At 43.9% G+C, this 563,452-nt stretch overlaps 4 protein-coding genes across 10 annotated transcripts; 2 read left to right on the forward strand and 2 right to left on the reverse strand.

The window, feature by feature from the left end:
• The first annotated feature begins 11,395 nt into the window (after nucleotides 1–11,395).
• ADIPOQ (adiponectin, C1Q and collagen domain containing) lies at nucleotides 11,396–19,349 on the forward strand. 3 transcript variants are annotated; one of them, XM_068201337.1, is made up of 4 exons: nucleotides 11,396–13,401; nucleotides 16,128–16,167; nucleotides 16,938–17,157; nucleotides 17,541–19,349. In XM_068201337.1, exons 2-4 carry the CDS (start codon nucleotides 16,165–16,167, stop codon nucleotides 18,065–18,067), a joined length of 750 nt encoding a protein of 249 aa, XP_068057438.1. In that variant the 5' UTR covers nucleotides 11,396–13,401; nucleotides 16,128–16,164; the 3' UTR covers nucleotides 18,068–19,349. The 3 variants fall into 3 exon arrangements, with proteins under 3 accessions (XP_068057438.1, XP_068057440.1, XP_068057439.1); XM_068201339.1 differs by lacking the exon at nucleotides 16,128–16,167 and having other exon boundaries at nucleotides 16,913–17,157; XM_068201338.1 differs by lacking the exon at nucleotides 16,128–16,167 and having other exon boundaries at nucleotides 11,404–13,401.
• A 6,802-nt stretch (nucleotides 19,350–26,151) lies between these two features.
• Nucleotides 26,152–27,966, reverse strand: COPS9 (COP9 signalosome subunit 9). Its single transcript, XM_068201340.1, has 3 exons — nucleotides 27,828–27,966; nucleotides 27,685–27,757; nucleotides 26,152–26,451 (listed from the first exon to the last, which is right to left on the reverse strand). The coding sequence occupies exons 1-3, from the start codon at nucleotides 27,888–27,890 to the stop codon at nucleotides 26,414–26,416; spliced, it is 174 nt and encodes a 57-aa protein (XP_068057441.1). The 5' UTR covers nucleotides 27,891–27,966; the 3' UTR covers nucleotides 26,152–26,413.
• Nucleotides 27,967–28,598: 632 nt separating this feature from the next.
• On the reverse strand, nucleotides 28,599–31,794 carry OTOS (otospiralin). The gene is made up of 3 exons (XM_068201341.1): nucleotides 31,614–31,794; nucleotides 31,209–31,235; nucleotides 28,599–29,101 (listed from the first exon to the last, which is right to left on the reverse strand). Exons 1-3 carry the CDS (start codon nucleotides 31,663–31,665, stop codon nucleotides 28,917–28,919), a joined length of 264 nt encoding a protein of 87 aa, XP_068057442.1. The 5' UTR covers nucleotides 31,666–31,794; the 3' UTR covers nucleotides 28,599–28,916.
• A 46,520-nt stretch (nucleotides 31,795–78,314) lies between these two features.
• Nucleotides 78,315–450,381, forward strand: LOC137480262 (glypican-5-like). Of its 5 annotated transcripts, none has more exons than XM_068201344.1 (9): nucleotides 78,315–78,425; nucleotides 131,588–131,749; nucleotides 191,534–192,228; nucleotides 225,004–225,134; nucleotides 229,470–229,529; nucleotides 230,989–231,114; nucleotides 302,650–302,770; nucleotides 360,765–360,915; nucleotides 448,161–450,381. In XM_068201344.1, exons 2-9 carry the CDS (start codon nucleotides 131,641–131,643, stop codon nucleotides 448,361–448,363), a joined length of 1,596 nt encoding a protein of 531 aa, XP_068057445.1. In that variant the 5' UTR covers nucleotides 78,315–78,425; nucleotides 131,588–131,640; the 3' UTR covers nucleotides 448,364–450,381. The 5 variants fall into 5 exon arrangements, with proteins under 5 accessions (XP_068057445.1, XP_068057446.1, XP_068057443.1 ...); XM_068201345.1 differs by lacking the exon at nucleotides 78,315–78,425 and adding an exon at nucleotides 106,780–106,890; XM_068201342.1 differs by lacking the exon at nucleotides 78,315–78,425 and adding an exon at nucleotides 107,681–107,951.
• Nucleotides 450,382–563,452: the final 113,071 nt, after the last annotated feature.

The following is a 563,452-nucleotide window of genomic DNA, read 5'->3' on the forward strand; positions in this document are numbered from 1 at the left end:
GTTATTTTTATGCCTGCCTGGGTGTGATCATGGCTTTCTGAAGCATTTCTGGAGCTACAGGCTCCTCAGCAATGCCTCCCCTGCCCCATGCAGCCTCTTGCCCATGCTTTCCCTACCAGACTGGCTTCCCTGCTTCTTCTTAGCCTATCTCAGCCCCAGGAAATCCCACTTCCATCTTTTCCAGGCATGGGCAGAATCCCTGACACAGTTTCTGTCAATGGCACAGCCGAGCCCCTCTCTGTGAGAAGCAGTGACCCTCCAGGCTCAGGCAGTGCCGTGAGCACTTCATGGCCAGCTCAGGAGCTCAGCATCCTCCGAGCTCCTGCTCTCCTTTGTTTCACAGCTGTACAGCACATGAGGAGGTACACAAGCTTCAGGCCAAGTCCTCTCCTCCTGCTCCTGAGGGCAAAGGCAGCAGAGCCTTCCCCAGGGACTTGTGTGGAGACAGCCCCAAGGCAAGGGAAGGGGTGGCACAGATTTCGTGTCAGCCCTCACCCCCATGGCTGTGGTGCCTTCAAGATCTGCTCAACAGTTCACCCCGATTTGGGGGCTGCCATTCCAAGGATGATTTATCTCCTGCCAGGGAGGTGGCTTCTGAGTCCACAAGGTGGAGGGAGGCAAGCAATGATGTGGATCCATGTGCTGCAGGAAATGTCAGAACACTTGGAGTGCTCAGTGCACAAAGGCTCCCCACCAATCCTCCCAGGACATCTGCAGGAGCACAGGGCCCCCAGGGGCAAGGCTTGCCCTCCAAAGGGAGTGCTGGGATTAACTTTCTCATTAAAGAAGGGTGCAGAGCATCTGCCCTTGCAGCCTGCCCAGCTCAGAACACAGGGAACACAGCCCTCCCCTCTGCTGCACCCTTTATCACATTTTCTAAGAATTCTAAGTGTCAGCAAATCCATTTGCTTAGAATTTCCCCATGCCAGAGAAGATGATCAAATAGGTGTTTCTTAACACTTAATGAAATAAAAGCTCAGACCAAGCCTGGTTACTCCAGTCTCCAAGGACATCCTTCAGGGTGTCCTTCCACCTGCAAAGGCAGCAGACCCAGTGCAGGAGTGGCCTGTCCTTCAGGGTGCACAACACCCACTCCCTGGATGCCAGCACCCTGAGATGGGCTGCCCCAGCCCAGGCTCTGCCCCTCCATGTGCCCATCAATGCCCATGGGACTGTTCACAGGCACTGTGCTCTCTGCCTCTTCTGGAGCTTTATCCTTCCCTGTGTTTGTGCACAGATGAGACACCGACTGCAAATCCCCAAACCCCACAGCTCTAAATGGGGTTTATCCCTGGCCCCCCCAGCCCACATCTCTGCATCTCTTCAAATACAACTTCAGAGTCAGATGTGACTGGAGAACCTTTTACACAATGGAGTGTGAAGGGGAAGCTGTGAAGTGAGAAAAGAGCTTGCAGAAATGAGGTTCACAAAGGAAGATGACTTCTGCATTACCTACAATAACACAGGAAGCAAAGTCTCACTGTTAGATAAGAACAACAAATAACTCCTCACTTTCTCAATGGCCAACTGAGCTCTAAAAAAACCCTTTTGCCTCTTACCATTTCCTTTTTCCACGGTGGCAGGGTGCATCCCCCACTGATGTCTGGCAGCAGACTTGGCCCTGATTTACTGCAGGGCTGGTGAAGCCAAATGTCCCCAAGGGGAAGATGTGTGGCCACCAGCCTTAGCCATGCAGCAGAAGGATGAGCACCAGAGCCCCCTCCATGCATCTGGCTGGGAGGAGGGAGCTTGCCTGGACAACATCTTCCTTGGAGGAGAAGTGAAGCTTTTCCCAGGCTGCTTGGATTGTGTTGGCAGAGGTCCACCTGCAGCCACTGGCCCCATTCTGTGATGGGTGAATATTCACCCCCAGGAGCCAGGGGCAGGGCCAGGCTCAGCACACATCCCTGGGCACAGAGCTGCAGGAGGAGGCTGAGGTTTGCAGCCCCATCTGAAAAGGGCTGGGATTGCAAATGGCAGAAGGCTGCAGCTGAAAGGTGGTTTGGGTTTAGAGCAGTTGTTATTTCAGCAGCTGCAAACTGAGAGAAACCTTTCCCTACAACTTTCCCTTTCAAACTGAGAGAAGTCTTTCCGTACATTTTATTAGTGACTTGTCCAAATCACATTGCAAAGTCCTTCCTAGAGATCACAATGCTGCAGGGGACAAAAGGTGAGGGTCTAAACACAGAACATGGCAACAGGTGAGAAAAGCAGGTATGGAATGTGGAAGAGAGTAGCTATAAAATCTAATCTACCTCAGCCTCCCCAGAATACTTGTGACAGTTGAAAAAGATTCAAGCAATAAATTCAGCTTTTCAAGGAGGCAAAGGGAGTCTGAAAGGGGAGATGAATAAAAGCCACATTTTTTATTTATTATGTCTAAATCAGAGATAGGAGGTCTGCTCAAAAGTTAAATGGAGAAGAGTAAGCAGGTTATTGTAGTGTGCCACATAGATTTTAAAGATACTGCATTCATAGATAAAACTTTGAAAAATGTTGGATTTAAGAGAAACACCAGGAGCAGGAAACTTGTAAAGAAGCTTTTATATACAGCACAAAACCAACCAAATTATATGTTTTCTTCTGGAAGACAGGTGAATTCTTCACTAAGGGTGAAATGGCTCAGAAATTTAAAAGAAGAGATTGCCAGAATATTCCTCCTCAAAAATAGAAACAGCTGGAACAGGACAGCGTGCACAGCACAAGAAGGAGTGGGGCTGCATGGCTGGCTGTGAAAGCAGAGCAGTATCACAGCAGACCAGCATGGAAACCACAGGAACGTGCCAAAAGGAGCAGAAACAGGAGCTCTGAGGAAATGCTTCCTGCAAAATCCACACCAAGCAAAAAGGCAGGAGAAGAAAGGAGCATGGAGATGGTGGGAATAAAGAGAGGCCAGAGCAGGGCCAACCTCTGAGCAGAGCTGCCACATGTGCAAGGTGCCAGATATAACCTGAGGGAATGGTTAAAATAATAATCTCAAAGAAAAGTGAGAGAGACAACAGAGTTGGCTCCTTTTCTATGAAAAATCAAAGGATGACAACGCTTGCATGTGTTGAGAGCTAAACAAGTGTGCAGAGCAGACATTTCCCTGTGCTTAGTGTGAAAGGTTATATTTGGTGGTGAGGCAGACAGCAGATGCTTTTCCACGTTGGAGGCTTCAGCTGATTTCCTCCAGGGGAAAAAAAAAAAAACAACCTCATCCCACCCTAAGATCTCTCTGTGCTCTTAGGAAGGCACTGCTTTAGGAAACAGCCATGTAGGCTGCACCCTGTGCCTCAGCCCTTCCACAGGCTGCAGGGACACCATAAGCCTTAGGGTAATATAAGCCATATACCGATGTGCTGATAAGCAATAGAAAAACAGAGCCAAAACTTCACAAGGCTTCTGAAAGACTGCTTCTGGTTTAAAAGCCAAAAGCAGCATCTCAACAACCCTCTTAGAGAGCAGAGTAACTGAGTGATGACTGTGGGTAAAGTCCCATCCATTGCAAGAGTCAGCCAGAGGCCTCCACCTTCAAAACCAGACTCACTGGGAAGAGAAGGTTTTGCCAAGAAATGCAACATCCCAGTCTCTGCTGCAGCTGCTCACTCTCTGCCTTCCCTGCATAAAGGAGAGGGGAGGCTCTGGGGGAAGCACATTCTCAGCTCAGGAGCAAGAGAGGCTGCAGAGGAACTGAGAGCCCAAAGGGGAGAAGGGAGCTGAGGCATTCTGAGAGCAGACCACAGCAGAGGTTTCCGCGCTGCCGCTGACTCACCGGGGCTGAGCTCCAGAGAGGAGCAGCAGCACGGAGCCTTTCTGTACCTGAGGCTGTTACCCTGCTGCAGCCTCAGCCACGCTGAGAGGTGCAGAGAGCTGCAGCTGAGCCAGGCTCCCACCCACGCTCCTTTCCTACCTCTTGTCATCAGTGCTTCCTCATCCCCCCCTAGTAAATCTCACCATGCAGAAGGTCTCTACCATAGCCCTGTCATTGGCCATGCAGGTTGGTTTATGCTGCCTTCTGACACTAGAAGATATTGGCACTGGAAAATATTATTCCAGTGCTGCCAGGTTTGTAGCATGCTCAGGACTGGCTGCAAATAACAAACTGAATGTGCGCAAGGTGAGGAAAAAGCAAACAGTGTCAGAAGCAAGAGTAAGAATGTGATGGAGAGAAGCTGGGTAAAGTTATCAGGACAGAAGAGTATTTCTTTTGGGCAATGCAACATGGCCAATGCTCTTCTTTGATAAACATGTATAAACCTTCCTGCAGGTAACAAAGATGCTCTGGGAACCTGGAGAGCCAAAACTTTGGACATATATGGCCAAGGAGAACACTGTGTCCTAGGTGAGGTAGGGAAAGAAGAAGAGAACTTGGGAGAAGTTGGGAGAAGAAGAGAACTTTCTTGTTAATTTAATTATACTTACTCCTCTTCAAAAATCAGGTAATTCATTCTTGGAGAAATGCATTGGCAACGTCCTTGGGGCTACATTTTACATCTATTTCAGAGCTTCAGAAATACTGCATTTTGGAGTCATTGCAGTGCAGCCACAGCGTGCTGTCCCAGAGGGAAGGGCTGGTATAATACCTTGCACTCAGAAACTGGAAAATGCTATCAAGGTAGCAAATGCTTTGCCAGGATGGTGGCAGGGTCTGCTGGGGAAATGTAATAAGGTTTTTAATTGAACCATAAAGACACACGCTGTGTGAGCAGCAGTCCCCGGGGGACACACACAGAGATGCTGCTTTCCTGCTTTCCAGAAACAAATACAAAAGAATGACCGAGGCATGAAGTCAGTTATTTTCAGAGGTATCAGGAAAGGCACCATGCACTGAGGGGAGAGTGGGAGGCAAACAGAACCCAGAAACAAAAGCGATACAGTGGGAGATGCCAGAGCCACTGAGCACAAAAGCACCCAGATTATCTCTGGCACACACACGCTGGCGCTCGCAGGCTCAGCACAAACCCCCATGGCAGAGCTGGGAGCAATTATTTCTGGTTCAGCTGCATACAAATATTTGCAGAGAGAAAGCCAAGAGAACAAACAAGCAAGCAGTGGGGTTCAGGGGCTGGATTTTGCCCTGTGCTGCTGCACATGCCCCCAGAAACCCACCAGAGACAGGGATGGCACTGGCACAGTCTGGGGGCAAGTGATGCCTGCATTTTGGGAAGGCAGATCAGAGCTGTACAGCCACACGGGGCAGGTGAGGTCCCAGTGCCCACATGCCACCAGCAGTCCCCTCCAAAGACACTGGTGGGAAGTTTGCCCAAGGGTTTCCCTGCTGAGAGAGCCAGCGGGACAAAAAGGGTATGGGGTCAGCGGGCACTGGTGCCCTGCCCTGCCGGGGGAAACTGAGGCAATGGCATTTTTGCCTCCAGTCTGCAGCCTTGCTCAAGCACAGGAATGGATCGTGCCATTATAGGAATTAAATTACTTTTTAGCTGAACCACTTGCCCACTGCAGTCCCAGACTGCAGGCCCTGGGGTGTTTCTCATGAAGAATACCTATATCATACCTCATTTGGATTTTCTGAATTTCCTTACTCTTTCCTCTTTGGCTGTGGGGAAAAAGGGCCCTTTCTCACTCCTCTCCTCCTGTCAGACACTCTCTCTGATGTCCCCATCTCCATCTATAAGCCAGTAGTGTGCTTCACAGGCAGAGCCTTGTGGATGCAGGCACATGAAAAGGAAAAATCTAAAGTACTGAGGGGAATTTTCCATGAGGTGGATATGGGTATCATGAGGTGGATATGTGCAGCTGCCGGGAAAAAGAAAGCATTTAAGCTGTTTCTTTTTGTTTTCTCTCTTTGCTGTTCAGAGAGCCTCTGTGTCATCTGAGCAGAGACACAGCAGGGAGCTGCTGTTTGCTTTGCCAAAGCAATGAGAAGGAATAGCCTTTGTTAAAGACACCACCCTCATAGGGATTATAAATACAAAGGAGATGAAATTATCCCGTTGAACCCAATCCACAGAAAACACTGCAGTGAGGAGCAGGAGGAAGGGGAGCGCCTGGCTGTGGGCGATGGGCCAGGCAGGGACATACGAATCACATTAAAAACCTCTAAAGGAGTACCAGAAAATGTGTTTTATATAGGAGTGCTTTCACTCCCACCTGCCTGTCTAGCTCTACAGCTTTTGCAGGAGGAGACTGCAGTGATGCCAAGGTGGCAGGATCTGAGCCCAGCACACCAGGGCACCCCGAGGCTCACAGTCAGGGTACCCATCCTGCCAGGGGGGACAGCCAGGGCACAGCAGGAGCAGGAACCTGGGTGCAGTGGCAGGAGAGCTCAGGACATCTGGTTTGCCCGTGGGTTCGGTGTCCAGGTCCTCCAGGACTGCCATGTGAGCACGGAAGCTGTCTCCAGCCCAGGTGAACAGCACGGAGGGTCTCACGGCTGCCATGTGCCCAGAACAAAGGGTCCCTGGCATCCAGCCACGACTGAGCTCCAGCTCAGGGGCACTGGCACAAACCAGCACAAGTTTTGTGTGTGTGTTTGTAAAGGATTTTCAAAACATCAGGTCATAGCTCTGCCCAGGCCAAGCTGCAAGCATAAAGGAGCAAGCTCTCACTAGGCTGCGGAGCACAGCCTACGACAGGCAGCACCACAGCCTGAGCATGTCCTATCAGTGCTCCAGAGTTCCTGCAGATCCTCACATCTGCTGGGACAGGGTGTTGAGGCCCCCAGTCTGCTCCCAGCTGTCAGATCTGCTTGCCCAGCTCGCACGTATGCTCCTGGCAGCCACAAGGCAAGGTGCTGCAGCCACAAGGCTGCTGGGTCAGCTGGCTGCCACCTGAGCTGCCAGACTGCCTTTCCAAAGAAAGGTGCCTTCCAAAGCCAGAAACATATAAAATGGGATGGCTGAGTGAACCACCATTGTTTATCATGTGGAAGAGAGGCAAAGTGGAGGCAAAGTCATTTGATTGCAGAAAAAACCCCACAATTTAAGGCTAAAACCATTGATAGTGTGTCTTTGACTGCTCAAGTCAGGAGAACAAGCATTTATAAAAATGAATAATTGAAGATACTATAAGCCTTTATTAGTCCTACAGTAAACACAAATGCCTCCTGCAAAGCACAAAGAAATGCCCTGTCAAAAATGTCACGGATGTGTCATTCTCTGTGACTTCCCAAAGAGCACTTTGGAATGATTTATGCCCAAAGTAAAAGCACACGGAAATACCTTTTAATAGATTTATATTTTTTTTGTGAAACATGCATCACTGAGATTGAGAAATTATATTCCACATTATAGACAATATAAGATCTCTAATGCCTTTAATTAATCACATCATCATTTCTAAGTGAATATATTTTGTAGATGAGGGAAACAAACAAACTGTTATTCCTTAGCACCTCACTGGTATTTTCAAAGATTATTGAATTTGAGCACAGACCCTCTGGAAGGCAGGCAGGGACTGGTCTGAGAACACAGTGACTCAGTCTCACTGGCAGCTGGATGACAGTCCAGGAGAGTCCAGGACTGCGAGAAGAGCCCCAGCCCCCAGCAGGCCGGTGCCAAAGCCACCCCATGGCACATCCCACATCCCTCATCTGCAAAAGGCAGGGAGCCGGCTAATGCACGGCAGAGGTTACCGGGCTGGGGCTGGGGATCAATGCCTCAGTGAATGGAAAAACCCTTATGGCCAAAAACTCTTCTGCTGGCCTTGCATAATGCACAGCAAAGAGTGACTGCAAGGAGTCATGGGCTCCTGACTTCCACCCCGACTTCCACCACGGGCGTGGAGGGCACAGGGCTGGCACCACGCAGGCTTCCAAACACAGCAGATGAGGGCTGGGGTTTGTGGAGCCGTGAGGAGCCCTGCCTGCTCCCTGGCTGTGCCCTGCCTGCTCCTTGTGCCCTGTCCCCTGCCTGTTCCCTGGCTGTGCCCTGCCTACTCCCTGGCTGTGCCCTGCCTGTTCCCTGGCTGTGTTCTGTCCCCTGCCTGCTCCCTGTCTGTCCCCTGCCTGCTCCTTGTGCCCTGTCCCCTGCCTGTTCCCTGGCTGTGTTCTGTCCCCTGCCTGCTCCTTGTGCCCTGTCCCCTGCCTGCTCCCTGGCTGTGTTCTGTCCCCTGCCTGCTCCCTGTCTGTGCCCTGCCTGCTCCTTGTCTGTGTTCTGTCCCCTGCCTGCTCCTTGTGCCCTGTCCCCTGCCTGCTCCCTGGCTGTCCCCTGCCTGCTCCTTGTGCCCTGTCCCCTGCCTGCTCCCTGGCTGTGCCCTGCCTGCTTTCTGTGCCCTACCTGTGCCATGTCTAGGGGAAGGAAACAGAGAGAGGAAAGGAAAATCCCATTTTGAGGAGTCCTAATCCCAACTGGCTGCAGTGTGGAGGGCTGTGGACACCCTGAATCCCCAGTATCAGGAGTTCCAGCATGCCATGGCTCCTTGCTGTCTGCACTGGGCCCCAGCATGGAGCCACCAACCCCCCATCAGGTTCTGCCAAACTGCTTGGGCTTTTGGGGATCCATGTGCTCCCTCTGCCATCAGACCCAGAGCAAATACACTCTCATGGTTTGTGCAGTCCCCCCCGGCCACCCCAGCAACACTGTTACCCCAAATCAAGACCAGCAGGTGTGGAGTCTGAAAGAAGAGACATGTCCAGTGCTGGGAAGTGGTGACAAGGGGAGATGATGCCATTTCTATCCCTCAGCAGCCAAAAGCAAAGAAAAATAGGGGACTGGGGGCAGACACCTCTTTAAAAAGAACAGAAGTGTGATGTAGACTGGGAAAACCATGGGAATTATGCTGGGATTACCTCCACCAAATTGCACAAATGTTGCAAAGCCCCAGACAAACCCCGATTCTCCTCTTCCATTTTGTTTCCGGCTGGCTGGAGCCACGGCTCCCTCAGCCCCTACTGCCCACCCACCGGCAGAGAGAAGGGCCTGGCTGCCCCCGGAGGGTCCTGGGGCTGTCCCCGAGCCCGGGGGCTCTTTGGGGGTATCCCCGCTCCGGCAGCCTCGGCCGGGCGTGCGGAGCCAGGGCGGTGAGCTCCACCTGTTGTCCAAGCGGCGGAGGGGCTGCCTGGGATAGCTCCTGTGTGCGAAGGAAATGCGCTTTTCCTTGCCTCAGTGACTCAGAAACGCTCTCCCGATAAATAAGTCCTGTAAGAACTCTGTACAAATGCGGCGCCGCTGAACGCAAGCGGGCTGCGGGGGGAGCGGCTGTGCCCGCCTGCGCTGAGCTGCTCGTTTGAGCGGCCTGGAGGCGACCTCACGAAGGCCCTCATTAACAGCTCAGCCAGACAGAGGTGCGCTCTCGGGTGCCTCGTGAAAGGTGCGATCCCCGCAGGGAGTGGAAGCTGGGGACACTTCGGAGGGGAGGGACTCCCAGGGGATGACCCGCACACCACAGCACGGAGCTCATTCTGGTCCCTGCTCAGCTTCTTCCCAGCCCAGAGTGAGCCCCAAACGAGCCCAGGCTGTGCTGAAAGCAGCCGGTGCATGGGCCAGCTGGAGCAGGGGAGCTGGATGCCGTCAGGCAGAGCCCCTGCTTCCCCTGGCCAGCCCGGGGAGGCCGAGGCAGCACCCTGAACTCAGAGTGCAGAAACGAGCGCCCTGGGAACAGCTGTGGCATCGGACCAAGGAGCTCCGAGCCGTATTGACGCGGCTCTGCTTCCCGGACAAAATGTCTCAATGTCCCTTTCGGCATGAGAACTCCCGCCGTGCCAAGATCCCTGGCCTCCTTAGGAGCCAAGCGGGGCTCTGAGGCCAGGGAAGTTTATTTGCAATGGCCAAGAAGAGAGACACTCTGTTGCTCAAGCCTGGCAAGGGGCTGTTCTGTCCAAGCTGCCCATCAGAGGGAAGAAAAGAGCCCGTTTGTCCGTGTGCAATGGGCCGGGAAAGCGGAGCCCCAGCGCTGAGCAGGGGGCTGGCCTGGAGCAAAGGCAGAGTGTGGCCGTGGGTGCCGTGTCCTGCAGCCAGGGCAGGGTCCCCCCAGCCCACCCATGGGTGCGTCCCCCTCTCCCTGCTGCTGGCTCAGCATCCCCACAGTGGGGTGCACCAGAGGCCTCCTGTCCCCCCACCCCTCACCACAGTGCCGTGGCCTCGGGTGAGCAGCCGCCCTGCCCAGCCCAGCTGGGCTGTCCCAGGGGCACACAAAGCCACTGTCCCCTGCTGCACTCCCAAGCGGTGGTCCTGGGCACTGCTGCCAGACCGGCCCGCCCCTGGGCCTGTGCCACCTCCGCACGCTCATGGAGGAAAACCCAGGGGGAACATCAGGGCCCGTGAGTCTGTAAGGCATGGGAACAAAGCCCTGAGTGTGCAACAGGAGAGGCTGTGCCACACGTCATGCCGATGGCCCTTGTGCCTCCCTGCTGGGGACACGAATGGCACACGGTGCAGCCACCAGGAGCCAGCTTCCTGGGAAGGGTCCCCGAGAGCACGCAGGACCAGGCTGACACCCTCGGGCCGGGCTCCGGGAGAGCTCCCATCAACAATTAGCCACTAGAGGGAAGTACAAGGCTGTACAGGGACGGGTTTGGGCACAGGAGGATGCCTGGGATGGCGGGGAATTGCGGTTCGGGGAGAGGGCAGCACAGCCGTTTTACTGCTTTTTCTTCAGAGCTGGCCGCTCAGCACTCGCGGCTGTCTTTCCCCCAGTGCAGGTGCCCATGGGGCGGTGGCAGGAAGGGCACGGGGTCTGGCTGGCCACAGGAGTGCGCTTGGTCCAAGCTGCCTGCGGTGCCCTGGGCCGCAGCCAGCAGCGCCCCTGGCATGGAGACTGTGGACCCTGGCACAGAGGCCGTGCTCTCTCCAGACAGCACCAAAATAGCAGGGAGCAGCCTGCCAGGCCGCCTGCCAGACAGCATCAACAGTTTGGGCCATTTTTAGCAAAGTGGGGAATGCGTGTTGTTTCTGGGACATGCGGTATCCAGGGCCAGAGGGAAGACATGGGAATGACCTGGCATCCCGAGGGGACAGTGAATGGGAGCGCAGGGCTTGGGCAGATCCCAGCGGAGGAGCCCCGGCTCTGGACAGGAAGAGCGGTCTCAGGGAGGGACAGCCAGCGGGACGAGGGTTCCCATGGAACTGGGCTCCAAGCTGGTGCTGGTTTGATCCTGCTGGGAGAGGACAGTGGTGAGCAGCGGAGGGCTCCTGCCCCAGCCCCATGGCACAGACCCTGCCAACAGAGCCTGGACTGTCAGCAACCTCCTGCTGAGGCAGCCACCCCAACCTCCCTGCGACCAAGGCAGCTACAGGGATCTGACAGAGCACAGCTGATAATGAGCCTCTGCTCTATTTTATTCCTTTTTATAGATGTCTAAGTATAACCTTGTGCATATGCTTAATTCTTACTGAAAGCTGTGAGCCACAATCCATCAAGTCAGTTTTGGGTTATTCATATTGGCTGGCTTTCATCAGGTCCCAGAGAGGGAACATCCAGGCTCAGCACAAGTTAGGTACTGGCAGCATGTTCCACACAGGAGGGCTGGTGACCACAGAGCAAAGCAGAAAAGGCATTGCAGGTCTTGTGGGCAGCAGCTTTCTCTGTGCCAAAACACCCCCCAGTCCATCCAGACTGCTGTCCCTGAGCACCGCAGCTGTGGGCACTGCCAGGACAGCCCACATTTGGTGGCAGGTTTTGCTTGTCACCGAGCAGAGCCAAAGGCATTTGATTTGTTCTCCTATCACAAAGCCAGAAGCAGCTTTCTGGATTGTACAAGATCTCCCTCTGCAGCAGGAACAGGAGCCAGCACCAACCTGCAAACCAAGTGAGCAACACAACACAATTGCAAGCAAGTGTGCTAGGGGTTGTATCAGCTGGTTGTAACCCCAGAGATAAACTTCTTCCACCTCTCTTCTGGAAGGGAGGGATAATGTTTGGGAAGATGTCTGATGGACCACTGAAAAATTTATCACTGTGGTATTTCCCTGTCAACTGAATTGAAAGACCATGAGGTAATCGCAGCACTACCTGTTAAACACCTCAGGTCCAATCCTCACCTCCTGGCAGTCTAACAAATATCCCAGTCATACATTTTGGGGTTCAAGCCAAAAGTTGACAGGGGAACTAGCCTTGTCTTTTTCACACCTGGGGCAGAGGCAGCTGAAAATCTCTCATTCCACAGCAAAAGCAGGTCCAATTTCAGTTCCAAGGTTCTGCTCCTCCATTCATTGCTCAGGAGACTTTGACAGAAACATTGGCATTGCACGCACACAAATCCACGTGGCCCTAGAAAATCACATTTATAACAAAACAGATCCAACTAGACTACCGTGATATTTACTGGGGTTGCATGAGAGGTTGTTTTAAGTCTCAACATTGCATGAAAAACCCACCATCCAACAAAAACTACAAATATTCTTCAAATGCTGGACTAAGGGCTTGTCCAGAACAAGGCAGGCAGTATGCAGTTGTCCTGTGGCTCCTCCCTTCTGCACCTTCTCCTCAGGCTTAAAAATTCACTCTTGCTGACTCCCAGCTCTACATGTAAAAATTTATTTATATGCTCATTTTTACATCTTTTTAGTCCCTCCTGATAGCCAGGTCTTGAAAACAACTCAGCAATTCAGAATGCTGCCATGCCAATACTGGCATTCACTCAGATGAGTTTCCCCTCTCACAAGCACACCAGTTCCCCATGCCCAGTTGCAACGACACACAATTTTTTCCTGGTATGATTTTGGGAACTCAGGTTTGCCAAGCTAACTAACTTTGAACTGCCCCAGAGCAGCTGCAGAGGAACACCTCTGCTAGCTAAGGTTCAACCTCTGCTTTGGGAAGGAGAAAGATACAGGGAGAAAGAGACTTGATTTTGACCTAAAGCCAAAAAGCTTGATAGGTGGGAAACCATCCTAGGGCTGGAATTACTGCAGTCATTTACAATAGTGCTGGCACATGCTTAGGTGCCTTAAAAAGGAGTTTTCCCCCAGTGCTGCCTTCCTCCTCAGGCAGCTTTGCCCTTCTTTGGTGTGGCAGCAGCCTCCAGCCTCCAGGAATGGTTCTCGCGGTCAAAAGGAGAAGCCCAAACTTATTGCACAATAATTCATTTACTAACAGTGAAAGCCCCACGTGTGTGCATTGCTGTGAGCTGGACACACTTTCTCCACCAGCCACTAAAGCATTTCCCAATTTGCAGAGAGCAGCAGCCTGTGCTGGACAAGCACAGCTGGCTGAGCAGCTCTCACACAGGCTCTCCAGCAAACCACTGCTCTTCCAGTTCCTGTCCAATTCCCAAACCCATCTTTTCCCTGTAAGGCCATCTTCACAAGCTATCCCAGTGGATTATATATCTGTTCCAAAACCTAAGTTATGTCCAGGAAAAATTAATGGGAAAACCCAACTTTTAGGTCAGCATGCGCAATAGCAAATGGAAACTGCAGTGTCTGAGCTGACAGCTCCCCGTGCCCTTAGGATAGCGATGCAATAGCCAGACTTCATTCTCTAAACAGACTGCAGCAAGCCAACCAGGACTCAAAGCAGCTGGTAAGCATGATTTTTTTTCCCCCCTCCTTACTAAGTTCAGGAGTTTCTCTTCTTTTGGGCTGAATTGGACAGACTTGTCTGTTTGCAAGAAGTTGTCTTTCTCAGAGTTATTCTTGTAATAGCCAGAGAGTATTTTAAATCAAGAATAGCTGATCTCCATTAGATTCATACTCCCCTTTTTGGAAAAACTATTTAGAGAACAGAAGTCCTAAATCAAAAAGTAGTCAGGAGCAACAGTGAGAAACCGCATGGCTGTAACAGTAAATACTGCACTGGCACCTTTCGATTCACCTCTTTCCTCAGAGACTCCAGGGAAGATTGGGTTTGCCCAAATCTCCCTGAGTGGCATCAGTTCCTCAGCAGAAACCTGCACCACCCACATTTAAGGTGTGAGCCCTCTGGAACATCAGCAAAAACTACACTATGAGAATTACAAAAAGAAAAACCTTTGACAAAAGCCACAGCCCTGGTTAATACCCTTTGAAGGAAATTCTCCAGTGGGAAAACAGATGGATTTTTCAGTCTGTTCTGTGCAGAAAGTTTTGGGGCTTATAGAATTTTTATATAGTGCAATCTGAAAATTAAATTCTGAATCATTATGCAGCCCTTAGGAATGGCATTGTTCTCAGATGCTACCATGGCTTCTGCTGATAAATGAATAAGCTTCATATAATGCATATGTGCTTTTAATACAGCAGCTGCCAAGGCAATCACTGAAAACCACCAGCAGTACAGAGCTCATCTATTTCTTGTTCATCTATTTCTTGTCCAAAAGGTACGACTGACATTAAAATATAGCACATTATTTCATGTTAAACTGATGCTTAGCATCGGATGGAAAACCAAAAGGAAATGGGAAAGACCGAGTAAAGGGATGTCACTTCTAACCCAGAGTTTAAGCTTAGATCTGGTAGACACAGCTTAAAACTTCCCCTTTGTAAGACATACTTATGCCAGAGAACTGCTTGGCTTCTCAAGCATAGAAATCACCTGGGATTGAGTTAAACAGTGGGGATAGAAGATGTTCTTTCCTTGCACATGACAGCACTTTTCTCCTGAGAAAGGAGAGCACTGAGTGTGTGATGTGCGTGCACTGATGCTGGGGAGGGCATGGCTCTGAGCCCTCTGGAGCAAACTGGCCAGGCAGCCCCCAGAAAAGCTTCCCTGCAGTCCTGCTTTGTTTCCTCACACCTGCACTGCTCGTGACCTTACAGGAGGGCGTTATTTTGCACCAGTAGAAGACCTTGCTGTGGGGAACACCACTAAAATTGAGATGATATTTGAGTTCTATGCAGGGCACCAGAAAGCAGAACTAACCCCAACAAAATCACCAAAACACAGCTCAAGAAACACAATTTTGAGCCAGATTTTTATGGATAACCACCATGTTTTGACACAGCACAGCCTGTGCTGGTTTTGGAAGGGTATGCATGTGCCTGAGCTGGAGGAGACCCAGGCAGGGGGGACAAGGGTCCCACTGGGGCATGGCAAGGTGTGATCGCTGTGCACACCTTGCTTAGCAAACCAAGCCACTTTCAGGTGTTATAGACATCAGTTTCACTGCTCCATGCTGGCTCATGGACAATCACTACATCCCTTGCTGCAAAGGGACCTTTCTCTTCCCAAAGTGCAGGGACACAGGAACACTGCCTAAGGCTCAGGCTGTGCCCACTGGACCTCACAGCACCCTCAGCCCCAAAACTGCCCCCAAGCCAGGGCACTGGCCCCATCTCAGAGTGCTGGGTGGCTGCTGGATTGCTGGAGCCTGGCTGGGTGGACACGGATTTGGGAGTTTCCTGATTTTAGGTGCTAGCCACTGCCCACCAAAGCTATCAAAAAGAGCTTTTCATTTTTTTTTTTTCAAAGCCCCTTCAATATCCTCAATATCAATTTTTTTTTTTTTGCAACAAAAACTGAAATCATGGCAACCTCTTTGTTACTGTTGTGGTTTAACCCCAGCTTGCAACTGAGCCCCACAGAGCCACTCGCTCACCCCTGCTACAGCAGAATGGGAGAGAGAGAATTGCACTGCTAAAAGTGAGAACACTCATGGATAGAGATAAGAACAATGTCATAATTGAAATAAAATAGTAATGATAACAATAAGAAATTGTAATGGAAAGGAAAATAAAAAAGAGAGAAAGACAAGTGATGCAAATGAAGACAGTTGCTCAGCACCAACTGACCGATACCTGGCCAGCCCCCGGGGCCAGCCTTACCCCTGGTTTAGAGCTGAGCATGATGCCATGGTTTGGAATACCCTCTGGGTCAGCTGGGGTCAATTGTCCTGGCTGTGTCCCCTCCTGGCTGTGTCCCCTCCCCTTGTGCATCCCCAGGCTCCTCACTGGTGGGGTGAGGAGCAGAAAAAGCCTGGACACTGTGCCAGCACTGCTCAGCAATAACCAAAACTCCCCTGTGTTATCAGCCCTGTGTTCAGCACAAATCCAAACCACAACATATGCCACCCACGACAAAGAAAACTCTGCCCCAGCTAAAACCAGCACATTTCTTTAGCTTCCTTTGAAGCAATTACACCAGAGCTAATAAGACATTATTTAAAATATGACATTGCCTAGATCATCTAGCCTGCAAAGAAATTGCTCCAAAATATTATTTTTCTTGAAAATTACAGAGCTAAGGGACTCTAATTGCCATGCTGCTGCTCACTTTTTATTGCTTATTATGCCACTTACAATGCTCCTAACAGGATGCCTCTACTGTTCCAGAGTATAAACCCTGCCCAAGGAGCAGTATCACACAACAATGGTAATTTTAAAATATCTTGTGTTCTAAAAGCCTGACTCAAAGCCCACCAGGGGCTGGGAGCAAAGGACAAAGCCAGGCTGGCAGCAGGGTGTCACCACCAACCTGGTTTTGGGCAGCTGCACTAAGTGTTCTGACCAACAAAGCAGCCAGATTAAAGAGAAATGCAATCCATCAGTGCCTAAACACTGCACAATTTGTCTTCCCATAATAAAAAACCAATTCAGATGGAAAAAACTCCAGTATCATAATTTCATGTTGTGGCTCAGGGAGCTGGGAAGCCTGGCTGTGGTGTCTGTTTGTGTTAGGTAGACCCAGGTGAGCAGGCTGTACGTGCAGTGAGAACCCACCTTGCCTGCCTTCAAGGCCATAGAGGGTTTGAGACAACCTCTGCCACACCCCTGCCTCCCATCAGCTGCTCACTCACCCAGGCAGGAGTCAGGGCTTTCTGTGGCTAGTTGAGCAGAGCTTTGCAAGAAGATCAGCCACAGATACCCTGGCATCTGCCGTGCTGGTCCTGAAACATCTGTGCCTGTGCACAGAGCCCGAGAGGGCTGGGGGAGTAGCTGGTGCTTGCTCCTCTCTGCTCTGGCCATGCCCCAGGGGTCCAGCTTGGCTCATGGAGCTCACACCAGCAGCACAAACTGCTTTCCTTCAGATGTGCAGACTCAAATTTAGTCTTTTGTGCCTTATTTGGGGGGTGGGGGGAAAGAGTGTTCACTTTTTTTTTCTCTATTAACCTTTACAGTTAACAAAGCAATTGTCCACATCAGGAACCAGCAATGAGGGGCTTGGCAGGGTTCCTGCTGTGCTCGTTGCTGCTGCTGGCCCCCCACTCCAGAGGGGTGGCTGCCCAGGACACCCAGCCTGACCCCAAAATGCCATGTGCCAATTGGATGGGAGGAGCACCCGGCTACCCTGGCCACAATGGTGTCCCTGGCCGGGATGGGAAAGATGGAAGAGATGGACTCAAGGGAGATAAAGGAGATGAAGGTTGGTGAGGAGCAGGTGGTATGTCATTGCTTGAGGTTTCATGTCCAGTGGGTCCATGCTTGATCTTTATCCAGATGGTTTTTGATTGTCTCCTGGGGTGGAAATTCCAAAACCCAACTCAAAGAGTTTGGTGCAGGGTTTTTTTCCCCAGTTAATGATGTTTTTTTCCGACATGCTGCTCCCAGCAGCTCTGCACACAGCCAGGATGGGGGGTGAGCAGGGTTTCCACTCGCTGCCTCAGCCCCTGGGGACTCTTGAGGTCCCTGAGCCCTTCCTTGGCTCCGTGCTGCCGAGCAGGGCTCATGCCACGGCCCCCTCTGCATTTCGGCAGCAGCTTCCAACACAGTGCAAGCACAACTGCCAGACCCCACTCTGTCCTGCAGGTCCGGCAGGTCCCAAAGGTGAACCGGGCCCAGTAGGAAGCCGAGGCTTTCCCGGGCCCCCCGGGTCTCCTGGAAGTCCTGGAATCCCAGGGCAGAAGGGCAAAGATGCTTTTGTGCACCGCTCTGCCTTCAGCGTGGGGCTGACGGAGCGAAGCCCTGCCCCCAACGTCCCCATCCGCTTCAGCAAGATCTTCTACAACGAGCAGGGCCACTACGACCCCAGCACGGGCAAGTTCCTCTGCAACGTGCCCGGCACCTACTTCTTTGCCTACCACCTCACGGTCTACCTGTCGGACGTCAAGGTCAGCCTCTACAGGAAGGACAAGGCCGTGATCTTCACCTACGACCAGTTCCAGAACAACAACGTGGACCAAGCCAGCGGCTCTGTCCTGCTGCACCTCAGCTCCGGGGACGAGGTCTGGCTTCAGGTGTACGGAAACGGGGACAAAAATGGGGTCTATGCTGACAACCTCAATGATTCCACCTTCATGGGCTTCCTCCTGTACCCTGACCCAGATAACTACTAAAGTAGGGGGTGCTGCATGGAAAAGGAGGAGGTGGCTTCACCCTAGACGTGTCCTGGGGCACTGGCGCTATAGCTATAATGTATTTACCAGAAAATTGCCTTTTGCAAGGGCAACGACTGCCAAGGGGGTACCCTTTGTCCTGTGAAATCACTGAGGTCATACCAGTACTTCCATGGAACCAAGAGTTCACTCCTACTTCTGCTCTTGCTTTCCTGTGGAAGCCTCAGCCCAAAGTCAAATACCACTCCTGCCATCTCATGAAAAACTCAACATGGCTTAAGCTTCCTTTAAATTTAAAAGTGAGAAGACAAAAATTGGTTGCATTGAAATATGACATTCTAAATTTCCCTTTTTTAGCCACCTAAATCCATCTAAACCAATTGTAGAAATTTTAGTCAGCATTTTAAAATTTGAGTAGAAGAGGGAAAATCCTACTCACAGAAGCAGAGTGCTCTTGTTTTCAGCTGGAACACATGGCTCAATTTTATGTAACTCCCACTTATTAGGGCCTTTGACTTCCACTCCTGGTTTGTTGTCTCCCTTTTTTCACCCCAGATCTTTGAATATATTCAGGTTATTAACATCCACTGATTTTAATCCTCTGATTTTCTTTTTATGTTTATCCCCTACTGTTATCTCTAATGCAGACAGCAGGCTAGTTTAGGGCAGGGATCTTCTGTTGTGATTTATCTGAGAAGCCTTGTGAGCACCGGTGACGCCACACAACAAAAGCCACCCACTGACTGTGTGGTTTCAGGGGTCCTGAGATGACCACAAAGATCCTGTCCCATCTCCCCTCCAAACAGCTCCCAGGTGTAGCCAGAAGTTGAGATCTGTCAGCTGTGTTTCTATTTTTCCAGGCCCTAAGTGTGCCATAAGCCATGGTTTGCCCACCAGGCAGAGCTTCAGGTGGTGCTGAAGCCTCCCATGTGGAGTGGGCTCCTGGGATGAACACTCCCATCTCTGCCCCAGCTTTGGGCAAGGTTACCTGAATGCAAAGAATGTTAAGGCTGGAATTAGTTTCAATCCCATCAAACTGCTCTCCAAGGAGCTTGCTTGACTTTTAGCTAAAAGAGGATTTGATGGTTTCTCAGATACTTTCAAGGAAGACTCCTGCTACTAAGCTTCAGAGCAAGCTAACACAGATCAGAGCTAATGCAGTATTACAAGCACAAAACAGCATTAAGAGCTTCAACTGAAATTACTTGCAACATCGTTTTCCACACTCCAGTGAATTACCACACTGCAAATAAAAAACAATAAAAAGCTCTCTCGATGAGAATGTTTCCACATTTTTTGTGTGTATTGTTGGGAAGACCTTGAAGAAAGTCCTAGCCTCACCAGGCAGCCCAGGAAATTTATATTTCTTTTTGTCCCGGCAAAGTGGAGGCACCATAGGCTGGCAAATACAGGGGTATCCCCCTTTTGCTTTCTCAAGAAACACTCCACACTCTACATTTTATCAAGGCTTCAGCATCTCACCACCTTACACTGTATTGCATTCTTTTTGGGTAAGATGAGCTCTGGTTTTCACACTATTTCCCCAACCAAATACCCTGAATCCAGCCTAAATGGCTATCCAGAGCGAGGGCCTGAAGGCTTCAAGCACACTGGATTTAGCAAGGGTGAAACTGATGCTCAATCTGGCCATGCTAAATTCAGTGAGCTGGGAAAAGGCCTACTCTTATCATGGGAATTAATAGGAAGGGACCAGGGCAAAGGTAAAAAAACCCAGACATCCATAAAAAAAGGAGATTTAAAAATGCAGTATTTGCTGGATCAAATGGCGTAAGAGGCTTAAATTGAAAGGAGCAAGTTAGAGCTTTTGCAGTGTTTTTCTCAAATGTTTTCAGATGGATCTTCAGAAGGCAGGGAAAATTGAAACAGCTAGAGTACTAAGAGGCATTTGGGATAAACATTAGGAGGCTATACAAGTTTAAAGACCAGTTCCCAAGAGGGAGTTAAAACAAACGATTGCTTTCTTTGCTGCCATGCAGCGGGAGCAAACATGCTTACAGCTTTATCCAGTACACCAACACTCAGGCTCAGACCTTGGGAAAAATGTTAAAGAAAGTCATTAAGGCACTGCTGTTCCATGTACTGACTCTTCCCCCTTCTCACAGAAACAAATACTGAACTGCAGCTTCACCACAACACTTCCAGGAGAGTGCCTGTATTGCCCCTACACGTCCCAGCCAGGCACCTCAAAACCCAGCAAACAGCAGCCCAAGGCAAGCACCCACCATGGAAACAGGGGTCAAAGCCCTCCCTGTAGAGACTGGGACTGTTTTAAGAAGCCTTTCACTTCAAATCTCTGTAAGATTCTTGCTCAGCTCAGACAAGCACTTTCCCAGCAGGCACCAGATTCCAGTTTAAGCCACCTCCCATCTCTCTTAGAAGGCAACTGCTCCCAACAGAGACTCAGTCCATCAAGGAAGCAAGCACAGACACAGGGCAGGCAGAGAAGCACGCCCACCTCTGCCCCATTGCAGCCCCACAGCTGCCCTTTCCCCTCTGTTCCTGCCTCCTGAGGCTGCCCAGCCCCTGCAGGGGTCTGCATGGGGGTCTCAGCCAGCCAAACGTGCTGACAAGCTTTGGGAGCAGCAGCTGAGCATGGCCACCAATCACCCTGGGGAGTCCTTATGGCCCAGCACCTCCAAATCCCTGCATGTGGGATGGATATCAGACCTCCACCTCACCAGCTCTGCCACATCAGGGCCACATGGCCAGGCTGACCATGGACAGGGAGCTGCAGGGCACCATGCTGGCCTTGGGCTGCTTTCAAGGAAGAACTGCAAACAGGGCTTGGGGGGATAATGAGGTCCTGGGGGATGAGCTCAGGGGAATTCCTAAGGAATCCAGCCTTTTTCCATTATGGAGTTGTGGTTTTACTATTCCTCCATGCTTCATAAACCCATGGGAGGGGGCAACCTGGCCAACACAGGCACATCTCCAAAGCCTCAACTGCTCCTGAGGATCACACTGCATTGGACACACGATTATCTGGTAAGAAAAGAGCAAGAACAACACTGGCATGCTGAGGGGGCACAAAATCACCTGCTCTCCAACAAATTTAAGTGTTTTAGTTTGTGGTTTTTAATCAATCCTGACAGCAGATGCCTTGTACAAAGTTACGTCTCACTGTTTACTGCCTCTCTGGCAGGTTTAAATGGATGCTTTTCCATATAGAAGCTAATGTACTCTAAGAGCAGAAAGCAAGAACACTCCCCAATGAAAGATTGAAGTCACTGCACTAACAATTAGGGAGAAGTAACATGAAAAGCTGAAGACAGCTGGAGAGACTGACCAGTCTCATCCAGCAGGGAAACCATCTGTAAAAGCATCCATAGCCCTTTCAAACACAATTATAGGCTGGTCCTAATTGTACTTCAACCCCTTGTAACCACTTGTGCCAGTAATTAATTGGAATACAAATAGCAGCTGCACTAAACCATGAAGAGCTACAAGAAAAAGATAAATTGCTTGCAAGACTTGCATTCCTGAAGTAAAAACTCACTAGAGGGTTTTCATCATGGAAGCAGGCAGAGGGATTAGGATCAAGTCTGACATTTGGCTAATCAGCCACTGTTCTTCCATACAAGAAATGCCATCAGATTTAAAGTCTTTCCAAAAGACAGGAAACCCACCCTTAGCTCATCCTGGGATGATCAGCCCAGCCCACTGCTCTTTGAGAACACTGGGAAACTTCCTTACATGGAGGTGGAATTCATTACCCTCCAGCCAATCCAGGGGAAAGGAAAGGTTTATTCCCAATGAAATGGAAGCATTAAATGTCAATATCTATTTCTTCCTGTAGAGATTCCCACCCTCAAGGCAATCTGTGGAATCCCTCTCATCAAAGCAGGTCAGATTTATGGAGAGACATCAGGGATGGAGGCAGAGAGATCACACTTGAAGACAATCTCTAATTCCCTTCTGGAGTCAGGCAGGGAAGGACAGGGGATATGAACCAGCACACCCAGCTCCCTCAGAAAACCTGGGCATCTGTGAAAGTGGAGCTCTGCCTAAAGAGTCAGCAACAGCACAGCTTCTCTGCTCCTTGGCAGGGATTTCCAGAGAAGCCATTCTAGTTCTGTTCCATGTTCTGGCAAGCGTTGTAAGGCCAAGGTGGATCTGCCATGCCGCATGAGGCACAGCACAGGGAAGGTGATTCCCACACCACAGCACCTGTACCCCAGCCCTGCAGAGGCAGCTCCAGAGCAGCAGGAGAGCCAGTCACAGCAGGGCACTGCTCAGCGAGCTGCACTGGGAGCTGAGCACGCCCTGAGCAGGAAGCTCTGACAGGACAGAGCCACTGTCCCGTGGCAGGAGTCCCCTCTGAAGTGTCCTCCCCAAAGCATCCCCAGCTGGGGGGAGCAGCTCCTGTCAGCACCAGGGATGCTCTGTCACATTCCTTTGGCAATCCATATCCCCTTGCCCCGTCACCCACCTCATACACAACATCCTCAGCTGTGCATCTGTTTATTCACAATATTCCAAATAGAGTGCTTTTTTCCAGGAGGCTATAAGTTTAAATGAGTTTGTACAAGATTACCTAAAACTTGTTTTCGTAAACAAGCAAGCAGCATTCAGCAGCATTCACAAAATAGTTGTGAATTTTAAAAGACACTTAAAAAGACAGTGCTCCTGACTCCCTCTGCTCTGAACTCCTTATAGAAGCTTGAATAACAGGTTTGTAACATGGGCCAGGATTCTTACCCTGCTGCTTGTCAAAGACCAACTGGAACAAATATAAAAAGCAAACTCAAAAAATAAATAAACTTGAAAGCAAAAACACAGAAGCAAATATTCGTGCTCAAAGCCACCCCTGGTGCCAAGGACTGACTTGCATTGTGCTTTTCCAAAATATCCCTATGTGACACTGGCATTCCAGCCCCATCACCAACAGGGACTCGCAGGGAACAGGGCAGCACTGTCATGTGCCCAGCATGTTCTCATGTGCTCAACAACTGCACATTGAGAGCAGGAAGATGCCTGCCAGCTTCTCAACACCCCAGGGAAGCAGGAAGAAGTCCATTTATTCATCTAAATGAATTCCTTCTTTATCAAGAAAAATACCTTCCACTTCAATTACTGAAATAAAATATTAAAAGGAAAACTTTTCATTCCCTGGAAGTTAACTCAGCAAAAAGCCACCAAGGAAATCCACTATTGCCACCCTAGGTCTGAGCTTGCCCGTTCCTGCTCATAGGAAGAGCAGTGGAACCCTGGATACTGGATAACCTGGAAACCAGCTCAGAAGCAGCACTGCAGAAATATTATGCACAGATGACAGCCAGCTTCCTTCAGCATGGCAACTTTCTCTCCCTCACAATGAGTGGATTCTTTTCAGCTCAAAACAGATTGCACATTTATATTTCCAGAGAATGTACTGGGACAGTTTGCAGTTCCCTGCAAACAGAGCCATGGCCTGTTGAGAGTATGGAAGGGAACTGGCTGACATTTAAGTGTTTTGAAGGAATTGCTTTTCATCTGTGCTGCACCACTGGCTACACCCTTCTAAGGCATTTCAGCACTTAGGACCTCATCCTGCCAAGTCTCAGCTTTATGGATTGCCAGCTGTCCCACTGCAATCACTGGGACAATTCACAAAACTATTCAGACTAGAGCCTTTACTTGGATGTTGAAGCACTCAGCAGTACCCAGCAACTTATAAACAAATACACACCAGTCCAAATATGTGCATATTGCTGCTCACACAGCCTTGTTCCCTAAGAAACACTTCTGATGAGAGGTGTCAATCTCCACAAAAGGGACAAGAATCAAAACTCAAGAAATGAATTGGCCAAGGCAGTCAAATGCTGTTTACATCAATTTTTATTAGAGATTTTGACATCGTGTGATTATTTCCTGACAAAAGGCTGATTGCCCCCAGACTAATTAGACTGAAAGCCTTGACAAATGGGAACACAGAAGCAATGTGAAGCTGAAGGGCATTTTGTTCTTCATCTATCACCGTTCCAGCAGGGACCCAAACAAACCACAGCTCCTGATGGAAGTTTAACACACTGACAACCCTCCTTGGAGAGATGGTGTCATGCACACCAATGCTCACTGTGCAGGAGGGAAATTCGTACTGCAGACAGCTCCAAGATGCACGTTTGGTAATATCCCAACTCTGTTCCTTTCATTTCATCCCAGCCCAGGAGACCCACACAGGTATCAGACTGAAGGACTGGGAATACCCAAGAACCCCCAGTAGTCCCAGTAGCTACAGCCAGAGCAGCATTACCTGCACACCCAAGCAGTTAATGAGATTCCAGAGTTTTCCACAGCTTAAGGACTTGGATTAACTCAAACACTTTTATTTAAACACTGCACAGATGAACTTCCCTCCCCACAGACACACATACACCTCCCAGGTGCCAGCAGTACTACTGATGCTGCTTTTCTACGTGAAACCCCGAGTTTCTGGAAATCTTTACAAAAAGGTGTTAGCTCTACCTACCTTGAGTGGATAGTTACATCCTACCAGGATGAAAACTGCTGGATCCAGGAGCATCATCTGCCCTCTACCCAGTTCCACAGAGAATTCCATGCTTTGATCAGGTGAACCACTCACCAATAGCACCTTCGAACCAGTGTTCACTGAGGTTTCACACATCTTTATAGGACAGAACACCATCCATACTGAAGAGCAGCTGATCAAGGTGGGTTTGTATCACAGAATATACTCCTGCTGCTGTGATCAAACTTAAAGCTCAAGTTCCTTACAACTTAAGGAAGCAAATGAAAAACAAAGAAGCATCTACAAAATATTGACAAGGATGTACTCCAAAACCGATCATATTGAGGAATCAGCAAAAGTAGATAAAAGAGCAGAGGAGGAGAATTGCTTCTTGAGTTTTATTTCATTTTTTGCACCTACCCAAAATGCTGCCTCTATTTCCTGGCAGCAACTCATTTCTCAAAACATAGTTTGGAGAAAGCACAGAACCAAGGCCTGAGTCAGTCCAAGCCCATTTGCCACCACCCAAATTGTTTTACCTTGGTCTCACTGAGGAAAACTGGAAAGCCCAGGCTCTCAGCAGAACAAGCACTAAAAGGGAAAGGCCACTGCCTGAGCAAGGCCGTTCCTCCAGGGACACAGCACAATGTCAGGCACCAAGCAGAGAACATGTCAGAGTGTTGATTTACTGATGAAACACAGGCTCTCCAGAAATCCACAGCGGCACGACCAAAGGACACCCAAATCCTACTGGGTTTATTGTGCTTACATTTTTAAATTCACTGGTTGGAAGAGTTACTACAAGATTTAAGATTTTCTTTTTCAAGGCAAACTAAAGAAATAAAAATGTGACAGAGTTATGAAAGGGTTTCACTGCAAGTAAAATTTAAGTTGTGTGTTTAAAGAAAGATCAGTCACAGTATTTATTCTGTGATCAATTTATAGACTACAGATTGCATTTGAGATTGGACAGGATTACACTCTGATTCTGAAAAACATATACTAAAAACTCATCTATTCCTTTCAATCTGAGATTCAGTTTGGTCACTGAAGGGTAAGATTGAAACATTTGTATGTTCTGAAAAGCTTATGTCAAAATCTGAACTAGTATTTCAACAGCCTGGTTCATATACACTGTACCTCTAAGGACCAGTAAGTGCATTAGCTTCTGCAGGAAAAGAAAATAATTTTAGGTCTCTTCTTCTACCAAGTGCAATTTCAAGAATGTAATTATATTTTTAAATCCAAGCATTCCCCTAATCTGGGGTCAGAACATTGCTTTGCTTAACATATCAAGGTGAAGTTACATTTTGTTTCTGTGTTCCTTAAATTAAAAGTGAAGTACTGATGGTAGTTCTCTGTCTTGAAACAAAAGACAATCCACACTCTTCTCAGTGTGACCAACAAGTGAGTTGGATTATTCAGAACAAGCAACCATCTGATCCCGAAACAATCCTTTACTGTGGGATGACAAAACTTTTCTAGGCAGCATGTGCCCTACTGCATATCTTTTATGTAATATCCAAAAGCAACAGTGAATTATTTAATACCAAAATAATCACTCTAAGGAAGCTCAGAAGACAACAATTTCTACTTTTACAAACCAGAGAGATGAGTGTTTCTTCAGTATTTTATTCAACAAGCACATCAGCAAATTAAATTTCCAGGAAAATCTACACACAGCTTCCTGGAAATAACAGTGCACACTTCCCTCCTTAGTTACCTTTAACCATCTGGTTTTCATATTCCCCAAGCAGCTTATCCAGGCTTTCTTCCCCCCTCTGTGATTTTCCCATTTTAATTAATTTAATAAATAATGGACTGCACAGGCGATCCTAGAGAAAAATCCACATCTCAGCTCTGCTGCACAACTAAGTTCACTGGATGTCATCGTCATCAAAGAGATCTTCAAAATCTAGTCAGGAAAACAAGACAAAAATCAACCTCAGGAGTTTCAGTGTCATAAATGCACATGCAAGTACAGTATTTGTTCCTTGGATTAAGGGCAGAAATAAAGAATGAATTCTCTGAATGAATTCAGAGAATGAGAGTTACTGCACACCATCAGTTATTAGAAATGTAGCATCAGGGTGATGATTTTGCAGTTTAACAAATTGGGATTTGTGTTAAATACCCCTTCCCCAAAACCATCTAATTGCTTTAAAGGTGTCAATAACGTTTCTGTCTCAGAACACATCTCCCAGTAGTGAAATGGTTCCAGTCACATTTGGAATTACTCCTAACTACTCAGCCTTGCATCTTCTTCTTTGCATACTGAACATTAACTATTCACCTAACCGAACACAGTGTTTATTCTTATAGAAGGCAATTTACAAGAACCTACAATGAACTGAGAATGAATCCTCATTTAGAAGAGCCCTAAACGACCAATGGAACACAATGCCACAGTGTGATGATAGAAATAGATGGAAATAACTACTCCTGAATATGCTGGCTCCAACAGGGTGTCCCCACAACCGCTGAGAGCAGAACTGCCTTTCACTCCTGTGTTCCAAGTCTTGAGCAAAATGAGAAATGTACTTCATTTTGGAATTAACACCGGTTTGTGATATTAACACCGCCACTGCAAGATTTAATAACATATAAAATGATGCGTAGCTCCTCTCTCTCAAGGCAGCTGTAAATACTTACATATAGGCTGAGAGAATTGGCATTGTTCAGCCTGGAAAAGAGAAGCGGCAGGGTGGCCTAACTGCAGCCTTTCGGTACCTGAGGGAGCCTACAAGAAAGACTGAGAGACTATTTACAAGGGCCTGGAGTGGCAGCACAAGGGGCAAGGGCTTCAAACTGACAGTAGGTTCAGGGATTTGAATAAAATTCTTCCCCGTGAGGGGTGCTGAGGCACTGGAACGGATTGTCCAGAGAAGCCAACATTTCTACATGTATTTGCACTGTTTAACATCAGCCATCTGTTATGCGAACGGACCAAGGTATTTCCCTCGCGGCTCAGACTAACACGCTAGAACTCCCCGGCGAGGAAAGCCCCGCGTTTGACCGCTCGCACCTGCACCACCGCTCCCCAGAGATGCGGCCAGCGACAAGGTCAGCGACCACCAGGCACCAAAGCCACGAGAGAGAAGCCAGGCGCGGTTTGCTGGGGCACCCTCGGGAGCACGGCGGTCCTTACCGTTGAAGAAGTCGGCGTGCACCGCTTTCTCGTTGGCGGCCAGATCCATCAGCAGCCCCGTGCTTCCCCCTGCCTGCGAAAGCAGCCGCTGAGCGCCTCCGCACCGCGGCGCCACAGCCGCGGCACCGGAGCGCCCGCCTCACCTCATCCAGGTCCACGTAAGGGCCGGCTCCCTCAGGGAACATCTCGTCCACCGCCGGCTTCATGGCGGCCCCTCCGTGCCGTCACTTCCGCCGCCGCGGCGCAGCCGTGCCCAATGGCCGCCCCCGAGAGGGGCCGCGCCGTCGCCATGGCGACCAGCAATGGGGGCCGCCATCTTGTTCACCCCGCCCCTGTCGCCATGGCGACCAGCAATGGAGGCCGCCATCTTGTTCACCCCGCCCCTGTCGCCATGGCGACCAGCAATGGGGAGCTGCCATCTTGCTCCCCACGCCCCTGTCGCCATGGCGACCAGCAATGGAGGCCGCCATCTTGTTCACCCCGCCCCTGTCGCCATGGCGACCAGCAATGGAGGCCGCCATCTTGTTCACCCCGCCCCTGTCGCCATGGCGACCAGCAATGGGGAGCTGCCATCTTGCTCCCCACGCCCCTGTCGCCATGGCGACCAGCAATGGAGGCCGCCATCTTGTTCACCCCGCCCCTGTCGCCGTGGCGACCAGCAATGGAGGCCGCCATCTTGCTCCCCACGCCCCGTCGCCATGGCGACAGCAGGCCCTGCGCCCCTTCAGGCCTCAGTGAGGCATCAGCTTTCAAACGAGGTGGGTGCGACTGATACCGGCGGCCTCTCCAGCCCCCAGACTGGGTGCACTGGTTGAATAACGCCTGTACACACATAACTCCTCTGCACAGAGAGCAGTCTCCCAAGACGAAGCTGAGAGCATCACCTGTAAAAAAAACTAAATCTCCCAAAGCCATGCAGCAGAATGAACAAGTTTATTGTGTCACACAGAAGCATAAATTGTAAAAAAGGGATTAATTTAAAGCCTGAAATACTGCATGTGGCTACAGCGTCACTTAGTGGCTGAGGCACAGAGCAGGTGTGTTTGCTGGCAGTCAGGTGTTCACTCAAACACCTTTACAAGAAAAGGTAAAAAAGACTCACTGAAGCCATAAAATGCTGCACATGACCCTGGTGACACAAAGCAGGTGAAGGCAGCCCAGGTGTGTCCAGTGAGGGGCAGGTGCTCACCCAAACACCTGGGCAGCAGCTCTGGCAAAGCTGAGCAAGGCACTCAGTGCTCATGGTCGCGCACGTGGTAGCCAAGGTGGCTCCCAAAAGGGAACTGGGCAAAGAAGGCTCTGGCCATGTCATTGATCCTGTTGTAGGCTCCCACGGTCCGGAAATATTCCACATAGGACCAGAAATCATTGGATGAGAAGGGCCAGTAGGGCAAGGCTGCAGCCTCCTCGTAGAGATCTAAAAAAAAAAACGAACCAAAATAAAATATTGCAGATTACTATAATATGAAGTGCTTTTGTTGAGAGGTTGGGCTTGGAGCCACCGTGGTTTGGGATTGTGGGTTCCCTTTGGGGGCTGGTGTGCTCCTCTGGCAGGAGAGAGACAAGGAGAGCCATTGACCCCCTTCCATGACCCCCTCTACAGAAAATGGAGCCAGTATTCCCTGCTCCAGATGCACCAGGAGTGACAGAGTGGGACAAGATGGGGAGCAGGAATGAAGGGACACGTCCACATTTACACCAATTCAAGAATTCTCCAGGCTGGTTTAATTTCTAGAAGGCTGCTGGTTATTTCAAAGCAAGGAGCGATTGCAACTGAAAGCCGTTTTCCCTCATTCCCATAATTTGCTTTGCCTGATATAAAAATATAAGGAATAAGGCACCACCCTCTGTGGCATGCCCCTGCAGCTGAGCACACTGCCCACAGAACTCCCAGGGACTGGGGCCGTACTCCCCCAATACCGCCTGGAACTGCAGAGCTGTGCCTCTCCTCAGGGACAGTAGGAAACAAGCCATGGGGATGGAGAGGAAAGGCTTTGCCACTTGGGAGACAGCTGCTGCATTTGGGCCTGCTCTAGCAGTACCAGAATGTGATACAATCATTGAAACAAGATTTACAATTCAGCAGCAAAACAAAACCAGCTCTGAAAATGCAGGAACCGACCACCCTCGGGCCCAAATGTGGGCAAACAGAGAAGCAGATATAAAATGTAAACAGCAGCTGAGAGCACAGTCATAAATGTCTTTCTGTGCAGTGAAGTTAAACAGCATTTTATTTTGATTTGAAGCCCATTTAGATGAATGAAAGACTTTCCACTCAGCTTGGGGCCAGGGTCTTTAGTAGGAATTAAGAGCCTTCAACAATCCTGTTGTCAGACTTTAATTTTACGGAGTAAAGTTTGCAGCGTGCAGGCACAGATGGCACATAACAAACCAAATGAACCAGCCAAATGCTCCTCTCCAGTCTGCAGAGGAGAACTCACTGTTTATACCAGCTGACCTCAGATTCACTTTGCAGGCTGCTGCTTGGCCCAGTGTGAAAGAAAACAATAATTGCTGGTAATGAGAGCAACAGAACACAGCCTGAACAGGGTTCTAATTCTAGATTGATGCAGGCCCTCCTGACTCTTGCAAAAGTTGCCACAAAAATATTTGCTGTACATAAACACAGATAACATATTAAAAATATTTTAGAGATGATATATTTAAAAGATTTCTTTGTAAAGAAATAGGATGGAGCTTAGGGAAAAAAAGGTTTGAATAAGTATAAGTAATCATACTAAGTACACATATTATTGTGTATTTGTTCTGTTGATATCTGTTATACTTTCTGCATATTTGTGCACTGGAGGTGCTGCTGGCTGTCCTCTGGTTAACTGAGATGTACACCAGCAACAGCAGTACTTGGTTATTGCAGATACTTCTCTGCAATAGAATTTGTTTTCAGACAGAATTCTGAATAAGAGGTTAAATGATAGAATCATCAGTAAGCCAGTGTAAACATCATTAGGGTGTTGAGGATTTTTTAATCAAAGGCAAACACTAATCCAATGGACTAATCACACAAAGTGACATGAACCACAGGGTAGCTGTGTTAAGGGATTTATTCCAACATTTCTCTAATTGGATTTGTGGCAATTTGTAAATTTTAAGCTTTTTGCCATGAAAGCTGGTATCTTTTGCCAAAAAGCAGACACACATACAGCATTATTGTTCAGGACAGACAAAATTCTCAGATGTCCTATACATTTATACATCTGGTGCATTCCAATTAGGATTTTGTACCACAGAATTAGTGACTTGACTGTAATCCCTTTTTATTTTAAGACTGGATATTAGCTCTATTATTATACATTAATATGTCACCACCTTTTAATAAATTTTAAAGGATTTTTAAAAATTCACTATTCTTTTTCCACCAGAACTAATTGAAAGCTTTTCCATAGTCCACCGAGGTTTATAAGCATTCCTGCCAAAGTCATTTGCTGAGCATCAAGTCTGGGAGTTACAAATTACTTTCCTAATTATCAGTGACACAAAGGAAATAAAAACACATTAGGAATTACCATCTCCATCCTGGATGGATCGGGCATCTGTAAGTAAAGAGGAAACACATCAGTACCAGCTCCTGCACAGAAAGACTTTCTGTTAACCAAACATTTTCCATGTATAACTAGAAGCTCACAAGTTCTTTAATTCCCACATAGGATCCTCAGTGTAGCCAAAAGATTTTTGTTTCTTGAACAGCAGAGCAAGGAGTTCCCCATTTGCAATCAGTCACTGCTATGAACCAACTTAGTCTGGCTGTTAGTCGGAACTCACAGCCTGAACAGTTGGGATTAAAATGTCAGCAATACTAAATAGAATTATTAAAGAAGAATTATTATATAATTACTAAATACTGTATTTGTAACAAAATATTTCTGGTGGCTTGAAAAAATAAACAAGAATAAATTCGGTAGTAACCTTACCTGTTAGCATGTCCATCAGCATACAGAAGAAAAATAAGCCAGTAAATGTCATCTTGTCTGCAAGAAACTGCTCGTGTTTTTGAAAAGTAATCTGCACAATTGAGGAGTATTACAAGATATTAATAATCACACAAACGCTATTATTTCTTGTTTTAATAGAAGAATACATTCCAAAATAGATTATAGTTACTAATTTAGGCATAAAAAAAATCCAATCATATTTCTTATAGCTTCTGAAGTACAACACAGAGCATTAAAAGACCATCAGTCCTGAAATGTGTATTGATATTTTGGTTTTAGATGGCATAAATCCAAAAGGTGGCTCTGAACTGACATGAAATCAAGTGTCTAAGGAAATGTTTGATTTTGTGGTTAATTTAATTTCACTTTGGAAATTACCTCCCTCTTTCTCTTCTTTTCTTCTTCTTGCAGCTCTGAGCCAGCTACAAAACTCCAAAAGGATTTCTATTGCTGTAAAATAGCAGTGCTTTGTAAGGAAGGCTGGGGGGGAAACGTCACTGAGTTACTACACCAATCTGATTTTGTCTCCTTCAGGTATTTTAACTGCTCACGTTGGCATTATATTTCAGCACTGCCCATGGAAGAGAGTGGACATTTTCTGAGAGGAAATCAGAATTAACTTTGGCAATAACACTTGGTTTTGGAAGATAGAGGGGAAAAAATCCAGGAGCAAATTCAGTGATTATTACAGTTGCTGCCCTCCTGATTTTCTTTCTGCCCTTTAGACAAATAGATTTTAAAAAAATGTTAGCTGAGCAAATTGCTAAAAGGATATTGAGTTCCCTCTCCAGCTCAGTCATAAACCCCAGAAATACTTGACAGTGCTTTATGTTCTTACTTATGATCCTTAAAATCTAGACCTTAAAATGTACCAGGCAGCGAGCACCCACTAAAATCAATTGGGTTACAGTAAGTAAAGAAGGATGTCCCCGAGGACCACAGCCATGCTGATGGTGCTGGTGCCTTCAGGGGGTCGATAGGGTGCATTGAAATGCATTTTCACATTAATCCCATTTCCTGGAAAGATTCCTCTCCCACACCAAGCAGGTGCTTTGGTCTGCAGCCTGTGCAGGGTGCTGTATGGATCCAGCACGCTGAGAAACCTGAAGGGGAGACACAGTTTGGAGAATATTCAGTTGTCACGTACATCTTGATTGATTTTCATCTAGCACTCAACCCCTGATGGCAGCAGGTGTGGTCAGGGACTAAGGTGCAGCAGAAAGTGTTCTGTGACTCCTGGGCAGATTGGGGATCTCCATGCTTCTCGAAGATGTGGCAGTTCAGGTCATCTGGCCAAACCTCCAGCTATTTCCAGACAGCTCTTCTCTTGAGAGGACCTACTGAGATGCCAGTGCAGAGCTCAGTGTGCATGTTCATGCTGTGAGACTTGACTGTACACATGCTGATCTGAGCTGCACTCTCTTGCTGGGCATTTTCAGTTGCTTTTATGGTCTACAAAAGCATTTCTCTGTGTCAGTTCTAGACACCTGCATTTCCCAACTGTGTGTGTGGCTCCTGACATCAGTGCCTTTGCTGTAGCACATCCACCCATCTGCCACAGCAGCACAGGGGAAATCTGTGCACTCACAAAGTCCTGGAGCAGAGAGAGCCAGGTGAGTGGCCTTGCAGGAGGACCCAGCTTAGCTGGAGTTTGTTCCTATCTACACACAGAGTTAGATAGTTTTGCCAAGAATTAATTCAAGATGTTCTGAATAAGGGGAAAAAAGGGTCCTTTGTAGCACACTAGGCTGTGCCAAGTCTTGTGGAGGGTGAAATGAAAACTATTATGAAAGCAGAACCTATTGCATCTTTGAAAGGCTTTAATCCTGCTGCTCAATATGTATTTCCTAGGCCTGTAGGAGGGCTCCCTACATAAGCCATGTTCTTGCAGCACCTCGGCCCACTCACCTGGGCTGCCAGCAGCTGTGGGTGGGAAAAGGCACTTCCTTGGAGTCCTGTGCTGCATCCATGTACCTGTGTGCACCACCAGCACTGCCTGCAGAGCCAGGCTTTCCCTTCCACTGCCTAGGCTGCATATCCTGCTCCAATAAAAAAACAGATGCACTGGAGTGTGCTGATACACACACAAAACAGTCATCAGCTGTAATTGAATAATTGCCATAAAGCTGTTTTTGTGCACGTCCATCAGTAGCTTTTTGTTTTGGCTGGTAATAAACCAGATGTAGTTCCAAGTGGGAGGTGAGATGACGTGTTTTGGATGATGACAAAGGAGAATAATGATGCTCCTGATGCAGCCACATCCTGCTGCTCTCCTCTTGAGATATTAACAGCATTGTAGCAGGATGATAAAGTCCCAGAGATTATCAGATTCGGGGTCTATCTGATCACAACATGATCTGCTACAACACTGGATGTGTTGGGAAAATCCCCATAGCTATTGGGCTGACACACACCTTTACACCTACATCCTTTACACCTTCTTATTCTGTCTTTTGAAGCTTGGAGTTACTTCCAGAGCCAGGGGGATTACTAATCTGACATTGTGTGACAGTCTTCTAACAATTACACACTTGCAACTTAATCCAAATCAAAGTTTTGCACTTGCTAGTGCACATATTGGAGATGCATATAAATTCTCAGGGTTTCCATGCTAAAGCAGACCTAAAAAATGATAAAAAGAGGATAAGACTTAGCATTGAAAACAGCTTGCATCACAGGTTACAACATCTTCTATCAACACTTCTCTTGCTGTACAGGACTACTTGTCCCAAGTGAGTCTGTTTTAAACACAGCATTGGACTAGAGAAAAACTGATGAGTTCTCATCAGTTGCTTGAAGGACTGTGTCTGGTGGGTTCAGCGTGCAAAACAGTGCACAGTGTGCTCTCTGGCTGGTCCCAGAACACATGGTGCTCTGACTTGCAGGGTTTGTAACAGCCTGCAAGCACATTAATTTCATCCCCTATTTTTTATTTTCTTTTTCTTTCTCTAGGAGCACTTTCCTTTTTTCAAACGTATCACAAAAGACAATTAAAATAACAGCACTGGGTGTCCAGCACAAGTGCTGGCATGGATCAGTTAGCAGAGCCCTCTGCTAATAGCTGCTGCCCTGCAGGCTTCTTCACTGCTGAGCAGTAATTGGAGATGCCATGGTGCCCACAAATGCAAATCTTGCTCAGCAGCAGCCACATTTCAGCAGACACTACAGCACTTAACAGGGCAGCTGCTTAATGAGTTCAGTGTCTTAATTTCTACTTATTTTGGAAAGAAATTTACTGTTCTCCTTTTTCAGAACAGCCCATTAGCTCAAAAAGTTGTTATTCCTGCTGACAAGAAATTCCTCAGGTTCAGTACTCCAAAGTTTGCATAAAGTTTTTTAGCTAAGGCCATTCATTCAGAAAAGCTTTGATATGCGATAGAAAGGGCTGTTGTTTTTTCCTACCCCACATCCCAGGAGGATCCAATCAATATGTACTTTCTGTAGATGGCTCTCAAAGCCAGAAAATCCCACACAGAGCGGTGTCAGAGACAGAAATCAATCGCAGCACAGAGGACATTCCCTTGGGAATAAGGGAATGCAATTTGGGCAGCACAGGTGTTTGTGTGACTCAGTGGGGAGCAGTCCTGGAGCTGCCAGCCTGCCTTCAGATGGGCCTCTCACTAACAGGCTGTTTTACCCAGAACCAACCCCTGTGGAGCAATTCTGCCCTCCTTGTCAATTAACTTGAAACAAAGATAAAGGAATACATAAAAGCAAGTTTATGGATGCCTTTGCTTTCTCAATAGCTATGTTAGACTGCTATCACACACACAAAAATCTATAATGCTCCAGGCACTGAAAAAAAACCCTGTTTAAAAAGCCAGAATTTTTCTTATTAAATCAATAGACAAAAGCAAGTGCATGAAGAGCTCCATAGGAACTTATCTAAAAACTAAATAGGTCTTAAAGATGCATCTGAAGCACTCTGCCGTGAGCTGAGCAGACAAAATATTCTCCATAGGGCTACAGCACTTCTGTACATCAGAAAAGATTAATGACAGTGATATATTGACCATCCCTAAAAACAACAAACAACAAATGTTTGATTATTTCCTCCAGCAATTTGTCCAGATAATACAGGTCAAAAGGAGATCCCTGTGACTAGAATATGCTTTGCTCAGACAGGTGTAAGGACCTCACAGTACCAACGAGCCAAGTAATAAAGTGACCAGTAAATGTAAAATGAGGTACTTGTGTAAATTTCTCCAACTTTCAAGGCATGTGGTTTCTGACCATTCCCACTCAAACTAAATTTGGAGCTACCAAAGATAGTTGTGGTATAATGTTCTTTAATGCTCAGTCATAGACAAAAAGACAAATCAAATAAGAAGACAGGAAACAAAACCCATAAGACATCACTTTGCCATTGTGCCAGTTAGTCCCATTTTGAATATTGCCTGCATTTTTGGTCTCACATAACAGAAGGTCATGACTGAACAAAACAGGATACAAAGAAGAGTGTGAGGGGAATTAGCAGACAAGGACCAGCTAAAGCAGACTGAGACTCTTCAGGCCAGCAAAAGGATGACAAGATCTTGATTTCTACCAAGAGATACCAAATTAGTCTGCCAACACCTTATTCAACACAAAAGGTAGTGGGGTTTGATACAGTTAAGCTGTGGAAGGTCTTGTCATGATGTATTATCAACTACACAGTGTCCTGGCTGCAGTGTCTGAGCCTGGCCTGGGAGCAGAACTGCTCTGCATCTCACTCCTCTGACACCCTCTGCTGCTGGCCAGGTGAGCTCCCAGGCTGGGCCTGTGCCGGATCTTACAGTCAGTTTTACTGAAATATAACATATTTCCAGTTCTTGTGAACAGACAGCTTCCCTGCCAGCAAGGGGTTTGATCAGCCTGATAATCACAGCTCCTGGAAACAACTGAAAGGAGACACAGCAGATGGATTTGGATAGTTACAAAGCCATTAACAGAATAACTGCAGTGCAATTAGAGATAGCCCAGTGAAAATGAACTACTTGCAGATGTACTAGAGCTAATTGTGAAGGTCAGAGTTACAAACCTGAGTTAAGGAGTAGCTCTACACTTAAGTCAATCACACTTAAGAGCCAACAAGTAAGTGCATCATTTATTTTAACTTATCATTTAACCCCTACCTGAAGAAAGATTCTATTTGTACATGCAAATGAGCTGCCAGGCGTTCACAGGCAGCAGGCAGTGCTGCTTGCAGCAGCAGGTACTGAAAGCAAAGGTGGGGAGCAATCCTACTGGCATCAGGACTAGTGCAGCTTGGCTCCCAGGGAGCCGACCCTGCCAGGTATCCCAGTGCCACTCCCCAGGACTATCCTCAGCTCTCCCCCATTGCTCCTTTGCCCTCCCAGGCCAGCACTGCCTGCTCCAAGCACCAGGTTTGGCCTTCTCCAGCGTCTGTGCAACGTTGCTGGCACAACACAGCAGTCTGGTCCTCCTGCTCACCAGTCAAACGGATGTTCCTGAGCCAGCAAAGAACAGCTGCAGGCTGATTTCTCCCCTCCTATCACCACTGACACCAACAATTTTTTTCTACCGTCCATCTGCAAATTTTCATGTGAATGACAGGAACCTCACACCCAACCTGCCACCAGAGTGGGTTAGGACTTGGTAACATTTCAAATTATTTTTGCTATAGGCAAAGTGGAGTATTAGAGCCAACGAGTCCACTTGATTTCTTGTATGTTGCTTGTTCAGTAGACACCGTTGGCAGTGCCTGTCAGCACCACAGAAGGTACACGGTGGTGAGGAGCACTGGCTTCCAAGCAATTCCACTGCAGGGAGAATGAGAGGCAGCAACAACTGTATTCTAGCAGCAGGGCATCCAGGACACCCTTCCTGCATTAGGCCTAAGCTCATCCAAGGCACCTTTTTGGGTAAATTGGTCAGTTGTGTGCTTCAGCCTTACTCAGCACAGCCACAGATGACTGAACTCAGGAGAGAATGTAATAAACTGGTCACAGACGGACAGGTTTTTCAAGAACTCTCAAGAGAGGATATATTTTTCCCATTGCCATTAAGGTTAGATGTATCATAGCAATAACCTCCACCATTTTGAAATATACTCACTATTTTTTCAGATTGACTGAATGTTCCAGCTACACTTAAGCTATTAAGCCAACAACAGATGTTTATTGTTTTCATTTCATAGAGGTGTTTCTTTAAATAAATGTGCATTAAATATTTCATTACCAAAGTTAAGATTTCAGTAGGATAAATAGAAGCTTCTTTACCCAGGGTCTTTTCTTCCCTTTGATTCATATGCCAAGGCTACTTCAATATCACCAGTTATACCTGTCCACAAGCAGCTCTGCCCTAGGGACAATAAAACTGATTAACTAGATTGATGAAGAGATGAGCTTGATTACAAAAAAATCCATCACAAATGTGAGCAAGTTGCCAGTACATTTGATACCAGCAATCAATGAGACCTTTAGTGGCTGTATCATTGCAGCTGCTGACAGACCAAAAGCCACACAGGCTTTGCTACAAGCAGAGCAGGTTAGCAAACCCAAGGAACATTACACGTGGGTCTGGAAAGAATTGTTCTGTTTATCCACCTTACGAAGTTTAGCTGTTTTAAAGACTGACAGGGTGAAGACTATCAGTCACCAACCCAAAATGAAACAGCACTTACCTTCTGCCCTAGGTTTTCTGGGTAACAGTGGTCAGTACTAACACTGCAGCTGGAGAGCAAACCCTGCACAGCTCTAGGAGCTTGTAAATCATGGCTACTGAGATTATTGCCTTATATACTGAAGGCAGAGATTAGCCTTAGAAGCTAGTGGCCTTACCAAGCAGAGATTATGTTTGGGGTTCTAGTTTGGACGGATGAGCTAAACTCCAGTGCAGTTGAAAAAGACTGCACCTATTATATCAGCACCAAATAAATAAATCTTTAAAACAGCATTGTTGACTCTCAAATTCCTTGAGGCATACAGTTAAACACGGGGAAAGCAGTTCTTGCCTGCATTTATTGCTGTGTAGTTTGTAATTTGATGAACATTGCCCATGTTTGACTCATGATTTTGCAGTTGGTTTGCATCTGATCTTGCCTGGCAACTCAAGACTATGACCTGCCTCACCCTGCAGTTTAATGCCATTTTTGGCACCCTTAGTGAAGTCCAGCTGTATGTGTGGGCAGGGCAGCCTCCCCAGGGTCCTCGCTTCATTCACGTGGGGCCACACTGAAGCGATATGTGGAATCAATAGACTCCACAACCTGGGGGAGTTATGAAGTGGGTATGTATTGTTGGCGCCTGGCACAAGTGAGATATCTCTCCAAAAACTTGTGCCCCGAGCCTCAGTCTGACCCACACCTTTATTCCCAAAGGTGTTCCATATGTAACAGATTTCACAGCTTTTACCTGCATATTCAACCCCTGGCCCCGCCTGCCCGCGCCTCTCATGCTAAATGGGTCCACGCCCTTCAGGCCACGCGTGGTTTGCTGTGGTGCTCGTACAGCTGTCTCTCGGTGGTCCTGAGGCTGAAGATTGTGGTGGTCTTCCTCAGGATTGAACTTCGGAACTTTTCTCCTTTGCACATGTGCTTTTGGTCCTTTGGTGCTTATTTGAGTACGTCTGTCAGTCTTGATAGGCTTAGAGACCGAGGAGCTTCTTTATCTGGGTTCTTTGCATCTTTTGGTATCCTCCAGTTTTGTTCTTTATGCACGAAGCTTCAGAAATTTGCATTTTCTTATGCCCTTTGTACCACGGCAGATGTTTCTTAAGTAAACGGTTAAAATTCAACACATAATTCTACAAGCTAAAAATTTAAATGCTTGATTCATTTTGTTAACTCAAGTGAACTCCAAAAATCTCTCTTTCAACACAAGCCGCGCGAAGCAGGGCCAGCCGCAGCTGCTGGCGCCGCGGGATCAGCCCGAGGCTCCCGGGGGAACCGAGCGCGGCCCGGGGCTGCTGCGCGGGGCTCCGGCTCTCCCTGCAGTCCCGGGATCCCCGCTCACACACCGAGATGATGCTCATGCGGGCAGCAGGGCAGGGCCGCCCGGGTTTAGCACGCTTGCAATTTGAATAAAGTCGGGGTAAAACTTCAGCTGCAGCAGGAGAAACATAAAAAGCAGGACCAAAGGCACAAAGGTGAAAGCCCCATTTCACCTCTCTCGGAGTGGGGCCCTCTCAGAGAAAAAGAGCTCTCAACGTTGCTGTTCCTGCAGGACCATCACCAAACCACAGCAACAGAGCCTGGGCTGATACCCCCACTCCTGGGGGCTCGACCCTGAGGAGATGCAAAGACATCCCATGTGAGTCTTTCGCTGAACTCCAGGGAATTTTCACAGCTATTTACCTTGTACGTGCTCCTGCAGGTCTGTGTGAGGGTCAATGTGCTCTAGCCAGGGCACGACGAATGCTGCTCTGCTGGATTCTTGAGTGCTTCAGAGTCATGAGTAAGTTAGGCCTCTAAGTGTGTTATTGTTGTGAATCCTACAAGAATCTTTTATTAAATTGTTTAAATTAAACTCTTGATTAAGTGCTGTTAAGTCTAAGTGCTGTTAAAACCTTTAGGCCTAAATGGTTGACTGAAGGATATATCAGTTTCTTCCTCTACAAAAAGGAATTAGGAGCACCTTACATCCTCTATGCAGACACCACTCACCTTTACAGCATCAAGGGTGGGGGTGGGGGACAACCACTGCCACATTCCCAAACCCCCTGCTCCCCCCAGTTAGGCTCCATAAGCCCTTGTAGGAAAGCAGTAGTCACACCAGCCTGCTATAGGTTAGGGCCTTAAATGTACAAGCAGGAGCCATAAAACAGAAACACTCATAACTCTAGCAGAGCCAAAGACTTACACCCCTACAAAAAAGAATCAAGGATTAGTGGCCCTGGGCTGAGCTTAAATGCTTGCTGGGACCATGGGCAGGGGCATGGGAGGAGGCTACAGGTGAAGCTGCTTGAGGACTTTAGGGTATACTAGTGCCCTCAGGCCCCCAGCATTATGTTTGTCAGTTAAAGGGAAAACTGCTGAAATTCTTGTAAAGAAGGTAACAGATGAGTTAGGAGAAGAATGGTGAGGGCAATGCTGCTGGCAAAGCTCTGAGGCATTCCTTGGCAAACAGATTCAGTTCCTGGTATTGTTCATATCTTCCCATGTGACCCTGCAAAATGATGAGGGTGCTTACATGTTTATCAATACATTTAATCTACAGTCATGCTCATATCTATTTTTAAACCCTTTAAAATGTGCCAAATTTTAAAGTCACCTTGTGGCTTATAGTGTTGGCGGGAGCTTAAGACAGAAATAATAACTAAATGGGCTGCCTAGGGACTGAATCAAGGTGATTTCTCTTTGTTGCCCAAGCTTCTATGCCTGTGATCCCTCCTGTCACCTTCCCAAGGCAGGTGTCTGTGAACTATATTAGAAGGCAAAGGGTACAAAGTGCTGCAGCTGCCAGGCATGTGGTGGCTTGTCTCACCCAGCACTAGAGCTGGGCAGCACTTGGGACACTTGACAGAAACTGGGCAGGCACTCCTAGCTGTTCTTGGGAAAGAAGGGCAGGAGTTTTTCCTTTAATGCTTCATTCTTACCAGTGCTTTGATTTTCTTGGTCTGGGCAACATGTGCATGGCGGTGCACATCCCAAACCTCCCTTCCCATGAGCACTGTCTTTTTGTGCAAGGCAGCTGGTGCCAGGGTGCTCTGCTCCTCTTTTCCTTTAGGAAAGGTGTGACTCCTACACAAGCACATGCAAAGCACAGCTGTCATGAAAGAGTGTTTTAGGTGCTCAAACAATTGCTGGCAAAGATATCAGCAAAATCAGGTTTAATGTTAAAATGGAAACATAACAAAGTTTATTAACAAGGTTCACTCTACTGCTTACTGGATGGTAAAGCACACAGAGACCTAAAATCAATTTATTTGAAACTAAAATAAACAAAAATTATCTACTTGGAGGATAAGAAAGGGGATACGAAAAAGGGCGAGCATAAGAAAGAATAAAGGAGATCCTCCTGTTGAGTCACAATGTTCAGAGTGAACCCCCTTGCCAAACTTAGCCCTGGACTTCAACAACCATTTAGGCCTAAAGGTTTTAACAGCACTTAGACTTAACAGCACTTAATAAAGAGTTTAATTTAAACAATTTAACAAAAGATTCTTATAGGATTCACAACAATAGCACAACAATAACACAGGCCTAACTTACTCATGACTCTGAAGCACTCAAGAATCCAGCAGAGCAGCATTCGTCGTGCCCTGGCTAGAGCACATTGACCCTCACACAGACCTGCAGGAGCACGTACAAGGTAAATAGCTGTGAAAATTCCCTGGAGTTCAGCGAAAGACTCACATGGGATGTCTTTGCATCTCCTCAGGGTCGAGCCCCCAGGAGTGGGGGTATCAGCCCAGGCTCTGTTGCTGTGGTTTGGTGATGGTCCTGCAGGAACAGCAACGTTGAGAGCTCTTTTCCTCTGAGAGGGCCCCACTCCGAGAGAGGTGCTGGTCTCAGCCTGCTGCAGTCCAGGAGAGCCCAAAGGCTCTCACTTTGCATCACTGTTTATATGGCCATGAGACAGTGGGCTTTAGCCACAGTAATTTTCCATCCTGGCTGCTGTTTAGGCCAGCATGTTTATTTGAAAGTTTGATAACAAAAATATTGTTCCACTTGGGTTGCTATTCAGCAAGAAAAGTAAGTTTTCAAGGCTGTTCCAGGAGCCAGGAGCTCGTTATACAGCCCAAGTTCCTGGGAGTGGACAGTGTTTCGGATAAGCTCCGGAAGAGCTGAGCCCAAGTCCTGTTTGTCAAGGCCAAGGCCTAACAAGCATTTCTGAGATGGTAGTGCAGCCCAAGGAGGGGGTGGGATGCTGCAGCACCCCAGCTCTTTGACACTGGGGCATTTCACAGCTTAGGACAGGCGTGTGTGCGAAGCCAGTGACCCCCAGGGGTTCCCACAGCCGCGCTCTGCGCGGGGCTGCGCCCGCGCGTGGTGTCAGCTGCCTCCGCGTGCCACTGTGCCCTCCCAGCAGCCCCTCAGCGGCCTGGCCTGGGCTGAGGTCGCCATCCACAGCCCCCTGTGCCCAGCCTTGGCCTCACACAGGGGAGCAGGCATGCACTGACACTCCTGGGCTCCCCTCAGCAGCACCCCAAAATGGGGACTGCTAACAAGTGGCGATTACTGCTTTTGTAGGCTGTCCACGCTCAAGATCCAGTAGAATGAGGGTCTTTAGGGAAAACTGAAAAGGGGTATTGGGAACCCATTTCCAACCATACTTAATAAATGGAGACATCACGTGCATTGATTTGGCTTGTTTCCTGATTGCTAGCCCAGGGCCTGGGCTTCTCTGTAAACTGTGTGCTTCCCCGTGTTTGTACATCCCTGCTGGTGTATCTGCTCCTTTCACCACTTCCATCCTGTCTATTAGCAGGTGTGGAAAAAATTATCCTACACCACAAACTTCTCTTTTTTAGCATAACCAACCTGCCATGTTACTTTCTGACTCCTGCTGAACAAGGTGCCAGAATACCCCGCACCCTTTGTAAAAAATGTCCTTGCTCATTATGCAGCTCTCCTTTTGCTTAGCCTAAGGGCAGAGACTTTTCATTTTCTTCTCCAGTCCCCAGTGTCCTTCCTCCCCTCATTATCAGAAATTCCTGTATGGGAGATAACAAAGTCTCATCACCTTCTCACTGCCTGAGCCAGCACAATTCCTAATCCCTCATAAACTGCAAGGGACGCCAGAGCCTGACACACGTAATCCACTCCTGACCTTGCCAAAACACTGCAGACATGATTAACTATCTTCACCATGCACACCTCCCTCCCCCAGCCCTCCACTCAGTCAAACAGCCAAAACTGCTCCACAAACTGCTCCCACCCCTGTCCCTTTGCCAGCAGCTCATAAATGTGAGCCCACCCTCCCATCAGTGCTTTTTGCTTTGAGTCAGGCCCACCTCTCTTCCTTTTTCTTGTTCTCGCATGCTTTTTAATGTTTTTATCATCATGCTGATGATTAGGTGCCCATTTTCATCTGCATGAACCCAGCAATACAGACTATGAATCCTTCAACACGAAGTATTTTTCACTCTGTGTGAGCTTGTTTGCATGGGTTTTTTTCTTCTCATCTGGAAGAGGCACAGCCATTACTACTGTATCAACTCTGAGGCAGGAAATATTTTACATATTGCTTATTAAAAAAAAAAAAAAAAAGGCAAGTGTGGGTAAATCACATTCTGGAAGGTTACATTTTAAATTTTACAGACAGCTCCATATGTAAACCTTGGCTTCATTGGTACAGCAGTGCCTTTCTTCTGAAGCCCTCGAGATGCTGTAGAGATACAAGGGGCTCAGTGTCCGTGGGCTGCCTCTGACCTTGCCTTGCACAGCCCTTATGCACGTGCTTATCTTTGAAGAAAGGTAGAGGGACTTGCTGAAACTGCCGGGCAAGAAACACAGCTCAAAGTGCTCTGCTGGTCTGGGGCCAGAGCCCAGAGTGTGTGAGCACAGAGCCAAAATTAACTCAGGCTCGTTGCTGTGAGAGCTGCCTGAAACAGGGAAATGCCCTTCTGTGGGAGATTCTGTTGTTTGAGATTTTTTTGGCTAAGGGTAATGCGAATAACAACCTTTGTTAAAGCTTTAAAATAGAAATTATTTAAATGTGCTCCCCCTCCTTCCCACTACCTGCAGCCTTCTTGTCATCCTTAACAAAAGATTGAAAAGAAATACCAGGAGTTGTTACAATGGAAATTACAGGTTTAATATAAAACCCTTGACTATGCTTATCTGTTCTGAAGCTGTAAAAGTAAGCTAAGATTTTGTCAACATATCAGCCCTTTCAGGCCCTGTGTTTACATCACAAGGAACTCAGAAGATGATTTATGGAGAATAAAGAGGATGAAAAGACAGCCTTGCTGAGAGCAGGGGAGACCTTTCTGAGGGTACACGAGGGTGTGATGACAGCAAGGGGGAAATGCCCTTACAGACACAGCAGTGAGATGGGCACAGCTGCCAGAACCAGCAGAGTGGGGACCCAAGAGTCTTCCCATTGCAGTGTGGCCATAAATCATCATTAATTCTGCAAACAGCTCCACAGTGGTCCAAAGCCAGGCAGAAAAGCTGCGGAGTACTTAGCTCTGGGTAACAAGGCAGGCAACAGCTAATTCTGACAAGCCTAAACACACAGTCACATGCCTGATTGCCCAGGGATGGGGCAGTGGGAGGTTTTATTTAAGTACCTGCTTTAATGTCTTACTGAATCATGGCTTCTGCCAGAATTTAAGCCAGAAATTTAGATCTCCAATGCCTTCACCCTGTGTGACATCAGGTAACTTATCCAGATGATTGGTTTTAAGCCTTCCAACAACTCCATTCCTTTCATCTGGATTGCTCCTGCCTGCCAACCCCTTGCAGTCAGCTATGCCAAGCTGCAGCTAGGGACGCTGGTGAAGATGGCACTATGAAGGAAAAAACCAAAATTCAAATGAGACCCAAGAGAGCCATGTTCTATTTTGAGTTCTATCACAGCTTTCCTGGGTAACCACAGGCAGTTCATGCTATTGCTCCTGGCATTCAATTTGCATCAGTGTATGTGCTGCAAGATGAGGAACATGGCAGAAGTCATAAATTATTATTAATAATGCAAGGCAAGGGCAGAGCCAGCAGGAACTCGGAATGGGTGGGATTGCTCTAGATCTCATTCTGATGTGGAGCTCTGTGCTAGCCTGCAGCAAGCACACAAGATTATTTTTAAGGTACTTTTGTTTTGCTTTGGGTCAAGGGTTGATGGTGTACTGAGAGGAGTTTCTCTCAAGTTCTGCAAGGGCAAGGGAAAGCAACCATGAACGTGATAAAAGGCCAGACAAAGATGAAGCCCCTTGCTGGCTTCAAACATAAAAGCATCCTTATAAAAATAAGGCCATTTCCTTGTAACTGGAGTGTGCAGGAAGTTTGTTTTTATAAGTAGAAAACAGAACCTGTTCTTAATGAGGAACACTTGTCCATGGCCAAACATCTTGTCAACAATGGTAATTCTTTCAAGTTCCTCTGTGCTTGTGACATCGCGAAAGAATTATCTTTTAAGAAATATGATCAAAAAGTCCATAAAACCCAAACAAGGAATTTACTGGACAAGATTCTAAGAGTAGGAAATAGGAAAAAAATGAAAGCATAGTTAAAAAAGAAACCCACCATAAATGCTACTGAACCATAGCAGCAAAAGTGCTGTATTGATGCTGGCATCAATTACTTAGGGAAGGCTGGGAAACCCTTCCCAACAGGAATAAAATGTCTTTCATTATCTGGTTCAGCCACTGAGGAAGACTGAACACCCCAGTGACTGCTTGTGTCCTCCTGATGATGATGTGACCAAATTTGGGAAATGTGCAAAACCAGTCTGAACATGTGTCTGGTGCCAAAGGCAGAGAGGAACAGTCAGAGCTTCTGGGCAGGCTTAGGGGCTGTAGCTTTTCATCCTAGAAAGTTGCACACTGAAAGTTCAAAGTACAAGCAGGAATTCAAGGCAAAGAAGAGGTGCAGGGCAGAGTCTGTGCTGTCATCCCTTCAATCTTCATCCTCTTGAGGAATGATACAGCTGGTTTGCTGTGCCATGCAGGAAGAACACATCTGTGGAGCACAGAGCACTCACAGCTCACTGTCTGTGTTAGAGAGGTAAATCACAGGGCTTTTTCTAAAATCTGTCACTTAGCGGTGCAGGCTATAGACCAAAAGAGGAATGTTATCATCATATGTGTGGGTGAAATTGGTAAAGGGCAGGGTACTTTCAGAAATAATTTATATGATTGATTCTCAAGATTCAACACATTGCTCTGCTGTTCTCTTTGAAACTCCTTTGTAGACCTTAACTCTGTGTAAGACCTGCAGAAAAAGGGTAATCTCTAATGCCAAACAAGTGGCTGTGTAGAGGTCTCTAGTTTGTTCCCACTGTGCAACATTTGGTGACTGTGCACTCAGGATTTATCACCTTCTTATTTTTGTTATTCTCTCCCATCTCATTCCCTGAAAGGAAGGACAGACAGAAGGCCTGTTTGTACTGAAGCCATTTACCATTAGCTTTGCCAAGGCCAGGATTTTGCCCACTGTATGGCTCCAGTGCTTAATTCCATGTGTGTGTGTGACCTGGCCAGGGCCCCAAGGCACACTTTTATCTACAGGAGCACCACCAGTGCCACAGTTGTTTGCTGAAGTAATTTAAATTAACTCCATAATGCAATTCAGTGAGGGAAAGATAGTACAGGTTTAAGGTTGCAGCAACTTGATTCAGTTCAGCTACAAAAATGACAGCCCCATGTGACTTGGAACTTTATGGAAAGTGCAATTCTTTGTGTATTACACTGAAACAGGCTCATTATTATTTCATGAGCTAGCTGGCCAGTGTCACCATGGATAAACAAACATGGGAAAATCACTCTGACCACTTCTCAGAATCTTATGCTGCAAACCATTTGTGAATGTAAATATTAAGGGTGGGAAAACCTCCAAGTCTCTGCTCCCTATTTCCATGACCTGGCATCTTGTGAGAATTGGTTACATAGTGAGAAATTCGAAACCTTGACAACTTGGCTTCAAAAGTATATTTTTTAATATACATCATTGTCCTGTCACTGAGTAGGAGAGAGACAAGCCTTTTCTCCAAAGCACAGTTCAGGATAAAAAAGAACCTCTGTAACCATGGGGAATTGTGGACCAAAATGCTGCTTTGATTTGAATAGTAATAAGTGTAATATTAAAATATAGAATAGGCATTTCTATCTTTCATCATCTTGCTGGATCTGGGATAGGGCTTATTCTTGTCAAAGTATTTATGCAGAACTTAGACTAATTTCTCTGGTTTCACCTATATTGCTGTGTTCTGCTCCCCTTTCTTTAAAACTTTATGCTTCACTTTGTTATTGAGCTGCTTTGGGGTGTAAAAAGTATATAGAGCTGAATAAAAATCAAATACTTTGTAGCTTTGGTTCTGCTTAAAAAAATTGAGAGCAACAGAGAGTTCTGCATTTCATCAGCAACTGGCAGTTTGCTCCAGACCTCACCCAATCTGGTGCTTGGGTCTATATGGTAAGAGGCTCCTGGAAAGGGCACTTGGCTGGGCTGGAGCAGTGACATCCTCTGTGTGTCACCTTCTTGGGAAAAGCATTTCTTTTAGCCTGGTCTGTCACCATAGCAGGTAACATGTGCCACAGTCACAGATCCAATACTGAAAGACATTGTGAAAGCTGCCAGACTGTGCTGCATTTCCTTGCTTTCCACTGACAGTCCCAGTTGTGTCCTGCCTATGTGGGACACTTGAAGGTCTTATCTGTAGGAAAGAATTCCCTATCATCAGTTATGATCTGAGGAAAGAAAAGGAAGGAAGGAAGGGAAAGAAAGAGAGAGAAAAAGAGAGGAAGAGAGAAAGAGAGAACAGAGAAAGAGAGAGAGAGAGAAAAAGAGAAGGATAAGGAGAGAGACAAAGAAAAAAAAAGAGAGAAAGAGACAAGAAAGAGAGGAGAGAAAGGAGAGAGAGAGAAAGAAAGAGACAAAGAAGAAAATAAATATTTACATACTTCAAAAACTGATGCATAGAACCATTCATGATTAATAAGTCTTTGCAGAATTGTGACCACTGGTGGAGATGGCAGCTACCATGTAAATTTTAGCTATTGTGCTCTCCAGCTGCTGGATCTACTGTGCTTGTATGGGATGAGCTGGGGAGAAAAGGGGCTGCTCTGCAGCAGCAAAATGCTGAACAGCTGGGACCAGACCACACTGAGAAAATGTCACCTGTTCCCTGTTCTTCCCCTGCTCAGGAATATTTTGTAGATGACAATATTCAGGAGTAAACTGAGCCCATACTGGAGCATAGCTATGGAAGCTCTCAGTTCAGTCAAAGAGAGAACAGAGAGAGTTCCCTCAGGCTTCGGCCTGGGAAAGTGAGGAGAAAGAATCAAAACAATGATTATCTCTGTTCATGTGTTGTGCCCACGCGGAATGTGTTCTGAAGACTGTTTACCAAGGTGATTGCTTGACTGGATTCTGGCCATGGTGTTTGGATTCAGTGACCAGTCAGATCCACAGCTGTGCCAGGACTCTCAGAAGAGAGAGGCACGGGTTTTCGAGGTGGTGAGAGCTCTTGCTACAGTAATATAGTGTAATAGAACTATAATAGAATATACTAGAGATGATATAATAATAAAGCAATTGATCAGCCTTCTGAATCATGGAGTCAATGCTAATTGTTACCCGGCTGGGGGCCTGCAGCAACAGTTGGTGACCCCGAGTGAGGATGAACACACTGCCTTGATTTCCGGGGGTCATACCACACATAGCCATGCACATGCTTTTGTTTTCCATCTGTCTGTTTTCAGTCAGTCTGTACCAGTGGGTACAAAGGAGTGTGTCCAGCAGCACAGGAAAGGGCAGGCAGGGCAGATGCTGTTTCATCTGGCTCCAGCACTATGCAATGTGTTATCTTAATTGTGTCATACACAGCAGTCCATGCAGGCAGCGTGGTTTAAATACAAGCTGGAGGCATGAAGCTTGAGTTTCCTCTCACATACACGGGCTCCATGCTAGCATTGCTTCACCATTTCAGTGCAGATTCACACTGGTTTAGATCAGCAGCAATGAGATCAAAGAACAATTACATTCACCAGACGCATACAGTCCCCTTTTTCCTGGATGGATGTCAGGCAGCCAGCATTTGACCTGAGCCTCTGAAAAGTCCTGTTTCCCAAAGTGGAACATGGTGGCCAAGGCAGGTGCAGAGCAGAGGGCCAAAGCACACACTTGGAGGGGTCCATTCCCCTTCAGGGAAGCAGACATGGGACAAATGGAATTAAACTTGCTTCTTCATGATGGCAAAGAAGGAGTCCTACATAATAAAGCCTCTTGTGAGCTGCTCTTTGACCATCAGCCCCAGGAAGATACTGCATTTTTATCCTCTGCAAGATTTCACCCTGTACCAGGGTACCCTCTGCTCTGAGGACATTTTGAAAAGGTCACAGCCAGGCCCTTCTCTTCACCTGCCTTTCCAGAATGGGGTGGGTGTCCAGAACATCCTTACTGGGCTCGCCATGCCCAACATTTCCTGACCTCCAGCTGGTGGTGAAATATTTTCCACTTTCAGGCAAAAGGCTGGCTGTGACCCAGTTCCCTGTCTGGGAAATGGGGAATAGCAAGCACTCTGTTTCTGGGTATGGAGAGAAAACAGCCTTTGAAGCAGGAGCTGTGTTTGAAAGTCTTTCTGCCTGTAATTGACACAACAGGGTCCAGGCCTTGGTTGTAATAATTTTCCCCAATCAAATTCAGAGGCAGGATAAATGGAATTAAATAATTAAGCTATGATTTTGGCTCCACTGACACAGCAAGAAAATCAAGATGCCCAACAGATTGTTTGAAAGCTGTTAATTTTGCATAATCTCAAAGTGGCACATTTTTCTGTACAGGTATCTCAGGAATACATGTTTTTGCAAAAACATGGCTCAGCATTTCTGTCCCCTGCTGTGTTAATCACATCCAACTGGTATCTGAATAATAAAGCAAATCCCCCACAGGATAAAGCTGATGTATGAGAATTTGAATTTGGATTTCACAAGCTACATTGTCAGAACAGGGCATAATTGTGGCTTGGACTAAAGAGCAAGGAGGATAAGCAACCATGAGATGATGAGGATGGAAATAAACAGCCCCACTGAGGGATGCTGATATTGGACAGGAGAAAGAAATCAGTTTGGGAGGACCTTGGTTATGTACCAGTTCTCCTCATGACCTCCAGAGCTGCTCTCTGCGAAGCCTCCTGCTCCCTGGACCCCAGCCACCCCTAGCTGGGGCTGGAGAAGCACCAAGGGCAGCTCAGAATATCACAGAATCCCCAGGTTGGAAGAGACCCTCAAGACCATCGAGTCCAACCCAGCCCCAACACCTCAACTGAACCCTGGCACCCAGTGCCACATCCTGGCTTGTTTTAAACACACCCAGGGATGGCGACTCCACCACCTCCCCAAGCAGGCCATTCCAGAACTTTTTCAGCTCTCTGCTGCCCTGAGCACACCAACCCCCCTGGCCCATCCCTGCAGGTCTGCCTGTGGCACTGGAGGTGAGTCTTGGAGCACACAGGGCTGGGCAGCACGGAGCTGTGGGGTCTGTCCAGCTCCACTACACCAGGGTGCCAGGACACTGACAGCCCCTGCTCCTCCACAGCACCATACACCTGACAACTGAGTTTATTTTGGTGATTCTGCCGTGCCCTCTTCCCCCAGAGTGGGCTGAGAACTGAGGCTGACACCCCTGAATTAGGTTGAGACATGGGTCTGCTCAAAATTGTGGACCCCACCTCCCTAGTCCTTGCTTTGGGACTGTTAATATCTTTGTTTTTTCCAGTGTTAAAGCCTCATTAAGACACTAACTAAGAGCAGGTATGGCTGCAGCTGCTCAAGGTGTCTCCATTCCCCCTGGTGGTCTCCCCAAGGCTGCTGGGAACACAAGCCCTTAAGACCAGGGGCAGGAGAGAAAGGTTCATCTCTGCTGCTCCCGGGGCCTGCACTGTGCTGGCTGTCTGCTGAGGAGGGGGTTTCCTCAGCGGGAAAGCCTTTGATCCCTCGAGGGCCAGAAGTTTAAACTCTTCCTGTCTTATGGCTTTGATTCCTGTCTATCTGAGGTGTAAACCGGTGTTTTCCACGTGCTGAGTTCAGTGGAATGAGCAGAATGAAAGGAGGAATCTGTTTGTTATGTGGGAGTGCTTTAAGGAAGGAATGTTTCTGGGCGTTTCAGAGTTTTCTGTTGAATCTTTAATTTTAAAAACCAACCAAACAAAAGAATGTCACTGCTATTTGTGGTAACTTCTGTCTCCACTTTGCAGTAGGGATATGCTGAGAAACTAGTGAGACTATTCATTAATCACTGTGTGATTCACAAAGAGGTGTTTCCCTTCAACACTTTTGGGGCAGCTGGCTTCAGTTCCTGCTGGAACTGAAGGTTAGAAGGAGAGGCTGAAGTGGGCACTCAGCACAGGTGTACATGTAAGCCTGCAGTCCTGGGGAGGCATGGGATTTTAGCCAGGTGGTCATAGCAGCCTGTTCCCCAGAATGAACCGACTGACATCTTCAATTTAAAATTCCGTGGTTAAATTAACAAAGCTAAGCTTTTGATTGTGGAGATTTATTTCCTCTAAGAGATGGACAAAGTAGTCGATTTAAGGTCATTTGCCTTCAATTAGAGGCAAAATAGAAGCATAAAGTAAAACTTGCAGATGGGGAAGGGAAGATGAGAATGCAGGGACTTTAACTGGGCACTAGAACTTTCTGGAGAAAAACAGTGTTGTGGAGAAGTTATGTTCATTGGGAACCGTGTTCTAAAATAGCTTCAGTGTATTTTTTAGATCTAAGGGTAGTAAATATGTGCATGTTTCTGCTCCTTACAGAACTAAGTCCTGCTGGCCCAGTGGGCACTGGGATGTAAAAGGAGACATCTGTGTGACTGTGGGCTGCACCATGTGAACACTCAGGGCTCCTCCTTGGGAGGGTCAGCAACTCTGGGCTCTCTAAAGGACCCATCTGGATCTGGGCAAAGGCACTATTGATTTAACAATCTGTAAGGAAACATAAGGGGTGTGTTTGCAATTAAATTGTGAGACTTTTTGCACTTGATGACTTTCAAGGCTTGACACCTTTTTGTTTAGACATATGAGAATTAATACAAACCTCATGTACCACCCACTTGAATTCCAGCCTGGCTTGATTTCCAGGGTGTGAAAGGGCTCCCTTAGAAGTTGTTAAGCACAGGGACATAAGTATGGAAACAAACATTTTTTGGTGGGGACTAATGGAGTGACTCCTATTGCAGGAGCCTGCAATAAAAATATGGGAGGTCTGGCATTTTGTGTTCCTAGAATTTGGGAGGTATGCTCTTTCCAATATTTTAACCCTTCTCTGAGGTGTGGCCCCTGCAGCTCTCCCCTGCTAATGGACATTCTCTAATAAGTATCTCTGGCTGTGCTCATCAAGGTGGGTGCTCCTGAAGCACACGGTGAGGGCTTGTCTCTGAGATGAGCAAATCTCCACTGCAGGGGTCTCTGAGATGGCACCCCCTGCACTGCTCCCCACCCCTCAGCAAGGGTGTTCCATTTCCTCTTTCTTCACAAGGTGTGGCTTTCCTATTTTTTCATTTTCCCTTGATTTCTCTTCAAGAGTGGTATGGTGTGCTGAGGGGAGGGAAAGCCAGCTGACTTCATCTGGATGTCACTTGAAGACAGTCCAAATGTTTAAGTTTTCTCAAGTTCTGCCTTGACAGTAACTCCTCCTTGAGGAGCATCAGGCTGTGCTGGTAGGAACCTGGGGGCTGCCACGTTCCCATCAGTCCCTTGGACCTTCTCAGGCCCTGGGCTTGGAGAGACCTCACCAGGCTGCGCTCTGTGCTGGAATGCACTGGGCCTTTATCGAATTTTATCATGTTATTACCCGTATTCTGACCTAGAGGGGTGGGACTGTGAAGATGCATCTTTTTTAAAAAAGACTCTGAAAGCCTGCCAAGCAGGGCAGTGGGGCTTCTGCTCCACAAAGCCCTGTGTAGCTCAGCTGAGCAGGCTGAGGAGCCCAGCCATGCTGCTGCTCTGTAACCCACTGTATTCCCAAACTGGCATTTCTCAGGGAAACTGGGATGTGAGGCATGCCAGCTGTTCTGGCCTAGGGGAAGGTGCATGAGTGATGAGCATGGCTGGGGGACCAAGGGCTGCGGCCTGACTGTGTTTGCCCTGTTCCATTCCAACCTGCTCAGCTGGAGAGCTGATAAAGCACGTTGGTCTCAGGAAAGAAAAAAGGACCTGGCAAGGGGCTAGTTAATGCAGAAAGCACCAAGAACTGAGCCTGGAATATAAAACACAAGTTAGAAATGGAAAAGCTTGTCCTGTGTACAGCTCCCCATTGCATCATTCCTTCTCTCATCTCTGGCATGGGCTCCTTGGGAGCAGGGCTGCTTTTCCTAGCAGGGCAAGGTGGTCTTAGAGGCCAAGGTTGTAATGGCTGGGCCTGAGAGTAGGGTGGGTTTGGAAAGAGAAATGCTGCTAAAGCAATTGAGTGAGTTCATGATGTTCATGATGAGGCTGTGATGTTTTAAGCTCCTGGGTTTGCTGCCTACCACCTCCTGTTTGCACAGCACTAGCCAGGGGAAGTGAATCCTCCAGGCTGAGCCCTGGAGGTGGTGGTGATGCCTGCAATCCCAGTCCAGCATGGCAAAGCGTGGCAGCAGCCTTGGGCACAGAGGGCCCTGGCCTGTGTCCTGGGTGCTCACTTGGGCCTTTGGAGGAGGAGGCACAGATAAACCCTGGCCATAAACATGTGGTGGAGTATTTTCTCTAGGTTTGACTGGAAACTGATCAAGCTATGGAACAAGAATTTCTCTTTCAAATCTTCCTTTGCAGCTTCCAAATAGCTCTGTGTAACCTGGGGCTGCAGTGGCCTTCTGTGACCATTATTATTATCTTATCATTTTATTGTCAGCACCTCAACTCAGAGTACCTTTGATTGTGACAGCAAGCACGGTTAGTTAATTATGGTTTCCTTGATAACCTTGAATTCTGTGTCCTCATGACTTTTCATTCACGAGCACATTTGAAGACTATTTTGTGGTAGTGATCTGGAACAAGAGTCCTTTTTTTTTCAATAACTACATGAGAGCTGTCTTGAAAATTCTGACTTGAAGTTTTGCTTATGATTGCCTGTGTTAGTTGTGGATATAAGACAGAAAATGTGCAGTTTGGGAGCTAATGTGTAATTAATGTTAATTTAATTAATACTGAAGGGACTAGTAAGTAGGCCGGTTGTAAAATTCTGCTAGTTTAAAAGTAGAGAATGGGAGATGCGTGTTTGTGTTAAATTGACTTCTATTTATAGACAGGAGGTAATGCACTTTGGTTTAAACACTAATGTTACGTGTCTGTGAGCTGCTCCTGTGCTGTTGGGACCAGGGTTTTGCAGGATACAAATCCTGCACAAATATTCAGTGACACTGCAATGCTCTCTACAGTAATCTTTCCACCAGAGAATGATTCTGTCTGGGGGAACCTGTACATTTTCTCTGCTTTTAAATCTATTACTTGCACCTACATGTCCTAGAAAGAGTTAGCTAGTTCAGGGGGTTAACTTCTAATTCCAGGATAAATTATCCAGCTCTCTTTAAGATAAATTCAGAGAAAAAATGGTTATTTGTGTTATTTGTTGAGGAGAAGTTCCAAAATAATTGAAGGGCTTTTTTCTAATCAGAAGTATTTCACAAAAGTGTTTCAATTTTGTTTTTTTATGAGGTTAGGAAATTTGTAATTAAACTGTTTCTCTGGGAAGCAGGAAGCTTGTTTCCCCGAACAAGCTTATCTAAGGAAATCTATAGTTATTGTCAGTACCTTGTGCTCATCTGCTACAAAATGACATATTCAAGTGTACGATTTAACGCATTTCCACACAGCCCCGAAAGTTCGTCCTGAGCTATCCCGACTGTCGCGATGTAGCCGGGATTTACCAGGAAGTGTGGCTGCTGGTGCCGGGAGAGGGCACCAGACATCAGTGACAGCGCCGGTGTCCTGCTGTGGCACTGCACAGCCGGCCGTCGCTCCTGGCTGCCTCGGCACGGCCGGGCCGGCCCCTTCCCTTCCCTTCCCTGGGGGACACGGCCGGGCTGGCCCCTTCCCTTCCCTTCCCTTCCCTTTGGGAACACGGCCGGGCCGGCCCCTTCCCTTCCCTGGGGGACACGGCCGGGCTGGCCCCTTCCCTTCCCTTCCCTTCCCTTTGGGGACACGGCCGGGCTGGCCCCTTCCCTTCCCTGGGGGACACGGCCGGGCTGGCCCCTTCCCTTCCCTGGGGGACACGGCCGGGCTGGCCCCTTCCCTTCCCTTCCCTTTGGGGACACGGCCGGGCTGGCCCCTTCCCTTCCCTTCCCTGGGGGACACGGCCGGGCTGGCCCCTTCCCTTCCCTGTGGGGACACGGCCGGGCCGGCCCCTTCCCTTCCCTTCCCTTTGGGGACACGGCCGGGCCGGCCCCTTCCCTTCCCTTCCCTTTGGGGACACGGCCGGGCCGGCCCCTTCCCTTCCCTGGGGGACACGGCCGGGCTGGCCCCTTCCCTTCCCTTCCCTTTGGGGACACGGCCGGGCCGGCCCCTTCCCTTCCCTGGGGGGACACGGCCGGGCTGGCCCCTTCCCTTCCCTTTGGGGACACGGCCGGGCTGGCCCCTTCCCTTCCCTTTGGGGACACGGCAGGGCTGGCCCCTTCCCTTCCCTTTGGGGACACGGCCGGGCTGGTCCCTTCCCTTCCCTGGGGTGGCAGCTCTTGCTGCAGAGTGACCCTGTCTGTGTCCAGTGCTTGTGCATTCTGTTAAAGCTGCCATACCTGGGCTTTTGGGGCACGGGACTTTGTCTGCGTGGGGCTTTGTGTGGGGTTTGGGGTGCGGTGCTTTGTCTGTGTGGGGTTTGGGGTGTGGGGATTTTTCTGTGTGGGGTTTGGGGCACAGGGGCTTTGTCTGTGTGGGGTTTGGGGTGCGGCGCTTTGTCTGTGTGGGGTTTGGGGTGTGGGGATTTTTCTGTGTTGGGTTTGGGGTGTGGGGATTTTTCTGTGTGGGGTTTGGGGTGCGGGGATTTTTCTGTGTTGGGTTTGGGGTGTGGGGATTTTTCTGTGTGGGGTTTGGGGTGCGGCGCTTTGTGTGGGCTTTGGGGCACGGGGGCTTTGTCTGTGTGGGGTTTGGGGTGCGGGGCTTTGTCTGTGTGGGGTTTGGGGTGTGGGGATTTTTCTGTGTGGGGTTTGGGGTGAGGGAATTTTTCTGTGTTGGGTTTGGGGTGTGGGGATTTTTCTGTGTGGGGTCTGGGGTGCGGGGATTTTTCTGTGTTGGGTTTGGGGTGTGGGGATTTTTCTGTGTGGGGTTTGGGGTGCGGCGCTTTGTGTGGACTTTGGGGCACGGGGGCTTTGTGTGGGGTTCGGGGTGCGGGGCTTTGTCTGTGTGGGGTTTGGGGTGCGGGGCTTTGTCTGGGGTGTGGGGATTTTTCTGTGTGGGCTTTGGGGCACAGGGGCTTGGTCTGTGTGGGGTTTGGGGTGCGGGGCTTTGTCTGTGTGGGGTTTGGGGTGCGGTGCTTTGTCTGGGGTGTGGGGATTTTTCTGTGTGGGCTTTGGGGCACGGGGCTTGGTCTGTGTGGGGTTTGGGGTGTGGCGCTTTGTCTGTGTGGGCTTTGGGGCATGGGGCTTGGTCTGTGTGGGCTTTAGGTCATGGGGGCTTTGGGGCACGGGGCTTTGTGTGGGGTTTGGGGTGCGGGGCTTTGTCTGTGTGGGGTTTGGGGTGCGGGGCTTTGTCAGGGCTTTTGGGGCACGGGGCTTGGTCTGTGTGGGGTTTGGGGTGCAGGGCTTTGTCTGTGTGGGGTTTGGGGTGCAGGGCTTTGTCTGTGTGGGGTTTGGCGTGCGGGGATTTTTCTGTGTGGGGCTTTGGGCATGGAGTTTATGCGGGCATGGGGATTTGTACGTTGAAGGCATGATCCAAGTCTGAGGCTTCCAAAGGAAGGGGAGGCAGCCAGGGGCTGAGCTCTGCCTGCCTCGGGGAGCCGTGTCCTGTAAAGCCCCATGGCAGTGCCAGGCTGGGGCACGGCTGGGCAGGTGAAGCCTCCTCCCGGGCAGGTGAAGCCTCCTCCCGGGCAGGCAGCGCAGGAGTGCCCCGGGGCTGGAGAAGGGTGACCCAGGATGCGTCCCCAGGGTCTGGCCTGGGGTGACATCCCTGCCAATGGCAGTGCTCTCCCATCTTCCTCTCCCTCTTCTCTCCTGAGGCTGCTCTTTGTCTGTTGCTTTGCCTTATTAAAGTGGATGGGAGCTTGGTGGACTTTTCCTGTAATCCAGTCAATGACTTTTTGAATAAAATAGAGTTCCTCTTTAGAACCCTATGAATAATTAAACTGTAATTCTGATCCTATGTTAATGGAAAATAAATGTCTACAGAGACATGTCACAGTGGAACCTTAATTATTGTACCTAGAGAATACTTACAGCTGATTTTTTTCCACACCTATATAGAAACACATTAATAATATTTAGGCTGAAATACAGAATTTGACTGCCCCTAGTTTCCTCTAATTCTTTGGAATGAACTATTAGCTCCTATTATTGGCTACACTTCCACTCTTCAGAAGCTTTAGCTAACTGAATGTATCAGGATTTCATAGCATGGTTATCATCCCTTTTCTAATTTGCTCTGATCCTGTGCCGTTATGGATTCTTTGACTCTTGACTGCACTGGGAATTGAGGACAGCCAGCTCTTCAAAGAGTTGGCCTCACAGTTAATTTGCATACTGAAACTGGCATTTCTATTAAATTACAAAAAAATGCTGTCTTGGTGAGACCTGTAAAAGTTCCTGCACCATGAGCAGAGCTTTGATTCAGCTGCAGAACTGAGATCTGACTTTAGGAGCTGATGTAAAAAACACTTCTATGTACACGCTCTTATTCAGAGCTTTCAGATTGCCAGTTACCAAAATGTCCTATTGGACATGCTTTTCTTTTTCTAAGTACTTAGTTGGAAATTCTGTTTTAACCAATATGTTATCTTCTTCATGGCTTTGGGTGCAGCCTGTGTCTAAGCTGCTTGTTTTGCTTCCTGGAATAGGCACCTTGCAGACAGGTGTCACTGAGGGGTCTGAGTGTTCCAGAAACTTCCAGAAACTGGTTACTCATTCCCTTGGGGATGGACAAGATCATTGACTGCCTGAATAAAACTTCTATCATGTTGAACCAAGTCTAGGGAGCAGCCCAGTAGAGGCTGATGAAGCCTTGGGTGGCATTCTCTTGCTCTCTCTGTTCTTGAGCAGGTGTGGAAGTGTGAGTGCTGGGAGAAACCCTTATCTGAGCACCTGAAGCTGAGCTTGGACCAGCCCCTGGCCAGGCAGGAGCTTTCTGTGCCTGCAAAGCTTCACTCTCCTGTCCTCAGAGTAGAGCTGTCTTTTGTTTTTTGGGTTTTTTTACTACTTTAAGTAGTGGCAGAACATCTATTAATACGTTTCTGTAAAGGTTTTTGTACCAGCAGGATTATTTTGATGGCCTTTGCTTTGCTTTTGTCCAAATTAGGTGAAGGAGTTTCAAGCTGTTGGATAATTATTCCCAAAACTAAGCGTGTGTATCAGGCTTAATTGTTATTCTTGAAAGCACCAAGCAGCTGAAAGGAAAACTTCATTCCACAAACTCTATTTTTGCTAGCTTGGAAGCCAAAAGCAATGGTACCCTTGCCGCAGCCCTTGCTGTGAACATCCTTTTCAGTCTAAAACAGAGGATTGTGCACTTATCCTTCCATCCTGATATATTAAAGCTATCTCTGTTTTCTGTCCTTAAACTAACAGGTGCTCCCTGACAGCTTCCCTGTCTTGTCCCCACTCCAGCCTCTTCTGTGGTCTGGAATTTGTGCAGCAGCTTCAGCTAGCAAAGGCTGAGCAACAGCTCTTGCCCATGAGTCTTCTTGCACGGAACTAATAAAGTATTCCTGGCCACAAGTTGTATGAAATACTGCAGAGCACCTGCAGGAGGGAATTAAGTTACCCCTCCTGAATTGTGGTTCTTCAATTAATCTTTACACTGGGCACATACATCAATAGCACATAGTTCATACAGGGTGACAACAATGCTAAGAAATGATAAGAAAATTAGGACTGAAGCTGGACTGAATTTTTATAAAGAGGCATAAAGCCAGGCATGAATATTTACTTGTTTTCTTTTGTATTGTGCCTGACCTTGGCCCAAGTTTTGAAAGTCTCTGTGAGACCTGAACTTGTCTTGTCAAACTCAAACCTCAGATTTTGCCAAAAACTTTGAGGAGGGTTTTTGTTCCCTGTCACCTGTCTCAATTTTCTGAAACAACTCCTGGTTTCTTTCATAATATTTTCCTGACTTTTATTAGCCACGAGATCCTGAAGGCACCAAATGCTAACCGTGACTCTGGTTCCAGTCTTCATCTGCAGGGCTAAAGCACTGCAGGAGGTGCAGATGTGTGGTACTGCAGGCTCTGGGGGTCTTGGCTGAGTGTAAAACCAGTGATGAGGGAGGAACTGTGGCATTTCATCTGGATAGATCCAAGACTGAAAAGGATGTCTCTGTTCAGCAAAGGCTTTGCATTCCCAGCTCAGAGTGACAAAATTAAGGATCTTTAATTTACCTGGCTGTTCTCCTTACTGTAGATATTAGGCAAGAGCCCGTTCTGTCCACTGGGGTAGGGATGACACCTGGTCCTGCTGCTGCAGAGGGGCCAGTCACCCCTGGGTGACACCCTGAGGTGTTCTGAAGGGAGAGCCTTGCCCATGAGTGTGAGGGCTCCCCTCGGTTTTGCTGCCCATCTCCTGAGCTGCTGAGGGACTTTAGCTTTAGCTGAGTCTGCTGTGCTCAGTAAGCTTTGTCTTGACTTTCGGGCAGGTTTTAACCTGGAATACTCCAAGTGATTGCCTTATGCCAGCTGCCACTTCAGGGTGATAATGGGATTATGCCAAGTAGTTGGGAGGAAGGTAAATAGGCAGGAGTGCCTTCCCTGTTTGTGGTTCCAGATCATCTAGGATCACCTCACCTCCTCACTCGGGTGCTGTTTTAGAGGGCACAGGTTAGGCAGGAGTTCATGACCCACTCAACCTTCTTGCACTAGCAGAGCCTGGTGTGATGAGGAAAGAGCTTGGCAGTTTTGTGGAGGTGAACAGCCAAGCACAAGGACAGCAAATCAAAATAGATGTGACCTGAACTGCATGGGCTCCTGCTCCAGTCCCAGTGCAGCTGGCTGCAGCCTTAGCATGAAGTCACATTGTGCCTTCTGCATGTTGGCTTTTGAAGAATGTGTAACTCATTGGGGTTTGTCTATCCTTTAAAATAAACTTTCTGGGCTTTCAGGCTCTGTGGCAGAATTCATTCCTCATTGACTTTGTGGAAGCCTCACTGTGAAAATAGCCATATGTTGTCTGATTATCCAGACTATCTATGTAACTCCCACATGTTTTCTTCCAGCCTGGTTGCTTATTACTCTTCCTTCTGCTGGCCACTAATGCCACCTTAATGCCCATATTAATCTTTTTTCCTCTGCAAGGGTCACTGTTCCCTATTCTCACTTTTTTTTTTTCATGTGAAGTGCTCCATCAAGTTCTTCCTTTCACCATCAGAATCCTTTCTCAAACATTTGTTTTTTGCCAGTAATGCTGAATCCATGTTCCCCCTTTATGCACACGTGCAGGTGGAATGGCACATGGATCAAACCATGACAGTGTCATTGAGAAGCACCAGAACTGCCCTGTCCTGATCTTGGCTGTTCCTAGGGCTGCATTCCCACTAGAGGCTTGCTCTCAGTGTGCCTGTTTCATGCACAGCAGAAGCTCTGTTCCCTTGTGTGATGTGCTGTGGCACTGCTGCTGTGTTCCCCGGAGCACCCCAGCCCTGGGAGGAGAGAGGGTCACTGGTTTCAGTGGATTGTGTCACTGGGATGCAGCTGGTGCAGAGCAGGAGCGCTTCTGCTGCATGGTTCGGTATCAAAATCTCTTGTTTTGACACCAGAAGCTTGTTTGAAACTGGAGGTTTTGACAGAGTGAGGAAAAGGTGGGGAATGGCTGGTAAAAAGAGGAAGTTGTAAAGTTGCTGGTTGATATATCTCATGCTTCATGGGCACTTGAGAATGTTATCTCATTGCAAGCTCGCAGGGGAAGCTGTGACTGAGCTAAATCAGCATCCCTGAACACTGTCCTGGTGAGCCAGTGCCCAGTTTTGCCTTGTCTGCATGTGACTGCCACTGACCCAGTGCTGCTCTGTGCCAGGAGGGCTCTTCCCTCTCCGTTATTGCAGGGTGAGTTACTGGGCAGCCACCACCCAGGGACAGCTGCCTGAAGGCAGGGCTGTGCTGAGGGGCAGCTGGGGCTATTTTCAGATAAATATTGTCTGCACTGTCACTTTTGTCCTTGAGAGCCCAACTGAGAAGCCAATTTTTCTGCAGTTGGTTGAAAATCACATTGCATCAAACAAATAAATGTTCTGGCTGTGCTTATTGCTATCCTGGGGGAGGGAAGTCAATTAGACAACACGAAAATAAATGTGGAGTACTCTGTTCAATCTGGCATGAAACAAGAGCTCCCCCAGGTCTGTGTGAGTGTGTCTCCCCAGCCATGACACGCACTGGAGGCACTGGCATTCGAGGTGGGGATGGACAGGCTAATGCTGAAGTCTGTGCTGATCCAAAGGCAGATTCCAGGTCCAGCCCAGGGCAGGCAGCTCTGCCAGTCCAGTCCAGAAGGCAGGCCTGCAGCATGCATGCAGGCTGTCTGCAGGCTTGGGGTAAGAGTATTTTAAGTATGTTGCCCTTGGTTTTAGTTTCATGGATAATTTTAGAAAGTGTATGCCTGGGTCTCTAATTTCCAAATTACTGCTGCTGTTCCATGTGTCAGATGGTATCTGTTCTTTCGTGACAAAATTTTCTCATCATCACCGGTGACACTCAATACTTTTGCTCCAATGTTGCTACTTTTAGTTCCTTGGAGAGCTGCAGAGCTTGCTGTGCTGACTGATGTGCCCGTGGTGGGGGAGGAGGCAGTGGGAGCAGAGGCACTTTTTGGCCTCTTTTGTTATAGAATGGCAATATCTACACTTCAGCACAGGATAGTGAAGGAGTGGTGGAAACATCAGCAGTGTTCAGTTCAAACTCAAAGTCTGCCAGTGTATTTTTTAGATGCGTGGTGGACAAATGCAACCTGACGTATTGGTGTCCTTTAGTTGCTCACAATCCACGTGCAGATGTTAATTTGAGTTCCTCTGTCTCCCCTTCAGCCCCACTTGCATCGCAGTGCTGACACCACCTCTGTTTCCATAGCAACTGGAGCATCTCTGTGTGTGTGTGAGGACAGCCCAGCTGCAGCCAGGTGACAGTCTGGGCCCCTGGGCTGCCCTGTCAGGCAGCCTGGGCCTGCTGGGAAGCTCTGCTTCCACTTGTTTGTGCTGCAGGGCTTTAAAGAAGATTATTTGCGCAGTCAGAGATGGAGCTGCACCTTCAGGTAAAGTGGTCCATTGCCCCTTCTTGTAAACCTCATCAGGCTGTAAGTACTGTGGACTAAAACTTTCCAGTTTGCATATCTGCGTCCAGCCATATGTTTTTGGGAAGCTTCAGTAACAATGGCACCTGAATTTATATATTATTTATTTAATAAGCTTTTCTTTAGAAAGGTTTAAGACTACTGGGTTGTGGACTAAGCTTTCCAGTGCAGAATGTTTTGGTCTAATGGGATGGCCTCTGCTCCTGTGGGGAAGAGCCATCCAAGCATGACCAAGTGAGAGGTCTTAACATGCTTTCCAGTCTAACAGACTGAAATGATTTGGTTTGGTAGCTGCTTCCCAGTTCATCCTGACAATGCCAGAGCTTGGCTCCTAGGGTATGTAGCCCACATTTCCCCAGAAAAGTGATCTTCTACCTCCTTTTCTGTGGCTGTGTGACACCCTGGAACTAGAGGATGACTGTGGCTGGTCTGCAGAAAGGATAAAAGCTAAATGGAGAGATGGGAAGAGAAAACTAGGAGTGAAAAGTCTCAAGAGCTGGATGTGGAAGAGTAACTAACTTTAAGACAGGCAGGCCTATGGAACCACACAAAACCAGGTGGAATGGTAAGGTCTCAGAGGAGAAGGAGGGTGTGCTGTGGTGGGATGAAGGTTATCTCGTGAGCTTCTGTTGCCCCTTGAGTGCAGGTTTAGGGGATGCCATTTCCTGCTGAGTGCTCACCCCTGCCCTGGCTCTGCCTGGGGTCTGCCTGCACCTCCTGCCACAAGAAACACTTCACCCCTGAGCCTTGAGGGTGTGTGAGCTAAGGGGAGTGCAGGAGAAGCTAAGAACTGCAGGGAGAAGGGGTAAGATGTATGGAAGGGGAGTTTGAGCCTTGCCTCTTATCTGTGCCCCCTCTGGGGCCCTGTGGAAGTGAGTCAGCACCATCTGCTATTTGGATGTCCATTATTTTCAGTAGTTCTGCTCAGTGCCCAGAGTCCTGGACTTCCCCTTGAGCCAGTTTTGACTACAAATTGTTCTGTGTCAAGAGTTCTGAAAGTTGCTGTTAGCTGGCTGAGATGAAGGTCTGGAGTGCATTATCTTAGGTGCAGAGTCTGTTTTGTATACCCAGTAAAAGCACCTCATCTCCCTGTTTTATTGTGAGAATAATTTGTTTGAAGTGCTTGGATTCAAGAGCTGAGCACTGGAAGAAGCCATAAAGAAATATTTTTCTTTAGTGCATGCTTTGAGCAGTGTGCAGTAAAGAAGGGTAAGTACTGGTCACAGGAGATGAAATGTAATATTGTCATTTTTTCTGTGTCTTGAATAAGATGCGGAACTTCTGGAGAAAAATAAGATGTGATCATGTAATTAGGCTGTATTATCATACAGGCTTTTCAGGAAGCAACACAAAAGCTCAGCAGATCTCTGAACTATTAAACACCTGGCTTTGCAACCTTGCTAAAGTGTTTTTAATATAGATAGGAGTGGTATAATACCTAAGACTGAAATAGCTCTAGTTGCTAGGATTGACCTTTTCATTACTTGTTCAGCATCCCAGCACCAGATAAATGTGTTACTTCTATAAAAAGATTAAAATAGAGTGAAGAAGCAATTTCCAGAAGGATTTTAAGTACTCATTGATGGGGGCTTCAGTGCTTCTGAAAAATACTTTTCTCCTTTTTGCAAATACCATGGTGTGATGTTTTGATTATAGAATGATTAGGGCAGTTAATTGCAGTAACCCACACTGCACTCATTTAAGAACCTGCTGTAAGCTCACACTCATACCAAAGCTTGCTGGAAACCTCTTTCATTTAATATCTTGTGGTTGGATAGGCGAAAAAAAGCTGTGGGATGAGGGGTGTCCCAGCATGGCTGTGCTGACTGGAAGAGGGTTTATGGATGTTTTGTTGCTGAGCACTCTGCCTGTGTACCAGTGATGGGTGCCACAGGAATTTTCTGCGATGGAGCAGAAGGAAGGGGGGCGGGCTGGGTGCAGAACACAGGGTCACAGGAAGGTCTGGTGCACGATTCATAGCAATGGCTCCCTTCTTGGGGAAGAAAAGCCTGGCAGTTGGTGACTGCATCTCTAGCAACAGTCCTCAGGGAAGGAAATGTTGGATTCATTGGATCCTTCCTTGAATTGTCACTATGGTCTGGGGTTGTGAAAACCATAAAGCTTGAGATGCAAGATGAAGTTTCCACTTTTGTTTTTTAAAGTGTATTGAAAGTATGCTTTAAAAATGTCTGGTACCTTCATATGTGTAGTGTGATCCTCCTCATCATTACAGGGGAAAGCTTGTAGTTTTTTCAAAGAAATAACGTGAGATGATAATATTTTAATTGCAGTGAGCTCATTGTTTTCATTGTTTTCACTTGTTCCCTTTGAAATTCTGTGTTGCAGTCTGATGTAGGTCTCATTCTCAAACCATGCCCACCATTTCCAGAGGCCCCACTCTTCCCATACCTTGATATCTCACAGCTGTTCTTGAGCCAGAATTAGCACCCTGAAATACCCAGGAATGGGAGGAGTCACATCACCTACTCTTTGGTGCTCAATGACACCATCCCTCTGGGTTGTTCCCAGTTTGCTGCGTTCTCCAAGTTCTCCAAACTGCTGCTGTGTTACCTTGAAATAATTGTCTGATTGTAGATGAGGTTACACTGGTGTAGGTCAGGGTGAATTTTGTGAAAGTCTGGAATGCAAAATTCTGACAAGTAGGGAGGCCTGGTGCTTGTACAGTCTCACTGTGCTTTTTAGAGGTGTACTGGGCAGAGGGGTTTAGTCTGTGGCTTAGGCTTGGCACTGCTTGTTTAACAGTTGGACTTGACCTTAAAGGTCTTTTCCAAACTTAAATAATTCTATGATTCTGCCTGAGGGAGGATGACAGGACTTGGCCAATGAGCTTCTCTGTTGTTACACAGGCTTGCAGTTCTCTAGGTCCTAGATTTGTGATAACAGATTTACTACACAAAGTTGATCTGTTTGCAATTCCTTCTTAATTTGAGTTTGCGAAGACACTCTTGTATAAGCTCATCCTGGCTTTATGTGGCTATAAATAATGCTTGGCATTGTAGCTGGCATAGGAAGGACATTGCAGCAGGAAAGATGTCACATTGGGTTTTCTGCCAAGACGTGATTTTTAGGAAAAACAGCATGAGCAGAACATTCAGCAGCCCTTAATTGTGACTTGAAAAAGTGCAGATGTTGGGAAGAGCTTTTGGAGGAATGTTTTTGTAATAGTTCTGCACACTGTGAACTGCATGTGAACTACTGAAAACTTTGAGGGTTTGTAATCTAGACTCAGTTTTTCATCTTTTACTGCCACCAGTTAGGTTTTTATGTCAGTCTGGCACATTGGAAAACCTTTCAGACCTCTGTTTGGTCTCCAAACCTGAGTGCTGTGTGCACAGATAAACCCCAAGCATCTCACGAAGCTGGGTTGTCCTCTTCTGTCCACCAGCTGTGAAACCTGGGAATGGGAGAAGGACTGGGGAGCCTTTATTGCTCTGGTTTCTTTTCCCAGGGTGAAAATGCTGCAGAGGGCTTCCTTTGCATTTGGTTCAGAGGTTTCTCCCAGCTGAGGCTCTGCACATCCATAGTCTGAGGTTCCTCTTGGAATCCTGGATTTACAGGGGGACTAGGGCTGCTGTCAGAGCAGCTGATCACATCCTTCACCTGTAGTGCCCAAGTGAGGCTGCTGTGGCCAGCAGCGTCACCTGGGCCACCCTTGGAGTTTTGTGGCAGGCAGGGCTGGAAGGGTGCACAGGTGACAAACCAGCACAAACCCCTGGGAGCTCAATGTCCCCTCCTCGGGTCCCAGTGCAGATCTCCCCAGCAAGGCTGACAAGGAGCAGGGAGAGGGTGAGTTTTTAAAGCCTAGCAGGAATGTGTGATACAACAGATGAGAGTTGGGGCTTACAGGCTTCAGCATTTACTGGCTAACAATGTTGCTGGCTGATTGAGGAAAATTATGTAGGTCACTGAAAACACAATATTTGGTGCTCATTTGCTTTGCTGCTACTAATATTTGAAGTTCTGGAATTCAAAATTGTCTGTGTGGTGTGCAGCTGACCACCTGGAGAGCAGAAATTCTGTGCATCAACAGAAAGAAGGGTTTCTTTTTTTCAGTGTAATGAATATTTACCAGTCAGCACATCTGACAAGCTTTTAGTAGTAAATATCACTTGAAACCAACTGCTGGAATCCCTGACTGTAATAACAGAAGGGAATGAATGGAAAAGAGAATTCACATTCCAAATCCTTCCAGAGTAAGTTATTAAAAATAACAAATTCGGAGTAGGACTAGGAACAGGCTTATCAGCACCTGGAGAATGATGAATTTCATGATTGCTAAAAGCTGTTTGTGCTGTTTTAAGTAATGTTAGTGTCTGGCACATGCTGACCTTGGAAGTGGCCAGTAATCCCAATAAATACTGGGAGGAAGCTGACTCAGTTCCTCGGGTGTAAAAACTGAGTGGTGGGAATGTCAGCCCTGAACAGTTTTGACAACTATCACTTGCTACCTTCTCTGACTTTACTCCCCACTGCCTTATTTTTCTTCCTTCTGTCAACCTCATGTGGACATTTATGTGCAGAAATGGTAACAGATAATTTCAGTGGCTTTTCAGGGGAATAACTACAGATCCTATTGGAGACAAGAAAAGCCTGTCTGAAGGACTGGCTGGGAGGCAGTTCTTGAGCTCAGCCCTGGGCTTAGCTCAGGACTTCTTGAGTAATCTGGAGGCAAAGTGTTTAATCTGTCTGTTCCCCACCTATAAGCTCAGGCTAATAATGCTTCCTCTAGACACACAGGGTGAGGGATCTAGAGGCCTTGGTTTTAGCTTGGAAAGCCACTGTACTGCAGGAAAAGCAGCAAAACAAGATCAGCAGTGGAGCACATTGTTTTTCCAACAGACTTTGACAGGGCAAAGCTTTAGCCCATTTTGGGGGACAGGAGGAATGAAGGCCAGAGCAAATGCACTCACATAATCTCCTTTTTTAGCTCTAGTCAGTTTGGCATCAACTGTATCTGTTTCACCGTTGCAGCTGGGGGCTCCTGCTTGAGCTGAGCTGAGTCCCACTGGTTCATCAGAGAGGAGTTCTTTGGAGCTGCTTTGGTGTCAGGGTGATTACACTGCAATGCATCCAGCTGGGATAGACTTCAGGGGCCAAAAAAAGTGTGGGAATAACCACATGAATGCCTGCATCTGGTCCTGACCAGTACGTGCTCCGGTTACTGTTCAGCATCCTGCAGCTACGGCATTTCATTGAGCTGGAGCCAAGCTGGCCCATGCCTCAGAATGTCAGATTTCAGGTTTGGGAATTCTGTACCTAAAAATCTTAATTTTAGGCTGTGGCTTCCTGCACAGAATGCAGCAGAGTGGAAGGAGTCCTGCCCCAGGACTCTTGCATGCTACACTAGCTCTGTTTCCTGTAGGATAGAGATGCAGAATATGATTATACATGTATATTTTGATAATGCTAAAGACCCACATGTTTAATGTTTTTTGTACTTGATGCTGTATAAATGTATTGAAAGCAATGACTTCAAAGTCAAAATGAGACTAAAACAGGCAACAAAACAAAAATTAAGTGATTGGGGAAAAATTAAGGAAACATTCTTAGTTTGATGAGATCAATAACTGCAATATATTTGGAAATGGCACAGGTTTCCAACCTCCTCCCCTTAAAAACAGCCTGCTTCCCATAGCAAAACAAGAACAAGTGTTTGATCTATAATCTCATGCTGGTGAGGATTAGGCATGTCTGCACTGCAGGAGACTGAACAATTTCTATTTACCCAAGCCAGCTTTAAATGGGCTCCTTTGGAGGCCACAACCAAGCAGGTGAGGACAGGCAGATGGCTCCGGGCTCCTGGGGAGACCTGTGGGGTTTGTGGGGTGAGCCCTGTGCTGCTGAGAGCTGCACAGACACTGCTCTGTGCTCCTGGCCCAAAGGGCCACCTGGCCCATCACACCTGGGCTACTGCTGCAGCAGCCTTGGGCTAAAGAGGTGCTTCTGAGATAGCCAAGAAGGCAAAGACAATCAGAGAGAGAATTTGGGACATGCAATAGTTGTGAGGATGTGGAAAAGCACTGTGGCGAGCTGGAAAAGCTGGCTTCAGCTTTCCTAGATGCTGTGTGTGGGGGGTCACTGTCAATGTTGGAAAAGGGACACAACAGCCCTGGGGCTTTCCTAAGGAGAACCAGACCCTCTGAACACTTCCTTGCACTGGAAAATATGGGAAATCAGGCACAGCTACCAACTGAGTTTTTCTCAGTGGTGCTTGCTTGTGGAATTTAATAGCAGGACTAGTCCTAGTTAAGGTAAATGTGTCTGTGAGAATCACTTTAATCCTCACATCCCTTAGTTCTCAGATTGTCTGTGCTTCCTTTGGAACAATTGGCACTCATTATGTCACAAGTGCAAATTGCCACAGCGTGTTTTCTGAAGTTTGATGTAATGAGGAAGGAATTCAGATAGCATCGATACCTCATCATTTTGCACTGATTGTTAGTGGGAACCAGCAAAATCAGATACAGCTTTTCTGTATTACGTGTACAAACAATCCATGGGATCAAAACCACTGACTTCAGTCGTGTCAGATTTCATGATTAAGTCCATGTTTCTAGGACAAAAAGCGAACACGGTTGAGAATTTTGGAGAGTCCTCTGTTCTAAAGGGGCATTGAAAGGGGAATGAGACTTTGTGGGAATCCCTTCTGCGGTGGTCTCCTGCTCCCAGCTCTCCTGGGGAGAAGGTACTGGGAAGGGAAAGAAAACGAGAAGCCGCTCAGTTCCAAAGAGTCGACGGAGACACAAAGCTTTTCTTTGGGTGATAGCGCTGTGCAATACTAACAGGAGTCAGGAGATGGGGCTCTTTTAGCCGAATCGGCCCCAGCTCCGCGTCCCTGGCGGCGGGCAGCCGGTGGCGCAGCGCCGTGCCCGGGAGGATGCGCTTGGCTGGGCGGTGAGCCCGCACCTGCGGGCTGCTGTGCCCGTGTCCCGGCCCTGCGCCGCTGCTTAGTGCAGGCACAGCTCTGCCAGAGCCTTTCCCCGGGCACAAGCCCAAAACAGCGTGTGTCAGCTCCAGACGGGGATTTTTCTTGTCTCCCGCTGCCCCTCTGCACGGCGAGCCTCAGGGCAGGGACTCCACCCTCGGCGCCGTGTGTAGGGCAGGTGAGTTTTCCTAGGGGAAGACTGCTGGTTCATTCGGCAGATTTGTGTCCACACAGCCAGGAAAAGGTTAAAAGCACATTCGGCTGGTGTTCAACATCCTTAAACTGGCATATCTTCTCTTTGAAATGTATGAAATGCAGCTTTAAATAAATCCTCATTCTTCTACATCATGTGTTCTTAGATGCAAACAAGCTGAACTGTCTCCCCAGGTATTGTGTGCCTCTAAAAAAAGGCTGAAATAAGAGATTCTTGTGACCTGAAACACCTAATTTAGGCTCCGTGGGACTCTGCCATGCAATAATCTCATTGCTCCAGAGCTCAGAAATAATTTTTTAAAAATTCCATTAAAATAGCAGATGTTAAAAATATGCAGTTTGTGAGAGGGAAAGCTCCCCTCCCCCTCCCAGAGGCACAGAATAATAGATAACATTAGTACGACATCTGAGTCTGCCTTTGTGCAGCTGAACATCTCGTGGTATCTGGACTAAGTGATGATAAAGAAACCAAATTGAATGTGGCTTGGAAGATTTTGTCTGCATCTGTAATTCATCTCCCGATTCCTTTTTCGCTCTGAGGGGAGAGGCACAGTGAGTGCTGTAACAAGCACCAGGCACTGCAGGTTGCATTTAGCCCTAACATGGATCCTCTGGGGGCAGAGGAGTTGCACACTGAGAATGTCCCAGGTCCCTGTTATATGTAGATTACCAGCTAATTATGCTAATTGCATTCCCAGTTAAAGTTCAGAACGGGTCAGTGCTGTTTGTTACTAAATATCAGCTCATTGAGACCAGTGTGATATCTCTGATGCAGAGATTTTTAGAGGATACTCTTAAATTGCTTACACTCGATGGCTCATGTTCTTTGCCTTGCTCGAGGAATGAGCTAGCACAGGGTTTACTGCAGGAAGAGTACATGTCCAGATACAAACTGCCCAGCAGCATTGCTAATTGCTAATTTTTTACACACACGTGTAAAAAAACACCTCCAAAATAAGTTGGGGTGACCTTGCAGCTTTGGGTTGTTCTGAAGTATGGTCAATAATCCATATGAGTTGGGCAGCCACAAGTTGTCCTCCATGTATGAAAAACAGAAGAGGAGGATAAGGCTGTCTCTAAAACTCTTGGAATACAAAATGCTATATAGAAGGGAGGTTTGGGTGAGAGGAAATGCTGGATTGAAAACAGGAGGAGACTGTGGAAACTGGATAACTTGCTGTCTTGGCTTATAGCTTGGGACATGGGAATTCCAGGCTTCTGTCATGGGCATGAGTCATGCCGAAGTATGTGTGGTTACAGCAGAAAAAAGATGCAGACGGCTGCAGAAAATAATGTTTATACAATGCTCACTTAAAAATGTGTTCTTTCCAGTTGTTACATTGCTCTATGCTTTAGGGCTGAGAAACCTGAACATTCTTCAGGGTTTCTTCACAAATATGTATTGATGGCTCCAGATGAACCCAGGGTCTGTGGGGTTTTTGCAGTTGGCTGCTCTTACAAGAAGTTGGATCGCTGCACTTCTGGAGAGACCACAGGGAAGAGCAGATTCCTGTTGTGTCAGTCCAGCTATGCCAACGGAAATGAAGGGAAAATCCATCCTGTGGTTCTTTGTAGTGCACTTTGGGACATGGGATGTGGCAAAAATATGGACGTGCTGCATGGATGCAAGGGAGCCAGTTGTATGGCAGTACGCAGAGCGCTTCTGCCCTGTAGCACCCAGAAGCTTCTTGAAACAAGTTACTGAGCGTGTTTGGGATAGTGGGTAGGGTTACCCCAATAACTCAGACGTGCAGCATTTTCATTGCTCTAATCTGCTTTCCCTCTTAAAATGTTAATAAAGGAAATGTTGTGTTTTTATAACTGAAGCACTAAATGTTTTCTGGAGTTCCCCTCTGATTTAATTGCACTGTTGGGGTAAAATTTCTATCTGTAGTAGAAATCTTCCTAAGAAGCCTATTTTAATCATTCTTTGACATGTACAAGCACATTTATCCACAGCTGCTATGATAACTCCTAAATGAAAGTAAAACTGACACATTTGTGCTGGAAATCTGGGCTGCTCTTGTTGGATGCATGCTAAGGATCAGATGTGTAGCAGCTGCTTGCTTTATGGGTTTTTCTAAAGTTGGCTTTTCAGTGAAGTAATGCACAGTTCATCTTTCCGTGTAACTCTGCCACTACAGAGCTGAATGACCTCCACTGCAGGAGATTCCATCTCTGAGCTGAGGGAGGGCCAAGGCAGGAACAAAGGCAGTGCATCCAAGTGCAGGTTGTTCCTAGAAGCTATATTCAGGTTGAGTTAGCTTTCAAATTTGATTGATTTCTCCCTCTCTAGAGAAGAGTATTGTTAGGGTATTGTTTGTGGGGTTTGGCTCTAGTCACTGAAGAGTCCAGAGCCTGAACAGCACAAAGCCTGTCTCCCTTGAGCAAAAACTGCTTGGGTAGATGTTTTGGTGCAGTGAATGTGAAATGAAAATGAAGTGCTTTATGGATTGCCTCTTTGTAGTAGGGTACAGTCCTGATGGACTGGTGCTGGTAAAATCACAGGACAGCTAATTCTGAGCTTAACCAAACCTGTCTTTTAGTATGCCATGAAGAGTGGTAGTAACCTCCAAATTCCCTTTTGGGATGCTGATGTAGAATCATGTAAATCATCTCAGAATCATGTAAACCTGAGAAAGTTAAATATTGTGTTGCATTACCCTTTAAAATGAGGATGAAGACAATTCATGTTCCTGTGCTCAAAAAACGGTTGTCAAACAATGCTCACTAGAACATGAACTGTGTCACCAGTTGCTCCTTTTGGTGTGGCAACCACTGGAATTATTCACGGACACCTAACTCAACCTGGCACAAAGTACTGCTTCTTTTCACAGAGAAAAATTCTTCTACTTGTTCCTGTAGAGTGTAAAAGATTTAAAATCACATTTTCTTGTAGTGTTATATTTAGACTGCAGGGTGAGAAGTTATTTCAGTCCTTTAGGATTCTGGTTGTACAGAAAGCTATAGTTATGAAGTGAATTGCATGCAAAAAAGATCTTGTGAATGTGACAGGTAAATGACAGTTCTTGAGTACTTGGGTCAAGAAATGAAAATATTCTGGTTTTTATAGTGGCAATTCTCTGCATGGTAGTTTATAGATCAAGGCTGCCCTGAGATGGGTCTGCTGTGCTGTAATTAGGACTGGAACAGACAGGCTGCACAACAAAGAAGGTAATTTAGGTAGCTCATACAAAAGGTGTGAGGAAAGAAGCAAAATAACCTTGTTTTGCAAATAAGCTCTGAAATTGAGCAAGGACTCCCAACACAACAAGAAGGATCAGAGCCACGTTCCCTCCTCACTGAGGTAGCAGCCACATTTCCAGTGCTCATCCCTTATGGGGTGTTTTCAGATGAAACCCTTGAGGGAAGTTGTTTCTGACTTTAGCCTGAAATAAGAATAAATTTAGTGAATGATATGGAGCTGACTTTTTTTTTTTTAACTGCACTTAGCAACTTGTTTTTTTTTTCCTGTAACTCTTCCCTGATATAGTGTAGGGAATGATTTAGAAACTGGACCACCACTTCTGTAGCAATTGCAATAAATTTCGTATGTAGCTTCCAAAATACACCTTCAAGGGCAATAAACCCACCCTGATGCTAAAGCAAATTACCCCAGTGTACCCAGGACAGGTTACAGGCCTGGAATTAATTGTTTAAAGTCACTGACAGTTTGTCCAGGTTGAGGTTCCTTTATGAAGCTGCCTGTTGAGTGGTGAGGGCATATAGCACGTGTTCCTCCACCTGTTTAGGGGACTTGGAAATCACCAGAGGGGTTTGAACAGACAGGTCAGGCTTGATACCTGGGAGATTTATTAGGTCTGAGCATTTCCTTTTTTTTTTTTTCCCCTAATCCCAAAGTGTGTAACAATGGTCAGCGAGACTGAAGTGCCTTGATCTGTTCAGCTTTGGCTGTCTTAGGCTCCATGTGTGTAATACAAAATACAGCACTGGGTGAGCCCTGAGGATACTCTAATTGCTGTTTGTAATGCCACATGTAAAGAATTAGCAACAGCAGTTAATCATGAAAAATAATCTTAACAAACAAGGAAGTTTCAGTCTTGCATCTGTTACCTATAAATGTTTCATTCTTCTGTTTTATTGTGTGCTTGCTATCAGGCAGTGGAATGAGAAAGGGAGGATATCAGACACTGGTTATGTGATGGTTCCAGAAATAATAAGATGGCTAAAGTAAACATTTTTGCACTCAAGTGTTATCAAAAGATCTTCCAATTAGCAGTGTGTGCAGGCTAAATTTTCTGAAGTTTTTATTGCCAATTATTTATGAAGTAATTAGGACAAAATGTTCTTAGGCGCTCTCTTCTCTATCCACTTTGTAGGCTTGCATTCTTGCCTCTTTGCATTTTTTATTCTTGCTTCTAGAAATTGGAGGTATTTTCTGAGGTATCCAGCACAAGTTTTAAAAACTGAAGCCAGGCTCCCCTAAGGAGAATTCCCACCCAGAGTTAGTCCAGCTGCACTTGCTTTAGAAACTTATCAGGACACTGTTTTTCTCAGGAAGGCAGGACAACATTGGAAGGATATTGTCAATCCTTAAAAAAAGAATTTCTGTGGCTCCAGTAAGCAAACACATGGTTACAGCATGGTTACATTTTCCTGAAGTAAAGGGGACACTGCAAGCATAAAACCAAGAGCTATAAAACCTATTTCTGAAAATGAGTGGTGAAGTGAGAAGGGAGTAACTTACAAATTACCAGACAAAGAATAGCTTACAAATTCCAAAGAAACTGAAATGAAGTGAAAGCTCAATAAATATAAATGCAGAAGCTATTGTATTTTACACCAGGTGAGGAATTTGCCTTGATATCAAATTAATGTGTACTTAATATGAAAGCAACTAAATGACATTAACCTTTAGGGTGTTAATAATTTCCTTGGCTCCATGAGAATTTTAAGCTATCAGGAAGGTACTCCCTAAGAGAAGTTTACAATTTTCAGGAAGATTGGCATCCCCAGAGGAATAATAAAGTATAATTTTGGAAACACTCCCCGTTTTGTTGTGTTACCAATGTAGTCAGAGCAACAAAAGAGCTTGCAGCACAACCAACCAACAAATTACCACTAATGTCCCAATTCAGAGGGCTGCTTCCAGTTCCAAGCCTGCATGCAGGCGTCTGCTCTGCTCCAGCACCTGACAACCTGCTGCTGCCTTGAGGTGAGCAAATGCACCTCAGCCAGGAGCCTAAAGCAAGATTGTGCTGTGACCCCTGGACTCCCTTTGGCTCTAAATCCTCAAAAGCCAGGGGAGTTCTCTGCAGAGGCATCAATAGCCGTGCCCCCAGTGGATGGGCACACATCCACTGAAGAAAGGAGATTTAAAGTGAATAGACTTGTTTTTGTGTGATTTGATGAATTCCACATCAGCTGCTGCATTACACTGGAGTCTTTAACAAACAGAAGCAACCTGGAATAGTTGTGAAGCTCTGTGAGATGAAGCTCCTAAGTCGCTGACACAGCAGGTGAAGCCCAAACTGCTCTGCAAGCTGAGAGCTTTAGAGATAACAGGTGTATCAAGGAAGGCTGAAGGCAATGCCACCATCTCCACTTTTGATCCTGAGCTCTCCACTCTTGTTTTAATCTTTATTCTGATGGAGGTGCTTCCTTAGTTTGATGCCTTTCTCCCACCCTTACGCTACCATCTATTCCCCTGCCACTGCTGAGATTTATGTTAAAGGCCTGATATGCCACCAGGAGAATCTGAGGGCTTTGATATGTCAGAGAAAAATATTTTCTGTCCTGAAATGATAGATAGGTGTGTTGTAAGTTCTTGGCTGAAAGATCTGACTCACAGGCTTGGCTCTCCCCCAGGATTACAGCATCCGAAATCGGGATCCCACTGAGTCAGGTTTGTTTCAGCTCTTCTGATTCCTTTAATACAGCAACAAGCTCTCAGTATCTGAGAGGGCTTTCAAGATGTGACTCAGACATGCTCCTTTGGGTTTTTTAATAGTGTGGCTTTTACTGGCCAGTCTCCTGAGAAGAAAATGCTGAAGGGTTTGCCCTTTGGTTTGTGGGAAAAAAAGTATGTGTGCAAAAGTTAATGAGTGATTTCCTCTTGATACACCTTTAAAAATGATGTTATCTGTCAGTAGTACTGTTAAGCATTTATCTGATAATGACAGTATCTACTTGAATGTATGGAAAGTGTCTTAGACCTGTTACAAGACCAAGCTTAGGCCTTAAAGTAAATTATCATCATTAAAACACTTAGAAGGGCAGGAGGGTGTGAGGTGGAACCTTGTTCTTCATAAACTTTGTGTAAGTTCAATTATGCTTCAGAATGAATTCAAAATTACTGTGAGGTGTTTCTTGTGGGAAACATGAGGAATTTTGAGTGTCCCAAAGAGAACACCATTTGCTTCCAGTAGGATACCTTTAATTTAAACCCACCAGATAATACCAGGAAACAGAACTTGTAGGTGTTTACACCGTAAGAACTGGGCCTGAGCCCTTCTGGAGGTGAGGAGAGAAATGAGATGGTTTGGGCACATGCTGAGAAGTGAGACCATAACAAAACCCAGCCCTTGGTCCCAGCTCTAGCAGTGAGCCCAGGTTCTGATCTCAGCACTTGTGTTGTTCTGTGCCACATCCAGTGCCCTCCTGCCAGGTCTCTCCTTCTCCCCATGGTCACCTGAGGGTCATGGCTCTGGCCATGCCCCCTGGAACAAGCCCTGGTGTTACTCTGGGCAATCCCAATGTTGATCATGCTTAGGAAAATGCATTCCCAGAAGTTCCTCTGGTGAAATTTGAAAGGGGGGTTGTGGCTAGAAATAAGCTTTATTTTTAAAGAGATGGGGGGGGGTTGTAATTTAGCTGTATGGTTCCTAGTCTTTCAGAACTAGGTATAGACCTACAGGACTCTGGGTTTTTCTTCAGAATTGGTATTGAAGTGTTTGGAGCAAGCTGCCTAGTGTACACAGTAATCTCTTGCTGCAATTGCTGTGAGTGAATAAATTGTGTGAGGGAGAATGAGACAACGTTCTTCTGCAAGCTGAGGTACTGCTTAATGCAGCTGCTCTGGTTTTTGGGTTATTACTGGGCTTTCTCTGTGTGCTCCAAAAACCAATAAATTCTGCTGACAAAGCACAGTTGTTCCCTGTACATCACAGGAGAAGCTGCCAAATAAGCCTTGTGCCATCATATTTGATGCAACCAGCTGGGGAGTTGTGTTTATTGAGCAAAAGTTATAAGCAAAATTGGGTCCTCCATAATTTTTTCCTTCTATTTAATTTCCAAGTTTAGCAGATGCATTTCCTCTAAACATGGAAGGTACCAGATGATAAAATCCTAGTTAAACTCTGAGGAGGTTTTTTATTTTTAGTGTTAGTTTCCTCTAGAGCAGGGAAACAGCAGAAATGAGAATGAATGAATAACATTTTCCAACATGTTCACCATCCTTTTTCTCCCTCAATGGGAGTTGCTTCCTGTCACTTTGTGTAACAGCTCCTCACACTATTCCTTTTAATAATGAGTAGCCAAATTGTGGCAGGCAGTAGGCATGCCGCACTTTCACTCACTGTGAATATTGCCCACCATGCCACTTTCACCTCTTATATTTTTTCTTTAATCAGATAAATCAAAAGGTCATTGGATGTTCAAATGGATTTGCTTACATGTTAGGTCAGACTCTAGAACAAAATATTTCTCTTTCAACTTGTTGGCAGTGGACAGAGGGGCTTCAGTAAAGGTTTGAGTGCCTGATTGCCCACCTACAGTCACATATTTCATTTCTACCTGATGACATGCCTGTAATGAACACAAAACTGGGTTGCTGTTGCTGTATTGTAGTGATTTTCTGTATGGCTTAAAACTCTTGCTTCATCTGCAAAGGTAATTATTGTGGGTTTTCCCTTTTTTTGAAGGTCTCCTTTTTTTAGTAAGGAAGCATATGCAAAGTAGAGAAGCCAAAATAATACAGATCCTCAGAAGCCCTAAGAATGATTTAGTTTTCTAGTTACCTCTACCCTTTCCTTGATAGGCTTCTGGCTTATTTGGCCACTGACTAAGATCTGAAAAGGCAGTTTTTAAGATAGAGTTGTATTCTGGTGATGCCTTAAGGTGCTGGAGCAGAGGCTAGAGGAGTTCAGAGGAACAAAATGCAGATTTATTGAAGAGCTTTCAAAGGCCACACCCTGGCAGGACTGGAGCCACAGTCGTGGCTCTGCCCGGATGGCTCCAAGGTGGGAGCAAAAGAGGGTTTGGTTATGAGATCCCACATTATTATGGGTTTTAGTCCATTTAGACAATATAGGAGTTAACTGTCCAATTAATAGCTTCAAATGATGAAGTTTCATCCTCCTTGCTTGCTTGCCCACCCTCCTCTTCTCACATTGTTCGTGCTTTGGGCCTCAAGTTTGAAGAGATTGTCCTTGAGTGTCCAGCTAGAATAGGATTGTTTTGTCTTCACACCCTGTGTAAAGATCCTGGTAACACTTAATATAAAGCCAAAAGCTGCACACCAAAACAGAACAGAAACACTTAAAACCTAAGGTACCACTGGTTCCTTACCTGCTTGCCTTAGGATGAATCTGGGTTCCTCACAGAGGAGCTGAGTGTCTGCAGATGGGAATCCCATGACATCAGTCAAGGCTGTCATACTGCTGCTACCTCAGCCTGAAAAGTGAGTGGATGAGGAAAACTTGGAGCTGTTTTTAGAGCAGATCAGCAGCCTAGGAGCATGAGTCAGCTCTGCCATGTCATGATGTTAGAGGGAAATTTCATTAAAGCAGGTTTTGGCGGGGGGTAGGTTGTTGCAGCAAATGGGTGGGAAACAGTGGTAAGTTTAATATCAACGTTATGAAGAGGATGGAGCAGGCAGAATGTGAGTAGGTACTTCATCATTCCATGGTATGGATGTGTGAAGAGGCCATGTGACACAAAGTTAGCTTTGCCAATTTGAGATCTTGCCTTTTTCTGTAATGAAATGATCACCTGCTCCTCTGTCCTTGTGCTGATGATGTTTCTAACCATTTATTCATTATGTGCTTATTCAGTCTGCACTAATCATTTGGATTTTCTTCAAAGAATCTCCTTTTTATCCATTAGCAAGTTGTTCTCACTATTTATATTTTGAGTGGTGTTTTACTCAGATTTGTTCTATTAGTTAGCTGATGGCTTTGAGCCAACACAGGTAATGGAGGGGGGGAAGATAAGGAAACAGATTCATAAAGCCATCGGAGCAGCTAAATATGGGTAAATTCCTGCCAGGGATTTGCACAGCTTAACAAAGGAGGCTGTTTATCAGTGAGGCAAATATTAGGTAGCTTTTGTAAAATCCATTCAGCATTTACCTGTATATTTAAGTCCTTTAAATACCCTTGCAAATCTGGGCTTCATCCTTCTAGTTCCTAGAGATGTGTTTTACTTCCAGGTCAGGAGGGAATCTGCCCACTCTTTGTGTATAAGCTATATGTATAGAATACATATGTGTGTGTATGTATATGTATATATATATGTATTTTGAGTCCAGCCCTTAGTCATTTCTACCCATACACAGAGTTCATGGCTGTAAGCTATTTATCCTTCTTGTGTCCATACATGCAGATTGCAGATCTCAGTTTTTATATATATAAAAACCTCAGTGTCTAAATTCAAGCACCTTTGGATTATATCTGTGACAAGCTGAGTTTGACCATGACTTCAGGCAAGAAAGAGATTCTGGAAGATTTACTGATAGCACATAAACATTACTGTTTCCTTGATCTTTGTGAGATATGTTGACAAATACATTTTAAATGGTGGCATTTGCACTGGATTATGTGTTTGTGTTCTTTGTCAAAGGTGGAGTTTTATTTTTGACTTCTAAGAAATAGGCAGTTTTTCTCTCTGTAGCCCACATAACCCTAGTCTTGTTTGAGATAAAAGAATTTGCCATTTTTTTCCACTTTGTGGCTCATTGATTGTACTGAAATTGCACCCAAGATTAATGTCTAAAGTTTGGGATAGTTGTTTTCTTAAACTGGACTGCTGAACTTGTGGGAAATTTAAACCACTCTGAGTGGGAGACAGCAAAACAATTAACCCATGTGGTAGCATTCAGCTTGACATCACTGACATGATCTCATCCTGCACCTAGCTTTGGATATTTGGATGTCAGCAAGAAGGCTGGAGAGTAGAAGAATGGATTTGGATCAGAAAGGAGTTTGTTTTTCTCTTGCTGAGGGTTCTGCAGTGGGAAGAACCCTTCAGCTCCTTCCTCTCCCACGACAAGTCGTGTCACAGAAGGGCAGATGTGAGTAACACCAAGCCTCTTCAGAAGCCATCGGCTCATCCCGATATCAGCTGGCACAAATTGTGCTTGATAATCTGCCTGACTCATCAGCTGTGACATCCTGCTCCAGGAGTGCCTGTTCTGTCTGATTAGTCACATGAAAGGGAATTTGTGAGGGTAGGAAAAGAGCAATAGGAGTACACTGTTCTTCTTTTTCTTATTTTCTTATCTTTCTTTTCTATTCTCAATCTTACAGGTCTGATCATGGCTACTTTTAAAAGCCCACTCTGAAGGTCTCAACTTGCTGATGTGCTGGGCATCCAGAGATGAGCCTAATTTCTTGGAAATCATAAATAAGCCAGGATTGGCAGACAAGCAGAACAATTCTTGCCAACTGAGTGGTATTTGAGTGCTTCCCATATCTACCTTCCCTGATCTCAGACCTCTAGTGCTGCTTCTCAGCCTCTTCTCTCATTCTTCAGCCACTTTTCTCAGCTGTTCTTGTGGTCGTGGTAGTCCTTCCTGTTAGACACTTTGTGGATTTGTGTCATGGCTCCTGCCCAAAGCATATGCAGGTACCTTAGAGTTTGGTTTGTGTATTGGATAGTCACTGCTGCAGTTGCAGTCTGAGCAGTCATCTGTGCTGCTTGTTTGTTTTTAATCCTAGTTTTTGTTTCATGGACTTCAGAAACAGAAGCATGAGGTGGTATTTGTATCTGACCATCCAGGCTGACTTGTTAGAGGCACAGGCCATTTCCTTGTCCATGAGGGAGCCAGGCTTGAGGCTGTGCATGTGTCAGAGCCCTGTGCTACCCAGGGGTCAAGGGCTGTTTAATGACTTTAGGGCACTCTGTCTTCTCATTTCTCCCTAGTGTGTGGTTTCCATCACCAGTGGAAGATGGAATGACAGGTCCTTTCCTCACGTGTGATCCTGCCAGAGCTGTGCTGCTGCTGGGTCATGCCCATGCTGTGAGCTTGGAGATCTTCACCTGGCACTCAGTACAGCTGCACTTGCTCACGCCGAGGACCTAACCCTTGCTTTTATCATCTGCCAAAAGGCTAGAGCAGAGCTGGGAGCTGTTACAGATGAATCCCTTTCACTTTTTTCTTGGGTTGTTAAATTTTATTTACCTTAGTCCTACAGGAACAGTGATGAGACCAAGGTCAGGGCACACCAACATCTGTTACCTTTCTATCTTGTCCCCTGAAGATCAGATACATTTGATGTCTCCCCCACCCTCCTCCAATTGTACAGTTTAGAGCTGGTTTGTGCTGTCAGCAGCTAATTAATAGTATATTTCACTGAGAATAGCAGCAACCCATCTGGGTTGCAGACCCTGTAACCCTGTAGTTGGAATACTGGAAAATTTCACAGATAGCTTTACAAGGCTGCTTTCTCCCTGTTTGGTAAAGAAATGGATAGCATTGGGGCTGCCAGGGAGAGGGTCCATTGCCATGCATTTTAACTTCAGCAGGTAGCAAAATAAGTCTCTTGAGCAATCAGTAACAGTCCTTGCCTATTCATGTGGCCATGGAATTTGTGAGCAGCTTTTGAAATTCAGGCTCTTCACACTGTGCTCAAGTCAGCACAAAGTGCTCTCAATCTAGTTCACTCACCTGGCGTGCTGGGATACACAGGGAACTCTGGGACAGTGATCTGTGTCCCTGCTGTTGTTCGGGATGGGAAGCCATCAGTGTCACTGAGTAGAGCCCTGCTGCTGCAGTGGGCACATGACAAGGATGTGCTCCCAGCTCAAGGTAAGCCCAGCTTGTTCAGAGCAGCCTCTCACCACGCAGGTGCTCACCAGGCTCTGCAGGAGCTGCCCCAGAGGGTTTGGGCCAAGAGCTTCTGCTGAATCTCCACTGCCAGCCCCATCCAGTGCAGCCCATAGAATATTGAATCTCCACTGCCAGCCCCATCCAGTGCAGCCCATAGAATATTGAATCTCCACTGCCAGCCCCATCCAGTGCACCTAATAGAATATTGAATCTCCACTGCCAGCCCCATCCAGTGCAGTCCATAGAATATTGAATCTCCACTGCCAGCCCCATCCAGTGCACCTAATAGAATATTGAATCTGCACTGCCAGCCCCATCCAGTGCAGTCCATAGAATATTGAATCTCCACTGCCAGCCCCATCCAGTGCACCTAATAGAATATTGAATCTCCACTGCCAGCCCCATCCAGTGCAGCCCATAGAATATTGAATCTCCACTGCCAGCCCCATCCAGTGCAGTCCATAGAATATTGAATCTCCACTGCCAGCCCCATCCAGTGCAGCCCATAGAATATTGAATCTCCACTGCCAGCCCCATCCAGTGCAGTCCATAGAATATTGAATCTCCACTGCCAGCCCCATCCAGTGCAGCCCATAGAATATTGAATCTCCACTGCCAGCCCCATCCAGTGCAGCCCATAGAATATTGAATCTCCACTGCCAGCCCCATCCAGTGCAGCCCATAGAATATTGAATCTCCACTGCCAGCCCCATCCAGTGCACCTAATAGAATATTGAATCTCCACTGCCAGCCCCATCCAGTGCAGTCCATAGAATATTGAATCTCCACTGCCAGCCCCATCCAGTGCACCTAATAGAATATTGAATCTCCACTGCCAGCCCCATCCAGTGCAGCCCATAGAATATTGAATCTCTAATGCCAGCCCCATCCAGTGCAGTCCATAGAATATTGAATCTCCACTGCCAGCCCCATCCAGTGCAGTCCATAGAATATTGAATCTCCACTGCCAGCCCCATCCAGTGCAATCAAGCTAGAGAAACTGAGGCTGCCTTTGCAGTTCTGGGAGCTCTTGCCCAGCAGCAGGCGTGGGGGCTGTGGTCAGCCCTGCAGCCCGGAGCCATCCCATTTCCCTGTATTCAGTGGGGGGCTGTAACCAAGGAAGCATTTAGGCATGCAGTAAACATCACAGCATAGAGAGCCTCAGAATGAGTGCAGCAATCACAGTGTGATTGAAGAAAAAAAGGACAAGCTTTAAACAATCTTTGCTTCATATTTTTTTTAATCTTATATCTACTTATTTTGCACTCTGTTTTTACCTGAAAGTAGCCTGTGCAAGGTGTGATGTGGAACTGTTTTTGTTAGTGAAATTAGGACCTGTGGAAAGTCCACTCTCTTGATCAAGGGGCAAGGAATAAGTGCTACATTACAGGGAGAAGCAATTCATGTTTGTCTCAGTTCTTCAGAGAACCTCACAGAAACTCAATGCCTTCTTGCTAGAAAAATGACTCTCTCTTCTTCACTTTCATCTGTTTTGATGCATTCTAATATAAAGGATTGATTTGTAAAGGTATTCAAAGCTCACCTGGATGTGTTCCTGTGCTCCAGGTGACCCTGCCTTGGCAGGGGGATGGACTGGACAACCTCCAGAGGTCCCTTCCAACCCTCATGATTCTGTGACTGAAATAGCTCATTGTTTCTGGAAACTCTTTGGACAAACTTTGAGAGGGATGGATGTTTCAAAAAATGTGTTATTTCACCCTTCCATTTGCAGGGCTGAGCATCTTTCTCACACTGGACAGTAACTCAGGTGTGTAACACAGAGGTTTTATGGCCTAAAAATATGTGGCTGGAGGCATTTTATTCCTATTTTTAAATGAACACAGAGGCCCAGAGAGACCTTCAGTGTGATGATCTGTAGCAGAACTAAAAAACAAGATGAACTTCAAACTGTTCCTGTTCCTAAAAATTTCAAATACTTTACACTTAACATTAGATATCTTTAGGAAATTTTTAGGTATTGTGTCAGTTTTAATTTGAAATTGGGCAGAAATATGAATTTTGTGTAGTGGTTTTGATTAGCTAATTTCAGATTTTTCAATTTTCACATCTTTTGAATTAATGCATTAATGAGTATGGTACGTTTTAGTGTTGGCTAATTATTAATGTACTTATTTTTTGCTATGAGACAGGATTAGGAGAAAAGGTAAAGTAGGTTTATGACTTTAAAAGGATATAAAGAAAATGTTATTAAAGGCAACTAAAAGAAAAAGAGGGGAAAAAAAAAGCCCTTTAGAACATTCCTGCTCCCCCACAACCTTTTCTTTCTTACTGACAATGTAAAGAAGCAAAGCCTAAAACTTTTAGTTAGTTTACTACTTTTAAAATAGTCTTTGTTCAGGGAGAGAAGTCTTTCTTGTTAAGGTTATGGAGACTTTTTTACAAGAGGAAAAAACAGTTTTCTTGTGGTTGGAGCGTATCCAGCTCCTCAATAGTTCAACAGACTGTCAATGACATTAAAAACTATATCACTTCCCTAAATTTTCCTCCTATTCCAAACCATAACAGGTATGAGTGGCAGTCTGCTGGTTTTTGGCTTCTTTTTTCTACCTCTCTTGAGGCTGGGATTGAAGGGACTCGCTGATAGCTCGTGTTTGGACTGTATTTTATTATTTATTATCAATGTTACAGTCTCACAGCAGTGAGTTCTGCACTTCTTCACTAACAAGGCACAAAATGGCCAACTGTCTTTTGTCACAAGGCCTTTTAAGGCAAAACTATCCAATTAAGAAATGACACCTAAATTAGTTTCATTTTTAACCCAGTAACTAATCCCTTGAAGTCCACAATCAGACTTTTTTTACCCAATTACACAAAACCACCCAAACCCATGGAGAAGAAGGTGAAGAAGAAGGAGCAGTCTCTGCCCTGCAACCTCCATCTTTTGCTTTATAGATATTACTGTATTCTAAACCCTTAAAGTGTGAGTTTTCCCCCTGTGATATCACACACTTCTATTCAAACTCCACACCCACAATCCCAGTTCTGGAATTCAGTTCAATTTTGGAAGCTTCTCCACAGCCCCAGGTCAAAGGCAGTGCTCTCCAACAGCAGTGCTTGCAGATGCTGCCTCTGTGAAGCACCCTGTGAGCTCTGCCTTGCCTTTCTCCAAGCACAGTCCACAAGAGATGGCAGCAGTTCAGCCCTGGAGGACAGTTTGCCGTCAGGCTGCTGACAGAACAGCCTTTCCTTACAGTAGAAAAGGAGAACACAGTTTCCCAGGGCGTGGCCTCCAACACACTTCATGTATGAACCAATTTTAGATCGTAAAACAATTTTTTTAAAATTAATCACTAGGAGCAGCAGTCCCATTAGTGGCTAAACAGTTCTCTGCATTTTGGCAGAAGGGGTGTTGTTTTTAGGCTTTCTTGTACAGCTACACACTTCCTAGAGGCTGGTTTTGTGGGTTATCTTACTGATGCCTATCATGTGGGTGTTACTGATGATCTGAGATGAGTTCTGAGCCCTTTTGTCCCAGGCACTGGACTGTGATCTGAGGGCCAGGAACAGAGCTTGTGCTGCAAAGTCTGGTGAGAAAGGAGCAGGATGGCAAGAACTGTTACCTGTCATCTCAGTTCACAAACAGGCAAAAAGTGCCACAGAACTGAAGCAATGCTTTGTGATGACACCTAGCTTTCTATAACTACTAAAATTCTCACTGAGGTCTGATTTAAAGGGTTAAACTAAAACAACATTTTGTGACAATGTGTGTCATAGCAGAAGATACTCTTCTACCCTTATCTGTTCCTTGCTTCTCTCTTTGAAATGGGCCCTCAGGTCTGTTGCTGTGCCACAAACTGAATGCAGATCTCATATATTCCAGGCTTGGATGTTAGTTTTGGTACTTCAGTTTTGTGTCTTGGCAGATGGGACTGATAATCTTTAGCTGAAATAGTTGGCAGTGACTGCTAATGGCGATTAACTTCTACTGATGAATTAGAGAATGTCCTACCAAATAACAATTAAAAAGGGTTTTTTTTTTTTTTTCCAGATTATTCTAAGGCTCCTGTTTAGGCCATATTGTAGAAGTTCTGTTCATTTAGGATCTTCCTAGGATGAATTTCCAGATCAGTCTTATCTCTTCTGCGCAACAGTTGGGCCGTGTTACCACTGCCTCCCCAGAGACTCCTCACTTACACAAATGTATTTCTTTGTTTTGCTCTTGCTACTGATTCTTTGCTGCTGAAATGAATTGCAGCTGCTTTGCCTCCTTTCTGAAACTATGATCTGCCTTCCCTAGTGCCATCATTCCAGTGGAAGAAGTATTTAAATCACTCAGACTTGGTTTGTTGTGCATCTGCAGCATTTTTACGCTTACCACCTCTTCCTGGGGCTCAGCACCAGGGGAAGCTTGGAGAATTCAATTCCTGCTTGCTGGGACAAGCTGTGTTCTTCCCTTTTGGCTTCAGGCCCTTGCCCTGCACCTTGGCTTTGGAACACATCAACTAAGCAGCCATTTTAAGGACCTTCCAGCTGCCACAGATTCAAGCCATTTCTCTTTGTTGACCCTTCTGCATCTTCCTATACTTTTACCTGTGTTCATCCTAATTTTTCTGGTGGAAGGCAGAAAGTATCACAGGCGTGCTGAAAGCTATACTTTTCTTTCTGTTAACTCCCTTTTGCTCTGCCTGCTCCTCTGTCCTTTGACAAAACCAGTGCTCAAAAGATCAGTCTCCAATAGTAAATAAAGACCAGGGTAATTCTTCACTATCTGTATGTATTGAGGTGATGCTGGGAGATTTTCCCAAGGGTTTTTACTTTGCTTATTATTTATTTTATTTTTTTCCATGGTGAGTTTTGGATCCACTGATCATGGGTGACTTTCAGCCCACAAAAACACAGCATGGTGAGCACAATGCACCCTGCTTGACTTTGAGCTCATATTTTTGCCCTCCCCACCGTGACACACGCATCTTATTCTTTGCCAAACAAAGAACATTTTGCACTTAAGATGAAAATAAGTGAAATGGCAATGGCAGAATGCCCAAACTTGCTGTTTCTGCTTTTTGTGCAATAACAGCGCACAGTGGCATTTTGGAGTCTGATGGGAACAATAGCAAAGCTCTGTGCAGGAGAATTGCATGTGGTTAAGTGATCAAAGAGGAAAGAAACTGATTATGCAAACCTGGAACAAATATAAAGGGATGTTTTTTATTACAAGGTCAAAGTAATTAAATGCTCAGTTAGAACAGCCTTTGTCATTCACTTAAGTAATAGCTACTCACTCAGATCCATCTTCAGTGTCCCCTCTGCTGCTCTAAGGTGACTTCTGAGCAATGAGGCATCTCTTTACCTAAAGCATGTCTGGAGAAGTGCTTGCTGCCAAGTTTTTGTCTGCAGATTCTTCCAGCTGTCCTTAGAGCACCTTGGTGGCTGCACTGCTGGAGTGAGAAAGCTCTGGGTTAGAGCCCTGCTGTGGCCCCATGCACAGATGGTGACAAACAGGAGTCCCCTTGGTGCAGCTTGGGAGCCTTGCCTTGGAAAAAAGGGGGAAGCAGCATCTGAATGGCAAAATGCTGTGCAGAGCTGTTCCAGGAGTGTGGGGTGTGTGTGCCACCCTGTGTCAGTGTGACCCTCTGTGTGTGTGACCCTCTGTGTGTGTGTGTGCCAGCCTGTCTGTATGTGTGTGTGTGTCCCCTGTCTCTGTGTGTGTGCCACCCTGTCTCTGTGTGTGTGCCACCCTGTCTCTGTGTGTGCCACCCTGTCTGTGTGTGTCCCCTGTGTGTGTCAGTGTGCCACCCTGTCTCTGTGTGTGCCACCTTGTCTCTGTGTGTGTGTCCCCTGTCTCTGTGTGTGCCACCCTGTCTGTGTGTGTGTCCCCTGTGTGTGTCAGTGTGCCACCCTGTCTGTGTGTGTGTCCCCTGTGTGTGTCAGTGTGCCACCCTGTCTCTGTGTGTGTGTCCCCTGTCTGTGTGTGTGTCCCCTGTCTGTGTGTGTGTCCCCTGTCTCTGTGTGTGCCACCCTGTCTGTGTGTGTGTCCCCTGTCTCTGTGTGTGTGTCCCCTGTCTGTGTGTGTGTCCCCTGTCTCTGTGTGTGCCACCCTGTCTGTGTGTGTGTCCCCTGTCTCTGTGTGTGTGTCCCCTGTCTGTGTGTGTGCCACCCTGTCTGTGTGTGTGTCCCCTGTCTGTGTGTGTGTCCCCTGTCTCTGTGTGTGTCCCCTGTCTCTGTGTGTGTGCCACCTTGTCTCTGTGTGTGTGCCACCCTGTCTGTGTGTGTGTCCCCTGTCTGTGTGTGTGTCCCCTGTCTGTGTGTGTGTCCCCTGTCTGTGTGTGTCCCCTGTCTGTGTGTGTGCCACCCTGTCTCTGTGTGTGTGTGTGTGCCACCCTGTCTGTGTGTGTGCCACCCTGTCTCTGTGTGTGTGCCACCCTGTCTGTGTGTGTGTGCCACCTTGTCTCTGTGTGTGTGCCACCCTGTCTGTGTGTGTGCCACCCTGTCTCTGTGTGTGTGCCACCCTGTCTGTGTGTGTGTGCCACCTTGTCTCTGTGTGTGTGCCACCCTGTCTGTGTGTGTGCCACCCTGTCTGTGTGTGTGTCCCCTGTCTGTGTGTGTGTCCCCTGTCTGTGTGTGTGCCACCCTGTCTGTGTGTGTGTCCCCTGTCTGTGTGTGTGTCCCCTGTCTGTGTGTGTGCCACCCTGTCTCTGTGTGTGTCCCCTGTGTGTGTCAGTGTGCCACCCTGTCTGTGTGTGTGTCCCCTGTCTCTGTGTGTGTGTCCCCTGTCTGTGTGTGTGCCACCCTGTCTGTGTGTGTGTCCCCTGTGTGTGGCCCTGTTCCACTGCTGGAAAAGCTTTCCCCCCGCAGGGCAGCGTGGCTGGGCATGGCTGGCACAGGCTCCTTCTGCGCCTGCAGGGGACCTGAAGGTGCAGGGCCTCTGCCCGAATGTCCCCTCAGCTGTCCCTCCTGCCTTTCACAGGAACAGATTGTTCCTGGTTCTGGAGGACTGGTGCAAGCCTGGGAAGAAATTGCATGAAAGGATTTTGGGTTTGTCAGGGACTGGCCTTTACAACTGGCTTAGACACCGAGCTCTGCGGAGATGGGCTCTGTCTTCAGAGCTCTGAGCAGCAGAACTGGCTTCACAAATCGTTCACACAGAGGGACTTGAGGAGACAGGCTGGTCCAAACTCAGGTGTATAAGCACTCCTGACATACTAATTCAGGTTATTCAGGTGCACCCATGCAGTCTTTCTGGGATGTGGGATGATCACACCTTTGGTTTAGTTTATTTCCACCAATACTTCTCATGATTCAAAAATCAAGTATGATGAACTTCAACTGAAGACTTCATTGAAGTCTCATTTTCAAAGCTGTAAATGTAAAAAAACCCCAAAACAACAACTTGAAAAAAACCTCTGTTAAATACTCCAATCTTCAAATGAAAGTTTAGGATATAATACAGAAAACAAGTGAGTTTGAACTGAAGAAACCTCAGGTTCTGGTTTCTTCTACAAGCAAAATAATTTGCTAAGATTAGCAAAAGGCTTTCACCAAACCGCCACAGCATTTGTTAGGAGAAGTTTAATAATTCAAAAGTAAAAACTCTCTTACCCCACTGCAATCCTCTTCAATGTTTATCTTGAATTTCATGAGAATCTTGTTATGTGAAGCAGCAGTAAATCCGAGTTGCTTTTATCTTACATGACAAAACCAAACCACTATCTCATTCTCCAATGCAATGATCTTCTTCCAATCTACCTTTCAACAGCTTTCTGTTCAAAAGGATTTGCTCAGGAAAATGCTTATTTGGGGCCTTTAGCAATTCCATGTTCCATGTGTTGATTTGAGTTTGACTTCTAGCCTATTTTTCTTTTGAAGTTATACCTTTGATTCTTTAACTTTTTTTTTTTTTTTTTACTCTTAAGTGTGATCACATTCCTGTCACTTAGAACTTCAGGCGCTTTCATGAGGTTTCTATTCCTGATGACAAAGAGGAAGCTGTCAAAACTCTAGAAACATGACTCTGGGAAATTTGGGTTTAATGGAGTTCTTTAGTTTGTCTGATATCCTACTGCTTTTTGACAGGATACCTCTGGCTTTGTACATTAAGAAGCTTTGGTGGTAATAGTGATAAGAACAGTTTTATCCCTTTTGTAGAGATGAACGGGGCTGAGTTTTCCTGGCGTGCTCTAATTCTCCCAAGGGCATTACAGTAATCCTCACGTTTGTCACTTGTCTGTGCTGCAGTGGCCTCCTTGGGGGACCCTGGCTGCATTGTGGCTTTCCTGCAGAGGAGATGAACACACGGCCACTCAGCTGTGCAGGACACATCACAGGTGGCCCAGGGTTTACAGGGGCGTGAGCAGCATTTCCAGCCCACCTTCAGAGCAGCCGGTGGTGATGCCTTAAGTTTAACTTTGATATTTTCCAGCTTCTGAACTTCATATGAAGTTTTAGCAGTTCTCCTCTCAGTTCAGGCACACAGAACAATCCTTTTCCAGCCCCAGAACCAAGGACAGCATTACAGCTTCAGACCCAAAAACTACAAACAGCAGCAAGCTGTGGAGAGCAATCTGGGAGGACGGGACTGCATAACCTGGAGCTGTAATTGGACAATTAACGCCAATATGGAAATGGACCAAAACTTATAAAAGTGTGAAAACTCCTGACCCTGGGTCCATCTTGGGTGGAGCCCTGGCCGGGCTCTTGCACTACCCAAGGTGAATCCTTTGAAGGCCTTTTCATAAATCCCTCCTTTATTCCTTTAACTCTGTCTAGCTGTGTTCCAGGCAGCCTCTCTAGGCATCAGTGGAAACTGCCTTGATATCATGCAATAAATATTAATTTCTTGCTGCATTGTGCAGCGTGGGTTTCTGCAGAGGAGATGAATGCACAGCCACTCAGCTGTGGAGCAGCGCAAGCAGGACACATCACAGGTGGCCCAGAGTTTGGTATGAGTATGATGCTGGTGGGGAAGAGCAGCATTTCCAGCCCACCTTCAGAGCAGCCAGTGGAAACTACCTTGATATCCTGCAAAAAACATTAGTGTTAATTTTTTCAATTAGGTCTTGCTCCGGGAAGAATTTTTCCTGATTCCGTTGGGTTGCAGGTGTGTTAGTGTATGAAAGCAGGGCCAAGGCCCATGCTCAGCGCTGCTCTCCTTTAGATTAGAGCAGAGAAGGTAACAGGTATCAGCTACCTGTACTGTCTTGCTTGTTGGCAATCCTGTGGTCTCTGTCCCTGGTTGAACACAGGCTGCACCTCTGCTGCACAGCTCCCCCTGCTCATCCCACCTGGGAGTGTTGTGGGTCCCAAGTGTGAGCTGAGCTGGCAGAAGTTTGAGCTCCAGGTTTGTGAGCTGAGCTGGCAGGGTGGGAGGTGCTCTGTGTGCTCCCACCCTTGTGCCTTTACCGTGGAGCTGTTGTGGCAGCGGCGCCATGGCAGGGGGCTCTTCCTCCTGAAGGATCTCTGAGGGCTGTAAGGGTTTGACCAGCATAAAAAAACCCCAAAACCAGAATAAACAAGCACGTGGGTGGGTGACTGCCGTTCACTTTATCACACCCTGAAAGTGAACCTTGCTCAGATCACAGGTGCATTCCTGGACCTGGCTGCCTTGTGCTTGGTGGCCTCATTACTGGCTCCCTAAGAAACTGCTGGACCTTGGAAAGGCTCTGCCAGGGCAGCAGTGTGAGGAGATCTGTGTCCTTCCATCCCCTGACCTCTGGGCTGGAGCCTCTCTGGTGCCAAGCTCTGATGAAGGCTGCCCAGCCCCTGGCAGTGGGGCAGGCAGGGGAGGGCTCCCCTGGAAGGGATTAGATGGAGACATGGGATATTTCCACAGCCCCTGCACCCACTTCTCTCTGTAGTGGGATCCCAGCATATCCCAACTCTATGCAGGATTCTAACAATTCTGGTGTTAAAAACAAATTCCTGGAGCACGTATGCCCAATTTTAGCCTGAAGCTCATTTTTACAGCCAAGTTATAAATCTTGATTTGTAATAAAAACACTGGTACTATCTCGAAGCCCAGCAGTGCTGCTGTGGTGTAGTTTGAAATAATAATAGTGTGTGGACTAGCTTGTGTTAATTACTCCTAAACCTGTTAGTTTGTTATGCCTGGCAAACCCTGAGAAGCTTAGCTCTCTGTGACAGGGATGGTGTTTAGTTTGGGGTTTACTTTTTTATAAAATGCAAACAAAGAAAAGATTAGACACTTTAATGATTTCATGGTTTAAAATCTCTGTGCTAGAAACAACCTAATTAAATTCCTGACATCATCAGTTTTGTTAGTAAATAGTAACCATGGATGCAGAAGAGTCTTGCATCTCATTACATTCAGCATAGGGTTTCAATACAAGAGCCATTAGATGTGGTGTAGAAATGGAAAAACAAAGGGGAAGTATGGGACACGTTTTTTTTCCTCTCATTGATCCAGAACACACTCCTGGAAGAATATCTGTAATTAATTAGCAGGGCTTTAATGTAGGGCAGTAGGCCATAGGTTTCCTCTAGTGAATTTTGTAAATGGCAGCACATTGCCCAAGATAGAGGAGACAGAATATATAAAAACTGTTAGAAATGCAGGGAATCAGTAATTGAACAGTGTAGCTAAAGCAAGCGCATATTTTACACTGAATTATGATGGTGTTTGTGGATGTCCCTGTCTCAGGAACAATCCAATCCAGATGAATAAATCATTTGCTGCACCTGTCTTAATGTGGTTTAATAATAATAAAAAAAAAAATCTGGATTTACTTGGATAAGTGGTGACAACACTGTGTGTTTAAGCAGGGGTGAATTAGCATGCAGACAGCAAACATGGGCAGAAGGGAAACAGACTTTCTCATAAAGGAACTGATTAGAATTACTCAATGCCACTCTTTCCTTAACAGGAGATGTACTAGTTAGCACTTCATTTCAATGCAAACAACAAACAAATGATGTTCAGTTACCAAGGTCTGGCATAAGACTGCTATCTTCAAAGGAAGTGAGGCTGATTCAATGAAGTTAGAACAGGTTTTGGTTTGGACTGGTGAATAAATTGGTCCAGTGTGTCTGGAAGCTGCTGTGAGTGCATTTGTCCACTCTGCAGGCCCAGGGATTTATGCTCAGCCTTGCAAGCAGCAGAAATGGTTCCAAAGCCAGTAACAGGGTCCTCAGTGAGCATAAATGCAGGTGTCAGACAGACTTTAGTTTTTATGTTAGTAAACAAGCTCATCCTATCAACGAAGGTGCACTGCAGATTGATTTGACAATCACATGTCAAAATAACACAAAACCCAGAGCACAACCCTGTTCAGATAGCACTGACTTATCTTTCATCAGTTTCAAAAGGGGGATTTTCTTTAAAAACAGTGGCCCAGGGCTGATCATCTCTTCCTTGCCGTTTTTCCTGATGGATCTGCCAGGTGAGCTTCAGCCACAGCTGCAGAGGGATGTTCCTTCTTCCTCAGGACAGGATGCACACTGTGCAGCTCTCTGTTAAATGGCAGTGCCTCTTTTCTTCTGAGGAAAACAGGATGATCTGCAGTGGCTTGTGTCACTTGGTAAGGAAATTCCCATGGCTTTTGATGGGAAGGGTCAGAGGCTGCTCTGGGATTCCTTGCACACAAGGCAGTTTTCAAAAGACTGTTCAGGTCTCTCCCGTCCTGTGGGATTCCTTTACTGGTGGATGGAGTCAAAGAACGCTTCGTGAGCAAGGATGGCTTAGAAATTTAGTAGGGTATAGCCTTTTTAATATGAGAAAGGGTTTACAGAAACTTTGTCATTGTTTAAGAGAGTTTTAACTGTCACTGAATGGAAGAAAAAGACAAAGAGGGAAAAAAAATTTGTAGCTTTGCCAGGGAGATATGGTAGGGGATAAAGGGGCCTGTGCTGGAAGCTGCTATCAATCAGAGCCTACCTAGCATATAACACAGCTCAGGAGACCTCTTAAATATGGAACTTTGTGCAATAAATCTATTCCTGCAACATGTTTATTCCTTTATTACATTTGTGGGAAGAGGAGATTTCACTGCATGTTCTGTATAGTGATGCATAAAATCCATATTTATAATCCTGCTGTATATATTCCACATGTTTCATCACCAGTATATTAATTTGTTATATGGATTTGTTCTTTGCAGCCAGGCCCTCTTTTAATGAGAAATTTCAGTGTCCTCAGAGAAATTATGAAAGTAAATATCCAGTAGTTCTTTTTTTTTTCTGATTTATTTGTATATCATGTGCTTTACGTCATCTTGGTGCCCACAAAAGGACTTACTAAACCTAATGGGGAAATTACATAGCTATATTGCTACCTTAGAACATTGTTAGGCTGATTTAATTTGAAATTAATGGTTAACACTTGAGAACTGTCTTTTTATAAGCAGAAATTCTGTTCTTTTTCTAACATGTGTTTACTATATCAGAATGCCTTTCACCAACCACTTGGAATAACTCTTCTGAATGGAGGTTTCTTTTCTTATATATCATTTTCATTTCATTAGCTAGAGTGTTTTGTCATCTGGAGAGAGAGGGTTTGGCTTAAAAAAGGAAAAAAATTTAACTACCAAAAAAGTGAAAAGAAACAAATAGAAACCAGAGATGTTCTGTAAAAATGGGAAATGCTCAAGAATTTGTGCATAGCATCCAGCCAGAGACACTGCTGCTTTTTTTATTTTTTTTTTTTTTAACTGGGGGAAAATCTGCCTTCTTGTTGAAGTACTAAAATACCATGTTTAAAATGTGAAGTTTGTAGTACCAGGAGCTTTGGCTCTAGTCCAGTTCTGCTTTTGTTGGTACAGACCCTGGCATTCAGCTGGCAGTGCAGGGGATTGATGGCTGAGGCCAGACCCTGTCACTGCACAGAGGAATTACCCTCCCAAAAATGATCTGATCCAAATGATTCCTTAGTCAAGAAGTGTTGAGGGGCAAATGCATCCTCCAGGTGTTGCCATAACTGACAGAGGACTGTGCTCCTCAGAAGATACAAGGTTTTACAGCTTGGGTTTTTTTTCTTTCTCCATATGAAATACTTTGATCTGCCTTTGCCTTTAATAGTCAGTTTTATGTTTCTATTTGAAGTTTTACCTCCTCTGGAGATTTGCCCCAACTTGCTGAAATCTTACAATTTATGAAATTCACATTTTCTATGAAATTCCTGCCCTTTTTCAGGTGGAATTCTAAATTAGTGACAGTGCCTTTTTCTGCAGGGTGCCTCCTAACAGAGAGAGGCTCCCTCTGAAGAGGGCAGCTCCTGAACCCCAGGGGCAGCCCTTGTGAGCCCATTTCTGTCAGCTAATTGCAATTCCACTGATGCCTGGCCCTTGCTGACACCTCCAAGCCCCCTGTGCTCTACCAAAGCAGGTTTTCTTTTCCGTGCAGTCAGACAGAGAGGATGAGAGATCGTTGTGTTGGCTCAGCTTCAGTGAACTCCCCTGTCCTTGCAGCAGGGGAATGCAGATTTATCCTGCTGCAACAAGGGGCACAGGAGGGAGTTGTCTGTATGATTTCCCTGTTCCAGTGAACAGCTGTGGAAGTCCTGATTGTAAATGTCTGTAGATGTTCATCTTCCCTTTGGTATGAAACAAGGACAGGGGAAAAGGTGTCTTTCCAGAAAGGAAATAAAATGAGGAAAAAATATTCAGTGCAGGCAGCTTCACGTAAAGAATGCTTTTGTACTTGTCCTATGAAGGAATGTAGCACCTAAAAAGTGCTTCGTGCCTGTTTTCTCATGGGTGAACTGAGGTATCAATAGAGTGGAATTTTCCTAATAAAAGAAATTCTTCAATCAGAAGAATTTGGAGTGGACATGATTGTAGCTCACTGAATTTTTAGCCTCAGGATTCAAAAATACATTTCGATTTTTCAGGAGTTTCTAGGAAGGGGCTTGAAAGCCTGAACTGATTGGACATCAGGAGGACCTTAAATGCCTAGAAGGAGCATGTTTTCCATGAACATCAGTTAGCAGGGTGGATTATCTCCCATTCCTCTTTCCAGCAAGATGCTTCCCTTGAGAACAGTTTCAGGATATTTTTGGCTGTTCTCCTTTCTTCAAAAGCACTGGTGCTAAGGAGAAAAAAAGAAAACATAAAAGGCAAGTGCCCTGCTGATGAGATACAGAAAGAAGGATCCCTTCTGGCCACAAGCTTGGCGTGGTATTGAAAATTGTGGGAAAAACAGAACAAAAAGGAATTTGTCAAGTTCTTGTTGCCAGTTGTGGGAAGGGTTTTCTGTTGCATTAGGAACAGAGTTTCTCTAAGTCAAATAGCAACCTCTGATGTGTTATTGCTACCAGATGCTCCTAGATGCTGCCAAGTTGGGCAGGTTTCTCTCTTCTATCACCTCTATGTAAGCATCTGCTCTCAGCTCCTCTGAATGAATGTACTGAATGAAGAAAGAAGTCCATAGGAAAATTCCTGGTGGTGGAGTGCAGCGTAATTTGAAATAACTCTGAGCCTGGCAACAATAGGTGAACAAAAATATGAAAAAAAGTCCCTTGGGTTCCTGTCTCCTGTAGTTCAGAGCTCGTTCCTGTAAAGTAGATTGGATATCTCAGAGGTGGGGCTGTCTCAACTCCTGTGCTGAGCTATGACAGATCATAACAGGCTTGCCAAAAAGATGTTTTGTTGTCACAGCTCACCTGTGGATCCCTGTGTGCAGTGGTAGTGATTCAGAACAGCTAATTAGACAATTAATTACTGCCTTGCTGAGGCAGCCCACACCCATTGTACAGCCACCTCACGCTTTTGAGGAATTGCATCAGCTTTTTGCATTTGTTCTGTTTGGAAGAGGGACTGGGAATTGGCCCAGGGAGAAATCCCAACTGGCTTAGGGCTATAAGTGTCAAAGGTAGATTACCCAAAATGTTGGCCCTACGACAAAGACAAGAGCAGTTGTCTTTCCTCAGGAGGAAATGAAATCTAACAGCCTGCATGAGTCATGCATTTTTAGCACATCAGCTTTCACTCTATTGCCAGAAATGTACTAAATACATAAGACTGTGTGTGTGTTAAGTAAAGGCATATTTCAAAGCTCTGCCAGTGGGATGCTAACACACCGGGCTGTCGATACCACTGCTCTCCAAGCACCTCACTATTCCTGTTTGGCTCTTCCTTGAGCATTTCCCTGCATTTTCCTCTCTCTTACATGTTAGTAAGAAACATCCTCTGAACATCAGCAAAGAGATGTTCAGTTCTGCCTTGAATGGGGTCAAAAAGAGCCAGGGCTCCATTTACAGCAGCTTGGCTTTGTTGTCTCCATGTCACCACCTTTACCAGGGGCTCCCTCCCGTGCTCTCCTGGGCTGGATGCTGCTGTGTATGAGGTTTCTGGATACTTGCAACTCACAGGAACATTTCCCCCTTTGGCTTTGGTGACAAACAATTTTCTGTGGGACTTCTGTATCAACATGTTCACCAGTCCTGTCCAGACTCACAGAGAGCCAATAGCTCCTTCTGTCATCACTATTTCCAGGTAAAAGTTGGAGTACTGATGTTGAGTTGGTGAGTGTGCCGTGGATAATGGAGAAAGGAGAGAACTGATTGCATCAGGCAGCTTGGAAAATTCATGTAGCCAAATAAAACCAAAAGGAAAGACTCGTTTTGGGTAGCGAAACATCCCTAGGTAAAACTTGCATCAAACTTTTGCTTTCAACTAGCATCTTTGTTGGAGTCATTGACTTGGTGTCTTTTAAATCCAAGCTGCGCTCCCACGACAGATGATACAAAGGAAATTACAAAAGATCGATTTCACACTGTAAGCTTGACCTTTTTTAAACACAAACCATGCAGACTCATAGCTGGATGATCATATTGTTTCAAAGAACATTGCAAAAACAAATGATCTTGCTGAATCATTGTAAATAACTCTAATATTAAAGATTCTGTACACAGAAAATAGAGTTCTGCATAAAAAAACCCCAGCCACCAGAAGGAATTTTAAGGAAGATTGTCTATTAGACAATTAAGGCAACTCTCCTTTTTATTCTCACTTTGTGCCCTTGGAAGATATCCCCGTAAGGCAAGACTATTGCCTTGTTTTGTTAATTATTGTATTGTTAATGACTGCCTTGCAAGAGGCGGGTTCAGATGGGCATTGGTGCAGATGAGCTGCTTGTGAACTCTTCAGCCTGATGTACTTTGGTTTGCACATCAGCCTGGAACAGGGAAGCTGTATCCGTGCATCACACACTCACCTCAAAAACAGCACATGAGGAATAGCTTTAATACATGAGAAATAGGTTTAAGCTTGGAATATTCTTTGTCTGTGCTGGCACAAACAGTGTATAAAGGCTGATTAATAGTGGTTCTACAGAGCCTTATGCCTCCTGCCTCGAGTGCAGATATCAGAGTGTAAAATCTGGCAGAGAGGGCCATGGAATGGATTTGTAATGGTCTCTGAAGGGTCTGGGGCTCCATAAGCCAGTTAATGGATTGCACATAGCCATATGCAGCACTCCCATTTCTTATGGCTATAATGGAATAATAGTTTTCATTTAATAACCAACCCAAGTATAATTCAATACAAAGACATATTATATTCCATTTCAGCAAATGAAGCATGCCACAGCTTAAGTGGTATATCAGAGCTAAAAAAAACCCCCTGCTCATACTCTGTGTTTTCCTTGACAAAGCAGCTTGCCTCATATCAGCATTTTTAAGTGCAAATTCTGGTTGTGAGTCTATACCTAGTCCTAGTATTCAGTTTATTGATGACTTTTAAGGCTTTATTTTGGATAGATCTATGCCCCTAAGTCATAGCTTAAAGGGCTAAATTCTTGCATGCTGACTTCAGTCATTGAGAAGAGCTGTGGTTAATACATTGTTTGATGGAAGGTATAGAAACCCTATTAAGAAAACATTGACACCCTCAGCTTCTGGCTGAGGTCCTCCCAGTGAGCTGGAACTGCTGACTTGGAGGGCAAAGGTTCTGCAGAACGTGGGTGTTATCCTTAAGAGTCACAGCATGGCACCAGCCCTTGTCTCTGCATGCTCGGAGATGAACTTGTACAGGACACCAGGCCACAGCAGACCTATCCCAAAGCTCTCTGGGGCCACAGGAGCTTTGCACTGGTTTTGAGGAGTCTTGGCTCTCACACACACACAGTTTGCCACAGGTAGAAAATCCTGATTCATTCAACTCTCCAACTGTGTGAAGAACTTGGGATAATGTGCCTTGGGGTCCACATTTGTCTCAGATTGACTGTGCATGGCAGAAACTCACTTATAACCCGCCTTGGATTTGGTTTTGAAGAAAGAAAATGAGCAGTGTTGAATAGGTAGTGCTATCAGCACTGAGTAATCTGTACTTCAAAGTCAAACAAAACTTGTCTGTTACTTTGTGAAATACGGGTGGGATTTGTCCTCAGTTCTGTCACTAAAAATTGCCTGTAAGGAATCTCAGCAGTCAGTGAGAATAGATGGCTCAGAACCCAGCTATGGCTCTAGGGACCATCACAAATCTCAGGATGTCTCCCAAGTGCTTGATTTGTGCAGATGATGCTCTGATTTAGCAGAAAGTTGCATATAAACTCGTGTCGCCAGCAGCCTCTATTTGCGTCACAGATGCAGAGGCTCGAGAGAGTACATTATTCCAGCAAATGTCAGCATTAATTTATACTTGCTTAGGGCTCATCTGCCTTTTCCTGCAGTCTCTTGGAGAAGAGAGATTACAGCCATGTGCATGAAAAATTTGGTGTCCAGCAGACGAGGCCAGGAGCTGCTCAGCAGCCTGGCCCCAAACAGAGGAGCTGTGCCACTGTTTGTTCCATCCTCTGTTAGTGAAAGCACCACGAAACTCGTGGCATTAAGAAGCTGCAGTGATGTGTCCCCAGATGAGTTGCAATAAAAATTGCTGATCTGCTGGCAAGAGCCATGAATACAGGGAAAAAACTTTAAATTGGTGGACATGAAGGGTTGTTCCCACAGCAGGACTGGAGCTAAAGGGGTTGAACGTCCCTGTTTTCCCTATGTGAAAAATTGCAGCAATTGCTGTGCTACTCATGAGCAGAACCAACTAGGAAAAGTTTGCAATCACACACAGGGCTTAACTGAGCTGTTGCATCCAGGCTCTCCCTTTGAAAACACTTTTCAACTCCAGGATTACTCGTTGCATGATATCTACAAGTCACTTTATGGTGTGATGGGAAAGCAGCAAAAGGTGATTTTCTATATTCAAACAAAAGAAACCAGTGGTTCAATAAAGTTTTTTAAAAACACAGTGGTATGTGTAGCATATATCATACATTAAAATGTAACTGAGTGTGCTTACTCTTTATTTTTCTGATTCTGTAGCACACTTGCTCAGTTTGCAAAGGTGCTGAGTGTTTGCACTAACAGTGATCCTACAGAAGAAGTTATGCCAGAGACTTTCCCAAATGCATCACTTCCAGCTCCTGCTCTGAGGGACACCTCTACAAGTCCATTTGCAGTGAATGCACTGGGCAGTTGCTGAACCAAAAAGAAACTGTAGGACTTGCTGCCAGCACTGTGAAACCAGGAAGCTTTTCACAGTTTTCTTGAAGTGTGGACTTCCACTCCAGAATCCTCCTGTTGGAAATGTTTATCACAAAGTCTTCTGCAGTGAGATCTTAAGCAAGAGTGTTTGTCTAAAACTGACAACAGTGAATGCCAATTAGAAAAAGCTCTTCACAACGTGTATTTTTTATGAATAGCATATTTTAACCAAATGTGCTTCAGACAGCACAGGCAAACTTCCCAGGCATATTTCAGCAGTGACTTGTGCCTGTTCTGCTCTTGCTGATCCAGTCTCTAGGCTATCAAGCTGCTGTTGCCCTTCCTAATGGACTAGGAATATTGTGTGAATTTAACATCTGGAAGTTGGACTTGTTGAAATGTGGTGGTTTTTTTTATGTCTCTCACTTTGTGCATCTCTCCACTGCAGATTGTACTGGTAAATGATGGTCTGTCTCCATGCCAGCAATTTTAAACACAGTCCTGCCCTCCAGCCCATCATACACCCAGTGGGTCTCTGTGCAGATTGTGGATGATTTGTGCTGACTTTGCAGAGGCTCCTGTCCAGAAGTGCAAGGCAAGCTGAAGGCTGTCTGCAGAGCCCATTGCCTGTCTCTCCTGAGCACCACCTGACCTCTGGAGAAGGGCTTCAGTAGGAGTCTTGGCACTTGGGATGGGTTTGGGCAGGATTTGACTTCAGGGAATGAGGCGAGTTTGTGGTGGTTAATTTGAATTTTGAAGGCATGTTCTTAGGCTGGAAAATATAATCATACAGCATCTGGTCTTCTATATAGTACATTTTCTATAGCAACAAAAGTTATCTTCAGGACCTACTCCAGCTCCCCGCTGGTTGCTGGTGCCAGTGATGCTGTGTGCTGACTGGAAGATGCTTTGGCTCAGGGCAGGTGCTGTGTGCTGGCTGTGTGCTGAACTTCACCAGGGTTCCTGTTGGATCTCCTGGGGTAATTCCCACAGCCAAACCACAGGGAAAGGAGCGATTGTTGTGCCAGGGCTTCCTGTGGAGCCTGCATTCCCACAGCATCAGGTGGGAATGCCAAAGGCTGACTCTGCCCTAGAACCCTGGTCCTAGCACCCTTTGCAGATGTCAGGTGGGGGAAGCAGGTGAGTTGAAGGCACGTGCTGCCATCAGCTGAAGGAGCAGGTGATGTGAACGTGCCATGCTGTCCATCAGCGTGGTGGCAGCCCCTGCTCTTTTCACATTGCATGAAGGGCTGTGCTTTTTCACTAGGCTTGACCTGTGCCATGAGAAATCCAGAGCACTCTCCTCCTCCCGTTTCCTGTACTCCTGACAGACACAATCCCCCGGCGCTGCTGCAGTCCTGCAGCCCCTCGTGCTGGAGGGCAGCTGCAGAAAATTGTGCCTGGCCACATTTTGCCCCTATTTCACCCTGGGTTTTTACCCTTCACAGCCTCCCATGAAGGAGGAGGTGCCACCACTTTGTGTCATCCAGCACACAGAGACTTTCCCTGTGGACACACGAGGCTGAACAGGTCTGTGTGCACGCCAGTGGCATTGGGAGCAGCAGAAAGGCTCTTGGTGTGCCCAAGTTCTCATTAAAGAGGTTTAATTTACCCTCGTTAGGGAAGGATAACGAATGCTGCTCTTGAGTACAGTGGTTCTGAGCCATGAAGTTTTGCTACAAAGCTGAGCACATACACAAATATTCTGAGGACGGAAAGTGGTGGCTGGTGGGAATGGTAATGTGAGATGGCAAAGGAGTTTGTTTATTTTGCTAAACTAGTTGATATTCTAGGATGCTTTTTCTCATGTTGATAAAGTGTCAGTCTTAGCAAGGAACTTTGCTATTGATGACCTTTCATGTAAAATTGCAAGGCAGACAGCAAAGATAAACAACTTGAACAATACAATTAAGGCAAACCCAAAATTCAGTCAATGAGAGACATCAGTTTTAAGTAAATCATCCCATGGAAACAGAGCTGTTTGAAAATGCAGTGGCATTGCTTACAGTACAGTGGGCAATTAGTTTTAATTAACTTCAAATTCTGACACATAGTTAAAAATCAGCTTTTCTGAGTGCCCAGCTAGAAAAGTGGAAGTTGGGGCATTTTGTTCTGCTTGGAAAAGCTATTACAAATATTATAATGATGTTATTCACACTTCTATTATAAATTTTATGTGATCTTTTAATTCTTTTATGAAATAGTACTTTTGGAAGATGATCTTGTTTCATACCATAAGCTTTTGAATAAGGGCACTATTTTCTAAGAAGAATAAATTGAAGTTTTAGAAGCAGTTTTGAATTCAATAACAATGTCTGTTAACGAAGTCCAACATGTTGTGGTCTTTACCTGTCAGGGGGGAACCAGCCAGGAGTTCTTGTAAGGTTATCAGAAATTATAGGCAGCTTTTGATGCATATTTTAAAGTTAAATTTGGCACTTTAAAAGTGATGTGTCTCACTATGGAAGCCCCAAGTACAGATTTTGAGGGAGGTGAGGGGGTGGCTGATGTGCATTACAGCTGCTCAGAGAAGTGTGAACGCCCTGTCACAGCCTGTCCACACACCCCTCTTCTCTGTGTATCCAGTCAGACTTTTTCAATATGAAACCTATTTTCCTTATTAGTATTTTGAAGTAAGCAAAACCAGAGCTAGATACTTCTGCTGGTGTTATGCAGCCTTTACTCCTTGAGTAATCTTCTTGATTTCCCTTGGGCCGTGAGGCAGCTTCTCACATGAGAAGGTTCAGAATATTCTTGCTTGTCCCAGTTAAATTAATTTGTATGCTGAGCCATGCAGGTGAGGGCAAAGAGTATATTCATTTTCTCAGCTGCTCGGTGACCAGGATGCTTGAGGAAGAATTCAGACTGAAAGAGCTGGTACTACTGAGATGGGAAGGCTGATACCATGCAGTCACCTTCCCGTGGTGTTCCTCTTGGATTGTATCACTCATCAGCCCTGGGAGGTGCTGTTTTTCTGAGTCATTAAAATCTGTGCCTTTTCGTCCTTTACATTTCCAGTGAGATTTTCAGATAGCTATTTCTCAGGGTATTTTTTTATGACCAAAAAGCTGCTGTTCTGGGAGTTTAGGCTGATGTTCTCAGCTCACAGCAGTCTCTGGGGGCCAGGATGGGGCTTGGAACAGATCTGGAGAGGGAGAACTCTGATATGCTGTACAGATGTAATCTCTAAATAAGCACAGCAGGTCAGATCTCTGCCACAGGAGATAAGTCAAGGGGCTGAAGGATTTTTGGTCTGATACAAAATAATTGTTCTCACTCTGTTGAAACACTGGAAAAAGATGAAAATGTGGAAGTATCTTCAGCATTGTCTATAGGGTGTTTTCTCTTAACTAGTGGCTGTCCTGACTTGCTGGGTTGTCACATCAATTGTGTTTCTTCCATAGATCTTTGATTAGTTGGTGGTCTAACAATTTTTTTCAAAATTAGTGTTATGGTACAGTTAATGGCTGTGCTTTTCAGGTATGATGGGTGTTTTCAGGGGAAAAAACATACCACAGGCACTTCTAAAGTGTGCATTTCAATAGGTCTGGTAAAGTGAAAAATATCCCTGAAATAATGAAGCAGCACAGGAATACTTCATTCTGACAATCAAAAAGGGCTGCACACATTTATTCTGTGTGGAGTCCATGCAGCATGGGAAACAATTCATAGTGTGGTAGCATGATCATTCTCTTTGTGCGCAGTTCTGGGAGGGAAGAAGAAGAGAAGGAAATGGGATCTCTAAGCAAAAAAAAAAAAAAACAAAACAAAAAGAGGCAGGCATAGACTGGTAATTTTTCTAATAGGTTCATATGTTCATCATTTAACAGGATGAGAAAATTTTGAGTAAAATCACCAGAAATAATTTTCTAGCAGTGCTTTTTAGTCTTGGCATATTTTTATGAATATTTCATGTATGACTTTTTTACTATTAAGATCTATGTTTAAAATTTCATACTCAGCTTTAAAGTTTGCTCTGACTTGAAATAGTCTTCAGAAAATAAATTTAACTTTCCTAAAAGGAGAAACACCAAAAAATTATAAAACCCTGAAAAAGGAAACTAGTCTTAATTACAGATAGAGGATTTTATACTTCTTTTGAGGATGATTGTTTTTTAAATGAAAATCAGCATGTCATTTGGGCTTATCCCAATGACATAAATAGATTCCTTAATTTTACTTCTATTCACTGAGTTCTTCAGGTGCTTCAGTGAAACATGTACCTTGAAGAATTGGATCTCCAAAGACAAAATAAGGCTGTACAGGCTGGATTGCTGGCTTTCCTGGCATGGCTGAGACACAAACAGCAAGGCTTCCCTCTGGAAGCTGAACTGGCAAGAGCAGACCTCGTGCCCATGAAGTCTCATTGGTGGAAAGTCCAGTTGGAGATGGAGCTTATTTTAAACATAAGGGAATTAGTCCAGCTTCCATTTAAATCACTGGCACAGCTCCAGCTATATTCAACCAGAGAAGGGCTGAGGCAGCAGGCACACAAAACCCCGTTTCTAAGCCTGATCCCAGCTTTTCTTACACATCCAAAGCTCATGCTGAGTACTGTGGTCACTTTAGAAGGATTAGGCTGAGCGGATTGTTTGGGCAGATTTATGTGTCCATTCATTGTAAGAAGTACTGATACAGTTCTCAGTGATGTACGGTTGATAAATATTCATTTGTTAAAATACAAGACACCTGTTGACAAGGTAAACTGTGATTGTTCCAAGCCAATTGCTCAAGTGTGGTAGAATGTGGTGTACAATAACTGGCTGAACAGCTCTCGTGTTTTCTGTAGCCCTGCTCCAGCATAGCACTCAGGCGTGTGTTTGCCATTAAGCACCTGCCTACCTCCACTCCAGGCAGTCTGACTGCCCTGCTCTGTGTGGAGTGTGTGTTTTGGAGAAATGGGGACTAAATTCCATGGACCCCACTGTATCATGCCTGTGGTGTGTGTTCCCAGTCCTCTGGGAAGCCAAAGGACGCTGGGTTTGAGGGTCACTTTGTAGGGACAGACCCCTGAAGTGCCTGTCACTGTTCACTTGCTGGTTTTAAGCAGCGATCGATCTTGGATGCTCAGTGGTGCCAGAAGGTTCTCATTTGTCACCTAAGCAGTGTCGGGAGGTGTGACAGGTAAGTGTCACCCCTGGGCTGCAAGGGCAGCATTTACCTGTGGACTGTGTGCATGCACATCACCTGGGGCAGCTCAGGTGATGACGACTATCTCATTGTTACACCTCCTTGTTATGGATACGATCAGTGGCAAAAGCATACACCTGAGCAGTGTGTGGAAGGGTCTACTTTTATTCTTTTGGAAGAGGGGAAAAGAAATTAAATTCCAGCCTGAAACAATCCATCTTTATTTAATGCTTCTCAGTATAGATATCACAAAATGACAAGAAATGTAAATGTTTCCTTATGTAATGAAGTAACCAGTATTACATCTATGGACGTTCCACTTCACTAAGTTTTCTGCTGGGCACAGGAATAATTCTGATTCCTTAGCAGGATTTTGAGGCAAGGAGGGGAACCGGAGATGATGTAATAGTCTGTCCTCTGCTAACAATATGAGGACCAATTACAAATAAGTGACATAACTTACAAAGACAGGTGATGAAAAGAACACCCATCATACAAAGATGAGGCACTAAAATCATGTTAGAAAAGTACTAGGGATTTGAATTTGCCACGCACTGAAAACAATAGCAAAACCCCCACTGATTTAAATGCCTCAAGCCCTTACACAGGACTGATTCGAGGCTATTCATAGAATAACGTATATGCCAAATAATGCTGTTATTTGTCAAGTAAATTATTTGTCAGATCCATCATCCTGCCATTTCTTTTCTGGCAGAACTCCCACTGAAGTCAAATGGGGGTATTGTCTGAATAAAGTCTTTTAGGATTGGGCCTGAGGTTAAACAAAATGCAGCTGGGGGCAACTTGTTAATCTTCCTTGGATTCATAAACCAACATGTTGGACAATAGTTTGGCAGCTGGGCTACTGTGCCTTATGATGCTAATTTGTTCTGTCACTGATGCTGATTATTCCCTCATCTCTCTTTAATCTACCTGTTGCCACCTCGATTTGTTCGTGTGTGTGCAAGTTCATCCTTGCTGGCTGTATAACCTGTCTCGGTGTCCATGGGCTCTGGATTTGCTGGGGCTCAGCCCTTTTGGTGTGTTGGCTTGCTCCATCGTGTCCTGGGCTCTCGTGTGACCTTGGAAAGCTGCAGGATGAGCCAGGGACTGCAGCTCTACACTGGGCGAGCAGAGGGCTTTCAAGGTGACTTGTTCTCTACTTTTGAATTAAGAAGCCTGATTATATGGCTGGTCTATTCTTCCAGTTTGTTTTTTCTTGTAGTTTATGTGTTAAATGGTCTACATCAAATTGTTTGTAGTTTTAATTCTCAAAAAAGGGGGAAATTAATCTCTTGTTGTCTTGATAGGAACAAAGTTCATACAAGTAAATTGCTTGAAGGATTTGTGCTTTTAGCTATTAAAATACAACTCAGGCAACTTCAGCACTTGAGCTCAGCCTCTCATTATGACCTATGGGAATGTATAATCGTTAAATTAGCTGCAGGTGGGCTCCCCTGCTGCTCCAGAACCACATTAGAAGCATCTTGAGGGTTGCAAGTAACCTTCAAGAAATCAGACATAACGGCCTCAAACAATAGTCATTCTTGTAGCTGGTAACGTGCTCCATATGCCTGAGAGGTACTGTGCAAATGGGACTCTTTGTGGGAGACTGCTTGGGTCTGGCTTCTCTGGAAACTGAATGTTTTTGTGAAATGGAAAATATTCATAGGTGTTGAGCATAGCTCTGTGCTGGAACGTGTGGTAAAGCAGTTGACAGCGAGGCTTGCTGAGGGCAGTGAAAAGAAGGCAGACCACCTCTCTGAAAGTGGCGTGATCCCCAGGAGGGGGCTATGCCCCCCGAACCACACAGGATGGAACTGCTGCTGGCTTTGGTACAAATGAACAACTTATATCTGCATTTGGTGTACAAGGATCTGTTTCCTGGGGTAAAGTTTCTATTCTCTGCAGGGACTGTTGGCTGGAGTTAACACTCGTCTCACGAAGACCGTTCCGTGTCACGCGCTAGGAGTTTCAGCATCGAAGCAAAGCGTGAATGTGAGCGTGCAACCTGCAGTGCCTGGGGCTTTCTTCCTCCCGCTCCGTTTGCCCTCCGTACCTGTTCTCAGCAGCCCAAGGCCGAGAGCGCGCATCTCCCTCCTCCGGGCACTGCTGGGCGACTGGCGCTGAGCTGGCCGGCTCTGCAGGCACCGCAGCGATGCTCAGCGCAAACTTCAGCGCGGCCGTCCCGCGGGGCCGGCCGGCAGCGGCGCGGCGCTGCCCCCGGGCAGGGCTCCCGGCCCCGCGGCCCCCGCCCGGCCGGGGCTCCCGGCCCGCCGCCGGCCCTGCCCCCGCCGCGCTCGGGGGGCGGCGGCGCCCCTCGGGCCCCGCGGGGAGGGGCGGGGAGGGGCGGCGGCCGCTCCCGCCGAGGAGGAGCGCGGGCGGCGGGCGGGGGCAGCGCTGCCGCCGCCGGGACCGGCTGAGGGCCCGCGCCCCGCAGCGCTCGGGCCGCCCGCGGCCGTGGCCGGGGTGCGAGATGGCCGCCGGCGGGAGCCGCGCCGTCCTGGGGCTGTGGCTGCTGGCGGCGGGGCTGTGCGGCGCGGTGGCGGCGGGCAGGTCCCCCAGCTGCCACGAAGTGCGGACGGCGTTCCAGCTGCGGCAGATCGGGCCCCTCAAGCTGGTCCCCGACGTGCCCACGGCCGGTCAGTACCGAGCCGCCCGCGGTGGCCGCTCCGCGACGGGAGGGTTGCGGGGCTCGGGGCGGGGGCCGGGCTCGCCTCAGCCGGGCTCGCCTCAGCCGGGCTCGCCTCAGCCGGGCTCGCCTCAGCCGGGCTCCCGCGGTGGCCCCGCGCCGCTGCCGCTGCCCGGCCCGGCTCCCTCCGGCCGGCGCGGCTTCCCCGCGGGCTCGGGGAGCGGCAGCGGAGCGCGCCGGGCTGAAACAACTCGGCGTTTGCCGGGAAGGGAGAGCGGCGTGACTGCTGCGCTTGTGCACCGTGCAGGTGGTGCTTATCGGCGTCCACCGCGAGCGGCCGCGGTTTCATGCCCGCGTCTCGCACCGCTGCGGTCCCTTTGCTGAGTGCCTGGGCAGAGCGCTCCTCGCGGGAAGGCTCCCTTGGCAGAGGGCGAGTCAGTGGCCGGGTAGTTTTTGGCAGGCTTGTTTTGCTGGCCAGGTGTGGGGTCCTCAGACGAGCGGTGAATTCACTGTAAGTTCTGACTCGGGAATTCATCCTGCGGATGAATTCGGGAGCGCTGTCATAGGGAAAGGCAGAGGTGACACCTTGGAGGGACACAGCCAACAGAACTTGGCTTTTGCTTAGTTAAGCAGTAAGTCTGCAGCACTTGGGAAAGTTGATGAGCAGAGCGTTGCTCCGTTTTGCCTTTTCAGAGTTCGGGAACAGTGCCTGGCAGCACCGAAAGGGGAAAGTAACACACAGATAAAAAGAATAAACTTTCTTTATTGTGTATTCTACAGCTAACCTGGTAAGGGGATGAAGCACTTTGTAATTAAACTCTTATGAATGTATCATATATCTAGATATAAGGTATCTAGATATCTATCTAGATATGTATCATATATCTAGATAATGAAGTCACATTCCTCAGTTTTGCATGTTTCCCATCTAAACAATTTAGTGAATCTGTTTAAAGACAATGTTTTCAGGCATTGAAATAAAAAAGAGAATATCAATCTCCTAACACAATTTCTAGTTACCTCATGCCGCATCAATTGCCTAGAGGTGTGTGGTGGTACAAGTTTCAATTTGGGTTGTTGTTTTATTATTTTTACTTTTTTTGTGTGGTTTTTTTTTTTTTTTTTTTTTTTTTTTTTTGAGATCAGTTCAATTCAAAGCCTGTGGAGTTTGATGGAAAGACTTCTTGTCTTAGATGAGTTTTGGATATGTTTTCTGGCACGGGTTTCTGTCTTGGGGATTAAATTTGATAGGCCATTGGGCTGATCTCTTGTGGCTGTAATCGATTGCAGAGTGCTGGTGATCTTCACTTTGCGTGAGGTAGTTGAGATGACACAGGGGTGTAGAGTTACCTGTGGAGGAGGAATCATTTATCATTTTCTGGCAAGAAGAGATTTGCAGGAATGGCATTTTGAAGCTTGATTTTACTGTTCTCTGCTGATAGAGGCATCAGACAGTGGTTGTTTTGGAGAGATGAAAGAGAGGCAAAACAAGGCTTTTCATCCATTTTTATGGAAGCTTAACCCTATCTCCTGAGCTCTTCCTGGAAGAAGTTCCTCCAGTTTTAAATTGAGGGATTTACATTATCTATAAAACTCTAGTGCCGTAGAGGAAACTTTCTGGAAAAGTTGCGTGCTTTCAGAAGGAAGGTGTAGGTCCTGTGATGCTGGAGAGAATCACAGAATGATTGGAATCACTGAATGGCATGATTTGGGTTGGGAGGGACCTTAAAGCTCATTTAGTTCCCACCCTGCTGCTGTGGACAGGTTTCATTGTCTTCTTGTGTCCTGTCCAGCTTCCCTGTTGAATAACAAGCTCTCAGGAAATAAATGGCAGGAGAGGAGGTGAGGGAGGGTAATACGCTTTTAAATTTTAGCTCATAAGGGTTTCCTTTGAAGAGGGTTGGAGCAGAGCTGAGGACAAGTAGTGCATATCGATCTTCCCCGTTCCTTGAGTATCACTCTGCTCCACCAAAGCTGGTGTGCTTTAGTGATCCCTTGCTGGGCAGTAATGCCTCCTGTCTTGTGCCCTCTTTTAATTAAATACTGAAGTGTTTTCCAGCATTTTCATGGGCAGCTGCTATCAGCGAATGTATCTTGACATACACACATTTCTCCTGACACTGGGGCTCATTTTATTACGCATTTTAATGCCACACAAATGTTGAAGCTCATCCCCTGGAGATGTTGGATGTCAGCTAAAGGGGAAGAGTGGTGGGCAGCTGGGGCTGGCGCTGGGGAGCAGCGTGCTGGGCTGAAGTGAGCCCTGGGTGAAGTGCCAGGAGCTTCTGCTCACGTGGGCCAGACCTGCCCTGCCCTGGGGTGCTCCTCAGTCACCTGCATGTTGGTTTGGGCTTGTCTCTAAAAAATGAAACTTTTGCAGTCCTGTTGGCTGTGTACTACATATTTTCAGTCACCAAAGTGTTAAAAGCCCTTGGCTAATCTCAAGCTGGTATTTACAAGCTAATACAACAAACCTGGCAGAGGTTAAAGTCTTAATGATTATTGGGTTCTTAGACCCTTCAGGAAAACCAGCAGCTCAGTCAAGGAGAGAGGCCCAACCCAGTGTCCGAGGAGGGACTGACGGACAGAAAGGTGTAAATTTTCTGTCTCGCTTACGGATGGTGCCCATTTCACCTGGAATCAAATAAAATGCTTGCGAGAATTAGTAGCCTACCCCCTCCTGTGGCATTAGCTGTGGTTACAGTGCTGAAGCTGTCAGCTGGTGGATCTGGGATACGGCAGTGGAGCCTGCATGCGACCTCACAGGGACTGGTGGGCTGGGAGCTGCTTCCCTGTGCTCACCTGGTCTGCAGCCAGGTTCCTGGGATTGCTCGGTGGTGGGAGAGGGCTGTCAGCATGGCCTGAAGTGAGGTGGAGAGTTTGGGCAGGACCTGCCAGCCTCCTGGATAACGTAGTGGCTAGGGAAGGAGGAAGACTCCTAAGGAAAAATAAAAAAGGGCTTTTGCTTTTAAGGTGTGATGTGAATCCGGCAGCAACCTGCCTGAAAATCGTCACCTGAATGAGCTCTCAGAGATGAGCAGGAGTTTTCTTTAAAATTTCTCTTCCACAGCTTCCCTCCAAAAAGACATGAGCTATTCTTCTGCTGTGAAATCTAGTCCACTGAGGAGTGCAGGGCTAAGGATGTGTTTGGATATGGGATGGGTAAGACATCCAAACTGCAGGCATTTTCAAACAGCAGATCTGCTTGGTCTGTCTGCAAGACTCCCCTCTTCTCTGGTGGAATCTGTGCCTCTCTCTGGTACCCTGCTTTTTTTTGGAACAAATGGTATGTTTCAAGGGTAATTTGCTGCAAATAGCGAAGATTGGTCAGGTAAAGGTACTCCTGCCTTGGCTGTGATCCACAGGAAGGGCTTTTTGTGCCTTCCCCAGACTGAGAAATGAGGTAATATGTCCCTGATCGTGTACTTTGATTATCACAGACTGAGCTGGGATGTTTTTGTAGGAGCTCCTTGGTTGACGTTTTGATGAGAGAGGATTCTAAGCTGTCTCCAAGGGTGGAGGGCTGTGTTAATCCTGCCAAGGACTAAGCCTTTGGTTCCAGGGAGTCTGGATAGCTCCAACCTGACGCGTGCTGCCCCGTCTGGAATGGCTCCCGGGCGGGGGCCGCGCTGGCCATACCCTGCCAGCCCCGGGTTGTGTTACAGCCTCCTCCGCACCCTGGCACGGGCTCTGCCAGGAGTTCCGGACACTCCCAGGTTTTTCTGGGACATGGAGCATGGTGGTGCCTGCCTGTCACTGCTTTCCAAGTTCTCAGGAGGACAGCTGGATGAACCCAGCTGGAGTCTGTGACGTGCTGTGACCGCATTCAGGCTGTGAATGGTAGCAGAACCAGAATAAACGTTCTCTTGTGATTCCTTGGGTAATCGTGTAACCACGAGAACGTCCTACTCGTTCACATATGCTCAGTTCTCCCTCTGGCTTGTTGACTAGTGTCTGAGCATGCAAAAACCCAGTCTGTAAACATATGGTAAGTAAGAAGAATTGGGCTGGTTTCTGGGAAGCATAGAAAATACGTCATTTGTGAAAGAATTTTAGGAACTCTTTACCTTACAAATAATCATCTTGTAGAAAACTACCAAAGGGATGGTTAGCTTTATCTTCTTGTACTACTGGTGTACAAAGAGTGCAGAAGATGCCCAGGCTGTGCTCAGGAGCTTGCTTCTGAAGGGGAGGTTTTGTTCTAGTAAAAGCTGCTTTATTCTCCTATGTCATCCTGCACCTTAAATCAGCAGGAGTGTTCATTACTGTGTATATATTGAATATCCCATTGTAGAGCTGGACGTGCATTAGCAGTTTATACATTAAAACTGTTTTACTTCCTGAACAATGACAGCCAAGTCCTGGATTCCCACCAGAAGCCCCTTGCTGCATGTGGTGCATGCATTAGACTGAGTCTCTTCCCACCTCAGTCTGTGGCATAGCTCCCATGTGTGTTGAGAAAGGACCATGAGCTAGATCTCTATTTTGTATATGTCCAAGAATATCTATTAAATTGCCCATTTGCTTATGAAATGAGTCGTGCCACACTTTTTTCCTGTTTTTCTTTTATTGCTGCTCAGCTTTTCTGCCTCCCTAATGAGAGCAGTGAGGTTCCCCTGGTGAAAGTGCAGTGCAGGAGGGCATTTTGCTCACAGAAACATTTCTGTCAGTGTCTGCATGTCAGGGGAGACATGGACTAGCTGTATTGGCTCTGGGAAGCTTTTGCCCCATAGAATGAGAGACTAAAATCCTCTGGTGTGAGCTGCAGTTGGGTATTCTGTTCACCTGCTCATGTGGTTGTGTGGGACAGCCTTGAGCAGGGTGGATGAAGGGTACATCTGAGAGGAAACGTTGCTGGACGAGCACCGTTCTGTTTATGCAGAGGAACTACACAGGGTGGTTACAATTGTTAGAAAAGGCACAAAAAATAGTCCTGTTTCCATGAGGTTCCTGTTTCTTTTTGGCAAACCTGATTGTTTCCAAGTTTGAAATGCCCTTGGCATTACCTTGCAGCTTGTTGGAAGGTGTTTTTCATATTACACTTTGTATTTGCTTATTTATGAACACACAGGCTTCTTGGTGATTTATATCACAAAGGTGGTGAGATTCCTTTTGGAGGGGGTGGGCTGGTCCAATGTGAGATGGATTCTGTTCCCATCTTTGTTCCTCTCTGAGTAGCCCAGAACCGTTGTGCCTCAGTTTCCCTGTCTACAGCCTATATTGTGATATATTACTGTAACTTTATTGCTGAAAACCCACCATGAAAGGGTGGTAGTTTGCAGCTAGAAAAATTACCACTGAGCTATACCTTCACTTCTTCAGGCTGACTTGCACTTAGTTCTTTCCTTAGGTGAGGGAAAAGGCTAGAAGTTAGTTGGTTTCTGAACTGGAGGCTGAGCCTGAAAGCTGTCCTTCCTTCACTTCTCTCATCCAGTCAGGGGCTGTGGTCTGTGCCTGCTGAAATAGCTGTTCTGAGTTGAAGGAAAGCTTTGCTTTTGCAGCCTGCAGCTCCTCTGGAGTAAGGATCCTTCCTTCATTAATCTTTTGAGGATTTTATAGCGCTTTTCAGGTTCAGACTGTCACCAGAAATGTTAATGCTGGTCTTGCCAGCAGTAACATCTTTTTTTCCCTTCTTTTCCCATGTCTTAAATTTCTGTTTGACGCAGGACCAGCTGCCCACTCTGTAATGCCCTCTTGGGAGTAATCTGTAAGCAGAAAAAATGTGTTTAAACTGACTTAATGCCTCATAAAGATGGAATTGCCGTTCCACTGCCAGATGGAAACCTGTAGTTTTCATATCCACGAGCCCCAAGATCGTTGTCCTTGGTGACTTGCATGAGCATTTGGTCCAGGTGAGAAGAAAAATGACTTAGTTACTCAGATCAGCCTTTCCTGTAAATGTCTTGGGAAGGTATCCAAGAGTCAGCAGAGAACCTACTCTCCTCCAGCACACAATCTTCTTGTCAGACTGAGTCAAGTATTGCTGCAATTCACATGGTCTCTTCATTCTCTGAGAAATCTCTGCTGAAAAAAGGTTTAGCAATTTTTATTTTTAATGGTCTGCTCAAGATCTGGTGCTTCTGGAGTTGAACTGGACCTTGGGATGGAAAACAGTCTTAGTAGGAAGTGACTCATCCTGAAATACTGGTGGCTCCCAAAAGCTGCCTCTGGAATACCTTATGTGCCACTGAAGTTTTGCTACCAGATTGTTATCAGAAAATAATAGAAAAATAATGTTCCTACATCCCCATGCCAGTGTGGCAGGTCTGAGCAGACAGCCCCGAACCAAAGGGCACTCCTAATGAAAAGGCACTAATGTGCTAAGTGGAAACAAAGTTGGCACGATAATCGCTATATAAATCAATAAAATAAATACATCAAAATAAATAAGAACTTTCATAAGGATTAATCATGAAAAATGTCATAGCCTGAGGATCTGTAAAAAGCAAGGATATGTGTAAAATGCACCCTGGGTGGTAAAATGGTTTTGCTTTTTAATGGTATAAAACTAGAGCTTGAGTTCCAAATACTGTAAAGTCTTTGTAATTGAATCTTTGTTCCATGAAAGCATAAAATGTCACGATAAAGAGGCATATGTTTAATAATAGTTCAAATGCATACTCATCATATACCAGTTTAGAGCATAGCTTTTTCTTCTAGGGGAAAATACAAATTTTGATGGATCAGAGTCAATTCCCAGACAGCAGTCAGGCCTGTGACAAAATTTATGTGGAGTGTATCAATCTGTTGATTAGGTATCAGTATTTAAGATGATAGGTTTGTCCTCATATCCATGAAGATATATTTAAAGGTATTTGCATTGTCCACATACAAGGAACTTCTGAGCAGCACAAATGGATGAAATAAAGCATCTAGCTAATATTTAATGATTTATCCTAAGGGTAGAATAAGATAGGGAGGCAAGCCTGTTTAAATCTTCTGCCAAGCAGTTAGGATTTAGTGTTTTAAGGCAGTATATTATTTGATGGCAAAACACAAAATATTTCTGCACAGTATCTTCTGTTTAGATGCACAAAAATAACCAGAGCTTCAAGCTAAGAGCTTGAAGCTGCACACAGTTTCAAACATAGCACTGAGGAGGACGAGGATTTGTGGTTTTTCCCCAAGGTTTTTTCCCTGTTTTGTGTCCTTCCTGACCCAGTGATCTGTAGCTCCAGGTGTGCTGGGGACTGAGCCTGGGCTGGACAGGGAACTGCCTGTGCTGTGTGTGAAGTAGCTGTAGCAGGACTGTGCCAACCTGCTCTGACATTTTTTATGGCTGCAGTTTGTCCCTTCATCAGATAAATACTCTTTATGGCGATGCTGATGACGACACCATGAGCCCTTTGTGTCTGAGCTGCTGTAGCAACGCTGGTCTGTCAGACCACCCTGTAGGAGAACCTAAAGACCACGTTTACCTCCCTGTTTCAGGAGGTGAAGTGAATCTCAGGTGGCTTTGCTAATTCCATGCTGAGTCCAGTGGTCTCGTGGTAGCTGATGGCAGGTGAAGCTCCACAGCTCATGGGGTGGCAGCCAGAGGAACCCTCTGGGTCAGCAGTGCTCACTTCTGTCCAAGGTGCTGCCCAAAGGCTGACCCTGGCAGTCTGACAGACGAGTTTCATGGATTGCTTGCCTGTCCTGGACCCTCCTGGGGCTCTGTGCCATTGTACAGCACCAAGAGCTCAGCAGTGTTGCACAAATGATTTATGATGGAGCAATCACAACCTTGCCTTTTCTTATGGATGCACGCTATGCATGCACCTCCAGGAGAATAAATCTATCTATTTTAGTCTTTTCAGTGCATCAGTTTTAGAGGAGGGTTATTAATTACCTTCTTAGTGTATTCATACATGCATGAATAATGAGTAAAGTTTTAACTTGTGAAATTTCACAGCACAAGCTGAAAGAATACAGAAGGAGATTAAGACAATGGAGGAATTTTGAGTGTCACAGATGATACCATTACATTTATTTTGTGAACTCTGAAGTCTCAGGAGGGTGTAATTGATAGATATCCTCAGGTTCTGGCTTGCATTTTGATAGCTAAAATACAGAAATAAAGAGCAAGTGTAGCCAGGCAATTGCATAGGAATTTCAGACCTGTAGAGGACAAAATTATTCACCTAGAACTTGTCTTTCCACTATTTTCTTTTGAAATGTAATTCTCAGCCTACTTTATGTGATTCTGTGCCATATTCTGTCTTTCTCTGCTCTTACTGTGTGTCTATTAATACTGATGGCCAGCATATATATGTACTTAAATTATATATTTTTTTTTTTTTTTTTGATCTTCTGATGCCTCTGCTTGCTTCCTGGGGTCATGGTCTCTGCCTCTGCAGAGTTCTTCCATCACATGGTGGATGTGCCAGGGTTCTGGAGCCCGTCCTCCTGCGAGGAGCTCCCTGTGACAAAGAGCCCCCGCGCCGACCACTGTCACCTCCTTCAGAAACAAATGAGAGACAAATTTCAGAGAGCTGCAGTTGCAAACCTGACAATATCAGATAGGTCATGGTAGCTTTGTTTGGCAGCTAGTTAAATTGGATAGTTGGGCACATCCCTAGATGTTAATGGTTAAATGTATTCATTGTTCCAACAAGGCCCCTATTCATAAGGGGACTATTCTGTGCTCGTTATGCATGCATAATTCCCATTAATGCGCCTAGGGGTTAAGGGTGTATAGTGAGGGGGGAAATGAAGCTGATGTTTGCACGTCCATGTTTGCACTCAGATTTTTTGTAACACGGGAGAAACTGATTGTGTTTCCCCAGATCCCTTAACTTTAAGGAAAACTTCAAATCTTTGCTTTAAAGAGGGAGTGAAAATGAGGGAGAAGGTGACACTTGCATAAGCACCTACTTCCTTGCACACCATACCTTGTCAGTGATCAGAAATATTACACCAGTGCCATTATTGTAGAAGCTTTTGAAAGTAACAAAGTGCTTGGAAATTCAGGCTTCTTATTTGGGTATCAAAACAGTGACTCCAAATCTTTAACTTCTGGCAAAAACACTTTTACAAACTTTTGACTCGGCGTTAATCAGGCTGATGAGATTTTCTGATTTATTATACAAAATGGGTGTTTCCATAGAAAACGTTCAGATTAAGATTCCTCACTCTTAGGTGCACATCAAAGTCGTGTAAAAGCCATAAAGAAGCTCAGCACTGCCTAAGAAAGCCTTTCAAGTTCCAGCAAGTGCTTGAACTACTGAAGGTTTTGAAGTGCTCTAATCTCTGACATGGGTGACGTGCTAGGCTAGCACTTTTTTGTTTTGTCACAAATCATCCATGCACGTAGTGCAAAGGGACCCTGACAAAGTCATTTTACTTTTGAAAAGGGCTGCTTTTTTTTCCTACCATTATGTCTCCCATTCACATCTACATGTTTGCTTCCACTTTGTTCAGGTCTAAGTAGCAGGGCATTTGCATAGTCTTCCCTTTGTTCTCGGTAAATATGGAGTAAAATGAGCAAGATCCGTGCTGTGAAATTAAAGCTCTACTCTTGAGAGATCTTAAGGGCCAAATCCTCACAAAAGGTACAGCAACATAGTGCCAAAGGAGCTGGTGTCCAGGAACAGCTTGCTCTGGGTGTTTGTGCTAGGAAATGTGAATAAAGGGAGACTAATCTGTTGAAAACTGGATGTAATTAGAAAAATACACTGCTGAGAGCTGCTGAAAGATTATAATAACAGAAAATAGTACTGAAAGAGACCTGAAGTGATCATCTGGTCCATTCCCTCTACTTGTGGCCAGAACAAACTGTTTAAATCAGTGAGAGAAGATCACAGCCTTTTTTGTCTGTTTGTTCCAGTGCTTAATTACCCTACTGCATGGGTTTTTTCCTAATGCAAAACCTAACTCTTCCTTGCTAAAATACAGCATTATCCTATTCTTAGGTCCTTCCTCTTTGCAGTAACACTCAAATAACAACTGCTGTGGTTTGTTCTGTTCTGAAATGATGCTCTGTGCTTTTGCACTGGTCCCAGAGCAATAGGCTTGTTGGTTTAAATTAATCTGAACTAAATTTTGGTCCCATGCACCTGGAATGGATGAAGTGAATTCCAGATGTGGTGACTCATTAAGGATTCTAACTTGGTATTTGAGCCCTAAGAGTAGTTTCTTCCTCCTCTCTGAGTATTGTGAAGAAAGAGCAAACACAGAGTGTGGGGATATACAATTCCATGATCAGGAAGGCAAAATAACAGATTCACAGATTTGCCATGTAGTGGTAGGTGGGAGCATGCAGAAAAATCAGTTCTCAAGTGATCTAACTTTGAGCAGCAGTCGAGTTGCAAGACTGCTAGTGGGGAACTGCATTGTTTTAGAAAGGCAGCATGGAGATATCTGAAGACATGTGGAGCATTTGCTCATAATTTAAATAAAATATTCACCCTAGATTTTGCTGGTGGTAGGTAGTTCACTGTATTGCAGGTGTGTGGGCGAGGGGACAATTAGGCTGCTGAAATCAGAAGACATTGATCAAAATGTTAAGTCTTGCAAGTAGACTTGGGATTTCCAGAGCAAGTCTGAGTATCTCTAATTTTTCAAGTTGAGGGGAGCTCTGGTCCTTAACCCTCTCTTTATCAGTGTTTCACTGTTCTAGGGTGTTAATTCTTGGGCAATGTTTTATTGCTACTGATGTAGGGAAGTTATTCTTCGTGGCTGAGAAAGGCTCCAAGATGAGGGTGAACTTTACATCCCCAGGTGGATTTGGTCTTGCTCCAGATTCCTCTAATCCAGTCCTGTGCTGCCAGCAGTGTAGCCATCCCTGGCATGATGCTGTGCCCAAATTGAGATCATTCTCTTCCAGGTCAGAGCTTGTGTCTTGCCTCCCCAGAGCATGTCTGTATGTCTGTCTGCAGACTGCTGCATGGCTGGGCTTTACACGGCTTGTCCTGGGAGTCTCTCAGAGGATGTAATCATGGAATGGTTTGGGTTGGAAGGGACCCTAAAGATCATCTTGTTGCAACCCAGAGACACTTTCTGCTAGACCAGATTGCTCCAAGCCCTGTCCAGCCTGGCTTTGAACACTTCCACGGATGGAACATCCATAACTTCCCTGGGTAACCTGTGCCAGGGCCTCACCACCCACACAGCAGAGAATTTCTTCCTAATATCAAATCTAAGCCTACTCTGAGTTTGAATCTGCTCCCCCTTGTTCTGTCACTCCATGCTCTTGGCAATAATTCCTCTCCATTTTTTTGGTAGGTTCCTCTCAGGTACTGGAAGGCTGTAATCAGATCACCCTGAACCCTTCCCTTCTGCAGGCTAAACAATTCCAGTTCACTCAGGCTGTCATTGTAGGAGAGCTGCTCCATCCTTCTAATCCAGTCTCAAACCATAATGTCCTGTGCTCCTGCTCCACTGTGCTTCCATAAGGAAACGCAAAAAAGTGGGAGCTGGAAGGCTGGAGTGATGTTTTTGGAAGCAGGGGCTTGTTAAGTCATATCTGGGGAACAGCACCCAGGGGTTTATGCCGTCCCTGCAACTCCCAACAAGATCCAGCTTTGAGAAGTGCAGTGTTCCTTCTCTTTTTACATGGGTGGTTAAAAGGAGTGGTGTAGTGAGTGTGAAGGAAAGAGAACAAAGCATATGTAGAACCACTGGCTTCCCAAAACAGACTAGGGCTTTAAAAAACAAGGAATTGGAACCATAGCTCTCGGAGAAAGGCTTTCAAACTTGTGCTCAGAGAAGACTTGGCTTTAATCTCCTAATCATGGTTTTGAAGTTTGGGAAAAAATATATCTGTTACCATTGAGAACAGCCCAAAGTTGTATTTGGCTAAAGCATTGCATTTGCAGTTTCAAGCTGCAATAATCAAATTTACTCTTTCTAATCTGTTTTGCCTTAGATATGTCAGGAAATCTAAACATTTGCATTCCCCAAAAAGCAGCGGTGGTTTGGCTGTACCTGCTTGGGATCTAAAGCTTACTGGGAGCTTCCCCTTGCTGGTAGCAGAGCTGCTGTGCCTTCTCTGATAGAAACAAACCCCAGCTGGGATGAGAAGTGTCAGTGTCATTTGTTGGCAGCGCAGTTGGCTTAGATTTGGAAGGTTTGTTCTAAGTCACTATCACAGGTGCCAAAACATGAGCTGAGCAGCAAGGGCTGCCTGGGGCCAGCTTGTGCCGGCCTGGCTGCTGTGGCTCAGTGGCTGCCATCCCCTGCCGGCCCCTGGCTTTTCCAAAGGCGGATTGAGCGGAGCCAGCCCTGCCTGCCCCCGTGTCCAGCTGGCTCCAGGCAGCTCGGTGACACCAGGGCTGTGCTGGCCACCCTGAGCTCCAGGAGTGCTGGTAGTTCTGAGTGGAACAGCACGAGCGAGAAGGGAAGGATAATCAGTTCAATGTGCTGTGGAGGTGCCTTGTTGGAGTGATGTTAGGGGAGAAACATGATTCCTTAATTTATATAACAGGTGCACAGGGTCCAAATCAAAAGCAGGTCTTAGGAAAACACTGAACATGCACATAGCCGAGGGCACTCTCCACTAAGAATTGCTTACTAGTCTAAGCAAACTAATGGAAGAGATCTTCCTTTTTTCCATGCCTGAAACAAAGTGTGGAGCCTAAGGGACTGGCCTAAGGTCAAAGGTGTATTTTAGTATTGCCACATGTAGGAGCCCATCAGGGGTTTCCACACTCGGTTTTGAAAGTTGTTTGTCTGTGGTCTCAGCTTAAAACCTTACAGAATATCTTCCTGCCTCCCCTCAGCCTTTGGGAAGCAGCATCTGTTTCAGAATCCATTATCCTGGCTCAAGAAATCCCAGAAAGATCCAGGTTTTCCTGCTGAACACACTGCTGGGGTCCTGGAGAGACTGGTGGAATGTGTCCTGTGCAGTGAGCTTGGCTGCTTTCCAGCTTAGGGGTGTGACTGGTACCCAGAAATCAGGGCATGGACCCTTCAGGTGAGATTTCATTGTGGACTGTCTGTAATTCCCCAATTCTTCGTTCCTTATCTGCTCCTGCTACAATCAGAACATCCTCCAAGGCCAGGCAGACAGAACAAAGCAATGCCAAAACAAATGAGAAAGGGGAGAAGGCCAGTCCCATCCTAAGCACTGCCATGTGCTTAAGGGGGAATACTGTTGTGGCATTAATTTCATGGGGGTTAGATGAACTTTGCTAGTGGGCCCTTGCTGCTTTAGACCCATTAATGCTGTCACCAACTCCATGATGTGTTTGGGGTTTTGGCTGCTTGACCTTCCATTGGTTTTCTTTGAATGCATGCAGCTAAAAATCACAGGCACTTGTCTGAAATCAAACGCAAGTTACTCTAAGGTAATTAAAGCGTTTCTAAATCATAATTCTTTGTAGGTTCATTTTTCTCTTAATTTTTCTTACTATGGGCAGGTTTTCTCAGGTTTCCTGGCTGTGATCCCTGTTCCAGGATCTACTCAAGAGTTTGGCCCAAAGTTCCCTGGGTACAGTGCTGCGTTAGTCTCAAACTGCTAAATCCCCACATGAAGCCCAGCACAGCACTGTGTCTGACTGTATTTCCTTGTATTTTGTATGACTTGATGCCGCTGGGTGTCTCCACTGACATCAGGGGCTGCTGAACCAAGCTCTCTGATATTTTTACCTTTCCTCTTTCCTGCACACATGGTCTGGAGTGGGAGAAGTGATCTGAGCATAAATCTAGGCTGAGCCTAGACCATCAGAAACAGGCTCCTGGTATCTTGTATGTGACCTGTGGGGCTGTCAGCTGGTTCCTCTGCGTGGTTATGCTGAATGAGTGTTCCTCTGCAGTTACTGTCACGTGTGCTGGGCTCTTTCCTGACTCTCCTGCTGTGGGATGCCTCCCAATGCTTGTGGGTCCAATTCGTGGCATCAAATTGCAGTTTGTGACAAACTCCAGCAGTGACAGCAGTGGCATTGTCTGCATAAGGAGCCACAGAAAGGGAACGAGGTGCAGAGACCTTGTGATGCTGGAGTCTTGCTGCAGCCTGTTTTAATTAATTACTGTGTCATGGGTGATGAAGTTGAGGAATTGGCCCTGGTGAGGGGTGTCTTGTCTAGTAAGCAGCTGCTTATTTTTGGTTCAGTTCTTCCTTTTGTGTAAATAGTATCAAGAGTACAGGATGCTTTCCTTAAAATTCTTGGGTATTTCACCTGGGTTTTTATAGTTTTCCTCTTACTTCTCCCTAAAAATAAATAATGAATGTGAGAATGGCATCCTAAAGAAATATGTTCAAATGCTGGTGAAAACTAATCTAAATCAGCCATTTTTCATTCTGAAGTCATACACAAAAATTAAGTTACAGGCTTACCAGGCAAGCTCATTGAAAACAGTAGGACTTGGGTTGTAAAATTAATACTTAGGCAAGACTAGTATGTATTTTTAAAGAAGAGAAAACAGTTATCTGAGCACTTGTCTTCATGTGTGGCTTTCAAGTGAGATGGCAAAAACAGAAGTACTCAAATTTTGGGAGGAAAGGGAGTATTGAGGAGTTGCTATTCCTCTCCTTTTAAATACTGTTCTTGTAATTTCCCTTTCTTAGGCCGTGGCCCAAATGTCCAATAGTCCCTTGGTTCCTTTAGATTTATCTTTGCTTTTTTTCTTCTTCCAGTCTAACCTTACAGATTTTTATGTTGACAGATAAAATGAAGAGGAATAGGAAACACATTTTATTGTGACCCTGTCAATATCTTTGAAATTTTCTGTGCTTTGCCAACCTTATATGGATCTTACCACAGCAGGTGAAGCATATTAGGAAGTAGTTAGTATTTAAAAGTTGGTAAAACAGTTGCTAACGTCTGAATTATCATTAGGGTTTGAAATTGGGATGAATGAGGCGATCCACACCTCTCATAAAGAATTTTATGTCCTCCCTGTAGGACTAGATAGGCAGCCTGTGTGATTTGCATTCAAAAGGTGCTTTTTTCCTAACTGTACAGGGCTAGAAACCTACTCCTTTAATTTAAACACAATTCAGTTTTGTTGTAAGCTGTGTTCCACTTGAGGCTTTCCACCTCTTGTGGTTTCAGTGTCTCATTCTTCAGGTAAGGCAGGGTTCTGTGGCAGTGGAATGCTGTCCCCTCTGGAGAGCAGAAATGCAGCTGTTGGTTCATTGTTGTCCTTGGATGATACGGAGTAGGAAGGTTTACTATACTCCTCTAGAAAATATTTTGTATGAGTTTATGATTTTATTTTGTTGGTGGTGGAGAAAATGTGTGGGATTTACTGCTTGGAATGTGATGAGACATAATAAAAGATGAGTCATAATAGACTCTAAATTAATGAAAGTTCTTGTAATTTTTCTCTCACCTCTGCATTCAGTTACATATGTTGTCCCAGGAAAATGGAAGAAGGAGTTGGCATTGCTGTAAATTGAGAAACCCCTTTTCTGAAATCCACTGGTCTCTTCCAGCCTGGGTTGTTTTATAATGTACTTTATGTACATCAGTGTTCATGCTTTTGTATCAACTCTGGGAGAAAAAAGGATGGATCCTTGAGAGGGTAAATCTTTTCAATGTGTATGTAGTGTGTAGTTAGCAAGCTCTTCAGGAGTCAGTGTCCTGCTGCCTGCCTCCCAGATAGATCCACATTCAGAGAATATCTCATGGGAAGTTATTAAATGTAGTCAGCATTAAAGCATTTATCACCCACCTAAAGAAGTGCCAGGCTTGGAGGAGTGGCCAAGTGCAATCCCTGGGCATGGCAGGCAGTGCTTGCCTGCTGCTCCTGCACGTACCACGCTGAGTCTCTGCTCAGCTGCTCAATTAAAAATTTGGAGGGAAATTCTGCAAGGTGAGTTTTGTGCCTTCCTGCTGAAATTTTGTTGGTTCTGAGGTTAGGGCTGCTGTGGGGAAGACCTGTGATTAACTGCGTGGAAGTTAATCACTCTTTGTTCCTTCAGGAGTCTGTTCACCAGCAGTGGCATTATGGCTGCTGGGCATTGATGCCAAAGATGCATCTTCCAACACCCTACTGACAACCAGGCTGTTCTGGGAAACACTGGAAAATCTCCAGTTGTAGGTGCTTTGTAGATGTGTTACAGGACTTTTTATTCCTGTGTGTGAGTTTCATCCCCTACTCCTCCTGCCAGAGGTCTGGAAACAGGCACAAGGCAAGGAACAGTGACCACAGCTGCCTTCTTAGCTCTTTGCCTTCAGCCCCCTGGATACAGCCAGACATCTAAGGACCCGCCTGGAAAACTGAGCATGAGTGACATGAGGAGGTCCCTCCCTGCAGCAGGGAAGCTGTGGCTCGTGGGCTGGAAATTTGTCCAGGTGCTCCAGGACGTCCCACAGGTGTGCAAAGAATTGGAGGAAGGCAGGGAGAAGGGGAGCTGAGGGGCCAGGGGAGGATCAGTAGATGGGAATCTGGTCTGAGGAGGGTGAGTGTCGCCCTGATTTCTTAGGATTTTCTAAAGCCTTCTGAATTTACATTCTTGTAGAGAACTTTCTCACGCAACTTTCTGTAAACAACCTCTTGTTTTGCATTCTTTCATAGAGACGGAGAAATTTGATAGACTGGTAGTTTGTCCAGTGTCGTTGGAGAGGTGGCACGTTCACCTTCCAATCCACTGGCACCTTTTGAGAACTATAAATGATTGGAGTCAGAGGAAATAAATTCGTCTCTTCATGGTGACCAAAGCTGTGGTGCGTCGTTTTTCCTTGTGTCCTCTGGTGACAGGTGAGGAGAGGGCTTTGAGGAGGGAAGGGAGTGCCTGGTTTATGCCTCCGTAGGTTCCAGTAAGTGCAGGGACATTCAGTTTAGGGAACTCAGATGATTTTTTTTGCTCATTGGGTCCAGGCACAAGACAGGTTCTGTGGGGCACAAGCCAGGGTGAAAATCCTAGCAGTCAGTGACCTATGGGATAGGGCAGAAGGTGCTTTGGAAGCTACACCAAAAATCAGAGTACAAGAGCAGTGAGAACCAGGCAAACAGCAGAGGGAAAAGGAAAAAAAACTGAAGCAAAATGCACCTAGCAGCAGGCCTGACATTTCATTGTGCAGATGCTGCCCTTAAGAGCTGCGTGTTTGGAAGAGCTCCTGCTCTGGAAGCTGATCAGGACTGGTGCCTGATGGTCTCCAGCTGTCCTGCAAGCTGTGGCACTTGCTGATGCTGCCGGCTCTCTGGAGCCATGACATCTAGTGCTTCCTGCTGTCCCCCTTCTGCCCACTCCAGGTTTCCACCACCCTTAGATGTGCAGCTTTAATTCCAGTGCAATCAAGGGGTTCTTCCGTTTTGTGGGGTTTTATTCTTTTTTTTTTTTTCATGTCTACTCAAGAACTCTTGAGCAAATGCAAGCTATTTGACTTGACAAAGCTGGAAGTAGCTACACTTGCTAGTAGTTATGTTATCTAAACTGTGGTTGATAAAAGAGGTGTTTATCTCTTAGCCTTAATTATTTCAACTGGAATAGCACATCTGGTCATAGCCTTAGTCATGTTTAAGAAGAACAGTGAGAACAGTGAGAATGCAAAGTCTACTGATCAAATTAAACAGTATCTCTGTTAATGTACATCATGAAAGAAGGGATGGGGGAAAGGAAATTTTCATAACTTGTGTTTTCCAAACTGCACTTGCAAGGTTTCATGCTGGATTGTATGCATGTAGGCAGATGGGACAAATTCAGGCTCTGCTTTGGTATTTCATGAGCTTTTTGCTTTCAGGGGACCTTTGAATGTGCTATTTGTCTGTGTGGTCTTTGTATTAAAGCTGATAGTAGGATTATTTTAACAAAACAGAGGAAAGACTTAGAAACAGATTGAAAAGTTCTTTCTGCCTAGTCAGAAAATGTGTGGGAGGGACTGGCTCCAGCATACCTGAGGCAGGAAGAAAAGACACCTCAATTTGACTTAGACTCTGTTCCCTGGAGCTTGCCTAGTCCAGAGAGCAGGTTAATTGAGTTAGCTGCTATTTTATGTCCCAGAGCGCCGGTGCACTGGCTTGTTGAATTTTGTGCTAATTCCTGGCACTACTTCAAGCATAGTCACTACCGTATCTCACACACTGAAGGATAAAATAGCAGCTGTTTGACTCTGCACATGTTGAGTTGATGATACTTTGCTTGTCTTTCCAGTTGCAAACATTTTATTGCTGTGGTGTAACGCTGTGCACAGGGGGCTGTGCTCCCTGCTAGGTGAGGATGGCCACCGCATGAGTTTCTTGACAGCAGTCTTGCAGGTGAAGGTGGTGATGATTTTAGCACTGCTGGCGCACAGGAGCTGCATAAGAAAAGAGCCTCACAAACTTGGGGCAGCCTTCAGTGGCTGGATCCCCTTTCATTGATGTGGCTGTGCTGGTGTGGGCTCTGCTCATGCCCCAAGTCATGCAGGGAGAGCCCTTGTTGGAAATTGCTCCCTTTTCATTTGATTTGGCCTCGTCCCCGAATTAGTTTGTGTTTAATTGCTGAATTTTCCTCAAGCTGAGGCAGCAGCTACACCAGACAGATGAGTCTCAAGAAGGATGAAGTGTTGGCTCCTGTTCAGCTGGGCCAGACACAATGCAACGTACTTTTGGCACCTTTCTCTGTGTTACTAAGGCATAATCAGTCTTGGAGCCTTCGAAGATATTTGTACAACATTAAAATTTTGGGCTTTGGACTAAAGCTTTGTTTGGAAATACTGCTGAAATGTCTGTCAAAATACAAAGGCAAAAGCTGTCAGAAGAAAGATTGCACTGAGCTCACCCTCTGATCGTGCTTGCTCAGGACTCTTCTCTGCAGTGGAAATTAGAGGCTCAGCTTGTTTGAAAAAAATAAATCAGCCTGTCTTTGAAAAAGTTGGTGCAGGTAGAACAGTTAGTGTGTGTTAAGTTTGGCTTTCTGGTTTCAGAATATGGCTTTTACAGTGTGTACGGCATTTTAAACTAGCTGGTCAGCTAACAAAATGAATATATATTCGGCTTTTGGAAAAAGCTAATTTTGTTTGCTGAACTAGCCTCTCTGCTTTTTGGAAATGATACTGATTCAGCTAGTTTTAATGGCCAGAGTATTAGATTTTATTTGTACCAAAGCTCAAAATCAAGTCCCAAACTTCTTGATTCAAAACAAAAAGTTCTCCAAGCAACACGCAACAAAACACTCCACAGCTGATTTCGGTAGGGCTGGCCAGATGGATGTCAGGTAAGGATACACAGTTTTCTGTGCATTTAGCACCTAAAGTTATTTATAATTGTGACAGGGAAGTGTCTGAGGGTGATGCCTTTGGCATGCATTAATTGCTTTGGGGTTGCACACTAGTTTTCAGTAGGGATCATTGATGCATTCCAAAACACACATGCTTTAGGCTTAGGTACTTTTTTCCCTGCACTTCTGAATGTGACTTTTTTCCAAAGTGGAGCAAGATACTTCATCCTGTTTTTTATAATAACAGTAAGGGTTTAAAGTCAGTAGTTTTTCTCACTTTAAAAAATAAGCCAGGCTATAGTTTTAATCAGTACTCAAGGGAACAAGACTTGAATGGAAAAATAATGTGCATAATCAGCAGAGTAATCCTTACATCTGATCTGAAGCAGAAATTTAATTTGTTTTAGGAAAGCTATAAACCTTTTGGAATTGAAGCCCAAACATGTAGAGTTGAAAGTGTTCTGCTCTGTCAGTAAGTTAATGCATAAGAAAATAAAATAGAGAGGTGCCTTGGATGCAGGTGCTTTGCATCTGTGGCATAAAGTTAATCTAGCAGGGGGCTCCCATCATGGTCAGGGGCTGAAACACCTGGGAATAGAGAGCTGGGTTTGTTCAGCTGTAGGAAGATTAAGGGAGGCCATACTGCTGTCTTCAGCTGCCTTTTGGGAGAAAATAGAGAAAGTGGAGTCAGCTTTATACATAGCTGTATGCTGAAAAACCACAGGTGTGAGCTGGAACATGGGAAATGATCTTCAGATAGAAATTTTTAATTTACTTATTTTATCATGAGTGTAGCCAAATCCTGAAATGGGTTCTGGGAGGTTGTGGTTTTGTTAATTTTTGTAGGGGCTTAAAATTTGACTGGGTGAAGCTCTTACATAGTTAGATTTGCTTTAAGGGGGAGGCTGAGGTAGAGGTTCCTCCCAAATTGCTAGCTAGGAAATGAGGGCCGCTTGGGGAAAGCTGGTGAGCAAGTCCTAGAGGGAAATTAGCAGGGTGAAATCCTGAAAAGATGCTGTTGGTAACTTCTGTCTTTCAGGAGCAGTGCTTTCTGTCTGGAGTATGGAATGGCTTTGTTCCTTAAAGAAGGGAGGATTTGCCCTTAGGACTGTGTCCCGTGCCTGGTGGGCAGCGCTCTCTGGGCAGGGCTAATGGGGTGCTCTGTCTCTGGGGCGCTCAGCCCCTCGGCCACCCCTCTGTCACTGCTCCTCCCCTCTTCCCATTGGAGAGGGTATTTTTCATCAAGATGAAAGAGATGAGATAAACTAAAATTAGTATCAGAGTTATCAGAGACATTAAGACGTTACTAATGAGTTCTAATTTAATCTCGGCACCCAGGCATGTATAGCAGTGAAACCTTTTATTAGGTTTCTATAATTGTGTTAACAGTGATACCCTGAGGCTAATGCTGGAGCGAATGAATTTGCCAGGCTGTGTGCATGACAGCACTGACCTGACAGTCCCGTGAGGAGAGTGGGGTTTGCTCTCTGCTGGGCCTTCAGTGCTCTGTGTTTTACATCAGGCTCCTGAACTGTCAGGGGCTTAGTGCTGTTTCTATTTAGGAGTGCCTTCTGTGTCATTTTGGCTCTGGACCAACAAATCCCAGTCCTCAGGCTCGTGGAGCATTCATCGGGGGAGATAGCTGGGTGGGGAAGCCCGGGAGTGCAGTTCCAGCTGAGATATCAGTATCCTTGAAGCTTTCTGGAGGAGAAGCAGGTTCCCGTGTGCCTCGGTTCAGAGGGCAATGCCAGGGGCAGCTGTGGTAGCCACGGATTGCCTCCTAGGCAGGGCCAGCACAAAGTCAGCACGGAGCACCTGCCATTTCAAACCTTTCTTGATACAGGTCTGAGCTTTGCAAAGCCCCATCAAACGAAACTGCAGAGGGCTGCTGTGGGAAACAACTTCTCACTTTTAAAATTTTTATTAAACTTTAACGAAAACTACCATAGAGGACTAAAAAAGGAAAATTACAGCACTGGAAGCCCCCTGTGGCTAATATGTACAAAATGGATGCTCTGCCTTTTATCTCCTTAGTCCCTCTTAAAGTTTTGTTAGTCAGCTCTTTCTCTGCCATCCATTGGTGGAGATTCTTGATGGGAGGTCAGGTGTTGTTATGCTGCCCTTCCTGGTGCTCTGCCTTTTATCTCCTTAGTCCCTCTTAAAGTTTTGTTAGTCAGCTCTTTCTCTGCCATCCATTGGTGCAGATTCTTGATGGGAGGTGAGGTGTTGTTATGCTGCCCTTCCTGGTACCAAGCCAGCCTCCTCTAAATGTCTTGACTACTAAGGCAAGGGGGAGAAAGAGGACTATGGAATGACACACTACAATAGCATTACTATACATGTACGTAATATTGATCTCGTAATTGTGAAAGCAAACTATTACATTGCTTATCTATAACAGAGCTGTAAGGAGGAATGTTCTGGGTATCAGCATCTCAGCCCTGCAGATGCCGAGTGACGTTTCCAGCCCCTCTGCTCCGACTCCTCTTTGTGCATGACCGAGTTGCTCTGCAGTCTCTGTTTCAATTTCACTGGTGCTTTGCTGGTGCCAGCTCAGAGCAGAGGTCCTTCCCTGACCCCCAGTTCCTTGTGACAGGACAAACGTGTTCAGGGGGAGAAGTGGATTGGGGAACCCATCCAAGTTAAAATTAGCCTGTCCATGAAGCTAATTCCAACCTGGGACCAGCATGCCCAGCCGGTGACGAGCGCAGCCCTCCTGTTGCTGCTCCTGGCAGGGCCTTCTGCCGGGTCTGGGGCTTCACACTGTTCCTTGTTTCCCATTTTTGAGATTAGATTGAAGTATGGAGCAAATCCACCTCCAAAATGATACCTGACTCAGCTCAGTCTGTCACAACTTTGATCTTTGATTGCAAACATGTATAAAAATGTAGTGAACTGAAATATTATACTTTGGTCTTGACCTTCTTGACCTTTGCTTTGGTCTTGACCATAAATTAGCCGCACTTTCAAATAAGAGTGGCTATAAACCGGAAGCAACATTTTCAAGTCAGATGAGATGTTTTAGCTAACTCGGTGTTGTTATTTTTTTCCCTGGCGAGGGAGATTTATTGAAGCTTCTGTCTGCAGTTTGGTCTCAGCAAGCTGTGACCTGGAGCTGGCTCTGAGCAGAGCGTGGTCCTTTGAGGGTGTCTACTGATTTTTCAGAGTGCATCCTCTTGTTTTTGCTCACTGTCACTTATGCATTGCTGTGCATTAACCTGCAAGGCCAGGTGTGAGGGGCAGTGCAGGTGATGGTTCATTAATATTTCCATCCCAAGGCCTGGTCTGGGTTCTCTGCAGTGGCCTGGGTGAGAAACCCTCGGGAGGAATTGTGGCTCTTTGGAGAATCGGGGTGGTTTTCATCCAGCCCCGTTGGTGCTGTGTGGGAGGGGTTGCCAGTGGTGTTGGCAGTGGTTGAGAACAGAGACCCCCTTGGGCACAGAGAGGGGCAGCGCGGGCACGCACCAGCTCCAGTTAAAATGGCCCGTACAGCCAGTTGCGGGGTGGCAGTGGGGAGCTTGGCCACCTGTGTGGCACTGGTGTTCTTGGCAAAGGCTGTGTGCTTCCCAGAGCCTGAGCGATGGGCTGGAGGTGGACACTGTGCCCCCTTTCCCTCAGGACCTCTGTTTCTGCCTTGAGGTGGAGGGAAGGAAGCTCCTGACACACTTTCACACTTAATGCTCTGTGACTCTCTGAACTCTGCTATCTATGTGGTTTTAGGTTTGCTTGCTTAACAGTCTCTTGCTTCCCCCCCCACCCCTTTTCTAAAAATGTGTATTTGTGGAGCTTCAGAAAATACTCACCTACAGTCTGTACCAGATCCTTTCTGGAACCTGCAAATCCCATGGTGTAGAAGAGACCCTGAGTGTGTCCATCACGACTCTGTGATATAGGTTTCCTTACCAAGGATACGAAACTTACTGAAACACATACAAAGATGGAATGACTAAAAAAAAAATAAAAACATTCTACAAGAATGAAGTTTTTAATCAGCTTTCAACTTTCTCTGTAGTTGCAAGGTGAGAGTGATTGCAGTGCCTTTAAATTTTTTTTTTTTTCTTATTTGTGAGCTGCCTAGGAGCTTGGGGATTTTTTAAGAAGGTTCCCCTAGTGTAAGAGCTGAGTAGGTGATTCCTTGAGGCACACCAGGGGTGAGTAGGTGAGTACTGGAGCCTAGTTTGAGGCAAGGTTATCACTCACACGTTCGAGTTTTGATACCTGTAGTGCAAGGTGTATGGTGGAAATATTCTCCTTTTGATGGTGCATCTTCATGACTATGATTCTTTAGAGCCCCTGACTGTTCAGGTGACTTGTGTGCCCAGTGTTTTGAACAGTGTAAAATAACTTATCAGCTGATACTCTCATGCTACTCAAATGAAATAATCTCAACTTTGTGACCTTCTGACAACCTTGTGACTTTGTGTCCTTCTGACAACAGCTGTGTTTCACATTGTCATTCCTTGTGGGTTTTGTCTTGTTTCAAAATTTAAGATGTGGTGTTTCTGACGTTATGATGCATTGCTTTTATGGTGTGAGTTCAGGGGTTTTCTAATTTTTGTATTTTTCTTGTTTGCTTTAAGAGTCAGATTTACAGATCTGTCAACACAGGGCACCAACGTGTTGCACCAAAAAGATGGAAGAAAGCTACCAGGCAGCTGTTCGAAGGGAGAGGACTCAGAGCATCCAGGCACTGAACTTTGAGCTGAAGTACATGATTGTTGGTCACATCACAGCTTTTCAAGGTAGGAAATTTTAAATAGTTTATAAGAGTATCCTCTGCGATCCAGAGGAAAGCTTTTATCTTTTATTTTTCATTCCTCTTGCATCGCATGCTGCTGTCACTGCCTTATGGTTTGCTTCCCAGTTCTTCGATGTTTGTGCTTTTGGATAAAGGTGATGGCACTTAATCTTGACTGGTATGTTAAGCATCTTCCTAAATCTAATTAGGAAGAGATTTAAGCTGAGACCTTGTTTCTGGGGTTGGCGTGGATTTTTTAAGACACTCTGAAGTGTCTTTTCAGTGCCTGCTAGTCGTGCTTTTTGATAGTCTCTTGTGTTGCCAAACCCTTTACAGGTGTAGAACATTGAATGAAGATGCACTTGTTTGTTGATGCTGAAAAATAAGTGCTCTAACTGATGTGTCAAATGAGAATACAGCTCTTGCTCCTTGATAAAATGCAAGAGTACCTTGTTCTAACAGACACATATCAGACTATTTAGTTCCTTCATACAGGTGGTTATTGTACTGCTACAGGGAGGAAAATGCTTGGGTAGAGCTGTGCACTGTAGTGTTGAGTACTGGAGACTTTTCTTTAGAAGGGCATTTAAACATAGGCTGTGAACTTTAAACTTATGGTAGTTGAGTGATTAAATCAGTCAATGAGTGGTGAATCCAGCTTACTGACCTCTGTGGGCCTAATTATGTGCTTAATTTTAACTCTGCTTTGCCGTGTTCAGTGCCGAGCACCCTCATGGAATGGGCTCTGAAATGAAGCCAGTAGTTATTAAAATACCAAGTGTTGAGGCCTGGGTGATTAAGATCTATTGTTAGAAGGCAGGTATTATCAGTAGTGTCTTTTTTTGTCTGGTTTCTCCCATTTGAGTGAAAATACCATAAATAAAAGATGTGACTGACAGTTAATAAGAGACAGCATATTATCAAAAATTGACAATAAGTGATGGTGGAAGTCTGAAAGAGACATGAAGGGGGGAGAGAAAAATTTTCTTCTGCTTTTGGTTACTTTATATCTTTCCTTTTTTACCCACGAGTGAGAAATGGCGTTTTGGTTTATTTTACAATAAATTTTTGAAAATGTTTGATATCCCCTTTCATTAAAAAATTGGCTTGGAGGACACTTCAGAGGAGCACTGTAGTGAAAGAGTGCCTGTTGGCATTGTCAAATGCTGGTTATTCATTCAAGCAATCTTTCAGTATTATGACTGAATAAAGGTAAGGTCAGAATAGATTAACCTACCAGCCCCTTTAGGTCAAGCCAGAGGTTTTATTGTCCATTGCAGATGAAGCCTTTTGATGGAGTGAAAGCAGTAGTTAGACATTTCACACAGTTTAAATTTACAAGCATTTTCTGGAAGTGGGTAAATAGGTTGTTTGTTGTCACTTGCTGTGGCTGGCCTTCTGTCTGCATTAGGTGGGAACACTTGAAAAATGTAACTTTGCTGGCTTGCAGTGGGAGCTGCTTTTGTTCTTTGGTTTTGTCCCAGGTGTCAGGGAAAAGCCTCTCTCTTTATCTTGTGCTGGATAAACATTCTGTTGCTAAGAGTGGTGCTGTGCGAGACATTTACTGAGAGAGAAGATCTTTGCATTGAATTAACTCTGTCCTTTTGGTCTGTTTTCTCTTGTTGCTGTTTTGAATGATAAAGTGAGTGTGCCAACAGCGCAGTTTATAGCCTGAGAAAAGGAAAACCTGATTTTTAGAAGATTTCAGACGCTTTTTAGATTTCAAGTTTTTTGCAGCAGGGAGAACTGCCTCAGACTTACTGAAAAATAGCACTTTGTTCATTTGCATGGAGTGGTGTTTACTTGTACAATTTTCATGCACAATTTACTTTTATATATACGCATTTTAGTACTGTTAGTTTAGTCAAAGCAAAGCAGTAGTAAGCCTTGCTGCCTGCTTCTGAGGAAAGGAAATCTAAGCTGCTTTGTATGCACTCTAAGCAGACAATACTGTTAATATTACACCAATGCTGATTAAATGATTTTCAAGATTACTGTGGTATAAGAGATGGATTTTCAGTAGTCCATCACTGAGAACATAGTGGTAGCAGTTAAATTTCATTGGGAAAAAGAGACAACTTCTTTGGGAGACGTCCAAAGTGAATGTTGGTTTTTTTTTTTTTTTTTTTTTTTAAGTTATCATCCCCTTATATTCTTCCAAAGAAGTCAAAAGACAGTTCTGGGGACATTTAAGTGCCACAAGTATTAATAATAAGGAGCTTTTTCATGTGAGTAGGGGTTTTGATATGAATTTGGTTAAATATTCCCTCTACACTGCCTTGGCACTGCAGTTGGCTGTGGGTATTTTGGAGTTGAAGAGATACTGTTTTGGGTTTTCTTCGTTAAAGTGAAAATGTTGTTTAAGTAGCTGTGCCCACAGCTGAAATAAGCCAGTTTTCACAGATGATGGATTTAGTTGTGCAAAATAATTAATCTGTAAAAGGTGATTAAATATATCACAGATATGGGCAGGCTTGTTGTATTTGGACTAGTGCCCAATCCATTTATATGGACAACTTCAGCACTAAGGTTGTCCCACTGTTTTTCCCCTTTAAAGTTTTCAGTATTTGCAAGTGTTTTTTGCTCAAACACTGCACTAAATCAAGCTCCTGCATGGATGTGTTTTGCTTGAATGCTTGTCTCAAGTGCTTGTGGCACTGATCTGAGCAGGAGGAGCCCCACTGACACCAACTGCAGTGAAAAATGCCCTCCCCATGAGAAACAGGGCAGAGGCAGGAATGGAAGGGCCAGCTGCCTGTTTGGGAGGCACAGCATCAGAATCAGCTCCTGCAAAACCATACAGTGGCACAAAATCTGGGGGTCTGACAGGTTGAATGCAAGCAGGGCCCCGTGGGAGGGTTTCATGGAAAGCTGATGCATTTGCTTTCTCTTCATGTTCTCTTCATGTTGCTTTCTCTTCATGTTCTCTTCATGGTCCATGGCGTAGCCTCAAGGTCATAACCATGGTTTTAGACAGATGTGTGACTGCTCCAAATGGAATCACAGGCGAGGAGGAGGAAGAGCATGAGATGAGTAAGTGATCCAGGCTGTAATAGGAGCAGTGTAAGAGAGGAGAATGTGCCTGTTGTGGTGATCCTCCCTGTCAGCCTCTGGCTCTCCACAGCTGGCTTTGTTGTGGATGCATTTTGGAGCCGGTCACTTGGTCCCACCCAAAGATGTGCCTGCCTGTCTTTGCTCCTGTGGCTACAGCCTGAAATGCCCAGCAGAACTATTTAAATGAATGATGAAACAGGACACTTTCATTTTGTATCTCACTTTCCCCTTTGGTAACCTGAAGATTCTCTTCTGAACTTACTGTTTTCTTTGTTGCAGTGGTTATTTTAGGCTTGCATGTAAACAAATGTATCATTTTAGATGGATGTCTTGGTGGTGATGGTACCTGTTATTTGGCAGAGTCATCCATCCCTGCCCCAGTTTCCTCATGCAGACCCTGCACTCTTTGGGGACACTTCCAAGTGTGGCAACTGCTTCATTGTTAGTGGATTAGGAGCAGTGTGGGTGTGCAGGCTGAAAGTTGCTGTCAGAAGAGGTATGGATAGTCTGACAGGAAAGCTTTGTTGTGGTCAGACAGCAGAGAGAACCTGGCCTCCCTTTTCTTTGTCCTTTATGGAGTGCTCACAGGTGCCACATAAGGACCCACAGACAGCTTGGCTCTGCTCCTGTCATCGTCTGCTGAGGCTAATTTGTGGTAATGAGAATCCAAACACTGATAATTTATTTGTTCTGTTGATGGTCCCTGCACAGAGGCAGAACAAGATACTTTTAAACCTACATCACTTTTCAGTCACCAAATTAGCATCTGTCAGATCCGGTGAAAAACTTCGAGCTCAACAGTTTAAAAGATTTCCTGTTCTCTGCACTTGTTTTTACAGTAGGCAATAGGAATTGTTCACTTAGCCTCTGAAGAGAAAGCTTCCATGAACAAAGCTTCTTGTTCATAAAAAACTAATTTGTCTTGCTTTTCTGAGATAACATTCATTTGGCCTTGAGGGTCAGGTGCTGGGACCTGTTCCAGTGTTCTCCCAGCTATAGGAGGGAAGATGAGCTTTGGAGCTCTGTTGTTCTCACTCCTATCCCACAGGGTTTGGAAAGCTGTGCTCACCTTCTGCTTTCTATGGAATGGGAAGATGATGGTTGGGAAAGCACCTTGTTGCAGTTTCTAATAGCTGCAGTTGCCCTGGCGTTGCACTGCGTGCACATTGGTTTGCCCTGTTGCCATCTGATCCAAGCAGGCAACTTGGGAAGGGCAAGAAGGATGGAAAGGGAAGCTTGTTGTAGCAGGCATAGAGTTCAGGACTTCTGGTTGTCAATAAAATGCCTCAAAATTAATGCCTAGTTTATCCATAAAGTCCTTAAGCACAAAGATTTTCCTCTGAAAGCCTCCATGGGGAATGGGGAAGACTGGATGGTTTCAGGGGATCTTGGGATGGATGACACCAGTGGGCCCATTAATCAACTGATCTGAACTCTCCCAGAAAGGAATAATACACTACACTGCTCTCAGGGCTGTGTGGAGTCAAAAACATTTTTGGTTTTCATTTGGCTCTGTTGCAGTGTTGCTGATAGTTATTTTTACTGAATGTAGGACTGTCAGCTTTAAACAGAGGTGTCTGGTTGATGGTGTTGAAGTGCAGCGACAAAACAAAGACTTGGCTGTAGAAGTGCCCTCTGGTTTGAAGTAAATTACTACATGAAATGTAGCCACAATGCTGGAGATGGATGCAGTCCAAAATCAATGAGCTATTTAAAAAAAAAGCCAACCATCACCAGCAGCAACCTGCCAAAGCTCACCACCAGTACTTCTTGTTATTTTCTGCTGGATTATAGAAATGCAAAAGTGTTGTTTTCTAAACAGCTTTTTGTAGTCCTTTGCTGCTTGGTCATTTACTCAGACAGGTTGTTCCCCACCCCTTCCCACTTATGTTGTACTCTGCTGACCTTTGAGCTGAAAGTTACAGTCTCACAGCAGTGAGTTCTGCAGTCTTTCATTAGCAAGGCACAAAATGTCCAATTACAAAATACCACCCGAACCCATGGACAAGAAGGTGAAGAAAAGGACCAGTCTCTGCCCTAAAACCTCCATCTTGCACCATATATATTACTGTATTCTAAAACCCCAAACTGTAAATTTTCCACCCTGTGATATTACACACTTCTATTCAAATTCCACATCCACAATCCCAGTTCTGGAATTCAATGTTGGAAGCCTTCTCCCCAGCCTCAGGTCAAGTGCAGTGCTCTCTTGGGGGTCAGTGCCTGTCAGCACAGAAAGTCTCAAATTCTCAGCAACCCCAACTCCAGCAGGCCAGGATGCAGGTTTTGGCTCTAGGCAAACGGTGATTTCCACCAGAGGGAGTGGCTCCACGGGAGTGTTTGTGTCCCCATCCTTTTCCAGGGCAGGAGTGAGAGCTGGGGCTGTGCATGCATCCAGGGCTGGAATATCCCTCCCAGCTGCATGCTGTGGAGCACTGCTGGCTGCTTTGGGGCTGTAGGTGCAGAAGCCTGTGTTCATCCCAGTGACAAAGCCAGCCTCAGCTCAGCTGCTGCTGGTCCTTGTTGAAGTGGAAATGCAGCTCTTTGTCTACAGACCCCAGGCACCTGTGGGAAGTCCCTCAGTGTGGGTGTATTGGTGCTGCAGACAGATAAAGGGAGGGACAGGGAAGGGAAGACGTGTTTCCTGAAGTGGAACATCGTATGCCACAGGATCCCTCTAAAAAAGTATTGTCTAGATTTCTAGAGACCTCGGAGGAGAAGGAATTTTGGTTTCTGTAGTCTCCTGAGGTGTTTGCTGCAAGACTGAGAGATGCTCCTTTTGTCCTTCATCTTGGCACTGTTGGGCTGCTTTGCCCTAAATGAGGGCATGGGCAGTAAATGAAAAGGGAAATCTATTAGAAATATGAACATGCTTCCCTCCTACCCTGGAGACTGATAATTCCAGAGCTTGCCAAGTCTAGGCCAACATGTACAAATTATCCAGTGGTGTAATTATCCATTGTTGGGCTCACTGTCCCTTAATTCCCTTCTCCCCAGGTTATCTTTTGGTTGCCACAACAGAACTGGCAATGTTGACTATGTGCTGATGCTGTTTAATTGTACTTCAGGTCTCCTGTTTTAAACACACTGCCTACTCGCTCCACTGTGTCCATTGATCCTGAAATTTTTCCATTACAAATATATTGCCTATAAGATTTTATCTTCTGTATGCCATGTATGGTTTTAGATCTAGGGCTTTGCTAAGATTTCAGTCTTTGCATGTGGGGTGGTGGAAGGGAGATGTTAAATTCTTTCCTGTAATTGTCCTTCTCTCAGCAAAATAAAACGTTTGCAATGTGCTGTTCCCTAATGCTCTCACCTTTTATCTTCTTAATGTGCAAAATTAAAAGAAAATCTTGGTGGGGGCCAGGGACTGTGAGTAAATATTAACATTACATTGTAAATGGAGATTATTGAACTCGCTGTGCAGCTTATGTGTTCTGTCTCTAAACTTTCTGAATGGTGTGAGGTGGTATTTTTTTTCTTTTTTGCTGAAAGACTACCTGTAATGCTTTGGAATAATACCTTTTCAGAAGTTGTGTGTACATTTTTGTCAGGATTCTAGATTCAGATTGATGCTTTCATGCTTTACATTACTGAAAGAATTAATATATTTCTTACTTGGTATCTTGTATTGTTCCATTTTTCATAGAAATTGAAATCAGTGTGATCTACTATCCATGAATAGTTTAAGAAATTTACTTTATTTCTATGTACAAGTTGAAAATTAAATGGGAAAAACCCCCAAATAAACTCACCTTTAAAATTTTCCTGTAGTGCCTATTAAACACAAAATAAACTTGTGCAGAAGTTAATTCCAGCCTCCCATGTCCTCTAAGCTTGTGTGCTTCTAGATTCTTCCCATAATGTTTCATTTTTCCATGGGGTACATTGCAAAAAGCAAGTATCTGATGGGGTTTTATAGTTTTCACTGTTTTTTCAAGGTTATTGAAAAGGGTACTGAAAAGATAATTTCCCTAATCAAACTACTGACCCCATTCTATGTTTCCTTAATAGTGCTCCCCTCCTGCATCTAAAATACACCTTTTATCCTGTTTTATCCTGTATTTTCCACTGTAACCCATGCTGCTGGTCACCTGTGATCTAAATGTCAGGTACTGTCACAGGCCAGTAATTCCAGCCTTTTCTCCAGTATAAAAATTCAGGTGGGAACAGTTTTGGATTTTCCTGTGCTCCCTTTCACGTTAGAGATGTGTGAGCTCTAAAGATTCTCTGTGCCTTCACAGCCAGGATTTATCCACCTGTGATGGTGTTTTATCAGCATCTCTAATTCCTCTGCAATGTAAATACCTGTTGATCTTGGTAATTCCTGTGTGTTTCTGATTGCATTAATGTATCCCTTGGCTGCCGCTTGTCATTTGGGCAGCTTGGTAGGAAGAAGAAATCACAAGTCTTTAAAAGAAAACAGGGAAAAATCAGAGGAATAATGGAGGAAATAAGAAAATTCTGATGATTTTATGCTTTCAAATCAAGTGGAAAAATAAATGAAAACCTAGGAAGGATGCTTAATTCTAGCTGTAGAATGGAAATCACTGTTCTGCAAACCAAATTCAGTAATGATCACATCCACAGAAGTCTTTATAGGGTAACTACAGCTAGTGACTGTATTGCTAATAGCGGATTTCTCCTTAAACACAGGAAAACCCTCCATTGAGTCTTACCTTCTACACTGAAATGATCTTTAATTCAGTGGCAACCAGCAGTCCCTCTTGGCAGTGGCCAGCACTGTGAGCAGCTCACTGTTACAGGAGTTCCTGTGTGCAGGTTTGCTCTGTGAAATGGTGCAGTTCCTCCTGAGGAGTGCATGTGCAGAGCTGTGCTTGTGGATAACTGGAGAATATTGCCAGAAGCTTACACTGGAAATCATTATATACTTATCAGTGTTGAAGTTTTTGGCTGCTTACTGGGATTGCAGTGCTTTGACTGCTAAGCAAAAGTGCTGTATAGTTTAGATATCTTTGTAACATGCAATTTATTAAATACAGATTTTATGGAACTGTTTGGCCTGAGGCTTTGAAAGGACAGGATGATTCCATGTGAGGTGTTGAGAGAAATAAACATTAAATACATTTAAAAGGAAACAGCAAATCATCCAGATAAGATATCATCCATTTAGCCTTGATAATCATCGTGTAAACTTTCTTCCTGAGCTTGTCTGGCTGTGGCTGCCATTTGATGCCTAGAATGTCAGCAATTTGGGGCAGGGACAGTCTCTTCATCATCTATTTATAACTGGTTTTCAGGCAATGTGGGTAGAAATCTAATGAACACACACATATATATCATGGGATCGTGTATTTGGTTATCTTCTATCCCTGTCCACGTTTCACCTGTTGGTGTTTGTATGTGTCTTTTTCTTCCTCTCTGTTCTCCCCAGTACCTTGTCAGGCTGTTGACTGTATTTTCAAAGTAGAAAAACATGGTGGAACTTAGCCCGACAAACTAATGAGGTGTTAGATGAGATAGAAAAAACACAAATATGGCTGGAGAAAAGTGTTAATTCGTTAAAAAAAATACCAAAAAGCCTACAAAAGCAAAGAGAGCAAATGAATCTGAGGGCTTGGCTACCTGATATCTCCTTTAGTGTCCTTTCTTCTGGAGCTGCACACCTCGTTCACAGCCATGTGAAATTTCTGTTGTCTCCTTCTCCTGCTCTAGAAGTTGGGTGGTTTTCTCCCCTTTTTTCCCCTTTTGTTCTCACATGGTGTTTCCATCAGGAAATTCCCATCCTGACTGCCCAGTCTGACTTCATCCAGTCCCTCAGCCCAGTGACTCTGCTGCTGGCTGTGGCAGTGCTTCAGGAAATCTTCTGAAATCCAGTTGTTCCCCCTGCAATCAAGTCTCAAGTTCTTGCGTGCCAAAGTCAGGCTCACATTTTGAGAAGGAGGTGGGTGAAGACCTGAGAAAGGATGTGTTCTGACAAATTTCTGAATAAGAGCATAAGTGTATGAAGATCCTGCACAAAGGATTTATTTTTTCTTTTTTACTTTTATTCCAAATTGGTTATTGGAATGTAAAGGCCACTGACTGTCAGTTTAGGGGCGTTTCAATGATAATTCAGCTTTTTATTACACATCCTTCTCTCCCAAAGATGATCAGTTGCTAAAAATTCCTTTTGTTGTTTTATTAGCCCTTTTCTTGTGAATTTTGAAAACAGGAGAGGCATTTTCCTAGGCCATTTCTGGATCCAAAATTGTAGATGTTTTTTGAGCAAGAGTATTGGTACTGCAATATTGTAAATGTTGGGCAGCTCAATGAAAATATGAGTAAAACCCTTATAGATAACTGGGTGTGAAAGGACTAGTTTACTGGAAAGTCTTCATTTTCACCATTGCATTTTAAGACTTAAAAAGGAAATTACTGGGACTGCAAGGTTAAGAGAGCAGAATGTCAAAGCAAGTGTGTTCAGGGGAGCACAGGAAATAGAAATAGATTCCAGTCTCAGCTCTGTGCCCCAGTGATGGTGGCATTTCAGTTTGCAGTGTGCCAACTGTAGACTTGGTGGGTGAATCCTGTACTCAGAAAATTAAATTTTTTTAGGTTTACATACACACTATCATTGGGGTTTTTTTTGGTTTTTTTGCCTTGGTTTAGAAGGCAATGGTAAAATAACTTAGATAATTTTGGGGTTTTTAGCCAAATTCATGAATCTGTTATGCAGATGTAATCTGTTTCTGCTTTTAGAGTAATTTGAATGTGTGCCTTTTAGTAATGCTGTGTAACGTAATGCATTACTGACCTAAACTGTTAGGTGTGTCTAGTTGTAAAAAAAAGAGAATAAAGTTTTCTTTTGACACAGTTATTGACAGCAAGGGACTCGTTGCTGTTGGGTATTTGATTTCTGGGCTGGGGCTGCATATAAAGCCCTTAGTCACTGTGACAATCCTGGGAAGATCACAGTTCCTGGAACACAAGAGACAGGAGCACAGACGGATGGAGGGTGTGTAAAAGCCACAGGGTCGTGATTTTCAGTGTAAGAGGGAGCGTTCTGAGTTGCGTTGGGATTTCTAGATCAGGTTTAAGAATTCATGTTTGATCTTAGTTCACAATTTTCTTGATACTCTGGAGTGTCATGGCTTCCTGGTCACCCATCAGCTGAGAGCTTTGGGGTTGGCAGGCTTGGAAGGTATTTTAGTTTAAAAAGAGATATACTTGATTTTAAATGAGCTTATTCCTGTGTTTACTTCAGACAAAACATGTTCAAAAGTTCTTAGACTTGTAGCAGACTTGGGAGGTAAGGAACCCAACCCAGCTGGTGTGGTTTTTTTGTGATTGTGTCCTTTTTATTGTGATTTCTTTTTTTTTTTTTTTTTTTTTTTGTGATTGCCTCGTGGCAAGGGGAGCAGCACTTGGACCAGCCCGGTGTGCACCAGTGTGGGGTGAGTGGCATTTTTAAGGAAGTGCCAGTATATCAAAGCAGCTGCTGTGCTACAGCCATGTAGAGGTGTCTGCTCACATCCATGGTATGTGAACACAATTCTCACTAAAACTGACTCTGCCATATGATTTTTAATGGACATGGCTTTTCATCTGTCCTCAGAAATAGCTGTGAATTTACAGGCAACATACCAGATTGGAAGTTAATGTGGATTCCTGGTCCTGTGCCTTTTTCATGGATAGCTGCTTGGATTGCATTCCTCCACTTTGGGCTGTGCAGGTGGAGTGTAAATATTCTGGAAGCAGCTCTTGGATTGTGCCTTTAGTTTGCTATTTTCCTGACAGTTGGGGTTTCCTTAATGAAGTACTGAATCTCTTAATTGTCACCAACCTGACAAAAAGCTCAAGACATTTTCTCTACACTCAGATATCTTAGATTTGGGGATTAGGAAGATTTGTGTTATAAATAAAATGTGCTGCATTATTTCCTATCCATTTCAGTGGGGAAAGGATTGGTGCTGCTCCCTAGCAGCTTCCCATTGACCCTTGCCCTGTTCTCTAGACGTGGTGTGGAGGAGCTCTGGCCTTTGGTGTGAATCTGAGTGAAAGCAGTGTAAGAATAGGACTTGGAAGTGGGGAATTCATGGGTCATGTCTTCCCTGCATACTCCCAGATTCTTCCCTCAGTCTTACACATCTATTCTTAACAATTAAAGGGTGTTTTTGCTCAGATGTGAGAGGATGCTACAGGTTTGTCCTGCTTCATCTGCTCTGAATCTTTTAATTGGAGAGAGAAATGCTTGAGATTGGCTCTCTTCATTTTCCTGTACTGAGACTTTTGTCTTTGTACCATGCTAAAATTGGAATCTCTGCAGATGTTTACATTTGGAAGGTAAGTATTGACGCAAACCTTCATGGATTCTTAAGAGGAAGAAGAGCTTTAATAGATCTTACCCTTTTTGCCATGACTGTTTTGCAGTTGTGTAACTTTTTTTCTGATTTGTGCTGTCAAGTGCTTGTGAGACCTTCCTTTAGTCTTCTTTAGATTGCTGTGGGAAAGAGGTATGTCTGTAGGGGATATAATAATTTCTTTACCCTTTCTGTTATTGCTTGTGTTGTGTTTCAGAGCATTTATTGTAAACAGAGGCTATGGACAGGAATAGAGGCTTTTCATAACATTCTATTGTATGTCTCTGCTACCAGGATTTTAGAGATGCACATGTAGAAGCTTTTAGATTTCTTTTTGCCCCTTTTAGCTGTGTTCTGAGAAGACTTCTTTGTAGTATCTGCATTTTCCGTACATGACCAGAGATTGCTGGAATGTTTGAAGCCCTGTGGCCCACTGGCATCTTTTGTAGAAGTCACTGCTCTGGGAACATCTCCTCATTCCTCCCTCCATGACCAGGCTTAGCTTGCTCCAGCCCAGCTGCAGGGTCCTGTTCCACCCAACAGTGCTCATACAGCTGGGTAGACAAGAATTTTGGGTGGATAAAGAGCATTCTGAGAAATAACAGCTGACAAGCAGACAGAAGGCAGTTATCTAAGCTAGAAAGTCTTTTCTACATGCATTTAATCACTTCCTCATGTGTTAGATCCTCCTTTTCTCTCTTAGTAGTTTTGGGCCAGGTGGTTGTGTGAAAGTCATAACAAGAAAATATGGCCTAATCCCTCTGGAATACCTTCCTTCTGTTTCTACCTGTGCAGATTGCTCTAAGGAAAAGTTTTGGCATGTGGCAAAGAGCTGGTTTTTTTTATTTTTTCCTGTGGACTAGAAGTCAAAAATCAGGGCTGTTTCTGCATCTGACTCAGCAGGAAATGATCCAGATGCCAGTCATATAGGTGTGCAGTTAGCATTAAATATGAGAAATGTTTATATTTTAAAAGCACAGAGATGTGTGGGTCTCTAAAATGCTCTTACAGACTGCAAAATCTGAGGCACTTCCTTCTGCAGAGCCAATGGGGTGAAAAAAGGCTGCTGGGGTTTGGCAGGACTCACCTCCTGTACAACATTGCATCCTTCTTCACTAAACTTGGCAGAAAAGGAGCACGTGGTAGTTGTAAACATGAGGCATAAAATGCTGGGACACTGCAGACAAAATAATGGCACACAGATTGGGGAGTAGGTCTAAAGGCACAAATAGAAAAATCTAAATTTAAGGAATAGTTTTAATTTTTTTAATGCTTTAAACTTCATGCTCCAGAAATAGTAACTTCTTCAAGTATAGTCAGCTGGGAAAAATGGTCAGAAAATGTGAAAGCCACCAAATTTATTGGCAAAAAGTTAGCATTTTGGGGGCACTAGAAAAAAAGTGAAATTAAAGAAACAGCAGACTACCTGCAGGAGGGGGAATCCTTTTGACCCAGACTGCTGTTCTGTTGATTGTTTTGGATTAGTTATGAATATGTCAGTGTTCATGTATGTAACTAATTTCTGTACCCTTGGGAATAATGAAAGCATGTATCTGTGCACTGGGAGTAAAGAGAATTTTAGTGATTCAGAAGTGTTTCCTTGAGAAGTTCCTGCTGAAGCCACTGCTGTCCTGGAGTCGCTGTAAGGATTTATGCAGCAGTGGCTGATATTTATGACTCTCACAAAGGTGAGAGCTTTCAGGCATGCAGGTTCTGTCCCTGAGCATGAAGCTCCTGAGTGCTGCTGGCAGATACTAGATGGATATAGTACCAGTGAGTGATGAAGTAGCTCTTACCAAGATGAATATTGTTTTTTACCTGTAAACACAGGAATGAGAAAGCCTTCTCTGATTTAAATGTATGTAGTCTTTACACAACAGAACATAGGATTCACCTTGCCTGTGGTCCAAAAGGAGTTAAAAATCCTGATCATCTTTGCACTGATTTAATTGAACTTGGGCCCTGGCTCTGAGGATAGAATGAAACTAAAGCTTTTCAATTATGATGCCAAAGGAAAGGGAAGGGTTCTGTTTCCCCAGTGAAGATTGTTTTATTGGGATGTGCCATGGAATATATTGTTAAGTGGCAAATGAGTGAACTGCAATGAGTACAAGCCAACTTGAACTCATTACTGAAAAACCTCCTCCTGGCAACCTGCAGAAATGGATTCCTGAGAGAAGGATCATTCATTGGGTCCTGCTGGGGGACAGGAGAAAGTCAGGAAGTGCCAAAAGAACATATGAGATACAAAACAGGTAAAGTACTGGTGTATACATATGCAAAGAGAGGCAGGCACATGCTATTTTTTTATTTGGATTTAATAATACAATTTATGGAGATTTAGTCCTGCAGAGGAAGTAAATGTATAAAGAACCAAAACCCACTGCAGTTAATTTTCGTTGAAAACAAAATTACTCTTATGACCTCCTAATGTTTTAGCTTACATGCTAAATGTAGCGACAAAAATACTCTTTTACCACCACCCCGCTCCAGATTTTGAGACTGTTTATCACACCTGCCTCAGTCTTGCTGCTTCTGTATGTGCTGGCAAAATTTGGAAAAGATTGAGAAAGAAGACCAATGCTTTGATATTCAAATGTGCAGAATAACTTCTGCAAAGGGTTCGAGAGAAGGTTAGGGTTCAAACAAAACAGAGATGTTTTTGTTTCACTAATACAGTGGGGAAGGAAAATGGACTGCTTTTCTGAGACCTTCAGATTTCTGTGGCTGAAGAATTTCTGTGTCCAAAGTAGCAAATCATGTCATAAGAGAAGCCATCCTTCCCTGTTAACCTTTCATTTTCCAATTGCTTCAGCCTGCCTTCCTTCCAGCAAAGCTGTTACTGTTCCATACCAAATCTGTTGTGGGCCACCTGTGGCTGTTGTGCAGTTGCACACCTGACATCCCTCTCATCCTGCCAAGCACTTTGCTTCTGCAGCAGATGAGTCTGGAGCTGGGGGCATTGGTTTAAGGGGAAGAAAAGTCCCCTCATTTCCGTCTGTCCTGCTGTAGGGAGCTCCTGTGTGGCGTGGATCCTGTGGGTCAGTCGTGCTCTTTCTTGCACACCTTAACCACGTGCATGTGGCATCTGATAGCATGAGCTGGCGTTCCTTGTGAGTGCACAGTTAACTTCAGAGTGGAGGGGAGCTTTTTAATGAGTCAGGGAGGCTTCAGTTGGAGAACAGGAAGTGTCATTTCAGTGGTCTGAATCAGAATTTGTTGTAATTTTTTGCATTGTAATGTAGTTGTTTTCCAATGGGCTATGAGGTTTGTCATCTCTTTTTTTTTCAAGTATTCACCAAACTTCTTCTCTCCCTCCCTTTCTTTTTCCCAAGTATGTTCATTAGGTCTGAGTAGCAAGACTAGCCTCAGCAATGATTTTACTTTTGCAGAAAGGAATACCCAAAAATTCAAGGACGAATAAGACATGTAGGAAAAGCTGTATAGAAAGAAATCCATACCTGCGCATCTACCCACTGTAGGCTTAGAGATGACGTGCTGATGAATAACAAAGATAAAATAAGGCTGGGGATGGCACAGCTTCAAGGAAAATGCAAAGAACTAATGAAGGTTTCAAAGATCTTTAAGTTATCTCTCTGTGTCAGAAAACTGATTCTCCTCATGGCTCCTTGCAGGTGGAGTAACGTGAGTGAAGGCCTTCAAGTTACACCATGTGTAACTGCTGTAAATTACAGCAGCATGAGACCCACGGTGATTTATCTTGTGATGGCAGAGACAAATCTTATCTGAAGATTCCTGGTTTTGTAGAGGATGAAACGTTCATTTTCCTGTCATCACTCAAGGCAATAGATAGTTTTATCTAATTTTATAATCTTTCTGAAGAGAGCAGTTTTGAGGCTATAAACTTTATTTAAGGATGTGCTTTCTTGTATTTCTGAAACCATCATCAAGGTCTTTTCCTCAAGCAGACATCTTTTCTATAGGTCTGCTTTTGATCTTATTTTATGACTGATGGGCTTTATAGTAAGTTTTATTGAGTTTTTATTTCAAGATCAATAAAACTGAAATACTAAAAGCAAAATGCAGGCTTCCAGCCCACCCACCTTCTCCTCACACACTGTGACACACCATTTGGGACTGCTGTCATATCAAGTGCCACCAGGCCATGTGCTGGGTTTGGTGGTGCAGCACAAGCTCCTGTTTAAGCAGGAATCAGAGTGGAGCTGTTCTGGCACTGCATGTTGCTTTAGAAATTTGTGTGGTAAGATTACAGTCCTGACAGGATGGAAGCACAGTCAAATGTGAATATACCAATCTGCATTGCTTAAAATAACAAAACCAGCCACGTTATCCAGTACCTCAGAGTTCTGAGGACTTTGGGTGCACTTGCAGTGGGTCAGGCTGCTAGATGAGGAGAGGATGAGGAGGCAGTTCTTGTGTTAGTGTGATATCCAGGCACTTTCCCTGTGGGAAGTGCTGGGGAGCAGCCCCACATGTCTGCCCCCAGGCCCAGCAAGAGCTGCTGACAGAATGCATTGTCTTTCCATGTCCGTGCCTGAGAGAAGGGAATGGACATGCGCATGTGCATCAGCATCACTGCCTGCTTGTCCTGACCAAAGACCAGCTTTCTGGAAACCCAAGATGAGTTTCTGAAGACAGCCCCTTCTCCTGGCAGAGATGTCTGTAGACGGGGAGATGGGAAGTGGGAGGCTTCGGGGTCCTGGGTTCAGGGTTCCCCCTGAGGCACCTGGATGGGTGGTCACGGTCCTTTCCAATGAGATTGGGTGTTGGTAAGGCCCCAGTGTGACAGCTGCTCTTCACAAGCACAGGCTCACCCAGGGCTCGAGGAGCAGTGTGGGGCTCTGGTCCTGGCAGCCAATTCTCCCTGCAGCAAGAACAGCTCAACCATCCTGCTCCGATGCTGAGCGCCTCGGGTTATAGCGTAAGGTGTAACCAAGAGACTGTATTCCGTCACCATCTCCCTAAGCTGTTAAGACCAGGTGAGGCATTGTTGTCTCTTCACACCTCATCCCTGATACCTCCCTCCAGGGGGATATCTTCTGCTAACAGGCTATCAAGTCTCATTGCATGGCTGATAAAATTGCATCATCCCATTGGGAGACACTCCAACCAGGGGAAGGAACCAAGCATTCCTACCTGGATATAAGCTGAGGTTGGAACACCACAGCCAGCCCTCACCTACAGCATTCCCAGGGAACAAGAGCTACATAACCACCACTGGATCTTCAGAAGAAGACTGGACCCTTCTACAGGATCACCACTTCAACAGGACCACATCTACCCCTCCAACAGGGCTGCAGCCACCATTTAATGGCACTGCTACCAGCACCCTGACCAACAGGGTGCCAGGTTGTATCCTGACTCTGTCAGTTTAAGCCGGTGTTTTCTGCCTTTATTTTAATTTTCCTATTCAACTGTAGTTCTGGCTTGGAAATTCTTATCTGGTTTGCTTTCAAAGTAGTGCACCAAGAGCAAGAGGAGCTGAGCTCAGCCCCTCACCCATATCTCTGCCCTTCTCAAGAGAAGACCCCCCAGGTAAGAGAGGAGCCAGTTGCACCCTTCCCCCTCCTCCTCCTCCCAGCCACATCTTTTGTTCTCTTAAGTACCAGTCCTCATTGTCCCAGCAACAAATGGGAGAAAATTCCTAAGAGAAAGAAAGAAAGAAAGAAAAGGAAAAATCTTAACCCCCAACACATTCCTTCCTCAGAGGCAGCTGCATGATTGCAAACAAATCCTGCCTGTTGACTCCTAATTGTACAGGCCACTTTTCTCTAGTATCTGTGGTTTTATTTTATTCAGCAGAGCAGCCAGTTTAAGGCCAGCTTTGCTCTAACACAGTGAGCTGTCATGTTTTGTTTTCATGCTTCATGCAGTGCTGTCCAGGAGTGGGATTGGTTAGCCACCCCCTCCCTGTGGTGTCTTTCCTCAGAGTCTGGTTTAGCTTTCAGTCTCCCGAGAGCATTTCCACGCAGTTATCCAGTTTTTTGTGTGACCCTTCAGGAGTATCATCACAGCGGGGTTGTCCTGGGCTGAGCTCAGCCTCAGCCGGGGCAGAACAGGCATTGTCTTGATTTGAAGAGACAACTGTCTCCTAAGGAAGGCAGGAGGCTCCCCTGAAATGGAAAATGTAAACCCCCTCCCTCCAAATTGTTATAATTTTGAAATTAAGAGGCTCTCAGGCAAAGATATGGGAATAGGAATAGCAGTTCTTTTCTAGGAAGAAAATAAAAAGAAAATAAAAATGCAGTAATACAAAATAACACTGACAGAATCCAACCTGGCACCCTGTGTGTCAGGGTGGGGCAGCAGTCCCATCCCATCCCATGGTGGCTCAGCCCTCCTGCAGTGCCAGCTTGGCTCTGCTGGAGCAGGGATCCTGCACAAGGCTGGAGTTTTCCTCTGAAGCTCCAGGGCTGCTGGAGATGGGCCTGGGCTTCCTCTGGGAATGCAGTGGGGAAGAAAGCTGCTCCTCTGGGAATGCAGTGGGGAAGAAAGCTGCTCCTCTGGGAATGCAGTGGGCAAAGGCTGCTGTGGGGTTCCCAAGGTCAGATTGTATCCAGGTAGGAATGCTTGGCTCCTCCTCTGGGCGGAGCATCTCCCCATGGGATGATGGAATTTTCTCAGCCATGCAGGGACACTCAGTGGCCATGAACAGCAGAGATCTCCTGGAGGGAGGATTGGCTGTGGGAGAGATAAAGAAAAAACTGTCCCATGAGCAGCAGAGAACTGCCCCAGCTCTGACAGATGGTGACAGAACACACAGCCCCAGCTGCACCTTGTAGCCTAAGACAGGCACTCAGTGTCTGCAGCACATCGGCTGAAGATGCTTGGGGTCTTCCAGCCTAAGAGGGCTGTGCTGCATAATCCAGTTTGTCTGAAACAGAGTCTGAACACTCAGTATATAGTTGTTCTGTCAAATGAGTTTCTGGATGCCTCAGGACAGCTCCTCATTCTCATCTTCCTTCCACAGCTATTTGCTGTGGCTCACTGGCTGCACACGTCAGGGTCAGCCGTGGATTCATGTGCTTTGAAGACAGACAGACACGTGGTTATGTTCTTTATTGGCTTGGGACCAAAGAACTCAGCATTCTGGAGATCAAACATTTTGATTTTGTACAATTTTATTGGTCTGCCAGGATATGAGTTTCAGAAGCCTGAGGGCTCTTGAGTGAAGTAACTTCCAGTCTATTTACACACTAACCTTTGAATTTCTGAGATTCACATGCATGACAATTTGTTTAAATAAAAAATTGGATATAAAAATGGAATTAAGCCTTTATGATGACGTTTAGAGTAATTTGGACACATTCTCATCTTGGCTTGCTATTTAAAACTGATGCAGTTATTGATCCATGGTGTGGGAAATGAAACTGTCTGAAATGGTTTTAATATTTGTGTTGAGCTGTAAGTGAGAAAAGGCTTTTTCTTGTTAGTAATTTGATGCTATTTGTGATTGGTTGTTTTTGTTTTCGGTGTAGCTTATAAGCGCAGAGAACTGTGGATGTGTTCATTCTTTTATTTTCAAATTTGGACTCTGTTTAGATTCTGCCTTTGGTTTTATCTCTGGTTGTGCTTGTTACACGAGGGAGGAGGACCTTGAAGAATTTTACTCTTCAATTTAAAAAAAAGTAATTAATCTTTTAAATATGTATATTGTATATTTTTCATCCCTCTTTGTTTTGAGAACCATTTAATGTTGTTGGGCTACATTATATTAATTAAAGCATGGATCTATATGTGATGTTGTAGAAGTGGCAATTATAGAGAAGGAACATGAATCTGCTTTACAATGGAAAAACATGTGAAAACTTCAGCTGTTCGGTTGTTTTGTTTTGTTTTTTAAAAACCTGTAACTGAGAAAAGTCACAGAATTTATTTCTGAATTATTCTGTGTTAGGACAGTGGTCAGTCAGCATAAAATTATAGATCAAGTTGAACTGTATGGGAGGGTCACACCAAACCATTTCCAAAAGAATGAAGAAAAACAAAAAAAGTGGGAGAATCACTTACATTCTGCTTAAAATCTGTTTTGAAAATGTAAGTAATAATTCTGACAGCAGTAAATCTGAACCCGTATAATCTGTTGACCAAAAAGACCCTGCCTTGTGATTTCCTCTTATTTAACACCAGGAGGTTTCCACATGCAACATCTTTACTTTTAAGGTCTGAGCCATGACCTTGTGTGATCTATTAAATAACTGGAAAAACACACTGAGATAAGGCACGTGAACATCGTGTAGTGTGGAAACTATTGCATATAAATTAAGGAACAGAATTCATCCAAACTCTGTGTGTGTATCTTTGGCTGGTGCCAGGGAGAATTTAAAAAAAGACAATGCCCTCCTCTTTTTTTTTTATGGAAAATTAAAATTTTTTCAATCAGCATTCTTGAAGAGTGGCATTACTTTCTAAAAGAATCCATTCAGCACATCATAGGGGCTCTGGGAGTTCCCTGCTGTCCCTGTGTGGGATTAGAGGGTTTCTATTTACAATTCATCAACTTGATTCAAATCAGAGCCAGACTGAATCTTGGTTCTCTGAATGTTCTTCAGCAGCTCTGACTAAGAAAGAAACAGATCTTTCTTACCCTGGAACAGAACCCGTGTGCTTTGCAGTTACACCTGCAGTCAAAAGACTCCTGTTGATAATGTCAGAATTCCAGAAAAACAGAGCTAAAAATCCCACCTAGATCAGCATTAGCAGCACTTGGCACTCATTGCATTTTCAAATCAAAATGCTGCTGTTGGGACATCAAAAGTCATGTGCCTGGTGCCTTGTTAGTAACAAAACCCAGCCCAAAACATCAACATACATACACGTGTCAGTGCCTCAAACGAACCTTGGAGAGCTTCTCACTGTATGCAGCAGAATCTCCTGGTGAAAAATACTATTTATTAACTACTTTCCCAGTCATATTATTTATTAAATCCACATTGAACATTTTTTGCCAGAATAAAATGGTTTTGGCTATACAGCATAACAATGAGCTATTCCAAAAAAAATTTAGAGAAAAAGGCAAAAAAAATCTACTTTTAATAAAAGAAGCCAGATGCTGACTTCATGTATTCTGGGTAAAGAAACCCCATGTAAATTCCATGCTCCTCGATGATTCCCCTTAGTGAAATTATATCTAGTATTTTGATTCAGTGCAATTTTTAATGCACTAACATCTCTTGGCTCGAGAGGGTCTTTACTCTTTCCAGACCAATAAATCTGTTGCACTAGGTTGGTTTTCATGTTTTTGGCAGTACAGTAACTCATGTTGCCTGTTGATGATTTCTTTGTGTTTTTTAGTATCCTCTGATGTATTCTCTTCATTCAGTACATCTTCTAATAAAATAAAATGATGTCTTTCTTTTTGTTTTTATAAATGTTGAAGTGTATTTTCAAATAAAACTATTTTAACTGTTTAGGTCCCAGTGAAAAAGAAAACAAGCAATACTTAAAACTATTGTTATAGTACATATTTATGTTATACTACATATACTATATATATTATACTATATATATATTATATTATACTATAATATATTATTACTATATTATATCATTACTGTTAAGTTCCAGAGCTTCAAATACAGGCATGACAAATGTGTTATGGCCATGATCTAAATCTGTCAGCAGAGACCTTGTAGGCTCTGATTCTGCACACACAGAGACTCCTGAAGGCAGAATTAGAAGCACACAGGTGAGACCTCAGGAACAGGATTTAGGGCCATGTCTGTTCCTACTGGTGTCTGCTGCAGTCCCAGTTTTCAAAGCTTTTTTAAAGCTTGTTCTCCTCTAAACTGGATAAAGTTATTGGATGGCAGTGGACAGAGCTGGGTTTCACACTTTTTTCCTATGGGATGTCTTGAAATAAAGGTGACAAGGACTCATCTAAGGAATGCTCAGACAGAAATCTGCTCACAAGTGCTCGGGGGATTGTTTAAGAGCTTTACCTCTCCCAGGTTTGCCACGTGCCATGTCAGTGATGTGCATCTTTAGTGTAGGTCTTCCAGGTCAAATTCCATGGTAGTGAAAAACTGAGCTTTCCAGCAGTAGGGGAGATTTTGGCTGTGTGTTTTCAACTGTGTGTGCAGAGGATAGAATGTTGGCAGTGCAGTTAGAAAGGCATGGAACACTCCAGATTTATTTCACCTGCAAGTGACTGCTCACAGCAACATTGTGGGATGGTGGCTTTTGGGACAGAGGAAGGATTGCATGACACTTTGAGTCTGCAGGGAAAGAGGAGGAAATGCCAGGTCTCCCTAGTGAAGTTTTGGAGGAAATAGGTGAAACTACATTTCTGAAGGTGAATAGTCAGTGGCAGGGGGAGATCTTTTAGGAAAGGGTAAAGTTTCTGAGCAAAGAGGGGCTTGGACTCTCTGGGAATTGAGGGCATTGCAGTTTGTAGGAGAGGAAAGGAAGGATTATCTATTGCAGATGCAGAGGATCGTGGAGCAGATAAAGACAGGCTGGAAAGATACAATGTGTGTGTTAATGATGTCCCTGAAGAGGAAACCAGTAGTAATCCCATTCTCCTCACTCAGAAACTTCTTATTCAAGAGTCAGAGCTTCCTGGCAAGGAGATTTTGGAGGAGAGGTGCTGACTTCTGAAGCTTGGGATTTTGATAGGAGGCTAAAGGATTTAGGGTCTTCTATTTAATAGGAGCAGCTTAACTAGTAGCCTGGTGACTACTCCACCTTGATTTTAAGTGACGTAATTTAATTTCATCCTCAAAAGGTATTTTTAAGCATATGGAGGAGACAATATTGTCAGGAGCTTGTTTGGGACAAGCAGTGCAGTGCAGCCCAGAGGTACCAGACAAGCTAACCTGTCAAGGCCAAGGTGCCCTAAACCAAACCAGGATTTTCTTATGAATCTTTGTTGTGAGAAAATTTTAGCTTTACTTTGATCCGCATACTGATAATAGCATAAAATCCGGGCTGCAGTGTTGATTTTCTTGGAGCTTGTTTTTTTTTTGCCTTTTAAGAGGTTTCTCAGCGGTTTCCATATAGAAAAAGAAACTCAAGTGCTCCTATTGATATGATTGCATCACTCTAAAATGAGGGGCCATCCATATTGGAAAAAGGATATTTTCAAAATTCTTTTCTGTAATAGAAGTTGTATTGTGGCAGTAAGTGCTGCGAGCTGTCAGTATGGCCAAATGTGTGTGATGATTCAAGGATTATTCTGTATTCTGTGTGTCTTGCAGAGCATGATTTATAATGGGCAACATTTTTTTTTAAAAAAAAGTTCATTTTTCAGTACAATTTTTCTTGTTTCTGTAAAACTCAGATGCGTGCAGTGGTTCTAAATGGACCAGCACTCCCCTGCAGCATGACCATTTTCCCTGCTCCCAACCTCCCCTATTTCTGTTTTAATAGCCTATAGAAATTGAACTGTTCTCCACTTTACACATCATTTACTTTATGCAGTGAATCACTCAAAGCAGCGAAACTGAAAAGTAATGAGCCATTCACATGATTTTTACTGAAATTAAGACTTCAATACTGTGCTGTTAGTTCCTTGTGATAGGAAGTTGAATGCTTTTCTGATCAGAACAATAACCTTAAGAACGGAGTGTCCAGAGAAGGGAAGGGAGCTGGGGAAGGGGCTGGAGCACCAGGAGCAGCTGAGGGAGCTGGGGGCTCCGCCTGAAGAAGAAGAGGCTTGGGAGGACCTTTGTGCTCTCCACAGCTCCCTAAGAGGAGACTGGTGATCATATAGTGAGATGGGATCAGTCTCTTCTCCCAGGGGACAAGGGACAAGAAGAAATGGCCTCAAGTTGTGCCAGAGGAGGCTTAGATTGGATACTGGGAAACATTTAATTAATTGTCAAGCATTGGAACAGGCTGCCCAGGGCAGTGGAGTCCCCACCCATGGAGGGGTTTGGAAGCCGTAGGTGTGGCACCTGGGGACATGGTTCAGTGCTGGAGTTGGCAGTGCTGGGTTAATGGGTGGACTCAATGGCCTTAAAGGTCATTTCCACCCTAAACAACTGCATGATTGTAGGGTGTTCCAAGCCCCAGGTACACATGCAGATGCTAAAGCAATGCAGTGCCCTTCTTCCCAGCAGGAAAGTGTAGCTGGCTTGCTGAAGGACAGGAGAGAGCACCCTCAGAAGCCTTTTGTTGATAAACTTTGAATTTTGGAAGAACAAGCTGGACTTTTGGCCTTACGTAATTACAAGTTAGCAAATATATTTAAAGAAATTAATGAAGGCTCTGACGGAAATAACTTCTGGTTCTTGCCTCTTCACATGAAAGGAAAGTTGTTGAGAATCATGTCTGTGACCAAGTCCCATATAGATTGCTGATCAAGTGCAAAGACTTTACGAAGAAGATGAATGCTCTGTGGTAATTCCTGTAGCCCTTAAAGGATAAATAGGTTTTTAAAAGTATGTAGGAAAATATTTAAATGGCCTAAGATTGATAGACCTAGGTTGGAGCTTGACCCCACCACTAATGGAGTTCATGTGCTTTCTGCCTAGTTCACTCATACAGAACCTGCTCTTCCTGCCTTGGAGAATGGCCTTTCATACCAATCTGAAATTACCAACCCAGGGGATAAACCCTAAGATGGGAGACTGGCTGAGTAATTATGCATTTGGAACTCTTTATTACTTCACAGCGCCAGAATCTGAGAGAGCATTCATGTTACACTGCAGGCGTCAGGGCTGGCAGCTATGCTGAAAAAAGAGATGAATGTTCACATTTTCACTTGTCCGGAGCGTTGAGTTTGAACTAAGTTGTCCCCCACAAGACATGTCCGAGTTGAGAGAACTGCCAGTGTTCTACAGTTCCAGACAGGGACATTTGTATTGGTATGAGAGCCGTTCTGAGCATACTGAGTGTCAGATACTGCTTTATTTTCAGAATAGTGTAAGGGAGTTATCAGTTACAGGAATAATTAGTGCTTTCTTTCAGCTTTTTGCAAAAGGTAGATTGACTTCTTAAGTGCTTAGTGTTTTGTGTTCAGTTATTCCAAATTCATATTCTGGTGGGTAATGGAAGTAAAACAATCTTCTTTTCCTTTTGGAAGAGATTATTTGACTGCTTTTGAGTGCTAGAGATGTGTCCTAGTGACCAGAATCTGTTCCTTTGTGCATTCTGACCTCTGTGGCTGTAACTGGAAGTTCTTCCTGCAGAAGTTGTAATAATACTGCTATAGTTGAATTACAGGCAAACCTTCACAAAGTGGTTTAAGTCCTGGAACAAGAAGGGCTTTCTCCTGCAGCACTGTAGGCTTTATTTGTTATTTGTCCCCACTGGTAGGCCTTCCAAACCCCAATTTTTTATTTGTGAAATTGTGAAGAGCGTTTTTTGTTCACAATTTAATCTTGCTCTGACATCAACTACAGCCCAGTCATAGGAAGATGTGTAAGTGTTCCCTGAAATCCCAAAAAGTGTACAGTGGAAATAGTTAATCTCTTTATTTTTGAAAATGAGGAGACCCCTACACAAAGAATTGTGGAGATTGAGTATTTTTCTAGTCATAAAGAGGATGGGTCATTAAATGTTGTTTATTTCTTAAACATGGTCCTCTGGAATAAGTGAGCTATGAACCATGCTGTAGTGTTCAAACAAATGCAAACAAATTTAGCATTACTAATCTCACTTAATTTAATGGCATGTACTTAATCTTTGAGTGTTTGCATCATTTGGGCCTTTTGATAGCCACCAGAATCTTTCATATCACTAGGGAAGCCTGGCTCTTCAGAAGGTTTAAATTGGAATTTCTGATCTAATATATTGCCATCCTTGATATTTGCTATTAAAATGGCCATTTAATGTTGCTGATGCTTGTGACCAAAGAGCACAAACTTTTTTGTTGGACTATATTTGAGAGAAAGGTAACTTTCATGGAGTCTGTTCCTCAGGTGAGTGATATATGGAATACGCTCAAATTTTGATAAATTTGTCAAAGCAAAGGAATTTCTTTAATGTTACATGTTAGCAGAAACATATGTATGAAAGCCAAATCTTAAATGTTTATTATGTCTTTCCAGTTTTGGTAAAGTAGCTTTAATTTACTGGATAGAGTGCAGGCCTCTGAGGTTTGGAGTGAAGCTGAGATACTGATACAGAGTTGTAAAAGAGAACAGGAGGTGGGTACCTGGCATGGCCCTTCAGGAAACGTGAGCACCAGCTGCAGCGGGGAGCACTGGCGTGGAGGAGGTACGGTAACTATCTCTGTCTGCTCTAATGAAAAGAGTCCCCAGGGTGGCTTTGTGCTTGGTGGATATGTGTAATTAATGAAGAGTTCCAGGTTATTTTTCAGGGTTTATTTAAGCTCTCATATGCAGGAAGGTGTGAAATGTTGTATTTTCTCCTGTTACAGTAATTTAGATCCTGTGTGGGATTATGGAGGCACTTTATGTAGATCGTTGACCTCTGCTGAGCTCCTTGTAAAGAGTGGCAACAAATTTTTTTCAGAGTCAGGGCTGTGTTTGCAAAGGTAATGCAAAGAATGAAATGGTAGGAGATTTAAAGAAATTAGAGTGAGATATGCATGTAATGGCCAGCAGGCCTGGATTATAAGGCCAGACTCTTATAATCAGAGTCTCACTGAGTGAGTTCTTTAATCTGCAGAGGGCTGATGGCTGAACCCCTTTTTACTTCTAGGAACTAGCGGTGTCTTTTGGTACTGTTCAGTTATTAAAGGAATTGTTCATGCAGCATCAGACTTCATGATCTTCCACATATTCACATGTATTCCAGCTTTGTGATAGAAATGTGTTGTAAATTTAAGAGCCCTGGATCTGTGTTGTTTAGCAGAATGGATTGCAAACCCCCCTGGCCAGTTCAGATTAAGGTAAGGTTGAGGGTGAGTAATTTAGTCTCAACATTTATTAAAAATTAGACTGAAATTCATTTTAAATAAATGCATACCCGTGTTTATATTGTTGAGGTGATACAAGTGCAGACCTACATCACAGAAAACCAAATTCATTCTGTGTCCTTGTGGAGATGGTGCAGTGCTTGATTCAGTAGTGGTAAGGTACTGCTGTTGGTCCCTTTTTGAGATGGCTTTGCACATTTCTCCTGGCTGTTCAGCCACGAGGATCCATGTACAGAGGATGTTCTTGTCAGCTGAGCAGGCAGGAGTTCCATGGGCTTAGCTGTGTCACACCTGCCACTGGGACCTTTGAAAATGTTAGGCTGACACCTTTTGGGCTTTTTTGTTCTTTTGGTTTTGTTTGTTTGGTTTGGTTTGGTTTTCCTGTACAAACACAGACTCAGCAATTGAGGAAGGAGGGAAAAAAATAATAAAAAAAGGGGACAGCTGTACTTTAGCATCAGTGTTTAGAGACAGGGAGTGATCCATGGGACTCTTCAGCTGGAGGCTGCCTGCAGCCCTGCAGTGATTCACCAACAGTTTGCTCTTGGTCCCTCAGCCCTGCTGGTCATTGCCTCACAGTCTGCTGTCATCTCAACTGGGAGCAGCAAGACCCCAGCTCTGCTCCCTCCTTAAAATAACTGGCTTAAGATTCTAAGGGAACATTTTCAGGAGAAGTAGTTGAGGAACTAGGAGAGCACAAAGACACTGTCAATGAGACTAAAGAGTTGCTTCAGGCAGGAAGCTATGGTGGGTGCTTTTTTAAAGAAAAAGATGTAAGAAAAAGGAAACTATCTCAGTCAAAATCACTTTTGCTAAATACTGGAGAGCTTAGTGACAAGTATAAATTATTATTAAAGTAGATACTATTGAAATGAATTCCAGCTTTTGTAATACAGAGGTAATTTCAGAGGAAGCTTGTCAGTATAAAGCCTTGGATTTAATCTCTAGCCATTATTTGAAGACATGTGATTTATATAGAGTAATGCACTCAGGTAAAGTATCTTAAACAATCCAGTGTGGTGTAAGTTTTTGCTTATTTTGAATTGTATGTGGAAATTTGGTATAAAAAATGTATTCCCCAAACATTTATCATGTATGTAGGGCTGGCATGGGCTAAAAGCAGAGATAGAAAATCCCCGGGGTCCTGAAAGACCAGAATGTGCTTAATTTAAAGAGTATTTCCATCAGGTCCCAAGAGATCCATTGCATTCTCAAAATTAAATGCAAGTTTTTATTTATAGAATAAAACTAAATACAAACTTACATATAATTTGACACAAGCTAAAGCAAAAATGAAGATAAATCAGTCTGTCCTGGTACAGTGAACTCAGGGCTCTTTTTCCTTTAAATGATTCACTATGAGCTGTACATGCAGCTTACTTGAGGGAGACTTAAGTACTTACAGTAGCTCAATAGGAGATGGTTGTATACATATGGGTTTGATAAATGGGCATGAATTAACAAACATTCATTCCACAGTATCTGTTCTTCATAATTGTTATCCGTGAGACTGAGGCCATGATGGGACTGAAGTTCAAACATTCAAGGGATTCCCAGAACAACAAACACTGCTTCCTCCTCCAAATATTCTCATCACAGCGTTGTTTTCCAGCACTCTGTTGTGTTCCAGCACAGCAGATGTGTAACAAAAGGACTCAGAGTGTTATTTTTACCAGTGATACTGTGCAAACAGCAAGGTCCATTTGCAAGATCTTGTGTTAAACCATTTAATCTGCTACAAATCCACATGTGAATGTGTCTGATATCCAGGATTTTCGATGAAAATTCAGCCTTTCAGAAGGACTTTTGTCGAGTCTTGATTGAATCAAGTCAATTACTTTTCTAGCATCTAGTTGAGTTTCTCATTTGACCTGCAGGAGTTTTTCTAAGAGGTTTTGGACTCATAAAATCTTCATGTCTCTAATAAAAGATGAGCCAGGAGCCTCATTAATATTATTACCATGACCACAAGGCAGATTCTCAGGCAAAGCTCACATCCAACAGCCCCTGCTTACTTTGGAGCCAGCATTCTTTTCTGAAATGCTCAATATGATCATGAAAAGCAGGGTACACCAAGGAGGCTGGTAGGATCTGCAGTCTGTGGTCTTGAGGAATTTCCTAAATCAATATAGCAGGTATTGAAAATTTAATTTAGATGTCAAAACTTGTCTTAAAAATGCATTTTCATTTAAATTGAGACAGTTTAATCTAAAAATATGTCCAATGACATTTTCCCCAGTGTTCAGAAAATACACTTTTTTCATGTTAAACTGAAGTAATAATTTTTAAAAGCAGAAGATTTAATGCCATTTTAATGCCTGTAATTTTATCCCAGTTAGTGCTTTATTATGAAACATACTTTTGTGTGTGGAGGTGAGCAAAATACTGCTTTTTAACACTAGTAGGATAAGGGCCTCAATTCTGAATATTGTCAGCTTTTGATTATTCCAGGTGGTAAAAGGGTAAGTTTATAATCCAGATAGGACAGATTATTCAAAACACATGGAGCTGAGGTTGTGAGAACATCCATGGAGGATGTAATGGGGAGAGGAGAGGTCAGTGACACTTGCCTGCAGTTCAGAGATCTCTCAGCTTGTCCTGACCTGATCAAGTCAGTCTGGCAGCACGGCGACAAAATAAATGCAGCTGTATTGCTTCCAGACACAAACTGTCTCGTGCTGGGTGAACCTGGGTGTCATTCTGCTTCTGGCACCAGGAAGCTGCAACCTTGAGAAGACACAAAAGGATGATTGAAGACCAGTTTTTTTCTTCTGTAGAAGCTTGAAAGCTTTATGGAGGTAGCTCATCATCAGCTGCAGGATGAAGTAGAAGTTAGTTCTTTGCAACAGTTGAACGTGATTTGCCAGCCCGTCAGTTTCCTAATTAGTCTTTTGCAAAACATCAAAATAATTTAAAGTTCTGCAACTATCACTTGATTGAAACCAGCATTTTAAGTCATTTGTATAAAGTATTTGTTCCGGCTAGGGCATGCAGGCTCTTGAGCTGCAGCATTTGGTTTGCAGCGTGTGCTGATTCAGAGAGTGGGTTAAATTCTCCTTTTCAGGCAGCCTGCAGAGCTGGGGTGCTGCACACGGGCAGGGTGGAATGGCAGTGTGCATTCCCTTGGTGGAGGAGGTGTGGAGCTGTAGCTTCCAACATGTTCTCCCAGCTGGAGTCAGCAGCACTGACTGCTGTGCAGGGCCTTTCCTGCTTCTTTCATCAAGCAGGTTTTTAACTTGTGAGTTTTAGATACTGTTTTGGGAGAAATACCTGAATTCTTTCAACTTTATGACCATGCTGACAAGAGTTTAGTTTCTTTTAGGCCTTTGCTTTTTGCAGTAGAGGTTTGCCAAAGTTAAGTTCTGCATGCATGGATTAAATTTAGTGCTGTCTTCTCTGCTTGACCCCCTCATAAGAAAATCTGCTCTGGTTTGGCAGTTACTGCTTTCCTGTGTTTCTCTCCGACTCTCTCCTTTCTTCTTCTGTATCTCTGTGAATCTCCTGCATTGTTTTCCCTATTATTTCTGTCCTGTAACAGCTCCAGCTCAGACCACAGTCCTGTGTTAAGGACAGATGGTTCTGTTCATGGTGTTGGTACCCAGGCACCGTCATGGGCTCCAGCTTTACTACTGCAGGCCTTGGAGAGGAGCAGAGAGTCGATGTCTTCGAGCCTTTGTGTCAGGCTGTGTGTAGATGTGGTAACTGTGTGCTCTTCAGTGTTGGCAAGGCTCTCCTATATTGCCACGGAGGCTGGGAATGATGTAGAAATGGTTAGATACTGGAAAACAAGGGTGATGGCACAAAACCCATATATCCACAGCAATTCTTCCGAAACTAAGGGTTAAGCAAACACAGATTTTGATGAATGTTCAAAATCAGCAGAAATAATTGTGGAATTAGTGTCTTTAGTTGATGCACATCCCATTATTTCTGTTTAAGATGTGATTTGGTGCAGTCTTTGCCATATCCTGTGAACTTGATCCAGGCTTTCAGCCTCCTTTCAAACACCTGCCAGCAGAGCCATGTCCTGGTGAGATTCCTGCCCACAGAACGAACAGCAGTTCATTATATTGGTTTTCAGGTAAATGCTGGATATCAGCAATGCCACTAAATGGTACTGCAGGGTCCTGTGCCTGGCGTCACGTTGTCCGTGGGATAATGTGACAGTGTTCAGTGAGGAGCCCCAGATGAGCAGGGTGTCACGATGGGAAGGACCACGTAGCTGCTGATGGCATGAGCTCACTGCGTGGCACGGGTTCGTGGCCACAAAGACATTCTTTCACACAGACCATCTGCTGCATTTCCTAAACTCTGCATTCTCACAGTGCCCTGAACCAACCAAAAACCAGACATGAAAGCCAAGTCCCAGGGCACAGAGAGGGAAACAATGCAAACTCAGGAGCTGTGAGTTTCTGGGTTCAGCTGATGCCCCAGGTTTACCTTTTATATTTTTCAGATTCTGTGCTGCTTTAGTGTGTGAGTCTGGGCTTCATATTATGGGATGGTGAGCTCTCTTCACAGAGCAGGGAGACAAAACAATTCCTTCTCCAGCTGGGGACCAAGGACAAATGATCCAGATCTCAGGCCCAAGAGCACAAACAATGTGGGCTGGAGAGAGAAAAACAAGCAGGATGGGACTGCATGGGCTGGAGCTGGAATGGGACAATGGACTCCAATGTGCAAATGGAGCAGAACTGATCACAGTGAGAGCCCCCGGGAGCGCTCGTGCATTTTGGGACCATTTTGGTTCCTCTTGGGTGCAGCCCTAGCTGGGCTCTGGTGCTGCCCAAGGTGGATCCACTGAGGAGATCCTTTTAATAAATCCCTGCTTTATAACTCTGTCTAGCCTCTGCTCTAGGTCAGCCTTCCCAAGGCATCACAGCACTGAGGTGTGCAGCTGAGCAGTGTGGGTCACGGCCAGAACAGCCGCGTTTGAAGGAGGGGACTGCTGCACTGGGTGTCCCCAGGTGTCCCCACAAAACCCTCCTTGTTTCACACCAGCCACTGGAGTGTGTGGCCAGGAGCCAGCCCCTCACCTGGTGAGGATCAGCCCCGCACCCCAGGAATCAGTGCTGCCTCTGAGATCTGCACCCAGCTCTCCAGCTACGGTCACGTCTTGTCTTGTAATTAGGCAGAAGAAATGACTTTCTATGAATCGTTATCTCGTCATCTTTGCCAAGGCTGCAGCAGAATTAATTGTTTATTATCAATGTAATTAGCTTAACTAGATGATTGGATTTGTTTATGTTATACTTCAGAAACAGTACAGATGAAAAATTATTTTAAACTTGGCATACTTCCAGTACATTTTATTTTACTTTCTCAGCTTTCAAAATCTCCCCCTTCTCCATCTAAGAACTACTATTTTTCTGTCTTTAAACCTTTTATTTACAACCTGCCGTAAGTGTGTGTTAAATTGGGGTCTTTATTAGTCTTTATTACTACTAATGTTGATCTTCCATTGTAAACCCTTAGGAAATCCAAGTTGCATTTTTAACCCTTTTTCAAGCTATCAACATGCAACTCTCTAGACACTTGTGAATGAAACAGTTTTATTAAGTAACTTATAAGAAATGTTGTAGAACCCTCCAGGTCATTTGTTAAAGATTTGCTGTGCTTGTTGTTGGTGATGGGAGAGAGTGATATGATGCTGAGAAGTGCTGGAGAAGGAAATTAAAAGTTTATTGTTATGTGGATCTGTTAGAAGTGGGTCATGTGGAGGTCTAAGGTCTGTTTGAAGGGAAGCACTCTGAACAAGATGATTTTTTTTTTTAACATAATGAATGCTTCAGTTTTTCTCCCTGTTAAGGAGAAGAGCTATATTAACTATATTATTCTATATTTTATCTATAGAAGAGACAGAAAAACTGTATTTACACAACACTGAGATTGCCCAGATAAAACCTTTTAAATGTAAGAAATACAAAGAGTAATAGATTCCCAGAACATTAATTTGGCAGTACTTCATAGCATCTGAAATGTGTTTTATCAGCTTTATGATGTGAGCAGGAATGTCTGCTGCAGATGTTCAACATTCCTGTTGCTTACCTGGAGCTGGGTGGAGCTGATAGCGCTGATCTCAGGGCTATTAAAGTATCCTTCTCTGGCATAGTCAGACTGGGATTCATTATTAAATGTGAAGTTTTTTAAAATGGGCCTAAGGGAGTTAAGTGCCTCATTTCATTAGTCAATTTTTAAATAATACCAACAGAAAAGCTTAGCTAATTCTCTTTTCCTAAATTCTCTCAAAAACTATGGATTCAGTTGCAGAATAGCATCTCTTCAAAGGGTTTGCAGCTCCTTTTGCTCAACACTTGCTTTACACACAAGGTCTTTGAGTTTCTCCTAATCAAAACATCCAGTTTGATAGCAGGAAATAAAACACCTTTTCTGTTGTATGCATTTGTCCAACTGAAAATGACAGAAAAATGTGCTTGGGAAGGAATAGATGGTGGCAGCCTCCTCCAAACAGGGAGAGTGGAATGATAGGGTCAGGCTGAAATGAGGCATGACTCTCATTGCCACATTGATAATGCAAGATAAATGAAGGAAAAATCTAATTCCTAAACGGAATTCAGTGAAGTTGGAGAAGGGTTGGATTTTCTATGCTTCATTAAGTCAGGGAAGAAAGCAAGGTGCAAGTGTAAGTGGTGCAGTTAAAGAGAAAATTTATCAAATGCATTAGGAAGTTCCTGTATCCCCCATGCAGTGTTGCCAGGTAACTTTTGTTCAGAGCTTGCAGAAGCCACGTCAGTTATTACACAGTTTGTGCCAGAGCAGGGAGTGTCAGTTCCTGATGCTCCCTCCCTGTGCTCCTTGGCCTGGTTCTGGTACCTCAGTGGACACCATAGAGCAGAGAGGGAGCAAGGGATTCCCTTTTCCAGCTCAGTCAGCCTCCCCTGGCTCAGCTATTGCCATTTGCACCTCCAGCCTCATTTCTGAGGAGATCAGTTCCATTTTCCTCTCACCAAACTCGTCACGGGTAGTTTTGTCAATCCAGCACTGTTATGAGGAAGAGACAGTCCAGAGAGGAGCTGGTTGAGAGAATTCCCCCCAGGAGTCCCTTCCAGTGGATGTGGGTTTGTTTTATTGTTGGGTTCTTCCTCCCAGCACTCCTAAGCAGGTCAACCACAGATGGGAGGGAGGTCCTTTTCTTCTTTATGGGATTTTTGGGGTTAAAGACCCCCTGGAATTGGAGGAACCATCTGGTCTGAGGAGTTGCCCAGCAAGTATCAGTAGATAATGTGAGTATGCCCCTGGGCAATTCTAAAAATCTATAGCTGGGAGAGACAATTAATTGCAGTTGCCTCCTGTTTGTTTCTCAGATAGGTTTTGATGCAAAATTAAAGCCAGCAAGGATTGCCAGGTCCCTTACACCAGAATGGTTACTGTTTTCCAAAATGATGGTTTACCATTTTTCATGGAGAACCAAGAAGGGAATGAGTGTTCTTTGCAAAAAAAAAAAAAAAAAAAAAGTTAAACAATTTATTCACTAGGTTGCTTTTCTGGTTTCATAATAAAATTCCAAAAACTTGCAAAGCCTTAAAGTAATTTAATATAGCTTTTAAAGGGGAAGGGAAAGGGTGGGATACTTGAAATAAATGTGTTGAACATTATATACCTCCAGTTGGATTTTTCCAGCTAATCCAGTAGTGATTAAAAAAGATTATATATTTGTTTGGACCCATTCATGGATTACCCTGGCCAGTTGAGGTTGATCAAATTAGACATTGTTCTTCTAATTGGTCCTTCCTACATCCATAACAGATGGACAATATTCTCCTTAATTAGAACATAACTTTTTAGTTATCATTTCAAAGTAACAGCTGAACTTCCATTTCACAAGAAACCATGATAATTGTAGAAGATGTGCTTTTGAAAAATGTTAGTGAAATCTTTATGTACTTCTCCGAGAATTGAAGTTCTTTTGGGAAATGATTCTCCTGGAATGATGATTCTTTCTCTGAAATGATTCTTTTTCTGTTGAGGGAGCTTAGAAGTTATGCTGGCTCCCTAATTTAGTCTGGTTCTCTAGTGTGAAAAGCACACCAGTTAATGCAATTTCAGTATTTCACTTGGGAGTGCTTGTAAATCTCAATACTTCAGAGCATCTTCTCTAGTCTTTTGGGTAATCAGACTGTGTCTTTGGACTGTTAAGCCCTTTCCTCAGGGGCTGTGCTCGAGTGCCCTCTTCTTCTTTCCTTGGATCATGTGGGCTTCCTTTGCCAGGTTCTTGGCTTGGTGTTGCCCTGAGTTTCACTGACTTATTTTTGTCTTTCCTGTGGTGTTCAGGCCCTTGTGTTTGTTCCTGGTTTCATCATTGCTGCAGACCTTGGCCTCCAAGGTTATGAACTCAGTTGATAAATGGTGGAAATGTCCACCATGTTGTGTCAGGAGGTGGGGAAGTGAACAGAGCAGTGTTTGGAAGTGTCTTGTTTCTTTGCAAAGTTTTGTGACCCTAAATGTGGAAACATTTGGTAGCTTACTTTGAGGTACTGTCTGCTTGTAGTTTTGCAAAGGTAATTTCCCTAATGGGATTTTCATCATAGCCTAAAAATAAATTAAAAACACCCAAACAAACCTTCATTTCTGTAATGAAATGAGAGTAACATTGGAGTTACAGAGTAACTCCCAGTAGTACCAGTAAGCATTGTGCGCATACAGGACACAGTTTTCATTTTCATGACAGTGAACTGACATCCTGGGACCAATTCTTTAAGTCATAACTCTGCTTTTACTCAATCGTCATTCACAAGAGCTTGACTAATTTCAGTTGGGAATGAATGTCTGGCTGTGCATTGAGTAAAAACTGGTTGAGCACCGCTGGGATTAAACCCCTGGGATTAGTAGAAGCTTGTAAATGGCAGTTGTGTCTCATTAACTTAGTAATTTTTAAGCTTTTCTCACTCCTGAGAATTCTCTAGTGCAGGTGTAGGTTTCTGAATAGTGAACATGAAGGCATCTGGTAATAGACTTCTTCTTATTAAAACTTTTGTACTCCTGAAATGGGTTCATCAATCCTATTCTCTTGCCCTCTTTCCAGTGTTCTGTGGATCTATAGAAACGTCTCCTGTAGACAGATATATCTGGGGGATTTCCATTTGTGCTGTTCTAAGGGGTAGAAATCACATCACATTTTCTGTGCAGCAGAGAGCTTTACCTGCCTCCTGTGTCAGATTTTCTACACGAGAGCAGGGCACAGGATGGGACCATCAGTTTAATAGAGTGTCTGTTGTGGTAGAATCTGACAGCTGCATCATTAGGGCCATGGAGAGACCTTGGACCATTTCTGATCAGGATTTATTATTCTGGGGCTGTGCTGTGGGTCTCCTGTGGAGTTTGTGTGTGCTTTACTCCTTCCCCATGGGTGTAGTCCCTGTGTTGGTGCCTGTTCTGTCCACAATAAACTCTGTGTTTAGGCTAAAGAAGCCAGGTTTGTTTCACTCAAGCAGGTGTGTATTTCTTATATTCAGGAGAGATAGCCTAGAGTTACAACTTCAGATTCCCTAATTTGTCATTTGGGTGGTCACTGCTTTAAACCTCTCAGGTGGCATACCAGAAGCCAGCTTTTTTCACAAAAGAATTTCAACTTGCATATATAAATATGGATTTTTATGGCATCAGACTGGCTTAGTGACTTTTAGTCCACCATTTAACAGTTTTTAACTGTTGGTTGCTTTTTGGTTTTGTTTTGTTTTGTTTTGTTTTGTTTTTAATTTGTGTAGAGGGTTGCTTATTGAGAATGTCTTAGACGATTCTTATTTGTGGGTACAGTTTGTGAAGTGTAATGGTTAAAGGTGGGTGAGGTGAAAACAAACATCCCACAGCCAGTGTGCAGCATCCTGCCTGGGGATAGTCCTTAGCATAAATGCTCGAGAGAGGCTTGGAGCAGCTGCTGTGGAAGTTCCCAGCTCAGGCAGCCTGGGCACACAGGGCTGATCCAGGAGGGATGCACCCAGTGCATCCAGCAGCTGCTCCCCGCTGGCACCGTGGCGTTTGTGCTGCTTGCATGCCAGGCTTCTGCAGAAGGAAGTCACTTCCAGGAATAGGAGTGTCTAAGAGAAGTGATGAATTGCCTTAAGGTTCTTTGTCAAAATATTTTTCAATGAGCAGTGGCATTTGAATCAACACGTGAAAGTGGTTTTTTTTGTGCTGAAGACATTAATGAAAATGAGTGCTTGTAAAGCCAAAGTAACTTCTGCTGAATGTTTTGAGCTTTGTCATTGAGGAGGCAGAAATGTTAGTGAGAAATGGAAAAAAACCAAACAAAAGGCAACAGCAGCCACTCAGTTTTCTGAGGAGGAAAAAGTAACTGGGATTTTAAAGCTGGCTCAGTTTCACTTGGGACTGGGGAGAAGGGAGCTGAACCTTTTGTTGCTCCTGGTTTATCAACTAAGGCCAAGTACAAGATCTGTGTAGTGGCTTTGATTTCAATTTTTCATTCTCTGCTTTCCTTCCTACTTGCATCTCAAGTGCTGAGGAGGAAATTAAATCCTGAGATTGAAGTAATAACTGAACAACAGTGGATTTGTACAGGAGAAACTATATGACCATCGGGAAAAGAACCTTAATTGAAGAGATGCTGTTTCTGGATTTCTCTGTGATACCTATGATCAATATTTCATTTTTCACATTTTGTTTTACTCTGTTATTCTTTTGTGGCAGCAGGTTAATTGCTAGCCTGTCAGTAGAAAAATATCTCACCTGTCAGGAAGCTGGTGGTAGGGGAATAAGGCTGCAGAAAAAATAAAGGAAAGCTCAGAGTACAGTTTCAAATCTATACAGTAGTGGATTCCAGTTAAATTACAGAATTTTTGGAAGCATTTAAGGAGTAATTGACCTCAGGTTTTATATCCTGACTCTGTGCTGTTCAGTCCAAACCATGGTGGTACTTACAAACACATGCAGTTGTGTGCACGTGGGTACTCCTTTGGGCTCAATAAGGCTAACTATAAATAAATGAAGATTGCCTAATTTCTTAAGCAGTTCTTAATGGCTTCATTTCTTAATTGCTTAAGATTGCTTTTTTATGTTACAGTTTGGGACTGTATAATGTAGCTGTTTATAGTAAGCAAACATTGTGAACTCAGAAGTTGTTTATTAACTTTGTGCATCTTAGACAAATTTTGTGCACTTTGTGCATTTAACTTAGACAAATAATCAGCATTGAGTGTGAGGGATTTTGCTCCATAGCAGAGAGAGACCTGAGCCGAGAGACGAAAAAGATGTGTTTTACCCCAGTTTTAAAGAAATGCAAACCCTGCTGACCTCAAGGTATAACTTGTGTATCAAAGGAAATGCAGAGAGATAATGGAAATGTGGAGGTAAATCAGTGATCTGGGAACAGCTCTGCAGCTTTGCTTTCTGCCAGCACAGATAACTGACACCTCATAAAACACTCACTTGTATTCACTGTGGCCAGAGCAGAATTTCACACTTGCCCTCAAAAAACATCTTTCCTTATGTGGTGTTGGAGTCAGATTTCCAGGCAATCAAGTGCAGATGTGGCCATTCTGCTGGCAGGCTCTGGGAACGCTCCCTGAGTGCTATCTGCTGCTTTTGGTAGAGTTGGGTAACGTGAAAGGATCTGTGACCTTGTTCCTAGATCAGATTCTGCTCTTTGAAGAGACAAACAGTTCTAATCAGTTGATTTTAGGTGATAGCTTGTTCCATGCTGATGCTTACTTCTCTTTTTCTTTTTAGAATGTTTTCTATATAATGGTTCATGTTTTCCTACCATTTCTGCATTCTTAGAAAAACCCCCCTTATGTCAGCAAAGCAGGAAAATATGGTTGGTGTATCAGTTTATTTATCATCAGAAAATAAGTTTAGTTTTGTGGGTTTTGAATGAAGATTTTAAGGAATACCTCAAAAAGAAATATAAAAAAAAGTTTTAAAGGCATTACCATTTTTCCCCCAAAGCCAGTTATGCTTTCTTATCAGTTCCTGAAAATTATGATAATATTTGAACTCTGGGGCTCCAAGTTAAGACTTCTCTATTCCTGTGTTTGCAAACAAATGCCCTGTTGCTGGAATCCTGAATATTTTGGGAAATGTCATTTATTACGAATGTCTAGGCTAGTTGCACAGCATGACTTTAGAAATGTCTGATGCTTTTTGGTAGATTTAGCCCTTGTGCTCAGCAGAGCAGCACTAATGCAGTGTTCCCTGGGTTGTTACACACAGCACAGGGGTACAGCTCGAGGCACGTGTGTGGAGCTCGGAGCTGCAATACATCAGTGTTTCTCAGCAGCTCAGGGAGAGGCATGTGGGGATAAAATCTGGACAAATCTGTAACTCTTAAATTCAAACTTAAAAGAGGAGGAGGAAATGACTGGAAGAATGATACTCCAGCCTCTGATTTCAGTGATCTCTGAAGTGGACACTTCAAAAAAGTTGAAACTTGGCTCTTTTACTGGTGTGGTGGTTTGTGTTCTTTTCTCTTCTTTTATTATTTAAAAAAAATTTCAATTAATTTTTTTAAATTTTTGTTTTTAAGTATAGAAATCTGTATTCAGCAGCTGGTCTGTCCTCAGAAAAAGGAGAGAATACTACCCACTGAGCTGACAGGAAAGGCTTAGGATGATTCTCCAGGAATGCCTCTCTGCAAAGTGGCTCCTGACAGAAGGGAGCCAGTGTCATGGTGGGAAGCAGCTGAAAGGCACACAGAAAGAAAGGCTGCGTGGGACACCCTGCTTCCCCTGCCACAGGTCACCCACAGTTAAATGTCCTTGATCTTCCTGAAAACACTTACAGCTGGTCACTAGCTCAGATTGTGAAATTACTGTGCAGTGTGTAAAATATGTAGGCTGATGACTGGATAAAGCCAGAGTAGTAATTTGAATGGTTGAATAAGATTTTTCTCATGTGGTATGAATAATCTACAGTTGTTTCCTCTAAGCCACCTAGGTGAATGCAGTTTGCAATGACTTCTGTTGGCACGCCCATTCCAGAATTTCTGAGCGGTTTCTCCTCGGTGTTGGAGGTGTCGGGCAGCAAATGCAGCTGTGAGCTGCACAGCTGCTGGGGCACTGCAGGGTCCTGCTGCTGCTCCCTGTTTGCAGAAGTGTCCCTGAGCAGCAGCAATTTCAGCTTGTCCCTGGGAAAGCCATTTGAGCTTTTCTGCTGGCCCACCGAGGGCTGGCCTGGCACTGTTCCACTGCTGCAGGCTGCACAGACATTTTGTGTTTGCTGATAGGGGTGACAGTCCTTCAATAGAAGCTCCTTCCTCTCTCTGGTACAACCTGGGAAGTCTTTATGACTCGCTGTGGAGCTTTGCCATGCTTGTGTTTAGCAGGCAGCTGGATTTGTTTTTCATGTGCAACGCTAAGTTGTAGGAAAATGTTTTTTTTTTCAGACGTAGCTGTAAAATGGACAGGATTTCATGCCTTTATGTCTTTGTCTTTACTGTAACTGTGCTGCCCTTCCCTCCTACATTTTACTACATAAGTGGGACTGAAATCTTTAAGATTTTTAGAAAGAACCAGTACTTTTGTCTTTGTTCAGTAAAATTGAAGATCTATTAAATATTGTTCATTGATGGTAAAAACAATGTAATGTTGATATAAATGAAAATTTACTATTTGCTTGCATCTTGATGATCTTTATTTCAATCTTTTTGCATGATATAAAAGTTATTTTATGGCTAATCAATGTATTCCCAAGTGCTTTCTAAAGCAAATGCATGCTTAAAAGATAGCATGGTAAATTACATTAATATTTACAGGTTTCATATAAAAGATTAATCCCCAATAAGTGCATTTCAGCCTATTTGCAGCCCATTTACAGCTCAATTGGGTAAGCAGTATGAACTTACTGCTTCTTATTGTATGTGCAACTTCTATGTTGTTCAGTAGCTGAACACAAAGGAATGTGAAAAGACAAAATTCTCTTAGGAAAGGACTTGTGGAGGTCATCTGGCTGTAGGAAGAATCGTCCGGAGAGAGGGATGAGCAGAGTTGAGGAAACTGTTCCAAAGTTTGCAACAGAGATGAGAGAAGCCTGTGGTATAAGGAGATAGAGAATCATCAGGGTGGGAAAAAGCCTGATGGATGGTCTGCAGAAGTGGAGGGGATTAATTCATAGAGGCTGAAGGAGGCAAATCCATGGAGGATACTGAAGATGTGAGAGGAATAATATATTGCAATTTAATTTTGTCATTAGTCTGTGGATGAAGTGATTGATTGAGGGAGACCCCTGAAACCAACCATGCAGTGGTGGGGGACAAATTCCAGTAGTCTTTGTTGGAGGAGGACTTTCCTCTCAGAGCTGCCCTGCTGAAAGGAATGGGATGGTTTCTGTGGCAAGGAAATCAGTCTCTAATTAATTTTTAACTTTGTGCTGTCAGGTTAGTTGAAATGGAAAGCAAGTCCCAGATGCCTGAGAACTCTGGGCTGAGATGTCTGCCAGCATCTCAGGAAATTGAAAGTTTTTTCAAGTTGTATTTGTCACTTACATGCAAACCTCTAAGATCTTGATGGCAAACCTTGCCCAGAAGTTTTAATAAACAGTATTTCCAGAGCCTAGGGCACTTGGAGAGTCTTGCTATTTGAACTTTTGTACAAATACTTGTAGCTAAAACAACCCACTGCTTATCCATGTGATATGGACAGACTTTGGAGATGCCACTGCTGTATTTGATTGAGATACAAATATTACCTGCTACCTTTATTGCTTCAGTCAGCTAAAGAGTAAGTCTGGTTTATGGAGACGTGCAGGAAATCTCATACTCACAGAAGAGTTTTACAGTTGAAGTCCAATGTGGATTATACAGAGACAGGAAAACATAATGACTGGCATTCTTGGGGTCCCCTCTTGATTACTAGAACAATGTGAACATTGTTTAAATATATGGCTGTGATTAAGTATAGAAATTAAAATCTTAGTTTAGGCATAGTAGCTACTTAAGCCCCCCACAGCCTGTCACTGCAAATAGGAACAGCAACCTTTGAGAAAAGGAGCAGAAAGGCAAATGAATCCATATGCTTAAACACAGAGTTCAGGAGGTTATTTGAGCAAAAGAAATGGCTGCCAGAAACTGGAAATCCAACACTAGTGAATCCTAAAGACAGGGGCACAGAGCAAAGTGGGCACTGTGAGAAGGAAACTGAAGAGCCTGAAAGGGAATTTGAAGAGCAAAGAGTCAAAGACATAAAAACAAACAACAAGAAATTCTTGTGGTATGTTAAAGACAGGAAGGACTGTGGGAGATTGGGCAGGTCCCCAGGGCACATTGCCCTGTACCCTGGAGCTGTCAGCTGCAGGGCTTCCTCAGCTTTGTGTGAGGCAGCTGAGGGCAGCCTTCAGAGCAGGGACTGCGTCCGTCTGCTTTGGGTCCCAACAGGCCATGCCGTCCCACCCCAGCTAACCACCAGATCCAGAAATAATTTCTCAGTACTCCCTGGATATTTCTGTGATATTTAAGCAGCTTTCAGTGAAATCAAGTGTCAGATTCTGAGGAGCAGTGGGCATACGTTTTTGCATCCCTCAAGGGCCTGCTGTAATACCAGGCATAAGAAGATGTAGATGGATGTTTATCTTGGCCAGTGGGACAGACTGCTTGGCTTCTGTTCTGTCTGTGTGGTCAGGATTGGGAAACAAATGCTCAGGTATTGTAGAGAAACTCAAAATGTTCCTGAACCTGCTTGAAGAACCAGCATTGCCTAAAGTATATTAAACAACTTCAAATTTCATAAGGCTTGTAAATACTGATTTGTCCTGTCCTGTTCAGAGTCAGATCAAGGGCCCCTATGAAGTTCTCTTTTGCTGAGTGCTCTGCTCCTTTCATTATGTTGAAACTCCCCAGGTGTCAAATCTCCAGCACCTTGTCTCTGAAGAAAACCAGTCCTCAAGGTCATATCCTCTGACTTTGGAAACCCCTTCACCTGATGCCACTTTTGCTGTCATGGTCTGTGTCTCTTGCTCAGTGTGTGTTTGCTAAATTACTCTTCGGTGTGCTGTCTCTAGCTGTGCCTCACTAAATTACAGAGCAGGCTTTTTAGCATCAGTGGGTTTTCATTGAAGGGCTGCTTTGGCAGTCTCTTGAACTGGGAAGCTCTTCGTTCTCACAGAGCTTCCCTCCATCAGGATGGGGTAAAAAATGTATTAGGGATGGTATTTCCACAAGATGGGAGAATTTTTGGTCCAAAAATTGGTTCAGAGCTGTGCCGGGTGAGGTCTAGTCTGGGCATTTTACATTTCTTTAGCAAACAGGGTGGCCAGAGCCTGGAATGGGCCTTGTGGAGGGTGCTCAGGGCCCCGAGCCTGTCAGTGATTTAAGAGGTGTTTGGACAGTGCCCTTAGCAAGATGATACAACCTGATCAGCCCTAAACTGGTCAGGCAGCTGGACTAGATGTAGTCATTGTAGGTCCCTCCTCACTGAAACTTTTTATTCTATTACAGGGAGCTGGTTCCTAACATTTCCCAGAATAAATTAATCAAGTCAACATCTTTTTTCATAATCTTGTGAAGAATATCATTATACAAGATTGATCTGAAAGACAAAAGAAAACTCTTCTATGAGCTGACCTTTGTGGAACAAGAAGGCAGGAGATTTGTCAGAGGAGCAGAAATGGCCTTACAGAATTCAAATGATTTTGCAAAGTTTAAGGCCCCTTTTTACAAATCCTCTTTCCTGGCAGCAAACTTAAGTGAGCACTGAAGTTCTGTGGGGATTTTGTGGATCAAGAACAGCACTGCAGAACTAAGATAAACCTTGTCTATATAAAAATGCTTTTTTGAACAGGGTCTGAAATGCAGAAATGTGCTTTTCTTCAGGGCCCAGAATTTCTTAGGAGTTATCTGTCACCCCCACGTTTTCAGCCTGCCAGTAATTTCCTTTTTGGTTGGGTGGTTGTTCCTCTCTTGGTTTCTTTCAGTGCTTCTGAAGGGCTTGATCCCATTTCCAGGGTTACACAGATAAAGCTTCATGCCAAAGGGTCTCTTTTAAAATAAACAATCAGTTCTAGGGCTTCAGAGAGTAGAACCTAAAGAGTGGGAGGTGTCTATTAAATTTAAAGAGGCAGAAAAAAAAAGTGGAGAATTTACTCGTTCATGAAAATAGTCACATCTTGACATTTCTTCTGAAACAAAACCAACAAAATTGCTGTCAGAATATTTTACAGTTACTCTCCCACCACCACCACCACCTTTTTAAAACTTCATGTTTACTGTTTAAATTTGACTGGGCTAGAAATGTGATACCTAAATGAGCAAGGTACAAAAAATTATTTATTTTTATTGATTCCATGTGACCTTGAAATGAGGATAAGCATTTTAAGAAGAAAAATCCTTCTTAAACTTTGCCTTCTGGTTAAGCATCTGTTTGCTCCCTGTATTAAGCATTCTTCATACCGTGTAAATTATGCAAATTTAGGACAGCACTCAATGATTAAAATCAACTGAGTTTATAGGATAGAAGAGCAAGAGTGACCATACTGTGAAACTCTCTGTCTAGAATTAACTTTTTTGTCGTAATGAGAGAATACAAGTAACTGATTGGCTTTGGTGTGTTAAAAAACCCACGCTGCTGAAAAGCCAGGACTGTCATGAGAATTAAGAGAGGCTCCTGGCTTGGCTGGGGCTTGCCAAAGCTTATTGGTACCATTTATGCAGATCATAGTTTTGGTGCTTTAGTTCTGAAAACTTGTTTGCTGAACTTTCTCTGAAGCTCCTGGAAAGGGAAGCTCTGAATTGGAATTCAGGAGAGCATTTCATTTTATTGCTGCAGTCAGTCTCAGCATACTCATTCGTGCTGGAATTCTGCTGGTGCGGAATGCCTAATTGTCTTTCATTACCAGATTGATTTATGTGCAACCTTTATTTTTCATTAAGTTGTTGAGTGAAAGATTGCAAAACTTTAAACAGAACTATAAAAGCTGCAGGTATTTGAGAGATTTTGACAATTGCATATTAAAATTTCAGCGTGGCAGATGTGATGGATGCTTTGGCCCTCGATTCCAAGTATAATATTTCTGCAGTTGAGTTCTCATCACTAATGACCCGTGTTTAACCAAAACCCTCAGTAATTCACAAAACAACCCTAAGCAACAGAGGAAGCAATGCAATGATTACTTTGATAACACAATGTGAGAAAGTAGGAGAAGGAAACAAATGCATTCCCATAAAAATCTACCCTTGAACTCTTCTGGGATGCCAGTCCTGAGAGAACTGGCAGATATAGTAGCTGAACCACTGTCCATCATATTAGAGAAATCTCGGCAGTCTGGTCAAGTTCCCACTGACTGGAAAAGGAGAAACCCTCTTTTAGAAAGGAAAACAAGGAGCTGCAGGCCAGTCATCTCACCTCAAAGTTAGGGCATGAATAAGCAAGCACGAGGTTGCAACGTGCAACTTGTTGAATATAAGCAAATTCCGTGATCTTGTGAACCCTGCTCATCTGAAAAGGTGTCTGGGTTTGTGTGGCAATGTAGAAATACAGTGTCGCAGTGGTTTGATTTGTCTTTGGTGTGGTGGGGACTTGCCCTGTAAAATGTCTGCAGCCAGTGTGACTGGAAAAAACTTACCTTTGTGTATTTTCTAAGGAAGGAATTTCAGGAGAAAAATAGGTGTTCTGATTGATTAGTGCTAACGGGTTTCACGTTCCTTCCCTCGGGAATAGCTGGAGCTAGTTCTGCACTCACATCTGGTCAGCTATCAAATCACCAGCACATGTACTTCTGCCAGCTCTGACCCATGTGTTGAACACATGCCAGTCACTTGAAGGAATTTGGCAGATAAATTGAGGGGAAACTATTCACCAGAAAGAAATGTGTGTTCTATTTTTATAGGATTATTTTAGCTATTGATCCACCTTTAATTTTTTCCATTGAGTGACGTTTTGTAAGCGTGTGAAATTTTAAAAAGCAACACCCTGAATATTTTCCAAAATTGACAGTGATTTGGATTCAGTCTCCATTGAAATAAGTCATGGAAGTCTTGTCCACTGTTTTTTTTTCAATAGTCTAGTGAAATTCTTTGTTCAGAGTGGAATGAAAGTCCATGAACAAGGTCAGATTCTCCAAGCAAACATGTCCTTTCAATTACCTTACAGTGTGGTGGTATCAAGTATGTCTTCAGAGTAATCTACAAGAGGACACAGCCAAAAATAGATGCTGCAGGAGTGGTTTCTGTTTTTCAAGCATTGCATTCCTGTGTCTTTCCTCCAAGGGCAATGTCTCTGCCTTTAATCTTAGATGAGTTAAATTATTTTGGGGGTGCTGCTGAGGAGCCCACTGGCCCTCACCCAGCTGGTCTGTGCCACCATGCCAAAGGGTGTTTCCAGCTCAGATTTGGGTGAGGATACTTCATGCCTGTCTGTTGCTGTTTTTTGTGGATAGGAGTTGTCCAAGGGCCTGAAAAACACAAAAGCCACTTAATTAAAATGTTTGCAGAAGATGACTTGTACAAAAGAGCCTCTGCACCAATCTTAGCTAGGGTACTTTAATATTTTCCTTAGTTTGCTTTGCCAAGGCTCCCCTTCGTAGAGAAAGAAGGCTGGCTGAAGTCAAAATGAAGTCAGTGTTGGTGAATCCAGAATGAGAAGAAACAGCAGCAAGGTTCTGTGGCTCGTGCTTTTGGACACATGGGAAGTACACTGTGGCTGTGCGGGACTGAGGGAGCTGGGGGCGCTCAGCCTGGAGACAAGGACACTCAGAGGTGACCTTACCACTCTCTACAACTCCCTGGAAGGTGGCTGTACTCAGTTGGGGTTGGTCTCTTTTTCCAGGAAACAACTGACAGAAATTTAAGGAAATTTAGGTTGGATGTTAGGAAAAAGTTTTTTTGCTGGTTCTTGGCTTCTTTTTTTGCCTCTGTCAAGGTCAGGATTGAAGGCACTTGAGATAATAATTCATGTTTAGGCTTAAATGTTTATTTTTTCCCATCTATGCTGCAGTCTTTCACTAACAAGGCACAAAATGGCTAACTATCAATCTTTACAAGGTCTTTTAAGGCTAAACCATCCAACTAAGAAATGACATCTAAATTATCTTTGCTTTTAACCCAATAACCAACCACCTGTGCCCCGCAATGTGGACTTTTCTGTCCACTTACACACAACCACCTAAACCCATGAAGAAGAAGGTGAAGAACAACAACCAGCCCGTGCTCTAAAACCTCCATCTTGCCCCACATATTGCTATATTATAAAACCTTAAACTCTTAGTTTTCCACCCTGTGATATCACACACTCCTAATCAAACTACACACCCATAATCCCAGTGCTATCAATCATGTCCTCAGGTCAAATATAATATTCTCTTGTGGGTCCGTGCCCTCCAGCACAGAAAGTTTAAAATTCTCAGCATCCAGGATTCCAGCAGTTTTTACTGAAAGACTGATAAAGTTCTGGAATGGCCTGCCCAGGGAGGTGGTGCAGTCACCATCCCTGGCTGTGTTTAAAAACAGACTGGATGTGGCTCTGGGTGCCAGGGTTTAGTTGAGGTGTTGGGGCTGGGTTGGACTCAGTGATATTGAAGGTCTCTTCCAGCCTGGTGGTTCTGTGAGAGCCCTGCTGCTGTTGTGGGCAGCTGAAGGATGTGCCCACACACACTCAGCGTGGGCACGGGGACGCAGTGCTCGGGCCAGCTGGCACGGCTGGGCTGGAGGGGCTGCACTGCTGCTCCCACAGGGCTGCCTCATTGCTGCTCTCCACACAGAGAGCTTTAAAGTTGTTCATAAATACAGATTTAATCTAGATTTTTAAAACTTTTTTTGGTCTTATTTATGACCTTACTCATTAACTGAACTTGGACATTATTTCTTGTATTTCTATGTTAGTACCTAAACAAAAACATGAGAAATAAGCCACGTCCCCCCATATTTCATCTTTGTTAAACTAATCCTGTCTCTTGTAGCTATTTTTTGCTTAGATTTTTAGAAATAGATCTTAATGGACCACCTAACTAATTCAGCTGGAAATCATGAAATAGTTCATGACCTTATGAAAGAAACATATTAGTTTTCCTACTACCAGTTGAACTCTTTAATCAGAGGGTCGAGAAAATTCTCTCTAGAGACCCCTGTCTTGTTGCTTTTCTGTTAATGAAAAGATTCCCAGAAGAATGAAAAATCTTCTGCATCTTCCTTCTTTCTCCTGATCAACTCATGAGATGGATTTTTGGTTCTTTCTTCTTAACTTCTGCAAGTCTTATACTATTTTGTACTTTCCTTTTTCGATAGTATTTAATACATCCGATATATACAAATAAATACCTCAATTTCTTCGTATGCCAAAGTTACTGGTGACTCTGAAGTGTGTTTCTGCAGGAAACATGAACCTGCAGTGCAGCAGTGTTCCAGAGGCAAGTTTTAGAGTGTCCTGGGCACCCTGGTCACCTCTGGATTCTAAAGATAGGTTTTGTATTTTATTCTTCACAGGTAAGTCCCAGCGTTTGGTGCCTCAGGGATCATTGGTGCCACTGTGCAAGCCAAGCAACTGATACCTTTTGGTACTACCTAAAAACAGAGGCCAGACAAAAGTAAGGGAATCAAAAGCAGTTCTATTTATTGAAGAGCCTTCAGGAACATTTAGGGCAGATGAAGCCCCCCAGGGGCTGCACCCAAAATGGACCACGGGTCACAGGTTTTCACACTTTTATAAGTTTGGGCCATTTGCACATTGGGGGTTAATCTTCCAATTCCAGCTTCAGGTCATGAAGTCATTGACCCCAGGTTTGCTCCCCCAACTCACTTTTGTTTCCATCTCTGGGGCCTGAGGCAGTGAGGTGTCCTTGACTGCCAGGCCTGGAGAGGAATTGCTGTGTCTGCCCAAAATGGGAAAGCAGCAGCTCACACTGTGTGTGGAGTTCAGAGTTACGCACTAAAGAGCTGCAGGATTACAGATATATGAAGAATATACGAGCTGAAATGCTGAGGCATCCCAACAGAGAGCAGTCTGTCTGCAGTGCTTTGGCAGGCCAGGCTGGCCCCTGGCCAGGCCCCATTGTGTCCCTGGGCAGTGTCTGAGCTCCTGGAGACCACCAGCGTTGAAAGCCCTGTCCTTCTCCAGCCATGGCATCTGCTCTCCCTGGTGTTAGTACCTGGCACGGGGCACAGTTGGCAGAGCTCTTACTTTCTCTATGGTTTTCAGTTGCAGGAAGGCTGCAGAAGCAATTTTGGCCTTTTTTTGCCTAGTATTTATTTGAATAGTCCCTCTCCTCAGGCAATGTAAACCAGCAATATCAACCAGCAGCATCTCTACACAGCCACATTTTACTTGTACATGAGCTGTGTGCACAGCTGCATTTTGGATTTTCTGGCCACTGTCCACTTGCTTGCTCCTGGATATTTGTGTGTGTGTGCCTTACACACGTTGTCATTTAAATGTTATCCTTGCCCTTACCTGGGCACAGGTTCCAGTCAGGAGGATTTTTTGCTCCACAAAGGCCCCGAGCATTTGGAGTGCCACGATAAAGGATGTGCTGCCTCAGGCACTCCAGCCAGCCCATACAGCAGTCATGAATGTGCAGAGATTCTCTCACAAGTTTGGTTTAGTTCTGGAAACTACACTGTTGACACTAAATAGTTCATTCCAAAGGTCCTTCTGATAAGAGTAGTTTAGGAAGTCCAAGGAGTCCAAGGAGTCCTTTTCGTTCTGTCCAGCAGCCTGTGGGAAGAGATTACCTGGAAGCCATAATCCTAGAGATTGCAATGTAGGCATTATTTTCACTTGCCAACTGCCCCTGTGCTGTCATGTGTAGTGCAGTGATTCTCAGCTCTGAAAAACTGCTTAACTCATGGAAAAATAAAAGTTGTGGAACCGCAGGAAGAACGAGGTAAGGGTTTTGCACCATCTCCGAGCAGCAGTGGCATTTTTGGGTGCCAGTGTGTGACACATGTTGTCCCCAGGAGCAGTGGCACCCCTCGGCTCACCCCAGAATCAGACGTGGCCTGATGGTGCCTGGAGCTCCACCCTTCGCTGGGTGCTTGGGTAACAACCCCATCAGCTTTGAGAAGTGTGCAGTTACAGCTGAATAAACCACTGTGTGTTTAAAACAGGAACAAAGAGCGTGCAGGCCTGTGGTGCCGGAGGTTCCGCTCGCTCAAAGGAGCCACAGGTGTCTGCTCCAAAGAGTCCAAACTCAGGGCAGTACATTTTTTAGAGCCAGGATTCATCCTGTCTAGGGCCATGCAAGTCTTGGATTGTTAGGCCAACATACTTTTTAGGGCTATGTTTTTGTAACAGTGCTAAAATGTGTAAAAAATTCAATCCCACTCCACCTCACAGCAAGATGTTTACTTGCAAAGACACCAGGGGTTTACCTCATCCCCTGAAGTGATGAGCCATGGTTAATTTCTAAGAAAATACTGTTCAAGCTGTTTCTTTTTACCAGAAAACTTTATTTTATAAGGAAAAATGTTACCTTCTCAGCTGATGGTGCATCTTTGCAGCAGTACACAGGGGTTTAGCCCAGAAAAATAAAACTGGAAGCTTTTTTTTTGTGTGGCAAAAACTGTGTTCGTTAGACTAATTAGATCAGTCCTAATTTAAGCAATGTAGACTGTTCCTGTGGGCCTGCCTTGAAAGAAACAGTGATGGTTCCAGAGTTGTCATTCAGAGCTGTTTTGCAAGTGCTTTGTGCTGGAATCCATCCTGGGAAATCTGTGCTACTTGCTGTAGCTGTGGCTTCCTGTCATCACTGTCCCTGTAAGTGACTGATCAAATCAATCAGAGAACTCTGGCTGTTGAACCTCCAAATAACTTCAGGTGGTTACAATTGTGTGACCATCTGGCTACCTACAGATACACAACTTCTTGTGGGGTTCCCCCCATTGATTGTGAGAAGTGTTTTTTATAAATCACTTGTCCTTGGAAAGCCAGCGAAGGGCACAGATGATGTTGTTGAAGCACAGCTGTATTTCTTTCTTCAGTTACCTTGCTGCAAATCCTCTTAAAACTGTGAATTGATATTATTAAGTAACAGCTGACAGGTTTGAACTTGACAGATAAGAATTTTATGAACCATCCTTAGGAGTTCTGTTTTGACAAGAGGGGAATAAGAGCGATAGCCACGGCTCTGTGCCACATGCAGCCACTCTCCTCAGGGCTTTCCCTGCTCTTCTGGATCATCTTACCATGGTGCTGCTAGGTGTCCATCAGCCTGCTACTGCACAAACACTCCCGGAGAACTCCTTGCTTTATTTATCTGTCAGTGGAAGCCCAGCAGTGTCATAAAAGGTTAATTCCACATCTGGTCTCCAGCTTTCTGCCAGCCAACTGACTCGGTTTTACTTGAGACTGCTCACTTGAAAAAAAAAAAGTCATTTTACCCTATAATTACAGTGTATAAAATAATGTACAACTGTACTGAGATCGGGTATACAGAAATAATAAACATCTAAATTTAATTACCAGCTCATTCATTGTACTCACAAAAAAGTTTGAAGGTGAAATATGTAGTGAACAGTCAAAGCCAAGCCAGCAAACTGTAACTGATTCTGTGAAGTGTAACAACTTAATTATTTTCTAGAAAACTCTTCCATGTAGTGCTTTCTTTAAAAAGGGCAGTTTTGCTTTGGGGCAGCAGAGTGTAGAGCTGTCTCTAGTCTGTTTTTGGCCAATAGTTGTGCAGTTAGTTGTAACTTGTTAAGCATTGCTGGTTTGTAAACTATGAAGAAATGATGAAGCCAAGGCCATTAAGTCTGAAGAATATGTGCACTCTGGTTTCCACTTCCAGCAGTTTGGGTACATTCCCCAGCACAATCTACAGAAACCATTATTTGTGATTTCATGGCAAACGGACCAGAGCAGAACAAATGATTGTGTTTATTGCTGGCCCATTCTGTTATTATTAAGGCATCTCCTGGGCTTGTGCATCCACTGCCTGTTTTCCCTTTGCCTCGCCAGCCTCTGAAGCAGTCAGCCTGTTTTAAACCTGGGGTTATTTCTATTATTGATGGAATCAAATACCAGAATAACCCAAAGTTAGTGTGCATTGGTGGCACCAAAATGAGCTGCATTTCCCCCCCACCCCTTCTCCCTGTATAAGAATGTATAACAAACTGCTTAAACTTACAAAAATGGAGAAGAAGAAATAGTAAAAGAAATAAGTGTCCTGTAGGACTGTGTTATGGAGCAAAGGGTGTGGGTTTGCTGGCTTAGGCAGCAGTCTGAGGTGGGTGGTTATTTCCTATATAACTGCAAAGCTGTGCCAAGGCTGCCAGAATGGACTTGTACATATAAAAGAAGCAAGACTAAGCTTCAGCCTAAGACAGACATTTTCAGATGGTCCTTCAACGGTGTGTTTCCTGATACTGCTCTTGGAAGTCAGTCTTCCAGCAGAACACGTGGGAATGGGTTTTCCCAAGTGTCATGGCTTTGCCCACATTCCCAAATTGCAGCAGGGGTCAGCTGCTCTGACACGCACATTGCATGAGGCTTTCTTGTGGCAAACCACTGTCCCAGCTCCCAGCACTGGAGGAAAGGCCAGGAAGGAAAGTGTTCTTATGCTCCCAAAGTCTCACTTCTAGAACTTTTTAAAGCGCTAACAACTTCTCATTAGTTTTTTAAAGTTAAAAACAGTATTGAATTACACTTGGAATCAAGCAGAGCTTAATGGAGGTAATAGTAGCCTGTAAATAATTCTGCTCATTGACTTCTGATTAATGAGCAGTGTCCATAGCTGTTGGGTGTCAACAGAGAGGGAAGCATAGGCTTCTTTCCAGCTTGGGCAGAAGTTTCTATCAACAGCTACACAACAGGGTATTTATCTGATGTTGTCAATGTAGGCAAGCTCACGGGGAGGCTGTTAAATAAAGACCTCGCCCCTATGCACAGTAATGGAAAGCTGCTTTTTTCCCATCTGGTCTATATTGTGAAGGACTGATGAACTCTAAAGACTGTCAAGGTGAGTAAATTCAAACTTCGTTTTTCCTCCCTCTTGCCAAAATTGACTTTGCTTGCTTACTTCTGAAACTGTTTTGGCCCTGCCTTGTTAAAAGCAGCTACAGGAGGTGAGTAGGAAGCAAGAGATGCTTCTGCTTAGCCCAGATTCTGAGCACTTCCAGGGTTTTCTCTGGCCCAGAATGGTTTTGGAGCAAGGTTGCTGTGTTTCCTGCAAATGCTGGTGATGTGTCAGCCAGGATGTGGTAGACATCATTCTCTCATTAGACATGTTTATTAACATGTTATTTCTTATTGGCTTCAGGAGCAACTGTGTTTATGTGTAGGAAGGCTGCTGTTCTAAAACCAGTAAGGCACATGGGAAAGTAGGGTATCAATAAAGAGCTTTGGCCCTGTGATCTGCAGGGGGATAAATAAGGAAGATAAGTAGGAAACTTTGAATGCTTGGAAATTTTGCTCCTAGCAAAATGTCACAGAATTGAAATTAAGCTGAAGGTTACATGAAGTTGTTTACACAAGCAGTTGAATGAATGAATGAATGAATGAATGAATGAATTTTGAGTTCTGTCTTTGCAAACGTGATACAATTTCCTTTGCACTTATATCCCTTTTTAAAGTAATCTGAGAAAAACCCAAACCCAACCACTTGTTCATCTTGTTTAATGGTGGTTTTTAAGCACTCTCTGCTCATATTCTTTTAAACATGTTTAGAAATCATCGTACACCCAAAAAGCAGAGTGATGAATTTTATTATTTGTGTGCCATGTAGATGTATGTCTGGGTGTGATTTTTCTGCTTTGTACATTGTTCTCCCTGTAGCACATTGCAAACAGTTTGCACTTAAATTCTACTGCTGCAAAATATTAATATGTTGTTCTTTATTTTGGCAAGTTGTAAAGATGCAGAAATCTTAATGGACATGAAAGCATGAAAAGGAAGCCATTGTTCAACCAAGTGTAGCTTTCATTCATTCTGGAGCTCTGTAATAAATGCAAGATGTTGAAAGGAAAGGAGCCAAATATTAGTGTGGTCCTGAGAGACCAAACAAATAATGGAGCCACTTAAATTTGTCATTCTTCTTTTGTGATTACAGTAAAAATCTAAAATGTACACAGATGTTATTTCTGTACAGATAGTTTTGGGGTTTGAACATTGTTAAATATTTGTGTGATGTTTATAATATAACTGATTTTTTTTTTCTTTTTTTAAGGAGTTTGTGGATTTTTTAAATGCAAGTCCAGCAGGCAGTGAGTTACTGCAGAGTGCAGGGAATCACTGATTGCTTGGAGAGCTGCTGCTTGAGCAGAATGGTCTTACCTGGGCAGTTCTGTGGGCAAGGTGCCAGCTTGGAGTGGCACACAGAAGTCTGGTGGCAGTGGCAGGACCTTCCCTTTCACACAGACACGTCATGGTTTGCAGTGAGTGTTAGGACTCTGGTTTTTGAAGACAAGGGGGTTCAGGCATTAATATCTTAGCCTCAGCTACTCTGGGGCAGAAATAATCCTCTGTGAGCAGAGGTATCTGGTGTTTAGGTTGCCTTTGTTTTAGTGAAATTGTTTCCATGCTAATATTCCTGTGTTGGATCTCTGGAAAGAAAAGAATGTAGGTTTGGGCTAAATCATAATCCAGCAAGTTGGAAGTTGCTTAACCTTGCTTAATGCTCTCCATCTGAACCCCACAGCTGCTTACAGAATAAGGATCTAAATAGTTTGTGAGGGTCTTGCAGGAGTGAGGAAAGCAAATGAACCTGCTCTAAGCGTGGCTATCATATGTCAGTCCAGATTTTCTTGGAAAGCTCCTATCTGTGTGTTCCCTGAGACCACATCTGCTGCCTTCCATGCACTCTAAGAAATCCAGGGCTCATGAGATAAAGGCAACCCTGAATGCAGGCTCTGACACCAGCTCTGTGCACTTCACTGAATCCTCTGCTCACATTGTTCCTTGAGCTTGTGTTGCTGTTTGTCTCAGAGCCTGACAAAATAAATACACCCAGAAAGAATTTTGTTGCAGAAAGTGTGGCAAATAGATGCATGGTACTTCTGCATCTCTGGTTTTTGTCTGGAGGATAAGGCTGCAGGAGAAGAGGTGCTGGCCTGGACACAAACTTGGAGAGCTGTTGCACTCGATTAGACAAAAACAGAGGTGACAGCAGTTAAAAACCCCAGCAGCTATTCCTGCTGAAAGGAGGTCCTGCAAGTTGGTGAATGTGGTGTTTATGTGACTTGAGAAACTTAATATCTACCTGGTTTTCCCCAAAGAGACCCCCAGGTGGTGGGAAAATAGAGGAGATATTTGGAGAATGCCGGCCCTGAGCAGATTGACACATTCCTCCTACATTAGTTTCTCCCTGTAGCACTATTCTTTAGCAGAAACGCTTCCATTCTTGCAGCATTTTGTGACGTGCAGTGGATTTAAAGCAGGATTAAATCCCACTGAAGAAGTCAGTGGTGTTACAGTGCAAAAGGTGCTGTGAGATAAGGCAGAAGCCTTTGTGATTCTCATTGCATGAGGAATTTGAGGTGTAGCTGCTGCCAGAGGAGAAGGGAAGTGTCCTCTGAATGAGAGTGGATGTGTTTCTGTCAGAAGGGAGCTCTTGCTCCAAACCAAACCGCGCCATGCTTGGGATGAACAAGCACTAATGCTTGTACCTGCAAAGCAATGTTTGTCCATCTGTGTGTGAACCAAGGCTTTAAAGAAACTGAAAAAAGTTTAGCTAGATTTAGTTAGGGGGGGATAGAAACAAGAGTATAGCAAGAAGAGTAGAAATAATAAGGGGTAGCTAATTATTAGCAGATAAAGTAGTTAAAGCTGGGGTAATATATTACCTGCCTGTCTTTACTCTGTTTAAAGAAGCAGGATGTGATGAAGATTTAATTGTGAAAAAGAAGAGGACTGTGGCCTGCACCTGGGCCCCGAAACTTGAGCTATAGCCAAGGGGTCCAAAGCCTGCCAACAAGGCAAAAGTAAAGGGTCACTTTGACCTCAGCAGACCACTGTCCCATTTCAGAGCCCACTGACCCATTTCAGAGCCCACTGTCCCATTTCAGAGCCCACTGTCCCATTTCAGAGCCCACTGACCCATTTCAGAGCCCACTGTCCCATTTCAGAGCCCACTGTCCCATTTCAGAGCCCACTGACCCATTTCAGAGCCCACTGTCCCATTTCAATACCCACTGTGCCATTTCAGAGCCCACTGACCCATTTCAGAGCCCACTGTCCCATTTCAATACCCACTGTCCCATTTCAATACCCACTGTCCCATTTCAGAGCCCACTGACCCATTTCAGAGCCCACTGTCCCATTTCAATGCCCACTGACCCATTTCAGGGCCCACTGACCCATTTCAGAGCCCACTGTCCCATTTCAGAGCCCACTGACCCATTTCAGAGCCCACTGTCCCATTTCAGAGCCCACTGACCCATTTCAGAGCCCACTGTCCCATTTCAGAGCCCACTGTCCCATTTCAATACCCACTGTCCCATTTCAGAGCCCACTGACCCATTTCAGAGCCCACTGTCCCATTTCAGAGCCCACTGACCCATTTCAGAGCCCACTGTCCCATTTCAGAGCCCACTGACCCATTTCAGAGCCCACTGTCCCATTTCAGAGCCCACTGACCCATTTCAGAGCCCACTGTCCCATTTCAGAGCCCACTGACCCATTTCAGAGCCCACTGTCCCATTTCAGAGCCCACTGTCCCATTTCAATACCCACTGTCCCATTTCAGAGCCCACTGACCCATTTCAGAGCCCACTGTCCCATTTCAGAGCCCACTGACCCATTTCAGAGCCCACTGTCCCATTTCAGAGCCCACTGACCCATTTCAGAGCCCACTGTCCCATTTCAGAGCCCACTGTCCCATTTCAATACCCACTGTCCCATTTCAGAGCCCACTGACCCATTTCAGAGCCCACTGTCCCATTTCAATACCCACTGTCCCATTTCAATACCCACTGTCCCATTTCAGAGCCCACTGACCCATTTCAGAGCCCACTGTCCCATTTCAGAGCCCACTGACCCATTTCAGAGCCCACTGACCCATTTCAGAACCCACTGTCCCATTTCAGAGCCCACTGTCCCATTTCAATACCCACTGTCCCATTTCAGAACCCACTGTCCCATTTCAGAGCCCAGTGACCCATTTCAGAGCCGATCACCCCAGTTAAATCAGGAGACTGCACGGGTGTAAAAGGAACTTCAGACTCATTTAAATACATTTTAATATGAAGTGAGGGTAGGCGGGGTTAGGTAATGAAGATGTCGTAGGCATTTTGGGAATTACATGGCGATGTAAGACTTTTTAGATAAATAGAGAGCTGGAGCCTGTGATTCTTTGCACCTGCCTTTGGGAAATAATTCCCCTTGTGCCCAATGTCAATAAACACACCACTTGCTGACTTTAACTAGCTGGGGAGTCACATAAATAATAGCAGCACATGACAGGCAGGTGTTCTCTCAAGGTGTTGGAGATTAGGCTAGAAATTACTGCAATGACTGATGATGCAGCTGACTGCGTGTGTATGAAGTTAACACAACTGTCAGTGGGAAAAAATGTAGCAGTGTGGCTTTAAGTAGGGTCTAAAGACTAATCTAAAAAATTTAGCTGCATGGCCTGGCAGGGTGGTGCTGTCACTGGAGCAGCAAACCCAGCGTGGATCTTGGCAGAGCTGGGCTTGTCCCCACAGCTCATTCCACAGCCCAGCAGGACGGATGGGAAGTTCCAGAGGTGAGCTGGGTTTGAGCAGTGTGTTGGGGTGTCCAGGCACCTCAGTGCTGGGAGTCAAGTGTTTGGTGAGCACATGGTTTCAGCAAAATTCTCCCCGTGGAAGGTGATGCTGCCTGGTTTTCATCAAGTAGTCACCAGTGTGGGTGTTCAAAATTCAAAACTAATTGTTGTTGTTTCACTTTTCCTGTAGTCTTAAACCAAAAAGGGATTTCTCAGCAGCATGGGAGCAAACCTTGCTCTCCACTTTCCTATTTGTTTTCATACAAGTGGAAGACAAAAAACTTCCAAATCTGATATTTCCATCAAATGTTGGATTATTTCAGTTAAGGCTTATTTCTGTTCAGAATTGATATATTTGCAATATATTCCATGCTGCTGGTAGCGTTGTGTTGAAGCCAAAGGCAGTGAAAAATGATCAAATAATTCTCCCAGTGTATCTTTAGGCTTAGAATTCAGCTTTTTATGAGTACATAACGATCTGAAGTTTGCTGTATTTGATGGCATAGATGAGAAGCTGGTCTTGCAGATAGTGGTAAACCTTCCTTGGAGTTTGGAAACTTCATACAAAGTACCACCCAAAGTGCACTAGAAAGCAGATAATTAATCACCTCAGCAGCTCCTGCCCTGTGCTGCCACAACTCAAGCTGTCCATTGTTGCCACATCATTTGACTGCATGAAGCCCCTTTAAATAATTCTGATTTAAAGGTCTAAGAACTGTAATTTGATTGTCTCAAACATCTCTTAATGCCTTAAAAATAGAAAAGGACCTGCATATTTCCTTCTGAAATGCAATTGCCCTCAGGCACGAGTCACATTTTGTGTCTGACCAGTGGTTATACGGAAGCACATGATGCCTTACAGGGGTTTGCAGCACATCTATTATCCCAAGCAGTATTTTTGTGCCATGTTTTGGGTGTGAGGGCTCGTCTTGCAGAAGGAATGAAGCTATTTGCCATCACAATTTTTCCCTTATGCCATGAAAAATAAATGTCATTATTACATATCACGATTTCACACTTGCCTCAGAATAATGCAGAATTTTATTTAATAGAATGCAGAATTTCACAGTTAAGAGGTTTGAAAATAAAATGGTACATGGTTTCTAGCCTACAACCTAGTATCCCAGGAATCTGCTGAAATCTCTTCTTGGGATTTATGCTGCCAATGGATGTTTTGCTCATATGTTTCACTGGGGCTTTTATTTTCTTGGGAAAATAACAAGACTAGCACATTGATAAATGAATTTCATTTGGTTTTCAGGTAAGGAGAGTGATGCCTGCAGTTCTGCCTTTATGCATATGGAAGATAAGGGAAGAGTGTAAGATTGGTGTCATTGTAGACAACAGTCCCTGCTCCCATAATTTAATGATAAACTGAATATCTGTAAGGGACCATGCTTAGGGAGGAAACTTAAACACCTGGTTTTATGTAATATTTCTATTGAGTTTTTGCTATGATAAAAACAATGCTTTGGCTCCCTGTAGAAATAAACACATTGAGGTGATGTGGCAAACAAAAACCTCTTTTAACACTGTGAGTAGCACAGAACAAACCACAGTTTAGATTGTGTCAAGGCTTCTATCCTGGATCCAGTTTGCAGAATTGTTGTCAGCTGTGCTTCACTCTGAAACTTGGCAAGGTGCTTCTCTGCCAAGAAAGTACTGTCATCTTTTTCAACTCGAGTGTATCTGGTTTCTTAATTTCAAGGATTTTATAAGCACTTCCAAGCTATTAGTTGCTGTAAGAGCAGTGTGAGTGCTGAAGTGATTTTTCTGCAGTAAAATGCTGCTGCTGAGTGTCCAGTGAGATGTGCTGTATTATCTGTGTCGTTAAAGCACACTGTGCTAAAAGGGACTGGAATGCCTATCGCAGCAGAGGAGTCAGCTGCCCGGGGAGCGTCCCGGGGACAGCACAGTGCAGGCTTTGCTGCAGAACCTTGCCCGTGTGTGCTAATCTGGAGCTCTGCGTTGTGTCTGCTCTTTGTGGGGCTGATCTCCGGGCGGCTTGGGGCTCTGCTGCAGAGCACAGGGATGTTCCTATGAGTGGAGAGGAGGATTAGACCAAAACCCCATTACCTGGCCAGGCCTTGGGAGGCATGGAGTGACAGATCTCCTGCCCCGACTGGAGCTGCTTGCCACCCAGAGGAGCGCAAGGATGATTTATGTCAGAGCCTTTCTGTTGGAGAGCTTCCAAGGAAAGCAGTGGGAAAGGTGTGGAATACTGTCTTCTGTGTCATTAAAAATAATCTGGAAAACTGATCCCTTCCTTGCCCTGTCCATGAATTCTAGCACCCCAGTCAGTGGTTTGGGTGTATAATACTTACCATGTGCCATTTGAAATGTCTTAAATGTGGAACTCCTTAAATACTATTTTTTCTTAGGCCACTCAGAAATGGTGTAATTAAAGGAGATAATGTTTTCCTGATTTATTTCACTTTGATTTTGGGTCGTAGTGGACGTGATGCCAAGTCCTCCCCAACCACTGGCTGGTGTCCATAAATGGCCAATGGTAATGGGGAGAGAATTTATTCACACAGCATGATTCTTTTCCTTCATCTTGGGGTTGTACTTTGCAAGAAGTGCCTCTCAGCCACCTACTCAAGCACTGTGAAACAAAACCTTCAGCTTCTGTGTGTATTCAGTTGCCACACAGTTGAGCTGAGGGATGCTTTGGAAGTGTACCCATCTGAGCTGCCCAAATGCAGTGTGACTTCCAAAAACCACCTCACACAGCCCTGGACTGTGCTCCAGCCCTGGCCTGGAATCTGTGCGAGTCCTTGGTGGATCAGGGTCTGGCTAGTGGGAACAGACTCAATCTTTTTTTTTAAGAGAAACAGTTACATGTTGCCTTCATTATGCACAGGCAATACATGGGGATCCCTTTAATCACATTACTGCTGAAAGCTGTATTACCTGTTATTGCATTGATATTGCAGATTTCATGTAAAACTATTGATGTTCCTGTTCAGGACAGTGTTAGTCCTGTGACCAAGATTTCAGGTGCCTGCCATTAACCTCTAGTTCTTTCTCTCCCCTGCCCCCTTTTTAGAGGCCTTTGAGTCTTTGCTTCGCTTTGCTGAAAACCGCACAAGTTCCCTGTTTGAGACAGCTTACAGACCTATGGCAAAAGAAGCAGCAGAGCCTGTTAAGGAGCTTTTTACAGACATCTCTCTCTACATCCTGGGCGCAGAGACCACAGTGGAAAGTGCAGTTCTGCGGTTCTTTGACAGTCTCTTTCCTCTGGTGTACAGCCGGCTAATAAACCCAGGAATTACAGATCTGTCAGAGGACTATACAGAGTGTCTGCGGCTTACAAGGCAAGACATAAATCCTTTTGGACACTATTCTAAAAACATGGTTACAGAGCTGTCAAAATCTCTTTGGGCCAGCAGGATGCTGAGCCAGGCCCTGAGCCTGGGCATTGAGGTGATAAACAGCACGGAGCACGCCGCTCTGAGCAAGGAGTGCAGCAGGGCGCTGGTGAAGATGCAGTACTGCCCGCACTGCCAGGGCCTGACGCTCATCAGGCCCTGCGTGGGATATTGCCTCAATGTCATGAGGGGCTGCCTGGCCAGCGTGTCAGAGCTGGATGCACAGTGGAGGGAGTTCATCTCCACGCTGGAGTATCTGACTAATGAAATGGCTGCCTCGCACGAGCTGGAAGCTGCCCTGTCGGGGATCTGGAGCTCCATCAACGAGGCCATCCTGCACGCACAGCTGAATGGACCACAGCTCTCTGCCACAGTAAGTGCTCCCTCGTTATTTGTTACTCCTGTTCAGCAATTTCTCCTTCGGTGGATAAACATTTAAAGAAGTTGGTGTTGTCTTTGCAGCAGTTTTTAGTCTTTAACTAGATCTGTGTCTAATAATCCATGCAGACTTCACAGACAATTCTGATGGGGTTCAGTAGAGTCTGCTTTGAAATGAAAGGGTTGGGGGGATTTGTTTCTTTAGAAGGAACCAAGTAAAGCAAGACCTCTCCCTTGTCTGCACAGTTCTCTAAACAAAAATTTGGGGTCTGTGATACTGGATATCAATCAAGGGTTGTCCTGGTCTTTAGCTGTAGCATGTGGGGACATCCCACAGGATTTGGTGTAAGGGCCTAGAAAAGTGAGCTTTTAAATAAAGGCAAAAGAATTGACTTTCACAATTTTACAGTCCCTTTACTTTTGTGTTGACTGAGACATCAGGAAAGTACTACAGGTCTGTTATAAGTACACCTCTCATACAGAAGTTGGGAAAAGAGCATGAAAAAGTCCAAACTTATTTGGCAGCATTTACCTAAGTAAAGGATAAAAATGCACGTGAATTTGAAACAGCTTTGTGAGTGGTGTAGATTAAGGGGAAAGAACTAGGATGGTAGAACTGTCACATAAATAATAGCAGCACATGACAGCCAGGTGTTCTCTCAAGGTGTTGGAGATTAGGCTAGAAATTACTGCAATGACTGATGATGCAGCTGACTGCGTGTGTATGAAGTTAACACAACTGTCAGTGGAAAAAATATAGCAGTGTGGCTTTAAGCAGGGTATAAAGACTAATCTAAAAAATGCAGGTAGATCTGCCTGTCTTTAAAGTAGAGGAATTCTTGGAGGGAACAGAGATGGAAATGCACAAATTTAAATACGAAATTTCTGTGTAGAACTTTGGTCACCACATCGTGTAAGGGACAAGGTAATCTAGAGGTTCCACAGAAAGAAGCTGTGGCAGAGTCTGTTCTGAACAAAGGAAGGTTTTTTAATAGGAGAAGAATGCTTCTGTGTTTGCAGCCTTCCAAAATCCCTAATACTGCAGCTCCCTTCACTGTAGAACACCTGACAGAGCCATACCTAGAGTCAGTATAATACATAAATTATAAAAAATACCCCAACCACTTGTTGTAATCTGATAGAATTTCACTTGGTGTTTTAATTAAAACTCAGTTCGTATTGCCTCAGTTTTCCTTTCCTTTTCATGAATGGCAAACTTGCTAGTTTATCTGAAATCCAGAGATGAACATGGAAAACCTCTAAGAAATTTGTCCAGGTTCTTGAGTAGGACGGTGGGCACTGGAGCCTGCATGTGCTGCAGGTCTGCATTGTGCTGAAGTCTGGTTGGTGGTGTCACAATGTTCCCCATGGAAGAGTATTAAACTTTTTTTATTTACATGTACAATAAAAAAAAAAATAATTAAAATTATTGTACATGTCATGTACAATGTTCCTGCATCTGCCCCTATTTTCACTCATTAGTTGTTTTTAAATGAGTCTAAAAGGGAACCAGAAATCAAAGTACGCTATTACTATATATTGGTTTTATCTGACTATAAATGGATATCTCTGAAATCATTGTAGAGCTTCATTGCTGATTTCATGGACAGAATGCTAAAATAGAACTCTGCACTGCCTTTATCAGCCTCATAATTAACATGCTCTTGCTTAGCTTACTGAGGGGTAAAATTCATGATCCAGGTGAATATTGGATAATTATGGATGAACTCAATGAGTGTATTGCTTTTAGTTGATTTGGAAGTAGAATTCTCTCTAAGGTGTCTTTCAGGCTCTGGATTTTCTTTAAAGATTATTCAAATAATTTTATTTGGCGCCTTCTTAAGTTCCCTAGCAATACCTTTAAACATTTGCCTCTTCCATTTGGAATAAGTTCAGAAAATGCTGTTGTGTTTGAAATTCCATTAATTCTTTTTTCCCCTGAAGTTATCTTTGCTTTCTGTCACTGGCAGAACCTCCATGTGCAGAAGAAGGTGGTGTTGTGTGTTCTTCTCGGGGCTGCTCAGTAGGATGGCGAAGGATGTTTGAAAATAAAAGCTATGCCTTAGTGTGTGTTACCCTCGATCCTTTCAGTTGCCTGCAGAGTAAGATGATATTTAGAAGACAGAGCATGTTTCACTATTTGAACAAGCATTCATCTGCTACTGGTTTAAAATTTTCCTGATTAGTTACAGAGGATAACCATTATTTAGAAAATTGAGCCTAATTAAGCTTTATTTTCTCCTCTGAAGAAGCGGAAGGGAGTTCAATGCTCGGGTTCAGGATTTCCTGCTGGAGATGGCTTCTGGGAATCCAGGCTGCGATTCTCAATTACACTGGGGCCATTTGGTTTGTACCCACTGTTTTACTGTTGGTTTTATTTACGGGATTCTTTATTTTCCCCAGAAAAGATACGTTCTCTTTTCCTTCCCTAAGTGTTTGGAGACCTTTTTTTGCTTGTGAACTTTACTCTCCAGCTTCTGCAAAAGTGGAAATGTTCAGCTCAGGTAGTTTCCATTACAAATGCAGTAATTGGTTTCATTTGATTATAATGGAAAACTCATCCAGGAAAGCAGAGCACTCCTAGTAATCTTCATTTATCCTGAGGCAGCCTTAATTAATGCGCCTGCCCTTTTAGGAAACATTTTACATTTTTAATAGACAATATGGCTAAAAATTAGGGTTCTTTTTTTCTCTTGTTGCCTGCCTGGATGATAATGAATAATGGAAAGTTAGATTATGTTTTCTTTAAAATGGGGAAGGGCTGAAATAAACCAATAAACCACTTAGGATACTTTGCTCAAATGAGGTGCAGTCAATTGATATTAAATCTAAACCTAAAAATCCCATTTGTATGAGACGTGCATAACTTCAGGAGAGTGGCCTCTGCTGATCCTGTCCATTACAGCCAAGAGAATTGCCTGATTTGCTGGGATAGCAAGTGTGAAAGGTCACCTTTAAGATATTGGTAATCTCTCCTCAGATTGCTGGGGATGTGCCATGCCATTTGTTCAATGATGCTGGCTTGCATCCAGCTTACTTAGCCTAATGCAGGCCAGCCCGGGTCTGCAGCACCAGCAATCATCATCATTGCTTTCATCTGCTCAATCTAATTGTCCTTCCTCCTGCTAGGAGCCCTGGCTGCCTCGTGGTGCCAGCTACACACACCCACTGGGTCTACCCTTCCTTAGCATGTTCCTCTTTATTTCCTTTGCTGCCTTTGTGTTTTAAAGCTGGTCTCCCTTTTCACGTGTTCAGTTACTGCATTGCTGTACGAACTCTGTACTTACGCATCGTTCCTGACGTTAATTTTATTTTTTATTCAGAGTGAAAGTAAACTACTCTCAGCTGAAATACAGAGAGGAGCAGGAGGAGAGGCAGTTCTGAAGTTCTGTGGTGCTGGCACTTCAGGCAGGCGTGTCAGCAGGTGGGGTGACAAGCACTGCCCACGCTCCTCGAGCCAAATCCCACTGCGGTGTTCCCATGGCTCGTGTAGGGCCAGCAGGGACGTGCAGTCCTGCTCCAGCAGGATGCTGGAAACAGAATGGATTTCTGTTGGATCAGAAATGGCTGGAATCTGACCAGTTCCCCCAGCTCCAGGTCTGAGTGCTTCACTTTGGGTCTCCAGTGAGGCTTGGCCGTCCTGCCCCCACAGTGGCACTGCTGCTTCTGCCAGGCACCCGTGATCTGGGGGATGGGTTTCCTGCTGGACCAGTGGGCACTCGTGAGTCGCTGCCTGCCCAGGCCCAGATTTCCTTTAGCTGTGCCAGTTCATGGTTCCAGAGGTTCCCCTCTCCTGTCTCTGGAACAGAATCCCTTTGCCTGCCTGCCCACATGGTGGGAAATGCAAAGGGATGTGTGCTAGCAGAATTTTTGGAATGTGGGAAGGCACGTGTTTCTCTGTGTTCCTGCTGCAAGGAGCTCATAAGCATAAAGTATTTATCTTCTTGCTAATGTTATAATGGCTGAGAAAGCATTAAATGAGGAGAATGTAAAAAAGCCACAGACCTGCTATTTTTACAATGGATAACGTTTGGCAACAGCAAAGTCCAGCATATTGTGTTTTGTGATTTTAGGAGTAATAAAAGCAAAAGCTAATAAAAGGTTTGATAGGGATTATAAAACCGAGATATGATCAGAGATTAAGCACTAGGAGAAAGCAGAAAGATGTGCCTGGAGGCAGTTAATTTCTTGGAGACAAGCTCACCAATTAATGTGGTAACACTGATAAAAAAAGTGATAGGAGAATAAACTTTGGGAAGAAGAGCAGATAGAGGCAGGAAAAATACAGAAAGGGAGGGACGTTTAAGATGCAAGATGCATCTTAATTGCAGGAGTGTCAGGAAATAGTGGCACAGAAATAGTGATTGTGATCAAAATTGGATCAAAATCAATGACAACCTTTCTATGAATTGTAAAGACATCAAGGAGAAAGATGGGTAATATTGAGAAAAGATCCACTAAATAGCATTTGTATTTTAAAGGATCTGGTTTCAGGTTGTAATGAGGGAGACTCTCTGGTGCCTATTTTTGGCAGATCATTTGAGTGTTGTTTCTTAACAGTTCATGTGGCTCAGAAGAAATGCAAGAAAGACATGAGAAGGTGAAAGCTTCTAGCAAGGTCTGATGTCCTTGCTGACAAAGAAACTCCAGACAAAGGAGTTGGGCTTTCCACGCCTGTCCGGCCACTTCTGCTGTGGCCCTTTGCAGTTGGGGATGTCACTGGGACCTAGGAGGCAAATTACACAGAATTAACCACAAATTAGAGCTTAGGGGAGTTAAAAAAAAACGACCAAACAGAAAATACATGTAGATAGATGGTTGTTCTTGGTGGCTGGTTGATCAATCTCCTCCCATCAGTGGCTTTAAATGTTGCATTTAACCAAAACAGATGATCCCTGCTGAGAAGCAGCATATAGGACCTTTGCACTGAGCAAGCAAACTATGTAGACATCTTCTAGATTCAGTTTAAGGATAGAAGGAGGCATCTGCCTGTGGAAAAACATACTTGGGGTATCCTGGAATGCCTGTGTTACTGCAGTGGCCTTGAGCCAGAACTTACAGGGGAGGGGCCTTTGGGGAAAACAAACATAAAATCTTACTATAAATTTTCTGGTAAAAATAAAACAGTGTCTGGAAGGCTTACAGAAAATAACAGGTGTCTTAAATTATGAGGAATGCAGAAATAAACAAAAAAGATCTGTTAAATGGTCACCTTTAGGGAAAGCAAAGCTTAGAGAAAAGAGTGCCAAATTTGCAGCAGCGGGAGGTTGATGCACAGTAACCTTACAAATTTGAAAAGGAAGTGGCAGTACTACGAACAAAATAACTTTGTGCTGAGTGAGTTCACAGCAACAAAGAGTTTCTGCCAGCCAGTAATGAACTACTTGATTAATGACATTGAATGGTATCATAAAACACTCCTGGAGACTTTGGAGAACACTCAGGGCTGAACTCAGGTGCTTCCTTCCTGCAATTTTTCCAATTCAAATGATCAACACCAGCTGTCAATAAGTATAAAAACTGTACTTAGCAGAGGTTAAAGCAGTATATTCAATTCCTTGTGGTTAGAGTACAGAAAACAACCATAAAAAATGGCAGGGAAAGTTATGTTACTTTAAATGACATTTTGCTTTTTCTAAGCACTTAGCAAGAAACCTCCTCTGAAAACAGAGCCTAGAGGAGCCTTCAGCTGTGGTGGGGTTTCTGTTAAAGATCTCCCAGCAGCCCTGTCTGATTTAGCATTTAGAATTTCTTGCAGTCCTTTCATATTTGGTTCTCATGAACTCAGGTTATGTGAATGTACATCAGGTTCAAATCCTTTGTGAATCCCAGGGCAGGAGGAGACCTTTCGAAAACCAGGGGAATTGCCCCAAGGGCACACCTTGCAATGACCTGTTTCTGTGGGAAAGGGAAGAGGATGGCTTTCACCATGGTGTAAAACATGCAAAAATAAGTCAGCATTACATTTTTGGTTTGTTTCTCTTGGGCTTTATACTCATTAAGATACTGTTCTCATCTCATGGTCAGTCATGAGTGAATTTTTAAAAAGCAGCAGTGGAGCTGTATCTCTGGAATCAACCGAATTTCATGGAGTGTAAGCATCTAATTCTTGTAGTCAGCTTTGTAAGTCTTGCCACGTGCAATTTGCTTGATTTAAAAGCATTTTGACACTTGAGTACTGTAGAAGTATTTCTGGAAATAATAATCTAAATTGTTTAATGCATTTTCCTTATTTCCATCTGTTACAGAAGTCCTCTGGAGAATTAGAGCTCATGTAGCCTTGAACAGCTCCCTGGGGGGATACAAGGAGCTTTCTGGCCCCTGTTGGGTAATGACAGTTCTCTTCCATGCAGGTGTTTGACACCACAGAGTAGCCTGATTTCCTGGTGGTAAGGATCATCTCATCTGTAGCGATGGAACTGCTTGAGATGAAGTATTTATGTCAAAATGGAGTAGGTTAAATTGAAATACATATTTCCAAAAATCTATTATCAAGTGGAGCAGGAATAAAGAAGCACCACGTAATTACAATGGCATTAGTTCTGAGACTGTTTGCTGGGTGTTATCCAGCTGTCATGTTGTTTGACTAAACATGTAGCTAAGAATTTGATTTAACATAAATTGTGCAGCCTTCAGTTGCTTTTGCAGGAGTGATGATGCATTTGCATGGATGTGTCTCTTCATCCCCAAAGGCTTCCTTCACAAGGCCCATCTTGCCTCCCAACTGGCTGCTGACTTGCTGATAATGCTTAAGCACACTGTTAATGACTCATTAGTCTGTAGTAAGATAAAAAGCTCTTTTCTGCCTGCTGGAGCAGTATTCAAGTTCTACTTTTCATTCCCTAAATCTTGGATTTTGTATAAGTATGTAACCTAAAAGGCTTACGTTAAACATTGATATCAGTGGAATTGATGGATGTAGCTTTTAACCTGCTTTTGGTCTGAGACCAGCTTTATCTGTGATTAATCATTTATGGTTAAGGTTTTGGGACCATGTGTGTTTTTGTGACCGTTTGGCTTTTTTTAATTTCCAAAGCATTTGTTGAAAATGTGTCAGGTATTTGTGTGTGTTTGTGGGGTCCCAGAAATGCTGTTAGGTGAGTGTTTTCTGGAGATGTGCATGCATGCTGCTTCAACCCAGATGAAATTGTGCATCGTCTGGGTGCTTCTTCTCCATTGCATGTGCTAATGAATGCTGTAGGGCCAGCTGTAGGGAGCAAGGACAGCAGGTTAATGGTAAGTAGAAAGCAATAGTAGCCTGCTTTCAGAGCAAGAGGCCTAAACAGTGCTGTAAAAATGAATTTTTAAAAAAGAGAATTCACTTTGTATTATGGATACTACCTGGCTGTTAGGTAAAATAATTCAGTGGCGATAAATCCCTGAACTTTACATTTTTTTACTTCATTGTTGTTTTCTTTAGGCATAAAAACAGTGATACCTCATTGATGCTACTTCTAAATAGATCCTTAAAAGTGCATGGCTGATGGAGCAAGTGTCCCTGACCCTTGCAGGGCTGCTCAGCCTGTCCCTCTCTGATGTTCACGTGCTGTCCAGAGCAACACAAGTATCCACAAGCACTTGTGCACACACTGATAGTCACAGCCCACCGCTTTTCTTCACACCTTCAAAGCTGTGTCTTTTTTAATGTGGGTAACCTGCTCAGCTCTGAAAGTGCAGCAGCAATTTTTATTTAATAAGAATGAGCTCATGAGTTCTACTGTGGACTTGGTTTAGTTTTTCTCAGGGCTGTGTATTGGTGTGATATGGCCACTTTTTCTAAAAACAGCTGCTTTGCTTCAGTTTGTTTTACAAACCCAGACTCTGGAATTTTTCAGCACCACCTTATGGTTCCTGGAGAATTAGATCCTGGGAACTCTAGCAGCAAGTATAATTAAAAGTAAATCCCAGAGTCATCAGCTGTTTTAAACATGGTGAGAATGGCGCTCATTTCCCCCCCAAAGCTGAAAATGCTGAAGGATACCTCCATGGTAATGTGAGTGTCCTGTTTGACTTTAGCTTGGTGCTGTAGGAGAGGAGGATGTGCCCAAGGCAGGATATGAGCTCCAGAACACAAGGCCTGTCAGAGCCATAATCATAAAGCTGCCAAGAGAGCAGAGCTGTAATTTCCCAGAGCCAGGGCTGTCACTGAGCACTCTCTATCTTCCCTGGAATATGAGCCTGGTGTCAGCGCTTCACCATTATTAGAGTTGAAAGATGAAGGACGTAAATATGGTAAGAGTCCAGGATTTTGCTTGAAGCACAGCACTGAGCAAGGCAATCAATGGGTGGGATAATATTTATGGAAATGATGATACTCAGGATGACAGATGATGTGCTCAGTGTTTCAACGAGAGTTGTGTACACTTTATTCATTGTTTCTACTTCTTTCTTTTTTATTCTATGCACTTAATGTGAGCCTCCCCAGATTATGGAAGTCATCTGCTGAAATTGAGTGTTATTTTCTATTATGAAATCAATTTAAACTACAAAAGAGAAATTAGATGTGCAGGTTCTTTTTACGAACCTGACTTTCTGCATTGTGGTTTGTTAAATATGATGGATTTTGTAGCAGCAATGCTTTAGAATTTTGGCACTTCTGTTTGTTGTGGTTAATTTTTGGTCTTATAAATTAACAAGGCATGGAACAATGAAGTTGGAGTGTTGCTGGGTTGGGGTCCAGTCCCTGGTAAAAAATGCAGCTCGAGCATATTGGCAGCGAGGCTGCTTGTTATTCATTGTGAGGCGTCTGGCTATGGGAGTGTTAGATGTTTGACAGCATTGAATAGATTCCAGTCAGCCATACAAACTACCTCCACTGGAGTGGAAAGGACCATAAAATTGTTTTAGCAACAGCTAATTCTCCTGAGTTTTTTAAGGCTTTTTTCCCCTTAGTTTTTCTTTAACCATTTGGTTGCCAGTAGAGGATTTGCCAATTCAAACAATAAATGTTCCCAGATTAATTTCATTTTTAAGATTGTTCAGAAAGCTTTTAATTGATTTTGCATTTAACATAGTTTAGATTTTGTGGGGAAAATGACCAAAAACCCCAAACAAACACCAGCCATCTGAATTGTACCTTGAACAGTGTTACATTTTGTTGAATATAAAAACTGAACTGTAAAGTAACTTTTAGCACTGTTTTTTCTATCAGTAACTTCCAGTCCTTTTTTTATCAGCGAGGCCTGAGGGGGCTAATCTGTGAACTTGTAGGTCTTCATTTCGTGTCCCTGCTCACCTTTTAGGGGCTGCAGTGCCAATCAATCTTAGTGCTGCAGGTTCTTTTACAAACAGCTTGGGGCATTGTCTGTTCAATCTCCAGCTGAAATTGTGTGATAATTCTTCTGTCTTTACTTTCAATTCCTTTAATTTTTTTTTAAATTTTTTTTTTTTTTGCTCCTAAGCAGCTTTTGGTGCAGCCTTAGAAAGGCCACATCTCTCTGTAGGCTTCAAGTATTTAAAAGGAAATGCAGGTCTTCTCTAAATGCAGGGACAAGTCCAGTAACTACCATTTATAGTTCCATTTTCCCTTACATAAACTGTGCCCACTTCTCTGGTTTGTATAGACATAGGTGGACTGGAGAAAAACTCCGTGGGAGTTTTGTATAGATGGACTAGAAGAATTAAAAAAAAGTAAAGCTGTGGACATCAGTCTGTGGATTCAGTGTGTGAAAGAACATAAAAACATAAAAACCTGTCAGATATTTCATGTGACTAGTGCTGGCTGCCTCCCAGTGTGCCACAGTTCAGGCATGAGCTGGAGCCATGTCTGGAGACACAGGGACAGCAGCTTTGGGATGTACCACGGCAAGATGGAGAGTGAGGAGGTCCTCAGCTGTTACAGCTTCCCTGAAGGCACTTACAGGAACCTGGGGATAATGTTCAGGTTTTCCATTTGTCTTGAGTTCAGGGCTTCGACCTGCTGACAGTAGATGGGCCATGGGATTGGAGTGAAAAGCCACTTGGCTCTGTTGTCACCTTCTGCCCCAAAAGAGGCTGCCTCTTGTGAAGACCTCTGTCTTGTACACTGGGAAAAATGACATATTTCATCCAGCTGAGGAGAAACTTTCCTTTTCCTCTCCTGTTTCCCAGCAAATCATTCAGTTAGGTTAACATTAATTGGAAAAATTGAGGAAAAAATCACCATTACCAGCATTTGGTGTTACAATAGAAATGCTGTAATGCTTCCTAGCTGCGCTAGGGAGGGCAGCAGCATCAGCACACGGTGCTGAAATGGTCAGATTGTGAATGAACCTGGGGCACAGCTTGGAAACAGGAGCCTGGTGGCTCATGGGGTGTGTGCCCTTCTGTGGCAGATGAGGTGAAAGGCCCTGGTGATTTTGTTGTGCTTCTCTAGTAGTGAAGCTTTATTTTACTCTTCTAGTCTGTACTTGATGTATGGAGTGTACCCTTGGTTCTCGTTCCTCATATGCTCTCTATATTGTTATTACATGCTTTTCCCTCTTTTTTCTAGTGAGTGAGTGTGACACAGATGGGAATTTGGGGGAGAAAGAGCTCAGGCTCGAGGAACACATCTTTTAGGGAACAGAAGATTGCAGGAAGAAGTTAAACAAGGCAAAATCTCAGGAATTGTTCATCATGTCTGGGAAGGAATTGTACATCATATCTTTATTCGTGACAGGAATTTCTCATTTATGTTTCTGAACTGCTGGACATTGGCAGAAGGGGAGAGAGGCACACACAAAGAACTGAAACAGTGATTTGAGGTAACAGAGAAAAATTACACTATTCATAGTTAGAATGAGACGGGCGGTGGTTTTGAGAGAATCTTGTTTGTATGGAAAGGAAAAAGGGCTAACCCAGGAGAAAGAGATGTAGAAGAATATGGAGGCAAAGCAGTGGGAAAGGAATGTAGGAAATTGAGGTACAAGACATGGAAAAGAGCTAGAAAAACAATTATGGACACCCCCCTGTATTTGAAGAGTCTGCAGTGCTGGTGAGGCCCTATCAACATCAGTATTGTCTGTCTGCCCCTCAGACTGTCCTGCTTGGCTAATCCACCATTTCAAGCTGGTTTTAGCCATATTTTGCCTATGCTGGAGAAGGCTTGGCTGAACTAATCTGTGTGTGAGTTCTCCAGAGCATTCAGCCTGACCTTCTCAGGTGTTTGCTTCCCTGCTGCTGATACCAGGGGAGGGACAGGAGTGTGTCCCCCTCTTTCACACGCATGCCACAGCACATCTTCAGGGCTTTTGTTCAGTTTTTTTTTGCTCCTCTCCCTTTAATTGGTCCTATGGGTTTTACAAGAAAAAGGCACTTTGTGTTTTGTTGGGGTTTTTGTGAGGTATGTGATGCATTTCCCTGCAAGCTTTAATCATTAAGTATAATCTGTACTTCTCCTTGTCTACGCTTGCCCAGGATATGCCCTCAGCTGTGGGGCTTCATCCCTGATGGAATGATGAAGTCAGCTTCTTGCAGGATTTGAGCTGCTCCATTGGAAGACTCTGAATTTTGATATGAGCTTAATTCTTCATGATGATTAGTTGAAGTGACATTTTTCATGATCTGACAGTAAAAAAGAATGGCTTGGTCATTACAGTTAACTATGAAAATGTGTAATCAGTCCGTGGTTCTATTTTAAGACTACATGTAGTAACCCAGGATTTCCAATTCATAAGAGATGATACACTTTACAAAGTCTTTTCATGTTTCTCCCAGTGCATGTGAACCCATGAAAATGTTTCATCACTTCTTTACAGTATTCTGTAGTGTAAATACCATCTTTTGACATCAGACTCCAAAGAAGTGGTCTTTGTCCCATCCTTACTTTGTGCACTAATGGATGAGTGAGACTTAAAATATTGGCTTGTCATTGCAAGGGCTGAGTGGTTCTAGTTTTCCTTGTGTACATTGTCTGTTTGTAAAATGCTTTCTGAAAGGTTAGGGACAGAAGACCTCATGGCCACTTTTGCTTTGGATCATCTGATTTTCTTGAGCTGAGCCATAAGACTGTAAATTCTTTTCCATTTTTGCTCTATTTTTTCCCCCCAACATTTCTTAAATTTCTGAGGGAAATTTCTCCAAGGAAGTACACTTACTCAAACAGCAGAAGGGAAACAAAGATTTTAAAATCTGCTTGGATTTCATAGCCTTCAAAGCTGTGTGGCCTTGCAGGGTTTGTGGGACAGAGCTCAGTCCTGCTCTGTTCCCCACCTGACCCTCTTCAGCCTTGTCCCACCCAGCCATTGCTGCCACCTGGGGAAGGTGTCACAGAGATGAATTTCCCACAAAGTTCCTGAACCCAAACTATCTCTTGCTTTGGTTTTGGAAGCTGATTATCTTTTGGTATAAAAGTTTAGGGTTATTTTAGGGTCATTTCTCACCAACACATTGGTCATGATTAGGAAAATAATCTCTCTTTTTGAGTGATTTGAGTGGTTTTGCTCAAGTGTTTGCTTCTGAAGTCTTTTTCCAAGTACTCCCTTGTTTCCCTTTTCTCTTTCATCTTAGAGTTTTAGATTTTTAAAATATACAGAGAAAAATTAGGTACTGAAAGCATAAGCAATCCAATGCTGTGTTACTTGGACTTGGCATTATTTAATTTACTTTTTCATCTGCATACTCTCTATTCTTTCACAGATTTAATGGGGGAGCCCCACTTTCACTTATCCCCATGCTGCTTTGCTTGTCTCTTGCAGAGTAAGGGACTAATAAATTGAATGTACTTCATATAGCTGCCTTTTCATTAGGAAGTGTCTTCAACATATATGGCAATCAGGCCACTGTACTTGAGGTTAACCCCCAGCCCTCTCTGAGCTCAATCCTGAAAAATAAACAGAACTCTGGGAAAAGAGGTTTACTTGGCAGAAGGATTGAGCTAACATTATGGATATAAAAACACAGGGCTCAGTTCTGCAAGGATCTGAGCAGTCTGGCCCCAGTCCCATAAAGCACTTAAGCCCAGGCTTCGTTTTCAAGTGAGCAGGAGATTGAGTGGCAGCTGGAAAGGCTGAACTGCCAATCCCTGGCCCATGTGCAGCAGGACTTGGGCTCCTCACTCAGCTGTGCCCCAGCCAGGGCTGCTCCTCCACGCCCAGGGGGGATGGCAGCTCCCAGGCAGGGGATCAGCTCCAGGGGGGATGGCAGCTCCCAGGCAGGATGGCAGCTCCCAGGCAGGGGATCAGCTCCAGGGGGGATAGGTGGGATGGCAGCTCCAGGTGGGATAGGTGGGATGCTAGCTCCCAGGGGGGATGGCAGCTCCCAGGCAGGGGATCACCTCCAGGGGGGATAGGTGGGATGGCAGCTCCCAGGCAGGATGGCAGCTCCCAGGCAGGGGATCAGCTCCAGGTGGGATAGGTGGGATGGCAGCTCCAGGGGGGATAGGTGGGATGGCAGCTCCAGGTGGGATAGGTGGGATGCTAGCTCCCAGGGGGGATGGCAGCTCCCAGGCAGGGGATCAGCTTCAGGGGGGATAGGTGGGATGGCAGCTCCAGGGGGGATAGGTGGGATGGCAGCTCCCAGGCAGGGGATCAGCTCCAGGTGGGATAGGTGGGATGGCAGCTCCAGGTGGGATAGGTGGGATATCAGCTCCAGGTGGGATGGCAGCTCCCAGGGCAGATGGCAGCTCCCAAGCAGGGGATCAGCTCCAGGTGGGATAGGTGGGATGGCAGCTCCAGGGGGGATGGCAGCTCCCAGGCAGGGGATCAGCTCCAGGTGGGATAGGTGGGATGGCAGCTCCAGGGGGGATAGGTGGGATGGCAGCTCCCAGGCAGGGGATCAGCTCCAGGTGGGATAGGTGGGATGGCAGCTCCAGGTGGGATAGGTGGGATGGCAGCTCCCAGGCAGGATGGCAGCTCCCAGGCAGGGGATCAGCTCCAGGTGTGATAGGTGGGATGGCAGCTCCAGGTGGGATAGGTGGGATGGCAGCTCCAGGTGGGATAGCTGGGATGGCAGCTCCAGGTGACAGCACTGGGGTTCCTGGGAATGGGCACCTGGGCAGGTGTCAGGTGGTGCTGCCAGAGCCTGGTGCTTGCAGGGGCTGGGCAGACCTGCAGAGCTCCCCGATCTCCCTTGTGGGAGAGGAAGGGAAAGGGATGGAAACGCTCCCTTACACCTGACAAGGCGTTCCCACCATGCAGTGAATTCCCAGCTGGGCTGTGAGGGCTTTGTGCCCAGCCTGTCCCCTTTTCCTGAGCCAGGCTCCTGCTTGCAGCCCTGTGCACAGGAGCTGTGCTGCCCAGGAGGAGCACAGGAATCAAAGGGGCTGCTCTGCAAGGGGAGAGGGAGTGAGCCCAGGGCTGCTCTGTCACTCAGCTGTCAGCCATCCTGGCATTTTCCTGATGAATTAGCCTCTGTAGATGCTTTGTGGCTTGGCTAACAAAGAAATTTTTCTTCTTTACCAAATTCCCTAGGGCTACCCCTACAGTACATGATTTTACCAAGATGATTTTTTTAATACTTTGAAAATGAAATACAGAGCATTGAATGAAAAGAGAAACCATAAACACTTATAATTTTATCATGTGCTTTTTCCTTGGTTTAAGATCGTGATAAAGCTGCATTTTTGAGACATCCCCAGTGTCTGCTTAATAAGTTTTTCTAATTTTATATGCTGTTTTTGTGTGCTTTTCCTCCAGAGACCATGGGTTGGTTTTTTGGATTGCAGGGTACTTGTGTGTGTGTTTTATAGTTTTACAGGCATTTATGATGTTTAGTGAGCAAGCACTAATATATTTTGTGTGTGTGGTGTAAGTTACAGGTACTTACCCCTTAAGGATATTGCTTTTCTGTAAAGTGAAGTGAGTACTGTGGTCATCAATCTTTCTTTGCTCTCCTTAGTGTGTTTCTGTATCACTAGTGCTGACTGTTATTAGGATCTTTCTGAAACTGATTCGCTGTCTGAATCTTGCTATTCTGATGGCATTGACAACTAATGGAAATCAGTCTTCTGGTCTTTAATTTTTGGACCCTGGTGTAAGTTGGTGTTACAGTATGAGATGACATTCCCTTTATTTTTGCATTGATGAGCATTCACAAAGTGGAGGTGACAAAGTTAAGGCCACGCATTCCTGTGTTCTGCAAAAAGTCCTGATGGGCTTTCCACGAAACCATCAAACTTCCTTACTTTGAACCAGCTTGGAAGTGAAGTACCTAAAAGGCACCACGGCTTCAAAAGTGTATTTTTTTTTTTTTTGAGGTGGCTGCTGACAGAAGGAAGTTGCAGGAAAATGAGTGGAACAAAAGGTTAGTTCTGATTCGATAGACATGGCTGGCATTGCAAGCAGCCTCACCTCCCACCCTGCATAGCAATGAGCAGGCAGCTTGGTGAGAAAGTTCAAACTGCAGAAGATTATCCTTTCACAAATAAATTCTTTTAACAGGCCCCTGTTGAAAAGGGTAAGATTATACCTCTGAGGAGAAGTACCTCTCTGAAGAAGTGCTTACGCCACTTACAGCTTTTGGAAACTCTTAAATCTGTTTGAGTAAAAGTAACAAACTTCTCTTCCTTCAACAAGATACACATTTTCTGTCAAGAACAGGCCTATTAATTTTGAATTACTTAGGGACCTTATACTCTGTAGCGGAAAAAAAAAATACTGAGATTTGCATAGCAAAATATTCTCTTTTTATTGCTGTGCTTTTTTAGTGCCTGAAAGTTTCTTCAACTTCCAAGCCACAGCACATTTTTATATTTCAGCTCATTTGCCTGTTATGAGTGTGCACTTGGCATTCTTTTGACACAAAGCATTGAGTTACAGTGCCATCCACGTTCAAATTATGGACTGGGAATATCCAAATACAGGCTGTCCCAGTAACTTTTTCACTACTCCAGTGTAAATACAGGAGCTCTCTAAATATACTGAACATAGGCAAGATCATACTCATAGAGTTTACTAGAAGTGGAGATGTAAAAAATGTGGTTAAATGAAAGTATTTTGATCTGTTTCAAACACATCATCTAAAGATTAAATGTGACAGTGATGATGATATGCCCAAAGTGTGTGTATTGAATTTAAGTACAAATTTGGAAATTGATGTAATGTTATTTACAACTGTTAAAGTTAAATAAGGTCCCAGTTCTGCTCCAGGTATGAATCAAGAGTGAAGTATGGTGAACCCCAGTGGTAGGAGCCATGGTGAACAAGTTTTCTGGGATATTTTGGTGATGTGACATCAAACATACATATTTTTGTGTGTAACTGGTCAGTTTGATGTTTATGACTTTTCTAAATTCGCTTTTGCCAAACAGATGTTATGTCCATTTGCTTGAGGCGATAGAACTTTTTTGAATGTGAAGATATTTTAAGAAAAAACAAGCCCATCATATTTAAAAATCAGAACTGTTAATTTTAATTTTCTAAAATTTTTCATCTTTTTTGTCAAGATAAACATAAAATGTTTCTAATAAAACAAGCTGACGTGATTGGTATTGTGCTCTTGCACATTTTTTTGTACTGGAAATGGTCTTGCTTGCTGCTTTAATAAAATCTGATTTTGAATTTGATCAGAATCTTTTGATTCTGAGGTGAGTTTCTTGACAACCTTGACGTTATTTAGGTTTTATTTAGTAAATAGATTCTTATACTGACATGTGAGTAAAATGTCCATAATAAACTATGGGAAAACTTGGAAAAATGGGAAAGAAAGTGGATTTTCTGTGACATTTCCCCTGAGCTGTGTGATCTCCATGTGCTTGCCACATTTTGAGGGGGAGCTCGTGTCTGTCAGAGGTTGCTGCCATCGTTGGGACTGAGATCTGGTGCTTTGCTGCGTGAAGATTTTGCTGGCTGTGATGAAAGCAGTGCTGTCCTACACGCCTGAAAAACTGCATCTTCTTGTGAGTTGCAGGGAGGGAACATTTTGACCACCATATAAAAGCCTGGGTGCTGCTAAATATTCCTGAGCAAGTCCCTGTTCCTTGTAGAAACATCACTCCAGCCTTCCAGTTGCCGCTTTTTTCTGTTTCCTTATGGAAGGACAGTGGAGCAGGAACACAGGACATGATGGTTTGAGGTTTGATTAGGGGGATGGATTCCTCTCATGTGAGGAAAGGCTGAAAGAATTGGGATTGCTGAGCCTGGAGGAGAGAAGGGATCAGGGTGGCCTCACTTCCAGTGCCTGAAGGGAGCCTGCAGGACAGGTGGAGAGGGACTTCTTACAAGAGCCTGGAGGGACAGGACAAGGAGAAATGGCTTCAAACTGGCAGAGAGTAAGTTTATATTAGGAATTAGGAAAAATTCTTCCCTGTGAGGGTGGTGAGGGCCTGGCACAGGTTGCCCATGGAAGCTGTGGATGCCCCATCCCTGGAAGTGTCCCAGGCCAGGCTGAACAGGGCTTGGAGCAGCCTGGGACAGTGCAAGGTGTCCCTGCCCATGGCAGGGGTTGGAACAAGATGATCTTTAAGGTATCTTCCAACCCAAAGCATTCATGACTTTGTGAGCCTTGCAGAGCTGGGCCTTGTGGCAGTCAGAGGCCAGCAGGTCCTTCAACAAGTCGGGGTGTCAGGGAAGGCTGAGGAGCGAAATTCAATGCTTAATGGGTGGAAAAGAGAAATCTGAAACTCTGGAGTTGTATTAATCCCAGCTCCTGTAGCCAGATCAGGTGCAGACACTTGGGATTGTGAGGGAGCTGCAGGATTCGCTCCTGAGGATTATGAACAAATAAAGCTGCATTTCTTCTCTTGTCCTCTGCTGTCATGGACAACTTTATGTGTAACTTGGTTACCCAAAACCCTTGAGAATTACTCCTGCAAAAAACAATGAAAGTTTATCTTTGTGCTGGGAGGCATTTTCAGGAGTGTAGCATGTGGACTGTATTGTTTTTTGTTTTTTTTTTTCCCCTCAGAATTCATAGAAATCTTTTCCTACTGTCTCCATTTGATGGCATTTCAGATGTATGGATAGATTCTAAAAATTATCTTCTGGTCTTTAGGTACGGTTAATATTGCCTTATTTTGGCAGTGGTTATGGGCCTTCAGATTTTAGACTAAAGAAAACATCTGGCTTTTCACTCTTAAGTGTTTTCTGAGACATGCACATGCTACAAGGAGATTAAAACAAAGTGAGAAAGGTTTTTATAGGAATGGCCTTTTTTTAAGATACCCAGGTTTTAAAAGTAAATGAATATGGGATAGAAAACTGCTTTTTGACTGCTGTGAAATTAATTTTTCAAATTTTTGCTGTCATCCTAGCAAGTGCAGAGGAGACAATACACATGCATGGTTTAATATAGTTTTATCAACAAAAACCATGGCAAGTCTGAAAGTTATTCAATTCACAGTACTGCAGAACACTCTGTGTTTTGTATGTCTCTTGAATTTCCATGGAACATTGTAGATTTGGGAATAGAGGGGTCAGATTTCCAAATAAACAGTATTTCAGAGTTTATTTGATTAGGGCATTTCCACTGTGACATGGATATCTTTTGTTGGATAATTCAGTCACAAGTGGAAGTGAATTCTATACATCCTGTTAATTTTGCCCTCTGGCTTGCTTGCTGGAATAAGTCTTTTTCATATGTTTATTAATGGAAGTGATTTCTTCTCCTGTATTGTTCCCCTGTTTCTCAAGCAGAAAAAAACCCTATTTTTTTAATGGAACAAATCTTATTTATACAGGAAAATTCTACTTAGGAATCCATCTTGTTTTGCTCTTCAAATTAACTCTCAGGAAAATTAATTAGCTGTCTTTTTTCCATATGATTATTTGACTTTGAGGGTTGCCATCAGAGCAGTAGGGGGAACTTCCTGAACCTTAACAATGCCTGTATTTCTCTCAGGCCCTATTGCACACAGAATTGCAGCTACTAGAGTGAATAAATTTATTTGGTGGTGTAATCCTTCACCAATGGAAATAGCAGTGGTTCTGAGTCGTCAGGCAAACATTTATAAAATTAGATTGGCTTAACTGGATGCCAGCAGTAGCTACTGTACTGTGCTTCATACTGGAGTTGAATATACAGAATGCCAGTGAAGTTTGAAAATCTAAAAGAAAATAGCCAAAAGCAGCACGTGTTCAGATGAGGAATTTGGTCATGCATGTTTTCCAGCAGCTGTTTTTATTTTAGGTTTAATTTAAAATACATTCAGTTTAATTCCATGTTCAGAATCATCAAAGCCTACCAAAAATCCTCAGATTTTGTTTCACAGAGATCATTATCAAGTTCTGAGCAATTGTATGTTTATTACTTTCATATTTTACATTTCTGGGGTTTCATGTACTACCCAAGGGCATGGTCTAGCTCAAAGAATAACAGGAATCAGCATGCTTTTCATTTACCCTTTTTCATTAGAGGCAATCTATATTAAGACCTGTTTTAGTAACAAGCCAGTTTTACTTTTTAACCTCCCATGTGTTTTATTAGGTTGCTGAGATTTTAATTTTTTTATTTTGTAATGGTTATGAAAAGAAAATTAGTTCGGTCTCGATTCCCATTCATGCTATTGCAGACAGACAACTTTATGTAAAGGTAGCAAAAAATGTCTGCTACAAGCACTGCCCAAATTACATTTCTTATATTAAGTAGTCTCAACCCAAGACATCTGAGATTTGGGCTCCAGGAGACACTGAAACATCTGGAATTCAGGAGAGAGTTTTCTCTCCCTCATTGTTCAGTTTTTGCTCTCTGTCTCATTATGGTGACAGGTTTTGTCATGTCTGGTCTTACCAATCAGAAAAAAAGTGGGACTAGCAATTTTTAACAGTTTTTGCTTAGGAAAACCAATACCAGCCTGCTGTTTGCTGGTGTTTGTTAAACTGTGGCTGAAGGGTTTGAGTCAGCTGCTTGCTGTAGACAAGTTATTGTTCCATTTATCCTGGATGCATATTGGATAGTGGAAGTGGTCATGTTTACTCGACTCTCAGGATGCTTTCAGCAGATTTTAATAACCAGTTCCAGGTAGCACAACACCAGGCCAAACTGAGCCCCAAGTGTACAGGACTGTACAAGTGTCTTGCCTATATCTAATCATGTTGCCTTGCAGAAGTCTAAAATTGAAAATCAAATGGTAATCATGGTAAGTTATGTGGTAATTAACTGACCCCAGGTATGTATGTATTCCCCAGCTTTAATTTTTTTTCTGCAGCCAAATGACGACTTTTATTCTCACTGGTCTACCATGCTCTTGCTTCAAGACCTTGCTCCTAAACAAGACCTTCAGTTCTATCCCAGTAGATGGTGAAAATTTAGCATTTGACTGATTTATTTGCTACATTTGGGAGAATATACCCCAGGATCTGCAAGATCAAAACCTTGATGGATACTTTAAAGGGATTTTTATAGCCATCCTACTTAAATGAGGAGGCCAGAGGATGAAAGCTGAGTGAGCTGTGGGCACCAGGCTGTGAGGATGGAATAATTGCTCTGCTGGTTTGCAAGAATCATCTCCTAATGAGATTTAGTTGGAGATGCCACTGAAGGTGCTGTAAAGAAGGCAATGATGGGCTCTCCAAAACTGTCACTTCACAGGGAAGTCACTTCAGAAGTTGGAATTGCTGTTGGAGCAGTGTGCTGTGCTGTCTGCGGGGCAGGGCAGGGCTGTGTGTCCTGCAGCTCTGCCTGTGTCCCTGCTGCCTCCTGACCCCCAGTGCAGCTCACTGCTTGCAGAGCGTTGGCCTTTAAACCAAGCCACCCAAACACTAAATTACTTTTTCTTCTTCTTTTGTTTTACACTGTTGTGGGACAGCTTTTCGAGGGCAGTCTCTCTTGGCACATGTATTAAAAGGACCAGTGGCTTAGTTTAGCTTCAGTTTGAGCCAGTAGTGCTCAAGAGGCTAGGGAAAAAGAGAAATTAAACTCTTTTCTGCTGCACTGAAGGAAGTAAAGAAATAGAGATTATTAATGAAAAATCTGGTGCATGTTTTGAAAAGCAGATGAGCACAGACCACATAGCTGAAATCAACTGCTTCCAGTTCCTGTTTTGGGCAAGTGAAACGCTGAATGAAACAAGTTAGCATATTCAGGGCAGTTTAATTACAGCCTGAAACAATAAGTTGGGTTGCAGTGGTGGCTGCCAACTGCTGTTGCTATGCTGGGCTGCTGGGTGGTCCTGGACATGAGCTGGAAGCATCATGCCTGGGTTGTCTGCACATTCAGGTCTGCAGGGTAGCCTTGGACCCAGTGGGATGTTTGTGAGACCAGCTCTTGAGATTTGTAGCCCAAATCCACAGGCTAGAGACGGGCAAGTATCTAAACATGCAGGCAGCTTGCCAAAGCTGAGCAACTCACAGTGTGATTTAATTGTCAAAGAAGGAAATTGGTTGTCAGGAGCTGGTCAGTTCTACACCTGCCGACATGGTTTCTTCTCAGATTTGTTAATCTCACTGCTTTAGCATCCTTATCTGAGAAATTGGGATAAGAACACTGCCTGCCTTGAGGTGAGGGCTGTAAGGTGGGAGGGGTGCAGTGTTGGTAAATGCCGTTGAAGACTGGAAGTGAACAGAGTACTTCCCAGAAGTGTAGTGGTCCCATGGAGCATGTCATTGTGCTGGGAATGCTGCACTGTGGTGTTTGCTAGGCAGACAAGTCTTGGCAGGGAACTTTGTGCTTTTAGTTAGTGTTTTGTTTCATTTATTTTTATTATTGTTCATGAGCTGTCTGAATTTAACTAAGTTATTTTCCCCTCTGCAGTTCAGATTTCTTTTTCTTCCCTTTGGAAGTGCTTAGAACGGGTGTTGAAGAACAGCAATTTGACAGCCCCGAATTCCCATCGGTCTGGGGAGTTCTCTTGCCTCCAGAATTTTATCTGGTATTTTATCCTGATGCAGTGGCTTAAACACTCAGTGTGCTGTAAGGAAGGGCAGCCCTTGTGTGCCTTCCAGAAGTAGGAAACAAAAGCACTGAATCTTAATCTTCCATTGTTGATTTCAGCAAGAGTGAGGTGAATCTTTAGTAAATTACTTAAACATGGGAGAAAATGTAGAGGTTTGTGGGTACTTATGTAACTTTTGTTGTCTTCTGCTTTGGGTGCTTGCTTGGTTTGGGTCCCCTCCTGAGATTTCTTGTGCTGCAATTAAGGATCCACATGTCCAGCAGGAACATCCAGATTTGAAATTCCCTGCTCTTAAATGTCTTTTGGAATGTCATCTAGTCCAACCCCCGTGCTCAAGCAGGGTCAGGCATGCTGAGGACTGGGCACAGTGTTCTGGGATGGCCCTGACAGTGCTGGAGAGAAGGGAAGATCATCACTTAAAATACTCTGGGCTACCATTAGCCTTCACCTGTAGGGCCGGCTCACTTACAGTTTTCTGATCCCCAATCCAGTGCTCTTTTGGGAGATCTTTTCCTTGCAAATTCAGGTTCTGTGCTGAGAATCCAGATTTTCTGTCAGTTTTCTGCGTGCATCCAGTGGGCTGTGAAGCTCCGCACATGTTCACCGTGCTGCTTTTGATGTGATCTGATGCCTGATGTGCTGCTTTACTGCATGGCTGATAAAGCATGATTGATTCTTGACAACGTTGCTGGCATTAATTCTGCCTGTAGTCAGAGCTGGTAACTCTTTTCCAGTCAGTCACTGGCAAAAGGTTTTTATGAAACGAATGCAATTACAGTTATTGGAGTGACTGTAACTCACTGTTGACTCCACTCTATGTCCCTTCTTGAATTTGTCTCTCTTTAAGAAAGACAAAACATTGTAAAAGAAGACTTATTTTGGATTATGATGTGTTTTTAAAAGTAAAAATGTGAAGTTTTCACTACCTTCCAGCTCAAAAACATCCTTTCTGGCTTCCTTCATGTTCTTTGCAATGATATAGAAAGTCTGAGGAATCTCAAGTTGAAAGAAAGGCTGTTTTTGTTTGCTCTTGTTGCAGAACTTCATCAGAAATTGGTCAGAAAGGTACAGGAATGCATCTCACAAATTTCAATGCGATATCAGTGAGGAAATCATTCCTAGGCTTGTGAATAATGACACAACTCCTTGGCTAACTATAAAAATACATAAAATAGTTTAAAGTAAATCCTTCTGTTGATTTTGTTTTAAGAAAGCATGGATCTCAAATAAATTTTAGAAATAAAAAGGCCTGACAACCATAAATGAGGAGTTGTGGTCTTGGATGCTGCTGTAAGCATTTTTATTCCTTGTTTTCAGGCTGGTCCTGTGCTCCAGCACAGATCTGGCACAGTGGGACCATTCCTGCACCTGAGCACAGCCAGGATGAATCCTGCAGAGCAGGCAGACTCAGAGTTTTCCTGGGGCTTGTCTTGGTTTGAAAAGTCTGCTAAGGAAGGCGGGAGGCTCCCTTGAAATGGAAAATGTAAATCTCATCCCTGCAAATTAATATAATTTTGAAATTAAGGGGCTGTCAGGCAAAGACATGGGAATAGGAATAACAGTTCTTTTCTAGGAAAATTAAAAATACAAATGCAATAGTACAAAAAAGAAAAAAAAAACCACTGCCAGAGTCAGAGCAGGCCCTGACCCCCTGTGTGTCAGGGTGTGGCAGCAGTCCCATCCCATCCCATCCCATGGTGGCTCAGCCCTCCTGCAGTGCCAGCTGTGGCTCTGCTGGAGCAGGGATCCTGCACAAGGGTGGAGTTTTCCTCTGAAGCTCCAGGGCTGGTGGGGATGGGCCTGGGCTTCCTCTGGGAATGCAGTGGGGAAGAAAGCTGCTCCTCTGGGAATGCAGTGGGGAAGAAAGCTGCTCCTCTGGGAATGCAGTGGGGAAGAAAGCTGCTCCTCTGGGAATGCAGTGGGGAAGAAAGGCTGCTGTGGTGTTCCCAAGGTCAGATTGTATCCAGGTAGGAATGCTTGGCTCCTCCCCTGGGTGGAGCATCTCCCCATGGGATGATGGAATTTTCTCAGCCATGCAGGGACACTCAGTGGCCATGAACAGCAGAGATCTCCTGGAGGGAGGATTGGCTGTGGGAGAGATAAAGAAAAAACTGCCCCATGAGCAGCAGGGAACTGCCCTGGCTCTGACAGATGGGAAATAGAACACACAGCCCCAGCTCAATCTTTCAACTATGTTTCCTTTATTTAACAAGTGCTTACAAGTTCAGAACAAAATGCCCTTACTATTAAATAAGTTGTTGTCTTGCTGGAAAGATCTCTCTTCTGATAGTCAAAGGTGCAGTCTTAAAGGTCTGATCTGAGCTTTGGACTTAAACTTGCAGATTTGGTATCTTCACAGGTTTCAGCTGCAGAAATGCTCAGCCAGTGAAGTGGCATGACTGGTTTAATAGTCCCAATAGATTCCATTTTAATTCCTCACTGTAGTTAGTGAATGCTCAAAGCATCCATCCTTTCCTCAAGTGTACAAGGGGAATCTGCCTGCCATACATGTTTTGAGATCAGAAGCCTGGTGGTGCAGGTGAGGCCCAGCTGTGATAATTCAGGCCCCCAGGGGAGGCTGCAGGTTTTCCTTTGTGCAGGGTCCCAGTCCTCTTTGCTGGTGAACCTTCCTGAGGTCCTAAGGCAAAGGAGCACAGAAGTGGCTGTTTTGGTACCCACTACAAGCAAAACATCTCTACTGCATTAGTAATTTCCTTGGGAGACAGGAGAGAAGTCTGAGAACTTGCTGATAAATGTGATGTACTTGTCTCAATGTGAAAAATGTCTTCTAACTATTTTTATAAAAGGGTGGATGCTGCCCTGATAATTGTGCTGCCTGCGATTGCTACAAGTCTTGGATAATTACTGAATTCTTCAGAGTCATCTAAAGTCACTTATTTCTCTTCAGAAAAAAAGGCATGAGGGAATGTGTTTATTTTGACAGCAGCTGTCAGCAAATTGGGGTGTAATTTGTAATTGAAATTATATTTCTCATGATAAAAGAATTGACTGTGTTTATCAGTCTTTTCTAATTATTATATTCGCTAAATGCAAAATGAAAAGTTATTCTTTCTCTGTATGTGTTGACATTATTATTGGCATGTTGATTTAATGATTGCATAAACTTACAGTATTATTTTGTCTAAGAGGACAATGTGAAAGTATATAATGACCTTCTGACTTCCTACATATTTTTGTTAGGCAGCTTCCATGTTGTTGTTTGGAGAAAGCTCAGGCATTTTGCCTGTGCCATGAAGCACTTACAGTAATGATGAACAGAAAACAATAATCATAGAAGGATTTAAAATTTCTGCTGGAAAATGATGGTTTTTTCTGCTCTTGATTGCTATTTTGGCAAATGTTTTCAGGGTTGATTTATAAGTGCTCTTATAAATACATAGGATAGGCATGACATGTACCCTAAATGCTGGTTTACATTTGTGCCACCAGCCATTCCTAAAGGGAATGCTCTCGTCCCTCTTTCATGCATATGTATCTATGTAATAACAAATACTTGTTGTATGTATAGCAGATTTCATTATCCCTTGAACAAACCCAGATGTCAGTTTAAAATAGCAGAAGCAGTTTATCTGAAGGGATTTGGAGTAAACTCTTTCACTTAGAGAATGTTTCCCCCATTTATTTTCCTGAAAATTGGTTCTTAGGACATGTCTGCCTGCAGAGAAAGGGGAGATTTTGACCTGGAGCTGTCAGACCTGTGAGCCTGACATCTATTTTTGCTCTGTGTTGCTGTTTCTTGCCTTCTTTTGGATATCCTGTGTAATACCAGCCACATGAAAACTGCTAAGAAGCAATTCTGCGTGCATTATATAAAGCCTGGAGACAAAACACTTCCCTGAGAGCTGTCTGTTGTACCAAAAAACCTGTTAGGATGTTTGTTTTGTATGTCTGGGCTTGTGCCTGAATGCCTGAGTGGTGATGGCCACCTACAAAAGTGTGTTAACCTGAAAATGAAGCTGAATTGCATGTTCAGAGAACTATGTGACTGAGGTATCCACAGATCAAATCTGGCTCAGGTTCCTCGTAATTCACTGCAAATTGTTATTTGTTCATAGATGAAAAATGAGTGTCAGTCAACTCAGCCAGTTATGTAAAATCATCATTGCTACAATTCTGGTGTAATTACAATTGCAATAAGTATGTCTAGAGGAACATGAGACTGCAGGTGGCTCAGACTAAGGGTCTGCCCTACCCACTTTGGCAATGCCAAAAGAAGATGCCAGAAGAGGGAGAAAGACTCCCTCTTTCAGTAACCTGCCCTGCATGTTGATCCCTGCTGTCACTGTGCCACCCTGTGAGTTCTGCTGAACAAAGGGGACTGGCTGTGCTGGGCTGGGGATCACCCCAGCATTTACTGAAAAGGGGGCTGGAAAGGGATCTTGTCTTGGGGAGCTCTTGGGCATCATCGACAGGTCAGGTATGCCTCAACATGGCTGAAATTAATTTGAGAAAACCATGGCTCATCTATAGGGACTAGAAGGGTGACACACTCGTTTTTGACTAAAGATGTGTATGGAGGTACACGAGCCTGAGGAAAGATGTGAAGTTCTGGAATTGCCTGAACCATGGGTATGATCCCTTCTGCCTGTCATCCCTGCCCTGCAGCTCTCGCTGACTGGGGCAGCTCAAACTGAGCCTGAGTAGCCCAGTGTCTTGGTTTGAAAAGCCAGCTGTCTGCTAAGGAAGGCAGGAGGCTCCCCTGAAAGGGAAAATGTAAACCCACTCCCTATGAATTATTATAAAATTGAAATTACGGGTCTCTTAGGCAAAGATATGGGAATAGGAATAACAGTTCTTTTCTAGTAAAATTAAAAATACAAATGCAATAGTACAAAAAAGAAAAAAAAAACTGCCAGAGTGAGAGCAGGCCCTGACCCCCTGTGTGTCAGGGTGTGGCAGCAGTCCCATCCCATCCCATGGTGGCTCAGCCCTCCTGCAGTGCCAGCTGTGGCTCTGCTGGAGCAGGGATTCTGGACAAGGGTGGAGTTTTCCTCTGAAGCTCCAGGGCTGGTGGGGATGGGCCTGGGCTTCCTCTGGGAATGCAGTGGGGAAGAAAGCTGCTCCTCTGGGAATGCAGTGGAGAAGAAAGCTGCTCCTCTGGGAATGCAGTGGGCAAAGGCTGCTGTGGGGTTCCCAAGGTCAGATTGTATCCAGGTAGGAATGCTTGGCTCCTCCCCTGGGCAGAGCATCTCCCCATGGGATGATGGAATTTTCTCAAACATGCAGGGACACTCAGTGGCCATGAACAGCAGAGATCTCCTGGAGGGAGGATTGGCTGTGGGAGAGATCAAGAAAAAACTGCCCCATGAGCAGCAGAGAACTGTCCCAGCTCTGACAGATGGTGACAGAACACACAGCCCCAGCTCAATCTTTGAACCCAGGACACCCAGCTGGCCCCTCAAGCTGCCTTTGGGCGGCTGTGGCTCGCAGGGGACCAGGGAATATCCCCAGGGGAGGTGCTGGTCCAGCCCTGCTGCTGGGCAGGGCCAGCCGGTGCCCCTGGGAGCCAGCTGTGCCAGGGAGCATCAGCAGGGATTGCTGCCCAGGTTGGGGTGCACCTGAAACGGTTTCCTTATTTTCTATGTGTTTGTACAATTTCTCTCTGCTACTTTTTGTACTTGATTATTGAACCTATGAAAAACAAACTGGGGAAGGTTTTTCTTTGTTACATTTTCAGGTTGCAGTGATAAAAGAAATTCCAGGAATATTTCGATAATTGCTTTCCCTTAAGAATGAGTATAAATAGTAAACACAATAACAGGAAGTATCATTTTGATATACTGTAATTAATTTGAAAAGTGATTAAAAGGAAATGTGAATAAAATCTTTTAATTGATTTTGTTACATTATCTTTAAAGTCACCTCATTTTTCTGAGAGCTCTTAAAGTGGCTCACTTGGATTGGCTCCCAGTGGAATTTTCTCTTAATGCTAGGTCATTGTAATTAATTATAAAATTGAGCTTAACCTTTGTAGGTTGTCAATATCTAAAGACAAATGTCACAGGTAACAAAGGCCAGGAAAGATTAGTTCTGAGTCTAGGGGGGATTGTGCAGGAGAAGGGGAGATATCATTTGACCTCTCAGGTGCTGCTGGTATTTTGTTTTGGCTTTATAAATGATAACCACTTCTCTTTTCAGCTGGTTAAATATATATACAGTTAGAGCAAAAATGTTTTGAAAAAATCCTACCAAAATAGACAAAGTTACTCACTTGTGTGTGCTTAAAAGATTCTAGCTCTTGAGATGCGCTGTAGATAGTTTGGTACACTGACCAAAAAAGTGATATTTTAAAAGCCCGTGGGAGCAGAAAATAACAGTGCTGTAATTTATGGTAAAAGTTTGTTAGATACAAACTGGGTAGAATTCTTGAAATGCCTGGTGGTCATGTAAAGCATTTATTTTACATTTTTGCAGGAATTCTTGCCTGTTCTCCCTGTGACCAAAGGCTGTGTGTGTGCATTCAGATGCAGCTTTGTGGCATGCCCAGGACAGGTTATCTCAGCACTCTTTGTTAATGGTGTTATAGAACAGTGCTCCACATCCTCATCATTTGTACTTTTATCTGGGGTAGAACTTGATTCATTTGAAAAACTGCTGCAGAATTTGTCCACTCCCTGTGCCCATTGTTGGTACCTGAAAGGATCTCTTCTGCCACCGACGGAACACACAGAACCTTATTTTTTTATGGATTTAAGTTCTGTGGCTGAATTCTCTGATGTCTAAGTGTGAAGTCTGACACAAGGTTTTTCTGCCCCTGAGGAATTTATAATGCTGTTCTCTCTGGAGGAATCTCTACTATCTAAGGGTCAACTTTTCCAACTGCCAGATTTCAGAAGATTTGTAGGAAATTAATTTAGATTGAACTATTCAGTAGATTCCAGATGAGAGAGAAGAGAATGCTTCCCTTCTGTGTGAAAGCCAACATATTCCTGTAGGAAAATGAACTGATAATCCCTTAGTTTGCTTATGTATTGCTAAACTCTGCTACCAGCAAAATGCTCCTAATAGGAAACATATTCCATAAGGGAGAGAATATTTAAAAGCAGGCAAAATCAGAGGCTATTTGCTCTCTTGTCTGATTTTGTTCAATAAGATAGAGGCAGTGGCAGTGAGCTATGAACTCTGACTTGCATTTTATCACATGGGCTCCCACTCAGCTTCTGAGCACTGGAATTGAATATTTTACAACAATACTCTGGTAGGGGTGACAGCCACCCCAAGGAGAGGATTCTGTGTTTCCAGAGTGAACTCTGGTTGATGCCTGGACAGCATAAAATCACAAATGATTCTGGTTGGTTTCTTTTAGTGTGGGTGATGGAGTGATGCAAGGACATCAGTGACCCTGAGCAAGTGAGAGCTCCTGGTGAACATGCAGGTCTGAAAACTCAGACCCCATAATTCAGTGTTTCTCACTTCCTCACTTCACTTCAAACTTGGCAGCTGGAACCTGAATTGGAGCAAACTCCAGCTGTGCTTTGAAGGGTGTTGTTGGTGGCACTTGTGGGGCACAGCAGGGCTGAGGATGTCATTTGGCAGAGGGGTTCTACAGAGCTGGGCTGGGGACAAATCCAGGGACAGAAACCTGCAGGCAAACGTGTCAGTGTTTTAATAATAACAACTCAAAGCCCGTCACTGGGAAAATCTTGTACTTTAAAACACTAATCTTCCCATTACAGAATCAAAGAAAATTACTGCTCTGGACTCGTGAAAAGGTCTCCTGCTTTTGAGAGATAAGATTCTCTTGCTATCCAGAAGGGCATGACATTTTTTCCCATGTTTGATTATATCAAATATATTAAATATGACCTCAATGTTTAAGGTTACTCAAGCTGTAAGAGTTCAAGAAGATTCTGGATGAGAATTTTTCCATTTATTTTGTTAAGCCTCTGTAATAATTGTAAATAGTCATTCTTTTAAATAACAAATAGTAAGAGGTCAAAAAATGCATATATATATGATTCTGCTTTTCATTACCAAGAAAAATTCACTGCAGAAAAAATGTGGCTATGTCTAGAAAAACAGATATTTAAGAGGAATCATTGCTGTGTAAGAAAAAAGCTTTAATATGAGTAAATATGTTAGAACTGTGAAACATGATTGCTAATTCAGAAGGTAACAAGGTAGGGGGAATACCAGTTTTCAGCTGTAGATGTTCACTGTTAGAAGATAGACCTCAGATATCTTGGCAGAGAGAAGAAAAATGTCAAGAGGGTCCTGCCATTAACAAAGGATGATTTTATGTCAGTTTGTAATTTAAGGTTGGCAGACTTATTTTAAAATTAAAATTCCAAGAAATGGGCTCAGCCATTCTTTGTGTTGATTCCTGATTATTCCTAGTCCTACACCTTGAAATTAGGATAAGAAAAATTAACTAATTAAAAATGAAATTTAAGTAAATTTAATTTAAAAATGAATTTAAAATTAATTAATTAAAAATTAATTAATTAGAAATTTTTGTCCCCATTTCCAAATGCACTGATTTCCCTCTGGGTGGGGGTTGATTCAGGAGCTCTGGGTTGAACTGGCACTGCAGTTCTGTGGTGCTCTTAGGATGGCAAGGAAACTGTGGCCCTCACTGTTAACACACTGGGAACTTGTTGCAGTGGATTGCAGATGTTGCAGTTCCAGAAAACACCTTTTTGGGTTTTTTATGGCGTGCCTCATGCTTTTCAATTTGCATAACACTGTCTTATTCTTTATAAATGTTTTTTCATACACGAGTGTTCTCATTTGTGCCATCAGCTTTGTGACTGCTCAAATTAGCTGGTAAAATTCAGGCTTTTAGGTTGTTTTATTTTGCAGAAAAATACTCATGTTGGAGAGATGTGAAAATTAGTCCACATAAAAAAAAAAAAAAATCAGATTTCTGTTTAACTCATTCAGAATCTGAAACAAATATGCCAAACAGGGATATGCCCCCAACAGGGGCTGCTGGGACTCCTGGCCTGGGACCAGCTGGGGAGCTGGGCTGAGAAGAAAGGCACTGAAAGGCCTGTGTGACAAAAGAAGTGTGATTTGCCCTTTTATTTAACAACTTTATTCTTACTAGAGTAGAATTGGTTAAATTTTTCCACTGAGAAAATAGCTTCTTTCAAATACATGTGGTTTTGTTTGTTATGCAGGAAACTGTTAGTACTGCTTAGAAAGAAAGCCCTGAAGCATAGGTTTGGCATAGGAAATACTGAAACCTGGGCAACCTGAAGAGTCATTTCTATAGTGCCAAAAATTCAAATCAAAACAAAGTTGGTGTTTTCAGTTGGATGCCTAAACTGTTGATTCACAACAGAAATGATGACTTCAATATCTTTGAATCTTCTTTCAGGAAAAACAAAAAAACTTGGGAGTTCTCCATCGGTCATGTGTATGAGAACCATATTGCTTTTGCAAACCACTCTGATTTTAGTTGGTAAAACAGTCTCAAATGCATAGTGACAAGATTTGAGGTGTATGTAATTTGAAGACATGAACTTTAGTGACATGATGAAATCTGAGATGGATTTTGCAGAGACCTTTGCTGGGATTGGGGTCTGTGCTGTAGGGGACCTGGGCAGCCTGGGGTGCAGGGGAGAAAGCATTCTGTGCAGGAATGTGCTCCAGCTGTGTTATACCCTCTGTCCAGCTCTAAAGGGTTCAAAAGGCTTTTTTGTTTCATATTTTCATTTGCACAGAGTGGTTTTTTTTTTTTTTTTTTTCCTTTTCATAAGCTTGGAAGGGACTGAAATGGACTATTTGATTTCCCAAAGTTGTAGTTTAGAACAGCACTGTGCTAGTCCCTGGTGAGACCAGACCAGTGTACACAGTGTGTGGTGTTGAGTGAGGCAGCTGGCTCCCACCCTGCTGCTGGAGATGTGTCAGGATTAATCCAGTATGCTCCCATTCCATTGCTGCAGTTTTAGGTTCTTCATAGCATATGACACTGGAGTGGGCTGGAAATCAAACAACTAAAGCTGACAGTAACTCTCTTGCCTACAGAGCTTCCAGTTTTCCACACTGTTTGCCTGTTTTTTCAGAGGAGGATGTCTTAGCTTTACATAATTGTGGTTCTCCTGGAGGAAATGGGCTAAGGCAGGGAAAATTGTCCTGTGCTGGTGCTGCCATCTGCTTCAGAGTGGTGCAAAGGGACAGAAAAGTTACCTGAAGTCATCTGTGGGCTGAAGCACTCAGCAGACTTGTAAGGGTTCCAAGGGTGCAGGAAAGGGCACAGAGCAGGAAGAATCCATCTCACCCTGGCTGGTTACTGTGGGACCTTGAGGAAGGGATACCAAACCCAGGGCTGTGTGGGATGATGGATTCTGTGTGACTCAGGTCACTGGTGGTACCATGCCCAGAATAGGATTCCCTTTGTGTTCTCTTCGTGGTTGGTTGGGGATTTAAGTGTGGGTAAAACATCACAGGTTACTCATTTGTGGATTAGAAAGGGAAGAGACTTGTCTTCCTCTTGTCACTTAAAGCTGTTACAGCAAATAAATGTGTCAGGATACATGAGCAGTGTCAGACTCACAGTGCAGAAAGGATAAACACAAGCTTGCTTTTGAATGATACTGAATCCCTGGGAGGGGCTTCAGGAGGGGCAGTGAGGACTGAGTGATGTTACATGGCCTGGTTAAAGGCTGCAAGAATTGGTTATCTGCTGATTACAAGCCCCTTCAAGCTCCAGATAAACTCTGCTCTTTATGCATGAGGCAGATGTTCCACGAAAATCCGTGTGCCTTTAAGCTCCAGGTGCGTTTCTAAATCAAAGCTTAGCTTGCCAATGCTTTATCAGGCACTACTTCAGCCTTTCCAAGTGTGCTGTAGTCCAGGTAGCCACCAGGAAATCCATGACTGCTGACTTTCTGGTGTTCTTTGCGCTGCCTTGGAATGTGCTCCTTCTTTTGCAAGGCATTGTTCCCATCTGCTTGAAGGAATAATCCTTTCACAATGTCCTGTGCAGTGAACACAGACAATAGGCAGGCTTTTCTGGGGTTGGAAATCCTTTTCTTTCACTCACATCCTGTTTCACTTTCCCTCCCTTTCTTACAGGTTGATAAAGTGTGTGGACAGCCCAAACAGCACGAAGGGAACCTGTCATCAGCCAGTATTGTGCCAGTGAAGGAAGTGACTGGAACCCAGACATTTGTGATGGCTCACACCAACCTGAACAATAAAAGAAGGTAACCCTAGGCTGCAGTTGCTTTGAAAAAAACCCTCAGCCTGTAATTTGTGCTGTTGGTTCTTTGCACTGTACAAGCCAAAGCCACAGCTCTGTCACCTCCTCTGTGTGCTCACACAGGTGACTTTGTGGTCACATTGTGGGTCTCTCCAAGAAAGGCCAGGCTTGGTATCATTGCTTAACACCAAGGTGTTCGTTATTTCCAGAATCTTTCAGTGAAAATGGTGAAATCTTTTCCTCGACAAAGTCTGAGGAAAGTGATTTCCACAGCTGAGTCTAAAGTACTTAAAATGTAACTGCCCAGGTCTGTAAGGACATGAGCTTATCCAGGGGCTGAAGTGGGAAGGAGGAAGGGGTGAAAAGGAAAGCTTCATTGCCCTGACACCAAGTCAGTCCCTGATTCCACTGGACTGGGCAGGAGTGATGATATCCTTTGGAATCTCACTGATTGGTTGCATAACAAAGAGCTGAAGGAGTTTTGTAGGCTTCTTGTGTCCATCTTGGCTCCTGTTCTTCAGCTGTGCCCCATCTGAGACACCTGCAGCTGAGTACTGCCACTGGCCTGGACAGGAGTGTCCCTGCTCCCAGATCTCCTGAGATTTTCTGTCACTTTACCTCGTGTAGCTCCTGAATTGGCTTTCTGTGCATTCTGGGAGAGGATGTTTTTGCAACCCCACTCACTATACACGAGTAGATGCCAGAGCAAACTGCCCGTAAACTCCCAGTGCCTATTTCTGGCTGGCACCTTGTCCTCTGTAGGAGCAGAGTTAATCTGGGGCTAGCCCCATCAGTGGAGTTGGGCTGGGCTTACCTCTGTCCAAAAGCAGCATCTAAACTGCCCAGGCAGTCCATGTGTATCTCTGGTGGATAAGTGGATGGCTGGAGCAATGTTAAAATTGCTAAATGTTAAAATTTCCACAGCCTGGGTTCGGGTATTTCACTTGTTTCACTTGTTTCACTTGAGATTTTTATTCATTTCTGTTCTAATTCTCAGCTGCATGAATGGAACAAACACCATTTTAAAAGATAAAAGTAATAACAGCAAGTGAAGTTTTTGAGTGATAGTGATAATTTTTTATCCTTTTGTAATTTAAAGGCAAACCGTAACAGTTTGTGCTAGTGCTTGGAGTAAATCAATTTTGACCATGCAAATCAGGAAAAAGGAGCATTACAGAAATTAAATTAATAACTTCAGCAGTAAAAATTCAAAGAACAGTTGTAGTATAATTATTGAAATAGGCTTTTAACAGCACAGAGCCCTGGGCCATCTTCTGTGTAGCTCACTGACTTGGCTGGAGTTTAACACTGCCAGCCCAAAAGCCAGAACTGCCAACCTGCCAACAGGTGATCTCTTAAAAAGTTGCAGATTCGTGTCTTCAATGGCATGAAAGCGGCTCTTTCTCCCCTATGATCTGCTTGCTCCCCTTCCCAACCATCTAGAATTATTTGGATATTGACCTTTTAAAATGTAAGGCTTGTAGATGGAATAGAAAATAAACTAATGCGCTCTGAATTAGACAGTTTGCTACAATTGGTCTGCAAATTAATTTATCCAGAAAATCTAAACTAAGTCCCTGCTTATGTAATTAGCATGAAAAATTACTGAATTACAGTGTTGATAGGTATTGTGGAGAGCCTCTACACCAAAAATGAATGATGGAAATATGCCATAAATAGTAAGAAGTGGAAAATCTGAAGCTATTCTCCACAACTTCCTATAAAACACATTGCCTGAAGCTTGTACTTCTGCTTCTTGGAAACAATTGTGAAACCATGGAGTGAAAGACAGTGGTTGGCTGCATCACTGTGTTGTTCATTCTCCATCATTTAATCACATATGATATCAATAAAAATCAATTTAAGGTAATAAAAATCTGTAATACATGGGTTAAATAATTTCTGCAGTGGGTTGTGTAAAAAGCACTTAGAGTGACAGAAAATTGCTACAAGGGAACCATATGATGAGAGTAATGGCATGAATCTTTTGTGAAGCCCCTCCTTCTGGTGATTTTGAGAGAGGGAGAGCAATAATATCAGCTGCTGTCAGTTCAGGTGCAAGGTCACCCTGGCCCTGCTGAGTCTCTCTGTAGGTCTGGGTCATAGACATCCTTCCAAATGATCCTTTCATTCAAGGGGAGGCTGGAACGTGACTCCAGCCTTGTAGGGTAAGGAAGGAAAAAGAGAAGGAATGAGCCAACACTCTCCAAGTAAACAGAAAAGCTGTGGCTCATTCCCTTATGTGTCAGAGCATTCCCGAGCTCAGAGAGAAGAACCTCTGTGGTTGTTGGCACATCGGGAGGAGAAACCACAACCAAGTGGCCTCTCCTGTCTCGTATACAACCTGCTCAGAGGTGCCAGACAGCTACAGATGGATGCTTGCTCCAGAGGTGCTGAGTCTCTTCTAGGCCTTGTAAAAAATCAGGTTCCTTTTCCGTGGAGTTGGAGAACCTCTGGTTTCAGCTGTGGAGCAGAGCCAGGGCTGCTGCTGCAGGACAAGTGGGGTTGTTCAGTGGTGTCCCTTGGCCTGACCTGGTTCTCCAGGGGGAGGAGTTTGGGGTCTGGTTGAAGCCAGCCCCCCTCACCCTTCACTGCTCTGCAGAGCCAGATCTGCAAGGTCCCTGAAGGCACAGAGCAGCTGGATCCTCTTTTGCGGTAGTTGAACCCTTTTCTTCTCCTCTTACTCTCATGAGTTCCTGGGAGATTTCCCATCTCTCTTGATTTTACTCTGCATTCCATTCCTGCATATTTTTTGTTATGCATCACTTAAGTGTCAGGGACAATAATGAAAGAAGCTGAAACTTGAATAAATGTTGCATGATCTTGCAAGAAACCATTTCCTATGATTAAACTGGAAAGCATAAAATTGCTTATTATTTTTTTTTTTACCATTACACAGTCGTAGTCAGGGATTAACTGAAACTGGCAGCGTTGCTGCTGTAGTCATTTTTTAATGTGGAGGTTACTATAACATGTAATAGAGATGACAAGAAAATTGAAACCATATGATGGTACAGGGAATGGAAATGGCATGTGCAGAATCTCAGTAAATTGGAATGTTACTGCTGAGTTCAGCACAAAGAACTGTTCTGGTCAGGTCTGGTCTCCCAGCAAAGTTGAATACCTGCCTTTAGCATCTCTGCTCCACGGAACATTTCAAACCACTAAACACAGACTGCTTACAGAGCTGTGTATAAAACATGTTTAACAAAGAACTACAACATACTAGGTCCCTGACGGGAGAAATAAGGCTTGAAATTATATTTTGTTGGTATTTCTCTATGCCATGAATTTACAGATCTCTTATATGTCTTAAAATCAGCAATTTAGGAATTCCTTTGGGAATGCTTGCAGTCAATAATATCTATTTCATTTGAAATAAACTATCTGTTGGGTCAGACATCACATGGTTTTATTAACATTTCAGTAATAAAGTGCTAGTACAAACCAGATTATTAATGTCAGATGTACATGAACTATTGGCCAGGGCTGAAGTTTCAGCTGATCCAGATTTTCCCTGTTACAAATTTTCATTTGTTTTTTTGAGTGACTGTGTTGGAATTCCTGCAGGCAGGCGCCACTCACCTGATGGCCAGTGCAGGTCCCTCCTGTCCTGTGGCCACTCCTGCCATCAGCTGCCAGAGCTGTGATGGCAAAGCTGCATCCTCTGCGTGTCCTCAGGCTGCTCTCCCCAGTGAGAACACTGAATAATCACCAGGGTTATTTCTACAGTTCTTCCTCCACTGTAGCCTGAAAGTCTCTATCTCCAGTTTTGCAGAGTTGGGTGTTTTTTCAGTGGTGCAATCCCAGAACAGCAAAAAATACTTGTATTTATATTATTTATTAACAGGCAGTAAATTGCTCATTGTACCAGAACATGAATGCCACTGGTTTGTATCCCCCTTCCCGTGGTTCTCATCCTAAACTGTTTGCCATTGTTTTCTTGTACAGCTTCATGTATTTACAGTCCTTCCATTTGGGATCAGTTACACTTAATTTAAGTACCACTGAATTTATTTTCAGCTTTCTGCTGCGTGCGCTGCATTTTTAATTCTGCTCTTACTTGAAAATGATTGAGACAAATAGTCTCAGTTGTACTTTTTTCAGTATTGAATTGACATTTTGATTGCATGTATACTTGGCAAAAATCTCATGATAATTTTCCTCCTTGTTTATTTTCTTATATTGTCCTATGCATGTGCTTGATGACCTTTCTTTCAAGTAATTTTTACTTTTCTCTTTTATTTTTCATTTCTTTTCCTCATTTGCCTGAATTCCTGCTCCTCCCCTACTCCCCAACCTCTCCTGATTGATGCTTATTCTCCCTGGCCTGTTCCAGTTCTCTGCCTCTGAAAGCTTCAAAGAATGACAAATCAAGAAGTTTGAAAAAAATCTCTCGGTAAGAATGAAAACAAGGTGACATCCTTTGTTGTCTCTACACCTAGCTCACCTCCAGCTCTAATCTAGGAGCCGCAACACTTTTGATTGCTGCTTTTACATTATGGGGCACTGGGAAACCCTACATTTTCTCCCCTAGTGTGTTTCGTTTTCTAGTGATGGAAAGTAAATATTTTCACTCAGTAAGACTGAGAGTTGGAACAGAGAATTGTGCATTTGCTCAGATACTGCTTTGAAATGTCAGAGCCCCACTCTGCTGAGAAGGCAAAGGAGTTTAAACCTCTAGGGGTGAGCTGAGTCAGGCAAGCTTTAGGCTCTTAAAAGGGTGCTGGTTTCCTCTTTCAAAGAAGACTCTGATTTAGAACCTGTAAATCTTTGGCATCTGTGTTTCTTTTTGGAACTGATCCTCTCAGGTAGTTCTGGCTGGGCCTGGCTTTACTCTAGAAATACTCAGAGCTCATATTTTTAAGTTGGTACTCAAGAGGTAGAAATGCTGATTACCTCTTTGTAAGCTCCCAAATTCCTGCTTTTTTTCTTTGCTTTAAATCCCAGCTCTCCTGCTCTATTAGACTAAGTTAGTTTCTTAGGAGCATGTGATGGCTGATTTATCTAGAGCAAGATTTCATCACAGAAGGTAAATGGGATGGTTAAACACTTTTGAGAAAGTATAAAGAAGGTATAAAGATAGCTGAGGGGAGGGATGGCAGGGATAGATATTTCCCAGGGGCTTGGATGCTGTTTGAAGCACCTGTTGCTGCTGAGGAGAGATAAATCCTGACTGGTTAGTGCCAAGCTCCATCCAGCTGTACCCCAGGCACCTCTCCAGTGCCTGCCAGGCTGAAACACCACAAAGCAGAATGGGTCCTTTGGGCTGCCCACTGGGGCTCTGAGACAAGCACAGAGCTCAGTGGTGGCTCTAGCTCAGTCTGTGTCCTGAATCTTGTTACGTACCAAACAGGGGCTTCTAAAGCAGTGCAGCAGGGTAATTTCCCATTCTGAAATCCTCTCAGTTGGGTGCTGAAGTTGTTAGTTTGTTTTTATGGCTACCTCAGCCAGCTGTATATTATAATCAGATTATAAAAGAGGCAACAGTTTGCCCTCAAGGCAATTTTTCATGCACAGTCATCAGAAATACACTGTCTGTACTGGCCATGCCTTTTATGATGATGTTTTCTCAATGTTTTTTAAAAGAGTAGGTGTAGCCTTTTTTCAGATTTGGTGAGAGACACATTAACACCGTGTGTTAAAAGCACCCTTTATGTGTGTAATTATGTGTATTGGCACTGGACTAAGTAAAACTCGATGTTCTGTGAGGAGTAAAAATAACACTAGAAGCAGAAATTAATTCAGATTACTTATTTTCTGAAGCCTTGATGTGATGGCGGGTTGGGCTGGCAGGGGGTTTAATTAAGGGCTGAGTCTGCTGTTGTGTTGTTGAATGTGTTCTTCCTGCGTTGCAGAGAGTTCATCAGTTACATGAAGCGCTCCCGAACCTTTTATGCCTCCATAGCAGAAAGGCTTTGTGATGGAGACCTGGTGATGAGAGACAGCTCGACCTGCTGGAATGGAGAGGATGTTGTAGAAAGGTAAAGTTACAAGTTAAAATTTGCTGTCGTGGTGTAGCGGTTTCGGTTCACCAGTTTTTAGGTTTCCCAGCCAATGCAGCAATGACTGTGGTGGGTTCAGTGCTGGCCAGTCACCAGTGCACTCACTTCTGCTGGGAGATAGGATTAGGAGAAAGGCAAAGCAGGCTCAAAGCTTTGGAAGGGTATAAAGACAATTTTAATAACGGTAGCTAAAAGAAAAAAAAAAGTAGTAAGAATCAAAACAAACCCTTCAGAACACTTCTCCTCCCCCCACCACTTCCCTAAATTCCTCCCGTGCAAAATCAGGACAAACGGTGAAAAAAAGTGTTTTCACATCCTGCTGATGGTTCAGCAGCGTTCTAAGACACTGGTGTAGATGCTCTGTAGGGTGAAAAGACTTTTCCAGTGTCTCAGTTAATTTTTTTCCCTCTGTATTTTATCAGTCTCTTTCCCATCACCATTCAGACTCTAAACTGGAATACACACTTGGCATTTCCACGAGCTAAACGTGTTGCTGTCATTTCTTTTATTCTCTGTAACATGAGGCAACATCACCCTGAGGAGAAAAGAGATGCTTAGAACAAAACTCTATCTTTACTATCACTGTCAAGGTATACATCAGTTTTTGCAGTGAGAGCTGCTTGGAAGTGTGCCAGTGAATGTTCTCCAAAAATTTCTTTTTGTCAAAACAGAGAAGTTCCATGGGATTGTGTTGACTTTCTTGAGGTTTCTTTTTGAAGTGGATTTTGTGGTCTGTAGCAGTTACAAAAGATAAAGTTCTAGTGTTCTGTTTTCTTGCTTTAAAGCAATTTTCATGGTCCCAATTTTTTTTGGTAGGAATTTACTGAATAATTCCAACATGGAGCAAAGATGTGACACTGTCCATCTCATTCATGGGGGTTTTGACTCCCACACAGCTCTGCTGAGTTTTCTCATGTGGAAATAACTTCAGCTTAATTACATCTGAGCTGTTTGGAGATAAATGCATGCATAACACATCCAAAAATAACTTTACTATTTCAATATATATTGTCTTTACAAATTAATTGTATGGCATATGTTTGTTGGGCATATTGTAGGGCATATCTTCTTTGTTTGAATATTTTGGTAGCAAAGCAATATTCCAAATACTGATGTGTAGTGATTGCAATACTGGTTCAAGTTTTTACTGTAAAAATAATGGAGAGGAAACAAGAAGAGTATCAGTATTTCTAATCAATATTTCCATATCAGAATCTCTTTTGCTTGTGCTGTGTTGCTGGACGCACAGTTAACTTTTAGAACAAACAGCTTTCTGGCTGAAAGAAAAACAAGAAAAGCCAAACAAACAAAACCAAATCTTCTCTGTATCAGTTTCCTGGGGAAGAAGAAAAAAGTTATTTTTAATTTTTATCTTACTTTGTTTTAAAAAAGCCCAAACCACTCAAATTGCTGATACACATGTTTTAGAAGGGCATGAAGGGGGAAAGCTGTTGTTACTTTGTCAGTCTGTAACTTTCCCAGAACTGTAGACACGTGAAAAAGTTTCAAGTTTGAAAGGGATGAGAAACCGGGGAAAGTAGCAGGGAAAAGACTAACAAAATCCCTCATATGTTGAATTACAAAGAAAAAACCAAAGGAAAAGGAAACCTAAACAACCTACCCCCAAAGATGACAGCAGCAAAAAACCCAACCCCACCACCAAACCTAGATATGTGTCTGTAGTTAACATACCAAGTGGGCAAAATGGAAAACAAAAAGGTAAAATTCATGTGTTTAATCAGAGAGCTATAGATAGGTAGCTAAATAATATAAAATTCAATACTGTGTAAATATATTCTCTCCCAGTATTGATTGCCTTAAGAGGAGGGGGCTTTCTGGGCAGCCTGCAGTGCCACACAGCAGCACACAGACGTCTCCTGCCTCCTCCACATTCTGCTCCTTTCATCACCTGTTTTCTAGGCTGGGCTTGGCACAGCCCTCCCCACGTGGCACCTAAGCCTGCCCTGGTGATGCCTGAAGATGCATTCCTCTTTGCTCTTCCTCCCCTCCCAGGGCATTCAATATCAGCAGTAGCAAACAGCTCTGAGCTCAAAATAGAGCCTTTTTATTGCCTGTGGATCAGCAAATGGATCACCCCAATGGGTGTGGAGAACTCGGGTTTAGGGTTACCGGGGCTGTGGAGCTGGCACTGCTGCAGCTCCTGTCTCCTCCACACTCCTTGCATTTCATACTGCTGCTGGAAGGCTGAGCATTATTTATGCTCTGTGCTAACTGGCACGCCAGCTCTTTAGGAAAAACAAACTCAAGCTTTAAAAACAATTTGACACACAAATGCAGCCTGAAGCCATATGAAATTAATACTCAGAAATGAGTAAGAATTCATTCAATTGGTAGAGAGGGCACTTGAGGTCTGATAAACAGGATTAGAGTTTTACCTTTTTATTTTAGTTTAGTTCTTTGGATTGGGTTTTGTCGTGTTTAAATCATTGCAGAAAAAGAAGTTTGAGCTGCCAGTTAAGTACACCATAAAAAGAGATTCCCACTGGTTTGAGACTCTGCCGCTGGCCTGCTCTTCAGAGAACAGGAAGGGATGGCTTTGCTAGGAATCCTCCAGTGTCAGTTCAGGACAAAATTAGAAATACTTGCACTGGGAGTACTTTCTTTGTCTTAATTGCTCTTTTGAGCATCTTGTTCCTGAAGCAAGACTTCATGTAAGAAATCTATGCACTAATGAATGGTCTCAGCTTAATGATTGTTGAGAAACAGCCATTTCTAACTTGGATCCTGCACAGAACTGTTGGATCAGAAGATCAAACTTTGATTTATTTGGAGTGAAGAAAGAAACACCATTCTGAAAATCGCTCTAGGGAGTTCTGTGCTTGTTGCCTCTCCATTTCAAGAAGAAATTTTTTAAGTTTCCAAACCAACTGGTCATTTTCTTGATGCCAGTTAGCTTGATCTGAAATATCATTGTTGATGGTAGAAGTAGAAATATTCTGCTGGTCAGACACAGCTTCCCATTGTACGGGTGTCTCCTCAGGTGTGCATGGCTGGATTTTAGTAGAATGGGTTGCTCTGAATGTGGCAGACTTCAGGTTGGTGTTGCAGAAACATTTGAGACACGCCGAAGTCCTCATTCCCCTTTCTCCATATCTGCTGTGGTTCTGTAGTGCTTGAGGAGTTCAAGGGTATAAATATACACTCCTGTCACTGCAGAGTGCAGGTTTGATGTGTAGTACCCTGATTTGGTGGGGGACAGGGGAGGAGATACTTTACAGCAATTGTTGTTCCACTTGGAGTCCCTTTTTCAGGGAACTTCAGGTGGAGGGTTAAAAAGTTGGACATGTAAATGGTTTTTAAACCAGGTTACCAGAAAAGAAAGATGTTTTGTAACAGCCTAGTGGGGACCCACACTTCTTTTCCTTCCTTCTCTCCTTCGTTCCTTAACTTGTTTATTTTGGGATTTTGCACTGAGTGGGGGATTAGGGGACTCCTGTCCATGAGCTTGGACAGATCGTGTCGTGGGTTGTTAGGCTCTCAGGGCCTGTGAGAGCTGGCTGAGGAAGGAAGTGGCAAATCACAGTGACTTTTTCTCAAAATGTGTTCCTTTAGAGACTCTCAGTTTTTATGAGTTTAGCACTTTCATTGTCCCCTTTCTCATTTCCTTAGGCTCTAGCAAGCAGCCATCTGGATGTGGAAAACAGAGACAGTCATTTAGCCTTAGCTTACTTAAAGCATGTTTAACTTCTGTTGTCCTCATGCCATCAGTGTAAACAATTTCTGGAGATCTGCTTGTGACTGTAAACTGCAAAATGCTATCTCTCTTTTTGCAGTGTTTTTCAGGTTTTAGGGTATTTTCCAGGACTTGGGATGTTTTGTTGGTTTTTGTTCCTTTCTTCCTCACCACAAATTTCAAAAAGGTCAAGGCAGGTCCTCACTATGACCCAAGTAGGAAAAAAGGTGTGAAGAAAAGTGACAGAAGTCAGTGATGTTTGTACATGGTATCTAACCCACAGATACTGGTGTCAGACCATCTGGCTGGATTTCATCTTTGTAAGATAAACTGATAAATCTGTGGGCTTAAGAACTTTATTTTTGTTGGTGGTGATGTGCGGTTTGTTTCGTGGTTTTTTAAAATGCAGTAATCAAGGAAAGACAATTTTAAGGATTTCAGTCCTGGAAACTATCAACAGCTTGATCTCAGTGTAGGCATTTCATTAAATGTAATTATGTGCCAGCTATTGGGAGAAAATTTAACTCCAGGAAGGAGCAATATGTTGAATTCTCCAGCCCCAGCTCCATCTGAGAAGCAAATGGGAGTCAGGAGGGAACTTTTGTATGAAGGTACAGAGGGAGCCAGGAGCAGCTGTGGTGTGAGTTCTTCACGTGCCACACAAAGAGCACAGGAAGCCTCATGGGAAGGCATGAGGAGCTCACCCAAGACCCGCTGGGGAAGTTTGATGGAATGATTTGTGTCCTCCTGGCCTGGAGTGCTGAGGAGTTGGGATGGCAGATCCTGGTGGGCAGCAGGAGATCCTGGAGCTCAGGCTGGCTTTGGGGTCTCTGAGGAGTTCTGCTGTCAGCTTCACAGACCTTTTGCAGTTCAGCCTAGGGGAGGAGCACAGAATTAGCTTCCAATACTTTGGTGCTTCTCTCTAAACATGGGTTTTTTCCCATTTTTTTGTTTTCAAATTGCATTTTGGGTTGTGTTCTGTGCATGCTGTAGTTACAAATCACTCTGATTTAGTGAAGTTCTCTGGATTGACTCATGGAGACCCCATGCCCACTGCTGGTGAGGAATGGCCTGATTGTTGGGAACAGTCCTCCAGCTGAGAAGTCACACTCTCATCTTTCTTGCCGTCACAGACTTTCTTCTTTTTAGTTAGTACTGTTCCTGTGGTGTGTCCAGGCAATTGGAATGGATGGGTTAGGTCAGTAGCTGAAAAACATTTCTGTAAATGCAAATGGACATTTGGCTTGCAAAGGCATTTTTTTGACACTGCAGCACTCAAAATTTCCCTTCATGTTGAGGGACTTAGTTGCTGTCTGGTTGTGAACACAAATAATTGATACTTGATTTCAGAGTTTCTTCAGATTTGGTACCTACTCAGTGTCTATTTTACTCCTTTGAGCAGAAATCATGAAAGAATAAATCTTGTCATCCAATCACCAGCTTGCTCCAGTGGGACAGTATTTTGCAGATGCAATGTAACAGGGACTAATTTGATACTATCATTGTAACTCTTTTATTTTGGCAAGTTTGGGGTATTTTTTATTGCATAAGGAGTGATGGGCAGGTACTCTTCTTTTGTATGCTATTTTTTTTGATTCAGAAGGAAAGAACAGCCCTTATGTAGTCAGAAAACTGAAACTTTCCAATTAAAATACTACAGTATTAAAATAGTGGTGCTCCAATCATTGAAGTTCTTCTAACATGAGCAAACCAGACGTGGTTAAAGTCTGTGGAATATCCCCAAGATAAAGTTTATTTTCTTGTGCAGAGTTCAACCGAGTGACTTTGTACCTGTTCCTCTTAGGAGGGGTCACACTCAAAGTCCAGTTGAAAAGATAGAAAGTGAAAGTCTTACCTGATCCTTCAGTCTGTCTTAGCCAATGATTCTTCCTGGAGGGAAGTACAATTCATTTTCTTTTGTTTGCAATGGGTATGCAATACAGCAGTGCAAACAGGAGGGATAAATCCTATCAAGGCCTGGAGATACTGGGCTGAAAACTTACTCTTCAGAATCTCAGTTAAATGAGATATCAGTGAGAGTGTTTTTAATACTGATACACCTAATCCTTTCTCCTAAAACTATAGGGTAGGATTGGAAGTGTGGTGCCTTGGTCTGTTGGATGAAAAGGATTCCTATATGATGTTTGGATTTTGTTATTTTTCAGAACATTGAATTTTTGATATTATTTCAAGTTGAAACTGGAGACTTAAAAGTAGCAGTGTATTTTAAAAAAGTAGTTGGAAGTGAATTTTCTCATTTTCCTTTCCTTGTTCTGTGTCTCAGCAGTGATGAAAGCAGCATTTGTAGACTCTGTGGGATGAGCAGGTCAATGGAAAAAAACCCTGCATTAAATTCTGTGGACTTTGAAGCAGGAATCCATCAGTGTTGAAACACGGCTGATCAAATAATAAATGTTGCATTTTTCAAACAGAAGGGAATTATGTGAGGAAGGTGTTGCTGAGATAAAACCTATGGTTGCTTAAATGCAAATCTTTTAGTGGAAATGCAAAAAAAAAAAAAAAAAAAAAAAAATCTCTGCATAGTTGTCCAGCCTTCCTCCCACCTTGGTACCTTGTTCAGTGGAATCTCTCTCTGTGTGAAATAATTTAGATATATGTTGAAATATATATCTATATCTAGATACATATATATGCATATACATATATATATAGTGGTGCAAGCTTCTTTGTAACAGCTCTTGCTTTCCTGACAGATGTTTTTTGAGACAGAGAAGTAGAAATGAGTGGAAATGGGAACTGGATGGGAGTATTGGTATTAACTGAACTGGGAAATATATACACATATATATATACACACACACACATACACACCTGGCAGTTTGATGCAGGTTTTACTGTGCTAGCAGGATGATCTTGCTGTAAACTGTCATGAAGTTAAATTAGGCCTTGGGGTTGGTTTTATTTGTGTTGCAGGCACTTTGGTATCTAAAGGGTGGAGGAGCAATCTGTTTCTGCTGCTCTCCAAGCCTTAAGTGCCAAAAGACACAAAATAATCTCCTTTTTGCTGGTTTGTATTCCTTGCTGGGAAAATATCTTTGGTCTAGTGTGATGTGTGTGATTTAATACATTCAGCTGCAGACAACTTAGAGAAATTTCTGTGGCAAGGTGGGGTAGACTCCAGAGTTGGAGCTGGAATCGGGGAGAGGCATTTTATTTTTTTAAGCTGGTTTTCACTGGAAACATGTTGATTCATTGAAATGGGGGAAAAAATTAATCTGGATTCTGTCTTGGAAGGCTGAAGGGTCCCAGCTAGCCAGAAAACCTGTTGTGCTGTGGGGAGATTGTCACTCTGTGCTGCTGGAGCTGCTCTGGGTGTGAGGGATAAAATGAGGGATAAAACATTTCCCACCCCACTGAAGGTGCACAGTGTGCAGCTCTGCACTTGGGGCTGCCTGGGCTATAAATCTCACCTTTGATAAGGGGGGCTGTGGGGTGGGCTGGCCTTGTTCTCCTGTGTGAAAGCTTTTGTGTTTTCCCAACACAGAACAGGTAAACCTCTGAAATGCTGCTGGTTTTGGCAGAACAAAGCCCACGCTGCTGCCTCTGCAGCCCCAAAGTGACCTCCCAGTGACACGGGGTTATCGCAGAGTGTTTGCTGACTGCAGGAGGATTCAGAGCCATGCCTTGTGGTTACAGGCAGATTTGCCTGATCAGATGAGTAGACACAAAGACAGCTTGACAAACGTGAAGTATCATTTAAAAGTGGTTTAATGTATCCATTGTTTATCCCACAGCCTCTCCATGTGATTGATAGAAACCCCTCTGGCTGGCTCTGTCCCTGCCTGGTGTGTACTTTCACTGACCTCCCCAGTAATGCTTTTTAAAATGAGCTTTTCTGTGCTGGGCCTTGGTGGTTTACACACAGCCACAGCCACAACCCAGTGGAATGACAGGAATAAAGAAAATTAGGAGCTTTGATGGAAGTTTTGCCTTGCTCAGCTGATGAGTCGAACCTGAACCTTCCCTGTGTGGGAAGTAAATTTGTAAAGAATTCTTAAAGTTTGATAGAAAGTGTACATACAAATACATTTGCACACAAATACAGGGGTAATTTTAGATGATTGGTTTTAAGGTATTTACAGCATGGTGTGGCAAAAGTTGATAGGCCAAGAAACGTTTATAATGTACTGTAATTAGGAAATAGTTGGTTTCTGATTGTAATGGCACGAATTATAACATCTGTACTGTCTCACCCTTCTCATGAGACTGAAAATGGAATAAAAGTTTTTGAAACACCTCTCAATTGCCCCATCTCTGGGTCAGAAAAGGGTTCAATCCAACACTCCTGCTCTGTCCTGACAGCCTCTTGCCAGCTCAGTTGAGTGCTGAGGGTGAACTGAGATCATATTTTCAAAGTATTTTCTCACCCACGGTGCTGCCAGAGATCTTGGCCCAGTAAGATCTGTTAATAACCCAGTAGCTCTTCACATTGATCGGTTAACGAACAGAAATGGCACCCAACTTGTCAAAGTGATCGCTGCAAGTATTTCACCACTTAGGAACTGTCTGGCTCATCTCTGTGTTATTCAGAATAAAAAAATACAAATATCTGAAATTACCAACACCATTTTTTACTAGATTTAAATTAATTTCTTACAATGCTTAAGTAGGGAATGTTATGTCTTTCTCAGTTCTCTGCTGCACTTATTTCCTTCTTGACCTGGATTTGTGTTTCTTTGTGTCTTTGCTTTACTTGGTGTAGGAATAATTCTGTTTGTAGAGGAGTTGCTGGCAGCCCTGCTCACTTGAGCTTTGATTTGATGAGGGGGGAACACGGGGTGTGCAAACATCTCAGTGTCTTTATTGGCAGCACTTATTGTAGAAACATTTGAAATGCTCTTGAAAGCTGGTGCTGGAAAAGCAAATTTGAGCAGGATGAAAACTTTTCAAAGCCGGCTTTGAAAACCAACAAAACCCCCCAACTATCTTATTTTCCTGGCCAAAAGGCACCACATGAGCTTTCCTGAATATGAAAGAATTCTCAAGACTGTTGGTAAATTTACTTCATTCTTTGAGCAGAACGTTGTCAAGTAATTATCTGTAGAAGAGTTTACTGCTTTGTCAACTCTTCTGACATGAATGTTGTCCTTTAATTAGAATAAATACAATTAAATATCGAAGTGCATCTTTGATAAATGTGAAAAATCAGAAGTCTTTTTTTGGTGCAAATTGGTCCAATATTGCAGATAGTTTAGGAGGCTCTGACAAACTTCATGACCTGAAGAGACAGAGTTGGTGGTAAAGGCCCGTCTCTGACTCGCCTGTCATTTTTGACTTATTGCAATAATGTAATTCCAAAGCATATTTTAAATAAAAAAATGAATAGTCGAGAGTGAATTGTTAAAACTCTTGACTGAACAGAGGAGTTAACTTTGCCTTTCAGCTCATGGATTCACCCTTGGACAAATTAGTTTTACAGTCAATAATATAATGTGGCAGTGGTCTGGATTGTGACTTCATAATTTTCCCAGGCTTATTTTCCAGATAATAATTAAGTTCTTTATAAACACATTTATTTACAGATAATATTTATCTATAAATATTCAGTTATCATTTCTGTTCATACCCAGCACTTGGCAGTTTACTTCCACTGAAGAATTTGGGGCATGATTTGAACAATATGTTTGTGGAAACTTAATGTAAAAAAGGCAAATCATCACTTGTGTTTTTAATAAGTACACTATTTCCACATACAGAAATTTAAAGCAAGTTATCTATTAATTACCCAGCTATGGGAGTCCTTTCAAATTCCTTGTACTAAACTGCTTGGGACAAACACTGTAAGTTAACTTAAAAAATACAATGTTCAGTGTTAGCCTCTAACTTTGGCAGGCTCTTTGTCTAAAATCAGAATTTCACCTGGTTTACTTCAAGAACATAGAAATAGACTTGAGTTTCCGGATTCAGGATCAGCAGGCTTATTCCAAGGAAGTGCATTTCAAATGTTACCCCTGAAGTACTGAGGAAATTCAGCGTATGTACTGGGGCTTTGAGTACACATCAGGAGGTTGAGTTTCACTAAGCAGAACCAGCAAACCTTCCAGTATCTTAAGTGTCTGTGGTGGACTCGTGATGGGGAGTCTTCATCAGCTAATTGGAAAATGCTTTGGCTAAAGCAAGACCAAAAGGGATAAACTGCTGCAAAAGCACCTGGGGCCAAAGCAAAACCAACTGCAGTTTTATTTTCTGTTTTTGCAGAGGCAGGATGGTTGAGCACGGTGTGTGGGATGTAGCACACTGCCATGGTTACTGCAGGATTTTTCAGATCTCCTCAGCCTCCTTCCAATGTGTGCAGGAGAAGAAATGCCACCAAAACCTTAACAGACTCAAAAAAACCCAAAAAACAAAAAAACCCAACAGAAAAAAAACAACTGGAATCTACTGGTGCTCCAGTCCCATCTTCTCTTTAGGTGTATTTGCAATACCTGGAATACAGAACTGGCATCCTTTGAGCTGTTTTAATTTGAATAGAACTGTGCCATCTTAGACCAGAGACAGATTTGATCCATGATAATTGATTGCTTCTCGTGGCCACATCCCTTGGGGAAAAACTGCTCTGTGGGAAGGCTTGGGTGGCTGCACTACCTGGGAACCTAGAAAAGGCTTTTCAATAGATTTCAAAATATAATAGCCTGCTCTAAAATTCCAGGTGAGGTGCCACAGCCTAAATGTCCTCTACAAAGCCCTCTGCTGATTTCCTTGTCTGTTGCCTTGGCTTAGCTCTGTGTTATTCCCTGGGTAATGCAGCAGAAAACGGAGTATCATCTAACATTCAGTACTTTTAATTTTAAAGCATATTTGGGTAACTGCCTGTGAGAGTTTTCATCAGAATGTAAGGTGAGATAGAGCTAAACTGAGAAGAATGGCCACTTCTGTGTAGGGTTACCCTGGCAGGGATAGTTTTACAGAAGTTCTGCTATATTCAAGCACATCTGTTTCCCTGGCATGGCTGGCTCCCCGTGGGGATACGCTGACACCTTGTCTGCTTTTATTGAAGGTAGAGGCTGGGGGAGTTTGTTTGCAGCTGGACTGGAAGGAGAGAGGGTTGAGGTCTTTGCTGTGTGGTGTCAGACAGCTCACCCAGGATGTTTGAGTGGTACAAGCCTTGCTTTTTAAGGAGACCTTAACTACAGGGAAAAGACAATAAAAGGAAGGGTGTAGTTCAAAGGCTTCTCTGGCAAATGAAGAGTGAAGATCATGGCAAACAGCAAATCCTGTGCTGTGCTGAAGTGTGACTGCCTAGCAGCCTGTCAGAACATTTCCATGGTTTGGGTGTGAGGACCCAGCTCCAGCAATCCCTCCAAGAGTTTGTTAGGCTGCCTTGCACCTCTGCAATGTTCTTGGGAACGTGGCTCAAACGTGCAAAACAGAGCTGGAGCTGGCCCCACAGCTGCAGAAAGCACAGGGCACGTGTCAGAGCCGTGCTGCTCCGAAAGCCCTGAGCTCAGAGCTGGCAGCCAGGAGCTGGGGAGCCTGAAGGCAGGGTTTGATAACCCGGAGTAACGTTGCTGTGAAGTGGCAGTGATGTCCTGTCACTGATGTGTTGGGGTTAAGAAGTTGAATTCTGTTCTTACTGCAAAGTACATGAGATCTGCTGGGACTCTGCAAAGGCGTAACTGCTGTCTTTGGTGCCAGGCAGGCAGAGTAGGAGAAGACCAGACCTTTTTGAGGGTACAGAATGCCCTTGTGCACAGGGATGTTTGCTTCCCAGCATTGTAATTCCAGAAGCACAGCCCTCCTGAAAGGGTGAGTGGCTACAGGAGCAGCAAAGTGCTCTCTTACCTGGAGGATTGAGTTCTTCTGGCAATGAAAGTCTTTGCAAAGACTGATCTTTCTGAGCCTGATTTGTAAGTTCTGCTTCAGTTTTGTGTGACTCCTGACAATCTCTGGTAGATTTGGGGAAGGGAATTATCTCCCATGCTGCCTTAAACATCTGTCAGGAGCAGGCCAGGGTGCATTGCAAGGGAAAACTCTGCATTCCTGTGAGAAAGCACCGTGTTCCTGTTGGTCCCAGCTCCTCCTGCAGCCCCTCAGCTGAGCACTCAGCTGGGAGCATTCCTGACAGGAAGGGTCCATGGAGCAGTGGCTGTGCTTGCTGAGTTCAGAATGTGCTGGGGGTGCCCCAGGTGTCCCTGCCTGGCACCCACTGGCTGGTGCTGCCTCCTCAGCACCAGCACAGGAGTTGGGGATATCAAAAAACAGAATTCTCTGGTGGAAGTAAATGTTTAAAACTTCCTGCTGTACTAATTTCAGCTATGTGGAACTAATGTAGTTTTTGCTGATCAAAACCACAGGAAAAATGCTTTCTGGCTGATTCTCTAGGGCTGGTTTGGCTCATATTTTTCATCCTGAAGATAAAGAACTACTCAAGTGATTTTTTTTTTTAATTTTTTTTTCTTTTACATTCAGTAACTAGACTCTTACAGTTGAGAATTCAGGTTTAATTGCAAACTGTATTGGGCTGTTAGCTGTGCTTTAGTCCCTTACATTTTAATTCTTGGAAATCCATTTAATAATGTATTCTCTTGAGTTGCTTTGTTATTCTTTTATATACAATGAGTTCTGTCTAGTAAGACTTTTAAATAGATTTCAAAATACAACAGCATGCTCTAAAATTCCAGGTGAGGTGCCACAGATTAAATGTCTTCTACAAAACCCTCTGCTGATGCCTTGTCTGTTGCCTTGGCTTAGCTCTGCATTATTCCCTGAGTGAGGCAGGAAAAAGCTGAGTATCATCTAACATTCAATACTTTCAATTTTAAAGCATATTTGGATAGCTGCCCATGAGAGTTTTCATCAGAATGTATGGTGAGATAGACTGGTCTGGAAACAGATTGGATGGAGAACTACTGTGGGTTTTTTCCATGGCTGTGACCCAAAGTTCAGAGCTTCTGTCAGCCCCAGAGGATCATGTTGCTTGGTGTGGAAGCCACCTCACAAGTGATGTCCAGCAGCTCCTGCTCGTGGACCCAGAATGTGTCAGCTGTCATGGCATCAATGGCACAGGTCACAAAAGGAAATTTAAAACAAAAGGACATTTAAACCTAAACCATAAAACCATGAAGAAGGCAGTAGCATTATTGAAAAAAGGTAGAAAACAAAGTGAGGATGGATATGTTTGTACCTGAATTTTCTTCCTGGAGCAAAAGCCCTTCCTCTGCAAGTGGAGGGCTGTTAAATCAGATCCTCTTCTGCTGCCACCAGGGGACTTGGGTTATGAAATTTTAATTCCTGGTTCTTTGCTGATAGACAGAGCACTTGGAGAACTTTGCCAGCCCTCCTAAGTGGCCTCCCTTGCAGAATTCCCTGTCAGCATCCCGTTTGTTCTGCTGGGGCAGATGTTGGCTGTGGTGTCACTTCCATGGGTCAGCCCAAGCAGGACTGAGAGGGAGAAAACTGCAGCTGCTGGAACGCTGAAAAACTCTGGGAACCGCTGCTGGAGCTGCCCATAGGGCAGCCTGGGAGAAGTTGGCTTTGACAAGAAATGGAGTGCAGGAACAGGCAGAGGTGTGTGCAGACATTTGGGTTTCTCCAGTGCCATAGCACTGTGAAGAGCATTCTGCAGCTGTAAGATTGTCGTGGTTTGAAAAGACAGCTGTCCACTAAGGAAGGCAGGAGCCTCCCTTGAAATGGAAAATGCAAACCCCCTCCTTCTGAATTATTATAATTCGGAAATTAAGGGGGGTTTCAGGCAAAGATATGGGAGTAGGAATAACACTTCTTTAGTAGGAAAAATAAACAATGCAGTAATACAAAACACCGCTGCCAGAGTGAGAACAGGCCCTGACCCCCTGTGTGTCAGGGTGGGGCAGCAGTCCCATCCCATCCCATGGTGGCTCAGCCCTCCTGCAGTGCCAGCTGTGGCTCTGCTGGAGCTGGGATCTTGCACAAGGCTGGAGTTTTCCTCTGAAGCTCCAGGGCTGGTGGAGATGGGCCTGGGCTTCCTCTGGGAATGCAGTGGGGAAGAAAGCTGCTCCTCTGGGAATGCAGTGGAGAAGAAAGCTGCTCCTCTGGGAATGCAGTGGGGCAGAAAGCTGCTCCTCTGGGAATGCAGTGGGGAAGAAAGCTGCTCCTCTGGGAATGCAGTGGGCAAAGGCTGCTGTGGGGTTCCAAGGTCAGATTGTATCCAGGTAGGAATGCTTGGCTCCTCCCCTGGGTGGAGCATCTCCCCATGGGATGATGGAATTTTCTCAGCCATGCAGGGACACTCAGTGGTCATGAACAGCAGAGATCTCCTGGAGGGAGGATTGGATGTGGAAGAGATAAAGAAAAAACTGCCCCATGAGCAGCAGAGAACTGCCCCAGCTCTGACAGATGGGAAATAGAACACACAGCCCCAGCCACACGTTCCAACCCAGGACAAAGATAATGGTGAATAATGGTAGGTGAGCATTAAAGCTCTCCTCACACCTTTGGGGTGCAGCTGTTGCTGGGTGTTACAGCCATGGAAGCAGTGAGTTTGATGTTTCACAGCCTTTCATAAGTCATGCTGGAATTAGCACTGAGCACAGCTGATGCTGACATACCTAAAAGCTAAATGGGAACTTGAGTTAAGTTGAATAGATGTAAAAACTAAAAAAAAAAAAAAATAGAAACTGATGTAATGTGCATTTTTCTACAGATATATTAAGTACATCTGAATCAGGCAAGTTCTTTGAAGAATTAACTATCTGGAGAATTCCAAGTGCATTGATTTAGTCAATTTTATGGAATGACCACACACTGAGATTGGCAAAGGACCTAAACCACCTTATTGCCTGCAAAGAACTGCTGATTGCAAGCAGACTTGGAACATAATGAAGTTCCTTTTTAATAGGAAGGGGGGTTTTGAGTTGCATCTTCACAGGCTGATGAGAATTATTTACAGTGTTAACAGAAGTTCTCTATATAAGGGTCTGTGTTAGGTAATATAACTTAATCCAGCTTAAAAATAAAACTGCATTCAGTTTGTATGACAACTTGTGTGTGTGTGGTTTCTTAAGTATTTGCAGAAAATTCTATGTGTAAAGCAGAGCTTTTTAATTAATAAGGATGCTCACATTTTGTTAATAATACTTTTCTCAGCTTTTCTGTGTGGCAGGGTTAATAGCTATTAAGTCTGAGTTGTTCCCAAAGTAGCAGTGTGTGTGTCAGTAGTGCTGGATGATGTTAGCTGTCCATTCATAAAACATGTCAACTAGTTCAGGTCACTGGTTATAAGAAGAGTGAGAAAAGGCTTTATTTAAATAATTTAGGTGAACCTTTTTAGATTGTTAAAGTGTTTAAGTGATCACACGCTAAACAAATCTTAATTTATCAGCAATGCCATGAAAAAACACTATTGGTTATTGGGCACCTTCTCATAAATATTCTGCTTGTAAAAAAAAATCATTAGAATTTATTTCCATCGCCTGTTTTGCAATACAATTTGCTAAGCAGCAGTGAGATTTCAACCCAAGCTTGATCTGGTGTGACTCACACAGATTTCGGGGAAGGCTGTTCAGTGTCACTTAAGTAGTGTTTTTTGGGAGCCGCTGTCCATCGTAGTCTCTGTCCCTTCAGCTGCTGCAGCTTCTGTGTCAGTGGAGCTGCACCACCTCATACCAGCAGAAAATGGAATTGTTTCAGTACATGATTACTGTTATGTAGTAGCTGTTTGTTTTGACAGATGTTGTTTTAGTTTCCTGTCTGCCAAGTATTCAAAATGTGTGCTTGACTACAAACTAATGCCATAGGCTGCTTCATTTTATTAACTAGGCATGAAGAGGTTCAGAAATTAAACTAAGACTCTAATTTTTTATTTTAGCTTATTTTCAAGTATCTGAATGAAAAAATGGAATCATGAAAGATTTTTCTTTGCAATTCATTCATCATAAACCTTGGAGTCAGAGTTCTGAATCTTTGCAGAATTCTGGTTTGACTCTGTGTCATCTCATAATGGCAGTTTCTGAATTTCCTGCTTCTGTTCATAAACAGAGAAACTCGGAAAAAAGCAGCATGAGTGCTTTTTAGATTAAATTATACCTCTGGAATGATAGCTGTACAGAATAATGAGATGAGTCTTCACTTTCTCAGCCCTCCTAGCATGCACACAGGACAGAACAAAGTTGCTAGGAAGGTTTTGAGTCTGTGTAATTAACTGAACAATTCACCCGTGGGTTTGTGAGTGCCTGTTGTCTGACAGTTCTTGTCTGGAGTTCTGCTTACTCCAGTTGTGAGCTTTGGGGAAGGTTAAATTTATTCTAAACAGCAGCAACTTTGTGTTTCCTGCAGTTTAGGGGAACGGAGTAGAATCTCTCGGAACCTTTTCCCAATCTGGGGCCAGGACTGTGCAGGTTGGTAGCAGAGCTCCAGATGGAATTGCTTTCTGCAGCTGAAGCATTTGGCTTTTAAACAACAGGTGAAGCCAGAGACTGTGTTCTCACTGGGGCTAGGATGATCATCTTTTGGGTGAAAGGACATGTCTGGCAGGGCCAGTATTTACTGGGCTCGTTTCTGAGGCTCTGATTTTAAAAGGCTGTATCTTCAACAGTGTTTGCTGTGGCGTTTTTAACCAGCATTGGGTTTTAGAGCCACCTCAGTCTGTGCTTTCTTGCTGCTGCACTTCTTTTGTGCAATATGATGAAAATGCTGTGTGATCTCTCTCTAGAGATAACTCAGTGCATAAAACCAAAAGAAAACAAACAAAAAGCCCCTGAGCTCTCTTGATGGATCAATAATGTGTCACTACCGCTGGTTTCCTCTTTTTAAAAATCACTCTGTTTTGTCTGATAGGACAAACTGGAAGTGTCAGGGCTGGCACATGAGTTAAAAACCTATCTTAGTAACAGAATTCAAACACCATTCCTGATCATCTGTAGTAAAAAATTGCCTGAGTCTAATTTATTAGCTGTTGTCAACACATATGCACGAGCATGTGTGAATACACAGCCTGGTCCTGAGGCTGCTGAGTGCTGCAATTACAGAAGTGCTGTCATTAATGGGGGACAGTGCTGAACCCAGCTAGGGACACGGGTGTGGTCAGTGGCAAGCAAATCAACCGGGCCCATGAACTGGGAGCAAGGCAGGGAGGGCCCTGAAGGCTCCGTGTGTTCCATGGAGGTGGAGAGAACAGAGCAGACATGTGGCAGAGCAGCAGGCACGGCTCAGGGCAGTGGGGATTGCAGAGCTGGGAGGAAGGCAGTGCACATCAGAGCTCCAGTCATCTCTAAGGAAGCTTGGGGATGTGTGGATAAAGCTGGTGATGCTGCTCTGTGCGAGAGAAAATAGTGCAGAGAGGCATTAACGGGCCCAGGGCAGAAGGCAGAGGCTGAGACAGTCAGCAGTGAGCTCTGGCTGAACGCAGGCTGGGCACACGGGGCAGCATGGCTCGGGCAGCTGCACAGGTGGGGGCACTGAGGGGCTCTGGCTGCTCTCTCAAAGGCCTCACCATAGAGGGAGAAGAGTTATTTAAGTGTAAAAGGATGCTGGCAAAGGCCTGTAAGTGGGTGTAGACTGCAGAGTGGGAAGTCTAGTCTGGGAATCAGATGTCAGCCCACCAAAGAGCTAAACTGCTGGAGCAGTTCATTAAGAGGAGTATGGAGGGTCAACTAGCCCACATTGTTTTAATAGGAACCATTTTAAGCATGAGTAAAGCCTAGACCCTGGGGCTTGGGAGCTCAGTTTGGATCCTTGTGCTAGAAGGAGTGCTGCCATCTGAAGGAGCCTCCATTATCAGGCTGGGTGTAGGAGGGCAGGGATTCCTGAGTTACTCTGGTGGGACAGAAGTCCTCATCTCATCCACTCTCCTTGTTTCACATGCAGATCCTGGAAAGGAAGGAGGACTGTGAGGCAAAACCCCCCAGGATGTCACTGGCCATTGCTGTAGAGTCCTGTAGGAAGTCTAATAACCAAGAAATTTTCCCTGGAAGCCTTTTATCCCCAGCTCTGCTGTGCTCAGGTTTATTCTCTGTTCATTACTGCTTCAACAGCTCTGTGTGGTTAATTGGCCCTCATGGTCTTTCATTTTTCCCTTGCTCAAAGGACAATAAAGCTTAACATTTCTGTGCTGCAAGATACCTCTAGTTGCTCCTACCGAGTTTTCCTGTCCCAGCCAGGGCCCCTAAATCTCACCCCTTGCTGCCCTGTGCTGATGGAAGGGAAACCATGGAAAGAAATACTCTTCTTCTCTTTCCCGTAGCACAGATTTACTTCCTATGGGAACTGCTGACTGTAGATCACAAATAGCTTGTTAAAATGATCAGTGGTTTGCCTTATTGAAATGAAAATCTGGTTATAGGATGAAGTGTGGGTTTGTCAGATTTACTATGGCGATAACCCACAGAAGTGTTTAAGAGATGGTTGCACCAATTCATTTTCTGTTATAGCATAACCTTGTGGAAGTTGACAGTTACCATGGTTTCACATCGCTCAACATTAATCCCCCTGGAAAAAAAAAAACCCAAACCAACTTGTCTTGTTTTTTTCATCGTGAATGAGGCATTGTTGTGTAAATTGAAATCCAAACAGATAAAGAAATTTGAATTGAAAAGGAATTTCAACAAAATACTGACAAAAGGGAAGGAGGAAAGATGATAGTTTGCAGAAACAAACTAACCTGGAGATCTGCACTTCAGTAAATTCCTTGGAGCAGCCCAGGGGTGTTTGCAGTGACAGGGCTTTCCCACCTGCCAGCTCCCAGGTGAATCTCGCTGCTTGAGGTGGCTCCTGCCAGGCTTGTGACAGAAGAGGGGAAATGAGTGTCCAGGCAAATTACTCAGTTGGAAAGACTGCATTGTGTTTGTCTTCACTGGATGTTTTTCCTAGAAGGAAATAGCTGCTCTGTCTCATGCAGGAAAAGTGATTATTTATACAGTTTAAATGAAAGGAGCAAAACCAAAGAAGCAGAGTGATCAGTGTGGGCAGGAAACACCACTTGTTGTGCTGTAATTGCAGGGCACGGTCTGAGGACAAGCTGCACCCTGTGTTTGTTGGGCTGGCTTGGCTCTTGTGGGTCCCTGTGGGTGTTTCCACATCTGCCTTTTCCCCTTGAGACAATCCTGGCAGTGCAGATTACAGGGCTGGGCAGCCAGGGGCTTTCAGCTGATAAATTTGATGCCTTCTAATTGATCTGCTGTTGTCAAAAGGTGAATTGCACTGCTGAGTCAGGCTGCAAAGAGTGGTAGAAATCATCAGGCTGGTTTCAGGTAGATTAGGTTTTGATAATCATTAGGGTTTAAAGGTGTAAGTTTAAAAAAGAAAAATATTTTTGAATGGAAAACTTGATGTGGGCACTGTGTGGTATATATTTTAGATATAAAAGGATCTGAAAAGTGGTTGAATGTTTCAGTAATGCTGGGTAGACCAGATAGGAGAGGATACTTAAAATCCTTTTGAAAGTCAGCCTTGTAATCTATTTATAGATTTATCCTCTTGGGTTTTACGGTACATCATCTTAATGTACTAACTACTAATTCAAATTCAAGATGTATTGCCTAAAGCACAATAGAAATTGTAACACTCTGCTTGTCCTTTTTTTCCTCTCGCCTTTTTAAAAAGATAAAGTACAGGGAGTTATGTTGGTAGATGTTACAAGTACACACACAGCATCTGGGTACAGAACTGTTAAATACTGTTTGGTATTAGTAATTATTTAATAAACTATTAATTTATTAAATTCTATCATTACATAATATTTTAATATTATATAATTTATTTGCTTTATAAGTTATTAATCTATAATTTATTACTACTAATTGTATTATTATTAATAGTAATAATGACAATAATAATGGTTATGGCTGTAGGCAGTAGAAATCAGCACTGTTGTTAGCAGACACAAACACAGCACTGTGTGTCTGTGCCTGGCTGTGTGTGTAGAAGATGGTGAGTATTTGATAGCACTGCACAGAGAGGCTGGAGCTTTGCAGTGACCCTGACCTGGGGGAGAACAGCTCCAGGGGTGTTTGACTTGCACTAACCCACTCTGTCCTGGGGCTCTGTCCTTAGGAAGAAGCTTTTGAGCCTGAAGTCAGACTTTGAGTAGAAAAGCAGGAATACCACAGAAAAAGCCCAGTTGTTGCTGTGCTGTAGCCACTGGGATTGCTGCTGGAGGTTCAGAGTGCTGTAAAAAAGACAAACCCAATGCAGGTATGGGTGGAACATGTTTCTGTGAGCAAGTTTAAGTGCTGTTGTTCAAAAGATCTTGTTCATCTTTTCCCGTCTGTGGGGAGAGCTGACTGTCAGCCTGAGCAGAACTTTTGGGTGTGTTAGGAATTACTCTCTTGGTCTCTGCATGGTGCCAATATATGTGATAAACCAAGCATATTCCTGTTGTAACCCTGCTATCTCATACCTTAATTTAATGTCCTGTTCTTCCGCAATCAACCTGAGACTGTGTAAAAACCAAATTTCCTCCTTTTACTGGCCATTCATGGATTTTATTGCCTTCAATCATACCACTCACAGCTATCTAGTTCCCACATTGAAGAAGCTTAATATGTTTAGCCTGTCCTAGTATTCCAGCTACACCACATCTTTAAAATATTTATTGCCATTTTTATACCTCTCTGTACTCTAGCAGTGTCCTCTTTGAGATGGGATAACCAGAATTCCGTGGAGTGTCCAAGGTACAAGCCTTACTGTAGCTTTGAAGTGGTAAAAAAAAAATTACAGGCGGGAAAAAAAAAAAGTGGGGAAGAAATCTAAGAAAGAAAATTTAAGAATAAATCACGTTTTTCCTTTTTGACCATGGCTGAACAGTGAGCTGATGTTCCCAAACTGACCATAACAATCCTCTGCTCTGGCCTGAGCAGTGGTGGCTGACTGTGTGCCCCCCAATGTGCTGGTATTTAGGGCAGCTTTTTTTCTGGCTACATCTGGTGATGTCCAACTTAATCCCTCAGTTCTTTTGCCCAATATCACTCAATATCATGAAATCCCCCTTTTAGGACTGCTGTGATTTTCCACACACTGAATAAATCTGTGTTATTGGTAAATTCTGTTACTTCAGTGGAGTTTGACTCTGAACATGTTCTTGAGCTGGTTCTGAAGAGGAGGTCAGAGCCTGTCTCTGTGTCATATTTCTGCCATGTTTTTTGCAAGAATAATTAACTGTGAAATTGGTAAATTTGAAGATGGTGTCACTTCAGGGAGTTTTGCTGTTTTCTGTGGTTACAAAATGGTGTCAGTGCCAGTGTCCCCAGTCTGAACTGATGCCTCTCCTCAGTGGGGACAGGTAACTCAAAAAACTCACACTTCTAATGCTTTCAGTTCTTTGAGCAGTTCTGTTTCCTTCCACTCTGCAAGGAGTTCTGTGCTGACAGCTTGGTTGACTTCCTCTCTGTAGTTTACTTGCCTGTATATAGATTCAGATTTCCTCTCTCTTTGTGGACAAGCACATAAACCCATGTGCACCTCCCTTGGTCAGTAGTTGTTTTGTCTTTGGCAAAATCAGCAAGTTCTCCCCTCAAAATGCTGGTTCCCACTCCAGCTGGTGGAAAGCCCAGATGTGCAGCTGGTAGGACCAGCTCAACCCCTTTAGTCCTCTGTGCAGTTCCAGCCAGCTCAGGCTTGCTGAGCTCCCACCTCTGGCAGAGCTTTCGGGGTCTGTGTGGCACAGCATCTTCAGTACAGTCTGCCACCCTCCTTTTGAGCTGTTAGGTGGAGTTGTGACATGAAAAATTGTCTGTCTTAGCCAAAAAAAGGGGAAAAATATTTCCTTTCTACAGCTCTTAAAGGTTGATTTAATCTGTCTTGTAGTGCAGTAATTGTGAGAGCATCATAACAGCACTGACCATTTGGAATGTATTACAGACCTCAGCACACTTACCCACAGGCATTTAAGCAGACAAGAACAACCAGCTTGGAAACCACTGAATTTCAAGTAATGCTTTGTTAACTCTGAACTTTGAAAATAGGCATACATCCTCCCACCTCACTTTTTTTTCCACCCTCAGAGAACTGTAAAATACAGCATTCAGTGTTTCCAAAGCTGAATTCTCTTAAAATTTAATTGAGGAAACTGTGATCCCATTAAAAAAAAAAAAAAATTCCTGCCTTACTTGGTCGTTAAAACCCAATTTTATACATCTGGAAAGTGCTGTTCATTTCTTATGTTACACAAAATTAGCACGTCAGCTGAATGGAAAGGAAAACATGGGATGACACATTCTGCCAGTTACATTTATACTGTGCTGCTTGTATCAAATAGAAAGAAAAAACCCAACACAAAACAGGTAGGAACACAAGAAACGCAGAAATCCTAGGCCACTGAATTTATCCAAACCGCATTCATTTCTGCAACCTGTTCTGGTGACGATCAGATTTCCCAGCAAAGGGGGATGGCCTTTCTCCATCCCCCTCCCACACCCACGGGTGGGTGATGAATTTGAGGCACATACCATAAATCCATAGTCATTGGGCACAGACCATTTGCTGATGTTTTGTGCCACCTTCTTGCTTGTAGGATTTGTTTGTAATACTGCAAGCAGCTCAGCGGGATGGAGTGAACATGAAGCAGTGTCTGCACAATGGTGATTTGGCATTGTTCCAAAGAATGATGCTTGTTCTCTTCTGCTAACAGAGATCCTGGTAAAAATAGCAGGAAGCTTCCTAAAAGAAAAGCCACGTGTCACCGGAAGGATGAACTGTGAGAGAAAAGGCAGAGAGGACTGTGTTTAGTGCCTTTGTGCTGGGGCTGGATGGGTCACAATCCATCAGCTTTTGGCACCTTTCAGAGTGTAGCAGCAGTGGGAGATCCTCTGTGCAGAAGTTGAATGCTGTTAGAGAGAAGCTCCCAGTATTCATCAGCCACCGGGGCACGGAGCATCCTGTGCTTGTACCAGGCAGGCTCCTGACCCAAACCAGACCCAGACTCCAGAGAGTGGCACTGGAGTATTAGCATTGCAGGCAAGATGTGAAGCTAACGCAGCTTCTCCACAGAAAGGAGCAAACAGCAAAAAGATGATGGGGTGGCTGGTTCTGCTGTCCGTGGTTCCAAGTTTAGGGCACTTGAAGCAGTAAGGGAGTCAGAGTCAATGAATTCCAGTCTGGTGTGACTCACAGTATGCTTTCTACTCAATATGGCCTTTATGCTCCTGTCCTGTCACCTGTGGGCCATTTGGGAGTGAAAAGATTTCTTTTGTGTTCCTGATGTTGCCACGACCTAGCTACCACCTCAGTCAGATAATTTAATTCTCATCTCTGTCTCTCATTTCCAAGGCTTGACCTGCAGGACGTTTTTTCCCCCAGTACATGTTTATCCTGTGCTTTATCAGGACAGCCGTGATCTCTTGACAGTATCTGGTCATTGCAGAAGTGGTGCATTGCTGCTATTAGAATTGGCAATGACATTACAGGGGAGCATTATCTGAAAATCCCCACTTCCACACTGGAACACTCATTCAGCTGCTTAGAACACTGTTGTTTGCACTGGTTGCTACTTCTAGTTTCAAAGTTGGTTCATATGACTTTAGTATAAATCTTTTCAGTTGTCTTTGCTGTTGTATTATTGCATCCTTGTGAAATTCACAAATTTTGTGCATCTAAAACCATTTAGCTTTCTGTTAAGTGTATGGAATTTAAGTAAATGGAATAGTAGGTTTAAGAAGTGGTGTCAGAACTTGAATTTCCTCACACTTCCTGTAGGATCAGGGACTGCATCTGAGCTTAAGTGATACTTAATAAAACATCCTCACTATCAGTGTTCTAGCCTATGATTGTTCTGAAGAAGTTTGTGCCTCTTTGTGACACTTGACACTATGTCTGAAAACACCTTTTGTGTCAAGGCACAAGAAAACAGGTCATTACATTGGCAGAATTGCTGCACAGCAGAACAGGCTTAGGAAAAGATGGGGTGTTCAGGTTTCCAGCTGGGCTTCAGTTAAGTGATTTTCAAAAGCCCTGCTGCTCCTTTGCTGCTCTCCAAGTGGTGTCTGAAGGGGGGAGCCAGCATGGAGTCATTAGAAAAACTTCTGAGAGAGCTTTAGGAGAGGCTTGGGATACTGGGCATACGAGAGCAGCACACAGAGGTGGGTGCTGCTGTCTCCTGCTTCACTTGTGTCAGTCTGAGAACAGATTAACACACAAAGGGCTTCTATTACTTTTAATTTTCTGTTAGCACCTGTGGGGTGCACTGCAATTGTAAACATACAGATTAAAACTCAGTTCTGAAAATGGAAGAAATTTATGACAGGAAATATCTGAAGCAGTATTTTATTACATTTGTTAGGAGAAAAAACTTCCTCAGAAGAAACAACAGTATTTAGAAGTGCACACATTCTCCTTTCATGATTTTCCTTCTTGTCTCTGTTGGTGTATTTTTTTTTTCCATAGTGCAGCTGACAGAAAATAAATGGAGGGGGTTTTTTTGTCATTTCAGTAGGTTCCTGTGCAGTGTGATGAGCAGGAATACTTGCCTCTGCAATTTTCTGCAAGCTTGATTAAGTTGGGGTTTCTGCAGCCTTGATTAAGTTGGATTTGTGGCTACCAAGAAGCCAGAGAGAAATGAGAGTGGAGGCTCTCACACCAACCCCAATGAGTCTGTCCATTTGGGGATCCTTCAGCGGTGGAAAAGTAGCTCATTTTTTTGCTTTGTTAGTTGGAGACACATTTATGGGTAAAGCATGTTTTTAGTCTGAAAGAGTAGGCGAAATGCTGCAAATGGCATCAAATGTCCCAAAATGTGTAATCTGACAGCATTGGCCAGGAGTTGGTGTGTGAGGTGAAATGGCATTCATCTGAAAGCAAATTTTGAAAAATGTCTGCACACTTCTGCATCTGTGAAAAGTTAGGGAAAATGAAACAGTTTTGTAAAATAATCTGAACTTTTCCTTCCATAAAATAGCCTTCTAATATTACGTGTTTCTAAAGGCAAAAGCTCTGCTCTGCTGGCAGCATCCCTGCCCACAAAGCTGGTGTTGTACACAGCTGGCATTGCAGCATTTTGCCTACTCTTGTAGACTAAAAAGATGCTTCAGCCATAAATGGGTGTCCAACTAACACAGCAAAAAAAAAAAAAAGGAGCTACTTTTCCACTGCCACCCCTGACAAGGCTGGCTCTGACTTAGCAGTGTACAAATGTTATTTATAGACCACAGGAGTCCTCAGAGATAAGTAATTATATTTCATCCCTTTTTTATGAAGAATGAACCTCGAGCTTGCAAAGCAATCCGAGGCTAAGCGTTTTCTCTGGCAGGAAGGGCTGATGCTAACCCTGGCTTTGGCAGTCAGGGGTTGTAGCCTTGGGCAAGTCACTTCACTTCTGGGAATATCAGTTTCTGAGGAAAATGGGAGGTTGTTCTGTTTACCTTAGAGATGCACTTTGAAGTACAACCAAATAGTCTTGATTCAGTTCTAATTAAGTGCAGTGTGTTACTCAGAGCAGGGGAGTGGCTGGCCTAAGGTAGAAAATGCAGAAATTCCTGCTCCACCATATGCTTTTAATCCATTCTAACACTCTTCTTGGATTGAGACTGCACTGAGAGAAGGCTGCTGTCATTGAACAGCCAACATTAGATTTTTAATAAGATGAAAAATCTGCTTTGGGGGAAAAATCTAAAGAAATGGTAATTTCCGTGTCATAAAAAAAATCCTGATATGAATTGTCAAAATGAGCTACAGATAATTTTGTGAGATTGTTTCCATCAGATTTGGGCTGATAGCATTTATTGGACACCCTATCTGGAAAGGGATCAAATGAACTCCAGTTCCCATCTTCCCACCAGATCAGAAGCCAAGATTTCCCAGAGCAGAGGTGTTCTAAACTATCTTCAGACAAAGTGTTTGGCATTTCCTTAACTCTGGAGTTGACAAATAGAAACTTTGCTCATTTTTCCTCATTTTAATAACTTGAAATCAGACAAGATATGCATACCGACTAATGGAGAATGTTAACTGTCATTATGAGAAGGCAGTGGTGGGAAACTTCTTAGTTTTGACCAACTTTATTTGTTTAAAAATAACTAACCCAACAAACAAAACCCCCAACAAATCAAACCAAAGAAAACAACAAAAGTGTGTGGGAGTTTTAAGGACATTGAAGAAACTTGGATGTTTTATTTTCTAATTATAATCTGGTGTTTTATTAATGCTTGTGCATATAGTAGAGTTAAGCTTTTTAATAAAAATATGCTTCAGGCCAAATCGTATTTTATCAAAAATCTTTTATGCATTATATTAGACACTAATGATATGCCAGATCCAAAAGGGAAATAACTGCTCTTGTACTCCAGGAGGGAAGTGAGAGCTGATGGGAAAGGCTGACACATTTCTTTGCTCCTAGTGAGAATTTCTGTGGAATGTGCCAACCAAAAGGGAAACTGGAGATGGAACGTGGTGCCTGTAGAAACTGCCACCCACTGACCCCTGCAGAGTGGGGCTGCCCAGGCTCCCTGGGACTCAGAGGAGCTGGAATCCCAGGATGTGCCTCCTCCTCCAGCCCAGCTCCTTGCTGTGGGAGCAGCAGCACCATGGCTCCCCTTCTCTGGCCGTGCTGGGGAGCAGAGGGCTGTCTGTCCTCAGAGCCTCTCCCGGCCATCCCAGCCACACCTAATGCCTTAGGATTTTAGCTTTTCTGTTGTTCAGGTCCTGTGCTGCATTAGTGCCTAACTCCAAACTCCATACAGAGTGTTCCTTACTGTCTTCACACTGTGGTCACACAAAACAATCCCTCTGGGCCTGAGATCCAAGGACACCCCACAGCCTCAGGCACCAAAAAGGACAAACAAAAGTGAATTGGGGGGAGCAAACTGGGGGTAAATGACTTCATTAGCTGAAGCTGTAATTGGAGCATTAACCCCTGACACGTGAATGGACCAAACTCACAAGTGTCTGAAAAACTGGTGCCCATTGTCCAGCTTGGGTGCAGCCTCTGGGAGGCTTCTGACTGCCCAGGGTGCCTTCAATAAATACCCGCTTTATTCTCTGAATCTTGTCCAGCCTCTGCTCCAGGCAGCCCCTCCACGCATCCCCTTCCCCTGCTGAGCCACAGTGAGAAGAGCTGCAGTGCCTCTAGAGCAGTTCGTCCTCATTAGCACCACCCTCTTCCTGTGGCCATCCTCCTTCGTTTTCATGCAGGACTCGTGCTCCCTGTGCCTTTTCCCATTGCTCATGGCCATGATCCCCTTGGCAGGTCGCTCCTGCCCTGTGGGTGGGTGTTGGTGGTGTTGCTGTTCCCTGTGCACAGCCATCAGGGCAGAATTTGGAGACACTAATGCTTGATTTGTGAGCCTGTCCCCTTGGTTCCTCCAACACGGGTTTTTTCCAGTAGTGGCCGAGGGAATGGATGGAACTACCCAATCTGTTTGTCCAGGAGTTCATGCTGCTCCCTTCTTGTGAAAGGATTTAAGACTCCGTTGGCCTGGAACATTTCAGCAGCCAGGAAGGCCTGTCTGCCATCATATTGTGCCATGCAAGGCCAGGTTTCCTGTCTCAAACACTGCAGCATCGTTCTGCTCTCCTGGATGTTGCCTCAATTCCCCTTTCCTAATTTTAGCAGCTTATCTGAGGCGAGTGATTTAGGAGCCTGTTGGCCACAGTCTCTGTTTGCTGTCAGCAGAGAGCATCAGGCACTTGGAGGGGGTGATTCAGCTCTGCAGTTGGGCTGTGCTGGCTGCCAAAAACGCCTCCTCCCCTGGATGAGAGGCCAGGCCCAGTTTTATCCTGGCTCCAGCCCACCCTGCCATATGCCTGCTCCTGCAGGGGAAGAGGAGTCCCCTGTTCTGGCTAACGAGTAACCGAAGCATTGCCTTCCTCTGAGATGTCTGTCTTTACTTTTGCCTTTTTTAGCTCTGTGTGAAAGGGAATATTTAAATATGAGGTACCATGAGGACCATAAGACATCAAGAAAAGAGGAAGAAAACACCTCCATTCCTTTTCTGCTTGTACCTGCTTTTGGTTTTGATAGAGACAAGAAATAGTTAGAAGTAAATCAAACAAGAAAACATCCCTCCAAAGCCCCAAATAATCATTAAAACCCCTCAACAAAACAAACGCAATTCCTCATTTTCCCATCTGTACTGGATATTTTTCTTTAAAAGCTGGATTATTGTTTGCCTTCCATATATTGGCTCCCTGACTGCCAGGTGAGCAAGGCATGTTTTATGTTGTTGCCTTTGTGAGCAAACACAGCAATGGATATTCCTCAGCAGTTCCAGCAGGATTTTCAGAACATGCAACTTTATCCTGACAATTTGTCATGTGCCATACAGTCAGACTATGCCTTAATATAATTTAAAAATCTGTTGTGTGTTTAAGAAGAAAAAACCAAACTTTTTCTTCAAGGTTTCTTATTTGAGAAAACATTTATCCACACCACGTCTGTATTTTCTTTTTTCATTTTTCTTCTTCCTCTTTTTCTAATTTCCTTTCTTTCATCAGGGTCCAATGTGCTCTTTGCTTCCAGTCTGTGTAGAAGTTGTGTCATCTGGTGGAGAACACATGCTTTCAACATGTACTGTCTATATTGGGTAATATTATTATTGTTGTCAGCAACATTTTAGGGCCACTTGCTCCAGAATCAAGTACCCTTTCAGTAAACTTCAGCATCAATTTGCATTTTCCAGCTTGCTTTTGCTGGAAAATGCAAAATAGGGAGGAGAGGTTAGAAAAATACTGCTAGAAATGTTTGGCCTCTGCAATTACTTCATGATTTTTCCTTTTACATTGTTTGCCTTTTGTCCCCCTAAAGTCTGGGCTGTTTATAAACCCCAGTTTTAGAGTCTTTATTTCTCTTCAGGGAAATGGCCTCACATTAGAGCAAGCCCACTCATGAGTGACCTACAGGACCTGAAGAGAAAGACCTACTCTAAATTACCATTATGTTTTATCTGTGATGTTTTGCAAATGTCATGGACTAATGCTTCCAAAGAGTCAGTAACATTAAGAGAATGGGGATGTTTTCACAGATATTCCCTAGCAACAGAATCACTTGACTTGCGTTATCAGAAACGAGTTAGTTGATGGAGTTTAATGAGAGCAGATTTTCATTACAGCCCATTTTATCTGAAGTTTCAGATGCACAGAGTCCTGCAGTCTTGGGTTGCAAACCACATTCTAGTACTCAGTTCCAAACCAGAAACTGTTTCCAGGCACTCTTTAATTAAAATCTTTGGCATTGTCTACTGATAGTGTTGCAGGTTCCAGAGAGAACACAAGTGTTTTACACTCCAGGGGTATTTGGATGTTGCTCTTCCTGTGAGATTGGTGTGAGAGAGAGAGGAGCTGAGGGCAGAGGCTCTGAGCCCTGCACCCCAACAGAGCAGTCATGGTGGAGCCCTGTTGTGGCTGCCAGGAAGCAGCAGAGTCTTCTCTTCTTCTCAGTCTCACAAGCTGGTCACAAATTCAGCAAGGCTGAGTGAAAGCATTACCCTCTGCTGGGTTGTAAAGTTTTGCTGTGCTGTTTCCAGTGTTTGGTTCAGCTGTTACAAGAGAGGAAAGCAGAAATAGATGATTCTTTACAGTATCAAACCACAACTTTCAGGAGAAAATGTTCCAAGGAATGAGGGATTCAGGCTTCATTGGATGTGTTGTAAGAAGTCACAAATGTTATGACCTAAATAATTCCATTTTGTGCTGGAAATGTGTTTCATTTGTGAATGTGAAGGAGAGAAGCAAAAACTTTAAGAACAAGAAGCACTAAAATGATTTCTGTTTTAGGTTATTTAGCATTCACTAATTTTCTGAAAGATTTCAAGGCATTGCTTTGCCCATCCATCTGCTGGTAGAATACTGTCTTCTGGTTTAAATATATTTCAGCAGAGTTTGAAAAGACTGTATTATTTGTGAACGGGAAAGCAGAGCAGGAGTCTTACTCTGCAACTGAAATGTTGGATAAATCTTTGTAACATAATGTTAGAACTGCTTTCTAGATTTCACCAGTAAGAATTGCTTAGCCCTCACAGCCTAAAGATGATTTTCCATGGCCCAAAACAAGAGCTGTAAATCAATGGTGCCCTGCTCACTTCAGAGCAGAGATGTTGATTTATTTGCTTGGGAAGGTGACCTCATTAGCCCAGCTGAGCAGAGGTCAGGTGCCACAAAGATTGAAATCAAGAGCAGTATTTTTCAGTAGGAACTTTACGTAGCTTTTCTTCAGGAACATCAGAACTTTAAAGCCTGATTGTATGGACTTTTCTGGGGCAGGCAGTGTGTTCTGGGACATGTTTGAGAAGTCAGAAAAATCTCTCCAGTCATATCAGGCTCGTATTTCTTATACCATTCACTTTAGGGTGAAAGGTTGTGGAGTTTGGTTTTGGTTTTTTCCTCACAGAAAATTTGTCAAGGAGACTATATAAATGCTTGTCTACTTTTTGGCCATAGTCAAGGATGACCTCAAGTTCACTGTTTATCTGCTTTTCTTAAAATTCACCAGTTACAGGCTTGTAATGGCAGGGGAGTTGGAGCTAGATGTTCTTTAAGGTTCCTTTTGACCCCATTATGTGATTCTATGTAAGAATGAATTGTTGTGAGGTAAATTGGTCAGGACCTAGTGCTTTTCTAGTTTATTCTGTTTGTCATCATCCAATGCAGTGTCTGTGGCTTCCTAGGGTTCAGCTCTGCTGAGGGGAGAGGCCCATGGGCAGCAGGAGGGCACCCATTGCCTCCTCACTGTCTCTGCACTGAGAGTCAGCCCCACCTTTTCCCCTTCCACCCTCTCCACACTGATTTCTTGGCAAATAGTCTCTGGTGCTATGTTGTCTCAGATTATTTTTTCAGTGGATCCTCCCTGATGCATAAAAACTCCTGTAAAATGTGGATGTGGTGCTTCAGGACGTGCTTCCGTGGGGAGGGACTTGCTTTAGATTAATGGCTCGACTTGATCATCTTCAGGGCCTTTTCCAACCTAAGTATTTCCCTGATTCTCTGGGGGTTTTAGGTGGAATATCTGATGCCCAGCTCTGGATTATGAGTTTCTGGTGGGACATCAGAGGAGCCAGGGCAGGCCTCAGGCGCAGCGCAGAGCACTGACCTCACCCTTTCCATTTCCCTGTTTCCGTTTCCTCATTTTCCGTTTGCAGTTCCTCGTGAGCTCAGGAAATGTGGAAATGGGGAATTTCAGTAGGGGAGCTGAGCAGTACAAAACAAAACAAACTGCACCACGGGTGCCTTTGCCCACCCCGCCCTAAAGTCCACAAAGGACCGAAACCCTTCTCCATCAGAGCTCCCAAAACACACACCTGGGACGGGAACGGCGCGAGTCGGAGACGCTCTTTGTGCTGTTAGTCACACCTTCCACCCTTGTGGAAGCCCTTTCACAGGCTCTGAGCACGGCTGTGACCCTGCCACGAGGCTCTCTGGAGGAATCCTACCCTCCCTGTTACCTAACAGTTCATAAGGAATTGTTGGTTAACCAGGAATTTTACCCCACACTTCACATCCAGGAACAGATTGGAAACCGCTATGTCCATAATAGGGGGGAGAGGCTTGGAATTTTATGGAATGCATGGTAATAAAAAGCAAAGCAATTGTCACATGAGTTTTGGCTTGAATCATGACAAGAAGCAGATGTGTGGAATGCCTTTTCCTTTGCTTGTATGCCTGCCAAATGGTGCAAAATTCTTAAATGTTTTCTGCTTTTTGTTGCAATTTAATCTTCTCCTGAATAAACTGAACATGACAGTGAGTCCATCCAGAGCAGTTGCACAGTTTGACATTTCTGTGACTTTTCAGAAAGTGCTTGATTTACATTTATTTTGAAGGAAAGTAGGGGGAAGGATTATATCCATCCTGTGTTGAAAAGATAAGTATGTTTTCAGGTTAGAAACCATAAAAAGCACACTCGCTGTTTACAAGTAACGACTCTATTTGAGCAGCTCAGAGACACTGAACTCTCTTGTACAACTCTCAGCTTTATTTTTTTTGGTGTGTTTCAATGCACAGAAGTCTGCTCAAAAATCCAGGTTTTGTAAAGGCAATGAGTCCAGTGTGAAGGCTGTGGCATGTGCATGAACAGCTGTGGGTGGGACAGAGCTGTCTGGAGGATGTGATCCTGAGGAGAGCCGAGTTTTCAGACAAATCCCTGTGAGTGCAGATTTCCACTGCTGTATAAATGTGTCTGGTCTGAGCCTTCCCAAGCTCTTGTACTCTGTGCTAGTGAGTTCTGCAGGCTGTTTGTGTGTGCTGAAGAAGCTAATTTCCAGTTTAATCCTGTGATAAGCAGGGTATGGGGCTCATCCTCCAGCCAAAACCTGCGTGGCCCTTCTTCAGAGAGTCAAGTGATGATGAGGCCAGGCCTCAGTTCTTAGATACTTTTAGAAAGTTTGTAGATAGCCAACAACTTAGACAACTGAGTCCATTAACTGAAGGAACTTCTTTTAACCAAATAAAGCTGGGTGATAAAACTTGGAATCATTGTCAAGATGCCTCGTTTCAGATAGTTGTGTAAAAGATGCTCTATTTTAAATATCCAAAACAGACTTGCAAAATGGCTGTAATGCTGCAAAGTATTTCTGAGATTAAACTACACTTGAAAAGAGAACAGCCTTTCTGCAAACACGATGTGTGTAATTGCCACTGCTTTGAATGCATTTCTTACTTTCCTAGGCAATAAAAGTAAACTGGTTCTCTCCATCCTCTGGCTTCAATGATTGCTTAAGATTCAAAAAGCAATGCAGAGATTAGCTGAACTTCTTGTGTGCAGGGATTTGGTTAAAAAGGGAAGATCTCACAGTCAGGAGGAAGAGAAATGTCACTAAATATTGAAACGCTTGACTGGGAGTGGTCCAGCTAAAACTGGAAAAGGAAAGGTTACCAGAATCCTTCATCCCTTTAGCCTTTCTCTCCCTGCCCTTTTATTGAAAATAGCACTAATGTAACAAGATGGTTTCCAGTTACCTGGGAAGGGCTCCTCATCACTGTGTAAAGCCTCAGTAAAGGGTGGATTTTAGCACAGGCAGCTGACAAAATCAGCTTTTTGAGAACTATTCTAAATGCTGTTGATCCGAGCACACCTGGAAGCAGTAGATTGGCTCCTGCTGGTGCATGTCTCAACTGCTCACATAACTCTGAGAGATGCTGAAGAATCCTTAACATATGTTAAATGTTCTTAGTGTTCATTTTTTAGTAAGATTAGTGATTTGAAGCTTTTCTACTGCAAACCATGAAATGGTGTTTCAAATAGAAGTCTTGCTTCAGTTGAATTACGGTGCTAAACAGAAGTTTTCAGCGACTCCAGTAGTGTTAAATTCAGTCTTACTGGGGGATGTAGCTATTTTGTGACAGTTATATGTGGAGACTAGAGCTGAGAGAGACTAGAGGTTTCTTCTTTTGGGTTCTGTAATACCTTTTGTAACTTCTTTTTCTGGTCTAAGTGACCTAATTCTTCAGACAATTCAGGAGAAGAAATGGGAAAAAAACCCCAAACTACACCACCCTAAGGCATTTTATATTGTAAAATGTTGTCTTCTTGCTGTTGTATAAGACTTTTCCCTCCTAATTATGTCCATTAAAAAGTATCCCAGCATCCACAAACAATTCCAAGAAAATGAGGACCGTGAGCAGAATTTACAGAATAATTGTTGGCATCATCAGTTACATATACCAGTATATTCTGTTACTGAGGAGAGCAAAGATGCAAATTCAAGTTTTGCTGAATGGTTTCATTTGAGCTGTGTAAAGGTTTTTGAGGTTTTGAGAGGTTTTGAGGAGACATTGCATGACTGTGGGGGAATGGCTGCATCTTTTAATTGCTCATGCTCAGGCTGTTTTTCTGTCCCTTTTTTTAAGGGATGAATTTTTGTCGGTATAACTGAATGCCACTGGTATTCTTAATGTAGGGCACTCAGACAGGATCTCCTGGTCAGGTGAGAAATCCTGCAGGAATAACAAAATCCATTCAGCAGTTATTTAAATAAGCACAAGATCTGTTAATTGCATTCCCTACAGAAATGGTAATAAGGATTTCTTATTCCTTGGTCACAGAAATAGTGAAATCATAGCTTTTTTTTTGTGAAAAACTGTGAGAATAATTGTCTGAAAAAAATCTCCCTGGAAAAGAAAAGATTACAGGTTAGTCCTGTACTTGTCAGCTCAGCAATCCCAGCAGAGCCAGCAGGGCTGAGAAAGATGTGGAGATCAGGCAGGCAGCAATATTTCACACTGATGAGAGATGTGTGTTCAGTGTTAAGTATTCAGACCTGAATGGTGTGAACGTGCTGCCCTAAAACAAGAAACCATTGGCTGGTGGGAGATGTTTGGGAGGCTGGTTACAAAGTTTAGATTGCTTTTCTCCACTTTATTCCCACCACACATTGCACTTTAATATTGTTCAGATGGGTTTGGGTTGGGTGTTTCATTCTGCAGGATGTGCACAATTTTGTAGTGTTTTTTTTTTTATTTTATTTTATTATTTCAGGGGACTAAATATGCCACTACTGAAAAAAACCAAAGCCCTAAACCTAAAAGCAGCTTACGTGATGAATAAGAGCAATCTGTAAATTCCTGAGGTTTTGCAGAGGGGACAAGTGCTGACCTGAGTTTTTGTGCCATGCCTTCCCCCTCTGCCTTGCACTGAGGATGGATGCAGCAAGGGAGCTCCTGTGGCATCTGGGCAGTGTTTTTGTGCTCCCAGTCACCCTCCAGGCTGTCTGAACCTCTCAGAAATCCTTCCATTTTTATCCTAAATACCTTTAATTCTTCACCAGAGATGCTTCTTTAAAGAATTGTCTACACATGGAACAACATTACTGCCTTACCTAGAATGCTGTTTTATTTGAAAATAAAGGGCTGTTGTCATGCATTTTTTTTGGGCAAGCAGTCAGCTGGGTAAATATGTAGTATGAGATGATAACAACTCAATAAGGTTCTTGCAGAAGTGATTTCTGCAGCAGGCATCTTAGGATTATTTCTGAAGTTTGTTCTCTGTGTGAATTGTTTCAGAATTTCTGTCTGAAGTTTCCAGCATTTAACAGCTCTGGCTGTTTAATAATGATCACTAATTAAACAAACACAAGTTGCCCCTCTTCCACGTGGAAAAGTCAGTGCTGCTTTTTTCCTGTTCCCTTGGAGTTACCACAAAAAGTCTAAAAACAGAGTGTGCACAGAGGGTGCAGCTCCCTGGCCAGCCCTTCCTGAGTCACATTTCAGGGCTCCCTTCAGATGGAGCCTGTGGGATCTGAGGTTTGCTCACCCACTTGGCTGGGGTAATGCTGAATCAGAAATTCCGTGTTGCTGTTGTGGTGGGAGGTGCAGTGATCCCCTTACACAGCTTCCATCTGACACGTTGGCAGGCCAGCTCCCACTTCTGCTTCTGGATGTACATTCCACTTGTCTCCCAGAGGAATGGGAGACTAATATCTTGTCAGTGCTCTGATTTATGATTAATTGTTAAAGGAGCACATTTTCGGCAGTAACATAGGATTTGGGAGTGGAAGTATAAATTACTGTATTGTTTGCTCTGACACAAATAGCTGCTTTGGCTTCGGGGAGTTTTATCTTGCTGTGTTTAAGTCTCTTAATGATACTAGCAGGTACTTTTTCCTGCAGAAGATTTATTACTTACCAGTGAAGAAAGGGATGACAAAAGTATTAAAAAACCCCAAGACAAACACAAACCTCTCTCCTGTTTTTGCTCTGGGGCTTCCTACCTTTTTTTCCTGTAAGTCTGGACATCTGTGTGGAACTGTTGCTGAAGCAGCTACAAGCTGTGCTGTTGCAGTTTTGCACCCAAGTTACTTTAAAAATGTTTAAAGTGGTTTCTTTCTTGTTTGTTTAATTGATGTTTTTGCTTGGTTTTTTTTTGTTTAGTTTTGTTTTTAATTATTATTTTTTAAGACAAGCATCCTTTAAATTGCCAGAACTTTCTTCTTCCACTTTAACATAGGAAAGTGGAGAGGAAGGAGAAAGAACAGTGAGGCTGTGCACTGGGAGGTGAAATGCTCTAAAACTTCTGGGCATAAATTTTAGATTCCTGTTTCCTTCATGTCTGTTAGGTAACATTTTCCTCTGCCTTGGCAGTGTGAACTGTGTGTCAGAGCTTCATAGCCTTAGAAGCTCCAGCAGGCAGCCCACAGAGGCACAAACTGGTAGATAACTGGTGATGATGATGGAGGTGACAGATGAGACTGTGGCACTTTGCCTACTGACATGGCACTGGGCTACAAGGAGTTGTGACTATTAAGATTTAAGAACAACACTGAAGAATTAAAATTCATCTTACAGGAGGGCTCCCTAAAGGTACATGTGTGCTGGCTGGAAAAAAAAAGTACTGAGGGACTTGTAGCTAATGTGAAGATGAATCCAGTTGGTTCTACCCAATGGGACAGCCTCATTTTGATAAACTAATTAGCAGTGACAGACTCTGTCCTTAGGGACACTCTAAACCAAGCCCTGGATCGTTTCTTTGAGTCAGCCCCAGAAAACATTTGGCTGTCAGCTCCATCCTGATTGCTGCCAATCAGCAAATTTCCTTCCAATAAATTAATTCCAGGCACACCCTGCTGGCTTGGCTATTCTCTTTCAGGCTCACTGTTAACATCAGACTTGGAGTAAAAAACACCCACAACTTCCCAGGGACATCTTTGCTGCTTCTCCGGCCCACTGCAGTGTTGGCTGGGATGGCATGCAGCCCAACCCTTGCAAGACTTTTCCCATATACCTGCAAGCTCCTGACTGTCTTGACATTCCTGCAGGGTTGTTGATTAACTGATCTTCCATGAGGAAAAAAAAAATACACTTTTATGTATAAGATTTTTCTTAGGATTTTTTTTTTGGGGTGGGGGGGTTGGATTTTTTTGTTGGTTTTGTTTTATTTCTTTTTAATCTCAAAAGAAACTAAAAAGTCCCTAAAATATTGATGTGGGAGGAGTTACTTCTCACTTTTGCTGACCATCTGTTTGCTTTCCTGTGCAAATATCTAAATTCTCCATTTTAGATATTCTCATATCTAAAATTCTCAATTTTGGATATGGTTCAAAATGCAGGTTTACGTAGTTCCACTCTTACAAAGACTTTGGTTAGTTTTGTATGCAGAAAGGTGTTTGTAGGATTTTTTGACTTTCCTCATAGTTCTACAGGCAGAACATCAAATTGCTCAGAGGTACAGAGAGCAGGGGTGGGTACTCTTTGCACCAATGATTGCAAGACTGAAAATAAGCAGTAGAGAATGTCTGTCTGCTTCCTCCCCTGAAAATGCACCCAGGGTAAAGGAGAGGAATGGTGAACATGTTTGGTTTCTTCCACAAAGCTGCCTGTGACTGGGATTCTAAGATGAGACAGCATCTAAAAAAACCCTTTAAAAACCAACCAACAAACAAAAATACTTCCCTAGAATATTTTGCACCCCAAACATGAGCTGTCTGAGGGGAAAATGGAAAGATGCTGCTACATCTCTGTCTCCTTGTGTACAGTCAAGGTTTTTCATGGCTGGAAGTGCTCTGACCCACTGGCACAGCTTGCTCTGGAGTAACAGCCTGCAGTAAGTGCTCTGTGTTTTTTAGAAGGACAACGTGTGTGGGTTTTTAGGGAGTTTATATCGAGAAGTGATGGAAAGATTGCTGTCCCTTAAGCCCTGCGAGGCCAGGAGCGCTCCTGTGCAGCCCACCTGGGAATTTCACCTACACACACAGAAAATAGTTTTCATATGATGTGGAGAAGGTATGACAGCAATTCCATGATTTTGCAGAATCTGTTAAGGTACCCCAGTGATATTGTCCCATTCTTCCAGGCTGTTTGATATTCTTTTTCATTATACAGCAGCAGAGAGTGCCCTTCAGTCAAATCTAGCAAGTGAAAGCAGTAACACATTAACAACTACCAATATCAGTAAAGTAAGGTTCCTCAGACCAGTATTTCTATATATATATAAAAATATTTATGCACACACCTTCCCTGGAACCCTTACTTTGAAATGACTGCTTCCTGACCCACCAGGCAAGGCAAGCCCTCCACAGCCCCTTGAAGCCGGATATGAGAACATTTCTCAAAGCGCCACTTAATGAGCTGTAAAATGTTTTTTATTTACCAAATCCCAGCAACCCAACCACAGCCTGAACAATATCACCAGCTCCTTGCTCCCTGGAGCTTTGAAGCTTTAACTGTACATAGAAAACAAGTTTTTGAGAGAGAATTATTCACCCTCTGCTCTCCTGGGGCTGCGTCTTTCCCCTTTTCCCCACAAGCCCAAGTAGCTGTGCTGTCATGTGTGGGGCCCTGCCACACTGGAGAGAAAAGGCTTTTCCTCCCTAACTTGTGGGTCTGCTGTGTGATTGTTGCCATGATCCTTTATCTTCAGTAGGCCTGATCCCTGAGGGACATTGATGAGAAAGATTCCTATTGCATGCATGCTTTGTCTGTGCCAGATGCAACAATGGTGCGGGAGGAATGCCAGGCATTCTTGGATCAGTGTGAGTTTTGGTTCTCAGAGAGCTCAGTTCTTGTCCCAGTTGCACCAGTCATGATTAGCAATATCTGCACTGGAGTTCAGCAGACACGTTTTCAGCTGCTGTAAATGAGTATCTCCGCTGACAGGCGCACGCTCCTGGTGTTCTGTGCCCGCTGACGTGCTGGCAGGAAGACTGAGTCTCGGGGTGGAAACTGAGTCAGGTCCTGTAGTTTCAGAATGGATCACCATATTCCACATGTGCAAGCTTGGAGTCAGCAGTGAGTCCAGGGAAGGCTCTGGATTGGGATTCCATGGAGGAATTCCCAGGGGAGCAGTGAGTGTGTGTGAGCGCTGTCCCAGATTTTCCCTCACTCTGAGTGGTGTTGCTGCCTGTGACCATGGGCAAAGTGAGAGCCTGAGGGGGAGTGAAGCTGGTGTACTGTGAGGATAACATATTCTCTGGTTGTGATTTAAGTTGGAAAACAGGCTAATAATCCTTTTGAAACTCGCTTGCCATTGGTACAATTGAAGAAAATAGGTTGGCAGAGGACCCAAAAAACCCCTAATGCTACTCAGTATAGTATTTTCAGTAAATTTAATACATTTAGTGCCAAGGACTTTTCTCATCTTTTCCTCCAGCTTCCACAAGCTTCTGTTGAAGTTTGAGACCTTTTTTGGGCTGCTTTGATAGTTTATGATGCACATGCCTTTTCTAATATTCCACCAGGAGCATCAAGGTAGGAGAAACAATATAAGCCCTAGCATTGCATTAGGGTAAGTCATGATGGAGTTATTCATCTATAATTCATGGATATGACCTTTTGCTCAAACCACAGTGTGTTGTGAAGTGGTGCTGGGCTGTCCATCACTCTCACTGCTGTCATCACTGAATGGCTGCAAAGCAGTGCAGAAGCCATACTGATCACATATTCATCAGCTCTGCTTCTTTCTCTCTCCTTGTATACATATTTATGTCATAGTTGTTTTTAAACATATTTTGGAATTCTGGTCGTTTTGGATAGAAGTTCTCAAACTGCTCATCTGGTTTTAGATCCTCTTAGGAGAATGACAGCCAGGGCCTGATGCTGACACCCAGCAGGGCTGGGGGATGGAGCGTGAGGGCTGTGGAGCTTGGCCTTGTAGAGAAAAGGCAGAGGGGAGGGTGGGGAGGTGGTGGTGCAGGGTGGTAACTCCCCTGAGTCCAAGAGGCTTACAAAAACCATCAAGGCTTGCATTTCTTCTGTCTTATGAGAGGAAGAAGGAGAAGGGTTTGGCAAGTCCGGTGTTTGAAGTGTGTATCTGAGGAGATATGGGAGTTAATCTACAATTCCTGCTCACAAACATGACTTACCTCTCTTTGTCTCAATTTCTTGTCAGTTGAACAAGGGCAGCAACCCTGCTTTTCTCCTAGTTTGCATTTCTATTTCCATCTAAACCATTTTAGGCAAAATGAAGTTGGAAAAAATTTCAGTGGGAGCCAGCTCAGGTGGTGGCACCCAGAACCCCTTCTTCTCCTGGTGAGGAGTCACTTGTGGCAGGAGGGCTGCAGGTTGGGCAGCCAGCAGGACAGCACTGGAGCAGCATGCTCTTCTCTGTACCCTTGCTGGTTTGGTTTGTTCAGGTGCTTCCAGTTCCCCCAGAGTTAAACTGCTCTGCTGCTGCCAGGACTGGGTAACAGAGAATTGTCTCCTAACTCAGAGATGTCTTTGAGGTGTGTACTTCTCCATGCCAGCACACAAGACCATGAATGTGCTCCAGTAATTCCAGCTCTGGCCCCTCAGTTTGGGAAGGACCTTGAGACACTTGAGCACATCCAGAGGGGTCAACAAGGCTGGAGAGGGGCTGGGAGCACAAACCCTGTGAGGAACCACTGAGGGAGCTGGGGGTGCTCAGCCTGGAGAAAAGGAGACTCAGGGATGAGCTCATCTCTCTCTGCAGCTCCTGAAAGGTGCCTGTGCTCAGGTGGGGTTGGGCTCTTTCTCCAAGCAGCACTGACAGAACCAGAGGACAAAATCTCAAGCTGCACCAAGGGAAATTCAGGTTGGATGTTAGGAAAAAGTTTTTCATGGAAAGAGTAATAAAGTTCTGGAATGGTCTGCCCGGGGAGATGGTGGAGTCACCATCCCTGGATGTGTTTAACAAAGCCTGGATATGGCACTGGGTGCCAGGGTTCAGTTGAGGTGTTAGGGCTGGGCTGGGCTTGATGGTCTTGAGGGTCTCTTCCAACCTGGGGATTCTGTGAATTCTGTGAATTGCTCATTCTCAGGAACGCTGAAATTGTTACCCCTGTTCAGGGGACTTTTTTCAGGATGAAGAGATGGCTTCTTCCTAAAGGTTGAATTAGCAGCTCTGTCCCTGTCTGGAGGTGCTCATTTTGTCCCCTTTTCCTTGCCGTGAGTTAGTTTTCCTCCAGTGCATTTGCAGGTTTGGATTGCTCCTGCTGTCTGGTTTGAGCTCTGCCAGCACAATCAGGGTGTGTTTCCAAACACTTCCTGCAGCACATTGGCTTTGGGAAGGGGCTGCAGGGAATGCACTCTGGAGGATTTGCTGAATCCACTCAGGGACCCCGTGGTGTCTGACATCTCTTGTGGAGCCCATCCTCTGCCCAGCCATTCAGTTGTGCTCCAGCCAAGAGCCCGTGGACACTTGGCTTTTGCATCACTGGTGGTGCCCATCTCCGTGGTGTAAGATACTTTCTCATCTCAGGGAGACAAAGAACGTTAAAATTCTCACTTCTGGTTTGTTCCTAAAGTCTAACAATAACTTTCCTTACATGACTTCAGTACAGCTTTCAAACAATATTATTTCTTGGGGGAAAGGAAGGAAAAGGTCAACTCCCAATCACCTACACCAGCAGAAAATCTGCACAAGGTGCAACCACAGTTTTTAAATTACACATTTGCCTACTTTGGAGAAGCATAAATGATTGCACATGGTACAAGGTGATGGATTACTGAGATAAAACACAGCTACATGATTTCATCTCTTGCAGAAAGCCTCTCAGAATTTACTGATGCCAGTTCAGAAGTTCACAGCTTGGGTGGCTGGGGAAGATGGGGTGTTTAAACATCGTGGTGACGGCACATTGAGTCCACTTGACTCCCTGGGTCACTCCCTGAAAGCTGTGGCCCTTTCAAACAAGCCCAGCTCCCTTTGCTTTCCCACAAATGGTGGGAATAGGTGGAAAGTTGACAAACTCTTACAGTCAGTGGTATTATTTATTCCAGTTCAGCAGCTCAGCCACCATTTTCCCTCCGAAGACCTTCTGCCATAATACTTCCTCCCAAAAATACTTTCTCGGCATCATCCTGATGTTCAGCTTTTCTGTAATATATACTTTTCTCACCCAGGACCTACCCTAATCTTCTTATTCTTCAGTGGGCAGGGAAAAAAAAATGGGCAGAACTTGCTGTCAGCTTTTTCCTCTGCCTGTTGCTTCCAAGAAGTATGCAGTGTACACCCATAGCACAAACACGGAATGTGTGCGAGGAGGAGCTCAGGTGCCTACGCCGAGTCAGAAAAGGCCTCCATTTGTGTGAAAGGCCTTCAGGGAAGGAGACTTCCATAAAAAAGAGAAAACTGTCAATCATCCAAGAGAGCAGCAATCTGGAGAGAAGCTTTTTTTTTTCTGAAAATACCCCTCTCAGTTCTGCTGTCCCTTGTTCAGAAGTAAAGTAACCAATGTTGTGTGTGAAAGGCACATGAGCAGCACCTGAATGCCTTATATCACACCACCTCTCTGCTGGCTCATCCAGGTGCCCCTTTTCCTCCTCCCCACAGCTCTGAGAAGTATTTTATAGCTCACAAATAAATGATTCCAGCCTTTAGGCTGACAACAGTCAGGTGAGAACACTTTTAGGACAGGTCTACAAGGACTAAGCCATCTATTTTCATAAAAGTAATCTCATTGAATAGTATGTGCACTGATTGAGGGCTTGATTGTTCTGTCATTTGTATGTGTGTGGGGTGGTGCTTTACTAAAAAATAAAATAAATAAAGCAATTTATTCATCCGAAATGTTCTTGGAATTAGCATAGCCCTGCCCCTCCATGGTGGTACTTCCATCTTCTTACTGGTTTTCTTGTATAAAATCCCTGTTCATTGATCAGTGCAAGAAAATTCTCTCATTTCAAATCATTTGTCAAGCCTCAAAAGTGCTAAAAATGTCCCTGTGCTGATGCAGCTTTGACCTCAAAGGCTGGATTTCACACGCTATTCCTTGACCTGGCGTGAAGAACTACAATCTTTAATCAGACACTGCAGAAGGAGAAATCCTGAAACAATCTCACAATTATTAAATGTTTGGAACAAATGTGTGTTTAAAACCTGAGCAGATCTAGCCAGGCATTTACAAGGATCCCAGCTGAATTTGTTTTTCCCCCTGCGGTTAAATATTATTATTAAAAAAAAGCCTTTTCTTCATCTTTTTATTGGCATTGTTTCCTATAGAAACAAAGTGTCTGCAGTCACACTGTTCTCCTCTGCTCTTAACTTCTCAGTTCCTGGAGAACTTCAGTGAAATTTGAACTAGTCTAAGCCCATTTGATGGAAGGGAAGAGCTCTCAACAGTATTAGCTTTACAACTCCTGCAAGAATAGGAAGCGCAGAGAAACCACATTCACTGAAAAGCTGTAAGGTGAGTGCAGCTTTATTAAACATCAAAAAATCCTCAAAGGAAAGGCTTCATTAGTTCTGTTGCTCACAGAATGACCTGTGTATGTAGCAAGAACACTGAAATATTTAGTCACAATATTCATAACTGGGGTGTGAGGCAGCAAGTGGCAAGGCTGGGACAGTCAGTCTGGATTGCAGCTTCTGCAGTGCAGAAGGTCCTGCTGTGCACTAAGATGTTTAAATTGTGAATTGTTATAGAGGTGAGCATTGAGTGTTACTGATGGGTTTGGAAATTCTATCCTAAATTGTTTAAAGCGAGGAAACAGTGGAAAAGGGATTCATATGAAGAACTCATGTATAAACTCATTTCCTTGACTTTGATTAAATGACCAAAAGAAGATTTTGCGTAATGTGAGCACTTGCTTGCATGAGAGATCACTTTCAATTGACAGCCCTTTGCAGTTCATTATCTAATAAATATCTTTTTATAGGACATTTCTATGGAAAACATAAACTCCTGTTAGTAAGGGACTCTCAATTTCTCTTCAGTCTGGCAGAGTCCAGGGAAATCCACATTTGCAGTGGCCTGACAGTTCCAAGTCAGTCCAGAACACATCACTTTTTATTCTCTTTGAGGGATGGAGGAGATGGGCTGTGACTCCAGCCAGTAGCAAAACTGGGAGATTTCTGGTTCCTTTTTACACATTTCTACTTTGGGTGTAGCATCCTTCGTGGTACAAAAAAAGGAGGCTGAAATCTTGCTGTCTCCAACACACAGAGGTGTGTTGCTTTTGCCTGTGTGTGTGCAAAAGGCAGGGCAGTTCTTAGCTCAGCATTAGAAATCCTGTTTCTCAGTAAAAGGTGAACACAAAGGTGGTATTTGCACACTCAAGAAATAAATTGCTGCCTAGGTTCCCTTGTATTTAATATTTTTCTCTTACGGGTGATAAAGCTGGATTGAACATACCAGTCTAAGCTGTGCTGCCTCCTGCTATTTTCACATTGTTTTGTCTTTTTGCTTTTAATTCCTATAAATTTCAGGGGATTTCCTTCATGCCTGAAGGCCAAACTTTTACACCATGTACAACCACCCTTTCCCTGAGCCATTGCACTGTTCCTGGAGTACACCCATCACATCACTGTGGTGAGAGCCAGGAGCCAGGGCTTGTTTCCTCTTCTGGGAGGAGAGTAATCTTGATTCACCAGGGGTTTCTCACATAGCCTTTCATTTTTCAGCCTCATTCCTTCTGACTGGATTTTGACCAGAGCTGAGCTAACATTTTTGACGCACACAATTCTCTCAGTGTAATCAAGATCCATGGAATTTGTGGTTTGATTTTTCTGTGTATCATGCCCTAAGGAAATATTTTCCCCAAGAAAAGATCTTTCCCTTTTAATAGCACTTGGGTTTTCTAGATGACTTTTCAAGCTGCACAGATCACACTAGAATGAAGGCAGCACTATTGTTCTGGTTCCTGGGGTGCCATTGTAAAAATTCCTTTTATTCCCCCCCTGAATATTAAAGATGCCTTCTGCCAAACTTTATTTCTTAAAGATGTAGGGATAAAATCGAAGTGCAAGAATCAGGAGTATTTTATTGACTGTAAATTTGTGCAGCTCTGGGGTGGGAGAGGTTTTCCACTCCTTTTACCAGCAGGTAGGTACATGGAGGAATTTCTAAATGAGTGTTATTTAGGTCTTCAGGAAGGGTCACCTTTGTGAAGAATACCTCACCTGTGAAGAATATCTCACCTAGCATGTAGTAAATAATGGTTCATTGAGAGCCTCTGGGTGTGGCTTGGTTGGGTGGGTCAGACCTGGGCAGTGCCACTCAGCTTTTCTCAGATCTGTCATGCAAGAGCTTCACAAACCTAGCCTGGAATGAGATTCTTGGTGGAGATATTCCCTGGAAAAACTCTCCAGGCTCTGCATGCAGTTCCCCACTCTCCAGGGGAGGGGACAGGTGGTATTTGGGGCTGTGTCACCTCCTCCTGGTGGCAAAGAGCTGTTGAGGAAATCCGTGGAGTGGAAGGAGCTGTCCATGGACAGGACTGGGAGGGCACAGCCATTGTCCTCATTTGTCTCCTCCATGCTGTCAGCCTCCACCAACAGGAGGAATGTCACAAGATGTGGTGCAATACTCCACGTTGAGGAGATGTTTGGCAGTAGTTCTGTGGTAATGTGAGCTGGCACAGCTGTCTGGGTCCAATTTGGCAGAATTACTGGGGTCTTTTCTTGTCATGTTTTCAAACATGACCATTTCCCTGTGCCACCTGCCCTCAGCTCATCCTGAGATCACTGATGGGGACCTGCAGAGCTGCTCAGAAGGGATCTGCCAGCAGTGCCCTTTCTGCCTATGGTATCCTGCAAAAATACATTGGATTTCATTTATTTGGTTAGGACATCTGCTTTTTGTCTGCTATAACCAGTTCCTCTGACTAACCACATCTGGTCTAAGCAACATGCACTATATTTATGTGGCTGCAGCAATTTCACCCTGGTTCTAAGGTTGCAGAATTTGGTTCATTTATGAACAAATGCTCAGAATTCTTTTCTAGCACTTGTGTGGAATGGCTTTTGTTGAGGTTACCTCGATAGGCACTCAGACACCGTATGCCAAGAACTGGCTTTTAACACGAGTCAGACTTGTTCTTTGGCAGCCTTATTTAATTACAGATCCATCCTGAAACTTGCTTTGTCCTCACTGGAGAAGTCATTTCTGAAGGGAGCAGAAAAAGCTCTGGAGGATTTAATGACTTTGTAAAGAGGTGTTCATTTCCAGGATGAGACTTGGCCTCAAGTGATCCTTCTGAGACTGATCTCAGCCTGGGAATGTTTCACTCAGTTCCTTTGCAGATTCCAGAGTCAGCATTGATGTTTGATACTGTGTCAGCCTCCCCACTGACAAGCAGGTATTAATGCATTTCCCCCTGCAGCAGGCAGTGTGCAATGCCAGGGCTCTGCAGCTTTGGTTTCCAGTCCCTCTGACACCCAGGGCTCCGGATTAAGGCCCTTTGCAGAGCTTGGCCTGTGACTCCTGTGGATAAAATAAATGCAGCCCTGGCAGGCAGCCAGCCTTCATGAACCAGGGAGTGCGTTTCCTCATAAATAATATTAATATTTTGAAATACTACCACCTTCTGGTAGCTGGAGGAGAGGATATTCAGACCATTTCTCAGTGAAAAACATTACCATGTCTTACATTACAAGGAGATGTATTGGTGTTAACTTTGAATTTTATTTTGAATTTTAACTCTGGTGTTAACTTTGAATTTTACAGTCTATTTCTGAATCAGAATATTTGAGCTGGAAAGGACCCACAAGGATCACTGAGTCCAGCTCCTGGCCCTGCACAGGTCACACCACATGTCTGAGAGCGTTGTCCAAACGCTTCTGGAACTCAAACAGGTTTGGTGCTGTGCCCACTGCCCTGGGGAGCCTGTTCCAGTGCCCAGCCACCCTCTGGGTGAAGAATCTTTTCCTGATATTCAACCTAAACCTCTCCTGAGGTAATTTTCTTCAGGAGTTCCGCTCTCAAAGGCCAATTGATCTGGATTTCCAGCATGTTCCATCAGGGAAAATGTCATGTGCTTGTTCTCCTTCCGTTTCCAGCTTAGACATTTGTTTCACTGGTATCACTGGGAAGAGCTATTCCGTCCATGCACCCCTTTTTCCATTGCCCCCTCAAGTACTGGCACAGAATTTCTGTAAATATAAGCTGAACAAAGCATTAACAGGATATAATCTAACTAGTTTTACCCACCTTTGGGGCTAACAGTTTAGGTTTGGTAGTTTAAACACTGCTTTAGCTCCCTTGAGTGGATCCTCAGTGTGTGTCTGACAGCTCAAAGACTCAGTCATTTGTTGGGATTGCATTTGTTTGCAGTGCAGAAGGAAATGGGAGATGTTCTCCTTGTGCAAATCCATCCAGTGGATCCCCCAAAGGTGCTGCTCTTCCACAGGCCCCTGCAGGGGCTTTGGGACAGCCATGAGGCTCCCTTCTTCCGCAGGGCCTGGGCATCAGCTGGATTGCCATGGCAGAGCTGCACCTCTGCTCTGGGAGACTGGAAGAAATTCCTTCCCCTCGGTCATTTCTTCCAGTCTGAAATACAAAGGTATTAGATAATCAAGCTTCAGGAAAGGGGAGGATTTCTGTGTCTCAGGTTCTGATCCTGTGGACAGAGAGAAGTCCACTTTCTGGATTCACATAAAAATTCACACCTGGCAGTTCTTGTTTCATGGGGAGAAATTGGTACGTGTTACATATTTGTTTGGACTTGAGGGTTTCTTCTGTGTGTTTGGGGTTTTTTTCCCCTGAAAAACGTTTCTTGTAAAACAATCCAAGAAGTTAAATTTGTATATTGTCAGGTTTTAGGTTTTCTTTTCTGGACAGCCTTATAGAAATACATGTTCATTTTTTGATCAGGCATCTCTGTAAATAATCCATTTCTAAACAACTTTGGATTTTTTTTATGCTAAGCAAGAAGGCAATTCAAAACCCTGTACATACATAGCAGTTGCGAGATTCTGCACAAAAGGCTGCAGCATAGGATAAGTGTCACCTGAATTTGTGAGAAGGTGCTTGAAATACAGGGGCATCCATATAGAATGGCCACTGGAAGGAGAATCCAGGTGTCCTGACTGTGGTGTGCCTGCAGGGGTACATTTTTATTCTATTACAATCCAGTAGCAAAGAAATTTGACTTTAAATATTGTGATAACTTGTTTATTTCATTTTGCTTAAATGGTGAATATAATCGTGTCTTCATCTGATGAAAAATGTAGATATTTTCATGCTGCTGAGGTATAAAGATGGTGATTATTTTCTCAGAAGGACTCTGAATAATGGCATTTCAATGCTGTGATTATGCTGACTCCATGAAAGGTGCAGGTCCCTGTGTAGGTAATTAACAACTAAAGAAAAAGATGCACTCCAGGAAACTAATTATCTTTATTTCTATCTGGCAGTGATTAACTTATAGCTGAACAGATGCTAAACAATGTTTGAGTGCAGTAAATTCTGTCTTGAGCTGATAGGGCCAGCAAAGGAGACAAACAGAAGACAAGTTTACTACGAGAGGGATTGAATCCCATTGGAATTCCAGTGGTGTGAATTTGGGAGTCACTGGGGAGTGAGCTGAGAGTTGGCACAGAAGGCAGCCCAGCATTAGGGATCCTTGAACAAACCTGGTCCCCTGGGTGCAAAGAGTCTGTTTGTCATCCTGAGCACTTGGCAGCTTTCTGGATTTTCTTCTCTGAGTTTGGAATGGACCAAGAAAAGAATTACTCTTTTAAGCTCTCCATACCTTAGAACATTTTTCTCTCAACTCTTGCAGTCCAGGAGAGGAGGAGTGGAATACAGCATTTCCCCACTTCACAAATCCTGCCTATCTTGTTTTTTTACTTTCCCAGGGGAGGATATAATGGAGTTGAAAACCCATCACTACTTTAGAGACCCCCTGATTGGATTTATGTCCTCAGTGCTTCCTTACACAGAACTGGGGCTCACATTCACAAGATTATTTCAGTTTTAGCCTATGATCACAAATTTCAGGAAGAAATGTTATTGATGTCCCACCAAGTCCAAGCATTTGAAGAACACACCTGGAGAAGGGGCACCTGTAGATCTGCTGTCCTCACTGGTGATTTCACTAGAATTTCATGTGAGAAAGGCAGCAGAAGTCAAAGCAGGCTGTCATCCATTGCAGTCACCTGGCTCTATCAGTCTCCTGGCTTACTCAGTTGGGATTAATTAATTAATTGTGTAATTAATGGGGTCATTACCAGCAATCAGAGGAAGTTCTTTTGAACAGTAGTTGTTCTTTGGTTGCTGATGCAGGTGTGAAAAGGCAGCTGCTGCTCTTGTCTCTGATGCTGAGCTGTCCTGCTCTGCCAGTCAGCACATGGGCAGCATGGGCAAGACAGGACAGGGAGAAATCGTTTCTCAAGGAAAATCAGGTAGGATGAGAGTGGTCAACCAACCCTGAAAGTGGGAAAAACTGCTCAGGGTCACAGAGAGCAGGTGGAAATTTAAGGTTGCATGGGGCCCAGCCCAGACAGAGGCTTTGTCCAGCTGAGGTCTCTGGGGCTGTGCTTCTGTTCTCATTGTTGGAGCCCTTTGGGAGCAGGAGCACAGAGGTGCCCGTTCAGAGATCTGTGTAACAGCAGCAGAACTGAGCATGGCCCCGATGCAGCCTGATGGCCCCAGCAGGATGTGCCTCAAGCTCAGCTCCCTCGTGCTCACTCCCGCTTGCTGTGCTGTGTCTGGCCTGGCGACAGGCAGGAGACGAGGCTGTGTTTTACCTGCTGGGAGCCCCAAGCCCATCAGGAGGGGCTGCACACGGGAGGAACCAGCAGGAGAGAAACGAGGAATGCAGTGTGAGATGGCTCCGTGTGCTGAGCTGGGGTAAAGGCACTGCTCCATGGAGTCACTTGATGGGCACTGACTGCTGCTCCTGGGGGAGTGCCCTAAACACAGCAAGGGCCAGAATGTCACACACAATCACTCTGTTATGGAAATCAGCTGAAATGCTGGCAGGGAGGTTGTAGCCCTGGTGGGGGCAGGAGGCAGGGGGTTGTTGCCCATGGGGAGTTCCAGAGGCAGAGAGAGAGAAAAGAGGAGACAGGTCCTTCAAAGACTGCAGCTCACAAAGATGGGGAAATAGAACATTCTTTGGAACCACTGTGTATAAACTGAGTCTGATTTATTGGGGTTTTTTAATGTCCAGCAGAGTTATGAATTCTAGTTCCAAAGCTTGTGTTTTAGAACTGTTTTTGACGATCCCTCGCAAGGGGTGAGAGGTCAGAGATGCACTGGTTTCAAGTGAATTATATTCTCCCTTGGGTATCTGGGGTTTTGTCTGTTATTAAGAATCTGAGTGAGCTCATTTTGGTGAAGAGAGGTTGTTTACTTGCTAAGAGAGCATTTAATGCACTGGATGCAATACACTACATGCAGAATAAATATCCAGCATCCAGAGAATTTAATGTTGTTACTGTGGGGCATTTAGTGTGGTGGTTTCCTGCTAAACTTGATGAGTTCAGCAAGATTGGAGGACGGGCTTGAGAGTTCATTGGAAAATTTTTCAGTGGAAAAGCTCCTTTTAGAGTAGCCTGAAATTACTTAATGATTGTTGCATAGGTTACAGCCTAAGGGTTATTCTTTATTTGGTCTGCTTTTAAATTAAAACTGGCCCATTTGCATTTTGTTGTTTTACACAGGCAAAACACCCGGGAGATGTGGGAGCAAGTGGCAGTTCAGTGTTGAGAGGAAAACTGAAATATAATTGTAAAAATTCTCAACAAAGACGTTCACCCATAACCCCCTCCTTCTTTTTTAATAAAACCTTGTCTCTGCCCCTGGGACAGAGGGGAGGCTTATTCTTCTTTTGATAGATTGCTTTTTAGGGTTTGTCCATATGTGAGATTGCATTATTGAGCCAGCAGACCAGTTGCTAGCAGTTCTCCACTTCATCACTGCCTGCAATTATCAGCAGATAGCACAAAAAGTAACAGTCCAGAGGAGCTCATAAAAGGGCCGAGAATAATAGGAGAGATGGCTGAAGAAAATTAGTGAGAGCAAAAAATTCCATTTTTTTTTTGCCAGTTTCCTGGTGGTCTCGGTGCTTTCTATCCACTGTTTCCGCAGCTCTTTTGTCAGTTTGTGCAGAGTGTGGCTCTGCCACTGCCCAGTGCAGAGCGGCAGGACACGAAGCACAGAGTGGCACCACGGAGACACCCCTGGGTGCCTGTGCCAGCACACAGGGCTGGCTTTTGGGGTTCTCTCTGTTCCCCACCGCCCTGAACCGTGGGATGAGCAATCTGCCTTGCTGGGGGCTCTGCCAGAGGGGTTGGACAGCCCCCCACCGTGTGTTTGACCTGTCCTGGGCACAGCAGAGCCCTTTGGGAGGGGGTGAGTGGAGGGGAGCATCCCCTGCCACGGGCAGGTGTGCCCACCTGCACCACCTCACCCACCAGGTGTGGGGCACCACTCTGGGCACAAGGAAGCCACAGGTGCTGTTGAAAGTTGGTTTTGGATGCAGGAAGGGGACACGGTCCCTGTGGGTATGTTCCACAGGCAGTGCTTTGATGTAGGCTTGGTGCATTTTCCTTTTCAGACTTAAGGCTCTACAGTGCAATGGCAGGCAGAAATGTGCAGATGTGTTAAAAATGTCTACAAGCACCTGCTCTGTGGCTAAAAATACCAAATAAGGGCCAGTATGCAAATCTGAAGGTAAGCTGTTAGACTTGGTGTGGAAAGGTGCAGTTTCAGGTTTAATGTTAATTTTCATTACTTTCCTCAAATCCACCATGAAAGCCTTTTGCATTGTGCTGAGAATATATTTCTTACACAATACTTATGGTAGTAATTCCTGCCAGCCAAGGATTTATAATCAGGCTTTGAAAAATGTATTCTTTAAAGTAAGAAGAATAAAAAAGATTTTTCCATCTACTCAGTTCCTGGTGCACAGAAGTGAAGCTGTGTAGTCTAATCCAAAGAGCTGATGAAATAAAAGAGAGATAACAATAGATTAACTTCAGTAGATTAACTTTCATTTGTTAGAATGTATTACATGTTTATCTCCCAGAAACACACACTCTGGAGCTGAAATTTCACAAGTTTAGTTTCAGTTTGTGTGTCCAGGCCATCTTAATGGTCAGCCTTTTTCTGTGCTCTTCTTAGAAAGCACGGGCACTTGATCATGGTTTTTTTTATTATTTTTTATCCAAAAACAAATGTCTGAAAACTGGCACAGATCTTCAACAGAAGAGATAAACGTGCTCCCCAAATGGTAGTTCTTTTAAATTCACAGATGTGCAAGCTCAATCAACAACAGCAATAGCAGAACAAAAAAGTCCCAGTTTTGGAGTTCTTCATGATGAGGTTTTGGGAGTTTATTTTTCATTTAGCATTGAACAAGAGAGAAGACAGAAAAGTTTAACAATTATTTTATGTAACTTTATTTTTCTGTAGCTTTGCAAGCACTTCTATTTTCTTTCCTCTACTTTGCTGAGGAAAATAAGGAAGGAGAAGAATTCTTTTATAAATCTAAAAACTCTTAAATTTTCAAAATATATTCTCCTGATCTTTTCTTGCTGTAAACAGTAAAATGTGTAAAATGAGTGTGAAAAATGCATTCCAGTTGTGAAGGCAGAGTGAGCTGTGGGAAGAGTGGTGGCACATTCTTCCTTATGATGCTTAAGGGAGTAAGAGGAGGGAGGAGTGTGCTGGTTATATTTAAATACTTAAATATTCAAATCTGCACACTCACCAAATTTCTTGAAGCTTGTAGCAGTGAGGATACATCAAACTATTTTTGCAGTGTCTGCTGGCCACATCACCCAAAGAATGCCTGTGCTTAGGAACTGGGGCTGCCTGGTCCCAATCCTTCCTGGGGGCAGCACGTGGGAGCACAGAACATTCACGCTCCAGGTGTTTCCCACTAAGGACCAGAGGCTCAGGTCACACATCCCAGGGCAGAGTGCACAGAAAGGTACAGTCAGTCAGCTTTAGCCAGGTGCCCTCCTGATCACTGCAAGTCTGACTGTCTGGGTTTGTACAGCAGCAGAATTAGGCTAGAATTAAATTATTTGGAAGAAACACAACAAATTTGGTTTAAAAGACAAAGGGAATCAGCGGTTTCATGTGCAGGTAGATCTGGTCCTGACAGAAGCTGCTTTGGTTTGCTGAGGCTGTGAAAGATGGGTGAGAGGGAACCCAATTCTGCCAACACAGGGCAGCCTTTGGGTGCCACAACAAGTGGTTGTTTTTACCCCTTTTCTTTGTTTCTGTACCAAAATGTGCTGCTACATGCACAGCTTAGGTACAAATACACCGGTAATTGCTGAGGGGTGGAGCAGGGTGCGACCCTGGTGGGTGCTGTGTCTCTCCAGGGGTGGCTGTGTGCAGCCTGAGGGGACAAATTCCATCCCTGAGGCCAAACACTGCGTGGGAAACCTGGGAGGAAAAGCTCACGGGGTGTCCCTGTTCCAGAATCAGGGAGTGGGATGCTCGAGCAGTTGATAATTGCAGTTAGGAAAGGTCATATGGGACCTCGAGGTAGAAACCTAATTCCAGGGAGCACGGGTTTAGGAGCAGGATCTTATCAGGCAGTCTTGATGCTGGGTTTTTGTTGGCATGCACAGAAGTTTGATAAAGTTAACTCTGTTAGTACATTTAGATTTCTGTGAGGCATTTGACATAGTGCCAGGCAACATTCTGAGTAAAACCATGTGTGATTCTTAAATCCATATTGCCCATATCCACTGGATTGACTGCCTGAAAGATCACCAAAAAACTCCAAACTGGAAATGAGGAATACTCATCTAATGAAGCTGCTTAATCTGTGCTCATTCCATGGGGATCTATATTTATCGCAGTCCAAATCAGTACCTGTGTCTGGGGAAAAAAAATATAAAACCATTGTCATAGAAAATGGTAGGAAAATAAGGAAAATTATTAGAACAAAACCAACCCTCAACACCTAGGAGGATATTTGAAGGCTACTCATGTCAACTCCTTGCCATTATGCTGGGAGCCCCTGGTTCAGAAAGCAGGGCAGGAGAGTGGACTCAGTCTCAGGAAAAACAGATTTACAGCAGAGCTGTGCTTGAAGGCCCAGAAAAACATCAGACCACAGACTTCTAATAAACACAGCTCTTTCATATTTCAGTATAAATGCAATTGCTAAAGTCTAATTCCTCTTTGGTTGTAAGGTGAGCTGCATTTCATCTTGATTTAATCTCTGGTGCAAGGGAAATTCTTGATACACATTTTTAAGATGTATCTTATATGTGCATTAGTTTGGTTTTTAAGCACTGTCACCTTTAAGTGCTTTTTTATTTGTGTGTGGTTTATAAGCTAAACTCGGCTACGGGCACAGATTTTCCTTATGAGAAAAACAGAAATCCTTCAAACCAGGGAACTCTGCTTGAAGAAACACTTTCCTGTCAGTGAAGTGGGTGATTGTAATTCTTGGAGCTCTCAGGTGTCAGCATTAGTTACCACCGTGGAGCTGATGTGACCATCCAGTATTTTCCTTATCAATTCATAGACGAGCTGTTACTTCAGAGTAAAAGAGTATCTGTGGAATGAGGGGTGAGTATGACTCACAGACTGTCCTGGAAGCAGTCTGGTTTCTTGTTTGCTTAGTTGTTGCCTGTGGTGTTCTCTGTCTTTAACACATTAGCCTGGCTCAGGCTGGAGGTGGCACTTGGTTTTCAGAGGCTATTTCTTGTAGCGCCATATGCCTCAGATTATGTGGATTCAGGGAGAGCATATTCATTGAAAAACGTGTCACAAACAGTGTTCTGGCCAAAAGGAAGGAATCCATGGAGTGACTCTGGATCCTGCATCTTGCATGTACCATGGATCACATGCATTAAGCTGCAGCTGCATTTTGATGTGTCAGTAGCATTATGAAATATTCATGCTTTTGTGAGCTCAGCACAAGTGCAAACCCCTTGTTCTCACCTGCCCTCGGTCTTTTTTCCCAGTCAGGTGCTGTGTTTGGTGTTAACCCCTCGTGTGGGGCTGGGCTGGGCAGGGACTGCTCCAGCATTGTTGGATCCACTCTCCCAAAATCCCCCCCAGCCAAGGCTGGACAGGGAGCCCCAGTTATTCTGTTGGTAATTTGGCTGCGTGGCACAAGGGGGAGCTCAAGGTTCAAATTGCTGCTGAATATTCATAGATTGTACAGAACACCCCAGCCAGCTTCTGTTTTAAATTGCTCAGTGTATTAGACTTAACTATAAAATTACAATTTCAAGAATGTAATAATTTAATGGAACTGAAGCGACTTGATTTTTTCCCATTAGAATCCACACGAACTAGCTTTTTCCTCTCTGCTGAGTTAATACAGTAATTCACAAAGAGTTGCTTTTTTATAAACCTGCTCGGCTCTAACAATGATGTACAGAGTGACTCTCCCCACTGAATACAGTGTAAGAACTTCAGAGATTCTGCAGGAGTGATCACTCCACGAGCTTTAGCAGAGAGTTGAACTTCAGCAGTAATACTGAGCCACTTAGCTTGTGATGGCAGTGCTGGTACTAACCACTCTGCAGCAATAATGTGCTGTTGTTACTCGAAATTGCACTAAAATGGAAGTGTGCTTCCTCACCTGTTGGGATTGGCATGTCAAATGAGCACAAGGAAGTGACAGAAAATTACTGCACTGGCTTTCAAATTAGAACTGAGAAGTCTTGAGCTTCTTTCCCACCCCAGATCAGTGTTCAGTGCTGTCTGATTCTCAGAAGGAGTGTGCTTCACTCACTGCAGTGAGCTGAAACAGCAGCAGTGTGTTTGGTGCTGGCTGTAGGAATGCCACAGGCATGCAGGGGACACACCAGCTCCTGTCCCTGCCCTTCTCAGGTGCCTTGGGCACTTTGGGAGTGGGACTGGTGCTCTGTCACAAGAGCTAGAAGTGGCTTTTTTTTTTTTTATATATTGCCAAGCTTAAAGGTTGTTGTTGTTTTTGTTTTTTTTTTAATCAGAAATTGCTGCTTGTTTGCTTTGTAAGGGAATGTGGTAATACACTCCTTTGATATAAAACCTTAGCCAAGGCCAGGAGTTTGCTAGAGAATTACAGCTGGAGGTGTAATTTCGGTCACCAGGTGCTTTGGGTCTTTCTTCTGTAACTCCTAGAAGACATCCCAGCCTTCTGAACCTTGGGATCTGCCTCATGACATCTCTCTCGTTGGGGAAAAAATTCCTTCTTTGTCTTGTTTTTGGGAAAGCCAGGGAAAGGCACACCAGCATAACTAGAGTGTAAAGGACAATATGTATCTTAGGGAGGAAAGGGGGGGCAAGATGTGGATTGAAAGCTTGGGGCTACAAGCTGGCATCCTGGTTTAGAACAATACCTTTTGTTAGCTTTACAGTGCAAGTTTAAAGTCAGGCAGTTGCCAGAGCCAGGAATTCAGGGCTAAATGTGCTGGTGAGCTGATCCTCTCTGGCAATTCCAGTGTGCCTCCTGCAGTTGGGAGAAATTACAAATGAGACAGATTAGAGCTGCTGGAGACTAAGCAAGTAAAGCTGCAGGAATAATTTAAGCAGCAGTTCTCCCTTTCCCATCTCCCCGAAAAGCACAGAGTGGGGAAAGGTTTGTTTAATTCTATATTGGATTTAACTCTGCCATTGCATTTCCAATTTCCTCTGTACTTGGGGGCTAACTGAAGAGATCTGTGGAAGGAGCAGTGAATTTGCCTTCTCTTTGTCAAAATAAAATCTGGGGGCAGTTTATGGCCCACTGGGCTCTAATTATCACTAAATAATGAGGTTGCCAATAAAAGGCTTTTCATTTCCACTCCCACAGCATACAGCGGTGTGATTAATCACTGCCTCTCACTGGAGGTGCTCCTGAGGTCCTGCCTGTGAGCCCAGGTCACTTCTGGGGGTCCCCAGAGCCTTTGCAGGACACATGGGCTGGGACCCTGAGCTCCCCTGCCCTGGCACAGCTTGGAGCTGTATTTCCATGTCAGCACTGTGCTGGCAGCCTCTGATTGCTGCTCTGACTAGCTTGAAGGAGACACAGAGCAGGTTTTCAGCAAGGCAAGTGGAAGCAGGTTTTATGGTTAAAATACTTCCTCTGCCAAAAAGAAGCCTGCAGGGAGCAGGTACAGAGGCAGAGATGGTGTGGTCTCCAGGAGCTGCTCTGAGTCACAGAGACCCTGCAAGGGATGCTCAGCCTTTGTTGTGTCCTGTAGCCACCAAAACTCTGAGACCCTGTCCCTGCTGTGCCATCCATGTGTGTGACAGATGCTGCTCTTTCCCTGCAGGGACAACTGCTGCTGCGAAGAGCTGCTTTTTAAATTTCCATCTCTTACAAAGGTTTTTTTTCAGCAGTGACAAGCAGTTGCCCAACAGCCCCATAAACCTGGGAGTCCCTGAAACACAGCAAAGTGCTGGCACTGCCCTGGGCTGGAGGGGCTCTCTGGCTGTGTCAGCTGTGTCACTGCAGGCTTGTCACAGGCTCCAGCCATGCTGCTCTGCCCAAGCTGACCATCACATTGTGATGGTAAAGGAATTAAGCAGCTTTATGTGGGATAGGTGAAGTAAGCAGGACTTACCTGTTGGCTTTCAGCTGTTTTCATACACTGGTTACTTTCTTTTCAGTCTTTTTTTTTTTCTCTTTTGATTGATTCACAAAGATTTTAGAAGTTTAAGAGAGGCATAAGACATGGGATTCTCATTCCCTTCTAAGGCCTCCATGTGCTAAGTGAAGTAAAAAGCCAGGATGGAGAATGTGCAGAAATCTGCTCTGCCTCCTCAGCAAGGCAGTCCTGCCATTGCTCCCCACTCTGCTCTTGTGCCAGGCTGAGCTGGCTGCTGAAGGGCTGGCTTGGGACAGCTGACAGGGCTTTGGCCAGAGCTTGCAGCACTCAGCAGAGAGCCTGGACTGCTCCTGTGCTCCCAGGCTCTGTGGTGTTAGGGGTGGGAGTGATGCCTCAGAAACACGGCACAGACCCCTCGGTTCCTCATTGACCTGCATGGGGAGCTGTGGGCATCACATCATCCCCAGCTGTGGGTGGGCTCTCCACCAGGAGCTGTGTGCTGATGGGTGTGGTGTGTCTGTCTGTCTGTCTGCATGCTGCAAACAGTGTCCAGCTGACATCCACGAGTGTTCGCCGCGGATCTGTGCACACACAAGACCAGAACTGAGGCGTCCAGCCCATGAGTGTGGGAGCCCGGCTGTGCAAGAGCAGGCAGCTTTGTGAAGGTGAAAGTGTCAGCTGGGAGACAATTCCCTGGCACTGAGGTGGCACAAGGGCAAAGGAATGCAGTTCACAGCTCTGCTCAGAGCTGCAGCTCCTTTGGGTGCAGGGAGGCTGGATGCTGCCTCCTCATGCTGTGACCACCCTGTTGTGCTCTCACTGATGCCTTGTGCAGGCTGACCTAGAACAGAGGCTGCACAGAGCTAAAGAATAAAGCAGGGATTTATTAGAAGGCCTCCATGGATCCACCTTGGGCAGCACAAGAGCCCAGCCAGGGCTGCACCCAAGATGAACCAAAATGGTCCCAAAATGCACGAGCGCTCCCGGGGGCTCTCACTGTGATCAGCTCTGCTCCATTTGCACATTGGAGTTCATTGTCCCATTCCAGCTTTAGCCCATGCAGTCCCATCCTGCTTGTTTTTCTCTCTCCAGCCCACGTTGTTTGTACTCTTGGGCCTGAGATCTGGATCATTTGTCCCTGGTCCCCAGCTGGAGAAGGAATTGTTTTGTCTCCCTGCTCTGTGAAGAGAGCTCACCATCCCATAATATGAAGCCCAGACCCACACACTAAAGCAGCCCAGAATTGGAAAAATTTAAAAGCTAAATAAAACCTGAGGCATCATCACAAGTGCCTCTTAGTTCTGCTTCTACAAGTTCCAGGCTCATCCCTTGTACAGCAGTGGCATTAAGCCACGGGCTTTGATTTCCTAACAAATTTGTCCTGTGCTGGGCTAATCATCCAGTAATTTGTAATAATTCTACCTTATCTTTTTATGTGGATCATGTATTGCTCTATTCAAGATGAAAACCAGTAAAACACTGATTAAATATTTTTTTCCCTCATGCAATTTGCTGTGTTTGCACCATTTGCCAGGGGGAGAGCTGTCATTAGAGTTTCAGATGCTTTTCCAAAATAAATGAGAGACCATTATTGCTGAGCATTACTGTCTACATGGAGGCTTGTCATTTTTGGTAGTATTTAGTCTCTTGCTAAGGCACGATCCAAACAGAAACTTGTAAGTGTATGTGGAACTAGGCAGACACATTGGAATATCTCGTACACCTCAGGGATTAATGAGCTCTTAGTTTAGGCACTAAGAGAGAAAATCAGGTGAAACAATTTATCTTTTGCCAAATTGATCCTTATTTTTTTTGATTAATTTTTTGCCATGGTAAAAAGAGGTGATTCATCTAAAATGCAAGCAATAAACTATTTCCTCACCCCCTGCACCTCTTTTGATTAATTTTAATCTAATTTAGAAAGCTTTTATCATTAATTGTTCTTTAAATGCAATCTCAAAAGTAGAGGATTGGCAAGTTTAATAAATATCTGTAGAAAGTACTTTGCCATTCCCTACAGGGAACACTTGTCTTGTTTTAATGACTTTAAATGAACTTGGTTCCTAGCTTGCTAACCCAGTTGCTCTGTTGAAAGATTTTCTGTGCCCTGTTAGGACATGACCGTCATTGCCTCCTCCTTCTCTTGCTCCTTTTGCCTTTGTCCAGCATAACTTCCAAAGCCTGTGGATTTGGGCATGTAGTGATTTCTCCCTGTAAATCTCCGTAGAACAGCTTCAGACATAATTGTCCATCAGCAGTGTCCTTGTGCTGTGCTGGCCATCATATCCAGAAGAGGAAATAAGTATCCACCAGCATCAGCTGTGCAGACTTGCAGAGCTTTTGCCATGCTGAAGAGCAGCTGTAATATTTGTGTGCTGTTCACAGTGGCTAATGCCAGTTCCATCTGCCTGCAGTAGTGCCAGCCCAACCCAGCTAAGTTCTTCAGGACATCTCCAACATGGATGATGCTGCGGACAACAGAAGTCTGTTCAGGTCCTATTGTAAATGCTGAAATGTCACATGCTTTCTTTCTTTTTTTTTACCATCGTTACATCACTTGTTCTTCTATTATTTGTTTTCTCCTTGGTCCTTGCTGTTAATCATGGCAGTATTTTTAGCACACAGATAACAAGTGGTGCTTTGTAGCCCATAGTTGTGCCACAACAAACTGCCTGCTATTCTCTCATTCCTTTTGTCTTGTGTTCAAAATTACTTTGGTTCTCTGTGTTCTCTAATACTGTACACATCTTAAAAAAGAAAAAGGAAAAAAGAGACTTCCTGTCTATTTTTTTTCTCCTTTTCCCCCCTGATTTTTTTGGCAGAAAAGCAAAGCCAGTTCTCTAGTGCTTTTTTTTTCTCCCTGGTATCTGCAGGCCTTTCCTTATGGCTGAGTTTGTACTTCCCAGGGCATCAGCTCCACTGTGTGTGGTGGGCAAAAACTCTCAGCATATCAGCAAGGACTTGAAAAACACACAGGTCAGGGCAGCTGCTGAGCTTGAGCTAAGAGCTCTCTGTCTGCCCAGCCAGTGGCAACCACTTGAAGCTATCAGCTCCTTTTTGAGCCGGGGTGGTCCCACTCAAGCTCTCAAGTGCTTCCTGTTGCACCTGATGTCCACAGAGGAGATCAGGAGCTCCTGCCCTCTGTGCCTCGCCCTGGCACGTGCAAGAGAGTTTGCTTCCTTGCCCATTGGAATCTTCCAAGTATGAGCTTACATTTTTAAGGCCCAGATGATCAGTGGGAACGGGATGGAGCAGGGTCCTGTCAGGATCTCTGCTTAAGGCACCGTAACTTCATCCCCTGAATGTAAACTGAGAAGACTGGAATGTTACTGCCAAACAGATTATTTGTGTTTATGCTGACATGCAAAGAAAAGGGCTTTCTCTAAGGGAGGGCTGTAGGGCCATCACTGCAACATCAGTACCTTGCTGGAGGGGTTTTCTCTGTTGTGTGCAGCACAGTGTCCTGTCAGGCTTTTCTTTATGTCAGTCATTCTATTCATTTTTCTGTTTTCAGCTGTCTCCACCTTTTAGCTAACAGGTAAAACTTGTATGTATGTGAGTGTGCTACATGATACGTGTGATGGGCAGATCGTTTGAATTTACCTGGCCTTGGTGAGCCTCCTCATCTGCCTTGTGTTTGTTTACTTGGGGATTTTATACTGAGGACTTTGATTTTGTCTGCATCCAGCACAGAGGGTTGCAGCTCTTGCAGGGGTTTAAGGGAAGGGGAATCTCTGCAACAGAAATCAAAACTTTAGAGGAAACAAGCCACTAACGTGCAACTGTATGAGAAGTGGTTCCTCTTCCAATTTGCTATGGTCTACCTTAAAAGTAACTATCAAAAATATGATTGTGCATCCCATGACTGAACTGGCAGCTTGGGCTTTCAAGAAGAGGACATTTATAGCATGGGGAAGGGGATTCCCTGCCCTTATTTTTCTTCTTAGCTCTTCTTCTGCACATTATTTGTGGTGCATGCATTTGTGTGCATTAAATGTGTTCCCCTCAACAATGTGGTTTTGCTGTCATTAATCCTGCAATGAACTTGTGTGAATTTGTGTTGCTGTTTGTCTCTGTGGCAGCAAAGTATAAAATCATAAACTCTGGATTATGACCTTTCTCTAAAATCAAGGGGGAGAGATGCTAAATTGCAGAAGGGAACAGTTTTAACCAGACATAAATCTCCAGCAGTATTAGCAGAAAAATTGAACAGTATAGGTCAAATAAATTGATTTTTGTATGAATATTCTCTGTTCCAGGTTTGTGATGACAGGAAAATCTTTCTACATTTGACCTCTCTTCTAGTGCAGTTATTTTGTGAGAAGTACCAAACACCGGAGCAGGGAAAACAATGCTTTGTGTTTAATGAGAAAAACATGAATAGAGGCTGCTCAGTTTCCCACATTTCTCTAAAGCTTTTCAACCTTGACCTGGATAAACATTTGTCTTGGACAAGGGCAAAGACATTCTGGTCTCCATAACTGGACCTTGCTTGCCCTTTACTACTACTGACATTTTCTGCAGTGTTTTCAGGAGTGATAAATACAGTGATTTTTGCTCCATACTGAAATACTGCATCAAATATTTAGTTAAAAGCTAGAACAAGTTGAAAGTGCTGCTTTAACAGTGCTTCTAAACCACAAAGCTGGCACTGGAAAGGTCTGAGTTGAGCACATCCCCTGTGGTGCCAGTGTGGCAGAGCTTTGGTGTGCTTGTAGGAATTGTAGCAGTGAGGATGGCTCCAGGCTGAGCCCAGTCCAGTGCCTGGAGCTGTGGGAAATCCATTTCCCACATTTAGCCATCACCAGTGGCACAGGATTTGCTGAGTGCAGCTGGGCTCTTGTTTTACTCTTAGGGGGACAATAAGTGTTAATTGTCCTGATCCGTGTCAGGCAGTTGCAAAAGCAAGAAACTGGATGAAATGTATAGGTCTGCTGGAGATGGAAGGTAAGTTCTGCAATAAAACACAGATTCCTCTATCAAGAATAAAACTTGGGTGCTTTGGAATGATGATTTTCTGTCTTGCTGGTGGAAAAGATGAAGCAAAAGGGAAGGAGCTTAAGAACTCCTTGAGTCAGGAGACTTGGAAGTCTTTGTGTCTGATCTTTTTCTGTACAGCACTAAGGTCTCCTATTTACTTTTCACTTCTGTGAAATTTAGCACCACCGTCTTCGTGATGAAGATTTTAACCTGGAAATAGGAATACATTGGAGCTATGTACCTTGCACATAGCTTGCAGCCCAGAAAGGTAAATAACTTTTCCATCTGGGACTGAAGCACCAAACACCTGCTCTGAGGCATTAAGATGTGGGCAGAAGTGGAGACACTGGTGAGAATTCAGTGAATATATTGCACAAATATATTGGAAAAACTGTACAAGAGAATGAAATCAGGGCTGAAGCCAGGGGGATCAGCAAGGGCTTGGAGGGCAGAGTTCAGTCCCTGAGCTGAGTTCATAGAGAGCTGCACTTCATGTGCTCATTATTGACAGCTGTTCTTTAATCTCCCACGTGTATCTACGTGCATTTGGAGAAACTGGCTTCTGAGGAAAGCTGGAATTTTGACCTCAGTATTAATCTATTTCTGTTTTGTTTTGTTTTGCTTTTAATGAGCCACAGGCGAGGTCTTATCCCTGTGACATATGTGAATAGTGTGCAAATGAGGACATTTTCCATTTTGCTTCATAAGAATTCCTGTGCTGGGATCACAGAATATCCTTTTGTATAGCCATGGTCATCTGTCAAGGCTAATTGTTAAGTGCTTGCAACCAGGGTTTTCAGAAAGGCAATTGGATTCTTGCTGCCTCGGCCTGTCTAAAATCCTGTCAGCCAAATAATGGGAGCCCTTGCTCCATGCTCATTCTCTCTCCTCTGCTAAGTTTGTTTTTTTGCTTTTATTTGCTTTCTGCTTTCATTTTTCCTTGTAAGAGTTCAAGTCCTCTCCTGAGAGTGTATTTTCTGCTGGGTCAGTGCTGTTTTCCACCAGTGTCTTCCCTCTGGCACGTTCAGAAGTTGGGCATCCCCTATTTCCATTTGCTGTGCCCAGCAGAACAGAGTGGAAGCTGCCCGTCTCCAAGAGGGGCAGCATCCCTTTCTCCCTCAGGATTTATGCTGACTCTGTTCTGTTTGTACTCAAGGAAGGCTCCCTCCTGGCCTGGGAATTGCTGAGGAAAAGGTGTTTCAGATTAGCTTTACTTTTCCCTTAGGAATGGCCACAGATGTTGCTTTGATAAGTATATTTTTTTTTGTTTACTGTTCTATTTTCTGTTTTGTTGCTCGAGTCATTATAACGGGGAATGCTCTTTATGCCTCCAGTTCCCAGTTAGGTTATCAGCTTTTGGGTTTGTATCATTTTCATTGCTCATTCTATTCTGTGTAACAGGTATAGAGATACCATTTGTGTGTCCTGAAGAGTTTATTTCACTAGAAACTAAAGAGATTTCCTATCTGATGGTATTCCAGGCAAGTACTTTCTTTCCCTTGACATAATAAAGATTGTCCAATTAACTTCTACAAATTTCTGTGGTGTGCCTTAAGGTAACTCTTCATACACCTAGGAAAAGAATGAAGGCTGTTCCACCAACAATCTGGAATAATAATATTTTTTTCCAACAGTCTTTCAAGCATTTACAATATTCTGTGAAGCTCCAGTCAGTACATTTTCAGCATGATTTTGGACAAATTTATGAACACATCTTTTTGGAGGCTGACATATCTTCCATGTACACTCTCTCCTTGGTTTTCACTGATTTTCAGGGCGTTCATGGGCTGGCATCATCCAGTCACTTGAAGCCATATGGTAACTTGGTTTTGTGGCTGCAGTCTTAAAACTGTCTTTATAATCTAGACTACAGGAGCTCTTTTTCAGCCTTCTAGAAGTGGAGAAAGACCATTTTAAATGCTATTTGGCTTTGTGATTTTCCTTTTCTAATTATCCCATTAGCACACTGCGGTTTTCTCATCATTTCCCATAATTGCTAATAAATAAGATTATTTGTGAAACTTCCACTGGAGCCCATTAGAATAGTTCTGGCAGAGATGAAATTCTCATCGTGTCAGTTCTGCTTCACAAAATCTTCAGGGCAGCTAAACTCATTATGTGCCAGACATGAGCTTTCTTGTAGTCTGTTGGCAGTTATTTAATATTTCAAAATGAACTCTTTGTACAGGTATTTTTCAAAAGAGAAACCATTCTCTTAGAGAATGTGTTCAGTTGTGCTCAGCTGATTGTGTAGAATACATGAAATAGTTTTCCTTTGTGCATCCAGATTTTACCCTGGTGACTCCACCTCCTCCAGCAGAATTGCACTGTGGCATAAATGCCATGGTTCTTTCCTCAAAAACAAGCCATGGCTGCTGATTATGTGCCAGTACACTTATCAAGATGTGTTTGTTTTCTTTTCCTTTTTTTTTTTAAATAAAGTGTTTATTTTGGCAGTTTAGTTCCTTAGAGAACAGTAGTGGTCATGGGTTGATCGTCCCTTTTTGGAGATCTCTCAGCCATGTGATGCTCAGTGAGTGTGACCAGATTTAAGCTGGTACAGAAATGACAGAGTGTGTGATTTGGAGGCATTTTTGTGAGCAGTGCCATTGTGGGAGTTGCTCAGAGACGAAGCACAGCCTGTGTGTTGGTCACTTGGAGTGCCAAGGCTCAGGAGGAGGGGGGACTCACCCCTCTGCAGATGACTGTGCAGCAGCTCAGGGAAAGCAGAGCCCGAGGGGAGTCCTGCTCTGGCTGGCTTGTCCTCCTGGGGAATTGTGTCCAAACTCAGAAACTGCTCAGGCAAACAGCATTTTCTTTGCTTCCTTGGAGTTCCCCACGAGTGCTGAGCAGCTGTGGTAAGCAGGGGAGGGATGTGTGTTTGCCATGTGCTCTGCTTGTTCCTGCCACTCTGTGAAGGAGTGGGCAGAGGGGTCAGTCAGATCAGAGCTGATAATCCTGATGAATTATGGCACATTCTGCGGCTCTGCAGCTTATGCCACTGCTTTTACTACTTGGTGCATGTTTATGTGTTCCCTGAATTGGGAAAAAAACAAGGATTGCAGAGCTCTGTAGGTCAGAGGGTCGCATGCTCCAGGGGCTGCATCTGAAAACTCAAGGGAAATGTCCAAAAATTATTAATTTGGGGACACCACTGAGTGCTGCAGATCATCAGTGGATTCACACAATTGAATTTCAGGCAAACTATTCCAGCCCAAGGGTCAAATTATGAATAAATATAAGACAAAACACACCATCTGGTGAACCATGCCTCATGTAACTATATTAGTTTTTCAGGGGATCTCAAGGCTGCTTAAGTAACTCCTCCATATTTCTCATTGCTCCTTACTAAACGGCACATGGAGAGCTCTTCCCTTGCCTCTCCCCATCACCCTTCAACCTCTGAGTCACTCAGGGGTGGGTGGTGGCTGCTCTGGCACTGTGCTGAGGGTTTTGCTGGAGGAAACAGGCTGCTGCAGCCTGGCAAGCACACGGGGTAGAAATGCATCATTCCAGTTCCCTCTGCTTCTGGGGGGGTTTGCAGGCAACACAGGTCTCTGGGATGATTTCCTGCCCAAAGATGACCGAAGCAGAGCTGGATGTGAAATTATTGCTGTACAATCTCTCTTTGTCTCAACACTTCATGATTTTGCTAGAAGATGCCTGAAAAAAAAAAAAATCAGAAAATTACTCTAGAGCTCTCTGGCTTGAGCAGGTTGAGTTTGAGAGGGCTGAGAAAGCAGATATTTTCTTTTAGGTGCTCCAGTCTGCAGATTTTCAGTGTGTTCTCTTACTGAGTGGTTTTCACATTTGTACAACACCAAAGAAATAAGTGGTGAGATGTGATTTTTTCAAGTCTCAGTCAGGAAGAGTTTGTCCTTCCCAGTGTGTCTCAGAAAGGTGTTGCTGCTTCAGCCCTTGCTGATCATAGTGGAATTATTCAACCAATACCAACAAAAACGATAAAAAAAATGCATGGCAGATGACGAAATATTTCTGCTTAGATACTGCTGTCTTGATGTATAGCGTGTAATTAATTTTTTTAAAATGTGATCATAAAATTAGAAACATCTTAGCAAATATATATTAAAGTTTTTGAACAGTGAAATTTATTTTTCTTTATTCTTCTTATTCTACCATACATATATGGCAACTCTTAAGGTTGTATGACAGATGATTTCATCAAAAGCAGTTTTTGTCCCATAGAGATGTTTGCTGCCCTTCTTGGATTCCTATGAACTTACTATAAGGCTCAGATTTCCAGCTTTGCCATGTGATGTTTGATGTTCCATTTATCCCATAATTAAATAAAAATTTTGATGCCCATTGCACAGCTGTGTTGGGTCAAACACTCAAGCAGAGAACAGAAAATTAAAATGAAGAGAACTGCCTTGGCATGAAGGTCATGTTCCGGGTACCCTGAATTTCCTGCACTGACAATCCTGAAATGCTCAGTGCCTGCTCCCAGCTGTGTGGAATGTGCTGGGGTCTCGCTCCATAATCCCTGGACAATACTTGGAAAGGCTGCCCACAGCACCCTGGCTGCTGGGGTCTGCTGCAGAGAAGGGGCAGGGAGGTGGTGTGAAAACAGCAAGAACAGCACCCTGTTTCTTGGGCTTTTGTGGCTGGTTTTAATTAAAAAAAAAAAAAAATATATATATATAATCTGTGTGTATATCTATTATAGATATATATATATATATAAAATACATATATATACAGTTATATATTATATATATATTAAATATACCAATATATATAATATATAAGATATAGTTTATATATATATTATATATTTTATATCTATATCTGTCCCTAATACAGCTCCTGCAGTCATTTCCCTGGAATTTGAAGTAATTTCTGGTTTTTTGGCTTGCCTTTTTTTTTTTTTTGTAAAGGCATATTTGACTTTGAGAAAACTGTAGCTTGCTTCCTTTTCATATTAGGAATTTAGAGAGATACATTTCAGAACAGCATCTAGCTTTTTAAAGTAGGATTTTTTATTCAGATATCTTAATTTATCTTTATTTATTGATGAAATAAAAACATATGCCTTCAGTTGAAATGCAGTCCCATATGTAAACAGCATTTCACTTTTTATCTTTTTTTAAACTTGAGATGAGACTTACCTAAGATAAAAAAACCTGATACTGTTCTTCTGAAATACTGAAAAGCTGGGTTTGGGAGGCTGTTTTTTTTTATCATTTGCTTTTGTTTTTTTAAAGTATCATAGCTTAGCCTGATCAGTCAGTGGAATAACACTGGCCTGAGGCTTGAGGTCTGGATGAAAATTCTGTCTGCACAAGCTGCTCACTGGGCTCCAGTGTAAGTTACTTTCAGGATTGCTCCAGTGACAATATTTTAATACAACTTTCCTGGACATTCCTGCTGACATTTCTGGGTTTAGTTGGAATAAAGTACGAGAGCTGTAACCAGAGTTAACAATTCTGTACTACAATATTTCAGTTAAATTGCAGGTTATTAAATAAAGCAAGCCAATTCCTGATCTTTCTTAATGTACATTTCCAGTAATTCAGGATCTGATGTCAACCAAAAAATGGTTTAGATAGTGCAAAGAAGTAAAGTAATGAGATTACCTTTCAGGAAATGTATAGTGTTTATTTCAAAGCATTTGAACGTGGTACAGAGATAGTAGAAGGCTCTGCAGTTTGCAGCGTGGTGCTTTGGGTCAGATGGACAAAAGGTCTGTTTCTAGTGCAGGCTTTGGCTCTTGGCTGGGATGGGCTGGGGGAATTGCTCCCTTCTTGCTGGGAGTGCAATTCTCCTGCAGTTCTCTGCCCCGTCTGCTCCTCCTCAAGAGCATTTCTCTGAAATCACCATCTCCTGATTGCTCTGAGTCTCTCCAGGCTCAGGGTTGTTCTAGCGGGGCTCTCCCAGGGAGAGCACACAGGACAGCACAGCTTGTAATCACATTTTTGTAAAATTAATTACACACTATACATCATCAAGACAGCAGCATCTAAGAAAGAAATATTTTGTCATCTGCCACGCATTTTTTTCATTGTTTTTGTTGGTACTGGTTGAACAATTCCACTATGATCAGCAAGGGCTGAAACAGATTATTATGGGAAAACCCAAGAGCTGCCTTTGTGCCCTGCAAGTCTTTTGCCTAATTTTCCACGAGCATTTTTCCCCATTTGCAGGGCAGATCCCATCTGTTTCACCACTCCACTTGGTTTTCTGGGCTTTTCCAGTTGGGCAGGTTACATTCCAGACCAGAGCTGGGCCACTTCTGATGTGCTGCTGGTGGCACCAGGGAGGTGGAGGAGCCGAAGCAGGATTCACACAGATTCCATGCAGTCTCTGAGACACGGAATTTAGTTAAGCCGTGTGATGAATCTAACTGGGAACAACAGCAATATCTGTGCATAATGCATGCATACCTCCAGAGCTTTAAAGAGGGAGTCCTTAATCATGGGTGGAACTTGAAGGATAGGAGAGCCCCTTTGTCTCCATGGGCTGTGAACTCCTGTGGCAAGCACATTTCTTTCTCTCTCAGGATTTTTTCATAGAGGAGCACAGAGGAAAGAAAGAGAAAATAATTTCTATTTCTGCTCCTTGTTTTTCCCATGTGGAATGTGTTTGGAGAATTGTTTACCTGGGGTGATTGCCTGATTGGATTCTGGTGAGGATTGTTTGAGCTGGTGGCCAATCCAACCCACCTGTGGCTGGACTGTCGAGAGAGGGTCACGAGTTGGGAGTTAGATATGGTAGTTAGAACAAGTAGGTTTGTAGTTTTAGTATCTCCTTTAAATAGTATATTAATGTATTGTAGTATAATTGTAATAAAGAAATCATTCAGCCTTCTGAACTGGAGTCAAGCATCATCATCATTTCTTCCCACTGGGTTCACCTGCATTTACAATAAACTCCCTCCCTCCAAGTGGCCCTGTTTTCCTGGTATTGACGTGTGTGGAAGGGAGGATTTAGCAGCAGCAGGAAGTATGAGCTGGCTGAGCCTGGCTTTGCCCATTCTGGGTCCCTTTGAGGGCTCTGGCATTGATGCTGCTGCTGTCTCTGAAGCATCTGTCTCTGGCCATGTTTGTGCAAACTCCATGCACTGCTGTAGGTTTGTAATAGCACTTAGGGGCACTTAATGGAAGCTGGTGATTCATGGGGAGAAAAACAATGTCATTTGCCAAAAAACACCCAGCCAACGCAGAGGTTATCCTGGATTATAGTGATATAAGCCTCCAGAGAAGTACCAACAGCTCTAACCAGGGGTTGAATGGAGAGCAGTCAAGAGCAGTGAAAAGGAAAACCCTTGCATTTTGCTGCTGTGGATGAGTTTCTGATCAGACAAAGCAGCACACACAGGGAATCCCCAAACAGACTGGTGGAGGCCAGGAGATGACCCAATAAGTTCCATTTCTCCTGTTTTACAGCTAATGGTCTCAGGAAGCTGTCACGTGTCCCTGTATTTCTACAGTGGGCCACCATGTGTTTGTTTTACATGATGAACATTTGAGCATTCAGCAGATAATATGATTTGTGAATAAAGGTAAAGGCAGGTAAGGTAATATTAATTAATAAATAATAAATAATAAAGGCAGTGTTGTAATATTGTCCAAATGCATTGATGTGGATTTTTACAGTCTACACCACCTTTGGCTTCACAATAATAATTTAGCTGGGTTCTTCTTCCTTAAGTCCAGCCGGGTCTGGTTCTGAGCTCTGAGCCCTACCATCATTTCGGGTGTGCTATTGCATTGTGAAAATTTATACTTCAGATTAGTTTACGCATCTATGAGTTACTTATCAAGAAAAAATAGAACATTGTCTTTAAAATGCTCAGTGATCAAAAGATACCATCTCAGTGAAAAAGTATTTCCTTACCATTTGTCCTCTACATACTATCTGGCTATTATGGCAAAACATAATTTTTCTCAATTCTCTGTTCTACACAATATTTTCTTTTTTTTTTTTTTTTCCTGAGAAGTGATATTTATTGAGTTTACTGAAAAAGCAGGCCACTCTCAGTTATTTCTTTTTTAAGCCACACCTTTAGCAGCAGCGTCCTACAGTGTGTTCTGCCAGCAGTTTTGCATAACTTTGTTGTTCATCCTAAATGAAACTAAGATAGGACAAATATATTTGAGAGCTAGTTCTCCCCCCAGTTCATTCTGTTGCCTTTCTACAATAGAATTTGGGCATTCTTGTCTACTCCTAAGTGCTGTCCTCAGCTTCAGCACAAATTGATTTACAGTGAAGAATTCACTGATAGAACATCTGGCATATCCAGGTGTGTGGGGAGGATCAAAGAGGAAGATGAAGCAGGATGTTCCTCTCCACATTTCAGTCCAGAGGAGCAGAGCCAGTGGCTCCCTCGCTCACAGAGATGCCAATTTTGATTCTTTAATGAGATCCTCCCTGGGTGTGTCAGGAGAGTTTGGTTTGTGAGCACTGGTCCAGTTCAAAGTTGGTCATGCAAAACATCCCTGATCCCCTTTTTTTACCAGTGAGTGCTGAACTCAGGGGTTCATACAACCCTAAAAACCATTACTCTCCAAAAAAGGCTGCTCTGTAGCTCTGTGGAACTTAAATTGTACCCAGATAAATGCTGGAGCAAACTGAAGGAGTCTGGATACTCCCAGGCAGCACTGGGCTCAGCCAACACTGATGGAATCAGCTCCTCAGCTGTGGTACAGACAGAGAAGTAGAGACCAAACGTGCACGACCCCAGATTTTCCCCATGAGGGTGCCCTGGTGGAGTCCTAGCCCAAGCAGGACTGGAGAATAACTTTGTGGGGCGTTCCCAGAAAAGGCTGGCAGGAGCTGTTCAGTCACCAGCCAGTGAGAGAAGTGGGTGAGAGCAATCTGCTGTTCCTCAGGAGAGCAGGGCTTGCTCAGAGGGAGTTTCTGTGTGTGGCTCGTGCCTGGGGAGGTCTAACCCAGGTGAGGCTCCTGGGGAGCTCTGGAGAGCAGCAGCTGCTGCTTTGCAGTGTCCCCAGAGAGTTTGTCCCCAGTGTCCCCAGCTGGTCTGGCAAGAGGACTCCAATCCACACTTTGATCATGAATCTCTTTCAAATCACACCCCCCTTTTATTGAAGTAGTGACCCTTGAAAGGGGAATAATGTGCTTTGACTCTATGTTGTAGAAGTTTGACTAACTGTTTTATTATATCATCTTACTCTGTACTAGAACTATATCATACTCAAAAGATGCTAAGGAAAAACCCGTGACTGTCTCCAGACAGTCACGACGCAGCTCTGACCCAACTGGCCAGTCAATCCCAACAGCCATCACTGGTGTCCAGTGAACAAATCCCTCTTTGGTGAACAATCTCCCTAACACATTGCACATGTGCCAACAGCAGGCGCACTGAACAGGCATAAGAATTGTTTTCTTCTTTCTCTGAGCTTTCTCACAACGTCTCACAACTTCCCAGGAGAAATCCTGGGAGAGAGAATCATGTCTCTGTCTGTTCAGAGAATGTGAATACCACACCCCTTTCATTGGAATTTGCTTCAGTCTCATAAAACATAATTTCTGTCTTAAATGCCCTGAGTTTCTGCAATAATGAAAGAGTGAATTTTTGGAAGCTATCAGCTTTGACTGCTGTGTGGAGGAACTTGAGAATGTTAGTTACAAAGGTTCAAATATTAAATTATGAATGAAAGTAACCTCTCTGTGGTTTATGAAATTGCTGTTGGTTCATGATTTGAATAAAGTGGTAAATTATACTGCTGGTGATAATGATAATCTGGCTGGTGTATTTTAAAACATAAATATTTATAATAAATTTTACTCCCCTTTACAAAGCATTTTCTTTTTGTAAGTCCCCTGTAATACGATTCTTAATTCTGATGGATATGGTTCCACTCACTGATGTGTTATTTTTTCTGTTTTTCAGTTATACCAGCAGAGTTGTTGCCAATGGACTGAAGGCACAAATTAATAATCCAGAACTGAAAGTCAGAGGATTGGACCCGCTCATCAACAATTTAATTGATAAACTTCAGCACTTCAATCAAGTAAGTAATTTTCCAAGATAAAACCATTTTATTGTGGAGCTGAAGGTAGAATCTCCAGGTGGAACTGCTCGTCGTATTCCACCTTCCAGGCCTGTGGGTCCGAGGTAGCTGTGGTGTGGGTTTGTGCTGGAGGCAGCTGAAGATGCCATTGTCCCAGCTGGGCTGTGGGCTCCAGCGAGCCACAGTTCCCTGGCCGTTGCTCCCTGGCTGCTGGTGAGCTGCCCTGGCGCCCCAGGAGCCGGGGAGCTCTGCTCCCACCGTTCATGGAGCCGGGGCTGCAGGCTGCTCCTGCTGGGACGCTCCTGGGCTGGAGGACTGTCCTCTGCTTGTGCAGCTTCCCGCTCCTCAGTGTCGGATCGAGCTCTTTCCTGACCCAGGCGTGGGGCAGCTGAGAGGAGATTTAAACACTCTTATTCCATTTTCAGTCTCAGGAGAAGGGTGAGACAATACAGGTGTTATAATTCACCCATCACAATCAGAAGCCAACTATTTCCTAATTACATTATAAATGTTTCTTGGCCTATCAGTTTTAGCCACACCATGCTGTAAATGCCTTAAAGTTAATAATCTAAAATTACCCCTTGTGGGTCCTATTACAATGCATCTGGAGAAATAGTTCTATTTCTCCAAAGTTTTCTCCAGTCTTATTTGTAAGGCCATCCCTTGAAACTTATTTCTAGTTCCATTTCTCTTTCAACAATGTCTGTCCTATTCCATGGCATTTCTAAGTCAGCATTTCTTATCTCAAAGTTTGCATACAGATACATACTATGTGAACCTTCTGTCAAGCTTTGAAAATTCTTTTCAAATCCATTTCCCACACTCAGTGGCATAGATGCCAAGAGATCAAACCCAAAATAAGCCAGTGAGGGTGTGACAACCACACTGTAAATGCTGAAGTCGGGACAGAGGGTGCTCCAAGATGAATTCACCTTGCCCCTAGAAAAACATTTCCTTCACAGGCCGCCTTCTCCCCAGAGGGACAGGTAACCTTCAGGTTTGTCAGATTTGTGATTAAGCTGTGCCTGCCTCTGCCATCCATGTGGGTCCCACAGATGCAGTGGCATTGGAATAAATCACGTGGGACTCCGTTTTCTTCGTGGTGGAAAAAGCTGAGTTTATTAAAAACCACACAGCTGGGATACAGGTGGACCTGACTGGTCCTCAGTCAGTATCCCTCACACCAGTGGCTACTGAGACACACCACCCTCTTGTAAACATTCTTAGGAGAAAACAACACCAGCTACAGAGATTAAGAATTGTTTTAATTCCTTCTCTGGACATTCCCAAAACTTCACAGAGCAATGTCTGGGAAAGTTTATCTGACTCTCTTCTCTGGCACTCCTGGTGCTGCTGCCGCCCTCCAGAGCTGCGCGTGGCTCCCTGTGCTCCTGCCTGAGCGCAGCTCTGGGAGCTCAGAGCTGGAGCCAACAGCTTCAGCAGAGATTGATTTTCATTTAGGGCAGGCACGTTCTGCTGGCAGCCTGCAGGAATGCTCACAGCACAGGTGTGTGCACATCAGTCTGCTCCTCATCTTCCAGCACTGAAGAGCAATGGATGTGGGCATAGAAAGAGTGGGAAACCAGCCCTGGTGGGTGGGTGTGCAGGAGGAAGAGTAATCTGCACAGGTAGATCTGAGGAGGAGTTGCTGAGGCAGGATCTGGGAGGTTGTTAAGGCTGTGGCTGTGACTGGGAGTCGGGAATTCCTCTACTTGCTGCTGGAAAAGTACAATCCTCCCTTACCTCACATCAACCAAATCTATAAACCCATAATCTAAGCTGTAATTAGTGTTTTTCTAAAATCTTTCTGGTCTCTAATATTCTCCTGTTCTGAAGGCTGCAGTTTAGGGATGCTTGTATCACACTCTTTGATTTAACTCACCATGGGGGATTACAACAACCAGTCTGGTGCAGTACTTAATATTACACTGAAATAAGCATTATGTGGTCAGATTGATGAAAAGCATAATTCATTATTTATCTGTCTTTGCATGTTATAAAGTAGAGTGTTAATTTACTCTATAAATATTAGATATATCCATCTGTGTAATAGTGCTCTATAAACACTGACAATAGGAAATAGTTAGAAATAGATTAAATCAAAAGTAGTTGTGTATTGGAAATTCTATTTCTTTGTCTGCTGTAGAAAAATAAAAAACCTGCCTGGTCTGAGCTGCATACCAATTTTCTTAAGTTACATACATTTTAAAAACAGTCTCAAAAAGCACTTTTTAGCCAGCAGAATAAAACCCAGCTCTTGGCTCTGTCTGTAACTCAGAAGTGTTGCTTTTTGGTACTTGTAACAGTTTCAGGAGAATATCTTCGTTAAGTAAATGTAACTCCCATCAGATTGAGGTGCTTAGCAATAATGGATTCCAAGGGTGAAGGATTAAACAGAATACTGATTATTGCCCTAAGATGGTTTGTTCTTAAGTACTTAGAATAATATAAAATCCTTTGATCATAATTTTAGTAAGATTTCTTTGGAGATCAAAGCATCAAAGAAGTTGCTAAATATCTGAGGCTTTCACATACAACATCAAACACATGTAGCTGTTTTCTACTTCTTGGATTTTTGTTTCAGTTGTGATATTATTATACAAATAAAAACTGACACTGAAAAGCCAATTAAATCAGGAGTTTAGAGTGTCATCAATAGTGTATGTAGACTGAAGAGTTATACAGAATCCCATTACTAATTTTATGGACAAATAGGTTTTGTTCATAAGAATACATTTTTAAAATTCTTTTTCAGTGACGTGTAGGGTGGAATTTAAGCACTGCTCAAATAAGGTGTTGTGTGTGTATCTTCTGAAGCTCTTCACATTTGCAGCGCTCTTTGGAGCAGTGGTTGCACACAGAAGCAATCCCAAAGGGGCAGGAAGCCTGGGGAGCAGAGAGTAAAGCCCTGCCCACAATGTGCATCAGAGGTGATGTTTTGTGCCTGGGCCACAGCAATCTCCTACCACTTCAATAATATTCTAAACTACCCAGGAGAAAGCATATCCTTGGGTAAGAGAAAGGTGTGATGAGATTTTTAAAGGACTAACATTTCTGTCTTGAGGAAACAAGCTCCAGCCCTGCTGGGTCTATGCCTCAGGGAGCCTGGACCTGTTGGATTTCACTTTCTCTCTGGTTTTCAGAGGTTTTTGAAATCAGAATAACCTGCTGCTGGATCAGTTTGCTGAGGCTGGGGAGAGCTATGTTCAAATCAAGAGCATTAATTTTCCTAAAAGATTTGCCTTAGCTCAGCAGTTGTTAACGATTTCTGGAGCAAATCTAATCGCTCCTGTCTGTGATGGTTTCTCTTCCACCTTCTTCTTCCACTCCTCCTCCTCCCTGAGCAGCCCCTGTCAGGCCAGCAGGGCTTGGCCACTGTGAGCAGCAGTGGCACTGGCCAGGCAGAAGCAGCCAAAAATTCCCTCATTCAAATCCCACCCTGACTGGCTTTGCCCTTTCTGTGAGCTCCATATTATGTCCACGAAGGTAAAAGACCTAATAACTTCATTGACCCTAAATGTCATGGATGTGAGCAAAACTCTTGTTCTGCTCCTGTTCTAGTTGGTTCATCCCAGCTCCAGCACGTTGCAAATGATCTGTATGCAAGGCATCTTCCATTTCTGCTGTCATTTCGGCTGAAATGCCACTTTGTTGGAGATTATAGCAGCTCCTCATTTTTTTTTTTATCTGGGACTTAAATCCTCAGCACATCGTTGTTGTTTTTTTTCCCTAAAATGATTATGCAAATAGCAGGCTATTTTATATCCACTTGGCAAAGCTGGAAGTGAAGTGAAATTTAGAGAATATTATTCAACAATTACTGTTATTTGCATCCTTGACAGATAAGGTGGTTGAAGGGTTTATTGTTAGTGACTGATTCACATATCAATAGAATTACTGAGCTACAATTTACAGTAACTTCTAGTAATGCAAAAACAGATCAAGTGAAGTCCCAGGTTGATTTAGAAAAAGCAGCAGAAGTAACATCTTTTCCTCCCCCTTTTTTGTGAATGGAACAGGTGTGAACCACAGTTGATGTTAAACACAATAATCCCCATTGCACCTTTTTTGAGTGCTGCTTCTTGCCACAAAAACACACTTAAATGTGTGTTTTAATGTTTTTCTTCAGCCTAATGCTTTTCATAGTTCAAACTGAACTGGTTCTCAGGCCAAGATTAAAAATCCTCATGGATCAATTGCACTGGGAAGAAATGAGAATGCTGGGAAAAGTGGAAAAGCTGTGACTGTACCTTTACTAGCAGGGAGATATCAACATTGTCAAGGGATTATAATATAATAGGTATTATACAAGTTTGACTTATTTGGTTTTTGTCAGCCTAAATCTACTCTTGACAGGTTTTGTGAATCAGTGTGTTATGCTCTTGTCAGAGATGAATGCTTAGGGCATGGCTGGAGTTCAAGGCAGTGCAATAACTATGTGCAGAAAATGAGAGTAATGTCAAAGCAAATCTTTCTGAATGTGGACCCATGTATTTTATTTTTTTCCTCTGCCAAAGTCTCATGGATCTGCCAGCTGAGCTAAGAAATGCATGTAACTTAATTCCTTTCAGACTTCTATACAGGATTCTGTTAGAGCAGAGTTCAAAGGAACAGCACTGAGATGTTTCATTCCAATAATATGAGCCAGCCATAATTTAATCTTGAAAGTGAGTTTAGTTGGGTTATACAATAAGGAATAATACAATAAATAATTTAAGTAGTACTTAATTTAAAATTGTGTATTTTTTTAGACATCTATAAAATTTATTATGTTGTAGAGTTTTTATATGAGATGTGAGTGGAGACAAGGTGGTTTGATTTTTAGCCAAAGTTGTAGCTGACTTGGACTAGGATTCAGAATTTTCTGTTCTTCATTTCATCCAGTGAAGGCACAGGAGGAAAGGCATCACCTGAGAAAGATTGTTGCTTTCCTTCCTCTGTCCCCTGGTATTTCAAAGCCCCAGCAGGCTTTGAACAGGTACCACTGCTCGTCCCCCACATCCCTCCCCAAGGCTGTCACTGTCACAGAAAAGGGCATTTTCCCCCTCCCAGCCAGTGACAGCTGCTCAGGACACAGCAGAGGTGTCAGTTCCCCAGGGCAGCTGTGCCAGGCTCTGGGGCAGAGAAGCCTCAGAGATGGATCTTGCCTCAGCTTGTCTGCAGTCAGGTAAAAGGCACTTTTTCATTGAAGGAAACACCTCTGCAGCTGTGCTGGTCCTTTTGGAACTCACCTCACTGGGAAGGCACTAACAGCCCTCACCACCTTGTCTCCCAAAGCAAACAGCAGGGATAATTGAATTAATACCACATTTATTGGCAGATTAATGAATAGCACCAAGACATGCACATAATAGAGGAAAATAAAGACAGAATTAATGAAACCCAAAACAATTATGTTTAGGATCTTGTGAAGACCAAGAAAGACCAAATGAACTGTATTGTTTTGGTTTTTTATTTCCTGCCCTGCTGTATAAAAATTATTCACCCTTACAGTCAAATAAACTATCATCTCAGATTACTTCATCAGTTATACAAAGTTTGTTTCTCATCCTGGTTTTTTTCCAACACGTTTGTCCTTATTGGATTCATGGGCAGTTTTTCTTCTCCCTTGCTAAGTTAAACATGTCTTTGCTTCCAGATATAGATGTGAATGTTCAGCTCTGAGATCAGTTATGATCTTTTTCATAATCCATATGCAATGAAACAATTCGTCCCAATGCTTGAAACAACCCAGTTTACTCAAAGACTGGGAATGATCTTTCTCTGTGGGGTCTCTTCTGTATGGTTTTCTATTTCTTAGGAAATACACGCGTATATATATCTATATATATGTAAAAGCAGAGCAGCTGACAGTGATTTAGTCACTGGGCTGTTCATTGGAGATGTGGGATCTCCTCATTCAGGGCTGGGCAGCTCCAGGCTGTGGGCAGAGGTTTTCTTCTCTCCAATCCTCTTGGATTTTAGAAAGAAAAGTTGTTTGGAAGCTCTGACCTTGGTTATGTTGTGGCACTAAAACTCCTGTCAAAGCCGGAGGTTTGTCCATGAATCAGAACAGGAGAATTCTTTCTAGTCCAGTACACTGAAAAAACATCACTGGAACATTGTTTTATGGGCAGCATATGTTAAAATTGTAATTTGGTGCTAATTGAGATACATATCATCCCTGGCTGAAATCAGTGAACTTTTGCTGGTCTGAGGGCTGCAGGGTATTTGTTTGGTTTTGTTAAACATAGTGACTTGAGATATAATTAAATAATTTTAATTAGAATTGAGAAATTACCTTTTAGTACTAGAACAAGCATCAGGATTTCAGTAGAAATGGTAATGTGAAATACTGGCTCCACTAAAGTAGAATTTAGCATTTTAAAACAAGACAAATCTAAACCTCAGTGTAAATCCAGCATATCTTATTATATGCTAGCAAATATATAATGCTAAAATGGCCTTTTATTATTCATGTGTTGTGTCTCAGACTGTGCTGTGCTATTTGTCTTGCAAGCCTTCTCAGAAATTATTTGCCCAGATGGACCATTGTATGTGTTTTGTTTTGCTCATTGTGGGAAATTAGTCTTAATAAATCAAAATCACATATTGCATCTTAGTAGTGACTTGAGCCAAGTGGGGGAGAGGAGGGCAGAGCTACTGTTCCAATCTAGAACTGAGCCAAAGCATTTCACATACAGAAAAACATGGCTGGGAGAGTCTTACCCTAAAAAAAAAGAAAATACGGGGTCTGTCCCTTGGGGTGGGTGCCCAGTTCTTGCAGCTGCTGAGTGAAGCCTGAGCACTGGGAAATGTTTTGGATGCTCTGGTGGAATTGCTGAGGAGAAGATGGTGGAGGGATCTGCTGTGAGCTGAGCAGGGCAAGGTGGGAGCACGAGGGCTGCAGTGAGCACCCAAGGCCAGGAGTTGTTACTGCACTCCCCTTTCTGGGGGTCCCAGAGGGGAGGACTCATGGATCTGGCCTGTTTGTTTGGATGGGAATTGATTTTTTTATAGACAGAAAGTCAGCAGTCATCATTGAAGTAATTAACTGAAATTACAAATTCTCTTCTATGTAAATACTTATTTTCTTCTTTTAACTATATTTTCTGGTCACTCAGGTAATTCTGAGTTACATGCATTGTCTAAGTAATTACCATTAGGAGTGAGATCATGGTATTTACTTTTGACCTAATTGCTGAGGTACAATAACTTGCTTATTTTTGGAGGTGGTAAGTTTAGCATAATAGGAAAAGAAAGCAGAGCTATATGGGCTAATCATTGTTTTCTTTAGGGTAGGGTAAAGGTCTTCAAACAATTGATTGATCATTGTCCAAGAGGAAGAACGGGGTGATTTTCCTCTCTTTCTGTTCCGCTCCTGAGGGGAGCAGCCCGGCAGAAAAAGCGGGACAGGAGAGTAGGACTAAGGCCATCTAAAGCCCAGACTGGTCCTCCAGAGCCTGAGTGGAGCTGCTCTGCTGGTGATGAGTGGGTTAATGCTGCTGAAGCATTCAGCCACTTCCTGTGGGGAATCCTGGACTCCTGACCAATGTGATCCAGCAGAAGCCCTTTATTGTTTACATTACACACATATTCATAGATTCTACACACTACTGAGTACACGCTTCTTGATTGGTGCCTTTGTCTTGTTCACTCGTTTTCTGCCTGCACTTCTCAGAGTGTGTGATGGGTTACATCCAGGTGTTTCACAGCCCTCTCTTATCCAGTTCTTGTGGTCTTGGTATTAGGTTTCTCAGCCTCTTCCTTCTTAATTCGGCACAATTTATGTTTCAGTAGCCTTGATGAATTCCTGAGGCTTTGATAACAAAGTTAGAAGTAGGCTGGCTGGTGCACACTCTGGCCTGACCCTTGCAAATACATTGGAACAGCTTCCCAGCTGCAGCAAACAGCAAGGTTCCAGCAATAATTTGGGTTGTGTTGCAGCACAGCTTGATGAATCAGACCTGGGCTGGAAGCCAGCTCAGGTGTCCCTGTGGGAGGCTTCCCTTACCTGGATGCCTGATTTGGCTGCCCAGTGCCAGCCCCAGAAGCTCCCCGCACAAGCCAGCAGCTCAGGAGCAGGTCCTGGACCTGCAGCCCTCAGATTGGGGTTTCTTAGCTGTGACAGCTCCGTGTGAGATGGTTCTCACCTGTCTGCCCAGGCAAGCACCCTTTGAATCTGTCTCCTCAGTGAAACTGCAGGCTGTGGAGAGTTAAAACCTGTGAATGTTTGGTGCCATGTGCGCTCATGGGATCGCTCATGTCCTTCTTGGAGACCAGAAGAAGAGCTGATGGTGGCTGTGAGGTGAGGTTGTCCAGACTTTCCAGTGTCACTGTGTGGTCTCTGAAGGAGAAGACAGGGCCATGAGCAAGGCAGAGGAATTACCCTGCTCTTCTATCAGTGTCTATTGCCTTACCCTTTGGAATTTAGAGGGCAAGGCTGAATGCTGGAGAGAGGCCGTGCCAGGAAGAGCTTTTCTCTTCTACTTAGGGAAACATTTACAAGTAATTAGTAAATAGGAGGACTAAAGGAAACAATCCTCTTGTTTCAGGCAGAAACACTGCTGTGAAATAGCATTTTTTGTCACTTCAAAGAAATTCAGTCTTAAAATAGGGCTGTTTTGCTTCTGACACTGGCACTGTTTTGGCTTTGTGCACAGTACTTGTGAAGGTTTGAGTCTCTTACAGCTCACACAGCCCTGAGCCAGGCTGAGAGTTCACCAAATCCAGAACTGACCCTAGGTCATTAGACTCTCATTTTCCTCATCTCTTCACAAGCTCCTCTGCCAAGTTGGAATCAAGAAAGCAAGATGTGTGTAGGTGCATCAACCTAATTAGTGAAATCAAAAAGCACCAGTTTGACACGATCACTGTTGCTACTGCTCTTTTATCAAAAGCAGGATGCAGCTCTGAAATGCCCACAGCTCCTGGAGCTTCATTTCAGCGTGTTCCCCAAAGCAGGGGCATCCCAGAGCTGTGGGTGCTGAGGATGGCTGGGCTGGGCTGGGCTGGGCTCCCCCGGTGCAGGGAGGTGCCCTCCTGCCCTCTGCCCCACGACAGAGCTGAGAGCCTTCTGCCACCCTAACCCTGAGGCACTTCTCCTCAAGTGCAGCTACTCCTGCTTCTCCAGGGAAGCACTTCTCCATCAGCAGCATTCATTCTGCGTGGCTGCCAGCCTGTTCTCTCCTTGCAGAGCTCGATGCTGCACATTGATCAGAATTCCCACAGCCAGCTTCCCACCAGACACCAGAGGCTGAGAGGCACCTGCAGCCTTCCCTGCCTGCTGGCTGACACGAGTCAGCATGTAGTGAGCACAGCAGTGAGTTTTGTAGTCTTTTCTTAATAAGGTACAGAATGGCTGACTATCTCTTGTTATAAGGTTTTCAAAGTTAAACTGTCTAATTCAGAAATGACACTTAAATTATTTTCATTTTTAGCCTAGTAACTAATCACTTGTAGCCCGCAATGGGGTCTTTTCTGTCTTACTATAAAAAATTACCTAAACCTATGAAGAAGAAGGAAGAAGAAGGTAAAGGAGAGCAACTAGCTGCCACTCTAAAACCTCTATCTTGCTTTATATATATTGCTATATCCTAAAAGTCCAAACTAAGTTTTCTACTCTGTGGTGTTCCACACTTCTAATTAAACTACACACCCATAATCTCAGTGCTATCATTCCATTTTGGAAGCCTTTTCTACAGCCTCAGGTCAAATGTAGTGCTCTCCTGGGGGTCAGTGCCTGTCAGTAGAGAAAATCTGAAATTCTCAGCATCCAGAACACATGAGGTGTGAGAGAACCATCTCATAGGGAGTATCACTTCAGTTTATAACTGCTTGCTTCTTGTTTTTTGTCTCCTTGCTTTTGTGTCAAGACTTGGAGGTTTGCAAAGATCAGCTATATTGACTTCAGCTGATATGAAAAGGTTGAGTAGGAATTTTACAAACCCTACCACACTCTTATTTTCACCATCTGTTACTTTTAGGAGCATATAGATTAGTCTTTACCTTCCTTTTTGATTGGCCTTTCTTACCCATATTGAAATGTTTTGTTTCTGAAAATCAGCCTCATCTGAGTCAATTTTGCAACAATTGAGTTAGTTGTATTATTGAAAGGCACGACAAACTGAGTGTATCAGCTGATTTCATTCTACTCCAGACAGCCTGTGCAGTTTGCTCCTAACTCAATTCAGCCCTGTGCAGGTACAAGGCCAGCACGTGGGCTGAGGAGGAAAACCTAGCAAGGAATGTCTTTGGTCCTAGGAGACTATGGCACAGCTTTCCTTTTTTTAAATTTTTTTTTTCTTCTTTGCTCTGTTTCTGTCGAGGTCAGGATTGAAGGCACTTGAGACAATATTTCATGTTCAGACTCAAATGTTTATTATTTCTTATCTACGTTACAGTCTTACAAGTCGTGGGTTCTACACCAGTCTACTAACAAAATGGCTGACTCTCTTTCTCTCCGAGCTCTTTTAAGGATAAACTGTCCAATTAAGAAATGACACCTAAATTGTTTTCACTTTTAACCCAGTAACCAGCCACCCATGCCCCACAATGAGACTTTTCTACCCAATAACACAAAACCACCCAAACCCATGGAGAAGAAGGTGAAGAAGAAGGCCCAGCCTCCACCCTGAAACCTCCATCTTGCTTTATAGATATTACTGTATTCTAAACCCTTAAACTCTGAGTTTTCCCCCCTGTGATATCACACACTCCTGTTCAAACTCCACACCCACAATCCCAGTTCTGTCATTCCATTTTGGATGTTTTCTCCACGGCCTCAGGTCAAGTGCAGTGCTCTCTTGGGGGTCAGTGCCTGTCAGCACAGAAAGCCTGAAATTCTCAGCACCCAGGGTTCTAGCAGTTTGTTCTGTCTGGATAGTTAGGAATGGTAAAAATCAGACCTTCCTCAGCCTTCTGTACAAGTCTAGGTCCAAGCCAGCGTTGTGTGTGCTGGCTTACATGGTGCTTAAATGACAAAATGCAGAGACCCCCACAGAGCACTGATGGGAATGGCTGTCATGTAATAGTCAGTTGAGATTAAAGGCTTTTTTTTTTTTTCAAAGTGCATTAGCAATAAACTATTTTTAGAGGCATATATTTTAATTCTGAGTCTTCTAGAATCTTGTACCAGCATTTACTAGACTGTAAAGTTACTACAGAGTAGTAGATAATTTGAGATTGGAAGGGACAGTCTGGAGACAATCCAGCCTTCTGTTGAAAGCAGGGCTTTAGATTAGGTTATCCAGGGCCCTGTAAAACCAGGTCCTGCATCATTCCAGAGGGAGAAATTCCATCTCTTCCCTGGTGCCCCTCTGCTTTGTGTTTGCTTGCTTGCTTATCTCTATGAAAATAAGTACACTACTCTTAAATGCCTCACTTCTTCCTGTTTATTGTGTTCTCGGGGTCCAGCTTGAATTCCAGGACAATAAGTCTTGGGCACAGTGTAGGCACTTTGTACCTTTATACACTGAAATATGTTCTAGTGTATAAAACAGGAGCATTTATGTGGCTCAGTAGTGAGACACCTGGAAGTTCTGCTTCCTATAGGAAAACATCCAAAGGAAATGACAGCCAAGGCAGACAGTGTGTCTCCAGATCTTGTGTGAAGCTGAATCCTGTTGGGACTTGGATTCCCAGCGGACAGGTGAACGTAAATAAATGGAGAATGCTGATTAAGTAGCAGCCACCTCATTTTCAGAGCACAGAATTTGCATACACTGGCGGGTTGGAAGAAAATTGACTGTGCACATGGTGCTGGGAAAGCCTGGCGTGTTACAGCGAGGAGCCACTTGCTCATTATTTTGAATAGCAATGAGGTGTGTGTGACAGCCTGTGTGCCACAGCTCTGGTGGGTTTGCAGACAGCTCTGCCTCCTGAACACAGATGGGACTTCTACCTTTAATTGTGATTTCATGGTGGAAAATGCTGCTTAAAGATTGGAGCTCTGTAGTCCTGAAAACGTCCAGGCCCTCAGTTTCTATGCCCCTAACCACCTCAGGCTTTGGCTGGCTGGAGTGTCTTGCATTGCAAATATGATTTATTCACTACGCACTGTTCAGCGACACCTCCAATCTGTCCTGCTTCCTGGACTGTATGCATTTTAAATGAGATAATACATTTATTTCACTTGCCTTTTTGCTGCATCTGAAATGAGCCTGCGCCTCGGTACAGTTATGTGGGAGTGGCTCTATTAGGGGCTGAGTATTCCCAGTCCCATATGTCATGGATGAACTTGTCATGCCCAGGAGACCATTCTGAGTCCCTTCAGCAGTGGGGAGCCTTGGTGTTGCCATAACACTGGCAGCGATTCATGTGCAGGAATTGCACACTTCCATCACAGTTCCCCCCAGCTGGCTTGGGAGCTGTGCAGAGAGCCCGGGCATCGCTCTGGAGGAAAGCCATCCTTTGGGCAGTCTGTTATCACCTACCTCTCACCCAGGTGCTTCCCCAGCCCAGAGGTTTGGGGTCAGTGCTCAGGGAGCAGGAGCCTCTCCCAGACAGGTGCAGGAGGTGCCTGCAGTGGTGCAGGGCAGCAGTGCAGTTCTGTGCCTCTCACAGCAGCTCAGAGCTCACAAGAAGATAATACAGCAGCCTTGGGGAGTGTTTGCAAAAGGTAACATTGGTCTAGTAAAGCAAACAAGAGCCAGCATGTGTAACTGTGCTCAAGCCCAGAATCAATCTTTACCTGTGTCCCTAACTCAAAAGATGTAAATAATTGCACTGGCTGTTCACACTGGGTGGAATTGCAGCTATATGCATGCTCAGAAATAAGCAGGATGCAGGGCCTGTGAGCCTTCTGAAGATGAGCTCCTGGTGTGTTTGTTGCCTTCTTTGAGAGGATGAATCAAAACCTTGGGGCTTTTACTCCATTACCCTTCTCCATCAACAACAGTGGGAATTAGGGGGGTCCTCTGGCGAGGCTCACAGTGACCTCTGCCAGCCCACTCTCCTTTAGCCCCCCCAGCTTTCTCCTCAGGTGCTCCTGCCCAGGTGCTTGTGTGTGTCAGGCTCACAGCAGTGTGCAAACCCCAGCACACACAGAGACAGCCCCAGAGGGACAGGTAACAGGCTTGAATTGTTTGGAGCAGCCACAACGTGTCCTCAGTCTTACACAGTTCAGGCGCATCTGAAGATGAATTTAGGTCGGCCTCTACATGATTTTACCATGTGTAACTAAAAGAAAAATACCCAGATGTACACAATCTGTTGTTTCCAACATTTAGGAAAGGTTTCCAGCTTATTAATTATTATTAATAATTCCAATATGGAAGATTCCTTTCTATGTGATGAGGACTTTTTCACAGTTATACAAGTATGTCTAATAACTAATTGAAGTGGATTCAAATGGTAGTCAAATTTGAACAGAGCTCTTAATAGCCAGAAGCAAATAAGCAGAATGTAGCCTGCTGATAAGGAAGCAGGGAGTGTTTTGAATGCTGCCATATGTCCAGATACAAGTGATCAGCCTTGCAAACAGAATCAGAAAGTGCTCAACATCGTTCCAGGGCTATGTCTTGTTTGCTTTCAGGACCTATAAGAGGAGTCTCTCAGAGCAGTTTTTCAAAGTGACATGTTCATGGGAGTGAACTGGAGACAAACAATGTCATTATTGGGTAACATAATGAAATATGGCTGGAAAATGAAGCTGAGCCATATTTGATGTGGCATTTGAAATAAGAGAATCTAATAATATCAAATGGGTTTCAGAAGGGTAAATGGAAAGCTTGAGGTTTGTCTTAGGCCTTATAATTGGGGCTGGATGAAGTCATAAAGGGGCCAGGGGCTGTGGTGAGCTGCAGGCACTTTGAGCCCCTTGATGAAGCTGACCATTTGTGCCAGTCCCTCAAATAAAAGTTTAATGTTAAGGAGCTGTGTTGCATGAAGTCCTGGTCTCAAGGGTAATTCTGAGTCATGCAGCAGCATACAGAAGTTCGAACTGAGGTGTATAAAATTAATCACTTTGAGTCTTAAAGTTCAATTTTGGACTTCAGTTAGAGTGTTTATGAACCATATGAAGCAATATTATACTTCCTGATTATAAATATTATTTTAATGATTGGTTTAAATATTTTGAGGGTTTTTTTTGTCTAGCTTTGCTAATCACTTCCAAGCACTTGGTAGACTACAAATTGCACACCAGTAACCAGCCATATAGAATACTTTCTGTGTTGGTAATATGATATATTAACTAATAATCCAAACAAAATGTAATAAATTGCTGCTTAATTCTGAGACGGTCAAGCAGAACTAAATATATTCCATTACTTTGAAAATGTGAATAATTTCTTTTGGAAATAAGAAGTTTCTCTTTAGCTTCGAAGTGTAATGGTAAAAGCCAGAAGGTCATGGGTGCACACTCAGGAAATGGGATTAGCTGGTCATAAACCATCTCAGGTCAGTGGGCAAAGAAAAAGCACTTTACAATTTCAAAGGTAGCAAAACTAAGAAAAGAAAAATACTGAAGTGAATGAAGGAGAAATTATGACATGTAAAAGTCAATTGGAAGAGCTAAATGGTGCAATGCAAAACCTGTGACAGGTAGGGCCCAGGAAAATAAGAAAATGCCTTATTTAATAAGGAGGCAAAAAGTAGCTCTGTGCAACATTTCAGTTCCAGTAAAGGCTTTGACATTTCTGGGCTGTGTTCTTTTAGGCAGCCCAAGCTGTCCTGCCTGTCTGCTCCTCCAGCAGCATTTGGAAGTGATGGAGCCCAACCACATTTCCTCAACGTGTTTAGCTGTGCAGGAGGTTTCTCTCCTTGCCCGTTCCTCCTGTTTCAGGAGGTTTTGGGCTACGCTGACAGGTTAGCACATACGGCAGCTTGATTCCTGGGAAAAGATCCATGGAAGGAATGCCTGAGTGATGCACCCTGAGCATGTGAGCATGGCAGAGGATGCAGGGCATTGTGTTCAGCCTGGGAATTGCCTGGGCACACTTTCAGCTGGGACTCTGGCCTGGTGCTGTTTTGATTAACTGAGAACAGGTTTGTGTGGGGATGCTTTTTTTTATCAGTTCAGGCAGGGAAAAATTTGAGTTACTGTAATCTGGGGTGAGCTAAAATAGTTCCATATGAACTGTCAGGCTGGAGTTAAACTGGTGAAAAGGAGCTAAAGTGTGTGCAGTTGCTGTGCTGCCTGCTGTTAGGCTCTGGCAGTTTCAGAGAGTTCATATGATCAATACATTTGTTCTTCTGGCTGGTACACAGAGAAACAACAAGATCATTTGCTAGAACCTCGAATCCAAGGAAATTTTGGTCTCTGCAGAAAACCTGAGGAGATTGGTTGCATCCCAGGGCAGATTTCAGTAACATTTTTTATGGGGGATTAAAAAGTATCTAAAAAGAGCAAGGCTGGCCTGGTCTCTATTAATATTGTGGGTCTGAGCGTCAGAGAATGTTTCCAGGGTAGAGTAAAAATGGCTGTGGACAGACTCTAGAGGATAAGAGAAGACATTGGTTCTCTCCTACTCTCATTTTTTCGCTCTCCCTTCTTCTCATCCCTGCTGTAAATGAAAAGTTTAATTTTGCCTGTGGTAAGTGGGTGACAGGAGCAGGGTGGAGCAGAAGCCCCACGTGTGTGAAGCAGCCCATCTGCCTGTGGGGGTGTGGGGGAGCCTTGGCCATGCTTCTCCTGGAAGAGTCGGGTGGGTGGAGGATGCAGTTTGGGGATGTGGCAATTCACTGCAAACCCCAGAATTCAGGTCAGTCTCGGCATCCCTCTGTTCTGGTTGTATCAACCATTCAAATAATGGTCAATAATATGAATTTAGCAAAGCTGGAACCTCAGTGTCTGTCAGAGGGAAGAGCAGTAAGAGGGAGATTTAGCAAATTCACATTTAGGCCCTGGCTTCTGCCTTGGATGTGGGTTAAACCCTTGACAAGCACAGCTACAAGCACATAACAGTTCCATTGCTGCAGTTAAATCAGCCAAGTTTCTCCCACCGTTTTGGAAGCCCCATAAGAGGAGTGGGAGAAGGCAGGGTTAGTCTGGCTCCTGAAGAATAAAATGGCATTGATTTCCTAAAGAACACAAAATCCTGAAAACTCAAATGTGCTGTATTTTAATTTTCCAGTCTAGGACTAAACAGAAAATTGCAACATGATTCCTGACAACATGAAGGACTGAGGAAGAATTTTGTCTTTTTCCTCTGAGCCCCCCCCTCACCCCAAAATGCTCATTAGCACCTGCGCGTCTGCAGTGCTTGGTAGCAGCTCAGTCTGTGGTTTGAGGATGCTGTTCCTCACTGTGGCTTTATACAGCTTTTGGATGAGACAGAAATCAGATGCAACATCTCCAACAGCTTGAGCAGGCTTCCATCATGTCTGGACTTTGGTGGCTTTCAGAGAGCTGTCAGATGTGATGTGCTGGGTTGGCATCTGTGGATGTGTGTATATGTATGGAAATAGTTTTGAGCATCACAGACTGAAAACAGCAGAATCAAAAGCTGCTTGCTCAGTCGGATGCTCACATGCCACTGCAAACTTTGTCAGTAGGTGGTTACCTGTGGCTGTCACACTGACAGGAGATTTTTCTCCCTCTGTGTCTGAAAGAAGACAAGTGGCTGGTTATCCACAAAAAACCTTTTTCTGCCATCTGCTGTGCTCATTTCCCATGCAGAGGGTTCACTCTGGACAGCAGCATCTCCCACTATGAATCCTCCAGGCCCACTGCAGTTCCATGGTTGGTACTTGATCCTTAAAAAGCATCTTATCCCTTCCACCCTGCCCTCTGCTCACCTTCACATGTAGTTTATTGGTACCTTGGAGGGGCTACCTGGAACAGAGGTTAAGCGAACTAAAAGAATTAGTTAATTAAGAGAATCTAGACAAGATTCAGAGAATAAAGTGGGTATTTATTGAAGGCCTTCAATAGCTACACCCTGGGCAGTCAGAAGCCTCCCAGAGGCTGCACCCAAGCTGGACAATGGGCACCAGTTTTTCAGACACTTGTGAGTTTGGTCCATTCACATGTCAGGGGTTAATGCTCCAATTACAGCTTCAGCTAATGAAGTCATTTACCCCCAGTTTGCTCCCCCCAATTCACTTTTGTTTGTACTTTTTGGGGCCTGAGGCTGTGGGGTGTCCTTGGATCTCAGGCCCAGAGGGATTGTTTTGTGTGACCACAGTGTGAAGACAGTAAGGAACACTCTGTATGGAGTTTGGAGTTAGGCACTAATGCAGCACAGGACCTGAACAACAGAAAAGCTAAACTCCTAAGGCATCATTCAATAACTATTATTTCATATTCTAGCCACGACAACATCCTCTCTTTAGGGTTTCTAAGCTCACTGAGTGTTTAGGCTGGGTGCCACTTTTTGGAGCACTGCTCTAACGTGAGACAAAAGTCTCAGCAGCATCTGATGGCGTTGCTCAAGTTCAGTTGTTGTCAGGCTCCTGACTAAGGCAGAGGTCAGAAATGGCCATTCATGTTTTTAGATTAAAACGTGACTTCCCAAGCCTCGATTTGCCGTGGTTATGTGCAGCTACATCTGCAGGGGACACAGGACTGTACCTGGCTGTGGCAGACAGGCTTTGGCTCAAAGCTGCCCTTTGTACAGGGACTAGAGAGGGCAAATCCCTCCAGCTCCTCTGAAGCAGCAGCTGAGTTCTGGGTGTTCCTTTGTGAATACTTTTGAATTGATACACCAAGTGCTCTGCACATCCCAGTAGAAAGACCCAGTATAACCAATCTTACAGCCTTTTAATACAATTTAGTGGAAATTTTCAATCTACAGCCAAGAATTTATGTTGTTGAGTGTTTTGGGATGCCAAGTATCTACACACTTCTGTAACTTTACACTTCACCCTTGCAAAGTATGACCTTTACAGGGGTGCAGATCTGAAAAGGATTTTCTGTCCTTGAGATCTATCTTTTTCAGGCCTTTTGGGAGGTTTTTAGACACACTTATTGTTCTGGATTCTTTTAATTAAAAACGTGTCGAGGGCTGCCCATTAATTCCTTGCTATTCTCTATTGGCCTGCCCTATCCGATATTCATTGTGCAGGAAGATTGTACTATTTAAATTTGGATCTCTGCAGCATCCCTGGAGCTGGTTCCTCTCCAAAAATGAGAATTATGTGGCTAATTTTGTGTGGTATCTTTAAATACAGGCATCTTGCAACTTTTCTTTGAAGATAAAGGTTCCCTTCCATCTCTCCTCAGATTGTAAGGGTATAACTTCAGGCAAACGAGTGCCTTTCAAAGGGTTGGGTGGTTAGGTTGTTTTGTTGGGTTTTTTTCCTCTCACCATTGCAGAAAATGTTGAATTGTTGCTGCTGTTAGAAAGCAGATAATCTTCTCCCATAGTTGCAAGTTCTTTGTGTTCTTTTAATAACAATTGAAGAAGCTGGTGAGAGAGGAAATGGTTGCAGCAGAAATAACGGGGGAAGTTCACTGGTCCAAATGCTGCTCACATGGCATTTCCACGTGTCAGAAGCTCAAGTGTTTCTTCTGGAAACCAGGGCATAGGCCTGGGAAGTGTTTGCAGCAGATGCCCAGACTGGAGCAGAGCTCGGAGGAGCTTCCCTTCACTCCTTGGCATGCCTTGTGAGCAGTGGGTGAAGCCTGACAAGCGCAGGGCTTGCAGCTTGTCCCCTCCATGGGGCTGGCACACAGGTGCAGGGAGGGGCAGCACTCCCTGCTCAGCATCAGGGAGTGAGCAGCCTGGAGCATTGCTCAGCCTCCCAGAAACTCTGGAACCTGTCAGTCATTTCAACCACTGTTTTAGCCTCAAAAGCATAAAACAAATTGAGACCATACAAGTTGAAGGAGAATAGGTGTTTGGAGAGAGAGATCCTGCTCATGCCCCACGGACAGAAAGGCTGAGCTGTGTTCTACTTCTCAAAGAATCCACATCAAGGGGAAGGAATGAGAAGTCTCCACTTGGTTCAGCTGTGAGAAGAGCCTCAGTCAGGTCTCCTGCTTTAGTACAGGTGAGATAATCCAGCCATGAACACAAAACCAAAGGTGCTCAGGCTGCGTTCTGCTTCCCACAGAACACCTCGTTCATTTGTGCCTGTGTTCAGTTGTGCTTTCCCTGTTACACTCAGCAGTTTGGTGAACAAAAACGTGCTTAAACTTGGCTGTTCCCGGGGCTGGGGAGTGAGAGCAGTTAAACTCCTTACTGTCAAATAAGTAACTCCATGTCCGGTTCTTACCCTTTCCAGCCATTGCTTTCTGCTGTCTCTCCTGTGTAAATTGATCTGCAACCCATAACACTGAAGATTTTTGTGTGTTGGGTTTGTATTTGCATAACTAACACAGTAATGAATAAGAATTGTTAAGAGCTTCACTTCACTGAAAGGAAAATGCTCTCTGTGTATTTTTCAGAGCAGAATTTGAGTTTCTCACGTAGTGTACAGCAGCCTAATGTGTGATCTTGGACCATTGTGGAATAATGGTTACATGCTGAAAGTTAATTTCATTTCAGAAAGGCCTTTCTGTGCTAAGAACTGCTCATTCCCACTGTTTCCAGAAAATCTAAATTAACAGCTCAGGAGGGAACTCTCCCCTGGATGTCACCTTTAAGTTTCTGTGCTTTTCTGTGGATTGTTCATTTTATTGAACACATTGGACCATAAATTATTATATTGTGTAACTGAGGGGTGATGTCACATATCCGACAGCTGTCAGTCACGTATTGTACTTTTTGGACTGACTGACTCTGAATTATAAATGTTTCAGATGCTACAGAGCCTCTTTAATTCTTCAAATGCAAGAGAGCTTTGTTAGAAAACTCTCAAAAACCTAGCTATTGTTTTTCACGTAGACCAACAACGTGGCAATAATTAGCAATGACAGATGATTACACACTGAAAATGATCCTCAGAAAGCCAATCCCATGTAAGTGCAGTTCCCAACTTAAAGGGAAGCTGAGGTGTTCAGGCAGGCAGGAAAACCACCAAAGAAACCCAAGAGAAATCCCCCTGAGTTACAGCTTGTGATGCTACAGCTCTCAGCTTCTGCTCAAGAAACCAGTTACTGTGGCCTGTAACTTTTGGGGCAGATTTGTGCAAAATATGTGCAAAATTGCAACTTCTTGAAGAAGCCCAGGATGGGGAGTGTCACCAGAGGACACAAGGAAAAACGACGCACCACAGCTTTGGTCACCATGAAGAGACTAATTTATTTTTTCTGAATTCTATTTTTTTATAGTTCTCAAAAGGTGCCAGTGGATTGGAGGGTGAACGTGCCACCTCTCCAATGACACTGGACAAACCACCAGTCTATCAAATTTCTCCGCCTCTATGAAAGAATGCAAAACAATAGGTTGTTTACAGAAAGTTGCGTGAGAAAGTTCTCTACAAGAATGTAAATTCAGAAGGCTTTAGAAAATCCTAAGAAATCAGGGTGACAGGGGAGAAGGGCAGTGTGTCTGAAGCAGCCTTCAAAGTCCAAGCAGAAATATTTCAGAGCCAGTCAAAATGTAATTGTTTCTGTAAATTCATGTGCCTGGTGTTTGGATAGCCATCCTCCTAAAATCTGATTTATTGGCTTGAGAATAGAAACCCGTTCTTTCTGCAGGGCTCTCCTGAGGGAGTTTGTCACTACAGAGCCAGAGCAAGCCTGGGGTGGGGAACACAATTGCTGAGCCTCCAGTCCTCCCTCCTTGCAGGCTGGCTCCAGGGTAGTGGGGCAGACTTTGCTTCTGGTGGGGATTCCGGTGGGGTATCCCCAGCCTGGGCTGGGAGGCTGGGATGGGCTCTGGGAGAGTGTCCCTGTAGGAAAGGAAATCATCACTTGCTGTCTCATGTCTCCCTAACAGAGAAATCTGTGGCAGCAGCCAGATATCCATGAAGTCAGGGCTAGAAGTAGCTCAGGGCTAAATTAGGAATAAGATCAGGGCATCAGAATGACTTTGGTTCCAGGACACAGCTCAAAAAGTGCCTCCTTCCTACACAATTAGTAGGAGATACCAAGATACCCATTGTAATCACAATTTTACTGGAAGCTGTAAATGTACGTGACATGTTGCTCCATAGCACGATATATTGAAAAATTCAGAATTCACAAAAGTTGCACTTCTACCATTTTTTTGAACATGCCTCTGCATACTTAAATAGAGGCTTGGGACATGTAGGTGCTAGAACTCCAAACCAAATGCTGATAGTTCAAACTCCTTTGGATTTGGAATGGCATTTCTTTAGAAAAGAGTTGTTTTGAGTCATGCTGAAAGTCAGAGCCATGTACTTGATGGGAAGGGAAGGGAAGGGAAGGGAAGGGAAGGGAAGGGAAGGGAAGGGAAGGGAAGGGAAGGGAAGGGAAGGGAAGGGAAGGGAAGGGAAGGGAAGGGAAGGGAAGGGAAGGGAAGGGAAGGGAAGGGAAGGGAAGGGAAGGGAAGGGAAGGGAAGGGAAAGAGGGACAAAGAAAGAGAAAAAAGAGAAAGAAGAATGAGAGAGAGAGAGAGAGAAAGAAAGAAAGAGAAGAAAGAAAGAAAGAAAGAAAGAAAGAAAGAAAGAAAGAAAGAAAGAAAGAAAGAAAGAAAGAGAAGAAAGAAAGAAAGAAAGAAAGAAAGAAAGAAAGAAAGAAAGAAAGAAAGAAAGAAAGAAAGAAAGAAAGAAAGAAAGAAAGAAAGAAAGAAAGAAAAGAAAGAAAGAAAGAAAGATATTTCAAGCCTGTAATGACATCTTGGGTGTTGCTGACATTTGACAAGTTTGCCTATTGCAGATTAATGGCAAAGGTAAAGAGTCAGAGGAGATTAAAAAGGCATAGAAAAGTGCGTCACAAAAGGAGGCAAAAGGCTACTCATAAAAAAGAAGAAAATAAAGAAACAAAAAACCTTTTCAGGGAGGGGGAAAGCTCTTAAGTTTTGATGTATGAACTGCCAAAGTGTCAGGAGTTCACATTGCTGAGCTTGCCGGGGTTGGGAATGCACGTAGGAACTGTCCACTGTGTTTGCACCCACAGCCCTCTGGTAGGAATTTTGTGAAAACAAGTTTCCTCCTGGTGTTCCAATCCCTCTGTTTCTGGCAGTTTTCCAGCAGGGAAATGCCAAGGAAGCAATGGGAACATGTGTTACCTGCATCTCTGTGCTTGATCCTCCCAAGATTTTCAGCTGCCTTCACATTTTTGGGAATCATTTGGCACTTGCCATTGGAACAAGGGTTCTTTTCAGGATGCAGTGGTATTGAAGCCTTATACTTAAACCTGTATCAAAGATTGTATTCATTGTTTGTGCTAGGAAAAGGAAATGCTTCAGAGAAATATATATTGTGTTAAAAGGGGGGGTTCTTTCCTTTTTTCTGTTTAATTTAATCATTCAGTGCCCAGCCTTTGCCAGAGCATTGGGTGCCAGCTCCCATTCCCACGAGGAAGTGGAAGGAGCCTCTCTGTGTGAAGGCCCTGAAGTGTCTGTCCATGTCCCACAGAGAGGAGAAAAGCCATGGCACTGAAATGGTGTTTTCTTCCAGCTCTGTGTTCTGGGGAGAGGGCTGAGGGTCAAGAACTGCCTACTGGCTTTGCCTCAGGAGAGACACACATCTTGCATGAAGTTCTACAGGGTGCTTTTAAATGTATTGCATGGAAGGTGTAACTGGTGTGGAAAGGGAGGAGGAGGAAAAGCAAAGCCTCAGTTGAAGCAGTTTCACGCTTCCGAACATTGTGCTGTCAATGGTAAATGCTGCTGAATGTAAACAAAGCAGGCTCTCTGATTTTAATTTTGCTAATCCAGGCAGAAATAGTTGATCTTTCCCAGTCCCTGTGAAAGGCTGAATCGGTTAGTAGTGAGAGTTCTCATCACCACAACTCATGATTATTATTACAAAATATTCATGCTGGGGCTGAGCTGCTAACAGCCCATTTACTAGCAAGGTGATCAAATAAGGCTGGGAATTCAATATCCTGACTTCTTTTTTATAAAAGGCCATTTATTTCATCATGAGCATCTCTCTCAGCATTCAGCTGGAGGAAGGCAGTCTTGCAGGAACTGGGGAAGTCAAATGGAAGCCAAGGATAATTATCTGTCAGAGATGGAGAAGTTTTCAGAGTGGATATAGAAGACAAATGAGAATTCAGTTTTAGTTTCCACCTTGGAGACAAACCCCTGGTGTTCCCAAGGGCATGTCTGTCCTTCACAGCATTTCCTGTGGTAACAGACAGACAGTCCCTTCCTCCTGTGGTGTTCTGAGGGTCAGTGATAGTGCAAGACCAGCTGTTGCATGGAAGGAGAGCTAGAGATGCTCAGGCTGTGCTGCTGGTGGGGCTGCTGAGAGCTGTCAGACCATGAGCAGGGATTGGGAGACTGGGCACAGGACTCTTTCTGCCACTCAGAACCTCCCACCACGCTGGCATTAGGCTGAACATGCCACAGCCTTGCTGAGAGCGGGTAGACATTGACCTTTCCTTTCCTTTCCTTTCCTTTCCTTTCCTTTCCTTTCCTTTCCTTTCTTCCTTTCCTTTCCTTTCCTTTCCTTTCCTTTCCTTTCCTTTCCTTTCCTTTCCTTTCCTTTCCTTTCCTTTCCTTTCCTTTCCTTTCCTTTCCTTTCCTTTCCTTTCCTTTCCTTTCCTTTCCTTTCCTTCCCTTCCCTTCACCCTTCCCTTCCCCTTCCCTTCCCTTCCCTTCCCTTCCCTTCCCTTCCCTTCCTTCCCTTCCCTTCCCTTCCCTTCCCTTCCCTTCCCTTCTTCCTTCCCTTCCCTTCCCTTTCCCTTCCCCTTCCCCTTCCCCTTCCCCTTCCCCTTCCCCTTCCCCTTCCCCTTCCCCTTCTCAAGACTTTCAGTGTTCATGGGCAGAATGTTGTAACAAGGCAACAGAGATTTGTAGGGCTCAAATCTGAGCCACACTGGAAGGGAAAGCAGATTTCACAGGAGTTTGAGTGGCTCTACTCAGGCAAGATGGAGTTTTTCTAAAATTTATCTACAGGCTCATCAAATACACATCATTTCAGTCTTCATGAAGGCTTTTGAAGAAAATAAGTTGGACAAAAAGCTAGATCAAATAAAAAAATCGAGATTAAATAGGGAATTTAGAGTCATCATTTTTCACGGGAGGATCATTCGATCGTTTGTTGGAAATGCTGCTGAAGGAAGGGATGACGTCCTCCTTGGAAAAACACTGCCTTTATTTCTGGGGTTAGAAGCAGCAGTGGCATTGTGGTGAGGAGGAGTGCTGGACTGGACAGATGAGAGAACACGTTTCATGGAAATCACCTTTTCTTTGCCAGCAGTTCTGTCCTTGCAGAATTCTAAGCTTTCCTGGACAACTGGGAGTTGGAGGAGTAACTGCAACTTCCTCATTTACAGGGCAGTGTGACTCCTTCTGATTTGAGGGAGGGGATTGTTTGTACTAATTATCCTGTCTTTTAGGATTTTGTAATCCCATTGTTTTAAAATGTTTCTTTCTAAGAACACTTATTTCAAAATACAGATTTATTTAGAGAAAAGTGTCCCCTGAAAATTAAGCAGACTTACCACCAGTTCAAGACATTTTCTCCATCTGACTTTCCTCATAACAATGATCAGTTCAGCAACAATTAAAGTAGAACAGATTTTTTTTTTTAAATGGTACATGCAGAACAATGCTGCACAATGGCTATTCTGTGTACACAACATATATTTAGCACTAGAATATTTATTTAAAAAGGACACACTGAGATTCTTCTCTGCTGTCTATACCTGAAAAAACTGAAGGGCATCTGTCATGAAAATATAATGGATAGATGGTGGTAATTAATTCTTGTTGCAAGAAACAGGCTAAGATGAGGAATTCAAGCAAAACCATCATGATCTCCTTTTTTGTTCCAGGCAGATAAAGTAGAAATAAATGAACCATATCTTTGAAATGCCATTCAAAGCTATTTATTTTGTGCAATGTCTGTTTATCAGGTAGAAGCATCTCCTAGTGCTTTGGACAACGGGAGTATCTGTTTGCAAATAAATTTTGTTAGCATCAGGAAGATAGATCTCATTCATTATCTAGACAAATATAAATGAAGTTTGATAATGGGAACTGAATTCATTATTACCTGAATCTGTTCTTTAAAATGTACTTTTGATTTACTTTTCTCAACTTGCTTTTTCTCAGTAGGTTCAGGAATGGTGATAGGATTTACAGAATTTTTGTGGGTCTGAGCATTTCACCTGGGTGAATAGTCCAGCAGCTGCCCAGGTGGGTGAGCTCAGCCTGCAGAGAGGTGTCCAGCCTCCCGCAGGGCTGTTGGGTGTGCAGGGAGGAGCAGGAGCTCTCTGGCCCTGGCAGGAGCTGCCTGAGCCCTCTGAGGGCTGCCCTGCATTGCTCTGAGCTCTGCTGCAGCCCTTTAAAGCAGGTTTGCATGGGGACCTTGCACTGACAGCTGTCTCAGGGTCAGAGGTTAATTCCAGCTGGCAGTCCTTTGCTTCTCCAGAGGCTTCAGTGTGGCAGGGAAATTGGTGCTCGCTCTCCTCGCTTCAATCAAGGCTACTTCCATGCTAATGGATCCTGCGTGGAAGCTGAGCTCTGCACAGCTGTAGCCAGGGAGGCACATCCTGCTTCACACAGGAGTGCTGCTGAATTCCTGATTGCAGTGCAGGAAACACAGAGCCTGGAATTTCATACCCTTTTCAAATCAACACGCGGCAACTGATAATGCAACATTCAGGATGTTTTAGCTGACAGATGAAATTGCAGTGTAGAGCAAACTGGTGGTACTTGAAATAGGCTGATTTACTCACCAGCAGAGCCCATTAATTCCTGGGTGTTCCAGCTGTGGAGTACCTGCTGAAGGGGATTTGTCAGCTTGTGCTGCTCAGTGTTGTCACTCCCCCTGTTCACAGCAGAACCTGAGTTACTTAAGATTTAAATTAGAGGTGCCACTAGTATAGAAGCTTAAAATCAACAACTGTGTTCACATGTGTTGCACCCTCACAGGCTTCAGATGTGATGGTGTTTCATGTGAAAACAGGTAACAGGAGCCCAGACAAGTCTGGCTAGAAGGAAATGGAGAGCAAAGCTGATTCATGTGATCGTGCTTAGGTGATTTCTAATGCTCTGTCAGATACATCTGTCTAAGGTAATTGCATTTCCCATTTAAAGTATCTGTACAAAGAAGGGCTCAGCTCATTGACTCTGTTGTTTCCTAGGCCTCGTTGGGAGGAAGGTGCTTCATTCCATTCTTCTCAGCAAAGTGATGCCTTGACTTAGAACAGAGGCTAGATGGAGTTAAAGAATAAAGTACAGATTTATTAGAAGGCCTCCATGGATGCACCTTGGGCAGCACCAGAGCCCAGCCAGGGCTGCACCCAAGATGAACCAAAATGGTCCCAAAATGCACGAGCGCTCCCGGGGGCTCTCACAGTGATCAGTTCTGCTCCATTTGCACATTGGAGTTCATTGTCCCATTCCAGCTTTAGCCCATGCAGTCCCATCCTGCTTGTTTTTCTCTCTCCAGCCCACGTTGTTTGTGCTCTTGGGCCTGAGATCTGGATCATTTGTCCTTGGTGCCCAGCTGGAGAAGGAATTGTTTTGTCTCCCTGCTCTGTGAAGAGATCTCACCATCCCATAATATGAAGCCCAGACCCACACACTAAAGCAGCCCAAAATCTGAGGAATATAAAAGCTAAAACCCGAGGCATCAAAAGGACTTAAAATAATCTTAATTTTCATCAGTGGCTATAGGGGGGATGTAGCATCTGCTTAACAGTTCAGGAGATGCTGAAGTGCTTCAATGTTAATCCAGGTAGCCCTAAAAACCTATATGGATTTCCAAGGATGGTTGATCCTAGGTGTGCTATCTGACAACAAAATGTAAGCCAGCTGTAGCATGGTTCAAAGAGATTGAGGATGGAAAAGAACACTGTGTGGAGGGGATTTTTAAGTTAAAATCATGATTGATAAAATGAAACATAGAAAGGTTAGCAGAAGTTCCCTCCAGTGTTTAAAATCGTGATGCTAAACCCTTCCTAATCTTCTAAAGTTCCTAACAAGGCACAAATGTTTCCTGGGAGCAGGCAGGTTTTCCTACAAGAATTTAATCTGGTTGGAGTTTGTTGCTAATGCTTCCTAACGCTTTCAGCACTTCCATGTCTCAACCTGTCTGCAAATGACCCACAACAAAGTTCATCCCCTGCCCAACTCACTGAGTGACTTACTGGCTGCCTCTTAAAAAGTTCTAATCAGCAGCTTTTTTCTAAGAAGTGTTTCATGTTTCAAATAAATCAGTTCCTGAAAACAAGCCCTGATATCTCTGAGGGCATGCTCTCTTCATGTCAGCGAGGATCAGCTGCGCTTTGCAGGGCTTTGAACTCTTACTTGGATAAAATTGCATTCAGCATTTATCATTCTTCCATCAGAGTCAAGTTACTTCTTAATTTGGATTTTTTTAATGTTACTTAAATGTTAAGATCAATCTAAATAATGTCAATTACTCCATCTGTAGAACGAGAAAGAAATTTTTCTTGTGTTTACCTCATATTAATTTTATAAAGTTCATTTTGTTAATATTTGTAATAAATTTTAAACTTGGAATCACTTCAGGGGTTTCCATCTAATCTCTTTAATGAGGAGATACAGGAATGCTGTTAAAGGCTGATGTTAGTCCTTTTTAGTGTCCACAGGATCCTTCTGTGTTTAGGGTAGAGGAAGAGAAATACTAGAAGAGATTCAGACCCCTTTGAGTTGGGTTCCTGCTTTGGCATCTCCCTGTGAGGAAGGAGCTCCTCTCTCCCTTGGCTGCATCAGCACCTTCATCTTCATGAGCATCCCCTGTCTCTTGGGCTTGTGAAGCACCCAAAGACTCAAATCTTCACTGAAGCTGTTAGTATCATTAGGTGTTAAAGCATCCTAAACAGGCAGAAGCCATCCCAGTTGTGGAAGGGAAATATTCCAAGGGGAATATTTTCTTCCACGTGCCAATAAAGACACACAGAATGCATGTATGAAATAGGGGAGGAGCGTGCTGGACCACAGGGTGTGTGGGGGCAAACAGCATTCCCAGACTATCATACCCCAGATCCCTCAAATGCCCATTTTTGTGCACTGCTTTAGAGGTTCTCAGGACATGAAACTGTGCTCCATGTCAGCACATTCTGGGTTCAGTTGTTCCAAATGGGGCGCTTCTCCAGCCAGATTAAAAAAATAATACAGTGTGGTAATGCTGCCTTGCTGCACTGAAATAAATCAGCCTGAATGCTTCTGTTACAGATGCCAGCTGCAATGTAAGAGTGCAATATTATTTATAAAGAGCAGTCCTAATAGGCCATGGCATGTTTTATATAGGCATTTTAATAGATGCTGTTATTGCTGCTGCTGTGTTGTTTTGTGACAGTAACCCTCTCTGAAACTACCCAGAGTCAATTTTACATTTTGAGAAATAAACCCGTTCCTTTTATTGCAGCTGATAGAGTGCTCTGTTCTAAGCTCCACTTAAACAGAACTCCTTTAACCCACCTGCAACAAATAGTGTCCCCTTCCACACATGAGTATTGATTTGGGCAGGCAAAGCAGGATGTAGGTGCTTTATTTAGGTCAGCAGTGCAGATTTACGCTGTGTTTTGAAGGACTCAGACTCTCCTGGAGTATATTTAATATTTTTTACTGTTCACTGCTAGAGCCTGTGCAATTTGCAGTGCTTTCTTCGTGGACAGGGTTTCAAGCAGAACAGCTTGTTATCATTTTGAAGATGCAGGATGCAAATGCTGGTAGAGTGTAACCAAAACCTCACCCAGCAGAGTCACTGCAGCCCCAGCTGGGCACGTGCTCCCATCCAGGGTGCCACCAGTGTCACTTGGAGGGAAATGGGCATGGAGGTGGCACCAGCAGTGCTGGGGAAACGCCACACAATTCCCACCCTGAGCTCTGCTCAGACCCAGCTATTGATACGTGTTCTTGAGATCTGGGAGCTCAAAGAGGTGAAAACTTCAAAAATTAATAACTCAGTTGGTGGAAACAGCCTTCCCTGGGTTTCTCATGATTCTGCTTGGAATCATGGTTGTCACTTTGGGGGCTGGATTAGTGCATGATCAGAAATGCCCCCTCAGTTTTCCTTTCTCTGTCACCATTCCAATGCTGAATCGTCACGTGGCTTTTTTTTCCTTCCCTCCCAGGGCTGCATGTGTTTAAAAAAATACTGAACACCAATTAATTTGTCTAATTTACATGAAAAAGTGCAGAAGATGTCTTTTTTCCATAATTAACTATATTTTGCAATTCATTAAAATTCTGCAGCCCTCCACATAATGGAGCCCTATTCACTCCATAGGAGATAAGTGCTTAATTCCAAAAGGGGCAGACGGGGAAGGCAAGAAAGGAAGTGGAGGAGGGCAAGATTAGCATTTTCTATATTAGTTATGCATATTCATGAGGGAAAATGAAGCCCTGCCAATTCACGTTGGCTTTAAGTTTATTTTGTGAGGGTATTCACAACACTTCAACAAATGGTTGATGTGGATTTTCCCCGGGTTTAATTGAGCAGGAGGGTGGTGACAGGCTTTTTAGTGAACCCTAAGTACACGAGGCATGCAAGGAGCAGACAGAGCTTGTGTGTCAGGGCATGGATTGCTCCCCGGGGCTCTCTTTCTCTCTGGTACCACCATCCAGAGAAACTGGGAGAGCAGGATGGGAGCCTGGAGCCTCCAAATGGACCCCAGGCCCCTCAAACACTGCTGAATTATCTTTGCACAACAAACAAGTAGATTTAGACTCAATAACAGGTGCCTACACATTTGCCTCACTTTGGGATGAGATCAGCCCATCGTGCAGTTGGTGGCTTTTTGATCAAACAGGAATCATCCCTCTCTCTCACAGACAGCTGCTGGGTGAGCCCTGACAGCTGGACATGACAAAAGTTTGCATTTTGCTCTTCACCTCCATCCTGGCTCTGTCTCTCTCTTAGATTTCCCATTAAAGAATTTTTCTTCCATAAATCAGCTCTGCTGTCAGATGAGCCTCCGCTGTGCACATCAGCCGGTTGAAGTCCCCTTCGGAGGGGCGTGTTGCTCGTTTCCACTGAGTTGGCAGAATGGTTTTCCTCGCCCTGGCAGGCCCATCCCAGGTGGTGCTGAGCATCTGTTCTGCTCTCCCAAACTGCAGAGCAGCTTACAAGCAGAACAAGATGAAATAATAAACTGAGATATCAATAGTGCTTAATGAAAACACTGTAGCTGTTTACATGCTTTGCACAATTTATGTTTGAAAGAAAGTGCCACTAGAAAAGTCCAAGCAGTGTGAGAGAAAAAATAGTTGTTTTAGTGACAGGGCTGATGGTAATTGGTGTTAACTTAAAGCCACACTGCACAAAATGCTAACTAATATCTAATGCTGGAGCTCCAACACTGAACTGTGTCTCCAAAAATTGTCTTAGTGACTCACTTTGCAATTTTCTACACAGTATTTAGATAGGATTTCACATTTCAGAATACATTACCCTGCAAATCATGTTGTTTTTTTTTAATTCAGCCCATAATGTGTTGGCATTTCTATCTCGGTGTGTTTCCATATGTGCATGTATACCTGTGCAGAGCATGGCTGGAGTAAGGGGGAGATGAAAGGAAGAGGGAAAATTAGAGAGGGGAAATGAAATCCAGAAAGCTTCAACCAGGTGTAAATGGTAAAGTATTTATATCCCTTCAGCTGGCTCTGGTGCAGGGGGAGTCTTGAAATCTGGCAGGGGAGAGGGAGTTCCTTTTGACCAAGTCACACCGTTTACTTTGGCTGCTCCCTTAATTTCCCCTCACATCTGTTTTATTTCAGCTGGAGATCAGGAGGCGAGCCAGTGCTAGAGACACAACTTTGGGAGCCACTAATTTAATTGAGTTCCCTTTTTATTTTGTTCCCCTGCATCTGAGGTTTCTGAATGCCAAAACTTGAAGCAGTAACATAAAAGAGAAATTAAATTTGAAACAATTCTGCTTTTCTTAAAAGCTTACAAGTTCAGACTTTTCACCCCAAAATAAATTGTGAAGTTTCCATCTACCTCAGAACTTTGCAGGCACAATCACATGGTGTAAGAGAAGCACAGGTCTCTGTCACCACTACAAAATGTGCAATTTAAACATCCCTGGAGGCATCTGGGTTCAAAAGGATCAATACATAACTGGGAAGGAGCCTGATCTCCAGAGTTCAGATCTGGAAATGAGAAGTTTCCTGAGGAGCAGTACTGCACAGCAAGCACAGTAATTAGAAGCAGGAGCTGCAGGCTGGGTCTGCCAGCAGCAGCCAGGGCTGCAGGACTGCCTCTGGAGGGGACCAGTGTCTGTCCCAGTGTGTCCCTGCTGCTCCCACCTCCTGCCAGTCGCTCCAGAGCCCTTGAGACACGTGCTGCTGCTGCCTTTAGATCTGCAAGTAATGCTTGTTGCTGGCTTGGTTTTGTCCTTTCTCTTCATGATTTGGTGGGTTTTCCTCACCTTTTTAGTTTGTTTGTTTGTTTTGTGACACACAAACCTTCGGAATGTAATTGCTAAATTGAAAATTTAAAAAGAACGTGGGCAGTTGAAGTGTGGTCCTGGATGTCAGCATTCTTGTTTAGCTTGTGCTCACTCGGCTGGCTAATGAGTGGAGTTCCCTGTACACATCCTGAAAATCAAATTATCTGCTCAGTTTTGGTTGGAAGCACTGTGAGTGAGAAGGACAGAATTTTGTATTTTCCCAAAATTAGGAAATTGCCACCATCTCTGTGCTTGGAAAAGTTACCTGCTCTCAGGCTTTCAGGTGAAAAATAGCATCTCTTACCTACTGGGGGCATTATGAGGGCAAACCTCACAGGAGTCATGGAGAGGTGAATCCACAGCCGTGGTGGAGCTGTGCCGTCACCTCAGAGAGGCTGCAATGCCAGTTGTGTTCTCAGCACCTAAACTGCACTAACAGTAAAACACAGCTCCTTCTGCTTTGGCAAGTTACATCTCCTCCGCTGAGCAAAGCAAAGTTATTCTTCCCTTGCTTAAACCCACTTATTCTTCTTAGGAATAAGGGAGGGTGTGGAGGACAGGCAAAGCCCAAACACTTCCTCCTGCTGCTCCAGTGCCTTCCTTGGCCAGCAGCTGGTGATGGAGACTACCTAAAAGGTGAGCCCTCCACTCTGCAGGACAGCCAGGCAAAGCCGAGTGACAAGGAATGAAAGCCTTTGCTTTCTTTTGCTCCTTAAACAACCCAAGCAAAGTCCTGACCCCCGAGCCCCACGGAGCTGGAAGGCACGGGAGAAGGTGCACTGAGAAGTGATCCATCCTCAGGTGACAGCACGGCTTCCAGCAGCAGGAGCAGCTCTGCCATCAGGATCACAGCTCTGAGCTTCCTGAGGCTTCCCTGTTCTGCTAAACCAAGGCTGAGTGCTTGGAGCACTCGGGGCAGAGGGAGACTGAAGATTTGTCATCTGCCTCCCTCTGAGGACAGGCCAGAGTGACCTGCTGAGGGAGGGGTGGCAGCAGTGGGGGACAGGTGAGAACATTCCCAGGAGCAGGGAGGGGAGCATCCCTGGCTCCCGGGGCTGCATGCAGCTCCTGTGTGCTTCCCAGAGCTCAGGGAGGCAGATTGATTTGGTGCTCACTGGCTAGCTTGAGCATGAAATATTAAATGGATATTGACTGGGATGGAGGAGTGCATCAGGATTATTGAGCCAAGAGTGAAATACTGAATGTTGCAAAACAAGCTAATACTTGTACAAGTGACCATTTGACCACTCTAACATTTGGTACGAGTGTTGCTGCTTCCATTTTGGGTATCTTCACTTAAGCATCCAAGGAACACATTCAGGGCAGATTTTATATATATGCATATATATAAAATAAAACATATATAAGAATATATTTTTAATTTGTATATGTTATATATATTTTATATATATATATAAATAATGTGTATATGTATATATATATATATAAAATACATCTATTTATATATTTTATATATATTATATATGTGTGTGTTTTATATATATGTATATACATATGTGTTATATATATGTATATATATTATATATTTATAAAATACATATACATATATGTAAAAAGTAAGAGCTTATCAAGAAAAGAAAGATTTAGGGGCTGGGAGGAACATTAGAAGTACAGCAGTCACTGGTGTACAAAGAAGTTGTGAATGTGATGATAGCACAAAAAGAGACCCTTTTCACCATCTCTCCTAAGATGGGAAATCTTTTCATTTCTGTGTGGGACAGAGCAATGCTCAGACTAGATTTTGAGATCTCAGATCCATGCTTTGGGACACCCCTGCTGCCCCACTGAGTGTGATAATGTGGAGGAAGCCAGGATGTCACAAATGCCTCATCAAGCACTGTTGAGTGCTGGGTTTAGAAGCTTGTGCCAGGACTTCCTTAGCTGCAAGGAGCTGAAATCATCTCTCCTACATGGAATGGATGTTGAGCTTTTCCATCTAGTAAATTAGAGCATTATTAAGGAAATGATTACACGTGTTTCTATTTAGTTTTCATTCCATTCCCAGCTAGGATAATTGCATGTTCCTGAAAAACATTTTAAAACACTGTTTGAAAGGACAGGAATATTTCTTATTTGTATTGCTTTTTCCAGGGATTTAGTATTGCTAATGAGAGAGAGCTGGTCCAGAGTTCCACATACGAAGCTTGTGTACAGCTCTTACATGAATACTTTAAAATATTTACTTGCAGGGAAAGCACGGGGATTTCATTAGATCCTGCATCATATTATGTAGCTCTGCCTGTCTCAGATGCTGAATTCAAGGGTTCTTGTTCTGTCAGATTTGTTTAATATCCTGGTGATGTATAATACAGATATTATCACAGAGTGGTTTGGGTTGAAAGGGACCTTAAAGATCATCTCATTCTTGATTTGGGGTCTTTTTGTTTGCTGTAGATTTTTGTTGTTTTGCAGTTTGTTGCAGCATCATTTAAGTGTTCTGTTCAGGTCATTGTCCTGGTGACATCACATCTGCCACAATTAATATGTATTATATTCAGAGAAAGTTACATTTATGGTGTAATAATGTAGATATCATGGGATTTTACCTAACAGAATGCAATTGAGGCCATGGATCTGCATATATAGTCATAGCTGTGCTTAGTCTGCATGAAGGTCACATGCCAGCATTTTGTTAAATTTAACATCACTGCCACTGCATTTCCAAAAACGTAAGATAACTTTTGTGCTGAAAATTGTGGTTTATATTAGTGACAACATCTGACTTCCCATTTAGCTCACATGCCAAACGTGCCACTGCTGTACCTTTCCCAGCACAGCCGTGGGAAGGGGATGTCAGCACTTCCCTCCCTGAGCAGCTCAGAATTCAACTGGAAAATCTCATGCAAAGCAGAAGCTAAATGGACCAGGTGTTAACACAATTTGAGGGGGTTACTTCTCATCAGCTGTTCCATTTAAGCAGAGCAGCTTTTTGCATGAAATACAGTTTTCATTTCTGCAGATAGTGATAAAAAAAAGCACTGCTTCTTGTAAGCCTTGCAAAGCCAGTGCAGGGGTGTCCTGAGGCCACCACTGGGGGGGTTTCCTTCCAATGTCTGCCTTGTTTTGGGCAAACTTTTTATGCTGATGGGGGGGTCTGCTCAGTTCTGAGTAATGAAGAGAGCAGAAGGCAATGGTTCACGTATTTTCTCCTATTTCCTGAGCCCATCTTCTCCCTCTGCTTGTACTTGCCCTGCTCTCATGTCTGTGAGAGCTGCCTTCTGCATAGCTGGGGTGGGGCTGTGCCTCCCAAAGGGCTGTGCTGGGCAGAAGAGGGCAAAGGGCTGTCAGCAGCATGGGAAGGGGCAGGTTCACAGAGGACTGCTGCTCCTGGCCCTGCTCAGGACTTGGGAAGGTGCTGCGATGCCTTGTGCAGGCTGACCTAGAACAGAGACTAAACACAGCTAAAGAATAAAGCAGGGATTTATTAAAAGGATCTCCTCCATGGATCCACCTTGGGCAGCACCAGAGCCCAGCCAGGGCTGCACCCAAGATGAACCCAAATGGTCCCAAAATGCACGAGCGCTCCCGGGAGCTCTCACTGTGATCAGTTCTGCTCCGTTTGCACACTGGAGTTCATTGTCTAATTCCAGCTTTAGCCCATGCAGTCCCATCCTGCTTGTTTTTCTCTCTCCAGCCCACGTTGTTGGTGCTCTTGGGGCTGAGATCTGGATCATTTGTCCTTGGTGCCCAGCTGGAGAAGGAATTGTTTTGTCTCCCTGCTCTGTGAAGAGAGCTCACCATCCCATAATATGAAGCCCAGACTCACACACTAAAGCAGCCCAAAATCTGAGGAATATAAAAGCTAAAACCTGAGGCATCACATTGGATTCATCCCAAAGAGAGGCAGTCCTGCGCTCCCAGCATGCAGCACCCAAAGTCCAGAGGCATGTGCTTGCCTTGAAAGATCTTAGGAATATTTTGCTGTGGCAATTTTGAGTCTTTGCTCATTCTGCACACACAGTTGAAGTGATAGGTGTTCCCCAGTGCTTTGCTGCCACAGCAAGTTTGTCTGTAGCATCATTTTGTACACTCTCTAGGGCAGGAAACCTCATTTCCTTTATTTCTTGCAGCTTTGTGCATATTTATGGATAGACTGTTAATGATTCATAAAGATGAGCCACTTTGCTTCTTTTGAAAATATTATTACCTCTTTTGATAATGAAAATAGCCAAATAAACTATATTTCATGTTGAAAGAAGATAATTCCTTCCACTGCCCTCCCTTTATCTCAGGTGTGCTCTGTAATTGCAACTGGGAAGAATTTGCCTTAGGAAGATTTCCCATAAATCTAATTAAAATAGGTTGTATCATTTTTGAAGCAGTAATTCAGCAGTGCAGATAGTATAAGCACCATATGTCAGAAAGCATGAATCCTTTGGAAGTTTAAGATGGAAAAGAAAGCTGAGCAGCAGAAATGAAACCCCTTAATGCCTCTTGGAAAAGGCATCATCGTGCAGGACAGTGCAGTAAGTGGACAGTTTGCAAGATAATTGCAAATCCGTGTGGGAAGCTCCCAGACGTAGAAATGCTCCTCTCAGCACCATTGATCCAACCTAACAGTGCTCAGCACAATTAAGTGATAAACTGGAATGTACTCTGCATGTTTGAGCCTGCCTCCAGCTCTCCCCTGGCTGGTGGCACACAGGTGCAGAGCAGCTGAATATTGGAAAATTCCTGACCACTTATCCCATTACCTCTGCTGTTCCGTGCAGCCCTGAGCAAGGAGGTATTTTCTTCTAAGAAAGCTTTCAGTCTGGCTTTAATACCATATTTTGCACTTAGTATTGAAGTCTGACGAGTGAGTGCTGATTTAGAATTCCTTTCCACTTCCTGCCACAGCCTGCTCCATAAATCAGATGGATGGGACCTCAAATGGGATGAAGAGAAACAGGACTCGGGAGTCACATAATGATGGGCAATGGGGGAATAAGCGTCACCGAATCCAGTGCTCATTTTTAATGTTTAGTTACATTCTAATGGAGTCTGGTGGAAATAAAAAATCAGATTAATATTCAGTCAGCAGCTATGAAAGATGTCTCTTTAACTGTGTCATAGTTAAAATTTTACTGGCAAAATATGATCAGTGTAAAACTTACTGACTAGCTAAAGTTTTCCAGCAGTTTAAGTAATGACAGACTGTAATCAAGAGGATGCTGAATGATCTTAAATGAAGAGTGTTCTGGTTCTGCTTAAGAAATAATTTAGTAGCTCAGAGGCTTAGGGTTAGCTTCAAAAAATAGTCAATGCTTTCAGGCCTAAATTTCACACTCCCCAGTAGAGCAGTCCTCTGGAAAATGTAGAATGACAAGAAATAGCATGGCACAGTGTGTAGAGATTGTCCTGATGAACAAAACAGGAAATATAGCAAAATGTTGAATAAATATCTTTGCTGGGAAAGAGGTTGGCATTAAGAGCTCTGCAAGAATTACCATTCTTTATTAAATTATTCCCTCAGGGTTTTGGTGGTTTTTTGGTTTTTTTTTTTTTGTTGGATTTTTGGGGTGGTTTTTTTTTTCTTTATTGTGCAAGGAGTACTCTAAAAATACCTTTTTATCATATGGGGAAGCCAGCAGGTTTGTACATGTGTAGGGGCAGATCTCTCAGGGAAGCAATATAGCCAAACTCACATCAATGAAGGAGGAGTTGCACTGGGTCTCACTTCCAGATTAATCTGTCACTTCAGAAAGAATGAAGCCCCACAGTGAGTCAAATGAAGAATCAACTACACTGATGGGATGTTCTGTGCTTTACCTGCCTGACTGAGAGACACCACAACCACCTTTCCCAGCACTAGCAACACTCCTGAAATAGCAGCATCTTCTATTAAAGTTTCTGTGTATTGGTTGAGAAGCAAGGAGGAAATCAGTGACATGTGTATGGAGAGGGTTAAAATTGTAAAGATACGCACAGAAGAAGCAGGGGTGAGAAATTCAACATCTTTGAATAACAGCCTTGAATGAAGTGAATATCCCTCCAGCTCTGGAATCCAGTGCTTTGATTTTTCTTGGATCAGGACATTGGTTTCCTGAAGATAACATAGCATAACTACTGCTCTGTGTAGGCAGAAACATCAGGATCAGTTTCTAAAATTAAATTCTCTCTTGATTTAATAGATTAATTAATAATAAGGAAATAGGAAACCAACAAGAAAATGAAAGAAACCCCATAGTAGCATACCAAAACACTAAATCTTCTCAACTGGTTGAGGACTGTTGCGTGATAATTGGCAAAATTATATACAGTGTGATATTTGTGTGCTTTCTTGTCCACCCTCTCTCTCTTTCATTCATCAAATTGCCTGTTCAGGCTTCAAATAAATAATTGAAATAGAAAAGCTAAGGCAGAACTGTAAAAACTGAATGAGCCTTTCAGACTCACAAAAGCTTGAAGTGCTGGGATTTTTTCCGGTGAAAGGGCTAAACATTAAGATCGTGAACAAATCATGTTGTCCAGCTAGTGTGAGCTTCAAACACACAGCTGCATGATCCAGGCAAGTGACATATCTTCAAAGAATAGAGCGGCCTGAGTGATGAAAATCAGCCTGCCAGCCTGCACACATTTACACGAGTGCTTACACTATCAGTCAGGCATTTCCTCTACGCCCCTGGTTTTATTTTCTGAGAGCTATCAGGGATTACACATGGACACTTTAGGTTGCATTTCCTCCCAGCTCCCAGGCGTGTGCTGGAGCAGGACTCGGGCACATCCAGGGCTCTCTCCTGGTCTCGGTGTGTGCCCTTTGGTGGGGGCTCTCTGCAGGCTCAGCAGGACCAGGTCTGCTGCTGTGCTGTCTAAAGCCTGTCAAGAGCGCTGTAGGAGGCACCCTGGTGTATCTGGGACATGGGGAGACACGAGCTGGTGGCAGTGAGTGCTGCAGAGCCAGCTGAGCCTCCATCACAGCCCTCATGGAGCTCTGCCGATGTCGTTTTGGGCTACCTAAAAACAGAGGCCAGACAGAATTAAGGAGAATAAAAAGCAGTTCTATTTATTGAAGAGCCTTCAGGAACATTTAGGGCAGATGAAGCCCCCCAGGGGCTACACCCAAAAATGGACCACGGGTCACAGGTTTTCACACTTTTATAAGTTTGGGCCATTTGCACACTGGGGGTTAATCTTCCAATTCCAGCTTCAGGTAAGGAAGTCATGTACCCCCAGTTTGCTCCCCCCAACTCAATTTTGTTTCCATCTCTGGGGCCTGAGGCAGTGAGGTGTCCTTGACTGCCAGGCCTGGAGAGGAATTGCTGTGTCTGCCCCAAATGGGAAAGCAGCAGCTCACACTGTGTGTGGAGTTCAGAGTTACGCACTGAAGAACTGCAGCATTACAAACACATGAAAAACATAAAAGCTAAAATCCTGAGGCATCAGTGCCCTGCCATGCCAAACATGCCCTCTGGGAACTGTGGCCACAGGAAGACTCAGGAATGCAGCAATGTGACAGGCACAGGTGCACGTGTTCACCTGAAGGTTTCCAAGAGCTGCATTCTGCATTGATAAAAACTTCACTGGTGGTGTTGGGCTCCAACCTGCAGTTCCCTCATGGCTCTCAGCTCTACCCAGCATGTCCAGCCCATCCTGGTCCTCAGAGTCCCGGAGGGGGGAGGAATCCCTCAGGCAGACCTAAATGCTGGGAGAGCAGCAGGTTCGTGAGGAGGAAGAGGCAGTCTGGCCACAGGCTCCCGAAGCCTTGCTGTCACCTGTCCCTGGAGAGCCCCCTGAGGCTGTCACGCCTCCTGCTCTGGCCCATGTCCCACAGTGCTCACCACCAGCTACAGTTCAGCTTTTCAAGGAGGGAGTCAGTGAGCTCCCTTGCCTTTTGTCACTAGGATGATGAACACGCTGCCTGAAGGGGCACGGAACAGTATCAGGTTTGTGCCACCATCAGGAGCAGAATAGCGGGCTGGATGAACTCCTCTCTCAACTTGTAGGGGCATTTTTATGTCATACTGATCACTTTGATCCCGAGCCAGCTATTCAGCAATTCACTCTTTCTCTGAGGACTTGTAGTACATTATCATACACTTTGAAATTCATGCAGAAAACATGTGATACTGCAAGTATAAATCAGGAGGTGATAATTCTCTTTTGGAAGGTCACGTTATGTGGGGCTGTGCTTTGTGTTCAGGAAGCCTCTAGCTTGAAAAGTTTGGTGTGTTTATTATTTTATGAAGAGCAGATATTGTTTATATCCTTTTTGTGCTTGACACCTCCAAGATTCAGAAGGGTTTTTTTAATTTTCTACTTGGGACAAAAACCTAGCCCTGCAAAGGTGGCCTTGCACTGCCAGACAGCGACGTGGGGGCTTGTCAGGGGGGATTTTGCACCTGTGCCTGTGTAGTGCCACATTTTCTTGATCCAGCCCTTCCTTCTGCAGGAGTTCAGAGGGCAGAGAGGTTTTTGTGAACCTTGGTGTGAATGGGAGCAGAGTAGAAGGGTCTGGACTGTGGCACTCAGGGTGGACATGGCCAAGGTTAGCTGGTGTGGTCCTGTGCTTGTGGGAAGAAAGAGGAGAGGAGAGGAGAGGAGAGGAGAGGAGAGGAGAGGAGAGGAGAGGAGAGGAGAGGAGAGGAGAGGAGAGGAGAGGAGAGGAGAGGAGAGGAGAGGAGAGGAGAGGAGAGGAGAGGAGAGGAGAGGAGAGGAGAGGGAGAGGAGAGGAGAGGAGAGGAGAGGAGAGGAGAGGAGAGGAGAGGAGAGGAGAGGAGAGGAGAGGAGAGGAGAGGAGAGGAGAGGAGAGGAGAGGAGAGGAGAGGAGAGGAGAGGAGAGGAGAGGAGAGGAGAGGAGAGGAGAGGAGAGGAGAGGAGAGGAGAGGAGAGGAGAGGAGAGGAGAGGAGAGGAGAGGAGAGGAGAGGAGAGGAGAGGAGAGGAGAGGAGAGGAGAGGAGAGGAGAGGAGAGGAGAGGAGAGGAGAGGAGAGGAGAGGAGAGGAGAGGAGAGGAGAGGAGGAGAAAATCCTCTTCTCTCTGCCAGAGGCACTGTTGAACTGCACAGATTGCAGGAGGTCAGTGCTGTCAGTGGTTGAAGAGGGGGCAGGAGGCAGTGCTGACCTGCAGCTCCCTGCCTGCTGCACGACAGGGCTGAGGATAAACTCCACCACTGCAAAGATTAATGCTGCAATAAGAGAGCAAATGCTTCTGTAAGTAATTCACATGAGCCATAATGTGTCTTTTGCTTTGTGTTAGTGTCCCCTGAGAGCATTTCCTCCTTAACATCAGCTTTTTTCTTCTCTGATTAACTCTCTTACCTGTCCATGCTATATGGTATGGGCACATTTTTGGACAAGTATTCACAATACGTTTCAGAATTGCTTAAGAGCTTAACTAAATCCTCAAAGTTTTGTGCACAGCCAGTGATGAAATAATCTGCTTAATTGCAGAAATAAGTAAAGCAGAAGTTTGGTTTAAAGATTAAAGATGTAAATGATAGGAAACAGTAGAGATGTCTGCCAGTCTCTTTCTTTTTAGTGGGTTCTTGCTTCCTCCTTAGCTGTCTGTGAGGATCATGATATTTGCTCTAGTACGGCTCAAATTCCAAGTTTTTGTCATCCTTTTTAACCATTAGGCCTTGCCCAGTACTCCTGCCCAGTGAGATCACTTTAAAGCACTTCAGTGAGGAGTGAGAGTGGGAGTTGTTCCCACATTTTGTTGGTTGGGTCTGCATTTCTCAGTTGCTTCCAAGACTGTGGTGTCCACAATTGTAAGAGTGAGGATGTGATCTGAGGGTACTTCTGGCTTCGCTCATCTAAACCTGCCCTAATATCATTAGGGAATTTGGCCTTTGGTAAAGACAGATTTCCTGCTTCAGGGTAGGAGTCTTTCCTGAGGATAAAAGCTTCGTTTTTAGCAAAAATACTGACAGCAGAGGGTTGTGGACAGAAGCCTGATGGCAGAGACACATCTGTAATGCTCCGTCCATCTAATGACACTCAAGCTTGGTGGAACAGTTTGCTGAAAATGAGGAGGCATTGCTGTGGCGTTAGCCTGACATTCCTGGCTGATTAAAGCTTAGGAAAATCAGAGCAAGAGTTTTTAGCCATAATGGGAATGTGCTGCCCAAATGTTAACAGGAAACCCAGTAGGAACTTAGAAGGAAGGACTCCAGTAGATGTAGACAGTAAGATCTGCTCCTTTATGTTTTTATGGAGACGTCATTTTGCATATGGAATGATCTTCTTCACATGCATGTCTGTCGTATTAATTTATTCTGGAGAAGACGGAACTAACAAGGAAACCATGTCTGAATGTGTTGCTAGAAGACATCAGTTGCCTTTGATGGAAAAAACTGAGTTAAACATAGTGTGCTAAACTGTGAGAAACAAATGTGACGTCTCCATAGAGGAGTGAATGGTTTCCATTAAGCTTGCTAAATCTGTCTTTCTCAGAATACCCAATATAACCTCATACACTCTTGATTTTAACAGGCTTTATTATACTGCACCTCAACTACATAAATATAAAGCTAAAATATCGAAAATATTTAACAGATGTGGAACAGTAGAGAGAGACCTCTATTGCATACAGTATGGGATTGGTCCAAATTAAATAGTGATCATGGACCATTAAATATTAAGCTCTGTTCTGGAGATAGATCATTAGTCCTCACCTTCCATTGGCAGTTCTGGCACTTGAACAAGAAATGAAAAAACTCTTGACTAATATGATATGTGAAAATGAGTAGCCTGAGAGTGGTTAGTTCTGACCTTGCAGGCTGCACTAACTTCCAAAGAGTTAAACGAGATTAAATCATGCTCCCAGGATCAGGTACACCACAATTTAGAAGACACTGTACAAAGGGAGATGTAGTACAAAAAAAAGTTAACAAAGGCAGCAACTCCAGATCAGCACCCCGAGTACTTCCACTCTTTCATAGCTGAATAAAGGGACTTGGAGGAGATGTGAGAAACAAACTGCAGTGAACGAGGCTTTGCAGGCAGTGAGAGGAGGCAGAATAAAGTGTGTGAGATCAGGTAGAGGGGGAAGAAATGACCCCAGGGTGGTGGGAGAGGGGAATGGAGACATTTGCTTGTGGGAACACAGCAGGGATGGCATGGATGAGGAAGGAGAAGCCCTAAGGTGTTTATCTGGGATGTGTATTATTCATCAGAAGGGCGTGGGAGAAATACAACAGGGAGAAGGGAGTTTTCATGAAAATTATAGCAAAATGTGGTTGCTTTGGTCAGTTTCCCCTTCCTTACAAGTGAGCAGTGTCTTGGTCTACTCTACACTGGTATTTATTTTAAGTATTAGATTACTATGGAGATAATATAGGCACGATTTCTTATTAGTATAAAATCAGCATTTTTGAAAGTTTTCTGCTCCAGTGGTAGTCCCACCCATGTTGTGATGTAAATTCCCATTTTTGATAGAATACTAAGAAGAATTAGGGGGCATAATCAACTATTGCTGTGTATTTCCCTGTATCAAGACAATTTAGAGACATCTTAAAAAGGGGAACTTCTGAGAGAGACCACTAATGTAAAACATCCACTGTAGACCCAAAGAAAGGATATAGAAAACATATGTATGTAGCCCGTAGTAACAGTTTATTTGGAGGTAATAAACTGCCTTTTTCTAGAAAGCATTAGATTAGAGGATCTGTTGAAAGAAAACTCCTGGGCTTCTGGCTAATGAACAGAAGAGTGATAAACAAAACATAATAAAATAGTGAAACACCACCTTACAATGTTTTATAACTGTCATCATAGCTGTTTTCATTCTTTTGTTAATATTCATTCTTTCATTTCCCATTCTTAAACATTTAAATATCAGTGGCTCTAATATCTGACAGAAGACAAAACATTTCTTCATTACGAGACAAAGAATAGCTGATCAGCAAAGCACACACCGTGCTGAACACCTTCACAAATAGATCTGAGAGGCACAACAGATTGCAGCAATTAAAAAGTCTCTCAGGCCCTTCAAAACACAGATACCTCAGCTGTGTGCTTCACATTAATCCAGCCTCCTTGAAGATTAAATTTGACAAGAAGGTCCTTCATTACAGTTCCATATTGCCATCTCTTTTAACAAAAGCCAGCTGAAATGAATAAGAATCAGGACACCATGTATTTAAATAATCACAACAAAACTTGCAATATGTGTTGTCATGGCATAACTGGTGTAGCTCCACATTACCTGGAGTGTAATGTGTCAAATGAGGCGGGGTAAGAGGAAACATGATTTATAAGAATGGGCACAATTGAGTGCCATTCCCCTTATTAAAATTGCACTTGCTTGTCTGCTGTATACATACATTGCAGTGGAGAGGTGGTGAGATCAGATTTGAAGGGAAAAACCCAGCATGGAAAACCTAAAGAAACCACCTACCATCTGTATAGCAATGAAAGATCAAAAAGCAGGGGGGAGAGCCTTTTAATTATTATGATTAATCATGTTTATTACAGATGGAATAAGGGACCAACTAAGAACAGCCCTCTATGCTGGTAATAAATCCAAAAGAGTAGGCAGTCCCTGCAGAGCTTGCAAATACAGGAGGCCAGGTAAAGCTCTGGGGGGGTGACAGCACAACAGAGAGCTTTATGGTGGAGGTGGATCTTAACACAATTCCCACAGTGGCTTTTTTGCCCACTTTGCTCTATAAAAAGGCTTGTAGCACCATTCTCTTTGTGTCTCTGGGTTGAGCTGTGTGACAGCACGGGGAGGGCTGGGGACTGAGGAGGGGAAATTTTTTGAGGGATCACCTTGACTGAAATGAGTGAGCGGGCTTTGATTTGGTAGGCAGTCATTGAGGACATCAGAATAATGGGAAGGAATAGCCCTGGCCTGCCCCATAATTTACCCAGCAGCCAGGGAAACGAGACAGAGGGAGCATTAGTGCTGCTGAGCCTTTCCAGCTGCCGCAGATTTCCCCGCAGTTGTAATCACAGCTATCGCTGCCAGTCCTACCTGCCTGACAGCAGGAACCGTGGCCTCGGCTTTGAAGTTAAACTAAAGATAAATCCCTTCTTTTTCATGCCTAATTTGGATCAGATGACCAAATACACAGCAGGGTTCTTGCTATACTTCATGTTACGTTTCAGGAGCTAAATATAGCTGTATTACCTCAGAAATTCTTCAAAGACCCAGACCAAACAACTCCCCCAGATACACCCCCAGCAGTGGTGCCGGGGTTCTTTGGGGACTGCTGCTCCTTCCCAGCACTGGTTCGTGTGGCTGCTGCCAGAGCAGGCAGGGCTCAGCACAGCCATGTCTGAGCGCCAGGGAAGGAGAGGAAGCCACAGTGCCAGAAGGGTGAACTCTTCGTAGTCCCTTCATGCCATCTCTGCCTTGTATTTTGTGGTTCACGGTTAGGAAAACGCCCGAGGCAGAATCAGGGCTCTGTAATGTGATTGCTCAGGCATCAGGTGAGAAGACAAGGGCAGGCGTGTGCCTTTGTTGGCTGGGATCGTCCTTTCTGCCATCACAAGCAAGGGTTCCCCCCAGAGCTGCACGGGCACACACCCACCTTGGGTCCGAGGTGCAGCGAGAAGGGTGCCCTGAGGAACACTGACAGGCTCGGTGTTCGCTGTCAGGTCTGAAACCCGGGGCCTCTCTCTTGTTTGGAGGCCGCAGCTTATCCGGGGGGTGTTTGTTTCCTGCGGCTCTCGCAGGCCGCAGCCCAGCGGGAGCAGAGCAGGACTTGGCGCACAACCAGCCCTTGGTTCAGCCACACCTCAGCCCTCCCTCCGAGCAGGCCCGAGGCAGCGGGGCACGTACCCGCTCAACGAGCACAATATGAGCTGTCCTAGAGCCTTCTTTCCTTGAATAACATGAGAATGTTATGTTACCAGATACACAGCGGGCTTCTTGCCGTACTTCGTGTTACGTTTCAGCGGCTAAATATAGCTGTATTACCTCAGAAATACTTAAAGACCCAGACCGTGGGTCTGGTCATTTCATGCCTGCTGAAACGTAACATGAAGTACGGCAAGAAGCCCGCTGTGTATTTGGTGGTCTGATCCAAATCAGGCGTGAATCTGGTCTTTCATGGGACTGTGTCCATGACAATGCGTGAGCTTCCCCAGAGCACTGCATTGCTGACAAGCTCATCGAGGAGCTCCCGAGCGTGGGGAAACCTGCTGGTCTCAGTGGTGAGATCCCTGGGGTTGATTCCTCCTTGTTTCCCCTGAGAATCCAGCAGAAAGGAAGATTCTGAGTGGTACAGTGTGGATTTTTTTTGTTGCTTTTTTCTGCTAAGGTTGGGATTAAATCAGGAGACGGTTTCTTGTTCGGACTCAGATGTTTATTAGCTCTTATTTATATTATATTCTTACAAGCTGTGAGTTTTATAGCACTTTACTAACAAACTACAAAATGGAGTTGTATCTCTTTCTCTACAAGGTTTTTTAAGGATGTCTAATTAAGAAATGACACCTAAATTATTTTTACTTTTAACTCAGTAACTAACTACTCGTGCCTTGCAATGTGGATTTTTTTTCTCTAATTACACAATACTACCTAAACCTAGAAGGAAGATGGTGAAGAAGAAGGTGAAGAAGAAGGACTAGCCTTTGCCCTAATACTTCTATTTTCCTTTATATATATTACTATATTCTAAAACATTAAACTCTGAGTTTTCCACCATCATACACTTCTATTCAAACTCCACACCCACAATCCCAGTTCTGTCATTCAATTTTGGAAGTTTTCTCCACAGCCTCAGGTTAAATGCAGTGTTCTCTTGGGGGTCAGTGCCTGTCAGCATAGAAAGTCTCAAATTCTCAGCATCCAGGGTTCCAACAGTTCAGAAGCTGTGAGAGAGCAAAATGAAAGGCAGGCCAGCCTTGCTCTCCAGAGATCTGAGGAAGGGAAGAGACGCAGGTGGGAGGACTGAAGGGTCCTCACAGCCTTAGTGTCTGCTGGGCAGAGCTGCTGCAGCCCACCAGGGACTGGTCTCCAGGAGAAGAAGAGCTTCCACTTGTAAATCCTAATGATGCATTCAAAAAGAAGGGACCAACAGCCCTCCTTCTCAGCTGGATGATGACTGCATTTAGGCAGGAAAGAGGATGCGGTTCCTTGAGAAGGCAAAAAGAAGAGGGGTGGGTCACAAGTAAGCAGTGAAGATGAACTGGCAAGAAAGATGAAATACAAATGAAATGGAGGGCATCTTGCTGAGAAGGGGGAATACAAGATCAGTAGAATGTTTTGTTTTCCACTGACTGTCTTACACTGTTAGTTCTCAGGTCATCTTCCTAGGTTTTCACCTATTCCAAACTAGGTCTTAACAATAATAGAAGCCAGCTCCAGTCCAGAATTGTCGCTTGTCTTTAGCAGAGCTGACATCTTTTCTTTGCTCTTTTTGAACACTGCTTGAAATTTAGGTGAGGTCTGCAGAGCTGTACAAGAGCAGAATCTAATTTAGACCATCAATGGAGAAAATAGGATGATTGTTTTAATTAAATAAAGAACTAAATTTTTTGGTGAAACAAAAAATGGAATGGAAAAATTCAGAAATCTCAGAAGATACGTCAGTGAAAATTACTCTTTTTGATTAAGTGGGAGCTTAGTCACCTATCAAGAAAACATTCTGAATTAATAAATATAAAATACAAGTGTAAAACATCAGGGCAAGTGATGGTTTCTTGGATGTGCTGAAATGAGTCCTGCAGTAAAGTGCTGGTAGCACAAGTCTGCAGCCCTGTTCTGAACATTCCTGTTCTCTCCCAGGAAATATCAGTTCCTTTATATAGTGTGAATGAGAGATAAAGACAGACTTTCAAAGCCACTTTACATCTCTGGTAAATGTGGGCCAGTTCCCAGCTCTGAATTATAGGATATCCAGCACAGGAGAATGCAGTTATCTGTTTTCCCAGTGCACCACGAGAGAGCTTTTGATCTTTGTGATCAGATTATCTTGTTAGTGGCTCTCAAAAGGCAGCAGGAGCAGATGATACTCTGTGAAGACCGATACATTGACCTTTTTCCACTTACTGTGCCTGTTCTGAGCCTGAACAGAATTTAAACCTGGGAGGGGAAAAGCAAAGCTGCATCAGACCAAGAGTTCTTCCTGCTCTCCAGAAATGTCACTACTGGTCTGCCGAGGGCAGTTGGTTGTTTGCCTTCTCGCTGTGCTTTAACCTGGTTTCATAAACAAACACGGCTTATGTAATGTGCTCTGCCATGTCCCTGCCTCTCAGCCTTGCCACTCCTGCTGGATCTTTTTCTACTCTTTAGCCAATTGTAATCAAATTTAACAGATCCTGAGTTCTGAGAGGAGAGACGCTTGCTGGTAAAAACACATTATTGTGAACTCAGTCTTTGTGAGGGCACAGAACCTCCATGAAAGCTATCAATGAAAAGCCACAGGAAGAATCATAAGAAAAAAGCTCCAGTGACAGCTGCTGCTTGCAGAAGTATATTTTCTTCCCTCTTCTTCCCTTTTTAAATAAAAATGATTTAGCAAAAGCATTCAATCATGTCCTCAGATGTTACCATGAAACCGTGGGAGTACAACATCTGGAAAGAGAGTATTTTCTTCTGTCAGACTTATGCAACAAGAAATTCATTTGTCTGTTCTGTTACAGCACCATGCTTTCCCAAACAGAAAAAATCTGGGCTGGCCCTTCATGTGGAATAAACTGGAGCAGCTCCACAGAATTCAGTTTGCTGATTCATAGCAGCATAGGCTCCCATCCTTTATTTTCTCTTTCTTTTCCTGTACATGTGGCACTTTCTAAATAATACAACATATTTATGATATTCAGGATTTCAGAGAACCGTGGTGGCCCTGAGACAGTGGGATTGTTTTTATATGTGGCTTTGGGTTGCAATGTCATTAAAGCTGGTTAGCTCATGTAATGAATAAATGGTGATTTAGCTCCCAACATTGATACATGCTAAATGATGACAAACATCATTACCCATCTTCTTTCCACATTTTCCATACTTCATTCCATGTTGTGTTTTAGTGCTTTGTTGCTGTGATTTGGTGTGGAGGAGCCTGAGCAGATCCCTGCTTCTGTCATGTTTTAACACGAAATGTCAAATTTGAAGCCTGGGTCTGTTGAGCACTACCAAGAAATGAGAGACTTTGATTGTTCACAAGTCTTTCCAATGAAATGTCAAACTTCTCGTACTATGAAAATGATGTTCCCCAACACAGAGCTTGAAAACAGATAATTATCCAAGAACATGAAACAGAATTAACATGCACTGGAGCATGTCATGAACATTTCCCTCAGCAAATAACAAAGGTAATTGCTGTCAGAGTACAAAGCAAGGAGAAAGGTTGGCTCTGTTCCTTAGACAATTGAGATTGGCCACTGTTTACTCACTTAGCCCATAAAAACATGCAGCCTAGCAGAAGGGTGCCATTCCAGGGCTGATGGAGTGTGACCAGCCTGCTGATTGCGGGCACTTCTCATTTCACACTTCCCAAGTCTGATCAGACACAAGGTCCTTGGCTATTGTTAGACACCTAAACCCTGATGAGTCAGAGCTCGTTTGTAAACCATGTTAAGCCCTCGTAATAATTAATACATTTTTTGAACCACATTTTGACTTCAGGCACAATTAAGAGGCTTCATTCTTAGCCTAGAAGAAAGAATGGGTGTAATTTGCTAGGTGGATGCAATTTTCCCACATAGAAATTAGAGAAGCAAGGAAAAAACCCCACTCCTCATTGCTAATGGGGGTAGTTCTGGTTTGTGATTTCACAAATCAATGTTCTAGTATTAGAAACCAGAGCAGTGTAGAGCTACAGGTTAGAAGTGTGGAAGAGACCTCCTGGAATACCACATGTAGCTCACTGACATCACAGACGACTCCCCTCACCCGTTTATTCAGCCAGCTCTTGCAAATGCTTGAGAATTTTTGTCCCAACCTTCCTCGTGGGAGGCTGCTCCCAAAACTCATCGCTCTGATAGTTAAAATGCTTGTTTCCACCTGTTTTTTTCCTGTGCTTCTTTTATAGTCAGAGATGGCTGCATTTAAGGGAAATGCAAAATACCTTTTACCAGCAATAACCAGATTCTCCCAGTCATCTTTGTGCATGGTCTTCTCAGGCTCTTAGTATATTTTACTAAGTATAATATAGTATATTTTATGGATATATAATATTTTATATATTTAAAATAGTAAAATATAGTATATATATTTAATACAGTATATTTTTACATGTATATTTTATATATAATAACATTTTACCTATATAAAATATAGTATATTTTATATAAGTGGTATATCTTAGTGTATTTTATCTACAGAAAATTTGGAATTTGAGCCATCCTGTAGTGAATATCATGCACAGTGAGCAGAGGGGTAAGCAAGAGCCCACTGGAAAGAGAGAGACATGCCTATGATTTCTCATCATTAGCATTCTTAATCTTTAAACCAAACTTCTGGGTTTTTATATAATTCTCACCACCGTGTGGGCACTCCCAGCAACCCTCTGCCTCTGAAGCTGTAGTATCAAACAGACCCTCTCCCAAATAATGAACTATTTTGAAGGGTAAAGGGTCTTTTGTAAGCAGATTTTATTTTTGGAAAAAAGTACACTATGCCATCTAAAGGGTTTTTTATGTCCCAAAGTGAACTACTTTGAAGAGTCTAAGGTCTTTTGTAAGCAACTACTACCTATTCCTCACCAATAATTATGTTTATGTTACATTTTTATTACAAAATATTACAATTTTATTGCAATTGTTTACCTCTTTTTTTACCTTAACAAGATGCAGAGAGTCTTCAATGTAACACGACAGATTTTTTCGCCATATGCTCTATTTTCCAACGACATGTGCTGCAACTTAAAAAGCCAGTTATGTTTTTGGGCAACACTGGGCTACATTTTCTGTCTAAAGGTGAAATTCACACCTGTGGCTGGGACTGACCCAATATCTATGTTTGAGTTAGGCATATTAGATACCAGAACAGAAGGATCTTCTTTAGTGCATCACAAAATACCAAAAAGTTACAGCCCAGCACCACGACCAGACATCAGGGGGAGGTGTCTGCTGCTCCCTTGCCCCAGTTGACTTGCTGAATTTAAATCAGAGTTTCTTTCTTTTCTTTAAACATCTGTTGAAGCACATTATTAACTGGAATAAGGTTTGTTTTTTTTGACTTGTGCTCACTTTACATCAGTCACAATTTGTGCTTTTTGGGTGACATTTTACCCAAACTGTTACTATGAAGCTCTTGCTAATAGTGCTGGGATTCTGTGAGTGCACATTCCTGTTGCTCCTTCACAGTGTAATCAGTAAATATGAGAACATTTGTAGCTTGTGTAATTTAATTCAGTGAATATTGAGCTGATCCTGGTGCTAGCAGTCTCCTAGCTCACCTTGGATAAGCAGCTGGAAAACAGAAATCATAAACTGCAAAAATAGAAGCATTAATTGTGCAGTGTTACAAAGTGAATCTCTAAAAACCATCTTTAGATTCCTGCTGAAACATTTGTAATCCAACCAGGAAGAAATAAATGCTTTTAGCTCCTCTGCTCTGGGGTATGGATCTGCAGTGGAATGTCCAGGAAATCAGAGAGACACAGCCAGGTGAGAGAAAGGACTCAGAGAAGAACTGAAAAGTCAAAGATAAGTGAAAGTGTGGATTTGTACTTGTCCAGTGTGTCACCTGGCAATAAAAATATCAGGAAGAGGTTAATGAGTCAATCTGCATAAACCAGGAGAGCAAAAAGGAATCACAGGTAGAGACAGATGTGGGCAAATACAAAGCCTCAATGACAGAGGATGGAAAGTGTGTGTGGAGAAGCTAAGGCTATGAAATTGGGAGGGAAACATAGAGAAAATAAAGGAATGTTTGCAAGAAACTTCCACTGAAACCATAAGAATCTAAAGCCATTGTAGGAATACAGATGCTGTTTCTGCAAGCAGTAATTTAGTGATTTGATGTGAATAAAAGCAAGTCAAAACAAATCAAAACACCAATTCCAACAGCTTTTTGGCTTAAAAACTGTGGATAAAATCAGAAAACAAGTCCTGACCTTCCCTGAAGATGTACAGCTTCTACTGGAGATGCTCAGAAACAGTGAGAGGGTTGATCAAATAATCAACATACTTGGAACAAAATAATCCTAGAATGAAGCAGAAGATGAAAAACAACGTGGAAAAGACATTAGAAGCAGCTGTGTCATTCTCCCTGCCACATGCAGTGATCCCAAGGAAGCTTTCTGTCACTGTGACCCTCCTGCTGCTGGATCTGTAAGCCTGTCCTGCTCAACCAGAAATTGGTGCAGTTCATCCAAAAGGTGGCTCTGTGGGGAGCTACAGTGTCCCAAACCAATATAGAGAGGGTAGGATTATTCTGAGAAACTTGATGAGAGAAAAAAATTTAAAAAATGGGGAAAAAAATTGCCAAAAATGGAAAAAGAACTTTGAAATTCCTGTGTGTAGCTGGAGTGGCCATACACTAAGGCAAAAGAAGGTGTCAGGCCCCACTTTTTGAGACATGCACTTAGCATGTTTCCATGTGATTCAAGAGAGCCTTCCCTTCAGTGCCTATAAAATATATATATACTTAAATATTCTAGGTGCATGGGCACAGAGAGTAAATACAAATATCAATGTCTGTAAATGTGAGCTGCTTAGGCTGGAGAGAAAACCACAGAACAAAGGAATTCAGCAGTATTGGTCCAGTTCCTGAGCTGAAAAGGTCTGCTCTGGAGGGACATGAACAAAATTCCAAAGCCACTGTCAGCCCATAAGTGTGCCCCATAAATTAGGAATAGCTGTTCATATAAATTATTGTAATGTGTCCAGGTGACTTGTAAAGCAGGATTTGTCATGAAAGGAAGGATCTGAATAAACAGCAGAAGGAGGGCTGGGGGTGTTGGTTGCTGCAGAAGGCTGGATGCCTGTTGCCTTCTAAAAAAGCTAAAAAAGGGATTTTGGAGCTCTTTTGGAACTGCCAGTGAGCTGAAAAAATCATTTATTTCCACAGTGCTGCTAGCAGGCAGCTGTTTGTGGTGACTGCAGGAGAAACCTCCTTGAGCTGTACTACTTCCTGAAGAAACTAGAAGGGGATAATTCATCAGGCCTTTTTGGGTTTCTGTGAAATAGAGACAAAGGAAGAACGAACCAAAGAAAATGTCTGGCAAAATTGAAGCTAAATAAGTTTATTTTCATTACTAACATTGTAATAGATGAGTGCTAGATAACATGACAAGAAGAAACAAAAGCAACTGCCACATGCTTTTATAATGAAGATAAGAGCATATGTGGAGGAAAATGAACCATAAATGTTATCTCAGAGAGGTCCCACTTGGAATAAGCGTATATGTGGCAGTTATGTCTAAAATTTGTTATGTTGCTATTGTTTTGTGAAATGACAGAACATCTGCTCAGTCACAAGGCACCAGTAAAATGCAGCTTTATGCCTAAAGCAGTATGTCAGTTCCTAACAAAAAATGTATATAACAGGCCAAAAACAAAGGCACATTGTCTCTTCCAGTTGTAGTCATTTCTGACCTAATAATGGTTTAAAAAGGATTTTTTATTTTTAAAGAAATGAATGGGAAGATTGAGTCATTTAGGACTCTTTTCAAGATGAGGCTTTGTGCATTTTTTGTGCATAAGCTGGCAAAACCTTTGTCTCTGCAAATCGTATTTATGTCACTGGAGCACTTTTTAAAAGGCAGCTACTTGTAAGTACCTTGAGAAAAAAGCATGCTTAGCTCACAGTTCCTAAATGCAGTGTACAATCAGCTGGTGTTTCCTGCCACTGGAAACACCAGAGAGTGATATGTGTGCTCACATGGCGAGTGGACACAAGTCACATTTCACCTCAGAGCTGACTCCTCAGAAGGAAAAAGCATTCACAGTGCCATCTGTCATGTAGAAAACTAATTAACAAATCCCTCCAGAACAATAATTCTATGGAATTTCTCTCTGAATATTCCAAGCACAACTTTTAAGTGGCTTTATTCAGAGAGAATGTTTTCATTGTTGTGTTCGCTGACCTGAGAAATCTGAAACTGTGGTGTAAACTATAATTTTTAAAACCTATTTCCTGATAAATTGGGGTTATTATCCTACAGCTTGAAGTCATACACATACATACATGATGCAAACAGACTGATCCATGAAACAGATAGAAATTGGCACCTTTTTCTGCAATGGTTTTCATGGAATGAAGCAGTTATTATTTAATTAAGGTGTGGATGTATTCAAGTGGAACAAGGCTTCATAAAAAAACCACGATAATGAATTTGTATTCTGCCACACCTGTGTTCAGAGTGAGAATTAGGGTTAGACTCGTTATGGAGAGCTCAGGGGTTGTGTGTCAGGGGCTCTTTGAAGCCTCTGAAGTCTGAAGGACTCTTTTATGTGACTGGGAATGTGTGTGCTACATCATGAAGTATTAATAGGGGAGAAAGACAGGAGCCACTCTCATTTGAATTCTTTCTTCTCCAGAAAACCTTATGTCAGCAGAACATCTTTTTTTTTTTTTTTAATGTCACTTAAGGTTGGGACCTTTGCTGGAATAAAAAAAATCCATGCAGGAGAGTCATCTGTGTGTGACTCAGAGCTGAATAGTAATATGTGATTTTTACCTTTCAGCTGAGTCAGATACAGACACTAAAACTTCCCCACAGAAGCAGTATATAGTTTCTCAGAAACCCTTCAAAGGTTTATGAACCTGATCCAAAGCTTATTGCAGTTGGGAAAATTCCTGATTTGAGTCAGTTTCCGATTGGACTGTACAAATCTTATTGATCTATTTATGTAACCTTTTCAAGAGGGAAAAAAAATAATCTTTCACATAGGGCAGCAACTTGAAGGCTTAATTTTTAAGCTGTTAAGATTCCAGTATTCCCTGGAATCTTAGGCAGCAGGTATCTTGTGCTTTGTGAAGGTAAAGGCACAAGCTCCAGGGCCCAGCCTGAAATCCATTGCCATTATTTAACTGAGGCATCAATTCTCAGCACCAGAACAGAGCACCCCCAGGCAGGAGCTGCTGTGCAGAGTTGCCAGAGTGGCTGGCTGGCATCATTTGTCAGCTGCCAGGGAAAGAGCCACCAAAATAAGGCCTTTTTAAGAGTGGCTCTTAAGCAATGATAGAAATGCCACGTCTGACTCCCATCTCTGCTCCCCAGTGTTAAATATGGGCAAGGCACTCTAGTTCTCCCTGCAGCCATCTGGGGAAGCAGGAGGATTTGTGCTTGGTGGCAGCAGCCTGGAGAATTGTTCAAGGTTTTTAACAGACCTGTGTCTGCCAGGCTGTCTCTGAAGATGACCTGAACCTTCAGGTGACCTCCAGCTCCTCTGCTGGGACCACAGCCACAGAGCACAGCAGGCATTCCCTGCCCACACCCAACCCCTGGGACCAGAGAGGAAAAAGTGATGGCTAATGTCTTCCATTATGGTCTTCTAAAGCTCCACCAGCCCAGTCCATCCCGAGGCAGTCGGTGCTGTTTTCACAGAATCACAGAATGATCTGGGTTGGAAAAGACCTTTAAGGTCATCTAGTCCAAGCCATGCCCTAACACCTCCTCATCAGCTAAACCACGGCACTGAGTGCCACGTCCAGGCTTTGTTAAACACCTCCAGGGTGCAGTCTCAGGCCTCTGAGACAGGTTTCTGTTATTCTGTGAAAAAAAGGAGACTGGGACATGCTGCCATAAGCTTTGCTATTGCCCTGAAACACTGATCTCATTGGAGTCCTGTGGCAGTAGCCAAAGGAGAGCTGTGCCTGCAGAATGTGGAAAAGAGAAGGATGCTGGGTCACAAGTCACCGTGAAATGGTGACATTGCCTTCTCAACAGGGATGCTCGGTGTGTCTGGAGCTCCTCACTGAAGAGGCTACACTGTCCCATCTCCTGGAATGAGTTTATTTATAGATAAAGCATTACTGATGCACAAAGTCAGGCTCTGGTCCATCCTTCTAGGGGAGTGGCAGCCACGGGACATAAAAACCCTGTTGTGAAGAGGCTGTGAAAGGGTATCCAAGGGGAAAAGGGTTGGTAGCTCACACCTGAGTTGATGTGAAGTGATAGTGGTGAACCTGGTTATCCGGGCTCTGGGTCGTTTGGTGGCCCCTCTCTGCTGACAAGCCAAGAAAAGGCTGGATGCACCCTCAGAGATACAGAGGGTGCTGCAGTGAAGGCACCAGAACCCAGAAACGCTGCAGTGCACCATGCTGGAAAGCTCAGCTTCCTCCTTGGAGCTGAGGCCCATTTGGTTCAAGTATTGCTTGTTTTGAGCAGAAGGCAGGATGTGAGCCATGGGCCATGAATGAAATCAGATCTTTGCAAAGGAGGAGTGCCTTAACAGGCAGTAAACATTTCTGCTCTGACTTGCAAACAGTCATTAAAAGCCTTTATTAAATTCTGTGTCTCTTCTGTTTGCCACTTAGCCATTTCTTTTCATTCTGAAGAATTATAACTCAGAATGGATGAGTCTTTTCTAATATGACCAGGACACAATAAATTTGTGAAAGAACTGAGTTATCTTTCTCTCTCATAGGCAAAATTTTCCAATTGTTTAACAAAAATGTTGTTTTGTATTGCCGTGACATCAGTCTTTATGGCTGTGAATGCCAAGGCTCAACATTAAGCAACTTGTTGATAAAAACCAGACATGCAGTAACAATTAGAGAGTGCTCAGTGTGCTTCCCCACTCGAGTCCATACCCTCTCCTCCCACTTACTGATCTTCCCACTGCACTGTGCAGTTATTTGTGTCTTCAGAAGGAGCAAACCGAGCTCTTCAGTGAGAGGGTGCAGAATTTCCTGAGTTCTGCCTTGTAGAAGTTGGCATCTGTTGTTCCACAGAACCAGATCTCTGCTCCAAGCGTTTGTCAGCCCCAGAGTGGAGGATGGCAGCTCCAGCACCTGAAGAAGAAGGAGACTGTGACACAAAGTTTCCCACTAGAGAGAAATTGCTGCATCCATCACCATCCTTTCAGCCCAGTTAATACAGTTGTATTAGTCCTGTGCTCCAGTTCACCCACAGCTCCCAGAACAGCTCCTTTGTAGTGTTTGAATCTCCAAAGTGTTACATTTCAAAGTACATTTTGCTCAGTTCCAAGAATAATGAGTCCTCTGGGGTGACGCAGATCACAAAGCCTGAAATGGGTCTGGAGTACTTTGGGAGGAAGATACTTGTGCTGAAGGGTTTTGGATAGATCCAATCGGGCAGCAGTGCGGAGCCTTTGAGAGCAGAACAGTCTTTCCATTCGGTCAGTGCTCCTCAGGTGTGGGGGAAAGGTTCAGGCTTCTGGACCATCCTTGCTTGATGAATGCTTGCCTTATAACACAATTCATTAGACTAAGCCATTTGGGTTCGGTTTTGTTCTTTCCCCCAGGTCGTTGGTGTGACCTTCACAGGCTGGATTTAGATGCACTCCCAAGGAAATGGGATTTTTCATCTTTTGGAGCTACCAGTGAGCTGAAAAATCATTTATTTCCACAGTGCTACTAGTAGGCAGCTGTTCATGGTGACAGCAGGAGAAAGAGTTATCTGAACATCAAAAAGCTGAGTGTTGGGGGGTAAATATGTTGTTAGAGCAAGCATGACCTGGTGTGATAGATTTAGATTTATTTTAGAAAAGGTTTTCTTATTCTCTGCTCAGTCCTGGAAATATTTCAAGTGAAATCTAATAAACAACTTGCAGTTGGAACAGGCATCTTAAATGGCAGCATCTTTAAAGTCATATCCAGGGGCAAGGTTTCCAAGTGACCAAGCCCATCATGAAAAGTAGCAAATGCCCTCAGCTGTGAAGTTTGTCACTGTAAAATCCCTCGAAACAAGTACTTGGACAGGTGGCATATGGTTCCATCGTTAGCAAGTGTTCCCCAAACTGTGCTTGGCAAAGGAAAAGCTGTATGTTGGAACCCGGGATGCGGAGAATTTCAGGCTTTCTGTGCTGACAGGCACTGACCCCCAAGAGACCACTGCACTTGACCTGAGGCCATGGAGAAAACGTCCAAAATGGAATGACAGAACTGGGATTGTGGGTGTGGAGTTTGAATAGAAGTGTGTGATATCACACAGAGGAAAACTCACACTTTAAGGGTTTAGAATACAGTAATATCTATAAAGCAAGATGGAGGTTTCAGGGCAGAGGCTGCTCCTTCTTCACCTTCTTCTTCACCTTCTTCTTCACCTTCTTCTTCACCTTCTTCCCAATGGGTTTGGGTGGTTTTGTGCGATCGGATAAAAAGGTCCCCATTGCGGGCACGGGTGGTTGGTTACTGGGTTAAAAGTAAAAATAATTGAGGTGTCATTTCTTAATTGGACAGTTTATCCTTAAAAGGCCGTGTAGAGAGAGAGATGGGGCTCCATTTTTAGTTTGTTAGAGTGAAGTGCTGTAGAACTCAGGGTCTGTGAGACTGTGACATAGATAAGAACTAATACACATCTCAGTCCCAACAAGAAATTCCGTCCCACACATTTAATCCTGACCCTGGCAGAAAAGAAGCAAAGACTCCCCAGCTGTGGGAAGAGCACTGTGGTGGTACTGGTAGATGAGATGTTTTCAGTTAAAAGTTTGGTAAGTGCCCCTTGTCATCTATGGTGCAGAACACTTGGTTGCATACTCTGTTATTCCAGAATATTTGAATGCCATTGCCAGAAATAGCCTCCAACTTGAGGAGCTGCTCTTGAAAGTGCATGAGAAAGTGTTTGTTGCTGCATAAACCAGAAGGGTGCCGGGGTAGGAACCGTGTGAATAGTCTGACCATGCTTGGTTTGTCACTTCTTCCATTTCAGCTGGATGCTGAGAAGGCAAAGTTGAAGCTGGAGAGATGGGGTCCCCGAGATGCTGGCAGTGGGGCTGGAAGGAGTGAGGAGATGGAGTCAAGCGGAGACTGTGATGATGAGGATGGCTGCCAAGGGTCCGGGGACAGGATGCACACAGCAGGTAAATACAGCTTGGAGAGCTTAGAAATTCGTGAGTCACAATTAGGTGGACAGAGACTTAACACTGCTTGAACTGCTGTCAAAATCCTACTAAATTCAAAGGATTTGAATCTTAATCTGTGAAGAGCTGCAGTAAAAATAGAATGATACAGACAGTAACCCAATATAATTTAACACTTGGCATGCAGATAAAAGACTTAAATGTAGAATGAATAATGTCTGCAGTGAAATCTGAATCACAGGAATGCTGAAGAGCCTTCCTAGATAATGTGGGTCCTTCAGATAAATAGAAAATTTATGACCTTAGAGAGTATGCTAAGTGTTAACATAAACATTTATTTATTGCAAAATGATACTGAAGGATGATTGAGAGTTGGCTCAATGTATATGTTCTTGAAAAAAACATAAGGAATACTGTGGGGTTTTTCCTCAGTGGTGAGCTGTTGGTTAAATGAAATTTCCTGATAGTCTCAGATACTGCATTCTGCAATATTTATTCATTAAATTACTTGGATAATATGTCATCAAGTGTAGAATCAGCTTCAGCTTCAAGATCTAACAACTTCCATCAACATACTGGCAATATTATATGCAGTTAAATCCTTTCAGGAACTTAATAAAAAGTAAGATATTATTGGTTTACCTCATCTCTTAAGTTCTGATTCATTTTACCTCACCAAAATGTAACTGGTTTAATTTACCGTAGTGTAAATATGATGTGGGTTGGATGTGTAAATACATGAAGTACAGGTATGAGTGCTGAAAACAATGCTCATTGAGATGGCTGGAGCTCCGGCAGGCTTTAAACTACTGCTGGGTTCTGCTGAGATAAACAAATGCCTTTTCCTTGTCCCTTTGCCACTGAGTGGAGAGGGGGAGGAGGTGTCTCATACGCAGATAAGATTTGCAAACGTGCTGTGATCAGCTTGTGGTCAAGACTTCAGCTGTCCCTGTAGTGAATATTTGTTCAGGAAAACCAAGCTTAAAGATGTACTTTGGAATGTGTGCAAAGTGTTACAGGTAATTGCAGCACCAGCCTATAAATACTTGAATTTTAGTTTGCATTGATGACCTGTGTGATCAGGGTATCATCACACTGGGACATTGTTTTTAAAAATAGTTGAGTAATTACAACTGACAGATCAAGCAGATCTGTCATCTACTCACCAATATTTTTGAAAAAGAAGCGTGGATACAATGTTATTTTAAAACTCTTTGCTTAACTTTTTAATTGTTTACTGTATTTCATCCTTAAGCAAAGAAAATACTTGTAGAGGTTTTAGACCCTGGGGATTTAGGAAGACAAATACTGTAATATGATTTCCTCTCTGTGTGGAGTAATAGAAACAAAAGCCAGGTGCTTGGTAGTCTTCAATGAACAATCAAACTATTAATACACCATTTGGGAAGGATGTGTATCCATACCTCCATGGACAATGGCAGAGTTAAAAAAGAAAAACTTGAATGCTTTCAAGACTTGACTTTCAGCTGGCTTTAATTATGGAAAGCTACTTAATGTTACTTTTTTTTTTCCTTTTTTGCAATCTATTTCATGAAAATATTTTATGCTGATATCATCCTGGATTTAAAATAATTATATTTATATAACTGTCTGTTTCAGAATTTAGCAGGGTGTATATCCAATTAAAAAGGTAGTTAAATTTTAGAAAATGGTATTGATTCATAACATAAGTATTTCATTGTGTGACAATAGTAATGCTCTATCATAATTAGCTTTAAAATATTGTACTGCATACAAGCCACTAGCAGTAAATCTCTTTTCCATATCTGGATACAATTAAGAGATAAAATGGAGTAATCTCATTATGGAGCTGCTTTGCTTTAATAGAATGTTGAAGAAAAACAAACATCGGATTAGTTGTATTTCCCCTTGCTGCATGTCTGTGAGATGATGCTGGCAGTTGTACAGCCTGTGAACGTGTATTTCCTAAGCTTAAACTCATCCAGTCCATCTACCCATAGCTTTGTGAAAGTGGAATATGACAGCACTGCCTGTTCCTTGCTTGCCTGGAAATGGAGCGGTGAATTGGCTCTAAAGCTAAATCCCACATGCAGCCCTGGCTTCAAGGGTGCTGAAGTCAGTGGGAATGTCCTCACAGGTGTGGGTGAGACACAAGGATAGCTCTGAGATGCCACCGAGCTCTGCAGGGCATGCTGGAGCAAGGAGTCACCCAGCAGGATGAAAGGAATGAAAAGGGAATAAAAGCCTTTCCAAACACAAACTTTCTGGCAGAGCAGTCATGCTTTTAACAACAGGCCTATGAAAAACAGAGGAAAATATTTTAATGTCAGCCTCTAAATTGCAGAATTGAGAATGTAGTAAATATGTACTACATCTGTCATTTATTCAAAAGTATATGAAAATTTTATTTACTGCTCTATGTGTTGAGAGCATTGCAAAAGACTGAGATTGCTTTTAGTTTTTGTAAACCTACCAAATGCTCATTTCTTTCCACCTCCCAGAAAAAAAAAAAAATAAGCTTTTTCTGTACTGTTAAATGACCAAGAATTTCATCAATATATGGGTTCCCATCATGAAACGTTTCTGTTCATAGCTATTCATAAAGATCTCCCCAGACAGGGTCCCCTGCTCACTCCTCACGTTGCTTTTCCAAGCTGCTAACAGAGGGCTGGGCTCCTGGGTTTTAGATTTCAGCATGTCCTGAGTGGGTGAGCACAGAAATTCCATGTGTATATTCCAGCCAGGTCACTGTAACACCCTTTTTCCCTCTGTTGTTTTTTTATCCCCTTTAGTTGGGGTTTGCTATCTCTGTAGTTCAGCTCATCCTGCAATGGACAGTAGAATCCTGTCCTTTTGTTTGTCACCTTCTGGCCTTTGAGACTCATGCCTGCACATCAATTAATCATTTTATTTCGTGTCTATAACTAAGACAGACACGTGGCTGTCTATTAGCAAGTGCTGGGATTTTGTTTGTGTTTGTTTGCAGACAAGTCTTTGCTTGACCCATTCCCTATTACCTGAAAAGATCAACACTTCTAATGGGCTTAATTATCTATTCTCTATTATGTGTGTTTATCCAAGTGATTTTTATATTAACAAGACAAATTCTCAGGAAACCATGATTCTCTTCAAAAATTATGGATGGTGGAAGATGCTTTATAATGTCCTGTTCTCACAGGCCTTACCGATTACCCCGAGTTTCTCTTCCTGGGGAAAGCTGTGGGAACAGCAGTTTCTCAAGCAGGCCCATGTGTTATTTGTTGGCAAGTCCCAACTTTTTAATGACAACATCTGTGAATCATCTTTGAACAAAGCTTTGTTGGGAGAGATTTAAGAAGAGGAAAGCCAGCCATATAAATCTTGAGCGTGGATGGGGAAGTTGCTCTGTGGTTTGCCCTGGTGTAGTCCTGCAGGTTTCTAGGCAGAAGGGCAAAGCAGCATCTTAGGCTGAGCCTTGCTGAGCCCAGCCTGCTCACAGAGCCAGGTCTTACGTGGATCTGATCAGTGTGAGTCCACTGGTGTCAGTCCTTGTTCTTTAGCCCTTACATGGAGAGAGCAGGGAGTGCTCAGTGCCCTGCAGGATTGAGGGAGAGGAGTGAGTGTCCTGCTGCTCATGAAAAGAGAGCAGCAACATGTTCACATTGGGTCCTGCCTCTGCTGCCTCCTTCTCAGAGGAGAAAAATGTTTGGTGGAAAGTGGTAAGGAAGCCTGTGCGAGGAATTTCAATTCCCAGCTCTGTGTTGTGATGAGGCCACACCCAAGCAATGACAACCAACATTAGCTGTCAGTTCAGGGAAATCATCAGGTGATTCACTCCTAAACAAAGGTGGAGGAAATGTTTAGGCCACAGATATGCTTAAACCTGTGTTTAGTGCAAGGCCAAAGCCAGCTGAGTGGAGCTCTGGGCTGTGTGGAAGTTGTGGAGCACTGTAGTGAAGAAGGTTGTGCTGACACCACTCTGGGCACAAGTCCATGAGCACACCTGCATGCAGGGGACACCCAGGTGTTCCTGTATCCCTGTGTCTCAGGCTGGATGTTTCACACAGCCAGTGCAAGGCAGAAATTCATCCCAGCTTCCGTCCTGAGGAGCCTGACGCAACATGGTGCAAAGTCCCACGGAGTGGAGCTGTGCTCTGCCAGGCAGGGCAAGCAAACAGCTCCTCCACTGTACGGAACAGACAGCCCCAAATGTCTGGAGTACTTGAACTTCAGTCTTCAGATTCACCTCTCTGAGGTTAGACTCTATATATGGCTCAAAAAGCTCAGCCCTCAGGTGGGACAGGTGTTAACCCCACTCCTTCTGACATGCCTTGAAACTTGACATCATTGGAAAGTGGGGATATGGAGCTTTCCTTTGGCCTGGCTCACTGCCTTGTTCCACACAGAGATGGGCTTCTGCTGTGTCCCCATCCCAAAAGCAGTGGGTGTCCATGGAATAACAAGTGCCTGACCCTCAGATTTTTACAATACTTCCAATCGTGTCTGTCAGTGCAGGCATTCAATAAAAACACATCCTGGGACATCCCAGCCAGACCTTTACCATGACTGTGGGCTAAATGTGTTTCATTACTGTGACTTTTGCCAAATGCTTACCTAATCCCAGTAACAGTTTTCTTCTGCACTTCTTCCTAATTCATGAAGCTCCCTCCCTTTCAAATTTTGGACATCCCAGTTGGACATTCTGCCTTATTGTCACTGATCATTGCCTGAGTGGGAATCTATAACAAATCTGCTTGAAACATTCCAATTGCATGATTCCAACTCTTGGCATTCTTCTTGGCTGTGTAGACAGTCCCCAGCTTTCTGCTTATCTTTCAGAGTATCTGAAGAGATGATCCTGGTTGTAGATTTCTTATTTAGGGCATATGAGAAGGATGCATTTTTGCCCCAATATGCCTTTACGAGTGCAGACAAGTAAATTTTCTTTTTTCTTATTGTCTTCTGTCTGATCTGTATCTGCTCTCAACAGCAATGGAAAGTTAATGCGTTTCTCTGACTGCTCATGAATGTTTCCATTATCAGTTTGTTCCCTTTTGAATATCAAGATTCTTTAATGCTTTATTATGTTATCATTCTCCCAGCTTGTCTGTCTTTTCTTGGCATCAGTATTACTGTATGACCTGTCATTTTAATCATACTTCATTTCCATTCACCGTGTCACAGGCTGCACTTACACTTGTATTTATCCAAATACGCAGTTGTACAGCTGCTGATTTTGTAATTATTAGTACAAAACATCAATATTCCGAGATCATAATATCTGCTGGCAGTCAGCCATGCTCGTCAGCTTCTCATTGCCACACGTCCTCACAGATGATCCTGGCTCACAGAAATGCTGCATTTTCAGTGTCTTCTGTCTTCCTGCCTAGAGAAACCTCTCCATCACACCTCCTCCCCATCCTGCTGCCTTGCATAGCCATTTTTCTACATCCTGTGTTGCTCAAGACATTTTATCTCCAACTCTGTTTTTAGAAAGCCTATAAATTCCTAGATTGCCCTTGGCATAAATGCCTCATTCTGTCCTCAAAACAGCACAGTAACAGGTTAAACCCTTATAGAAGTTTGATTTTTTCAGGCAAACTCCACCTTATGCTTGCCATTTGGGGTGGTAGAGAGACATGAGCCTCTGTCAAGAGGAGCAGAAGCAAATCCTGCCAGGGTCTTCAGCACGTGTTGGGGACAGTGAGTGGTAGTTCCACAGCTGGCAAATTTCTGGCTGTGGCTTCTGTTTTACGATACAGTTTGGGAAGAGACATGGGAGCGGAGAAAACCAGAGAAACCGAAATAATCCAAATGAAGAGTGCAGATTCTTGATTATTTATTTGAACTTGGGAAGGTCTGGTCCTGAGGTGAGTTACTTTGATGTCATAGTGGTGTCCCACCATTCCCTCCTGGGTACACCTGGCTGAGAGATTCTCTGGGTGGCAGTGGCATTTCCTGCGGGCTCTGCTCTGTGCTCTTGGGATCAGAGGGCAGCTGAGAGGGACTTCAGAGAAGGGGAGAGAGTGTTACAAGGGGAGAGAAGAAGAGAGAAAAAAAAAAGAGAGAGATAGAAGGAGGTTTCCTCATCTCTGTCCCAGGATAAATCTATTTTATAATCTGGCAATACTGGAGTAAGTTATTTTTTGTTGTTCAGTGTTCTGGATTTCACAGTATAATTTTAACTGAAATGAACAGAAGAAGAATCTTAGAATCATTCCTCAACCTTCCTCAGCCTCAGCATTGACGTCACAGTTTGAGGTGTAAAGGAATGGGATTGCAGCTCCTTCAGATTCTCAGTCCCAGACCTGAGGTGAGAGTTCCCAGCACCACCAGGGCTCCTGCTTAGATCTATTCAAGACAGGAGTTTTTGCCAAGTTATAGAAATGACTTTCTGCACAACCAGATAAACACATCCCCTGCAGGAATTTCTCCTAATGCTGAGCAGAGCAGTAGCTAGAGGAACAACAGACTGTGTGCCAGCTCTGTGACTCTCTGAACAGCTTTGGTGCCTTCAAAGAGGCAAAATGGTGACTGGGGAAATGCAGTTTTACCATTTCACCAGAGAAATGTAAATTACAGCACATTTCTGATCATCTTAGCAGCATTTAGACAAAATTAAAAGGTAAAGCATTTTAGTTGCTTAAGGTACCCTAAGCCTTCCAATGCATGTTCTGTGGGAGGAAATTAAACATTGGAGAGATCAAGATAAAGACGTTTGGGGCTCCAGTGTTTGCAGTAGTTCTGTATAAGCAGCCATCAGGGACTGCACTGGAGATCACTGAAGGGTAATGCGCTTTTCCCAACTTCTACTAAAAATATTACCAGTAATCTCTGTCCCTTGAACACACTTTTTACAGCAGAACAATTTTCACTGCCCTTGTCAGCAGTATTTTATCTGGTTACTTTCCACAGGAGTAATTCCATGTGTACATCTATTTCTGGGATGGGTTTTGAAAACAGCCCTAAACTGAAAGCTCGTTGATCTCATTTTCCAGTGAGTTCCCACTCAGTAGCACTTCTCACAGGTTTTAATAAAAAGGATTTCTTTCAAACAGAAGTGTCACAAAGCTGAATGGTCCTACACGGGACCATAGTCAAACCAAAGACCGTGAACAAAAGGAAGCACCTTGGTGTTTGATGGCTAAAATTTGAGAAAGACAGGTTTCTAAGAAAACTTGCACTGCCAAACTCATGAAGCAGGACATCTTGATTCAGGCTGTGGGAGCACTCTGCAGGTGGATACTTTGACCCCACAGTCATGGTGCTTTTTTCTGAGAATGTCATTTGAAGGAGCAGGCTGGCACCCAGGAGGAGAATAAAACCAATCCTTCACATGGAGCTCTCGTGAGATGTGTGGTTTGCATCCTTCTGACAAGGAATTCACCTGAGAGCTCCAATCTTGGTCATGCCACACAGTGATAGGGTAAATGTGAAGGCTAAGGCAATCTGCCCCCAAAAGGCCATAAAGCCAAAATTAATTAAGAGGAGTTAACAGTGAAAGGTCCTTCAAATTGCTCCAAAACAGATCACTCATATCATTTAGTGGAAGCTCTCTTTAAAATATTAATGCCATTAGATTAGAAGTTAACAAAACAATCCTGCAAGCCCAAGGCAAATGTTCACCTGCCAGTTGGTTTTGGTGGCACACAAGGGAGGAACAATTACCTCCAGGTAAGTGTAAGCAAGGAGCCAGGTGACAGGGACATTGTTTCTGCTCCTTGTCCTGCACCCATGGCACCTCTGCCACCTTCCCTCCTCACGTTTCTGCAAGGAAGGAAGATACTAAAATCAAACCCTGGGCCTTCTTTCTTCCAAAGGTGAATTCTGCCCGGTTAATTAAGGGAAGGTTATGAATTACTGCAACCTTAAAGGCTTTAAGAAGCTCTCTGTCATCTGTCATTGCACACAACAAGTGAAAGGCAGCTAGTGCAGCTGTTGGCAGTGGAAATAGAGCTGAAAGTTACTGACAATGCAAATACATTTTCTGTTCCTCCCTGCTGACATCTTGCCTTGTTTTATGGTTCACAAGGAAAGCCTAAGCAGTCACTGTTCTTTTAGAAGAGAAGAACTGCTCTGGTTTGTTTTCCCTCCCTCCCTCTCTTGAACCAGTGTTTCTTGGAGGTGCTTTGTCTTTGCTTTCAGGGAGAAACTGCCTTCAGTACACCAGGTGCACATTTGGAGGTTTTCTATTCCTTGATTGTCCATTTTAAGGTAACATAACACTCCTTACAAGAGTTCTGTTGTGCCTGAAGCCAGCAGATATGCCATCAGAATGTCTCAGTTGAGAAATTTAGGATCAAAACAATACCCTAAAAGAAAGCACAGTTTTGTTTTACAGGAGCAGAGAGCACAGCACAACTGCTCTGCACTCTAGACTCGGTTTACTACAAAAAGAACAGAACTTCAGGATAAAGTATGTGACATATCAACAGGATCAAGAATTTATAGGGCTGGATCTGGCTGCCTTGAGATCAAGGTACTTTAAAATAACTTAAGCCACCTGATGATCTTGCATGTACTTAAATATCTTCCCTGAGAAGTGCTCAAAGATTAGGCACATTATTCTTCAGCAGGTGGTTTTGCATCTGTTTTATCCCACAGTGTCTCCTGTCTGCTGGTTTTTAGGAGTGTTTATTTCTGTCCTTTGATCCTGAAAGCAGCCAAGTAATATTTCCCTGAATCTGCAGTTTGGACAGGACAGCTGACCCCTTTCAGAGGCCTTTTAGGGTGTGTTGGGCTGTAACATCATCCAGTAGCCCCAAACCCAGGAACCAGATTCAACCTGCAAAAGAGGAGTTAGAAACCTTTTTGGGTTTATATGAGGTGCTGAAGAGTGGAGCCTCAATCTGTACAAACAGGGTGAAGTCCCTAAATTATGGATGACTGAGGGTCATTGTAGTTCTCAGTGATGGAAAAGTCAGCTGGATACAAGTTCCTACAGCACTTCTAACACTGCTGTTAGTCTCGTTTCCTCTGTTTGCCTCCAGTAATTGCCCCTCATGTTTACTTGTATCAGAAGCTTTTATTTTTCTAAATTACATTCTATTCCTAGTTCAGGCTCCTAAATATCACAGTCAGAAAATGTTTTCTTTCCTTGTCTTCCTGTCTTTTAGGATTTAGACAGATTGTCTGACGTTCTTTAGGTCGTCTTCTTTAATCTCCCTATTGTGCTTGCTCTTCTCTGAATGCCTAATAGTTTGTCAAACCAAATTTGAATTATTTCTGAAATAAAAAAATATAAAGAACCAACCAAACTTTGAATATGACAAAAAGGTATTTTGAAATTAAGAAAAAGGTTTTGATTTAGTTTTTTTTTTAATCTCTTGAGGTATCTTGTGTCACATTAGTTTGTTCATTAGTTCATTAATTTTACTTCTAAGTAAACAATCCTGTTAAGTTTGCAGGTTACTCTTCATTTCAGCAAGATTTAAGTCCATTTCCTGCTTTTGTGCTTTCTGAAGTGATGCGCATTCTTGATCCAGGTGTGATTTGCACAAACAAGCCTCCCTTGCACCAGTAACCTGCCTGGGCAGCTCCGTTGCCCAAAAAGGATGAGACACATTGGTCTGGTGCCCTTTAGGAGAAACAGAATTAGCATTTTGGAAGAGCTGAAAGCAGTAAGTGGATATTCTGGGGAGCAGACTCCAACTTTTGAATATGCAGACAGTACCATTTCTGTCACTGTGCAGACCATAAACTCTCACCTGAGGTCCAGGTGAGGTAGGAATGGTGAACGGTGGTGAGGCAGGTAGCACACAAGGGAACAACTACTCTTTCAAAGTTTATTCAATTTACTTGTGAAAGTCATTGAACATTCTCACCATCACAGCTTTAGCCCACTTACCATGGAATTGCTGCCCACAGTTAGCAGTTAATTCGCAGAGATAAGCAGGACTGGGTCAGCGTGGGCATGCAAACCTCTCGGAATCACCAGAAAGCGGAGGGAGACACTGAAATCAGCTTATAAAACTGTTACTTGCACAGAGAGCCTTAGAAATTCTCAGCTTTCCAAACGATTTGCCATTCCTCTCCAAATTAGAGATTAAAGAGAATTTGCTACTGCAGCACTGCAACTGCCTAGTAATAAATCATCATGTGATATTTATAGCCCAGAATTAAGAGTGGTGACGCAGACACGCTGCTGACCATTTGGCAGTGAAGTCCTAAGAAGCCAGTCTGGAGCAGCAGGGAAAGGAATGGCTTTCTGATGTGAAGTCAGACAAGTAATTTCCTATTTAAAATTTGATTAGATAAAATCTTTTGAACATGTGCTTGTAAAGCAACAGCCTGGTTAAATATGTATGGAGCTGCAGCACAGGCAGGACACTGCTACAACAGCACAAAGAACATTTGCAGTAACCTGAATGTGGAGGGGCAAGCACAGCGCCCTGGGCTAAACTCCATCAGGATAAATCTCTTACACAATAGAAAAACAGTAGACCTGATGGGGGAAAAGCAGTTTTTTTCCTGTTTAAAAACCCACAAATTTGTTTCTCTATCGAAAAGGTTTCATTTTGAAAAATAGAAACATTTGTTGTACATATGCAATTGGAAGAATGTTAATTTCAGGGGATATTTTTTGTAGGTTTTAAACACAAAAGGGAAAATATTGATTCAAGCTGGAATATCTTGCCTCCTGCAAATAATGTATAGCTTTCATAGTAATAATAATAATCTATAGTAAGCTTGATATTTTTAGCCAGATAGTTCTCGATTTAAAGGCACATTCTAAAATTCACAAGAAAGAATTTAAAGGCCAGAAAAAAATGAGATGCGGGAATTTGGCCTGATTCTGACCCAATAATTATCACTGGGGATTTTGCTTTTGACTTAATGAGACAACAGTTTGAGCCAACAAACAAAGAGTTGGATTCTGCAGCCCTTTCTCCCTCCTGCCCAGCGTGGTAACCCTAAGGCTGCTGCAGAGATGCTGCCCATGGTGATCTGCAGCAGTGAGCTTGGCCTGTGCCAAAGCAGGTTAAACAACTGTGGCACTGTCTTTTTTTAATATCCTGATTCATCTCATTTACACAGGTCATGGCCCCTTTTGAAACTCAGCTATTGATAATGAAGTATCCTCTCAAAACTGGGATGAAGCCCCAAATCTGGGATACAGCTCCATTGCAAGTTCAAGCAGAGAATCCCATTACAATAGTTCAGTACAATTGCATCCAGACAGGGACATTTTATCACTTATCATAAAAAGTACTTGCAGAACAGTCCTGGGAATTGAAATATTCATGTTATATTCACACATTAAAAAATAACTATTTTTGAAAATGACCAACTACTCATGTTCACTGGAAGTAAGTTTTTCTCGCTTCATGGAGCTCTACATTTTTTTTATTAAAGCTATGGGAACATCATTCCTTTTGTTGAGTCCTTGGTGTGAGAAACATCCCTGTGTTCCAGCAGTCTGGTCACTACCTGCTGCACTTGTGTTCATTCCATGGACTTTAGGGGATTATTCTTGGAAGTTCTTTGCCTTATCCCTGCCTGCCAGGGTCTCTCCAACCACTGTCCCTGCAGATTTCGTTCCAGCCCTCCAAGGGATGCACTGGAGCATGGAACCAGCCAGGTGCTGCCTGGGTTTGGCTTTTCCAAAGAGGAAGAAAAGCCCTGAGCATCAGCAGAGTCACGAGGCTGTGTCCTGTTCAAAGCCTCACTTTTGGAGGCTTTTCTTGTCGCTGCAGAGCAGTGCTGTGGTTGGCACTATCACGGGTTTGTACGCTTTCCCCTCAGACAGGGTGGAATAGGCATTGCCCTGCAGGAAAGCCAGACAGCTTCTCAGCAACCTCACCTCCTGGGATGCCTTGGAGGGGCTACCTAGAGCAGAGGCTGAACAAGATTCAGAGAATAAAGTGGGTATTTATTGAAGGCACCCTGGGCAGTCAGAAGCCTCCCAGAGGCTGCACCCAAGCTGGACAATGGGCACCAGTTTTTCAGACACTTGTGAGTTTGGTCCATTCACATGTCAGGGGTTAATGCTCCAATTACAGCTTCAGCTAATGAAGTCATTTACCCCCAGTTTGCTCCCCCCAATTCACTTTTGTTTGTCCTTTTTGGTGCCTGAGGCTGTGGGGTGTCCTTGGATCTCAGGCCCAGAGGGATTGTTTTGTGTGACCACAGTGTGAAGACAGTAAGGAACACTCTGTATGGAGTTTGGAGTTAGGCACTAATGCAGCACAGGACCTGAAAAACAGAAAAACTAAAATCCTAAGGCATCCCTTGCAGTCCAGTCATTGCCTCCACAGTTTCAGTGGCTACACATGGAAGAGCTCCCTCCTCTCTCTCTCCAACCCACCGCCACTGCTGTGTGTGGTTCCCCATGGCCTCCTGATCCTGTGGGGTTGGGAATGCAGATTTTCATGGAGCAGTGTTCCCTGCTCAGGTCCCTTGGTGCTGAGAGGGGGTTCCTGCACTGGTGAGCAGCATGTGAGATTCCTCTGATTGCAGCATCCCCGTGTGGGTCTGTCCTGCTCCAGGATTCTGCTGCATGTGCAATCCTCCACACTTGAGTAGGAAGGTAGTGGCCGTCTTCAAGCTGATTTAAGCCTCAACATAAACCATAAACTCCACATGGATATCACAAACTGAAAAGAGCTTTATCAAAAAAAAAAAAAAAAAAAAAAAGGCACTTTAATCACGTTCCAGAGTCCTGACATGTTAGCAGGTCCTTGACAGCTTGTCAGCAGATGAAAAAGATGTGTGACTCTAATGGGGACACAGCAGTGGTTCGGTATCACACCCAAATGCATCACTGGGAAATGCCCAGTGGGAGCCTCCCCGTTAATCCAAGAAAAGCCCCAAGTAATCAATGTCCATCCATGGGGCTCTAAACCCCCGATGCTTTTGAGTTCACACAGCAGCCTGGGCACTGTCAGCAGAACTTCTGCTTTAAAATCACTTTGCATCCTCTTTGTTGAGCACATTTGCATAATCTGTGTCACAACAGAAATTGGAAGTGTGTTGTATCAAAGAAGATTTGAAATGAATTTTTTAAACTGCAGATAAATCATAAACTTATTTTTGCAAACTATATGAAAATGCATTGCAAACTGTAAATAAGTCTATTCAAAGGAGCAAATACCCAGCCACAGAAAATATTTTTCTATCTGTATAAATACACTGAAACCCTATCAATCTGCAGAATACATCAAAAGGCTTTATAAGAAATAAGCGAATTATAAATTCCTAGAGTGCCAATTTTCTTCCACAGATTATGCAAACATTATGTGTGCTTCAAGTAAAGTTGCATTTTATTAAAAATGTAACTCGTGATAAAATAGATGTAACACTTGAATAACGATTTTAAATTTTTATTATTCACACCTTATAAAATAATATTGAAAAAGTGAATTGGGCTAACACAAGTGCATTCATTATGCATGAATCTCTATTTAGTCTGTAAAGTGCAGAGCAGACAGATAGTGGCCATTTTCTGGTGCTGTAATTACTGTGTCACCATTTGTGAAGCATTTATGTAAAGTACAATGCTTCTGACTAACCGTGGACAAACTCTCTGCATCTGGTTAAAAATCAAATCATTGTTTTCAAATCCTTTATGCTCTGCAGACACTGGAGTGCAATGTAATCCACCACCACTTACATAATCAAACACCATCTCTTTCTGCCATGTGCATTCTTTTTAGATAGACTTATGGATTATACACCTTAATAGTGTCATTTTTTAAAAGCAGCAGCCTGTTATAAAACAGAGATCCTTCTTTACGTGTTCCCTCGTGTTACAAAGGAGGCTTGAGCGCTGGCACGGGTGTGTCTTTACTTAATGGCTCTTTCCCCTGTTCTGCAGATACATGCCTTGGTTTTTGGTGCAGGTAACTTGTCTGTGTTTGCTGTGTTCCCCTGAAAGAGCCTTGAGGTTAAGTCTTTGCAATGATCCTCTTCCACGCTGGTCACAGCTGCTGGGTAAATGCCAGCCAGTTTAGAAGGTAAATAGTCAAAAATCCTCCCCTGGCGACTGTTCAGGTCCTCTGCTCTTTTCACTTCACCCATGTCACACGTGTCAGTGATTCCTGGGATTTGGGACGTGCTCACAAATTTCCTTCTGAGACAGAAGGATTTCCCATGCCAGTCTCCTCTTTGGGACTCTCAGTCTACAGGGCCACACAGAGCCCTGGCAGTGCCCATGGCACTGTGTGGCCATGGCAGAGCCACAGCTGGGAGAGCCACAGCTGGCAGAGCCACAGCTGGCTGAGCTGTGTGGCCATGGCAGAGCCACAGCTGGCAAAACCACAGCTGGCTGAGCTCTCTGGTCATGGCAGAGCCACAGCTGGGAGAGCCACAGCTGAGAGAGCCACAGCTGGGAGAGCCACAGCTGGGAGAGCCACAGCTGGCAGAGCTGTGTGGCCATGGCAGAGCCACAGCTGGGAGAGCCACAGCTGGCAGAGCCACAGCTGGCTGAGCTGTGTGGCCATGGCAGAACCACAGCTGGGAGAGTCACAGCTGGGAGAGCCACAGCTGGCAGAGCCACAGCTGGCTGAGCTGTGTGGCCATGGCAGAGCCACAGCTGGGAGAGCCACAGCTGGCAGAGCCACAGCTGGCTGAGCTGTGTGGCCATGGCAGAACCACAGCTGGGAGAGTCACAGCTGGGAGAGCCACAGCTGGGAGAGCCACAGCTGGCAGAGCCACAGCTGAGAGAGCCACAGCTGGCAGAGCTCTCTGGCCATGGCAGAGCTCTCTGGCCACAGCAGAACCACACCTGGCAAAACCATACCTGGCAGAGCCACATCTGGCAGATCCACAGCTGGCAGAGCTCTCTGGCCATGGCAGAGCCACATCTGGCAGATCCACACCTGGCAGAGCTCTCTGGCCATGGCAGAGCTCTCCGGCCACGGCAGATCACTCATTCTCTGCCTGCCTGGCCTCTCTAGCTGCCCCCACAGAATCAGCAGCTGTGTAATCTGTTTTCTCCTGGGGTCTGGGGCAAGTCACTCCTCACAAATGCATCCTGCATTAGCACAGCTCTCGTAGAACGGAAGGCTTTTGTTCTTGGAAAGCATTAAGATGTTATGAGCTTAAGGAGATTTGTCCTGAAAGGAATTTTGAGAAAATTGCCCAGCATTAATGCCTTAAAATGCCCATCATCAAAAGCACGATGGCTAAACTCCCAGGCAGTAGGTGGTAATGTAATAATTGATGCATCCCTGGCAAGCTCACACCTTTTTCTTGAAAATGCTGCATTAATACTTCTTTCTAATTCTTCACTGGGCTAAGGTAGTGCAAATGTGTTAGTCTGTGCTAAGGAAACGTGGTTGTTACAGGGTGTAGATAAATTTATTTTGATTATTGCCTTAAGTGAATACTTTATAGGAAAAATACACAAACATGATGAAGTTAAATGACAGCTGATTAATAATACTGTGCACCAAGTTTGGCTTATTTTTAATGTATTTGTTAGAGTTGGAGGCTTCAGTAATATAATATACAATGCAAAAGTATCATTTCAAAATGGACAACAGGAAGCATTTTCCAGAAATTCAAATTGTGCCTGTAAATTAACAAAGCCTCTGCATGAGAATTGGTCAGATCCTTTTAATTTTATGTAGCTGCTAAAGCAGCTGTCTGTACAGTAAAGCAGCTACATGGATGCACTCATCTTTTTGGTTTTTTTCAGTTCAGTCTAATAGCTTGTCAAATAGTTTTGGGAATAAATCTCAGGAAGTGGTGAGATGCATGGGGCTAGGGGCTTCACTTGAGACAGTTTCTTGAGGAAGAAAATGAATTGGATGTGCTGGCTGGAAGCAGATGAGTGAGCATGTGTGCGTGAATGGCGCTGAGAACGCTTCTGTTCTGAATACTGGCTGAAATGGTCAAGGGTTAAGATCAGGGCGTGTGCAGATTTCTGTTTAATGAGATAAGTCACCTTTGAGCTGACTCTAATGAGAGTTCAGAGTACCTCTGCTGGAGGTACTAAACACCTGTGGCGTTTTTTAGGTCTCAGGGTAGTTTTGATTCCGTGGAACTCTCCCAAGTAGTGGCACAAAGGGTTTGTATTCCCTCCAGTCCAGAGAAATGGGAGCCCCTAACGCCATGATCCTCCCAAAATAACATTCTCCTTCCACTGTCAACTGGCAAAATCCCTGGAGATCTCCCACAGTCACTGTTTCTCATAATGTCTCGTGGAAATTGCTGAGAAATACCAATAATTAGGGAAAAGTTGTGCTAAGTTCTCCTCTTTTTCAAAGCCTGTTCTTCGAATCATCCCCTTTACTACAGCCAGTCATGAAATTCCAGACTCTCAGGATGCAGTATGTTAATACAGCTCCACAGGATCTGTCATCTTAGTTAACAACACCTGTCTTCAGTGTTCCCATCTTTTGAATATGTATTAAAAATATCAGACAGATTTGCAATGCAGTGGTCTATCAGCAAAAAAAAAAAAAAATTGCTGTATGTAATGAAGAATGTACATTGGTATTGTATGCTCTATTAAAATAATATTACCTTCAACTTTAAATAATATTTATTTTAAAACTTAAAGCAGGTCATCTTTGAAGATGAACAGACATGGCCCCTTGCCAAAAGAACAATCAAATTTTCTGCTGCAGAATATATAGAAAATCATAACAAACTTAATTACCTGTACCACTGCTAAAGGCCCTTCATATCTCAGCACTCTTGAGATTTAGCAGATTGTATCACATCTTCCTGATTAGCAATTATGACTGAGAAATGAAACATTCTGACTTACTGAAATTAAAAAAAATACTTGGTTTTAAAAGAAGACAGTCTGTGAACAGCCTTGATTTTAAAAAGTGTAACAGCTTACAAGAAGTGTTGAAATTTCAGTGCATTTTCTCAAACTACCTTAATTGTGCCATGTGAATAAATGGCAGCATAGTTTTCATTTCTCAGATCACATCTCTTCTGACCTCTCTAGAGCCTGAGGATTTGGGGCTTTTTTATTATTATGATTTCTTTTTAGGTTTTTCCTCACAGAAAACTTAGCACAATGATCCATTTTCACAACAGATAGCAAGAATCCACAGTATTCAAAATATCTTCACTTTGTCTGAAACTCCTGGGCTTTTTTGACAGATGAGTATGTCTGAAGATCAGTCTCAAATGGGAATTTCTTTGGGACATGAGGGGAATGCCTGGGTGCTGGACAGGTGAGCTGGGAGGAAGGCCCTCCTGGCTGAGCCAAGGGAAGGAGCCAGGAGAGCCTTTGTAACAGAGTGCTGGGGCGTGGGAGCAGCTGAACATTTCAAAGGGCAAGGCTCTCTTGTGGCTGTGAGCTGTGAACCCCTATTTCGCTTTCTGTTCTGTATTAACGCTCCCTTGGTATTGCTTATGGGTAAAAAGTTAAATTCTAATTTTCTGGCATTATCTCAGAAGCTGTCGATGCCTTTGGATTCAGATATTGGCATTTTTCTAGGCAGAAAAGAACATCTTCAGTGTATCAGCAGAGTCCCTTTGCTGCTCACGCAGCTCTGGAGGTTCACAGAACCAGCTGTCCCTGCTCCTCATTTTCCCAGCCCCCTTTGGTGTCCCTCTCCAAGCTCCTGGTTTCCTGGGCTCTGCTGATAGCATGTGTTGCCTTTCCTGCAGCTGTGCCCAGGCTGAGCTCCATGGCTTGGCTGCCTTAAACATTCCTTCCTGGAAGTGTTGCAGCCTGATCACACCCATCTGAGCACCCTAACTCCATTTCAGCCTAATTCTCTGCTAATTCTTTGCAAGCTTTCAGTGCCTATAAGAAATATCTTTCCAACATCCTCCAGACACCATCCTTTCTCTCAGCTTGAGGGATTCCAGTTTCTGCAGCCTGGAATCCACAAAGGAATCCCTCTCCCAGCTCCTCTGGCTCAGTCTCAGGTTGACTTTTGGTATCTCACATTCTGCCCTTATATTCCTTGGTCATTAGAATCTTTTTAATCGTCCCTTTCTTCCCTTTCTCCCAGCTTGAGGGATTCCAGTTTCTGCAGCCTGGAATCCACAAAGGAATCCCTCTCCCAGCTCCTCTGGCTCAGCCCTGCTGGCTCCAGCTGCAGCCAGACCGGCCAAATGTGGAGCGTGGACAGCAGCAGCTATCAGGGCAGGAGCCCTGAACTCCTCTGGACTCTGGCTTGCCATCAGGAGCAGTCCTCTGGGGCATTCTCTTGGTTTGATAGCGACTTTGGATGAGAGGAGAAAGGAGGTCTCAGTCATGTGGAGAGAGCACACGGCGCTGATCTTACCACTGTGCAGTGCCTGAGAGTGGGGAGAGCAAGGGCAGTGTTTGCCTTCCAGAGGCTCTGACCCACAGAAAAGCTACTGCAAATATCCCATCTCTCTCCTTTACAGTCAGGGCCATTCATGTGCCTGATTTCAGCTGATTTGTTGGCTCTAGAGCAGATAAGAGCAAGCTTTGTTCCTTGTGAGCGTTCTCTTGCACCACGCCAGGTTTCCATAGTGTTTCCTTCTGATGCAGTGGGATCACAAGGGATTTTCCCCACTGCCTGCCCGTGTAGCTCCCTGCTCTGCAGAGCTGTGGTGTGCCAGGGGCTGGTTCTCCTGCCCCTTACTCTGATCTGAAGTGAGGGAGGTGATGGACAGGGACTGGGGGCCTTTTTTGTTGACTGATGACTCTAAGGCAGCTCCTGCAGTCAGTCTGCTGCCCAGGGTGGTGTGGTATCTGGTGATGTCACAGCAGAAGTCAGATAATCCTTGCAAATCACCTGCTTTTCTGATCAGGTGGCAATCTGAGGAGAGCCTCTCACTGAAGCTCTGGCCCCAGCCTGGCTGGGTCAGGCCTTGCTGGTGCACGTGTGCTCACACACGTGTGCACGCACAGCCCCAGCCACTCTGTGTCTGCATCATGTGGGATCCCAGTCTCTATCCTCCTTTTCCTTGTCGGCAGCATGTGCTTATCAGCTGAACTCACGTCTGTTTGCTTTCCCAGCTGCATGTTACAGGCTCAGATTACTCTTGACTTTAAAAATCAACACTTGTTTAATTAAAAGCAATTTTCAAACTCTCACCAGAGTGCCAGATGCAACAACTGGCATCATCCTGCCCCCCATTTCTTTTCTTCTCTCCTCTCTAAAATACCCAACACCAGTCAAGAAGAAATTGGCAATATTAAGCCTAGGAAAAAAAATAGCTAAAGAAAAGTGGCATTTACAGGTATGTCAGCCCAATATATCAACCCACCTTAAAGAACTGAACCCAGAACTCATTCCTGCTTCATTTGCCATCATATTCATAAGTGTCACATTTATTGCCCTGTATTATTTGAAGTTGTATTTTTAATGTTGAGGAAACTATCGTAAAATGTATTGCAATACTTAAACATCACTGTGAAAGTGAAAAATGGATTTTTCCATAAAAATATACTCTCCTCTGGAATTATGGCCCTAGTGAAAATGTACTGCCTTTCAGCTTGCTTCTTGGGTAGTGTGCTAATATTCTACCTAGATGTATTGTCTGCAGGCACTGGGCACAATCCTCTGGGTGTGCAGAAATTAGATAAGGAATAATTCTTTTGTATAATAGCATCCCTTGTGTAGTCTCCTGTGCAATACAGTAAAATTAATTCAGGTTCTCTCCATCAAGCTTATCTGCTGTCCCAGCATTAGAGTGTTCTTCTCCTGCCTTTACCTGGGCAACAACTGTTTTCTGACTTCATTCTGTTCAAGTCCAGCATGGGTAATTTACAGAGCATGATCCTGGAGTCAGCCTGTATCACCCTAAGTGGTTTTCCAACAGGTGGCTGCTGGATTAAGTTGAGGAGTCAAAAATAAAAGTGCCCCAAAGGAGGGTAATCTCTGCCTGGTTTAGTGGAGGGTGCTCATCCTGCCTGTGTCGGTGCACATGCTGGAGCACTGCTCAAAGCTTGGACCACATCCTCAGGAGAGCTCCTGGGCCTGGCCTGGCTTGTTTACAGTGCTGCTAACATGTAATTTAAATACCCTACTACTCATGAGATGGTGTCTGTATATTTTTAAATATAAATTACCACTTAGCCTTCTCTTTGCAGTTAAAGCTTGGTTGGAAAGAGGAGAATCTCTGCTGCTTACTTTGAGCTGAAAAGTTCATTGTCCAGTGCTGGAAATTTGATTCACTTTTCCCCTGTTTGCAGAAAATAACTTTAGGCCCTTGCTGGCATGGTTTGTACGAGAGAAGCCTTCAGCAATACAGTCTGTCTCCTGCTCTAAAAAGTTTGGGAGGCCAGAGCACAAATCAGTCTTGTGGGTTTCTACCCTTATTCCCCTACAGACACTTTCTGCCCTCAGCCAGGGTTTGTTACAGACTTTGACATAATCCCAGTTCGACCTGGAGTTGTGACTGTTGTGGTTTTCCATCAGAGACATCACCACGGACATGGATGGCTGTGTATGGTGCATCTCTGTTTTCTAGTGCCTCTCCCAGGCAGAACATGGGACATTGGGCCATTTCCATATCCATTTCCTGCTAAGACATTCCAGTCTCTGTTTCCAGTTGTGCAAATTCACTGGCATAATCACAAATAATCCCAAAGCTGAGGGACTGTGTGGCCACATGGCCAACAGTGAGGCAGCTCCTCTTGTGCTTTACTGTTCTCTTTTAACAAATCCTGCAGAACATCTGTGTCATGGGCTTTCACCTCTGTAGCTGAGTCTCAGGTTGACGTTTGGTATCTCACATTCTGCCCTTACACTCCTTGGTCACTAGAATCTAATTAACCATCCCCTTTTCCATTCTTTGCAATATCCCACTTGTTCTGGGTGTTCAGCTGGGGTGATGTTTTTCCCTTGGTGCTGCCAGAGGCTCTCAAGTGACACCAGACTGTGAGTTTGTGCAGTGCCATGAACACTTCCCATGAGTCCTGTGTGTTAAACTGACACTGCAAAGTACAGTCCTGCTTCTTTGGAAGTGTGCAGTTCCAAAGAAGAGCTTTGTGGAGGAGAGAATGCTTAGGTCCCTTTAACAGGAATAGGAAAAACCACTGGGAGTGTGGGGCCTGGGGAAGGGGTCACACAGAGCATTCATTTTGGTAATGTCTAATGAATTGTTGCAGCTTTTATTGCACTGATGTTTTCTAACTATAGTTATCCTGAAATTTTGAGATGAAAGGTCGTTTTGAACAGAGTGGGTTTGAGTGGGGTGGGATTTAAGGCAAAAATCTCAAAAAGTGCTTGTGGCCAGCCAGTGCTGCCATTTCATCAGTTGAGTGTCACTCAGTGTCACTGAGCCCCAGCTGTTCTGCTCTCCATCTCCTGTGGCAGATTCTTTCATCACAGTGGATTCCCATGGAGATGCACCTTGCTCATGCAGGCCTTCCCATCAATCTGACACTTCTCCTGGTGGAACTGAAGCAGAGGGGAGTGCTGCAGAGGGCCATGTAGACCTTGTGTAGCTGACAGTAAACGATGACAGTCTCTCTTCTCAGCACCTCAAACCAGCAGATATTGTCAATCTTTTCTCCCTTATGTCTGAAAGTTCCTTTGATTCATGTGTGCTCCAGATATTTGGTGTAAAATGCCCTGTCTGGTGCCGCTTAGGAGCGTGTCGCAGCCTTTTCTCTTTCTGCCCGCTCAAAGCTCAAGAAGAAGGAGCATTTTGGCAGGCCAGCTCTCACAGGGTGCAGTGAGCGGGTGACAGTGGCCTCGTGGCTGTGGGTAGGCAGTGTCAGTGTTCCCAGAAGGCTTGGTGTGAGCTCTCAGTGTGTCACAGAAGGTGGCAGTGAGCTGAAGGGTGTGTGACTTCCCCTCTGCACTTGTGTACTCGATGGCCACAAGTCCTCTTCTAATATTTGTGGTATTTCCTTCCAAACAAACACAATTATGTAGTACTTGGATAGTGATCTTTAGCCTACCTACTTACATGGTATCAATTACATCTCTATTGGAGCTCCTTAGACTTTCATCTTTTTTTTCCTCATTATGCCCCCAAGACTTGTTTTCTTAATTTTACAGCTGGAGAACTGGCATAGGGAGGCAATGGGAAATAGGCCAGTCACTCCACATGAGTTATGTTTTGCATTGGTTTTAAGTGAGACTCTTTAAAATATAATTAAAAGCTTTATTGTTCCTTGATTAATATGCTGCTCTGTTTCTAGTATAATGCCACATTATCCATAGTGCTCCTCAGCTATTTTACAAATATTTCTATGCTGTGTTTGTTTTGGCAACTGCTGCCAGATGTTGACTCTGTGAAATCTTTCCAGCTTTTTAAAAGCTGCATTGCTTTTCTGTCCAGAAGATACATCCATGCCAAGGTATTGTGACATGAGGAATTGCACTTTCACCTGGGAGAGCTGTGCCAGGCTGAAGGGATGGGGAGCAGGCAGAGGGTCAGAGCAGGGTTGAGATTTGTGCTGCCATTTCCCAGCACCAGGACTGGCAACAGAGCCAGGGTCTCCTGATCCCTGGCTGCCACCCCACTGCACTGCTGGTCACTGAAGGGTTCTTCGGAGGGGCAAGTGATAACCTTCTGGAGGGAAGGTGACAAAGGGAGCAGAATGACCAGCTGCACCCACTTCAGAGCCTGATAGGTGATGAGGACTGAAACAAACTGGGAGGGTGACCCAGGGGTTTAAGTGTGTGTTTAGTCCTGACAAGCTCCAGGTGGAGAGGAGCCTCCGTGGAAGTAGCGTGGGGTGTGCCATGCCCACCTCTACATGGCATTCCTGGAGTTACAGGCTTCAGAAATGCAGAGAAGCAGCAGGGCTGTGCAGTGTTTGCAGCGCTCTGTGAATCCATGTGCACTGCTTTCAGTTCCACACAATCGGCTTCCACGGAAATACACGGCTCGGGCCAAGTGTTTGAGTGATGTTCATTGGCAGCACTCACACAGCCACATACAAATCTGGGCCAGACCTTGGAGTTCAGGGTATTTATCAGATGTATGACTCCATGCTTCTGAAGCTTTTGGGGAAACAACTGGTTTGTGTTGCATTTTGTGGCTTACATCATCTTGTTCAATGTTCCATGTGCCAGCTGCAAGTCAGGAGTTGTAGCCTCATTTGTTCTGCGTGAAGGATTGTTTCCCCCTGGAAAAGGGAAGGGGAAAACAAGCAGAAACTTCACTAGACTTCACTTCTTTAGATTTTTGGTTTATTTTTTTTTCTTTCTCCATAGGCCTTTTGCTCTGAGCTTCAAGACAGAGAATCTATCACAATCTATCTGCTTTCAGTTCGGATCTGGGCATAGAAAAAATGTCTGGAAAATCTGAAATATGGGGCTACTGCAAATATTGATGCCCTTCACAGGCTCCATCATATTTTAAATAACCTGCCTGGAGAGGACAGGAAATCTGTTTTGCCAGGCAAAACAAATGGGACAAAACCAGCAGTGTCCCTTCCAGATGCGTTCCATGGTGTGGCTGTCACTTTTGGGGTTCCAAGGCATGAAGCATGTCCCAGCAATCCTGTGGCTCTCTGACACTACATCAAGCACTTCATTCCTTGCAGTGTTTCTCCCTTCCCACTGCTTTAGGTAACAGATCTTAGGGTGAGTGAAGAAGTCATCTGCTGCAGGGTGTTCATCTGGAACAGCCTTTTCCATTGCTGCAATGTTAGAAAGTATCATTTGACTGCTGCCAATTAGCAAACCAGCCGTGCCTCTCTGGCAGATGCAGGGGTGAGCAGTCCTTACTCTGCTTCATCATTTGAGACCTTTCTGTGGCTGACAGGCTGTGCCATGGAGTGCTGCAGAGCCCTTTCATGCTAAGAGATCATTGTGCTGCTGAAGTCAGGTATGTAAAATAAACCATCTAAGTTTTGCAGGCAGTGAGCAAATACCATAACCCTTCTTTTATTAGAACTAGGGGCTGCAATGGGCCTGAAGGGACTGGTAACCATCTCAACAGAAATGTAGATTCCACAGACTGTGGCAGTCCATGCTTAAGGATGCATTTGAATCCTTACCTACCCTGTAGGTAATTGCAAATGCTGAAATTCACATGATTTCAGGTTTTAGGCCCATCCCCATCCCCTCTGAGTTTTATACTGCCGAATTACTCTGGTTTTTTCTCTAAGTCAAGCTAACATTAATAAACAGGAGTTTGCTCCTTTCCTGCAGTGGTTTAAAAACAAAAACCACAGTACAGAATCAACCTAAAATAACGTTAATCTTTGGCCCCGTGCGTTGTAAGCAATGTTATCTTATTGAAGGGTCCTTTTAAAGATTAGCCTAAACAATTCCCCATTTCCTTTATATACAACCTCCAGTTCTATTATTACCACTCACTGTTTTTTTATTGTTGTTTAGAAAGAAGTCTTTAAAAACACAACATGTTTAAACAGGTTGTGGTCAAAAGTTTTGGCATTGACACGAGCCCCATGTGTGGCACTGCGTGTACTCAGTGAGCCTTGGAGCTGAGCCCTGCCCTGCTCAGACACCAGGGCAACGCTGCTCCCTCTCTGCTGCTCTTGGGAGGAAATTCTTTGTCTGTCAATACCAGAGGAGTTACCTTCGCATAATTCATGATCCCTGAGCCTGTCTGTGGATGGGTGCCCTGCTCCTTCCTCCCATCCTCTCTGGTCACACTGAATCAGCCCCTTGCTCATTGAGGGTTCTTTATCCAGAGCGGACTTTTTGTGTGCAGGCCTCTGTAGATCAATTATTTACTCTGGGGGGTTGGAACCTTTAAAGGGTCCTTCCAAGCCAAACTAGCCTGTGATTCCATGACTTTGGAAGGGAGTGTGCAGAGGAAGCTGGGGTGATTTGTGGCACCTGGGTGGCAAGAATCGGTGCGTTCCCCCCTGCTTTGACTCAGTAGCTGTTTTTCTTGCAGAGCTCCTGAGACCTGAGGAGAGGAAAAAGGATGCCCAGCCATTTTTTCAGTGTGCTACAAGTTTGCATATGCTGCACATTTCCTTCAAAATTAAGTGCATTCATTTGCAATGCTTCTCTTCCTTAATTAGGTTTACCAATTGCCAAAGTGAAGAAATGTGGTCTTTGGTTTTGAGGATGGTTTATGAAAACAGCCTGTGCAATACATCTCTTGGCATGAGGGCTGCTTCCTAGCATTGCTTCCAGGACTCAGATGCTCTGAAGGAACAGGGCTAAACTGTAAAAAGTGTTATTTCTTCTAGCTTTGGATAAGTTCTGGCATCTAAAGGAAGGTTCTTACTTTCTTATTATGATAATGAGTTGATATCAGAGAGATGCAGAGATAACGCGAGAGTGTTGTATAAGCCTGTCTTTTGTTGTTGTTGCAGATTTTTTTGCACTCGGACCACCTCAGTTCCTAAACATCCACCCATTTCAGCCGTCAGTAAAAGCTCTCTGTGGAGATTCAGTTTAACAAATAATGATTTCACCAGAAATGGGTAAACATTTTTATATTGGGAAGATACTGTATCAACAAAGCTAGTAGCTTCTAAAGCTACTTTTACTGGTCACTATTTCGGGAATTCATCAGGTTTTTTTAAGCACCTGCAGACGTGTTAGGAGTTCTTTAGCTTCCTTCTGAAGGACATTTGTCCTCTTGCTTGGTTTACAATGCAGGGTTTTTGCTGGGTACTCTCTCAGCTCAGGAGCAGAAGTGGCTCTGTGATGGATGCTGTGCCAAGGCCTGAGCAGAGCTAATCACTGGCCCTGGCAGCAAACCAGGCTGCTCTTGCCCTCCCTGCAGGCAATCCCAGGTGCTGGGAGCAGGCAGGGGTTGCTGATGTGTCCCAGCTCCTTTCTGGCCAGTCCAGACAGGCAGCTCTGCTGGTTCAGAGGAAACACACTGGAAGTCGGAAAGCCCAAAGGAAAAAAGGCTGAACTCAGAGCACAAATCAGGAGTGGAAGCCAACACTACTGGTCTTGCTGTTTTGAATTCCTAAATGCAGAGCCTCCAGGACAGCCTTTAGGATGGGGTGGCTATAGTACCAGCCTGGTTAGAAGCTGTGATGTTTTTCATTGTCCCTGGGGTGTAACGATGCCACAATAACAGTATAGATGAGAAGCCCCAGTGACATCCTGTGTACTCTAAGCCAGAGTGTCCAAAATGTGGTGCCTGGCCCTCAGTCCCCTTGCCACCAGCCCAGCAAGAGCTGGCTGCAGTTTAAGGGCTGGATTTGCCTTCTCAGAAGTGTGAGGGGAACAAGGAACTTCCCTGATGTGAGACCCTGCAGGTGTGAGCAGGCTTGTACTTTCCACTGTGGAGGAGGAGGTTTAGGAACCTGGAATAAAAGGATTCTGGATCTCCAGCCAGGTTCTCTGTTAAATGGATGCCACCCTTTTGGACTAAACTTCTCCAGTACCCAAACAAAAGAGCAAAACAAACAAAAAAAGCCAACACCAAAATAATAAAAGCCCAACCCTTTGTAATGGTCAAGAAACGAAAGGGTGCTGGCTCAGAGAGCACTGCTGAGTAGCCAGGTGGGTTGACCTTCCAGTGCCAGAACCCTTTCCAGCCCTATGAATGAAGAATAAAGAGTTGCACTTGTTTTTTATGATGCATCTTCTTTTAATTAGGGACAGTGAATGTTTCTGATGGCATCCTTATGCCCATTGAAATGAAACTAGCAAAGGCATTTTGAGTAGGATTGGTATCCAGTGTAGTGCTGGAAGAAGTGCTGTGGGAGCCCTGGCAGTGCTCTGGTGTCAGGAACTGAGCCTGTGCCTGGCCTTTGGGTGGGAAGGGCAGCAGGAGGTGTTGGCTGAGCTCGCTGAATGGGAGCTGGGAGTGCTTCTACTTGCAGGTGGCCATCTGTGCTCCCCTTGAGGGACAGTATGTGCAATTTATTCCTCACTCCATTGGAGGAATTACCTGAGGAGATGTCTGCTGCCCTATGGCTATGGAGCGGTGCAGAGCAGAGCTTACCCTGGAATGCCTCCCTCCACGTGGGAAACAGGGATCCTATTGATTTCATTTGGTGGTCGTTGGGAGAAGAGTGAAATCCATCCTTAACTTGGCTGGGCTCCGAACAAAGCCAGATAAACAAACAGTACTTTTATTTTTCCAAGATGTGCCCAGAGGAGAGAGGAACAGCTCTGCTGTGTAGGAATGCTTTTGGGGCCAGCACAGGTTACTGTTGGAAGGAGATTATTCCAGTGCATTGACCAGAGGCAAAACCATGTCTCGTTCCACCAGTGCTGAAATTCTGAGTGAGGGAAAGGGATTTGACAGAAACAGGTTATACCTTCATGGTGACAGTGATACTGCCCTTGTTTAACCCTTTGTACCAAAGAAATTCAGTTATTGCCTGAGAAAGCATTTGGTTTTACCAGCTTAATTCTACTAGCTGAAATGACATATTATGGTGTGTCTTAGTCCGAGTTCTATTTGCAAGGCATTAAGTTGCTTCCCGTAATTTAACTCTTTAAATGCATTCAACTCTTTAATACATTTAACTCTTTAATACATTTAACTCTTTAAATACATTCAAGTATCCAGCAGATGTTACCAGGCAAATTCAGTATCAGAGCTGTTCCAACAAGGATACTTGATGTGCATTTTGAACTGGTAGGAAAGCACGGTAGCTGCAGTGCTGTGTGTGGAGTCAGGCTTTCCCCAGGGTGGGTTTCAGTCTGCCAGCCGTGCCAGGGAGAGCCCCCTGGGTGAGTGTGAGCCAGCTCCAGGGGCAGGGCTGGGGGTGCCTGGGAATCTCACAACTGAGGATCACAGAATGAATGAGGTTGGAAAAGACCTTCTGAGATCATCAGGTCCAACCCATGCCCCTAACACCTCCTCATCAATCAAACCCTGGCACTGAGTGCCACGTCCAGGCTTTTTTTAAGCACCTCCAGGGATGGTGTCTTCACCCCCTCCCTGGGCAGACAATTCCAGTGCCCAATCACTCTTTCAGTCAAGAATTTTTTTCTAATGTCTAACCTGAATTTCCCTTGGTGCAGCTTAAGGCTGTGTCCTCTCATTCTGTCAGTTGTTGTCTGGGAGAAGAGACCAACCTCCCCATGACTACAATGTCCTTTCAAGGAGTTGTGGAGAGTGATAAAGTCACCTCTGAGCCCCCACCCTCCTTTTTTCCAGGCTTTTTTCTAGGATATGACCTTGAAAATGGGCAACAAGTGCAGAATTCTGCAGTGGTGTCTGGCCCAGCCAGTGGGCACACAGGGACAAAATCCCAGCAGGGTGAGCCCATCCGGCTGTGCTGGAGGCTGCCCTGGTAGCCAGGTTCAGACACCTCTCTCATGAACCTTTCAGTCTGTGCATTCCAGGTGTGTCTGTCAGGCCAGGGCAGAGCTGTGCCCTCGCACTGGGGTGTGCAAGGGCCCCTGAGCGGGCTGATTTTTTACAGACTGACACCCCTGGCCAGCAGAGGGTTATCAGCACAAAGTGAGGATGGAGCAGATTGGAGAAATAGCATCTCTCTTTCTCAGCCTGGTGTATGAATGGTGGGAAAAGCCTCTCAGTTTTGTCACAATCGGTGTCTTTTCTAATAACCAGAAGGGTTGGATTACTTACATGTGGGGCTAAAATAGCTCTAAGTGCATTTTTATTGCCTGGCTCTGGGGCTGCCATTTACAGGTTTAACAGCCCTAATGCTTTTAAATGAAATGAGGAGTGTATGTGGCAGAGTGTTCAAAAATGTTATCTGCCTTGTTACTGGGACACAAGTATAGCACTAAAAGTCCTGTTCTGTTTTCTACAGAATATTTTTCTTTTGCAGACCCTGGTTTTAAATATCCTACAATGAACCAGTAAACATTGTGAGGCTGCGAATATGTAAGAAATGCTGTTATATAAATCTTATGGTTAAGAAAATTAAACTGCTCATGTACAACCATTTACTGAAAATATACCAATTTTGTGGGCTATTTCAACACCCAGAGTTAGTTTTCTACTTTTTGTGAAATGAATATTATTTTTACTTTCTGCTCGTGCTCTCTTGTTTCAGTGTATTTGAGAAACTAAAGTCAGGGAAACAGTGCACTGGAGGAGGAGAAAGCTCCAGGATGTTCTCTGCATGTGGAAAAACAGAAGAGGTGATAAAATAGCAGCACATTATTTTTTTTTATTTGCTCAAAAAAGGAAAGATTGACTGCTCAACTTCCTCTATATTCATAAATGCCAGAGTACTTCAGCAGAGATAAGGGTGATAATCTCCCTTCTGTAGATAAGGAGAGTGAGGCACAGTGGCTTTCAGTTCTCACAACTCTAATTGTGCAGAGATCCCAGGTCCCTCCATCTGCATCCCTCCTTACTGGGCTTCTCCTGCCTCTCCTGCAGGGTTTTGGTTGTCCCCTCAGGGCACAGGGGCTGTGGCAAGAGGCTCTGGCCTTTCTGACTCCAGCGTGCAGTGGCTGCTGCAGAGTGCAGTTACTCACAAAAACTTGCAGCCTGAGCTTTGGGCAAGTGCTGTTGGGTTTTTTTTTAAATGTAATTAAAGACATTTGCTGGTCTTTCCTGCAGGTACCTCCTTAGAACTTCATATTCTTCTTTTTAGATGCAGTGTGTGTTTCATACCTCTGACAGGCTGGTGAATGAAAAGATGAATTGCTTTTAGGCTTTAACTGACCCCCATAAAATCAGTGAATAAGCAAAACCCTGGGAGTCAAAATCAAAAACTTTCTAGATCAGATGTTCCATAATGCCTCGGGAGTGGTGTTGTGTGCACTTATCTTCTGTCAAGTGGCACCTGGTCTAGATTCTGCAACATTCAGGATGCCATTTCTTTTCTATAGAGAGTTTTAAAAAAACCTCATTAAAAAAAGAAAAAGGTTTTGAGTAAATGCAGCATCCTTTGCAAAATGTTTATTTTTGGTGGAAGATGTGGATGGCGTCCTGAATCTACAGTGATGAGCTTTCAAGAAGTATCATCTATTTGCCTTGTTCATCCAAGTGTGCTGTGTGTAATTACTGAAGATATTTTTATAGGTCCCTGATTTGGTGTTGTGCCTTGAGGTTTTTTGCACTTTTCTTAATATGAAAGAGTATCTTAAAACTGAAATTAGCACTGCACATACACTGACCAGAGCTGAGCCTAGAACTACATTATTCTGTTAGGAAGGAAGGTTAGAGCAGCAGCAAGATTCTTTCTCTTGTATCTCCCTTTGCAATAAGTGATCTGTACTGAGCTGATGTGCTAATCATTCTTCTCTATAGGGTAATTCCTAGAGTATTCTAGCCTTTCCCATTTCCTCCAGCAAAACCTTAATCATGATGTATTTTGCTTTTCTGTTAGCCATTAGATGTCTAATTGTTCTTCCTTAAGTCATATTAAATTATCCAGCTGATTACCTGCTGCAGCAGATTGTCTGGATTTGCACTTCTCCCACCATGAGCAGTCCTGTCTCTGCAGCCCTAAAAAGGGAAGCGTGTGCAGATTCTTCCAAACAAGTATCTTGCAGCATTTTCAGCTTACCAGTCATTTATTCAAACTCTATTTTTTAATGACTCCACATTTTTTATCCTCACTCTTGAAGTCGTATTTTCTTAATGACTGCACAGTTAAACCCCTAGAATTTACTTTCACACTGCATAGCTCACAGAGGATGCTCTGCCAGGGAGGTGTTAAGCTGGGCAAAGAAGAAGCTCTTTGAGACTGCAGTGCAATGGTCAGCATCTCGTGACCTTTCCTGGTGCCTGCTCTGCTCTCTTGCCTGATGTTCCTGACCCACCACTTGGGTCATGGACACTTCACACAACCAGAAAAGAGAATTTTTCAGGTTTATTGAGCCTCAGGACATACTGCATTTGACACTGTTTTCCATGAGCTTTTGCTGCTTGTTAGGGAGAGAGCCTTTGAAGGTGAATTTGTATAATATTCCTTGTGAAGAAGCCGGGGTTCCCTGAAAAGCTTCCAGGGAATCTAATATAATCTCCTTGCAATTCAGACTTTTCCCCACACTCTTTAACGTTTGGCCAAGGGGATTGGAGCAGCACAGAGTTTCTCAGGTGGGTGAGCCAGGTCCAGCAATACTTGTTTGCACCTTCCAGTGCTGTGCAAGCTGTGGGTGATGGGCTGAACGAAGAGGTGAGATCCGTGCCTTGAGTGAGGGAGGGTAAAACAATTCATGAGGGGCAGGGCCCACGTGGGGAATATTTTATTTGTATGTTACCTGTGCTGAGCAGAATAGATTGGGGTTCTTTTCTGCCTTAAACTCCCCAGTCTTACTGTGGCTGTTCCTAAGCAGAGAGGCAGTGCAGAGACAACGAGCTGGGCCAGATTCCTGCCTGGTGGAAGTGGTGCTGCCTCTGCAGTTGAGTTGCACCAGACTGTGCTATGTGAGAAGTTCAGTTTTCTTCAGTAATTTTCACAGTGTTCTGAAACAACATTGCTCAGGATCCTTCCCCAAGCCTGTTATTTTCACTGCCTCTTTCTCCCTTGCACTAACCTCTATTTTAAAACCCTTCCCCCCTCTTCAGGACTTGGTCTATAAGTGAGCCCCCCAAAGCCAAGGTGGCTCAGCATGTCCTGTGAGGAATGTGTGGAGCCACCGTGGCTGAGCCACAGCTGAGTCTGAGCACCCATGTAAACTGCAGGGTTTTGGTACAGCTAATGAGGGCTTCAGTACTTATTCTTCTCAGCCTGGCCACACCAGCCAGACATCAGAGGTTCCAGCAGCATTCAGTGCCCCAGCTCCTGAGCCAGAAGGATGCCTGTACATCCCTCTGCCTGGAATGCTGCTCCTTGTCCCCACACCTTTCAGGGCTCCTGCTGCTTTCAGGTTCCCACTTGACTTCCTCTGAAACCTTCCTGTCCCTGGAGAAGATGGCAGCTCCACTGCTGGGACTGATGTGTGTGCCAGCTTCTTGCCTGGGGACTTTCAGGTGCTGCAAACTGCCTGAGCAAATGTCACATGGGGCTTGTTCACTGCCTTTTTGTAAAATTCCTCTCACTTTATGTGGATGAGAAGACGTACAGTTTGAATTCCTTGTTCTGATAAAACATTCTTTGAGTGTGTGTGTGTGTGGTGTTGCAGTTCAGAGGGTAAACCTAAGGAAACAGACAGATGCTTGTGCTGAAATCCTGTGCTAGGCACCTGCGTTGGCTACAGGCTGCAGCGTGTTCTAGCCCCAGAATTTCAGTCTGTGCAAGTGACAGTTTGGGTTGTAACACCCTGGAGAAGCAGGATTTAACCTGGAAGTGAGGCACTGCTCTTCTCTCGTGCAGGTGATGTAGGCTGACTGTGGCTGAAGAACAGCAGACTTTGTTCTCTCTTCTGGGAGAAGTGTCAAAGCTGGTTTGCTTTCCATACCTGGTCTTGCTTGCAATTTTAGTTAATTTTGTGTTCTGTAGTACTATATTTACAGTCAGGAATACATTAGAAAATGCTTGTTTGCCTATGTGAGGTGTTTTGAAAGTTTATTAGACAGCAGAGATTGGTAGGGCAATCCATGGTGCTATAAAAGTAGAATCACAAAAACTATTACAAGGATATAATGTGCAAAGACATTTCTTTCCTTCAGTTATTAATAGAAAGGTTTAGGTTTATGCCTTTGTGCTTTTGCAAGCCACAGACACTTTCCTCAGCCTGAAGCATGGTTTCAGCCACAGCATGTTTTCATCCACTCATCCATAGCTGAAAAACACCTACGGAAGCAAAAAGGAGAGGGCGGGGGGGAAATCCCAGTGCTCATGTTAAGTCATTGAGGACTAAAGCAAACTCAGGGTTTCCTTTCCTGCAGTCAAACAAGGTTCTGCAAAGGGCAGAAGGATATTTTCTGAGCAGCAGCTGCAGGGATGTGTTGGGCAGTCCTGCTGGGATCAGAACTCGCCTTCAATCCTAATCCCAGGTTGGCCAGTTTTAATTCCACAGTTTAATTTCACAGGTTTGTAGTGCCAGGAGCATCGAGTGTGACTTGCTCAAGTTTCACACCAATCCCTATTGCAGAAGCTGCCCTGAGGTAGCAGGGGAGCAGTGCTCCAGCCTGAGACTTAGCTCCTTTCCCGGGTGCAGGGCAGGCACTGCCAGCCCTCTGGCAAAGTCCAGCAGTGCCGGCCCTGCCCAGGGATGTTTGTGCTCCAGGATTCCTCATTCCTTTGGTGTGTCTGTGACATACGTGCTTTCTGGAGAGGGATTCCTCAGCTGCCCTGGCTGTCAGGCTGTGCTGGGAGTGCAGGATTTGGTGCTGGTTGTGGGAAGTGGTTTCCAGAACATCCTCCCAGGTCTGTGTGTTTGCTGGTTCTGCCTGCTCGGAGATGACACGCTCCAGAAGCTCTTCTGGATCCTTCACAGACCAGGTCATGCTTTCCATATCGAGTAAAACAACTTTATATTGTTTATGTTGTTTGTTTTAGAAAACATAAATGGCACTGGTGGTGTGGGTTCCCATGGAGCCTTTGCTTGGACAGGGAGCCTGTCTGTGACCCCACCAAGCACCTTCTGTCAGAGGAGTGGCTGAGCTTCTGTGCAGCTGCAAGGACACCCCCACGGTCAGGGGCACACCCCCACGGTCAGGGGCACCTGCCTGTTGGGAACAGTGAAATCCATTTATGCACACCAGGGGGGTTATTTACGGATTCAGCTTGTGGTGGATGTGCTCGGGGGGAGGAAGGAAAGGTTGTGTTCGGTGTTGAGAACATTCTGTTTATAATTTTAGTTCCTTGCTGAGGTCTCCAAGCCCAACACAAGAACCATGAATGTCAATTTATTTGCACGAGAAGCAGTTTTCCCTCTCTTTGCCTGGTGTATTAATTAAGTCAAATTTGTGCCTATTCCTGTAGTATTAAATTCATTTCTTTTCAACAGGAAAATTCATCCATATTCTAGAAATATTTAAGTAGTTTTATTCTGTTATTTTAGTAGATAAGACTGCTTCTCAATAGCAAGAATTCAAGTAGTAACCCAGCTTAGACTAGGTTGCCCTCATAAATTATATCTTCCTAGGAGGAAGAGAAAATCAGGAGTAATATAAGAGCTTTATCTAGGAAAAAGGCTAATAATGTCACTAACCTCATGATTTCAACTATGGAAATTGTCGTGCAATGTGAAATTTATTATGTTTAACATTCATGATACTGTTGGACCATTTAATGAGAAACAACATAATTGATTTTCCATAACGAGCCATCTACCAAAAATATTGAGGGGAAAATTGTCTATTGGCCATCTAAAGAATTTTTTGAAACACAATTGGGATGTTATTGAAATAGGGAACTTAACCTCAGAATGATTTTCTTAAAATTTAGAAAATTAGCTGGTATTGCAATTACATGTGGAAATTAAGAGTGCATGAGTTAATACAGGCAGCTCTCTGAATTTCAAGATTTATATTAAAAACTCAAATACTTACCACCCCTCACCCTCCCACAGTAAGTGTTATTTGAATTAAAATCCCATTTTAGTGATAATTGGTTGGGTTCATTGATAGCATGTACTGATAGCAGCCCCTGTGTGTTTATGGATGCAGTGTCTGGGGGAGGGATCACTGTCTAGGTGATGCCTTTTTTTGGCTTGCCTAGAAACAGAGGCCAGACAAAATTCAAAGGATAAAAGCAGATATATTTAATGAAGGGCCTTCAGGTACATTAAGGGCAGGTGAAGCCCTGCAGGGGCTACACCCAAGATGGACAACGGTCATGAGTTTTTCAGACAATTATAAGTTTGGTCCATTCACATATTATCCAGCAATTACAGCTTCAGGTAATGAAGTAATTTACTCCCAATTTGCTTCCCCCCAATTCACTTTTGTTTATATTTTCTAGGGCCTGAGGCAGTGGGGTGCCCTTGGGTTTCAGGCCTAGAGAGGAATTGTTTTGTCTGAATAAACCAGGAGAACAGTAGCTGACAGCCTATGGAGTTTTAGACTTGTACCCCAAAGCAGTTCAGAATTTGGAAAATATAAAAGCGAAAATCCTAAGGCATCACAGGTGGTGATGGTCCATCACCATCCAAAGGGCTCAGCCCCTCGTCTGAAGGGTACCCGTTCCAGTTACAGTGTGTGCTGTGACCCACACAGGCTGGGAGACACCCAAAATCTCACCTGTGCACCTGGGAACAGGGTCATGCTCAGCTGCCTGCCCGTGTGGGGAACCCGAGGAAAGGAGACCCTCAGGAAAAAACATCTTTATTGCTGATGCTCTGTGCTCTTTGTCACTCTGGACAAAGATAAGATCAGCAGTAGGAAATGCACTTAGATGTCCCATACCAGTTTCTGTTTAAACCATGTTCCAGAGCTGCTGTCAGTATCACTGCTGCACATCCAGGCCTTCCTCGTGTCCAGATTCCCATCTCTGTGAAACTACACCTAAATTTGGGTGTTTATTCCTAAACCAGCTGGTAATCTTCAGAACTTCCTGGAAAGATTTAGTAGCCAAACTGTACACAGGACACGAGCCTGGAGGCCTTGGAGAGCCCAGGAGTCTCTGTTACCTTGATGTGCTGGATGCTGGGTGCAGAGCAGGAAGCTTTTCCTGCCCTACAGAGCACCTAAAGTGCATACCCAGAAGGCAGAAGGACTGTAATAAGGCTAGCAGACTTCAGAAGAGCTTTTTAGTGCACATTAAGATGCTTTATAGGCATTTAGGTCTGCCACTGGATATTGATGAATAGTCCTGTAGTAGCCATTAGGAAAGGAAGGGCTCAGTCCTGATGGCCCTCTGACACCTCAGTCCTGTTCGTGCTCAGGCTAGCACTCACACATCCAAGGACACTCATTTTTCCCCACCAAAATATAATTTTGAAGCTTGGGCAAGATCTGCCTCCAGTAGGCTGGAATCTCACTACGTGAGACTTCTTTAAAAAGTGATACGTTTGAGGATCAATACTCCTGTTCACTGATTGATTTTGGAGGTATTCTACTAAATACCTCTATAATGCAGTGGGTTTGTTCCATTATGTTTCATTCATTTGTTGAATTCTATGTTTTATTGCTGCTGAAGTTATCTGAAAGGGAATCCTATGCATATCTTTGGGCCAAAGTTCCCTGAACTCTGCCACTGGGCAGCCACTAGGAAAAGTTAGAAAAAATGCTGCTTTGTAATTCCTTCAAATAACTTCAAGTACTGCTTTAGTAGTCTCCAAAGTATTGCCCATGCAGACTGGCTTCCCTCACTGGCCCAGTACACCCCTGTCATTCCACTGGATGGGAACAAAAAAGAGGATTTCAGGAAAATCATGTTTCTGAAGGAAATACTCAGCACACCAGCCACTAGCATTCTCCAATACTGAGTTTTATGCAGCCTAATTCAGCAGTGGCCTCATGATTATACTGAAATAAAATGTTCTGGGTAAATTGTTTCATCTTTGAAACAGTTTGCAACTGAAAGCCCTTGGGGGAAAACGAGCGTGTAATTTTCTAGCTATTTTAAACCATGTAAGCACCAAGAAAAATAGTATGATTAATTTATTTTGGAGTATGTTGATTACCTAGCAATTAAAGCTTTATAATATTTTTCTTTATGGAACAACAAAGGCCAGTTTAATGCTTTTACTTTAGTTTCGGCTCATTGGACTGGCTTCATACCTGGTACAGACAGATTAATACTCTGAAAGCATATGAAGTACCTATATGCAGCTGAACATGGTCCACTTAGCTCAAAAAGATGATGGGTCTTCACGGAAGGAACTTTCATTCGTTCACAGCATCTGGTTCCATTACATTCAGCCCAATCAAGCCATGAAATTGGAATAAAATTACTTTTGACAGTGGTGGTGGCAGTGTAACAATGAAAGCAAGATGGGAGGAAGGAAATACATACATGGCAGGAGAGGCTCTAAGTGAGGACAAGCTGTGTAAAGTGCCTTCAAATTTTCAAATAAGTGACTGGTGCGTGGGAAGGTGAACTTGGAACTATTGGAGCTTTCCAAAGTGCATTTCACCTGCTCTTTAGAATGAGGTTGTGTCTGTCTAACACAGGTGCTGCTGCCCAGCTCCTGCTCCCTTTGGGGGTGACAGGAGCACCCTCACCCTGCAGCACACCCTCTGTGCTGCAAACCCTGCTGCTGCCCAGCTCTGCTCCTTGTGGATACAGGTCCCGCTGCTGCCACCTTCCTCAGCTGGCCTGGGGCTGGGCAGGAGCATGGAGGGAGGGAGGGAGGATGGCAGACTGTAGGGCAGGAGGAAAAGGTGGCTGGAGAACATGGGTATTGCGCAGAACCTGGATAGAATCAGCGTGGCGAAAGGGGCTGTGGTTTCTGTCCCAAGGGCTCTGCCACCTCGTGTGTCACGTCTGAGCAGGGGCAAGGTGGTCTCTGTGTGTGTGGCTGTGGGGAAGCTTCAGGTGACAGTGCTGCTTGCTGCTTTGAGGTCTGTGGTGGTCTCTGCACTCAGTGAAAAACTTGGTGCAGCTTCTAAGCCACCATTACAAGAATCTCCACTCACCACTACTTGCCAGTGAATTGACTGCAGCAGGGTGGGAACATTTGCAAAGTCACCTGTACGGCATGAAGTGAGGGGTTGGTGCTCAGTGTAGGCCCATCACGCAGTTACAAACACAATATCTGTTTTTAAGCATCCAGGTTCAGAAGACAAAAGTGTTCCCAGCTCCCCATTCCTCCTCAGGGCCGTGCCTTGTTCTCAGTGTTACAGATAAGTTATGTAATAGTTGGCTCTCACAATTAAGAGAGTGCTATTATATAGATGTATAGTAAGGTTACTGTAATATGTCATTCCATAGTTCTCTTTCCCTCCCTGCCTTGTAGTAGCCTTAGTAGTCAAGACATTTAGAGGAGGCTGGCTTGGTACCAGGAGGTGCGGCATAACCCGACCTCCAGTCAAGATGTAAAAAGTAATCTTCACCAATGGATGGCAAGAAAGAGTTTAGTGACAAGACTTTCAGAGGAGCAAAGCATATAAAAGGCAGAACATCCATTTTGTAGATGAGCCACATGGCAGGCAGCCACGGGGTGGAGGATGGTGGGGCTCCCAGCGCTGTAATTTCTCCTTATTTAGTCCTTTGTTGCAGTTTTTGTTAAAGTTTAATACATTTTTTTAAAAGTGAGCAGTCATTTCTCACATCAATGACACTGCCTGGGAGAGCTCTGAGGCCCGTGCAAAGAGGAGCTCTGCTCAGACACACCTGTGCCAACCTCTCCCACCAGATCAGGGCAAGGACGTGGAGTCAGAGTGTTTCCCACACTGAGCTGCTGTGTCCGTGGCAGGACTGGACTGTGTTAGGGAAATGGGTGTGAGAAATGATACTCACTTCCAAAAATGTAAAATGCTTATTAAAACCTTATCAAAAATACAGCAGAAGACTGAATAGAGAAAAAATTTCGGTGCTGGGAGCAGAGGATCTTTCCCACCATGTGCTCACCCACACAATGCAGGTGTCACCTTTTAACCCTTTAGCTCCCCCAGAGTTCTGTCCATCGACTCCTTCGCTGTCCAGCGCTGGAGATCACTTCCTGACACCTTGATTGGAGTCAGGTGCTGCCGTGGTAACGAGCCAACCCTCCCAAATGTCCCAAACCCAGGCCACCCCTGATAACACACAAGGGGGTAAAACATAACTGTAAGTCTGTAACACTTCTCTTAACATACACACGTGCTATTTGCCTTTCAGTTGTGAGAGTCAGCCATGGCGTTGCCCATCTCTCACAGGGACATGCTGGAGCCTGTGGAAACGCTCCCAGCTTACCGGAGTGGCTGTGTGGCTGGGTTTTGTATGGGGGGAATTTACAGAAGCGACGTAAAATTTCAGCAACTGGAAAGCTGTACACGTCTCTGTGAAAAACACGTGTTAAAAACGAAAGAAGCATAGGAACTTTCTCTTTTTTTCTGGTTTGGGAAGAGGTAACCAGGCCTGGCCTTGTCTCGGGTGGGCCGGCTGGGCAGGCTCTCCTGCGGGGCCAGGCTCCGTCCCGGGCTGTTTGTGCCCTGCAGAAGGTGTCCCCACATGGCACCTCGGGGCCGTGGTGTCCATCGGTGCAGTGGCCATGTCCCGTGTCTGAGGGCTCGTTTTCAAGGTGCTGGTGATGGGGATCACGGTCCTGGCAGCCCGGCCAGGCTCTGTGCCCACGTCCCCGAGGCAGTGCAGCCTGCCCAGGGGAGTCGGGCTGTGTGGGAAGCTTGTGTGGGAGCTGCTCCCTCCGTCAGTGCTGAGCTTGTTGAGAGAACAAGGGCTTCCTTTGGCTGCCCTCAACACCTCATTGCCTCTGATGAGAAGCTGCATTTTCCCTGCACTTGTCCTGGGCCTGAACCGCGCTGCCTGCAGCTGTTGTGTATCCTGTTTGTGCTCACTCACCCAATTAGTCACCTCCACAGACTTTTTTCTGTGCTGTTGCTTTTTTAACTGGCTTCTGAATGTTTCTGTGATTGTCAGAGAAGGATTTATTGAGCATTAATCCATCTGGGCTTGCGTGTGCCCACCTGAGTGGCTGGTTGGGTCGCTGGCGCAGCTCTGGGCGAGGTGGCTCCTGACTGCTGCAGGGGCTGGGGTGCTCCCATCAAACCTGGATATTTCCTCCCTCCTTCAAGCACTGTGGAAGCAAGGTGGAAATGTTGGACATTCTAGCCCTATGTGTGCTGCCCTGTTGGTGAGTCAGGACTTTACTGAATGTTTTGATAAGTATAAAAGTGATGAAGAGATGTCAAGGCAGGAGAGGATGCCAGTTTCTGTTGCGTGTTTGGTTTCTCTCTTTGACAAGGGCACGTTGCTGTTTTGGAGGAATTGTTTGGTTTGGTTTTGTGCTCTTTTCCCCCAGTGTGTTAGGATGCACTATTTATTTTTCTAGGTTAGTGGGTAAGATCTCATGCAAATTGTTCCTGAAAACAGCTTGCTTTCCTTGTCCATGAACAGTGTGCCTTTTCATGAATATATTTAGCCTTCCTGTAAACATGGATAGTTCCTAAAGCCAGTATCTTTCTCTTCACATATCCAAGGCTGCCAGAAACCAGTCCAGAGAAAGCAATTTTTATTTACCACAGAATTTCTTCAGCCTCACTATTTCTGGAGGTGTTTTCAAAGGCAAATGTACAGAAAGCAGCAGCTGTTTGAGTCACACACATGAAAATCAAGTTAGCTGAGGAATGAATTTTACAACACATCACTTTTACTGTCATACCTGAAATGAGTGATTTAACTGATGACTATAATTTAAATCAAAATATTGCAGGCTTCATTCAGGAAAAGTAGGTGATATTTAAATGAGGAAATAAATCAGGATTGAAACTCGAGACTTTGTTTTCTGATGCTAATTTTGAAAATAATGAACACAGTTCCTCTTGTTGCACACATTGCACAGCACCCTGGGGCTCCTTGTGCTGTGCTGGGGGCACTGGCTGGTCCTACCAGGGCTCACCTCAGACCTTCCCAAGCTGTGAGTGCTGTGCCAGGGTGGATTCTGTGTGACTGCAGCCCACCCTGGTGTGTGTAATTAAACAGGCCTTTTCCCACTGAGCAAAGCCCTGCGTGGTTACAGAGGCAGGGAGAACAGATCAGCTGATAAGGCTGGGGATGAGTGGTGGGGCAGGAGCACTCTGTGTGGGAGTAACGCAGAGTTACTCTGGCCAGAAATCCAGCAGGAGCAAGGTGATGCCTTTTGAGGCTACCTAAAAACAGAGGCCAGACAAAATTAGGAGAATAAAAAGCAGTTCTATTTATTGAAGGGACTTCAGGTTCATTTTGGGCAGATGAAGCTCCCAGGGGCTGCACCCAAAATGGACCACGGGTCACAGGTTTTCACACTTTTATAAGTTTGGGCCATTTGCACATTGGGGGTTAATCTTCCAATTCCAGCTTCAGGTAATGAAGTCATTGACCCCAAGTTTGCTCCCCGCAACTCACTTTTGTTCCCATCTCTGGGGCCTGAGGCAGTGAGGTGTCCTTGATTGCCAGGCCTGGAGAGGAATTGCTGTGTCTGCCCAAAATGGGAAAGCAGCAGCTCACACTGTGTGTGGAGTTCAGAGTTACACACTGAAGAACTGCAGGATTACAGATATATGAAGAATATAGAAATCCTAAAATCCTAAGGCATCAAAGGAGTGCTGCTCTGCAGGCTGCTCTGCTCAGAAGGGTTCCCTGACAGGGGCATCTCCTCCCTCCTTACTTAAGGGAAGGTCCCCTTCCCGTGCCCACATTTATTTATGGTTTTCAACAAATAACTTGTCTGCAAACAGTTGTGTAAGTTATCTGTCATGCCATATTTATCTCCAGTCAGAGGATATTTTGAAAGGCAGGTGCATCAAGTCAAGCTTATGACAGGCTGCATGGGTGTGAGGGAAGCTGGAAGGGCCCAGGGCAGGGGAGGCAGTGACTGCCAGGCTGCAGGAGCTGCCAGTGAGGGTGGGAATCAGGCACGTGGGAAAGTCACAAATCTGATCTGCTTGTCCTTTTCCTGCTGCTGTATTCCATCTGTGTTCCCTTATGGGGTGTCAAGAAGTCACCTTGGTTCTTTTAGGCAAACTGATTTCTTCTCTTCATGTGTGTATTTGATGATGGTTAGGGAAAATGAGGATGTAATCAATCAGTGAATTTGTTATTTTACAATGTGGATTACTTTTAGTCTGTTCTAGTCTGCTCACGCTGACGGATGAAGCTGAAGTTTCCTGGATGCTTCCAGAGGGAGGGACCCAAGTGTCCTATGGTTCAGGGTAACTTTAGGCTTTTCTGTGCACAGAAGCAAACTGGATCCTGAGCTGTGCTGATACCCTATTCATGCACAGAAGGGAATTTCTCTTGAATAACTGTGTTTTCCAGTAGAGCAGCCTTTGGGGGGAGATTTTCTGGCACAGCTCTCTGAGGATCTTGTAGCCATCAGGCTGGTGTTCGTGCTGAGCTCTCCTGTGGATCTTGTCACCTCCCAGCTGGAGCAGGTCCAGTTCTGCAAGACAGAAGGGAGTTTTGAAGAAACCATGAGCAATCTCTTACTTTTGGACACTTCAGGCTGACTTAACAGTTAAGGTAGCCTTAACAGTTAGAGATTATTATGCATAGATGCAGACTAGCCTATGCATCTGTTAATTATCTTCCTTGATCCAACAAAATGATGGAATATTTTTCTCAGTCACATGTAAGTGGTATTGATGCTGGAAGGGAGCAGGTGATATAAATCATTGCAGTGCTTGGTTCTTGGTTTAGAGCAAAAGAATGGGCTTCTCTTAAGTGCCTTCTCATTTTAATGTGATACAGCTTTCATAGTCTGAGTAGGTTTTCAGAAAGAAAAATCAGTCTGGGGTCCCCAAACTTCAGCTGGCAAGTGTAAATCTCTTGTTTTGCTCCTGAGGAAGGAAAAGACAAGGTTTTGTGGGAAAAGGTACAGAGTTGTCCTGGTTGGTTGTTGCAGGGGAATTAGTTCAGGATCTGGATGCCAGATCTTTCCATGTGCCTCAGCAGGCCCATTTGTAGCTTCCTTTTTGGGAGATGCCATCCCAGGTGTGTTTGCTGTTCGGTGACTCCTGATGTGCACAAGTAACGAATGAGAAAAAATATTTCACTAATGGTTTGGGGGTGGTAGGGAGGGAATGGAAAAGCGCTAAGACTCATCTTTTCCCAGCTGTGAAGTTTATTTGTAGTCCTTGTTCCCTTCTGGCTCCATCCCATTTGCTACACTAATGTAAAAAGGAGGAAGCGGAGGAGAAGGAGGAGGAGGTTGGGACAGGTTCCCTGGGAAGAGAGGCACAATCCAGTGTCCATGTTGGCAGTGCTGCTCCTGCCAGGACAGGAATCTTCACTGCCCAGCTCAATATCTTTGGCTTTCAGTGAAGAAAATACATCTCATCAAAAGAAGATGAAGATTATCTTAAACCAGTTGGAAGAGGTTTCAAAACAAAACCCCTCAAAAATGGGTTAGAACCTGTGAGTCTCTGTGCAGCTTCAAATGCACTGCAGACAAAAGTACCTCTGGGTACCCTGAGCTCTGGAGAATATCATTAAAGGAAAGTAAAAGAGATAATTGCTTGAAAAGGAAATTCAAGAGTGGCACAAACCCTTCATAATTTCAAATATGAAGTCTCTTCTGGGAGAACAGTAACTCAGGGATCCTGAAAGATCAACGAGGTTTTTGTGAATTTGAGATTTTTCTCTGTGGTTTTGTGTTGGGGTTTGGTGGGGGGGGTTTTGTGGGTTCTTTTCTTTTCTTAAAAAAAAAAAAAAAGCCTGTATCCTTCATCCCTTCTCTATAACCCAGAGGTGATTAGAGAGCTCCTGTGGAGTATCAAACTTCTCTACTGAGATGATAGAAAAGTTGTGAATAACCATATCTTAGGAAAAATCTTTGAGCTTTGACTAAAAAAAAAAAAAAGAGAGTAGTAAGGACAAATCTGCCAGAGAGGTAAATGTGTACAAGAGTTATATCACCTGAGATAGAAGCTGGATCCTGTGCTCCTTAAAAAGAAATAAATAAGTAAAAGTACGTTTAATCATTCCCTGGAAGTGAGATCCCTGCTGGAACAATTAATTCATAAGGCTGCCTTGCAGGCCTGTGGGAGCCTTGCTGGCAGCGGTGATTAATGCTGGCTGCAGGAAGCAGCCCTGGGGAGGCATCACAAATGATTAACCCTGCCCAAACAGGCTTTGCCAGGAGCCCCCCACCAACAGGTAACAAGGGGGAAACTGGAATTTAACCGTGATTCAGCAGGAGGGGCAGATGCCTCCTGGGGCTGAGGAAAGGCTTTGGACAGGCTGGAAGGGCCCACTCCGTGTCACAGGGCATGTTTGCGTGACTTTTCTAAACAAGTGTGCCTGTGCTGTCTGTCCTAGACAGTTTGGCTTTTTTTTTTTTTTTTTTTTTTTGCCTTAATGTGGATTACTGTTAATTAAGATTAACAAACCATATTTTTTATTTGATATCCTATGAAATCCTTAAACTAGATTTTTTTTCAATTTAAGAAATTTAGCAACTGCTCCAACTCCCCAGCACATCCGTGGGGATACATCCGTGGTATCAAAGGCTCCTGAGCCCTTGCAGCTGGGAAAGCCCTGGGAGAGGAGCACAAACTCTGTTTTATGGTTCTGCTGAAGTCTTTTGATGCCTTTTCAGGACTACCTGAAACAGAGGCCAGACAGAATTAAGGGAATCAAAAGCAGTTCTATTTATTGAAGAGCCTTCAGGATCATTTTGGGCAGATGAAGCCCCCCAGGGGCTACACCCAAAATGGACCACAGGTCACAGGTTTTCACACTTTTATAAGTTTGGGCCATTTGCACACTGGGGGTTAATCTTCCAATTCCAGCTTCAGGTCATGAAGTCATGTACCCCCAGTTTGCTCCCCCAACTCACTTTTGTTCCCATCTCTGGGGCCTGAGGCAGTGAGGTGTCCTTGACTGCCAGGCCTGGACAGGAATTGCTGTGTCTGCCCAAAATGGGAAAGCAGCAGCTCACACTGTGTGTGGAGTTCAGAGTTACACACTAAACAACTGCAGGATTACAGACATATGAAGAATATACCAGCTAAAATCCCAAGGCATCAGTTTCTGTTCTGGAAGATCAGAGGTGTGCGTTGCACTGTGTGTAGGAAAGTGCTGATACCAGAGGAACCCTGGAGGGCAGAAGATGTGTGGCCCCTGGCTTTTTTAGAGAGGAGGCTGTGTGGAGCTTGGGAGGGCTGTTTGTCTGGCTGGGAGCCTGGCACAGCAGGTCCTGTGTGGAGCAGGGAGAGGCCATTGAATTATAACCTTGAGCTGCTGAGAGAAGCGTGGCCAGAGCTTGGAAAGAGAAGCACAATCACTCAACTGTCTGAATATTTCACCCAGGGAATTCAATGCCAGCCCCCAAGGGGTACAGCACAGGGTGCCAGGCATTTTAGGTCAGAGTTTTGATTTTGGCATGGCTGCCAGCATCCCCACATCACTGGGTACATCTCCTTCCCTTGCTACCCAAAGGCTTCAACTCCCTGAAATCTGCCTGGTTAGTAAAAGAAGTGTTCTTCCAAAAGGGCTGTGCCAGCTCCCCACAGATTCTGACAGGCTGTGCAGCTCCCCAGGGAGTGAAGTCTGATTTGTAAAGGCTTGGGGAGCCCCTGGATTCCCTGTGCAGGGCACAGCAGACAGAAATCAGGTGTTTGAGGGGGAAAAGTGAGGCCTCCACCACTCCCCAGCCTGTGTGAGGAGGGCTTGGCATGTGTTGTTTGCATGATCAGGTACTTCATATGAAAAGAACAGTTTTCTTTAATTCAAACACTAAGTAATTTGAGAGACCATCTAGCATTTCAAGTTGATACAGATCTGGTTTTATGTTGGCATTAAACAAGATTAGGTGTAGTTTTGTGTTTAATGCATATTTTAAATGTACTGTGATAATGAAGTGCTATACATTCCAGTCTAACCTAAAGAGAATTGGAGAGTTTATACTGAAGTGAGAGGAATACTTAGTTTTGGTAAATTTTTCTTAAAGCATCAGCAAAATAAAGAGTCTGATGTCTAATGAAGCTCTTTGTGTGCCTCTGAATTCATGACAGCTAAAACAATTCTGTTAGCTCACAGATTAGATTAGAACTGTAAAAATGAAATAAAATGTCATCTGGGTAAATGATCTACTACCACAGGTGTTGAAAAACAACCCTGAGCAGGAATGGCCTAGGCACCAAGTAATTAAATTACGATGACAGATGATAGTTTAATAAGGTGATTGTTATGAGGTGGGCCTGCCATCCTGAGAGCTTCCCAGCAGCACTGGCTGCCACCTTTGGAGGGTGGCAGCACAGAGGATTTGCAGTGAGATTTCCATGTGATGACTGTCAGCTTTGCAGGGAGAACTGCATGCTTTGCTTCCCATAATACTGTCTCTGTGGACATGTTAAGCAGCTTCTTCACATTATATATCCTTAGTGGGTTCAAATGTTTATTTTCAAGGGCTATAAAACAACCAGGTTTATCTCTCCTTTCTAACAGATTAAGAGGCCAGTGCATAACAATTAAGAGCCAGTCCTTTAACTGCTGAGCGCGTTCAGATTTGATTCTCAGCATCTGTGGAGACTGGCAGAGTAACGCAAGCTGACCAAAAGAATTCCCATTAAATCAGAGGAAGCAAGACATTTGCTCTGCCCTCGGCAGCACTGAGCTCTCACACTGCAAGCCAGCAAGCCTCTCCTCTGAGCTCGGTGAGCTTGCATGCAAGAGGAGGAAAGAGCAGTTGCTGTCCTTCAGGCTGACAGAAGTGTTTCTTTCCTGACAGAGGTGTTTGGGTTCAGAGCCCCAGTCCATTTGCTGGAGGCCCTGCAGAACCACCAGCCAGCAGTGCACATTAAATACTTGATAACCCAGTATATCAATACCTGATAACCCAGGCCAGTGCCTGTGGTCAGATTAGAGGCAGAATGTGCCCTGATGCCACTCTGCTGTTGACACTCATACAGGTGTTCCCTGCTTTTCCAAAGATGGGTCACAGGGCACAGGAGAGAGCATGAAAAGGAGAAACTTGTTCCTGGAGTGCAACACTGAGCCCATAATAAGTGTTTTCTTGGGGGAAAGCCAAGCTTTGAGAAACCCAAACAATAAGCCCCCAAAGTGAGTTTGTTTTGGAGCCTGACAGTGTCTCTGTGGCTCTGCAGTAGGCATGTTCTGGCAGCAGCTGGCTCACCTGGGCAGCAGTGTGGGAGCTCTAGGAGGGCACTGCTGGCACCAGACATGGCACAGGAGCTGTGCTTGCAGCATCTCAGGCCATAAATCACTCTCTAAAGAGCAGTTCAGCTCTAAAAGACCTTCGTTTCCCACCGAGACAGGACAGGTTGCAGCAGAGGCAGCTCCGCTGCCATAGATCAAGCATCAGAGTGGTTTGGGGTTTGCAGTTGCTCTCCTTTCCACGCAGGGGAAGGTGGGGATGAGCTGGAGATGGCACAGGAGGTGTAAGTCAGGGGAGAACACGGCTTCACTGCTGAGCTTTGCTCTCATGACAGAACTAATTTGGATTGTCCTGTTGCCTCTCGTGGTTGGAATTTAGGAGATGTAACTGTACAGCCTTGAACGTGAAGGCAAACGTTGGAACCAGTGGGAACAGAGTAATTGGTACCGATTTTCATGAGCCCTATTGATCTGAGTGGAGAGCGTATTAGTTGGTATCTCTAACACTTTGTAGTGTTAAAATCCATCAATGCTCATAAATGCCAATATGTAACAGCAGGTGCTGCTGTGATTTAGTGAATCGTTATGATTTCTATTTAGTAAATCAGTTGCCATCACTGTTAATGTTTCATTTGTAAGTTAGTGCATCACCCAGCAGTACAGGAGGGATGAGGCTGCAAACACATTTTCAGTAAATATGATATAAATACCGTGACTTCTGCTATTCAGTGCAGCCCATATGTTAGCTGTTGATAACTATGATTTTTCTATAAATACAGCATTGTACCCTGACCTTTAAAGGGATGAGATGTAAAATGGAGAAATTTACCATGATAAATATCTTTTGAAGGAAAGTGAAAAGGCTCTGAATTTAGGACAGAGCAAAGCAAATGGTTACTAGAGATAAGTGTGTGCTTCTCTTAATGAGTTCTTATAATGGACCTGGGTTAAATGGGAAATTCTGATCTTGAGCACATGTTTGTTCAGGAGCAGTGTTTCTCCTGACATGAGTGAAAATGCCAAGTCTTGGTGTGTTTTGATGGGATTCCAAGGGCTCCCAAGGACCTGGTAGTGCTGTCACCCCAAGGTAAGGCTGTAAGAGCTCTGGGGAAGGAGGGCAGCAGGGGACACCTCAGGCCAGGGGAACTGCTGTGGCAAACTGCCCCCATACTGCAGCCACCCTTGTCCCAGAGTGGTCACACTGTGCCTCCAGCTTAATAATTCTGTGACAATTACCCAGGTAGCTGTGCTTCAGATGGACTGCTGATATTTATAAACCTGCAGCCACAGAATCCCTCTAGAAGCTTGTTGTAAGAAGGTTGGGATCATGACAAGGGTGCCAGTACTGCCTGTACCAGGGGCTCTAAATGAGTGAGCAGTGAGCAAAGGATCTCACACTGCTGAGAGTCAGAACACACCATTCCACAGCAAGGCCTGTGGGAAGCACTGCCTTGGGGATTCACATCTCAGCAAAAAACCCAGAGGGATTCTTACTTCTGTGTTGGAAAAATGCTTTGAGTGTGATTTGATCACTGAAAGATGAGAGATTTTAAAGATAATACCTGAGGAATTGGGGAAATTCCCCCCAGTGTGGCCAAGGTTTTCCTGTCCAGTTCAGAATCCTGGCCATCTTCTGAGCTGGGTAAAGAAGAAAGCACAGCCTCTGCCACAGCTGAAGGAATGCAGGATCTGACTGGCAATGAGCAGAAGTGTTTCCCAGAGGGATAACCCATCCTTCCACTCAGGCACCTGGGCCTCACAGTGTTGGGGTGAACTTCGGGGCAAGTTCAGCCACCAGATAATCTGTGTGCAGCACAGGAGCCCAACTTTGGGGGTGTGAGGTGGGTGTTGGGGCTGGGCCTGGTTTTTGAGAGGTTATGGGGTGTTTAACCCAAGGCTAGCACAGAAATAAGCAATGTTCTGCCAAACATATTTTGTAAGTTGGAGGGGGAGTCAAACATTTAGCAGACACTGAGTCACGTAAGAAGCAGCCAGAATTCAGTTTTCAGAGAGAAATTAAGGGCTGCCAGAACTTCTTCTCAGTTCCATACCAACTGCCTTATCATTGCTATCCACATTTCTATAAATTTACAGAGAGTCTGGGGGTTTAAATAAGCTATTTTACTAGTCACTCCCAGCTTTGGGGCTTTCCACACAGGGAGGTGCCATATCCATTAGCCTTCAGTACAGTTTTACTGTAATTCCTGTCATGCTAAATACCCTCCTTCCCCACCCATGAAGAATCTGCCTGGTGTTTGTTCTTTCTCTCCAAGTGCAATAAATGGCATGGAAAATAGGCTGGAGTATCTATGTATTTTATTATTAGCTATTTTCAAATCCTGTCAACTTAATCCACAGAAGTTTGTTTATAGTCTTTTGGTTGCTTTTTTTTTTTCATGCTGAGGTATAAGAGAAGTCCAGTATTTGCCAGAATATGCCCCCTTTGGAGTTATCTGGGTGGATACAGCCAGAGGTGAAAGGTGCTTCGGCCTTGCTGTTGTTGCTGTTGAGCTGCACAAGGCACTGGCAGCTTCTGCAGTGAAGGTTCCCTGAGCTCTCTTCTGCTGAGCCTTCGATTTGTGCTGACAGCATCATTTTGTCTGGGTGATTCATCATTTCCTTCCTGTCACAAAACTTTAGACAAAGGAAACTACTTCAGCAGTGAGCCCCCACCATGCTGGGAAGTGCTCTCCCATTTGGACTGAGAAGTCCCAAAAAGGGAATTCCCTTCCCTTCAGGAGGGTGTCTCGACAGGTGCCTGGCAATAGCTGAATGCCAGCATGGCATCCTGTCTCCACTTGGAGTGGGAGTGACTTGGGTTCATCCCAAAGAAATCCTCTGACCTTTCTTTCCTTTCCATTCTCTGTCCCTCACAGTTGCTTCACCCAGAGATCCATTGAAACAAATAATAAAATGCTGCTGTCATTTTGGAAGTGAGCTGCTTGAAGTGCCCCATATTGCAGCACTTTACTGAGATAAAAAAGTACTCAAATGAAATGAAAACCACCTTCTGCAGGTTAAGATCTTATCACCAAAGAGTCAAAAAAAAGGGCTGAATTGTCTGATTCTGATAGTTTCTGTTAAAAATACTTCTTTGCAGTATGCCTCCTGCTAAGTAAGCCTGCTGAAATAACTGCATGAAACTCAGCTGGGGTGGTGGAGTGGAAATCTCCTGTTTCATTTGCTGCTTTTTCTGCCCTTAAGGCAAAATTCATAACATACAATATGGAAATGCTGGTTCCAATGACATGTTTTATACCACTATCCAATCTGGTTACAATTTTAATATAAGCATCACATTAGCAAGTGTTTCATCTCCCTAAAATATCTCCCCAGTTTTTTTAATTGTAGCTCCTTAAAGCTTTCACGACAGTTCACGTATTTATTATTTCTTCTTTCCCCATTCTTTCCACCTCCTGCCACCCTCACCAGCTTGGCAATGTTTCCTTGGCCCTTTGGTGACTGAACTTTCTCTCACTGGTACAAAATTATAGCTCAGCCTGTTCTCTCCCAGTCCACAGGAGGCGGGAAGAAACCTCACATATCATGACTAAGTGACATTTAGCACATTGGGTCTAATCGGTTTCAGCCCTCTTCGAGCAGGCTCTGGTAGATTTAAGAAGTCAACACAGTAGGAAGTGTCTTACCCACAACAATCTGCCTACTCAGAAACAGCAAGTTGGACTTTATTTAATCTATAGTTCCTTTAAAGTGACAGGGTTGGTAAATGGGATGCTTGTTTGCATCTCTATTTCTGGAAAGCCTCTTGCTGGTTCTGCTCCGCGGCGCGTTGCTGATCCGGGAGCTGGGATGGCAGGGATAATGTTATTACCACCAACTCACTCATCTCCGAGGTACTGCTGTGGCTTGTGCTTTCAGGAGACCCTTAACAATTCCTCCTGCACCCTGGAGGCACCAATCAATACCTGCCTTGCTCTCGCTGGTGTCATCTGCACAGGATATTGGCAGCATCTCTTGCAGCAGGTGCTCATTAAGAACACCCAAGCTTTCCCTGCTCAGACCTCCATTCACACAGCATTCTGTGCTCTGCATAATTCCTCATGCTTAACGTTTTCCAGCAGAGCAAATGAGATTGTGGAATCAGTGAAATGTGCTTGTGTGAATTCCCCCTGGGGACCTGGGCTACGGGCTACCCCCAGCTCACATGAGCGAGCCGTGTGTGTGGTTTATTTTTCACATGCTTATTTGTGCCTGGCCTTCTTCAGAGGTAAAATGTACAACAGATAACTCAGGGAAGCTGTCCTCAGGGCACAGCATGGGGGAGTACAGGATAAGGGACAAGGAAGATGGATTGGGAGAGATTTGAGACACGGGTTAAGGGAGGAAAGGAAGGCAACACAATCAAAATCTGATTGTGTTTAACAATTTCCATAGCAGTTGTATCCTCAAACAAGTCAGGCCACATGCTGCTCCTATTTATACAGCTTTCAGGCAACAGAGAACAAGTGATGAACTCTAACAGTGATAGCTCATGTAGTTAGAGGGTTAGAACAATTGAGAGAGTGGGAAAGAGATCTCCAAGTAGCACACCGAACTGGAGAGGGGCAGCACAGGCAGGTGACAAAGGCTCGCTGCTGGCAGCAGCAGGAAAGAGCAGAAGGCAGGTGAGAAAGCAGAAACAAATGGTGAGAGGCAGGAGCATTTCCTTTGTCAGGCATTGCTGCAGCCATTTACACTGGGAGCACAGCAGTGCGCAGTACAAAATGTGCAGTAATGGTTTTCCCTACTCAGCTTGCTTTCCCCAGCAGTGCCTTTGGTATTGGGGATTACATATCTCAGTGGCTCAGTGTGCATAGTGTTGGAATAGTAAACTATGAACTTCAGAAGCCAGACATAAACTTGACTTTACTGGGCCTCTCCTCCCAGTAGCTGCCATGTCTGAAGTCGTTTGAAGGCCGGAGGAAGAAGTGAACTGCAGGCAGTGTAAAATGCACATTGGGATGATTAACATGTTCAGACATGTTTACCACGTCACGTTTGATTCTGTTCAAGTTTAATTTCTGTAACTGAGATGGGTGATCTGTATTCCTTTGTAGATACACCCTTTTTCCTTTATTTACCTATGTTACCCCAGGTTTTCATAGCAGTTGTAATTTATTCCCATCTGGAGCATGGGCGAAGTGTTGAGAAATACAGGGAGACCAGTACCAATTCATTAGGAAGCCCCATTAGAAAGCTTTTAATGATGATCCTTTGACAAGCTAGCACTTTAATTTTTTCAGTTGACTTGTTATAATTTGTTTTTAACAAACCTGCACTAAATCAAACCCCATATAAAAGCCTTATCACAATGATGAAATTATCATTATTAATCAAACATGGTCTTGTGGAGTGTAACCAGGGAATTTTCTTTCTTTTTGATTTCTTATTGACAATACCTATTTTGTATAAAAATATTAGCTGACTTTAATTGTGCTTATCTACTCCACAGCTTCATCCTGTGCATTACTTGCAGTCTTGCAGGTTGCTTGCAGTGCAAAAGAACACTTGTCCTCATGATCTAATCCTGTCCTCATGTCTGAGAGCTGAGGCAGTGCTGTGCCACTAGAAGGATGTGCTGTGTAGATTACTGATGTGAAAGCAAGTCTTTATTTGCCGTGGAAAATACAAATGTTTCATCTTTTCTGCAGGTATCACAGGAAACAAGAGGTCCCTCAGTGACACTCCCAGCTCTCTGTGTTTTCTCTCACAGTCTCTAATTTCTGCTTTGGTTGCTGTGTGCATCTCCTGCTCTGCATTGTCTTCTTTCCTGAGCGGGAAACACAATAGGAGAACAGTAAAAACCAATTTGTGACTCGTACCTTGAGCAATTAAATATTGTCAAATACATTTTCCAGATGGCTTCACTCCTGTCCATGGCTCAGGGGCAGCTGCTCCTCTGCATCTTTAGGGCTCCCTGTGCTGGTTTTGCCTGGGCTGGATGTGTTGCACTGTTCTGCCCTTCTTGAGACCCTGCCTGAAAGTTCTCCTTTGTCTCAGTTCTGCCACCCGGGGGATGCAACTAAATTTTGGGAATCCACATTCCAACAAAGCACACAGTGACCTAGGCACGTTTCTATATTGGTTTTCCTAACAGGAGCAAGGCATGAAGAGTGAAAGGGTTTTGAAATGGCAGTTTGCATTACTGCCTCCCTGTTCACTCCTGTCCCGCTCCTCCCTTTCCATTATCTGCACATAACTCTGCCTGTGCACACGTGATGAAGTTTGAAGAACTGACCTGGGTTGAAAACTTGCCCATTCTCCCATCCTGTTCATCACAATGGCCTGCAGGCAATGCACTGGGATGGGCAGGGATTGTCCGTGGGGTACAAGCTTAGGGCACAGGGGACACTCACTCTGGCTGTGTCCCCAGGAGCTTTCAAATCTGCCACTGTTATCCAAGAGAGACCTTTTGGGAAGCCACCACTTCAGCTGTGGTGAGGCCTTTTGCTGTGGCAGGTTTGGCGTGGGTTTCAGGGCAGTACCTTGAGGAACAGCATAAAATAGGGATGTGGATTCTAGTTCCAATATTTCTTAAGGGGCCTTCTGAAAACAGGTTCTCAAGTGCATTTTCCTCTGTTTAGCTAATCAATAGATACCTCTTTGGCTTGCCGTTATTTCCAGTGCTCACCTTGAGGGGTCACAGATCACTAAGCCTGGGTCACGCTGTGCAGCTCAGCCCCGTGCCCAAGTGGCTGCAAAGGCTGGGTCCTCATGAACGGGGCTGTGGTCGGACTGACAATAGGAGTTATGCTTATTACATTGATTCTGCATGGGTTTTGTCCTAAAATGTTTACCACTGCTAGTTTTGATCTCCCTTGATGAGCTGTCGAAGGTATCTTTCCAGGAGAAGAGTGAAAAACAAGTCATGAGTTCTCTTGTTAGTGCTGGGGCATTGGCAGCAATGTTGATGGGAAGGTGATACTGCCAACACTGTTCACACTTCAGCCTCATCCCAGCTACCAGCACCATACCTGAGGCTTTCAGCCAGTGCCTGATGAAAATCATCTGCCTTAGGAAAAAGGCATTTGTCCTCTTTTTCTGTCCTAGATCCAGAGTTACATTTGTGTTTCAGAAATAATGTACAGGGTCAAGGCTCAGGAAGTCAAAAAATAAGTACCTCTGTCTTCAGAGCCTGATCCAATTGCTTTTTCATATGGAGAGCATTCAGGCACTGAGATTTTCACATGGAAAGTCCCAAAAGCATTGTCCAGAGAGTTAGCAGCATGTAGTCAAACGTGAAATCCCTTATGTTCCATATTGACACGTTAAAGACTTATTCTCACTGCCCATTTTCTGACAGAAAGAACCTGTCCCCCAGTGCTGTAAATATTCCACGGTGCAAGGTATGCCCTCCTCTGAGGTTTCGTTACACTGAAATCATCAAAACTGCTGCTTGTGAGCGGTGACTTCTGCAGGCTGCAGACTGGGGTCCCACGTTGGAGTGAGGAGCTGCAGAGCCAGTTCAGTGCAGGCAGGAGCAGCACGGGTACCTCAGCAAAGCGGGTGGTTTTGCACCCTCTCTTCCTCATAATAAATGAAGGCAGGATGGAATGTGCAAACCAGAAACACGTCCTTGCCAAAAAACTATTAAGTGTAAATTTCAATATGCTCTACCTCTAGATATTAGTGGGACTAATTTGAAAGGGAGATGTGGGAACTGCTAACTTCAGTGAAATTTTAAAAAGAGCAATCAGTGTTTGATCTTCTATTAAATATTTTGCCACTTGTGCTAAGGAAACAGTTGGTAGTTTTTCAAGTAGAAAGTTGCCACTTTGCAGAGGAAAAACACATTTGACTGCGAAATGTACAGAATGGTGACAGGAGCAGTCATGGTGGGAGCAGGGTGAAATCTGATCTTCAGTCTAATATGATTAACAAAGTAATTTATTTTTCATACGTGTATATGCAGGGAGGTTTTGGTTCTGTTTCAAAGCTTTGTTTGTGTTTCCAAATGGGCTAGAGGGTAGTTTAGTGTAGAAGGATGGAAATGACCTCTGATTGCACCTTATCCTGTTGGTTTATGTTCTGGTGCAGCAGTGAGTGACCTGTTAATATGGTGTATTTCACACCTCATTGCTGGCCATATTAAAAGTTTTTATCCTAATTCCTCAGTAAATATTAATGTACAGTATTCACTAGTATCTGTCTGTTTCATTTACTTTCCCCACTTTTCTTTGTAATTCCTTTTATTCCCTTTATTCTATGGTGATTCTAATCAAAGCCAAATCCAGTTGGTTTAATGATCAGTTTTTATTAGTCCTCCAGGCAAACTGCACTGTGGAGACATGACATTGGAGCCCAATATTAATATGCCTCTAACAGAAATGATTAATTTAAGTTTTTTGCATATTGCAAGTATTAAAAACATAATAAATCATCAGAGGTTTGTTAGACTAAGTGATGTATGTAACCTATTAGCCATTGTGTTTGTTTTAACTGTTCAGTATTTGTCAAGATTTCATAAAAATCTTCGTTTATGGTCCTGATCCAAAGGCTGATGTGTACATTGCTGTGTAAGCTGACTGATCTCGGCTCAGATACGAGACTGACAATAAAGAAAAATTAAAAAAAAAAGAAATTAAACCCAGAATTTCCAGAGACTTAGCTGGGCTAAGACTGTGGAAAGTTAGGTTTAGATGTAATTAACAATGAAGCTTGGTTAGTTTTTATCAAATCAGTGAGTATAAAAGCTCCAGTGTGCACAGTCGATGCTCAGATCTCTGGTGTCTAAAGTGTTGTGGACAAAACCACTTGGACAAGTGGCTCCCTTGTCATGTCATTCCTGTCACTGCAAAATGCAGGAGCTGTTGTCAAGGATCACAGCACTGGACAAACACTGATCCCTCCCCCCAAAACCCAAAAGGTTTTACTCAAGTGCAACAACTCCCATCCAGAAAACATCGCTGGCAGCAGGAGAGGCAGAGGGTGGGGACTTGCCCTGGGCAAGGGGTGGCCTCCTGGGCCACTGGCTTTGTTCCCAGAATTGCTGGGCAGACAGCCACTGGCCATTCAGTTGCCAGTAATCAGGGGTAGGTGGAATAAGTGTGCTGCATCCCACATGAGCAAACACGGAGCTGTTGGGTGAGTCCCACAGATGTGAGCCAAGGCAGGACATGGTGTCAGTCCCTCCAGCCTGGCCTTTTTTCCTTAAAATCCCCCTTTGTTCAAAGGTGGTTGACAAGCCCTTGTCTCCTGTGCTCACTGCTCCTGGCTGCTGCAGAGAGTGGCTTGTCGCAGGCAGAGTGGCTTTTCCAAGGGACAGGGATTTGGGACCTTGCCTGCCTGCAAGTTTGAGAGGCTGATCTCGAAAGTTTGCTCTTTGAAGTTTCCTCTTTCTGTGGCAGATGCTGGAGGTTCATTCTTGACTAGCAGGAGCAGTGAGGAGACAGAGTGCTCCCCTGTGTGTGGGACAGAGCAGTGGGAGGGGAGGAGGAAAGGAGACAGCAGGAGAAGCCCAGGAGCAGAGGGAAGTGGATCTGGGCTCTGCCAGACACAGTCTGAATGGAAACATGCAAAAAAGACAGTGGTTTTTGGCAAGTGGAAGGGGAAGAACATGACTGAGTCAGGGTGTTGGATCTTCCCAGAAGCATGGCAGGACCCCTGCAGCCACCGCTGGGGTCAGTGCACTGCATAAAGCCTGGAGTGAAGCTGAAGGGAAGTGCAGGGTTCCTCCTCCCCAGCCCAGGAAGAGGCAACCACCTCTGCTCACTGGGAAGGACAGGAAATCATCAAAAATGAGAGATAACTTCTTGGAAATTGGACATGTGGATGAAGGACAGCAAGGCATTGAAAGGCACGTGCTGTAAAGGAGCCTGACTTGCAGTCCCTCTGCCCTGTCGTGTGAAGTGGGTATGCATACACACATGTACCATTAAGGACACTGATAGGAATTCTTCCAAATGAAGCTGAAGAAACAAATGAAGCGAAAAAGATTGTGTCTGGCATAAAAAGACTTCAGTTTTACTCAAAGAAGGAAGCAAATGAAGTTTTTGAGTAGTTTCGTACTCAAAAATAGAAAGGAGTAGGTTTTGGAGAGGTAAAATGAGCTAGAAACAACATTTATGACATTGAGGCTTTTTTTATTGAATCAGACAACATTTGTTGAATGCTACAGAGAGAGGAAATGAAAAATCAAAAAGCTAATAAAATTACCTTTTATTCTAGGCTTTTTTCAACTTTGGGAGCTAGCCAAAATTTTACTCTGTGGTAGAGTGTATCTCTTAAAGAAATACCCATTTATAATTCTAAAATTATCAGGAATTTTTCCAGTGGTTTATTCCTCTATTATTAAAAGTATGTGGCTTTTGCCTGCCTAAATTTGCTTGGTTTCATGTTCCGCCTCTGGGACTGTTGCACCTCTGCTAGGATGAAAAGCCTCTTCTTATCAGGTTCCCTTTCCCCCAGTAAGTATTTACTTGGTGATCAGACATGCCTTAACCTAATCTTTGATAAGCTAAATAAATGGAACTCCTTGAGACTGTCACTGTAAGATGTGTTTTCCCATCCTTTAATCAGTCTCAGGACTCAGAGCCATGGGGAATTCATCACGCTCTCCCCTGACGTGTGAACACCAGTGCTGAATGTGGGATTTTGCTGGCTGCAGTGGTAATAGAATTGATTTGGTTTTCCCCTGCTCTGTGCCTGAGCCACTGTGGTCCCTGTAGCCATAAAGCTGCTCTGGCCAGGGGCTGCTGGGGTGCTGCAGCCAGGCTGGAGGCGCTCTCCTGCTGCTGCCAGGCTCCTCAGGTGACCCAGCACACCCAGGGCCTGGTGGGTGTTTCCCAATGTCTGTTCTTTGCTATTTGTCATGGCATAATGCCCCAGACAGTTCTCACCGTGCTGATCACGGCAGACCATCAACCAGCAGAGATGGGTTACCAGCATTGCTGTGCAAGTAGCTCTTCTGATTATATCAAAAGATGCTGTTCTAGCATCAAAACACTAGTTTTACTCAAAGAAGGAAGCATTTTCTCTGTCAGCACTTTCTAAAGACTTCTTCCTTCTTCATGCTGCTCTGTAGCTGTCCAGAAAGGCTTTGCACAGCAACGAACAATCCCTCTGCACTGACCGTGCCATGCCTGCTGTGGGAATTCCCCTTATAAAAATCCCTTCCCCAGTCACAGACTGGAAGGAAGGAAGTGATTAGATTTGTTTGTTTGGGGGCTTTTTTTCTGGTTGGTTTGTTTTTCTTCTGTGGGATCAGGGGCTGGGGAAGGAGGAGGGGGCTGGGGCTGGGGGGTCTAGGTTAAAAGGTAATTATTTTTGTAACAGAATTAAAACCTGAAATATGTTGAACCGATTTCTAATACAAACAGGATCAGCATTAGCTTCTAAAGGATTGCTATTATCATTTCAGGGCTGCAATGTGATTTAAACTGTAATAGATATTGATTTCTATATTAGTGTTCTTGCTCCTTGTATTGCGTTTCTGCTGCCATCTGCTAAAACAGGAATGGCATTTTTCACTTTATTGACTGGACGATGAGTTGGAATATTGTATTCCTGCATTCTCTGGATCACCAGGATGACCACATGCTTACAGAGGTTAGGACAAGGCAGCTGCTGGGACACTTGCATTTTAAACCTACAGGAACCAATTAGTAAGTGTATATACAAAGAACTCTTAAAGAGCTTCTAAATCACTTATGGAAAGGCAGGAATTTACTCTAAAGAGCATCACAGCTGGTCCACAGGACACTCAGTTTTAACGAGAAGTAATGACTGCAGTGTCCTGTGCTGGTGGTCTGAGGCAGCATGGGCAGGATTTCCCAGGCAGTCGGGTTGGTTTTAGCTGAGCTCCCACAAAAGCAGCAGGAATCTCACCCACGTGGGCAGACACAAGTGCTGCCATGTACTGGTAGCCCACAAACCTTCCTCCCCAGTTCAGACCAGTATCAGACTGGGAATCTCATTCTCCTCACTGGTCCCAGCTTAACCAATCTCAGTCTAAGGCCTCTTGTGCCGTGTCGTGTCGTGTCGTGCCGTGTCGTGTCGTGTCGTGTCGTGTCGTCTCTCCTCTCCTCTCCTCTCCTCTCCTCTCCTCTCCTCTCCTCTCCTCTTTCCCGATTTCCCAGTTCTCTTGCTTTTCACCGCCCGTGGCAGCTCCAGAGCAGCCTCCTGCCACACCTGCGGGCACCCTGGGACATGTCTGCGGTCCTTGTCCTTTGTCACTTGCTGTCCTCAGCTGCCCCTCAGGGGAAGCTGTGCCCAGGTAACAGAAGTGCTGTTTGTGCTTTCTGTGGCACAGCCAGGTTCCGTGGTGCCGGTGGCCCTTTAGAAAGGGCTGCCCCATCCCCTGGTGCTCTGGACACTGCCCTGGCTGCACACAGAATTTTGGTGAAATGGTGCTGCTGAGGTGCTCGAGAAATGAACTTTATTACAACACACTGCTCAGAGTTGGAGCTCTCTGAAATGAAGTTGCCTCTAGATTATGACTTTTCCCAGAAAACTGATTTTGCCTAACGATAGAGAATGGTGTTAAGCAGTACTTAATTAACATAAATTAAGTTTACTGGGAATAAATTCTGCTAGTGCCAAGTAGTTAAGAGGTGTTTAATAGAACTGAAACTCTGAGAGTTCATCTTACATCTTACACTACCTGAAGGTGCCAAGGTCTGTGTTCTCCAGGGCATCCAGGAGTCCTCTGTCAATTGTGCAGCTGCAGTTTGGTGGGTTTAACTCAGGGAGAGCTGGCCAAATTGTTCAATTTCATAAAACAAACTTCTGTAGGAGATTTCTTTCATTCTCTATTTTTAAGGTAAACATAGACATTTATTTTAAAATTTAGAATCAGAATATACGAGTATAAGGGTAGTTTAATTTTGCCAGAGATCTGTCTCTGACAAAAGACCCTTGCAAATGTAAAAGTGACAATTCCCTTGGTGTATTCCATCAGTCTGTATCCTAGGGATTTCCTGGGATTGCTTCTGTGTTGTGAGAAACTTCTAAGTTTTCCTCCTTCTTGGACAGAAATCAGAGTGTGTGGCAAAAGCCTAAATTGAAGACAGTAAATTTCCCCCTTCTGTTTACATTTCCTGATTCCCAAATGCTGCATTTCTCAAACTTCAGTTGCATTATTGTGTGTAGTTAATTCCAAGGGTGAAACATCAGTTTTCCCTAGTGAGTGAGACTCACCCTGTTCCTCCTCACCAAGGAATTAGGGCCTAGGGGACAGGAATTATGAGCTTAGGGAAAGGTACCCCACTTGGAAGAATCAATTCCAGAAAAAAATGAACTGTTCCAAAAATATCAGTCATGAGAAGTGTAGAAGGAAATGAATTTAAAAACTACATACTTTGTAAACAAAAAATAAATAAGAATTTGTGTGGGTTTTGGTTATGTTGTTTTCTTGGGGTTTTGTGTTGATTTTTGGTTTTTTATAGTCTAAGAAAGATACAAATCTTTATCTAAAAACTCTCATAATTTCTAAGCTGTTCAGAAAGGGCAGGGAGAGGCCATCCCATGAGCACCACACCTTGCCCCATGGGAGGAGAGGGGAGGGGAAGGGAGGGGAGGAAAGGAGAAAGGAGAAAGAAAGGAGAAAGGAGAAATGAAGGAGAAAGGAGAAAGGAAGGAGAAAGGAGAAAGGAGAAAGGAGAAAGGAGAAAGGAGAAAGGAGAAAGGAGAAAGGAGAAAGGAGAAAGGAGAAAGGAGAAAGGAGAAAGGAGAAAGGAGAAAGGAGAAAGGAGAAAGGAGAAAGGAGAAAGGGAAGGGGAAGGGGAAGGGGAAGGGGAAGGGAAGGGAAGGGAAGGGAAGGGAAGGGAAGGGAAGGGAAGGGAAGGGAAGGGAAGGGAAGGGAAGGGAAGGGAAGGGAAGGTGTCTCTACATCTGTAGGTGGGAACTCAAGTGTGAGCCTGAGTTCAGTGCCACGGGAACACAGCCCTGGGGCAAAGCAGGGTATCATCTAACAAGCAGCATAAAGCCACAGCATTACAGAGAGGGAATGTGGTTTTACTGAATTTGTCACTGTGTTTTTGGGAGACTGGGTCTCAGCTTGGCCTCCTTCTAGGCTGTGCTTACCTAAAGCAGCCTGATCTATTCCCTGATCAGCTCTAACCATGCTGGTTCAAGTTCCTTCTGCAACTTCTGTCTTTTTTCATGTCCTTTTTTTGTCCTTAGACTAAAAGCTTTAGTGTACCAAGTCTGAACTTTGCTCACCTTCCACGAGGCTGGCTGCAGCAGTCTGCTGGCATTACCACAGTCCCTCTGGCATTCTCTGAATAAATCCCCTATTTGTTCTTCAGATTAGGAGCAGGTTTTTTAACTCTGTGTTTGTAAAGCTCATAAGCTTGATGCATTTTTAGCTCAGGACTTGGCCTTGTGGCTACTGCTATTAAAGGTTGCTTTGAGCTCCATGTGGGTAGTAAATAACTTGCCCATGTTTGCTGTGAAAGCTTCTAATTTACAGGCAAATATGTGAGTAATTCATATTTGGATTTTTAAGCAATTAATTCAAGCTGAGCACAAAGGGAGTGCATGGAGGCAGCTGAAGTCTCCGTGTGTTTTTGCACCTCACACTGAACAGATTCTCCAAACGGGGAATGCCTGCAGCTCTGCTGTGGGATGGGGGAGTTTATCACTCACACAAAGCAGGATCTGGCCCCGAGCTGCGGCTTTTGGGGTGTGAACACTGTGCCACAGGGAGAGGGGGTGGGTGGCTTTTGATCCTCTCTGCACAGGGCCATGTCAGAGTCTAGCAAAGCCCAGCTCTCCGATTTCTCAAGAGTCCCCAGCAAACAGCTCCACTTCCCCAAACCATGGCAATATCTCCTCAGACTCCTTATGGGGGGGCTAGGTGAAAATTCTTACAACATCAGGGTTGCTGACACATTATGCCATAAAGCCCTAACACTCTGAAGATGTTTTCATGGCCAGTATTTTGCTGCAATAAAACAGGGCCTCACAGTCCTCCTCTGCATTTGTTCTCTCATGTGCAGGCTGGGAGTGGAGAGACACAGAAAACAGTTCCATTTTCCGAAGGCTACAGGGAAATCTTTCAGGGCAGGGGATGGAATGCACCTCCTGGGAACTCCAGCCTGAGGTCCTGGCCCTGCAGCAGGGCTGGGCACTGTGTGCTGTGCCACTGAGCTCAAGTGTAGCTCCTGCTGCTGAAACAGAGCCTGCAGTTGGGAATGTTTATCATCCCGCTCATAATGAAGCCATTACACTGCAGTCACAGCTCTGAATTGCAGCTAATAGATTTTCATTTTGTTTTCTCAGTTAAGTCATATTTTATAAATGCAGAAATGTGTAGGGAACAGCTTATCTCAAGTAGACAGTTTCTCTTCAAATGGGTGGCTCAAATGTGCTTTGCATGAGGATTTTTGGAAAGAAAAAAGGGATTCTGCGGGAAATCTGTACAGATATTAAATGGCAAACCCAAGAGTATCCACTTGCTGAATACAAGTCTTCCCCCTTTTAGGGATATGTTAACTTGCAGCTGATGAAGATGAACGTTATTTTCTTTGTGCATGTGTACCTGTGCTGGTGTACTTGGGTTTGTATGCAAAAATTTTATAGTATTGGGTATGTAATCCTGTGCAATGCATTCTGTGGGGTTTAAAAGATTGCCTTTAATGGATTTTACTCAAGTTCTTTTATAGGAAATGAACAAAACTCCATTCCTTGCTTCTCAGCAGACAAATGCATAAGGATGTAGTTTTTCTCTAACGTATCATCTTTTTCTCTTATTTTGAGCTGAAGTGGAGCACAGTAGTCTGGGAAATGACAGCACCAACATGTGGTGTATCTTTGAACAGGGTTGTCCTTCCAGAATTACCCTGGAAAAGTTTTTGTTACAAAGTATCCTGACATATGTCATACAGGGAACTGGAGGTAATTTTTTTTTTTTTTTTTAATCCTGACTCAAAAGGTTCTCAGCAGAATTAAGCCAGCATTACTCAATAGACTGGAGCTAAGCTGGTGTCCCAGCGCTATCCTGGGCAACCCTGTCAGCACTTCCAAACCTCGACGCCGGAACGCAGCCGCGCAAATCTGTGTTTGGGGCGAATTTTCAAAGGACCTTTCTAGATACAGACAGTTTTCTGGAGTACCCAAGCAAATCCATGGCAGGCTTTTTGCAGCAGTGATAAAATCACGAAGGAAGACCCACCCGTGGGGCATTTCAGCCCTGGTTAATTTGGGGGTGCCGGGGTCCCGCGTTGGCTCCATCCCGCTTCCAGCGCTGCCGTTCCCAGCACGGGCGTGGGGCAGGTTCCAGTTCAGGCCCTGTGTGTCTGCCCTGGCCCCGTGCCCAGCTCTGGCTGCACAAGGCCACTCTGAATGCTGCTGAGTGCATCAAAAGGCTGAAGTGTTCTGTCACAGCCACCCCTCTTTGGCAACAGCTGCGCCACTGTTGGCCACGCTCTTGTCACCCTTTTTCTTTTTGCCTCCCTCGACTTTTGTCCTCTCCATTTGCCTTCTGGGCCTTCTCCTCTCACCCCTGTGCTGCCCCACGTGCTTTATCAGGGTTTTCTTTCTCAGTTCTTTTTCTGCCTCTGCCACTTGTTTCTTTGCTGGAATTCTCTCTGCCGTGGCTCCTGCTGCAGGAGGTGAGTTTGGAAAGCACATCTCTCCTTGTCTGGACTTCTGGCTTCCTGTGCCTTCACCCACGTGCCACATTTGTGCTCTGTCCAGCTTCTCCTCTGCCCTGTTCCCACGGCTGTGTGTCCACAGGCTGTTCTCTTCTCTCTGTCTGTCCCTCCCTCAGTGACTGCCACCAGCCCCAGGCTGTCTCCTCCAGCTGACCTTCACCCCAGCCCAGCCCAGACATATAAAACAGAATTAGCCACCATCACATATTTCGATAAACAAGGCAGCCAGCAGGTCATGTAAACTGTGAGCTGTGCACCTACAGTAATATGACCTCAGACCATTAAAATCACATTCTTGGGTCTGGTTTAGGATTTGTATATAAACGTTGTACAGAGACACTTTATTAGAGCTTGGTGAAGCAAAATCTGGTCTTGGATTTCCATAGTACAGGGTTTAAGAGAAAGGAATTAGAAGTTGGAGAGAGTGTTTGTTGAAATTCCTGATGAATTACACCAAGTCAGTCTGTTTATCAGAGCAGTGTCATCTCTGTAAGACTAAATGACGGGAAAATACACACAGTGAAAAATCCCACATCATGAAAAAATTGATTAATCTCTTAAACTGTTCTTCCAAATGTTTTGTTGGAGCAAGACATACACAAAATCGACCTATTGAGGATGTCTGTGAACTTGAGAGGGCTCTAGCTTACCTGAGAGCTTCTGCAGTCACAGACCATTACCTTCCACTGCAGTGCTGCTGAGAGGAAAAGGGCACATGTAGAGTTCAAGTAGATGGGATGAAAACTGGGCTGAATGTTTGCAGCAGATTCTTCAGCTGAAGTTGCATTTCTCTGTATTTGTGATGGTAAAAGCAAACAGCAGTTGCCTTGTTGGAGCCAGACACCTCAGAAATGGCCAGCATGGGCTTGCAAAAGGGCACTGTTTCCCCAGGCAGCTTGTTGAGTCAGCTGCTGCTTCTGTGCCAGATTTGTGTCTGAACTCTGAACCACTGCTTTCTAGGGCACTGGAGAGCAGCAGTGAGGGAGGAGGGGATGTGTTGGAGACACTCTGGTGGCCAGCCAGGCTTCGGAAGTGGATGGGCACAATCCTGGCAGGTGCTGAGACCCTGCTGGCCCTGCTGGCCATGGAGCTGATGCCTCTAAGGACAATCTGTCTGCTTCCAGCCTGCATGCCCTGGCAGGAACATGAGCAAAAGCATCAGGCACACTCAGGGGGTGCTGCTCAGCCCCTTTGAGATGTGCTGTGATGCTCTGAGGGTCTGGTGTTCCCACAGTGATGTCCAGCCCATCGTGGGCACATGCAGCAGTGACAAGCTCAGAAGTGGCAGAGAGCAGCCACCTCCTCAGTGACAAGGGAGAGAAAAGCTGGCTGTCTGAAAAGAAAGCGTGCAGAAGTCCCAGGAATTGTATATTAACACCCAGAAAATCCTAAAATCTTTGATTCAAAGCTAAGTGGCAAGTGTCTTTTCACTGAAGCCAGTAAAGCTGGCTTAAAACAAATAAGAGGTGATTCAGCCTAAAACTGTCCAGTTCTTTTCCTTTCCTCATACAACACAGGCACTAATATTTGTAGGAAGTACAGTCAAATGCTTTTTATTTCTGTGCAGAAGTTAATCTTGTCCATGCAAATAATTGCAACTGCAACATTTTATCAGTTGTTTTGCACTTTCCATGGAATTCAGACTTTCTTTGTGTACCTTCATTTTTTTTCTTTAATTCTCTGTTTCATTAAGAGTAGCTTCCTGAGACTTCAGACATAAGAGCTGTTGTCTCTGCTGGTGTCTCTGAATGGCTCTCCAGCACTGGGACAAGCTGTCAGGAGATTCCTCTGGAGCTGGCAGAAGCTGATTCATGGCAGAAATGTCCCAAAATGACCAGACTGTGCCTGTTCAGCAGGGCACTGAAGTGTATCTCTGTGATGTTAATAGGATGTAAATATTGACTTGAGGTGTTCGGTGCAGTAAGAATTTTAATTAAAATATGCTTTCATCAGTAATGTGGCTTAGATAAAATCAAACTCTTGGACAACTTCAGTGAAGCAACGTTTCCCACAGTATTTGTAAATATGCAGTGGAACTTCATTAATTTATGTTCTTGTTTCCACTACATTAGCAAATCTCTGAAAAAAAAAGTGGACAAGTTTTCTATTGCATTCACTCATTCATTCATGTTTATCATCACTTTGTTGTCTTTTACAACAAAGAATCAAATCCATGAGATTTTTTGGTGTATTGATGAATGTTTGCTTCTAGTTGAAAAGTAATTGAGATTTCTCAGCTAGCAGGTCAATTTACATATAGTAAATATGCTGCAACAGTATTTTCCTGTCAAGGCTAACTATTTTTAAAAAATACAGAAGTTTTAAGTCATCAAACTTTCAAAATTTCCTTGAGGCTTATGAAATTGCTAGAAAATGTGATTTTCCTCTTACAAGTTTGCTACAAGCATTGAAGAATCCCACCTCCCTACATATGGAATTGCCTTTAACAAAAAATACAGATTTTATCCCCTCCTAGTATAGAAAAGTAACCTTTTGATCAAATCCTTACATGAAAAATTTGAGGGGAGATTCAGTAAGACCTTCATCAGTCATCACCAAAGACCAAGAATCTCAGCTATGCTTTTTCCTGTTCTATTTTTTAAGGAGGAAAAAGCATAGAAACCTTTCAGTGTCAGTCCCTCAGGATGAATCTGTTTCCTATGCAGAAGGATGTAGGACATACTTGAAGAACTGGGTTGACTTGTCACTGTAGCAGCTACACTTACACAGTGATTTTATTCCTTCACCAGCCTTTTGAAGAAGATAAATCCCTTCCACAGTGCTGGAAGTGGGATCCAGAAGGGGTCAGATTTGCCAGATTGTGACTGTCAAAGGCTGCACCTCGAGTGCTGTGCCCAGCTCTGGCCCCTCAGTTTGGGAAGGACATTGAGACGCTGGAGCACGTCCAGAGGAGGCAGCGAGGCTGGAGAGGGGCTGGGAGCACAAACCCTGTGAGGAACCACTGAGGGAGCTGGGGGTGCTCAGCCTGGAGAAAAGGAGACTCGGGGATGAGCTCATCTCTCTCTGCAGCTCCTGAAAGGTGCCTGTGCTCAGGTGGGGTTGGGCTCTTTCTCCAGGCAGCACTGACAGAACCAGAGGACACAGCCTCCATTTCCCACAGCACCATGGGAAATTTAGGTTGGATGTTAGGAAGAAGTTTTTCATGGAAAGGGTGATAAAGTTCTGGAATGGCCTGCCTGGGGAGGTGGTGGAGTCACCATCCCTGGATGTGTTCAACAAAGCCTGGATGTGGCACTGGGTGCCAGGGTTCAGTTGAGGTGTTGGGGCTGGGTTGGACTTGATAATGAAGAGACTTTCAGGTCTCTTCCAAACTGGTCATTCTGTGAATTCTGTGATTTGCAAGGCTGATTTTCTTAGTAGGTGCCAGTTGGAGATATTTTGTTTGGGGGATTGCTTTGCCTTGAAGTCTGATTTTCTAGGGCAGAGTTCGGAGTACAGGAAATGTTTCTAGGGAGAGCAAGTTTCCAGTCCTTTTGCATGTGTTCTGTGGCCTTGTTGGTGACATGTCCAGGCTGGGTGGCGGCTTCCTTCTACTAGAGGTGTCATCTTTGGAAGTAGGTCTATCACACAGCACTCTTTAGATCCTTCACAGCCTGGCTTTTCTGAAGAAGACATCACCCAGAGATGATGCTATTCCAGTTTACAGGACTGCTTTTTTCATCACCTCTTTGCCCAGACTGTGAGAGAACAACCAGAGTGCTGCCCTTCATGGGGAATTACAGATAAATCTCAACAGGGATGGCAGCAAGCAGGGAAGAGAGCACTGGGGCTTCTCAGCTGCAGCTGCAGCCCCCTCGCATGGCTCACTGGGGCTCCTGTGGCACGTGGAGCTGTGCAGGGTGACACCTGCCAGTGCCACTTCTGACATGTGTGTGCTGTGTTCTGCTGTGCACTCCCAGATCTCATCCCATTAACCCCTGAGCTCTGGGGACACTGTGCCAGTGTGAGTTACTGGATCCCAACACAGGGAAAGGGACGTGTGAGTAGCAGGGAGGAAAGCATTGATGTCAAGTCCAACCCCTGATCAGTTCATTTCTGATGAATGCTCGTCATCCAGGCAGGTTTGCTCTAGAGGGAGGTGGCAGATTCAGGACAGAACATAATCCCTGCTATCAAATGGTGATTATGAGAGCAAACACCTGTCTGTACTCATTTTGAGCTGGATGCTGAGCCGGTAACACCACTGTGCAGGATGTTGCATGGGGAATAGAGAGAACCGCAGGATTTCGTAACATCTTTCCTTAAAGGCTGTAGAACTCAGAGGTGCTCTGTCTGCTTTACAAATGTGTTCATTTCTGAGCCAGACCAAGATACAAATTGTATTTCTGATAGAGATAAATAAGCAACAGAGGTTCTAAATATGGATAGTTTGAGGATTTTTCTGCCTGGGACCACATTTCCCATAGGAAACTGAAACCCACCAAGGTTTGTCAGGGGGACAGCTCCTCACGCTGGGGCACAGCCCAGATTGTTGTCAGGGGTATTTTGGTGTGTGCACTTCTCCTCCCCATTATCCCATTCTTTTCCTGCTTGGCACCCTAGGTTATATTTCAAGAAGGGTTACATGCATTGGAGCTTTTTACTGGAGGATTCTGAAGGCTTATTTCCCCACAGGGACTCTCTTGAGCTGATAAGTGACTTCTTCAAGAGGGGGAAAAATCTCCTTTCAAATCTCTTTTATTTTTTGAGGTTCTGTTAAAGGAGTGGGCTCCTCTGTGTTCTCTTTTGTGCTCATGTGTAACACAATGTGATACCTATCAGACTGCATAGAAAAGTTGCTGGGTACAAGCAAAAAGTGACCTCAGCTTTCCTCTCAACAGTGTTTTTAACTTGGAGCAAGTCACAAGCCCTTATTTCTCCCCAGATTATTCCAGGCAGCTCTCCAGTAAAAATAAGTAATTCGTATTTTGAGATGCCAGAAGTCTCAAGAGAAAGATTTTTCCATCAAGCCTTTCTTTTGATTTAGGCATTGCTCCCCATGTTTTCATCTCTCTTTGGTTTGCCACTTTGTCACTGAATGAAGTCACCTAGGAGGGAATAATGAGAAGATTATCAAGGGATGGGGTTGGTATCACGTGAAGTTCTGTAATTCCTTTGCTTTTAGAGTGCAAAGAAACACGAAACTGATGCCTATTTCGGGCTTGCCTAGAAACAGAGGCCAGACAAAATTCAAAGGATAAAAGTGGATATATTTAATGAAGGGCCTTCAGGTACATTAAGGACAGATGACGCCTCCCCAGGGGCTACACCCAAGATGGACAATGGTCATGAGTTTTTCAGACAGATATCATTTTGGGCTATTTGCATATCAGGGGTAAATTCTCCAAATACAGCTGAGACAGTGAGGTGTCCTTGATTGCCAGGCCTGGAGAGGAATTGTTTTGTCTGAATAAAATGGGAGAACAGCAGCTGACAGGCTATGGAGCTTTAGAGTTACACACCAAAGAATTGCAGGATTACAAATACATGAAAAATTTAAAAGCTAAACTCCTAAGGCATCATAGGAACAGCCCCACTCTGCCTCCTGCACAGAGAGGGACAAGCTCCCTCTCCGTACTCAACCTCAGCGTGGCACCCACCTCTTCTTCACCCCACCTCGTTTGTGGGTGACTGATTACCTGGGTTCTGACAGTGCTGACAGACCCAGCTGTCAAATAAACCTGAGCAAAGCAGACAGCAGTAATGTACTGGTTTGTTCATTTGATTTACATTAGAGCGGGTTTATAATGACCATAAATGATTATTTTTACAAGAGGTGCATAAACAAGTAAAATTGAAATGACTGCTCTGCATGCTACTGCACATTCTTAATGCTGCATTTCTACGTGTACAAATGAATTCTTCCACTTCCAGTGGCTGATTACTGCCTGAAAGAGCCTGTGGCTGTGCAGGAAGGCAGTCCCTCCTGAAGTGTGTGGACATGGGCAAGGCCATTCCTTTCACTTCCAGAGAGGGGATACGAACGACAGCTTTGGGGGTGCACAGCCTCCCTATAAAGCTTAACCATCTTTTGTCTTTTCGAACAGATGATACTCAATATTTCTGTGCATTAATCAGTGTTCTCTCCTGTTCTGATGCAAGGCAGGTGTTAAAGTTTTACATGCCAGCAGTCCATGGAGGTCCCTTTGTGCCAGGACAGTGCCCTCCAGCAGAGCTCCCTACACAGAAAAAGACTCAGCTCTCTTTCTACACAGTGTCAGGCTCTGCCCTCCCTGCCAGAGAACTTGTGCTTTCCCTTTAGCACACAGGGAACCCAAAAACACTCGGAGCAAACAGGAGAAATAGCACTTTGGCTAGGGGAAGCAGTCAGGATGTGCAGAAAGCCAGAAATGTCAGAGGAAAAAGCAAATTGCTTAGAGATACCCGAGGAAAGAATCTTCATTTCCTTCCAGAAACTTGGGGCCAGTGTCTCAAACTGAGACACAGGGAAATGAGCATTGGTCACTACAGGAGCAGGGACAAAGATGAAGACAGCAGTAAGATTAGACATGTACAGAGTGGCTTTAAAATGTTAATTGCATTGTATACTTGGTCAGGCATGAAGTTCTCTTCACATAATCATTCAGTGTATTTCAAGGAAAATAATCTAACAGTGTAGCAGGTGGGATAAAAAGCAAACTCCTGCCTGTCTCAGCCTGTGCAAGCAAGGTTTGATGTGTGTGCTGCATGGTGATCTCCAGATGCTGAGGCATATGTTGTCATTGGATACCTTTATTTTTTAGAGGTAGGTTGGATGGCTTTGTAACTTCTCACAGGTGTTGAGAACGTCTGAATTAAGTGGATGTTTGTAGTAAGTCTATCAAATTGTGCTTCAGGAACCTTTTACCATTCATTTCCACTGTAGGAAGTATTAAAAAACCCCAAATCACACACCCACACACTGAAATACTGAACTTACTGGACCTTCACTGTATTACATGTGGTAACCTGTATCACATCACATGTGAAACTTCTCACATACTGCATAATTTGGGGAAGGCTATTTCATCTGCACTGTTTCGTGTCTGTTTGCTGACAGCTTTCTCCACTGACTCTGCTTTGATACTTCCAGCTTGGGCTTCACAGCACCTCACAGAGCAGCAGCTGTTGTGTACTTCTGTCATCACATCTGATTATTACTGTTTATATTTCACTCCACATTTTTTATTATTGATGCCCATCCTGTTTTTAGCAAGGACAGGCATTCAGTTATGGTAAACCCTAGCTAATTACAATAAATGAATGATCCAGATATTCCTGGAGCCCTGGTGTTAGATCAGACTGTACAAACAGAACAAAGACAAGCCAATCCCTCATCAGATATTGTGGGCTAGGAACCATGAGCTACATGTGAGCTACAGGCTGGAACGGCAACTTATCCCCACCTACACTTGATTTTGATTTGGATTTGCAGTAAATTAGTTTTTAGTAAATGGCCACGTTTGGAATGAAGTGGCATTTGGCTGCACTGGTTTCTGGACTGAAGATGGAAGTATAGTGCTGACTCTGAAGGCTATTGCAGGTTTCTGCTGTGACACCACCTGGATCATTTTAGCCACTTCATGTCTGTTATTTCATCTGAAAAACGGGAATGATACTTCCCAGGAGTGCTGCCATACTTGCTGTTTGTAATATCTGTTTAGACTCAAAGTAAAGACTTTTTAGGAATGTAAAAAGTTACTTCTTCCATTGATTATTCTGAAATTACTGTCAAGACGGTCATGCTTTGATTTAAGAACTGCCAGGGTCTCCTGTTACCTGCTGTAGGAGGTCAGAACCCTTGGCAGCTGCTGAAATGGTTTTCCATCTGCCCAGGTCTCTTTAACACGTGTATTGTAGTGCTGAGTAACTCTATTCATTCCAGCTTATGTCATCTTGGGTCTTTCTTCAGGCCAAACTGAAACACTCCTGCTCACAATGAGTAGTACCACACTCCATAAAAAGTCTCATTGATTTCAGAAAGGCTTTCACTGATATGTTGTACTATTCATTGTTAAGTAAGGGAATAAATATCTCAGTCTGTCTCTGTAGAGTGAGAGCAAGAGAAACTGGAGGATGGGGAGTGGGAATTACAGAGACAAGGAAACCTTTCATTTAAAAAAGATGCAAAGAAAACGTGATTCATCTGAATGTCTTAACTCCAAAGAAAAGCTTTCACTGGCAATTGATAGAATATAATATAGTGGCTGACATCTGTAGTAAAGCAGAATTTAGAAATCTCATAGCAAACAAGAATATAAATTACTTAGCTGTTGCATCATAAATTTTACCTAAACAGTGAAAATTCAGCTGAAGTATGACTTTAACTACTGAAGAATTCCAGGATGTAAAAGATGCGGTGTTTCTGGGAGTGAGACATGAGTTTGTTTGGGTTTAGTTGCACTCATTTTCTGTCACATTTTACAGGCAGTTCCTTCAGAAGTCACATAATATACTTGCAGCACAGCTTCAGAGCTATTGAAAAAAAACCAGGGGTTTAATTTAGTGGTTTTAAAGGCTACATAAGGGCACAATAACACCTGATTCAAAAGTATTTTATACCTGTAAATGTTTCGACCTTTGTGGCTCAGAGCCCTGCCAAAGGAACCCAGCTCTCCTGGTACGCACACTGCTGAGCAGTGCTTGGCAGGCTGGCTGATGTGATGTAGGAGGATGTAAAGAAGTGGAAGAGCCCCTCAGCTGCATGTGCAAGATGCAGTTTGGAAAAGAAAAATACAACTCAGCATGCCCTGCTGGTTTAGACCAAAGCACACTGGAAGGTGCAGAAAAGGGCTGTACCTTCCCTCCCATCCATTGCCATCCTGCACTCTTCCACGATCCCCTTCTTCCTCCACTCCACACAGAAGAGCAGAATCGTTGCCATTTCCATCTGCCGTTAATCTGTGCTGCATGCTGTGTGTGGGATGGGCTGTGCTGAGGGCAGGACGGGCTCCCCAAGGAAAGCCTCAACAAGTGGTGCTCCTTCGTTGCTGCGTGTGCCCTGGTAGAGAGGCAGTGGAACACTCCTGGAAGTGTTTCTGGGCACAGAGCAGCTGCTGCTTTGCTTTGGGGATGCTCAGCAGTGAAAACTGCTCAGCCGTGCTCCCTGGCCCTGCCACAGCGCTGCAGGGGGATTTTCCTGGAGATGCATTTCAAGGTCTTGATTTTAATGGGAGTTACAGATACTTGGTGTGTCTGAAAACAAGACAAATTACTTAGACACGCCCATTTGGCTGATGTTTGCAATTGCCAAATAATTTCCAATTATTTTTGGCTGTAGAGCGATGAAGTAAGCTGATGAAAGTTCAATAATCATAATCTCATGCAGGCTTTATTATTTCCATTGCTGCTGCACCCCCAATTAAAGCAGTTATGTTTGTAATCCGGGGGGAGTCTTTCCTTTTCAATAGGTAAACAAAAAGACAGTAATAAATTTTTTACCAGGCTACCTCTGCCTACTCAGCTTTAATTTAAAGCAGCTTTCATGTAAAGCAACGGGAAGAATTAAAGCACTGGTAATTTCCAAATGTCCAGGTAAATCAGACTAAATTTAGTCATGTTTGTGATTTTGCTGCCTTGAAGTTTTCCTAGAGAGCTGGTAAAGCAAAGAATAGTCTTCCAGTACAAACCCTGAGTTTAATCAGCCCTTTCATGACTCTAAGCCAAGCTCATCTTTCAGTTACATCAAATTCAGTCCAATTAATTTTTCCTTGGCACAAGTCATTATTAACAGTACTCAAATAATTCCTATTTTCATAAAATCATAGAATAGCTTGGGTTGGAAGGAACCTTTGTTAAAGGTCATCTAGTCCAAGCTCCTGCCCCAGCGCTTAGGGACAGGGTTTAGTGTTGGACTTGGCAGTGCTGGATTAGAGGTTGGACTTTGTGATGTTAAAGGTCTTCTCCAGTCTAAACAATTTTATGGCTCTTAAAATGACCAGAAAGTCATTATTTTTTTTTTCTTTAGTTAGCAGGTTAAAGAGCAAGGCTCCATTGTATTTAATTAGAAGGAAATAGGAAGAAGGAATGTCTTGTGAAAACCCAGGAAGTGAAAAAATAAATAAAAATCAGGCTCCTGGGTTTAGAGAAGATCAGCAGCTGTTTGGCTTCTGAGGTCTTCTGGCCATCATCTCCCTCTCAGGTTACAAATGTGCAGGGTAAGGTATTGAGCAGGCACAGCCCCAGCAGCAGAGCCTCCAACGTCACATGGCCAAGGTGACGGCGACGGCCGGCACATCCCGCCACGCGCCCGGCGTATTCCTCACGGAGGAACCCGGGAGCTGTGCCTTTCAATCTCCCTCTCTGGCCTTTAGCCAAGAGTACTGAGGCTTTGAAAGCAGGATTGTTCTGTAAGAGGGTGGCAGTTCCAAGCAGCCATTTGCTGTGGTATGGCACATCCATCATCTCCCTGTAATCCACGGCTGCGTGTGCTCACATCACAGACAGTGCTCTTTTCACTGGCTGAGCGGCTGCAGCGCCTGCCAGAGAATTAGGGGGAACTGGCCAGCCGTCAAGATTTCTTCACAAGGACTTCTTAATCAGCTCCCATGCCTCTGTACTCTCGTGGCTGTGTGTCTGGTAATTTGCTGTACTTTATGTACACTCTGTTCATCATACAGATTGGCTTTTTACTTTCTGCAGCAATTCCTCTCACTTTGCCAACACCTTGCCATTTGCAGCTTTAATGCCTATCGATAGCACTTCATCAGCAGTAGCTGCCAGTGTATATTCTTTTTACAAGATGTTCACCCTTGGTTTTTTATAGATAGTTACAAATTTAGTCACAAACTGATTGAATACTTTGTTTTCATTTGCTTTTCACATGGAGTAGATTCATCAAAATGAATGGATCATTGGAAGGTTGAAAACAGTGATGGAGAAGCTTCTCTAGGATGGATTAGCGTCCCAGGCCAGAGTCAGCTCTGACAAACCCATCCCTGTGTGCCTCGTCTGGGTTTTAACACCTTCCCCAAGAGGGCTTTCACAGCATCCCACAGGCAGCTGCCTGCCTAGCCCCGGTGCTGGTCCTCATCCCACTGCCAACACACAGTCCCTAATTCGATTTTCCTCTGCCCTGGGAATCTTCACTCCCCAGACTGAGCCATGGGAACCTGAGCAATCACTTGTTAGCAACGCCAGGGCAGAGAAGGCATTTAATACCTCAGGTTTTGAATGTCCTCTGTCACCCTGAACCATTTATCATATTTCTCCTGGTCTCCTTTTCACTGGTGATGGGCCTTTCCTGTGGCCCTTCACATCCATGCCACTTCCAGTGCAATTGGAGGTTTTGCTCTCCATTTTGTCACCATGTGCCCCATCCCATCCCATCCTCTGCCTTTCCTTTTCCTGTCTGGCTGAACAGGGGGACTCCTGATTGAGCTGTGTGGGGCCACCACTTCTCTGCCTGCCTGTGCTCTGCCACACTAACTGGAGACAGTTTAGTAAAATTATTTCTCTCTGAGAGGTGTCAGTTTTAAGCAAAACCTATTGCCAAAAAGTATTCCTGTGTAACTGGATAGTGAGAGTAAAGTCCAGAGCAAGATTCAGGCATTTCTCCCAGTCTACTTTCAAACACACGTTGGTGTAAGGCTTGTAACTCAAAAGTCAAGCAATTTGCTTCTAATTTTTTAATGGAAGCTGGTGGAGGTGTGGCATGGGGAAGAGAGTGTGGCGTGCATCAGCCCATGTACAAGGAATTGTTTTGCTCCTAAGGGATTTCACTACAGTAATCCTTGCACAAACAAGGCTTGGTATTTTACAAGGAAACTGTGTTATTGGTTCCATTAAAGTTGCACAGAGTTGCGTGACCACTGTCACTCCACAGCAATTTTTTTTCATTTCCTCTCAATGGCAGAACTAAACTGCCTTTTGCTATTCAGTGACGTGCAACAATTTGTTGCAGAGAAACAGATACAAGATCGTATGTTCTCCTGCCTTCTCCCACTCCCTAGCTAGAAATAAATGCTCTGAGTGTTGCAAGGTCTCATCTCACAGTATCTTCTGTTCATTGGAATATCCATGGTGGAACTGAGCGGTCCTTACGGCTGGGTGACACATCACAGGAGTTTTTGTTTCCTGCTACAACAGCCTTGACTTGCTTTCAGCTTTGGAGATGTCCGGAGGCTGTAGCGCTTGAGTGTACCAGGTCAGTGACAGAGGGATGTCTCAGTGCATATCCAGACTTGGACACACTCGTGGTCAGTTGGAGAAGAGTCAGTGAAATGATCAGTTCTATCCCTTCTAATTATTTTGAATGGTTCTAATACAAGTTTGTAACTAGAGGGCTGTAGATCTGTGGGGTTTGTAGTTTAGGGTTTGATTGCAACTTTATGGATGGTTGGTCACTTGGTAACTGTTCTGGATACCACTAAATGTTGAGGTTTAATTGAATGTTGAAATGTCCACTGTTGTTCTTTGCTGTCCTTTAATTTACCATTGTTTATATCTTCCCAGTTTTGATTTGACAGTAGTGCATGAATGCCCCAGTCAAGATCACAACCTTGGCTACTGTACTACTGTAGGTGCAAAGATATTACTGTCCACGTCCTGAGGAGCCTGCACCGGCCAGTAAAGAAAACTGCACGGTTGCAAATCATCTTCTGAGCTCCTTTTCTTCTTATAGTTCGTGGTTCAGGGAACGCTACTCAGCAGCAGTGGTTAGAAAGACTTCCATTCACCTTGCACTGTCTCTGCCTGTCTGGGAAATTGTTACCTCTGCTTTGTAACACACCAGTCTTTAAGAACCTTTGTTTCAGATCTCTAATTTAAATTAGGTCTTTTTCCTGGCTACCTCAGTTTGCAGTGCTTTCTCCATCATGTGGCTGCAGTTCTGTGATCCTCACATGCCATCTCTGAACAAATGTTCTTTGAAGTTATAAAGCAGGAGGATGCCCTTGGTAAGCTGCTTTGATTCAGCTGCTTCAAGCAGGAAGAGCACAGTTGAAGTATAAAGGTTAATTTCACTGATCTCGACTCAAGTTAAATAAGAATTTAATGAAGTCCAACAGATGCTCAGTTTACTATTCCTGAAAACCTAGTTTCTCCAAATTATTTACCCAAGTAGACAGTCTGTGATGTTTTCTTTTCCAGCAAAGGATGTATTTCTTGGCCTAGATTTTTCTAAGATGTCAGATGACAGGAATGGGCCTACTGAGCCCAATCCAAGATTCTTAGTGTTCTCTGGGAAAAAAAAATCTAACTGCTCTCCCAGTTTTCAGATGGCATAGGGTTAATTTTCATCTTAGTACGTTCTGTGTTTTGAATTCAGGATGAGAATAATGTTGATAAGGCACTGATGTTTTGATTGTTAAGCAGAGCTTACCCTGAGTCAAGGCCTTCTCTGTTTCCCATGCTCTGCCAGTTGGGAAGTGCAGAGGGAGCATGACCAGGACAGCTGACCTGAGCTGGCCCAGACGAGATTCCATGCCACATGCCCAGTATACAAACTGGGAGGAGCTGGCCAGGAGGCACGGGTCCCTGCTTGGGGACAGGCTGGGTGTGGCCAGTAGGTGCTGAGCAGCTGTGCAGTGCATCACTGACTTCTCCTGGGTTTTATTCCTCCTGCTTTTCAGTGCAGTTATTGCTAGGTTTACTTTTTTAGATTTTTTTTGTTTGATTCTCCTGCCCTCAGAGATAGTGACAGGGGAGTGAGCCAGCAGCTGTGTGGCACTCAGCTGCCAGCTGGGGTTAAACCCCACATTTCTTGAGCTGGTTCCTGAGTGGGAGCCCTGAGGAGCAGACCCTACCTGCTCTGTCAGACTGGTGACCTGAGCTCATGGTCCAGCCCAAAGTCAGTTTGTCTGTGCTGGTTATGGCTCAGGTCTCAGCCAAGGCCAGGAGCAGACTGCAGGGGTGGAGAAGCCCCTGGAGAACTCCAATCCTTGCCCCCACAGAAGGATGAGCCACCTGCCCTCATGCATGATGTTTGGCGTGCGTCAAAGTAAAATTCAAATTCTTAATTAAAAAGGAAAACCCTTCATAATCCTAAATGAGCAAGTGTATACCTAAATTCCATAGGATCCTAAGGGATCTTATGGAGCCCTTCTGCAGTTGTAAATTCAAGGATATCTTATAACCTGTGGTGTCAGTGATATGTGGCTTAAGCAGATTATGACACAGTCAACTTTGACTGCAAATTTCTTCTTACCAAGATGGAATCTGCATGTGAAATGAGGTTGGCTAGGCGTAGACATCCACAGGCTGGCCCAAGTTGCACAGCAATCCCAACTACAGGTTCACATCAGAGATCTTAATTATTGTCTCCAAACATCAGGCAAGTAATCTGCATTTTGAAGAGTCTCTGCATGGGTATTTGCATAATTTATATTGTACAAAGTCCACTGATGTGTATTTGCATAACAGACCACAGCAGTGCCAACAGATCCATCGCAGCACACGGTGTCAGCTCTCGTGAACCTCCAGTGGGCTTTTCCCTTTATTGGAGCTCCTGTGACAGGAAGTGGCAATAAAGAAAAAATATATAACTGATACATTGCAGAGCAGGCTGAGGGCCTGTCAAAGCTTCCTTGGCTGGCTGGAAACACACAGAGGTCAAGCCACCTGCTCAGTCACCTGAGAAGTGTTCTGTGTATGTTCACGCCAGTTCTGTGCATGGAAGCAGCAAAGATGGTCCTTCATGTTCATCAAAGCCCACTGCATTCCCTGATCTGGGGTCCCCACTGCTCTCCACAGTGGCTTCCAGCCACACTCTGACACTTGCACGCTCTCCAGCTTCCTTGTCCTTAAAAACAAGCACTTTTTCTCACCACCACCTGCCCTAAGCTCCTTGGCATGATTGCCTGGGTCCATGCACAGGTGCCTGCAGAAGGACCTTGGGCTTTGTCACTGGTGTCACCCGGGCAGTCAAGCTTGAGCACCTCAGTGCAGAGAGAAGCCAGACTTTTGGGTTCCAGTGCAGGATTTTTCACTCTCAAAATGGTGTTTTTAAGCATTCTCATGATGGAGATAACGCCTCAGGGGGGTTAGCCCATGAGGGCTAATGGCAATAATGTTTTTTCCTTTTGGCCAAGTGAGAGAATCCTGGCCAAGGTAAAGTTAAGCAGTGTTGTTACCCAAAAAAGAGGATGATTTGTAGCCCTCAGTCTGTTATGTACCAATGTTGGCAGACTTGTTCAAATCAGTCTGGTGCTTTTGCTGTAGGTGACTCCATGAAAATTGGAGGGAGCAGTTCACACCCTTGCAAAAACAGAGCAGGGAAAGGGGTCATTGCCAGCTCCAGACAAGAATTTCCTTCCTTTAATTTGTCCCACAGCCTGAGCACTGACAGAACATAGCCTTATGCATACCCTAATGGATGGGGCTTCATTTTGTAAGACTTTCTATTAGAAAAGTTTATTTTTTAAGCTGGTTGTATATCTCCTTTGCATTTGTGTTGATTTGGGTATTCATCATCCTGCTGACTGTGATAAGAGTTCATCAGTTTCACTGCAAGCTACTAATAAGATAATGCTTTTAACCCTTTGGTATTTTCACATGAAACACGTTCTTGCTGCTGCAGCTCCTCAGCAGAGTGATGGCTCTAATCATCCTCCCTGTCAATAACTGTCAGCTGTGATGGAGCTGGGGTTCTGGCCGGCCGGATAAACCAGCAATGTGAAATAGAGGATGTGCAATGCTGAACAGTTGCCAGTCTAGAGCAGGAGGAAAGACTAATTAAAGCTTCCCATACCAGAGCTGAAGCAAGCCTAATGCCACGATGTTTTCCTGTACTATTCCTGATGTTCAGGCTAAAATCATTCATCCAGGATAATATCTTGCCACAGTTTCTTCTGATTTTGGTTCTGAGTGAAATTAAATACTGGAAAGATTCAATTTAAAAAAAATCCTGCTGATTGATACAAGGACTAGAAGTATTGTTTGGCATTACAACTAATCCTTTTTATCATCTAGATTAAAAGCAATCAGATGCTATGTAGATTGAGGTGCTTTCAATGTCTATTCTGTAATTAAACATCTATTATTATTATTAATATGTCCTATTTGAACCTCTTTAAGAGATCTTTAGTATAAGGTGCTGTAGCTGCTCAAGAAATGACAGAAATACAGAAAGCATTTTAAACCCTCCCTGTTGCCATTGAGATCTGGTGACTCCAGAATCTTAAAGCAGGAATTGTATCTGCCCAAGTTTCTAAGGGAGCAATGGGAATAACTGGAGGAATTTGACTGGCTTTTAATGAATGAGAAATGATGAGAGCAGCCTGCTTGCAGGGTGAAAAGACCCTTTCAGGTATCTTTTAGAGATGCTTGTGATCATTTTCCTGTGGCTGCCATGCTGGGGTTGCTGTGAGTCCATTCACGCCAGGTTTGGCCGAGCCGCCTGCAGTGCCTGTGTTGAATTCTCCCTGCCTCCCTTGAAAGGCTGCTGAGCTGAAAGGGCTCTTCCCTGAGTCCCAGCCCTTTGGTGGGAGGGGAGTTCTGCAGTGGCTGATTTTCTCCTGCTCGCTCCTTGCAGGTATGAGATTGCCTATGCTAAATGTGAGAGGATGGCTTCCTGAGCAGAGAGCAGTGCATGCTCCTGCCCCTTGGGGAGGCATGAACACATCTCATGCAGTGGCACAGAGCAGTTTCTATTGTCACTTCTCTTTTGGCTGACACCCTGTTAGTTCATTGGTTAGTTCTTTCCAGTGTATTTTGGGCCAGTTTGCTTCCATGGTAGACCCAGGCAGTGCAAGCAGAGCCTGCTTCAGGCTGAGATGCCCTTCCCTGCACAATTCCTCTGCCTGGACAGTGCACAAGAGACCTGGGTGCAAGCACGCCTTGTAGATCACTCACAGGAAGGGTCTGAGCCCTGGAATCACCTGTCCCTGCTGCCCCAGCTGGCAGATTCCTCTCTGTTCTCCTGCACACGGTGTGATCCCCCAGGCCTGTGCTGGCAAGGTCTGGCTGAGGAGAGCAGACCTGCAGAGCATCCTCCACCTCCAGCACAGCTCCCAGGGCTCGTGTGCGCAGCCAGCTGCACAAACACAAACCGTGGAGGGCTTTTGGAGATGGAGAAGGATCCAGAGAATCCTTCTGTCCCTAGGGCTGGGCAACAGCTGAATGGGAGCGTTGAGAACCTCACTGATGCGTGAACACAGCTCTGGCACAAGGAAGCCTGAAATTCCTTGAGGATTGGCCTTGCTGTACACAGGTTGTAGCCTACTCAGACGTGACCTTACTCTCAAGCTATGTGGTTGTCTTCTCATGGCATGAAGAAACTCTCAGTGCTGCTTAGGTAGACCTGTGAGGGTTTTCAGAACTACTTTTCAGTTCTAGACCTGAGGGCTGAGAGACATGCCTAACTTAAGCAGGTGGGTAATAGTATTTACCTTGGTGCTCCAAATTCTGTTTAAAGTTAAGCAAAGTTTCAGGGAACTTCCAGTCCTGGTTGTAAGTTGAACTTACACTGCTGAAGTATAAGATCATATCCAGGCCTGTTAAAATGAAGTTCTCTGTGTTTAGAGCAGCAGAGCTAAATTAAAATCCTCATTACAAATGTCAATTGCAAATACAATTAGCAGGTTATAAAAAGGTTGGATATTTGTAAAATGTAAATTTTGAAGCCAGAAAAGGTGCAGTTTCTTCTTAAGGGAAAGTGTGCCAATAACACATGCTCCTTTTCTTCACAAGAAATTAAGGAGAGTCTGGGGGAGAGGAGTTGGGATGGCTTTAAATATTTTTGTATTCCCTTCCAAAATAAGTTTATAGTTTCCCCACATACAATTTAATTAAGCCTTCGATTTGACCTTTGTATTGAGCAATAAAAGTTAACTGGGAAAGATGTGGGTAGAAGGAGAGCACAAACAAAGCATGCCCCACGTCAGCCAGTGTGAGAACTGTTTCTGTAACTAAAACTAATGAGATCATCAGGACAAAAGCAAGAGCCAAAGCATTTTCAATTATTACTAATATTTTTCTTCCTCGAGCCAGTTTATATTTTTCTTAATTACAGCTTTGAGCTGTGGCGTGATATTTAGCAGATGCCTTCAGCACTTGGCATGCTGATCACTTGCACACTCCAGACTGGCAGGGGCACCTAATCTTTGAAGTCTGGAGCTCACATTCATCTTTAACCATAAAGGTCAGCCCCGCATTCCTCGCATCCCCCCAAACTGCCATTAAGTTAAATAGGAGTTTGCAGCATGCGAGGCATGCGGGATCAGGACCGCTCTCGGTCTTCCTGATAGTGCCAATGAGGCATGTACACAATTTCCAAACTTAGCTAATTAATTGCACCATACAGTGAAGGCAGAAGGCTGTCACAGGGCTTTTGAGTTGTTGCTTTTATTACACGAAAGTTACAACCAATGTTCCACAGATTTACTGGGAACATCATGTTTTACAGATATGTCCATGCTGTGTTTCAGGATATCACGTCAGCTGTGCTGCACTACGTACCAGGTATCTGGCAAACTAAACATGCAACCACAAACATGTGCCTAGGACTAGACTAAAAGCAGATGTTTCCAGGAAATGTAAAATATGTTTGGCATGTTTTAAGCTTATACTTTCAGCTTGTCTGCATTTGAGTAAGTCCCATATTAATATAAACAAAATGACAAAACCTTTTCTTGCAAATGACTGATTGATTAATGGAAGTACTGCTGAATCACACGAGGTTTGTTAGGTTGGATTATTTCTTCCCAAGGAAAAGATGGATTGTTCCTGCTTGACATCTGCCATGGCAGGAGCAGTTCTACATGCGGGTTTACTTTTAAACCCAGAACTAATACAGTTGTATTGTGGCTCCTGAAAATCCTGCAGGGTTTGCTATGGCCACTGTATATCAGCAGCCAAACACATAGAGTGACAGGTTTCCTTAGAGCAGGACAGCTGAGATAACGTCCTGCTCTCTCTGTACACCTGTATATGGCACCCAGATGTGTATGGACTGAAAGATTGCTTGGGAAAAGGGGAAGGAGCTGCCATTTCATGTAAGTGTGGCTTCTAGGCACCTGACATCTCAAACTGTCTCATGGCTGTTCCTGCCTTTTCTTTATTGCATTTGAATTAGTTCCTGAAAGTTCCAGCCAATATTATTTCTTTTGGAGAGTGGGTATGGCTCTCAGATGGATGAATTTGCATCCAAAATGTGCGGGAAATAAAGTAGTTCTCTCACTGGTTCACAGGGAATGGCAATCTGCCAAAGATCACACAGAGCTTAATATAAAATTAAAACATAGATAATCCTGATCTCAATTTATGATTGTCCCCTCACTCATTCTTTAAAAATAGAGAAAGTTCTTAAAAAGAGAAATGGAAAGCTCTCAGAATTGAACTGGGACACATCAGCTCACCCCCATAATCTTGTCCCACAGGTCATTTGGAAGGGCTGGCCTGAACCTAACACCACTCAGGAATTCAGTGGGGAGAGTGGTCTATGCACTTAAAACTCCTGGAGTTCTTTGTTTTTCTGATTAAAGATTTTTTTTTATCTCCTAACACCAGGTTTCCATGTAAAGGTATGTGGGGAAAAGGCTTCTCTGGACACCACGTTCTCAGGCTGAAATAGAAAATGGTAGAACAGTACATACAGAGCTGTTCATTGCTCCCTTCTCCTGGCTCCACAAAGCATACATTGCACCCACCTTTCACTGACTGGTATTATACAGACCAAAACAACAGACTCCAGAATTTGGAGAATTGCATCACGAGTTATCATACTTTAGGAGTTCTCACATTCCCATTTCCACAGCATTCCTGTTTCCATTTGTCTGCTGCAGCTGTAACTGGAAATAATTACTGCTGGTCTTAATGTCAAGATAATGGATTATTTGGAAATAGTTGGTACATTTTATGGCGACAGCATTGTTTTGCAATTTCAGAGCTTCTTCCTTTGAATATGTAAAAGTAATTTCAGCTTTTGCTACCCGAGGTGATAAAAAGCTAATAATAACACTGCAGCATCTACTGTAATTTAAGAGCCTGTTCCACCAAGTTGCACCTAGCTTTAATTTCTTATGAAGCTGTCAGCCAAACCCAAGCCCGTGATCGAAGGGAAATTTATCAGGCAACTGAGCTCCAACGTGGGGAGTAACAGCAGGTGCTGACCAGTTCACTTCAGACCTGTATTATGAGTGTCATTACGCCCATGATGAGGCATTCATGACCAAGGCATTAATTTGCTACTGTAGATGCTGACAGTCTGTCTTTCCAAAGCACAGTGTTTGCATGAAAGTCCAGAAAGAAATGGACAAGAAAAGAAGAGTCTAGAAATAGTCTGACTTGATGGATTTAACGTGGGGAAAGCAGAAATAAACAATCTCTGCTTCTTTTGTCTCCCCAGGTGGCTGGGTTGAAAGTTCTCTCTAGCAGCTCCAGGTTAAAACTGATGGAAACGTGTCCAGAATCCCCATGGTGGATTGATGAGCATGGATTCTCTGCTGTCAGTGCCCCACTCCATTAGAAACCAGGCTGCTGTAATTAACATTTACAGGACTGGTCTGGCAAATCTCTCTGTCTGGTTTTTTCCCCTCTCCCCTCACAGGGGCTGTACCCCTGTCTGATGAGAGGATCTGCAGCCTTAGAGGCACTCGGGCTGTTGGGCAGTCACGAGTGCAGTGCCTGACGAGCAGAGGTCATCAGTTACCATCACAGAAAAAGGACTGAGCTCAAATGAGATCAAGAGAAGGACAAAAATGGAACGAGGTTTCTGTTAAGTAGCTGAACTTGTTCATCCCTTGGCAGGACAGTAAGAAAAATGAACAGATTAAAGCAGATGCTGCTGATACCACCCATTAGAGAGCAATAGCATGCAAGAACACAGTAAATAGTTATATCTTTGATAATCCCTAGCAGTAGCAAACTGAAAATTATTTGGCCTAGGAAGGGGGAGCTGACAGCTTGGGTGTCAATATGACTTGAACTTCTGTCTGATGACCTGGTAATAGCCTAAAAAAATTGTAATGGCATTGTTTTGCCCCAGCATCTTCACTGCCTCTGATGCAGGTGTACTTTAGCATGTGGCTCACTGCATTTGAAAGGCATAGTCAGCCCTCACTAGAGGGGAGGTTTCCTGTTCCTGAACTAGATGTCAGTGGCAGTTTTGGTTCTCCTGTCATCCTAAGCTGGTCTCTCTGAGGAATAGTATTGATCCATAGAGGTATTTATGAGTAGCTCGGTGCCGTCGGAGCAGCGTGTGCGTCGCTGGGCAGCAATCTGTGGTTACACCTCGGAGGTGAAGATAATCCTGAACACTCTCAACAGCGAGGTCAAGTAATTCTCATTCTGTGTTTTGTTTATACTGTCAAGATGTGAGTTTAGCAGCAGTTAACACAGATGAGGGTTCAGCTAAGGAAGTGGACTCAATCCCCTGGACTAACTGAGCTGTAATCACAGGGCCTGGAGGAACTCTGAGCCATCTTCAGTGACCCCAGCAGACCCTGTCCTCGGCAGGAGTCCCGAAAGGCTGCTCAGAAAGGCTGCTTTGGCAGGCAGCTGCCTTCACTAAGCACCCTTTTTGGCAGGATTTGAATATCCTCACTGTGAGCTGGATGAGGGAACAGCACAGCCACTAATGCAGTGGCTGTATCACCACCGTGGTGCAGTGATAAGAAACGGCACAGAACAATATTCTTATGCCAGGGTCCAAAGGCCATCCCATTGTCAGGCTGAGGTGAGCTGGAGCCTTCAGAGAGTTCAGCCACTCCATTGCTGGAACAGAGAGAGGGACTGATGGTGGAAGGAAGTTTCCAGCAATGGAGAAAGCTTCTAATGGGCAACCAAAAAGCCTTTAAAATTCAGAAGGTAAATAGGAGAACAAACCAAAGCTGTGGGGTTTGGTGGGTTGGTTTTATGAAGTCATACTCCGGGGGCTGGATTCATGGGTGCTGAACATCTGGGGTTTGCTCTGTTGAGACTGAAGTTCCATTTCTGTGCTAGTCTTCACACTAACACTTTTTTCTTTCCTAGCATTATCGGTACTTTTTTGCCTTTTGAATGTCAGTAGTAGACTGAACATAACCATCTCTGACTCAGAGGAAAAGATTTAAGAGGGAAAAACTCATTTAACTCAGAGTCTCTCAGCCAAAATCGTGGAGTGAGTAAGCAACAGAAACTCTGAGGAAACTGGAATAAAATGGGAAGTCTTTATACTGCTGAAATTTTGCCTTATAAACCAAATATAGGATTGAAAAAGATTTTGAACTGAAATGAAAGTTAAGCTATTTTTATTTATTTTTAAGAAAGAAGAAAACAGAGCACTATAAATAAAATGCAAATTTTGCACAATTAGATCCCGAATTAGAATTGGCCATGAATAGCATCGGAAGATCCTTTGCTGTGAAGACAGAGAGAGAATTCAGAATGGAGTCCTTCCCTGGAAAGGATAAAGGCAGAATTTTCTAATGTATTATTTAACGCTTGTTATGTAGTGCATTAAGCAGTGGCTGAGAGGAAAGCTTTTAAAAACCAACAGTCTCTCTGATAGCATTAAATCTTACCCTAGATTTTTGTTAAAGTCAATAGTAAGAAAATAAACGAATTAATACATTTCAGTCTGCCCGATTTATAGATGCCAATCAAGTTACAATGCTGGACATGGCCAGCTGAAAGAGGGGAATAGATTTACCTGAGTGAGGTCTTAATTTAATCAGCTGGCCCCAGAGAGCTGAAGTCAGCAGGCTGGGATGATATAAGAGGCAGCAGAGAAATAGTGCCTCTACTGCAGTTGCAAAGGAGAGTGACAGTGATGGAAAGGACTCGAGGCAGTGTCAGAACACACCTATTTCCATGATTTATTCTTAATTTACTTTAATGACAGTCTGAAGGTTGTCCATTTTTCTTTAAATGTCCTCAGAATACTGATATTTTCTCAACATTTTGAGCATGCTTTTTCTCCCCCTCCTTTCTGTGAGCTCCACTGCAAGTTGGAATCACAGGAGCTCTGCCTGCACTTTGCCATAAGGAATTTCAAGCACAATGTCAGAATACCCTTTTCCCATAGTATGCCTTGCCAGCTGCTGTCCCATCACTGCAGTCCCTCCTCTTGAGTCAGGTGCAGGAATCACACATTCCTCTGGGATTTATGTTGATATTATGGTAAAATGGAGGAATTCATTGCATTTCTTTTACAGTTTATTCTGGCAAAAGAACAATGTGTGCTTTCCCAATACAATAGCTCATTTTTAGTATCAAGTGAATTTATTGATGGTTGTTCAGAACTACTGACATGCAGACAATGATCTCAGATTGCATTTACATTTCTGGAATACTTTCCATCTTTCCAGTTTCTGCCAGGAACTTGCTTCTGTGATTCAGAGTTTTCATTTTAAGATTGGACTGATGTTTCATCTGCATTACAAATCCATGCCTTTTGCTTTCTTTAGTATGTGCACTGCATTCATTAGTATCACAAATCCTTTAAACTTGGACCTGAACATTTATTGTTAATTATAAATTCTTCCAGGTAGGCATTTGTTCTTTCTGTGCACTCAGGTATGCTTTTAGAGATTGATTATAAAATCATCATCCCTTCAGCAGATGAAACAGTCTTTTTGTTTGTTTGTTTGTTTTTTCTCCACAATGCCCATGAGAGGGTTTAAGGGCAATATGGTCTCAGTAATATTTGCAAATAGCTTGGAAATGTCTTCATAACCAAAGATTTATTATTTTCTCCATATGAAAATACATGGCATTGCCTCAAAATGCATCTGGAGGGAGAAGCCTTCCAGTGCTTAAATGAGCCTTACAAAAAGGGGGGAGAGTGACCCTTTACACAGGCAGACAGTGAAAAGGATGAGGAGCAGTGATTTTAAATGAAAAGAGGAGAGATTTAGGTTAGATATCAGGAAGAAGTTCTGTACTCAGAGGGTGGTGACACCCTGGCACAGGTTGCCCATGGAAGCTGTGGCTGCCCCATCCCTGCAAGTGTCCCAGGCCAGGCTGGACAGGGCCTGGGGCAACCTGGGACAGTGCAAGGTGTCCCTGCCCATGGCAGGGGGGTGAACAAGGTGATCTTTAAGGTCCCTTCCTACCCAAACCATTCTGGGATTCTGTTAAGTCAATATCCAGTCTCCTGTAGCAACCCACCAGCCTGGAGGGTGTTTCACTGTGACGTGTTGCAAAACCACTCAGTCCTAACTCCACATTTTAAAGCATGAGCTAGTTCCCAGCCCAGGGGAAACGGAAGGTACTTTCTGTGAGAGAGATCAGGTTCTGAGTCCAGCCACTGCAATGCAGAATACCTGTTTATTCTGCTCAGGCTGTGTCTGTGAGAAGCCACCAGGTGGGCAGAGGAGACTTGTTGAGCAAAACAGTGAGTGCTGAGGACAGAGCAGCCACGCTGAGCCCAACTAAGACATCAGGGCAAGTGCCCCATCAGTCTCCATCCATGTCTCAGTTATTCAGAGTGAGCGTACACCACGTTCCAGCAATATTTAAATATGTTCAAGCACTATTTAAAAGAGGTGTGATTAATCTCATGTTTACTTTTATGTTTTCAGATATACTCAAGGACAAGAAAGCCCATCCAGAAAACAGAAATGAACCAAAACCAACCATGAAAAAGATTGACACCACAACCACCACAAGCACTGTCAAGTCATCCTCCAAACACAGTGTAACTGGCAATGGGAGCAGCCCAGCCCTGAGTCCCCCCCTTGCTATTCTGGCAGCACTAGCAGTTCTGTGGCACTGTCCCCTGTAGCTGCATTGCCCTGCAGATGCTGTGCTAGTGCTCCTCTTCACTGTCATTGATACCTGCAGCCTTACCCGACTGGAAACAAATGGAAATGGCTCTCTAGTTGATGGGATTTGTTAGGATAAATAAGAAGTGAAATGCTGAAGTTGGCAGATACCAAGTGTCATCACTTTCAATGTCTGAAGATAGCTTTTGGCAAAGCCCACCCAAGGTACAGCGAGGATGATCACAAGGGTCTGTGTAGCTTAAGTTATGGGGTAGAAATAACTGACAACACAGAAATTGTGTATGTGTGTGTTACTGTTTTTATCAGTTTTGTTTGCAAGAATCTGACTGGCTGTTGATTATTTGTTTAATTTTTTCTGGTAAGTTATATGAATGGTCAGTCTTCAAATTCAAGGCAATCCATACTTTGGTTTTTTTAAGTGAAGAGCTAACAAGCCGTGCTGCAGTTCACAGAATGATAGAATGTTATGGGGTTGGGATGGACCTTAAAGATTATCGAGTCGCAGCCCCGCTGCCACGGGCAGGGACTCCTCCCACCAGCCCAGGTACCAGGTCGCTCCCCTGTAGGGTGAAGTGCTCTGTACCAGCTTGATGAAATTCCTGAGTGGTCAAGAAGATCAAAGCATGTTCGAAACTTCTTTTCACTCTTATTGTTTAGATTGTAGGAAGCAACATAAAAACATATGGTGTGTCTAATCTATCAGTATAGTTGCCTTAACTGTGGAAAAAAATAGAACCACTTTGTTTACTGAGAGACATAGATAGTGAATTTCCCTGCCCCACAAAATGTCATTACCAGATGCTTAAGCATATGCTCAAGGCTTATTGGATGAATGTCCAGCAAAGGGAAACATAAATAAACATAATAATGTTTTATCCACTTGAATGCAGCTCTGTACAGAAAAAAAAAAAAAAAAAAAAAAAAGATAATTCAGTTCAAACTTACTTTGCCTATGAGATGTTACATAGCAACCAACTTAAGTTTTCCATAAAGGTCCCAGAGATATAAATTATTGGGAACTCCCATTAGACACTAACTAGATTTTGTGCATTATGGATCTCTGAAATCAACTGTTTCATAAACTGTGTATTATTTAATTACATTTAAAAATGTTAAAAATTTTGTATCACGTTAGGTGTAAATGTAAAACATTCTGAAATCTAGAACATTCTCTGTTACGCTTCATCTTGATTGCTACCCTAGAAAATGTCAAATGTGCATTATATTACAAGGCTATTTTTTTTAAGTCGATACATTGATGCATTTTAACTTTTTGGATGAAAAAGTACTATAATAACTTCTAATGGGTTAAGAGTTAATGTGTGTTTTCCAACAACTGTTTACAGTGCCATGGAATATATGTATACAAACACAACTGTATGAATACAGTGATTAATATGATAAGTATATGAAGCATTAGAATTGTTATATTTACTACATTTCATAACGATTACAACCGTTTAATGGCCATTTTCATGTTGTAGACTATTCTTATGTACAGTTTTGTAAGATTTAATGTAAAACACTTGCCTTTGGTTTTTGTAAAACATCTCTTTGATACTTGGCGTTACCCCGTCACTGAGATTACTCAGAAGAAGAGCCCTGTGTCTCACAATCCAGTTTCAGGCATTTTATTGGCAACTTTGATTATAGAAGCCTGACTCTAAGAAGGTGCCATGGGCCAGGATTACTGCTGGGTGTCAGCACACAGGAGGAGACAATAGTACAGAACAAGCAGACAATAAAGTGAACAAAGGCTCGCTACACTTGCATGTTTCCAGATAGTATCAGTGAACATGTCTGATTATGTTTGCAAAGGTGGGGCTTGAGTTTCATTTCCAGTTTTGGTTCCTAGATCATATTTATGACATAAAGGTATGATCAGAACTGTGGATGCACCCAGCTGCAAAGGCAGCATCTCTAAAGTGGCCGCAGCTAAATTTTCTAAAAGATAATTCAATTGTAATATTGAAACAAGGAAATAAAATGGAGAAGATACTTACATTAACATCAAGTATTTTATGTTTTAACTCTAATTTTTCAGAACAATAAGGATATTAATATCTCCAAGGAGTGCTTCCCAGTCCAATCAGTGAAAATTAGTTTTCCCACAAGTATTTAAATGGCTCTCCTGTGTTTTCCAGGCTTTGTGAGCTGCACCAATCTATGGAACCATAATTAAAAGTGCTGCTTCTTGTATTCATTTTCGGTGCCCTTTGGAAAAGTGCTGTTTTACCTATGGAGGTGTGCAGGTCCCATCATTTGTGCACTGGAAGGACTCTGTAATGCCTGGCACTCTTAGAGAATCCTGCACTGTGATGGCTGAGTCAGACAGGAGCTCTCTGTGCACAAACAGAAACGTACCCTGGGTGCTCACACTCACCACCTGCCCCACCAAGCACTCTGGCTTCACTGGAGCAATTCCTGTCTGATGCTTGTCAGCCTGACTACTGATTTCCTGTTTCCAGGCTTACAGTGCTCAGTCATCATTCAGGCACTGAAAGTGTCCGTCAGTATTCCTATGGATAAGGTTTCAGGGCTGGGCTCCAATCCTGACGGATGTCAGCTGTGCAGTTAGGAGTTTTCAGATTTTTCTCACCTGCAGAGAGGGAGCTCGATCAGCCAGAGCCAGGTGTGTTTCTGAGGTCTGTTCTGGAAAAGATTTTAGTGGCGATCTCGCCAGCCACGTGTTCAGCTGCAGCAGAGGAAGCTGCAGAAACCCCACAAGAGGCAAGTATGCAATAATTCACCCAGAGAGTTATTTGTTATTGCTAAATGTCATAATTTTGCTAAACAGAAACCTCAGAAAAATCAAGGGTTTGGATGTGGGGATTGGTTGGCAAATATTTTTATTCATCTCTCGAGCTAAAGAAGACAACCCCTTAAAAGTTTCTTTAACAAAACACAACAAGTTCAAATCGTGGGGTGAGGTAGAATCAACTCATTTCATTGGACTCAACCAATATTTTGATAGACACAACTTGCTGCAGAATGAGGGAAGAGGGCTCTACATCAATTAATACATTTCATGCAAAAACACTTCTACACTATAAGAAAAGTACTGGTCAAACCAGCATGAAATATGTTCACAATGAGCATCAAAAATTGTGCCATTTTAAAGGGCAGTGCAGTTTATTTTTACTGGTGGTTTATGATATTTTTTTCCCTCAGGATCAGTTGCATTTACATATTTATAAACAAAATGTTTTCCATCAAACAAACCATCTATACCAACAGAGGTAAAACAAAATGGCTGTGTCAGATAAAGCAAGCATTCATTTTCAGATGAATAATATACCTGCTTTACAAAGTCTTAGTTTGATGTAATTACAAAGTCTAAATTCAAAATACTTTTGAACTTATCTATGTAATCTCAGTGTAAAATAAGGTACCAGTCTAAGAACATTGCTGTAGCCATGCCTAACAGTTACGAATTGTATTTAGCCACTGCTTTCTGATTGTTTATTGTTTTGCTATGATTTTCGTTGAATATTTTGCTGTGCCCACATTTGTGAATGCCAGCATTGGAAGGTAACTGCTGCATTTATGAGTAAAATCAATGTACAATTTTCTGTTGGTAGTGATGCAGGCTTTTTACCAAATCAGACAAAGCTGCCATGGGCACAGTGTCAGTTCTCAGTGTTTCACTGCTCTTCAGGCTCTGTGTTCCTGTAAGAGGCTCAGGTCTGTGTGTCCCCAGTCCCCTTCCTGGCTGTGAAAGTGCCAGGGAAGGATGAGCAGGGGTGGGCAGAGGCGTGGGTGGCTGCAGGGTGCCAGGGCATGGCAGCCTCCAGCTGGCTGCTCTGAGCCCTGAGCCCAGTGTTCTCAGCTAATTTCAAGCAGCTTTTACACCTCTCCAAATCATCTCTTGGAGACTGGCCAGGCAAAGAGCAGCAGAGAATCAAGAGACTGCACTTTCAGACAACTTCACAGCCACCTGCTAGGAATTGGACTTTTTTTGCAGTTTAGATGCTTTTACACAGTCTGGCCTCTCACACTTTTTTCTGGCTTGCACATCGCCAGTGCTGTGCCCTCTCTTCTAGTGCAGCTTCATGATTGCATAAGGAACCGTGATTCTGATCTCTCAGTAATGAACCTTTTGAGGTAAAAATGTCTGTCAGAGCTTGATAAGGGCACACAAATAGAATTGTCCAGCTGCATTGACTTCAGAGGCTCTGTGTGTGGGTATCTGGCTGTGAGATTCACGTCTCTCTGATCTCTTATATCAGATCTGTGTTTAAAATGGACCTATTCCCTTTTGAGACCAAGACTGCAACATACAGAGAAAATTAAAATTTGACTCTCTTATCCTGTATGAGTCTTTTTCATGTTGTCCTAATGGATGTTGTGTATAGACCTGATTTTAATATTAGTCAAGCCTTTTTTGCCCATATTTACTGAGATTTTCAGTATTGCACATTATTAGGTTTAAGCAAGGTCTACTCAAGTGAAAGGAGCTGAAACATACATTGAAGTGAGATACTGAGTAGGACAAAAAATCCAGAAAGTTCCTACATTCCTGAATGGAACTCTTCACATTAAACAGAGTTTACAGTCAAAATTTCCTAGTTAGCATGCCATCAGAGGGATTCCAGCTTTTTATTGAAAATTGATAAGCAGTCTACCCATTTTAAAGGGGAAATCAGTTGATACATGCTTTCCTCATGTCTCCTCTGTAGGAGACATTGTCTTGCACATTGTAAGTGCTTTATGTTACAACTAGCCATAAGTACAAAGCATTTGTTTTCATTTATAGCATTTCACTGCTCTCTGTGCTTCTTGTAATGACATGTGGCATATGTGTCACTGACAAGTGAAACATCTTCCAGTCAATGTCATTACTGCTCTGATATGTGTTACTCAAAAAGAACGCAAGTTTATCGTCCTCCCATTGCCTCGGAAGTCTAGAACTATTCTCAACACTGAATTCTCTTCTGTGTTCCATTGTCACTCTCTAAATAACTGCATTTGAATCGTATTAAATATTAAGCCATCAAAAAAAAAAATACTGGGTAAGAGATTGTAATAAATAGAGAATAAATTCAGAAAAAGGTCCTGCATTTAACATGGGGAATACCCTTAGGAAAGAAATCACCCATGGACTAGAACAATTTTTCGAGTCCCTCTCCCTTCTCCAGGTACATCACCATTGCACCTTCACACAGCACAGCAGGAAGCCTGCATGCAGGAAGCTGGTACTGAATCAGCAAAGTGAATTAAAACTGTTATGCACAGTAATATTTCCAGTACCTTGCTTGCAGTGGATGTCCTTTTGCCCGTTGCAAGGAATGCATTCCAACTGCACGTGCAGCTGCTTCAGTCCTTACTCAGGAAGCAGTTGCAGCTGCTGTAGCTTTGAGAAGAGACTGCTGGACAGACCATAATGCAATATTTTTGTGTCACTCCAAGTCACTGTCCTTAAAATAGACTGGTTTAGGCATTCTGGTCATTACCAACACTACAAGGATTTACCCCCATGGAAATCCTAGAATACCTTTCCAGGAGAAGAGCACATCAAAGAGAGGCCAGTGGCGCTCTCAAAATGTGCTTGAAGTGCTTCATGAAATACCCACTAACAACCACGTTGGTCTCTTTTTTTCCACGTAGAAAATGCAAAATTATGCTGTTTGCACTTAATCATTTCAATTAATCTTCAGTAAATTACCCAGTACTTCATAATTATAATATTTGCAGTTAATTTAGTGCCATCTTAAAAATAATTAGTTGTATATTATAAGCAATTAATATTTATTCAGGTTTTTTTCTCTTGCAGAAGGATATATAAATTGTCCTCAGTGGCCTTTCTGTACACCTAATTAGCACCTGTTTGAATTATTCTTCAGGCTATGGACAATTCATTTGAAAAATAAATGCATTGCTAGTTTTGTGAACTCCTTGCAAATACACAGTTGTAAAAATTACTTTTCAGGGGACTGCAAAAGCACGTTTTCATACCTCTTCTGGGTTTATGAGCTAGGCTAGGCTTTTAGGCTATTGCACCTAAAATAGTTACTGACATTTTAAATGCAGTTAAGATGGAGGAAGTCTGATACCACTTCCCATAATTAACTACAGTATCCCAGATTTGTAGCCTGTTTTATTCAGTAATGAAAAAGGAAAGCAGTAAGACTTCAAGAATATAGATACTAGTGTAATTTTCACATTTCTGTACACGCATATACAGTTCAGAAGTTGAGAACACTGTGTTAAACTTGTGGAAATTAAACCAGATTGCTTCAATCTTGCAAGGAAGCTTCTAGGTAAATAGTAATTTTCTATTTAAATGCACAAAATACTGAGGAAAATAATTTGATCTTTCTAAAAAGAAGAACTGAAAAAAAACTTTTACAGTCTCCATGCATGCAAAATTGAGAAATCAAAAATAAAGATGCTTTTCTGTAGGTGTGAAATGTGGGAAGAGACTTTAAGCTCCTATAGATAGTGCAGTTTCCTTTATTTCAGTTTAACAATGTAAATTTACCCTGACATAGTATCTAGCCCAAGAATGGCAATTCCTGCCCATCTTTTTGCAGGTGCAGAAAATCAAGAGTAACTGCAGGGATTACAAAATTTGCTTAACTTTTGCATTGCCCCAGCCACTGATCAGAACAGCGTCTCATGCCTGTAACACAAATCTGTAAGACATGGGATGCCCTAAGTCTTCTGGCATTTTCCCTTTCTAGGGCACAGCAGGGGCCTTTTCCAGAAGCAGCTGGTTCTACGCCTTTGTAGCTGGGCTACAAGGAGATATCTGTTCTGTGAGTATCTCCTAGGGTAGAAATTCTTTCTCAGAGAAGGTTTGCTGATACCGATCAAGCTTTGAGGCAGATCAAGACTGATTTTTCTGTTTCATGTTAAAACAGGATCCAGGTCTTGAACTGGTCTCAAAAATTAAGCAAGACTTGTTGGAGAAGACTGATGGTAGCTTTGTGTGTGTCTTTGCTTTCAGTTTCAGGTACAATTATCCAGGAGTTTCCAGATTAGCAAAATGACAAATTCCTGAGTTACTGCAGTTCTACAGTGAAGAAATTAAATGTCTTCTGAACAGAAACAAACATTATTCTATATTATGCTAAACACCCAGCTTAGAAGGAAACCAAAGCAGGATGTTAGGCCTCACAAAGACATAGATCCCCTGAGTGGGGTTGGGTTTGGTGCAAGTGTCAGAGTTTACCTGGTTGTCATGGAAGAGCACATCTACCCTTTAGTTCTGTTTGGGGCTGGAAAAAAGCTCAGGATTATGGCTCACGGGTGACAAGCCATGTGTAGGCAAAAGTTGTAGACAAGTCCACAAAGCAGTCAGGCAGTCAGTGGGAGCTCACTGGAAAATGAGAAGATGCATTTAACTGACTTATTTGAGCTTTTGCTCAAAGTTAGGGGTGAGCAACAGGGTTGAAACCTCCTCCCAGAACACTGCAGCTGCAGATGGGAGCAGGCTTTTGGAGCAGCAATACTACAGAAAATGTTCCTTACATGCCACTTATTCTATGGAGCCCTATTGGAATAAAAATGGAAGCCAGTACACCAAACCTTGCAATTTGTTGAATAATACAGCTACTTCATGTTCTTTGGTATCAGAACTACCACAGCATGAATGTTTACACTACACTGGGATAGAAACTCAAGTAAAATATGTGCTTTGCCATTTAGTTTTTTAAATAACTAGTTTATGGCCTCCTAGTCTGTTTTAGTTAATTTTACTTTACAGGAATTAATAGGCTGCTCCATTTTTATCTTACATTAGTTGTATCTTCGGTATTTTAAGTTCCAAAATAGACTGGTTTTGCCCTAAGCTGTATTCAGGCTCTAATATGTATTTCTATTTCCCAAGCACATGTTTTATCTGCAGTATATCTGCTTATATTTTTATTGCATAAATGTGTTAATTTTCTTCAGTTTCTTTTCCGCATTGAATATGATACAGACAGTTTAAAGAAGCAGTCTGAGAACAATGTCTTAAAAGAAGAACAAGGCTACTTTGAAAAGTTAAACAGCGTGCCTTGTAAAAGACAGTGAACTGCGATTGGGAGTAAAAATAAATAATCCACAGGAATTTGTGGATTAATTTGTGGAATAATCCACAGGAATTTCCAGCAGGAAATTGTCATTGTCTATCAAAATTTGTGTTCTTTCCCTCTGAGTGTTTTTCATCATCACTGATGTAAGTTACAAAGCTTATAAAATGTTAAATCTATTTTAATCTGTTCAGATGATGCTTGGACTAAAGGATACAAACCTTGAGAACTGCTGAGGAACTCAGTATTTTGGCCATAGTCTGGCAAAGAAAGGTCTGTTTCTTCAGCACGTTATTGTTCTTCTTCCTTTCTTGAAACAAGCACAGTCAGGTGTAAAGGTGCCTACCGGCTCTCCTGGGAGCTCTCAGTACCCCTGAAGTGATGCAATACGTGCAGTGGTCTCTTGGGTAAAGGCCACACACCTCGCACAACAGGCAGGATTTTTCCAAAAAACTTCCATTCTTGCATAAACAGTCAGAACTGAGTTCTTTCTTGACAGAGTTCTTGCAATCACTGTGTGCCCTATTAAAAGCCTTTCCCATGGTTTTGATTAGGAGCACATTGCTGCTCTGTCTTCATATAGGCCAGTATACTAGAAAAAGGAACTCCCTTCTGGTCAGCTTCGTGTTCTCATCACTTGTTAGTTACAAACTTTGCAGTTTTCCTTCATTTGAAGGGGGTAAAACAAATCTCCTATTTTTTTTTCAGATGTCTCTACCTAAAGTGACACAGCAGAGACCTTTGCTGTTACAAGCATTTCTTAAAGCTCATTTCCATGACTCTCTTCGCTGCTCAGTCATAACAGATGGTTTTTTCCTGCTTAGAAGTTGATGGGAAAGGTTTTCTCTCTTTTACTTCCTGTTCTGGTACTAGTGGTTGAAGACTGTAGATAGACCACTGAAGCACAACAGGATCACAAACAAAATGTACCTTGATTGTGTTTACATGACTGTGTGCCTCCTGTCTACCTACCCATTTTTTTCTTAGTCAGTTTGGTTTTTGACTGCATAATGATTTGCATATTGCCTCCTAAAGCATCCATGACTCCAGCTGTCCCCAATTATTTCAAAAGGCTTCCTATTTGAGGTCCAGGAATTGCATACAGCTCGTCCCACCATGTATGGAGAGTGCTTTTTGCTCATATATTCGGTTTTGACCCAGCTCCAAAGATAATAGCCAACAGCTCTTCTCTGCCGATGCTAAAGGGATGCTTGTTCTCTGAAGTGCTGCCTCATAAAAGCCTTTTAAGGATTTCACATTCATCCTCTAATTAAGCAGGTGTCTAAATCTGCAAAGCTGCTTCATTCTGAAATCCAACCTGCCTCAACTTCAAAGGATGTTGTTTCTTTTCCCAAATATGTTTTAAAAGTGCTTCTTTGACACTTCAGATTTGTAGGGTTATTTAAAGGCTTTGCTTCTCACCTGATTCCATATATATTTTCCAGAAATTCTGAGAATACATCAGATCTGATGAGGTGCCTCAAGGACATTCTTTAATAGTGGTGCTGGAGTTCATATCTTGGACTGAAGATCTTTAATTGCAGTGAGTAACTGGCTCTTCTGCTTAGCCTAATGACACGGGATCCATATCATGCTTCTCCTATCAGGAATCTAAATCTTTGCTCTTTAGGTTTGGGGGTTTTTTGTTTGTTTGTTTTGTTTGGGGGGGGGTTTGTTTGTTTGTTTTTGTTGTTGTTGTTGTTTGGTTTTAGTTATGAGCAATATGTCAGTTTGGCTTTGAAACATCTGGAATTGGTCATACCCAAACTCCAGGCAAAAAAGAATGCATTTAGCCTACCTTATCCCAGGGGTTCCAATATGGAACAGCTCCAAATACAACCACTGACTTACCACAATGATGTTTTGCCTTATGATACTGAGAGAGGTACTGTGACTTCAGTGTAGGAAGACCTCCTACACTTTAGTTTTACATCTGAAAATAAACAGTCTTTTTTTGGGAAGAACGCCTGTGAAGTCATGATTAACTCAGGAACCCAACATAAACTACCACCATCCTAAAAGAGCAAACTGAAAATACTTCTGCTTGTGTAAGAAAAAGACAGGTTTTATTTGCATTTATTATATCCTCAAGGAGACTCAGAGTTAACTTTAGAAGAAATAAGGAATTCCAAAGGAAGAGAAACCATGTCCTACACCTACAGGATTATGTCCTACAAACACAGACTACTTTTCCATCTTGCCTGTTTTCAAGAAAACAACATATGGATGCAAGGAATTTGCCAGAGCAAGCAGAAGGAGATTACACCAGATGTGAGCCCTGTTCACTCACAGCGGTTACTGTGTTTTCTTGTGGAGTTTTGGCTCTGCAGCACAGATCCAAGGTAACACCTAGAACCTGAAAACCCTCAGAGAAGACTCAATCCTTATAGGGTTGCCTGCCCTGGTCCCACAGGCATTGTACCCTGATCCCAAGGGGGTGAGGACACAGGGTGTCTCCCACAGCAGGACCCCATGTTTTGTCCCTGCGTTCTCAGTGGCTCCCACATGCTGCCATTCCTTTTTTTAAGGTACATGCAGACAGTGTTAGGGATGCTCCCTCCACAGGTAGCCCACAGGGCATGAAGAAAAGGAGAAGAGATTCCGCTGATCTTCCTCCATCCAGGAGCAGGAAGGAATGAACTATGCCTGAGACAACCCTTCAGTTTCAGAGCCATCCTTTAAAAACTAAAGGCCTTCCTTTTCATATGACTCATTATTTGTTGATTCAGGCAAGTGCTGGGGCAGCAGGAGGCTGCTACCTTATCCTATCACACAAACTGTTACAGTGCCTGTCCTGTTTTCTCAGCCAGAAGTGGGTAGATTTTCTAGCTGCAAAATCAATATTTCCCATTACAGAGTAACTTGCTCTGCAGAACTAGAAAATATCTTGATCTTACTGGGTCTAAGATGTGAACGACCTCAGATCTTTCAGGAATTAGAAATTTCTAAGAGTGGCAGTGGCTTTGCCCTTCCCTGGAAAGCATCCAAGGTACACACACCTGGTATGCACTGCTGTGTTCCTCTGGTGTGGTCACAGTTTAGCACTTGTCTTTCTCAGTTCCACCTTAAATTGGATGTACAGTTCTTGAGACACTTTTGGTGCATCAATTTCCTCGGGGAATTTCTTTAATTTAAGGAAAGGTGCAGAGACTCCAATTAACCTCAGATGAAGAACCCCATAGTTCATTGTCTGTCTGGCAAAATGAACCTCAGGGAACAGCACTCTTACATTGCATGTCAGAACCAAAATGGGAACTCGTGTTTTTGGCTCCTACTCTGGCATGTAACCTATTAGAACAGTGTGAACTAACATGTTCATTAACCTCAGAGAGCCTTAAGGTTTTTTCTGTGCAAAGAAGAAATTATATTTGCCATGGGTGAAATCTGGAAATAATAATAAAAAAAAAAAAATTAACACAAATTAAGAATATCAGCATGTGCTAACTCACTACACAGTGGTTACTTCCCAGACCTTTTCTTACTGGCAGAACAGGAATTCTTCAGGGTAAATGCACTGGTAAATACTGACTTTCTGATGTTACTCACAAGAAAATGTTCCTATCCACAGACAGGCAAGGAACTAAGAGTAGCAGATTGTTTTGTCTGAACAGTCAAAAGCACAAGGCTGATACTTGCCCAGACCAAAATGAGCTAATAGGAATATGATTCCTCCTGTTGGATGCTCCCTGCTAACTCCTGATCACTCATCCTTGGGCAGAGCAGAACTTACAAATGGGCTCCATCCTTACAGAAACACATGGTAGCACATGCAACAGCAGCAAGATTCAAACCTCTACTGACTGAAAAACCTGAAAAACCTGTCAATGTCACCTCTTTGCCCCAGAAAACAGCTACATTCCAAACTGAGGCCCCCAAAACTGATACTAGAGTGAAAGGTGGCCCCAAGATGATGTAGAGCATAACTCTAGGGTCATCGTCCCTTTACCTTTTGCCTGTGCTGGCAGCCAGGAGCCATCTCAGCCCTGCTAGTACTCAGTACTCAACTCTGCCTCAGCAATTAGGTTTGTCTTGAAGGTGGACAGATCAGCAGGAGTCTTGCACCGTTATCAATTTCTCTTTCCGTGTATAGCTAACGAGCTGTGCAGAAACACCTGTAAGTACCTGCAGGTTTCTTTAGGTCCTTTTGTGAGAAAAGCGGGTTCATCTAACAGACTCCAGAGGGCTGACTCACACAGCAATTTCAAAAGGAAAAAAATGTATTAAATATAAAAATAATAATGCCCCTAAAACACGTGGAATATTCCTCTCAGTGAACAAGTTAATTAGACACACCTGAGCCTCCCATGTCTTAGGCAGTCCCTCGGGGTTTATTTCTGGGCACACCTCTTGCTCCTCGGGCAGCAGAGGGCTGTGGTATCTCGCAGAAGGTAAGAGAAGAGACAGTCCTGCTCACTGCTGTGTGCTTTGTTCTCCTGAAAAAGGACACAGAAATCACTTGAGGCCACGCTTTAAACAGCCAAATGCACAAACCACTGTGGAACATTTCATACTGGCCAGCTACAATGGGCACTCTTCTGTGGATACCTAAGCTTGTAGTCCTCAGCAAATCTGGGAAAACAGGGAAAAATAAAGACTGAGTATTTCTGCTAGCATTTCTGGGGAGCCAGACTTGGGGCATGAGGCTGCAGAAAATGTAAAAGTGGCTGAATTACAGACTCTGGGTTAGATATAAAAGGGCTTAATTCATCATTTACTGAGATCAAAACAAGGCAGTGATATAATAATTGATTTCAAGGTGTTTCACTTTAATGATGGTATGAGACAGTACTTTGTGTAGTCACATGAGCAAAGGTCAGTGAACTGTCAGCCCTCATTACCTGGGCAAATGTTCTTTTGTGAACTCCCAAATGACTTCATGGTACATGGTAATGAGTACACGTCTGTAATGGTTATCTTCAAAAATCAATATGCATAAAGTTTATAAAGAAGGCAAATCAGGAAATGGAAGGAATCATAATTAAAAGCTTAAAAAAAACAAAACAAACAAAAAAAAACCAAACAAACAAACAAAAAAAAAACCAACAAAAAAAGGCTTAAAAAAACCCACCAAAATAGCACAATTCAAAGAGTCCCAGAGAGAAGAAGACCTAAAAAATTATGCATTCCTAAGTGAACTGGTGGCCCATCTCTGTGTAAAATATCCTGTCTCAGAAAAGAAAGTAGAAAAGACAAAGGTACAAGGTAAATTCAAAAAACTTGCAAGCTCATAAAGGAGAATAATGGAATCAGTCATGCATGGTGTATATTTCACCTGTCTCCAGGATTTCACTTTATGCTCTGAATTTGCTGTAACAATGGATCCAGGGTCCCCAACATCCTTGTTCCATCCCATGCAGAGCACATTTCCTGAACCATTGCAAAACCCTAACCTGGTTTTGATATCCCTTTTGCTTTGTAAACATTTCCATTTCCATTTAGCTTGTTCATCATGCTCCTAGATCCAAGCTGTCTGCCAGAAAATTTTTTTCCTCATAATTTGTTGTTAGAATATCAACAGATATTCATTGGCTATTTACTAATCATTCTGCCTTTACAATATCCTCTTATTGAAATAATCAGTCTAGATCTCTTTTTCAGTTCCACTCCAAGAGGAGTCTTCCTTCTGCCTCTTATCAGTAATTAGCACCTGCCTTTGAAGGGAGGTCTAGACATGAGCAAAGTCATTCAGGAGGGAGAGCACCACCAACTTTTGGTAGCAGTCTTCAACCAGGCTCCTCAGCAGGGTCTGGAGTATGCCCAGCAAGTGTAAGGCAGCTGAAATATTCCCTCCCCTAAGCAACAAAAAAAGAGGTGGTGTTTCCCCACTCCCACTTTCAACCTCTCACTTAAATTCATCACCAACAAATTCCAATATTGTTTGCCCCAGATTCATCTTCTCCATCTTGGAGGGGAGTGGGAGGAATAAAATGAGAAAGAACAGCAGATCATAATAACAGAAAGAAGCAAACTGCACAAAGTCATCCTTAGTCATTTGTTTGTCCTGGATAGGGAAAAAAAAACAGATTTGTTCTGAGCAAACTAAGTAGGAAGTTATAAAATGTCATTTGTGGAGCAAAACAAAGGTTATACTCTAACACCAGAGAAAAGTCACAGGGCAAAAACATTCTCAGATTTTATTCCTGTTATTGACACCTTATATTATTACATATGAAGGAAAATTCTCAATCTGTCAAGGAAATTAACAATATGCAGAAAAATATGAAATTCTTTGCGTTATCGAAGGGTAAATATTTTCTCTTAAGGCTTCTCTGTTAGACTTCAGCTTTTTTTTTCTTACCATCCTTTGCAGTACAAATTATACAGAGGAACAAATTTATTATTCCACTCAAGAGGCAGTTATGAGTACATGTAACTCATGAGCTGAGGTGAAGGCTTAAGTTCATCTTTAACCTGTTCTTTATTGTATAAAGAATATTTGATAACTACTGTGCACTCACCAAAGAGAGACTGTCCATGGGAAACTGGGATGTGGTGCCTGCTGGACTGCATGGCTTTGTGCATGATGACTAATTGACCAATGAAAAAAACAGATTACACAGTTCTCCAGTTAAGGAATAAGTGCTTTTTTTCCTGTCTGGGACCTAATGAGAGAAGGATCCCCAGGAGTCACCCACTAAGGAAGAAACAAGCAGTACATATAGTATAATGATGTGAATTCAATACCCACCCAATTTATTTTAAAATACATCTGTGCACATCCTTTGAAGATATCCTCTGGAAGAAATTCCTTTGTAATCTGTCCTGCTCCACTGGTGTTGGCAAACATCTGTGTGTGCAGCAGGGGAGAAGATGGGGGAATTTATGTTATTAGGTTTTCTCTAGTGAGGTTTAACCTTCCTTAGAGCCTTTCAGCTTCTCTTCCTCTCCTAATGGCTTCCCTCAGACATTTCCTTTTAAGCAGTCCTACCATGTGCAAGATCCACATTTGACTTAGATACTTACTTCAAGCAATTTATACCGAGGGCTATTCTAATGCCAGATAGCTGGACCAAGCCCACTTGCACATTAAGGCAGATGTATGTGCCCAAACCCCTTTGATCCTGCTTCTCATCTTCCTCCAGATGCACTAATCAACAGCCAACAGCAAGGTGAAAAATAAATAATATTGGTTTATCTTTTGCTCCTTCAGCAATAAACCCTCTCATTTGCTACCAAAGGCAAAGATAAGCCCTGTAAAGAGGTCAGAAGCTCCAGCATCTGTTGCATTGATTTATTCCCACATGGAATAAAATAATTTATTTGAAGTAGCATATTAGACAGTTGCATCATGTGGCATTTTCCTTCTTCTAAAAGAAGATTGGAGATGATGAGCACAGAGAGAGAAAGAAGAAATGCACTACAGTGAGCAGTGGCCAAAGCATTGGGCAAGGCAAAAAAACAGGGGAAATGAGAGTGAGCTGAGGAAACAGGAGGGAAAAATGATAGTGAAAAAATACTTAGTAAGCTCTGATTTCCAGGACTAGGCTTGCCGAACTCTTTTCACACAAAATTTCACAAAAACATCAATAAAGACTGGAATACTTAAAAGGTACTTAAATAGAGCAGGTGTACAAACCCTATGGGAGCTTCACAGCAATATGGTTTGAGTCTGCTACATATAAAAAACCCATCTAGAGAGTTTGGCCTATTTGAGTGACTGTCAAGTGGAGAAGAAAGAGTTTGTTTTTAATGATAGTTTGGGGCTCAAATGTAGATTAGAAAATAGACTGGCTTTGTCCCACCCTTCAAAAAGGTTGGCTGTTCCTAAGGCACAGGCGCCTGATTAGGACCTTACATGTGTTTTTGTACGCTTTCTAGGGGTTCAGGAGAGGACGTCTCTCCCTGCTGGACCTGGCCCACATGTGGAAGGAAAGGCTATGGCAAGTGTTGTCCCCACACAGGGGCCAACCCCAGGGGCCGGGGGCAGGACACGGGGCCAGACAATGCCCGGGTGCATGGCCCGGGCCCTCTCAGGAGGAGCTGGCCAGGTGGCCAGGGGAGCTCAGGAACCCAGATCAATGCTTCCAGCACAAATCCAGCCGCCCCAAGTACAAACCCTACACGAGATAGCCTGTCCCTGACAGGAGGGTGGAGAGGACACCGCCCCAGCCACCCTCATGAGGGGAGGGAGAGCCACTCAGGGCTGCCAGGCTCATGGAGCTCATCCCCTCACCTGAGAGCCGCTGCGCACCTGGGGCTCCTTGGGCGCATTATGAACCCCACCACCAGCCGCTGGTGTAACAGGGTGCGGTTTGTTCGTGGGGAACAGGCGGGGCTGTGTCAGGGACGTGGCTGCCCCAGCCGCCTCCGCTGAGGGGAAACGGGAGTGCCCCGAACAGAGAGAGACCTGAGGGGAGGGGAGGTGTCCGCTAGTCTCCTGCGGGCTGAGGGAAGGCCCGGAGCAGTGCTGGGGAGCTGCTCCTCCGGCCCGGCCCCTGCCCATCACCGGGTTTGCTGTGGGCTGGTTTTGGTCAGTTTGGGTTGTTTGCCCGGTCCTTGCAGTCGCGTCGGGGAGAGCTCGGCCTGGCTGTGCTTCCCGTGCGGCTCTGGGGGTTTGCTCAGGGCCGGGACCGCCCTCCCCTCCGCTGCCCTCAGGGCCGGCCGGTTCCTGTGTGCGCTCGGCGGGGGTTTGCTCAGGGCCGGGACCGCCCTCCCCTCCGCTGCCCTCAGGGCCGGCCGGTTCCTGTGTGCGCTCGGCGGGGGTTTGCTCAGGGCCGGGACCGCCCTCCCCTCCGCTGCGCTCAGGGCCGGCCGGTTCCTGTGTGCGCTCGGCGGGGGTTTGCTCAGGGCCGGGACCGCCCTCCCCTCAGGGCCGGCCGGTTCCTGTGTGCGCTCGGCGGGGGTTTGCTCAGGACCGGGACCGCCCTCCCCTCCGCTGCGCTCAGGGCCGGCCGGTTCCTGTGCGCTCGGCGGGGGTTTGCTCAGGACCGGGACTACCCTCCCCTCCGCTGCCCTCAGGGCTCGGTTCCTGTGCGCGCTCGGCGGGGGTTTGCCGGCTCGCTTTGACCCGTGGTGCGGGCCGCACGCTCGGGGCTGTGTCCCCGCTGCTCAGGACACTGCTCAGGAGCCGCGGTGCCGGGCTCTCTTCCCTTCGGGGTGCTCGTCCTTGCGGGTTAGAAATCTCCTGCAGGGTTTCTTTCTGCCCCGCTTCCCCTGTGCGGCTGTACTGTTGTGTCTTCTTCCCTCACCTTTCACCACAGCCGCCTTATTGACCACGGGTAAAACAGAAACATAAGTGTAAAACATTGCATCGTGCATTGATGAGCTGTAAAGCACTCTTGGGCGTGCATTGTTCCAGCTCTAAACCTAACACGAGAAAAGTTCTTACGTTGTCGGGCATCTAAAGAGACAATGCAAAATCTCTTATAGCACATGTCTAATTTCGGAGACCTTTGTCATCGTTTGCTGTCAGTGCTTACTGCTTTGAAATGAGAGATCACAGTGGTATGTGCTGTGCCTGTTCGTAGACAGGCCCTTCCTAAAGATGATAAATTCCAAGTAAAAGTAGAGGGGAAGTAAAAGGAAAACAGCTTGTGCAAGGTCATGCAGAGGTCACTGGGAAAAAATAATTAATTGGGTGGTTTAAAAAAAAGTGACAATTGCAGTGTTTTCTGCCTTGATCCCCAGTTCACGGGCAGTGATGACACAGCAGCATGAATGGATGTCAGTGATGTAGGGTGATCACCTATATCTGGTGTCACAGACTTGAATGTTTCTCTGACGGAACTCAAATGATTTTGCAGAAATAGAAATTTTAGGGAAGAGCTACTTGGACTGTGCATGTGCTGGCAATTGTGAAAAGTGACGCTCATGGTTGTGTGTATCTCTGCATTTTTAATCTTATGGACAGAAAGCTGAAGAGAATTTAGAGAGTGATAACCAAAAGCAATGTAGAAGCATGAAATTTATAAAGAAGCTTTCAGTCAAGGCAGATTTGTTTTAAGAACCCTTAATAAAAGCTAAAGCTGTGTTATGGTAGTCCAGACAATAAATAAGAGAGAACAACTAAGTAAGACTCCACAAATCCCAAGTACAAAGCTTGTTTCGGGAAATGCACAGAATATGCACTTGGAGATATCTCCATCCCTTGGTGGTTGCTTTGAACCTGAGCAAAAAAAAGGAGAATGAAAACAATTTTATCCCAGACACCCCACTAAAAATGCAGCATGCCAACATTGTTCAGTTTGTCTCTTGTTTACAGGTCTCCCCGTTTCCATCTCCCACTTCTCTCCTTTGCATGCAGACATATATAGAAAATAAAATTAATTAGAGAATTTGTATTAATCTTTAGCTGCATAGTTATCATGACTTTTTGAGAGTTAAAGGCAGATTTACTCCTCCACAAACATCTAAATAATGTTCACTGTCTAGTCCCCTGTCTCTTCATTAAATTTTACTTTATCAGTTCTTTTTAAAATTAGTCTTAGCAACTCGCCAATGCATTTTTCCACCATGGTGTGAATACGAGTGACTTTTAGTAGGAGTGGTGTCTGCTGAAAGGCTACAGAGGCAAGGCTAGAGTCAAAACCAGGGTAAAATCCTAGGTAACTGGCTGCTCTGTTAATGCATAATCAGATTCTCTAGCTCCAGTGATTTTGTCAGTACACCATGCTCACTATATAATGTTTCGAATCCATCCCCAAATGCTTCATTCACACTCTTCAACATTCCAAGTACCATTCCTCCCACCCATCTGTCTGGCACATGAATTGCCAAACACCTTTCCTCAGTTGGGTCTTTGTGAAGTTGATGAAAAAGAGATGCAAGGTGGCAGTCGCTGAAGTCCTGCACAGCCCCAGAACCACTGTGCTGGGGGAGTGAAATCCCCAGAGCTCACCTTGGAGTCCAGCAGCAGCACCAGGTTTGGTTCACTGGAACCAGTGCTGCTGTCTCCCTGGCAGATCTGGGGATCTTCAGGCCCCACGAAATTCTTTCACCGCAAGGTAATGCGCGTCCTTTTCTAACTCTGAAACGTGCATTTATGTAACCTTTTTTATTGTATATTGGATGTGCTTTATTCTCATACTTTTCAGCTTCCTCTTTTTTCTTTTGTAGTAATCTGAAATTAAATTAAAAATAAAGTAGCATTATTTATCCAGCAGATGGTCAGTGGGCGACCAGTACCAACTGCTTTTTTTAGCAGCCCTTGTTCAAGTAAGGAGTACTCCTGGTCATAGGTGCAGTGGCTCAGCAATTGGTTCAAGTGAATCAAAGCCAGCACATTGAGCCAATCCTTAAACCATCCATTGCTTTATTGCCAGATTCATATGGATTATAAAATGAAATAAGACAAAACTGATCTTATGCTGTTGGTTAAGTTCTGCCACTGAGCACTAAAGAGAAGGTTGATAGATCAGCTTTTAAAGATGCTGTGTGACTAACCTGGAAATACAGGCATTGTCTGGCAGGGGGAAGTTCTACATTTTTGACTTTGTATTGATTTTGATTGCCAGTGCAAGTACTATTTAAGCAAGAAACTATTCCTCTAGGGCCCTCAGCTTAACACAGTTATTGTAGCCTCCTTATCCTGTTAAAATGAAGAGAATCGGATTGCTCTGGGTTGAACAGCTGCTTGAAGTCAATCTGTGTCCACTGTTGAGGGAAACAATGTTAGTGAAGGGAAGCAGAAGGCAGCAAATCAAAATGATATCCTCAGAGCATTTTCTGCAGATGTCTGGAGAGTTCATGGGCTATTACGAAGCATAGAAGACATCTGGTCACATTTTTATAGTCTCATCAGTGTATATAGAAAAGCCTTCTCCTGTTTACCTTGTCAAGAGCCATGGAAAGGCTTATATATGTCTTTATATGCCTGTTTATCTTATTGCTGGGGGGCCATACTGATTCTTAACTATCCAAATCAGCTTGATGTGTCGCTAAGTCACCAAGTTCTTTCACTGTAACATCTGACTCTCTCCTGCTTATTTATAGCTCTTCATTGAATCACTTCGTGAAGCAGGAGGCTTGGGGATATTTTTATACTGTGTTATGGGGCGTGTTGTCTTTCATCTGCAAGTGCTGTGAAATCACCCTTTCCTGCTCAAGAGTACGATTGTACTTTTGTTCAGCGTTAACGACACCTCAGTGTGGTTTGTGGGAACACTTTACTTCTCCCCTGGAAGGAGAATACTTAATTGGCTGATTCTGCAGGCACAGTTGCAGCTTCCAAAATCCAGGCATGTTGAATTTTTTCTGGTGCTCTGTTCCCACAGGTTAACATGGACTGCCCAGCCAGGTTTACTGGGTGCTGTGGAATCCCAATTAGACCAAAAACATATTGCAGAACCTAATTTTGATGAACCAACATAGTAGGCTTTATTTACTGTGATTTTTCATCTTGACCTAGTTTGATGTGGACATTTCTTTCCTAAAAATTAATTAAAGCAGAAAAAAATATTATGGCTTTATTTTGCCTGGAGGACAGCAAATGTCACTGTTGTGACATTTGACAGTATTTCTTAAACCATGAATTTTTGTTTAAATTACTAACATACTGGACAATTTATTTCACTTACATGATCATGCTTCTGAAGACCACATAAGCCATGCTGCTCTCCATGAGGAGTGTTTTTGCTGTCTGCCTCTCATTACCTGTTTTGACAGAGGTCTGTATGAAATGTCACCATTTATCTGCATAACTAGTCAAGTCTATTTTTTTTCTTCAGTCTTCCCTTCCACTTCTAGGCCACCCTAGACCTGTATGTGATGTCCAGTCTCTGTCCTCTTCCATCTCTGCCAGGGATACAAGCAGTTCCTTTAGAGAATGACATGGTGTTGCATGTCAGTGCTCACTAACACTACTTGCTATAGTCTGAGGGGGTTTGTCTGAGCAAAGGCCAATTTTCTGCTACCGAAATTCTGCATAAACAAAAGTGGTTACTTAATAGCTGTACCACAAGATTAAAATGTCAGACCTGCCTCATGCTATTCCAATTGTTGGGTCATACCCACAAAATAAAGTAAGCTGTGTCCTTTACAAAGCAAAATTGTTCTCCCTTCCCACCCTGAATTCTGAAGAGACAGCAGTTGTAATGTGTTGTGTACTTCCTAAAGGAACAGAGGAATTGGATCTATTCACATGGAGGTCACTCCTTTGGAGCTTACATCCAATGCCTCCTTCACAAACACTGATAAAGGAACCTAAGTGGTAATGCCTGATTTCAAGGCTGGCCTGGGATGCTTCCAGGTGTTCTGTCACATTTTCCCAGGAGAGAGCAAGCTGTGCTCAAGTACTTGGTGCAGCAGGAGCTGCCAGGAACCTGCCGCAGTTCAGTGAAAAGCATCAGCTGATGATGCCCCAATAAAGGCATGAGACCGGATACAGTAGCTAGGATATGCAAGATCCTGCCAGATGACTCTGCCTTGTGTCTCCCTTCAGCAGGAGATAAACTTCTGGATCAGGCAGTTGCAGCCTCCCTGGCCTAGGACTTTGCACCACTTTCCTTGGCAACAGCCTGGAGAGGATACTGGGTGATGGTGGCTACTGGCTAAGGATGTTGGAGAACAGGCTTCTTCTGCAAGAGGTAGGTGGGAGTGGCTTGTTTGCTTGGGGTGTGAGGATAGACACTAACTGGAGTTGAAGGGCTGCTTGCAGAAGGAGGAGCATTTGGCCACAGCTCGTGAGAAAAGCGTGAGAAACCACTAAGGTGAATTGAGAAACTGGAGGAAGATAAGAAATCAAGCTTAAAGAACATTAAGTCCCCATTAACATTAGTCCAACATTAACTAAACTGGGGTTTAGTCTCACAAGAGGTTGCAGTGTAGTTATAAGCAGTTCAGCGTGTTGAAAATTCAAAAATGTGGATCTGACTTTTTAGCACTCCTGCCGTGCCTTGAGTATTGCAAGAATGATGGGGTTCTTCAGCCTGGAGAAAATGAGGCTTAGCGGGACCTTGTTGCTCCCTACAAATACCTGAAAATAAGTTGTAGCAAGGTGGGGTTTGTTCTCTGCTCCTAAGTAACAGGACAAGAGGAAATGGCCTCAGGTTGCTCCAAGGGAGGTTTAAATTGGATGCTGGGAAAAATTTCTTCACTGAGAGGGTGTTCAGGCATTGGAACAGATTGCCAGGGCAGTGGTGGAGTAACCATCCCTGGAGGGGTTTCAAGGACATGTAGCTGTGGTACCTGGGGACACAATTTAGGGTGGGCTTGGAAGTGCTGGGTTAATGGTCGGGCTGGATGATCTTAGAGGTCTTTTCCAACCCCAGTGATTATATGACTCTATGAAGATCCAAAGTCAAGCTGAGTTTAGAGCATATTTCTTGCCATCGTCTCACACAAAGACTAAGTTAAAACAGCCAAATGACGCAGCTTTTCTCTCACAGTGAGCAAGGCATCTGGTGTTTTAATGAGAGCTGTGCTACCCCAGAAATGTCTCGTCTCCTCCCCAGTGCATTGGCTCTGTTGCCAGCCCTGCAGCACAGACATGTAATTGAAATGGTGTTGGAGATGAGGCTAGAGTGGGTGGTGTGTTCTGAGAAAGGGAAGTTCCCAGCCATCCTGTGGTGATCAGTTCATGCTATCCACAGTGAGAAGAATGCTTTGCTCCCTTTCTCCACAGGTGATGGCAGAACCATCTACAAATTATTAAATGAAAAATAATGACCTGTTTTGTCACGCTGGGAGGTTGGTTTTTTGTTTTTTTCCCTGCTTGTCTCTATGTATGCCTATATGTCCATTGCAAAGGGATAGTGAGCTGGTTTTGTGCCTGATGTGGTGCCCTGTGGGATCAGTGTCTGTTCCTGGAAGGAGGGGCACTGGGGCCAGTTGAAGCAGAGCTATTAATATTAGGTGTGTGTTGTGCATTTATTTTGTCTCCAGGGTTTTCATGTCAGTACTTGAAAACCATGTTTTGCTGGAGGGATGCCATCTGCAACTCCCAAAAGAGCAGCTAATGAATGTGCCAGTTCCTTCCTGAAGAGGTGCAAGAGAGCCTGTCCCAGCTGGGTAAACAGAGCCTGTGCTTCTCCCAGGCCCAGGCCTCTGCTGGCTGCAGCTCTGACTGTGGAAAACGCTTGGACAGCGAAGGGACCTGGCACGGGTGACTTCTGGGGAACGTGTTGGTTTCCACGTTTTAGGTGCTTTATTTTTCCAAGGCTAACACACCCTCACAACTCACAAAAGTTACATATTTGTCAGTGTGAAAAAGCAATAAATTTCTCCTTCTAACTTACCTGCAGCAAGAATAGTAAAGCTTTGACATAAGGTGTGAAATCATAGTGGAGTGCTTTTATTGACGCTCACCCTAGAGCTAAATTACATTTTTCCAGGACTTCAAATGGAGCAATTTTAATCTTGTTCTGATTTGATAGTGCAGTCTGTTTTCAGTTCCTTGAAATGGGTTTTTCCAGTCTTTTTCTTTGTTTTTCCAACCTTGCTCTCTGCTAAGCCAACAGATTGAACTTAGCACTAGCAGGGAGCTTGTCCTGAAAAAGCAGAAGAGAGCAGGAAATCCAGTGCTTCACTGAAAATAGCAACTCGCTCATGTTTTAAGAAATCAGATAATTATATCCTTGCAAGGGGTGACCTACAGGTGAATTTGCTTAGTTCAGGTTCCTTGTGGGCAAGGAACCACAGGGGAAAGCTCCATTATAAGCAGAGGATATTTACTCAATAACTACTTAAATGCCTTTCTGGACATACAATTTTTCTATTAAAAGATTCAAGCTTTTCTTAAAAACAAAGGGAAAAATCCAAGTAGCCTTTAAATGCCAGCTTTCTTGTTGCTATAGTTGCTAAAGCATTCTTTGTGTGGTTCCCCCAATACTCACATACTTTTTTTTAAAAAAGCCTTGGAAAAATAGTTCAACATTACCTTGTTGTGTCAACATGGGCAGTATTTTTTTTAAATGCTAGTATGTTCTAAAGGTTACCTCTTGTGTCAACCCCATTAAAAAAAAAAATCAGTTGCAGAAATGCCCACTCTCTCATCTTCTGTGTTCCAAAGCCCGCTGTCCATCCTGGCCCACACTCTCTGAAGGATGGGAAGGTGCTGGATACTCTTGATTCCTTAATGGAATGCTTCCCATGGAGTCTTGATTGATTTCCTGCACAGCACAAACGCGAGAGTTTCCCATCCCACTTCTATCTAAAAAGTTTCACAGACGTCAGGCTGAGAATAGAGCTGTGCTTTGTTCCCTCTGTGCTGCTCAGCCATCCAATGTGTTTTTCTGGTTGAAGTGTTTTTAAGGGCCATTGAGGGATTCTGTGGCCATGTTATGTAAAAGAGCTGAAAAGAGCAATCTGTTTCTCTCACTTGAAGTTCCCCCAACCCATATACACTGGTGCTGATTTTGTGGTCATAGTGATTCTCCCTTCAGAAAGGGGGATAGGGAAGTTAAAACACAGGCAGCATTTCAAAGCTGTCTGGGAGAGTTCTTAACCTCTATCCATCTCCTCTTTTCATTATCTCATGGATGTTCCTTTTGTTTCTCCTGCTAGAGCAGAGGTACTACAGCATGTTTGGGGGACAAGGTGAGAGGTGGAGTCTCTAGGCACTGAGTGCTAGAGGCAAGTGCTGATCTGATGGTGCCCTTAGCAAGAGTGTGTGTATTGGCTCTATGCCCAGCCCTCTTTTTGCTGTGCTTGGTGTGTTATGAGTGGTGCACCTACAGTTTCAGTAGGATCCAGTGGTGGTCTCTTTCCAGCCCTATGTGTTGTGCAGAATTGCCACACACTTTGAAGAAGGTGCTGTCTTCCCGCATGAAATTCCCCAGGTGAGCCACTGAAATGCAGGTGAAAGGGATGCACCAGCAGGTCAGAGCGGTCCTGTGTGGAATTGGATGGTTAAACACAAAGATGGCACCATTCAGTGGCCACAACTGGGGACCTGTGGTGATTTTTATGTGCGTGTGTGTGTAGGAAGAATGGGATGACATGTCTAAGTCATCATTCCCAGGAAAATGTGTGGCTACAGGATGACTTTTCATTTCATTGGAGATGTAGGCAGGGAGGCAGCATATGTGCAACTTACTTTTTTTTTTTTTTTTCCCCTCCTCTTATTTCTGGCACACAAACAGGGAAAGTCAGTTTAAGAATGCCTGGGTGCCTGTAATTCCTGCGATCTGATTTGACTGCTTCTTTACTGCTGGTGAGGAAACATTTTCCTTTCCTGCTCTCTAAAATACCATCTAATGCATACATTTAAAGCAGTGACTAGGTGTTCTCTGCAGTCTCTCATTTGATGTGCCCTGTCAGTTTACTGATCTTCCTTTCTGTCTGGTGTAGCCCAACATTAACTGCCTGGTTCATGGGTAGTTTAAGTAGTAAAGATTGATAAAATCCTTATTTTGATTTTTTTTTTTTTTTTTTTTTTTTTGCTTCTGTATCTAGCTTCTGAGAAATGACTTTGGGTCCAACCCTGGAATAAGGAGGACTTTTAATATGAATACAAAATTTGCAAACTTAAAGTTCCCGTTCTGGAAGGAACCAAAGGGGATTGTTTGTATCCCAATGGAGAGTGAACATCTGGTTTCTTGCTGCCTTGCTGGTGCTGGGGGACTCAAGGGCTCACCGTTGAAGTTCAGGTGCTGTGTGGGGGCTGTTGAGATGTTTGGGTCATTCAGTCTACCAGAGAAGGCCCTGAGCAATGAGGTGCTTTGACCAGAGAGCTGGAGAAGGTGATCTGTTCTGTGGGATCTGTTCTGGGTCTGGAGGGAGATCCTGCTGAGTGAGGGAAGCTGGGCCTGTATCAGGTACTCTCAGATGGGAGATTAAAGAGCAGAGGCCAGAGGCCCATTTGTAAGACTGATCTGCTCCCCAAGGGTCCAGTTGAGCAGGGAAGGACAAATCTGTGGCAAAGAGCATAATTGTAATTCTTTGGTGAGAGCTACAGATATTGTACCTGCTGCTGGTGACTTCACTTTAATGCCACTATCTCCTCTGTTCAAATGCTGCCAAACTCTGCTATGCCGCTGACCTGTGGCAATTGCTGTTTTGTGACCTTTCCTTCAGTGCTTATAATTGCTAGTTCCATCCTACATTTTCAGAAATCATTTTAGTGTAACTGAGACAGTGATTCCACCTCCTGAAGATGACAAAGGGTTGTCCTAGCCATCGTTAAGTGTGAAGACACTGCTGCTAAATGACAAGTTGCAATTCTGTGAGGAGATTGCACTCTCCTAGGGTGCAGGGATGTATAAAACTGGAAGAGAGCAAAGTTCATCATCGTTTCAGTAATTCTGTTAGTGAACTTCTGCCTGCAAAGGTGTCTTCTGCTGTTATCATTAGGTCATTAACATTAGCAGTACTTCTTAGTATGCAGTCTGCCTGAGCAAAATATGTCAGAGCATCTCTAAACTCAGCAGAACTCCATAACCTGCTGACATTTAGTGAGGAGACATCGTATTCTGAAGAGCAGGTAGAAAGTGTGTAAAAGTGATTGTGGATTCAGGAGTACTGGGTCTCTTGTGGCGAGCATAATCCTTTTAATACTCACTCTACTGCAGCTCTGAGATTCATTCATTTAATCTGAAACATCTTGAGGGAAATGAATGCAGGCAAGTTCAGATCAATTATCACACAAAAAAAAAGAAAAAGCTTGCATTTCTCTGGGCAATCTGTGTGCGCTGTAATGTCAAGCTGTGCATGAGAATGTTGCCACAAAGAAAGGTAGTGTGCTTTAATTAGCAGTCACAAAAATGAAATATCAAGGTGTTATTTCGATGACTAAGAGCCAGACATGTACAGATTGTGATACAGGAATGTTACGTAGATATGCTACACTCTGAGGTGCTTTTCCCCAGGAGGATATTGCGTGCTATTAGAACTCAGCACATGCATTTGTACTTCTTTTTCTGTAAGGTTCATATAAATCAAGCTTGAAATGGCTCTGAATGCAGTGCTATTTCTGTAGGTGTAGATCACAAGTACAGTTGGATGGGAACTTTCCAAGCATGGGGGTTTTTTCCCCCCCTAGAAGAGAGAGTCTGCTGGAAAATGTCACTTATGTCGAAACCAAAATGTTTGAGGAAACCTGGCTGTTTGACAACCTATTGCTGACACATTCATGGATTTCTAGTAGAGAGCTGTGTGGTTTCTTGCTGCCTTGTTGATGCTGGGGAGCTGAGGGACTCCATTCAAGTGCAGGCTCCATGTGTGGTCTGAGAGCTTTGGGATCCTCAGGCCTTGTGGGTTCTCAGGTATGGGGTCTAGAAGGGAGAAGCTTTGGGCCCCCTGGCTTCAGTGTGAGGTGGCTTACTGTCGTCTCCTTGGCAGAGACCCTCAAAAAGTTCAAGGGTTTGTCCTTCTCTGTGTAGGATCCCACTGATGACTTCGAGGACTTAGGAAGTCCCTCAGAGTAGGAAAACAGAAAATCCTGCAGAGCCGGGAGCTGTTAAACTGTTACTAAACTGTTCTGCTTCATTCAGGGGAAAACAAAACAAAATAAAACCGTTTTCTTCTCCACTTGTTTTTTTCTTCCACAATGTCCTTAATTCTGGATATTTCTAAATTTCTTCTTGTTGTTCTAATTCAGAACAAAGCTCTCACAAAATACCAGAATTTCCCATAGGAAAGAGATTCCGAGTTTTCTCAGTCTATATACAATGTCTTTGGATTTGGTCCCTGTGGGGATGGTGCTTGCAAAGGAGATAATAAGATTTCAGCAGGCCAATAACTGGGCTTTGCTTTTTAAGAACCATTTCTGGACCCATTGTTGAGATGGATTGGAAACATGGGTGTTCCCACTTTTGCTTATTTCCCTCACAGCATTCCGAAGCAGTCATTAAAACTGCATCCTATTACCCCTTCATATGTACTTTGTGATACACGTTAGCCTTGTTTGACTTCATTATTCCTGCATAAGACTGTCTCATATTTTACTTGATTATTTTTTAATTAACTATTTCTAGAATTAAAGTTCACACAGAAAAAAATAAAATTAAAATACAGAACACACAATAAATGCTTCCATTGCATTAGGCCCTGTCTAGCTGATTTCTCATTGCATGTCAGGTCTGGCACTTAATGATTTTAGATGTTGTTCTGGGCTGAGCTGACAGCAAACCTTTAGCTGAGGCTGTTACCTCTAAGGCACAGGGTAGTATTTCTTCTGCAATGAAACTGAGCAGTTGTCACTTCTGTCTCTGTCACATATTTGCTCTCTTTTGTCTGGTCTGCACGGATCTGGAGTGTATTATTTACACTGGATTCTCACAGTATTCTTGTCACAGGAATGCCTGCTAAACAGAGCTGACATTTGGGAAGGAGGAGCAAAGAGGAAACTTCCCAGTCCATTTTATTACTTATTGCCTCATTAAATTTTAAAATTTGAAAATAAAACAGATTTTGTGACATTTAATTATCAAGGCCAGCAATATCAGTTTTTCAAACTACATATAGTTTATGCAATGGAGTATGAGATGTCTAAAATAACCCATGAGTACAATTAATCCCCTTGATAAATTGTCTCAAGGGCAACTAATCCATGTAATCCAGAGGAAAGGCAGGACCACAGGGCCAAAATTCATTCACTGAACATTCATTTAGCCTCTAGCTGAAGTTCATAGTGCTGAAAAATTAGGTCTTCCTTATGTAAAGGTTTTTGAGTTAAAGATTGTGGAAACATCTTTCTGATTTAGGCTTCTGCAAAAATGAATGAAATTGTTCAGCCAAACCCCTATTTAGAGACCACAACAAAGCATGGGTCTGCATAGGGGCAATATTAGTGTTGCATCTCATCAGCAGTGCTGGCTATCGCTGAGAGTTTCTCTCTGGTGGACAAATTCTTGAAATGAGCAAGAAGAAAAAGCTCCCCTGGATGCTGTTGGGTGCTGTAAACAGCATAACTTGGAATAGGTTTGGTTGGTTTGATCTCTTACCTGAGGCAGGAGGAGGTGGCACTGAGGAATGTCAGCTTTCAGATCAGCTTGGGCCACCTCGCACATCAGAGCCTGCAAATGCCTTTGTCGACCTTTGAGAGGTTTGGAGCTGACTCAGGTGTGAAAACCAGTGTAGGATCCATGCTCAGCAAAGGAGCAAACACTGAAATAGATGTCAATAAGCTCCACTAACAGCTTTAAAGCATCAGTGTCAGATGTTCTCGGCTGAGTGTAACAGGCTTCAAAATACAACCCCCCTGGAAGACAGCACAGATCATTGCTGACAGGCTTGCAAAATCCTTCTGCCCTGGAAAAAATGAGAAGGCTGCCAGCACATGAATTTCCTGGGAGACTTCTGTTGCAGGCTTCCACTTCTCCAGAGGCTAAACTTTCATGTAAATGGAAGAACTAACTTTTCAGCCCATGCAAAAGAAACCCTTCTGAGCATGAATGCTGGCAACTGCTTGACAGCGTACAAATGGTTTCTAAATCTGCCTCAGTTCAGCAGTGAAATAAATAGTGAGATTTCAGTAGCCACTTCTCACTTCTGCAGGTTTTTATTTTGAAGTATTCTACAAGACAACCATAGCATGAGCTATTCCAGTTCCTTTTTCTCCTTGGAAACACTCACAGGGTTTGTACTGCACCTTTAGCAGCAGCAGAACCTCAAAGGCATGGTTTTGCCAGCCCAGGACATTTCCAGGCTTTTCCAAAAGACTTGAGAGGGAAGTATTTCTGCAGGAACAGACCAAATGACCCTGTGTTTTTGCTGTACTAAGTGAGCAGACTTAAGGGTGTGGAGTATCTGCTTATTGAGTGCAGGCTTCAGAAGAGATTTAGGGGGAAAAAAAAAGTTGGGAGCACATTGCTCTTCAGAGCAGGCATGGTTAGAGGCTGTGCAAGGGTGATTGCATGCCCCCTACTTCTCCCAGAGCAAACAGGGGAATAATTTCTAGTTCCTGTGAATAAATCTGCACTTCAAATTTTATGATGATTCATTAAGCACATGGAGCTGAGACAATACTCTGGCAGTAGTGAAATGTCATACATAGATGACACATGTCTATTGAGTGGCAGGAGCAGAAAGAAATAAAATAACAAAAATACTGCAATTGTTATAACCAAATTGTTGTTCATGTGGTGTAATGCCTGCTGGAACTATAACTTAGTGGCTGCTTTTCTCCCTATATACTTTCCTCCTATTGCTTCGCAAATTTTGCTGATAAAGGAAACCATGCTCTCTCTCTAAGTCCTTCAAAGCACAGGCATTTCTTCCAGGTGGCATGTGGCTTTTTACTTCTTTCTTCACAGCATGACTATCAATCATGGCACATTTTCCTACATAACTATGTGTCCACAACTCTCCATCCCTTTTCTGTTCACAGTCGCTTGTTGTGTTAAAGTACCAGCCTTTCATTTATACTCTTGCTAGCCATTCTGCCCAGCAGTAGGAGGATTATAATAATTTATCATTTCTAATCCCCATAGGGGTGTGTTTGACTTTTAGTCATTCACAACATGCATCAGAGGGGAAGTGAAATGAAACATTAGCAGTGTGGTTTTTCTCTACTCTATGAACCCTCTGAACCATTGGGAACAATGGGAATGAGCCCTTGCCAGGTGTGGATTGTTTAACTAGAACAATCGAATTATTTCATGAAACAATAGGTCTTAATATAAAAGGTACCTAATTTTTCCCATCTCAAAAGCAGCAGGTGGGTGTTTGCCCTGTGGTTATTTCCTTTTGTCTTTTGTGTTTGTTGTGGGAGCTTAACAAATAATTCAGCACTGCATGTGAAAACAAGGGGCTTTAACAAGCACACTTCTTAAGGCCTTGTCTTTTGTTGGCATCTCAGGATTCAGCCTGACAGAGGGCTGTATTCCCTCGGTGCTGTCTGTGTGGCTGCTACCCCCCCTGTAACCTATTAGAGGTTAGTGAAACCTGATAGAGGAGCACAATATTGTGGAACAATGGTTCTTAGCAGATTGCTTTTTTGAAAGGTTTGGTAGAGTGATGGTAAAAATTAGTGATAATTTACAAAAAACCTGAAAAAAAATTTCTGGGTTCAGATGTTCAGCACTCTCTGTTCTAAGCTGTACCCAAGTAGCACAGGTTGTCTGTCTGCTGCTGCTTGGAGCGTGCAGAGTCATGATTTGCTGTTACTTCTGGTGTAGTGGAACCTGGAAGTGGTGTTACAAGTGAGTGTGAGGAGCTAGGATAGGCTAGCAAGGATAGGTTTTCTTTTCTCCCTGCCTTGTCAGGAGGTTGCTCAGATATGCTTTGTAGGGGAAATGGACAGCCCCAACACAGCACTTCATTTTCTTCCTGTTTAGCCTCTAGTACCAGTCTCTGGCTGTTCTAGAGACAGCAATGGCACACAGCATTTCTTACACAGAGCAGGGAAAACAGCACAGCATTGAAAGGAAGACACAAGGAATCTTCCTTTCAAGAAATCCTCTGCTGTTATGATAATTGATACGCTGTATTTCACCGATAGAAAGCTTACTGCATATGGTACCACACACTGTCTGATGGGGTGAGAAAACGGGCACAAACCCGCGTCACTTCGTGTGGTGTTAGTCATTGCATTTGGTACTCAGAGACAGCTGTGGCTAATGGACCCCACAGGTGTGTATGTTTTCAACTCTGGAAGGATGTGCAATTTAGCTTCACTTTCCTTCTTGCTGTGTGTTTGCTGCCTTGAATGCTTTATGTTGCCTTCCAGGTTGTGGGAGTACCACTGCAGTCATATATGAGCAGTGCTTGTAACTGAGGCAAGGTCTGTGTGGAGAGGAAATGCTCAGAAATCCGTAGCTCAGAACATTGAACAAACATCCTAAGGGGCACTAATGCCCTTTTACAGGGCTGGATATGGGTGGAAAGGGGGTGGAAAGGGGGTCAAACTGGCACTGGAAGCCATGTCTCGCAATCCCCATTTATGTGCTTGATTTCTCTTGAGTCTTCATCTCTAGATGTGTGAGCAAAAGGTACTGACATAAATTCAGTTAAAGCTGGATATAAAGTGAACTTTATCCTATAGTTAATTTCCAAAAACTAATGGTCTGATATTCATATCTTCAGATACTAATCCTGAAAGCACACATCAGTAATAATGACTGATTAGACTCCTAAAATGAGCCTCTCCTTAATTCTGTTGTCTTTGGCAGTCATTTTTCCTTCCTTGGATGCCCACATGTATTTTGTGCCTCAGCAAGTGTGCAACCCATGTGGCCCTGCCAGATGGTAACTTCATAGTCAGGATGATGAAGACAGGGACAGGGCAAGAATTAAGTGGGCTGAATGTGAGACAACAGTAGGTTGTGCTGAAGGGGGGAGTAAAGGTCAGAGTAGATTCACAGATGGATTGATCTTGCTTAATTTATTTGTTAATGGCATGGTTAGGTGAGAGTACACTTACAAAGCTGATCAAAAATTTAGCAGATCAAAACATACAGGAAAAGCAGGAGAATTCTAAGAACTGAACTTTAAAAAATGAGCAGTAATTCCATAGTGCGCAGGGCAAGTCTGTGCTGCTAGGGACCAGTGATAAGTTTCTTATATGCTGTTGGAGCTCTACATTTGAAAAGAAAGAAAAAGGAGAAGCAAGGCATAAATATATTCATTTACCAGAAGATGCCTGTCACTGTAAGCAAGGTGAGTGTGAACCTAAAATATTATTCTGCTAGAGACTGTGCATAACCGTAGGTTCTCTGTTTACTTCATCTTAAACAATGTGAATGATTTCAGGTGTTTGTGTTCAGAAGAGATTCATTCACAGGTACAGGAAAAAGCTACAATGACACTCTGGGGTGGAAAGCCTGTCCCTTAAGTGGAGACTAAGCACACTTAGCTGGTTTACATTGGCAAAATAATTGTTCCCCAGGTATGTGCTGTGGGGTAGTATCAGAGGCAGGGTGGAGAACTGATTCCATAAAAACAAAAAAAGCAGGATCAGATGGCTGATGTCTAGAACTTAGGGGAAAAAGTTGAACCTAATAGTAGTGTAGGCATAGCAATACTAAAAACTGTAAATTAATCAGGAAACGTATCACTTTCCTGATTAGTTTTTGGAAAGATGTGGTGATGAGGTCAGGTGCTGTAGCCCATAATTTCAATCTTGATATTATTTAAGGCCAAGGGAGACTGACAGGATTCATTTTGAAGTGACTTGAAATCACTGGCTTGTCAGATAGTCCTATAAACCCTAAAGTTCCTGAGAAGTCTGTGAAATAAAGTTCTGTGCTTTGGAGTAAAGTCAGAGTGGCTTTTAATCAGATTGCTTGTGGCTGTCACCAAAGACCTGCATTCCCAGATTTAATGTGAAATTCCGTTGCACTGTGGTTAATAGTCGGATCATCTTCTAAAGTCAGTTGGTTTAATTCCTCTGGTTTCAGTGGAGTTACGCCGATTTCCAACAGCCCAGTAATTTAAAGTAATGGGATTTAATGAATTTTACATTTAGTCAAAGAAAATATTATAGCTAGGACTCCCTGTGCTATCTGGAGGATTATAGTAAAGAGTGTTTTAAAAAAAACCTTCCTATCAACCTGTCATTGTAGAATTTTGTGATATATAGAGACCACTTGAAAACCTTTAGGAGTCTGGGATTTTAAGTTGTATTACTTGTTCTTGGAGCTTGTTGGCAAGAATCACAGCATCACAAAAGTCTTGAAAAGAAAGCAGTAAACAAGGCTGGGGAGGGGACAGACTACATAGGTCACATCTAACTTCTTCCTTGCAATTAGGTGTACGTTGTGTTCATGGGGAGAAAAAATACTGGTTTGGAAAAAGATAATCTTCAGTTTGCTAGTCCACAATGCAGACCTTTCAAATATAAGGTCTTCTGTTTTGAAGATCATAAGAGATTTGAAAAGAACTTTAAAATCTTCATACAGTCTTCTAGGAAAATAAATCCAGGAGAATCTAGTCTGAACTAAAGTGTCCAGGTTTAACACAAAATCAGAATCACACAAAATCACAGAATCCTGGTGTTTGGAAGCAGCTCCTATAAAGCAGATCATTCAGAACAAGGTCTCCTTGGGTCTTCAGTATTTTAGAGGATGGAGAGTCCATAAAAAAACTTGTTTCAGGGTTTGACCATCGTTATAGTAAAAGACATGTTTGGAGTTTTTCCTTGTGTTTAGTAGGGTTTCGTCTATTCAGTTTGTGTCCATTGCTTCTTGTCTTTTCATTGGATGCCCCTGTGAAGCATCTGGCTCATTTTCTTTATACTCTTTCACCAGGAAACAGTAGACACAGGTAAAGTCCCACTGAGCCTTTCCTTCTCCAGGATGAAGATTCCCGACTCTTTCAGCCTCTCCACACCAGAGGCACCTCAGTCCCTCAGTCATCTTTGTGACTCTTCCCTGGATTTGCTCCTTCCCAGGCATGAAGGTAAGGTTGACTGGCCTGTAGATCCCTGAATCCTCTTCCTTAGAAGGAAGATAAAAGGAAGCTCTGCTTTTCCAATCCTGAGAAAAATTTCCTAATCACCATGACCTTTCAATGATAATTGAGTGTGGCCTCACAGTGACATTGGCAACCGCCTCAGTGCTTGGAGCACATTCCATCAATCCCCACAGGCTTGGATTGGCCTGTTTGTTCATATGCTTCCTAGCCAGCTTCTCCACGACAGAGCACAAATCTCCTTTTCAACAGCACCAAACTCAAGGAAAGCACCAAATAAGCTGCTGTCCTTGCAGCCATTGACCTCACAGCAGGATTTCCCCAGAACTGTGCTGAGTGCCTGCTGGGATGTGCTGTACAGAAGTAGGTGGGAAGCCACGGTGCTCTTGCACAGGGAAGTTTCCCAGTACAAACCAGACCTATGTGGCTTAGTGCCCATGCATGGAGCAGTGTTGTTCCGTGGGTAACTCCACAGCAAGTTGTGAGCTGTGTTTGAAAACTTGTAAAAGGAACTTATCGAGTGAGATAGAGATGTGATGCATAAGGGAAAGGAACAACATGAAAGCAAAACTTTAAACAGATTATTTTCTCACATGCATTTTTATCAATTTAAATATCTATCTGTAGTCAACATGCTGACATAATCAACAACTAAATTTTCCTTCAATCAACCGTGTGTGTTTTCCTTTCATAAGAGTCTTCCAATGCCACTTTATATTTTCTGATGTCTTTCCTTGTTTTAATCCCTGTTACATCTGGAAATGAAATCCAGTACTCGCACAGATTGCCTGTTGTAGGCGACCCTTTGAGAATGCCAGCTGCAGATTCACAGCTCAACAGACTTTGACCTGACGTGGCTTTTTCCCTCTGAAACTTACTTCTAAATCACATTTCAGTGAGACTGTTTTTTCCAGTGCTTGGTTCAGCTTATATTTTTTTGGTTCAATATTTGAATCCTATCATACTGCTGAATTACATACCTCTCAACAACAGTGGATGATCAGCAAGAGTCTCTGAAAAGGAAGATAAAGAAATTAACTTTTACAGGTTTGGGGAGTGATTCTTGGTATGACTCACACTTATTCTAACCATGAAATCTGACTCACTGACTCCCTGTGTAGCAGGGAGAAGTCATGATAGAAATAGCGAAAAAATCTGTAGTCAGTCATATCCAGTCAGTCTAATCCAGGCATACCTCAGGCCCTATATGGTGATTCCGGCATCTGGAGTTCACCTGTCCCACAGTGGGACCAGCGGATGATTATTTTTGGAAGCTCCAGGCTCCAGTACTACTCAAGTACTATTTGCTACTTGTTTTCTCCCCTGGGCTCCATGCACAGGGGTTTCAGTATGGCCAGGCTGCAAACCCGAGTGTGAATGAGAATCCTCTTGTGCTGCCTTTTGAGTGAACGTGGGCATGCCACTGCAGCAAGTGGGGAGGTCATTTTGGGACTACTGTATCATACCCAGGCTTTCTGGTGTGCTTCTGCTGCACTCCTTTGTCCTCTCAGGTCCCCAGTCAGGCTTTGTCCCATGGGCAAGCCAAAAGAAACAGTGTAAGCCAGTTCACTAACAATAATAATAAGGATAAAAGAATGAAGAAAACATTCTACCTTCATTTTACATTTTAGTGCCCTTCTGTTACATATGAGAATGCATATATGGTATAAATTATCTTAGAAAAAATAATATAAATTTCATTGTGTCGATGTGTCTCAGCATCCTACAAAGTAAACGTACAATAAATTTATTTTATCATCAGTGAGAGGAACCTCTGGCTGGCTGTCCAAAATAGTTTGGCTGTAAGGCTTCACGCCTTGATGCTTTAGGCTTGTCTAGATGTTGGTTTACCATTTCCCTTCTACAGTATCTTACGTGTACAACCTCTGCATCTACTTTAATCTTGCAGTAACCTTTTGTGTTGCCTGGTTTCAGAAGAGATGGGCAGCCAGCACAGCCCTTGGTGCCTTTTTCAGGGCTTATTTAAAAACAGAGGCCAGACAAAATTAAGAGAATGAATAGTGGATATATTTAATGAAGGGACTTCAGGTTCATTTCGGGCAGACGAAGCCCCCCAGGGGCTACACCCAAAATGGACCACAGGTCACAGGTTTTCACACTTTTATAAGTTTGGGCCATTTGCACACTGGGGGTTAATCTTCCAATTCCAGCTTCAGGTCATGAAGTCATTGACCCCAGGTTTGCTCCCCCCAACTCACTTTTGTTTCCATCTCTGGGGCCTGAGGCAGTGAGGTGTCCTTGACTGCCAGGCCTGGAGAGGAATTGCTGTGTCTGCCCAAAATGGGAAAGCAGCAGCTCACACTGTGTGTGGAGTTCAGAGTTATACACTAAACAACTGCAGGATTACAAATACAAGAAAACATAAAAGCTAAAATCTTAAGGCATCCCCCTGATTCCTTTGGAAGGAGTGGCTGCTCTGTCCCATTCTTGTTGGCAGTGCTGTAGAGCTCAGCAGCGTGCCTTTGGATACTGCCAGACCTCTCCTGGGATCGCCTCTGTCCTTCTGGATTTCTTCCTCTTGTACCTGCAGGTCTGTAGCTTGCTGTTCCACCAGCTTATCCAGCAGGATAACTTCAGGCTTCTGTTCCTCTGGTGAGAATAAAGGGGTACAAACAGATTGTCACTGACAGTTTGCCCAGAATCTGAGCTCTCTGGTTTTACTGTACAGGTGCATTGATTACCTTGGCTGCAGTATTGCACCAGGCTCTTAGTCCATGTCATTCCAATGACTTGTGCTAACTAAACGACCCCAGTTTTTGAGGAGATGCTTCCAATACTTTAATAACCTGTTTGTCAGCTGTGTTCATTGTAATGTGACACTGCAAGCAAATACTGAGCAGCTTGGTGGTTTGACCACAGCAACAATTAGCTCAGGAGTGTCTCCCTGCTATAGGCAGTCACTTCATTAAGTATTTATGAAACTGAAATGTTTCTGTTAATAAAACACAACTGGAGCTTCTCAGGGAAAGATTGATATAAGTGCTTTGCTTTGTATATCATTTAATGTGTTCATTGACTGGTAATGTCTCTGGGATGAAGAATAAAACAAGATCAAAATAAGAAATGGAAGCAGCAGCTTTAGCCCAGTGATACCTCTTAGGAGAAGAACAAGCAATGATTGCCACTCTGTTGTTTCAACCTCTGTCCAGTGCCGTGGGATGCCCTGAGCTCAAACCTCCTGCTGTGTTGGCAGCCAGAGTCATACAGGTTCTGTGAACTCAGCTGCAGCCTGGCCTTGTGTTCTTGTGTGAGCAGGGCCATGCAGCAGCCACCAGCCAGCTTGCTGTCCTCATGAAACATCTCACACATCTCACAGTACAGCTGGTCCTGGGGGCCTCAGACAACACTTAATGGGCGGGCAAGGCACAGAATTCCCATTAAATGTCAGATAGTTTTATCTGCTGTTGACAAAGGGAAAAGAACACATGTAACAAATCAAATCACCTTTGGATTAATACTGCGATGTTGGGGTCACTTTCCTGTCTAGTTTTTAGTGTTTAACAAGTGTTCTTTCCTATGAACATGAGCAACAGAAGGGACCTAAAGGCTATCCACAGACCCCGTGTTAGGATGGGGTGTGGCAGTCGAGGGGGTGAGAGCAGCCAAGGGCACAAGGCACAGCTCAGGGCTTTAAACAGAGAGCAGCAGAGGAAGAGAAACAGAGTCATGTGGTGAGTGGTTCACTAAGAACTGGGCAGTTGGGACCTTCCCTGGTGGAAGAAGTTCCCTGTTTCCCTGGATTAATTAAAAGCGCTGCTGCCTAACCCGGAGGAAGACAGAATGTCTTTTTCTTTCTTCAAAGGCTAAGTTTCTCTCAGCCTTTGATGAAAGTGAAGTGTCAATTTTTTTAACGTAGTCTGGTTGAGAGCCTGCCGTGGGTATGGCAGTCAGTGCTCAGGCTGTCAGGAAGCAAGATTAGCTTACACAAAATCATAATTGCTGAGCTAATTTTAAGCAAAATGAGCTCAAACAAAGCAATGGTATACTCCAACAGCTTCCATGTTCCTCCTGCTTCTGCAAAAGAAAACCAGATAAATCTGTGGCTCTGTGATCAGCAGACGTGCTGGGCTTTGATCAGGTAGGGATGTCTGGACTGATCTTTATGCATTTAACAGCCCTTTGGACTTCAATGTGGCTACTGCACAGCCACACGCTTGCCTGGCTGGGCAGCTTGGGTGAATTTAGCTTTGCTTCCTCTGTAATCTTGTAGGAATGTTTGTCCTTCACCTGAATGGGAGAAGGGCCTGGCATCACTTTAGTATTCTTATTCCATGGCAAGATAACCACACAGCCAGGGGGAAAAAATTACAGTCCAGCAGGTTACAGCAGTGAAACACCATGTGTGTAGGTTTATCCTTTTATGAGGTTTATAGAGTCAAATATGGGCACACAAGAAGTGCTTCACAGGGCAGAATGTCACCATTTACTCAGGATCATTTCAGTTATCTGATGTAGTAACAAGAATTTCCTTAAGAAAAAAGAGCAGTATCCAAGGAAGAAGAAAACTGGATTAAATATTAGTACTTTTTTGTGTATCAAAATAATATGATTTGATAAATATTTCCAACATTCCTTCCAGCACCAAAGCTATAAAAAGTACTGATTGTAAAGCAGAGGTCTTAAAAGTCTTTAAAAATTATTCTTTCCAAAATAAGCAAGTAAGTGAAATGAGAATTCAACCCACATTGGATTTTCTTCTTTTAGCTTTAGGTAAATACAGCCAGAAATTCAGTTCTCTATTTATTTGCAAACACTGCATAATAAACATAAATGTACTGCTGTTAAGAATATTAATGCAATGCTAATGATTCTGAAAAGTAAGATGGGAATAAAAGAACCATCTGAAGGAAAGGGACAGGTAATTAGGCAAAGCGGGAGATGAAATGGTAGATAAGTACCTAAGAAAATTACACAGTAAAGGTGATTAAAATAAAGGAATATAAATTGTACATTATATACTAGAACAGAAAATACAGAAAGTGCTGGCAAGGATGAGCCATGAAAGGCGAATCTAAACTGCAAGGGTTAAGGATTTGAAATGTAGCTGTCCCCTAGTTCATCTGATCAGAGAATTCACTCTTGTCAAAATAACTGGGGTGAGACTCTGCATTGCAACTGAGAGCACTGACCACAGACTGAAGCAGAGCAAGCACAAAGGTTTTGCTCCCCAGATCCCCCTCGGCTGTGCTGGCAGCTCCAGCTCTCTCAGTTCCTCCCTCCCACCTCCCTCTTGCATTCTGGCCTTGCAGGAGCTCCACTCCTTGCTGTGTGCTGATGCTCAGCCGTGGTTTTTCACTCGTGGCCCGTTTCCTGCAATGCAGTTGGCCGAGATGATTTCCATCTCCTCTTGGAGGGACTCCCAGGAAATGGAAATTTAGGGGATACCACCTGGATCAACACATCCAGGCTAAAAATACGAGGCTTTTGCATATGCCTGAATGAGGATGGTTCTCAGGCTGATGACTGCAAGACATTAAAAATCCCAGTGGATCAGCATGAGAGAAGGAAGAAAAAAAAATGCATAGAACATTCCAGTCTTGAAAAGCTATTATTAATTTTATTAGTAACCATAAAAATATCCTGAGTTTAATTTTAATGCTTTTTTTTTTTTTTTTTTTTTTTTTTTTTTTTTTTTTTTGTGGTCAGCAATCAAAACTGGATTACTTCCCATTTGGAGCACTAGAGTTTGTAATCGTTTTTCTGCTGAGAACCAGCTCCCTTTGTAATCAGTTGCCACAGAGATGTTGGTGAGGAACAATAGTATTGCCAGTGAATGTCTCTGATTGAAGGAAGCTTTAATCAGAAGTTACATCTTGAAAGAACAATAAAATTGTAGAAGTTCAGCTTTTCCCTGGAAAAAAGCTCTGACTCCTTGAGTGTATTGCTGTTGTTGTGTGCTGTGACAATTGCCAGTTTCCTCCTGAGGAAGGAGTGCCTGTGCATGTACGGCAGCATCCAGGTACTATCTGATACACAGAGGTGCTGAGAGTAAATGAAATGGGAAGTGGAGCCATACAGTGGCACTGTTTCACGAGAAAAAAAGCTATTTTCCCTGCTGCTAATGGCAGTAGTTCATCTGTTCTCAAACTTGATTCCTCTGACCATTCTTCTCTGGCTGTTGTTCTGCTATTATGCCTTTACTTTCAATTTTTTGGCAGTAAAATGATTTTGACCAGCCACCTTTATATTGAATAATCACCTTGGAGTATCCTGAGCATGCCAATAGGGAATGACTCAATAGCTGTAAGCACTCCAGTGAAGGGGTCTCTGTGAAGTATCAAATAAAAGGTCAGACGATTAGGCATCATGAAAACCACTGGTTGCTTTGGAGGGTGTGTGCTGCAGGGCATTGCTTTCCCACTTGTGAAGTGGTTAAGGGCACTGTGATATTTATTTAGTATTTATAGAGAGGAAAGTGGTAAAATAAGTCTAAACTATACTTTTCACAACTGAATGAATACTTTCTTCTACAGCAGTGCAAACACGACTTTTGTCTAAGATTAGTGGTGAAGATATTTTGTGAGGTTTCATGTCACTTTAATTTGGCTCCACCAACGAACCATTGTTATTATTATTATTTTAACATTTCTGACCACACATCACCTGTACTCCTTAAGCGTGTCATGGTAATGAAAATTTAGTTGATTTAGTGATTAACTGAGTTGATTTCATTATCTTAGGTAAATAATATTATATGCTAATGTAAGGTAACATTTCTCTTTAATCTCTTAGAACCGTATATGCTGCAATCAGAGTCTTTAAATATTTACTGAAGTACTTAGATGTAATAAATCGGATAGAATTATTCTGGAGTGACATGATGCTAGAGCCAGCATAAGCTCTTTCCCTGAGCATTTATGGAGAAGATGGGTAAAATGTCCCTGCTGTCTTAGAAATTGAGGGAAAATGGTTTTTGAGGCATTCCCAGGCTCTCATTCATACTCTGAAGTTGCCTTTGTAGTTGCCTGGCCAGGGAAGCTGTTCCCAGCCCTGCTGGCCTCCCTTCTCCCAGCCAGCATTCCCAGAGCTGCCCTTGGGCAGAGGGGGAAGTGGGAGCGAGGGCAGCTGGCCTGGGCGAGGGAGGAGGTCAGTGATGCAATGGGGCAGTGGGAGGAGGTCACAGGATGCAGTGGGACAGAGTGTGCTGGGGATTTCCTCTGGGAGAGAGATTTGGAGGCAGAGCAGCAGCTCAGCATCACTGCTGGCTCTGCTGCTCCAGCGACTGCCCTGACTTCCACAAACATGACAGAACACTCTGTGTCCCCAGCCAAGTACCACATATCCCAGTCTTGTTGCATCTTGCTCCGTTTTATTCCTGTTAACATTTATAAAGAAAATGAAATATTTACTGCTTTAATACACACAGGTCTGAGGAGCCTCCTAGAAAAATCTCTGTGGATTCAGTTCTTTACTAAATTATTATATAAAACTCTAGAGATCCACAAAGTTTCTAATTACAAGGGAAGGTTTTATAAGTCTCTGTTTGCCTTTTATAGCACTTAGAATATAGTTGTTACAGGCTGCCTGGGCATTTTGTTAGGCAGAACTGTGCATTCTCTGAGGCATCCTGTGATAGACAGTGTGCTTTGGCTTCAGCTGCAGCTCAAGCCTGCATTTAGAGCAGAACTAGGGGAGGTACTGGTGAGATCTGAACAAGAGTAAGGTGCTGATGGTTGTAGCAGCAGCTGGTGATGAGCTGTTCTGAAATTCAGACTATTTCAGGCAGGTTCTTGTGTGACCATCAAGCCTATTTAAAATGCCTATTCATCTTTGTGGGCTGAACATTGAAATTTTGACTCAACATCCACAAAGAGTTCACAGAACAGTTTCAGAGTTACTATATGACATTCATAAATTGAAGCAACAGTAGTTTTAGAAATAGCAAAACTTGTATGAATATATTTAATGTCTCAGGTCAGAAGCAGATTTTCAAATATGCAGGTATTTGAAGTGTCTCTTTTCTCAAAAAAATGGGTAAAAACATTTAGCTACATTGCCTTCTCTTCTCTCTTCTCTTCTCTTCTCTTCTCTTCTCTTCTCTTCTCTTCTCTTCTCTTCTCTTCTCTTCTCTTCTCTTCTCTTCTCTTCTCTTCTCTTCTCTTCTCTTCTCTTCTCTTCTCTTTTCTCTTCTCTCTCCTCTCCCTCTCCCTCTCCCTCTCCCTCTCCCTCTCCCTCTCCCTCTTTCTCTCCCTCTCCCTCTCCCTCTCCCTCTCCCTCTCCCTCTTCCTCTCCCAACAGATTAACCTTACTGAACAGGGAATACTAAGAGCAATCTGAGTACATGCATGTCTAAATATATCACCAAATATTTATTTCATCAACTTCATAGAGATTAGAAATGCTAAAAATAATTATTAAAATTCCTATAATTAATAAAATTACTGGAAAGTAAGATTGGAGATGAGAGCTGTTAAAATCAAGATGTAATAGTCTTGCACAATATTTAGAAGAAACCCCAAAGGCAATACTTAAACCACTGACCTTTTTACATATTTTCATGGTTTGCTAAATGCAGGAAAACCCCCAAACTGGAGAACATCAGCAGGATGTGAGCCATCCCTAACTGCTGACTAAGGACTGATGTGAACAGCACTAGCAGAGTAGTCAGCCTATTCAGCATTGATGCCCACAGAATTCCTGTCCCACTTGGATGTCAGGCCTGGTTGAATATCCTACAGATAACTCATTTTCAGGCCTGGGCTCTGAAAAATATGCAACATGTGCTCAAAGAAGTCACAAAATAATCTGCTGCTTCTGAGGCAAAAGGGAGTTCTATAACATATATTAGGCAGCCATTCCCAGGCACCAAGCTGTGACAGTGATAAGCCCACATGCATTGCTTACAGCTTAGCACTGTAATGACAGCTTATTGAGATTTATGTCACATTTTAAAGCATCCGGGTTTGTCAGAAGCAAAAGTCAGAACAACTTTCCTGCAGGGTCCTGGGCAGACACGAGTTTGGTTGGCTGGACTGGGAAGTCAGAAGGTGGCAGTGAATGCTGAAGGTATGTCAGAGCTTGGGTGAGGGACAGCAGAGGCCACAAAATCAATAGTCAATAATCAGCACAAGCAGAACAGCTGGACCCCAGCAGGGCTTGGGGCCTGAAATGGGGAGTGGGTATGGATGGAGTCACTGAGGATGAAGGGATGCTGTGGTGGGTACAGAGGCAGACAGGAGGGAGCCAGGCAGAGAGGGGCATGTGGGACAAAAGCACTGAGGAGCTCACGTCTGTGGCATACAGGAGGCTTTGAGGTACAATTTGAAGACAAAAAAGATAGAGGGAGGACGTGGGCTGGAGTAGATTTGGGACAAGAACTAAGGAAACAGGAATTCTGTACTGGGAGAGTGGAGGAGCTGCAGGGCTTGGAGACAAACTCCAAATGTGAGAGGCCTGTGCTCTGTGAAGCACTGTGGGGCACAAGGCTGGGAGGTGTCACAAACCCTTCCCAATATGGGTATCTTTGCCAGGGATTCTGGCTTGGGAGCTGGCACAATCCTCCCACCCACTCCCCATGCTGCCTTCCCTACCTGATCCATGGGCACTGTGAGCTCAAGGCCCAGGATCTGCTTTGGGTTCAGTTGTGCTCTTTTGATATTAAGGTTTTATCGAAATTTAGGAGCTATTCATACACACAGGCCTGTCAGCTAAATATCTAATCCCTAACATCCATATTTCATTTTCTCTGAACAACAGAGAACACTGAGTTAATTCACCTTAGCCCTTGGTTGCCTAAAGCTTTCAGGTGCAGTATAAAATAACAGCATAAACAGAGCTTTGCTTCTACTAGGAACTGCTAACTGAATTTATGAAATGGTGGTGGGAACTGGAAATCTTTCTCTTGTATCAGGGGGAAGATGTTCCTTTTCAGTCCAGGAAGTGTGTATTTTGAATTCAGGGAGACAAAACCAAAGGTTCAAAGAGTACCTTTTTAGACATAAAGAGAACACAAAGCAGTTCTCTTTGTAACCTCCTGCATATAAAACACCTGCCATGAAACATTGAATGGCAGCTAGAAGACAAGGTGTGCAGGCAAACAGATTCATTTTCTCTTCCCCTACCTGTCACTTTCAACTGTCAAGTCAAAATCTGGCCCCAGATCAGAGCTTAGGTCAGAGAGGGGCTTTGGTTCCCTGCCTGGCACCGAGCTGCTGGAATCCAAGATGAGGAATCCTCTGCCTGGGCGCTGAAGCTGCCTCTCAGCACTCACAGCTGTGCATTGTTCGGACACTTCTGGGGGTAGGTAGGCACTTCTCTTGCATTTAATCCTTGCCAGGCTTCACAACCTGAGAGTCTGTCTTCCTTTTCGGACACTTTTGGGGGTAGGTAGGCACTCATCTTGCATTTAATCCTTGCCAGGCTTCACAACCTGAGAGTCTGTCTTCCTTTTCCCAAAGGATCTTGAGCCTCTGAGCAAATCTATAGTGGTTTGGTCTCGGCACCAAATAGAGCTGACAGAAGAGGTAATGCTGGTTTTTCCCTGCAAGCCAGCAATTTAGGACATTTGCTTAGGATGCAGAAGACCTGGGTTCACTTTTGCTTTTGTTGTGCCACATGAATTTGTAAGTTTGAGCTACCCTTGGCTGTGTGGAGGCCCTCTTCCACTCAAGCTGTTCCACTTTGCCTGACATAATTTAATATTAATTGGGCCAGACTGAAGGAGTAAATGAGTTTTTATAGTCTGGCAACTAGGCCACTCACCTGGGAGAAGAAAATCACAAGTCCTAGCATTCATACTTTACAGCTAGAAGCATAAAGCTATATTTGAGTATGTGAATGTTAGATTTATTTTTTTAAAAAAACCACTTAGATGTTGCTTCTTCTATAGAAGACTTCACTATACTAAGCCTTTTTGAGGACCAAGCCATCTTATTTGGGTGCCTAATGTAAGGACATGCCTTGAAACTTATGGTCCCATTTAAAACCCCCCCCCCAAAAAAAAAACCCCAAAAACAGCCAACAACCAAAACAAAACAAAAAGAAAGCATAACAAACAAAAACCAAACAAAAAACCACAAAAAACCAACAACAAACCCACTCAAACAAACCCAAACAAAAATGCCACACCTTTCAGCTGACTTTGAGGAATCTGAGAAGAAATGTCAGGTCAGACTGCTGCAGGAGTTGATTCTCTTTGGAGTTTTTAAATAAAATACAGTGAATTTCTATTAATCACTGCTTTTATTGCCCAGTTCAAACCAAGGGTTTGAGGGTAGCCATTTCTGGAAGCCTCATTGTGAACACTTACATTTCCAAACAAATCTTTTCTTTCATAAATTTCAAGAAAAAAATTGCAGTTTCTTATAAGAGTCAAGCCTGTATTTCCTGCCATTGTGAAAACTGCCTGATGAATTAGGGTAGGCTAAGGTGTATGTTTGTTTTAAAACTTTCCGTATCTTTTATCTGCAAAGCATTTATATTCACTGGTTTGCTCTAAAAGCACAATATCAATTATCTCTTCACTGAAAAACACTTTTAACTCACATGAAATATATAAAATATATAAAAACATAGCTCCTCTAGTTATTCTAGATGCATACAGTAGATGGAAGTGGGTAATATTTTTGTTTATGAAATTAGATACTACAATATCTGTCTTGTTAAAATGAAAAACTGAGATCCTTGAAAGGGAGGAGATTCTGTTCTTCACCTTCAGAAATTAATTAGTGTCATACACAATTTCTAGGCTTTCTCCAGTATTCTGTAAATGTACTATGCACTTCAGAATTCTAATGATAAAAATCTGACAGTAAAAACAATGCTGAGCTCATGTTATTCTTAGGATTTCAGAAATGTACAGACCAGTATTGAAATGTTATTTTTATGATTTCTCTCTCTAATAAAATGTTCTGTATTTGAACAGAATTAGGGAAGGCCTTTGCAGATGGACAAAATTCCATGGTCAGGTTTTTTTTTCTTTCGCTACGGAGGTTCTTCATTAAAGATTCACAAGACATACCTGAATAATTTACATTGCCTTAATTCACTGGGCACAATAGTCAAGGTAAAAAAGACCACAGTCATTCAGGCAACAGAAGGAATATGTTCAAAAAAAAAAAAAAAGAGCTTTATTACAGGTTCTGTGTGTGTATATCTACATTTTAATGTTGGCTCATGCTTGTCTATTCTCTGTTGGTGGTTTCCCATTTTAAGATGCTAGATTGATAGTGGAATTATCTGCTATTTAATAAACTCTGGACCATTTCCACTCCAATCAGTGGAAAAAGAGCCTTTGGTATTTTCCCTGCTTGCTTCACGTTGAAGTGAAGGGTCACAGAGGAATGTACTCTTGACCCTGCAGGAGAGACCCTTGTACATTTTCTCAGCCAGTCCCACAGAGATTCATGACAAAGCAGAGTACTTAATACAATATGGTTTTCAGACAGCCATATAATAAAATATATAGCTCATAAACTTTAGCTCTCTAAACAGAGGTCACTGCCTTGTGGGAACTCCCATGATTTAAGTCTGTGAAAATACTGCTGTGTATTGGAGATCTGACATAGCCCTTACCAGGACTTTGTACAGAGGACAGTCCCCAGCCACAGAGGTGAAAAGCTTAAACAGAGAGGTTATCCATCCAGGTGCATACAAGTATGAAGAGAGTTTTCAAATCCCATGAGAAACCTCATTTCTTTACAGCAGACATGACTGTGTGGAAGAGAATGTACACACATGTGTGCTCAGCCAGTGACTTCTGTGCAAATCTGGTCATCAAAATGCTGGCTGCCCCACAAAAAAGGGGAAAAAATAGCAGAGAGCAATGCTGAAATCTGAAACTTTGAGACCTTCATATTCAACTTCATGATGCTTTTCAGATTTCCAAGTTGAAAACAAGACCGGAAACTCTTGACTGTGATAAAGCATTGTGATTTTCCTACAAAATGTATACACTCCATGCTTCCAGGTGTAATCCTGTCTACAAAGTATATTTGTCCAAGTTAATATTTGATGTTCAATGTGAAAATGGTGGCTAGAACACTCTATTTAAAGACAGCAAAATGATTAAGTAAATGCCTTGACAGACAGCAGGACCTATGCAGATGTACTTTGTAATCTTCCCTGAAGTACAGGGCAATATGTTGCCATAGTCCAAAAAAGAGTGATGGTATTTTACCCAATATATTAATTTCTAAATGAAAATATAGCAAACTTATTATTTGTGCAAGAGTTTTCATGTCCACTTCCCACTGCTTATATTTATGAATATAGCCAGATGCAAAATCAACAGAGAAACAGGTTTCCCTTTAGCTATATTCTGATGCTGCTGTGAATATATCTACCGAAAATATTACAGCACTGAATGAAGGATAAATTCTCTTTATATTATGTTCAAATGTTATCTCTCAGATAAGCAAATCTTATTAAAAATATCCTTTGTTAATTCCATCAGAGTAATTATAGCAGAAAACAATAACAATTACATTGTAATTTCTCCAAAAGGTAATAACCCAGAACTTTGTTTGACATCTAAATTAGATTGTTGCAAGAAATTGTAAATTAATTAAAGTCAGCCCTTCAGGCTTTCTACTCTGAAAGTCTGAAACAAAAAATTTATCTTTCATAAGTCACTGGTACTTTAAAGGCTGGTAAAGTCTCAGTCTATCTCCCATGTTCTTTCAGCTTTCCAAAAAATAGTTCCTTCATTTCCAGAAGTTGAACCTCAGATTCTTCATCACACTGGATGTGGAATGGAATCAGCTAAAATACCTGTGTTTGGGTTTTCTTGGGTGGGCATGTAAATTCAGCATCAGCATCTTTTGGAAGGAAGCAATGCACTGAATCCATAGCAGCTCATTCTTTTCCATTGACTCATGTGAAATATTTCTCTTTAAAGTGGAAGGTCGAGGCCAATGCCTTGACAACTTTTTGGTGCTCAGGGCTGAATCCCCCACAGGGAGAAACCCCTGCAGCCTGCAGGCAGCAGCAGCAGGAGCAAACCCTGTGCTCGTGTTCCTCATGCCGGGCTGGAGGCTCCCAGGGCTGGGAGCAAGGGCCTGCTTTGGACCAATAAATTGGGAAACTCCTGCAGCCTGGTCTTCTGCAGGATAGCACAGCTGGATTCAGGGAAATCTGCTGTGCATGAAGCCTTGGGAAATGCCAAGGCCAGCAGCTGGACAGGGGCTGCCCCCTGAATGGGAGTAGGTGAACATTTTGCCACCTCCCCAGGACTGCACAGTTCCTGCTGAGCCACCACATTCCTGCTGCCACTGCTCGTCTGCTCCCAAATGAGGCATCCTGCTCTTCAAAACTGCTGAGCATCCAGAAATTCTTACTCATCACAGTGGGAGCTGTGGGATAAGTGGTCTGGAAAATGAAGTGATAGATCTCTTTTCTTGAAATAGCATCTCAGAAGTCAGTTTTGAAATGCTTGTCTGAAATCCTTTTCTTTCTCCTTGAATGTGTCTGAACTGCTCCTCAATTTAGGACCTTCTGACTCAGTTGATCGGTGTCCGGACAACAATCCTGCCCAGAGCACAGTGTAAATCTTCCAGCGATGCTCAGTCTTCCAGTAAGTCTTCAGGCTCCTCAGGCGATGCCTTGTGAAGGCTGACCTAGAGCAGAGGCTAGACAGAGTTATAAAGCAGGGATTTATTAAAAGGATCTCCTCAGTGGATCCACCTTGGGCAGCACCAGAGCCCAGCCAGGGCTGCACCCAAGATGAACCAAAATGGTCCCAAAATGCACGAGCGCTCCCGGGAGCTCTCACTGTGATCAGCTCTGCTCCATTGGCACATTGCAGTTCATTGTCCCATTCCAGCTCCAGCCCATGCAGTCCCATCCTGATTGTTTTTCTCTCTCCAGCCCACGTTGTTTGTGCTCTTGGGGCTGAGATCTGGATCATTTGTCCTTGGTGCCCAGCTGGAGAAGGAATTATTTTGTCTCCCTGCTCTGTGAAGAGAGCTCATATGAAGCTCAGGAGTACACACTAGAGCAGCCCAGAATCTGAAAAATATAAAAGCTAAAACCTGAGGCATCTCCGGCAGGAAGTCGAGGTATGCAGTGAAATAAAGGTTCTGTTGGAATACACTTGGGGTTTTATTCACAAATCTCCAATGGGAACATTTGCCTTCCCAGCAGTCTGCTGCTGGATTGAGCCTGTTGGAGGACATCCTAAATGCAATTAGAACAGTGACCACAGACCTCAGAGGGCTGGCTCATGTTCCCAGGGTTTTCCCAATCCTGATTGAAAGACTGGGATCTTGAAAACAGGCACCAACTCATGACTCTGACAACCCTCCTCAGTGTGCTAGTCAGTGATGTACTTGGAGTTTTCTTCAATTCAAATCTCTTTTTGTGGTATAATTTAAATGTTATTTAAACAGGAGAATTAACTTCTTTCCAATGACACTGGGCCTGTGAACTTTAATGCAGTGGGAATTCAGAGCTCCTGTGAGCTGTAGGCTCCTGTGCATTCTGCAGCAAGTTATGATGGCTGCTGCTGTAATTTCTTGTTTCTGCAGATGCAGAGTTGATCTTCCTTCCATTCACCCACTAACTCAAGCAAAGTTTCATCCATCCATCCATAAGCAGCAAAGTTTCATCCATCCATCCATAAGCAGCAGAGAATACCATTTCTGCCACTCCCTGGCTTTTCTGGCAGCAGCAGACAAATTACTGTCCTGCTAATAGTCTCTCTGTTCCAGAGATTAGTGCTTTAAGCATGTGAAAACAGCATTTCTCAGTTTATTCTGACAGAGTTTTATTTGTCAAGTTTACAGAAAGCTTAACCAACTCATGCTGTGATACCCCTTCCAAAATCATCTTTAACTAGTTCCAGCAAAGAAGCTGGGATTTGCTCACCACCCAGTGTTCTGTCTCCCTGTGTATCCTTGCTGGTATTTTAACCTTCCACCCACCTAACACCAATCACACTGTAGATTAAAAAAATATTTTCTTAAAACTCTTTCTTCTGTGATACAGGCATATTATTGTATTAGAAAAAAAGATTAATTACCACTATATCTGACTGCTGCACAATTATATAGCACCAGAGGTGACAGAGGCAGGGAAATATAAGACAGTTCTCCTTCATAACTGTCATGGTTTGACACTGGTGCAATGCCAGCGCCCCCATGAAAATACACCTTCCTAAATAATTGCTGTGAGATGTGATCAGGAACAGAGCAGAGCAGGCCCAAGCTTGGTAACAAAGAAAAGAACTTTATTAATCTACTACTACTATAAAACTACAAACACTAAATCCTGGATGAAGACTTTCCAAAACACCCCTCCTCCTCCCACCTAATTTCCAAACAAACCCAACAGTGAGACACCACCCAGGATCCTGATCAAGTTGCCACCCTTCAGATAATCAAATACTGAATTTTTCAAGGGAGACAGGAGTCTCTCCTGTGCCACAGACCCCCCAGGAAACACAATTGCCACCCTTGTGTTTCCATGTCACACATGGCAACCACCCGGAGAAGATCTGCCGTGGTGACACTCTACTTTCCATGTCACAGTGCTCTCACCACCGTGCATGGACAGATTGCTCACAGGGCTCCTTTAAGGATGCTTTGCCATGGACCAAAAGAGACAACAGTTCAGTTTCTCATTTTGGGACTACAGTCCCCCCCATTTTCCCCTGGGGCTGAGGGTCCAAGAACAGAGGTCTTCTTCTCCTCTTCTTCTTCCCCGAAGACAGAGGGCTTCTCCACACCTTCTCCAACTCTCCTCTGTTCTCTCTACTCCTCTGCTGGTAATCACTGAAACAGGTCTCCTGGCACACCAACGCACCCCCCTAAGTGCAGCTTCTGTTAGGAGAATTTGGTTCAGTCTATGGCTAACAAGAAAAGTCCAGCCACAAGCCACTCCATCATCTCCTTCCAACTCAATAATTTCCTCTTCCATCATCTCGGATCCCAGACTGTCTCTCTTCTACTTCAAATCAAGGAGGAGGAATATTTTACAAAGCCTTCATTTCTCAGGAAAGGGTTAAAAGCTCAGACTCCCTGGACGGCTGATATCTCTGCCCAGCAGCCGATTCCCAAGGCCAAGGCTGGGTGCATTCCCCCCCCCCTCCTTCTCCTCCGCGCCGGCAAAGTTTCAGGTGCCGTCCGGACTCTGTCTCATCCCTCTGGGGGGGGATGACAAAGACATCTCCGCTTCTCTCCACCCTTCCGTCCACAGGAGCTGGCTCGGTTCCAGTCCTTCTACCCCTCGGCTCACCTCGACCAGGCCTCATGGCTCCCCCTCCTCCACCCAGCCCCATGGTTGGGCAGAGGAGGTCTGCACAGCACCTTGACCGGAACCAAAGAGAGCGAGCTCTTGGGAGTTCCTGCTTTTAACCCCCTGTGTTCTCGGAGGTGAGTCCACACCTTCAGTGGTCACTCCAGGTGCCAATATCCAAACTTGACCACTGATTGGTTTGACCCAACTTCCTGAAAGAATTCACTTCCATGTCAAACCACAACAATAACTGTTTAAACCTAACTTTTTCATGCTTAGGGAGAGAAACAAATGGGCCTTAACCAAATACAAATTCTGGAGTGTGGATGGAAGTTTTTACTGTAAGCATGGTGAGCTTTGGGGCAGCTCCCAGCAGGACTGATGAGGGGATCTGATTGTCAGGGGGAAGAGATCACTTGGTGAAGCTCCTTGGATGGTGTGGTTGCATGCAGGAGCAGGGTGGACATGGTGATAAGCTTGGTGATAATGGCAGTTCCTTCTCTGTCACTGGGCAGGTGCTGTGACAACAGCCTCTAAAGCCACCTTTCTTGAATGGCTGTGGTGCTCAGTGCTGTGGAAGGTTCTGGGGGGGGTGGGGGGATGAAAGGTGAGTGACTGCAGGGACCCCTGTGGATTCCTACGTGTGCATCCGGGCTTGTCTGGGAACACAACAGCAAAAGGAAGCAAAACCAAAGCCTCTGGAAATCAGGGTTTCTATCCTTTAAGTTCTATCCTTTAAGTTGATGTAAACACCCAGGAGCCCTGTTCAAGCCTATGAGAAAGCAAGAAAGAGCCTCAGGGGAAGGGCAGCAGGAGAGAACCACTGAGGACTACAGCAGTGAGCACAGCAAGCCCTGCTCCATCCTCGGCATCGGCTCCCTGGAGCACACGACGCCGATCCCCTGCCGCGCCGAGGGATGAGCAGTGACAGGCTGAGCAATGAGATGTCTTCCTGCAGCAGCAGAAAAATCAGGCCCTGTTGTAAAGACTAATGCTGGCACCCTCCCCAAAACAGGGCAAAGCAGCAAGGGGCTTGCTACAGGGAATAATGCTGCGTGGAGACTAATGGAGCAGTCATTAGCAGTATCTCTGTGGTGAATAATAGCAAAAAGCATTCACAAACATTTAATTAAAATGAATTTAATGGCCAGATCTAAGCTGTTATTCCAGAAGTTGAATGCCAGTTGCCGACGTGTTAAGATGCACAATCAGTACTGCACACATGAATCCATCCCTTGGTCTCATCTGTAACTCTAGTATTGTTGTGCACTCGCTAGATTGTGCTGGGGGCCCCGGCTTTCAACTGCTATTGCAGGAGCTGTCATCTATCACATTTTCTTGTCATGTTCATATTTCTATTGTTATTCACTGGTTAAGAAGGAGGGGCTTTTTGTATTCTGAAAAACCTTGGGAAAGTAGGGAGATGGAGAAACTGGAAACATGTTCTAGGTGATAATCCTCATTAGGCTAAAAAGTCAAATCTGTGGATTTTTCAGTTTGAGAAGTTAATTTAGACTCTAGAATTTTGATTTTAAAAGGAAAGCAAGACTATTTAGACTCGTGGAGCCCACTGCAGGCTCCAAGGCTTTGCAGGAATTCCTTCATGTTTGTTGGTACTGTAGAAACGACCTCAGTAAAGCAGCTGTCACGTCTGTCCAGTCTGGCATCTTGTCTGCAGGAGGGGCTGACACTGAATGTGTCAGAAGATACATGTGCTGCACTTCCTTGGTAAAAAGATTTAATTCTCAAGGTAAAGAAACATGAAACTTATGTTGCAAATGTTCTGAGGGTGTTATCAAACAGAAGTGAATTTTTAAAGAGAAGGCATCCAAATTTTTATGGAATATTTTATCAGAAAAAGTCAATTTAAGGAAGCACTTCAATGACTAAGCATTTCTGAATAAAGACCTGAACTCCATAAACAGTGTTAAAGCTGCCAAAATTCCTGGGACAGTGCTGAGGAGTCTACCTTGCTTGCCAGTCTCTTACATTAGGCACACATTTTTCCAAGGTTTTATTCTTCCTTTAGGATGTAAAATGTATTGTGAAGTGAAATCAGAGAGAAACATTGCATTAGCAAAACTTTAATTAATTGCTTCCTGTTACTTGTTAAGCTTGCAGGTTTCTCTTTAACTCTGAACTAAGCAGTAGGGACAAAACTGTTCTCTTGATTCGAGATGCTGTAACATCTTGCCATGGATGAATTTTAACCTGGTAAGCTCCACTTGGGTCAGGAAATTGTCCAGCTTTTAATCTAGTGGGGAAAAAAAAACCCCAAACAAACAGAAAATGAGTGACTTGAAGTACATCAGATGAAATATTAAAGAAATGCAGAGCCAAGTTAGCAGATGTTTTCCCTTCAGTGGCTGAGTGCTGTGTCTGTAGCTGAGACGCTTTCCTTAAAGAACCTACTGAGACCATCCCCCAGCACCACTGCTGAGGCTGGGGTCCCACCTCAATGCTGGGAATCACCCCCTTCCCACCAGCACTGCCCATGGGCCACTGAAATTTGGCTCTGTAAGCCCCAGACAGCCTGGGCTGACTGTCAGAACCTCCCATCCCCTCTCCCATAGTCACTACACCCAGGGAAGGAGCCCACCATACCCCACAGCCAAAACTGTCCCACAGAGCAGCTGGAGATGGTCAGAAATAGGCCCGGCTGCAGGGAAAACTCAAAGAAGTGGGCTTCAGTGATGTCTACCTATCCCAAAGGGGATAATCAGGTTTTTAAGGCATTAATGGTCTGAGAACTCTGCCAGGTGTAGGTATGAGAAGAGTGAGTTGGCACATGTTATGGGTCCAGAAAAAAATCAGGTCAGTCAACCTTTTTGGCTCCTTCAGCTTATCTTTCTGCTGCACTGGTTGTGTTTTGTTTCTTCCCATGCTTGCTTAAGTATTAGCTGATTGAAATGAATTTGAAATTCAGACATCAGGTATCGTTACGTGTTGGCCTTTGACACCAACAGACAGCGTGTTTGACATGCAGAAAGACTTCATGGGCTCTAATCTCAATCATTTCCTGTGTTATAATTCTTAGGTGGCAGAAGATCTGATGGAGGTCACCTCAGGCTCTGAGCATTGCCTGTTAAACTGGGGACAGGAGGGAGGAGAACATAAACAGTGTTCATCTGTACGTGAAAAGGTCATTTTAGAGAAACAGAGTCAGAGGCTTCATCTGAAGCAAAGAATTGTTCTATTAGTGAGTTTTTAAAAGAAAGAGCATAAATTGGCAACCCAGTTAACCAAACTGGAGAACCCAGGTGGCCACTTAACCTGCATTCAGCCCCCAGGGCAAGATGTGGCCCTGAGCTGTTGTCACTGCCACCACCCTCCAGCACAGCTGGTGCTTCCCACTCCACCCCACGCCTCCCAGCCTGGGATCCCTGGGGTGCTGTGAGCAGGGAAAATGAGGCAGGAGGATGTGACAGTGTGTTATGCCCACCCACTCCTAAGTGTGTGCCTGAGAGCAGCCTGTTGGGAAGGTTTGAATGAAGGTTCTGATCGTGTGCAGCTCCAAAGGGCCTTGTAATTGATTGTGAGCGAGGCTGGGAGAGCATCCCAAATCCAATTCCAGTTACTGCACTGTGCCCATCTAAATCCCCCCGACATGTTATTTGGATATTGTGCTGCCTTATAGATTCTCCATAAACTGCCAGGCAGGGCTGCTGTGTGCAGCTAAATTATTGCTGTGCTGTAACATAGAAACTGCCCAGAAACTGCCTGTGCACAGCAATATACAATTTTACACAGAGTTTGATTTTAATAAGAGAGGTTGTCTCTGCTTTTATGATCGTGTATGGGTTCCAGGGCTGGGCATCTTCATTAATTTTACTCTGTCTTCTACTGAACGTACCATATATTGCATTTATTGGTTGTCCACTGTGACTGGTTGTGACTGTGACTTGGAGAGATGTAGATATTTTTTTATTTTAATTCTGTGCAAGTCTTCATCCAAGAACATATTAGTTGTGAAGAACAGGTGTGCTGGAAGTGAAGCACTTGAATTGTAGGAGATTGGGAAATGGTGCTTTATTGTCAGAGCTCTTCCGTGTCTCTTCTCATCACCACCTTGGCAGTGTGCTTCTGTTTGGAGGCTCACCAGCATCATGACAAATTTGTATCCTCGTGTTTTGTTCCAGACCAGTTTCTTTCCAGTTACTGATATTGATCTAATAAGTGCTGAGAAGAAATTCAGAGTGCTCTTACAGTATGTAGTCAGTGTCTGCTTTTAAATCTTTTGTCCTGTCACGGATGAGGAAGATTTCACTGAAGTAAATATAATGTAATCATATTTATAGATATAGATGACATTACATTGTTATACAATGTGATGTTATATATGTTATATGTAGATATATTTTGTTGTTATAATTGGCTGTGGGTAATCAACAAGAGCTGCCTTTAAATTAAAGACAAGAGTCTTTAATTTAGGCCAGGAAAGAAAAGACCTTATCTGGCAAGAAGAAAACAATCAAATTCCTTAGGATATCTTCAAGATAGCAAGAGACCAAATGAAGAAGCTGAACAGCTTTAATAAAATTCAGTATTATTCCTTTGGATTATTCAGGACTTTGCAAATGACTATCCAGGCTTAATGGCATGCACTAACATTATGACAACAGGGGATGCTCCACAGACAGAAAGACGAATTAGAATTATGTGAGGTTAACTGAAATGATGCTGCTGGTAATAAGTCAGTGGAAATAGACTGTCACTCATCCTCTCCTTCTGCTTCTGGATCCTGATTATCCTGTCAGTTCCTCATATGCTTCTTCCACCAGCTTCAGTAAGAGGAAGGTGTGAAAAAGATGAAGAAGGTGGTCACATAATCAAATAAAATATACTAAATACTGTAAATATAGGGTGTGGCATGTCCCAGGTTATGTATATGTTATGACATATCATTTTACTGCCAAATGATACAAGATGATACAGGCTAATGCAATGTGAAATGACACAGCCTAACTACAAGTGCCATTTGATACAGAAAGATGCATTTAAGGAGCAATGTGGTGAATCCACCGTGCAGGATGATTTTGAGCAGGGTATCCGGCCTGCTTGTACTCAGTTGTGAAGCTGCTGGACTCTCTCCTACTTTGGATTTCCTGGGGCTCTCTTCACAACTGCTAGTCTGTGCCATCAACAGATCCTACTCTGTCGTTGTTCTGGATCATCAGTGTCTTGAGCTGTGGTTTCCAGTAGTCTGTCTTGGCCTGGCTTATGGCTGCAAGCTGGTGCTTCATCTCACTGGTCTTTGACAGGCTGACACGTTTCAACTGAGTGCCAGAAGCCACTTGTGATCCATTACCATAAGTAAGGTTAGATATACAGACTTTTTCCTGTGCATTTTTTTTTTCTTTCCTTGTTTTTCCAAGCTCTTGAAAAAATTGAGACAGTAGCTAATGTTTGCTGGGAGTTCATTCCCACTTCTTCCCCCAGAAAGTGGACTATACATCTTCCTTCTAAGCCTCCCTTGCGTGTTGTCTTTCCATCCCATAACTGCAGCCAACTGTGTTTTCATAGCACAGCAGTGGAAACAGAAGAGAAGAGAGCTGGAACAGCTTTCCTTGCAGAGGTAGAGCCCATCTCATGAAGCACTGCTAGAAACATGTAGGACCACACACACACACACACACACAAAGTAGAAGCGTCCACAGGAATCTGAGCGGTTTAACAGCAGCAAAAAGCACCCGAATTGTCATGTGCTACTTACCTGACTTCACTGCCAGGCTGTTTTTCTTGATCTGGTTCTTGGGGAGGAGAACTACACACACTGCAGATGTTCTGTCACATCACATCTCTCTTGGGCAGCCGTGGTAACTAAAAGGAAAAAGACCATAGTGACATGTCCCAAAACAAACTTTACCAAGTTCTCTGAAGCCAAGTGAAAGTGGGATTCAAACTGGGTTTTTCTTTGGTGTGTTTCAGGCCAACAGTGAGAACAAGGCTCCCCATCACATACGGGAAGGTGAAGCATTCAGGCAGCTTGGCAGAAACTCAAGAGAACAGAAGAAGTGTGTTTTTCTTGGTGAAGTTTTGAGGTCCTTGTACAAAGTTGTGGATTTGAGGTGAGTCAGTGGGGCTAATAAGGAAGTCTTAACAGAGTTTTGAGCTCTGGTATTTTCCTAAGTGCTAACAGCCAGACAGCTTGGAAGAGGACTGTAAGTGGTACATGCTGATTGTGAGATGCAAAAGAGTCCTACAGCTCTGCTGCTGTATCCTTCAAAACATGAAAGATTACATCTAGGAAAGTTAAAATTGTCAGCACACATTTGCAACATGAATAGGAGCAAGCAAATTGCCCCTCTGGCTCTGACTGACTACCTGAACACACATTGTTTCCTGGTAGTTTCCCATCAGCTGCTGTGAAGTTTTCCTGCAGTTGCTGTTAGTTCTCTGAGTGCTGTACACATTGACAGTGACCTAGGGCAGAACAATAATGTTTAAGGAATCATACTGTGAAAGTTGACAGTAATCCCTTGAAAATTTGTGTTGGGGGGCTGGAGACACTGGGCACTGCTCTGTACTCCCCTTCCCACCTCTCTGGCTCCTGTGCTTAGGCCTGACACAATGCAGGATCCCAGACAAAGCCCTGCTTTTCCAGAGCCTCTCACAAAGTGTTACCCAGAGCTAAATAAACGTCAGTGCTGGTTTATATAAATTAACTGTATGTGGAAGAAAGGAACATGATCCCTGCTGTCAGGCACCAGTCTGGGGGTGCCAGGGAACATGCTGTAGCTGGGACACATCTGGGTGTCTCTAGCTGAAGCCTGATTGCATTCAGGCCTGAAGCAGAGCCAGTGGGAGCTACAAGACTGAGCTGACTCTGAGAGTGCTCCCAGGGTGTCCTTGCATTGCTGGGTTAGGCAGGGAGCTGCCAGCAGTGCTGGCCTGAGCCTGGAAACTGAAGATACATAGCTGTGTGCAGTGGTACATGAAGGGAAAAGAAAAATGGGGACTGCCATTACAGGAAAGGCTTTGCCTTTCCTCCTCCAAGTGCCTTTGGCTTTACCTAGCACTGATCTGGAGGAAATGGGAGGCAGTGGAGGCTTGGCATTTCCATCACACACCAGGCTTGCCAGGATTTTCACTTGCAGGGCTGGCCAGGAGAGTGCTTCTGCCTGCTGCAGTGTGAGAGCAGCCCTGCAGCTCCCCACTGCACTGGGGTGGCAGGGACACGGTGCAGGACTTTGGCCACCAGTGGAGGGAGGCTGAGTGGCCTTTGGGCTGGGCCTGCAATCTCCCTTAGTTTGGGTGCCAAGCAGCTGCAATGCCAGGCAGGAGTTTGAGTCTGACTTGTGCCATGGGCTTTTTGTCTGTGATTGCTGCTTCTAAAATGTTAAATTAAGCCTTTTTTTTTTCATACTGCTGAATGACAGAGCTACTGCCCGTCCATTTTTCAATAAGTCTATGTGCTATACTTCCCAAATTATTACCAAGGTGTGCCTAAATCTATGGCTCATGTGGGAGGGAGGTGTTAAAGCATGTCTTTCAATAGATTTACTGTCATTTATTCACACAGTCCATTGTTGCTGCAGACATCAGCAGCACTGATCTGTGTACACAACGTTGTGTAAAAAAGGCACGCCTGTCTCCAAGTCTCCACTTAGGCTTCAATGGCCAATCCCTACTGGAGGGCAGTTTTGGCTGGAGCACGGGAGTATTTCTGAAGTAAGTTTTTAAGCAGTGACTTCCACTGAAGTTTGAGGACAGGGTAAAGTCTCCCTAATTTACTAACCCTGCTCTGAGTGGGAAAAACTTATGTGCCTCTCATGAGTTTAAAAATAAGTATCTCCTTGGCTAATGGTGCACTTTGGCAAGATAGAGCCTGAAAATGCAGGCAGCAGTTTTCAGATTTCCTTCATACCTGAGTCTTTCTTTAAATTTTGTTCTTAAAAGTCTTGCTTCATTAACATGCAGTTAATAATTTGGCAATTAATTTAGCAGACGTCCGTCGTTTTGCGTATTTTGTTATGCAATAACAGTTGCAGCCATTGGACAAGACCATTTGCCAATGAGTGAGATAATATGATGCTGTCAGAAAAACAATCAGAGCCTGCACTTTCATCCTTGAGAGGAACCTTTCAAGTGCATCCAAGAATTCCAGAGGGCAAATGCCAAGTCTGCATCTGTGTCTCCAAGCTATACTCAGACTTTCTTCCATTTCTTTTTGCCTCTGGGGATCCAGTAGCCACAGTGTGTCTGAACTGATCGCTCACCACCAGCATCATCTGGGTTTTGGATATCTTTGATATCTTCAGCTCAACCCTCCCAGCAACATCTGAGGCAAGACTCTAATTAAGGACTGTTGTCTCTTCTCTTGGAGGTTAGTATTCTTGTACTTCTGTGGCCTCTGCTTTGAGGTTCCCTGACTAATGTCAAGGACTGAGCAAATTACTCAGAGCTTCTTGTCAGCGATGTTCCTTTTCAAAAGTTTAATTAGCAGAGAATAACACAGTTTGAAATAAATGTAGCCAAACCAGAAGTCAGCTCCTGTGAAGGGCTTAGCTTGTTAGCGGTAAGGCTCTTAGGACTATATCTCTTTTTGAATGGTGCAAGCTTAAGACAGGTTGGAGAACTCCACAATCAATGAGTCCCAAAACTGCTTTTACAAACACCTGCAGACAAGCTAAAGATATAGAACATCTGGTATGTGTGTATGCATGTATAAAATGAGCTTTTTTTTTATTTTTCCTTTGCACTGAGTGCTGCTATGTGGGCTAAACCAACATAATGTTGCTAGTGTACTTTAGAACTGAATCAGTCCAAAAGTGTGATTAATTCTTTGATCATGGAGACTTTCAAGATGTTCTGTAGGACTCTGGAATTCCCATGTCTGGAACAGGGACTACGTAAGTATTTTTACTGCTACCTTGAGATGCGGCAGGAATTATTGCTTGAATCCCCTCAAGTCTTCACAAAGCTCAGTGGAGCTGGTAAAAAAAGTTTAAAATAGATAAAAGAAAGTGCTTCTTTGTGCAGTGGGTGGTGAACTTCTGGATCTTCTGGCCATAAGTGTTTGTAGAGGCAGGCAGTATAAGCAGGTGCAGAAAGGGACTAGACATTCATGGAGCAAGGGTCTAGAAATGGACACTAAGAGGGCTGAGTAATACACACTGCGACATCCTTGGTTCAACAGCTTTGGGGAAGTAAAACGCAAATGGAGAGCAGAGAGGGACCAGACTGACAGGCTCTCTCTAAACAGTTTCTCCTGTTGGCACAGTGTGAGGATCCTGGGCCCGAGGATCCATTGGTCTCACCCCAGAAGCAGTTCCTAAATCCTCCTGTTTCCGTAATTTTACCTGAGCAGTGCAAGTTGTCAGGTCCAGCCACGGCTCTAGAGGCCCATTCCTTGTCAAACCTGCAATGAGAAGGGACAATCTCCCTCTGCTTGCCCTCTTGCTAGCCCAGGGAGCACAGGCTGTTTCAGAACACAGCTGAGGCGTGTTGGCCAGCCTCCCTAGGGAAAATGGTTACCTTGACTTTTCCAAAGCAGCTATACTTCATCATGCAAATGGCAAGGATCATTTCTCACCAAGCCTCTTACTTCCAGAGGTAATATATCTCTAGCCATTTCCATTAGTTCATTGTCCTTCCCCAGCACTGTCCTTTGGCTCAGTTGCCTGGCTTCAGAGTGAGGCAAGATGGATCTGAGTGGCATTTGGCTAACATGCTCTGAAACACTCAGTTCATCTGAAAGTCTCTGCAAGTACCAGCTATTTCTACAGCCACTTCAGCTGGAATTAAGAGGACAAATCAAGGGCACTAAAAGCCTAAGCAAAGGGTTCTCTTTTCCTCATGCAGAGACAATACATGGAATTTATCAGACCCACATCTTGGATTTCATTTCCCCTCTTGAACCTTTCAGTGCTGCAAAATACTTCTTGCTTTGAATGCAAATTTTCTTTTTGCATTCCCTTCACTTCATACTGTGCATTCCTTGATATCCATTTCTGCTGTCTGTTTTCAGAGAGCTCACACAGCCAGAAATGCTGTTTAGGGTCAGATCATCAGCTGAAAGGCACGTGCTGCTCAGGCTCCAGTGGAGCTATATTGACATTTTTTAGCTGTAGAGAGTTGGGGCAGTATCTCTGGGAGCACCATGTAAAGTGCTTCATATTTCTTTTGCTGGTTCAATGCTTGGAAGAAATCCAGCCAAAAACCAATGTGGATTAAAAATGGAAACTTCTTCTCTAGCCCTTTCTGCATGCTGGCTTGGTGATCACATGGATTAACTGGGCATGCCTTTTGCTTAGTACAGCAAACATCTCCTCACATGCAACTCTGTGTTAGAATGTGAAAAATCAGTGTTGATCCTGCTTTCTCATGACCCTGTCCCCAGAGCTGCATTACTTTATTGGGGAGAGCACCTTTGGGGTGAGTGTACCCCAATAAAACTCTCACAGGCTTTTCTTCTGTTCCATTAGCTTGCACTGTTGCACTGATTTCATCATTTGTGAAGTGCAGATCGAAGGCATCTCAGCACATCTAACACACAATGCAGGCCATTAAGAAGTGTGAAAGAAAAACCAGTCAGTTCATACACAAACTCAGTGTAATAAACCTAAGAATTTGGCATGCAAGCAAACCCAGTAACTGTCAGAGAAACCACTTGTGTAGTAAAAGGACGCTTCAGATATTTAGAAAATACTGTTCCTAAAGCCTATGTAGGCACAAAGCATTCTTGTCACACTTTGCAACAGCTGTGATTAAAAACTATTTGAGGGTAAATGTGTTTTCTGGTATTTATCAGTGGGTCATTAACCTTAACAATATCAACATTTCAATTGTCAGCAAGATTAAAAAAGCCCATTATAGCAAAATGAGCACATTGTATGTAGAGATATTGGAGTGCTGATGAATTACTAGCTCTGCTCAGATACAGACTTCAATAAAGGTACAGCCTTCAGTGTGGTGAGAAATAGAGGATGAATTAATTGTTGTGTGAAATATAATGCTGAAGTGTTAGAAGCAAACCAAATGAGGTGGTTTAGCACACAGAAGGACATAGAAGTTTTATCCACAAGATAAAGAATGTGCATAAGGTTTTAGTTTTTGTAGGTGATGGCAGTAGTGGTGGTGCAGACCTGAGTAATGAAGTCTGGGGATTCAGGCCCTCATTTCCATACAGCTGGGAGAAGGAGTCCAGGCAGGAAACAGGCTGATTCCACACACAGGACTGAGCAGAAGGACACAGAAACAATGGGTATCAAAGAGGAGAGGATATGACAAGCAACATCGTGCTGCATCCACCTGGTCCCTTGTTTGAGGGATTCCCGAGGAGGATAACTCAAAGGACCACCTGGGCCTCTACATTTTGGGGTGGAAATGAGTGCAGGACATGCAAAATTTAGGGCCCATATGACAGGAATTGCTAACTGCTACCTGGCAAAGCAATGCAGGTATAGCACACCGAAACCTGCTGCGTTTCAGAGAACCATGGCACAAAACTCCTCTGAGAAGAAGCCTTCTCATTCCAAAGCCAGTGCCAGTGCTCCCAGGTGAGTACAATGGAATGGAGAGCTCAGAGAGGAGCAGGCTGTGTAGGGAAAGTGGTGGTCAGGGTAGGAAAGATAAAGGCTCACTGCATATTTCTGTGGTAATACTGAGGTAGAAGGGGGACCTGAACCTTGCAGTGACAAGATCTTTCCCATCCTCCCGGTGACAGAGCCATGGTGACAGAGCCATGACAAGTTTGGCTGGAAGGAAAGCCTTGGGAAGGAGCTCATTCCTGCATCACAGGGCCACATCTCTTGGCACTTGCCTCCTGTGCAAGGGGCTCTGCAGGATGCAGGGCAGCAAACGTTTGTGCCCTGCAAGGGAAGAAGGGCCAGGGAGCAAAGGTCGTGCCTCAAACCCAGGCCCCCCGACTGTTTTGCTCTCTCGTAGAGATATTAAGTTATAAAAGTAAAGACATAACAGGAGCCTTTGAGAAAGGATTTTTTGGTTGCTCCCTTTTCCCTCTGCTGGTTATTTTTCTAAGTGTGTGTGCACAGGAGAATGTTCTTAGGGGTTCGTTTATTTCTATCAGATAACTTTCATTACTCTAATAAAACTACTGTCTGACAGCTTTTATTTCTGGATTCTGAGTTGTCATGCTTTTCTGAGGTTTCCCTCTGACCTCTAGGATGTGTAAGGTGAGGGAGAGACACATCTAGCATTTGTGAATGTTTTAGAAATACCAAAATTCAGAAAAGCCTGGCAGTTCCTGTCTGGTAGATCTAATTTCAAGCTCTAGTGAGACCATGGAAAGAAACTGAAGGTCAGCACTAGGAGCAGGCGATTCTCTTTAAAGTGAAGCCTCAGTGCAGAGATGACCAGAAAGGTCAGTCACACCTGACAATTACAGATTCTCCAAAAACAGGTGGAGGTCTGACATGCAGAAGTCTCCTCTTCCTTTTTATATTTGCCTTTGGTCTGCTGCCAACATAGGCACCCAGTCCCTTCTGCAGCAGCAGAGACAGACTTGTTCCACTAAGGAAGCTCCAGGGACAGAGACAGGTTGGTACAAAGTTCTGGTCTTGTACAGGGAGGGCTGAAATGCATTTTCTGGGTTTTCCAAATGAAAATGACAGCCTATGCCAGCCCTCTGCGAGGTGTCCTGCAGATGTGTAGTAGGTCTGATGCTTTTTGAACAGATCCTGTGTAGGATTTGCCCTACCATAGTCTGGGTACATGTTCAACACTTTCCTGGCAGTTCTGGTGAGTCCCAGGAGAGGAGTGTGTGTGCAAGGACACATGGCACTTGTGTGGGGGCTGTTTGTGCAATGCAGCCAGCTGGAGCTACAGCTCGGATGGAGCTGCTGCCTCCACTCCAGCCACGCCTGCAAACCTCAAACAAGCAGCCAGTGCGCAGGGGGAATGCACAAAACGTCCCTACATGCAGGGATGCCTGCTCCTCCTTTCCTGCTCTCCTCCTGTCGTGGGCCCCTGTGGGAAAGGGGAACTGATCTCTCCTTTTCCAGTAGCAGAGCTTTCCATGTGAGACTGCTCAGGTACCTTGCACAGCACCCACTGCAAAGTCACAAACACATGCCTCGTACTATAGGAGTGCTATAAGAGTGAAACCTGACCTGAAACCTGACCTGAAACCTGGATTGTTGTGTATGAAGAAGGCCTGACTTGATACTAAAGTGACTTCTGGTGAAATCTTACGCATAAGATTTAATTTTGAAATATTTTGGAAGTCTCTTTTGCTTGCTAACAGGCAGAAGGGAAAGAAACAATTAGAAATAAAAAGCAGGGGGTTGATGAAGATTATACCTAGTTAAAGTTACCACATCCATATGAGATCCATTATTGCCTAACATGTTTTCTTTGGCATTTGAAAGCAGATACAATGCCAGAGTGGACTTGGTATGGATACTGCTCAAGATGAAGGAAAGATAGAGCAGAAAGGATAGGCACTAGAAATATGACCTAAATGCCACTGGATAAGAATCTGCTTGGGAAGAAACCAACATGGAGGACATCTGGGAGGAAAAATAACTCCACACCCAGAGATTCAGTGGCACGGAGGGCAATAGATGTGCAGCCCAAAAATGATGGTGGGCAGCAAGTGAACTCGTAGAGCAGTGCAAAGTGGCAAGTAGGTCAGGTCACTCTGGAAGCACGGGTGCCATCTCATCAGAGCACACAGACAACAGCATTTCCCCAGGTGTGCCCAGGAGGGAGAACAGCAGCTACAGGAATGGCAATAGGAGAAGGTGTAGGCAACTCAGAGTAATGCCAAAGGCAGGGATAAAAATCTATCTTTGTAGTTAAATAATATAAATAGAAAAATGGTGTATGGCTTTTGCACTAATTTTCAAATGTAAGGAGAACTGTTTAGACTCTCCTGCCCTACACCTTTGTAATTGCAGGATAATGTTTGGAGCTTGGACATAGCTATAGTCTCAAAAAAGATATCATTGGTATCAATGCCAGCAGCTGCTATAAATGAAGCCAAAAGAGAAAACATTTTAGGTTAAGAGAAATCCATCATTTCCAAAGATTATAGGCCAAATGCTACTCTCTTCACGTCTCTGCACTTTGACTAAGGTAAATTGAGGTATTAAATGAACCATTCTGATTTATAACAGAAAAAACCCTTGATGAAGGCACCATTCACAACAATTAAAAAGATTGAACAATTAACGGTATGATAATTGAGAGTGTAGTGTCTGATTGATTTATTTATAAATGCATCATTATCTGTCAAAACATTTATTGTTAGCAATACAATATTCATGGCATAGCATTGATAATGTTCTGCAAACTAACTGCTATTGAAACAGTGCCCATTTATCACCTAGCAAGATCTATTCAGTCATATCTCATTAAGGAGGTTGAAAATATTGTTCAGTGTCCTCCATGATGTCTGAATATCTGTTGTCAAATACTGCACTAACTTTGCTCTTTGCACATCTTGACTTACTGAAATTAGATTGCTTGAACTGCTGATCTACCAATGGAAACGACTGAGGGGATCTGAAACATGCAAATGTGAACACTGAACAGTTTTCTGGAAACAAAAACCTATTTTAAGGAATACATTTAACAAGTATCTTGGGAAAAGTCATCTTCTCCTATTTCTCTTGCTATTTTTGGTTGACTTGAAACAGAGAGGAAGAACTACAGGAAGAAAAGATACTCGTGAGGTGTGAAACCGAGTTCCTCTGTGACTGTTTTTTATAAATATTTGCTATAACCCTCTGCCTGAAGGGAGCTTTGTTTGGGGAATCAGGCAGCAGATGTTTGGCCTTACCTGATAGCTACTTTGGCAACAGGTTTTACTTCCCTGTTGTGTGTGACACGGTGCTAAGGCCATGGTTTGTATTTATAGCCTTGTGGGGCTTCCAGGCCAGATCCAAAAGCTGCAGAAGTGACAGGAAGACTTGTACTGACACAGTTGGCTCTGGTTCAGCCTTGCTCTTTCTTTGAGCAAGGAAGGGACAACTGCTGTGTTTTGCCATGTAACTATTAGATGAAAAAAAAACTGCTTCTCATCTTTATCATCTTTCAAAAAACAGAGTGCCACCCCTACCGTAACACCATATTTCTATACCAAGACTAAAAACTTAGGAGAGGTTTGAACTTATGTCTGCATGTTTTCAAAGTAAACATGGAAATCGGATCATTTTAACCAGAATGCAGTTTCTGTAGCAGCTACTAAAATATTTGTATTGCTTTTGCATTCCCAGGTTTGAACTAATATTGTTTTAAGTACTCTGTGTTCATAGCAGAGCCGGCCGTTCCTGCAAAGAGCTGTGCAGTGCCAAAGGACATTTCTTAGTGTTATTTGTTAGTGTCTGCTGGCTAGTTAAGCACCACTGCAGATGTACAAAAGCCTGAACTTGCTAGAACTTAACCTCCAGAAATAAATCCCTGCTATAAACAAAACTTGGCCAAAATAGGTGCTCTCGATGAGCTATAAGCTAGTGAGGAGAGCAGAAGAGAGAGGAGAGATTTCACTGTCCCAAATGCAGAGGTGTTCCAATAGTATGTTAAATACCTTGGAACAGGAGCTGTCATTTGACAACACTTTGACAACAATCTGTGTACACACACACCTGTGTGCCATACTGTGCCCTAGCAAAAGACAGAAATTCCTCAGCGCTCCTCTGGCCATTCCTCCTGAGTCTTAGCCTGCTTATGGTCTTGTGTGGGTTGTAACTTTAAAAGGAAGAGCTGGCAGCAAATGAGCTGGAGTCACTTGCAGGTTTTTTTCTTCAGGAAGCCTTATGACCTTGAAAAGCCTTAAAGCTGCATTCCTCATGAAAAATAACTTCTACTTAGTGCTGAGCACGTGTATTGTTGCACAGACAAATAGACAAATAACAATGTGAGTACATGCCTTGATCATTTATCCTCCTCAGAGGGCCATAAACCATGAGTAAATGCAACAAAAGCAGAAGATTAATAGTGGGCACATAATGCTTTGCATTTTTCATAATGATTCTCTACAGATACAATCAGTAAGTGTCACTAATTGGTAGGCACTTGTTGTGCAGGGGGGCCCAGTCCTCGCTCCTGGGGGGCTGGAGGCCAGTGCCTGGTGCTGCGTGGGGAGAGCAGGAGGAGGCTCCTCGGGAGCTGCGCGGGCTGCGCTTTCCAGATGCCGTAACTCCCCGGGCTGAGCAGTGCACAGAGAGCCCAGCAGCCTGGCTCTGCAGGGCAGCTCCTGCAGACACACTGCTGGCTCTTCAGACTTGAGGGGATGGAGGTGGGTGGCCCCCAGCCAGCTGCTGAATTTAACATGTATTCAGCTGAATGACTGGGCTGGCATAATAATATAACCCTGCAGTGTCCCGCTGATCTCCTTCAGATCTTGCTGGCTTGTTGGCTGTCTCTGATCCTTGTTCCCTGTGGGTGCAGGGGTGCTGTGTGGGAAACTGCTGGAAAGATTTCCTACCCGGTGTTGTCCAAACATTGTCCAAAGCAGCAAGTCCATGCAGAGGTATTCATCCTGAGTGTTACGAAGGGCTGTACAGGCCCAGCAAAAACACTTTCATCAAATGTTTATCAAATTTGCTTTGTTGCTTGAGTTGATTTTTAATTTTTTTAATGTCTTACATAACTAATGAGAGCATATTGTGTCTATTCTAATACTCTAACTCTGAAATTAGAGATCTGCATGTATCCAATGTTATGCCAAGTAGAGGTGCCCAGGCTTCCTCCCTGGAATGGTGCTGTGTTTGGGCAGGAAGCCCTGCCAGTGCAGCTGTGCTGCTCCCAGTGCCCAGGCAGATTTGGCTCTCTCTGTGCAGTCTGGGTGTAGTGTATGGGCTCAGGGAGTGACCATACAATTGGTACCACACCCAGCAGTGCACGAGAGTCCTCCCTCAGACCTCCCACACCGAGCTGACGATGGGCCCAAAAGCCAGGAGCTCTGGTTTGCGTTGGCCGCGTGGCTTCTGAAATCGCCACACACACATTGCAAGGCTGTTCCTGTTGCCAGCTCTCTGAAATGTAAAGCCCAATGATTTGGGCTATGCAGCCAGAATTTCCCCGAGTGAACTCAGAGAAAGTCATCTTACACAGATTTATCTAAAAAGCTGCCTGGTGGTGTGGATCTTTTTACATTTCCCCAAATCCAGAATTCCCACATCGTACATGCTCACATTCTCTGTAAAACTATGTAGTGTCTTCCTGCTCTCCTGTAACTCCAGGGATCTGTCCTGCTCCAGTCTGAGAATGCCACTGGAATGGCATCCCCTCTGCAAAAGTGAGGATGTGGGACAGATGGAGACACAGAGGAGGAGGATATAGGTAACTTTCCAAACTCTTTCTGTCTGCACCCCCCTTAAGGAAATGGATTCTGTGCCTTTGTCTTCTCCCCACTCCTAGTTTAAAGCTGCTTTTAGCTTCCTCTGTCCTATGGAAACCTCAATTGTCTGTTCTCCCCAAGAAGGCAGGAAAATAGGAAAAGCAGCTTGTTAAGCAAGATAAGGCTCAGAGGAGCATCACTCCATGAATGGCTCTGGCAGAGGACAAGCCCATTAGGGAAAAGCTGTCAGTGCTTCAAGTGCCTCTGCTGAGCAGGCATGTGCTCTTTTACTTGTTGTTTTACCTGTTGCTGACCCTCTTCATCTCTCCCCCTTGCCTCGTTTGGCCATTTGTACTTTTGTCTCTGTGCAGTGCCTTGAACACAATATGGTTTCAGTCTGGCTTCTTGGCTCTGCTGTAACAGAGGTATTTCTGTTACTAAGAGCAGTCAAATAAAATCCAGCAGTCTTGGGATGTGAACATTTGTGGTCAGTCTCAAAACCAAAACCAAAGTAGCAGCTTTGTTCTTTTCAGGCAGATCATCAATTAGGGCCAAAATCGGTAATGTGTCAGCATGACTTACTGACTCCAGGCTGCTTTTTAAAAAGCATCCAAGATACATAGACCATACTTGACATGATATAGATATTTGTACAACATTTACCCTACAATTATTGAGAAGCTTCTGAACTCTCTGGGATGTCTAACTTCAGGGCTCCCTCAGTTTACTTTTTATTTATGGCAGCAGCAAGCAAACCACTGTTCCTTATGTGAGGCAAAGATTTGTAAGAAAAGAATGCAGAATATCATGAAATCACCTCCACTAAAGGAGAGTCACTGCCTGAGTGAGAATGACTGGACTCCTCATTACTAAACTGTGCTATCAGGTACTTCTGGGGTAATCAGAGATGACCACCTCTGGAAAAACTGCCTCTGAAAGGAGAGCCTGGCTGCCAGGCAGGCACTTCCGAAGGGGAAAGAGCTTCTCTGCTGCAAACCAAGGAACACATGCTCTTCCCTCTGTGCTGCACTGCGTGGTCATGAACAGGAGCGGGGCTTTTAGCAGAGCTGTCCTGGTGCACCAAACGTGCATTTGATGTTGAGTGGCCCAACACAAGTGCAAGAGGAGGGCTTGGATGGGAAACATCTGAAAAGGTATTAACTGAGGCCACCAATGCACCGTGGGTCACAGCTTGTCTATACTGCTTGAAAAAAAATTCCTGCAAAACCCTGTTCCCGTCTCATTCAATGTCTCATATTCTGTTATTTACTGGTGCCTTCTATAATTCACACCACTACGTGTTGGGACTTGCTGAAAATGAAAGGAGAGCTTGAGGGAACAGATTTCTACTAGTATGTCATATCCAGGCTAGTTTCCTTGATAATAACATTCCAACATTTCTGGACCTGACTGTTCCACTCATTTATCTTGGGAATAGTTTACCAGTGCCTGTGTACTTGCTGCAGATCCAGGGGACTGAGAACATTCCACTCCTCGTTGCTTGTTAAAAATGTACCTCTGTGAGCTAAGAGCTGCATCTTTCCAATTAAAAAAAGCTTTGGCCAATGGAGTTTCAGTACTCTTTCTGACAACCCCTGCCTACAATCATGGATCTGTAAGATGGGAATATCTGAATCCTCCTTTAGACATAAGGATAGCAGGCTCTTTTGTTAGGTAACATGCTCTGGGGGCAAGGAAACAGCCATTATGCCTTAGTTTTAATTTTCTATGTGTCAAAGCTCTGGAGAGTCAAGGTGGCTGCTGCTGTCATTGGTGGGAAAGAATTTCAGACATTGCAGGGTGATAAATCAGAAATGATACCCCATAGGTAAAGGAGCCCCCAGAATTATGTGAACCTGAATATGGAGTTCACTGGAAATTCACTGGAAATCTGGAACTGACCTGAAAGCCTCCTGGTTTGGCTGTTTTGTATTTTTTTTTTTTTGGGGGGGGGTTGGTGTTGTTTTTTTTGGTTTTTTGTTTGTTCGTTTGTTTGTTTTTGTCTGGCAATCAGGAGAATTGGCCACACCTGAAAACTCTGGTTTGAGTTTTTTTAACTGGGATGGCAGTAGTCAATAGCAGACTGAGAGGATGGTAGGATTTGAGGTTGTGGTTCCAGCCACATGTTCCTGGGAATTCAGGGGTGAGTCTTTTCTGTAATTTGTCCTTGTCTGACTTAAGAAGAAATTATTTATAATGGGATTTTTGTGGTAAAGTGTGCACTGTGCTCTGAAGGTGTTTTGTTGTCTAAAGAAGGCTTTTTTGAAAGTGTATTTTTAATCTCTAATTAAAGCATGACTGAAAGTCAGTCTCTAGAAGAGGAGGATTAAAACTTAGTTAGATTTTATGAAGTAATTAGAATGGCATTCATAAAGCCTGTGGCCAGATCAAAAATGCAGTTTTATCCAAAGCACATCTGCTGTATCTTTTCTTATTAAAGCACTTTGACCTTCCGCTGTGAACAACAGAAGGTTTGGCAGGTGATATGATGTGCTCTAATCACAAAAAAGTAGGAGAGAGTTGCAATAACCCTGGAGTTCATGGAGTTTTGCTTCTAGAGAGCTTGTTATGATTTCCACTTGTCCCTATAAAAACTTTGCACTGAGAGCAGATTTTGTGTGAGCTCAGAAAGAAAACAACCTAAATGGTCATGTATGCACATCCCTTTCTTCCATGGCTAACCTGGGCTGATGCCAGGTTAAATTTACATATTTTTTACCTATTTACCTCTTTTATCTAAATTAGTCAGGAAAAAAAACCTTTTATACTTGGAGACTTGTTTTATTTTGTTTTCTATCAACGGCACTACATTTTCCCAGTAGTGTTGCCTCATTGAGATCCTCCCTAAAATACCACAGTGGCTGTGAGCACAGTTATTTCATGCTTTCTGCAAGTTGGCCAAAGCCAGCATTAGCCTGTTGCTAAATGATGCCAGAGGTTGTCCCTGCATCTCCTGTCTGCAGTGTCATCCCAAAATGTCGTTCTCTGCAGAAGGTGGGAGTTGGGCACCTGGGTTTGTGAGAGGAGCAGATGGAATCCCAGGAGCTGGAAGGGCAACAGTTGTATTAGATGGTGGACAGGCTTCTATGAATTTTCTTTAGAGCCTGTGAAGAAGAGGAGATGATTCTTGTGTTAGACTTTTAGCATCAAAGCTTGGTGGTGTTGCTTCCAGCTGTCTCCCACAGAGATCTCATGCTTGGGCTGATCTTCATCGGTCTCTGTTCTTTTGTGATCAAAAGTAGAAATTTGCATCCCCAAGTTAAAAAATTAAATACTTCCACTAACGCACAGAAAATTATGTGGAGACAGATCTACAGGAGAGATTCTTGAGTAGAATAGTCACAGGTGAGGGGTCCTGTACCCTGGCACAGGGCATGGGGCTCTTCCCACTCTGTTCCCTCTGTGTGTTGTCAGCACAGTTGCAATTATGGGCATGGGTTCTAATCTTTCCTTTATAATTCAAAACTCTGCATTCTTTGAGATTTTTTTTTATTAAGGTCAGGATTAAATGTGTGAGATGGTATTTTTTGTTTGGACTTAGATGTTTTAGTTCTTATTGATGTTACAATCTCACAAATTGTGAATTCTACAGTATTTTATTCTAGTTAACTAATAATTTAGTTGTATCTTTCTTTCTACAAGGTTTTTTAAGGATAAATGGTTTAATTAAGAAATGAGACTTAAATTTTTACTTTTAACTTAATAACTACTTGTGGTCCACATTGTGGACTTTATCTAATTACACAATACTACTCAAACTCATGAAGAAGAAGGAGTAGCTTCCGCTCTAAAACTTCTATCTTGTTTTATATATCTATTGTTGCATTCTAAAATTTTAAACTCTAAGTTTTTTATTATGTGATATTATATACTTCTTTTCAAATTATACACTTACCTTAGTTCTGTTATTTAATTTTGGAAGTCTTCTCCATGGCCTCAGGTCACATGCAGTGTTCTCTTGGGGGTCAGTGCCTATCAGCACAGAAAGTCTAAAATTCTCAGTAACCAGGGCTCCAACACAAACCTTTACTAATAACAACTCTCCACTCCATAGGCATCCCTAAAATTTCCCTTTGAAACATCTCTTAGAGACTCTCTGAAAGGAATGAGAAGCTATCCTGACAAATCAGATCTTTTATAGAATATTGCCAATGGGAAACCCCAGACTGTGAGGCACATCTGAAGAAAATACGGATGGTTTTTCAAAACAATATGTGGGTTTTATTTTCTTTCTATAAAGATAAGATACTGATCGAAGTAGGACCCTAAATAATGTCTAATTAAGTCATTGCAATCAGGAAAACATACTGATTTTCTTTCCTTTGTATTTTTATGCAAAGCTTCTTACATGAGAGCCTTGCTTGCCAGCTTAGCTTTCCATGGAAATGGGGTGTGGTGAGATTCCAAAGTTTCCTTGTCTTTTCCAAGTATTTATCTGGCCCAGGGGGTCAAATTCAGGCCTTAGACAAAAACACATACCCACCCTTGTCAAACCATGGAGGGATGGAGCCCAGCTGTGTGTGGGGGGTGCTTCTGCTGCAGAGTCCTCTGCTAAAGGTAAGGGAGAGAGACTGTTGCTGCTCAAAGGCTTCAAAGATTACAAAAAACTTGCTTTTCTTTAAAATAGTTGCATCTGATTTGACTCCCATTACATTTGCATTCGTTACCCTGGGCTCCAGGGAAATGGCCTGTCTTGCATTCCCACTGGAGCAAAGATCTGTGCAGAGACACCTCAAGAAGGGTCTCACATGCACCTTATTTACCTGGAGCATGAAGATGCTCTCCGTTCATGTCCTGCAGGTCCAGGCTGGCCAAAACACACCTCTCCAGGCCTTTGCCTGAGCTAAGGCAGCAGAGGCTCAGCCTGCAGTTAGAAGTGTTGTTGGCCACGGGGACTGCTCGAGGGTGGCTTTGACTCTGCTTACAGCAGTGGGAAATCAGAGGGACTGAGCATGTTTAGCGTGGGGCATGGTTTGGTTTGGGGTTTCTTCCTACCATCTGCTTGATTCCTATTGTAGCCCAGCCTCCTGTCACCTTTTACTGAGAAATGTCCAAAGATGTCCTGGCTGCTGTGTTGGCAGTTCCAGAATTAAGCAGGGTGGGACCTCCTCCACTGCAGGTGTTTGTAGGAGCCAGGCTTGCAGGGGCAGCTGTGCTGCACAGAGATGTCTCTGCTGTCGTTTTGGAGGCATCAGCACCAACCCTATGCTTGGACCAGCTGCTCTGCTGTCAGACTGTGCCCAGGCAGGAGCACCCCTCAGCAGTGCCCTGGTGTGTGGTGGTGCCCATTTCCCAAAGTTTCACTCATGGATAGTGGCTGCCTCTTCAAGGATACTGGTCAGGCAGCAGCAGCAGGGCTTGGCAACTCTGCTACCCTGACAAATCTCATCTAGCAGTGGGATGAGCAAACAGGGGGGTTTACTCCATTGTTAATAGGTCTTGTAAATGAAACAGCCTGCTGGAGAACTTAAGGTCCTTGTGTTTAAAGAGAATTCTTTAATTTTATTCCTCCGTAGTCAAGACAGTCAAAATAGTCCCCGCCCTGCTCTCTGCCTTCCAGGCTCCATGTGAATGGAGAGGTAAGGACAGAAACTGCTTGAAACAGACACTAATGGCACCAAAACGTGACAGAAGTGACTCTGTTTGAACCCTGTTTGAAGTCCTTCAGGTCTGTCATTGGGATGGCTTTCTGCCATCTTCACTCAGATCTAGCTGCAAGCACTGTTTTCCAGCCCTCATCTGTAATTTAGGCACCACCACAAAGCATGTGTGAAAGCAAAATAGGAGGGCTGTCCTTCCTCCAGAAGTGATTTCAGATGTGTCCAATTTCCATAAAGCATCAGGGAAAGGGATATTATGGCTCCAATTCAAAGTGCACTCGAAGCACAGCATGAGTCTTTGTTACCAGGTGACCACAGGGACATTGATCAGGGTTTGATTTGTTGTAGCATTGCTGTTCTGTGCTGCCCTGAACACAGGGATGATTTTTCTATTTTACTTTTTTCCCTTTTTTTCCAAGTTAGAGACTCATGCCAGGTATAGAGTGCAGAGTTATTAATACCTTAGATGCCAAATTCACCAGGATTGTGCTTGTTTCTTTGCCAAAACATTACCTTATGAGTTTATTTCTACCAATGCACGTCTGTCTTTGGAAGAGAACACAGCTTATTATGATATTTATTTTTTTAATTATTTAAGAATTAAGATGTTTTCAGAGGTGTAAACTGACTTGTCATCTTTCTCTGGCTTCATCAAAGAAATTAGGGATATAATATTTATATGGCAAAATGGCAAGGATTAAACATCACTCTTCTGAGATTACCATGTTCTTCCAGCAGCAGGACTTTGCCAGATTTTATTTTCATTCTATGTATTGAAGCAGATGCATAGGTGTGAAACAAATAATATGGAAAGAATATATATGGACAGAGAATACATTTTGAGATGGTTATCTTGGACAAAGTGAATTTCTATACAGTCTCTGCAGCTGCTGAATAAACCCAGCTGCAGAACCTCATAGAAGTTGTTAATCTCTCATTCTGTTTACGCTTTAATCGAAAACTCTCATTGCATATTCAGAGGTAATATCTTATATAGCAGTGATAGCAAATGTACAGCACTGTATGTTAAATCATTCACACAGGTTCAGAGATAGTTACCTTTAAAGGACAGTCTGGCTTTATTAAGGCTTTGTTTAGCATCTGGAAGCAGCTCGGGCTGAAGGGAGTTTGTTTTGCCAGCAGCACTGTCATTAACATACAATCTGTTGGAAAATGTTTTGCTGTTCAAAAATAAATTTCAGCATATAGTTGTGGTGAAGTGGACCTGCATCATTTGTATGCATTCAAACCTGTTCCCTTGATTATTGATTAAGGCACTGTTCTGTGAAAGTCAAGTTTTCAACAGAGTACAGTCGTGCTTGCAGGATTTCTTTCATTGGAGAACTACTATGGAAATTTTTCTCAAGTTTCCAAAGGTGAAACTGAGGCAGCACATCTTGACAGGGTTTTCATGGGTGGTCAGTGGGATTTACACAATTAGATGAGATAGCTGATGTGTAAAAGCCAGAAGGAAACGGAAAGCAGTTTGAAGGCCTTTTCTAAAGATGTTGAAAATCAGCCCTTGCTGTTTTAGTAAACATGTCTGAGCTGGCCTGCAGAAAATGCATTTCCAGCTCAGACTGAAAACACCACCGAGGACCCACACACAGGCTGAGGCTCAGCCCAGCCAGTGCCTGAATAGGTCATGGAAAAGCATAAAGCTCTGGTGGCTGTGCTGAGGAGCAGGATTCAGGCAGATTTTGTGCTGTGGATGCCCTTGCTGTGGGCTGGGATGCAGTCCTGCTGCTGCTCCTGCAGCACTGAGAGTTTCAGACCCACTGCACACAGAGGCTCCCACAGGCTGCTGCAAACCCTCGTCCTTCCTGAGAGTGAGCACTTTTACTATTGCTCTGTCCTCCAAGTGATCCAAACTCATGGAAAAAACTGGGGTAGATTTCTTTTTCATTCGTTTTCTTTTGCTTTCTCTGTACTACAGAAAAGGAAGAGAATATTAGGAAAGCAAACATTTCTCATTTTGAGGATGTCAAAATTGCTTTAAAAAGTAGTTGCAAAGGATATTTCACATTTTACCTTAGAAGTTAATCTTCTATCTCTTCTTGCTTTTTTAAACTGTAAAATACACATAATTGTGTGGACCGAGATAAAACAAATTAATTCTTATTTTGCCAAAGCTTCTTATTTTTTTTAAACAAGTGAGTTTTGTTTCTAATTAATTGGTAACTAACCAGTCTGCAGAGGCTTCAAGTGATCAGCCAGAGCCCCCTCAAATCTCATCTTTCAGCAGTCTGATCTATTGATGTGAACAAGCTCGCTGGAGCTATGCAGCAGTCAGCCAGCAGGAAAGTCTCTTCCATCTCATTTCCAAGTGTGAATAGAGAAGCAGTGCCTGGAGAGGACTGAGGGCATTCAGTGTGGTTGCTGTGTCTCAGGAGCACTGTTTTCCTTGAAAGGATGTATTTCTGCTGCTTGTCTTGCCAGGGAAGTGCATCCATTTAGTAACTCATGCCAAATCCTCGCTGCCTTGCGTTAACAGCAAACAAACAGCCCAACATCAGCAGGGCTGGGAAATGGGAGGTGACAGCCAGCCAGGCTGGGTGGTGGCACACAGCTGCTCTTGTGTCACCTGAGCACCTGAGCCTGGTGTCACTCCACTGTGCAGGGAATTTCCTGGGCACTGCACATGGCTCCCCACGCGTTGTTTATCCTTGGATGGGATTGTCTGGTAATCAGTGACAGATGTGGGCATGGTTTTCTGTCCCTCGGTCTTGGAGAGGAACCACAATGGAAGGAGAGGGCTGTGCATCATTTCTGGAGTTAGACAGATGATGGTTAAGCTGGGTGGCTAAAATAAGATGCAGCCCAGGCATGCTGTTCACAGCACTCAGGAAAATTCCCAGGGACAGATTCCAGCTAACCCTGGTGTAGCCTACCCACCATAACTGCAAACCTAGCTGTTGGCAGCTCGAGAAGTGTGCAGAGCACTGAGCTCTCCTGTCTCCTTTATTTTTCCCCAGATGTTTATTTGAAATAGCCCTTTCTTCTTATGTAGATCTGGTTCCACATGTTCCTGTGTTAAAGTCAACGCAAGGTTCTAAATAAATCCCTGATGCAACTCAGAGAGCTTCACTGAGCTTAGTGAAACTGTGCTGAGCTACAGGGGCTGGTGACTTCATTGGGAACTACAGCAGGAGGAGGAAGCTTGGGTGGAAAAAAGAGGTCTGGTTTTGAATTCTTCTCATGTGGACTTAGGGTTGAGTACCAAGAGATCCCAAGAACATTTAATCCACGGTAATTTCTAATGTGAATTATTTCAAATGAAGGAATCCAAACTTTGGAAATGAAGATTTGTAATACGTTTGTGTCTCTTCATTTTTGTCATTTTGCAAGTGTTTAGACAGTGTGCTTAATGGACTTTACTCAGTGGAGCACCCATAGCATTGTGTACCACAGGCTCTCCAATGTGGAAATAAACGTGTTTACACACACATTATACATGACATTCCTGTTGCTGGGGGCTAAGCAGAGAAACATGTGCTTGTTTTGTTTAGGCATGTTTTTTATCCACAGGATTTGTGGAATTCTTTCCAGGTGTTGCTCCTCCCTGAGCTTATGGTTGTTGAATTTCAAATATTGGCAATCGATGACAGAGCCTTCAATTTCTTTTCAAGGTCAATCTGTGCTCTGCCTCCTAGGAAATCCCTGAAAAATTTCCAAAGGTGAAAATCCAGTGATTTTAATGGGGTTGTGTCAGCAGGGACCTTGCCTGTTGGATTTGGCAGTGCAACGGAGACAGCCTGATGGCAGTAGCTTCTGTTGTTGTCCCTGCAGAGGGAAATGAGGACATGGATAATCCTCTTCAAAAAGGACTGGGACTCCCTCTGGATTCCCCACACAGAATTTCAGAAGGAGTTTCATGCTGCATCTGTATTTCTCTGTAGCAAAATTTAAAAAAATAAATGGTTGAAGTTTGGATCACTGTAGTTGCTCTCAAAAAATAAACTCTCACAAAATCACTGGTTGGGACTCGGGAGCAGAACATGAGTAGGGACAGATCAAAGCCTTGGGATCTTGTGTCCCAGAGTCGTTCCCTCTGTCCCTGCTGCAGAAACTCTGTAGATCAGAAACAGCAGTTTAAATATCTGTTACTGTGCTGTAATAGTGGCAGCTTTTCAGGGCTTCTGAGTGCCCGTGCCTTCCTCTTGGGAGGAATACAGGGGCCTTTGTTGTATCCCTTTACGAAGTACTCCAACTTATTCCTACACAGTTTTATGAAATAAAACTCGACTGCAGTCCAGTTTAATACATCTGCATCCATCCATGTCAGTTCCTACCTGCAGGAACCCAAATACATGTTTTGCATATAGTTCACATGTGCATAAAATCACACATGCACCTTGTACGGAGAGTTTGTGGATATCCATAACGTGCATGTGTTTGCCTGTATAAAGTACTGGAAAAAATAAATGAGAACATATTTTTGTATGTATTTATTCTGTAATACTGGTTGGTTCTAAGAAGGATACACCCTGCCAAAATTACCCCACAAGATATCTGGAAAATATGTCTTTTAAACATCTTCAAAGTCCCACAGTATTTGCAGAAAAGCCAGATGAAGTGGTGACTTCACACGAGTGATCCAGAAAATTATTATAAATTAATATATTTATAAATTATATTTATAAATTAAATCTCCAGAAAATTGGAGATACTAGGTATAATCTCCATAAGCTGTAAGTTAATATCAATACAATCACACACACTTTCCATGCACATATGTGTGTGCACTCCTCCAAACTTCCTTCTGAAGACTCAGCCATGTCGGTAGAGCTCCTCCAGCTTCACTTTTAGTTTTCTTCTGAATGTTGAGAGGGTCTAAATGAACTTTGTCTATGGTAATGGAAATAAAGTTTATTTTTCCTCAGTCCCTAGATGGTTATAGACTGCAAACTGATAACCCTTCTTGGAGGAGAAATGAGGCAAAAGAACAAACAGTGCTTGCCTCGTGTTCATGTGAACTAACTGCTGCTGTACAATCCCATGAAAAGTCTCAAGCCCGTTACCCCAACTCCATTAATCTTTCATGCACCCAGCAACAGAAGGGTGCAGCCAAACAGCAGCTGCAACCTGAGGGCATGGCCAGTGGCTTGATGTGAGTGAGAGGAGGTAGGTTCAGTAATGTCTCTGCTGCCTAGAAATTATTTGTGCCAAATACACTTTCACTAATGTTTATTTAAAAAAAAAAAAAAAAAAAACAGGAAAAAAATAAAATTGGGGGCCTTTCAAAAAGCTGCCTTCACTTTTATTTTTTATCCCAACTGAAGAATATTAACTTGCTCCAGTTAGAGGCTGGGAGTTACGGATGCTTATTGCTGCATTTTCTGATAAGCTAAATCTGCTAATGGTAGGTAACACTGGCAGAAAATTAAACACTACTTCTGTGAGAAATATAAATTCTAGCCACTGTCTATATTAGCAAACACTGAATGATAATAGGCTCCTGTGCTAAAGCATCAATTAAGCTTTCAGTAAAGAGTGTTTATTGCAAATCAGGACCACAATTTTGTAATGGAAAAGTACACAAGGATGGGGTTTTTTTTAATTAATAGAATAGTATAGTTATGCCTTAAATGAAAAAAAACCATATCGCATATGTTTATTTTTACAGGAGAAACTAAGTGCAAAGTAAGTTTGAACAAGTGTGTTCAAGAGGAAAGGAGGCTTTTGTATGAACAGTCGAACAAAACTCCTCAAAAAATTCTTATTTGTTGAGTCAGTGAATGACTGTTAGAGAGCGGAGTCTGGTGAGCACTTGGTGAAACCTTCCCATAAGGAGGAGAAAACAGATGCCCATTTGACTAGAAGTGTGAACAGTGTGTGCAGGGGGTCAGAGACTGTCAGGACAGAGAAGAAGATGAGATGCATGGTCTACCAAGACACACCACCTGTCTGAAGCAGCAGAACAGATTGTAGAGCACGGGTGGGGGGAGAAAGACATGCTAATACTTAGTACTTTAAACAAAGAGTATGGTGTGAGGAGCCAAAATAACAGGCAAGTCAGGCACTGGGGAGAGAAGGTGAAGTGTTTGACATCTACTTTGTTCTGCTTAACCGGGACAGAGAGAAAGGAGAGCTTTACACAGGGACAGTGCTGCTGAGCCCAGAGGGCTTGTCACAGCTCTGCAGTGCCCATCCTGCACAGGTCCACCAGCACCTGTGTGAATGCCATCACTCAGGGAGCCTGGTTCTGCCAGGAGCCAGGCTTTGCTCCAAACATTGAAGCTGGAGGTGTTTGGGAGGCCCCAGCCTCTCTCAGCAGGAATGGTGACTCTCTCAAACTGCTGTGTGCTCACATTACATTTAGAGTGCAGCTCCAAAGCAGGAGATTCACTTTTTAATGCCTGTGCTGAGGAGTACAGAGCACCTGGTTGGTAGGTGAGCAGCCTTGTTGAGCTTGCGGAGATCTGCCCCCAGTGTGAGCTGTGCTGGGCAGGAGGAAGGGCAAACTCCAGCCAAGTCTCCACTGCCAGGGAGGCACAAAGCACATCTGCTGCACAAAGCACACTGACAGCACTGCCTGGGGACAGGGACAGAGTTTAGGGTTATTGCTTCCCCTTTTCTGGCTGTTTAAATGTGCCTGCGAGTCTCGTAGTTTCTGTTCTACAGCAAAGATCTGGGGCTGTGGATGACTCCAGGTTCTTTAAAGGCTCTTTAACTCCAGTTTTACTGCCTTGCTGACTGGCTGAGGAACTAGCTGATAGCCAGGATGAACTTTCTGTCTGTTTAAATGCTTGTGGCTTTGGTGTGTAATGTAATACAATGCTGTCCTCTGGGCCATCGTGGGAAAATGTAAAAACCAATTCCATACGCATGTTTATGATATTAGAGAGGCAGCTTGATCAGGTTGGGCAGGCTCGGATTCTTTTTATAGTAGGACAAGTAAAACAAGACTGTTTCTCAAACTCTCTGGATTAAGGTTTTCTTTCAGTGAGTAAATATTTATGGAACTTACATTTAATGGTTTTTTCTCTGAAGAAGGATAGCTTATTTTACTTTTTAATGAGGCTTCTACAAACTGAGACAGCTTGACCCAACTTTCTCCTCATTTAACTATGTATACTAGGGTAAAGAAAAAAAAAATCTAAAATTCACTTCAATTCTGGTAGTCTCAATCACCTGAAAAGGTTTATATGGATACTTGAGAAGATATTCATTCAATTACACACCTGCCTTTTGCTCCATAAAGTAACATTGCATGTTCCCTGTACGCAACAGAAAATACTTTCCCAGAAGTTGCCCAGCCAAGACCAACTTCTATTTTACTGTTCTCAAAGAAAGGATGATGCTCAAGTGTTTCTTTTGCCGAATTATTAGTGATTCACAGAGGGAAGTGTAACTTCAGACATCTGAAGTGTAGGGTGACTGAAGGTCAGCCGGAGGGGCACGTGGCAGACTGTCCCTGCACAGGAGCAGCTCTGGTGCCAGAGCCCTTTCCATGCCTGTGAGAGTCCCCTCCACAGGAGGAGCTCAGGCACGGGCTCACGTTCTCGCTGCCTGTCAGGGAGCAGCGTGCAGAGCAGTGGCATGCTGGTGCTGTAAGGTGTCCCAAGGTACCAGCACACACGCTCTGTCCCAGGGAGGGAAAGTGGCACGTGGAGGAAATCCAGCCAGGTTTGAGCTGTGCTCTTTCAGAGTGTACAGATATAAGTCACAGGGTCCTTGCACGCTCACTTTCCCATCGATGAACAGTGAAATTAGACATTTGTCTGGAGACAAGAAAGAAAAAGCAATCCTCAGTGCCCTGGGCATGGGACCGTTCTGGTCCTGAAAAGCTTTAAGAGGTTCCTCTTCATTCAGTCCCAGTTACTTCTGCCTATCTGAACACAAACTTCTGCAGCCTCTTCCCAGGCTTCTTGTTCCTGAAACAAAGCCGTTTCCATTTAGAGCCCTCCAAGCCCCATCCACCGTAAGCTTTTCTTTGACCTGCTGGGTGTGGACAGTTTCCCCAGAGCACACTGTCCTGCCCTCCCTCCCTTCACCAGACATGGCCAACAATTAAGCTAATTAAGCTATATGCAGGATTAAGTCTATAGGGCCAGATTCACAAAAGGACTTGGGTGTTTGAAATGGGAATTAAGCTGATTATCAGCATATCACTCTCATTATACAGTCTTTGAAACCTTCATAGCCTTGTGCTTGTGCACATTTCCTCTTGGAAAGTTCCTGTGTGCTCAGAGAGGGAACAGAATTCCCTTTATGCTCTTCCCTCAGTGAGAACTGCCCCAGGGTGAGTCCTGGGCTGGGGGCAGGCTGCCCCCACCTCACCCATGCACTCCTTAGGATCCATGAAAAGCCATCTTCCCCACATCCCTGCAGTAGGCTCTCCTCGCCCCGTGTCACAGGAAAGCCTGTTTGAACCGTCTCGTATCACACCTTTATGTAGCGAGTCAGAGAACAAAAGACATTTCTGTTTGGAAAGGCTCACAGAGCTTTTCTTTCATGTGTGACAGATGCTTTCAGAATCCGTTTGAGGGAATCTGCATAATTGATACACAACACCAGTGACCCAGCCTGAATGACTTAAAGTCTATTTTCATCTCGGGTGGTTCAGAAGCAGCCAGTGGAACTTGTAAGGCTCCATTAAGATGTTCAGGTCTTCAGGCTCTCTGGCAATGGGGACCATGTGAATACCTGAGGACAAATACCCTGGGTTTCATTAGCAAGATAAAATCCACAGGGTGAAACATGGGAAATCAAATGCAATAAGGAAATGATTGTGAGCTGGTTATGCATAATGTCAGCCACAGCGGGCTGAGGAATAATGAAAGGAGGGAAAAATGATGAGCTCTAAACTGCAACAATTGCCCTGTGAGCCTTGACTGCTGCAAGACATTTCCTTCTCTCTGTCAGTCCTAGAAAGGCTTAGCAAGCTGTTTAATAAAAAGCCAACGAAATTTTTTTGACAATGTACACCATTGCAAGTGTTGTTTCTGTCAGTTGCATGCTGTACTACCAGCCCCTCTTTGGATTTTTATCTTCATCGGGTGTAAAGGCTCAGCCCAAAACGAGGAGAACTCACGTGGGTTAGTCTCCTCTTATTGGACAGAAAGTACTTGAATTGCCCAGGCTGTAAAGCTTGGTTATTCTGGTCAAGACTTGTGAAGAGGCTGAAAGTTTCACAAGAATGAGATTTAGGTAAACCCTATTTCACTTTAAAGAGATTTTGCAGCTCATTACTTTACTTATTAGTGGTTTCCTCTTTTGTTCTCTGATTTTTTTCTACTCATTCCCTAAACCCCATAAATTATTATAGTGACAATGCTTTAGTTTCCAGGATATGTAGGACTGCAGTCCTCATGGGCTGCTTGGGAGTTCTGCCTGGGATCCACAGCAAGGTCTGGCTACCAAAAGCAGAGACTTCAGCAATGCTCAGTAGGGGCTGAGTGTTCTGAAAGTAGTACATGCAATGGTACAATAATCTTTTCCATTACAGGGGGTTTATCCCATGTTCAGCTCCCTGAGTCACCACAAATCATTGGATCTGTTGCTCTCCGTGTCACTATGCTCCATTTAAATTTGAGGTAAAGTGTAGTGTTTCTTCACCTACCAGGAACTTTGCACTGATGACTTTGTGTTCTAAAATAATGATCAGTACAAGCACTTTGTTTCTCCAACCTCCCTGTGCAGTTTTGTGTGGCTCTGCATGAATAACTCATTCTGGGCACCCTTGAGAGATGGCTGCAGGGCCAGCTGGCTTGGATGGAGCATGGCAGGTCCCAAAGTCCCTGAGCATACTGTGGCAGCACAGGATCCTACCTGCTCTCTGTGAGTGTCAGCGTGGTGAGCGGTGCCAGTCTCCAAGACAACGTTTGTTCCCTTTCCCCCTCTAGTTGCAGTAATGTTTGCAAACACAGTTGTAGATTTTCTTCTGTTCCAGTTCTCTGTGTAATGACAGAGTAAAGATGTCTCACAGAGAGATTGCATAAAAAAGCTTGGGGAAGTACAGAAATCACATTAAAATCATCATTATTGGTAACCCATGAACAAATTGTCAGCACCATTCAGCCTAACCGTACAATCACTATCAAGTATTTTAAGACACATTTATGTTTAGTGGCTAGTGAGTGTGGGAAGCTGCAATTCAGTTCTGCAGTTACAAAACAGAGACCAGAATCCAACCAGTAAAGGCCACTGGAAGCCTGAGCTCTGAGTTTCAGGTCCTCACTTCACTCTTCCTCTTGGCAAAGCCTCTCTTCCCCTTCCAACCCAATTCTGATTCCCTACAAATGGGCAAGGTCTGCTAAACTGCTACAACAAATTTTGCAGCTTCAGACGTTTAAAACCTTCTCACGCCCCTGTCCAGTGGGATGGCACACTCCAGGAATTGGGCAGGGCACCCCTGATTAACAAATTTGCTTTTCCCTGAAGGAGCAGAGGGATGCTGTGTTGTCTGTAGGTGACTGGAGAATCAGCTTTATTGCTTGCTGCCAGAACATACTCTGGGATAATGACACTAAGTTACAAAGAAAAGAAACTACAGAGTGTGTTATCCAAGTTAGTACTGAATAAAAGAGATGCTCTTTAACTTCTGCAGCCTTTTACCTGCTCCTGAGGAGGTTAGTTAGCTATTTGAACCTAGTCAAGGCTTCATGTGTCCTGGAGAACTCCTGCTGGAATGTCTTTCCTGCTCTTGTTGGAAGTTGGGTCTGTGCCACCCAGACCACAAGATTATCTGCTCTTTTCTATAAACCAAATGGAAAGATCCAGCTTTCTTTCCTTGCTCGTTCACGATTCTTCTGTTTGGAAAGTTAGGGCATCATATGATCCTGAAGATAAATGTCTCCTCCCCTAACACCTTGATGAATATGCCTATTTCTGTTCTTTTTCTAGATTACATATTGCCTTCACCTTTGTCCTCTTTCTTGTTCCTTACCTTCAGACACAGTAGCATGATTTTATAAATCTTGTATCACAACACTTTATCATTCTACCTGCATTTTAACAAGACAAGTAAAATTTACTACTAGCAATCCTTTGAGTTAAAAAAACCCTATTCAAACATGAAGGAATTAAAAAATGGAGATGATGCCTCTTATCATTGTCACAAGATTGCATTTCGAGTCACCATAGCATGTAGTGATCAGGAAAATGTGTTCCTTTGGCTGGGAAACACTGCAACTGCATCACTTTTGTTCAAATCAGCTGCAATATTAGTCAAGGTCCTTGTATTACAAAAAAATTCACTGTGATTAAAGGGAATTAGTGGATGATACAGTACTTAGTGCAGAGGTAATAATACGATTTCCCTCATTAGTGCAGGACTGCTATAGCTTCTTAATTGATTTTAATCGGCATTTAATTAGAAAATGTGAACCCCCTGTGGCTAGTTTGTATTTTACACTATTCCAAGGTAGACTATTATTTTTTTTCTACAAGTGGCATCCCAACTCCAGGTTAGGAAAAATATGAAATCTTGTATTTGGCCACTGACTTTTGAGGGTCTCTATGTCACAGACTTGGGCTGTTTGTCAGCTCTGAGCCTCTAAAGGTCACCACCACCTGTCTCAGGAGAGAATCCCCTTTTCTGTCTCAGCTTTTCCTCTGGAGCAGAGTTTCCTAGTGCCAAAGTACCTCACAGACTGTTACAAAGCATGTAACCAAATATTTCTTAGGGAAATAATGCAAGGACTCTGTGTTCAGAACTTGTGGGAAGATGCAGACATAAGTTTTATCATTTCTGTGAGACTGAAAACACCTGTGAGCCCATATATTGGAAGGGTGGTGACAGGTACCGGGTGTAATTCCACATTGTTTCCGTTCCAGAAACAACAACTTGAAACAGAGAGCGAGAATATCCTGCTCTTTGAATGAATAGCATGAAGAAATCCTTGTGCTAGCAGGATAGGAAAGTTTTATTGCATTCTGGATTTTCAATTGTGCTGCATTAAACCATATTAATATTTGGCTTTTCTAGGGCAGTCAAAAATCATTGGTAATGTTGAATTTTTCATTTACACTGGTGCCAAATGATCAGCCTTAGTGCTCCAAGGTCAGTCAATCATTCCCCTCTGGTGGAACATTTCTGCCTTTAAGGCAAATGAAACTTTTTTCTCTCTATCTCAAGTGCAGATAACTTATGGGACAAACTCACTAATAGTTCACTGTGTGTGCCATGGCTGTTGCCCTATGATCCATCAACATACCCAAAATGAAAAGTGATTTCCCTGGAGACTGAGGGTAGAGCTGCTCACAGCTTTTTTTCCTGTGTACCTGAATTTGAGTAGATTCTCTATTAAGCATCCAGCCGAAGCAGAGTCTCTGTACCCAGCCATGTTGTGACTTGCTAAGAAGGAAAAAGTTCCCTAGAGTCTGATAAACCTGGGTTTAATATATGGAGATCTTGATTCCAAGGGCATTCAGAACAGTAATCATTCCCACCACTAGAACAACATGAGCTCATGCTGAAGCAAAATTACATTTAAACAAAATGATCTCCAAAAACATTAATCCTAATAGTCCATTTTGTAATGGAAACCTACAGGGCTATTGCCTGAATTGTGGTTTTGCTGGGAGCTGATTTACAGTGTGGCTGTAACATCATTTGCCTCGTAAAGCAAAGGAGGAGGCGGGTGTGGCCAGCCTTAAACCCTGCTTACAACATCACTTCCAAACAAAAGCATCTGACCCTTTGGTTTCTGCCTTTGTTTGGCACAGAAGTGTGACTACAGGGATTTTTCGGTGACATTCACTCATTTTGTCTTTCTTTTAATATTGCTGCTCTGAGATTGGAGGTGTATGGAAACCTGAGTAATTATATCTGTCTGCATGGTGTATTTAGCCTTACGACACAATATTCCTTTCTTTGCTCTATGTCATTTTTTATTGCCTGTGTTCTGAAGCCTTTGAATTTAGCTCAGACTGTAAGGTTGGAAGCTGTTGATTTCTGAAAGGTAGAAATGAACAAACAAAAACTCCTCCAAAGCTCATTAAAGCAACATGTTTGTTTCCAAAACAGAACCAACAAAAAGGTTGTTGAAGAGACCTGTTTCAATATGCTTCGTATTCTTGCTGTGTGCCAATCCTGCTTTTTTTGTATGTCTTGGTTTCTTCTTTCTCACCTGCTATTGCATTTTTCATCTGCCTTCTGTATTTGTCTCCTGTACCTCCTTCAAGGTTCTCTCCTGAGGCAGCTTCCATCCTGAAGTATTTTTTGAGAAAACGTCTCCCGGTGAATTATCATCAGGTTCGTCGATGCCCTGTAGAGGTGGAAATCAGACATCCTACACAGTGAGCAGGATTGACCAGGAACTGTACCTTTTTTCATTTGATTTTTGTACTACCCCACCTAGGCTGGCAGGAATAATTCCAGTGAAAGGCATGACACAAAGTGCAGTTGGATCTCAGGCTGGTTTAGGGAGGTAATCCTACCGATCCTCTCCAGCTGCAGGTTGGTTGTTTTACACTTTCACAGAGAGCATACCATCATTTTGAATCCATCCCCATGGTGCTTCAATGAGCAAGGTGCCCAAATCTGAGCTCATGTCATCTGCAGTTGTCATTGCTGGTGTCTGCACGAGCAGTTTTCATTTTGCATTGCATTGCCATTTGTGTGTGGACATCTCAGGCATGTGAAAGCACTTCAGCGCTGGTCTAATTACTCTGCTGCTGGGGGCAGTGGTGGAACTGCTGTTGGCCACACTGGAACGAAGTATGACAAATGCAGGTGGTTTTGAAAAGCCCAGTCATGGGTTCTGCAGTTGTCCTGCTCTCCCTAATGGCCCTTCAGGCCTCTCCTGCAGTGCTGCCTGCTGCTTTTGCCAAAGCCAAGGTGGAGAGCGAGCATTGCACAGGAGCAGCACTGCATGACCGGCCTCTGCTCACACACAGATTCTACTTAACACGAGACCTGTCAGATTTACATTTAAAAGTGCTTATAAATGTGTGGGAAACATAGTAAAGGTAAGTAAAGGTGCACGTGAGCTTTTAGTGATTAGCTAAAACAAGTATCTGTAAGCTTTAGCAACATGATACTGGCTAGAAAGTTTTTCAAATACTCTTTAACAAAGAAATTTTTAGTTGCTGCTAGCAAGACGTGAGCTGTAGCCATCTTTTAACTGGCTCAACCATGTAATGAAACTGATGCTGCAACAAAACTCAAGGAACACATCCCAGCAGTCCTGTCCCATTTGTGCAAACCTCCAACACATAAATGCAGTTTGGGAGTGCATGTGTCCAAGGAGAAGTTAGAGTCACACATCAGTTTTGTGTTGTTCTGCAGCAGAGACAGCAGCTGTGAGAAGCACATGGGAAGCTGAATAAAAATGCAGTGCTTGAATCTGCTCTTGAGACAAACTTGTGAAGCGGCTGCTCTCCATGTTTCTTAACAATGAGGATCTCTTACTAGCCCAAAGTGGAAAAATGCATTATGTTTGTATGTAATAAAATGTGTATGTCTTTGAAAAAAATCTATTTATAGGCCTTGCTGATGGCAGCCATTCAGCCCACTGCCTTACTGCTACCTGCCAATTTCCTCTTCATGCTTCTATTAACTGGAGCTTTGGGATTCACAGTTTATTCTAACTCATTCTTAATGACAGCCAAAGTCTCTTGTGTACTCAGTACTTGTGAGATACACTGAAGCACTGGAGTCAAACTCCTTATGAAGAGGGAATTTAAAAAAATATTTAATTTCTCTATACTTCTGGATGATTTTTGCAGTAAAACATTATAAGTATCAGGATCAAGACTGGTGTCAGAACAGAATGTATCAGTAAAAATGAAGTTCTGCAATCTGCATTGTCTTAAAGAACTTTGACCCTGTCTGTCTATGTATAATTTCTTGGTCTCGGGAATATTCTCTAGCCTTTCAGATAGGGGCTAAATAAAGGTTTCTGTCCCTTTTACTGGGGCAAACTTTATATTTATGAGATGTGATTCCCTTAAAGGTGTTACAGATGCTGATGGGAAGTCTGTATGCGAGTTCAGCACACTTAAGGCAGGCAGAACAATTTCATGTGGCTCAGGAAAAACTTTCCTCGTGAAGTATCCTTTCCCTTTATTTGTCTCAGTAGCAAGTGCTGCTGCCTGCTCTGTGTGTGAGGGGGTAGAGATGAGTGCATATTTGTAATATTTAGTTGATCTGTTTCACCAAACTTGGCTTCCTCCACACGGACAGCAAGTCCAAGGAAGATGGATTTAGCAAGAGGCATCCTACTTAAGTTAAAATGAAAAGCTATAAAAAGAGCTAATGCTTTGAGTTAGGTAGACAAAACAATCCTTTATTGTCCCAGTGTGGCTGAAGCATGACAGAAATGAGGGCTTGGTATGAATGAGTCAATAACAAGATCCAGTGCCTTGCCATGCTTCCAGAGCTGTTTAGGGGTATTGAAGGAGAAAATGTAGTCTCAGGTCATGTCACGATATTAATAGGTGCAACATGGACTAGTGCCCAAGGGAATTGTGCTGTTTGTGCCAGGACTGAATGGAAAACTTCATGGTTGGTATTTTCAGATAAATTCAGTAACAGAAGACTATCAGAAAATTAGCAGAAAAATTATCAGTGGTTATCAAGACTACAAACACTTCTATCCTGACTGTATTTCCCTTGAGCAGCCAGGAAAGCTATAAAAGAAAACAAATTGTCTTCTGTAGCAAACTGACTGCTTTAATTTCTGCTTTCATTTAGAGATAGACGCTTGAAAACTATTAAATGTTTCTAAGCTGGAAAAAAACCACCATGTCAGTTAACCCCAAAGGAAAAGCAAGAACAATAGGTGAAAATGCAGTGGAGTCAAACAGAGAAATTAAATTGATGTCCTGGAAAAATAAACACAGATCAGGGAATCCTGTCACTGATCAGTGCCCAGAAATCACAGATGCATAAAATTTTCAAATACTCCTTTACTCTCTCCCTGCCTTTTTAACCTGAATTTTAAAAGTTCTCTGTATGAGACTATTTTTCTTTCTCTGTACTGAGCTGTTTTGTAAAAGTGCAGTGAAAATACAGAAAGGAAGTGGAGAGTCTGCTGAGGACAAGTGACCTAATTTATGGTTTTATGTCCCAAGTGTCACCAGAGTGGCCAAAGATAACAGCTGCTAGCTTGCTCACAGTTACTAATTATGAGAAATCTTGGCAGGGAGACCTGAACCTTTTTATTAGACTAAGTAATATAGTTGTGGAGAAAAGGAAAATACCTGCATTAAATAAGAGGTTCTAAAATATATATGATTTGGACTGTTGGAAGATGCACATCTTCCTGATCAAACCATGTTGGTTCCCATGCAAACCTTCCAGACTGACATTGATGTACACACAGCAGCTTTGGATAAATTATTTGTTCGTGTTCATGACTTCCAGAAGTTACCTGATCATTTTGGGGAACGTATGGCAAACTTTGAGATAATTTGGAGTGGGTTTGCTAGAGTCACTGGAATTTGATCTGCATATGCTGGTGGAGGAGTAGATTTGGGGGAGAAATGAGGAAAAGGTGGAAATGTGAGTGAAGTTGCTCTGAAAATGAGTAGTAACAAAAATGAAGAAAGTTATCTGAGGGGAGGGGAAGAGGAGAAGGCAATGTGACCTTTTCAACACAAAAGAAAACTCTGAATCAATGCTGAAAAAACGAATGGCAAAGTCATTAGATTGACATTGAATAAGAGAGCAGCTAAGAAGGGCAATTGTGTGCTTCCATTCTTAAGAAAGCCATTTCTTCTGACAACCAACCATCCCAACCAGAGACTGGAGTCTTATTAGGGTAGGAAATGAGTTGTTCTGCTGACTTCACGCATGTAGTGAATTGGCTGCAGAACTTCTACAACAAAGTTCTTTTAAATCAAGCAGCAAATTACAGATGAGATTCGTTAATATGCCTCACGGCACTCAGCTGTGTTAATACAGACCAGAATGCACAACATATGGAGCCTAGGTAGAGATTGAGACATGTTAAATTTGACTCTCAAATTAGATTGATTATGTTAGTGTTAGACAAATATTATCTGAAAGGACACAAACACAGCAGTTGTCAAAATAGAGCACCAAGCAGAAAGATAGATGTGGCATGCCCAGGCTTAGCTGGTTCCTGTCCTGAACTTTATCAGGAGCTGAAGCTGTGCTGATTTCTCACTTGTGTGAAGCGATTGCTCTGTGTGATGGTATCAAAGTCCCAAAGATCTGATTGCAAAGATTAGGAAAAGGCTCACTGTAACTAAACCGCTGTCATTCTTGCTCCATTCTGCACAAGCGCCAAGGAAGCGTATTTTGAGATATAACAAGAAGAGACAATTAAAACTTCTGTTTTCCCGTGCAGGGAGAGCACAGGATATGCCACAGCTCCTGGTGTATCAGGTTCATGTGAGGCGATCCACCCAGAGAGGCAGAATGCCTGCTGAGAGAGCTAACAAAAGACCATTCACTAACAAAGCACCAGCAATTAATCCTGGAGTTGTTCAGGGTTGTAGGCTACTTAGAGGCCTGGTGTAAATGAGCATAGTCTAATGGCACCCTAATTTACACACAGGTCTTATGGCATTTAAAGCTATTTACAGTATAAGCATTAGTTTTTATAATTTGTCCTGTCAGAGGGGAGATTCTCTTCTATATCACAGCGTGTAAGTGCTGGTTTCAGCATTTGCCAGGAGAAGAACAGTCAGGTCAGCTTTTCTGGCTGGAACTGTTGTTCTATTGAAAGTAATTGCAATTTTCATGATAAAATGTTGTATGTATTATATTAAATGTATTCCTATACTCTTGTATTGAGCAATGGTGTAATTAAGGGATATACCAGGGATTCCCACTGTAGAAACCAACCACCTATTCTGAAGACTTTAATATAGCTGTAAAAGCTGATTATATGTTGGAGTGTGAATGTAGAGATCTTGGAGAAAGAGCTCTTTATCACATATAAAAGACATCTCTGTATAATGGCTTATAAACATCTTCCCTCAAAACCTGACAATATTGAAGGGAGATGATGAAGAGCTGCTCAAAAATCCATTTAACTGATAAGCTGAATGCTCCTAATAAGCCAACTTCAGGCATCGCAGTGAAATAAGTGAAAACACAATCTGAAGCAAGAGTCTGAGCCACAAGAAATCCTGCCCTTGCAGGACAGTTTCTCACAGAGTGTGTTCTTCAGAACTCGTGCCATGTTGACAGTGTCAGCCCCCTCAGTTGGCACCTGCTGCCAGTCTCTCGGTGCCAGGTACAGCAGGAGTAGCTGCTGGGTGCCAGAGACTCTGGGGCAGCTGATCCCATCAGTCACTCACAGATTGTTCTTAAAAATGGCACAACTCAGTTTCTGAACAGGAGCAGCTCCCACCTCCTGTGGGACAAGCACGTGGCTGTGATGCTCCGGGTCTGTCTCTGCCCGAGTTTCTCTGGACTGGAAGTTGTTCTTTGCCTATCACACAGCAGCCTCATTCCTTTTCAGTGTATTCTTCAGAGATTTTTGGCAGTAGTTTACTCAGTAACTAGAATTTTCTGCTTACCAATTCAGTTTCAGAATAGGAATAGAAAAGCAAACGGAGGGTACAGATGGCAACAGCAGCTGAATAGGGCAGGGTGAGCCTCAAGTGAGTGACAGTTCCTAAGCAAAACGCTCTACATTTCTTAAACTCTTGGATTTTTGCTATTCTGGCACAGCCTGTCTCGAAATAGCACAGCCTGGGCTCAGCTCTCCTTGCAGCAGGGGGTTATGCGGCAGAGAGAGCACTTGTGCAGCGCGGGGCAGCGTGAGCACTCCGTGCACATGGAGCAATCCAGCCCATGCCCAGCAGGGCAGGGATGGGCCCAGGCAGCCCTGCAAGACCAGAGCCCAAGCTTCCATGAGCCACAGCCAGGCTTCGTGCTCCAAACAAGGGGCTCTGGCCACAAGGCTGAGCTCTGGGCTGCTCTGAGTTTGAAAGGGCCTGTTACTCTGCAGTCCTACCTCATCCTCTTCTTGCTTCTGCCTCTTTAAGGGCAGAGCTTCAGGCCGTAATTAGCGTATATGGTTGAGGTAATTATGCATGTAAATTAGACATGCTCTTTTAACTTCCTCGCTAATTTGACTACCCCATTAAAGAGATTTAAGGGCACCTCTGGTCAGTGAAGGTGACTTAAAACTAACTCGTTTCATGCCAAGTGAGTACATTTTGTTTCAGCTGGGTCCTGACCAGCAGAAACATCTTAAATCATTCAAGGTTTGTTCTCAGCTCATGTCTGATGGGTCCCTTAGGGCCATCATATTTATATATATAAATATATTCATATCCATATCTATATATAAACTCATTTTTAATCTAAGTTCACTTAGATAAAATAAAGGATTTCAAACATTTTAAAAAGAAGGGAAAGGACAAGTTTCTTTCTTGTGAGGAGAACTGAGTCTTCCTTGAAGACTGAGCACTTTGATAATTTTCTGCAGCAGTTATCTTCAACACCAGATTTTGGCAGAACAGGATTGAATTAGGGCCTGAGGATAAAAACTCCATTTCAGGGCTGTGTTGGAAGAAGGAGTCTGCCAGCACAAGGACAGAGGCAGGATCTGCAGTGTGAAGCTTTGGGAACAGAAGGGGTAAAGTCATAGGAAGGGGGCCTGGTGGGAGGTTTGACTGCTGAGGGAGCAGCGGGCAGAAAGCCTTGGCCCATGTCCCCTTTGAAGTCCATGGCAGAGTCAGTCTGGGGCCAAGGCCTCGCGCCAGGTGAGGGAGGCTGCAGGCAGAGCTGAGCCCTCACTGCCCTGGTGGGACAGCACACCCTGTACCGCCTGAGGGAAAGGTGGGATTCTCTGATCTTAGCCCAGTATTTCAACCAAATCCTTCCCTGTCCCTGTACTTTTCTCTTACATGTGACTTTATTTTACCCTAGCTATGGGATGAGAACGTCGGCAGTGAGTGCAAATGAGCAGTTTCTTCCATGTGGTTGAAGACCACGCCATCAAAACCAGGACCAGGGATGTTGGTGTTATGCACAAGCTGAACTTAATCCACCCCTGAACTTCAGCTACTTGCATTGTGCCTGTTTTGTTTGTTTTGAATCACTGCGACAATGACATTATTGTTGAAGCTGGCACATGTTATTGAATGAAGAGCAATCACTTAGTTCATTCTCAGTCCCCAGAGCACGTATCTGTGACAGGGTCAGAGCTGGTTACAAACGGCACCACCATTTGAGAGCGAGTGGCCCAGCTCCTCACACCCAGCACAGCCAAGTTCAGCCTTGTGGGAAGCCTGAAGCAAACTCCAGGAAAGGTAAATATCTGGTTGGGTGAAGTGCCCGTAAATGCCAGGGGCAACGGCACCCTGCAGCACAGTGAGACAAATCCTGTGTGCAGAAAGGGAAGAAGGAGAGACCACAACTGATAGTTGTTGTAAAGAGAAGAAAAATATTCTAAAAGTTTTATCCTAATTTTCATTACTCTTTCTTTTAATTACTATTAATAATTTTTTCTTTATAGCCTTTTAAAATTTTAAACCTGCTTTACCTTTCTCCTAATCCTACCTCACACAAAAAAAAGTACACTAGTGATTAACCAACACTAAAACCCACCACACTCATTAATATACCACCCAAGAAATCTCAATATTAACAAAATCTCAAATTAACAAACCAAAACCACTACACAAAATTAGTTTCTACACAGTTTCAAACTAAAACCACCACATAGTTTTAACTGAAGAATTTTTTGTAAAATAATAATTTTTAAGGTAAATTAAATATGAAAATTTCTGTGTCAGTAGAGTATAAGAAAATAAAGTGCTGCTTTACCCTGGTGTCTCATCAAACCAGGGCAAGCATCTTGCTTTGGAGAGATGCACTGGGGGCAACTGTGGATTCTGTCCCCTGCCAGCTCCAGTGAGCTGGACTGCAGGAGCTGGATCTCTGCTGAGCAAAGTGTGCAGGAGAGTGAACAAGTATTAACCTTTCTCTCAGGGGTCAGAGCGCAATCAAAATGCCCTTCCACAGAAAGTTACAGAGTGAGATTAATTTTACATGCTACAGCTATGATTGTCCAAGTGTTATGGGTAAGGCAGTATAAATTCAGGCAGGCAGGGTTTCATTAATTGAGGGAATTTCCAGGCTAATTTCCAGGTGTTCAGGGACCTGACCTATTTCAATTTGAATAATAGCTGATGACAGAGTTCGATATGCACCAGCCTTCTTGTTAAACAGAGGGGAGAGAATTATTTTGGGTTGGGGATTCTTAATTAGTATTCCACAAATATGGCATCGTTTTGCTAAACACAGCTAGCATGTCAGATTTCAACTTGAAGGAAAATCAGTGCATTAACTTTGCTCCATGTAAAAGATTTTTTAAAAAGCCAAAAAGCAAAACTAAAACACAGTCTTGTTCTATACCTGGTGACTGATTTAGGTTTTAATCAGAATTAGAGGGAAAAAATAAACATGAAAAACTCTCAGATACTCTTTAAGCTCTTCCTTTGATAATTAGACTCTAATTTCAAGTTTCATTTAGTTAACTGACAACTATGTTGGCCATTAACTTTATCTAAAAGTGGATGCTAATTAATGCTAAATTACACTTGCTAAGGTGCTACATGTTATACCCACCTGCCTGCCACCAGTCACTCACCACTGACTATGTCAGTAAGAGGGAAACAATGAAAAAGAGGATGACCAGGAGCCAGGGAACATAATTCTATTATCCGCTCTGATCTTCCACTTATTTACTGTAACTTGAAGTTACTTGCTGAGTTTTAAAATTTCAGCTATAATTTTTAACTGTGGAGTCTTTAGCCTATTTAGAAAGAAATAATCTCTAAACCTCTGGGGAATCAGTTCATATTTAATTCTCTTGTACTCTGACATCAAAATTTCATGAGGAGGTGACAAAGAAATGTGTTTAGCTCACAAATTCCTCAAAGCACAGCACAGTATGGATACACACCTCTAATACTGGGTTAATTCAGCTGTTTTCAATGTCACTTCTCAGTTAATGCAAGGCATTATCCTTGCCTAAGGTAACAGTGGCACTGAGCAGCTGCCTCCTGGTAACTGTTGTTTGTATTTCATTACGGTCCTGAGTGCCTGACAAAGGCACTTCTGGTCCTGCACGCTGTGCAAATACTGAGGAGAGGAAAGACCCCATCTCTGGGATGTTTGCAGTCTCCTGGATGTAATCAAAAGGCAATCCACTGACTTTGTAGATTGCTGTAATAAGATTTAAGTAGAGGGAGGTGCTTTAGATGTGTAGTGTCTCACTTAAAACCAGGTTTAACCTTTAGTATGGTACTGCCTGGCAGAGCCAGATATCCACTACATCACTTAGATTCCCTGCTGATTGGTGTTCATCCATTTCCATTGCTCTGCTCTGACTTTTCCTGGCTGTTGGGGGAATACAATATTCACAGAATTCACAGAATCCCCAGGTTGGAAGAAACCCTCAAGACCATCGAGTCCAACCCAGCCCCAACACCTCAACTCGACCCTGGCACCCAGTGCCACATCCAGTCTGTTTTTAAACACACCCAGGGATGGTGACTGCACCACGTCCCTGGGCAGCCATTCCAGAACATTATCATTCTTTCTGTGAAAAACTTTTTCCTAATATCCAACCTATATTTCTCTTGATGCAGCTTGAGACCCTTGAGATTCCTCACTGCCTTGTCCATAATTTTGCCACCAATACTCCTGAGAGTTTGGGATTCAGCATGCAGCAAGCTTTAGAAGTAAATTTGTGTTGAGGGCAATCCTAACAATCAGAGCAGCAGGAAAATGAGGCAGCCCCAAATGTCACCGTCAGATTAATGACAGGTATGCAGTAGACAACTCAGGGGATATTGGTTCCTGAGAATAACTCCTGTTCTCTGTGCCATCATCTCAGAAACTGACATTTCCTGTGAATGGCATTTCTCCATCCTGGGGCACTCCTGCCCTGTTCTCACAGGCTGCATCCCACACAGTACCTGTGGCTAGGGAATGGATCTGTGATCCTAAGTACTTCCCACTGTTCTTCCCAAGATACATGATCTTGGCATTTGTGAAATACTCAGTTATAAAGAATAGTGACTTCTTGGTCAAGAAATAGCATTAAGCCCTGCCATGTCATTTTATTGGCATTCATTCTCATAAAGGCTAATAATCTTGTTTAGTTCCTTGTCTCTGCTGTGAAGTGCATTTGCAGCTTCTTTAATCTTTTCAGGATAAGCAAGCCAGCCAGAGGCTAAATAATTACTGACAGCTGCTAGGTACTCTCTGTCCTATTAGATGTGTTAATTAAATTTTGTAACTGTATAGAAACATCAGCATTAGCAGAGTGAGGTAGCTTTGTCTTTTTTCCACCAGATTAATCCAGAATGGTGTATTCTGCACATTTATTCTGCACACTTTTTCTACAGTTTCTCAGAATTACAGTGTGACTTGGAAGGGACCTTAGACATCATTTACTTCTAAGCCCTCTGCCATGGGCAGGGACCCTTCCACTGTGCCAGAGCCCCATCCATCCTTGCTCCCACCAGTGCTCTTAGGCTTCTGGTGTCCTCTGGGTCCCCATGTCATTGCCAAAGTGACTGCGATTCCTGCAGCACAGGACTGGGACCCGGCGTGGCACCATCTGCAAAAGGAGGGAGGATGACATTTCCCTTTATTCATGCAGCATCTCCCCATACAGTAAGTGTAAAATTAGATTTTGGATGTAGGACACAGCAGAGATTAATATTATGGGCTCTGGCCACAAGGATGTACTCTAGGCAGATGTGGTCTAATGGGTTTAGTAGAAGCATGCTGTGCATGTGTAGGTATATCACCAGGCCAAGTCCCTCGTGCTGTAACTGCTGCTTTCAAACGCTAATGAGACAAAAATGTTAATTTAATGACCCATCTCCAGGAGTTCTCACAGAGCTCCCTCTCCCTTGGGATTTGGGAGTGAATTGAGATTTAAGGTCAGGCTGCTGTGGAAGCCTTATGTGTTGGGCTTAGAGAAGAACACATGTGTGGGAGTAGAGAAGAACAAAGGCAGTGCTTACAGTGGTGGCTACTATTTATATGCAGTGACTGCAGTAGGTCCTCTCTGCATTTGTCCCGGTGTCCCCAGGCAGGTGGAGCACAAAGGGCCTGGCCCTGAGCTGTCTCCATGGTCAGAGTCCCGTGCACAGAGGGAGCCCTGGCCCCCACAGCCCGGTAGGGCTGGCACTGGGGACCGGGGCCACAGCCTCACACCTTTCCTGACGCACTGATGAGCCCTCAACGGGCCAGCAAAACTGATCTGCTCTCATATCTACTTCCCTGGTGGTTACAAAAAGAACAATCTCATCTCATCTGAATCTCTGAGTCTGAATCTCTGCCTGGTTCCTCCCTACCATCACATGCAGTCAGATTTTCTCAGACCCACTGGCCTTCCTTGAAGTCCTCCCCTTCCTCCCCAGTCATCCATCTGTTGCTTTAGCTTTAGGAAATAAGTACAAGCCTAATGTCTGTCAAATAACCCCAGCCAAACTGAGGTTCCTCAGAGTAATGGGTCTAAACTCATCATATTTCTATACCAGAGATCACAGAAAGGACTAAAACCAAAATACCTGTTTATTCCTATTTCATCTCAGGGAATGCTGAACGTGAAATCAGATCTCAGGGAGAAAACCTGGTCACTGCCACTTGTTCTGGCTGTCACTTGTCAATTTTGAGCTGCTCCTGCAGCATTTCTGTGCCTCGTCGTGACAGTTTTGCTGTGCTCCTTGTCAGCTTCACAATAAAGAACAATGGGAAAAAATTGGCAACTGGCACACAGGAATCAGAGGTGGAATAAATTGATAAGGAGTGGTTAGAGAAGCATGAAGGCCTTGGAGCTCAAGAATACTGAAAATCCAGCAAGGAACTAAAGATGTGTTTCAGGCGTGCAGTTAAAAACCACACAAGCTTTAAGACATCAGACATGGTTCTGAATTAGAACAAAAGGTGAAGAATCTGTAAACATTGCCAAGAAAAGGTAAAATATAAGAGATGGTGCTAAGCTCCAGCAAAAGGAAGCCAGAAGAGGCAGAAATTATGGTAATCAAACAGAAAAACAGATTGCAAGGTTTTGGTCTCCTGCTCTGGTTAGTACAGAAGAAGGAGCTGTGGGATGCCAGGAGGTTTTGCAGAATAACTGCTGTGTGTCTGTCAGTGATTGCAGAGACATGGACAAAATTTGGGGAAGCCAGTGGGTTTTGAGTACACAGTTTAAGCACATCCTAAACTCCTACTCACCAGAACTGTTCTGAAGGCTCCTAGGCAATCTCTGCTGCACCCTGGTCCTGTGTGGAGCTCTGGTGTGCACACTAAAAGGGGAAGAAGGGTTAAAAGACCTCGGACTACCCAAAAAGCAATAGCCATGGGTTTCAGAACAAAAAATCTCATGCATTTGACAAGACAGTCATGGCAACTCAGTGTGTGCACTGTATGAAGAGGAATGTTTGGGGGCAGGAGGAATTCTGCAGCCCACCAACCCACACAGCTCTGGCCATTGCACTGGAACATTCTGGCACTGATCCCCCAGCATCTGCTGGAACCAATCTATTTTTAGTTGTATGTCTGCTGGGGATTCTAAGATTTCAAGAAATGGACATTTTAACATATTCGTGAACGGGCTGCTCCATATCTACTTCCCTGTTGGTTAAAAAAGAAGAGTCTCACCTCATCTGAATCACTGCCATTCAGAGGTTTTTGTTAGGCCTGTATCTCTCAGGTAATGGAGATCCTTCTTTGCTTTGAGGAATTCCCTCTCCACTCACACACTTAGCACTAAACTCCCTCTTTAACAGCCTTGGGGGTGTATCATGGTTGCCCCACGTTTCTCACTGTAGGATTCTTTTCTTACCAATTGCTTATCATTTTGCCAACGGGGAACCATTAGGTTCATTTTCCAGTCAGGGTTATTTTCCTTCCAAGGTAAGGAAATACTTGTAGTGGTGGTGTTGGTTTTTTTTTTTTTTTGTTGTTTTTTTTTTTTCCTCCTTGTAAGTTTTAGCCAAAATGATCCAGTATGTGCAAGAATAAGGAGAGGGAAGCACAACTTTCAGGTTGTTTATTTGTTTTTACTAGTAAAAAAAAAAATGCAGCCTGGATGAGCATTTGGTATCTTTGTTGTGGACATAGATTCCATGATGTTTTGAAGTGCTCTGATACCATCTTAAAAAAGACACAATAAAAATTAAGTGCTCTGTCTTCATAGCTGGGTTTGGTGAAATTACAGTGAACAAGGCAGTGTTTAGGACCTTGTTTGGAATACCAGTGTTAAAGCAGAATGTTGAATAATGTCCCAGTGCTCCAGTGAGTGTGCCCTGGTGTGTCCTGTCCCTTTTATGCCCCAGCTGAAGGAGGTGATGAACACACCCAAACAGCTGAAGGCTGCAGCACAATGCATTGCAGAGCTTCTGGGTGTAACCATTCTGGCATTCTCAGGGTGGCTCCACTTGGCCCTTTAAACAGTCTTGTTTTCATGCTGTATTTTGCATGCAGTGAGCCACAGGTTCACTTTATTTATTCTGTCAGGGCCAGGCAGGTTTCCAGCCCGTGAGCCAGAGCTGGAGCACTTCTGCATCACCCTTTGGTCTCGTCCTGTCTCTGAAGGAGGGTATGGAGTTCCAGTAATGCTCACACAAATAGCTGCTCTGTAATTGCCATCATTCCCCTGGTATGTTTTATTGGCAAACATCGAGTGTGTCTGAGGCCTGCTCTCCATGCCAAGGGTTTTTTAAGATGTGCTGAGCACCTCTCTGCCTCAGTGAGTTCAGCTGGCGTTGACAGCTCCAAATACCTTGCAAGAGTAAGCACTTGGCATATAGGGCAAGTGAGACAATCAGCATTTTATGCATGTCAGGATGTGATCATGCTTGTTTTAATCCACTCTCCAGTAAGCTTCCTTGCAGAAAAACAGCTCTTGCACTTAATAAAGCCTGTGCCATCAACCAAACAGCAGCAGCAAGTGTAATTACAGACTGTTATGAGAAGGTTTTTGCATGAGAGAGTTATCTTTTGCTTTAGCCATGTTCATAGCCTATTAAATTTTAGATGACTCAAAGATTTTCTTTCTTGTTCATGTAAAACTGTGCCCCATCTTTTCATGCAGGTAATTGCATTATCTAAACACATGGGCTCCTCACATGTTTTGTCAGAGGGGCACTCCCAGTGCCAGGGCAGCGTCCCAGGGTGTCTGTGCATGGCACAGATTTTATGGCAGTTAGTGCATCACACTGACCTGAGCATTCCAGTATTTTGGAACACTGTAATAAGGTTTCCCCACCATTAGGAAGGGGAACAAGGGTTGAGGTCTCTGTTAATGGGGCTTTCCCCCCTTTTCTGCTGACAGAGCACATGTGATATTGATAGAGGAGGAGGAAAGGACTATCTGAAGAGAAATTGTGAGGAGACAGAACTGACAGAACTCTTCAATCCCAAATCATATAATCTGTCCCTAAAACAAGCATTTTATGTCAGATCACCATGCAAAAGTGCTCTGCTGATGTTCCACACACCAAATCTTTCCATGTTAGCAACAGACCCCTATGATCAGTGAAAAATAAATACATTTTTCTGTTTAGTTCTCCTTGGCACCAGAGAATCATTTGTATCACCTCGCCACAGCAAGGCTGTGCTAGCAACTCTGGCTGTGCGTAGAGAGCATTTTGTTATTTATCACCTTAAAGTGTGTTCTTCTCTGGAGAACTGCTGCTTTTAATGATAGATTTTTGGTGTTCTGAATGTGAATACATCACAGATTCGGGTATCTTTTTAATTTTATGGATGGCGCAGCTTAAAACCAGGTACATCAAATAAAATAACTACTGCTGAGAATGAATAAAAGTTGGCAGGTATAGCAGTTTAAAATAGCCCTATTTTCACCCTAAATATAGCCTGGTTTAATTGAAATCAAGTGGTAGCTATGAGACAGCTGCTATATCAAAGACCAGTGACAGCCTGCTGAGGTTAAAAGAATACAGGCTGCCTGTGTCTCTGCTGAGATAAAGTGGCATCACAGAGAGCAGAGCAGCAGTTAGATTGATGAAAAGTTAAGTTTTTAAAGCACTGATTTTTAAAGCCCTTATGCAGTTTTATTTATAGTTTATTTGTCTCTGTCCTCCCAATAAAACAGGTTTCATTCTGAAAGCAGAAATGTGGTGCAGATCCCCAGCTGATGTGAACTGATTTAGCTCAGCTGGGAAGGGAGCCATGGATACAGCAAGTCAGGCAGGTGTCCCCCTGAAACTCTGCCACTGTAGGAGCAACAAGGGCAGAATTTTGACTTTTTTCCATGAGAGAGTATCTTAGAAATGGGTATTTCAGATTCATGAGGTCAGCCCAAAATGACCACAGGGTTTAGGGGAGAAGAGGACATTAGGTACATTATGGTGCCATTAAAGGTTCATTATGCTTCCGTATCATTAAGTGATCTAACAGTGATGATGTGATAACCCACTCTAACAGCACCATGCACAGAAACACCAGAGACTTAATTCTAGGAAGGAGTTGTCTCTATAGTCACAGGTGAAAAGTGGACATTTTTTAATATCCCTCTGCTTTCAATATTCTCTAATTAACAAGCACTTCTTTTAATTCTCATGCTTTCTGGTTATTATTATTTTTTTCAGCCTCATATAGTCTAAACCCCAATCTCTCAGACTTATCCTCCCTGGTAGCTACTGAAATTCTTTTTACTTGATAGTACTTAATTAATATTTGCCATGTTCTTACTAAGGTAAGTCCATACTTTCTCATTATATGAAATTAAAAGTAGATGAGCTTAGTTCCCAAATAAGAGAAGCTTTAGAAAGATATAAACACCCTCACATATGGATTTTCTTTTGATTTTGATTCTCAGGAGAGCTCTTAAGACCTTCTACCAACCCTGTCAATCATATAAATTGATGAATCATTGAGCCAGAGCTATGGCTACAAGCAGCCCTGCATAGCAAGTTCTGAGGTGAGTTCCTGACTTTCTTGATTCCTGCATGCAGACAAAATCTCTTCATGGCTGTGGGTCACTTCTGAGGGAATTGAAAACAAGGGAAATGAAAGCTCATCCACCTCCGGTTCTGTGATTGCTCTTAGGAAGATGTGAGCTCAGTTCCCCTCCTGAGCCTTGTGCTCCCAGGACTGGCAGGACCAGGAGGAGCATTAGAAAGGCAAAGCAATCTACCAAAACAGGAGGAAAAGCATCCTAAAGCAACCCCTCTAGTCGAGTACAGGACAAAACCAGCAGGCAGGGAAAACAAGGGAATTCATGGAGTGTGGGGGAAGAGAAAGATTACATACAGTGTGTCTTGGTTTGAAAAGACAGGTGTCTGCTAAGGAAGGCAGGAGCCTTCCTTTAAATGGAAAATGTAAACCCCCTCCCTCCAAATTGTTATAATTTTGAAATTAAGGGTCTCTCAGGCAAAGATATAATAGGAATAGGAATAGGAATAGGAATAGGAATAACAGTTCTTTACTAGGAAAATTAAAATACAAATGCAATAATACCAAAAAAAAAAAACCAAAAACAAACCCAACTACTGCCAGAGTGAGAACAGGCCCTGGCACCCTGTGTGTCAGGGTGTGGCAGCAGTCCCATCCCATCCCATGGTGGCTCAGCCCTCCTGCAGTGCCAGCTGTGGCTCTGCTGGAGCAGGGATCCTGCACAAGGCTGGAGTTTTCCTCTGAAGCTCCAGGGCTGGTGGGGATGGGCCTGGGCTTCCTCTGGGAATGCAGTGGGGAAGAAAGCTGCTCCTCTGGGAATGCAGTGGGGAAGAAAGCTGCTCCTCTGGGAATGCAGTGGGGAAGAAAGCTGCTCCTCTGGGAATGCAGTGGGGAAGAAAGCTGCTCCTCTGGGAATGCAGTGGGCAAAGGCTGCTGTGGTGTTCCCAAGGTCAGATTGTATCCAGGTAGGAATGCTTGGCTCCTCCCCTGGGCAGAGCATCTCCCCATGGGATGATGGAATTTTCTCAGCCATGCAGGGACACTCAGTGGCCATGAACAGCAGAGATCTCCTGGAGGGAGGATTGGCTGTGGGAGAGATAAAGAAAAAACTGTCCCATGAGCAGCAGAGAACTGCCCCAGCTCTGACAGATGGGAAATAGAACACACACTTATCTTACAAGCCAGGACACTCCAGTGTTACTGGGGGGTTTGCACAGACAGAGATTTCCTTATGAACTTTCCTGGACAGCTGTAACTTGTGTTCTTTGTTGGCATCATTGACGTTTTGGCATCGTTGGCATGTGGTACAGAAAAATACCAATTTAGGAAGGGGAAAAAAATCTAAAAAAACTAGGAACTAATAACACCCCTAAATATCCTTGTAAATATAAAAAAATACCACTCTGTACCCACAAAATAAATCTATCATTACATTTAAAAAACCCTAAAAAAAACCCCAACAATTACTCTTCCTTTTTTATAAAAAACCCCACTACACTTAAAAAAAACTTATTATCTCAATAAAAAGTAAAACTAAAAGTAAATTTTTGATAAAGACCACAAATACACTTACCACTCTAAAACTAACTTTAAAAACAAACAATCCCATCAAAATAAACCAATAACCACTAAAAAAAGTTAAGTGCCCTAAAAAAATAAATAAATAAACAATTACAAAAAACCACATTAAACCAACAATCCCTAAAATTCTCCAATATTTATTATTCATTAAAAAGCCTCCAATTCTTAAAAGTTATTTCAGAATCTCAAAAAAATTAATAAAGTCATTAAGAAAATAAAACCACTGCAACCTAAACTCCCTTCTCTTTTGATAATCCCCAAAAAATTAACATCTTATTATCATCAATTAAAAAAAAAACAAAACTGCTTTTTCAACATTCTACTTTACCCAAAAACTACATCAAAGACATTCACTAATACACCAAAGGCATTCACAAACTTCTGAGGGTTTTTGTACCTGTTCCTGCCCCAAATTATTCCTAAGCATTACATGACACAAGTATTCTTCTCTGGACTGCCCCGAGAGCCCAGCCATGCCCAGGAGGCTCCTGGCACCCGGTAGGATGGGACAGAGGGCTGGAGTCTGTGCCCAGCATCCCCCTCCAGGCATGCAGGAGCCCTGGAGCTTGGTCCTGGGAGGCACCCAGGAATTCTTCCTGCTGCTCTTGGTGCAGCTGTAGCTTGAAATGTGTTCAGATACCCACAGAAGGAAATGCAGAGTGTGCGAAGTGCACGTGAGAGGGGTCAGAGCACAGGGCTGGCTTTGGCAATGGCCACGAGTGGCTCTGTAGGGAGGAGCACGCAACAGAGCTTCCACACTGAGCCTCTGAGCTTCCAGCCCCCTGTGCCTCAGCATCTCTCCAGCCAAGAGTCACGTCTGGGATAAACAGCAATGTGACATTCCCATCGATGGTAAGGGCAGTTTGAGCAAAGAGGTTCCAGTCATCCCTGCTGACAAAGAGAATTTTGCAGTTTTACCCCATTTGGCTATCTCAGACTTTGTTTTTCATACACAAAATCGGTGCTTAAAAGGATGGCATCAAAACTTTCAAATCCATATGAACAGAGCACTTAATCAAACCCCATAAACAGAGAAAAAGAGGACTTTCCCTGGCAGGCTGTGTTGCACGTCTTGAAGAGTGAAGAGTACATTCATTATGCTTCTTTTTTGAAGGGAAGGATTTTCATCTTCTTTTCAATAGATAGCTTTGAACAGTTCATTTCACAAAACATTAGGAAGGAAAGATTTGGGGAAAATTGTATTTCTCTGCCTTAAAATTGAGTTATGGGCAGAGTGTTTGCCAGCTCATTTTTCTTGTTTGTGTGAAACAGACATTTGTGAGTTGTGGAAAATGAGCAATGGGAGGAGGGAGGAAATTGTCCAAGCCTATGTAAGAAGGTTAGATGGCATACTGGTATAATTTATAAGGATTTACAGACACTGCTCTGCTTCCATACCCAAGAAGGCCCTTGTGGACAAACTGCACGGTGTTTTTGCCTTGTGACCTATCAAATCAATGGCAGCCATTGATGGGTCTGCTTTTGTCTGCCTTGAGGTCATGGGAGCAGCTTTAAATGAGCAGCTCTAAATTCTGACGGTGGCATTGGTGATTGAACCTGAGCTCTCAGGCTCATGCTGATCACAGGGATGTTGGAGCCTGCAGCGTGTACGAGGACAGGCTGTCACGGTGCCAGGCAGGTCACACGTTCATTACAGGCAAGTACTTCACGAGCTTCTTGTGGTCTTGGTTTGAACAGACAGGTGTCTGCTAAGGAAGGCAGGAGCCTCATCTGAAAGGAAAATGTAAACCCCCTCCCTCCAAATTGTTATAATTTTGAAATTAAGAGGCTCTCAGGCAAAGATATGGGAATAGGAATAACAGTTCTTTATTAGGGAAGAAAATAAAAAATGCAGTAATACAAAACACCACTGCCAGAGTCAGAGCAGGCCCTGGCAGCCTGTGGGTCAGGGTGTGGCAGCAGTCCCATCCCATCCCATGGTGGCTCAGCCCTCCTGCAGTGCCAGCTGTGGCTCTGCTGGAGCTGGGATCCTGCACAAGGCTGGAGTTTTCCTCTGAAGCTCCAAGGCTGGTGGGGATGGGCCTGGGCTTCCTCTGGGAATGCAGTGGGGAAGAAAGCTGCTCCTTTGGGAATGCAGTGGGCAAAGGCTGCTGTGGGGTTCCAAGGTCAGATTGTATCCAGGTAGGAATGCTTGGCTCCTCTCCTGGGCGGAGCATCTCCCCATGGGATGATGGCATTTTCTCAGCCATGCAGGGACACTCAGTGGCCATGAACAGCAGAGATCTCCTGGAGGGAGGATTGGCTGTGGGAGAGATAAAGAAAAAACTGTCCCATGAGCAGCAGAGAACTGCCCCAGCTCTGACAGGTGGTGACAGAACACACACCCCCAGCCACACATTCCAACCTAAGACATTGTGCTAAGAGCCAGGAGGGAGTCTCCTGTTCCAGCAGGCTGGAGTTTGAAGGGACAGGCAGGCAGAGACTTCAGAAAGCTCCCTCTTGTGACACTGGGTCAGGCTTCTTGTAAGCAGAGAACTCTGGATATGTTGGTATCCAGCACAAGGCCTTCCTTGGCTAAGTAAATCCACGCTCTTTCTAAAAGTGTGGTAAATCCTTCTCACTGCTCAGTGAGCTTTACAGGTGACTTAGACTTTATGGACCTTGTTAATGTTATAAAAACAAGAAAGCACAGAAATTAAGCATTTGATTATGCAAGTTTGGGAGGACAGCAGGGATAATATATAGTGCTTCATTGTAGGAGCTAGTCTTCATTTTCTTAATATCTGAAAATGTGAAAGAATAATTTCTTCTCTTATCAACTACATGTTCCATTAGGAAACCACTTTGTCTTTTTCATTTTGAGGAGCTATAGTTATGAAAGCACTTTGTGTCTAATTGGTTTGATAACAAATTCTCATACTAAAGATATATGGACTATATATATTGCATCAACAAATAGTATTTGTTAACTGCTGCACTGGAAGGAAGAGGGAACATAGCACATTAGGCCTCTGTTTTTGCTGTTTTTGCAAACTCATTTTGATATCCCATATTAACATTTCCAAATTTCTTTATAAAGGAAAGGATGCTCTTGTTTCACTTGGAAACTGAAAGAGTCTCAGCCAGGCTGTAATTAGTTTTATATTCACCTCTCACATTGGGAAGAAACGAACAGAGTCCTCTTTTGGGGAAGAAAACAAAGAAATACTTTGGGAGCTAGCAGTCATTGAAAGGACTCAAAGCCACAAAATCTGGCCCTGATTTTAGTCTCAAACCTGAATCTGTGTTAAAGTCTGTTGAAGGTGCAAACATCAGTCATATCAGAATGCTATGGATGCAAGTTTATTATATTGTAAGCTTTTTCTGGTTTATCTTTTCCTTTAACTCTGACAGGGGAAAAATAGGGGAGACTGGAAAAAGGAGAGCAACAGTGTGGGTAGAGCAGAACACAACAGCCACAAATAATCCAATATTTCATAATTTAATTTCACACTCACTAGTCTGCAGAGTCCCCACTAGACTGTGGGAAGAATAATCTAAGAAGGTTATTGGCTTGACAATGGTAACGTCAGAGCTTGAAGAGAGGTCTGGCAGCTTTCTACAAGTGAATGTGTGTCCTTCCTTCTCCCTCTATCTCTCTACTCAATATAGATTAAAGTGACCTCTGGAGAGAAGCTCTACTGAACCCCCCCAAGTAGTTCTGCAGTGTAGTTTTTATTTGTACAGTATGTGAAAGAAGAGTTCAGATTAAATTCCTGGCCTTTCAGAAAAGTTTTCTCTTCCTTAAAAAAAAAAAGGAAACACAAAGAAAAAGGGTATTTTATTTTAAAGCCAAAGCCTCTTTCATGGTCCCATGATCTCATGAGTTCTTTGGCTGGCCTGTGACCTTTCAACCTTGCACTACATGTTTCTTTTCCAAATTAGATGGTGTTGAGACATCAATGGAGGAATATCAATGTTACTATAAAAGGCATCATTCTCTCCCAAAAGTGTCAGTGTGAGTGAGTCATTGCACCTAACTGCTTAGCTATTGTGAGGCAGCAAGGAAGATTTGAAAATGTGCTCCAGGGTCCCCCAGTCCACCAACTTCAATTTAAAATGCTTTAAAAAGCCATGTTCCTGGAATCTGCTACAGTAGAGGCAAGGGAACGAAGCTTTGCTCCTTCAGCCACAGAAGGAAAGTCCTTCCTAATGCAAAATTTTGTATGTGGTGTGAAAATACATAGCTATTATAGACAATTTCTTTTGAAGGCTATGCTCAAAAGTAGCACTGTGAAAACAAACCAAGCAACCAACTGAAAAGCTGGTGGAAAGGGACTGAGTGTCCTGGTGAGTTCTATCATTTCTAACACCCCATGTCTCTGCATCTCCTTGTGTTCATGCTCTCTGGCATCTAGCAGGTTGAGGAAATTAAATCAGATTAAGAGCTCTATTTTTAATCTTAAGAAGATGGGTTTGTGTCGTCTGGCATCTTGAAAAATCCAACACTGGGAATTTATGCAGTGCTGAGCAAGGAAACAGTAACATTCCAGGAGGATGTTTAATTATAAGGGTACCTCATCTTCAGCCAGGATGAGCTGCTGCACCTACACTGGCATCACTCTGCCTCTGAGGGCTTGGTCCTGGAGCACCTTTAAGATGACACAGCCATAGCAGATGCATTCGCTGTCTTTGTGTTACAATGCACAGATTTTGGAATGAAAACCACACTGGCCCAAACCCATTCCAGCTGTTACTCTGCTCGTGTGCAGTTACATCAGCAGTGAAGCTGGCACACCTTACAAATGTGTGTCACCTGGTAATTACCTTACTAACGGTGCATGGGAAGGACACATCTCCAAACTCCAAGTCAGATTTTCTCCCCTGTGTGTGCAAAGCTGCCCAACATTTGCTGAGCTGTCCTGCCAGCTACCTGGTGCTAAGCCAGGCTTACCTGCTCCCCTGGCTGACACCAGCTGGGTGTTTCCTGCAGCACAGACATAGGCTGGAGTGGGAGAGCCTCTGCTCCGAGCTGTAGGTGTTGGGTGCTTTTAAGTCCACCCCTGTCAGTGTTTCCTCACAGTCAGTTTCCCTAGAAAAACAGGTTATGTTGTACCTAACTGAATGTGAGGGGGGAAAAATACACACTTGAGCAGAAATCAATTAATTGTATTCATTCATCAAAGTGCTTTAGTCTGTGGTGTTTAATGTAGCAACAGCTGAGGATAAAGTGCCAGCTGAGAAGTTCCATTAGGGATGCCAGATGCCCATATTGTGACTCCACACTTTTTATTTTCTTCACTTTCCAGTCTCCCCTATTTTTCCCCTGTCAGAGTTAAAGGAAAAGATAAACCAGAAAAAGCTTACAATATAATAAACTTGCATCCATAGCATTCTGATGTGACTGATGTTTGCACCTTCAACAGACTTTAACACAGATTCAGGTTTGAGACTAAAATCAGGGCCAGATTTTGTGGCTTTGAGTCCTTTCAATGACTGCTAGCTCCCAAAGTATTTCTTTGTTTTCTTCCCCAAAAGAGGACTCTGATAGTTTCTTCCCAATGTGAGAGGTGAATATAAAACTAATTACAGCCTGGCTGAGACTCTTTCAGTTTCCAAGTGAAACAAGAGCATCCTTTCCTTTATAAAGAAATTTGGAAATGTTAATATGGGATATCAAAATGAGTTTTTCTTCTCAAAGAAGTCTGGGATGCTTATCCCACACCCATTTGCCTTGGACCAGTGCTCTGGAACAGGCTGTTGAGCTGGCATTCCCAGGAACAGAGTGTGTTCCTGCTCGTGTTCTCCTTAGCCAGTGCCACACACAGATGACAATGAGGGACAATTTTTACCTGAAAAATCTCTTTTAAAACCAGTTAGGTTCAAGATATAACCTCTTGAATTGCAACTGTGGCAGGAAGTGGGAAGGAATCTTCTGTACATCATGATAGGGGCATGCTGAAAGGACACAGTTTTCATCTAGTTTTGGGAACCATTTTGAGCCATTTCATACTATCAAAGCTCTGCTTATCAAACATAAATCAGATTCAAGTGCCATGTCAATACTCTTTGTTCATTGCTGCATATGTTTTCAAGAGTGGGAAAAGCTTTACTGAAAGTTCCCAGAAAGGATGAGATGTACTTCCTGAGGCAGACCCAATTAACAGCAGTTTCTCTAACAAGTTTATGGCATTTATTTATTTTTTGGCCTTTAAGACTTCTTTCTACTGGGAAATCTCTGACTCTTATATAACACAAGTACAGTCTGGCAGGGTGGAGTCATTGGTAAGACGTCATTAAGCAATACATCCCTTTAAGTTGCTGCTGTAAAATTGTGTGGTTCAATTCAAAACACAGCACAGAGCGGCAATTACCTGCCTTAGCCTGATTCTCTGTCTGAAATTACTTAGTTGTTCCTAATATTCCTAGTACTGGCCACACTGGGGAAATGAAAATTCCGTTTGAAGGGAATTGGTCTGTTCCACCAAAGGTTGAAGAGCAGCTTGGCAGAGCCTTGGTGTACACTGCTGGACTTGTCCTGTCTGCAGCCCCTCTTCCTCTGCTCTTCAGCAGCCAGAATTGTGATTGTCATTGCCCTGGGGCCTCAGTCTGGCTCTCTCAAGACCTGGGAAGGGTCCCCAGCTCTGTACATCTGCTGAACGCTATCCCTGATTAATTAATCCGAGCACACAAATCCCAAAACGTCTTAGTATTTTGGGAAGGCAAATGGTGTCTTACAAAGTCAACTGAGATCAAGCTGGATTTGTCAGTTGTACATAGATGCTCCAGCAATTTGAAGGGATTGATCTGATATTTTTGGTGATCAAAACAACCAGACACGTGCTGCCTGTGCATGTCAGGAAAGCTTCCTGGGGGAATGTGAGCAGAGGGGAGGAGAAGATGCTGGATTTCCAGTGAAGGGAGAGCCAGTGAAGAAGTAAGTAGCTGTAGATAGCAAGGTGTAATCTAGTAAATCCTCTGAATAACTTAATTAGATTTGATTCAGCAAAACACATGTCCAGCTTCTGCTGAACACCAGCCAGTGTTGGGGGGGCAGGGGCTTTCATGAATCCTGCAGGAAACTGCGATTGCAGAGATTAAAAGAATTGGGCAGAAGAGGTACTGAGATACTCCTGCTTTGATGAAGATTTTTAATCTAAAGGTGCCATATTTGATGATGCTGCCAGAGAATCAAAAGTATCATAAAACTGGCTAAGGGAAAGGGGCAAAGGGTTTCATTATGTGAGGCTGGGAGGAGCGAGGAAGCTGTAGCCCTGTCAGGCTTTGCCTGTCTTGTTTCCTTCCCCACTCCCCACGCTTTGTGAATTTTGCACTTGATGCATAGGGAAAAAAGTAGAAATACCACTGAATTCAAAGGAGAATACACTGTTCTTTTATGTGGCACCAAATATACAGGGCAATTTTGAAAAATCTGGGTTTTTTCCTGTTTAGGTTTTGCTGTCAGACTCCAGGTTGCTGTAACTCAGCATAGGTCCATTTTGTAACCAGCTGGAAGTCTGGTGGGCGTAATTGCATTGCTACCTGTACAATTCTTGACTTGCATCAAGGTGAAAAAGAGAGGCAAGTCCACTGCATTGCAAAAGTTTTGGAAAGTTCTAGAGAAACAAAGATGTCCCTGTGAAAACTGAGGTAGAAATCCTCTCTGTTCGCTTCTTGTTTTTAAAGGGTAGCTTTCCCCACTTGTGCCAGATTATTTGGCTCTTCTTCATCCTTCTTGCTTCATAATGCTTGGATCAGCTTTTTAGCGGGCAGTGCGTTTTGTTGGGACTGTCAAGAGGTGATCTCCAGAGCAGGATGGATTTTCTGTCTTCCTCTGGCTATCTTGCTGGCTGGCTGTGTGCTTTTTGCCTCTTCTGCATTTTGTCCACTCATCTTTGTGTTTTACTCTGCCTTTTCGTATCTTTCCCAGTTCTAGCTCTTTCTGACTGGTTTTGGACAATCTTTTGTTTACTTTTTGCCAAGTTCCATTCTTTCAGCTGAGGATGTTCAGAAACTGGATGTGGTCCTCAGATACAGACCATCCAATTTATAATGGATGCCAAAAATACATTTTCATCAAGACACTTTGAAGACGTTTTTTCAATTTACTTAAAATGTGCTTAGGTCAAATCCTGTATGTGTATACAAACTTCACAGCAAAATGAGACGTGCCTCACCATTAAAGATTTCTTTGCCCAGGATTTGATCCTGCATAGACTTGCAGATATCTTTTCTGTTGGAGAGCTCATATCAGCTTGTGTTAATTTTAAATTTGTCTACTTATAAGCTTCTCATTATGATAGTATGTGAGCATCCCAAAGGCACGTGGTTGGGTAAGAAACACTCTTAGCCCTGTTTAGAGTTAAATGACCTGCTGGTGGTCATTTAATGACTGAGGTTTGCAGCGGAGCTTGTAGCTCAGCTGTAGTTCTGAGAAGAGCTGGGAGCTGGCAGTGTGAGCTGTGCTGGGGCTGGCAGCCTGGTGTCTCACCCGGGAACAGCAGCGAGCGTGCTGCGCTCTCCCAGGATTTTATCAGCGGTGACGTGACCCCAGTCCCTGCCGCAGGCACTGCCACCCAGCCAGGGGAAGTGAGATGTATGGCAGGAAGGGAAATACTCTGGCCTGTGAAATGATCTGTAGCTCAGGGAATGGCTCCAAGGCCAGAACTCAAGGGCTGCAGTCCTAGTTCTTCCCCTGCCAGCAGCTGTGTGAGTGCACAGAGCTTTGTGCTGCAACCTTGGGGTGCAGCCACAGCTCACAGAGAGCTTACCCAAAGTCACTGCAGGCGGAGGTGAAAGTATATGCCACACATATTCAATGGCAACAAGTATCCAATCCCAAGCTTTGAGAAGGAAAAGAGGAAATTCGGTTCTATTTTGGTTTTCTGTGTCACCCACCCCAAGTCATTCTGTGCAGCCAGACCAGACAAAAGGTTTATGACTCTGCCTTTCTTCTCTATCAAGTACTTTGTCTCTTTGGAGATCATTCCCCTCAACAGACTCAAGTGAGACTGTTGTTACCCGTGTGTCTGCAAGTATTTGATTTTCACTCTGGTTTTCCAAGAGGAGGAGCAAGATCCTGGTGTTCCTCCAGTCATGGCAATGTACAGATTCCTTGCTGCTTGTTTTCTGCCGTTGTTGTACTCGGATTAGTTAGGTGAGACCTCTGACATGGGTCTTCAAGTGATATGTTCAAAACCTGGGGAGAGGAAAGGGCTATGGCTATAAAATGAAAATAAATTCCCAGGCTGAAATAACCTCATGCCACATAACCTACTTGGTAACCTCTTAAGTGTGCAGTACTTTTGCATTTACAAAAGAGTTTTCATTTAAAAACAGGGTAAGTCAGGCTTCATCCATGGCAGATTTTCCCCCACACAGCAAGCTCCAAGCTGAGGTGTATTTTGGGACTCTGTAAGATTCAGGTTTCTAAATTGTGCATCATTAAGAGATGATGCAAGATGCCAAAAGGCACAATGTCATCTGTGAGAGAATTAAGATTTGGACTGTATGGGTGTATCTGACCAAAGCTATTAACTTTTGGCGGTAATGATGTGTCACCTCAGTCATGATCTTCATTACAAAATTCTCCCTGTCTTTGCAGGGATTTTCCCTGTCCTCTCCATCTGCTTTGTCGTATCTCATAGATGAATCTAATTAGGAAGATTTAAGAGGAAATTTTAGATTATTTCATAGGAAATTTTAGGTGATTTCATTTCCCTACTGCCATCCTTCTACTCCGCATGGCTCCTACTTAGCAGTCACTTCTCCCTTTCCTCAGGACAACAAGCTGCTCTGAAGCAATGGGATGAACACCACCAGTTTCCCATGTAGTTTCGCACATTTGGGTGACTGACTAGTCCAAAAGCTACCATCTCTCTTAAATTTTGCTACGTTTTGGGGGGGCACAGTGATGGAGTTTATGTGTGCGGTTTCTGCTAGCTTGTAAGGGTTAAGCCCACACGAGTGCTCCAGCTGAGGCATGGGCAGACTCCCTCCCCTTCTTTCATGGAGAACAACCGCTCTCCAAAGGCTCAGGAGCGATCGCTGGGTCTTCTGTCTGTCACGAACCAAGTCAGACGCTGGCCAAAAGCCTGCAAGTTCATTTGGAGAAGCACACGGGCATTGCCTTGACACACAAATGATCCCGTACGTCTCAGTTCTGTGGGAAGCAGCTCAAAGCGCGGCTGGCAGAGCTGCAGAGCACCAGTTTCAGGAGCTGGCAGGCTGTTGTATGAAGTAAACTCCAAAGCTGAGAACCTATCGTAGAGAATTGCCTCTCTTCCCACATCTGCTCTTAAAAGGGGCACTTTCAGCCTCCCAGAACCTTGCTGGGACTCTCCGGCTGAACTGCTTTCTCCTCGCCGGTCTAAGTGTGGAATGATTTAAGTCTTCTGCGCGGCCGTTTTCCCGCCCCGCTGGGGGAACTCCGGCTCCTCGGGTTAAGCACCGGGGCCACG

Source organism: Anomalospiza imberbis, chromosome 10, assembly GCF_031753505.1.
Source record: "Anomalospiza imberbis isolate Cuckoo-Finch-1a 21T00152 chromosome 10, ASM3175350v1, whole genome shotgun sequence".
Taxonomy (NCBI): Eukaryota; Metazoa; Chordata; class Aves; order Passeriformes; family Viduidae; genus Anomalospiza; species Anomalospiza imberbis.

What these genes read in the sequence shown, in the direction of transcription:
- ADIPOQ (XM_068201337.1), top strand. An exon ending in GGGAGATAAAGGAGATGAAG is followed by an intron (nt 17,158 to 17,540) that starts GTTGGTGAGGAG and finishes TCTGTCCTGCAG; the next exon opens with GTCCGGCAGGTCCCAAAGGT.
- COPS9 (XM_068201340.1), bottom strand. Translation starts at nt 27,890, where the DNA reads ATGAAGCCGGCGGTGGACGAGATGTTCCCTGAGGGAGCCGGCCCTTAC. An exon ending in CTTACGTGGACCTGGATGAG is followed by an intron (nt 27,758 to 27,827) that starts GTGAGGCGGGCG and finishes CTGCTTTCGCAG; the next exon opens with GCAGGGGGAAGCACGGGGCT. An exon ending in GCACGCCGACTTCTTCAACG is followed by an intron (nt 26,452 to 27,684) that starts GTAAGGACCGCC and finishes TTTCCTGACTAG; the next exon opens with ATTTTGAAGATCTCTTTGAT.
- OTOS (XM_068201341.1), bottom strand. Translation starts at nt 31,665, where the DNA reads ATGACATTTACTGGCTTATTTTTCTTCTGTATGCTGATGGACATGCTA. An exon ending in GCTGATGGACATGCTAACAG is followed by an intron (nt 31,236 to 31,613) that starts GTAAGGTTACTA and finishes CTTTACTTACAG; the next exon opens with ATGCCCGATCCATCCAGGAT. An exon ending in ATCCATCCAGGATGGAGATG is followed by an intron (nt 29,102 to 31,208) that starts GTAATTCCTAAT and finishes TTTTTTTTTTAG; the next exon opens with ATCTCTACGAGGAGGCTGCA.
- LOC137480262 (XM_068201342.1), top strand. Translation starts at nt 107,786, where the DNA reads ATGGCCGCCGGCGGGAGCCGCGCCGTCCTGGGGCTGTGGCTGCTGGCG. An exon ending in TCACATCACAGCTTTTCAAG is followed by an intron (nt 131,750 to 191,533) that starts GTAGGAAATTTT and finishes CCCCCTTTTTAG; the next exon opens with AGGCCTTTGAGTCTTTGCTT. An exon ending in AACCTGAACAATAAAAGAAG is followed by an intron (nt 225,135 to 229,469) that starts GTAACCCTAGGC and finishes GGCCTGTTCCAG; the next exon opens with TTCTCTGCCTCTGAAAGCTT.